The sequence below is a fragment of the Alosa pseudoharengus genome, unplaced genomic scaffold (assembly GCF_046254945.1).
Source record: "Alosa pseudoharengus isolate Yale_2024_CS ecotype anadromous, Long Island Sound unplaced genomic scaffold, YU_APseudo_1.1 YU_APseudo_1.1_scf_2, whole genome shotgun sequence".
In the NCBI taxonomy this organism is placed as follows: Eukaryota; Metazoa; Chordata; class Actinopteri; order Clupeiformes; family Clupeidae; genus Alosa; species Alosa pseudoharengus.
In genome coordinates this window covers 3,692-580,407 of record NW_027468663.1, presented here as the reverse complement: position 1 = coordinate 580,407, position 576,716 = coordinate 3,692, and the positions used below count along the sequence as shown (strand labels likewise).

Here is a 576,716-nt window from a genome sequence, read left to right as displayed (position 1 = left end):
ATATATTATTCCTAGCCTGACTTACATGACATTTTATGCCTAAAAACATGGCAAAAATCGATTTTTTTAGGGCTATTGACATTATATTCTGATTTACAGGATAACTAAAGTAGATATTCATAAATCCCTCTGTACATTTTTAAACATCTATTATCTGAACACAATGAAAACATAATTTTGAACCTGGCTGTATCCAATGCTCAGGTTTCTTGTTTTAAAATGTATGCAAATTAGCGCATATTCAATTAGATAATGCCTAATTTGCATATGTAAACATTAAATTACAGAAAACTTGTAATACATTTTTTTCTCATATTAATGTAAGTAATCAACTGGGTAAGTTTCATAGTGATATCTGCTTGTTACAAATTTTACCCTATTCACCTGTAGTGTCTCGCCTTAAATGATCTAAATAATTTTGTGTTTTAGCCATGATGGCTATCTAGCCTAATGTTGCTTGAGCTCATAGAGCTCTAGCCTCTACCCGCTCTCCCCTCAAGATGGCGCTCATCCGGGTACTCCGCGATTCTCTATGACGCTGTGCACCTAATACAGACACATAGATAGAGGTACATGACTACCGTAAAACTCCAAATAATAGCCCGGGCTTTTATTTTCCCAAATCGCCAAACTGCACAGGCTAGTATTAGAGACAGGCGTCTATATGAGACAGGCCTTTAATTCCCTTTACACAAAACTTTTCCTCTGCAAAGATGGAAAATATTATCGAATTAATTATTTCATCTTATGTCTACCTATATGACTAGGCTATCTGATGACAATTACGGATCATCATTCATTTAGTGTTGAGATTTTGTCATTGTGAGATACAGTAAGATCCAAATAGGATAGCCAGAACAGATGAAACACGTTTTAATTAAACGTAATCTACAAAGAGATCGTATCACACTGAAAGCTCATATTTTGTCACTAGCAAATAGCCTATATCGGTCCTTTGTCAAATACAGTTGCATTATCAGCCCTGACCAAAACTGTTCAGGAATTATTTATGCAAAAGTGGAACGTGCTTAATGTTTCATTCTCCCTCCTTTTCGGCACGAATGAAACAGCATGAGAGCATGAACAATATTGTTTCTCCCGTTTTGTATTTGCCAAATTTGACAACAGTCTACATTCAAATCAGCCTACTTCCAGGCTTGCAGGAACTTATTTTTGACCAGGGGTGCTGAATAACAAAATAATCATGGATGTCCGACGATTTCTCCCCCAGCATATGATTCGAATTTAGACAGCTAAATACGCCATTTTACCGCCGTGTATGAGTAGGTCTAAGAGTGAGAAGTTTTATAATGCCCTGGGCAGCCACATTCCACTGCAATGTGCAGCACTTGCCACTCCGACTCATCAATAAAAACTGCGCGCACACAGCAGTCCCATAGAAGCGCACTTGACTTTACATCATTAACCTATTTCAGTAGGTTATATAGCCAGAGAATGTCCGTAGACGGGCTCTGATATAGCCTAGTCTAAGGTAAATTCCTTTTCTGACTTCTTTCTCTTTATCGCCATGGCATTTAGAATAAGGAATAACGTTCGCGAACCGTTCTGGTTTTGTTGCCAGCATAAAAACAAGCTTACCATCGGCCTATCCGCAAATTTTAAACACGAGGGATGAATTGAACGATGACTAAGTCGGACATATAGGCATAGTTCATATTGGAAAAAAAGTTATACAATTTGGAACTCTAGCTTTTCCTTTTTTTTAATGCCATCTAATCATAACGTGCGCAGTCTGCGCCATACTTAAGCCCAAATCACACCCAAGATTCGCAACGAGATGAGCAGCAACTTCATGCAACATTCTAAAACCTTGCAACTGTGACCAGACATGTGAATGCTTTGCGACGGCTTGTAACGGTTTCGTGTCATTGCGAATCTTTAAACAGACGATCTGACGGGAAGAATATTTAGAAGATTAAATACAACCCGAAACTAAAAAACAGACCAGGCCTCTACTGGAGACCGGCCTTTAACCCAAACCTGTAGCCACGCCAGGCGTTTAAAAGAGAAAGGCGTCTCTTAGGGACTCGGCGATTATTTGAAGTTTTACGGTATGCCAAATAGTTTTTAAGCAAAGTTTTAAAATGACCAAAGAAAACCAAAAAAAATCAATTCCAAGGGTGTGTTGCATGCACTGCAAAAAACTGCTTATCTAATAAAATCTAACCAGGATCTTATATCAAAATTAAAAAAAATAGTATTGTTGTATTGATTGTATTGTTTTTAGTATAAATAGACCTAGCGCTTTCTTGTGAAATCATTTGACTTAATTTAAGAGTAAAAGTTTGGCTCATTTTAAAACATGTCATCCTGAAAACAAGCAATTTCTTCTGCTAGTGCATTAAGAAAATTTGTCCTAAAAACAAGCAAACAAGTGTTCTTAAATTAAGTCAAAATGATCTTTTCATTTTTTGCAGTGTGGTTTTCCAGGATGATGGAGCATAGAGGTTTAAAGCAGTTTTACTCAGCACAGTATGAGCTTGGGGGACCTTCAATAACAGTCTGCTATTTAGAGTCTTGTAAGGGCTGGAATATCAGTCTAATAAGGATGAGAGATGTGCAGTACAGTGTCCTGAGGGACATAGGATTACCCTTCACTAGCCTGTTCGGCTGCTTACATAGGAACAGTGGAGATTGTGGCAGATGTCTCATTGGATATCAAATCTGGCAAAGGTACATGGAGTACTCCAGAATTCAGCTGCACATACAGTGGGCATTACTTTGAAATGGCCACTTCAGTCGCGCATCTGCGTGAAACTTTAGTACCACTTTCAGCCACTGTGCGTCGCTCTGCCACTGTACGTCACTCTGTCAGTAGCCTGCCTGCCGCCCCTTCTGAAAAAGTAGGAGGCTACCTTTAAACATAATTGTTGCCGAGAGGAATCCCAGCCTACGAATTCAATAACAAAATAAATCATGCATAATTCAAAATGACCTTGATTTAGGCTACCACACAGTGGTTGACGAAAATCGAAATCTGCTTTTGATAGCCTACCGGTGCCGCTCCGCAAAACGAAAAAATATCTTAATTAGCTGTCTACGTTATTGTCAGTGTTGGGGGTAACGCGTTACAAAGTACAATTCAAATTTCAGTAATTCGTTACAGTTACTGAATAACTGTAACGTCCATTCCTGCGTTACTCTTGATATCTCTAATATATTGACTTATTGTTTCCATAGGCATGCAGTGATTGCTTATTGAAAATATAGATTAGCCTAGACACATTATTTCATTGTAGAGATATGCGCAGGATAGAACACACATTCTCTCCTTGCACCGCTCTACCTCAAACAGGTTGGCTTCAGCCCGCACCTCCCCTAGGCAAATCAAAACCGTGTCTTCAAGAACTGTTCATGCAGACTACAACTAGCCTACACAACTTTTTTCAAAATTGATGCATTCAAGTTAACTTTGCAAAGTTAGTGTTATAGCCTACTTATCACAACCATTCATGTTATAACCTACTTATCACAACCATTCAAATATGTGTTTCGAAAACCCAAACTGACTTTTTTATATTATTTTTTAATCATTAGTAAAACAAAAGCAAACAGTTTATCTATGAACACAGTTTTATAATGATCAATTCTGAGCTGCGTGACATCTGCTGCAGCTCTAATTATGAAAAGCCAAGTGGATTGTATGTGACTTGTCTGTTCTGAAAACCTATAACCCTCATGAAAAACAATTCAAAGACCTGCTATTTTTATTTTTGGATTAGACTACAGGGTACCCCCAGAATTGTCAGACCTAAATTTAAGACTTTTTAAGACCTTTTTAATACCACTTCAGATGAAATTTAATACCTGCATCGCACCCATTCGGATAGAATAAATAATATTAAAGGTAAGATTAAACCTCAAATAATCATGGGCGGATTATGAATTTTCGGTCCCCTGGCCCCAGATGTATTAAGGGCCCCCCACTAATTGTCGTATATGTGGGAGGGGGTTTTGGGGGTCCTCCCCCAGAAATGTTTTAATTTGTTTGATGTGATTTCCAGTATTCTGGTGCATTTTGGGGATGGCCAATACTAAATTCAATCAGATTCATAGCCTACATCCTGATTTGTTGATATTGAGGCAATGATTCCGTGCAAAGGCTTGGGCTTCAGGGCCCCCTGACCCCCTGGGCCTGGGCCCGGTAGGCCCGTGCAGTAATCCATCCCTGCAAATTATTACTGTTTACAAGTGTTTGCACATGCCAACATGAACATGACAGCAGTGCAGTGGCAACGCAAAGATTTGTTGCGGTAGTAACGTGACTGAATGTCCTGCTTCATGGACAAATTCACACGGAATATAACCTAGTTGATTGGGATTAAAGTGAAAAAAAAAGCTTTTTTCAGGCCTTAAGTCATACGTTGTTCATATCTACCTATAGAGATAGCACCCCTTTTGCGGTCGCGACTTATTGGTTTTTAATGTACAAAAAGATGCAAACAGCAAAGTAAAGCACCAAATAAAGACCAAAACGAGGCTACAGGGTACTCTTAAGTTACTATATAATTAATGCCACCTACAGGTGAATGCATAGAACATAACAATCCTATGGTTTGTGTACCCTGTAGCCTCGTTTTAGCCGCCAATGGCCGCCATGTGAATAAACAAATTGAGAGTGTTCTTGAATGCGATTGAGTTTTCCTGATGAACAAAACAATATTTCAATACCATCCCTGACCATTGCTGATTAGCCATTGCTGTTCTATTCCACTGCAGCAATATTGTAGCTTTAACTTACACTCTTATTTAATTACTTCAGGCCAAAAGTATTTAAAGGGGAGATTTTTTTTCTTGTTAATATGCAATTTAACACCAAGTAAAATCTATAAAATCAAGTTTGCAAGACTTCACATTTCCTCATCAAAGTAACGAATCAGAACAGTCTAGATATTGTTCATATTTCCATTTGTTGCCTCATCCGCATTTAATGAAAACATGGTAATTTTGAGTTTCAGACAACTCAGTTTTCCAATGAGCAGCAATACTGTGTGTGCTCATGCAGGAGGTCTGCGCATCTGATAACGACAATCTGGAGAGGGCGCTTTTGTCTTCAGCAACAGATTGTATAAGGTTGACAAGAGGTTGCGATATGGTGAGGGACAGGTCGTGTTGCGCTATGAAAAAACATGCGTAGCCTACTTAGCGCAAAAACGATCAGCCATAGATAAACGTACACAAATCATGACGCTAATATGCGAGGTTCTGGTAGGCCTACTGGTTATGGTTTTGTGCTATACATTAATAATAGCAAAGTTTTAAGTTGACTATTTTAATTGCATGGTTATTTTTTGTGAACATACGCTACTACTGTCGTTAAAAGTGAGGCCTAAGCAGGCTACAAGGCTGTCTGTGCGCCATAAACACGACTGACCCCCTTACTCAACATAAAATAATAATGTCACGAACTGTTAACACGCTCAGTCAAAACCTTCCGTCGCAAATTGTGAAAAACATTGTTGTACATGTCATAACAGACGGGAGGCTACGGTTTATATTGCGTCGCTTTACACATAATGTTAGTTGCATTGATTAAAAACTGTAACAATAATAGTACATCGGGTGGCATAGCAGGCTATCTGTTCAAGTCATAGGTGACACCCAAAATTAATGACCTCCCCTGACAAGAGTTCGCGATAGTAAGAAATTGTCTACATTGATGCATGGAAAGAACACAGCCTCCGAATTCGCACATAGAGCTCACAATAGCATAGGCCTATCCAAAAAAAAAAAAACGGATTGGGCAACCTCATCAGCTGTCTCAATTGTGTCACTATAATCCAACTTTTAGACCGTCCTCCAGACGTGTTCTTTTTTTTTTAAGCAACCGCCCCAGGCCAATGAGACAAGCGTGTAGGCTACAACATAAACAAAGTGAAACTCATGGCTGACGTATCTTCTTGAGCGATCTCTGAGACACAGAAAGTTCTCAAAAACACTATTAGGCCTAGGTCTTTAAACATTTACCATCACACACATTCATTCATCGGACCTAATATTTGTAGTTGCCTTAAAAAAAGGAAAAGAAAAGGTGATAGACCCCCCCCCCCCCTCCTATTTTTTTTCTCGCCGGATCTGGATCGATCTCAAATATGACATTTCTAAAATCAAATTGACGGAAATCCGTCGTACGACGGAGAACTTTAATCCTTGTGATTTACGCTACGTGAGGATATTAGACTAAATCTACTGATCATTTGAAAAATTAAGACCTCCGTGAAAAAATTCCAGACTTTGAGGTGAAATTCAATACTTTTTAAGGCCTTAATTTAGGAAAATTAAATGTAATACTTTTTAATACTTTTAAGACTCCGCGGGTACCCTGGACTAGCCAGTCTCTATGCTGTTTTCATGGACAGCAAGACCCGCTTCATTGTTTTAAATAACGTTGTTTGTTGCACACGCAATCTCCAGTGGTTCACTTTTACTTGCGCAGCAGACGCGCAGATTGGATGAGCGCTGACACCACTACCCCCTAATTGCATGTCTCTTTATTTGATAACACTAAATTAAGAAATATTTTCTAATCAGGAATATGTTTAGTTTATTTTTCTTTCGGTCCGCAGTTCCATAAGCTACCATTCAATTGCAGTACATTATCCGCGGACTAGCAATCTCCTCGTCGAGGAGGCCCTATAAGCCTGCAGATCAAAGACAGAGAAAGCATGCTCTGGGAACAGAGCACATTTGCCTGCCTAGTGTAACCATGGGTATGTCTACATGGAAAATGTCTTAGTGCGCTTCGGGGGTGGCCGCACCCCCACTTCCAATGTCACTGGCTGCCTGATAGGCGAAGAGAACAAGAAATGGAGAAACATCAACGCAGTGCCTTGGTAGGCCTAATGTTATTAGGTTGGATTTTGTAGTTAGGCTACTGCAAATATAACACCCTCGTTTCTATGAAACTGGAAACAACTGAACCAGGAGACTGTCACAAGACAAAACAGATGTCTCAAAGCCCATTAGATTAATGTGAGCCTACTGTGGTTTAGATTTGTATGGCAGTAAGACAATATTTGGTTAGACTAGGCTAGCTAACTTTACACTGACACAACGTAACAATGCTCTGAAGTCGCCGTCAACATGAAATCCAAAACTTTTTGATCAGTCTATGATGAGCAAACAGCTGGAAAGCCAACCGCTATTTTATACAGGCTTGACACTCCAGCCAGAGCAGTACCCTACAGATCCCTTCTTGTTTAAAGAGAAAACCCTCACAAATGAGATGATCAGAGCATTGATAGAGTACGGTCCGTGCCAGCCAGGGCTGAAAGACAACTACAGCGTGTTCCCGTACGAGGAGCACGAGGCGCTTCAGTCCCCAGTGGTATAAGCGCAGCATAGACCAGTCATGCACGGTTGAGCGACAGTGGTTGATTTATTCCCCAAAATCGAATCACGTATTTTGCTTTTGTTGCTGGATGTTCGGAAAATACGGAGAGAGCACAGGATGTCAATGGGCAGACCCTAAACTTGGAGTCTCTAAGTTTAAAAAGGGGATAGAGAAAATTCAACAGCACGAAAAGTCTGCAGCGCATAGAGAGGCCAAGAAAACGTTTTTTTATGACGAGGTTCCGCTTAGGCCAGGACAGCACTGTGGTCAACCACCTCATGAGAGCTGAAAGAGAGAGGATTCAAAGAAACAGGAGGATTTTACATAGACTGATCGACAGCACAATGTTTTTGGCAAGACAAGGTTTGGCATTTCATGGGCACCGGGAATATGCAGGGTTGGGTGCCTCTTCTTCCAACGAGGGGAACTTCTTGGAGTTGTTAAAGCTACTGGCCCAATACGATTCTCACCTTGAAGAACATATAAGAAACCCGACAGGGCGTGTGACCTATATGAGCCATCAGTCACAGAACGAAATAATCTCTGCCCTCGCCAGCGACACAATGAGTTGCATTACAGCAGAAGTAAAAGCAGGCGCAACCAGGAACGGTTCACAGTGCTATAGTCAGTTGTGAACAGTTTGCTATTGATTTTTCCTCTTGACAAAATGTAATACAGAAATGTCACTTTATGATGTTTTGGGATCACTCTCACTGAATCACGAGCTTATGAATGCATGGTGATATTTTTGCAATGTAATCTAACATTACCTCACTATAGACAATGCAGATCTGTCAGATAAGCTCTCCTCTCCCGTGCTGCTGCTGGGGCATTTGGGTTAAATGGAATCGGCATGCAGTTCGTCTCATTAAGTCCTCTAATATTTCCTAATTTATGTCATCAACACATCCGTGATTCGTGGAAATGTGTTCGCAACACAGGCGCCCAAGCAAGCGCTCCTGCAGGTGTAAGCTACGGCTGTACCTTACCAACAGGCAACGAGAAACACTTCCCAAGTTGACCTAACTTTCCAACTCTGCACAGTATCCCATTAACTGCATGACCGTGGGCTATTTACAATATTTATTTTATGTAAAGTAGAGTTTGTAAACACGTTATCATCAACTTAATGCACGCACAACTTTTGTATGAGCAGGAGAGAGAATAACAATGAATGGACGGCGCAACTACAGAAATTTTAGCGAAGGCTACTTGCTGCTTTCTTTTACTGTCTATGGTGCTGGTTAACAGCACATAATAAGCTTATTTAAGCGAATTCACAAACTCAAGACTTCAAGGCCATCATGGATAACATCAGCCTATAAGCATTATTCCAGCTGCGCTAAGGTTTTGACAAGCACCACAAATGTGCCTACCTTGTTGTAGCCCATCTGAAATAACTCCAAAAATTTGCTATGTTCCCTCCATCCTTTCGTTGTTTTCAAAAACGTTTTAGTTAAAGCGCACACGATGTTTAAAGCCATACACAACGGTAAATTGGAACAAAACTAAAGGTAACTTTAGCCTTTACAGGGCTGTATAAAGTTGTCCAAATTAATAGGTCGTAATTAGGCGTTGTTGTTGTAAAGATATTGCATGTAGATGTACTATATAGGCTACTAAATTTTTAGTTGACCAATGCACGAACAAAGCCGGGAAACGGACAAAATATTATCAAGACTTTGAATGTTTCCATCTGTGCCAGGGTGTCTGTAGATCAGTGTGCATAGCATTAATTTCTGCAGGCCTGTGGCCATGCATGCGCCCTTAAAATAGCATCTGAATTCACGCCACTGACTTTAGACCAGGAGGTTCCTGGTCTGTGGCGGAATTGTTTTCTGAAACTGCAAAATATCAACAGGGACCGTTTGCGCCGGAACACGCCCCCTCTTTTCGCTGAAACGCCCCCGTGGGCGCACATGTACCTGTGAAGGGAAAATTCCAATATGCGCTGACTGCAAAATAGGAAAGACAAAAGCGTGAGTATACAAAGTCAATTGTGCTGGTGTGCAAAATAGAGCCCTAGGTCTGGATGTAGCACTGATCCGTGGCCAGGCATATGATGGGGCAAGAACCATGTCTGGCCACTTATCTGGCTTGCAGACAAGAGTGAAACAGCAGTGCCCTTAGAAAGCTTTCTAAGTTCATTGCTGTGCGCACAGCTTAAAGCTGCAGTTGGTAAGTCTGACAGATTGAGGGGACATTTTGAATGTTTGCCACTCTCATGCCTCTCCCCCACTGCCACCGAGCACCCTTTCATCGAGTTTGTGCTCGTCAGTGCGCACCGGACTGTGATTGACAGTCAGATCTCACACAGCCCTGCTCTGATTGGACCAGAAGAACCGGGAGCTGTGGATTTTTGCAAAACAAATAACAGGCTCTAGGTAGAGGTAGAAGTGCAGGTTTTTTTTCTAAAACCAGCTGATTTATGTTGTTCTGTCGGAGCATAGTGTTGGTTTCAGTGAATATGATCCAAAAATCCAGCTTTAAATCTCATCCTTCTACGTAGATGCAGCATGCTCGTTGTGCAGCGCAAAACTTTTTTTTGGCACACTTGAATCGCTGACCTCCAGCCTCCCGTGATTTAAGATTCTAGCGGAGGAACATGCCAACATGCAACTGGAGGGAACTGTACTGACCCTAAAAAGTCTGTCAGACAGCAGTAGGGTTGGGCACCGAAACACGGTTCTAATATGGCACCGGTGCTGGCGCAAACGGTAGTAACTGTATCGAATAACAACGTGGATTTCGGTGTGTCATTTCGGAGCTTAAATCGTCTTTTTTTTTTTTTTATACGAGGCATCACTGCATGTCATGCGCCATCTCTAACGTCTTGCTCTGAAAGCAGCACATCCAGATACAGTTAGCTAACATAAACACTGGATGTATAAACCAGAGGGGTGCACCACATAGGCGAGTGGACAGTGTTTGACAGCTTGCGTGAGCCCAAGTAGCTTACTTTAAAGATTTCACGAGCTCCTGTCAAAATCTAGCAGTGGGCCTAACTAGATAGAGATAGATACTTTATTGATCCTCCAGGGGAAATTCAAGAACTACACACAAGCAAAAGGCTATGAAACAACATCAACAGTATACGTTACACAATATCCTTGCTAATGCGCTAACTGGCATTTATTTGAAATGTTATCAGCAAAGTTGTAAGGTGAAAACTTACATTTCACTATTTCACGGTGTGTTCTAAACAACACGATGGCATGATATTAATCTTTCATGTGCATGAGGCCCATATAGCATCACAATGAATATGAAGATCATGTTAAAAGTTAGCTGGCAAAAACATACCTGATGTCACTGAGCTGTCAAAGAGGCTACGGAACCATCTCCGTACATTATCGCTAATTAAACTCAGCTGCAGGGCTCTCAAGTTTTGAAGTTTGCAAGGAGTGAGACTTTGTTTCTCAGGGGGGAGGGGGCGTGGCATTGGCACAGTGCCACGCCCCCTTCCCCCTGATCGAAGTACATGAAAGTCCTACGTCTGCTTGAACTGCTCGTGGCGCCACGCCCCCTCCCCCCGATCAACAGACCCACCCTCCCCATGTCCCATCGACTCAGCTTCATGAGAGAGCACAAATTCCATTATTTCAAACACACTGTTTTATTTATTCTAGAACCTTATAATAAATAATAATAAATAATAATAACATAAATTATAATAATAATTTCACCCAAATGGGCCCTTTGAACAGCAGTGGCTCATTCTGCTCTAAACAAACAGAAAACAACCAAATGAGAAAAAGCACATTTAGCCCCAAAATGGTCTCTTTAACAGTGGTGGTTCTGTCCGTGTGTGTGTGTTTATGAGTGATGTTGTGTGTTTTAAGTGTTTGTGGCAGATTTTGATGCCTTGATGACTGATACTGGGGGCTCCCATTTAAAGCACTGTGGTTCAATGTCAGCCATTTTCACAGTCATGAGGCCATCCTTAAAAATATTCTTGTTTGAAGTAACAGCCAAAAAAATTAAAAAAAATGGGTCGGTAGGTAGGTCAATATTTTTTTTTCAAGATTCAAAGTAAAAAAGAAGTACAATTTTGGTCATGGTGATTACGAATTTAAACAAATGTGCATATTGTGACGTAACTGACTGGGTCCTCAACCTGTGCCTTCAGGCGCATCACTGCAAACCTCAATCTGATGCAGGTTATGTAGACCAGCCTTTCTCAAACTTCTTTGACCTGAGGCCCAGTCATGGCAGACTTTGGGGTCATAGGGCTCATCTACACGTACCCAACCCCACTCCCTCCAAATCAAATTGTCATTATCATTATCACAATCATTATTATGCCTATATTGTTATACATGCACTTTCACTTAAATGTTTTGTGACATGCACATCAGAGGACTGCTTTACTAATGTAAGATATAATTAGTTTCATTGCTTTTGCGTGGTTGCATGATGCTTGCATAAGAAAAGAAATACTTCTCAAAACAGCAACAATTATATGGGTGCTATTGTTTTGGGATGTTTCCCTCATGCAAGCATCATACATTAGTAGGAAATGGAGAAAAAAAATACATGTTTTTTAATGAAGTTTAATTTGAATACCTGAATGTAAGGATTCAGGAAACACAATACCAGCTTTTTTGGCGAGCAGATAGGCGTAAATCACTGATCTGTTGATCTTTAACAGATAGAAAGAAGGCTACAATAGCTTTTGGCCACGTTATATTCAAATTTGACTATACAAAACCCAGTGCTATACAGTGTATTATACAGTCTCTGCTCTGTTTCTATGGAAGTTCCAAAAATCAACGTTGTTCTATTAAGTGTCGTTAAACAATTAAATAGCATTCAACAGGTTGAAGCGGAGCTTTGATACCAACGTTATCGATTAGTTTCAGTTTCTCTCGCGCAGACGCCTGCATTGAATGAACGCTCATACCACCACTTTATTGTATGGCTCCATGTTTAATGACATCGATAGTAGAAACGTTTGTTTTCTTTTTTTGTCGGTCCGCGGTATCTTGATCAACTGCGCAGCAAATTATCAGACGAAGCACCGGGCCTAATTTCACTCCACGACTCCGCGGACCAGCAGTCTCCACGTTGCGGACCCACATCAAAACAAAACTATTTCCTGATTGGTTGAGAAATCCTATTTTCGGATTAGTAACTGAATAGCAGCTCTCTGAGCTGAATGAGCGCACAGACAGCAACGTTGTGTGACACGTTTGTAAAATATAGCCCTTAGAAATATCTGTGCAGGCAAGTTAATAATTTCTCGGAGTGAGAAATGCCATGTGTGTAGAGTGGGGGATCTGACATCTGACTCATTAACCATCAGCACTGGTGCTCCCCAAGGCTGTGTTTTGAGTCCACTGCTGTACAACATCTACACACATGACTGCAAAGCCATGTAGTAGTCATACCTCCATCATCAAGTTTGCAGATGACACGGTGATCTTGGGCCTGATTAGTAACAACAATGAACAGCTCTACTTGGATCAGGTTGATGAGGTGGCACAGTGGTGTCAATCTAACAGCTTGACACTGAATATCAAGTAAACCAAGGAAATGGTAGTGGATTACAGAAGGCAGCAGCAGAACTACAGTTACACCCCACTAATGATCAGCGGGCAACCTGTAGAGAGAGTCACAAGTTTTAAATACCTTGGTGTCCACATAACTGAAGACTTAACATGGACTGTTAACACTCAATATGTTCTGAAGAAGTCCAGACAACGACTCTACTTCCTTCGTCAGCTAAGGAAATTCAAAGTTTCTACATCCATCATGAAGGCCTTCTACACTTCAGTGGTTGAGAGTGTTCTAACTGGTAGCATCATCACCTGGTATGGAACCTCCACAGTTAGAGATTGTAGTACTCTGCAGAGAGTAGTGCGCTCAGCTGAACGTACTATAAGAACTCAACTCCCTGCTCTACAAGATATCTATTCCAGAAGAGTACTCCTAAGAGCCCAAAAGATTCTGAAGGACTCTTCTCATCCTAACAATGGATTATTCCTACCGCTGAAATCAAGAAGACGCCTATGTAGTCACAAAGCCAGAACTGTGAGACTCAGGAGAAGTTTTTATCCCCAGGCCATCCAAAGCCTGCCTACATTCTGTAAAGCGCCATGATACATGTGTTATGTTTTGGCGCTCTATAAGCACAATAAATTGAATTGAAATTGAACTCTGAACTCACACTATACTGACTTTGCACACATTCACTCCTCAGCACTCTCAAACATTTCCCAACTCTGAACTCACACTATACTGACTTTGCACTCATTCACTCCTCAGCACTCATGACCCCCCCCCCCCCCCCCACACACACCTACAAGACTTTTAGCACTTTTACATCCCTCACCCTATGCTACAGACCTTTTATTTATTTTCTTATTTCATCACACGTCAAAACACACACACACACACACACACACACACACACACACACACATATCTGACTTTCTCCAACTTTTGCACATCTCCATAGAACTTTTTATTTATTATTTTTGATTTCTCCTCCATCTACCCATGTCCCTGATTGCCTAGCCTTTCCGCCCACCCCCCCCCCACCCCCATCCCCAACACACACGCAAAAAACACACACTTACATCATCACTGTCATCACCTCACATACATTCAGCACACTGCTTGCTACAGTAAGCCTCCTCTACATACTTGCTGCACACTGCCCCCCCCCCCCCCCTACATACACAGCACATTGTCTTCAGGATCTTCTCCAACACACATCCTCTACATACTTACAGCACACTGCCCCCACCTACCCACACACGCACACTACACACACACACACACACACACACACACACACAGTCACTGCTCCACTCCCCTCCCGCCCACACACACATCTTCACTGTCATCACTCACATACATCATACATACAGTACTCTGCTTGCAATAGTAAGTCCCTTCACCATACTTGCAGTACACTGCCCCCCCCCCCCCACATACACAGCACATTATTTCATCAGGAAGCTTCTCCAACACACATCCTCAACATACTTAGAGCACACTGCCCCCCCCCCATTACACAGCATATTGTCTCATGAGGAAGCTTCTCCAACACACATAATGCACACTGCCCTCTCCCCACATACACAGCACACTATCCCATCTCCCCTGTCATCCGCCCAACACACACACCAAGACCCCTGGCAGTTGGGTTAGCCCCTTGAGCCGTGGATCTGCCCAAGGTTTCTTCCTTGGTAAGGGAGTTTTTCCTTGCCCCTGTTGCTCTAGGGTGCTCCTTGTTGGTGCCCCCCCCCCCCTCCCAATCCCAATCCTCCCCCACCTTTCTTATGCAGCCCTTGCCACTTAATCTACTAAACCCCTCTTCTACTGCACTTTTTACCCCCCCTTAAAGCACAAATAGGCTGACACCAGACATAATTTCACTGCATTTCTTACTTCCAGTAACTATATGCATGTGACAATAAACTTCCTTGTATCCTTGTATCCTTGTGAGCGTGTGAAGTCATTGAAATGCGTGTGTCTCATGCTCAATGCGTGAGACTTGAGAGGTCTGCTCAGCTGACTGGTGTTATAGCCATAGTTGTTGTTAAAATGCCTACTACTAGCACTGGGAATCTAAACACTTCAACACTGACATAATGTAGCCTAATATGTTCAAAACTATTGCGTGTTATGGGGGAAGACATGACATTTCTTGAAGCATTTGGGAACACACTGAATTAACTGAAAAGTAGAGTCCCTGTTAGATTAGCTTGCTTGCAAATGCCGTTGTCCATGACCTGGCAGTTCTATGGCAAGCGGTTATAGCATACCTTATGGCAAACCGCCTACACTGGGTAAACTTGAAAGCAGAGCTTACCATTGTGTGTGCATCCATGGCAAGCTGTTTTAACATTTAAATGTATTATGCGTAGGAGCAATGAGATATTGATAGTAAATTGAATATAACAGTTTAATTTCATGTTCAAATTTGTCTTATCAATAAAAACAAAGTACCGGTTCAGGCACCGTTTCGGCACCAGCAACATTTTAAAAGTATCGATTTAGCACCGGTATCTGATAAAACCCAAACGATACCCAACCCTAGACACCAGGTTGGCATCCAGGAACCAGGCCACTGAAGCAGTGATTCTAGTCTACCTGCTATCTTGCAGCCTTGGAGAGGGTAGGAGTCTCTAGAAACAGTGTCTCAAGCGGATGGTCTTCAGAAATTGGACTCGTTCGGATTCAAATTAAAGGACCAGTATGTAGGAAATAATGGAAAATAAATTGTAACCATTCCAAAAATTGTCACCATATGTCGTCAGAGAGTAAGGAAACACGATGAATTAAAGTAATGGCTTATTTGACAACACTACTAAAACCCCTTAAAACCTGTGAAAAAAAGAGGGCACGATTAATTCTAGAATAGCGTATTAATAATGGGCTGGTGTGTCCTCCTATTTGGGTTGCCAAATTAGCAAAGGCCAACTGTCAACAGCTGTCAGTTGTAGTCATGAACGAGTAGCCTACGACAGGCCGGCAATTTCCAAAATTAAAACAAGAAACCAATTAAGTGGACATCGGAGGAGCTTCCTGAGATGGTGACGTCTTTGTCAAACGAAGAATATCAAGTCTGATGCAGAGCTGGCCATATTTCTCCATGACGGGTAGCCTAGGCTAAACTTCATCTGCATCGCTAACTTCAGCTAAATATGTTACTTTGGTTAGAGAGGTATTTTTTGTTTTCACTGTTTCCGTAATGTGTAGCTGGGTCATGGTTGGAGAAACGTTAAAGCAGCTGCAGGTCAACTAACGTTAGCTAAGCCTGAATTACATCTGGCAACCCAGAAGAGGCTCGCGTCTGGTAGTCTTGAGAACATTCACCAGTGTTTTAATTTTGGCCTACAGAACGTTCGGTGACGATCCTACAAAAAGCTCCTTTAATGCTTTGTTTTTGGAACTCCATATTGCAGAAGACGTATGTGCTGTCAAACTATCTTCTAAAAGAGTCCCTGAATATCTGCACCGCTGTCCAATTGACTCCTGTGTAGCGCAGCAGAGGGAAATGCGCACCGATCAGTCTTTCGAGGACTTGGTCAAACCGGGGCAAGATATGGCAAAGAGATGCGGATCTGACACTGACTTTGCAGGGGGGAGAGCTCTGAAATGAAAGCGCTTCCATGACGAAATGGCAGAGGATGAGTTGATAGAGGACCCCAAAGTGCGATTCAGGGTGTATTGGACATTCTCCTCCAACAATTTTTAAGGCGTTTCGAGGATTTTCGCAAACTGGTAAAACTGTTCTCTGCCCTGAATCCCCAAAACTTCTACACAGATGAGGCATCAGACCATATCCTCAACCTAGCCAACTTTTATGCTGGAGACATGTCACCATCTGAGATGGTTTTGGATGAATTTATTTAATTTTGTGCTATGTGCAACGACTTGGACTTACGATTTACCACCCCTGAGGCTGTTCTGCCGTTCATGGTCTGCAACGACATGGAGAGGGCATTCCCGAACATTGGCATTTTGTACTGAATATATAAAACACTCCCTGTCAGCAGCGCAAATGCAGAACGCAGTGTCAGTCACCTGAAGCTAATAAAAAATTATCTTCGGGCATGCATGAACTCTCTCAGACTCTCAAGCCTCACCCTACTGTCAATTGAGAGGGATATTGTCATAGATAAAGACAAGGTGGCTGACCGGTTTGCGCAAATGAGGGAGAGGAGAATGGAATTTTAAACTCGAGTCTTGAGGGAGAATTTGGGCTGAGTTGCCAGTGTGTTGCTATTGTTGCCAGTGTTGCTACCTTGTTGACCTAATAAGACAGTTCCCACAATTAGTTTGATGTTGTTTATCATCACGTTGATGATGTATTTATGTATATGTTTGTTTGTTTGATTGTGACAATCGAGTGCCTGAAATTTACACACTACATGAATCATTAATTTACATTCTTATCGTCGTTGGTGTCCCGCTTGTTTTGTTTGCCTTTCTTTCTCTTCATCATCTGTATGGGGTTTAAATGAATGAAATGGGTAACCGTTATGGGTAGGCCATTACTATTATTATATAAATAGGGCCTACTTTAGGCCTGGAAGGTTCTGCCAAAATCAGCACACTGTTTGTCAAACTGGCGCTGTCCATGTCCATGAAAGTTCACAATTTCTTCGCCGTTTAAAAAAAACAAAAAAAAAACATAGTCCAGTCCATACAGTGGAAACTCTAGGGTGTTGTTCTCTACCATTGATAGGCTATTGCATCAAACACCTTTTGATACACTCAGTCAGGCATCCTCTCTAAGATGCGAAGAATTTGCAGACTTCTTCGAAAACAAAGTAATTTCTATAAGGGAGGCTATTGGTAATACAAGTAATATGTTTGATATTACACCCAAAAACAGCCCCCCAAAATTAAGGTCCTTTAGCACTATTACTCAATCTGAGCTTGGTAAAATTATAACTCAAACCGGCTCCTCAACATGTGTTTTAGATCCAATCCCTACTAGATTCCTCAAAAAACTATATGATAGCTTAGCTCCCTTTATTCTCAAGGTAATAAATACCTCATTAGAAACAGGTATATTTCCAACTGCTTTTAAAACCGCTGTTGTGAAACCTTTACTTAAAAAGTCAAATCTTGACCATACCAATCTGAGCAACTACAGGCCTATATCAAATCTACCGTTCCTGAGCAAAGTACTTGAAAAAGTTGTTTGTAATCAGTTAAATACCTTCCTCAACGAAAACAGTATCCTTGAAAAATTCCAATCAGGTTTTAGATCAAATCACAGCACAGAAACGGCTCTAGTAAAAATAGTCAATGATCTCAGACTGGCTACTGACTCAAACAAAGCCTCAATCCTTATTCTTCTGGATTTGAGTGCGGCATTTGACACCATTGATCATAGCATCCTAATTCACCGCCTTGCGAAGTGGGTGGGTCTCTCTGATAATGCTCTAAACTGGTTTCAAACCTACATTACTGGCAGAGATTTTTATATCAGTCTAGGAGATCATGTATCTGAAAAACATGACTTGCCTTTTGGTGTGGCCCAGGGGAGCTGCCTTGGTCCCCTGCTATTTTCCCTATATATGCTTCCATTGGGAAATGTCATAAGTCAGCATAATGTAAACTTCCATAGCTACGCAGATGATACCCAATTGTATATTTCTGTGGAGCCAACTAACCCAGATGGCCTTTGCTCCCTCACTGCATGCCTAACCTCCATTAATCAGTGGATGAGCAAAAATTTTCTGAAACTAAATGATGACAAAACAGAGGTACTTTTGGTGGGACCAAAACTAAAGCGAGATATTGTTCTTAGTAATCTGGGGAACTTGGCACACCAGGTCAAACCAAAAGTAACAAGCCTCGGTGTCATCTTAGATGCAGAGTTAAGTTTTAAGCCCCATATCAGTAAAGTTACTCAGACAGCCTATTTCCACTTGAGAAACATTGCCAAAGTGTGGCCCTTTTTAGCTCAACAAGATGCAGAAAAACTAATTCACGCCTTTATCACTAGCAGGTTAGACTACTGCAATGCACTTTTCACTGGTCTTCCCAAAAAACATCTAAAGAAATTGGCACTCATACAGAACTCTGCGGCTAGACTTTTAACTAAGACTAAGAAGAGAGAACACATCACCCCTGTGTTGGCTGAACTGCACTGGCTCCCTATTTCCTATAGAATTGATTTTAAGGTTATGTTAATTACTTACAAAGCTCTGAATGGCACAGCACCTTCATATATCTCTGAGCTTTTAATATCTTATCAACCACAAAGGAAACTTAGATCATCCAATTCTAATCTTTTAATCGTACCCAAAGTGCTCCACAAACAAAGTGGAGAAGCTGCTTTTATCCATTATGCCCCCAAACTATGGAACACCCTGCCTCTGTACATCAAGCAGGCGAGTTCAGTAAATATTTTTAAAAAAGATCTGAAAACATACCTGTACAGGAAAGCTTTTAGTTAACTCGTCTTATCCTGTAGACTACTTTTTCAGATTATTCTACATCTGCTGCTATTGGAGGGCGCAGCCAGCCAGAAGCAGATGGGCTCCCCCTATTAAGTCAGGTTCTGCTCAAGGTTTCTTCCTGGAATATGGGAGTTTTTCCTTGCCACAGTTGCCATATGGCGTGCTTGTGGGGGGTAAGAGGGTTAAGGCTGCCAGTCTTATGACATGTCATTTTCTATATTTTTGATATGTTGCTGAGTGGATCATAAACGGCCCCAGCAATGAAGAAATGTGATTGATAATGACTGACTGACTATTATTTTGTTACATGCTTCAAATGTAAAGCACTTTGAGCTGCATTCTGTGTATGAAAGGTGCTATACAAATAAAGCTTATTATTATTATTATTATTATTATTACAACTTCATTTCAATTTCAAAAGAAATACTGGACTATGTTTTTTTTTTTTTTAAACGGCGACGAAATTGTGAATTTCCAGAGCACACTTTGGCAATACACGGGTTACCCGTTTACCAACAAAACTAGATGCGCGAGGAGCCGTGAGGCAGAAGACGCTTGGTGGCCGTCCACAACGTTATAAACTTAACCTAAATAGTGGGCTGCTGTAAGCTACAATCTGATTTTTTTGTATACCCCTGTTGTCTCAATCATAATAACATCTCATTTCAGACTATATTTCAAAGTTTGACGTTCATTTGGATTATTAATATAACATCGGATTTTGTCATTTTTGGCGAAGACATGCATTCCGTTAGGGATATTGAACATATTTAACATTCTCTAACCATCGTGATTTCGAATTGGTGCTGTTCTGTGGTGCTTTCTGCCTCTTGGTTGCGCACGCATGTTTTCGTGACGTTCCATAGAAATCCATGTATTGACTCCTACGGACTTTCCCCTAAAGATGGCAGCAAAGATGACAACATTTCCGGAAAGGTACTGGCTTGATGAAATTCATTCTGGACTCTCTATCCGACCACATAAAGACCTCGGGATACTTCGGTTTGGCTTTAGGGACCCTCTACTCACTACCACGTAAGTGTAATGTTGTTTGGAACTGTAGAAGAGGTATAAAAATAGCGTTTTGTGGCGAAATAATATGCCCTTCTCACTTCTACGCTAACGAGTTTTGACTAAAAACGGTAACATCGAACTTTCTTAAAACACATCCGAATGACATGATTTGGATGTCAACTCAACGTATGTACTCCCAATCATCCGTAAATTGATCTAAAGTGCATTTTACTCCGGATAATTCCTTTAATTCTTGCTAAGTAACCTTGGTAACTAACCAAGGTCCACTTTACTTGCCTTAGTGGGTAGGCCTAAGTAGCAGGTAAGCAACCGGTAATTAAATGTATGAAGACGTGACATGAGCTATGAAAGAACAAAACACGTTAATACATGAAGGTTGTAAAATAGCACATTTTCAACAAGCTAGACGTCTGCTAGCAACTTACATTTACCCATGCACGTCAGCAGCAAACCGAATTTAGGCTAGGCTACTGGAGGAATCTAACTAGCGTTTTGTCATTCAAAGTTGACACTTGGTTGAGAAGTTGAAGTCGTTCTCTATCCATAGACAGTAAAAGAAGTCTCTATCTCCGTTGCTTCTAGCGCCACGGTGGTTATAAATGGTACGGTCAGATAAGTTTTCTGATATTGTGAAAAAATATCATTACATTTGGCTACAATACAAGTCAACTCCTATTTTCACTAGGAAAAATTTAATGTAAAGCGATTTCAGACACCCCTATAAATCGCTTTACATTAAATTTTTCCTACTGAAAATAGGAGTTGACTTGTATTGTAGCCAAATGTAATGATATTTTTTCACAACATCAGAAAACTTATCTGACCCCTTGGGGAAATTATTTTTCACATTTTCAATACAGTTTTTCATCCTGCATGGTCACGGCACAGAGAGGCACATACATGAACACATACATGGGAATGACATACTGACATACACCTTACATACATCACAGGCAGTTGACACAGACCTTTACATAAAATATTGGGGTTTTCATGGGAAAAACATACATTTTTGCACTGCATATATTTATCTGCGGGTCTTTGTTGTTGAGTGTTTGGATTCCTATGGGGATTAGGCTTCTGCTGAAGCGGGCTTTATTGCACCTTATGCTACTAAACCTCCTGCCAGAGGGTAGGGGTGAGAAGTAATGGTTGAGTGGGTGGGTAATGTCCAGGGATATTGAATGAGCGATACGTGCGATGGCCTTAGTGTTTAGTTCTTGTAAGTTTGGGGTATGTAGACCTATTATTTTGGTGGCAATATTGGTTAGTTGGGTGAGTTTGTTACGGTTTTTTACAGTAAGGATGTTGAAGAAGCAGGTGGAACAGTATAAAAGGATTGGTTGGACAATGCTGGTATACAGTAGTAGGAGTAGATGAGGGGCAACATGAAGTCCTTTTAGTTTGCGCACTGCCGCCAGTCTTTGGTTTCCTTTTTTCTGTATGTCTGATGTGTGATGTTCAAAGGTGAGGTTATTGTCAATTGTGAGTCCAAGGTATTTGAAATGGTCTACTGTCTCCACTGTTTCATTGGAAATGATAATGGGGTGGTGGGTTTGTGTGGATCCAAAGGCCATTTCTTTTGTTTTGCTGATGTTAAGTTTGAGATAGCTATTTCCACACCACTGAGTGAAGTGAGAGACCGTGTTGAGATATTCTTGGGTTGAATGAGTGTCTGTGAGGAGGCCAAGGATCGCGGTGTCATCCGCGTACTTGAGGAGTATGGTGTTGGATGAGGGGCTGGTACAGTCGTTTGTGTAGAGGATGTATAGGAAGGGGCTTAGTACACAACCCTGCGGGGCTCCTGTGTTGGAGGTCAGTGCAGGTGTGGTTGTTGTGCTTACCCGGATGGACTGTTGTCTGTTGGTGAGGAAGTTGTGGAGGAGATGGATCAGGCGGGAGGGGACATTGAGGTGGTGCAGTTTCTGGATCAGTAGGTGTCTTTGAATGGTGTTGAATGCAGAGCTGAAATCTGCAAACAGGATCCTTGCAGTTGTGCCTGGGGAATCCAGGTGTTGTAGGAGGAGGTGCAGCAGGCATGCCACAGCATCCTCAGTGCCTCTCTTGGTCCTGTAGGCAAATTGAAAAGGGTTGAGCGAAAAGAGGAGGCGTGTTCCGACGTAAACGTTCCCTGGGCTATTTTGCAGATTCAGAAAACAATTCCGCCACAGACCTGGAAAAACCTAGTCTAAAGTCAGTGGCGCGTTATTCAGATGCTATTTTAAGGGTGCATGCATGGCCACAGTGGGCCTGCAGGAATGAATGAATGCTATGCACACCCATCTATAGACACCCCTGTGCACGCACTGAAACATTCAAAGCATTGATAAAATTTGTCCGTTTCCCGGTTTCGTTTGTGCATTGGTCCACATGCAATATCTTTACAACAACGCCTAATAACGACCTATTCATTTGGGCAACTTTATACAGCCCTATAAAGGCTAAAGTTGCCTTTAGTTTTGTCCCAATTTATGGTTGTTTATGGCTTTTAACATCAGCCTATAATCATTATTCCAGCTGTAATGCTAATGTTTTGACAAGCACCACAATTTTGCCTACCTTGTCCATCTGAAATAACTCCTAGCTTTGCTCCCTCCATCCTTTCGTTGTTTTCAAAAACGTTTCATATCCATAAGCCTTGAAGTCTTGAGTAAGTGAATTAGCTTAAATCAGTTTATTGTGTGCTGATAACCAGCAACCATAGATAGTAAAAAAAGTAGCAGCCTACAATGCTATACAAGCAATAAGTATGCAGGTAAATGACTAGTTAAAAGCAGGGATGGATTAATGAACAGGCTTACCAGGCCCAGGGTCCCAGGAGCTCTGGTGCTCTACACAAAGCTACTACTGTAATATAGGCTTGTATTGGGTTTGTTTATCTCATGTCTGAATGATGTCCATTTATATCCACAAAAGTCACCAGAATCTATCATCTATGGGACTATTTATCAAAATCTTCTTCCAGGGGAGCACACCCCTGGATCCCGCTTGACAATTATGTTGATCAGGGTATATATCTTGGTTTAATTAAAGGCCCGCTTACCTCCCAGGGAAAAAAGTTCAGGCTCAGGATTTTTTTCTACCATCACCCCTGCACATATACATATCTAACAAATGCTTAGGCCCTGTTGATGTGGACTCTAAGCGGTTTTCCTTAGTATGTGTTTTTATGTGTGATTATAAGGCAGCTCCCCAGGGCCACACCGAAAGGCAAGTCATGTTTTACTGACACATTACCGCCTACACTAACATAAAAATCTCTGCCAGTAATGTAGGTTTAAGACATTATCAGAGAGAACCACCCACTTCGCAAGGCGGTGAATTAGAATGTTATGATCAATGGTGTTGAATGTCGCACTCAAATGTAGAAGAACTAGATGTACCGCAGAGCGGTACAAAATATGACCGCCGCCCAGTCCAGCACATTTTTTCCACAAAAATAAATCACGCTGAAAGGCCTATATGATTCTAACTGTCTCACTAAATTGCATTATCCACACTCAATTCTCACTGGTATCTACTAGACAACAAGTACCAAAACATGATTAGTTCATAGATTTCACATGTAAAATTCATTTTATACAACCCCACCCCCATCTTGCCTGTTCATAATTCTGAGAAATTCTTGAATTGTGTGCGTGTACACGTTTATGTTTATGTGTGTGTGTGCGTGCTTGTGTGTTTGCCTGCGTATGTGTGCTTGTGCATGTGCATGCATGCGTACATATGTCTACTGTGTGAGTATGTGTCATACGTATGATTACTGTGAATGTATGTGTGTGCGTGTGCACACGTGTTTATGCACATGTGTGCACATGGAATGGGTTAACATGACCCCTGGAGGCAAACATACGAAACATACGAAAACTGTGTCTGCCCTACCCTCCTTTCGGGGGGTCCAGTACAGCGGGGGGGCTACAGATCAAAACGAAAAACGATGGTTCCATGCTATCCATGTAGGGTTTACATGCCCACCAAGTTTCGTCTACCCCGGTCTTTCAGTGTCCCGGGAATCCTTGACAGAAATGTGGACATGCGAAAAAGAAAAAAAAAAAGAAAAAAAAAGCTTCGCTGCGCAGCGGTCATAATAAGGATCGAGACTTTGTTTGAGTCATTAGCCAGTCTAAGATCATTGACTATTTTTAGTAGGGCCATTTCTAGGCTGTGATTTTCAAGGATACTGTTTTCGTTGAGGAAGGTATTTAGCTAGAACTTTTTCAAGTACTAGGCTCAGGAATGGTAAGTTTGATATAGGCCTGTAGTTACTCAGGATAGTATGGTCGAGATTTGACTTTTTAAAGGGATATTCCACCATTTGGGGAATTACTCCCCTCGAGTTGGTTTAAATGATTTTTACCTTTCTCCAGTTCATCCAGCTGTTCTGTGAGTCTGGCAATACCACTTTTAGCTCCAGCCTAGCATAGATCATTGAATTAGATTAGACTATTAGGATCTTGCCTGCTAGCATCACGCTTTTAAGCTTTTAAAAAAGTGACTACGATTTCCGGTAATTTTCCTATTTAAAACTGGTCTCTTCTGAAGTTAGAAAGTGTAATAAGACTAATGAAAAATAAAACGTGGCGATTTTCTGGGCTGATTTGACATGGAACTATACTTATTCCTGCGTAATAATCTGCTGTAGCTCAAACTTGTTGCTAGGAGTAACAGTCTACAGGAACTATTTTCAGGTGCTGCGTGATAACATTGTGTTGCTGCGCCCATGGTAAATTCGCAACTTTCCTTGTTTATTATGCCTGCAAATTCTTTGCATCTTAGAGAGGATGACTGACTGAGTGTGTCAAAAGGTGTTTGATGCAGTAGCCTATCAATAGTGGAGAACAACATCCTGGAGTTTCCACTATTCTCAGCAATTACCTTAGAGAAGTGGATCCTTCTCCCATTCCAAATAGCTCTATTATAATTAGCTTTTTTAACTTTTAGAATGGCAAGGTGAACCTGTAACTTGGTTCTTCTCCATGTTCTCTCAGCTTTTCTACTAGATCTTTTTAGGTCATGGATATTTTCGTTCATCTAAGGAGTCAGTTTGGGGTTGTAAACTCAGTGCATTTAAAGATTGTATCAGCGATGGCAGGGTAACGTCACTTCTGTTGACGTTCAAACAAAACAGAGAGCTAGCTCGCTACTCCCTCCCCCTCCCTCCTGTGCAATTGAAACTCTCCTGAACGCACATCTCGTCGGTTATTGGTTGGAACACTTTATTTTGCCTTTGAGTGGTTAGCAACACTTTTTGACGGCCTGCTTATGGGGCGGGCAGCTAGCGGATCGTTAGGAAAGATTAGATGAATGTGATCATTTATGTTTGGGCCTTCTTTGGGCCTGCAATCTCTGATACAACCTCTAAGTGGCATAATACATTTTGGGTTTTAAAGAAAACATTTTCTATACAGTTTAAGGGCTATTCTAGTAGTGTGTAGCCACCTCAAACAAATAATGGGCTCCACAGAACATGCATGTCTAAGCTTTTTATTGAGCTAAATTCACTGAAAGGTGAATTTCCCATAACCCCTTTCACTCATGCCAGAAAAAAAAACCCTTTTTTGTCTTTTAATTACCAATGTAAATAGCTGGAGTTGCTAAATGCTACTTTGACTTGCCTTGACTTGAATCATGTTCTATGATGATATAAAATGAAAATTAAGCTTTTTGGCAACAAACACTCAAGGTAGGAACCCCCTGCCTCTAAAAGAACCCCCTGCCTTCTGATAAGTATGGTGGAGAGTCTGTGATGATGTGGGGCTGTTTTTATTACCTGGGAACCTAGGGTGCATGGTATCATCATGAAGATTTTATTAAATACCCACTTGCACCCTGAGGTTCCCTGGTGACCATATTTAATAAAGATTCGGTAGTAGTATGTCTGTGTAAAGTTTCATGCTTTCTGCAACAATAGCAAAATTTTGCTGAAAATCTTGCTGTTATACTAAAAGTTATTGGACGGGAACTAGGTATGCTACTAGGTTGCCTTGTGTGCATGTGTAAATATAATTTATGATGATCTTGAGTTATCACATAGAAACATACCTGTACAAATATAGATAGATCTAGATGTAAATGTTGTTGTTTGCAAATGTTCAGATGTTTCAGATTGTACACAAGAAGATCAGAGCGCTGTGACAAGAACTTGGGAGGCCAATCATTTTTCTGAAAGTGCCAGCTCCAAATCTATTCATCACAATGGAAGTCACCCCTCCTCTGACCCTTTCTCTGTAAATTTTGCCCTGGGAGTGGAAGACTGGAGTCATCACAGTATTGAGCACTTGTACAACAGTAGGTCTCCATGTGCTTCATACCTCTTTCAGACTAGTAGTGGTCATTGACAACTGTTTTTAGTATTATCAAGCTGGGTCCAGTATGTGGGTCTACCTGTTTTTGGCAGTGCATTTCTCAAATTGAACTGTTATAGGTAGGTTACACCAGGCACATAACTGTAGCGCTCTGTTCGCCAAGGGAAGACTGGTCTAACTTTTTAGAATGTAACCAATATCACTTAAATTATCATTAGGGCAGCCATGGCCTACTGGATAGCGCTTCGGACTTGTAACCAGAGGGTTGCCGGTTCGAACCCCGGCCAGTAGGCACGGCTGAAGTGCCCTTGAGCAAGGCACCTAACCCCTCACTGCTCCCCGAGCGCCGCTGTTGTTGCAGGCAGCTCACTGCGCCGGGATTAGTGTGTGCTTCACTGTGTGCTGATTGTGTTTCACTAATTCACGGATTGGGATAAATGCAGAGACCAAATTTCCCTCACAAGCATGTAAATGCAGTTTTAAAAAAGCTTGCAGGTAGGCGATGTTAATGTGAGACCTGAATCTGCTTTGCCTTGCAAAGATCCTCAATTCTTGGCGCAATGTCTGATAAACATAGCCTCAAATCATCTTCGATTTGTGCATGATTGCGGTATTTAGTTTTGAGTGCAGTCATTTTTGAGAATCCTGGTGCTCAGACACTGATTGAAATAGAGAGGAGAACATAGTGTTGTGTGATCATAATTGTGAATGCATCAGTGATAAAGTCTGCAAGCTTGGGGAACATGTCGCAGTTCCCTCGACTGATGTGGCCATGCCATAGGTCAAGTTTTTGTGTGAAGGCGTCCACTCTGTCTACGAGGAGCAAAATATGAGTTTTGCGGCCTTGCAAAGACATGTTTAGGCCATTCAAGCGGTCAAATATATCGACCAAATGGGACAGAGACGCAAGCCACATAGTGTCATCAGAGCTAGTGAGTGGAGCTGAGCGGTGTGAATATCTCGCTCCTCGCTCAGGTGGCTGTTCACTCAGCTGCTCCTCCGCTCAAATTTGCACCAGGTCGCTCCGCTCAATTTCGCTCCCCACTCCACTTAAAATCCTCCCGCTCCAGAAAAATTGCTCCACACTCGCTCCAATTAAAAGGGAGAAATAGTCTACAAGCCGGATTGTCACCTTAGTGCCAAAAACACAATATTCCGTTTTTTGTTCCCATGCATTGATTGCCAAAAACGCAATATTGCGTTTTTAGCTTTTTTTTTTTATTACGAAAATAGATGTGCGATTTTGGGAACCCTATCATGAATGGTCTTTGCCAGAGTGCCGAATATGTCGGTGATAGCAACACAGACGTTAGCGACCAAGAGGAGAAGGAATTATGGAGCCCGACAGCAGTAGAAAGGTGGTTTTGTGAACAGAAAAACTATATTTATCTTACACAAGTCCTTTGACCGAAATGTAAGTGTCAGAAGAGTGTGTCAGCTCAAACAGCGCATATTTCATAAAAGACGCTATATCTCCATTTATAGAAAAAAAAATGGGAATTTGATGAAAACTAGTCAGTTTTTAGCTTGGGATTTCTCAGGAACATAGGCACATAGAAATAAACGGTTTGTACCCACTGAAAGCTTAAAGTAGTATGTGTCCATAGCTATAACATAGAATATGCTGTGGCTCTACAAAAATCATCAACAATGATCTAGATTGCTGGCACTCTGAGCCCAAGCTTCCGAAAACAGGGCATTCAAAGTGTTAAGTTATATTAAGGCACGCATATTCACCATAAATTAGCTGCTTACTAACATGTACATTAGTAGCATACTAGCCATTTGTTAGTCATTATAAGTCACTAATTAATACCTTATTCTGCAAGACCTTATTTCCCCTATGTAATCTTCTAATTACCCCTTATTCATAGTTATTAAGTAAGTTGCTGCATATGAATTATGACCTAAATATGCATGGCTTAGCATAGGGCTTTTAAAGTGGTAGTACCACAAGAACAGTTATTCACCCCTAATAATACTTATGAAAGATGTTCTATTCATATGGAAGTAGACACAAAACCACAAGTGCTAATAGTGTACAAATAACTCATAATTAAGTCTTTGTAATAGTAGAAGTATACTCTTTTGATTCCGTGAGGGAAATTTGGTCTCTGCATTTAACACACTCAGCACACAGTGAACACACAGTGAGGTGAAGCACACACTTTTCCCGGCGCAGTGAGCTGCCTGCAACAACAGCGGCGCTCAGGGAGCAGTGAGGGGTTAGATGCCTTGCTCAAGGGCACTTCAGCCGTGCCTACTAGTCGGGGTTCGAACTGGCAGCCCTCCGGTTACAAGTCCGAAGCGCTAACCAGTAGGCCACGGCTGCCCACTTGTAATGCAGAATATGTTCCCTATACTAAAGTTGGGTCTTTGTTCACATTTAATTCACAATTAATTTGGCACTTATTAACCCCCATGTGTTTCCTAAACTAAAGTTGCCTCCTATTCACACTTTTTTAGTGCATTACAGCGCACACAAGAAGCAAAGTTAGCACAAATACAAAAAAAGATTTTAGATAGGGAACATATTCTGCATTACAAAGTGTAGGAGCCAAAATGTATGGTGTCTTTTTTGAGTGCAATGTTTTTGTGTTCCACTGGGTGGCGCATATTCATTACCAATTTGTCATGTATATAGGTAGGAATAACGTGTTGCTGGTTAGGTGTTCGACCCGGAAGAGCAAAGGGTTTTGACCGCTAACGCTGCACTAAGGAGTGAAACGCTATGCATGCTCACTCCGGTTGACTGGTGAATACTTTGCCTTACCTATTGTTATGGACTCATGTGGAATAAATGGATCACCTTGATTCAACTTGAAGACCGTTTACAGGGGTTTGTTTTTTATTCACAGTAAGTCAAAAGAGTAGCACAGCAACTAACTTCAGGTAACATCTAGCGCGTCAGCCTAGCTACTACCCGAGTCAGTGACACCTCAGTAGTTCCGTATTAGAACAGAACTCCTTTAACACAAAGACTTAATTATGAGTTATTTGTACACTATTAGCACTAGTGGTTTAGTGTCTAGTTCCATTTGAAAAGAGCATCTTTGATAAGTATTATTAGGGACAGTGACCGACTGGACTGTCTGGCATTTGGGCAGATGCCAGAAGGGAATTGACACACCTCGCTACGCGACTACTCGGACTGCCTGAAAAAGTCTCCTCTAAACGAGTACACAGTCAGAGCGCCGGACTTTGATGATGCTGCGGAGATAGAGGAAGATACAGAAATAAACCTGGTGAGCAATAAATGTGCTACCTGCAAGAATTGTGCAATCTGTTGCTATTTCCTTCTCCAGCAGTTAAACCTCTTTACCTGTGCCTACAACAATATATGTGACCCTGCAAGGCGAAACCAGTCGTTTTGGTAAAATTTACAAAATGAAGTTAATGTGCTCACATGAACGGCCATTGACTAAGCTTTCCAACGATATGTATATCGAGGGTATTGCAAAAAGTATCGCTAAGATAACGGCATCCAAAGTTGGCATGGTTCTCCTGTCACGATACGCCAGAAGAGGAGAAAATCACCTTTTGAAGTAAATTGTCACGTGCGATAGTGTGAGGACATAGCTATTATTTGCCTTACGGTAGCAGATGACTGACTATGTCCAGTTTTATCAACCGAGTGAGTGTCTTTTTCTGCCCCCTAGTTAATACCAGGGATGGTCATAAGGTGTCACTATAGAATATAATTAATGTATTTCGGGGGAAGTAAGGGGAGAAGAAGTTCTATGTACACAGATTGTGTAGGCTATAGCAGAGCCCGTCTACGGAGAGCCTCCGCACTCTCTATTAATCCCATACAAACCGAATTTGGCTGCAGTTCACCAGAGTTCACTTAGATGGCGATCGCGGGCGAGTCCAAAATACATGGGGTCCTATGGAGCTACATGGCTACATTTATTGTTTTCACCTATTTAACAACTGAAACCCTCAGATTTTATTTTATTTTTCGCAAAATGGATATGGATTATCAATCAAAAGTGAAATAATCCGGGAGTCATGTCCTTTCGTTTTCTTATAGGTTGGGTCGTTGTTCCCCATAACACGCTAGCATTGATGCTATGCTATGCTATTATCATGCTAATGAATGACATCATTGACACGTTTGAAAGGCTTTTTAGAACAATTAAGTGACTTTAAAAAATATAATACTCAACCAAGTGTGTTGTCAGTACCACACCGGAAGAGTTCCGAGAGTGAAGGTTCTCCCCTTATTAGACATTCTCTGGCTATAGAGTGTCCCAATGACGCCACTTCCACTTGCCTCCATGGGACCTATCTTTAAAAAAATTGAACGCCAGTCTATGACGAAAAAGAAATTATTTTCTGGTCCCGGTTGACTTGTGCCTTGAATTACCCATATGATGTTTGTCAATTTTAAAGACAATTTTTCATGTAAAGACATTTGCAGTTTGTTTCGTAACTATTGAATTACAACATTGTGAAAGATCGTAATTCCAACGACTACAAACCCATCAGTCGCGCTAGTGACGTTAGCTCATTCACAGCCACACTAGATTGTACAAGCATACCAGCAACAGGTCTTAATTGGGCTTTCCTTGCCGATGAAAATACCATGAGTCAGAGGATTAAACACATCAGGTAAGTTGTATTCGTCCATAGACTACATTAGATACTGTTAAGTGACATAGCAGGCAGCAAGATGCAACCGTTAACTAGCATAACAGCTATCAGCTAGCTTCTAATCTTATCGTTTCATTACGTTAGTGACATACATCGTTCGAGACGAGAGATGTAGTCCACTGAGCGGATTCGTACAAAACCAACATAACTTTTGAAGTCTATCGAACAACAGTACTTTCTTGACGTGAAAACTGATCTTTTAAATTCACACACATCATATGTGAAATTCGTGGCACAATTCAAACTGGACCAAAAAATTATTGTTATCTCTCCATTAACTCCCGTTTATATTTTTTTGAAAGATAGGTCCCTTGTAGCGGAAGTAAAACGGAAGTCACTGGGACACTATAAGCCCACTTTTAAAATGTGCTAATGCTACGTCAATGGAAAACTTCTCCTGGTCCGTAAAATGACGCCAGGATATTTCTAAAAGTTTGTGCTTTTGACCGTTCGTGCCCTGAAAGGCAAGTCTTTCACGTTCATATTCGGTTACATCTGCCAAGAACGATAGAGAGCTTGCACATTGAGTAATGAGTAGCCTAATGAGTAGGCTACATTTTAGCTCTACCGTAAAACCTTATAGCGGCGTGGACAAATGGAATGACTGCTAATGTGTTTAATCTTCACCTAAATAAAGTCAGGGTTTAACAGTCAAAACGTATGTTTATCCGTGAAATTTGTTGTATACTGTATACTGTCGAATTATGCAAAAACGTGAAATTCGACATTTTAACCCGTACGTTTGTTTATTGTGGATGTTCTCAAAATAGCACTGTGCGCAAGACGACTGGCCTTGCAGGGTCACATATGGTTAGCATAGAAATTCCTACTAACCCTGTCATGTACTCAAGTGGCATGCAAACGGAGTTTTTCCACTCTTAAATTCATCAAGAATCGCCTAAGGGTCCGCCGCTTCCGGTCATGGGGCAGGTTAGACGTGACTGAAGCTAGCTCCATGGACATTAACTAATTATCGTTTTATTTACAACAAACACTGTAATGCAGGTTTAATATATAAGCGCAAAAGTCATTCGGTTTGCTTAATTGTCGCTACCATCTTTTAATTCACCAGCTGTTTGCGACGTTTCGCCATTTTTACTCAGTCCTACCATGCCAAAGCAACGCCCGGCTAAAGACAACGATGCGGGGGAACAATCGGTCCTTGGCCATGCTAGCCAGCCGGATACTCCGTTGAATGTAGCTACCTTTACTGACCAGCTGAATTTATTGAAGACAGATATATTTGGAAAAATTGACTCAGTGGTCGGTTCATTGAGGACGGAAAGATCATCAGTACGTGACGAGCTAACTTCCTCTAATAATGCTCTGTGGGCAACATTGGACTTGCATGCTACCCGGCTAGGTGAACTTGAAAACACTGCTGTGTTCTGCGGGGATTCAGTTAGAGACCTGCAGACCACTGTTGATACCCTGGTCGGCGAGGTATCGTCATTCAAATCCAAATGCGAGGAGCTGGAGAGCAGATCCAGGCGGAACAATATCAGGGTGGTTGGCCTCAGAGAGGATGTGGAAGGTTCGACTTCGCAGGGAGCTGCATGGTTTGCTACATGGCTACGCGACATTCTAAACCTCGACTTTGAGCCATTGATTGATCGTGCTCACAGGGCTCTTCGTCCCAAACCGAATGCAGAAAGCGCACCGCGCCCTGTGATCATAAGACTGCTTTATCAACGGGACAGGGCCACTGTACTTCGCAAGGCCAGGGCTATTGGTGATTCTTTGAAACACGACGGAAAGCGAGTGCACATTTTCCCTGACCTCACTGCTGTTCAGTCTAAGAAGCGTGAATCATTCTCAGGAGTTAAACGCCTGCTGCGTGGGAATTCTGCATTCAAAGGCTATGGATATTTCCATCCAGGCTATCTGAGGGTTACCCTGCTGAACGGAGAACAGCACAAATTTGAGGATCCGGCTAAAGCTGAACATTTCGTTCAGCAGCACTTGGCCTTGGGCAACTCCACTGATGTTGCTATGGCACCTGCTACCACTGGACTGTCCTGATGTGTGTCCTGTTAAGGTAACGGGCTATGCTTGATTATGTTATGTGTATTGCTTATTGACATGGCCCTACGCTGCGTTCTCAGGATAACTTGATTGCTTACTATTGATACTGCTATTGATTCTGTGTTTCAGTGTTTCCATATTGTGATATTTGTTATAAATGGTTGTCACATGTTCTAGTCGAAGCATTAGAAGTTGCTTCTAGATGTTCTGGAAGATGCCAAAGTGTTCCTTAATGCAGCTTGTTTGGGTAGCTGCTGGGTTTCTATTGGCTGTGATTGTATGTTTTTTTTTTTTTTTCTTGTATTTTTTTTTTTCTCTCCTTCTCTCCCTCTGTTTCTCCCGCTCACATATGGTCTCTACCTATCACATATCTTATATCTCCAAGGCTGCTCTCTCTCAGCGTGTTTTATAATGACATTCTGATCTTTTTGTCTTATGGCTAGATCTACAGGCTCTTCCACTCAGGGAGGTAAGCTCACCTTTGTGAGCTGGAATGTCATGGGTTTAAATTCACCTGTTAAATGTAACAAAGTGCTTAACCATCTGCACAGCCTGAACGCAATGGTAGCCTTTCTGCAAGAAACTCACCTGGGGGCTTTAGACCACACCAAATTAAGAAAGAAATGGGTTGGGCAGCTATATCATTCCAGCTTCTCCTGTAGGTCTAGAGGGGCTGCCATTGTAATTCATAAGTCAATCCCATTCCAAGCGAACCACACTGTAGCGGACCCCAATGGGCGCTATGTTTTTGTCTCAGGCAGATTATATAATACACCAGTAGTTTTGGCTAGCGTATATGCACCTAACTGGGACAATGACACTTTCTTTCAGTCACTGTTTTTGGCAATCCCCGACGTTCAATCTCACTATCTCATATTAGGTGGCGACTTTAATTGCTGTTTAAGCCCAGTTTTGGACCGGTCCTCTGTCAGGGTCATGCGAGATTCAAAATCGGCCGGTGTGATTAAATCTTTCATGGAAGAATATGGAGTGACTAACCCTTGGCGATTTCTATATCCCCAAATAAGAAAATTTTCTTTTTTCTCCCCAGTGCATCATACTTTCTCACGCATTGATTTCTTCCTAATGGATAACAGGTTGCTTTCTTATGTACGCACAGTCTCTTACAACCCTATTGTTATTTCTGACCATGCCCCGGTGTCCCTTGTGCTCTCTTTCCCAGACAAACCTTCCTCCTGTAGTCCATGGCGTTTTAACTCACTTCTACTTTCAGACGAAGCTTTTGTTAACTTTATTTCATCTCAAATAGATTTTTTTGTATCCACCAATGTTACTCCAGGGGTGTCTGCGTCATTGATCTGGGAAACCTTTAAGGCATACATTAGGGGACAAATCATAGCTTTTTCTGGATCTCAAGGTAAGCAGCGTAAGGAACGACAAACTCAACTTCTCACACAGATAGCTCAACTAGATGTTGAATACGCCTCTGCCCCTTCTCCAGAACTATTTAAGAAACTGCTCATTCTAAAGTCTGAATTCGACATGTTATCCACAGAGCAAGCAGAATCTAACTTGCTGAAGCTAAGACACTCTGTCTATGAATCCGGAGAAAGACCTTCCAAACTGTTGGCTTACCAGCTGAGACAAACTAGCACGTCCAATCTCATTACTAAATTAGCCACTCCCACCGGCACAACTACAGACCCTTCTGAGATAAATAATAATAAAGACTTCTACAGCTCCCTCTATACATCTGAACACACTGACCCTCAGACCTTGGAGTCTTTCTTTAATGGATTGGAAATGCCCACCATTTCTTCAGATCAGAGGGAGTCCCTGGATCAAACACTCACTGAGGATGAGCTTATCAGGGCAATCTGCTCTATGCAGTCTGGGAAATCTTCTGGGCCTGATGGCCTTCCGATTGAATTTTATAAAAAGTTTTCCACTAATATTGCTCCTATGTTGCTTAATATGCTAAATGAATCCCTATCAAGTGGAATCATCCCCCCCTCTCTTCGGCAAGCCTCTATCTCTTTAATATTAAAAAAAAATAAGGACCCTGACCATTGTTCATCTTACCGCCCCATTTCTTTACTTAATGCTGATATTAAAATTCTTGCTAAGGCTCTTTCTCTCAGACTGGAATTGGTCCTCCCCTCCATCATACACTCAGACCAGACTGGTTTTATTAAAAACAGACATTCCTTTTTCAACATACGGCGCCTCTTTAATGTTATTTATGACGAAAGCAATTCCCAGTGTCCGGAGGTAGTTGTATAGTTGGATGCTGAGAAAGCCTTCGATAGGGTTGAGTGGGACTATCTCTTCTCCTGCCTTTCTAAATTTGGAATCGGTGAGGGTTTCCTAGCCTGGACACGACTTCTTTACACCTCCCCTCTATCTTCAGTTCGTACGAATAGCAACTTCTCAGAATACTTTGCCCTCCACAGGGGCACCAGACAGGGCTGCCCCCTTTCGCCTCTCCTTTTTGCGGTGGCAATTGAACCTTTAGCCATTGCTCTCCGTAATCTGTTGGATTTTAAAGGGATCACTCGCTATGGTATTGAACAAAAGGTGTCACTATACGCTGACGATCTCCTCTTATTTATCTCTAAACCACTGGAGTCTATGCCATTTATCCTTAAGACCGTAGAGCATTTTGGGGCTATATCAGGGTATAAAGTTAATTTAGACAAAAGTGAGGTTTTCCCTGTCAGCGCAGCTGCCTCTTTGAGTTCACTATCAAGGCTCCCCTTTAGAGTGGCAAAAAATGGCTTCCAATACTTAGGGGTATCAGTTTCTAACAACTTCAATAACCTTTTGAAGCTAAACTTCGATACTTTACTCTCACGTACTAAGGATGATCTTCGTCGCTGGTCAGTCCTGCCTCTGTCACTAGCAGGCAGAATAAATTCAGTAAAAATGAATGTTCTCCCTAAGTTTCTTTATCTTTTCCAGTGCATCCCGGTTTTTATTCCAAAGTCATTTTTCCACAACTTGGATACGGCAATATTACAGTTCATCTGGAACCAAAAGGTGCCACGATTACGCAAGACAGTGTTGCAAAAACACAAAAAAGATGGGGGGATGGCACTACCTAATTTTTTTATCCTATTATTGGGCAGCTAACCTGCAGGCAGTTATGTACTGGATGCGCGTAGCTCCTGATGACTCCCCTGCTTGGTGTCTAATGGAGTCCCTGTCATGCACACCTGCCTCTCTGTCTGCGCTAGTTGCATCCTCCCTTGTTTCAACTAGATTTAAGCCTGTAAAAAACAGAATTGTCTCATCTACCCTGTGTATTTGGAACCAACTCTGTAAACATCTGAAAATTAATACACCACCACTGTGTATGCCACTCAGTAATAACCCCCTATTCCCCCCCTCAATGCAGGACGGTGCTTTTAGACCGTGGCTGCAGAGTGGTTTTTGCTCAGTAAAAGACCTGTTTATAGAGGGTGTCTTTGCATCCTAGAGAAATTCCATCTTCCCCACAGTCACTTCTTCAGATACTTACAAGTAAGAGATTTTTATAGAAAGACGTATAAAGATTTTCCACGAATCCCAGCCACCACTCCTATTGATAGAATCTTGAACGTCCCCCTGACAATGAAGGGCATGGTGTCCACACTATATGGTGTTATACTCTCTTTCTATTCTCCTTCAAATGACACACTTCCAGCTCTCTGGTCACAAGACCTGGGCATAGATTTGACACTGGCTTGGGGATCAATTCTTGGACGTGTGCATGGCTCCTCAATATGTGCGAGACATGGAGTTATTCAATGTAAGCTTCTACATCGCGTGTATTGGACGAAGGTCCGACTGTCCCGTGTCTATCCAAATACTGACCCACTCTGTGACAGATGTCGGCAGCACCATGGTACAATTTTGCATATGTTCTGGACTTGCCCCTCACTACATACATACTGGATGTCTATATTCTCTTCTGTCCCGGATGTTTTGCAGACACCCCTGGACCCAAGCCCACTCACCGCTCTATTTGGAGTCTTACCGGATACCATCAAGCTATCCAGCTCCAAATCAGACTTTGTTGCATTTGTTTTTCTAATTGCTAGGCGTTTAATTTTGATACACTGGAAAGACTGCCACCCACCCTCACATACACTTTGGATAAGGGATGTGCTAATGTTTTCAAAGCTGGAGAGGATGCGGTACTTAAGGCGAGGCTCTATATCCAAATGCAATAAGATATGGCAGCCCTTCCTTCTGCATGTTGAAACACTGAACTTGCAACTCCCAGATCCCTCATGAGCTATACCTTATTTACACAAGGATGCTAGGGTATCCCTGACATTTGCACTCACCTGATTGTGCTGGGGACTTGCTTGGAGATGCTATACGCATAATATGAGACCCCCACCCCCTCTCCCCCCTTCTTCTTCTTCTTATTTTTATTTATTTATTTTTTATTTAGTTAGGGTTTTTATTTTTATTATTATTTTAATATTTTAATTTGCATCCCCTGGTGTCATGTCTTAGTTTCAGTTTTCTCTGTGTTTGTAGAACAGTACAGCCTGGGTGGGGTGGGTTAGGGTGTGGAGGGCGGGTGGGGTGGAGGGTGGGATTGAGGGGAGGGGAGGGGGTTGGGTGGGGTGGGTATCCCTGTATTGAGTTTATGTCAGCTTTGCGATGTCATTGTGGAATGGATTTTTACTGTTTCATGTACTCTGTATTGGAAAAAAAAAACTAAAAACTTACATAAATAAACCATGGAAAAAAAAAAAAAGAATCGCCTAAGGACACGATTGTCACAGGATAATTTGGAGGCCTTTATGCTGATGGCTACAGAGAAAGAGGTCGTAATAAACTTGGATGCTGATGACGTGATAGACAGTGTTGCGGAGAAGAGCAAGCTCCTTCGCACCTTGTTAACTGCATGACGTTAATTAAGACACGTTTGTGGAGCGGCTGCTCTGATGATCTATTCTAGGCTATTCTTTTTTCATTTTCATATTTCATATTGCATTAATTTTTTTGGAGTTGTGCATGTTCTTGGTTCAGTCTTTATGTTTATTAAAGTTAGAGTTAATCACCAATGGGGCTACAAACGTGTGTGTTATTTCCTGTGCTTGTGAAGTTATATCTGTGTGTTGCGCGTGCGCGTCCCCGTGTGGGCCGCTGGTTGGTGAAAATGCCAGGGCCGTTTTTTAATCCGTCACTGATTAGGGGTGATTAACTGTTCTTGGGGGTACTACCACCTTACAACCCCCATACTGAGCCATGCATATTTAGGTCATAATTCATATGCAACAACTTATTTAATAACTATGTATAAGGGGTAATTAGGAGCTTACATAGGAGAAATTCTTAATTAATGGTCTAGTAAGGGTAGAATAAGGTCTTGCTAGTATGCTACTAATATACATGTTGGTAAGCAGCTAATTAATGGTGAATATGTGTGTCTTAATATAAAGTGTTACCATTATTTCATATTTCAAGTTTAGTAAGGGTAGAATAAGGTCTTGCAGAATTAGGTATAAATTAGTGACTTATAATGACTAACAAATGGCTAGTATGCTACTAATATACATGTTAGTAAGCAGCTAATTAATGGTGAATATGTGTGTCTTAATATAAAGTGTTACCATTATTTCATATTTCAAAAATCCCTTCGCATTTTAACATCAGCAACATCTTGGCATCATGTTTGCCAAATTTCACATGAATTTGACCGTCTAGGAGGAATATGTTCAAATTGATCATGTGACATCAGTGAAATTGTCATTCTTTCTGTTGCGTACGCCACATGCATTATGGGCATGTGAATATCCTCATTACCATGGTATTAAATAACTTGTGAAATTCAAGCCACGTCAAGCAATGCATGGTGAATTTATGACACAATTATTGAATGTGACAGGGTATTGAAATTCATAGTTTCGCCATATATATAAAAAAGACATCAAAAAAAGCTTCACAATTTAGAATCAGGAACATCTTGGCATCATGTATACCAACTTTGACATGAATTGGATCAATCATCTAGGAAAAGTGTGTAAAAATTGATCATGTCCACAATGCACAAAATCTCAATTACCTCACTTACTGTTGGGCATGGCTAATGCAATGTATATACAAAAAATGTTTGTCTTGGGGAGTTACATACACCTACCAAATTTGGTGTGTGTAGCTGAAACTTCCTGTTTCCTGTGGAGCCAGATGTGTTTGAACCTGCAGCTATTCTGAATGTAATTAATGTCTACACGGACCCGGTTGGGTGTGGCTCCTAGTGATACAGCACTTTACAATAAAGAAGGATGTGTAGACACCAATTGCATTCAGAATAGCGGCAGGTTGAAACACACAGCTCAGGTCAGGTCAGGTCAGATCAGTTTGTGTCACTGATGTGGAGCGCAGAAAGGTAATTTTTCATCGCTAAATAAAAAAATGCCATTTATTTATTATTGGCTTTAAGCCACACACCACATATTTCTGTAAATTGCTGAGCCCTAAAGTCTCCCTCCACCATGGTTCTTATATTGCCAAATTCAGGACAGTCTGGCCTACACACACACATGAAAGTCATGTCCAGTTGGCAGCCTGCTGTGGTGAGATCTGGGTAGCCTAGACTCTGCTGAAAAACAATATATAGCATGTGTGAATGGCACTTACAATGACCAGGATAAATACCGGTACTTATAACTAATTATAAAACGGATAGTTCTGGTCCTTGATTATGATTGGTTGAACTGTGTTCGAAGCCGTTGTATATTTTCCCGATATAGCACGGCTGAGACCGCATTTTTGTTCTATATTAATGTGCTTAGAATGCATAACGGTTACAATTCAAAGTTGCTGAGCAACAATTCAAATAACAAATTAAGAATCTACAAGCGGTGGAACTATTCTATTCTGTTCAGGGCATTCTCACTACCTTTAAGCAATAAGCCCCAAGAGGCCGTTCTATATTGTGAATATAGCACAGCTGAGGGTTGTTTAATGGCACTCAGCTTTGCTTCGCTCCCTTCGTGCCTAACAACACCCCTCAGCTGTGCTATATTCACGATATAGAACAGCCTTGTAGTAAAAATTATTTGTAAGAAGATACTGTATACAAATGTAATTTTAACTTAATCAGCCTGTCTCCCTCATATTTGCATTAAATGCTGTGCTTGGTGAAGACGCGCCTCAACCATTTGCAAATCAAGTCTTTTGTCATGTACAACGACCCAGCTTTTGTCTTATGGCAGACTTCACCATAGGTGGTCGGCGCCAATTAAGCACGCATACAGTATGTCCGGGGCGTGTCTGAACTTTTCCACTGGAGCAGAGAGAGGGCCTGCTAACAGAATATAAGGCTGTGAGAAACGACAATCGTGAGGTGACTTGAGGCAACTTGTTTCATGTTTCTCCTCCGAGCCAGCTTGTAATAAACCTGGGAACATTTCCCTTTCTTAACACATCACAGTCCGGTTTTGCTTCCACGTCATTTGTAATTTTCACCACAGCCTCAGATAGATAGATAGATAGATAGATAGATAGATAGATAGATAGATAGATAGATAGATAGATAGATAGATAGATAGATAGATAGATAGATAGATAGATAGATAGATAGATAGATAGATAGATAGATAGATAGATAGATAGATAGATAGATAGATAGATAGATAGATACTTTATTGATCCTCAAGGGGAAATTCAAGAAATAAGCCTCTCGGGGCTTATTGCTTAAAGATGGTGAGAATGCCCTATAATAGATCAGGCCTCATAGGGTTAACACATATTTCTCTGTGTTGGTGTGGATTTGCTCTTGTAATGATGGATGGGTGTGAGTGGCCACACTGCTCTTGTGTCACTTGCTCTGACATTTTCAGTGAAAAGACCATGTACATTATGTGCATTTGGAATAAGACTTGTTTTATTTTGTGTTTATTTTCTAGATCATCGAACATCATTATGTCCTGCAAAAGAAATGCTTGTCGGAGACTTTACAAATGCTCCACCATGGTAAGTTTAACCATGTGAAATGTAACAAGTAATTCTGCATGCTCTTTAGCAAAAGTGTGAAACATTTATTTCTGTTCCATCCTTAGTGCTGCTACTATCAAAACATCGCCATCTGTGAGTAACTTTTTTTCCAGATTTAAATTAAAAATCTATTGGCAGTGATTAGTACTTCCATTAATGCTAGAAACACATTACAAGTCATGACAAGGAAGAAAAAAAGCATTAGGACTTACTTCAGGCACACATAAAGCCAAGAATATAGATAACCCTTACAACTCCAGCAGGTTTTTGCGTTACTATGTTTTAATGACTTTATAGAGGTCTCAGGAAAGTGCAATACTGACTATCTTACCGTATTTTCCGGACTATAAGTCGCACTTTTTTTCATAGTTTGGCTGGCCCTGCGACTTATAGTCAGGTGCGACTTATATATGAAAATAATTAATAATTTGAAAAAATTTTTAAATGTTAATTCATATTAACTGACATGAACCCTACATGAAACATTACTGTCTAGCCGCGAGAGAGCGCTCTCAAATGCACAAGTTCTGTGCACTTTCAGTCAGAGATTAGTGGTTGCGCTATGCCTGAAACACACGTGCATACCTAAATCCTCAAATTACGGCCAGGATTCTGTTTGGGCCTCAGATTCGGACAAATAAAGGCCAGTAATAATTTTGTTTCAATTTAACTCATAAAAGTACGGAGCCCTCCGGGTGACATGGGGAAAAAAAACATGGGTTAGAAAAAAAAAAAAAAAAAAGTGGGAAAAAAAAAATGAAGAAGAAAAAAAAAACGATGCACTTTTGTGGGATCTCATTGAGATCTCGCAAAACTTTTTTTCTACTTTTGGAACTTGCTGGGCTTCCTACTTGACCCCAATAGGCCCACAAACCACTACCGCCAGATGACAATCGTATCATGATACTCTGATTGCTCTATCACTGTTGCGTGTTGTGGGTTTTCTGGACACATTACATAGGCCTATGACAAGGGAGGGAGAGGGAGACACCTGCGTGCAGACACGCACACACAGCAGGCTACAATAAATTGCCTAACAGACAGCAGCCTAATTTCGAGGTATCACCAGGGTGTGATTTGTAGGGTGGGATGGTGAGGATTTCCCCAACTCTGGTTTTCCTATCCCTACCTCTGCTAAATTATTTTTATCTCTGGTGGGGACAAGGATTAAACCCCTTGATAGCGATGAATGCAACTTAACTGCTAGCCTACTTAAACTCTTGAAATCTAGCGATCTTCAGTGTCAATACATCAGAGTAGGCTATTCAGTAGCCTTCTGGCAGACGGCGCATATTTCTGAACGTCATCGAACACAAAAACATTGTAACATTTTCAGTCCCTCTCAACATTTTAGTGCGGGAACTTCCGCAGGGAAAACAGCGCTGAACCAAACATGAAACGCGCTCAGAGCAGCATATCGTCTTACTTTAAACACCTAGTAGTTTGCGGAGGACGAACGAGAAAGCACTCGTTTGATAAATCAGCCAGTAGGCTAGGCCTAGTAGACAAATAACTTACAGAAATAATCTGTACAGCAAAAACAAATGTTGGTGGCGGGTATTTAAACTATCTAGCGGGTGTTTTAACAGCTGCAAGAAATAGAAGCTTATGGCCCATATATTCTGGTTCGTAAATTATTTTCATAAAACTTCAAGTTGCCCTATAACTTCTCTCCAAACTCTTCACTGCACTGTAGCCAATTAACTGACAGTATGATAGTAAGCTATTTATTTTCTGTAGGCTTCAATAAACACATTTATTTTTTCAACTTTTACAATATTACACACTTGGCTACTGAATGCAAATCTGCAGGAGAGAGAATGCACGCAGCCTACGCAGCGTGTAGCGCAATGTGTAGGCTATTTGTATACCAACTAACACTGTTAGCCAATTCACTAACTCAAGACTTCAGTGTCATCATATACAACATTTTACATAACAAATACAGAAAGGATGGAGGCAGCAAAGGTAGAGGAGTCATTTCAGATGGGTCAAGAACAAGGTGAATTTGTATGTTTCTCAAAACGTAGTCCAACCCTGCATTAGAGGAGCTGAGCACACTCGCTGTCATACACAACGGTAAACTAAAACTAAGCTAAAGGTAAATGTTACAAAGTTGGCAAAATTAATATAGGCTATTATTAGCTATGAAATTATTCGTTCGTTCATTTTTTTTTTTTTGGGGGGGGGGGGGGTTACAAACATATTCAAAATCCCCCCCCTCTGTTTTTTACACAAATCGCACCCTGGGTATCACTAATACCTATTAAATAAATGTAAAGGACACAGAACTGTAAGCTCAAATTCAAAAACGTTTGAAGTCTACCCAAACATATGCAAAGGGAATATATATAAATTGTGTTGCATATAGCCAGCTTAATTAATGTCAATTTAAAGATTATGATTAGCAGTTTCTATGCATTTTTCCATTGATAGTTACAGGAAGCCACGTTTTGTTTAAACTATTGTTGCTTCTAGCCCACGTTACCTCCAGTTTCACTTGCTGCAGGGACGCACACATTGCATGATCGATCATAAGCGTTCTATCTCCGATGTAGAACTCAAATGTGTCTTGACGCCGCCGTTTGTAAGATCAGATCAAATAAAACGTTCTAAATGGAACGCGATGTAAGCTGTTCCTTTCCAAGCGTCTTGGAGACGTACTGTATGTGTGCTGACTGGGCTATGTCTATATAGTTGATGACACCAAATGAATAAGTATTGTAATTATGTTATTGGTAGTCGGAGGAGGAGTTACACACACACACACACACACACACACACACACACAACTCGGGATTTACTTTTCACAGTTTATTCACAAGAATTAATTAATACACCACTACCTCCCACACACAACCACCCCGCATTCATACAACCCGCTTAAACTAGCCCTCTCTATGGCCGAGTTAAACTAGGGGAAGGGACTGGCCATTAACCCCGGCCGGGGGCTAAACTCAAAGCGCGCACACACACACACACACACACACACACACACACACAGTAGGCCACACTAGACTGCAATAACAAGGCAATCAATAGACTGAGCTAGATCACAGGGTCCTATGACCGGCTTTAAGAAAGTACTGGTTTAGTCCGTACAGCAGCTCCAGCCTGGAGCGTTATGAGACTGACCGTAAGTGTCCAGAGATAATTCAGAGTCCGCAAGTAGCCTAATCCACAGAGTTCGCAAGTATCCACAGTGTTCGCAAGTAATCCACAATGTTCGCAAGTAATCCACAACGTTCGCAAGTAGCCATTCACTATATGCTGCAAATGAGCAGATGTGTGAAGCACCGGGCATAACTTAATTTCGCGGCTACGTGGAGCAGTAGTAGGTTCATTGTTGAGGAGGCCCATAGTTTGAGAAAAGCTGCAGATCATAGGCAGAGAAAGCATAATGCTCTGAGAACAGTAGCCAAAGGTTTTCCTGCAGAAACAGGTGCCTTGGTGCACGCACCCCGCTTTCACTTTGACTCCCTGCATTGTGGCAAAAACTGTCAGTCAGACAGTGAATTTTGGTTTACTAAATTAGCATAATGCGGTAACAATTATCATTTCAATTCTATCCTATCTGAAATCTGCTCACTGCAGACGTTACTATGCAGACCCAAGCAGCAGCCTTGAAAGACGTACACTTTGAATTTGATCAGAGCGGCTCTGGTTCTTCACCTAACTTGGTGTGATTGGCTGGATGACCGTTCAATCAAATCAACAGACCTATTTGTGTCTCTGTGTGTTCGTTATAGATACGGTTCCAACTCTTTACGGGAGCGTTTATTTCCATATTTTACTTTCAATTTAATCTGACAAAAAGTGTGGGGGATATAATCGTGTTCCAGCAAAACTGTGTACATTATAACACCCACATCCCCCACGCTTGCTACGCGTCTGCGTGTGCGTGTCTGCACGCAGGTGTCTCCCTCTCCCTCCCGTGTCATAGGCCTATGTAATGTGTCCAGAAAACCCACAACACGCAACAGTGATAGAGCAATCATAGTATCATGATACGATTGCCATCTGGCGGTAGTGGTTTGTGGGCCTATTGGGGTCAAGTAGGAAGCCCAGCAAGTTCCAAAAGTAGAAAAAAAGTTTTGCGAGATCTCGCAAAAGTGCATTGTTTTTTTTTTCTTCCTCATGTTTTTTTTCCCCCACTACTTTTTTTTTTTTTTTTCTAACCCATGTTTTTTTTTCCCCCATGTCACCCGGAGGGCTCCGTATAAAAGAGCTCTTCTTAATATTTTATATTGTTGGTTGGTTTAATATTGTTGCCAATGAAAAGTCATTGTCTTACACATCTCACAGTAACCTAGCCTACATTTAGGCTAAACACAATTTTTGCTGCCAGGCATCAGCCTACGAATTTTATAAAAAAGTAAATCATGCATGATTAAAAAATAACTAAATTTAGGCTGAATAAGGTTTCCATTTCAGCACAACACACGTTCCATGAATAAATGAAAGCGGATGCCTTATCTCGCAATAAGCGGATGGAAATCCCAACACCCTTACATGAAACTTAATAGTGAACCATCAAATACCCCGCAGATTTCAGTGGTCTTCAGTCCCGATATTTAGCAATATAATCAAACAGTAAGCCATGCCCCAAATAAAGGTGCTGTGCTTTGCGCAGCCTAAATAAAAAGACCCCAGCGATAATTTGAAGATTTACGATAGTCTGTCTCCTAAACATTCCTCACCCGTTATCTAGACATGCATGAAAACATTTGAAAACAAAACTTACTGCCATGTAGGCTAATATTTGATCGCTGTTTTGCTACTAATTATATTTCACGTACTGAATACGCACACTAGAAAGTGAAAGTAGGCCTACTTTGCGCTCCGTGTCTGTATGTCTGTTCATGTCCGCAATCGATTATAACGTTCCTCAAATAGAGAACACATCCATGTTCTCTGGCGTTATAGGCTGTCATGCTTCCTGACGGTTCCTGATCGCTAAACGTTTGGTTTCCTTTCCTGTCGATCACGATTGATGTAGAAGCACCTCCTAGGCTATAATTTGATTTCAGCGATGAGAGAGGGAGAGAGAGAGCAAAGTGGTCCATGCGCGCGTGTGTGTGTCTCTGCATCGGGTTCAATTGAAGTCAGAGTTGGTCCGTCCAGTCAACAGTCCCGCATTCAGGCCGCTCCATTATTAGATTAATGTTATCAGACAGCACTGTAACATGTGTGGGAATTTCTCTCATTATGATAGAGTTGTGGGACTTTTATTATTATGCTCAATACTTAATAACTTATGCGCAATACCCGCAATCCTGCGCTGAAATTTAGGCCCTGGTTTTAAATGCGCATCTTTTTTTCTCGCGCTCTCTCGGAGGTGGCCAGCCTAGCAATTGTTCTGCTAGGCATACCAGTTTGTGCCAATATATCGTCCAAAATGCTTGATTGCATTGCATTCTCCACATTTTAGCTAAATTGTCATGTACCACATTAGCATTTTTGTTCAGTGAATCTTTTGTAAATTGCTTCACAATTAGCGCGGGCACTCGTCAGCAGCCTTCGGCTTGCCTCTTGCCACTATTCACTCCTTCGTCTTCATTAACATTCCCTGTAGAATTCTCAATATTTTTGGCCTCTATGTGTCCAGTTACATCTGTCTGTTCTTGGTCTTGGATTTTGTGAAATACATTTCTAAATATCACCTGCTTGCTGCAGCTTTGGTCTGCACATCCTATTAAAACAGGTCTGTGCAGTCTTTTTAAAACGCATTTTTTTCTCTTTCGTGGGCATTTAATCTGCTGCCGGCTTGTCTCTCCACATTGCCCAAAATGCTTGATTGCATTGCATTCACCACATTTTTAGCAAAATTTTCATGTACCACATCAACATTTTTGTTCAGTGAATCTTTTGTAAATTGCTTTACAATTACTGTAGGGCCTATAGATCTATGCATGGCTTGCTTCGGTCACGTCTTTTTAAAACCATCTTTTTCTCTCTCGTGAGCATTTAATCTGCTGCCAGCTATTGACTCCACATTGCCCAAAATGCTTGATTGCATTGCATTCTCCACATTTTTAGCTAAATTTTCATGTACCATATCATCATTTTCGTTCAGTGAATCTTTTGTAAATTGCATTCTCCACATTTTAGCTAAATTTTGGTGTACCACATGGCATTTTCTTTCAGTGAATCTTTTGCTTTACAATTAGGCCTATCCGGCCCTCTTCTTGGCTGCCTTCACTCCTTCATTAACATTAATCTTTTTGGCTTCAATAGTCCAGTTACATAGTCTCTGTTTTTCGATTTTGTGAAATACATTTCTAAATAAATGCGACTTATAGTCCGGTGCGACTTATATATGTTTTTTTCCTGTTCATGACGCATTTTTTGACTAATGCGACTTATACTCAGGAACAGGGGCGGAGCCAGACATTGTAAACATTCGGGGCTTAGCCCATTTAATTTTTTTTTTAAATAACCCCTTAAATAATGACTTCTAGTGAATTTTGTGTAAACTAATGGACACATTGAGACTTAAAAAATGTGAAACTAACATTCAACAGATTCAAGGTATCTGACTGGCACACTGTGTAAAATTATAGTTTTGGGTCTTTCAAGAGGCAATATCTGTTCATATCTGTTTAGCATGTACTTAGTTAATTAAGCGTTTCTTATGGTTTGTATATTATAGTATTTGTTTATTTTCATTAGGCTATTGTTTGATATGACATTATTGTTTATTATTGCTATTCTCCTTCTTCCTCTTCCCTGATCTCATCTGTGTGACAAATATATAGAATATCTTATACTATAATATACATAATAGTATGATATAATTACAGTATGGCCAGTCATCATGATACAAGGGTATTTTAGAAGGAATGCATTATCATCTTGACATAGGCGTTTATAAATTATATTAATCAGGTCCCTTTACACAGGTGCATAAAATCAAGCACCTAGATTATGAATGCAGACTGCATGGTGCTTGATTAACACACTTATGGAAAGGGCCCTTTCCTCTCAATATATCATTCATTGTAATGTTTGTTTTTTTTAGTTAATAATTAGTTAAGCAGCCAAAACAACATAACATGACTTTTATATTTATGCGGACTCTTGGATTATAAGATCTGTGGTGGTGAATAGGATATCAACAAGGTTTTAAGGTAGGCTAACAGTTAACATTCTTTTGTGCAACATATGACACTGAAAAGTTGACATGGGCAGATAACTGTTAATGGGGTTTTCTGACATTTCAAAACAGTGTAGCCTAATTTATTACAAGACGAGGATCACTTTGTTTTGGGAGCTGGAATTTCTTATTCTGCAGTAGGCTTAGCTAGCCTATGAGAGTCCTGAATTTGCCTTTTCCGCCGACGAATGAGGACATTTAAGGTTAACGTTAAGCATTTAGGGAGCTAGCCAAGTAGCCTAACGTTAGCCTGCCTAACTGTCTGAAAGCTCTTAACGTGAAATCACCAACCTGAAACAACACCATCCGTCAGTTCACTGGGCGATGCTGTTGCTTGAACGGAGCTGGGTGGTATTTTGAAAAACTTTCTAATATCCATAACGTTTCAACAACATGTACAAAAAGTGTTATCACAGACTGAAAAAGTGACAGACTTCTGACAGGCTTTTTGGAACACCGAAGCCATGACGTAGCGTTGTCAAGGCAGCATTTTCACTGGATCTAAACAAATCACCATAGCGGATAGCCCAGAGACCTGGCATAGATCGTGTAGCAAGTCAAATTATTTTTCAATATTGGGCTTTGAAAATAAGGGATATATTTCCTCAGTAATACAGCATAGACATTTATAGAGAAACCGAGGGGAAGTTATATTGGAAATAAGAGTTGCCGGGAATTTAAAACACAAAAAAAAGATTCGGGGCTTAAGCCTCCTAAGCCACCCCCTAGCTCCGCCACTGCTCAGGAACGACTTATAGTCCGGAAAATATGGTATATCCTTTTTTTCAGCACAACCTAAGCAATATGATTAAAGTGTTGTCATTTAATTTTAACCAACTATATACTCAAACATGAGCAAAAAAATATATATATATGTAAAACTCAAAAATAATAGCCCAGGCTTTTATTTTCCCAAATCGCCAAAATGCACCTTCTTGTATTTGAGAGAGAGATGTTCACAAGTAATTTTTTGGAAGTCCAAGTCAAGTCTCAAGTCTTTGACCTCGAGTCCAAGTCAAGTCTCAAGTCTTTGGGGGCAAGGTCAAGTCAAGTCTTAAGTCTTTGGCCATCTGTTTTCTCCCTAACGCTCTATTGTTAAATCTTATGTAGCTACCATCCATACAGTACAGTATCAAAATCAGTTGTAGGATAACTTCATGGGGTTTCTGCCTGCACTGCAATCTGAAGAAACACAAATTAAGAACTCTGTTTATTTTGCTTGCCACTCATAAAATCTGCATGATACAACTGACATATGTGTGGGGGGAAATTATTCTAATACTGCAATGTGCAAGCTTGGAATTTCATAATTTTAGGGGCAAGGCCACTTGGCCTTCAGTTGGGCATATTTGGCGGGGGGCTCAAAGGCCACACGTCAGGGCACCAAGGCCAAACTTAACTATACAGTATTCTACATAAAAATTATCAAAGTTGTATTTAGCCTATTCACAGCAGTAGACCTAGCCTGGAAAATCCAGACCCTGGTAATCTAGAAAGATTAAGGGTCTGGCCACGAACAATGTAATGGCCCAACTCGAGGGGCGGCAACAAGCATGCATTTAAAAATCTAACTGCACGCAATTGGATAACTACGGAGCCCGGAATGTTGGGATAAAAGTAACGTGCATCATTGCTCATTGCTCGCAGAGACAATTCCATTGTGCTCTCGCAAGAACTCTGGATTTCCAGGGTACAGTAGACCTGCATCACTATGAAACATGACAAAAACATGAAACATGACATATTACATAGAATATGATCAGAATCATCTGATTTTAATATTTACAGATATCTAGGCTATATTTAAAATTTATTTTCTATTTGGCCTGTTATGAAATCATGTATTGAACAATTTAAGCACAGTTCAGCTTTAAGAAACTCAAATAGCCTACATGCATGTTTGGGGGCAGCCGTGGCCTACTGGTTAGCGCTTCGGACTTGTTACCGGAGGGTTGCCGGTTCGAACCCTGACCAGTAGGCACGGCTGAAGTGCCCTTGAGCAAGGCACCTAACCCCTCACTGCTCCCCGAGCGCCGCTGTTGTTGCATGCAGCTCACTGCGCCGGGATTAGTGTGTGCTTCACCTCACTGTGTGTTCAATGTGTGCTGAGTGTGTTTCACTAATTTACGGATTGGGATAAATGCAAATTTCCCTCACAGGATCAAAAGAGTATATATACTCATACTTATACTTATACTTACTTAACATTTTGTGATCATTGGCTACTTTGACAAACTCTTATATACGCTGTATATCCTCTGATTTTAATATTTACAGATATCTACTGTAAGCGATATTTGTAACATTTGTTTTGTATTTGGCCTGTTATGAAATAATATACTGAACAATTTAAACACATTGTGACTGTGAAATTTAAAGCCCAAAGTTGGAGACATGTATGTAGAAATTTGCTGCAAATTCAAAACTGGATTACTCTGGAATGGCTAACTGTACAGGGGAATGCCTTACACCTTTGAGTTCAGTAAGGTCTGCTGTTTATCCTGATATATGGTTTGTCATGTGTTGAGGGAAGAGTTCGTAAAGTATTCCACCGAGATGAATGGGCAGGTGCGCAGAACTGTAGGCCTATGTAAAATAATATGATTCAATTGAAGTTACTTTTCTCACGAACCGTTTGTCACACCAACTAGCAGCTTACATCGTTTAAAATTTGAGAAGAAGTTCTTTCATGTGATGTGATGCATGTAATGTCTGTGTCTCTCGGTGGGTGTATTTCTACACGCCTCTGTTCCTGAGAAATCCCAAGCTAAACAGTGGCTAGTTTTCATCAAAATCGCAGTTTTTTTCTAGAAATGGAGATATAACGTTTTTCATGAAATATGAAGTGTTGCCTGTAAACTTTCCGGGAAGTGATCAGCGAGACCTGGCGAGACTGCCACCTAGTGATAGACCCACGAAAATGGCCTGGTTTTGAGCTGACATGCATGAGTCACTGATTCGACCCAAAGCGGCAACCGAGTTATGATAAAATGTCCAGATTGTGCGTTTTCATGAGTTTTCGATCGTCATATATTTAATTTCCATTCATCACAGAGTTCCCAAAATCACATATAAGGTGTGTTAAGAGTGTCTAGTTTCGTAATTAAAAAAAAAAGCTAAAAACTTAATATTACGTTTTTGGCACTCAACGCATGGGAAGGAAAAACTTAATATTACGTTTTTGGCATTCAATGAGTTAAAAATGACCCTGTTCATCGATATCATCACCGCGATCCTCAACTACAAGTTCATTGGCGAATTCCTCATCCTCGTCACTCTCCTCCACTTCTCCCTCTCTGGCCTCCGCTAACTCTGCCTGCCTTGCTTGCGCTAACAGCTCCCGCCCAGATGCGCAGGGCTCTCCCTCTTTGAAACAATGGATAAGGTGATCGTCGCTTCCATGAGAAGCTATACTGTCAGGCCACATACCTAAGGACAACATCCCGAAGTTAATGACATAATTATCTCTTCTCTCTCACTCAAACACACACACACACGCACACTGTGCATAAGCAGACCTTAAAGGAATTTTTCAGCCGCTCCGTGTCCAGCTTTTCCCACGCTTGAAATACCTAGGCAACCAACAAACGGCGAGATGGGGCCCTCATATTTCCTCCAGCGGTGTACTCCTTGTATATATCCCCTGACATCCAGCTGCCTTTTGATATGACAGCGATATGAATCCCAGGCTAGGAAACGAGGAGCAAAGTTGAGCTTTCCCACCACTATCTGAAGCCAGTATGCAGTCAGCTCCTCGTTCATCCAACCATTTTTGGATGTGGCCACCACCACCCCACTGATATTTTGCAATGATTTCACCTCCTTGATCCCCCCCCCTTTTGAAGACGACGTAAGGTTTCAATTTGGTCCCGTTTACTTTTGCAGCCAACACCACAGTCAAGTGGCTCTTCTCATGGCCTGTGGTTTTCAGTGGAACACTGCGTGCACCTCTCGCATCTACCGTAGTAGACCTCACCATATCAAACCACTTGGCTGTTTCGTCCATGGCTATAATGTTATTCGGCTGTATTTTCTTTGCCTTATTAATCCGTGTTGTATATGTGACAAAATTCACAAGTTTCTCAATGAAGTGCCTGGCGTCTTTCTGGGCCACAGTAGTGCATCTTCTGACCGAAAAGTTGTTGCGCTTCAGGAATTTGTCCAGCCAGCCAGCGCTCGCAGTAAAACTCTCCTCATCCCTGCCGTCACTTACTGTGGCATACATTTCTTTTGCCTAGGCCCTGATCATTTTACGTGAGACTCTGTGATGCTTTGCCCGCATACTATTGATCCACTCACACACGCTCACCTCCAGCTCATCACTGGCCTTCTTCCTCCCTCCACCTCGCATTCTGGCCCTTTTGCCGTCTTCCTCGGACAGACGTTGCAGTTCAGTTTTCGCCGAGAAATATCTTGCCGCTGCTTCTCCCGAATTTTGTACGGCAAATTTGACAACTGTCAGCTTAAATGTCAAATCATATTTCTTCCTCTTTGTCGCCATGGTGGTATTGAGAGAAATGTAGTCATCCAGAGGGAAAAGCCAGGGAGAAAAAATGAGTTTTCAGGAGGGATTTGAAGACAGGCACTGAGGGGGCAAGCCTTACATGAATGGGGAGTTCGTTCCAGAGTTTAGGACCAATGACTGCAAAGTAGAGGGTGACAATTTTTCGGGACTCCCGCGGGTCACGGTATTCCCACGGGAGTCCTGCGGTACGGGAGTCAATTTCACTGTTGGTAATGTGATAGGGCCGGGATGGGCAGAAATCAACGGGAGTGTGCGGGAGGGGAACGGAGCCGGAGATTAAATTAAAACATGCAGTGAGTGCACCCAAAGATTGCAGGGCATTTCTAGAAAAAATAACCACTTACAACTCACAATACGTTTGTTGATAGGCTACTCTGCGGCTAGCAGTAGCCAATCAGAGCAATACAAAGCAGCTGCCCTGTTCACAAGCCAATCAATCAGCGTCAGCGACTAGGCTACACCGAAAACTGAAGGTGTTTTCTATTGCCATATCAACGTGAGCTAATCGCTAACGTTATCTGAGATGCTAGTTTTTGTAACGGCAGGAATAAACACACATGGTAACAAAATCAATCTAAACATGTGTAGCTTTACTCAACACATTAACACTATGATACAGTGTAATTGTGAAGTTGTATGGCTCACTGTGTTCAAAGTCGATCTTAATAACCCTTGTCACCTCGACTAGCCTATCTATGTGGTGGTTGTTATGGGAAACTAGCTAATAAATGGCAATGCAGCTTTACTGTAGGCTAGTGAAGTTCGCAAGATTGGAAAGAGGAAATAGCGTTTACATGTCCATTTAAATTATAGCCTTTCTAATGCACTTTTGTGCGTTTTAAATTCGAAATAAGATGGAATGTGAGGAGACTGCTATTAACTTTAAAGAGGCCTATCTACAATTGACGCAAATAGATAGATAGATAGATAGATAGATAGATACTTTATTCATCCCCAGGGGAAATTCAAGTAAACCTCATGTCCGCTCTATGGATGTCTGCTTTAGCCTATTGTTGACAGCAGGGTTTTTTTACGATTTAAAATGAAACTTTCTAGATTTTAATAGGGCCATGTTGAAGAGCTGATATCCGTTATTGTTCGTGCAAATATAAACTGATTCATGTCCCTTGCATTTTGCAACTGTGAGGTCCATGGTAGGCGCCCGACAGAAATATTGTTTCATTTTGCGAGGGATATCCACGTTCTGGCGGTGTTTTAAATGTGCACAGAAGGAGTTCCTAAGCTATATAAGGAGCTAGGCCTATTACACAACATAAATTGTCACTATGCTGGCGACCCAAATAAAATCTCCTACGACCCACCCTTTGGGAACCAATGCTTTAGACAACATTGGGAACAAAACGGGAGTGGGACGGGATTCGGAAGCCTTTCTCTTGGGATTTTGCAGGACAGGATTTTTTTGGGGGGGCAGTCACGTGATCGGGATATGACGGGAGTATTTGTGTGGGCTCGGGATGGGACGGGAGTGAAAATGTATTCCTGTGTCACCCTCTACTGCAAAGGCACGATCCCCCCTACTCTTTAATCTTGAGGAAGGGGTGGCTAACAATAGTGGTTGGTCAGATGACCTCATTGATCTCATGGGTGTGTGTGGATGTAGGAGATATAGGGCTGTATTTTGCACACCAGCGCATGGCGTAAAACTTGTTTTCCACCCGCGCAAAGTTTAATTCGGTGTTTATTTATTTTTTAAACAATGCGCCCAGGGGTGTGGCAATTAACAACCTAGGGGCCTGGTGCATTGTCTAAAAATCGCTATTGTACACCTGGTCAGAAGTCTATGGCGAGTTGTTTATATGTTATTTTAAGAGCACATTGTCAACAGTCATATTGGCAGGTGCACGCACCATCCTTCTATCATTCATGAACGCACACCAGCGCACGTCCATGCAAAACATTACAAATTGCACGATTACAATGGGAAACATAATTAGAATAAAGATATTATGAAATACTGTACATCTCATGATGAGTAGTTCTTCACCACATTTGCAAATTGGTAATAAAGGTTAAAAGTGATTAGGGGAGAGGCGAGAGACTCGTATGGAGCACAGCTGAAGACGCACTGTCACGAGATATAAGCAACTCCTCTGCAGGATAAATGTTGTTTTATTCAGTCATTTGAGCAATATTAGGGTAAGTGTTGCTTTTGGACACCTTGGTGAAGTTAGTTTCACTTTGCCAATGAGTTCAAATAATAGACGAGTGCAAATGCGTGAAGGCTATGCTAGGTTTTAGTAAAGCATGGCTTTTAGAATGACTATTCCATACGGTCTCGCAAGCAGCCTCCTTCAAATGCGCCGTTGAATGCCAAAATACCGATGCATTTATTTGACATATCGCGCTTTGCGCCGTTAAAGGGAATGACAGATGTCATTCTTATTGGTTTAAAATGATGTTACGCCCCAAACACACCCATATGACTGATTAAAAAACCTAGGAACACCTTGTTGCGCCATGCGCTCCACTTTTGATAACGAAACCCCTCCCAATGTGAACTGGACATCCTACTAAATTTTAATAAACTTTTGACGAGTGACGATGCACTTTAGAATGTCATGATAGGGCCCTTAAGCCCAGACATGAAATGTCATATGTAAGAGGAGATTCAGGGGTTTCTCCCCCGAGAAATGTTTAAAAGTTGGTCACGCAACTCCTAGGCCTACCCAAAATGGACAGGATGTGGACAGGAAGGAAATGAAAGACTGTGTTGACAAGATCAACGAATTACTGCGTACAACATGCAAGACTTCCCAATCCCAAGGATTCTCTCTGCTGTAAATTTAAGAGCCTTTAGCCTTATGGACATTTTATTATTGTCGACACTTTATTATTGCCATTTATTGACATTTGTACTTTTGCATTGTTTATTGACACTTTTGTAGGCTACTTTTATATTGTTTACTGGACCAAATAAAAGTCCTCTTCCTTTTCACACCAACCTCTGCTTGGTGGTTAGGATATGGAGTAGGGGATTGACAGCAACATAGCCAATCACATTATGAGAGATGCTGAATTTAACATCAACTGCGATGTTTGATTTTAAATTAATGTAAATTTAGCCGGGACTGTAAGCTGGCACACGTGGGTGCTCGATATTTTCCGTGGGTGCTCGAGCGACGGAGCACCCGCGGTATCTGCGCCTATGAGCCAGAGCATAGGGGAGAACCGGGACGAATGAAACACTTTTTAATTAAACATAATTTACAAAGACATCGTAAAACACTGAAAGTTAATATTTTGTCACTAGCAACATACATCTGTCCTTTGTCAAATACATATGCATGTATTAGCTCTGAACAAAACCGTTCAAGAGTTATTTAAGGAGAAGTCGAACGTGTTTTTTGTTTCATTCGTCCCTCCTGGCTGGGACAAATGAAACAGCATGGGGGACGAATTAAACATCCTACAGCTTAAATTATGTAAACTTCCCACAACTTCAATATTTGACAACATATCATGAATGGTACAAGTATGTGTTATTTTAGATAGATTGCTGCTGGGCTATATGTCTTGGTCTTGGTCTGTTAACAATTCTTCAGAGATGGGAAGTAACGAAGTACAAATACTTCGTTACTGTACTTCAGTAGATTTTTCAGATATTTTTACTTTACTATTTATTTTTGAGGCGACTTTTTACTTTTACTCCTTACATTTTTAACATGAATATCAGTACTTTCTACTCCTTACATTTCACAAAACTGGCTCGTTACTTTAGTTTCAAATAATTTCAGTGGAGTTACCGTTATTCGCATAATCAATAGCGGATGGGAATATACGTTGCACTTGACGCACCAAAGATGACTCGACAGATTTGGGAGGCATTCATTCGTGGCAAATCATTGCAGCTTGATGGCAGTAACGTTAACGTTAGCACGTAGTAGTATGTCTCAATTCAATTTTGTCAAAAATGCCCTCCTCCTCTTCTCGCTTTTGCCGCTTAACTTCTAGCTGCAGTGTAGCCTACTGTAGCCTATTAGCAAGATGCAGCATTGGGGCTTGAACAGGGATATAGTGGAGGCTAAACGCAGTTTACCCACCTCTGAAATTTCAGAAATACTTTATCCACCTCTTATTAGAGTTTATCCACCTCTCAAAAGAGTTTATTCACCAATTACAACTGTTTACATTTAAAAGGCACACTTATCCACAATAACAATATGTACACTCATCAACACCCTATGAACCACCTAATGCCACTTGTATCGTTATAAACATTGGAACATAACCTCCACCATCATCAAACATGTTCTGAATGCCTTTTCTAAAAATCTAACACCGCATGGTGCAGTCCACCTTACCGTGATCACAGAATTCATATTATAGTCATAGACTGGCACTCTTGCACTCTAGTAACATTGTGTGGTCCAGGTACCGTTGCATAAAAAAATGGTTGTCATTCACAAGACTACTTTTACTTTTATACTTTAAGTACATTTCCAAGCCTGTACTTTGTTACTTTTACTTGAGTAAAGAAGTTAAATCAGTACTTCTACTTTTACCAGAGTATTTTTTAACACAAGTATTTCTACTTCTACTTGAGTAAGGGAAGTGAGTACTTTTGCCATCTCTGCAATTCATTGCCGTCATGGTGAATTGCCATCTCGCGGTTGCATCCATTACAAACAAACATGCAATGTGAACGTCTGGGATTGGGGAGAGCACTAAATGTTCTACTGAATAAGCATGAAGTCAAACCTTTAAATGAAAAACACTCTTTAACTCATTGAGTGCCAAATGCGTTGAGTGCCAAAAACGTAATATTACGTTTTTAGCTTTTTTTTTTAATTACGAAACTAGACACTCTAATACACCTTATATGTGATTTTGGGAACTCTGTGATGAATGGAAATGAAATATATGACGATCGTGAAACTCATGAAAACGCACAATCTGGACATTTTATCTGGACATTTTATCATAACTCGGTTGCCGCTTTGGGTCGAATCAGTGACGCATGCACGTCAGGTCAAAACCAGGCCATTTTCGTGGGTCTATCACTAGGTGGCAGTCTCGCCAGGTCTCACTGATCACTTCCCGGAATGTTTACACAAGTAAGTAACAGGCAACACTTCATATTTCATGAAAGACGTTATATCTCCATTTCTAGAAAAAAACAGCGATTTTGATGAAAACTAGCCACTGTTTAGCTTGGGATTTCTCAGGAACAGAGGCGTGTAGAAATACACAGTTTGCACCCACCGAGAGCTTAAAGTCTCACCTTTTAATCGAGCTATTCTACGTGTTCATAGCTATAACACAGAATATGCTGTGGCTGTACAAAAATCATCAACAATGGTCTAGATTGCTGGCACTCTAGGACAAAGCTCCCGAAAACAGCTTGGCATTCAATGAGTTAATAATCAAAAAAATAAACTGCTAATGAAGTAAACTTGTGACCATCAAAAATCGTTTATCGCCTGTTACTCCGTGATAACAGGAAGGCATTTGGCTGAGCAATGGAGGTTAATATGCTCTATATTTTCTTAAAGATATGGCTAAACTCAACTTCAGTAGTGACTTCGGTTAATGTCTTGCCAAAGATTCCAAAGGCACACTGCGTTAGCCCAGTATATTAAAGGCTTTTTAAATTGTATCAAGCAGTGTGCCTTTGGAATCTTTGGCAAGACTTTAACCGAAGTCACTACTGAAGTTGAGTTTAGCCATATCTTTAAGTGACTTTTTCCTTGAGCCGAAGTGCACCTACTTGGCAGAAAAAGTGAAGTAGCACTCCTTGACGACCAGCACTCCTAAGTGAAGAGTTGGTTATTGAGTATCTGATGCTCTATATTTTGTTTAAATGATGTCTGTCTATCATGTTGCACTCGGAGAAAACCGGAATGTTTCATTCGTCCTGCGTTTCTTCTACGGCTGCAAACGGGATTCACTCGCAGTTAACCAAATATTTCTTTATTAGGGCAGGGCAGGCATATTTCTGGCTATTAAATTATTTCTAAACCAGTCTGCTAAACTCTGTAGTGAAGTCTGTGTAGGGTTTTCCAGGCTCCATTTCTTTTTACGAGACACCCTGCTCACAAGAGCCATCTGCCGGTTGTTTGGGTTGTTGCAGCGTCACTGGAGAAATACAAATTAAAGTTACATGATGTCACGCACGGACCTCGAGGGAAGCTGGCCAATTTGAAGTAATGCACACTGTACTTATACTATACTTATACTTAGCAGGAGGGAGGACATCTGGAGAAACACTGAGTTTGCTAAAGATAACCTAGTAACGAGCAGGTTAGGTTCACAGAAATAGTTACTGTGGTAACTGACCCAAAGTTGAAGTTATTTTTATCAATTGTTGCAAAAATAGAATAAATTCCAAAAACAAATTTTAACATTTGACTCTTAATCCACTATATGATTATATTATAGATAAATTATGAGAAAAGTTAGTAAATTATTCTGTGTGGAATGTACAATATAATGATTAATATAATGTTAGTCCATTTGTATCATATGCTCAATAAAAAGTACTTCTCTTACAGAATCATGCAAATGATATCCGTAATGGAACGCAGAATTTCTTTACAAAGAGGATGACCAAAGGAGGTGGCATCAAGTGCAGGTAAATCCTGTTTTGGAAACTCACATATTTGCAGCTTAACATTTCTTAGGGAATGTAGAGAGCAACAGTTAACAATTAATTTGTACAAAATTTCAGCTTACTGGGTGATAATGACTGCACAGAATTTGAAGATTTTCTTGGAATATTTGATGGACTCCTTTAGATTTTACCACCAACATGGTTGTTTTACACCACTGTTTTACTTTTATTGTGAACCCCTGGAGTTGTTAAGATTTCTTCAAAAAGCTAGTATGTTTTCATATTTTTATACTAGGCTTTTCCCCCTTTGTTTTTACAAGAGATCACATTAGGCCCTAATTTTAGTTGTCTTATAATGACTGAATAACTTAGTCCATTAACAAAGTAAACACTGACATATGCACTTTTGTTTTAATTGTTGTCTTTGCTCATGAATGTTATTCTATGATTAAAATAAAAAATTTTGTTAAGTATTGAACGTGAATCAAATTGTAGTTTGATACAATGTAAATGACTACATCTTCTGTTCTGTATTGTTGGAGGGGGAAAATACCACAAGTTGCATAATATGCCATACATTTGCATAATTGTATTGAAAACATCTTTTCACTAATTATCATTGTGTGATTTGTTTTGCTTGCTGTCTTGTTTAGTTTTTATTTACGTAAAATGACCACTGATGACAGTGGACAAAGTTCAGTACTAGAGTGACCAAGGCTAAAAAACACTGTTCTATGTATATTTACTTTAGTACTTCATAAATCTTTATTAATTATTGACTTGAATTTCAATGGTGTTCACAATAGGGCTGGAACAGTATGGATTTGTTCTTACCACGGTCGAAAAGCAACAAATTCCCACAATTCACAATACACATTTATTTTTCTTCTTCATTTATTTATCTAGGGTAGATATGGTGGTTGCTATGCTAAATAAAATAAAGTGGTTGCTATGTTGTTTGCTAGCAGTGGCTAAAGTGGTATTTAGCAGGTGGGGGAACCCTGATATCCAGTGTCGGTGCAGCAGGGAAAAGTGACTCACCGTTGGACAATATATTGAGTATCGTGGTGTAGCAATACTTTTTTTGACAAGAATTGCTAGTATCTTGGTCACCTCGGTCAGTCAAAACAGCTTCCATGTATTTGTACCAGGAGTATCACGACCCCTGCACCCCTAGGGGGGTCCGAGGGCATGGTCCCCCGTAAGAAAATGTTGTATATTTTAACGTTTAAATGCATCGATCTGGTGCACTTTGAAAAGAAATTCAGAGGTTAGACTTATTTTTATCTATAGATGGAAATGTTTGTGCTGTAGCCTTAGCCTAAACTGTTTTGAAGCTGAGATCAGTTGCATTGCTTTTTTAATCAGCTGTGTAAGGAAAAGCTCAATCCCACATTAGCCAATCAGAATCCCGAAATTAGCAACAACAGAAACAAATCACTTCCTATTTCTCTTTTGAACTATATTTGCAAATACAAACAGGCCTAAAGCATTTGCACAAACGTAAAAATGAGTACCACTTTAATAGCATCCATAATCAGTACTAACCAAACAAACTGTAAACATAGGGCGCTCACATGACGTTAAGCATTTTCTGGCGCGTAATGTGACGTTTGAGAACCTAAAATCCCGTTTTTCTCAGTTGACACGACAACACATAACCGGCGTTATCAGAAATCTCCACTTTGGCTGGAGTTTTTCGTTTTCTGTGATAAAGACGGGGTTTTCGTGTAAATGAGAGGCCTAAGTACGTAAGTTTGTAGCTAATAAAATGTGTTTGTCTGAAGATTCCGCCGGCATCGAGTCTTGCACTTGGGTCCCTATCCGCCTCTCCTGACAGAACCTGGACTTGATTTTACTGGGGCACAACAGTACAGTACTGGGGCATGTGCTGTGACCTGCTTTGCACTGGTTTCCTTTGGACACATACCCTGGAAACTCCAGAGTTCTCGCAAGAGCACAATTTGAATTGTCTCTGCGAGACACTCTGGCAATGAGTAATGATGCACGTTACTTTTGCCACTTGTATCGCGGGGAGCCAATCACATCGGTGTATCTGATATAGGCAGGCCAGAGGCAAGCTAAACAGATGACAGTCGTAGTGTTATCCAATTTTCAAATACACGCTTGGTGCCGCCCCTCGAGTTGGGCCATTACATTATTCGTGGCCAGACCCTTAATCTTTCTACATTACCAGGGTCTGGAATCTCCAGGCTATTGGACACACTGTGTGACATTAAAATTACCAACATGTTTTGTAATTAGGAAACAGGTATTAATGGACAATATTTTTCTATGTTAATATTATTGACAAGCTGGAGTGCTAGCCAGCTACCTTGCAGTTAACCTAATGTTCGTCATTAACCAGCAGATGAACAGCTAGAGCCATATACTGCCCTGCGTTTGTTGTTAAATTGTGGAATTTTAACATTACTTCACCTTCACCTTTAACATCACTCTAACATCTACGTCCTCTGGCTAGAACACAGCAACTTTATCTACATGCGGTAATCGGCACAGTTGCACTCAAATACTAGGACAGGAGACCCATGAGAACCTAACGTCGGGATGGGACAACAGGGGGAATAACGGGTGTTTGTGAAGGCGGGGCCAGGGGATGAGGATATTACATTTTGATTTGTTGAACACAGTGATCCTGAAGGAGAGACATGCTGCAATTTGATGGTACACGCAAAAAAATAACTCGCCATTTATTTTACCATCAATATATTAAAACCGATTAAGGTCCTTATCTCCTTCTCTGTGACATTATACCATGGGGCAGAAGGATTACATGATGCATACATGTTTGTATTTACAACCAGATTGGTCAGAAAACACTCCAACAAGCTGCCACAAAATGTCCAGGACCATGACAGCCCCCTTGCAGCAAAGGGAAAGCTCTTGGGTGACTGTTAGGGGAGCTAGATCCAAACGAAAGAAGTACACTGGACTTCTTTCACCTGGATCTAAATCCAAAGAAGGAAGCCCACTGCTAACTACCAACCTATTCACGTTTCTAATAGATTCTCCCCTTTAGCTAGCTTCGAGAAACCTGCTACTCTGGTCATTGGCGGATCTACTGTACGAAATGTGATACTAGTAAAATCTATATCTGGGGCCAGAGCTAACAACATCGAATCAAATTTGAAAGTGCTGGCTAAAGCTAAGCGTAAATACTCGAAAATAGTCATCCACACCGGCACTAATGATGTCCGATTGCGTCAATTGGAGATCACCATACAAAACTTTATCTCTGTGCGCAGGTTCGCGCAACAGATTTCTCTGGACCAATACCCATTAGAAGAGGCGATGAAATGCTCAGCAGAATTTCAGACCTCAACCGATGGCTATTATAGTGGTGTGCCAATAACAATGTGGGCTTCATAGATAACTTTAGTTCCTTCTGGGGGAAACCTGGACTGTTGAAAAGAGACGGCATCCGTCCCACATGGGAGGGTACTGCTCTCCTTTCAAGGAACATAGACCGTCACTTAACCGAGGCTAGTTCCTGATGAACCAGAGATCCAGGAAGCAGAGATAATATCTTACACAGATCTCTGCCGTCAGTCACCCAGGCATACCGGGCATACAAGGCCAAATAGAGAGTGTAAATGTACAACTCATACTCAATCCACTAGATTAGATTAGATTAGATTAGATTAGATTAGATTCAACTTTATTGTCATTTAGCAGAGTACAGGTACAGAGCCAATGAAATAGATAGATAGATAGGTAGATAGATAGATAGATAGATAGATAGATAGATAGATAGATACTTTATTGATACCCAAGGGGAAATTCAAGGTCTCAGTAGCATACATACATCCACACACAACATTCACTAACAGCAGAAAAAGTAATGAAAAGTATATAATATAAAAAACACAACAAGCAATAAGGACAGTAGAAGATAAAGAATATACTAAAATACAAATTATACTAAATAACACTAAATCTAAATCAAGTCTAAAACAGTAACCACATAGTGGGTGATTTAGCATGAGACGCTTGCAATGACTGAGGCAGGGACTGAGCCTGTGATTCTCTGTGCATAGTAAGGTAAGGTGCTCTGTGAGAGTGAGTGTCATGGTGATGGTGCAAATGAGTAAGTCCAACAGTGCAACAGTGCAAGAATAAGTCTAGAGACCAGCATAGAATAAATATGGACATATAAGAGAGTAGGCAAGGTAATACAAAAAAACTATATCTATCTATCTATCTATCTATCTATCTATCTATCTATCTATATATAAAACTATATTAAGTAAAGGTATAAGTGTGACCACAATCCGGCTGTGGGATGGAGGGAGGGGTTATGCATATGTGCTAATATTGCACTCAAACAGTGAAGCAGTAAAAAGTGGCTAGTGGACAGACAGTACACAAACATGGAGAGGGTGGAGAGGCAGACAGACTATGCAAGGAAGTCTATCTCTCCTCTTCCCTTAAGTGAAGCATTGAACAGTTCAATGGCCCTGGGGACAAATGACTTCCTCAGTCTGTCTGTTGTGCAAGGCAGTGAGCGAAGTCGCCAGCTGATCAGGCTCTTCAATTTCAATTTATTGTGCTTATAGAGCGCCAAAACATAACACATGTATCATGGCGCTTTACAGAATGTAGGCAATCAGAGAAAGAAGGAAAGAAAGGAAGAAAAGAAAAGCAAGAGAGAGGCCCATGGGTAACATGGGCGAGGAAAAACTCCCTAGAATTGGAGATATATATAGGAAGAAACCTCGAGCAGATCCACGACTCAAGGGCCTGACCCATCTGCCTAGGGTCAGTACATGACAGTAAGGTCTGTATACATGACAAATGCATATGATAGTCGGGTGTAGAGAATAAGACATGGTGTTAAGCACTTGAGCTGAAAGTTACAAGAGGTGGGATGATTACGTATCCGTTATGGTAATTTGTTATTCCTGATTTAGTGACAGAAAGTTCAATAGTCCAGCGTTGGGATTGTCCAGGGGAAGGGAGTTTTCGAGGGGCATGTGGTGGGTTGGCGGATGGGCCAGTAATCCGGGCAGAGTTGTCATAGGCTGGTGGTGGGTCGCTAGGCTGTACGGGCCAGGAGTCCAGATAGGGGGCAGTAATAGGGCAGTCGAGGATGGGACTTCAGGTGAGATGGGTGAGAGGAGGGCCAACACACGGATGGTTGATGACTGGTGATGATATACCTCACAAGTGAGGTACAGTAAGGGGGAAGAAAGAGAGATGTAGAGTGAGTTAGTATTACTGAAAATCAAAATGGTTAATGTCAATAAGTAATCAGTAGTACTATATATTGTTACAGTATACCATGGTGGGAATAGGCAAGAGAGGGAGAGTTGAGAGAGAGAGAAGGGGGGACAGGAGAGGGGGGGGGGGGTTGTACGGCGTGACACATGAAAAGTCCATGACGGCACTATGCTATAGCAGCATAACTAAGCCATGGTGAGGGGTAGTCGACACCAGCGCAGGTATGGTCAGTGACCACCATCGCACGCTCTTCTGCTTTGCAATAGTGCTGTATAGTGGATGATACTCATTGTCCAAAATGTTGATCAGTTTATTCAGGGTCCTTTTGTCAGATATTGAAGTGATGCACTCCAGTTCAGCTCCCACTACAGAGCCAGCTTTCCTTACCAGCCTGTCAAGTCGCCCAGCATCCTTCTTCTTTGTGCTTCCTCCCCAGCATACCACTGCATAGAAGAGGACGCTGGCAACAACAGACTGGTAGAACATCCTGAGGAGTTTGCTGCACACATTGAAGGAGTGCAGCCTCCTCAGGAAGTACAGCCTGCTCTGCCCTTTCTTGTAGAGTGCATCAGTATTGGCTGACCAGTCCAGTTTATCGTCCAGGTGGAGACCCAGATACTTGTAGGTGCTTACCACCTCCACATTAACCCCATCAATGGAGACTGGTAGCAGAGCGGGCTTAGACCTGCGGAAATCCACCACCATCTCCTTGTTCTTTAAAGTGTTGAGTTGAAGGTGATTGAGTTTGCACCATTGCACAAAGTCCTCCACTAGGCTCCTGTACTCCTCTTGCTCGTCCCTGATAGACCCCACAATTGCAGTATCGTCAGAAAAAGTATGCATGTGGCATGACTCGGTGTTGTAGCAGAAGTCAGATGAGTACAGGGTGAACAGGACTGCTGATCACAGTCGGTGCTGCTGATCACAGTGTTAGAGAGACAGTTCTTCAGTCTGACGAACTGTGGTCGCTCCGTCCGGTAATCTGTAATCCAGGTTACCAGGTGAGCGTCCACACCCATCAGCAAGAGCTTGTCTCCCAGTCTGAGGGGTTGGATGGTGTTAAAAGCACTTGAGAAATCAAAGAACATGATTCTCACAGCACTTTTCCCCTTGTCTAGGTGAGAATGTGTCCTGTGTAGAAGATAAGTGATGGCATCGTCCACACCCACTTTCTCCTGGTATGCAAACTGTAACGGGTCTAGTGCATGGCGTTCCTGGGGTCTGAGCATACATAAGACCAGCCGCTCCATTGTCTTTATCACATGTGATGTTAGAGGCCTGTATAAGTATATAAGTATACTCTTTTGATCCCATGAGGGAAATTTGGTCTCTGCATTTATCCCAATCCGTGAATTAGTGAAACACACTCAGCACACAGTGAACACACAGTGAGGTGAAGCACACACTAATCCCGGCACAGTGAGCTGCCTGCAACAACAGCGGCGCTCGGGGAGCAGTGAGAGGTTAGGTGCCTTGCTCAAGGGCACTTCAGCCGTGCCTACTGGTCGGGGTTCGAACCGGCAACCCTCTGGTAACAAGTCTGAATCGCTAACCAGTAGGCCACAGCTGCCTGTAGTCATTAAGCTCACTAGGGTGTGGCTTCTTAGGGACGTGGGTGAGACATGATGTCTTCCACAGTGTTGGAACTTGTCCGAGACGGAGACTCAAGTTGAAGATGTGCTTCAGTGGCTCGCCCAGTTCAGCAGCACAGGCCTTGAGTATCTTTGGACACAGTCTGTCAGGCCCGGCTGCCTTTCTAGGGCGAAGTTTCTTCAGTTGATGTCTTACCTGATCTGCTGTGATGATGATGGGGGGGGTGCATCTGGGGTCTGTGTGTCTGATGGCTGTTGACTGAAGTCTTTGTCACCTCATTGTTCGTGGTCGCCATGTGGGGGAGTGGGTGCAATATCCAGTGATGGTGGGGGTACGATAGCCTGTGATGGTGGAGGTGAGTGTTGCACTGGTAGTGAGGGGGTGTGGGGACTGGGGGATGACCACCTCCTTAATGTCCCTGTCAAGGCTGCCATGGTCATGGACACCTCAACAGGCACAGGCAAGGAGGCATCAGGCGGGGGCAGGGCGTGAGGTGATGGCGGGACATCATGAGTAAGTAAGTGACCTCACCGTGCCATTGGTTAGCCCTGCCTGCCTACAATTTGTGGTGGATGATTCAAAGGTTTTTCTCCACCCCAACCCCTTTTATCAGCCGAAGATCCTGTCCTCTTCAGCGAGATCAAGGATCATCGAGCTGTCCGCTTTTTGCCCTGATGCCTCGCGGGAAGAGCCATGGCTTATGGACTTCTGTCTGGTCAGAGCCCTGAGGACCTATTTGGAGAAAATGAGCTCGCTAGGCTGTTGCTTGGGTAATTATACTGGTTGCTATGCTATAAAAAGTGGTTGCTAGGTTGGTTGCAAGGGTTATCATGTTGGTTGCTAAGGTGGTTGCTAGGGTGTCATTATGGAAGTGGTTGCTAGATAGTTGCTAGGGTACTTAAGGTGGTTACTAGTTCAGTTCAGTTCAGTTTATTCTTTGTCCCAAAAAGGGCAATTTGGATGCAGCAGGAAGATATCACATGAAGGACATACAACACAAATCACACCACAATTAGTTGATTGGCTACTAAAAAAAGCTTTGTTCGAAATCAGAGACATTCAGGGGAAAATAGTGCGGGGGTAATGTCTCTGATTTCGAACAAAGCTTTTTTCAGTAGTCAATCACGGAGAGGTGGCAGACCTTGTGAGTATGCACATGTACTGGGTGTTTCATGAAAATACCGCCGCCAGTGAACTAATAACCAAAACGATGGCGTTTAGTTTGCCTTTGTGGCCATCTCTGGTTAGCCTTTGCTTAGGCAAATGAGACCTAACTTCTACAGAGGTTTAAAGCAACTGTTGTTACGAACTTCAATTTATTCAAAAATTGACTTTAAACATGCTTCAATTACGTTTGTATCGGCAGCTTTTTCGCACTAGTCTCTGAAAGTAGCTGTTTTCCGGTTGTGAAGGTTTTGGCCCAGAAGTTCGTTCAGCATGATGCGAACTTCTGGGTACTCAGATTACACCACAATTAACACTGATAAGAAAACAGCAGCTTCAGTCTGAGTAAAATAATAAATAGTTGCAGAGTTGTGTTGGAGTGAAAATACAAGTAATAAAGAACTACAAGAAATAAAAACCAATAAATACTAATAAAGATGAAATAAATAGATAGAGATAAAGGGGGGGGGGGGGTCACTAATGTAAAAAACAAGGGCTATCACCTCCTCTTAGCTGAGTTAAGTGCCTGTATGGAAAGAGGAATAAAATACTTTTTTGTGTCTCAGTTTAAGAGTCATGGGGGTACTAAAACATAAGCCAGATGGTAATAACATGCATGCTCCATACAGAGGGTGAGTGGTGTCCTTGCAAATAGACATGGCTTTTTAAAAAAAATCTTTATTAAATGCTACTGAACTTCATACCCACTTGCTGGCCACATTCACAATTTTTGAAAGTGCATTTTTATCCTTGGTAGTGAGGTTGCCATACCAGCAGCTGATAGAAAATTTCAGGACAGACTCAATAAATGTTTTATAGAACAACATAATTAATGTTTTGTACATCTGGGATTTGGCAAGCTTCCTGAGTGCAAAGAGTCGTTGTTGGCCTCTCTTGCAGAAGCAGTGCTCAGGTCAAATTTAAGCTGATTATCAATCAAGGTGCCCAGGTAATTGTAACATGGCACCATGTTGATGTCCTGGCCCTTGATAACACTAGTGCAGGGGAAATTGGGAAGACATCTAAAATCAATGGATATATCCTTAGTCTTTGTAATGTTTCATTGCTTTGAAGCTGGTAAAGTCTGTACCAGACTTGGAGTTTGGAGATATATATGTTATAGAGAATCCGTCACCTTACACCGCACAAAAAATGAAAGCCTACAAAAGTAGAGATAGCTATCTTTTTTATCAAGAGTGGAAGTGGATTCTTTCTGGTTGCCAATCACACTATTTTAACATGTTTTGAGAGGGGCAGGCCCATCTTTTTCTGACGCACGTCACGTTACCCCATGCATTAAACCAGATGTCACTGCTTGAATAAATGAAAAACATACTGAACATGGGCATCGTCATAGTTCACGATGACAATGAAAACGTTGAGCCTACTTGGTTTCTGACAGAAATTACGTTTTGTGCCAACATATTGTAGAAACACAACCACTGCCTTTTTGGTAAACGGAGGTGCAAATCATCTCCTTTAGGCTACTTTCTTTGGTTTGCCGTCGCCACATTTACAAATATGCAATTTACCTTCGGCTATCAGTGATACTTTTTGCTTCGAATCGCAATTGAGTGTGCATTTAATGTAACATGCCACATGATTTCCAAGAGGCCTTTAGACAGGCTCATTTCTGACTTCACTAGACTATTATTGCATTTGTTTATGTTGTAAGACGTGAAGAAATGAAGGACATAGCCTAGACTATACGCACAAATTCATCATTCACTAAATGGATACAGCCCAGATAGCAAGGTGACATTTTGATTGATGGTGGGGGTACATCCAAATCATCATTTTGGTTGAGATTGAAATCTCAATGGTAAATAGACATTGAATCAGCATTACAATCCTGACAAAAACCCGACAGTGCATGAATATCGATAAGAGAGATATCGAAACAACATTGGTTTATAGTTTATGTTGCCATAATCGATAGAGCATCGATACATAGTTCACTAAAAGATATTGAAAAGTCATGGATTTATGGTTGACTGGGAAATCTTAACGTGGTGATTGAAAAGTAGTGGATAAGTTGACCGCACAACGACGTTTGAACTGTCCGGTGGGAGATCATTTTCAGCAGTAGTTCAGTCAGACCAACGGGGGTGTTCAGCTCTCTGTCAAGTTCACCACTCCTCCTCAATGGTAAGCAAGCATTTATTTATCAAACGATAATGTTTTATTGTAAAAGTGTACTACATTAAATTCGGTCATGTTTACAGTCTATGTACATCGTACTGTCTGACTTACAAACTCATTCAAATGCTTGGGTCAACTAACTTTAGGCTAGCTAAATTTACTTGCTGTTGTCAAATTAATGTTTAGACTAACTTAGATGATACATAGATAGATAGATAGATAGATACTTTAGATAGATAGATAGATAGATAGATAGATAGATAGATAGATACTTTATTGATCCCTAGGGGAAATTTAAGGTCACAGTAGCATACAGACATACACACACACATTCACTAACAGCAGAAAAAGTAATTAAAAGTATATAATATAAAAAAACACAACTAAAGTCAAAGTCAGCTTTATTGTCAATTTCTTCACATGCTCCAGACATACAAAGAGATCGAAATTACGTTTCTCACTATCCCACGGTGAAGACAAGACATATTTTACCAATTTAAGTACACAGACAAACATAACATTCAAGTAAACAAAAAATAAGTAAATAAGAGGGCACATACAATGAAGAAATAAGAGCAGCAAAATTTGGTTGAAATTGTGCATAGACAGTCAATAAAATAGTAGTGCAAAGTCAGGCCAACAAAAGGCTGAGGTAGTTCTGTTTGACCTAAGTAAGAAAGAAAGTGGCATAGTGGTGCAAGTTATGTAAGAGCAGCAGAAGTGTTGTGTTTTCAGGACAACAACAAGTTGCAAAGTGTGCAAAGTGTACAAGTGTGCAAGTGGAGTAGTGCAAGGCGGCCATTGTGGGTCCAATGTCCAGGATGTTATGTAGCTGAGGGTAGAGGGGGGAGAGAGTTCAGCATCCTAACAGCTTGGTGTATGAAGCTGTTGGTGAGTCTGGTGGTGCGGGAGCGCAGGCTTCTGTACCTCTTCCCAGAGGGCAGTAGATCAAACAGATTGTGAGCGGGGTGACTTGCATCACTCACAATTTTGGTCGCCTTGCGGGTGAGGTGGGTGGTGTAAATGTCCTTCAGGGAGGGGAGTGAAGCACCAATAATAAGCAATAAGGACTGTAGAAGATAAAGAATATACTAAAATACAAATTATACTAAATAAAACTTCTAAATCCATTTTAAAAAACAGTATTCACATAGTGGGTGATTAATCAATCAGGTGCGCTTGCAATCACTGAAGCAGGGACTGAGCCTGTGGTCCTCTGTGCATAAGGTAAGGTGAGGTGCTCTTTGTGAATGAGTGTCATGGTGATGGTGCAAATGAGTAAGTCAAACAGTGCAACAGTGCAAGAATAAAGTCTATATATCTATGTATAAATAACTATAATAAGAAAGGTATAAGTGTGGTCACAGTTTGGCTGTGGCATGGAGGGAGGGGTTGTGCATATGTGCTAATAAAGCACGCAAACAGTGAGGCAGAAAGTGGCTAGTGGACAGACAGTTCAAGACATGGAGGTGAAGAGGCAGACAGACTATGCGGAGAGATCTATTTCTCCTCTTCCTTTAAGTGATGCATTGAACAGTTCAATGGCCCTGGGGATGAATGACTTCCTCAGTCTGTCTGTTGTGCAAGGCAGTGAGCGAAGTCTCCAGCTGATCAGGCTCTTCTGCTTAACAATAGTGCTGTGGAGTGGATGACACTCATTGTCCAAGATGTTGATCAGTTTGTTCAGGGTCCTTTTGTCAGATATTGAAGTGATGCACTCGAGTTCAGCTCCCACTACAGAGCCAGCTTTCCTTACCAGCCTGTCGCCCCGCATCCTTCTTCTTTGTGCTTCCTCCCCAACATACCACTGCATAGAAGAGGACGCTGGCAACAACAGACTGGTAGAACATCCTGAGGAGCTTGCTGCACACATTGAAGGAGCGCAGCCTCCTCAGGAAGTACAGCCTGCTCTGCCCTTTCTTGTAGAGTGTGTCAGTGTTGGCTGACCAGTCCAGTTTATTGTCCAAGAGGAGACCCAGGTACTTGTAGTAATAATAATAAAGTGATAATTAGGTCCTACCTTTGTTGTCAGTAAGTTACAGTTTATTGTACTCATGATAAATAAATTATGAAGTAGCCTACCGGTAACGTTAGCTTCTAGACTACTGTCAAAATTAGCTATAGGCTGAAGATGTGCTGCTAGTTAACGTGGAGATTTAGCTATAACTTATGTAATTCCTCGTGATCATATTTTTGTGAGTTTAGCAATACTGATATAAGTTAACTTTAAATCATATCTGACTAGACTGCTATCATTAACCGTTCATTGGGCAGCAAAATTGTTCGGACGAACAGAGCTGCCCGAATGGCTGGTGATGCTAGCAAACACGGCATGTTCAATGAGCTCACCCAGCTTGCGAAACTTAATTATTGTAACATTATCTTCAGCCTGGCATTTTGACAGTAAACTCAACAACATATAGAATATTGTAACGTTGTCTTCACACAGAATCCAGATTATTCAGCTTGACAACCATTTATTTCACAACGTGCATAAGCATGCATTCACATACATCTTCATTGCACTGATATGGTATTTAAAGGTGGACACAGAACAAGGGGTGAAGGGTGACGCATAACCACCCACCCAACGACAAGGAATAACATTCTCTGATACACGTTATTCATAACCCGGACCTCTGATACATGAACACACACTGTATACTTGTAAGCATAACACATATATAACCACAGTTAATAACCGCACTGCACCCTGGGAACATTAACACAGAACACATCGGTTTGACCACCCGCATGCACGTTACACAGCCCCCACCTAGCCGGTCAGTTGCCCTCAGCGACCTCGGCGAATAACACAAAGTCCTGTAAGTGCTGCGGACGCTGGCGTTTCCGTCGGGACCGCCCCTGATGCGGTTCCGCGGTCTGGCCCGGTGAATCGCACAGGTCTAAAGTGTTGGTACCTGGCCCCCCCTCCCGAGCGGGCACAGTTGCGATCTCCGCTTCCCCTTCTAACTGAGACTTTGGCTGGTATGGCGCTAAACGATCGCGGTGAAGCACCACTGATCGCCTTCTACCCACTATCTGCACCCGATAGACTACCTCAGACAGTCTTGCTAGTACAGGGCACGGCCCTACCCACTGGCTAGTTAGCTTGGGAGAAATTCCCTTTTTACGCTCAGGACAAAACACCCATACCTGGTCCCCAGCTGCAAAGTCCTCTCCTCTGCAACGGGTGTCATAAACTCGCTTTTGGCGAGCGCCTGCTGCCATCAAATGTTCTCTCGCCAGTTCATGCACCTCCTGCAGCCGTTCTCGTAGATTATGGAAATATTCCAGTCCCGCGCGACCAGGCACCTCCGGTTCAGGGGGTGGCCCAAACACCAGGTCCACCGGGGTACGGAGTTCTCTTCCAAACATCAAAGCCGCGGGGGTGCACCGCGTTGACTTTTGTACTGCCGTCCTGTATGCCCATAGGACCAGGGGCAGATAGAGGTCCCAGTCCTGCTGCCGGCGGCGTGTCAAAATAGCGAGCTGAATAGCCAACGCGCGGTTAAACCGCTCGACCAGCCCATCGCTCTGTGGGTGCAAAGGCGTAGTCCGAGTTTTTCTGACCCCCAGCAGCCGGCACACTTCTTTGAACGTATCAGCCTCAAAGTTACGCCCCTGGTCACTATGTAGCTCCTCAGGCACACCAAACCGGCAAAACATTTCCTTCACCAGCCGGTCTGCAGTGGTAGCAGCGCTCTGGTCCGGAACTGCATATGCTTCCGGCCACTTTGTAAAGTAGTCCATTGCCACTAACACATAACGATTCCCAGCATCAGTGACAGGAAACGGGCCCATAATGTCCACTGTGCCCACCTGGTGCTGTTGTAGGGGTGCATGTGAGTGACGGTTTGGTCCTTTCTTAGCTGTACATAAATCACAACGGTGGACATGCATCTCCACGTCCTGCCGACATCCCGGCCAGTAAAACCGGGACCGCAGCCGGTGCAGTGTTTTGGAGATGCCGAAGTGACCTGCCCCCACCGAGCCATGGACCAGGCAAAGGACTCGCTGCCGTAGACAAGCAGGCACAAGTAGCTGGAGTGTTTCACGTTGTCCACCTGGAGCGTGCCATCGTCTGTACAACAGCCCCCCTTGCTCCACGAAACAGGGCCATTGTGAATGGAGTGCCTTCACCTCCGAGTTCAGAGCCTAGATAGTAGCCCAGGGCGGTCTCTGTCCTGTTGTCAGCCAAGACCAGACCCGGGCTATGATGGGGTCTTGATGCTGGTTTCTCTGGAGCTCTTGGCGGTCGATGAACATCTGGTGTTGTAGGCTGCGACTCGCCGCTTGCAGCTGTTGATGGCTGTGGACCGTTGTTTACTACCGGAGTGAGATCTCGTACGGCTGCCACCATCGCGTCCGCTGTATTCCGTGCCTCCTGACGCGGACAGTGCCGACATTGCTCTTTTTCACATGGCCGACGAGATAAGGCGTCTGCGTTCGCATGACGCCGGCCGGGTCGGTGGTGGATCTCAAAGTCGTAGTTCTGTAACATCTCGAACCATCGAGCCAGCTGCCCCTCCGGCTCCTTAAAGTTCAATAGCCATGTCAGCGACGCATGGTCAGTGCGCAGTAGAAATCGATTTCCATACAGATAAGTCCTGAAATTACGGATACCCAGGACCAACGCCAATAGCTCGCGTCGTGTGACGCAATAATTCCTTTCAGGTCGGCTGAGAGCGCGACTGAAATATGCGACCACCTGTTCTCCATCCTCTCCCTCCTGTGACAACACAGCACCGACACCCACGTTACTGGCGTCGGTGTCTAGGATGAATGGTTTGTTGGAATCAGGGAATGCGAGCACCGGGGATTCGGTGAGCGCCTTCCTGAGGCTGTTGAATGCTGTATCGCAGTCCTCGCTCCACTGGAACAGACTTTTTGTGTCAGGCGATGCAATGGGTTGGCGATGGTGGAGAAGTTACAGACAAAACGCCTGTAATAAGACGCCAGCCCCAAGAAACTCCGCAGTTCTCCGATGTTCCGCGGCACCGGCCATTCTCTCACCACTGTCACTTTAGCTGGGTCAGTCGACACACCACCCGCCCCGACTACATGGCCAAGGAAAACTGTCTCTCGCCGAAGCAGGTGACATTTCTTGGGGTGAAAACGCAGGTTGGCTTGTCGGATAGCATTGAACACCTCAAGCAGATTATGGAGAGCTGCGTCAAAGTCCGCTACGTGCGTAAGTATGTCATCCAGAAAGACTACACAACGGTTCTTTGGAATTTTCACCAAGACTCTCTCCATTAATCGTTCAAAACTGGCTGGCCCATTGCAAAGTCCGAGTGGTAGGACTTTAAACTGCCATAGTCCCTCGCCAATGGAGAATGCAGTCTTTGGCCGTGCTTCGGGCGTCAGCTCTAACTGCCAATATCCGCAGCGGAGGTCTAATGAGCTAAACCACTTTGAGCCTGCAATGTAGTCCAGAGTATCATCGATACGAGGCAACGGATAACAGTCTTTTCGAGTAACTTCATTCAGGCGGCGATAGTCCATGCAAAACCGCAATGAACCGTCTTTTTTTTTTACTAGCACCGCAGGAGCAGCCCATGGACTGTTACTGGGCTCAATCACGCCGGCTGCAGCCATTTCTTTAATTTTCTGTTCTGCAGCTACTCTTTTCGCCAAGGGAAGCCGCCGGGGACGGAGACGTATAGGGTGAGCATCTCCTGTATCGATGTCGTGCTGGTCCAAGTTAGTACGGACACACTCTTCATCCCTGGCCGTGAAAATGTCCGTGAACTGTTCCAGTAACTCTCTCAGCTGCACCTTTTGGCTACGCTCCAGTCCTTCGCTGCTTCGCTTAAACAGTTCCTCAATAGCCTGTCTTGTCTCTGTTGATGGCGCCGCTCCCTGTGTGCGTGGTAGCAGCGGATTACAGGCTGGCGTAGAAACAGAGTTTCTGTCCTTGTCCGATAATGAAGTGTCGCTGGGCCTGTAGTTGCTTTCCGATGGCACCCTCGACTCTCAACTGACGGCTGTTAGGATGCTGAACTCTCTACCCCCTCTCCCCCCTCCACCCTCAGCCACATAACATCCTGGACTTTTGGACCCACAATGGCTGCCTTGCACTACTCCACTTGCACTACTCCACTTGTACACTTGCACACTTTGCAACTTGTTGTTGTTGTCCTGTGTCCTGAAAACACTTCTGAACACACTTCTGCTGCTCTTACATAACTTGCACCACTATGCCACTTGCATACTTAGGTCAAACAGAACTACCTCAGCCATTTATTGGCCTGACTTTTGCACTATTATTATATTGACTGTCTACTGTATGCACAAATTGCACAATTTCACAATTTTTGCTGCTCTTATTTCTTCACTGTATGTGCCTTCTTATTTACTTTTTATATTGTTTAATTGAATGTTATGTTTTTGTCTGTGGACCTAATTGGTAAAATGTCTTGTCTCCACCGTGGGATAGTGGGAAACGTAATTTCGATCTCTTTGTATGTCTTGACATGTGAAGAAATTGACAATAAAGCAGACTTTGACTTTGACTTTGACTTTTGATCTTCCTCGGTGGCTGGGTTGTCTTCATGGGTTGTTGGTGCTGTAACCTCGGTGATCCCCTTCAGCAGCAAGCAGTCTCCATCGGCAGGTTGCAGGGTCACAACTTCAGTGCCCAGACGTAGCTGTTGTCTGAGCACATCCACTGTGGCTCCCCACCCGGCCAGCAGATCTAACCCCACAATACACTCATCGTGGATATCAGCTAACCAGAACGGCTCTTGCCGGCTACCTCTATTTCCAAGACTTTCCGACCGATCATCTTGGCTTTTTCACCGGTGACTGTTGCTATTCTCTTCTTGGTGCGTATCCAGCCGTTGTTTTGGGGGTCATCCGTACCTGGCAGCGTGCCAGGGCGCATAATGGAGAGGGTGGATCCTGTGTCCACCAGTGCTCGGCAGAGGACGCCTTCAATCTTACAGTTCATATACAGCCCGTAGACACGGCCCAGTCGACCGATTCGAAGCTGCATCTTCCATAGGGAGGAATTATTTCTTGAGAGCGGCAGACCTCCCTCCGTGGCGCCCCCCTCTAGTTTAACTGGGACGTAGACTGACTGACCCCCGCTTGCCGCGGTGCTGTGCTGAGGGGTGAAGGAGCTGGGCAATGGCGAGCTACATGACCTTGTTCGCCGCAGCGGAAGCACCCATCTGACCGGCGAGATGTTATCTTCGAGAGCCTACGGGAGCGCTGTGACGTGCTTGCGGTGGCAAAACGTACTGCTGCTTCCTCCCCTTCTTCCTCACTCTCGCTGATGTCGGCCTAGACGGATACTGTGTCTGCTGTCGGCGGATCGCAGGAGGACGTGTTCAACCCGCTCTGCCTCTTCGAGAGCTGCGCCCAACGAATCGAGAGAACGGAGACGAATATGTTCCCTCAATCGCTCAGGCTGCAGGCCCCGGACAAACGCCTGGAGCGCCAGCTCCTCCTGTTGGACAGCATCGAATGAAGGGTAGCCCCGGCGGGCATAGAGGCGAAGGTCTGCAGCGTACGCCCCTAATCCTTCCCTCTCGTCTCATCTCCGTGAGGCCAACTTGTCTCTGGCATCGTCAGCAAAAACTTTCTGACCAAATCGGCGCTGTAGTGCTCCTTTCAACGCTGGCCAGCTCGCTTTGTTTATCTGGCTGTAGATCCCATAGGGCCTGGAGTGCTTTGCCCTCAAGAGCCAGTGCGACTTGCACTCCGGTCTCCTCTCCTGTCCACCCCCCGAAGTTGGCGGCGAGTTGTACTTGAGCCAGGAATGTTTCAAGTGGCTCGTCTCCCTTATATCGGGGCAACTTGGGAATGTTCCGGCGTGCAGTCTCTCTCCCCGTTCCACTGGAATTGGAAGTCAATTCACGGTGCACCGACGCAGTGGCATGTCCGGCTTGACGGAGACTCACTTGTATCCCCTCACTCTGACTCGGCAACGGGCTCCCCAAGTCCAAGCGCTGCACTAGGGTGGGCAACTCGTCGCTTACTCGGCCCGACTGTTGCAGAGGGGTTCCGTGGTGCATCACGCGGTAACCACACGCGTGTCCCGTCCCTCTCCTGGTGGGGCGCGCTGGCTCCCTCTGGTACGTCTTCCCCGCGCTGGCACAGAGCTGAAGCGAGCATGTCAGCCTTGAAAAAGGCTGCCGGAATATCGCCCGTTGTTTTCCCAGGTCCTTGACGAATCTCTTTGATGAGGTCTTCAATAGAGATCGGAGCACCATCAAATCTCTTCATTTTCGAGAAGGCGTAGATTCTCAGCAATTCTGACACCAGTGTAACGTTGTCTTCACACAGAATCCAGATTATTCAGCTTGACAGCCATTTATTTCACAACGTGCATAAGCATGCATTCACATACATCTTCATTGCACTGATATGGTATTTAAAGGTGGACACAGAACAAGGGGTGAAGGGTGACACATAACCACCCACCCAACGACAAGGAATAACATTCTCTGATACACGTTATTCATAACCCGCACCTCTGATACATGAACACACACTGTATACTTGTAAGCATAACACATATATAACCACAGTTAATAACCGCACTGCACCCTGGGAACATTAACACAGAACACATCGGTTTGACCACCCGCATGCACGTTACAATATATATTCTAGGATCATTCTAAAGTTTTAATTATAAGTAGCCTTCAGTTTCAGTTGAACATATTTATCTAACACTGTCTATCTATCTCTTCTGTTTTTGTTAGGTGCCACTTACTCTGCTACTGGATGGTGGAGGAGGGCTGACCACGAACCGGGTGGTCTATGGATGCTAGGGCAGGCTACTGAATGGATGACAGGGAAGCACAACACACGTGAATTTCTAAATGAAGAAGAGTTAATAAATGCACTTGATTTTCAAACTGATAAGTTGTCAATGGTTATTTATGCACAATTTCTTAAAACAGCAATACTAGGCCTAGTCAAATTTATCCTGGCTGTAAATAAAGCAGGATATGAATTTCCCAATATTTTTCCAGATTAAAAGTGGTTTACTGAGGTTTAATATCAATTGAAATACCATTGATCTTTAGTTTGGTTGTAATTTCAACGTTGTTTCAATATTCATTTTAATTGGAATACCATTGAAATTCCGTTGATCTGTAGTTGGAATTTCAACATTGCTTCAATATTAATTAGGGTTGTCAAAATAACTGATTAATTTCGATTAATTAATTTGAGAAAAAAAACTGATTAAAAAAATGAGTGCAGATTAATCGATTCCGTATGATCTTTGACCCCGAGCCGTTGTAGTCAGTAAAAATTAGACTGTAAAATGAAGGAGAGAGAACAAAATGTGCTGCCTGGATCATTGATTGGAACATTTACTTTTAAAAAACAGCCTGATGGTGTTGATAAAAATAAAGTGTTGAAAATAAAGTCCTCTGCAATGTCTGCAGCAAGGAATTTGCATATCGCCGGAGTTCATCAACTCTATAGTCGCACATCAATGCAAAGAAATAAGTGTTGACTTTGAGGGGAGTGTTAATTTATTTTCATTGTGTCCCCTAGGTTATATCTGTGGCCTGAAATGCCTTGTATGTGAAAAAAAAACTTCTTCCCGAAGCACTTTTGAATTTATTTCCTCAGCATATTAGGTCATATCATAGATTATTATGGCCATTATTTGAACAGTGAAAATAATAATAAAAGAGTTTTTGAACTTTAATGTCACTAATGCTGATTATTCAATGATTCATTTGAATTTAAATATTTAAAATACTTTCACAGCAAAAATGATATATGCGATTAATTTAGATTAATTAATCACAGAGTATGTAATTAATTAGATTATTTTTTTTAATCGATTGACAGCCCTAATATTAATAGAGGGTGCAAAATGTTATAGAATCAATGTTAAAGTGCGACGTTGATTCAATGATTTAACGTTGACAAAATAATGTTGATTTAACATAGATTCAATGAGTAATTGCTATCTGGGAGAGAAACTCCAAGTTTTTCTTTCGCTATCGTTGCGAAAAAAATAGCCAGGCTACTATATAGAAATACTTTGAAATTCCCTTTGAGTCGGACTCCTCCACCTTTTCACCAAGTTTTGCAGAAATTGTGCCTGTGGTTTTTTGCGATATTGTTGACAGAAACTATTTGTGTGGTGCAACCTGTTAAATATTAGGGGCTGTATTTAGGGCTCCAGCACATGGCGTAAAGCTCGTTATTCACCGGCGCAAAGCTTAATTCGGTATTTTGCACATTTATTTTTTAAACATTGCGACCAGGGGTGTAGCAATTAACAACCTAGGGAGGGGCCTGGTGCGTTGTCTAAAAATTGCTATCATACACCACCTAAACCATGGTCAGAAGTCAATGGGAGTTGTTCATATGCTATTTTAAGAGCGCATGTCAACAGTCAAATTGGCAGGTGCACGCACCATCCTTCTATCATTCATGAACGCACACCAGCGCACGTCCATGCAAAGCATTACAAATTGCACGATTACAATGAGAAACATAATTAGAATAAAGATATTACAAAATACTGTACATCTCATGATGAGTAGTTATTCACCATCATTTGCAAATTGGTAATGACGGTTAAAAGTGATTAGGGGAGAGGCGAGAGACACGTATGGAGCACAGCTGTAGAGGCACTGTCACGAGATATAAGCAACTCCTCTCCAGGATAAATGTTGTTTTATTCAGTCATTTGAGCAATATTAGGGTAAGTGTTGCTTTTTCCAGCCTATGTTTTCGATGGTAACCCATTGTCAGTCAATAGTGAAAGTAACTGCATATAACTGTCTTCATTGACTGACACCATGGTGAAGTTAGTTTCACTTTGCCAATGAGTTCAAATAATAGACGAGTGCAAATGCGTGAAGGCTATGCTAGGTTTTAGTAATGCATGTGTGGCAAGAGTGGAATTTTTAGTTAGCCTGACTACGCCACTCTGGGAATTTCATCCAGAGAAATATTAATTTAACCCTTTAGCAGCCAGGGTTTAAAAAGAATAAATTGGATTTGTACATAAAAATTTCAAAAGGCCATGGCTTGCAAGTGGTCAGAGATAAAGTCCAACTTTAAATGTGAAAATCATTTAGTATGAACAGGGGGTAAATTTACTCATCTAATTTGCATATTATGACGTCACTGGATGGTAACCACCGTGAATTATGCACATTTCAGTAAATACTATATGTTGAACATATTTGAGCAGTTTTTCTAGTGGACACTGTTGCAAAGACGTACCTCCATTCACAGACGCAACGTGACTATCAGTCAATAGACGATCGATCATATTCTCCAAAAGGCATATATTCTCCTTCAGAATCATAATAGGTGAATAACAGATCCAAGACTTCATCACACGTGAATTTTTTTTTCAACATTTGGTGTATTTCTGCTTCAATTTGTGCAAAACTATGGCCCGCATTGCTTGGAGGAAATGCACGTCTTCTTCGTGTGTTTCTTGCGTGTTTTCGCATGCTTCCTGAAAACTTTGAAAAAAAAAGGTTGAGCTTGAATCGAAGCTCTGGGTGTCTGCCAACTAGTGGTCAAGAGTACAAATGAGATTTTACACTGTACTCGCGTCTATCGTCTGTTTTATTCAGTAATGACGATTGACGCAATATTGCGACATGGGCGGTTAGAGGGTTAATTGTAACAGGGTGAGTATGGCACCCAAGTTCATTTACTCAGCAGGCAAGAGAAGTGGTTCCATCCATAAAAGTATGTTTATTTTTAACAAAGGAGTAATGACACAAGACAAATAAGATCCACACACAAACAACTGACAGGTACAGGGGAAGGATATCGGGGCTGAGGCTTACCGGCGGGGAGAGAGAGGTCACCATAGGCCAGGAGGGATCCTGGGAAACCACTCACACGTGCCCACCCACACACACGCACGCGGCAAGAAGGATACCCGTCCACGAGCACACGTGATCACAGCACACAAGAAGAGGACACCACCACCTCAGGAGAGCAGCTACCCTCCCCACTTTTAGGCCCCCAGCTCCTAAGAAGAGACAAGACGGGAATTAACAATAGACCAGGACAAGCGCACACACACAGGCACACACAGACACCGACACACACACACATACACTCACCAAAATGACTACAGACAGAAAAAGACAGACACAAAAACCATAAATCAAACAAAAATACAATTTACAATTCTGAGGCCAGCTACTATGATCACTGGTGATCTGCAGCTAACTAAGTGGCCTCCCACCAGTGTATAAATCAAAATAAAGAAATATAAGACAAAAACACACAATTCAGACACATCAGGGCAGAAGGGGACTGGTGGCTATGGCCACAACAACAAAGCACACCACGATAACACCTTTAACCCGCCGTAAATGTCAAGGTGTCTGCACCCGCCACTGCCGCCAGCTTATGCGCCTAAGCAACGCTAACGGGAAGCAGGAAACGGCGAGCAGTTTGCAGGGGGACACACGATCATACAGCAAAGCAGCAGTGAGCTAGCCTAGGCGGCGGTAGTTGCCAACGCAGGCCTGTGATTCCTATGGCACATGAACACAGACAAGATTAAAACTATGCAAAATCAAGAGGAACTGAACTTACTAACCCCATGTAAGACAGAGCCCGTTTAGACATTCTCTGGAGAGTTACATTAACTAAAGTTTGTTGTCTGAGCTGTCAGCCAGCCAGCCAGCCTGTTGTTGCACTACTTTAGTGGAAACTGGACAGACAAACAGTATGGTATATATGGCGAGCCATTAATAACATTTACCCGCTAGACTGGATATGTATTGCAGATATCTGTAATTCAGTTTTGCCTAGTCAAAACGAACATTTTAGATATCCGCAATTGAATTCTTCCTATTCATAATTTTCATTTCAGATATCCACAAAGACATTCTTCCTAGGACAAATGACGCCACATTTGCCATTCATTTCTATGGGGTTTATCATTACGGATATCTACAATTCAGTTGCAGATATCCACTATGTGAATTACGGATATCTGCAATTGAATTGTAGATATCTGTAATTCCAGTTAGAGATATCTACAATTTGATTCTGACTAGTCATAACTCCAGTTGAAGATATCTTTAATTCACCTCAATTCAAGATATCTACATGTTCCTTTTCAGATATCTTGAATTAAGTTTTGACTAGGCGAAATGACATTATCTGTAAATGGAATTATGACTAGTCAAAATGACGTTGTAGATATCTCAAACTGGAGTTAGGGATAGTCATAATTTGATTGTAGATATCTATTATCAAGTTATAGATATAGGCCCTCCTCTACCTCCCCTATCAGCCTGTATGTTTCCAAGAGCCAGGTAAAGAGGCAGCTGGAGAGTCTGTGTCAGAGCAAAGCTGCAGGCCCAGATGGCATATTCAGGGTCCTGAAGCCCTGTGCAGAACAGCAATGTGGGATTCTACAGTGCCTATTCAACACCAGCCTGTGTCAGGTGAAGGTTCTAGTGGTGTGGAAAACATCATGCCTTGTTCCAGTACCCAAGAAGTCTTCTCCATCAGTCCTCAATGATTACAGACCAGTGGCATTAACATCACACTGCATGAAAGTGCTGGAGAGATTGGTGTTAGCACACCTCAGACCTCAGGTGACCACCTCAATGGACCCACTGCAATTTGCCTATCAACGTGAGGTTGGTGTTGAAGATGCCATCATCTACCTGCTTCAGCGAGCCCACAACCACCTGGATGAAGCTGGTAGTGCAGTGAGAATAATGTTCTTCGACTTCTCCAGTGCCTTTAACACCATACAACCTGTTTTGCTGAGAGAGAAGCTACAAAGGATGCAGGTGGAGACATCCATAACATCATGGATTGTTGATTAGTCAAGTCAAGTCAAGTCAGATTTATTTATAAAGCGCATTTAACATGCACATAGTGAAATCCAAAGCGCTCCACAAACAAGACACATAACAACAAGACAAAAGATGCCGGATGGAGCGGCGTAGTCGCCAGCGTACCCATGACATCAAGACAAGACAAATACATTTAAAAAAGAACAAATACAAAAAAAATGCCGGACGGAGCGGCGTAGTCGCCAGGGTACCCGTGACACCAAGACATACAAGACAGACAAAAAAAACAAATAAACAAATAAAAAAAAAAAGAAAATATATTTTAAAAGGGGATAAAGTGATGTTAAAATTAGTCCAATTTCCAAACCAGCTGAAAATGTCCAAGGGCAATGATGATCCGTGAAAACTGCGCACAGAGCTGTGTCTTTACAACCGATGCAATGCCAACAAAGTTCTTTAGCAACTGACCAACCCGGTGAATTCACTGGCAGTCTGGAGATAACGTTAACGTTAGAAGCTAGGCCTGCTAGACTGCAGTCTGGAGATGATGGAAGCACAGTCCAAAGTACTGAGCGATCGTGTAGATCCGCAATTCGGTGGACTTAACAGCGACTTTGTTGCTCCGTGAGAATGCAGCTCTTCACCGTTAACGTTAGTTTGCAGTTGGCAAGGCAGCTCGCAGGTCAGCAACAGCTCGGCGGGCACGGTAGATCTTGCGCAGAGTAGAGCCTAGGTCCGGCTGTCCCGAGAGATCCACTCGACCAGACAGTGAAGTGCACTGTTCACGGATGGATGGAAGGATGTCAGAGGCCCAGTTAGTCTGCAGTTGGCATGGCAGCTCGCAGGTCAGCAACAGCTTGGCGGCCACGGCAGATCTTTCGCAGATTACCTGACGGAAAAACCACAGTTTGTACGGATGGGAGGATGTGTGTCTGAGAAGGTGGTTAGCAGCACAGGAGCACCTCAGGGGACTGTACTCTCTCCTTTCCTCTTCACATTATACACCTCGGACTTTCAGTACAACTCTGCAACCTGTCATCTGCAGAAATACTCTGATGACTCTGCAGTTGTAGGGTGTGTGAAGGATGGAGAGGATACTGAGTATAGAGAACTGGTGAACAGCTTTGTGGCATGGTGTGGAAACAACCACCTACTCTTAAATGTGGCCAAGACCAAAGAGATGGTAGTAGACTTTAGGAGGGCTAGGACAAAGTTGAACACTGTCTCCATCATGGGGGACAGACCTCTCAAGTCTCACGCATTGAGCGTGAGACACACGCATTTCAATGACTTCACACGCTCACACGCCACACATGGCATTTCTCACTCCGAGAAATTATTAACTTGCCCACACAGATATTTCTAAGGGCTATATTTTACAAACGTGTCACACAACGTTGCTGTCTGTGCGCTCATTCAGCTCAGAGAGCTGCTATTCAGTTACTAATCAGAAAATAGGATTTCTCAACCAATCAGGAAATAGTTTTGTTTTGATGTGGGTCCGCAACGTGGAGACTGCTGGTCCGCGGAGTCGTGGAGTGAAATTAGGCCCGGTGCTTCGTCTGATAATTTGCTGCGCAGTTGATCAAGATACCGCGGACCGACAAAAAAAGAAAACAAACGTTTCTGCTATCGATGTCATTAAACATGGAGCCATACAATAAAGTGGTGGTATGAGCGTTCATTCAATGCAGGCGTCTGCGCGAGAGAAACTGAAACTAATCGATAACGTTGGTATCAAAGCTCCGCTTCAACCTGTTGAATGCTATTTAATTGTTTAACGACACTTAATAGAACAACGTTGATTTTTGGAACTTCCATAGAAACAGAGCAGAGACTGTATAATACACTGTATAGCACTGAGTATTGTATAGTCAAATTTGAAAATAATGTGGCCAAAAGCTATTGTAGCCTTCTTTCTATCTGTTAAAGATCAACAGATCAGTGATTTACGACTATCTGCTCGCCAAAAAAGCTGGTATTGTGTTTCCTGAATCCTTACATTCAGGTATTCAAATTAAACTTCATTAAAAAACATTTATTTTTTTTCTCCATTTCCTACTAATGTATGATGCTTGCATGAGGGAAACATCCGAAAACAATAGCACCCATATAATTGTTGCTGTTTTGAGAAGTATTTCTTTTCTTATGCAAGCATCATGCAACCATGCAAAAGCAATGAAACTAATTATATCTTACATTAGTAAAGACATGTGCATGTCACAAAACATTGAAAAGTGAAAGTGCATGTATAGCAATATAGGCATAATAATGATTGTGATAATGATAATGACAATTTGATTTGGAGGGAGTGGGGTTGGGTACGTGTAGATGAGCCCTATGACCCCAAAGTCTGCCATGAGTGGGCCTCAGGTCAAAGAAGTTTGGGAAAGGCTGGTCTACATAACCTGCATCAGATTGAGGTTTGCAGTGATGCGCCTGAAGGCACGGGTTGAGGACCCAGTCAGTTACATCACAATATGCACATTTGTTTCAATTCGTAATCACCATGACCAAAATTGTACTTCTTTTTTACTTTGAATCTTGAAAAAAAAATATTGACCTACCTACCGACCCATTTTTTTTATTTTTTTGGCTGTTACTGCAACCAAGAATATTTTTAAGGATGGCCTCATGACTGTGAAAATGGCTGACATTGAACCACAGTGCTTTAAATGGGAGCCCCCAGTATCAGTCATCAAGGCATCAAAATCTGCCACAAACACTTAAAACACACAACATCACTCATAAACACACACACACACACACACACACGGACAAAACCACCACTGTTCAAGAGACCATTTTGCGGCTAAATGTGCTTTTTCTCATTTGGTTGTTTTCTGTTTGTTTAGAGCTGAATGAGCCACTGCTGTTCAAAGGGCCCATTTGGGTGAAATTATTATTACAGTGCATGAAAATGCACTGTACTGTTCTTCCTAGGCTTCTTATTACAGTGCATGAAAATGCATGAAAATGCACTGTACTGTTCTTCCTAGGCTTCTTATTCTTCTTATTATAGTGCATGAAAATGCACTATACTGTTCTTCCTAGGCTTCTTTTTACAGTGCATGAAAATGCACTGTACTGTTCTTCCAAGGCTTTTTCTTCTTCTGCTTCTTCTTCTTCTTCTTCTTCTAACGCATTTAATGCAGCTTCAACCGTTTAACGTAGAAACTTCATTCAAACTGCGTTGCGTAGGTCTTACTTAGGACATGGGTGCTATGTATTTTTCAGCTTTGTAACTTTTATACTTTTTAAACTATTAATTAAAAACTATCAAAATTTCCCCATAGACTTAACGTTATGATTATGACATCACAATACGGCCGTTAAGCAATTAGAATCCTATGGCAGGTGTTTGGGCCAGCTGCATCAACTGCCAGTCTCAGGCTTTAAGCATACAAACTGGCCCTATTAAGACTACACATCCTGTTCAACTGCTTCCTCTGCCAAAAACTGTTTCAAAATAAGTCCTCACTACAATATTTCACTGTTAAACAATTTAACCCTTTAAACTACTGAACTTACATGCTAGTTAACATTTTTAGCAAAACTGCTAAAAATGATTAGCTAAGTTAGCTAAGTCACATGGTTAGCATAGTTAGCATGCTAACATGTTAGCATGCTAGTAAGCATTTTTAGCAAAACTGCTAAAAATAATTAGCTAAGTTAGCTAAGTCACATGGTTAGCATAGTTAGCATGGTAGCATGCTAGTTAGCATAGTTAGCATAACTAATTAAAATGATTAGTTAGGTTAGCTAAGTCATATGGTTAGCATAGTTAACATTTTAACATTGTTAACATGCTAGTTAGCATAGTTACTTGGTTAACATTATTATCTTTGTTAACATAGTTAGCATAACTGCTAGCAAACATTGGAGCCATTCCAACTGTTAGTTATCATCAACTATCTGCCTAAATAATTTAACCATTTCAATTATCAACCTATTTAACTGTTCAGTCATTCCAACTATAGTAAACCTTATCTACCAAGCAAATAATTTAACTGTTTCAAAATAAAAGTCCTCACTCCAATATTTCACTGTTAAACAATTTAACCCTTTAAACTACTGAACTTTTTAACTGTTCAGCCATTGTAACTGTTACTTGTCATCAACTATGACTCCTACCCACTGTAGCTAGTTAGCATGGTTAACATAGTTAGCATGCTAGCATGTTAGCATTTTAACATGCTAGTTAGCATTTTTAGCAAAACTGTTTTCCACCTCATAGCCGCTCCACTCCTGCTCAAGTTTCCTATGGTGTTCCATTGGCACCTAGTTCCTCCAGTGCATTCACACAAACACATGCTTCTCTTAGCACGGCAGGGCCTATTATGACCCCGTCTATCAGTGGCATAACTCCTCTTCTCCCCAACATGACCACTCCTGACGTGGCAGCTAGTTCTGACAGTGCTGTGCAGCCCTCTACTCATGTTCAAGAGCTCATTCCAAGCCAACCAGCTCATGGTGTGGTAGGTGCCCAGCTTCAGACGCCCTTCATGGGAGCACTGTCTCAGCCGCCTACACAGCCTTTTACACTAAGCACGAGCCTCTCACCTCTTTTGAGTGCTTCAGGTAGCCAACCCACCCTCAGACCTGCTGTGGTTTATTCTAGGCCGGCTATACAGATGGAGTTTCCTTCTTTTAGTGGGTCCAGGGAAGTGGCCGATGTTATTAATTTTGTTGATCGCTGCGAAACGTTTTTTGCAGTGCGGCCATTGTCTGATGCAGAGCTGATAGGCGCCCTGTCCAACACGCTTAAAGGGCCAGCACATAGCTGGTGGATGGTGGCGAAAAACCATGTGCACAACTGGCCTGAGTTTAAGAATGCCTTTAAGGATGCCTTCCTCCCTCCTGATTACCTCACCGAGGTAGAAGAAAAGCTACGGGACATGGTACAGTTGCCAGATCAGTGTCTGAGGGATTTTGCTTACGACTACCGTGCTCTTTGTCTGCGGTGGAAACCGGACATCACAGAGACCGAGTTGGTGCGCAAGATCCTAAACAACTGCAACCCTCGAATAGCTGGCTGTCTCCGGGGCACCGTCACAAACGTGGACCAGCTGGTTCAGATTGGCACCCTGGTGGAGAAAGACTGCAGCTCATCCAAAGAGTACTGGGGAAAGGTGGACCAGCAAAAGGCCAAGGAGAAGGGCTTAAAGAAGACCCAGGACAAGGGGCCTTCTAGGGATGCAAAGAAACCTGCTGATGTGGTGGCAGTAGTGCAGCTGGGACGGAAGCCTCCAGTGGTACTCCTCCATGTCCCAATCGGAGTGAGGGGAAAGCAGTGCCATGCTGTGTTCGACACTGGATGCACCTACTCTGGCTGGAGCTGGCTCGTGACGGTGAGCGACTGAAGCCGAGGGATAACCAAAGCTTTGCCCTGGCCGATGGAAAGACTTATGGTGCTGTGGGGAAGACACAGATTTTGTACACCTGGCATGAGGTGATATGGTCTCTGGAGACGTTTATCATGGCTGACGACCACCTGGCTTTCCCGATCATCCTAGGCTTGGACTTTCTCAGCAAAACCTCCACCATCATCAATATGGGAGACCAGACTATGGAGTGAAGGGACCCAGGGCCTATACTTTCCATCCTTTTCTGTCTCACCCGCTAGAGGGAACATTGAGGCAGGAGCCTGAAGCTCGTTCCAATGCCAGCCTATATGTAGCTGTTCCCGGCCCAGGCTCATTGGGTCCATTCCCATCATTGAAAGTGGCGCCTCCTGTTTTTCCAAACCACCCTCCAGAGGTCAGGGAACTGTTCCAGGCCTGGCCCATGGTATGCTCTGGGACACTAGGCAAGACCAGAGTTGAGGAACACCGGATCTTCACCACTGACGAGGTGCCTGTCTGCTGCAGGGCATACAGGGTGTCGCCCTTCAAGCGGCAGATCATCGCTGACCATGTGGAGCAGATGCTCAAGGATGGCATTATTGAGCCATCACAGGCTGCCTGGGGTGCTCAGGTGGTCTTAGTCAAGAAGCCAGATGGATCCATTCGATTTTGTGTGGATTTTCGGCGTCTCAATGCCAAAACCCATCCAGATGCCTACCCCATGCCTCTGATCCACGAGCTACTGGAGTCTATGCATGGTGCAGCAGTCTTCAGCACCCTTGACCTGAAATCCGGCTATTGGCAGGTCGCCATGTCCGCAGACAGTAAGGCCAAGACGGCCGTGATAACACCTATGGGCCTCTACCAGTTCAGGTGTATGCCATTTGGGCTCATGAATGCCGGAGCCACGTTTCAGCGGCTAATGGAGAAGGTCCTGGGGGAGCTTAGAGGGAAGATCTGCTGTGTATACATTGACGATGTCATAGTCTTTTCACCTACGCCTGAACAACATCTCCGGGATCTGCACGCCGTCCTAGGGAAGCTTCATAAGGCTGGACTGACCCTTAACCTTAAAAAGTGTGCCTTTTTCCGGCAGGAATTGAAGTTCTTGGGCCATGTAGTCTCGGACAAGGGCGTGCAGGTGGATCCAGAAAAGACTCTGGCAGTGACCATGTATCTACCACCCACTAACATCAAGACTCTCCAGCGTTTCTTAGGCCTTGTGGGGTGGTATCACAAGTTTATTGACCATTTTGCAGACCTGGCTGCCCCATTGAATCGGCTGAAGAGAAAGGATGTGGAGTGGGTCTGGTCAGAGGAATGTCAGCACAGTTTTGATCAGCTGAAGAAGGCACTGGTGGACGCACCTATCCTCATGCAGCCTGACACCTCCCTGCCGTTTGAAGTCCACACGGATGCCAGTGATGTGGGTTTGGGGGCTGTGCTGGTGCAGAAAACCGCTGAAGGGGAGATGGTGATCGCCTACGCATCCAGGGGGTTGCGTGGTGCAGAGTGCAATTACTCCACCTCTGAAAAGGAGTGTCTTGCAGTCGTCTGGGCGGTTGAGAAGTGGAGGCACTACCTTGAGGGGGTGGAGTTCACCATACACACCGACCATGCCGCCTTGACCTGGGCCTTCAATTGTCTGAAAACCTCCTCTCGCCTGACTTGCTGGATCCTGCGACTCCAACAGTTTAAATTCAAAGTCCAGTACAGGAAAGGCCTCCATAACATCGTGCCTGATGCCCTGTCCCGAGCTGTTACACCTCCCTCTTCAGCTGCAGTCTGTGTTTTGGCGAATGCCTCCGACTCCTCCGATCTGCCCTCTTCCCTGACTGAAATAGGGAAGGCACAAGAAGAGGATTCAGAGGTCACAGACCTAGCCAAAGAGGCAGACACCCTTAGTAGGCCGGAAAGGATAGGCTTCACAAAGTTGCAGGGCCTCCTGTATCGACGGTCGCCTGTGAAGGAAGGGGGGGAAAAATATCAGCTGGTCGTCCCAAAGTCTCTTGTGCCTGTCTTTCTGGCCTACTTCCATGATCATCCTCTGAGTGGGCATCTGGGCAAGCTGAAAACACTCCTGAGGATCCTTGAGGTAGCCTGGTGGCCATCCATTCGCAAAGACGTTTGGAATCACGTCAAGGTCTGTACCATCTGCCAAGTATACAAGGCTGAAAATCAGAAGCCGGCTGGCCTCATGCAGCCTACTCCAGTGGAGGACCCTTGGGAAAAGCTGGGGATGGACCTCATGGGACCCTTTCCCCGCAGCAAAAAAGGCAACACCTTCCTTCTCGTCCTGGTGGATTATTTCACCAAATGGGTGGAGGTGTTTCCTTTAAAAGATGGCAAGGCACACCGCATTGTGTCCATCTTGAAAGATGAAATCTTCACCCGCTTTGGTGTCCCACGGGAGTTGGTTTCTGACTGGGGACCGCAGTTCACTGGACATGAAATGGCTAACCTCTGCAAGACCTGGGGAGTGACGCAGAAATTCACCACCAGTTATCACCCCCAAGCCAACCTCACTGAGCGGTCCAACCGGTCCATCAAGACAATGATTGCGTCTTACGTGGGGGACCAACATAAGAACTGGGGCCAGTGGATCAGGGAGTTCCGTTTCGCCATCAATGCTGCCCATCATGAAACCACAGGCCGCACACCTGCAGAGCTGGCGCTCGGAAGGACCCTGAAGGGTCCACTGGAGAGACTCATCAGTTCACCTCCTACGCCACACCAGTCGCCATACACCCTCCTGGAGAGGCAAAAACAAATGAATGAACAAATCAAGAAGAGAGTTGAGGCGTGTCAGTCCAGACAAGCCAGGTATTACAATACCCACAGGAGAGGTGCACAACTCCTGCCGGGAGACCTGGTCTGGGTCCGTACTCACCCGCTCTCTAAAGCATCAGAAAACTTCTCATCGAAGCTTGCGCCCAAGTGGTCAGGTCCAGCTACTGTGATGAGAAAACTAGGCCCCATCAATTACCGTATACAGTGGAATGACCAGAACAAAAAGATTGACACTGTTAATGTGGTCAACCTGAAGCCTTACTTCGGGGTTCAGGCCCCGATGCCTCCGGCTGGGGGGGGGGGGGGAATCTGTGACACCGTCACATTAATTTAAGTGTTCCTTATAGTTTAGTATTGTACAGTACATATTGCCTCGATTTCATATAATGTTTATGTATGAGGAATGATATTCATATGTATACCTGTGTTATATATTTATTGTCCACTGTGGTTTTGGTAAAAATGTGGGGTGTCTCTTTAAGGCTTCGGCCGCCCGCGATTCCTATGACCGCGCACCCAAGCTTACTTAGGTGGGTGCGTCGGGTGTGTGGGGGGGCCGTGGAGAGATTCAGCAAGTGCGGATGTGTTTGTATACGTGGCGCCAGTATTGTTTGCTGCAGCTACAGAGAGTTAAAGCTAGTCCCTTGGGTTTGATAGCGCTTCAAACTCTTCTTAGGCGACTGCTTTATGGGGGAGAGGAGAGAACATTGTGCAGCTGCATAGACTGTGACTCTTACGCGCGTCTCCAGCAAGAGGACGTGCCCGGACCCCAAACGTCAACTTCACTTGTTAACGTTGCCCGACGTTCTACGGATCTGGTGAGATCTATCTCGTTTTAGTATTTTTTTGGCGTGGTATACCACTGAATCAGCGCTTGACTTTGACTGTAGCGCGATCCTGGGAAGGACTTGAAGTTTTCTTTAGTTTGGACTTTTAGTTTAATTTTGTGGACTGAGACAAAGGGGGGGGGGGGGGATTCAAGTATTGTGTGGTTGCACGGGATAATTGGTGCAATACGAATATGCTGCGCTAAGCGCGTCATTCAATTGAACTGTTTGGTGCGTCTTTTCTTGTTTGTGTTCAGCGCCGTCTGAATATTTGTTGGTTGCTGTGTGCTTTATTAACGGCAGTATACCTGCTCTTATGCACATGTGTTTGTGTAATAAGGCATTAAGTATTTGTGACAGTATTGCAGTGTTTCTTATGGTCGATTACTACCTTCATTCCCAAGAACCCCTTGTGCGTTTATAGTAACACAGCTGTTTACAAAGAACGTTAAAGGGCTGATTGTTACATGCTTCTACATGTCTATCCATGGCCTCCCAAAAACCAGGCTGTACTGGAGCCCTCAAACAAGGGTAGAAGCAGTAGCTAGCACCATGACGGTAAATCGCTAGGAAAGCAGCAAGCGAAATCTCCACTTTGCCAACAATGACAACCAGGTGCCAGGGGAAGACAAGCTTTTCAAAGTCAGGCCTCTCCTAAACTACCTGAGAGAGCGCTTCAGTACCATTCCCATGGATGAACTACTCTGCGTGGACGAGCAGATGGTGCCCTTCAAGGGAAGGAGTTCATTAAAACACTACATACGCATGAAGCCAAAGTGCTGGGGCTTCAAACTGTTCATTCTTGCTGACCAACATGGCATTGTGTACAATTTTGATGTCCACTCCGGCCCAATCCTAGCACAACAAGGATTCCCAAACATTGGTGCCAGTGGGAACATTGTTTTGCAACTTGCCTCCATCATCCCTGAAAACATCTCCCACAAGATGTTCTTTGACAACTGGTTTTGTGGTGTAGACCTTCAGATTTTTCTGGAGAAAAAAAAGATCCACAGTGTGGGCACGGTGCAACAGTCAAGGCTGGCAGGGTGCTCTTTCATGGATGACAAAATCATGAAAGCCAAAGGAAGGGGTACTTTCCAGGAAAAGATGACTACTCACAATGGCGTTAACCTGTGGGCTGTCAAGTGGTTTGACAACCGTGCTGTGACTCTCTTGAGCACCTTTGTGTCAGCCAACCCTACATCGGAAGTCCAAAGGTGGGACAAGAAAAGGAAGGAAACTATACGTGTGAAGCGTCCCAACATTGTGGGAGCTTACAATAAGAGCATGGGGGGAGTTGATCTTTTGGACTCCCTAATAGCCCTCTACCGAATCAAGATAAGGTCCAAAAAGTGGTACCATCGCATCTTTTTTCATTCGCTGGATCTGACCTTGGTGCAGGCATGGCTGCTTTATCGCCGTGACGTCCAATCTCTGATGCCAGGAAGTGAGGAACTTCCACTGTTGGAGTTCAAGATACAGGTAGCCTCCTGCCTGTGCCTGGAAAGGAAAAAGGTCTACAAGAGAAAGGGGAGACCTGCCCAAGCTGTGGTCTTGGAAAAGAAGCGAGGGCGCAACAGCTTTGTGCCCCCAGATCCTGTCAGAAGGGACAGCACAGACCACTGGCCCTTGCATGCAGCTGACAAAGGAAGGTGCAAGATGCCAGGATGCAAAGGCATAGTGAGAAACAAGTGCTCAAAATGTGATGTTTTTCTCTGCATCACCCAGGAGCGCAACTGCTTCATTGCCTTTCATCAGGGATGAAATCAATCTGAAATGTGGATTTTTAAAAATGTGGTTACTGATGACCAAATAAGATTTTTTTGTACCAAATTATATTTTTTGTACCAAATGAGATGAATGACATGAATGAATATCAAATATTTTAGGATTTAGTGATGTTAAACTGGAGTTGAAGTGTTTTTCAATCGAATAAATTGTGTATGTGTGTGTTGTTTCAGGGGTATATAAATGCCTTCTTACAGTGTTATTATTAATATTCTTTGTAAACTACAATGAAAACTAAATACATTTTATTGTAAAACAAGTTATTCTATACATTTTAACAAAAGTAAGTTGAAATTGTTCAGTATTTTCTTTAATAAAAGCATGTTTTTAAAGAAATAATGGATTTTAAGGCACTTTCCACGAACGCGCGTTGTTGCCATATGGCAACAAATTACCAACTACCCTCCCTTATAATTTTTTTACATTTTTTTTTTAGATTTGCATTATTTGAGCAATCTTAAGTCATAAAAACACATCAACACATTTTTATCATGTTAAAAAAGAATTCATGCAATAGAGGGTTAACTTAGTCCAACTCAGTCCAATGGCAATGACATGGCGCACAGCTGCGTCTTCAGACCAACCCGGAGGATCCAACGTTAACATGGGCCTTCTGTAAGTGATATTAGTAGGCCTACTTGTAGACTGCAGTCTAGAGATCAATGGAAGCATAGAAGCTAAGTCATGGGTGATCCCGCAGATCAGCAAATCGGTGGACCCCCGACAGCGACAGCCTGATGCTCCGAGAGACTGCAGAGCTCTCCAACGTCAACGTGGTTTTGAACGTTAGCAGCAGGCTAGTCTGCTCAATTCAGACTCCAGGCAAGGCAGATGGCAGCTCGCAGGTCAGCAGCATCTCGGCGGTCGCGGCAGATCCCTCGCAGAGTCCAGGGCAAAGGCTAGTTCTAGCCATAGCAAGCTCCCAATGGACCAACGCCAACGACATCAGCCGACTTGGAAGCACTAAAACTGTTGATGACAACTGTCAGTTGTCATCAACTATTACAACTACAACTGTTTCCAAATAAAAGTTTATTTTGCATTTTCATGCACTGGTACATTTTCTAGTTTGACAATGTTGTTTTTTCCATTATTGCTATTTTCCCTCATTTCCATTGTTTATTTCATTAGGTTATTGATTGAATTGACATTGTTGTTTATTATTGCTATTCTCCTTATTATAGTCTGACCAACATCTTAATTTGTTCCCTGTTAAATTTAAGTATTATATTGTTTTATATTTGTATGTCGCTTTGGACAAAAGCGTAACCATAACCATAAATCAATAATATAATAACAATAACAATAGCATGGTCAGACTACATTAAGGAGAATAGCCTACTGTAAAGGAGTCGACACTATGGGGAGACACGGACACAGCGGATATTTAAAAGCCCAAACTCTGGGAAACTTTAATCACCGTAATCACCGCGTGTCAGTTTTGAGGTCCACACAAGTCGCGCCAGCGAACATCATCAGACAGTACACAACGACTCAACAGGTAAAAGCAGGCTGTAACTTCAACAATACCATTCAAGTGAACGCATAATGGCTGGCTGTGAATTATGTACAATTCGGTGCCCCTACAATATCAATAAAAACAACAATGTCAAATAATAGCCTAATGAAAATAAACAATAAATACAAACTATAACGCATGAGAAGCTCTTAATGAACTAAATGCAGTTTGAACAAATATGCCTTTAGACCACTCTTAAAAGACCCAAAACTATCACAGGAAGGAGAGCACTGGGCAACTCATTCCACCAACATGGAACCACTGGAAAAGAGTCTTGAATTTGACCTACACTCTAAAAAATGCTGGGTTGAAAACAACCCAAACTGGGTTGTTTTCAACCCAGCCGCTGAGTAAAATGGGGTCCAACACAGCATTGGGTTATCTTAACCAAGCAAATTGGGTTACTAAATTTAACCCAACAACTGGGTTGAAATTTAACCAATATGTTGGGTTATGTTGACACAACTGTTTAGTTAAAGTTACTTAATGTTTGGGTTATGTAACCAAATCCCCCAAAACTACTGGTTGATTTTTAAAATACTCTGCTTGTACAAACTTTTAATAACTCAAGGTTTGTATTTAGCCTACTTACTTGAAAGTCACACCTTCTGCTTTAGGCCTGATATAAACAGTCTATATTAAATGGCCATCAAAAGCCATGCAATGAAATAAAACAGTTCAACACAATTATTTATTTGATAATTTTCTTTATTTTTGAATAGATAGCCTAGTATAAAATGCATGTGATACTTCCATGAAGGCAGGCAGATTCCAAAGTCCGTTTTGAGGGTCAGCCCTGTCAATCAAACAAAAAAAGAGTGCATTTTAATCACTGTTAGCCTAGTTACAGAATTTATATCAAGACTTGCATGAACCATTACCAGTGAATGATATTGACAGACATAAAAATCCACCAGGAGACAAATTATTAGTGCAACACACTCGGAAACCATGACCACCTAATATTATGGAGTTTTTTTAAACATAATACCGGTAATAGCCTACAAAACGTGCGTTTATGTCAAATGAGCTTGATAACAACATTACCATTAGCCTAACATTAGGCTGACAAACATAAGTTCAGCAGTGCTAACGTTAGCTAGCTAATGTTAACACATTATTCAATTAGTGAATCCAAGTTAATGTTACCACCAAGAACCACCCAGTAAGTTACATGGCTATAATATGAGGCTACCCTGAATGATTTAATATGATGTTGTTTGGCATGATTATTATCGTAAGTTACGTGTTGTGAAGAGACTACTTCGACTGTGTTAGCTAGTTGACAAACATTAGCCACGAAGCATATTTAATTAGCATAAAGTTTCCAAGTCTGCTAACGTTACCTACCAGCTGCTGGTATGCAAATTGTAGTTTGTTGTAAAAGTTTGTTTTGTTTCTGTTCAGCAGTTCCTACCCAGTGAATACAGAACTATGTTTTTATGAGTCTGTGTTTGTGTAGATTTAACATTAACAGTAGCTAATATTAGTGGAATGACACCTGCTAACCTGCTTGAAGCTGAACGAAATGGCAGGCAGAATATTCCTTGATATCACAAAGGGTATGTCTCTGGGTGGACTTTTAAAATCCGTCTGGATAAAAATAAATAAATAAATAAATAAAAGCAGATACATACCTTCCGAAATCACCTGATTTCCATTGCATGTTGACAGCTGCTGGACTTGACGGTTGAAAGAATGCCTGCCTGACGATTTGTTTTTTCTCAACCTTCAAATAACTATGCAGCTGTGTTGAAGTCACCCTGGTGCTGGGTAGTGTACTCCACGTCAGGTGGGGGACAGGAGGGAGCACAGCCCTAAACTATCAACCCAGCAGTGATAAACTATCAACCCAGCAAACTGGGTTACAGAAATGACCCAATATGAGTAAAAACAACCAAACAAAATGACCCAACAGCCTCAACCCAGCGTTTGGGTTGAAAAAATAACCCAGCATTTTTTAGAGTGTATGAAACGAAAGGAGCAATTTTGTTTATTTTAAAAGAAGGCAAAATAGGGTCTGACATTTTCAAAGTTAGTAGATTATTACCGTTTACACACTGAAAAATATTTTTGATGGCTTGATATTTTTTGGAAAACTAGGTCTATAGGCTACTTAACATTGGAGCTGCTCTTCGATAGGAACGAAACCACTAGGGGTGCTGGTTTTCACTTTCCCTCCTCTGAGCCACAACCACAACAGAGAATGTCTGCTCTGACCACAACCAGCTAGTCTACAACCAGAGCCCTTCTAAGGAGAGCCTCCTCACTCTCTATTAATCCCATACAAACCGAATTTGGCTGCAGTTCACCAGAGTTCACCTAGATGGCGATCGCGGGCGAGTCCAAAATACATGGCGTCCTATGGAGCTACATGGCTACATTTGTTGTTTTTGTATTGTATTGTATTTAACAACTGAAACCCTCAGATTTTATTTTATTTTTCGCAAAATGGATATGGATTTTCAATCAAAAGTGAAATAATCCGGGAGTCATGTCCTTTCGTTTTCTTACAGGTTGGGTCGTTGTTGCCCATAAAACGCTAGCATTGATGCTATGCTATGCTATGATCCTGCAAATGAATGACGTCATTGGCACGTTTGAAAGACTTTTTAGAACAATTAAGTGACTTTAAAAAATATAATACTCAACCAAGTGTATTGTCTTTGCCTCCCCTTTCGAATACAATATTCAAATTACTTGAAAAAAAATTATATCCCGAGAAAAGTGGATTTTGAGGGGTACAGCTCCATAGACCTCCATTCATTCTGGACTCGCCCGTGAGCGCCCCTAGATGCAGTACCACACCGGAAGAGTTCCGAGAGTGAAGGTTCTCCCCTTATTAGACATTCTCTGCTACAACCAAATCGCCGCCCACTCCCAGAAATCATCACGATAGGCAAACATGGCGGCGTTGGTTTAGATGGAAGAGGCGCTGGATCTTTACAAATTAATTTGGCACAGTTGGTGATGTTCGCATTTTCGCTGGAGAAAGGTAAGTGGTATCCCATCAGTAATGTAGCTGAACTAACACATGATCGCTCGGCAATACATCGGTCATGTGTGAAACGTTAGCTAGCAGCTAACGTTTGCAGCTTATGACAATGAACAGTTAGGGAAGCCGAATGAAGCAATAAGTTAACGTTAACGTTCGGTATCATCCTCGGTCAGGAATTACAGTAGTCGATCAAATGTGATGTTCGACTAGGTCTTGCCAAATGCATGCGTGCAGATCTCGCCTATCAGCTACTTTTAAATTATATCGACACCTGCAAAGTAGCGCACTGTGAGCTATTTGGTCAGAAATCTGTAAGACCCGAACTATCTGAGAGCTCGTTTGAATTTTCTGGCAGATCCGTCAAACAGATTTCCACCCGGTCGAAAATCGCCAGACCAATAACATGCAATTATCTGATATGGGACATTAGGGAAGATGGTCCACGCACAACACAAAATGCAGGGCTGAATCTAGATTTCAAGATGGACTGATTATTCTTTTGACTGTGATACTCTCTAAAGCAACCTTGGGTGCTTTGAAAGGCGCTATAACAAATCAAATGTATTATTAATAATTAGATCCAAATCCCCCCAACTTTATTAAAAGTCTTTTCCTCGGTGGTCCATCTGAGGGGGATCGTGTTCTGCGTTCCTTCGATAGTTTTTCATAGTTTGGAGATTCCAGACCCTGGTAATCTATAAAGATTAAGGGTCTGGCCCCAAATAAAGTAATGACCCAACTCGAGGGGCGGCACCAAGCGTGCATTTGAAAATCTCACTGCACGCAATTGGATAACATAATACGACCAATGTTTACTAGCTGTATTCTTATTCTCTCTCATTTGTGTTTGATATTGTTATTGACTGGACTCACAAGTACTTAAATAGTACAGAAATTGTATTTTAAATCAGTTACTCTGTTCTCTCTTGATGTAATGTTCATTCACCCCAGTAACATTTATGTAATAGTGGACTGTAATGTGCTCAAAGTGCCAGCTAATTTTTAATTAAAAATGTGTAATGATCACTTTTCCTTAACTAAGCCATGACGTTGATTATTTCAGGCACTTAAATGTTTCTACATATCTTGTTCTGATGGCCATGTCTCCAGTATTCTTGTGAATGAAGTGATTATCAGTATAGGAAACTGGTCACCCACATGCAATGTCCTAGTTCATGTACAGTATACTGCTCAAAAAAATTAAGGGAACACTTAGGTTTTGGGTCATTCCACGTCAGTTCAACCAGGGCCCACGCACTTAGGTCTCAAAAAATTCTGAAAAAATTACCAGGTGTACCTATGTTACCCAGGAGACACACTGTAAAATTACTCTTATGTAAGATAAATACTTTCCAAGATACAGCCAGTTTTACAGGGGGAGGGCGGTGTCGATTTTGTCCAGCCTCTTTTTTTTTGTCAAGTTCACAAGCCCACAGCGCAAGAACTAAACCATGTAGGAGGCTCAAATTTTGCATGGTGGTACATAAATAGGAATAGTATGTAGCAAAATCGTCACGTTTGGTCTGGATAATCCTGCATGGTCATAGCTGTCCCTCAAAGTTGATACAAATTTTATTGGAGTTTTTGGCTGGGCTCTGTTTAAGCCTTCAGAAGACATATTTGTACTCAACATAGGCTCTTGATTTATTTTCCTTACTGAGATAAGTAGAAACACTCTCACAAAAAGCAATGCACAGAAAATAAATCCCTTCAGGGTCTGAACAGCAGAGCTCACAAGTCTGAAAAATCATTTTGGTTATAATTTTCAGAGCACCCAAACACCTTGTGGGAATATACAAAGATTTTTTAAATATGTTTTTTCTTCTTCTCCATGATCCCTTCTTTTTGAAAACACCAATTTGACTTGTCTTATGCAAATCTTTCTTTTTTATTTTCCACCCTGAACATGGGCAAAATGCCCCATTGACATCAATATGTTTTATATAGAGTCACCACACTGCCACCTGTGGTTGTATAGAGTAACCTGTGGTAGCTCTATACAAAACATATTGATGTCAATGGTGCATTTTGCCCATGTTCAGGGTGGAAAGTGGTCAAAGTACACCAAATGTATTGTGTGTCCTCAGGATGGGGTCCCAAGTCCATTTACCAAGTTTGGTTTTGTGAAAGTGTTGCTGAGATATGAGCCTACTTCCTGTGATTATTAAGTTTTAAGTTTTAAGTGTTTTTGATGAAATCCAATATGGCGGTCCAATCAATTATGTTAATGTCAAAAGTTGATATTGGTCAGCCTAAGGGCCTCCCAAAGTATTAACAGAGATCACTAATATGTTTTAATTTCAAACACATCACCCCATAGAGGCCAAATCGTAGTTTTGTTAATTATAGCGCCACCTGTAGGTCAAAAGTCATCAAATTTATTGAGCCTCCTCCTAATTGAGTCCTGAGCCAATGTAGTGAGTTTGATTTTGATACGTGAAAGCTTTGCCAAGATATGAGTTCACTTCCTGTTTGGCGGCTTTGCCGCCAATTTTGATTGGTCGTGACTGGTGACCAGTTTTGAGTATGGGTCTCAAAGGCAATGCATTTATGAGACATGGTCTGAAGATCATCTGTGCCAAGTTTCATGAAAATTGGATGAAATTTGTGACCTGTGAAAACTTTTAAGTGTTTTTGATGAAATCCAATATGGCGGTCCAATCAATTATGTTAATGTCAAAAGTTGATATGTGTCAGCCTAAGGACCTCCCAACGTATTAATCCTTTCGTGCCCGTGCCGAACATTCCATTTTTGGTGCTGGATGATGACCTTACACAAAAAACCTTATTACTTGAGTATAATACATACCATCAATAGGATATACATATACATGTAATCAGAAGGATCAGTTCTATCAAATGATGTAAAATACATATGGTAATGTTGATACAGTAATGAACAGTCTTTGAAAATCCTCTCCAAATGTATACCGAAATTTGTTAAAATTGAATTTCATTCACATAAAAATTAATTTTCATCATATTTCTATACGAGATAGAGAAAAATATAGAGTGTATGACATGTTCAGTAAGTTGTGGGTTATTTAACAAAAAAGACTGAATTGGAATATCATTAACCTTTCAAAAGTTATGATAAATTTAGTGATCAGTGTAAAAAAATGCAGGAAACGGGATTTAGAATGTTGACAGAATTCACATTCTCTTTCTCACCAAAAACATAAAATTATGCATAAAAACTAATAATGAAGTCAGACACAATGGTTTAGATTTATTTGGTCCATAAGAATAAACCATTTGTTTGTATATAAGCAAATGCTACAGTCAATAATAATGATATATAAAAGAAAAACATGAACCTTACCAGTAATACAGGAAGTAAGTATACTGTATATTTATTGAAGATCAATTCTGAATAGAGACATAAAATACATTTGATTCAACAGATACAACTTCCTTATATAAATTAGTGTAATATGAAAATGATATACATCTATAAAATGTATTATTTATGAAAAGCTAGGAATATGATCAACTTCAACAACACTCAAAAATCAATGTGTTCTAAACATTTGAAAGTGGATTACATAGAACAAGCCTGCCACATATACACACAAACGCGCACACACACACACACACACACACACACACACACACACACACACACACACACACACACACACACACACACACACACAGAGGAGGATAGGGAAAGGTGGGGTGGGGAACCTGAAGGTTCAACACAGAAGACCTATGACTCGAAACGCATCCCCTTCTGTAGAATGCCAAATCTGACAGCAATTTTGTTTACCAAAAAAACAAAGTCACCTACCGCTAAACTCCAGGCCATACAAGCTACTTTAGTGTTATTATGTATTGTTTTTATAACAAAGCCAACAATTTTTCTTTGGCTCCTACTGTACAGGAATATGTACTTGATGAAAAGACAACAAAGTAGTAGTTGGAGCAGCTGAAGGCGAGGCTGAAATTTTGACGGAAATGCCTGCCAGCTGTTGTGATAGATTTTCTCCAAAGTCTTTCTGGCTGTAGCTACCAAACCTAGGTTCAACACCAGATTCTGCATTGCCAAACTTGAAATTAGGGCTGCATGATATTAGGAAAACATGCGGTATGCGATAACATTATTGAGTACTGCGATAACGATATAACTTGCGATATTTAAATATTTAATGTTTTTCTCCAACTCATGTTTTTCTCCAACCTCATACGCTGCGCATCCCAATATGGCAGCCTGATCAATTACGTTTACCTCATAAATTCACATCTGCGTTGAGTTCGGTCTCATCCAAGGATTCCAAATATACCTTAATGTTCAAAATATGATGTACGGTAAATGCATAGATGCAATTCAAAATTTGAAACATTGGTGGCGCTAGAACACTCAAAGTGCAGACTTGAAACTTTGATAAATTAAAGATATGACTGAACCGAATCAATGTGCCAAATTTCTCAACTTTTTACTGTACGGTTCAATGGCAAATGAGTGTTTCGTTATAATAATAATAATAATAATAAATATAGCTGCAAGCAGCAATGTGGGGGCCAAGCAAATAAGCAGAAGTTGGGATTGGACTGGACTAGACTAGACTAAACTGGACTTGACTGGACTGGACTGGACTGGACTGGATTGAATTGGACTGGATTAGATTGGATTGGATTGAATTGGACTGGACTGGACTGGATTGAATTGGATTGGGATTGGACTGAATTGGACAGGACTGGATTGGATTGGAATGGACTGGATTGGATTGGGATTGCTGAGATATGAGCCTACTTCAAGTGATTGTTGATTGGGATTGGACTGAATTGGACAAGACTGGATTGGATTGGAATGGACTGGATTGGATTGGGATTGCTAAAATATGAGCCTACTTCAAGTGATTGTTGATTGGATTGGATTGAATTGGACTGGACTGGACTGGACTGAATTAGATTGGATTGGACTGGATTGGATTTGATTGGACTGGGATTGCAGAGATATGAGCCTATTTCATGTGATTGTTGATTGGATTGAATTGGACTGGACTGGATTGGACTGTACTGGACTGGACTGGACTGGACTGGACTGGATTGGACTGGACTGGACTGGACTGGACTGGACTGGATTGGACTGGACTAGATTGGATAGGACTGGACTGTATTGGGATTGGGATTGCAGAGACATGAGCCTACTTCATGTGATTGGATTGGATTTAATTGGACTGGATTGGATTGGACTGGATTGGATTTGATTGGACTGGATTGGGATGGCTGAGATATGAGACTACATCATGTGATTGTTGATTGGATTGGATTGAATTGGACTGGACTGGACTGGATTGGATTGTACTGGACTGGATTGGATTGGATTGGATTGGATTGGACTGGACTGGACTGGATTGGACTGGATTGGATTTGATTGGACTGGATTGGGATTGCTCAGATATGAGCCTACTTCATGTGATTGTTGATTGGATTGAATTGGACTGGATTGGATTAGGATTGGACTGGACTGAATTGGACAGGATTGGATTGGGATTGGACTGGATTGGATTGGATTGGGATTGCTGAGATATGAGACTACTTCATGTGATTTTTGATTGGATTGGATTGAATTGGACTGGACTGGATTGGGATTGCTGAGATATGAGCCTACTTCATGTGATTGTTGATTAGATTGGATTGAATTGGACTGGATTATATTGGATTGGGATTGGACTGGACTGAATTGGACAGGACTTGATTGGATTGGAATGGACTGGATTGGATTGGATTGGGATTGCTGAGATATGAACCCACTTCAAGTGATTGTTGATTGGATTGTATTGGATTGAATTGGACTGGACTGAATTGGACAGGAATGGATTGGAATGGACTGGATTGGATTGGGATTGCAGAGATATGAGCCTACTTCATGTGATTGTTGATTGGATTGGATTGAATTGGATTTGGATTGGGTCTTGAGTCCATGTACAAAGTTTGGTTTCAATCCACAAAAGCGTTAGTAAGATATGAGCCTAATTCATGTAATAGTTTTCCCTAGTGGTCAAAAGACACCAAATGTATTGTAGATATTCAGGATGTGGTCACAAGTCCACATACCAAGTTTGGTGTCTATATGAGAAAGTGTTGATAATTATAGCACCCCTAGTGGTCAAAAGTCACCAAATTTGTTGTGCATCCTCAGGTTGTAGTCATGAGTCCACATACCAAGTTTGGTGTCGATACGAGAAAGTGTTGCAAATTATAGCACCCCTAGTGGTCAAAGGTTGCTAAAATTATTGTCTGTCCTCAGGATGAGGTCCCAAGTCCATATACTAAGTTTGGTTTCAATATGTGAAAGCATTGCTGAAATATGAGCCCACTTCTTGTGATTATAGCGCCACCTATAGGTCAAAAGTCATCAAATTTATTGAGCCTCCTCCTAATTGGGTCCTGAAACCCTGCACTGAGTTTGGTGTTGATACGCAAAAGCCTTGCTGAGATCGCCGCCAAACTTGATTGGTCAAGACGGGCGATGGGTTTTGAATATGGGTCCAAAAAGCAATGCGTTTGTGAGTCATGGTCTGAAGATCATCTGAACCAAGTTTCATGAAAATCGGATGAACTTTGTGACCTTTGATGCCTTTTAAGTGATTTTGATTAAATCCAATATGGCGGCCAGATCAATTATGTTGACATCACAAAATCACATCTGTCAGCCTTAGGACCTCCCAGAGACATCACTAGTATATTAACATTAACATTAACAGACACCAATAGTAAGTTTTAATTCCAAACACATCACCCGTTACAGGCCAAAATGTAATTTTGCTTATTATAGCGCCACCTATAGGTCAAAAGTCATCAAATTTATTGAGCCTTCTCCTTATTGGGTCCTGACCCCATGTACTGAGTTTGGTTTTGATACGTTAAAGCTTTACTGAGATATTACTTCACTTCCTGTTTGGCGGCTTCGCCGCCAAACGTGATTGGTCGTCACAGGCAACCGGTTTTGAATATGTCTCCAAAAAGCAATGCGTTTATGAGTCATGGTCTGACGATCATCTGCGTCAAGTTTCGTGAAAATCGGAGAAACTTTGTGACCTTTGATGCCTTTTAAGTGTTTTTGATGACATCCAATATGGCGGTTGGATCATTTATGTTGACGTCACATGTTGGCATGTGTCGGCCTAAGGACCTCTCAAGGTATTAACAGATATCACTAATATGATTTAATTCCAAACACATGACCCGTTACAGGCTAAAATGTAATTTTGGTAATTATAGCGCCACCTATAGGTCAAAAGTCATCAAATTTATTGAGCCTCCTCCTTATTGGGTACTGAGACCCTGTACTGAGTTTGGTGTTGATACGCGAAAGCCTTGCTGAGATCACTTCACTTCCTGTTTGGCGGCTTCGCCGCCAAACTTGATTGGTCACGACGGGCGACGGGTTTTAAATATGGCTCCAAAAAGCAATGCATTTGTGAGTCATGGTCTGATGATCATCTGCGTCAAGTTTCGTGAAAATCGGACAAACTTTGCCAACTTTGATGCCTTTTAGGTGTTTTTGATTAAATCCAATATGGCAGCCTGATCAATTACGTTTACCCCATAAATTGACATCTGCGTTGAGTTCGGTCTCATCCAAGGATTCCAAATATACCTTAATGTTCAAAATGTGGTGTACCATTCAAACGTTATGTGCATAGATGTAATAAAAAATTTGAAATGTTGGTGGCGCTAGAGCACTCAAAGTGCAGACTTGAAACTTTGATAAATTAAAGATATGACTGAACCGAATCAATGTGCCGAATATCCCAACTTTTTACTGTATGGTTTAATGGCAAATTAGCGTTTCGTTATAATAATAATAATAAATATAGCTGCAAGCAGCAATGTGGGGGCCAAGCAGTTGAGCAGGAGTTGTCATGGCAACCCAATGTTGCTACAATATACACACACCCAATTAACCACCCGTCCCACACACACACATATACACAGATAAACTTCCTCTCCCACACACCCCAATAACCCCCCACACATATGCATACCTCAAACATCACTAAATGTATTGTGCATAGTCAGGTTGTAGTCACGAGTCCACATACCAAGTTTGGTGTCGATACGAGAAAGTGTTGATAATTATAGCACCCCTAGTGGTCAAAAGTCACCAAATTTATTGTGCGTCCTCAGGTTGTAGTCATGAGTCCATATACCAAGTTTGGTGTCGATACGAGAAAGTGTTGCAAATTATAGCACCCCTAGTGGTAAAAGGTTGCTAAAATTATTGTCTGTCCTCAGGATGAGGTCCCAAGTCCATATACTAAGTTTGGTATTAATATGTGAAAGCATTGCTGAAATATGAGCCCACTTCATGTTATTATAGCGCCACCTATAGGTCAAAAGTCATCAAATGTATTGAGCCTCCTCCTAACTGGGTCCTGAGACCCTCTACTGAGTTTGGTGTTGATACGCAAAAGCCTTGCCGAGATCCCTTCACTTCCTGTTTGGCGGCTTCGCCGCCAAACTTGATTGGTCGTCACAGGCAACCGGTTTTGAATATGTCTCCAAAAAGCAATGCGTTTATGAGTCATGGTCTGACGATCATCTGCGTCAAGTTTCGTGAAAATCGGAGAAACTTTGTGACCTTTGATGCCTTTTAAGTGTTTTTGATGACATCCAATATGGCGGTCGAATCAATTATGTTGACGTCACATGTTGGCATGTGTCGGCCTAAGGACCTCTCAAGGTATTAACAGATATCACTAATATGCTTTAATTCTAAACACATGACCCATTACAGGCTAAAACATAATTTTGCTAATTATAGCGCCACCTATAGGTCAAAAGTCATCAAATTTATTGAGCCTCCTCCTAATTGGGTACTGAGACCCTGTACTGAGTTTGGTGTTGATACGCGAAAGCCTTGCTGAGATATCACTTCACTTCCTGTTTGGCGGCTTCGCCGCCAAACTTGATTGGTCGTCACAGGCAACCGGTTTTGAATATGTCTCCAAAAAGCAATGCGTTTATGAGTCATGGTCTGACGATCATCTGCGTCAAGTTTCGTGAAAATCGGACAAACTTTGCGAACTTTGATGCCTTTTAAGTGTTTTTGATGAAATACAATATGGCGGAAGATCCAACATGGCGGAAATTGACGTCATGGGGTGCGTTGAGTTCGGCCTCATCCAAGACTTCCAAAGATATTGCGATATTCAAAATCGGGCATACGGTTCAAAAGTTAATTGCATGGATGCAATGTCAACTTTGACCCATTGGTGGCGCTAGACTCTCTGTGGTTCAGGCATAAAACTTGCTCAAATTAATTTTTATACTGTCCCGAATCAATGTGCCAAATTTCACAACTTTTTACTGTACGGTTCTATGGGCTGCCATAGACTTCAATGACAGCGGAAAGATGTGTAATAATAATAAGAAAAGGTAGAATCACTAAGGGTTGCCGCGCAGCTTCGCTGCTTGGCCCCCAAATATAGCTGCAAGCAGCAATGAGGGGGCCAAGCAGTTGAGCAGGAGTTGTCATGGCAACCCAATGTTGCTACATTATACACACACCCAATTAACCCCCCCTGTCCCACACACACACATATACACAGATAAACTTCTTCCCCCACACACCCCAATAACCCCCCACACATATGCATACCTCAAACATCACCAAATTTATTGTGCGTAGTCAGGTTGTAGTCACAAGTCCACATACCAAGTTTGGTGTCGATACAAGAAAGTGTTGATAATTGTAGCACCCCTAGTGGTCAAAGCTCACTAAATATATTGTGCGTCTTCAGGATGTGTTCCCGAGTCCATGTACCAAGTTTGGTGTCGATACGATAAAGTTTTTCTAATTATAGCGCCCCTAGTGGTCAAAGGTCACTAAATGTATTGTCCTTATTCAGGATGTGGTCCCGAGTCCAGGTACCAAGTTTGGTGTCGATACGAGAAAGTGTTGCAAATTATAGCACCCCTAGTGGTCAAACGTTGCTAAAATTATTGTCTGTCCTCAGGATGAGGTCCCAAGTCCATATACTAAGTTTGGTTTCAATATGTGAAAGCATTGCTGAAATATGAGCTCACTTCTTGTGATTATAGCGCCACCTATAGGTCAAAAGTCATCAAATTTATTGAGCCTCCTCCTAATTGGGTCCTGAGACCCTGTACTGAGTTTGGTGTTGATACGCAAAAGCCTTGCTGAGATCACTTCACTTCCTGTTTGGCGGCTTCGCCGCCAAACTTGATTGGTCAAGACAGGCGATGGGTTTTGAATATGGGTCCAAAAAGCAATGCGTTTGTGAGTCATGGTCTGAAGATCATCTGAACCAAGTTTCATGAAAATCGGATGAACTTTGTGACCTTTGATGCCTTTTAAGTGATTTTGATTAAATCCAATATGGCGGCCAGATCAATTATGTTGACATCACAAAATCACATCTGTCAGCCTTAGGACCTCCCAGAGACATCACTAGTATATTAACATTAACATTAACAGACACCAATAGTAAGTTTTAATTCCAAACACATCACCCGTTACAGGCCAAAATGTAATTTTGCTTATTATAGCGCCACCTAAAGGTCAAAAGTCATCAAATTTATTGAGCCTTCTCCTTATTGGGTCCTGACCCCATGTACTGAGTTTGGTTTTGATACGTTAAAGCTTTACTGAGATATTACTTCGCTTCCTGTTTGGCGGCTTCGCCGCCAAACTTGATTGGTCGTCTCAGGCAACCGGTTTTGAATATGTCTCCAAAAAGCAATGCGTTTATGAGTCATGGTCTGACGATCATCTGCGTCAAGTTTCGTGAAAATCGGAGAAACTTTCTGACCTTTGATGCCTTTTAAGTGTTTTTGATGACATCCAATATGGCGGTCGAATAAATTATGTTGACGTCACATGTTGGCATGTTTCGGCCTAAGGACCTCTCAAGGTATTAACAGATATCACTAATATGCTTTAATTCTAAACACATGACCCGTTACAGGCTAAAACATAATTTTGCTAATTATAGCGCCACCTATAGGTCAAAAGTCATCAAATTTATTGAGCCTCCTCCTAATTGGGTACTGAGACCCTGTACTGAGTTTGGTGTTGATACGCGAAAGCCTTGCTGAGATATCACTTCACTTCCTGTTTGGCGGCTTCGCCGCCAAACTTGATTGGTCGTCACAGGCAACCGGTTTTGAATATGTCTCCAAAAAGCAATGCGTTTATGAGTCATGGTCTGACGATCATCTGCGTCAAGTTTCGTGAAAATCGGACAAACTTTGCGAACTTTGATGCCTTTTAAGTGTTTTTGATGAAATACAATATGGCGGAAGATCCAACATGGCGGAAATTGACGTCATGGGGTGCGTTGAGTTCGGCCTCATCCAAGACTTCCAAAGATATTGCGATATTCAAAATCGGGCATACGGTTCAAAAGTTAATTGCATGGATGCAATGTCAACTTTGACCCATTGGTGGCGCTAGACTCTCTGTGGTTCAGGCATAAAACTTGCTCAAATTAATTTTTATACTGTCCCGAATCAATGTGCCAAATTTCACAACTTTTTACTGTACGGTTCTATGGGCTGCCATAGACTTCAATGACAGCGGAAAGATGTGTAATAATAATAAGAAAAGGTAGAATCACTAAGGGTTGCCGCGCAGCTTCGCTGCTTGGCCCCCAAATATAGCTGCAAGCAGCAATGTGGGGGCCAAGCAGTTGAGCAGGAGTTCATGGCAACCCAATGTTGTTACATTATACACACACCCAATTAACCCCCCATCCCACACACAGAAATATACACAGATAAACCTCCTCTCGCACACACTCCAATAGTCCCACACACATACGCATGCCTCAAACATCACAAAATGTATTATGCTTCCTCAGGTTGTAGTCACAAGTCCACATACCAAGTTTGGTGTCAATACGAGAAAGTGTTGATAATTATAGTGACTAGTGGTCAAATGTCACTAAATATATTGAGCGTCTTCAGGATGTGTTCCCGAGTCCATGTACCAAGTTTGGTGTTGATACGAGAAAGTTTTGCTAATTATAGCGCCCCTAGTGGTCAAAGGTCATTAAATGTATTGTCCTTATTCAGGATGTGGTCCCGATTCCAGGTACCAAGTTTGGTGTCGAAACGAGAAAGTGTTGCAAATTATAGCACCCCTAGTGGTCAAAGGTCGCTAAAATTATTGTATGTCCTCAGGATGTGGTCCCGAGTCAATGAGCCAAGTTTGGTTTCGATACGTGAAAGCATTGCAGAAATATGAGCCCACTTCCTGTGATGATAGCGCCACATAGTGGTCAAAATTTACCACATTTCTTGAGTGTCCTCCTGATTGAGTCCTGAACCTATATACCTAGTTTGGTTTTGATATGTGAAAGCATTGCTGAGATATCACTTCACTTCCTGTTTGGCGGCTTCGGCGCCAAACTTGATTGGTTGTCACGGGCAACCGGTTTTGAATATGTCTCCAAAAAGCAATGCGTTTATGAGTCATGGTCTGACGATCATCTGCGTCAAGTTTCGTGAAAATCGGAGAAACTTTGTGACCTTTGATGCCTTTTAAGTGTTTTTGATGACATCCAATATGGCGGTTGGATCATTTATGTTGACGTCACATGTTGGCATGTGGCGGCCTAAGGACCTCTCAAGGTATTAACAGATATCACTAATATGCTTTAATTCCAAACACATGACCCGTTACAGGCTAAAACGTAATTTTGGTAATTATAGCGCCACCTATAGGTCAAAAGTCACCAAATTTATTGAGCCTCCTCCTAATTGGGTCCTGAGACCCTATACTGAGTTTGGTGTTGATACGCGAAAGCCTTGCTGAGATCACTTCACTTCCTGTTTGGCGGCTTCGCCGCCAAACTTGATTGGTTGTGACGGGCGACGGGTTTTGAATATGGCTCCTAAAAGCAATGCATTTATGAGTCATGGTCTGAAGATCATCTGCGTCAAGTTTCGTGAAAATCGGACAAACTTTGCCAACTTTGATGCCTTTTAGGTGTTTTTGATTAAATCCAATATGGCAGCCTGATCAATTACGTTTACCCCATAAATTGACATCTGCGTTGAGTTCGGTCTCATCCAAGGATTCCAAATATACCTTAATGTTCAAAATGTGGTGTACCATTCAAACGTTATGTGCATAGATGTAATAAAAAATTTGAAATGTTGGTGGCGCTAGAGCACTCAAAGTGCAGACTTGAAACTTTGATAAATTAAAGATATGACTGAACCGAATCAATGTGCCGAATATCCCAACTTTTTACTGTATGGTTTAATGGCAAATTAGCGTTTCGTTATAATAATAATAATAAATATAGCTGCAAGCAGCAATGTGGGGGCCAAGCAGGCAGTTCAGCAGGCCAGATTTGCCATGCAACTCAATGCCGTGGCATCAGGCATATAGCATTAAGCAGTCACAGCAAGTTCCATGTCAAACAACCCAAGATTGGCTGAGTTACAAGGTCAAGTTTCACATCAAAACATAACTGATTTTGTTTGGCTGAACCAGGGCTGAGTGTCGCCGCCCCCTCACCCAGCCAACCCAGCGCCGCAATCGCCCCTGCCCGTCCCACCCTACCCCACCTTTGCACGCACGCTTTAGAATTAACTGGATGGAACCTCGCTGTCATCAGTTTCACATCAAAAATAAAAGATCGATTGAGATATTATCATGCTTGCTGTGATTTCAATGCCCCCATAGAGGTCAAAGGTCACCAAATTATTTGTGCATCATCAGGATGAACCAGACGGTTCTATGGGCTGCCATTGACCTCCATTGCAGAATAATGCAGCAACTACAGGCCAAAATACATTTTTGCCAATTACAGAGCCCCCTAGAGGTCAAAGGTCACCAAATTTCTTGAGCGTCCTCCTGGTGGGTCCTGAGGACCATGTACTAAGTTTGGTTTTGATACATGAAAGCATTGCTGAGATATGAGCTCACTTCCTGTTTGGCGGCCTCGCCGCAAATTTCGATTGGCTGTTACAGGCAAACGCTTCGGTCAATTGTTCCAGAAAAAAATACACTGATAAGGCATGGTCTGAGGATGGTCTCTGCCAATTTTGGTGAGAATCAGCTGAAATTTGTGACTTGCGAAGACTTATTCATGTTTTTGATTAAATCCAATATGGCGACCAAATCAATTACGATGACATCACAAGTTGGCTTGGGTCGGCCTAAGGACCTTCCACAGTATTGTCAGACACCACTAGTGCGTTTTAATTCTAAGCACAACTGCAGCTACAGGCCAATAGGCATATTTCTTAATTACAGCGCCCCCTAGAGGTCAAAGGTCACCAGATTTTTTGAGTGCCCTACTGATGGGGTTATAAGTCCATGTACTAAGTTTGGTTATGATAGATGAATGGGTTGCTGAGATATGAGCTCACTTCCTGTTTGGCGGCTTCGCCGCAAATTTCGATTGGCTGTTACGGGCGAACGGTTTTAGTTCCGAAGACAAAAATCGATAACTTTTGTGCGGATTGGTCTGAAGATCATATGTACTAAGTTTCGTTAAAATCGGACAAACTATGTGAGGCGTGAAACTTTTTAAAGGTTTTTTACAAAATCCAAAATGGCGGAAAATCCATCATGGCGGAAAATGACGTCATAGGGTGCGTTGAACTCGGCTTGGTCCAAGGATTCCAAAGATACCTCATTAATGGCAATTGGGCATACGAGTCAAATGTTACGTGCGTGAACGCACGTCCAACTTTGGCCTGTTGGTGGCGCTAGAGCGCTGGTGGTGCCGGCATGAAACTTGGTGCAATTAATTATTGGCATATCCCCAATCAGTGTGCCAAATTTCACAACTTTTCACCAGTCGGTTCTATAGGCTGCCATAGACTTCAATGGCGGAAGCGTAATAATAATAGGGAAGAAAACATAGAATCACTAAGGGTTGCCCTGCAGCTTCGCTGCTTGGCCCCCAAATATAACCGCAAGCGGTGATTTACGGGGTCCGAGCAAAACGAACATGATGGCATAGCTTTTTAGTTTTACATATGCTTTGATTGTTTGGGCACAATTGTTCAAAAGAAACGTGATCGGATTTCGGTTATCGGATTTCAGTTACCGGATTTCAGCTATCGGATTGGATCAAATCTTGAAAATGGGTTGTTCAAAGGGAAACAAGGATCCTGAAATTGGATTAGATCACATAATCTATTCTTGGTTTTGATCTGGATAAAACCTTCACTTTGTGTCGTTCAACACTTTTGAGTTGGATTGGAATAAATTTGATGCATAAAATTAGGATTACCCTGTGCTGTAACATTATAGTGTGCTAACCTCCACAACCCAACAGTATTCTAACAATACTTGATTCTACAGGACTATTTATTTGTTGTGGATAAGATGAAGGGTTTGATAATGGAAGGCAGTGTTTCCCACAGAATTGAATTGTATTTGTGGTGGTGGGTTCTGTGTCGGAGTCAATAAGATAAACAGCGTATAATTATACAGTTATACTTGCCTTGCACTACAAGTCCATATTGACAAGTAGCTGTAATGCTGTAATGTTATAGTGTGCTAACCTCCACAACCCAACAGCATTCTATTCTAGTATGCTAACCTCCACAACCCAACAGTATTTTAACACTAATGCTTCAGGTGGGATTTGAACACTCAACATAAGGATGACCAGTACAAGGCATTATCCCACTAAGCCACTGTCAATCCTACATCTTTGCCAGTCACATTCACATGCTGAAAATGTGTATTGGTAAACACACAAGAAAAACTCCAAGTATACATTTGACAATAAAATGAAGGGCTTTCCTGAAAGAGAACACCTGAAAACGTTTGGAAATTCTGGGACAATTAGACATTTGTAGAGAAGAACAGTAATGGATGAAATATAAATATGATAGACTTAATGATGAAGGAAAAATAGTAAACAAAGAAGTTCCCCTATATGTCTTCGAGTGTGTCGGCATTCTGATTCTTGGCAACTAATGAGTGTGAATGTTGATTGCCTGATGTCATTCAGGTGCTGTTCAATGGTGTGACTTCAATAACCAATAGCATGTGCATCTTGAGCCTAAAGCTCTAGCAGGATTCGAACTCTCAACCTAACAAACACCAGCACTAGGCATTATCCCTCTGAGCCACTAACAATCCGACATATTAGGCAGTCACATTCACATGGTGAAAATGTGTGTTAGTAAACACACAAGAAAAACTCCAAGTATACATTTGACAATAAAATGAAGGGCTTTCCTGAAAGAGTACACCTGAAAACTTTTGGATATTCTGGGGCAATTAGACATTTATAGAGAAGAACAGTAATGGATGAAATATAAATATGATAGACTTAATGATGAAGGAAAAATAGTAAACAAAGAAGTTCCCCTATATGTCATAGAGTGTGTCGGCATTCTGATTCTTGGCAACTAATGAGTGTGAATGTTAATTGCCTGATGTCATTCAGGTGCTGTTCAATGGTGTCAATCTTCAATAACCAATAGCATGTGCATCTTGAGCTTCAAGCTCTAGCAGGATTCGAACTCTCAACCTAACAAACACCAGCAGTGTGTAATGAGTGTGAATGTTAATTGCCTGATGTCATTCAGGTGCTGTTCAATGGTGTGACTCAGAAGGCTCAATGGTATGGAGTGATGACACGAAGATGGCAGGTTTCGGTGCAACACAAGTTAACTTTATTTGAGTTTCAATTCATCTGTTCTTTTGTTCTTTACTTGTATGTGTGCTGCATCAAAGAGGAAACAAACAGAAAATGGAGTAATCAGTGAAATGGGGTAAATCAGTACAGATCCCAACTCACAAACAAACCAATTGACATTTGAACAATAAACTGAAATCATAAGGCTATATAAGGTACAACTAAACAATACTTGACATCCCAAGTCAACCAACATCACCTAATCATCTCTCACATGGGACTCCAACACACCAAACCAACAAACAAAGACCTTAACTTTACACATGATGGCAGAGCTACTCTACAAACTGATAAACATCACAAAAGTCATAGTGAGGGTGATTAAAGTGATGACTTACGTTAACGCAAAGACGCACACAGAGCAGGACACACTGGAGTGCTGGGTTGAGATGAACAAAAGAGCGAACTGAGGGCGAGCAAACAATTTATCCTGGTCTGAGCCCCTGCTCCGGAGCTACAGGGTTTCCCAGCGGGTAAACTTTGGAAAGATTTGCAAAGATTTTTGAAAGACTACAGTCTCAGACCCTCTCACATCTAAAGACAAGTAGTAGAGTTTTAAGTCACAGACTATGATTTTGCAATGACTAGGGATCTTGCAGGGTCACTATTTACAAGACTGCAACATGATTCCTTTAAATTATTACCCATTGTGCAATAGATAAACAGGAACTGAAAATTATAGCCTACTAAACTCAAAGTCGTATTTTCATGTTTCTGCAGCATTGTTTCATGCGTGACATCCTTAACCGATATAGAGTTGTTCTGTCAAGTGGAAGAGCCGACTAAATATGTATAAGAAATGACAAATATTATAAGAATAACAAATAATTATAGGCTACAGCTTATAATTATACAGTAATACTTGCCTTGCACTACAAGTCCATATTGACAAGTAGCTGTAATGTTATAGTGTGTTATCCTCCACAACCCAACAGCATTCTATTGTAGTATGCTAACATCCACAACCCACTAATGCTTCAAGTGGGATTTGAACTCTCAACCTAAGGATCACCAGTACAAGGCATTATCCCACTGAGCCACTGTCAATCCTACATGTTGGCCAGTCACATTCACATGGTGAAAATGTGTATTGGTAAACACACAAGAAAAACTCCAAGCATGGAGGGGCGATTAGACATTTGTAGAGATGAACACTAATAGATTAAATATAAATATGATAGACTTAACCCTTAGAACCCTAAGCTGTTTTTAGGGCATTTTCACTACCTTTATTCATAAGGATTTATTCTGGTCATTGTAAGTGCCACACACATATATTATATATTGTTTTTTTCAGGAGAGTTTAGGCTATTCATCATGCCATCATTTCATGTATTAATACTAGCATTGATTTTATTTTGATTTTTAAAGAATTAAAATATAAAAAGTGTATTATAAAAATTCTTATATTTCGACATGTATCTCACCACAGCAAGCTCACAGCTCTACATGCATTTCATGTGTGTGTAGGGCAGACTGTCCTGAATCGGGCAATATAATTGCCATGTTGGAGGGATACTCTGGGGCTGAGCAATTTACAGAAATATTTGCTGTGTGATTTACGGAAATAAATGCCATTTTTTATTTAGTGATGAAAAATGACCTTTCTGCGCTCCATATCTGTGACACGAACTGATCTGACCTGACTTGACCCGAGGTTGCGTGTTAGCCTGCGTGCCTGTGTGTATGCAGTCATAATAATTCTCAACTCTTTACTGCATTGCCATGAACAAAGTAAAGGCAAAAAAGGTGTTTATTTGTTGAAATTGGGATGCAATGTGAGCCTTGAATTGGATGCCATGCAGGAATTTGCTAGGATCTCAAAACCGGAATATGAACATGCTTTGCCATAGAGAAACACATGATAGCATTGGATTATAAACATGATTTGCCACAAGAACAGACAAAAACGTGGGGTAAGTCCAGCTATATGAAGTTATTATTTTGCTGTCACTTCGTCTGTTTTATAACCCAGAAGGATGTACTTGGTATCAAATGATAGCTCTGAGTCTCCTCTTTCATCTGACATGCGTGGCATATCTATGCGATCACGGGTCCGCGAGTAATTCAAACGAGAGTAATGAGTGTGCAGCGTTGGTTTGTGTACATGACGTTATTATTTTGCAGTCACTTCGTCTGGTTTTATAAGCCAGAAGGATCGATAAACATGGTACCAATGGATAGCCCTGTGCCCCCTCTTTCATCTGATATGCTTGCCATATCGATGCGATCACGGGTTCGCGAGTAATTCAAACTAGAGTAATGTGTGTGCAGGTGAATGCAGAGAAGTATAGACTGTAAATATGATGCAATTTGATTTAATTTCATGATTTTTTTTAATTTTCATACTTGATCGTACAGACAAGTGTGTAGTCTCGTTGGAAAGCCCCACTTCTGCTCTGTCGTGCAATAAAGGTTTCATCTCGCTGCGATGAACCGTTCCGGAGCAATGTAACAGAGAAGAAAGGGTGTGTTTTTTGACGCACTTTGCGTCAATCGGGTTCTAAGGGTTAATGATGAAGGAAAAATAGTAAACAAAGAAGTTCCCCTGAATGTCATAGAGTGTCTCGGCATTCTGATTCTTGGCAACTGATGAGTGTGAATGTTGATTGCCTGATGTCATTCAGGTGCTGTTCAATGGTGTGAATCTTCAATAACCAATAGTATTCGAGCTAGAGCCTAAAGCACTACCGGGGATTCGAACCCTCAACCTAACAAACACCAGCACTAGGCATTATCCCACTGAGCCACTGACAATCCTACATATTGGGTAGTCACATTCACATGGTGAAAATGTGTGTTGGTAAACACACAAGAAAAACTCCAAGTATATATTTGACAATAAAATGAAGGGCTTTCCTGAAAAAATACACCTGAAAACTTTTGGATATTCTGGGGCAATTAGACATTTATAGAGAAGAACAGTAATGGATGAAATATAAATATGATAGACTTAATGATGAAGGAAAAATAGTAAACAAAGAAGTTCCCCTATATGTCATAGAGTGTGTCGGCATTCTGATTCTTGGCAACTAATGAGTGTGAATGTTAATTGTCTGATGTCATTCAGGTGCTGTTCAATAGTGTGAATCTTCAATAACCAATAGCATGTGCATCTTGAGCCTAAAGCTCTAGCAGGATTCGAACTCTCAACCTAACCTAACAAACACCAGCACTAGGCATTATCCCACTCTGCCACTGACAATCATACACATTCAGCAGTCACATTCAAATGGTGAAAATGTGTGTTGGCAAACACACAACATCAAGAAAATTCCTAGCATACATTTGACAATAGAATTAAGGGCTTTATAAAAAAGAGTACATATCTGAAAATGTGCACTGTTAATGGTATCCACCTAATGATGGTTGTATGGTTGTTATCCAAGAAAAAAAAATTACTCATATAGGAATATAGGTGATATAGAAGAAATGGGCTGAGTGGTCGAACTTTATTGGCCTATATCTCTGAAATGGAACTACGTATCCAAATTCTTTTGATAACTTTTGTGAGGCTTTGTCTAAACATTGTCTGTGAGAATTTTGGTGAAGATTTGATAATTTTTGAAGCCTGTGAAACTTTTTATGATGTTTGGCTTTTCTCTGAAATTGTGGCAAAAGTAAACATTTTTAGAGCATAAGACCAGGGTGAAAAAGATGCATCTGAATGTAGAGATTAATATGATGAAAGAATTTTGAGTCTAGGTGAATCTGGTAAGGAGAAATAAGCGTTTTTGACAAGAGCGCCACCTTTGGGTGCAGTACCCCAAATTTGGGTTATGGGTAGTGGGGGGTACTGGTAACAATACTTGAAAATGTCAAGTTTCTAGGACTTACGGTTTATAGGAATATAGGTGATCTAGGAAAAAAGGCCTAAGTGGTCTAACTTTATTGGCCTATATCTCTGAAATGGAACAAAATATCAAAATTCTGAGCGATAACTTTTGTGAGGCTTGGTCTAAACATTGTCTGTGAGAATTTTGGTGAAGATTCGATTATTTTTGAAGAGTGTGAAACTTTTTATAATGTTTGGCTTTTCCATGAAATTGTGGAAAAAGTAAACATTTGTAGACCATAAGACCAGGGCCAAAAAGATGCATCTGAATTTAGAGATTAATATTCTGAAAGAATTTTGAGTCTAGGTGAATCTGGTAAGGAGAAATAAGCATAATTAACTTTTTTTATCAATAGCGCCACCTTTGGGTGCAGTACCCCAAATTTTGGGTTATGGGTAGAGGGGGGTACTGGTAACCATACCTGAAAATTTCAAGAGTTTTGGAGTTACGGTTTAGGCTGCAGTATCATTTTTACAGAATTTTGGCCAAAAAATGAACGGTACAGAAACAATAGGGTTCCTGCAGCTATGCTGCTCGGACCCCTAATAAGAATACGTAGAATCACTATGGGTTGCCTCGCAGCTTCGCTGCTTGGCCCCCAAATATAGCTGCAAGCAGCAATGTGGGGGCCAAGCAGTTGAGCAGGAGTTGTCATGGCAACCCAATGTTGCTACATTATACATACACCCAATTAACCACCCGTCCCACACACACACATATACACAGATAAACTTCCTCTCCCACACACCCCAATAACCCCCCATACATATGCACACCTCAAACATCACCAAATGTATTGTGCATAGTCAGGTTGTAGTCACGAGTCCATATACCAAGTTTGGTGTCGATACGAGAAAGTGTTGATAATTATAGCACCCCTAGTGGTCAAAAGTCACCAAATTTATTGTGCGTCCTCAGGTTGTAGTCACGAGTCCATATACCAAGTTTGGTGTTGATACGAGAAAGTGTTGCAAATTATAGCACCCCTAGTGGTCAAAGGTTGCTAAAATTATTGTCTGTCCTCAGGATGAGGTCCCAAGTCCATATACTAAGTTTGGTTTCAATATGTGAAAGCATTGCTGAAATATGAGCCCACTTCATGTGATTATAGCGCCACCTATAGGTCAAAAGTCATCAAATGTATTGAGCCCCCTCCTAATTGGGTCCTGAGGCCCTCTACTGAGTTTGGTGTTGATACGCAAAAGCCTTGCTGAGATCACTTCATTTCCTGTTTGGCCGCCAAACGTGATTGGTCGTCACAGGCAACCGGTTTTGAATATGTCTCCAAAAAGCAATGCGTTTATGAGTCATGGTCTGACGATCATCTGCGTCAAGTTTCGTGAAAATCGGACAAACTTTGTGACCTTTGATGCCTTTTAAGTGTTTTTGATGACATCCAATATGGCGGATGGATCATTTATTTTGACGTCACATGTTGGCATGTGGCGGCCTAAGGACCTCTCAAGGTATTAACAGATATCACTAATATGCTTTAATTCCAAACACATGACCCGTTACAGGCTAAAACCTAATTTTGTTAATTATAGCGCCACCTATAGGTCAAAAGTCACCAAATTTATTGAGCCTCCTCCTAATTGGGTCCTGAGACTCTATACTGAGTTTGGTGTTCATACGCGAAAGCCTTGCTGAGATCACTTCACTTCCTGGTTGGCGGCTTCGCCGCCAAACTTGATTGGTCACGACGGGCGACGGGTTTTAAATATGGCTCCAAAAAGCAATGCATTTGTGAGTCATGGTCTGATGATCATCTGCGTCAAGTTTCGTGAAAATCGGACAAACTTTGCCAACTTTGATGCCTTTTAGGTGTTTTTGATTAAATCCAATATGGCAGCCTGATCAATTACGTTTACCCCATAAATTGACATCTGCGTTGAATTCGGTCTCATCCAAGGATTCCAAATATACCTTAATGTTCAAAATGTGGTGTAACATTCAAACGTTATGTGCATAGATGTAATAAAAAATTTGAAATGTTGGTGGCGCTAGAGCACTCAAAGTGCAGACTTGAAACTTTGATAAATTAAAGATATGACTGAACCGAATCAATGTGCCGAATATCCCAACTTTTTACTGTATGGTTTAATGGCAAATTAGCGTTTCGTTATAATAATAATAATAATAAGAATACGTAGAATCACTATGGGTTGCCTCGCAGCTTCGCTGCTTGGCCCCCAATAAGAATACGTAGAATCACTATGGGTTGCCGCGCAGCTTCGCTGCTTGGCCCCCAAATATAGCTGCAAGCAGCAATGTGGGGTCCAAGCTGTTGAGCAGGAGTTGTTATGGCAACCCAATGTTGTTACATTATACACACACCCAATTAACCCCCCATCCCACACACACACATATACACAGATAAACCTCCTCTCCCACACACCCCAATAGCCCCCAACACATACGCATACCTCAAACATCACCAAATGTATTGTGCGTCCTCAGGTTGTAGTCACAAGTCCACATACCAAGTTTGGTGTCGATACGAGAAAGTGTTGATAATTATAGTGCCTCTAGTGGTCAAATGTCACTAAATATATTGAGCGTCTTCAGGATGTGGTCCCGAGTCCTTGTACCAAGTTTGGTGTCGATACGAGAAAGTGTCGCAAATTATAGCACCCCTAGTGGTCAAAGGTCGCAAAATTGATTGTGCATCCTCAGGATGTGGTCACAAGTCCACATACCAAGTTTGGTGTCTATACGAGAAAGTGTTGATAATTATAGCACCCCTAGTGGTCAAAAGTCACCAAATTTATTGTGCATCCTCAGGTTGTAGTCACGAGTCCACATACCAAGTTTGGTGTTGATACGAGAAAGTTTTGCAAATTATAGCTCCCCTACTGGTCAAAGGTTGCTAAAATTATTGTCTGTCCTCAGGATGAGGTCCCAAGTCCATATACTAAGTTTGGTTTCAATATGTGAAAGCATTGCTAAAATATGAGCCCACTTCTTGTGATTATAGCGCCACCTATAGGTCAAAAGTCATCAAATTTATTGAGCCTCCTCCTAATTGGGTCCTGAGACCCTGTACTGAGTTTAGTGTTGATACGCGAAAGCCTTGCTGAGATCACTTCACTTCCTGTTTGGCGGCTTTGCCGCCAAACTTGATTGGTCGTGACAGGCGACAAGTTTTGAATATTGGTCCAAAAAGCAATGCGTTTGTGAGTCATGGTCGGAAGATCATCTGTGCCAAGTTTCATGAAAATCGGATGAACTTTGTGACCTCTGAAAACTTTTAAGTTATTTTGATTAAATACAATATGGCGGCCGGATCAATTATGTTGATGTCACAAAATCACATCTGTCATCCTTAGGGCCTCCGACAGACACCACTAGTACATTAACATTTACATTAACAGACACCAATAGCAAGTTATAATTTCAAACACATTACCCGTTACAGGCCAAAATGTAATTTTGCTCATTATAGCGCCACCTATAGGTCAAAAGTCATCAAATTTATTGAGCCTCCTCCTTATTGGGTCCTGAGCCCATGTACTGAGTTTGGTTTTGATACGTTAAAGCTTTACTGAAATATTACTTCACTTCCTGTTTGGCGGCTTCGCCGCCAAACGTGATTGGTCGTCACAGGCAACCGGTTTTGAATATGGCTCCAAAAAGCAATGCGTCATGAGTCATGGTCTGATGATCATCTGCGTCAAGTTTCATGAAAATCGGAGAAACTTTGTGACCTTTGATGCCTTTTAAATGTTTTTGTTGAAATCCAATATGGCGGTCGAAACAATTATGTTGACGTCACATGTTGGCATGTGTCGGCCTAAGGACCTCTCAAGGTATTAACAGATATCACTAATATGCTTTAATTCCAAACACATGACCCGTTACAGGCTAAAATGTAATTTTGCTAATTATAGCGCCACCTATAAGTCAAAAGTCATCAAATTTATTGAGCCTCCTCCTAATTGGGTACTGAGACCCTGTACTGAGTTTGGTGTTGATACGCGAAAGCCTTGCTGAGATCACTTCACTTCCTGTTTGTCGGCTTCGCCGCCAAACTTGATTGGTCACGACGGGCGACGGGTTTTAAATATGGCTCCAAAAAGCAATGCATTTGTGAGTCATGGCCTGATGAACATCTGCGTCAAGTTTCGTGAAAATCGGACAAACGTTGCCAACTTTGATGCCTTTTAGGTGTTTTTGATTAAATCCAATATGGCAGCCTGATCAATTACGTTTACCCCATAAATTGACATCTGCGTTGAGTTCGGTCTCATCCAAGGATTCCAAATATACCTTAATGTTCAAAATATGATGTACGGTAAATGCATAGATGCAATTCAACATTTGAAACGTTGGTGGCGCTAGAGCACTCAAAGTGCAGACTTGAAACTTTGATAAATTAAAGATATGACTGAACCGAATCAATGTGCCGAATATCCCAACTTTTTACTGTATGGTTCAATGGCAAATTAGCGTTTCGTTATAATAATAATAATAATAAGAATACGTAGAATCACTATGGGTTGCCTCGCAGCTTCGCTGCTTGGCCCCCAAATATAGCTGCAAGCAGCAATGTGGGGGCCAAGCAGTTGAGCAGGAGTTGTCATGGCAACCCAATATTGCTACATTATACACACACCCAATTAACCACCCGTCCCACACACACACATATACACAGATAAACTTCCTCTCCCACACACCCCAATAACCCCCCACACATATGCATACCTCAAACATCACTAAATGTATTGTGCATAGTCAGGTTGTAGTCACGAGTCCACATACCAAGTTTGGTGTCGATACGAGAAAGTGTTGATAATTATAGCACCCCTATTGGTCAAAAGTCACCACATTTATTGTGCGTCCTCAGGTTGTAGTCACGAGTCCATATACCAAGTTTGGTGTTGATACGAGAAAGTGTTGCAAATTATAGCACCCCTAGTGGTCAAAGGTCGCTAAAATTATTGTATGTCCTCAGGATGTGGTCCCGAGTCAATGAGCCAAGTTTGGTTTCGATACGTGAAAGCATTGCAGAAATATGAGCCCACTTCCTGTGATTATAGCGCCACATAGTGGTCAAAATTTACCACATTTCTTGAGTGTCCTCCTGATTGAGTCCTGAACCTATATACCTAGTTTGGTTTTGATATGTGAAAGCATTGCTGAGATATCACTTCACTTCCTGTTTGGCGGCTTCGGCGCCAAACTTGATTGGTTGTCACGGGCAACAGGTTTTGAATATGGTTCCAGAAAGCAATGCATTTATGAGTCATGGTATGAAGATCATCTACGTCAAGTTTCGTGAAAATCAGACAAACTTTGTAACCTTTGATGCCTTTTAAGTGTTTTTGATGACGTCCAATATGGCGGTTGGATCATTTATGTTGACGTCACATGTTGGCATGTGGCGGCCTAAGGACCTCTCAAGGTATTAACAGATATCACTAATATGATTTAATTCCAAACACATGACCCGTTACAGGCTAAAATGTAATTTTGCTAATTATAGCGCCACCTATAGGTCAAAAGTCATCAAATTTATTGAGCCTCCTCCTTATTGGGTACTGAGACCCTGTACTGAGTTTGGTGTTGATACGCGAAAGCCTTGCTGAGAGCACTTCACTTCCTGGCTTCGCCGCCAAACTTGATTGGTCACGACGGGCGACGGGTTTTAAATATGGCTCCAAAAAGCAATGCATTTGTGAGTCATGGTCTGATGATCATCTGCGTCAAGTTTCGTGAAAATCGGACAAACTTTGCCAACTTTGATGCCTTTTAGGTGTTTTTGATTAAATCCAATATGGCAGCCTGATCAATTACGTTTACCCCATAAATTGACATCTGCGTTGAGTTCGGTCTCATCCAAGGATTCCAAATATACCTTAATGTTCAAAATGTGGTGTACCATTCAAACGTTATGTGCATAGATGTAATAAAAAATTTGAAATGTTGGTGGCGCTAGAGCACTCAAAGTGCAGACTTGAAACTTTGATAAATTAAAGATATGACTGAACCGAATCAATGTGCCGAATATCCCAACTTTTTACTGTATGGTTTAATGGCAAATTAGCGTTTCGTTATAATAATAATAATAAATATAGCTGCAAGCAGCAATGAGGGGGCCAAGCAGTTGAGCAGGAGTTGTCATGGCAACCCAATGTTGCTACATTATACACACACCCAATTAACCCCCCCTGTCCCACACACACACATATACACAGATAAACTTCTTCCCCCACACACCCCAATAACCCCCCACACATATGCATACCTCAAACATCACCAAATTTATTGTGCGTAGTCAGGTTGTAGTCACAAGTCCACATACCAAGTTTGGTGTCGATACAAGAAAGTGTTGATAATTGTAGCACCCCTAGTGGTCAAAGCTCACTAAATATATTGTGCGTCTTCAGGATGTGTTCCCGAGTCCATGTACCAAGTTTGGTGTCGATACGATAAAGTTTTTCTAATTATAGCGCCCCTAGTGGTCAAAGGTCACTAAATGTATTGTCCTTATTCAGGATGTGGTCCCGAGTCCAGGTACCAAGTTTGGTGTCGATACGAGAAAGTGTTGCAAATTATAGCACCCCTACTGGTCAAAGGTTGCTAAAATTATTGTCTGTCCTCAGGATGAGGTCCCAAGTCCATATACTAAGTTTGGTTTCAATATGTGAAAGCATTGCTGAAATATGAGCCCACTTCTTGTGATTATAGCGCCACCTATAGGTCAAAAGTCATCAAATTTATTGAGCCTCCTCCTAATTGGGTCCTGAGACCCTGTACTGAGTTTGGTGTTGATACGTGACAGCCTTGCTGAGATCACTTCACTTCCTGTTTGGCGGCTCTGCCAGATTTCAACCTGTTGGTGGCGCTAGACGGCTAGGTGTAGAGGTCTGTAAATGAGTGTGAGTGATCAGTGGAGTGTCCCGAAACTTTCTGCCAAAAAATCTGAACTTTTTAGCCAGGCGTTCTATGGGCATAGACTCCAATGTCAGAGGAATAATAATAATAGGAAAAGCTAGTAACTCAATGGTTGCCTCGCAGCTTCGCTGCTTGGCCCCCAATAATAATAAGAAAAGGTAGAATCACTCATGGTGCCTCGCAGCTTCGCTGCTTGGCCCCCAATAATAGGAATAGGTAGAATCACTAATGGTACCTCGCAGCTTCGCTGCTTGGCCCCCAATAATAATAAGAAAAGGTAGAATCACTATGGGTTGCCGCGCAGCTTCGCTGCTTGGCCCCCAATAATAATAGGAAAAGCTAGAATCACTATGGGTTGCCACGCAGCTTCGCTGATAACTGCTGCGTAACGGCGGCTGACATCAGCCGGCCTTAACGCACTGCACCACAGAATTGACGGCATGGGTGAATAGGGATAAATAACAATAGAGTACACAACTGTTTCACCAGCACATTTAACCCTTAAAGGTGTAGGTTTTTGAACATTCTAAGTTCCGCAACAATTGAAGGTTCTAAAATTCTATGTTGAATTCAATGAACCCAGATATTCTTTAGAACGTTCATTTCTCAACATTCCCATCACACCGGTGTGACGGTACTCCTTTAAGGGTTAAATGACTTGACTAAAACCGTGCATAACTGGAGGTACACCTGTTATCTAAGCAGTCTGTATGTCCTCATTTTGCGAATGCGAGGACGATATGAGTTGCATTTCGTTAGTCCAAGTCACGCATAATGTTTGAAAACCACTGGCAACTCACCATAATTTAACAATAAACAATAATTTAACACACGACAGTTGGATACTTCATCATGTTCCCATGCCTACATTTTGGTGAGTAGCATAGAGATCGTTAAAACAATAAAGTATGGCTCTCCGTTTGGGACATCGAAAACTTATATTTTTAATAGGGTAGACTACCGTCGGAGATGCTGACTTGCAAAGGCCTCGGGATAACACGTTATCTCCACTATCATCAGTCAATGCCCCCTTGATCAAAGTGGGGAATGAAAGAAAAAGTTTGAGAACCACTGGCTTAACAAGTTACCTGCAGTCCAGAACACACAGAATATTGCAACAGAAAGTTGCCTTTATAATCAACTACTATTTGTTCCAACAGCATTCAAACAAAGCCTTTATAAAAGTGTTGCGGCATAAAGCAGATGTATTTGTTTATTGTACAGAAAAATAAAAATGACATGTCAAGCAGTCAATTGACTACATTGCAGTCAAGAAGTAGGGCAAATTAATTTACGAAAACAAAACGTGGGTCATAGCCTCTATTGCGTAGCCTGTTAAAAACGTCGCCAGGTATTGTATTAAATCGGCAACAACATTGTTTTCTGCAGAAGCCTACCCAAGGCTACAGATTAATTCTGAACAGTTATTTCTCTACTGTTTTGATTTGCGTAGTTGCGTTACCCCCAACACTGACAATAATGTAGACAGCAAATTTCGATTTCGATTTTCGTTACCACCGTGTAGTCAAGCCTTAAGCCATACCCAAGTAGCCGAAATCGAGGTAATGTTTAATTATGCATGATTTATTTTGTTATTGAGTTCGTAGGCTGGGATTACTCTCGGCAACATTTATGTTTGATGGTAGCCTCTTTATTTTTCAGAAGGGCCGGCAGGCAGAGCGATGTACAGTGGCAGAGCGACGCACAGTGGCTGAAAGTGGTACTAAAGCTTCACGCCTCGTAATGCGCGACTGAAGTGGTCATTTGAAAGCGATGCCCACTGTAGTATAGTTATATCATGTAATCATGCACAAACTGAAATAATTGATGCACATCATTATTGTATATATTGTAAATAATTGTAGCACATCATTACTGTAACACCATCTTTGAGGAAATGTGAGTTTTTAATACAGCAAGAGTGAAGACATTGATTTCAAATTGCTTTTCATTTATTATTATTTATTAGCCACTCCGGGCCCAGGGCCGGAGTGGGGCCACTTTTCAGCCCGGGAGTTTCAGGCCCAAGACCGGCCCATGTTTTCCACAGTGGTGGAAATTGGATAAATGAAGCAACATTTCAGCTCTTACTATCCTGTAGTTTTTATTAGTACCATGGTTCAACAAATGTGTAAAGGTTATATAATAATTCACTTCAACTGAGAAGTTAACAAAATATTCCACTATTCCACAAGTTAAAGGAACCATATGTAAGATTTTGGCCAAAACTGGTACTGCAATCACTTTCAAATTACTGTAGAGCGGTGTATCCCCTCCTCCTCCCTCCTGACTCGAGGTTGCCAACCCGGATGCCAAAACACTACTGACTTTGTGATTAGTAGATAGGTAGAGGGTGGCGCATCAGGCCAAAACACAACATGACATGACAAAACACAACATCAACATCAGTTGAGGGCTGCAACTTCACTTTTTTAATGGCAATATCCTGGCCGGACTACAGTTGTCAGTGATATAAGTATTTGAAATTAACATGATTTCTTAATGTCTAGTGACATATCAGGGCCATTTTATGATTAATTGAAATACATTTCTTACATATGGTTCCTTTAACAAAAACAGAAATAAAGAAAGACAGAAAGAAAGAAAGCTTTTGAAATGTAGCCTATCCCACGCTTCCACAAAGAGGCATATTGAACTAATGTTTAGGCTACATGTTTTTTGCATGGGTAGGCTATATTGTTGTTTGGTGATTTAGCTTACTTCTTTACTACACCCTCTTCTAAGCAAACAAGGCATATAGGTTCATCATGTAGCATAAATATTTTGCTCTTTCACTAATTTTGGGCTCATCATTTTCAGTGGTCGACTGGTTGATCTGCTGCTCAGAGGCTACAATTTTTACCGCATAGGCCTAAACAGATCAAACTTCAGTTTTGTTATTAATATTTGCATACTGCAAAGTCTATGAATCGGATACAAAAGGCTAATATTTTAAGAAATCTAATATATTGCTTGCAAATAGCTTGACAACGCTACAAACGTCCAATATTAGCCCAATAACTGCTAATAATCATTGCTTATAGGCTATCTCTCTTTACCAGTTACCTTTTGTCTGTAGGCCTAATCTAGAAGCTTATTGGCACATTTAGCAGCGTCTACCTGGCCGTTTCAGTCCCTCCTGGCCTCTTTCTACCATCCATCCTTCCTGACGCTTATGGCTACTGTACTGCCCGGCTATCCGTATCTGAGAAAAGTTTTTGGAAAAGACGGGCTATATGGACCCAACCAACTCTTTTTGAGAGAACTCCCTCACACGGTAGGCTACAACCCATGCAGAGGCAACGGTGCCATGCAATGAATGCGGAACGTGTAGCCTACTTTTTGAGAAGTTAGACTAACGTGACAAATGTCAATATTTTTTTCCTCGACCGGCCCAAAAGTGAAGCGGCCCACCGGGAATTCTCCCGATTCTCCCGATTACCCACCCCGGGCCTGTCCGGGCCTGTACTAGCATAATTACGTGTTGCACAATGCTTGCACACAGTCGCAGTTCTATATCTACCGTTTTCTAAATCCAAAATGTTCGCACACACCAGACTTCTGCGACGCTGGTGCCTCCTCCAACTCCGGGCTGCCTATGTTCCCATTTGTCATTTCTGCACGTGACGCTCCACATTTTTCACGCGAAAGGGGGAAAAACTGTCATCAGGGTTCCCACGGGTCCTTGAAATCCTTGAAAGTTTGTGAATCTGAAAAAAAAAAATTAAGGCCCTTGAAAGTTTTTGAAAACAGACATAAATAAATGGACGTCCTTGAAAGTCCTTGAATTTCTTTTTGAGGAAAAAATTCCATACAATTCCGTCCGCTTATTAACATGTTTCCATTATTATTTGTTAAATATTTAATTTAATTTAATTTAACAAATGAATAAACCAACAGGTTCATGGTAACGAATTTAACTTGTTTAGGAAAAGTTTATTTCAGCTCAGTTTTATGCAAAATACAAACATGAAAAATAGAATATGCCTACCATCTGTCATATGTCCAAAAATAAAAGAAAACTGCGACAAGGCTGGCAAATATGTCGCTCCGTCCGGCATCTTATGTCTTATCTGTGCATGTCAAAGCTTGGTCAAAGTTGCCGTTGGCACTCTAGACTCACAGTTTGAGCCACCTTAGTCAACTCTGTATTCAAAGTTGATTGAATACAGTGAATGGTGCAGAATGTGAAATATTTCCTCAGTTCACATGTCTGAACCATTTTTTTTTTTTTTTTGTAAACTCTTGACATGTCCAGTTTTACATAAGGTAAATTGCAGATTTTTGTGATGTGTTTTGTATATTATAAAAGTCTTATTTGGCATTCTTTATTCTCTAGAAAGAAGTTGACAGTCAACATGTCGGGGTCAAAGCTGAAGGAGGAAGGCCTTGATTTGAAGTCTGAAGTCACAAACAACACTCAGGATCTACCCATAAACCAAGCTTCTTCACTCAAAACCAACATGCTACTTTCAGTTCAGTATGAAAAAGTTAATATACCAAGAACTATCAACTACCCTGAGATGGACAAAATACTAAAAGACAAACATGTGAAATGTTCCATATCAGGTCAAATGTCTGACAAGCCCCTGCTAGGTAAATCTGAAAATGTGCAAGGTTGTGCTATTGGCAATGGTATACTTGCAATGCAGGATGGGATTAAGTCCAGTATAGATGAGGGATCTGATCAAAACTCTAGAACCATGTATTCTGGACTTGAGATATCGACACATGGCTTTGACAACAGAGGGCTGTGGAGCATTGAATCCTCAAGTTGTTTAGATGATGTGCCAAATAGTTTGGGGAAGATGACATCAGTTACTTCACCCACCCACGGTAGACGGCAAAAACGCAAAATCGAAATGGTTGCCATGTCTGATCCCTCAGAAGACCTTTACACAGTCGCCAGTCTTGATTCCCAGCTGAGTGATGAAATGTTTAAAGGTGAGCAAACCAATGGATCATCACAACTCAAAATCCCTAATGTAAGATTGTTGGATACATTTGGCTGTGTGTCCAGGCCTGAAACTAAGCAAGTAAAGAGGAGTTCTGCAATATCCCAAAATGCTGTAGATGAGTGGGAACAGAAAAACAAGGACATGGTACTGAGACCAGAAACATCTGACCAAAGTAATGAAAATAAAAAGATGCATGATTTTGATTCTGAGCATTCCAGCAGCTCTTTGGATAATTATGATGATGCCAATGATTTTAACTGGGATCCTCAAAAAGAATTCATTAAATTCTTGTGGGATAATCTTGATGATCAAGACCAAAAGAATGCAGAAGTCTCTGCCCACATTGTGAGGAAACAGAGGGCATCTATTGATACAGGGACAGATTACACAAATGATCTTTGTATGAACTTTATTCAAAAGACTCAGAATGGCCAGCATGACCATAGAGATCCAATTTACATCATGCCTCAGGAGAAAGATTTGGGAACCACACAGGTAGTTAGATGTAGAAAATATTACAAAGAACATGTCAAATGTGTTAAGACGTGTATTAATGGCAAACGGGAGGGGACAGAACACACCAGCACAGGGTGTGAGCTTTCAGTTTTGAAAGAAGAGCTATTAGAATCTGGATCTAATGTTAAGCCTTTGTTTTTCCCCTGCACAAACTGTGACATCACATGTAAAGATAGAACCCTATTACACAGGCACATGAGGCAGCATGGAGAACCAGTCAACCAAGCTCAGACACTGTCTTTAATTTGCAGAGAGTGTGGATGGTCTTGGCATAGGTCTGCTTCCGTCCTACAGCATAGGTCTATCCACAAAGAGAAACAACATAGATTAATTGAGGAACTGAAGGAAATTGTTTCCCCCAAAGTTTTGAATGCTGAAAACAATACTACCACTTTGACAGATCCTAGAAACCCAGGCAATGTATCAAAATATTGGTCTTTTGAAAATTCAGAAATCATTGAAAGTAATAACCAACTTCCATCACCTGGGCAGCACTGTCTTAGTACATCGTCTTCATTATTTCAAGAATTGGAAAATAGTCCCAGCAAAGGAAAAGGTAGTTCTTCAAACTTAGAGAGAATGCCAGACTTGATTGGAAAAGAAAAAGCTTTACAGAATCATAACAAAGGCCTCAAACCAAGACTTCATACATCAGTGAATATGCTAGTCTCTCAGAACACAAATAAACAAGCAAGCCATGACTATAGATCAGATGCTCAAGAAAGAAGAACTGATAGTTCTGCATTTTTTTCTGATTGTAATGACCACTGTAATAAAATCATCAACAGTAACGAATGTGAAAACTATGAACAGCAAAATGAAGATGGTTCTTGCCATACTTCTGATGAAGCTTTCCTGCCACAGCTAATGGGCATTATGGATAGTACCTCTCAATGGCAAGCAGACATTAAGGATGACACGAACATCAGCGGAAAACTTTTAAATATTAAAAAGCCAGAAACAAATAGCTCTCTGTCAAAAAATATTACCACTCAACTGCATGATATGGAAGTTCATGATGGATCTTTACACGTACCTGTCTGCCAGAACAGTCTACAAAAAGAAGAACTGAACAATCTATCTGTCAAGGATTCACAAAATCCTGTTGCTGAAAATGTGAAGATAAATGGTGATGTTGGTCAGGTTAGACGTAAGGAGGTCTCTTCAATGTCAGAACCTCAGTCTGATTCTGATTTTAGGAAAAAGCCTTGTCCAGCAATGTTTGAAACAGGAGTCCGTTTTTCTGATCATACAAGAGGACATCTACAAAGGATTGGAATGACTACACATGAACAGCATGTAATTCCATCTCAGGAAATTACATTTCTGGATATGCAGAACACCCGAGGAATGATTACTTCAGTTCCTGCAGGAAGTAAAAAAACTTCAGGTAAAAAGATTTTGATTCATTATCTATATCTAGTTCTGTGTCAGTTTGTTGTTTTTCTTCTTTGGCTTTGGTCCTACTATTTACAATAAGGTTTGCTCACTTTTCTGTGAATCAATTTCTTGCCCTGGTTTTGTGTGTATAAGTGGATCCCATTCCATCCACTCCTCTTCAGTTTAGTATCACACCCTATTCTGCCTATATTAAGATTAAGATTGAGATTAAGATGGACATTCAATCCAGCTGTTGCAAGGAACTATAGACCTGACTCCCTTTTTTCCTTCTTGTCAAAAGTTCTTGAGAAAGTCTGCAGTTTTTTAGAGTGGTCATTCTCTTTTAACTTTATATAAAAAATCCTTTGTTATCTGTGACTGAAGCATTTTCATGAAAATCCTGTGGATGGCGCTTGTAAATTGAACAGAAATCCTCTAGTATTCCCTTAATGTTACAACATATATCCTCTATCCTCGTCAATCTACTGTTTTGGTCTACTTTTCACGCATGAGCAGACAGCTAACCTAAGCCTCACTTGAATAAACAAAGGCAAGATGCAGCTAACTTGAGTTAATGGACCGGCTTCAGCCTCAAGTAAAAGTCTATGCTACTTCAAGCCAGGCTATTTCTGTTAATCGCTGCCTTCATTAGCGAGGTTAATGGAATACCCCAAAGAAGACAGTCTGTCTAACTTTCTAATGTTAGCTTTGATTGAAACCATCTTTGTCTTACACTGCAACCAAGTGTTATTAATCTTATATTAAGACCAAAAAAACTATTTGCTATTGTTTTTAGTATGAAGAGATTTACCTAGTACTCTCTCAAAAGATCATTTTGACTTTAAGACTTTAAATTATTTTGAGGAGTCTTCTTAAGACAAATTTACTCAATGCACTGGCAGACAAATGTGCGAGTTTGTTTTTAGGACAAATCTGCTTGTTTTCAGGATGAGATGTCTTAAAAGATGTCAAGCTTTTCTTAAATTAAGTCAAATGATTTTACAAGAAAGTACTAGGTAAATCTCCTCATACTAAAAACAGTACCAAATAGATTTTTTGATCTTGATATAAGATTAATTACACTTTGTTACATTTTATTACATAAGCAGTTTTTGCAGTGTAGAAGATGCCTTTACTCCAGATAGGCATGTCTTATAAGACACCTCTCTCAGAGTAGATGCCTTCTGTTTGGAACGGAGTAGTGTGTCTGCCCTGGACTGCCCTGACAATCAAGAGGTAGGAAACCAATGCCCTCAACTCAACAAATAGAATCTCACTACGCAGCATCACTGCTTGGCCTCGCAGCCAAGTATTGGTTACATTAGGCTATGTTACCAATGTAACATTATATCTGAACGGTGTATCGATATGTGGAAATTCCACACCGCTGTGAAAATTCAGTCCTGTGCACTGGTCATGTCTGAAGTCATCAAAATTGTGATTCGATTCTGACTTGAGTCCAAGTCATGTGATTCAAGTCCACACCCCTGGTGCCTAGGTTGTTGTTAGACTGGAGTTTCCCTTTACATTTTGAAAAGCCAAGCCATATGTTCCTGAAACCCCCTTTCTAAAAGCTGTGCTAAGGTACTTGTGGGTGTTTACTAGCAAGTCCTGCCCGACACCAGACATTTATGTTTGACAGACATTTACTTTAGTTGTTCAGATACTCTCAATTACACCCCTTTTTACTTTTTACAGGAATTACACTTAAATTTGCGGTTTAATGGTATAATTACATGGGGAAATGTGGGTGGAGCTGTGGAGAGCAGTAGTGTAGTGTGTTAACCACCAGGATCAGGTTTTCCCAAAATGCTAAATCTTTCATACAATATAACTGTCCGTCTACCTCTCTACAGTACATTCTACTTCACTTACCAAAATGTTTCTGGCTACATATCTTCTTTAAGTTATAGCTTAATGTTGGTCTGGTCTGGTTTTCAGATAACTGTTGGCTAGACCTGTGCACCTACTGCCATGTGAGAAGAACATGTGTTGCATTGCACATTGTGCTTCATCATGCCGTGGCCCACTGGTTAGCACTCTGGACTGTAACCGGAGGGTTGCCGGTTCGAGCCCCGACCAGTGGGCCGCGGCTGAAGTGCCCTTGAGCAAGGCACCTAACCCCTCACTGCTCCCCGAGCGCCGCTGTGGTTGCAGGCAGCTCACTGCGTCGGGATTAGTGTGTGCTTCACCTCACTGTGTGCTGTGTTTCACGAATTCACAGATAGGGTTAAATGCAGAGACCAAATTTCCCTCACGGGATCAAAAGAGTATATATACTTATACTTATACTTATACTTATACTCATCATCATCATCATCATCATCATCAATCATCAATCATCAATCATTCATCATAATAATAATAATGTCATTATAAATTAATCAACCTTTTGGTTCTATGAGTAACATGTTGCCTACAGACCTGATATTTGGAGACCTCTGTCATTTTGACTTGCATATTTCATGACGATTACCAGCACTGTCATGTCAAACAAATCTCACATATGCTGAAACCTATGCTATGGGAATGACAATATTCAACGCCAGAAATATTAATTCAGCCTCTTAAGGCATAGGTAAGGTATATGTTGGAAAGAAAACTCTTAAAGGGACAGATCAAGAAACGTAGGCCATAAGTGAACCATTCTGATAAGATACCTTAAAGTCTTCTTAAATGTGAAGAGACAAGGTTATCACGAACTAAAAAACTATGGCTTTGTCCGAAACAATAAAAATCCAATCAAATCAAATATTGGTATAAAATGCTGTCCTCTAAGCTACCTTAATTTTGAAGGCAGCATAGATGTATTCTTCATGCTGCCTTCAACGCCCAAAATTCTAAATCTAATTTTGAGCAGCTGTTGGTAATTGGCAACAGCTGAATGATGTAAATAACTGTGCAGTCGAACATTACGTTATTTTGCTTTCTAGTATCCTGGTAATGTCGTTCTGTGTTGCTACCTTGCTAGGGCATCCAAAACAAAGTTTATGGTACCTTGATGTCACTACGGCAAGTGACTCGTTAGACAGCTGAAGACAGCGAGGCAAGCAGATCGCTACCTTCCGGTTTGGACAAGGCAGCCGTAGGGCAGCCGTGGCCTACTGGTTATGGCTTCGGGCTTGTAACCGAAGGGTTGCCGGTTCAATCCCCGACCAGTAGGAAAAATGTGGGCGGGAAAGTGGTTTGAGCACTGCTCTCCTATGCCCACATCCACGGCTGAAGTGGCACTGAAGTGAAGTGGCAGAAGTGAGGCATTTCTGTTGCAAATTTTTTGTCTTTTTGGGCTAGATTGACTGGCCTACTGAGCAAGGCACCTAACCCCTCACTGCTCCCCGAGCGCTGCTGTAGCAGGCAGCTCACTGCTCCGGGTTAGTGTGTGCTTCACCTCACTGTGTGTTCACTATGTGCTGTGTGTGTTTCACTAATTCACGGATTGGGATAAATGCAGAGACCAAATTTCCCTCACGGGATCAAAAGAGTATATATACTTATACTATACAAACCTGTATTCATTTTTGTACATTAACCTGTTGAGGACTACGGTCACAAATGTGATCAGCTGCGGCTGGTCCCCAGGGAGTACACTTACAAATATGTGATTAGAACGTTCACGAAAAAAAAGTTCTGCACGATGACGCGACAATTGTTTATGTCTTGGCATCTTTTGTCTTGGTTGTCAAATGTGTGGCCTCTTGTTTATTTTCTTTGTTTTTATCTAGGCCTGTCTTAAAGCCTGTGTCTACAAAAGTTTAGACACCCATGCTGAAATTGACTAAAGGGAGGAATAAAAAACATTTTACCTTTTGTCTTAATGCCTTAATTAAAAAAATAGGACATTAATTATTATGACCGCCGCGCAGCGAAGCGGCGGTCATATAGGTTTAGTCAGAATTTTTTTTTTTTTTTTTTTTTTTTAATTCTTTTTCGCATGCCCAAATTTCCGTCAATGAGTCCCGGGACACTGAAAGACCGGGGTACACGAAACTTGGTGGGCATGTAACCCCACATGGATAACATGGAACCATTGTTTTTCGTTTTGATCTGTAGCCCCCCCGCTGGACTGGACCCCCCGAAAGGAGGGTAGGGCAGACACAGTTTTCTGTGAATATCTCGAAAACCGTAGGGTTTAGTAGGACCATTTTTTTTTTTTGTTGATCTCAAGGGGCCATGTCAACCCATTCCATAACCACTCATTTCATGTATAGCGCCACCTAGTTAAACACAAAAAAGTAAAAATGAGGTGTTGTAATTGAAGGTATCTGTGACCTAACATAGTCAAAACTGCACGAAATTGGAAGTGTAGGATCATTATGAGACCCTCTGTATGCACGCCAAATTTTGTGGAATTCCGTTCATGGGGGGCCACACAATAAATTAATTTATGTTACTATACACCAACTGGCCTGTAGGTGGCCGGAGACAGTTTTCTGTGAATATCTCGAGAACCGTAGGGCCTAGGAGGTCCACCTTTTTTTTGTATGTTGGTCTTAAGGGGGCATGTCAACCCATCCCATTACCACTTATTTCATGTATAGCGCCACCTAGTTAAAAATTAAAAAGCCAAAAATTAGGTGTTTTCATCACAATATCTCTGGCTGACATGGTCAAAACTGCACAAAATTAAAAGTGTAGGATCATTTTAACACCTTCCGAATGCATGCCAAGTTTTGTGAACTTTCGTTCATGGGGGGCCTTACAATAAAATGATTTATGTGTACGTTTAGTGACCGTACACCAACAAGGATTCCTGGGACACTGAAAGACCGGGGTACACGAAACTTGATGGGCATGTAACCCCACATGGAGAGCATGGAACCATCATTTTTCGTTTTGATCTGTAGCCCCCGCGCTGGACTGGACCCCCGAAAGGAGGGTAGGGCAGACACAGTTTTCTGTGAATATCTTGAGAACCGTAGGGCCTAGGATGACCAATTTTTTCTGTATGTTTGCCTCCAGGGGTCATGTTAACCCATTCCATGTGCACACATGTGCATAAACAGATACACACGCAGACACATACATTCACAGTAATCATACGTATGATTCATACTCACACAGTAGACATATGTACGCATGCATGCACATGCACAAACACACATACGCAGACAAACACACAAGCACGCACACACACACACACACACACACACACACACACACACACACACCCACACACATAAACATAAACGTGTGCACGCACACATGCACACAATTCAAGAATTTTTTCAGAATTATGAACAGGCAAGATGGGGGTGGGGTTGTATAAAATGAATTTTACATGTGAAATCTATAAACTAATCATGTTTTGGTACTTGTTGTCTAGCAGATACCAGTGAGAATTGAATGTGGATAATGCAATTTAGTGAGACAGTTAGAATCATATAGGCCTTTCAGCGTGATTTATTTTTGTGGAAAAAATGTGCTGGACTGGGCGGCGGTCATATTTTGTACCGCTCTGCGGTACATCTAGTTATATTATAATATATTAGCCTATAATTAATGTGCAGTATGCAGAATTTAGGCATGGCGGCATGTGACATTTCTACAGATCAAAATGACATAGCCTAACAGCTGTTTTGAGTTAAGGCTATATGTTTATTGTTAAGCTTACTGAATAACTACCTGATAGAGATGACAAACTAGCCTGACGAGCCAGACCCACATTAAAATGTAGGGTTTGGGCACTCACCGTTGTGTCACAGTGTTCAGTCCGAGGGGCGGGATAATCGGTTGTCTTTCAAATTCCCTCTGCACACAATAGGACAGCGCTGAGTCCCATGCGTTTTCCCACCAGCGGAGCTAGTTGGGTAGTTCAAACTTTTGCCATTTTAAAACAAGCTTAACTCGTGACACACTGTTGGCCAACAGCAACATCCATCTTCTTTGTTTTCAAGTAGAAAGCCAAACCGTTGCAACTCTGCCATCAATCATTATGTTAAGCCCACCTAACGAGATACACGATTTGATTGGCCTGATAGAAGTTAAATTTTTCGAGCTCACAAGCCAACGGAGAGTTGCTAGACCAGCCCTGGAAGCAAATGTAATTTGCTGCCGCTAGGGTGTGTCTAGATTTCTAGGCTAAGGACAAACCATTTTGTGGAAAGATGCATCATCGTATGAAATTTGCAACAATGACAGTGTGACCACAATGTCAACAGTCTCTAGCGTTGAGTGACATCACGCTCTGTCTGCCACTCACTGTCTGTAGCTGATCGAAATGAAATAAGCTTAAAGCTTTCATGTAAGACTGTATGTTTAGCCTTTTGAATAACTTAATGATATAGAAGACAAGCCATTTTGTAGAGAGATGCATCATCATATGAGACTTTCAATGATGTGACTAAAACAGTCTTGGTAGCATAAGTGACATGTCGCTCTGTCTGCCACTCGTTGTCTAGCTGTGTGGCATTCTGAAACATGCTTAAATTCGGGACCATTGCTATTGCTTGTTTCAAATCGGGACCTTGCAGTTGGAATTATCGTTTGTTTATTCAAAGTCTCAAGTCCAAAGTAGCCTGGGCTAGGGATCGACCGATATGGTTTTTTCAAGGCCGATACCGATATCAATTATTACCAAAACAGGAGGAGGAATTCGCTAAATGAAGGAAGTGGGTGCTTTACTTATTGATCCGGATCAAAGAGACAATAGCTTACAAAGTGGTGTTTTTGTAACTTCAGTGTAGATGATTGTGATTCATTGCAACTTCAGAAATGTAGGCTAACCTTCCTTACCTTCGAAAAACAGCTCCGTACAGCTGAAGCCCAGTCTACAGTCTGCCTCAGTGAGAATCCTAAACTTTCTCTGTGTTCAGTCTTCGATCCTGATTGGCTGCATTCGTGCTAACTAACAAATCAGACGGTGTAGTGGGCGGGACAATGCTCTTGACCAGAGTAGCAAATGCAGGGAGTGAGAGAAGCTTTACAGACAAAGTAGCGTGTTTCATTATTTATCATTATTTAATATTATTTATTATTATAAAAATGCTAAATATCGGCCCTAATAATCGGCCAGGCCGATAATTGGTCGACCCCTAGCCTGGGCTATTCGAAGTGTCAGTTTATTGCACATCATGTTTACGTCATTTTGATTAGCCACTGCATACCCATGTTTGTTGGCGTGCAAAATCCATGGAAACCATTTTATGCAAGCAAACTGCATACAGTGATTCTTTATGGTTGAGGTCAGACATGACAATCCTCCAAATATCATGCATCTTGACCCGTGCTGTGCCCTGATTCAGTGCTGCCAAAACTCTGCTTACCTGCTCTGTCTCTGGCCCTGCACTGTGCTGTGTGAGGGGGGAGTGGCTACAGTAGAGCGGAGAAAGCCAATGTCAGCTTCTTTGACCGATATATTTAACAATATGTTTTGCATTACTTATCCAAACAACATCAAACTTGGCACTGCACTTACTCGTGCCCATAGCAAGACACTTGCCACGTTTGAAATCAATCGGACGAATGGTTCGAGAGATATGCAAATAATAGACACACTGACAGACAGACAGACAGATGTTCCTGTCATTTATAGATATATTATTATTATTATTATTATTATAATTATGATTAATAATAGTAATAATTAATAATTAATAATTAATAATTAATAATTAAAGATAATAATAATAATAACCCTCAGGGACTTTTCTGCCATTAAACAATTGAACAATAAGAACACTGAATCTATATAATGTTGGCGTGGGATTCTAGAAGAAACCAGGAAATTAATTCACTCTCTGGGGAACGACATTGCCACTCCTCAAGAGGTTAAAACAATTCAGTAAAGATTTATGATAAGGCGACAAAGCTGGTAGTCACACATGTATAACTAAATGCGTCCATTTAGTTAAAGTCTGGTTAGCTATGACCTCATGTTGACAGTTATACCTGTGCCCTGTTTTGTTAAAATACTTTCTCCTCATTTCAATAATGTGACAAAGCAGCAAAAAATTCCTCTCAAAAAACAGGGATTCACAACTTCTCTATTTTCCACAATCCATTCATTACTGCATTGCTGCCATGGTATTTCCATGTATGCAGTATTCAAGGTTTTACCATTTCATACCATAATAAATTGTTCATTCATTCTGATTTCTGATTGCAGAACAGATGGACGAAGTGCATACAGAATCACCGGCTGAAGTAACCTGCCCATTATGTGGGGTAAGGTTTGATACAAAGAAGGGACTATCCAATCATGTGCGAGGCCATCTTAAGAGACTGGGAAAAGCATACTCTACAGCTACTTTTCGATCTCCACTTGACATTTTAAAGCAGTTGATGAGCAATAGAAAAGAGTTTCAGAAAACTCTCCAAGCTTTCCATAAGCGACAAATTACTTCTAAAACTTATAGCAGGAAAGATCCATTTTTCTTATCCATTGAATCATTTACAGAAAATGATCAGAATTGTTGTGAAGTGCTAGCTGAAGGAGCCAAAAATAAACAGTTTGAGGTTACAGATTCAGAAAAATCCCCCCCCTCAAGTGATTTGATAGGAATGCTGAAAAAGCGGAAGGCACATCAAGTGAAGAATCTCAATCATACAACAAGGAAAGCTCTCAGTTTACCACTGCAACAGACTGACTCCCTCTCAGGTGATTTTTATTTTAACCTTACCTAACCACCCTCAGGCATTCAAATTATACGTACACTGTACATACTGCATATAACTGTTTTTGTATTATTATGTGCTATAAATTGATAGTTTTAATATGATTGTCTTGTAATATTGTAAGTCACTTTGGATAAAAATGTCTGCTAAATACCATTACCATGATAGGCAGATGGATATTTTGTTATAGTTGGTTGTGAAGTAGGAATCACACAATCACATGCAATTAGGATTGCACATTAGGAGTTATCATTTCAATATGCTTTCTTCGCAGAAAAAAGTCATTTAAACGGGAAGGTGTGTGAACATTGTAATGCAGCATTTCATAGTGGTATCAGTCTGTCCAATCACCTTCGGGCATATGAAAAACGAAAGAGAGCTGCGCTGCGCTATGGCACAAGTAAGTTATTCTTTGGAAAAGGATAAAAAGTTATACAGGTGAAATTGTTTCTTTACTTCCAAACTCCATTTCCATAACCACAAATGTGATTTTATGCCTTTTATACTTTACGCCATATAGCATACGACTGCAAACAAAGGAAGCAGAGGTCTGGATCCAAGAAAAAAATATTTCCTCTACCCTACACTACCGAGAAAATTTATCGACTCACATGCAGGTATTACATGCCTTACACATTTTTATTTTCCTTGTATGCACCACAATTACAGAGTGTTTTTTTAAATATCTTATTTACTTTGTAGATTCTGTGATTTGGTGTTCCAAGGCCCTTTATCTGTTCAAGAGGACTGGATCAAGCATTTACAGAGACACATCATTAATACCAGTGTTCCACATACTGGAGTATGCATGGTTGAGGTGACATCCTTGCCCATGGGCCCTGTCAGTGAAAGGAGGACAGAAGCCTCCTTATTTTTGACTGAAGTATTAACTTGAAGATAAGATCAGTAAAAATATTTGTATCGCGCATATTTCAAAAGGCACATACTGTTTTGATGTTGCAGCAGTGTTATTTTTATTGGTAACACTTTACTTTAGGGAACATACTGTATATTGGCCATTAATACATAACTAGTATGTCTGTATGGGTGACTTATAAACATATGGGTTTGCATTAAACATTGTTAATGATTTTCATAAAACTTTATAGCCAAGAATAGATTACTTATTCAATGAAAATAGGCAAATGAATGAAATTGGTGATGCTTAAGAAACTTTAGTGGTTTACTTTTACACCAGTAACCGATACCTCCTTATCCTCTTATCTAACTGTGGGGTAAAAATGTTAATATTGTTAATTGATCATGTATGTTCCATACAATACAGTATTATCTTTTTATTACAGTTGGCATTGAAATTTAATTTGTCATGACGTTTATTTTTATGGACTGATAAATCTTAAATATTATATTCCCATATTTGTGTTGGACTTTCTACCAAACCAAAGGCTTCTGCCAGAGTGGTGGATACGTTTTATAAATTTTGTATCATTTTCAAAATTGTATATGTTGTTTATGTTCTTTTTTCGGCTAAATATGGGTTTACAGATGATCACATTCTGTTTTTATTTGCATTTTACACAACATCTCAACTTTTTTTGAATTTGTCTGAAACTGTCATTGTAATTGTGTGTTTTTTATCATTAGAATTGTATCATACCTTCATCATTTTCCTTCTTAGAGTAACATGATGTTATTTAACCCCTCACTTGTGCCTATAGCTACTTCTGTTTGTTGTGACAATGACTAAACAGGTATTACTACAGGCTATGAAGTCTGACGTGTCTGGAGAAGAGAAGGAGAACTAACTGACATATTGGATTATAAGGAACCAATTCAAAACCCAGCACCACCACCTTCTGTAGAACCTAGGTACAATTTCTTTTTCTCTTCTAACCTGCCTTTGTGTGTTACGGTTACGGTTAGGGTTGCAAAATTCCGGGAATTTTCAAAGTTGGAAACTCTCCGTGGGAATTGCCCAAAAAAGGCCCAAAAAGAAATGATCACATTCATCTAATCTTTCCTAACGATCCGCTAGCTGTCTGCCCCATAAGAAGTAGGTCAAAAAAACGTGTCTCTGTAGGCAGCCTAGGCTCTGAGATCTGTACACAAAAACAATTGCTACCAATAAGGGTTGGCAACCCACTCAAAGGCAAAATAAAATGTTTCAACCAATAACCGACGAGATGTGCGTTTGGGAGAGTTTTAATTGAACGGGAGGGAGTAGCGAGCTAGCTCTCTGTTTTGATTGAACATCAACAGAAGTGACGTATCCCCGCTGTCACTGATACAACCTTTAACGGGAATTAATGGGAATAAACTGATAATTTTTAATATGGCAAATTAGTCTATAACAGGGAACTTAAAATGTAATTGACAAAACCCCATCTTGCAGCATAATATTAGTTAACACAACCTGATTTAATGCAATGTTGAATTTCTACACTGCACACTAGACATAAAGGAAACTAACTAACTTATTCATTTGTCATGTATACAAACCTTACTGTTCTGTAACTGACCCTAGACAGATGAGTCAGACCCTTGAGTCGTGGATCTGCTCAAGGTTTCTTTCTAAATATGTATCTCCAATTCTAGGGAGATTTTCCTCGCCCCTGTTACTCATGGGCCTTCTTTGATTGTTTAACACTCTGTAAAGAGCCATGAGACATGTGTAATGTTTTGGCATTCAAATTAAAAATTGAAATTAAATTAAAAATTAAATTAAAAAAATAAGAAACGTATGGTGCGTTCATGCGCATGGGAAAAATATTTTTCCCAGTGAAAACATAATTGTGAACAACATCTCATGTGGTAATAACTGGCCCCGTTGTGGGCTTGTCGTCACTTTTGTCCTCATTCAAATGGCTGGTCTGATTTAGCTTGACAACTTTATGAATAATCATAATCTATGAGGGTTTTTTTACCATTTTATGTACAAAGTGATAGTCAGTCAATGTTCCAACCAATCGGATTTTGTTGTTAAGTGGCGTGGTGTACCTTGGGCAGTTCAGTGGCTTCGGTGTTGCTAGCTTAGCATGCTAGTAAACTGTGAGGGATCAAGCAGTCGGCATGGGACGCAGAGGCAAAAGGTTGACCAAAAAGAGAATTTATTTCTCAAAATTATGACAAAATAACATGGAGGTTCTGGGCCCAAAATAAGGGAACTTAAACAGAACTAAACTTAAGCAAACAAAGCACAAGATACCCTGACCACTGTCTCTCACACTGTGACAAAGGGCAAACTTAAATACTAGTGACCAAAACCATAATTAACACAAAGGGGAAATGACTAAATCAATTAAGACTGAAATAATAAAACCATTTCAAAGAAACCCAAATAATTCTGTGACGAAGTATTTTAACTATATTAAATGAAATAAATAAAGAAATACAGAATTATGTAATACAAAACAAGAGACAGAAAATCCCAAATCCCAACTTAACTTCCCCATGACTAGACTAGAAGGTGGACTTGGCTGGAGCGCTCTTAAGACAGCGGAACGTTTGGCTCCGTCTTGACAACCCAATGTTCCACCCGGAGACAACACCGTGACGCACCCGGCAAGTTGGCCAGACTCACTGATCTATGTGTTCTTTATAGATCAGTGGCCAGACTCGATCCAGGAAGCAAACAAACATAAATTAGTGAAATGATACTTAATGAAAGTGATAACGTAAATAATACTTAACAAAACATAATCAACCAAATGCATGCACTCATTTTAGTGACCATGTAATGTTAAGAATTTGAATAAAGTTTGAATGTGTAACAGAATCAAATGTGTCGGTTTTAACCGTTTTAACGTGGGCATGTTCGGATGTTTTTGTGATGTAGATACTGAGATGTTATGTAGGATGTATGTAGTGTATGTATGCGTAATGCAACAATATAAATGCATAAATGTACAAACTTAAGAAACGTGAGTGAGTGCAAAGAGGAGGGGTTACCGACAGGTAGGCTACTGGCGTGAGTGTGAGGACGTGGCTGCGTCCCTCACATAAGGTCATCCTTAAAAATATTCTTGTTTGCAGTAACAGCCAAAAAAATGAAAAAAATGGGTCGGTAGGTAGGTCAATATTGTTTTTTTTCAAGATTCAAATAAAAAAAAAAGTACAATTTTGGTCATGGCGATTACGTAGGTATGAATTTAAACAAATGTGCATATTGTGACGTAACTGACCGGGTCCTCAACCCGTGCCTTCAGGCGCATCATTGCAAACCTCAATCTGATGCAGGTTATGTAGACCAGCCTTTCTCAAACTTCTTTGACCTGAGGCCCAGTCATGGCAAACTTTGGGGTCATAGGGCTCATCTACACTTACCCAACCCCACTCCCTCCAAATCAAATTGTCATTATCATTATCACAATCATTATTATGCCTTTATTATGTATTGTTATACATGCACTTTCACTTAAATGTTTTGTGACATGCACATCAGAGGACTGCTTTACTAATGTAAGATATAATTAGTTTCATTGCTTTTGCATGGTTGCATGATGCTTGCATAAGAAAATAAATACTTCTCAAAACAGCAACAATTATATGGGTGCTATTGTTTTGGGATGTTTCCCTCATGCAAGCATCCATCATACATTGGTAGGAAATGGAGAAAAAAAATACATGTTTTTTAATTAAGTTTAATTTGAATGCCTGAATGTAAGGATTCAGGAAACACAATACCAGCTTTTTGGGCGAGCAGATAGGCGTAAATCACTGATCTGTTGATCTTTAACAGATAAAAAGAAGGCTACAATAGCTTTTGGCCACGTTATATTCAAATTTGACTATACAATACTCAGTGCTATACAGTGTATTATACAGTCTCTGCTCTGTTTCTATGGAAGTTCCAAAAATCAACGTCGTTCTATTAAGTGTCGTTAAACAATTAAATAGCATTCAACAGGTTGAAGCGGAGCTTTGATACCAACGTTATCGATTAGTTTCAGTTTCTCTCGCGCAGACGCCTGCATTGAATGAACGCTCATACCACCACTTTATTGTATGGCTCCATGTTTAATGATATCGATAGCAGAAAACGTTTGTTTTCTTTTTTGTCGGTCCGCGGTATCTTGATCAACTGCACAGCAAATTATCAGACGAAGCACCAGGCCTAATTTCACTCCACGACTCCGCGGACCAGCAGTCTCCACGTTGCGGACCCATATTTTGAGAAATGCTGAATAGACCACAACCAATTTCAATTCTTCAACACGGTCACCGTTAGACTAGAGGGGAGAAAGGATGGCAAAAGATCTGGGCACAGTTCTTCCAGAGCTTCGTGCCAAGTAATAAGCGTTGTCGAGATGTTTGTGTGAATGAAACAAAGCGTATAGGCCAGAGTGTGATATGCGTAAACCAATGGTGTAGAGATGACGCCACAGGGTTTTATTTAAGAGAGCCTACATTTGTATGTAGGCAATTTATATTCACAATACTTAGGCCTACTAAAATAAATAGTATTTTATTTGTATTGGTTGTTTAGAGTAAAAAAAAAATTGGTCGGTCTTAACGCAAGTTTACAACCGGCAAGTCGGTCGGACTAAAAGGGGGAAAAAAAATTAATATTTGGGTCGGTTCTAAATTGACAGGGTCGGTCGGGTTACGGCAAACAAAAATATTTTTAAGGATGGCCTAAACCATAGGCAGAGAAAGGGATCCCCGCTAGCATGTTAGCTGGCTTACTAAACTAAGCTAAGTTAGCTAGCTTTGTAAACTAAGATAAGTGAAAATATATTTACGAACGAATCATATTACTTATGAAACAATGTTTATGTTTGTATGTAGCCCCTTCTTAACGGGTGTGCACGTTACCAGACACTTAAAACTACAACCCCAAATCAGAAAAAGTTGGGACGATGTGTAAAATGTGAATAAAAACAAAATGTAATAATGGCCTGTCAAAATAATCTTAGCATTTATAGCGCAAATTAATTTAGTCTTGTATGCAGTGGAGAAAATGACAGCGCATGGCGAGAAAGAAAGTGGGTCCAAATTCACCCATTCTTCTCAGTTGACCTACTTGTGAAGTGGCCTACTCATCACACAGACATCACATATATCACATCACATGAAAGAGCTTTTTCTCAGCTTTTAAACAATGTTAGCTGCTAATTGCTGTGGTGAAAGGTTGTGCAAGAAAAGTAAATAATATGATTAAATGTAATCGTATTATTCTGCATAATGATGGTTCTGCGCCCTTCTCCCTACCCATTCATCTCGGTGGAATACTTCACGAACCCTTCGTACAACACATGGCAAACCATATATCAGAATAAACAGCAGACCTTACCGAACACAAAGGTGCAAAGCAGTCCCCTGTACAGTTAGCCGTTCCACAGTAATCCGCAAATTTCGACATGCATGTCTTCAAATTTGGGCTTTAAGTTTCACAATGTGTTTAAATTGTTCTACATTATTTCATAACATGCCAAATAGAAAATAAATGTTAAATATAGCCTAAATATCTGTAAATATTAAAATCAGATGATTTACAGTTCTATGTAATATGTCATGTTTCATGTTTTTGTAATGTTTCATAGGCTAATGCAGGTCTACTGCTGTGAATAGGCTGAATACAACTTTGATCATTTTTATAGCCTACTACTGTATAGTTAACTTTGGCCTTGGTGCCCTGACATGTGGCCTTTGTGCCCTCCACCAAATATGCCCAACTGAAGGCCAAGTGGCCTTGCCCCTAAAATTGTGAAATTCCAAGCCTGCTCTTAATAGCCGCCAGTCTTTGAGAAGACGTGAAATATCCACTGGAATTTTGTTTCTTTCTATTACACATGCCAGTGTTATGTGGCTAAGCTGCTGCCTAGCAGGTAAAACACATTCAAATGGCTATAGCCTACATTTAAAACAATTTATTAGCTAGAAATGATGCCACATGTCTACATTCAATGCTTTTTTAAGCCACTTCGAAAGTTTGTTTAGATCCAGTGATTTAAGTTTGTTTAGATCCAGTGATTCTGCCGTCATGGAAATGGAACATCACACTTCGGTACTGCCATGTACAATCTCTGCTTGAGTGCATTATGACATCGAATGGAATATTTAGTTGCCAACCTGAATTCCGCTTTGTACAATATGAATAAAAAAGAATGATTTACAAATCATGTCAACACTATGTTTAATTGAGAATAGTTTAAAGACAACATTTAAGAGTGTGTCCATGAGAGGACCAGGCGGGGGTGACACATGCTACGTCACCGATTTTGATGAAACTTGGACAGTTTGAAGGGTCCACCTAAAAACTCAAAAAGCCAAAATAGTACATTTGAAACAACCCAGGGGGAGTTAGGCCCCCGTCCTTGTTTTAGGCCAAAAAACCTCAAAAAAAGGCCCAAAATTGCATAAAATGTTGACATCCCTCCTGCTGTCAGATTTAAACACAGCAAAGTAACAATCCATGCCATCAAAGGTCCATCCAAGGTTAGTTTAAAACTGGAGTTACAAGGCGTAAGGTGTGACTGGTGTCAGTCCAGGACTGCACGTATCTACTATGTCAAATGCCTTTTGGCGAATACCCAAAAAATAGCAATATTCAGACCTGAATATCTCCGATGAGCAACCTCCTTTTTTCAAAATTCTTTCTGCACATGGAAGGGCCATCTGTGGACTTCATAAATCAAAAGAAAAATGCTCGGCCTTTTTATTATTTTTGTCGCTGTAACCGCCTAAATAGTGTGATCCAGCCAGTGATTTCAAATACATATCTATTTCAATGATTGGTTGAAACATAATGTTTAGGTCATTTATGGTGGACAAATGGAGATATATTATCATCAATCATGTCTACTGATCAAATCCAAGCTAGATTTAATGTCCTAAGTGCAATATATTCTTTAAGGTAGCTCAAAATGACATCATTGGGTGACATACACCAGTATACCCGTAGGTCCAATATTTGCAAATGTGATATCTCCAACATATCTCAGGGCTAGAAACAGTCACTTGGATTCAAATAATAACTTGTAACATTTTGGCAGCCAAAGGTCAAAGGTCAAGGTCACTGTGACCTTATGTATATCCCTTTGTGGTGGATAAATCTCAAAAAATCCCTGACATAATTTCATATGTGATACAAATATTCACTTTGACTCACAGATAACAAATATTTGAATCTGGTGGTCAAAGGTCGAGGTCAAGGACCTTGCATTCTTGAGAAAATTATATATCATAAATGCCTGTAGGGATGTTTTTTCAAATTTGGTACAAATATTCACTTGCACTTTTGTCTTCGTCATTCATCGGTGACCTTCAGAAGGCTCAACAGTGGTATCTGGCATCTCAGACCCAGCTCCCTCCACACTCATGATAGGTTGTCTACCAACCAATACCGACACATTTTTTGGTAATTTGTCTTCTTTGCTGTGGCCGTTTATGATCCGATCAGCAACACAGCCAAGCAAACTGCAGTCCCTTGATGTGGGCACCCACAAATACCAACAAATTCTTCAGTTAATCATCTTTTTTGCTGTGGCCATTTATGATCCCATCAGCAACTATACAACAAACAAAACACCAACCCTTAATGAGGGCACCAAGAAGTACCACCAAAGTCTTTAGTCATTCCTGTTCTTTTTCTCCCACAGTTTCTGATCCAATCAGCAACATAACCAGACCAACTGTAAGCCCTTGATGTGGGCACCCACAAATACCTACACATTCTTCAGTCAATCCTCTTCATTGCTTTGGTGGTTTATTATCTGATCATTAACATACCCAGTCAAACCGCAAGCCTTTGATGCAGACACCAACAAATACCAACAAATATTTAGATACCAACTACCAACCATTGTCACAAATTCTTCAGTCATTCCTGTTTGTTGCTATGGCCATTTATGATCCGATCAGCAACATACCAACATACCAAGCAATATCATAAATTCTCCACTCATTCCTCTTCATTACTGTGGACACTTATGATCTGATCAACAACATACACAGCCGACATGCAAGCCCTTGATGTAGGCACCAACAACTACCACTCCAAAAACACAGCAGCAGCGTCTCAGAGTCAATTCAGGTTACAACATGACCCCAAATAGTATGTGAGTGCCATAGCCATTGGCTTGCCTTTTCAGCAGCCTCCGATATTTGTTACAGCTCCTTTCAGTGACCTTCCTCAAAAAAAGTCTAACAGAAGTTTTGTGGCTGATTATATTTGGGTGGTGAAAGGTCAATATTACTCTGACCTCACAAAAAAAAACTATTTCACTATTCACTAAAAAATATTTTTACAACTTGAACATGATATCCTGGAAACACAGAGTATTGTTATTATTGTTATTATCACATGATAATAACATTGTTATTTTTCATGTGATAAATGGTTTTAACATTGGAAAATGTTAATCTAGCTTGGCATTACTCAATTAGCACTGTCCCATTAGCCCAACACAGCAGACAGCGGTCATATGCAGGAATTAAAGTGGGAGGAACGCAGTTCCGCCACCTCGGATAATTTAATAATAAATATATTCTTTCATACCAACGATACAGCACGATTATATTGTTAAAATAATTGGGGAGTTAATTTTCATGTGTACAGAGGTGACCAAGAAGCTATCAATTCTTGTCCAAAAAGTATTGCTACACCACAATACTCAATATTTTGTCCAACAGTGAGTCATTCTCCCCGTTGCACTGACACTGGATTTAAGGGTTCCCCCACCTGCCAAATCCCACTTTATCCACTGGTCATGTGGCATGCAATGGAAACAGATTCACAAGTAATGTACATTATCATGTTTTCAATGTTTCAGACAGATTTCCTTGTGGGACCCTAACATGAAGCTAGGTGGTTATACCATATCAGAGTCTCTGCTTTAAAACAACTTGTACTAATAAGCAGGGTCTACAGACATGTTTTTACGATGGATGGACATCGAGGTACAGTAGGCTACGAAACAAGTAAAGCCCACCCAATACCCAAAGTAACCATCATGTCCTTGTCCACGGGGGCAGCCGTGGCCTACTGGTTAGTGCTTCGGCCTTGTAACCGAAGGGTTGTCGGTTTGAACCCCGACCAGTAGGAGCGGCTTACAAGTTATTATTTGAGTCCAAGTGACTGTTTCTAGCCCTGAGATATGTTGGAGATATCACATTTGCAAAAATTAGACCTACGGGTATACTGGTGTATGTCACCCGATGATGTCATTTACCTTAAGGAATATATTACACTCAGGACATTAAATGTAGCTTGGATTTGATCAGTAGACATGATTGATGATAATATATCTCCATTTGTCCACCATAAATGACCTAAACATTATGTTTCAACCAATCATTGAAATAGATATGTATTTGAATATATGAATTTGAATATATTTCACTGGCTGGATCACACTATTTAGGCGGTTACAGCGACAAAAATAATAAAAAGGCCGAGCATTTTTCTTTTGATTTATGAAGTCCACAGATGGCCCTTTCATGTGCAGAAAGAATTTTGAAAAAAGGAGGTTGCTCATCGGAGATATTCAGGTCTGAATATTGCTATTTTTTGGGTATTCGCCAAAAAGCATGTGACATACAAGGATTAAAGTTCTCCGTCATAGGACGGATTTCCGTCAATTTGATTTTAGAAATGTCATATTTGAGATCGATGCAGATCCGATGAGAAAAAAAATAGGAGGGGGGGGGACTGTCACCTTTGCTTTTCCTTTTTTAAGGCAACTACAAATATTAGGTAAATGTTTAAAGACCTAATGTTCTTGAGAACTTTCTGTGTCTCAATCCGTGACCGCTCAAGAAGATACATCCTATACGGCCTACGTCAGCCATGAGTTTCGCTTTGTATGTTGTAGCTACACACTTGTCTCGGGCGTTTGCTTAAAAAAAAGAACACGTATGGAGGACTATAACAGTCTAAAAGTTGGATTATAGTGACACAATCGAGACAGCTGATGAGGTTGGCCAATCCGTTTAACTTTTTTGGATATGATATTGTGAGCTCTATGTGCGAATTCGGAGGCTGTGTTCTTTCCGTGCATCAATGTAGACACTTACTATCGCGAACTCTTGTCAGGGGAGGTCATTCATTTTGGGTGTCACCTATGACTTGAACAGATAGCCTGCTATGCCACCCGATGTAGGCTACTATTATTGTTACAGTTTTTAATCAATGCAACTAACATTATGTGTAAAGCGACGCAATATAAACCGTAGCCTATGCAATTTATTATCCCGTCTGCTATGACATACAACAATGTTTTTCACAATTTGCGACGGAAGGTTTTGACTGAGCGTGTCGAGTAAGGGGGTCAGTCGTGTTTGTGACGCACAGACAGCCTTGTAGCCTATTTTGCTTAGGCCTCACTTTTAACGACAATAGGTTGTGAGTGTATGTTGACAAAAAACCATACAATTAAAATAGTCAACTTAAAACTTTGCTATAAAATATTATTAATTTATAGCACAAAACCATAACCAGTGGGCCTACCAGAACCTCGCATATTAGCGTCATGATTTGTGTGCGTCTATTTGGCAAGGCCACTAGCTGTCATGGATGCGTTGTTGCTAAAGGAAGGCAGGTGTCAAAAGTAAAAAAATAAATGCAGATGGGCAGCTGTTGGAAACGGGGGAGAACTAACAAGCCATGGTGTAAAGAAATTAAAGTGCCAGGAGTTTGCTTTTGCGCGGTTCGCTGCAAGAAAATTGTTTATGGATGCAATAGGAAAACGTTTTAGCACGCCACCAATCAGAAGACCGCCATAAGGTTAACGTTCGTGCACTTCAGGACATCTTACCTGGTGCAACTAGCCACCACGACAGAGGTAGGCTACGTTTATCTATGGCTGACCGTTTTTACGTTTAGAAAGTAGGCTACGCATGTTCTTTCATAGCGCAACACGACCTGTCCTTAACCATATCGCAACCTCTTGTCAACCTTATACAATCTGTTGCTAAAGACAAAAGCGCCGTCTCCAGATTGTCGTTACAAATGCGCAGATCTCCTGCATGAGCACACACAGTATTGCTGCTCATTGGAAAACTGAGTTGTCTGTAAAACTCAAAATTACCATGTTATCATTAAATGCGGATGAGGCAACAAATGGAAATATGAACAATATCTAGAATGTTCTGATTTCTTACTTTGATGAGGAAATGGGAAGTCTTGCAAACTTGATTTTATAGATTTTACTTGGTGTTGAATTGCATATTAACAAGAAAAAAATCTCCCCTTTAAACACTTTTGGCCTGAAGTAATTAAATAAGAGTGTGTTAAAGCCTTTCTACAATATTGCTGCAGTAGAAAAGAACAGCAATGGCTAATCAGCAATGGTCAGGGATGGTACTAAAATATATTTTTGTTCATCAGGAAAACTCAATCTCAATCAAGAACACTCTCAATTCGCCTTATTCACATGGCGGCCATTGGCGGCTAAAACGAGGCTACAGGGTACACAAACCATAGGATTGTTATGTTCTATGCATTCACCTGTAGGTGGCATTAATTATATAGTAAGTGTACCCTGTAGCCTCGTTTTGGTTTAAACAATGGCCGCTGTGTGAATAAGGCGAATACTCCCTTAACTTTGCTGTTTGCATCTTTTTGTACATTAAAAACCAATAGGTCGCGACCGCAAAAGGGGTGCTATCTCTATAGGTAGATATGAACAACGTATGACTTATGGCCTGAAAAAAGTTCAGTCAAACGATTTTTTTTCACTTTAATCCCTGGACATAGTGGACATGTGCAGTCCTGGACTGACACCAGTCACACCTTACGCCTTGTAACTCCAGTTTTAAACTAACCTTGGATGGACCTTTGATGGCATGGATTGTTACTTTGCTGTGTTTAAATCTGACAGCAGGAGGGATGTCAACATTTTATGCAATTTTGGGCCTTTTTTTGAGTTTTTTTGCCCTAAAACAAGGAGGCGGTCCTAACTCCCCCTGGGTTGTTTCAAATTTTGTACTATTTTGGCTTTTTGAGTTTTTAGGTGGACCCTTCAAACTGTCCAAGTTTCATCAAAATCGGTGACGTAGCATGTGTCACCCCCGCCTGGTCCTCTCATGGACACACTCTTAAACTGTTGAAGGAGATACATTTGACTATTTCATGGAAACCATAAGTACATTTAGAATTTGATGCCAGCAACTGAACAGTCTCAAAAAAGTTGAAAAGTTGTGTAATGATAAAGACAACAAAAGGAGGAGCATGGCACAACTAGTTAGGTGAACTGGAATCATGAATGGGGATTAAAAAAGTATAAGTAAGTATACTCTTTTGGTCCCGTGAGGGAAATTTGGTCTCTGCCTTTATCCCAATCTGTGAATTAGTGAAACACACTTAGCACACAGTGAACACACAGTGAGGTGAAGCACACACTAATCCTGACTCAGTGAGCTGCCTGCTACAGCGGCACTCGGGGAGCAGTGAGGGGTTAGGTGCCTTGCTCAAAGGCACTTCAGCCGTTCCTACTGGTCGGGGTTCGAACTGGCAACCCTCTGGTTACAAGTCCGAAGCCCTAACCAGTAGGCCACGGCTGCCCCAAAAGAGCATCCCAGAGAGGAGGTATTCATCACTCTGTATAAACCCGTTTGAGCAAATGATGAAACAATATAAGAATAATGTTTCTTATCATGAAATTGTGAAGGATTTGAGGATTTCATTATCTACAGCACATAATATCATTCAAATGTTGAGAGAATCTAGAGAAATCTTTAAAACAAGAGACAGGGCTGTGAAAAATATATTGGATGGCGTGGTCTTTTATACTAGCCTGGGAACACTCAGACCTTCACAATTGTACAATTGGGAGTGGGTCTGGAAAAGGTTGATTGACTTACAACTTCCAGCAGGGGCGTAACTATAGCAGTGAAATTAAACTTAAATTGGTACATTAAATTCTTGCCAAATCGTTTCAAAAGTGTAGCAATCTTGTAAACGGAGATTTGTTTACTCAATTCCAAAGACATACACGTCTATGCTAGCCTGGAAAATCCACACCCTGATAATCTAGAAAGATTAAGGGTCTGGCAAAGAGCAATGTAATGGCCCAACTCGAGGGGCGGCAACCAGCATGCATTTAAAAATCTAGACCATGTTTACTTTGAATGATTTCGGACTTCAACGCAATGGGATAACACTACGACCAATGTGTACTGTCCTCCAACGTTGCAGCGCTGTCTTCATCAGTTTAGCTGGTTCCCAGGAATGTTGGGGGAAGTAATTTTGGAGTAAAAAGTAACGTGCATCATTGCTCTTTGCCAGAGTGTCTCGTAGAGACAATTCCATTGTGCTCTCGCGAGAACTCTGGATTTCCAGGGTACGTCTATGCTGGATTAGCCATTGTATTTGCGTGCCCATGTTCTAGGGACATTGGGCTCAGGAAAACTTCTGACAACCATTCATTGTCTAAAAACTGCGTCCTGATCGAAGTCCCCAGCTTATATTATATATTATTAAATCCTATACCAGGCAGGAATGGGATCCCATTTCATTCTCAAAACTTTAGGAACTGGTCTCCTCAGTTCCTAAGCATTTACATAATGTTGTTAAATGGAGAGGTGAATCAACAAACACAGTGATAAAAATGCCCCTGTCCCAGCTTTTTTGATGTCATTAAATAAAAAATGAACATATTTTTTTCCATTTTTTTCTCTTCTTCAATAGTTAATATGGTGTCTTTGAATTACTCTCAATTAAATATAGGGTTGACATGATTTATAAATCATGCATTGTTTTTTATTCACATTTTACCATAACTTGGAATTATCCAGAGTAAAATGCACTTTAGAGAATTTACGGATGATTAGGAGTACATACGTTGAGTTGACATCAACATCATTCGCCGCTACAAAGCGCTATTTTTATACCTTTTCTACAGTTCCAAACAGGCCGAGGTCTTTAAGTGGTCGGATAGAGTCCAGAATGAATTTCATCAAGCCAGTACCTTTCCGGAAATGTTGCTGCTGCAGCTGGCATCTTTAGGGGAAAGTCCGTAGGAGTTAACCTGACTCTCGCCAGATGAATTTCGTTCCGCTTAGCTCCGCCTAGCTTCACTCACATCCATCTGGGACCTCTTCCATTGAGAGCGATTTCTGCACACGATTTTATGGTACAGCCAATCAGGACGCAGGGCGGGAGTTTCATAGATGTGACATAGCGTAGAAGCGACTGTGAGACTGTCAGCGTCACAGGTTGGCTTTGATGTGAGTGGTTGAAGTAGCACGTCAATAGATGACGGACAAGTGGCTTATTCAATCATATGCAAGCATTTTTTGATTAGGCCCAGCCTTCTGAAGCAACACTCCAATGGATTGATCCCAGATGGATGAGTGGAGCTAGGCGGAACGAAATTCATCTGGCGAGAGTCAGGTTACGAAGGAGTAGGAGAACATATTAAATTTTTTTTTTTTATTCAATTTTAGCATTGCATACTGGTCTGTTTCTTGCATTCTGTCTAATACTCCCAACACAGAACAGCCCACAAATATTTTGGCAGAGCAATTTGTATGCAAATAATTCTGTATCTTGAATTTCAAAGCAGCATTTCTAACATTAACATCTAGCTGTTTTGTGGATGCCTCATGTAATATTTCTGAGCCAGCTGGTTCATTACAAAAGAAACACAAATGCTCTTGGATGGAAACATGACCGTGTGAATGTGTATGGACCATTGGCACATCTTCCTTCACCGTTTCTAACGACTTGCGCCTTCGCTGCAGCTTTATTTGGTTGTACTTTAATCAGCCGGTCGTGTGCCACTTTGCCCCATTGCTCCTGAGTGTGGCTTCTACAGTATGCTAGTCCCATCATCTAGCCTGTCCAGCTCTGGGGCTAATTGTCATAGGCAATCCTTAAACTCAACAAGATCCTTGGCCAATGAAACATGGCCACTACCTATTTTAAACAAAATTAGTTAAGATGTTAGTTTCTTTACACTTATAAGTAATAATAAGTAATAATTTATTGTTTCTTCTATACTCTTTGACCTGATACAAAAGTTACAGTTACTCAACGTTGCTTTGCAACCATTCTGATAGAGGAAATATACTTGGTGGAAGGATGATTATCAATGAATAAATTGTTATTGTTGTGTGTGTTTTTTTTAAAGGGGTTCCTTATTAAATTGCTCATATATATTTCTACATATTATTTAACATCTACCATTCCTCTATCTATCTATCTATCGGCATAATAGCAGTATAGGCCTAAAAGTGAAAAAAGAAATCACATTTGTATGTGATTAGAATGTTGCCAATTAAAGGTTCCATTTGATACTGTCATAATTAACCCAAGCAACCAGTTTGAATAGCAGTTAACCCTTAAAGGTGTATGGCTCTGGATGTAGGTTTTTGAACATTCTAAGTTCTGCAACAATTGAAGGTTCTAAAATTCTATGTTGAATTCAATGAGCCCAGATATTCCTTATAACATTAATTTCCCAACATTCCTGTTCATTCATTTCCCAACATTCCGGTACTCCTTTAAGGGTAAGTTTTAGATCTTCACAGTAGAATTCTGGAATGACTTGTAAAAGTATTTTACTCCTCAAAGATGTGTATTATACAGCAAATATCTAGCCCCAGAGGTTAGATCTGAAGTGGCTCCAAGTCTGAAATTAAACCTTAAGGGGCAGGGGCGGAGTGGGGCACTAAAATCCACCGGGAAAATTCTGACGGCACCGGCCCCCCTCCCAACACCCCCCCTCAAACATGCACAAACATCAATAGCACAAACAAAATATATAGTGCTAATGCAATACAACAAGCCAATCAACCACAAACCAGGCACTTTCAATAAATGTGTAAGGAACTAGATATGCAACAGTGCAGTATAAAAACAGCTTTGTGGGTGGATGGAAATTTCAAGCATCATGCAAGGACATATCTGGGTATCATAGCACTCCAATAGTTGCCTGTATAAATTTAAAAAAGGCCTAGCCTACAGACAACGTCAACCTAATAACACAGGTAATTAAATAATTGGAAAAAAAAACAGGCACTTTGAATAGGTTTGTATGAGAACGATTAAAGTAGGCCTATATAGGCTTACATATAGACAGTTCCAACGAGTTCCACAAACCATTTATCAGCCTGAGTGGCCCACTAATTAGTCATTAGGCTAGGCCTAGGCTACATATCAACATAAGACTAGCTTGTGCTAGTTTCAATAACGTCAATGCTTTAGCTCCGCTAACCTTTCTCTCTGCCTTCCATCCATATGTAAAACAGCAAGCAACCATGCAAATCCGTCGACTGTCAAAACTTCTGTAGTTTTCCTCGAACTTGATCGTTTGTAGGGTCATGCCATTAGACGAGGGGCCGCTCATTTATCCCCCTACATTTCTGTAAATAGACTTGACCTGCAATCGGTTCATTGGATAAACCAGAAACACATTCCCCATTCCCAGGAGGCTTTGCTCCATTCTAGCCTAGGCTTACGTTAATTTAAGTACAAACAAACAAATTAAATTGTCATTTTTTTATGTTACACCTGAATAAGACAAAAATTAATTAAGATAAAAAATGAAGGCTAGCCTACACAAAAATCAGCATGGGAGAGATGAGTGTGCAGGGTAACCATGAATGACATATAGACAGTGAGCGAGTGGTATAAATATTGGTTGGACTTCACAAACGTTCAAGTGTAGATCTCGGAGATTTTCGCGGAAAATTCTTAATGCATCTATCAGGTCGATGGCCGCGTACGGCTCACGGCCGCGATAAAAGCTCTATGGGCCGGCCCGCACCGCGCAGACTCATTGGCCGGCCCACCGGGAAAGCTCCCGATTGCCACTCCGCCCCTGTTAGGGGGTGAAGATTATATGGTGAAACTTTCATGCTTTAGTCATAAAATGTACAATTGTTTTGCTTATCAGCCTAACTATTAGCCTGGCGGGCCATCCTATATCATTGAAATGTATAGTCTGGAATCGAACCATTCACCTCGCTTAATCCAAGGCCTAGGCATGCAATAGGCCAGCGCTACGACCATATCCGTATCCGGTCGGCAAAACGGCAAATACATCCTTCTTCGAAAGGAATGACTTAAGTGCATTGTGTTGCTCAACTTTTAAAGAAAAGCACAAGTCCAACTCCTCCAAAGTTGATGCCAAGGCCGATTCAAACAACCGCTCTTCGTTCGCCATAGCCACCTTCCTTGTTGTTCACCGTCGCAGGACTGTCGTTATCCTGTTAAGCCTGCCTTAAGACTCTCTAAGAAAATAGAGCGCTGTGATTGGATGACGTCCACGGCTTCAGCCAATAGAAATCCCTATGGTTTGATACTAGACGTACAGGCTGAGCAAATTAATTTGCCGCCGCTAGGGTGCGTCTAGATTTCTAGGCTACCTAACTATGTGAATTGCTACTAAATTCAAAAACTTTAAGCCACGCAACAGCCAAAATAGTATTAGAAATATCGCCGTCTTATCTGGGCCTGAACTTGTTTAAAATGGTCGGAGGTAACATGGAAAAACGTCTTGTGGTTAGACCAATCAAAATTAGCCATTCTTTTTGGAAGCCATGGATTCATCTGGGCTAAAGAGGAGAGGGCCTATCGAAGTATCCAACCTATCTAACTTGTTTTAGTGCTCATTTTGTGCCTACAACATGGGCATCTTAGATTAGTTTAGATCCTTTATTAATCCTTTAACAGGAAATTACAGTGTCACAGCAGCTTCAAAACAGACATAACACCACACGTTGACTCAAGTATATCCAGACCTAATAAGTTAACATATATATTTTAAAAAAAACTATACATAGATATTATATAGAAGTATATATAGAAGTTATTTTTGTGCATTATAGAGTCTTACAGCAGCTGGTATAAAGGATTTCCTATACCTCTCAGACTTGCACACTGGTGCAATCAGTCTTTGACTGAAGGTGCTGCTGTTTATCACTTTCAGGGGGTGGAGTGGGTGTGCAGAGTTGTCCAGTATTGAACCTAGTTTGTTTAATGTTCTGGTCCCAGCCACCTGCTGTACTGTCTCAAGTTCAGCCCCTACCACTGAGCCGGCCTTCTTGATGAGCTTGTCTACTCTGTTTCTGTCTACTGTGTGCACTCCCTCTCCCCAACAGGCCACAGCGAAAAACAGAGCACTGGCCACTACTGTGTGATAGACACTGCAGAGCAAGTGGCAGATGTTAAATGTCCTTTGCCTCCTTGAAAAATAGAGTCTGCTTTGCCCCTTACGGTATACCACCTACATGTGACTTCCAGTCCAGCTTGCTGTCAAGCTGCACACCAAGTTACCTGTGATTGGCAACCAACTCCACCTCGGTGCCCCTGATGGTGACTGGTGTTGATTGGGTCCTTCCCCTTCCCCTCCTGAAATCCATAACCATCTGCTTGGTTTTTGTGGTATTGAGATGGAGGTTATTGTCAGCACTCCATTGCACAAAGTTGCTGATCGTCTCCTTTGATGAGGCCGACCACTGAGGTGTCATCTAAGAATTTCTGCAGGAAGCAACCATCGGTGTTGTATTGGAAATCCTGCTGTGTGGATGGTAAACAGGAACGGAGCTAGCACAGTTCCTTGTGGCGCTCCCATGCTGCTTAGAATGGTGCTTGAGACACTGTTATGCAGGCGTACTGTGGTCGAGGGATAGATAATCCAAACACCACGAGACATTTTCTCCCCTAACAGACGAGGCTGGATGGTAATTAAAGGCGCTTGAGAAGTAAAAGAAAAGTGATCCGCACAGATGCATCAGGGGCAGGGCTCTACAGTGCGCCCATTTCACTTGCACATGCGAGTAAAAATGATGCCGTGCGAGTGCAAAAAAATATTTAGGCGCACTGGTGCGAATGACTTCTAACCATGTCAATGTTTGTCTACAAAATACACCGCAACATCGAGAAACATTATGCAGACCATAGAATCACGTCGCGAATGCAGCATAAAAACTACACCTCCCATTAACGTTGGGAGTTTCGCCTTGTGACTCGCTAGTAGTCGCTTCTATCAAATCCAAGAGTGCGCAGAAAAAGCGGAAAGTTAGACTAGCCAGCCAAGATGCAAAGATTGAAGAAATTAGTTCTTCTATCCACCGAATTCATTGGATATAGGAGGAACAGGATGAGATTCTGAGAATGCAGTGAGAGAAGGAAAGGTAACCTAACATGCCTTTAAGCCCAGTTGACGTATTGGCTGCAATATGCAAAATATAGCTGTAGCGAACTGGGCACAAAAGTAGCCTCCCGTAATACTCACATTTTATTCAAAGGTAGAATGCTACTGACAACTCCAGGCTTCCACGCATGCTTGTTTGTTTACACCGAGTGTGTGTAAGTGCAAAACTAAAGTAGGCCTAACATTTGCCTACTGCCCCCATCAATGCAGATATTTCAAATAAAAACTAAAAGTATAAAACATATATCCTTGATTAGCCTATGTTGGGTTTTGTGGAAGAGAAAATGGACTGTTTTAGTAGTAGTATTAGGCAGTATGCAGTCAGATAGGTCACCATGGGCATATTTGGATTAGCTACAGATGGATTCACAAATAAATAAATTAGCCTACATTTGGCAGGATACTTGATATACAGGCTAAATGCAAATATGGCAATGTATTATATTATTTTACATTAACAAAATGTAGGAAAATAGAACAGACTGAAAATAAGTAGGCACTGATCTTTAAAATCCTGTTTCCTGTAGCCTAAATGTTGTCAGTCATTCTTAATATTCGCAATTCGCTAAGCGCCACCCTTAGAACGCTGATGAGCCAATGACAGTCCAGCCTCAACGGGACTCGGACATCAGCTCGGACAACTCCATAGCAAACAACAGTGAGCAGGCATGAAATGACAAATTAATGGTTGTTTATGGAGTTTATTAACTCAAAAAACCCCGACGGATAACCATGGTCAAACGTTTTGCATGGGGGATGTGTAATACTGATAGCCGGTACCCCGAGAGGCTAGAAAACGGGGTATATTTTCATCAACAGTAGGCCTAGCCTACATAGAGGGAGAGCAGCTTCACAGAAGAGAACTTCTGACTAGACAGGTGATATTTTTGATATGTGCTTCCTAGAGGCATTTTTTAGTAAAAGTTGGGAACAGGACTTTTTAACATAATTAAGGTGTGCTGAATCCAACTAGCCCTGGGAACAGGACTTTTTAACATAATTAAGGTGTGCTGAATCCAACTAGCCCTGTTCCCAAGCTGAATTTTGAGTTTATGACCATCAAATTAGCATAAACAAAATGGTTGCCAAAATGGCGATTTTGGGCACTTTCATTGGGCGGATGTCATTATACCATGTAAATTAATTCATATTGTTCACAGACATCTTCCTTGGCCAATAGATCAAGGATACAGGCTGTGAAAAAAAGAAAAAAAATCTAGTATTATGCCCATGTTAATTACCTGAAAAAACTTTTGAAAAATATAATTGTTAAAAACTGAGCAGGCACACGGTATTTGACGAATGAGACTTATGTTTTTTGAGGGTCAAGAAAGATGTGTAGTGATGAAATGTAAAGTTTAAAATTGTGGCCTACTGGTTAGGTCTTCGGGCTTGAAACCAAAGGGTTGCCGGTTTGATCCCCGACCAGTAGGAAAAATGTGGGTGGTGGAAAGGTTGAGCACTAGTCTCCCATGCCCACATCCACGGCTGAAGTGCCCTTGAGCAAGGCACCTAACCCCTCACTGCTCCCCGAGCATCACTGTAGCAAGGCAGCTCACTGCTCCAGGTTAATGTATGCTTCAATGTGTGACCTGTGTGTTCACTAATTCACGGATGGGATACATGCAGAGACCAAATTCCTTGTATACCCAAGTATACTTGGCCATAAAACCTGATTTACATTACATTTACATAATTGAAGCGAATTGGGTTGGTAATGTATGTAGTCTCGGAGTAAGTTACACAGGCCTTTACCCATTTCGTTAACACTTTACGGTAAGGGTACATTAATTATTTATGTATTACTTCATTCATTAATATCTAATTAATCATCAGGAATTTACTGAGTTCATAGTTTGTCATTTGTGACCTCATACATGAACACATTACTAAATTATTAGGTACGGTGGGCACATCATTATGAATTATGATGTATTAACCATGATCATGACTTCATTTTTCTGCCAAAAATGTGGTCATCACTGCTCAAATTCTGATTTGAACATAACTTTGGAGTTCTCTAAACACATGTCATTATTCACTACTTTATTTGAGGGGCCACAGACATGATGAATGCATGAGCAATTATCCTAAAATTCATGTAATCATGATGATCATGCTTAAGAAATCATAAATCATAATGATATACCCATAACACCTAATGCTTTAGTTGATGTGTTGTTCATACATGAGGTAATCATGAATGAGAGTATATGAATTCATGTCAATTCCTGATGATTCATAGGCTATAAAGGAATGAAGTAATGCATAAATCATGAATTAATTCATGCATGAATTCATGATAATTCATGTACGTTTACCATAAAGTGTTACCCATATTTCTTCATACTATTTGTGTTAGTAAAATGATTGCATGTCCTGTGAATTAATAGCTAGATTAATAATTTTATAACTAGTGCAAGTTCAAGTTTAAGTTACTTTATTTGTACCCAGAGGTAGATTTTGTTTGCAGTATAGAATGCTTCAAGAGAATTTGCCAGAACAGGAGCACAGAGGATGCCATCTGCCCTGTCCCTCCTTGACAATAGCAACACCTATGTGAGAATGCTGTTCATTGACTTCAGTTCAGCATTTAACACCATTATCCCCTCCAAACTGATCACCAAACTCAGTGAACTGGACATCAATACCTCCCTCTGAAACTAGATTCTGGACTTCCTAACCAACAGACCGCAGTCTGTTAGATTAGATAACCTCACCCACTCAACTCTCACCCTGGCGTGTGCTGAGCCCTCCTTTACTCCCTCTTCACCTACAACTGCATACCTGTATGTAACGGATGCCAGCTAGCTTAGCTGTGCTTGTGGAACGTTGGTAAACCTCACTCCCCGACGCCTCAAGAGTGCTGCTGGCATGCGAGCCAGTAGCCTGGGCTATTGGCTCAATTGTTAGCGCGCTCGCCTCCCGATCCGAGGTGCTGCTGTTCGCGGGTTCGAGTCCGGGCATGTGCAGGGCTGATTCGCGCAGGTTCAACACAACGCAGGTTACATGTACATGGCTCTAACACCATTGTCAGGTTTGCAGACAACACTACGGTGATTGCTCTCATCAGCAACAATAATGAGACAGCCTGCAGGGAGGAGGTCCAGCACCTAACATCGCGGAGCACCGACAACAACCTGGCTCTCAACACCAAGAGGACCAAAGACCTCATTGTGGACTTCAGGAAGTCAAAAAGCAAGCACACAAAGCCCCATCCTCATCAACAGGACTGAGGTGGAGCATGTCACCAGTTCATGTTTCTGGGTGTCCACATCTCTGTGGACCCCTCTTGGACCCTCAACACCTCTACCTTGATCAAGAAGGCTCACCAGCATCTCTTCTTCCTGAAGAGACTAAAGAACACAACCTCTATCCTCAGATCCTGGTGAACTTCTAAACCTCCACCGCTGCACCATTGAGAGCATCCTCACCAACTGTGTCACAGTTTTGTATGGCAACTGCTCCGCCTCCGACTGGAAAGGACGGCAGAGGATGGTGAAAACTGCTCAGCGCATCACTGGTTCCTCACACCCCTCCATCAACGCCCCCCCCCCCCCATGGCAACCTTCACAGGGACAAGGAGGCGAACATTTTGCCCCTATACCACCCATAGTATTCTATTTATATTTATAAATGTACACACTTTATTACACTTAAACATAGCGATATTCTACTGATATTTCTATGGTTGTTCATGATTAGTTCAAAGGAACTCCAATGATTTTAAACTCCAAACATGTGTCCACCCACCACGAAGAAGATGTTTACCAAGTCAGGCCACACTCTTTGCCAAAGAGGACCGTAAACATAGTCAAGAGTATAATAAGGTGATAATAAGGCTAATTAGCATAATAATAGTTTTTGCATTTTTATCTTTTTTATAGCCTTTACCTTTTATTTATTGCCCACGGGAGATTTCTGAGATGCACAGATGTGAACAATATTAATTTATTTACATGGTATAATGATGCCCGTCCGAAGAAAGTGCCCAAAATCGCCATTTTGGCAGCCATTTTGTTTATGCTAATTAGATGGTCAAAAACTCAAAATTCTGCTTGGGAACAGGGCTAGTTGGATTCAGCACATGTTAAAAGTCCTGTTCCCAAATTTTACTAAGAAATGCCTCTAGACCCTTATACAACGACTTTTTCTTGAAATAGCACTTGTCTATGACGGCAAATTTGAGGAAAAGTTGGTAAACCACCCATCTTACCTAATTTGAGGGTGCTGATTCTGAATATTGTGTTTACCAAGCTCAATTCTGAGTTCTAAGCTGCATAATCAGCATTTTAACATAAAATAGTGATTATTTTTGCTTATTTTTCCCTAAATTGGGTTGATTTCAAAAGTAAATCACTAAAACCAAATAAAAGTGTTCTCTAAATACATGTTTGAGCATTAAAGAAGCCATACTATACTTTATTAACGTATTTAATGGGAACATGATTACAGTTAACATGTAATAAACTCGGAAATTCTAATCAAAACACAACCATATTTTTATTGCTAACATAGTGAGTCACTCGTGGTGTTTAATGCATTTCATCACAATAACAAATTGCACAGATAACCTTCAACTCAGAATATATCCTATAGTACATATGAACTTAGATAGCGGGAATAAGCCTAATGCAGAACTGCATCTACCATCAGCAACAACCGGCAAGTAAAAAACATTTTACTTCTAGTAACACTAGATTTGGTATGTGTGCTTGCCTCCATACTAGAGCTTGATAATGTGCTCTTCTAATATGCCATTGAGCAGCATCACTTGTTGGTGGTAGAGCCTCCGATCCTCGACATCTAGAAAACAGAGTGGGTCTCTCATAGTGTTGTCACGATACCGAAATTATGACTTCGATAAAATACCTGCCATAAATATCTTGATACTCAATACTGAAACGATATCCAAATCCTAAAACAGTTGCAAAGGGAAAAAAGTAAAGATAGTCTGTTCTGTAGTTCTGTGCTCCCAGTGTTATTTAATAAGTACGTTTCAACCACTCTTTGGGTCTTAATCAGATAGGTCTACACCATTATTACATTACATTACATTTGGCTGACGCATTTTTAACCAAAGCGACTAACAACATGGTAACAGTTAAGTTTTAAAGCAATTCTCTCAACAATTTTAGGACAATTTAAAAATGGTAGAGTACAGTAAGAATAATTGCATCAGTGAGTGCTGTTTTTAAACAGTTGAGTGTCAGTTCAAGACTGCTGGTAAGTGCTAGCATCAGCAAGACTTGTTGTAAGTGGTGATATGAAAGGAGATGTTCTCTAAAGAGCTGGGTCTTGAGGAGTTTTTTTGAAAATGGAGAGGGATGACCCTGCCCTTGTAGGAACTGGCAGTGTGTTCCACCAACGAGGAACAACAGATGAGAAAAGTTTGGATTGGCCTGAGTGTATCTGTTGCAATATCTGTGTGCATTCCTACATTAGGTCTATTTCTTTGATAGTCAACATCATTTGCTACCACATAACAAATGCCAATTAACAATACAAATGTTTCTTACAAACTTTCCTGCATACTTCTTAAATGTGCTGCAGTCAGATGGGCGTCCTAAAGACCAAGGCTGTAGTCATGATGTCAACATTGGGGGGGACCAAATCTGTGGTGGGGTCTGAGGACCATGCAAAAAATATTATTAAAAATCACAAACAAGTTGTTACAACGTTTTTTCCAACTTGTGTGCCGTCGCCACATTTGATTCCTACGTTTTGCCTGCATGGATGCGCGATCGAGTGCGCATCTAAATAATGGTTGCAAGATGCAACAACCATTTCTAAGAGGCCTATAAACAGGGTAATTTCTGGCATTAGTACTAGCATATGAATGCATTATTTATGTTGTATGACATGTGAAAGAAATGAATGACACATGCTTGCACAAATTCATCATTTAAAATAAAACTTTTCACTTTCGCTATCATAGCGAGAATAGGTTACAATATGGAAAATGTTTCAAAGTTCCCTTTGAGTCTGATCGGCTCCAAAAATGTATGGGATTTCCTTAGCCTGTGCTACACCTTTCCAACAAGTTTTGTGAGCTTTTGCGATATTGTTGCCAGCCCTACCTCACCGCAGTAGGGTCAGAGAGGGTTAAAGCGGAGCTAGTACAGTAATCAAGGATCTTTGGTAGGGTGTAGCAAATGGAAGCTTTTGATAGCGCACGCCAGTAGGACATGTCCTCTTTGAGACCTTACAAATCGTCCAGAATTTTGTTATTCTAGAGCCTCAAACGTGTTTACAGCGAAATTGTATTGCGTTTTTCTCTGTCGTTCACAAATAAGTTCAAAATAGCCTTTTGAGGCAGTGTTTTCTCTTATGTCCTCTTTTTCACAAAGTAAAAAGAGGACACAATCAGGTCACCCTAGAACCACCAGGTCAAACCACTCAGGGGTGTAGGCTACTCTGGAACCATCACTAGGTCACTAATTTGTGCATTATTTATGTTTGATTACATTTCAGATTGTGGTGGTTGTTGGTTTCCTGTAGAGTTTTTTTTCTTTATTTATTATGTCCGTATATTGGGGGGGACATTTTGGTCATATTTGAATATTGGGGGGGGACACGTCCCCCTCAATGTCTATGGTGACTACGGCCCTGCTAGACATAACTAGATCTTGAGCATCTATTACCAGTGTTGAATGAGCAGTTTTTGCAGTGATCACTACTGGACATTCCACATTGCTAGACAGCACTTGAGTGAGGATAGACTTATTTCCACTTCACAAATAACCATCGCTATCTGCAATAGCTACAGTACAGGGACATTAATCAGTTCATAGCTGAGGATTTGTCCTAGGTCCACTTCCCTTTCAGAATCATGCACTGGAGAATGTTTCTTTTTGTTGCACTATAAAGGATATCTTGTGTAATTTTTTTGAGCTTGGTAAACAAAATATTTGAATTCAGCACCCTCAAATTGTGTGAAATAGCCCCTTTACCGACTTTTCCTCAAATTTGCCAACAGGACTTTTTCTGAACGTTTGTTAGCTATCTGCTCTCCCTCTAACAGGACGTCTCTCGCGTTTGCAACAGCTCGACATAATGTAGGCTAAGCCAACAACGTGGGCACAGGTTCCCTGTTAAATCCCAAGATGAAAATGCTCATTAACCAACTACTATATTCTTACTACATCAAATATTAACGTAACCTAATATATCTTAGTATCAATCTTCCACTAGCTAGCTAACTAGCATTAACGTCAGTGGTTTTTGCACGGTGATTTGCACGGCTACTCGCCACAACTGCTTGTCACCTTGTATGTATTCTAAAGTTTTGAATTCACCCCTCCATAGCATAATTAAGTCCCTTTTGATAGCTTCTGGAGGAAAGTAAATCCTTTTATCGATCAAAACGTCCTTAAAGCCTGCTTTCATATACTGTCAGCTGCCATTGTCCACAATGTATTTCTAATCAAGTCTGGTTTGTTTGTCCGAGTTTTCACACGGTAACAATGGGGGGCGGGGCTTAGCGACAGGTCAATTGGTGCACTGGCATGTTTAACTGTTAGCTGCAGTATAATGTTAGATTATGTGTAAGTTAAGTACAGAACTGACTGTGCGCCCAAATTTTTGTCTGTGCTCCTGGACATTTTTTTTAGTGTAGAGCCCTGATCAGGGGTGTCCTCTGCAGCATATACATGAGGGCATCCTCTACACTGATGTTGGGCTGGTATGCAAACTGTAAGGGGTCCATTTGAGTGGACACACTAGTCCTAATGTAAAAGAGGACAAGTCTCTCAAACGTCTTCATGACATGTGAGGTGAGTGCTACCGGTCTGTAGTCATTATAGTGGGTGGGATGATTTTTCTTTGGAGGCAAGATGTTTTCCACAGCCTTGGGACCTTCTGTAAACACAGGCTCAGGTTAAACAGGTGTGTTAAAATACCACATAGCTCTGCAGAGCAGGTATTCAGTAGCCTTGGGCTGATGTTATCAGGCCCCACTGCTTTCCTTGGCTTCAGTCCGCCCAGCATAATCCTGACCTGGATGAAGAGTCAAAAGCGGGGCTGCTGGTGGAGTAGGTGGTGTGAAGAGGGGACTATGAGCAGATATTATCATAGAAGTGTTGGTGAGAGGAGGGGGAGATGGAGAGAAAGCAGCTATGGTCAGCAGACCAGATGGGGAGGCTGGGGTGGTTGCACATCTGGCAAAACACAATCAATTCTGAATGATGTACAGTATACAGGGTTTGAGCAACATATACTGTCATCCAGGCAATGTCTTTTCCAGGGGAGAACCTGAATATTTCAGGAAAACAATGCCAAAATGAATTTTAAAAGAAATAACATTTTTAAACAGTATTTCTCAATAGGTGCATCATGGAATGAAAAACATGACTAAGAATACCCCATACCGCTGAGCAACTGAAATCCTATATCGGGCAGTAATGGGACAACATTTCATTCTCAAAACTCTAGCACAGGGGTACCCAATTTCTTCCCCGTCAAAGGCCAAAAATGAATCAGGGTGAAGGGCCGCGGGCCAAATCAAGTCATGGACCATTACATTGAAATGTATTGCATATGTATGCAAAATGTACTTTCTATAAAAGGTAGACTAATTTTTAAGAAATAAAAACACTACTCGTTACTGTGCTTGCCTTTGCACTGTGTTTACAGTACTTTTATTAATACTGTTAAATAGTAGAAATATACACTGTATCTGAAGCAATCCAAATCTTTGAAGAAAAGCATATGGAGCAATACGATGTTACTTTCATCAGTATGAATTAATCATTAATATAAAACACAACATTGAAACATTCTTCAGAACAGTCTTTTTTGTTATCCAGTAAAGGAGACATATTTAAATGGAAACCATATTTTTACCAAAAAAACTTTGTGTGTAACACAATGTGTTAACATAAATTTGAAGTTGAACCCATTAAGTAATAATACAATAAATATCCAGACCATATTAATACACATACAGTGAGGCTCATAAGTTTTAGAGCCCATACTTAAGTTGACTTAAAAGAGGAATATAAAATCATCTTTGGGAAATTGATCTTAATGCCTTAAGTAAAAGTATGAGGAAATATCCAACCTTTAAGGACATCCATTTTCTTTGTGAATGAATAATGTATTGTAAATAAATATGTTCTTCCTTAAAATACAGGGGTCATAAGTATTCGCACCCCTATGTTAAATTTCCATAGAGGCTGGCAGATTTCTATTTTGAAAGGCCAGTTATTTAATGGATCCAGGATACTATGCATCTTGATAAAGTTCCCTTGGTCTTTGGAATTAAAATATCCCCACATCATCACATACCCTTCGCCATATCTAATGATTGGCATGGGGTACTTTCCAGAAGATCATCTCTCAATGCTCAATCAAATCAGCTATTAGGCTAACTGAAATAAAACCATGCCAATCTCTAGGTATGGTGAAGGGTATGTGATGATATTTTAATTAAAAACAGCAAAGTATACCCTCTCTCTTCACACTGTGAGGACTGACACGGACTGACGAGCCTTCTCCTCACTGAGGAGATGTAACCTTCCCATTCCCCGGAATTTTACGGGCATAATCAAAAAAACAAGTAATCATTAGCTGTTTATACAATTCAAATACAAACATAACAAACAAAGACATCTGGGGCCTGTACTACGAAGCGGGGTTTCTGGCTTATCTGGGTAACTTCGAGAGTTACTTGATCACGTGTGGCGTAACTTCCCGATTAACTCGTACTACGAAAGGTGGATAGGTTTTAACCGAGGTATGCTGCCATGGCAATTTACGCTGCATCTCAAACCTGCTCCGACCAGGTTATGTTCTTGGTTAACCCGAGGTTTCCGTTAACCACACCCTTTATAAGTACCACCCCTCCACTAACAATTTCTCCCGAGACATGTCGGCGTACCTGGATGATCCATACGACATTGGAGCGCAAATCGTGAGGGACTCTCTTCGCAGGGCGAGGGGTTTTAGAGACCGCCAGAAAATAAATATAGCCTACCCGGACGATATTCTCTATGAAGATATAGATTGTCAGCTGAGGGAATTCGTTATCTTTGTCAGATGATCTAGGAAGACGTCTCATAGCAATGCCCGTACGTGGACATTCATGTGGTGATGCTGAACATCTGACCAAGAATACGGTATGTCCGAAAATAAATCGGGCCTACAGTATGCTGAACATAATAAATAAATCGGACATAGCCTACAGTAGGCCTAAGCCTAATAAATTAAAATCACCATTTTAACAAACGTATTGAATTGAATGTCATATTACTGTACCCTGCACATAAAGGCTACACATTTCCACACCAGAATCCGACCGAATGCCTCCCTCAACCTCCTCCATAATCGGCCTTCCACTATTAGGCTATTTGCGATGGCCAACTCCTCTGCTACAGTGCCTTACAGTAGTGTTCAAAGACACCCTTTTCTTGTTAGCTGTAAAACAGAGGCCAAGTGAAGGCTATAAGCATACCTACATGTTTTCATAATTAAGAAATATTAATGCAAGCTATGACTATAAACCACTATTCTGAATAATGTGTTTGTGTTTCATTTTCACCTGCTGCCATGTGCGTTTGGCAATGGTGTTGCATCTGAAATGTTCACAGGATTAGGCATACACTAAATCAGTCAATGGGGCTACTTAAACATTCAATTATCCTTATTACTGTAATCTATATGCCCACTTCTAAATTGTGTTGCATCTGTAGGCATTTCTATGAACTCAAAATAGGCATTTTAATAATTTCAACTCATTAAATACATTCCGCAAGCTATTAATCCTCCGTATTTGAAGAACATGTGGAAATAAAACTTTACTTTTAGGCATTTAGGCTACCCGATCTGCAATACGTTGCCAACAGCCTTGCCTTGCTTTGTTCACTGCCGACGTATTTGATTTTTGTCGTAGAGTGGGTTTTAATTCCTCATAATTGTCATAATAATTTTGCATTCCTCATCCGTAAAATAAGGTGAACGCGTCCTCACTGAAAGTGGTGATTTGCGCTGCAACCCGCCCCTTTTATGTGAACGCGCACAAACTCCAATGAGGTTAACCCCGGCTCAACAAATCAACTTCATAATCAGCGTCGTAGTACCGATTAACACCACTTAAGATAACCAGGTTTTGTCAACCCCGGTTTAACAAAGTAACCCTGGGTTACATCTGGGTAGGTTAAGCTCCCTTCGTAGTACAGGCCCCTGATGTGGTCCACATGTACAGAATGTCATATTAACCACAGGAGCACGAATGACAAAGAATTACACGTTCTGGTACATGGAGTTAATTCATACAGTAAAACTGTAAACTGAAATTTTGATTTGACAGGCGCTTATATGAAGCAGGTTGTATGAATTACCCAAAATTCCTGTAAATTCCCATTAATTCCTAGCCTGGCTAGCGCCAGACCTCATCTCAATCTACAACATTGAGATTTGGGGTCTGGGAACCACACATTCATTTTCAGTTATTTGATGTGTGGTTTACGAATGTCCAGAACCGTTTATTGGGTGCTACGAATGTCTATCAAATGCGTCTGTAGGTAGCTCATAGCCAATCATATCAATTATACCAAATGACGTATGTAGAGCGACATAAATTCGACGAGGAAGAAGACGATGGGTCAGAGATTTAGCTAAACCCCATTGCCTTAGCCACTAACGGGACTAGCTGACATATGAGGCTTTTGCCAAAGCCTTTTGGTAGCAGGGCAAAGGACATCCTTCTTGATAATTAATTTAATGCCAAAAGTTGTTCTTTTTTCAAAATAAACTTGCATTCTAAACTACTTAGAACACTATCTAAGGCTGCATCGAAAGACTTTGCATATGCTGCCATGTTGGATCCATAGATATCAACAAACAAGCTTCGGCATGTCACATAGACATTGTCATCATCTTGCTGTCCTCCCCGTTCTGTGATTGGTTCCTTCACTGAGGCGAATAAAATCACAAGCAAGGCAGCATGGGTATACCCAGGTTTCCAGCTTGGAATATTTCCAAAATTCCCCAGCTTAAAGAGCAACTTGCAGGTTGATTTCAAAACTGAATTTATACTTCATCTTGTCTGAAAATGTCTTTAAAAATGTATATGTAGGAATTAATGTTTTACAAAACATAAAGACAGTAATTCAGAAGAAAGTGTACCCATTTTTAGCAGGCTCCTAATGCCTCTCCTGCCCACAAACGCATCATATTACTAGGGGATTATTAGGGGAAGGTAAACCTTTGAAATTGGCACCTGAACTCTGCTGTCATTGTGGGTGTAGATCAGGCTTGGAATTTCACCATTTTAGGGGCGAGGCCACTTGGCCTTCATTTGGGCATATTTGGTGGGGGGCACAAAGGCCACATGTCAGGGCACCAAGGCCAAAGTTAACTATATAGTAGTAGGCTATAAAAATGATCATTTGTTGTATGATTGTATTTAGCCTATTCACAGCAGTAGGCCTGCATCACTGTATGAAACATTACAAAAACATGAAACATGACATATTACTGTACATAGAACTGTAAATCACCTGATCATCTAATATTTACAGATATCTAGGCTATATTTAACATTTATTTTATATTTGGCCTGTTATGAAATCATGTTTTGAACAACTTAAGCACAGCTTTAAGAAACTCAAATAGCCTAGATACATGCTTAGCATTTTGTGATCATTAAGGCTACTTTCACAAACTCTTGCTGCTGTAGGCCTATATCCTCTGATTTTAATGTGTTTGATGTTATGAAAACATGTAGAACAATTTAAACACATTGTGAAACCTAAAGTTTCACTTCCCAAATTTGGAGACATGCATGTCGAAATTTGCTGCAAATTCAAAACCAGACTACTCTGGAACGGCTAACTGTGCAGGGGACTGCTTTTCATCTTTGTGTTCGGTAAGGTCTGCTGTTTATTGTTTGTCATGTGTTGAACGAAGGGCTCGCGAAGTATTCCACCAAGATGAATGGGTCGGGAGATGGGCGCAGAACCTTATGTAGAATTTATGATTAATTGAATTATTTACTTTTCTCGCGAACCGTTCACTACAGCAATTAGTGGCTAACATCATTTAAAAGCTGAGAAAAAGCTCTTTCATGTGATGTGATACTTGTGATGTCTGTGTGATGAGTAGGCTACTTTGGGAGTAATTCAACTGAGAAGAATGGGTGAATTTGGACGCACTTTCTTTCTTGCCGTGTGCTGTCACTTTCTCCACTGCGTAAAAGACTAAATTAATTTGCACTGTGAATGCTAAGATTATTTTGACAGGCCATAGGCTAAATAAAAATCGCAAAGCAGAATATTGAAAGAAGGGGGCACCAAGGCCACAGTGGCCTGTAAACCTGTAAACCGCTGCCCTGAAATTCCTACCCTGGTGTAGATACTAATCTGAGCAGTAGTGATAGAGTTTTTTTTTTGGAAAGTCATAATAATGGTTAATCATTATGTTTGTGCTGGTTGCACAAATTCTACTAAATTCAGGACATTATGTCCACCGTTTTCCTAACCAGAAAAGCAAGGATTTTTGTGCTTGGGTGTGTTTTGTGCAGGTAGCCTAAATAGACGAGACTTCACGCCTCATTGGTCACAAGAACGTTTACACATACATTAATATTCAGAGTATTGACCGTATTCAGAAAAAGACAATATTGTGAATATGGTGTTTACATGACTTGTTAATAAAATATTCTGTTCATATTCCTGTTTACATGTCATGCAGCACATTCTGATTAATCAAAGTTCTAAACTCTCCCTCTGTGAATGTTTCCATTGTGTGCGTTCAGATACCTGTAGGTATTACATTGTGTTTGTTCTATATTTGCGCTGACATTGCCAGTGGTATTTCATTATGTAAATGCTAGTTAGAATAGGCCTTTTCACACAGAGATCATGCTAAATTTGCGGGAAGAAGAGACGTCTTTTTGCCGCAACGTGTGTCTGAAAACGAGGTGAAAATTTGCCGGCCTACTGATCTGTTCACATGATGCAGCATTTTGGGGAGCCAGGAGGCAGGATCAGCTAGCAAATTAAAATGTGACGTGCAACAGGAGGCGTGTAGAGTGATAGTCGTAGGCCGTATTATGCATGGGCCTTCAGATGCAGCAGGTGTGTGATTTCCAAAACCATGGCGGGAGAACCGACTGCACTTTGGTTAGCTTGCATTTGTAGTACCCTACAAATGCAAGTGAAGTTGCTTTGCTGTTGCTTAGAATGTTAGATTCTTGAGATAGATGTCTTAAGACAATAAAAAGTAATTTGGAAGGGAAATTGAAGAGATGAGTTGCCCCCTGTGTTGGCCGTGGCCTTGGTCAGTGGCGCCGCCAGCCGTAATCCTGTACGCACTGTGCGTAAAATGTATTCATGAAATCATTCAATATTACAACAATAAAAATAGCTTGTGTACTGTCTTAATTGAAAGATGCTTCGCGCAAAAATGATAGCCTAGGGCAAAGAGAATGAACATCTCAACATAAGGATACATTAGAAGATGATGATTGGTGTAAACTTTGTCACACGACGTGGCTTAAAAACATAACGTTCCATTCAGTCATAAATCATTCAAGCGTAGGCCTAGTGCTCGTCATGAAAAGAAAACAGCAGCTTAATATTTTTCAGGTGTTAGGCCTAGGCGCACTGTTAGCAGTTATGCCGAAGGCAGTGAGATTATTAGGCATTGCATCCTGTCACTCTGTTTGGAACATCGCAGTTCGGGTTGATAAGATTCAGTTAATGCGAGTATGGATCGTCTCAAAGTTTGGGACAACCAAACAGCAGTGTAGGCAAAGCAAATCCTAATTGTTAGGTTACCATAGCTGTCTTTTCTCTAGGCCTAGGCCTATTGGAAATCGCGACATGAGCTCATTGGTTTCTTTTTTCTGTTCTTTCTTGTTCGCGTGAAGCGATAATGCATTTAAAGCAATGTAAATCATGTGAGCCAGAGCCGATATAGCCAGAGCTGCTTGATCTGTAAATTGCTCTGTTTTTCTGTCCCACCCAAATTTGCTGAACTACTTGCGAAGTAGCCTATTCATCACAGACATCACATGTATCACACGAAAGAGCTTTTTCTCAGCTTTTAAACGATATTAGTGGTTAGTTGTTGCGGTAAACGGTTTGTGAGAAAAGTAACTTTAATTTAATCATATTTTCTGCGCCTGTCTCCCTACCCGTTCATCTTGGTGGAATACTTTGCGAACTTTCCCTCAACACATGACAAACCATATATCAGAATAAACAGCAGACCTTACCGAACACAAAGGTGTAAAGCATTCCCCTGTAGAGTTAGCCATTCCAGAGTAATCCGGTTTTAAATTTGCAGCAATGTCTATATGCATGTCTCCAATTTTGGGGCGCTCATGAGTTCATGCTTTGTTTTATCGCTGGATTTTAGGATAGCCCATTATGGCAACCAATTGCATTCCGTGCTACAGTCAACTCTAGCAGGCATTAAATGACTGGAGACTTTGTGAATTTAAAGATTGACATAATGTGCTGTCTCTGCTATTGCTGCTTTTGATCAGTTAGATTTATTTGCAATCTCCTGTGGTGGGCTGGACATAGCATCAAAATGCCCGCCCAGATTCCCCTTTCCGCCTTGACCCATTCACACTGGTGCCGGAACTTATCGATTCGGCAAAAAGTCTAGGGTGCTTGGTAGTAAATTTGGCTAGACACTTCGTCCCGCCGTTCCGCCTCGGTCTATGTGAAAAGGACAGGCGTTCCGCGAAATTTGGTACATAATTTAGCCGGGATTTTGGCAGTGTGTAAGGGCCTAATGTGAGTGTTTCTTTACCGGCCGCGGTATCAACGCAAATGCCTGTAATTGGGGGCCTAGCAGTGAAGCTGCAGGACCCCGTTGTGTTTCTATGTTTTCTTATTCTTTTTTCTGGCATGAGAGTCTATGGCAGCCCATAGAAAAAGTTGTGAAATTTCATGTCTCCACCTCAAGTGCTCTAGCGCCACCAATGGGTCAAAGTCGGCATTACATCCATGCACTTAAGGTGTAAACCGTGTCCAAAAATTTGAAAATTGGAATCCTTGGATGATGCCGAATCCAACGCACCCCATGACATCAATTTCCACCATATTGGACCATCCGCCATATTGGATTTTATTGAAAGTGAAACTAAATTTTCAGAGGTCGCAAATTTTCTCAGATTTTCACGAAAATTGGCACAGATGATCTTTAGACCAAGCCTCACAAAAGTTACCTATAGGCGTTTCAATATTTGAAAGCGTTCATTCAATACAGCCAATCAAATTTGACGGCGAAGTCACCAAACAGGAACACCAAACTTAATACATAGGTATTGGGAAGATGCTCAAGAAATTTGGTGACCTTAGACGTATAGGGGATGCTGTAATTAGCAAAATTACATTTTGGCCTATAACGGTTGATGTGTTTGGAATTAAAACTTACAAGTGGTGTCTGTTAATACTATGGGAGGTCCTAGGTCTGACACATGCCAATTTGTGACATCAATATAATTGATCCGGCCGCCATATTGGATTTGATCAAAAACACTAAAAAGTTTTCACAGGTCACAAACTTGGTCCGATTTTTACGAAACTTGGGATAGATGATCTTCAGATGAAGCCTCACAAAAGATACCTATAGGTGTTTTGATATTCGAAAGCGTTCACTCAATATAGCCAATCAAATTTGGTGGTGAAACCGCCAAACAGGAAGTGAGCTCATATATCTCAGCAAAGCTTGGTACAGGGACATGATAATTGATTGTGAGATCGCACCCCACATTGCTGCTTGCAGCTATATTTATTATTAGGCTTGCGGTTATGCCTTGCTATATAGGCTAGCGTAGCCTACTGTTTTGACATGTAGCAGCAACTGCCTAGATACAGCCTAGCTCTGCTCATAAATAACTTTGTAAAATTTTCTGCCAGAAGGTCGCGACAGAAGAAATATGGGCTGTCAAACTGTTTGTCATGCTGCTAATTGTGTTGCAATATTCCAATAGGACTTTTGAAGGCAATCTACAAGAATGTTTGATCAACAGCAACTCGAAAGTATAATTGCTAAAGCAGATTTGTTAAACGATATCAAGATAATGTCATAGAGCAGACACAGTGTTAGCCATCATTATCAGAGTCACTCACCAAATCTTTACCTCTCTTCTCGGCCTCTTCTCGGTCTCCCATGTTCTCTCCCTGGCCCCTTTCTCACATAGGTGGCTCATAGTGGCCCTGTGGCCCGTCACATCCATTTTCGTTGTTTATAATCTCATCTATGTCTGTGTCTGGATCCATTACACCATTCATTAAACTTGACTTGTTTACCTCGGATTACCTCACTTCCGGTTAATGGTTTATAAAGGCGGAAGGTAACACTTTATAATAAGGTGCCATAATAAATAGCAAACTAGTCATTACCTAAACCTTTGTTAATATTTGTTAATTATTACTAAAACATCTATTAGGCACAAGTTAATAGTTTTTTCATCATTAATTAAATATTAGTTGTTTGCATAAAATCTGTATGTTATTGTTTTAATAATTCATAATTCATATTTGTTAATAGTTAACTAAATATCTTTTTGGCACTAATTAACAGTTATTTCTTACATCATTTAAATGTTAAATGTTTATTTACAAACTGTATGTTAATATAAAAGTTAATGACATATTATTATTTAACTAATTGTTATTAAACTGTGCTTCTGCCTATCCCAATACGAACCACTCTCCATAGGACCCTTACAATAAAGTTGGTTAAGCTTAATTAATATATTAGTAATATATAGCTCAGTGTGAGGCCCCTTATAATAAAGTTAGCACCTTATTATAAAGTGTTACCTGAGAGTCTAGTTCCTTTACCATTTATCTACACCATGCTTTATTGGGATTTTCAACCTGCAAGTTGCTCTTTAACTTCCCATGGAAAGGTTCCAGAAATGTTCTGCCCCTTTGCAACCCTAGTTATGGTAACGCCTGTGATCGAGTCCTGAATTGTGGCATACTGTAATGCTGTAAACTGTAAACTGTATGTGCATATTGTCCCCCATTTGGCCTGTTTCATTCATCCAGACCAGGAGGGAGGAATTAAACATTAGCTATGTCGTCAACCTTTTCCTCCAATTGAAATAGCCATTTCAAACACTAAGGAGGAGAAAATAAATCACATCCAACATTAATCTAAACTTTTAATTAAAAAGAAATATATAAACAATGTCATCCTGACCTGCACACTAACAGTTTCGTGATAGCCACAAGTTACTTGATAGCCAACATATTGTCCGTCGGGAGCCATGAATCCTGCCTGCCTGTTCCTAAGTTAGGCTGGCAAAACAAAATGATTGCCTTTCACAATTCTCTCGCGTTCGGAATCTTCCAGGACCCCCCTGTCCATTTGTGGCGCAAAACTATGGTGCTCTATATACTGCCATTTCCTCAGCTGATTACGCGAGAGCACTGACACCACCAGTCCGCCCCTGCGGCCCGGGCTCTTCCCACTAATTGACAGGCAGTTCTTGCTGCAGGCCTCCTGTTCCTCAATCATCCTAAACTGTTCCTCGCTGTATTGTGGCTCATACAGGCAGTCAAGAGCTTTGGATTTGTGTACCATAGCTTCAAAATCCCCTTTTGCCATATCAGTTTCAAAACTACCATCCGCCTTCGTAGTTACTTATCGTACGCTTAATGCTAATTGGTGAAGTGTCCCTTTAATTAATTACGAGGTTCTTATGAGTTATTAATAATGCCATGATATTGGAATGGCATTATTGTGTATTATTGTTATCTTCCTTAATGTAGTCTTACCAACATTTTAAAACTGTTCACTGTTCATTTTTAAGCAAAGGTGTCTTTAATACAAGCAAATGTGTCTGCCTGTGAGTTGAGCAAATTTGTTAAGACTCCTTAAATGAAGTCAAACTCGTATTAAATTAAGTCAAAATGCTCTTTCAAGAGAGCACTAGGTGTCTTAACACTAAAAACAATACAATAAACAAAACAATATTTGATCTTAATATAAGGCTGATTAAAAACTTGGTTAGATTTCATTTTTTGTAGTGTAGTCCTTTGTCTCAGTTGTCAAAACACCAATATGTTCACATGAATTATGATTTCAAGTAAAGAAGCAGTGGTAGGCTCTTTGTTATCATCGCATGTGAGTAACATACGCCATAGTTACAGTAGACCATGCATGTCCCATGTCAGCTCCTGAACTCAACAGTCCATTCTAATGAAGTTGCCCTAAGCACAACTGTGGTGGGATAACTCATTCTAATAGGTTCCTCCTTGATTTCACAAATGCTTTCTTGGTTGTTTCATTAGTTTATTGTCACTTTAATTCACATCCATTTGCACATTTTGCATTCCTTTTACATAAAAAAAAAAAAAACTGTTTGGTTATTTGTAATGTGCAGTTTAGTACTGTCTTGATGTTTTTATGCGTAATGTATGCGTAATGTTTATGTCCCATCCTTACCTGAGCCTGTCTCTCAGACTGGACCCATCAATATTTTTCCAGGACTCATATTGTAAAAAGCTTTCTCTAAAGAAATGAACACATTATTAGAATGTTTCTGCCACTAAAATAACTGAAGATTGTGCGTCATGACTGTACTTTCATAATTGTAGTTGCACAGTCTATTCATTGCTGACATTTGAAATATGAGAATGCCTATTATTTAACCCCAAATGAACAAATGTTGGTTGTTTATATGATTACTTAACAGAGATTTCAGTGATGTGATTTTTAAAATGTTGTTGATGTGACACTACAGTAGCATATCATAACATCTTATGTTTTTTCTGTCACTTAAAGGGGAAGTTGAGTATTCTTCAATCTAGGGTCTATTTTTTAGAGGATAATGAGTCTAAATAATGAGTCATTGCAGTTTTATGTAAGACCAGAATAATGCATTTACAAGGAAATAGCATATAGCATAGCCTTTGAGGGAAGCTTCATGACATCAAAGTAGTAAATCTCTGAGTCATTAACTAGGCTAGACTCACTATCTATATTACTATGGAGAGATATGATTTTAAACAGTGGCGTAACTATAGTAGGTGCAGCAAGTGCAGTCGCACCAGGGCCCGTGACCTCCCGGGGCCCGTCGCTACCCCCGCCCTGCCTCCTTTTTTTTTGTTTTGTTTAGAACTTTAGAACGTTAGAGCACGGAGAGTGAAGCGTCACTTTGACGATCTATCGGAAGATGAGCGCTTAACCGATGCAGAGAGATACTTCAAAGTGCAGGTATTTAATGCAACTCTGGACATCATATCAATCAAGTATGCGGGAAACTTGTCATGTGTTTGAGTCTTTACGTCCTATGACCCTTCAACTCGCAGGTGATGATGAACTGCTTGAAAAGGCAAGACGTTTGTCAGACCATTATAGCAGGGACATTCCCAACACAACTCCTCTCATTCAGGTCTTGCTTTAAAGCAGAGATTTCACAGAAGTCGTCTATTTTTCAACTTGCCAAAATGCTGGTGGTAGATTATGACAGTGTAACATCCACATTCGGGGAAGTGTGTACTCATGTTGTTTCTGACATTGCCTGTGACTGTGGCAACAGCTAAGCGATCTTTTTCCAAACTCAAACTTATTAAGACCTATACCTAAGGAGCAGCATGGGGCAGGAGAGGCTCAGTGGGTTAGCTATCCTGTCCATTGAAAATACGAGAGCCAGAGCATCAGAACATCGTTGACGATTTTGCACAACGAAAGGCTCGTAAGATGGCCTTCTTCTAATGGCCTAATTCACGCATATTGGGGATTGTATGCATATGAATGATTTTATTTGGTTTTTTATTTGGTTTCTGGACGGTTAAATAAGTTAGGCTACATTAAGTTTTGTTTCTGCGCAGTGCGAGTTTATAAGCAAGCAATCTACGCTTGCAGTTTCAGCAGAGGGTTGAAGAGGTGCATTGAGTGTTCCCATAATTCCATGCGAGTTGATGTTAATGCAGTAATATTAGATTACCCTGGCCTGCAGGCTGTTAATAAAATAATTTGTTCATGTTTTTACATGTAATGGATATGTAGTTGTGTGTTTTTTATTTGAAATTGTAATCTGTAACTACTAAACTACTTCGGTGCCTCAGACTCTTTGCATAAACAATTGAAGTCACCCTTAATGTGTATTGCATGTATCAGAGCTAATTCATCCTGGGCCATAGTTCGTCGATATGGGGCCCGCGTAGCGCTCTCGCACCTGGGCCCACCATTGGCTTGTTACGCCACTGATTTTAAAAATACTGTTGCTGTGACACTGGCATATTCTAACATCTTATGTTTGTCTGTCACATAACAGTAGAAATTAATTCTTGGCTGTTATGGTGTACATGTTTTTGTTTCCAGTAGATTCATGTCAAATGGTGCAGCATATAATCGTTGTGTAATAAATAGTACATTATTTCATTTACCTTGTCTTTGTTGGTGATTGTTTCTTTAACATAACACTGAGAATTTTTGTCTTAAAGTGAACGGCATGCATTAGCTATACCGTCAGTTGCGCACAAAATAATATAGCCTAATGAGCATGGTGCCTTCTTCAAACTCTTACCTTCTTTTTCTTACCTTCTCTCTTGCCCTGGCTTCGTGCGTGTTACTGAGTGATGTTTGTGGACATTTTTTTACAAACAGCCAAGTTTTAGCCTATTTAGTATTTTCCACTCTGTTCACTCTAGGTCCTGAACAGAGAAGCGTAACTGAAGAAGCCGTAAAAAAGCCAATTTATGTAGGCCTATTTGTGCAATTCTTTGCACAGCACTCTAATCATTCAGCGAACAGAGAAGGCTAGCCAATATATTGCAGATGTGCACCCGAACAGCAGTCGTTTTGGATGCGTATAGCCTAGTTTAAAGCAAAAAGTTCAGTTGCACCCAAATAATGTGCTGTGGTACCTAAATTAAAAACTGTTTCCCCAGTGCTGGAGCCTACCATCCCCCCTCATATGAGGCTGGCTACTGCGCTTGCAAATCAATGACTGCTTATTTCCATGACAGTAGCCAGAGACAGGCCAAGAGCAGCTTCACACATCAGATCAGCTTGTGGGCCATTAGACGACCCCCCCCCCCCCCCCCCAACTCAAACTCAAGCAGGATCTTCTGACAAATTTGTGCATGTCTTTGCTAGGAGAGAGGGAGATAGAGAGCGCGTGCATAAGTGACGATTATTTGTGGTGGTAGCAGAGTAATGGATACCTACAAGAATTGTTTCGAATAAGACAAAAAAAGATGTAGGCAACGAATGAAATGTTAGGTATTCGTGCAATGTAAGTATCCGCGTGCAGGGGGTTTGGACAGCGGGTTAAGTGAAATAGATCAACCTATTCTGTTCTTGCTGTTTGTCTCACGATACAGCCCGTACTGAAACCTATAGAAAGCCCCAGACAAATATTACCCAGGGGGCAAAGGGGGTTTAGATGACATGGGCTGCTGTAAAAGGTTGTCATAAATCTATGATGTCTGAGGATCACAACCTGGGTGGACAACCCAGTCAACAAGCTGCTGGAAACTTGCAATTAGGGTCAAAACAATGCTACCTCAAATTCTGCTGGAATTCCCCGGAATCACCGAATCATGCTAAAAAGGTTTAATTATATCCATGAATCCAAGAGTTAACAATGCCTCTTAATTCATAGGTATACAAAGATATATATAAATATTTAAAGAACATTCCATTATATTCGGTAGCATTCTTTTCCCTTTGTTTCCATTCCATTATATTCGGTAGCATTCTTTTCCCTTTGTTGTTAAAATAAACAAAATACCATGTGAAGTTAACTTTTACAGATTAAATAATATTTTGATCATTTTACTAACCAGACTTCAGACCCATTAACACATTTAGAGGGAATTCAATTTCAAGCCTATGATTGCCTATCAAGTCAAACAAGATCCAAGAAAGGTTTACTGTTAATCTGTTAACTGATGTGAATTGTAGTACAGCTCTGTTTCTATACAGTAGGCCTATATAGTTTGCATATTTAAGCAAGATCTGTTATTTGTATTATAATGTCTAGTATTTCTAATATTCTTTCACAAGTGGGATAGCTTTATTTATTCTATCGAAATAAAAAAAAAGGATTTCAGGATTTGGGGTTAGGCGGGTTATTCTGGAGTTCAATCCAGGTGTTTGGAGTGTAAGATAGACAACTAAATGTTGAAAGACTAAAACACACAGGAGTCATGTGTGGAGTAGTTTTTTTTTTTTTAAATACTGATTAAAACAGTTACATTAAGCAGCAATTTGTAAAACAAAAAAAAACAATTAATGAAACAGATTACAATTCAGGGTGATAACTAATTTCTGTAATAATGTTTATACAATTTGTTTAGCTGTTTTCAGAGTCACTGCTGCTGTCGCTGCTCTCTAGTGTTTCAGCAGATAGATAGATAGATAGATAGATTGATACTTCATTGATCCCCAGGGGAAATTCAAGGTCTCAGTAGCATACAGACATCACACACACATTCACTAATAGCAGAAAAAAGTAATTAATGGTATATAATATAAAAACAACTAAGCAATAAGGACAGTAGAAGATAAAGAATATACTAAATATACTAAAATACAAATTATACTAAATAACAGTTAATCTAAATCAATTCTAAAAACAGTATCCACATAGTGGGTGATTTATCAACAGGCGCTTGCAATGAGGCAGGGACTGAGCCTGTGATTTTCTGTGCATAGTAAGGTAAGGTAAGGTGCTCTGTGTGATGTCATGGTGTGTCATGGTGATGGTGCAAATGAGTAAGTCCAACAGTGCAAGAATAACGTCTAAAGACCAGCATAAAATAAGTATATATATATATATATATATATATATATATAGAGAGAGAGAGAGAGAGAGAGAGAGAGAGAGAGAGAGAGAGAGAGAGAGAGAGAGAGAGAGAGAGAGAGAGAGAGAGAGAGAGAGAGAGAGAGAGAGAGAGAGAGAGAGAGAGAGAGAGAGAGAGAGAGAGAGATTGATAGATTGATAGATTGATAGAGATAGATAGATTTAGATATTAAGATAGATTTAGATATTCTATATTAAGAAAAGGTATAAGTGTGGCCACAATTTGGCTGTGGCATGGAGGGAGGGGTTATGCATATGTGCTAATATAGCACGCAAACAGTGAGGCAGTAAGACAGTGGTAAAAAGTGGCTAGTGGACAGACAGTATCCAAACATGGAGGGGGTGGAGAGGCAGACAGACTATGCGGAGAAGTCTATCTCTCCTCTTCCCTTAGGTGAAGCATTGAACAGTTCAATGGCCCTGGGGACAAATGACTTCCTTGTCTGTCTGTTGTGCAAGGCAGTGAGCGAAGTCTCCAGCTGATCAGGCTCTTCTGCTTTACAATAGTGCTGTGGAGTGGATGACACTCATTGTCCAAGATGTTGATCAGTGTTCAGGGTCCTTTTGTCATATATTGAAGTGATGCACTCCAGTTCAGCTCCCACTACAGAGCCAGCTTTCCTTACCAGCCTGTCAAGTTGCCCCGCATCCTTCTTCTTTGTGCTTCCTCCCTAGCATACCACTGCATAGAAGAGGACGCTGGCAACAACAGACTGGTAGAACATCCTGAGGAGCTTGCTGCACACATTGAAGGACCGCAGCCTCCTCAGGAAGTACAGCCTGCTCTGCCCTTTCTTGTAGAGTGTGTGCGTGTTGGCTGACCAGTCCAGTTTATTGTCCAGGTGGAGACCCAGATACTTGTAGGTGCTTACCACCTCCACATTGACCCCATCAATGGAGACTGGTAGCAGAGTGGGCTTAGACCTGCATCAGAAAACTTCTGTATGTGGCATGACTCTGTGTTGTAGCAGAAGTCAGATGTGTACAGGGTGAACAGGACTGGTCAGGTAATCTGTACCAGGTTACCAGGTGAGCATCCACACCCATCTGCAATAGCTTGTCTCCTAGTCTGAGGGGTTGGATGGTGTTAAAAGCACTTGAGAAATCAAGTGATGTCTTGATGTCTTTCACAGTGTTGGAACTTGTCCGAGGTGTAGACTCAAGTTAAAGATCTGCTTCAGTGGCTTCCCCAGTTCAGCAGCACAGGCCTTGAGTAGCCTTGGACACAGTCTGTCAGGCCTTCTTGGGGCGAAGTTTCTTTAGTTGAACTTTTACTTGATCTGCTGTGATGATGGGGGGTGTGGGGAGGGGGAGGGGGGCATCTGGGATCTGTGTGTGATTGCTGTTGACTGAAGTCATTGTCACCTCATTGTTCGTGATCGCTATGTGGGGGAGGGGTGCAATATCCAGTGATGGTGGGGGTACGATAGCCTGTGATGTGGAGGTGAGTGTTGCACTGGTATTGTGTGGGGGTGCATGGGGGCTGGGGAATGACCACCTCCTTGATGTCCCTGTCAAGGATGCCAGAGTCGTGGACACCTCAACAGGCACAGGCAAGGAGGCGTCAGGCGGGGGCAGGGCGTGAGGTGATGGTGGCTTAGGTCGTTGGGTGTCACCGGGATGCAGAGCTGGAGAGACTAGGAGGCTGGGAGGTGGGGGTAGGGCAGGCACGCAAACAAGATGTCTGAGTCAGCAGGGGGTGGTGGACAGACCACTGCCATTGGAGCTGGAGCAGGGCAGTCAAACCTGTTGTAGAAGTGGTTCAGCTGGTTCGCCCTGTACAGGTCCCCCTCAACAGAGCTCTGCTCTTCTTCTTCCCTGGCAAAGGCATCCTATGTAGCATGGAATTGCCCTCTTTGCACAGGAGCAGCTCTTCTGACAACCCTTAACACAACCACATGATATTGCCATGGCCATTGACACAGGCCAGGCAGGCTGTGTAGATTGAAAATGCTTGGCCCTCATCCAGAGACCATCCAAAATTGCAGATTTTTTACTGCCCAAGCGATTCATCATTATTATAGTGTTCATATTAATAGCGACTTGAAATACAACCCCAAAACAAAAAAGTTGGGACGTTGTGCAAAATGCAAATAAAAACTAAATGTGATAATATACAATTCTCGTAAACCCATATTTAGCAGCAAAAAGGACACAGACAACATATCTAATGTTGAAAATGAAAATTTGGACTATTTCATGGAAAATATATGTTCATTTTGAATTTGATGCCAGCAACATGTTTCAAAAAAAGTTGGGACGGGAGCATGTTTATCACTGTACTGCTTCACCTCTTCATTTAACAAAATTCTGTAAATGTTTAGGAACTGAGGAGACTATTTGCTAGAGTTTTGAGAATGAACTCTAGCAAATAGTCATTACTACACGATTTCAGTTGCTCTACAGTATGGGGTATTCTTAGTCATGCTTTCCACTCCATTATGCACCTACAGTGGGCAGTGCTTCGACTTGGCCAGCTTCACTCGCGGTCCGCGCGTGGGATCACGCGGTATCAAGCGACTTTAATTTGTATTTTCCCAGTGAGACGCTGCAACAACCCAAACAACCGGTAGATGGCTCAAGTGAGTAGGGTGTCTCGTAAAAAGAAATGGAGCCTGGAAAACCCTACACAGACTTCACTACAGACTTTAGCAGACTGGTTTAGAAATAATTTAATAGCCAGAAATATGCCTGCCCTGCCCTAATAAAGAAATATTTGGTTAACTGCGAGTGAATCCCGTTTGCAGCCCGTTTGCAGCCGTAGAAGAAACGCAGGACAAATTAAACATTCTGGTTTTCTCCGAGTGCAACGATGATAGACAGAAATTATTTGGACAAAATATAGAGCATATTAACCTCCGTTGCTCAGCCAAATGCCTTCCTGTTACGTCCTGTTATCATGGAGTTACAGGCGATAAACGATTTTTTAAGGTCACAAGTTTACTTCATTAGCGGTTGATTTTTTTGATTATTAAAGAGTGTTTTTCATTTAAAGGTTTGACTTCGTGCTTATTCAGTAGAGCTTTTTTTAGTGCTCTTCCCAATCCCAGACGTTCACATTGCATGTTTGTTTGTAATGGATGCAACCGCGAGATAGGCTACACGTTTGACGGCAATGAGTTGTGAACTGACATGAACCAAGACATAGCCCAGCAGCAATCTAGGGACTGTTCGTTATTTATTGAAGGGGCCACCGGATGAATTTTGAGTGCTTCAGTCAAAAGTTGCATGACCCTCCCTTGCCTGCTAGAAATTGTTCAATGACCCTCCGACAGAATTGTTAAAAAAGACATGACCCTCCCCTTGCCAATTGTCGCATGTCTTCCGTCCGCGCTGCTTTGCGCCACAGCCACACACTGTGATAACGTTCTTAAATCAATCTTTCGTGAGCTTGCATGCTACCAGTCCTTCCTTTTCAAATGTGTTGCGCCTGTTTGCAATTTCACAAATAATCAATTAATGTGATTAATAATATGACAAATAATCCCTGTGCATGGGGACCGAAACAATGCATGCCAACTTTTTCCGTGTTTATCACGTATTTTAACTTTCCCCCGCTGTCTTGCCGTAGAATAGGCTATCCCAGATTTTAATACTCTCATAACAACCCTGCCATCGGGCCTGTCTCTGTGTTGCCCTGTTGCTACCCCTTGCCCTTCCAACGAAACAGATGTCTTCAAATCATCGTTTTCCTTGCTTGAATGTCATAAACATACAACTTTATGCAGCAGAATTACGCATAGGCTACTTGGAACATAACACATTTGACAAAGGACAGATGTATCGTAACACCCCCAATTATCACCACTTTTGTTCAGAAATTCTAAAACAACGATGTTTTTTAACACTTCAAAATAACATTTGCTAAATTAACCTTACATTTTTCAGTAGCCATAGGTGTGTAGATTTGAACAAAATCTGGTTTGGTTCTTAACGGCACATGGACGGTTAGACCGAGAATTCTTGTCGTGAAATTAAAATTCCACTGGAGCTCCAAGCGGTTGTGTACACGCAGCCTTACAACACTGTTTACAGCTCTTTGAGTCACGGTAAAATGTCATTTTTGGTACATAGCTAATTTAGATACACCTATGGTGTGGGTGGTTGCATCTCTTTAGGAGTCCGCTGTCTTGGTTTGTATAGAAATGGATATAAGTGACACATACACGCAAGACGGTGGAAATACGGGACCGACGGTAATAGAGGGAGTTCCGATATGTTGTAAAATATTAACTTTCAGTGTTTTACGATTTCTGTCATGGGGAAGTGTTTTTCCCCATGCATTTATTCTAGGCTACTGTCAGTGACTGCCGTGAGAGAAGCGGGTTCTGTGTTTAGTTCATGTCAGTGACTGACGCGAGAGAAGCGGTGTCTGTGTTGTGTTGCATTGCGTTGCGTTAATTTATTTTCATTGGGCATACCGTGCCGTGCTGTCCACAGCTCTTCAGTTCTGACAAAGCCATCATTTTTTTGAAACAATGAGTGCAGGAAGCGCGTTTGTATGGTTATATTGCTTGACGGGGGGATCCCAAGCAGCTTCAGCCATAAGGCTACTTTGAGAACATTTCAATTCACCCGACACTCATATTCAAAATGTTGAAAACTATTTCGGCATAGCCTATAAAGCAGTTTAATTAAATGGAATGTTAGTTGTAAACAAACTAGCTACTTGGTGAGGCTTGGCCCACAGATGCGCTCGTGCCTTAGATCAGGGGTCCCCAACCTTTTACGTACCATGGACCGGTTTGATTCCCATTTTTTTTTCACGGACCATGGGGGGGGGGGGGGGGGGGTTCGGGGGTTCCATGTTCCATATGTGTTGTGCATGCATTACTTGAAAGAACTAGCTCCAGTTATGTATGAACAGTGAAGGTAACGAACTCTTAAAAACATGAAAAACGTGAACTTGAAGAAGTGAAAATTTAACAATATGAACTATGAAAATTGAACAACTTGAAGCTACATCTATCAAGTGTGAACATGCTTAACAAAATATGGGAACAAAACATGGGAACTAAACGTGCATTATGAATATAATCAGTGGGAGCCCTATGCTTGTTTCCCTGCAACAAGACAGTGACACCCTCAGTGTGTTTGAAATGTCCAGTCGATTGCGCAATTTGGTTTTAGTTGCAGTCATTGCAGAAAACCCGGCCTCGCACGTGGTGGGAAATGGTAGCAACGTTTCCAGCGCTTTTACGGCTATCTCGGGATATTCTGCTTTGGTTTTGATCCAAAAACCCGCCAGAGAGGTTTCCTCATACACACTCTTAAGACCACCGTCATTTGCAATTTCGATCAACTGCTCTTCCTCCTGCGCTGACATGTTAGGACTATTCGGGATATTGACAAATGGGTTGCGGACCCACTCATTGGTTTGCCGTGGATCTTTGGAGGATGGGAAGTAGCCTAACGCTCAAACTCATTTGAAAGCGCAACAAGGTAATCGCGCACCAGCTGCAAGAGAAAGGGCCCTGCCTCAGTCTCTCCCAAAACCCCCACCAGGCTACTGTTTGGAACATATCAAATACACCCCGTCCCCATTCGCCCCCACAAATCCAGCTTGGCTTTAAATGCAGCGACTTTATCTGCCAGTTTAAAGACAGCCGTCATTCTCCCCTGGAGTGACAGGTTGAGGTCATTAAGCAACCCGAATATGCCACATAGGTAAGCGAGTTTTGACACCCAGTCCTCATCACTAAAATGTGCAGCTAACGGTGACTTTTTTTCTGTAAGAAATCTCTGCAGCGGCTCTCGCAACTTAAACACCCTGGCCAGTGTCTGCTAAAGATGCTTGTTTTTTGATGCTCATTCTAGCAGTTTAGCTAACTTCGTGTGACACTACCGTTCGCCAAGAACTGATCAAGTGAAGTGAGCTGACCTGAGGCTGCGCAGCGCTGAAGGCAATATGTAAAGTGTTGAAGGCGGGACAGACGTAAGAAAATAGACCTTGCAAAATGCAAACATGTGTGCAATCAAACAACTGCATATAGGCCTATGCCATGTAAAAACGTGACATTATTGCGAATTAAATTGAGTTTAGTTTGCATGCATTTTTTTAAACTCATGTCGTAGGCTACGGCCCGGTTAGGAATGTACCGGCCGCGGCCCGGTGTTTGGGGACCGCTGCCTTAGATGGCAGGAAAAATCTTCAGCCTATTAACTGACCACCCGATTCACGTTGGCTGGGGGGAAGGGGAGCCATCAGACATTTGTGACCAGTTAATTCGGCCCTGCCCCCAACAAATCACACCTTCCCACCTCTGACAGCTTAAAAGAACTCACAGACCTATTCACAAACCTGCGGCATTTTGCCGTGTTTTGAAATCCTAATGCAGCTTTAATAGTGAGGAAGCAATTTTGCATTGTAGGCATAACTAACATGCAATAACGCCACCAACAACAACCTAAACTAGGCTAATCATTGTCAAAATGTAAATTAAATGTAACATTATTGTGCATCAAATTAAAATGTTCTCTTTTGCAAATGTAGGCATAGTAACAGAATAATTTAATAATGTTACAAAGATACTACATCAATCCGTATGTTTCATTAGGCTACTAGGCTATTTGTTTTGCCTTATTCTTGATTCATTTAGGCTAGGCCTTTTTATTCAGGGGCCGTATTCACAAAGAATTTTAAGGCTAAAAGTAGCTCCTAACTGGCGAATTTAGGAGCAACTCCTAAAAATAATGGGCGTGTCACTCCTAACTTTAGGACTCCTAATTTTTTTCACAAAAAGTAATTCACGAAGCATTTTAGACCTAAAAGTAGCACCTAAAAATGTCTGGGACAGCTTAAAAGAAGTCGAGAGGACTCCTAACTCACTAAGACCTATTCATAAACAGCTTTTTGTGGCATTTTACACTGCGATGTTTTGAAATGCGCTATGCGGCAACAGGAGCTTCCAATCGCGAGGGAACAATTTTGCATTCATAAAAGGAATGCAATAACGCCACCAACAACAACCAAAACTACTCATTGTTAACATGTAAATTAAATGTAACATTTCATTGTGAATCAAATTCAGTGAGGATAGGATCAGGCTTCACTCAATTGTGAATCAAATTAAAATGTTCTCTTTGCAAATTTAGCCTAGGCATACGGTGACAGATTAATTTAATAATGTTGCAAAGGTACTGCATCAATCCATAGGCCTATGTTTCATTATGCTAGGCTATTTGTTTTGCCTTACTCTTTATGAATTTAGGCTAGGCATTTTTATTCAGTTATTAATCATCTTCCGTCCTTCTCACTACTTGTGTAGCGCACGCATTCTCCGACCTGTCACCTGTCACTCACCATCGGAAGGGAGGTGTTTGGAATCATTCCCGCGTTACAATCGTCAGCCAATCAAGGTGGTCACTTCAGTCAAGCTCGTGCATGAGTAATGACGTCATCTATAGCAAGGAAGACTCACTCCTAGTTTAGGAGTTGTCTGAAAGGCTTTGTGAATAACTTTTAAGAGAAAACTCCAAGCTAAAATCTTTTAGTGCGATTTAGGAGTAGCCTACTCCTAGTGGTAAGATAAAAGCCTTTGTGAATAGCCTACGGCCCCAGTTATTCATCATCTTCCGTCCTTGTGTAGCGCACGCATTCTGAGACCTGTCACCTGTCACTCATTATCGTAAGGGAGGTGTTTGGAATCATGCCCGCGTTACAATCATCAGCCAATCAAGGTGGTCACGCTTGCCCATTTACACAAATTAATGGTCGAATATTACTGATGATCATTGTTATTTAAGAACATGCAGTGTGCGTAGGGCACCAAAAACATCTTGCTCGTAAAAAAGCATCATACCGCACATTGTGGCGGTCTGTTATTTACTGTAGGCTGCGCAAACCACAGGGCAAGCCTGCATTCGAGGCCTTCTGTTGAAGAATTTTTTATAAAGCCTGCGCTAACAGTAATCCTCCTGCCCCTGATAGGCCTACCACAGCTGTGGATATGTGTAAAATGTTCAAGTAATAACACAATCCAATGTGTGTCTCAATAGTCCCCCGCTGACCACCTCACACATTTCTCTAGATTTTGCAACGAATTTACATGACACAATGCCATACAATATGCCAGTTTTAGGACACAGAATAATGTTTGTAATGATACCAGTTAGGCCTACGTTTAACAGTAACAAGTGTAATGAGCTATTCATTGTCGAAGGTGCATGGTCAAGTGAAATTCTTACTTTGGAAAAAAAACATTTGCCGATATCATCGCCGATCATCAGAATATTGCTCTGGACTGCAGGTAACTTGTTAACCCAGTGGTTTTCAAACTTTTATTTAATTCCCCACTTTGATCAAGGGGCATGACTGACGATAGTGGAGATAACGTGTTATCCCGAGGCCTTTGCCAGTCAGCATCTCCGACGGTAGTCTACCCTATTAAAAATAGGCTATAAGTTTTCGATGTCCCAAACGGAGAGACATAGGCTACTTTATTGTTTTTAACGATCTCTATGCTACTCACAAAAATGTAGGCATGGGGACATGATGAAGTAGGCTATCCAACTGTCGTGTGTTAAATTATTGTGTTTACGAGCCAGTGGTTTTCAAACATGCGTGACTCGGACATCTAACTAAATGCAACAGACTCATATCGTCCTCGCATTCGCAAAATGAGGACCAGTGTTTTGTCAAATTGCAAATAGCTATTCGTTTTAACGAATTTTTATGATAGTATGCTTTTTGTATAGGCTACTATCTTAATCTTGGAATATCGGGAGGGAAGTGGCGCGTCTGCAGTCAGCCAAATATGAATGTAATTCTGCGGCATAAAGCAGATGTATTTGTTTATTGTACAGAAACAGAAAAATAAAAATGACATGTCAAGCAGTCAATTGACTACATTGCAGTCAAGAAGTAGGGCAAATTAAGACACTGTTTTGATTTGCGTAGTTGCATTGCCCCCAACACTGACAATAACATAGCAGATTTCGATTTTCGCTACCACCGTGTAGTCAAGCCTTTAGCCATACCCAAGTAGCCTTAATAGAGGTAATGTTTAATTATGCATGATTTATTTTGTTATTGAATTCGTAGGCTGGGATTCCTCTCGGTAACAATTATGTTTGGTAGCCTCCTGCTTTTTCAGAGGGGGCGGCAGTCAGGCTACTGACAGAGCGATGTACAGTGGCAGAGCGACGCACAGTGGCTGAAAGTGGTACTAAAGCTTCACGCAGCTTCACGCCTCGTAATGCGCGAATGAAGTGGCCACTTGAAAGCGATGCCCACTGTAATTTGACAAATCTGAACTGCAGACAGGCCATTTTAGCACCTGGACTCTTCCTCTATGGAGAAATACTATTTAAATATGTGCAGAATTCATTTGGCCATTGTTTTCCTGAAATATTCAAGGTCTTCTCTAGAATAGATATTGACTGGATGGCAGTATATGTTGCTCAAAACCTGTATACATCTTTCAGAATTGATTGTGCTTTGCCAAATGTGCAAGATGCCCATGCTGTAGGCACTAATGCTCCTCCACACAGTCATAGATGTTGGGTTTTGAACTGAGCACTAAAACAAGTTGGATAGGTTGGATACATGGATAGGCCCTCTCCTCTTTAGCCCAGATGAGTCCATGATTTCCAAAAACAATGGCAAATGTTGATTGGTCTAACCACAGGACCTTTTTCCACGTTACCTCAGTTCATTTTAAACAAGCTCAGGCCCAGATAAGACGGTGGTATTTTCTGTATTGTGTCTCAATACAATTTTGGTTGTTAGAATTTTGGCTGCAGTTTTTGAATTGAGTATCAAACAGTGCACATAGACAATGGTTATCAGAGGTTGTCCTGAGCCCATACAATGACAGGTGTGGAAACAGGTCTGGTGTTGATGCAGTGCCATCTGAGGTCCAGAAGACCACGACCATCCAATGTGTTTTTCAGCTCCTTCCCTTGTCCTGTAGATGATGGACCCCCCAAATACTTCACAATTTCATCTTAAGAAGCATTAAAATGCCATTGTTTTATCATTTGTGTACACAGGTTTACACAGAATGATGAATACCCGTACATCTTTACTTCTAAGAGACCCTGCTGGGATGCTCTTTTTCATACCCAATCATGTTGCCAGTTACCCTAATTAGTTTTGAAACATTCCTCCTTTTGTTTTCTTTATCATTACACACCTTTTCCACCATTTTGTTATCCCTGTCCCAACTTTTTTTGAAACCTGTTGCTGGTATCAAATTCAAAATTAAAATATATATTTCATTAAATAGTCAAATTTGTCATTTTCAACATTTGATATGCTGTCTGTGTCCTTTTTTCAAGTAAATATGAGTTTAAGAGATTTGCAGATTATTACATTCTGTTTTTATTCACATTTTACACAACGTCCCAAGTTTTTCTATTTTGGGTTGTAATTGTTTTATAATGAAAACTGAAAAGCACTTAGACTACCATGAAATTTCTCAACCTTGATTTCGCCAGCTTCTCGATATTTTATCGCTGCCAATGTCTTTGCAGTCCACAGCAGCAATAAGTGGTTATTTATTGCCTTCTAGTGGTGAAATGAAAATCCAAGTAGCCTAGCCTATTTTACATGGGATTTCCAACAATACAGGAAGTAGCGTTAACATAATCGTGCACCACTGCAGAAGAAGACGTTGTGTTTTTGATGTGTTTGTGGAAGTTTGTGCACAGTAAAAGTGCAAGGATACAAAGACAGAACCGACTGATATCTTATTCATGGACTGTTTTACAAGATCACCTTTTCGGTAAGTAGTATACTGTAACAAACTGCAAGGTTGTCTCAAAATGGTCTTTATTGGTTACGCACCAAAAACACATGAACACATAATTCCGGGCCAGACCTGACCCTTATGCTCCAGCACTAAGCATCTATGTGAGGCTGTATCTACAACACACACTAGTTAGACCCGGTTATGAACACTGTAATCAACTATAAACATCAACACGACAGTCAGGACGCACAACATTGGTAACTTGCATGGTTAACATTAACATTCACATAACACACACACAACCGAACAGCATCATGGGAGCACAGTCATGAATAGCTAGGCTCAGATCATTACACAGCCCCCCGAGACTTAGTCCATGTCCCCTTGACTCAAGTCTTACCCTACGTCAGTCCATGAGCCTAGCTGGGACGCGACGCTGGCGTTGTGGGCGCCCCGCTGTCGCGGCGGTGACTTCCGGTGAAGGCTGCACGGTGACCGGTGTTAGAGCCACAGCTCCATTGTCACCAAGTTCCACAGGGTCAGTGTCAAAGTCTCCACGACCCTCAGCTGAGGCCAGGGGTCGATACGGGGCCAGTCGATCACGGTGGAGAGCCACAACTCTCCAACGCTTAATCAGCCTCACACGATAGACCACGTCAGACAGCTTCTCTAAGACATCGCACGGCCCGACCCACTGGCTAGTGCGTTTCGGGAAAATGCCTTTCTTTCTCTCCGGACAGTACACCCAAACTTTATCGCCGGTCTGGAACTCCTGGCCGCGACAGCGCGTATCGTAAGGCCGTTTTTCCCGTATTCCAGCTTCACTCATAGCCTGCCGGGCCAACTCGTGTACTCCTTTCAGTCTCTCGCGTAGCTACTTGTAGTATTCCAGCCCTGGCTTACCTAACCGAACCGAACACCAAGTCCACCGGCGTGCGTAGCTCCCGCCCGAACATCAGAGCTGCCGGTGTGCATTTCGTTGACTCTTGCACCGCTGTGCGATATGCCCAGAGCACCAGGGGCAAGTGTAACTCCCAGTCCTTTTGTCGGCGGTCGGCCTATTGGCCAGCTGCACTGCTAGCGTCCGGTTAAACCGTTCCACCAGCCCGTCGCTTTGTGGATGCAGAGGTGTTGTTCTCGTTTTCCGGATGCCCATGCGCTGGCAAACCTCAGCAAACACCTCCGCCTCGAAATTCCGCCCTTGGTCGCTGTGGAGCTCTTCCGGTGCCCTGAACCGGCAGAACATCTCAGTGACCAGTCTGTCCACTGTCGTCTGGGCGTTCTGATCCGGCACTGCATACGCCTCCGGCCACTTAGTGAAATAGTCCATGGCCACGAGCACGTAGCGATTTCCCCGCTCTGTGACTGGCAGTGGGCCCATGACATTGACGGCTACCCACTCCATGGGAGCCCCAACTGCGTATTGCTGCAGCGGAGCGTGCGAGCGTCGCGTGGGGCCCTTCTTCGCTGTGCAGGCGTCACAGCAGTGAACATGCAGTTCAACGTCCAGCCTGCATCCCGGCCAATAGAAGTGGCTTCTCAGCCGACGGAGAGTCTTTGCAATGCCGAAATGAGCCGCCCCCACTGCCCCATGCACATGTTCCAGTACACAGGCTCATAATCCATCAGGAACCAGCAACTGGAAAATGTCAGATTGTCTATCGGGGGCTCGCCAGTGTCTATACAACAGTCCTTGACGTGCTACTATTCCCGGCCACTGTGAATAAATCGCTTTGGTCTCTGGATCGAGTGCTGATACGTCAGTCCATGGCGGTCGCTGACCGGCTTCGATCCATGACCACACTCGGCCGAGCGTGGCGTCTTCCGATTGCGCCTTCCGGATCTCCTCCCTCGACATCACGTCCACCGGCGACTGCGCGTCCATGGCCTCAGCTGCCGCTCTGCAGTGCTGTGTTGTGGCGTTGGGCTGCGGTGCGTTGTCTCTCTCGCTGGCGTGAAGCTGGCGAGCGGTGGCTCTCTTGATGGCGCGGCGCTGGCGAGCGTTGAGTCTCTCGCTGGCGTGCTGTTGGCGAGCGTTGACCCTCTCGTTGGCACGACGCTGGTGAGCGTTGAAAACAGCGACTCTCTCTCTCTCTGCCAGCGGTGATGCAGCCTGTAGCCGACGAGCGGGCTCTGGTTGAGCCGCGGCCAGGCTCCTCTCCTCCCTCCGGTGGCAGTGTTGGCACTGGTCTGCTGCACATGGACGCCTGGACAGGGCGTCCGCGTTGCCGTGAAGGCGACCCGCCCGGTGTCGAATCTCCATGTCGTAGTCCTGGAGCGCCTCCAGCCAGCGAGCCAGCTGGCCCTCCGGTTCTTTGAAGTTCAGCAGCCAGGTGAGTGACGCGTGGTCCGTTCTCAGCAGGAACCGTTTGCCGTAGAGGTAGGTTCGGAAATGGCGCACTGCCACCACCACAGCCAACAGTTCTCTGTGTGTCACGCAGTAATTCTTCTCCGCTCGGTCCAGTGAGCGGCTGAAGTATGTGACCACTTGCTCGCCCACATCGCTGGCGTCAGTGTCCAGGATAAACGGCAGTCGAGGGTCAGGGAAGGCGAGCACTGGGGCCTCGCATAGCGCCCTCCGCAGCCGCCGGAATGCCGCGTCGCACTCTCGTGTCCACTCGAAGAGCTGGCCTTTGTGCGTCAATCGAAGCAGCGGGCTGGCGACTGTAGCAAAGTCCCGAATGAAACGCCGGTAATATGACGCCAGGCCCAGGAAGCTCCGCAGCTCAGCACCGTCTCGTGGAACAGGCCAACGCCTCACCGTCTCCACCTTAGCTGGGTCGGTGGCCACTCCGGCGGCCCCCACGACATGGCCCAGGAACCCGGTTTGCCTCCGGAACAGGTGGCACTTTTTCGGGTGCAGTTTGAGCCCAGCACCTCGTATTGCGTCGAACACCTTTTCCAGATGTCCTATGGCACCGGTGAAGTCCGTTGCATGACACAGGATGTCGTCCAGGTAAACCACGCAGCATGTTCGTGGAATGCCCGCCAGGACACGCTCCATCAGTCGCTCAAAGTTCGCTGGCCCGTTGCATAGGCCGAACGGAAGTACCCGGAACTGCCACAGCCCTTGCTCGATGGTGAACGCCGTCTTCAGGCGAGCTTCCGGGGCTAGCTCAATCTGCCAGTAGCCACTACGCAAGTCCAGCGAGCTAAACCAGCAGGAGCCGGCAATACTGTCCAGCGCATCGTCAATGCGGGGGAGCGGGTAGGAGTCTTTCCGGGTTACCTGGTTGAGGCGCCTGTAGTCAACACAGAACCGCCACGAGCCGTCCTTCTTCCGGACGAGTACAGCCGGCGCAGCCCATGGACTACTGCTTGGCTCTATTACTCCTGCCGCGGCCATTTCCTTGATCTTTTCTTCAGCTGCTTGTCGTTTGGCGAACGGTAAGCGGTGAGGTTGAAGTCGGATGGGCCGGGCATTTCCGGTGTCGATATCGTGTTGGACCAGGCTCGTTCGGGTGCAGTCCTCATCTCTTGCGGCGAAGATGTCGGTGTAGGCTGCTAGTAGCCTCCGCACCTGGCTACCCTGTGCTTCACTCAGCCCCTCACAGCTACGAGTGCAGAGTTCATTTACGGCTTGCCTTGTCTCTACAGAGGGCCGCGCTCTCTGAGCGGAGAGTGGTGATTGCTCAACCCGCGCTCCTGGCTCCTCTCTAGTGGGCGTGAGCTGAGCAGTGGCGAACTCAGCAAGCGGACCTGGACGAAACCTGTTGTTTTCGCGGGCTTGAGTTTCGCGGGCTTGTGTGGGGAGGGGCGGAGACTCAGCAAGCGGACCTGGATGAGACCTGTTGTTTCCGCGGGCTTGAGTTTCGCGGGCTTGTGTGGGGAGTGGCGGAGTCTTGGATGGCGAGCACTCTTTGCGAGTTTGCTTCCTGCGGGCTTGTGTGGAGCGAGTTGGAGAGTTCTTCGTCGCGCCAGCTCTCCGCACTTCATGCTCTGTTTTCCCCGCCGTGTGCAACACTACGCTGCTCGTCCCTAAGTGTAGTGTGAACCGGGAAATGTCCACCACAGCCCCCCATTTCTCTAGCACGTCCAGGCCGAGAATGCAATCATCCTGAATGCTAGCCAACCAAAGCCGGCGGCTCGCCGTCTCACCGTTGATGCACACGCACACCACTTTTTGTCCATACAGTTCCGCTCGCTCTCCGGTAACTGTTGTGATGCACGTTTTTGTCTTTTCCCAGCCTCTGGGTCTGGCTACCAGCGTGCCGGGTAAGAGACCGGGGCGCACAAGCGAGATGGTGGAACCAGTATCGATCAAGGCGCGACACCGAGTCCCATCTAGCGTGCAGTCCACATACAGTCCTCTGGTTTGGCCGAGCCGGCCCAGCCGTATGCAATCCATAGCCCCTCCCGCCGTGCCACCTTCTTCTAGTAACTGGGGTGCGAGCGTGAGGGGTGCCGGGGCTGGGCAGTACCACGCGATGTGTCCCGGCTCGCCACACCGGTGGCATCAGTCTCCGCTGGCCGGCCTCTTCCTCTCGCGTGGGCGCCGTGGTCTGCCGCGTCACCTCCATCGATGTCTGCCGTACGCAATGCCGCGACTCTGTTGTGCGGAAGATGTTTTCCACCCGTTTGGCTTCCGCGAGCGCCACGGACAGCGAGCTGGGGGCGCTCAGGCGAAGGTGTTCTTTTAGCCGCTCTGGGTGGATGCCTCGCACGAACGCTTCCAGTGCCATCTCTTCATGTAGACCCTGGCTGTACGTTGGGTAGCCCCGCCGGGCATACAGCTGCAGGTCAGCCGCGAACTTGCCCAGTCTCTCGTCCTTGTGTCGCCGTCTGGAAGCGAGTTGTTCTCTGGCATCGCTGATGAAGATTCTCTGGCCGAATCGTCGTTGCAGAGCTGCTTCGATTGCGGTCCAGCTTACTTGCTCCGCCGGTGGCAGGTCTTCTAATACTTGTAGCGCTTCCCCCTCCAGAGCCAACGCCACCTGTACGCCCGTTCTCTCCGCCGACCAGCCATTCAGCTCGGCTGCCAGCCGGACCTGTACCAGGTATGTCGCCAGCGGCCTTTCACCATTGTAGTGGGGCAACTTTACGCTGGGGCGCCCTTCTACCGCCGCCGTCGCACCGAGGACCGGCCGGTTTCCATCGCTCCCGTGTGGAGCGGGTTCAAGTGGCGGGATGCTGCCATCAGCCCGGTTCGTTTCCTCCTGTGGCCGGGGGCGGGTCTCTTCATCACGGTCACGCTGCAGGCTGGCTCCGTCTGCTGGGCTCAGCAGGTGGCCATGGGCGAGCGTGCTGTCGAAGAGCCGTCTTGGCAGGAAACTCATCATCGCCAGGTAATCAGTTGCAGCTTTCTCTTCCCGTCCAGTAGGGGTCGTCATCCCACTTCTGACACCAATGTAACAAACTGCAAGGTTGTCTCAAAATAGTCTTTATTGGTTACGCACCAAAAACACACGAACACATAATTCCGGGCCAGACCTGACCCTTATGCTCCAGCACTAAGCATCTATGTGAGGCTGTATCTACAACACACACTAGTTAGACCCGGTTATGAACACTGTAATCAACTATAAACATCAACACGACAGTCAGGACGCACAACATTGGTAACTTGCATGGTTAACATTAACATTCACATAACACACACACAACCGAACAGCATCATGGGAGCACAGTCATGAATAGCTAGGCTCAGATCATTACAATACGTAAAACTATTTGATCAATCAAAACTATTTTCTTTGCAGCAGGCTAAGCTAGAACTAGTGCTAGTGGAGAAACATGGATAATTAGCAACATAAGTTCAAAGTCTTTCAATGTAACGTTTCATGATCACAACTTTATTTCATACTGCTTGTACAATCAAGATATTGTTTGGGGAGTCACGTGGGATCGCGAAACGAGATGGACGTGTAAGGGAGCTGCTCCATGAAACCCCCCGAAATAAATCGATAGACTCTAGAATTTCAGTAAATTAACTGTATTGAATGCGGGAGTACCACTACGAGTTTCATAAGGGATAGCTTGGTGAAGTTAAAATAGGTGATTATGAGTGGAACGTCGAAAACACGTAATGCTAAGCAGGGTGCTAGCCATACTAGCGCTCATGGCTCCGCCAAAGACTCTAGTGTTTTGCCCGCAGAGTTGCCTGTGGATACGGTCAAGGCTCCTCCGGGATTTGCTGAATTACAAGCAGCACTTCAGAAAGCAATGGAGGAGATGGCCCGATTCAGTGGTACTTTGACAACCTTGCAGGCAGACGTGTCAAGACTAGTCAAGGTAAAATGAAGACTGGTGTGGCATCTATTTTTCAGTGACTGAGCGAGGCTGAGGGTCGGGTTTTTTGAATTGGAAGACGAAAGAGAAAGTTGGAAGCAGCTGGCTCAAACAAGTGCTAAAGAATGCTCTCAGCTACGTGAAATGGTAACTGACATGGCTAATAGGGAAAGGCGCCTCAATGTGCGAATCTTTGGGCTGAAAGAAAGGAAAGAAAGTCAGATAAAGCTGCGTGAGCGTGTGAGGAACTTTTTCTCTAATGCCCTGGGAGTGGACGTGTCCGACTCTGAGCTTCAAATGGTGCACCGAGCCTCTTCCGAATTACCAGCACTGAATATGCCGCCTCGCCCGGTCATCGCTCGTTTTCAGAGTTTTTTGGAGAAAGAACGCGTCATGGCAGCAGTGAAGGCAAAGGCTCGCGTCGGTGAGGGGATCCAATGGGACGACTCCAACATTTCTGTCTTTCCTGACATGACCAAGGAGGTCTCTGATAAAAGAAAGCAGTTTACCGAAGTCAGAAAGAAATTACATAAGTTGAATGTCCGTTTCACTTTGGCATTCCCAGCAGTCCTTCGTTTTACATGGAAGGGAGAAAAGGTGAGCTTTACAGACCCCCGAGGAGCATTGGAGCTGTTGAGTGAAGCGAGAGCGCGATCACCTGTGGACGACGCGGAGTAGAACTAGGAAGAATGCTGGCGTGAAGATAACTTTTGGATTATGTTTTCTTTTGGAGCTGGGCTGCATGGTTCCGAGGATTGAGGAGCATTTTAAATTGTTTTGGTGTGGACCTACTTTGGGCCTTGGATTTTATTTGGAGTTCATTATTTGGACTAAAGCAAGCAAATTGGTAAATGTTGCACAAGACAGCTGGCTGCATAAGAAAATACTGTGAGTAGCCTATTTGATAGGCTTACAGGTCCAATGGGGTTTTCATTTAGTTTGTTTTCATTTGATTTTATGCTCCTGTTTATACAGCTATAATAACAGCATGGGATAGCCTGTCATTAGAAATGTTGGGACAAAATTGAAGTAGGCCTACTAAGAGTGGTGGAATTTGCAAATGTGTAAATCAGGGGTAACAAGTATTAAGTAAGGGGGGTGGGGTGGAGTTTGGAGGCATCTGGTTTTTGCGCCTTACGGACCTTTTAAAGGAAGTTTAAAAAAAAGAAGTTTTTGTTAAAAGAACCTGGGTGGGGGGTCTCAGGGTTTGTTCTGAGTGTTCATGATTGTTTTGTTGTGTTTATTAGGATTAGGTGTTTTGTAGCTTGCACAGTGAAGGTTGTAGATGGGTGTTCTCCTCTTTTATGGGCACACATTCAAATGATAGAAGCATTACTTAATGGCTAAATTAATCAAATTCATAACGTGGAATATAAATGGTTCCTAGAATCCTGTAAAAAGAAAGTGGTTAAGCTATCTGAAGTCCCATCAAGCAGATATTGCTTTGATTCAGGAGACTCATATGGAGGGTAAAGAAGCGGATAAGCTCAAACGTGATTGGGTAGGGCAGGTATTTCATAGCTCATACAGTAGTAAGAAGAATGGAGTGGCAATACTGGTGCACAAAAAATTAAACTTAGTCATGCTTAATCAGAAGAAAGATGAGGGTAGGATGATTTGTATTCATGCTGCCATTGATAGAGTGAAAATGAATATTTGTAATCTGTATGCTCCAAACAAAGATGATAGTGACTTTTTTCATATAGTTAATAAGAGTATTGGGGAACTTGAAGAGGCTCAGATAGTGATGGCAGGTGACTTCAATCAAATACAAGATGCCCATTTAGATCGAACTACATATCATAAATCTGTGCCAAGAGATAGATTAGCTATACAACTGATGATGAAAGACCATGGTCTGAGATATATGGAGGGTGGTCAATCCTAGAGAAAAAGAATATACTTTTTTTCACACATGCATAAATCATACTCAAGGATAGACTATTTTTTAGTTTTAAGAAAAATTACTGATGTTGTAGCTGATTGTAAGATTGGAGCCATAGCTTTGTCTGACCATGCTCCAGTAGAGTTGATTGTACAATTTCAATCAAGTAAGCCAACTGGAAGCAGATGGAGACTAAAAACGTCCGTTATTCAGGACCCCACACTTAAGGCATCTATGGGCATTCACCTTAGATTTTTTTTTGATCAGAATGTGGGGTCAACAGAGAAGCTTTCAAGTGTATGGTAAGCTTCAAAAGCGTATATGCGGGGCTATTTCATCTCACAGTCAAGTTATTTAAAAAGTCTTATTTGAAGATGAAGGATTTAGAATCTCAGATTAAAAATAAGGAAACCATGTTGTCACAATGTTATAGTGAGCATGGGTTTAAAGAAATATGTAACCTGAAATATCAGCTCAATGAGATTTATAATAAAAAAGCAGAATACGCCCTTTTCAGGTTGAAGTCCAGTTTTTATGAGAGCGGCGAGAACGCTGGTAAACTGTTGGCCTCACAATTGAAGAGAAAGGATGCTAGTATCTTAATTCCAGCCATCAATAATGACAGAGGGGAGGTGGTAACAGACAATACAGAAATGAATGGCATATTTAAGAATTTCTATGACAATTTATACAGATCAGAAATGCCTGTTGATAAGGATAGGTATGCAGAATTTTTTTCAAATATAGAGATCCCTGTTGTGCCTCAAACACAAGTAGATATGATGGATGCGCCTATAGATGAATCAGAGGTTAGAGCCGCAATTCTGTCAATGAAATCTGGAAAGTCACCTGGTCTTGATGGCTTTCCAGCTGAATATTATAAGATCAACATTGACTTGCTGGCACCCATTTTAACAAAGGTTTACACAGAAGCATTGGAGAAGGGGCTACTCCCTCCTACTTTCAATGATGCAGTAATAACTGTACTACTCAAAAAAGATAAGGACCCATATGAACCAAGTAGTTATAGGCCAATTAGCTTGGAGAACGTGGATTGTAAAATTTTGTCTAAGATACTGGCAATGAGACTGGAGAAAGTCTTACCAAGAGTCATCAATGAGGACCAGGTTGGATTCATTAAAGGTAGATCTTCTGCAGACAACCTTAGGCGCCTATTGCATATTATGTGGTTAAACCGTGAGAAAAATGTGCCTGTTGCTGCTTTTTCTCTTGACGCAATGAAGGCATTTGATAGAGTAGAGTGGGGATATTTGATACATACACTAGAGGCCTTTGGCTTTGGGCAAGGATTTATCAAATGGGTAAAGGTTTTGTGTTCAGCACCGTGGGCAGCTGTTCTTACAAATGGCACCATGTCCCCTTTCTTTAATTTAGAAAGAGGCACAAGGCAGGGGGACCCATTATCCCCACTATTATTTACCCTATTTGTGGAACCGTTGGCAGTTGCTATAAGAGATGATCCAAGAATTAAGGGAGTGTGGGCAGGGGGTCAAATGCATAAGATGTTTCTATATGCGGACGACATATTATTGATGTTGGCGGAGCCAGCCTCCTCTATTCCAGGGGTTATGGATATTATTGAGAGCTTCTCAAGAATTTCAGGCTACAAAATTAATTGGCAGAAATCAGAAATAATGCCTATTTCTAGTAGTTGCTCAAATTCTGTAGTACAATGGTATAGTCAGGGAGTATTTGTGGGATGGGAAGAAGCCCAGTATCAGTTTGAATAAGCTGTTTACTTCAAGGGAGAGGGGTGGACTGGCTTTGCCAAATATAGAGCTGTATCATATATCTTTTGAAGTGTTCAGATTGTGTAATCATTGGACGCAGAGCGAGTCAAAATTGGGGTGGTTGGAAATAGAGAGGTCTCTGACCTTATTTAGATATATAGACGCTTTGTCTCAAAAACTACCAAATGCCCAACTAGCTAATCCTATATTTCAGCACTCAAGGGATGTATGGAACAAAGTCCACAAAATGCTTGGCTTGTCTCAATACAAGCAGACTTACTCTTCTGTATGGGAAAACCCTGTAATTAACATTGGGAAGAGACCAGTTTTCTGGAAAACATGGTATGATAGGCTATGCCTGCTTGGTGATCAAACAGTGCTAACAACTGGACTCACAAAGGCACAGTTTGGGCTAGCTCTTGCAGGCTTCCTTAATGCAGCTAAGGTTATTCTAAGGAAATGGAAAAGTACAAGTACACCTTCTTACAAGGACTGGATTGAGCTCATGACAAGTACAGCCTCTTACGAACTAATGCTTGCTAAAGTGAGAGACTCAGTGTCAAAGTTCTCTGCTATGTGGGGTAGTTTCCTGACATACAGCGGGGGGAAATAAATATTGAACACGTCAACATTTTTTTGAGTAAGTATACTTCTAGTGAGGCTATTTGCCTGAAATTTTCACCAGACATTAGTATTAACTTAGGTAATCCACACATATAAAAAAATCCAAACATTAATGTTCATAAGTAGAGTTATGAGTAAAAAAGTGTAATGGCACAGGGAAAAAGTATTGAACACACTAAGAAAAAACAGTACACAAAGGCAAGGAATGGCAAGGAACGAGCTGGAATCTATATATAGTTAGAGAGTAATTATATCTCCTATCTGTGCAAATTAATGTAAGCTGGGTTAGTACATATTGATGAGCTATAAAAAGGTTTTTCGTTACCAAGTTGTCACACAAGAAACATGTCATGATGGGTAAAAGCAAAGAGCTCTTCCAAGACCTTTGCAACATTATTGTTGCAAAACATATCAATGGAACTGGTTACAGATGCATTTCAAAACTTCAGAATCATCCAGTAAGCAGTATTGGAGCCATTATCTGCAAGTTGAAGGAACATCACTGCATCATCAATCGGCCATGCACAGGATCTCCTCACAAGATTTCTGACCAGGAAGTCAGAAGGATAGTCAGAAGTGTAGCCTAAAAGCCAAGGACCACTCCAGAAAGACTGGGAGGCAGCAGGTTCAATTGTTACAGAGAAAATCATAGGTAATGCACTCCACCGCCATGGCCTCTATGCGTGCTCACCCCACATGACTCTATTACTGAAGAAAAACATGTTGAAGCTCATGGAAAGTTTGCTACACAACATTTGGACAAGCCTATGAAATACTAAGAGAATGTATTCTGGTCAGGTGAGAGCAAAATTTAACTCTTTGGATGTCATACTACACACCATATTTGGAGGAGAAATGGCACTGTGCATCACCCTAAAAATATCATACCAACAGTGAGGTTTGGAGGTGGAGGCATCACAGTGTGGGGCTGTTTTTCATCTCATGGTACTGGCAGACTTCATACAGATGATGAATGGAGACATTTTTTCTGGGAGAATCTTGCCATCCACCAGAACAATGAGGATGAGACATGGCTAGACCTTCCAGCAGGACAATGATCCAAAGAATTCAGCAAAGGAAACACTCAATTGGTTTCAGAGAAAGGAAATTCAAGCCCTGACTTAAATCCAATTGAACAGTTTTGGAAGTTACCTAAAGATCAGGATTTACAAGAGGGACCCCTGGAATCTTCAATATTAAAAGACTATCTGTTTAAAAGAATGGGCCAAAATCACACCTGAATACTGCGACTGATTAGTTTCGTCATAGAGGAAATGCCGTGAAGCTCTCATTTCAAATAAAGGGTTTTCCACAAAGTATTTAAGACATTTCAGTAGGCGTGTTCAATACTTTTTTCCTGTGGCATTCCACTTTTTTACCCATAACTCTACTTAGGGACTTTAATGTTTGGATTTTTTAATATGGGTGGATTATCTAAGTTAATACTAATGTCTGTAGAACATTTCATGCGAATAGCCTCTCTGGAAGTATACTTACTGAAAAAAATGTTGACGTGTTCAATACTTATTTTCTCCGCTGTATATTAAAGATGGGGATCAGTAGAAAATAAGTTGTGATAATAATTGATGTATATGATAATGTGTGATATTGTGTATTATGGTGTGTGTTGGGGGAGAGGGGGATGAGAGGGAACCTGCTGTGCGGCTATGTTGTATATGTTCTTTTTGTTTGTTTGTTTTTGTTGTTGTTGTTGTGTGATAATGTAGTGTGTAAGGATGTACTTGATATAATGTATTATAGTATTGGTTTAAATACCTAGAGTGTAACTGTTATTTTGCACTATGTTTGAAAATAAAAAAATGTGAATTTAAAAAAAAAAATCAAGATATCGTTTGAAAGCTGTATTCCCGTTGTGTTGGTAGGGCTGTAGATTTCACAACTAAAATGATAGCAGAGATATGAAAGCAGTTATGGATGATGGCATTTGATCGCGGATGCTACCCAAGCAACAAAACACGTTATTTGAACCAAAACAAACGTTTTATTTAGGTTGTATTTTGGTTTCAAATAAAACAAAGTCAAAGTCTGCTTTATTGTCAATTTCTTCACATGTCAAGACATACAAAGAGATCGCAATTGCGTTTCCTACTATCCCACGGTGGAGACAAGACATATTTTACCAATTAGGTCCACAGACAAACATAACATTCAAGTAAACAATATAAAAAGTAAAAATAAGAAGGCACATACAACAGACGTGTTTAGTATGTTCTTTCAACGTGTTTTCTGGCACCAGTACAAATAACCCTGTTAAAAACGTCCATTGAACGTTGTAACCTGGGGCCTCAAGTACAAAGACTTGCGTGGATTTCATACTAAAACATTGCGTAAGTGCAAACCTGAAAAGTAGCGTACGCACAAAAAAATCCTGATGTATGAAACGTGTGCGTACGCAGCATTCCACACAGCTTTTCTTTGTACATCCCAATTAACGTGAAATTAAGCGTACATGCACGAGCATTACACTCCACCCTCTCTCCTCCCCCAATCACACTCATTTTAATATGCTAACTAGAAGGCCACTCGAGAGCGCAGACCTCCACGAAGACAAAATGGCCTATCCCGCAATATTAATAACAATGAAAACAATAATTTGTGGATCCATACTCGAACCTGCTCCAAAGTTTAATAATTAAAATCATCAAATTAATAAAAAAGAGTGCGAATGCGAGGTAGAAGTGTTTATCCGACGAAATGGGAAGAATCTTACGTCTTTATCATCTGTAATTAATAACAAACAAAAAACAGTAGTGGCAGAGCGTAGCACTAGCAGTGGCAGCTATAGGGTCAGAGACTGTGGCAGAATTATTGGTCAGTCTGCAAGTAGGTGACAGGGTTCGCATAACTGGGTTTGATGCATTTGAACCATTACAACACAATTAATTAAAAAAAATTAAATCAATCGTGTCCAAGTAGGCTATCACGCATTGCGCACTCGAGGTGGAATAAACAAAGTTGATCCAGGCCACATCGCCACAACATTACGATTTCTGGATCATATCCCTATATTTGCACACAAGTGTGACAACAATAATGCGAATGCTTACTCGAGGAAAGTCAAAGTATCCTATGCAGTCAATCACACTTAGGGAAATAGCTTATATTCGCGCTTATTATAGTCAGCCTATCTATTCACATGCATGATCCTGTCCCATATGTATTTCTTTCAAATAAAAACTATCGGATATATGAAGGGAAAACACTCAACAACACATTTTAAGGCATGGGCAAATGCGTGAAGCCGACCCCATTTGTTTTGTGGAAAGCTCTTCAAAATCTGAAATGTTTGATAAGCCAGTCATCAACAATCGTGTAACCAAATATCGCCACTGTGTAGGCTAGGTTTCACATTCCCTTTTAATTCTGATCCTCTAATAAGTCTACAGTTGTCATTAGATAGGTTGTTGCATAACTTAGTAGAATTTGCGCATGTTGTATGTCCATTTAAATATAGACACAAAGGCCTACTTTCGAAGTGTTATTTTTAATAACCCACGTTTCACAATATACTGTGCAAATAAAGGCCTAGACTCACGATCAACTAATGTTGTGTCGCCAACTGACGATACACATTGGAAATGTGCGTACGCCAGACATGAAGTTTGCGTGGAGGACTGCACACTCACGTTCAAGTCAGTCTTCGTACATCCGGGCGTGAGAAGTGACGTACGCAGCATTTTTGTGCGTACGCAAGCTTTGTACATGAGGCCCCTGGTGCCAAAAGACACGTGCAAAACCCAACGCATCTAGCACCGATTCCAACGTCAACAGAAGATGCAATTTCGGTTTCAATTTACACCAACTATTACCAACTAAAAAACAACGTGAATTACACGTTCAAAATGGGTGAAAATCACAACGTTTTTTCACGCACGTATCTGACACTTACTTTCAACATTGAATGAAGGTGCTGGTGGGGTGTTATTTTTACACCAAATACTAACGAGGGGAAAACGTGTGGAAAACATGCCAGACACGTCTGATGTTAACCAGAGGCAAAACTGTGAGCACACCGGCAATTGTGCGACTGCTGGTCCGCGGAGTGAAATTATAAGCCCGGCGTGCAATTGATTGCGCAACTGCGGGCCGACAGAAAAAAACGGTAATCAGGAATAACAGAAATACTTGCTAATTCGTTGTCATTAAACATGGAGCAAACAATTAAATTATGGTGTGAGCGTTCGTTGAATGCATGAATGCATTTCATTAAAAAGCATGTCAATTTTTTCTCCATTTGCCTACCAGAGTATGATGATTGCATGCAGGAAACATCCCAAAACAATAGTACTCATATAACTGCTGTTGTTTTTAGATCTAATGCAACCATGCTTAAGTAATTAACTATTCTAATTATATCTTACATTAGTAGCCTAAAGCATGATGTGCATGTTTTCACAAACTTTTCGTGAACAATGTTATAACATAACTATAGCACTGTAAACATTGACTGCTTTGAAATGAAACTGCATGTATAACTATAGGATAATAAAAGTAATTGTTGTAATGATAATCATAATAATGGTTTGATGGGGGCATGTGTAGGTGGGTCCTATGACTTCAAAGTCTGCCATGACCGGGCCTCAACTTGAATTTTGAGAAAGCTGAGCTAGCCTACTACACATTCGGCACTTGAACTGGTGTACAATAGTTGTTGCTACATTTAGCCAAGAATGCACAGGATTTGACAGAGTTAATTATAGTGTATTATTTAAATACCTTTTCTGTACCACCCAGGTAACTGTAAACCTCCAAGAAAGTGTGGAGATAGGGGAGTAGACAATTAAAAAATTATATTTTTTTATTCTTAAAGCACAAGTACATTCTGTTAAGAGAGGTTTTGCTGTATGATATTGATTTGAAGTAATTAGACGTTGACATTGAACTGTTGACTGTATAGTACAAAGTTACATCATATATGTTTGTATTGTTTCAGAGAGGAACTTCAGCAGGCCAAGCATTGGATGACCTCGTAAAAAACGGGTGTTTTGCCCCCTGGGTATATAGTCAGGGGGCCAATTCTTTTGCAGACATCCTGCAGTGACCCTATTTTTTTTAGTTAGTAGACACCAATAGGTAAGAGGGTGGTTGTCAAGCTGATTTTTTTTTTTACTTGTACAAGCAATTTCAGGCCAATTTGTTGGTTTCCTGCTCAACATGACATGCCAACAATAAATGTTGAATATCTCCACAACCACAAGGACTATATACTGTGTTGCCCCCTGCAGGTAACCCCCAGAACCTAGTCAACGTCAGCCGTTTCTCAGACGTAACCCCAGGCCTAGGCAGTTAAGACCCACGATACCCCCCTTGAGGTTATTGTAGATAGCAGGGACCTACTGTCGAGTGAAGTCGCACGTCTTCCCTCTGCGGCGCAGATAACCTATTTACTCCTAATTTTGAATATCCTCCTTGGAAGTTGATCAGGCTTCCGTGGTGGATTTATTGAGATGTTTATGAAATAAGGAGCGACTACGCCTAGGTCTCGAACAGTTGGCTAACGTGCGAAGATGTTTGACCCTAGAATTTATCTAGAGACACAGGTTATAGGCTACTTCTTGCTCAGGTTTTATAAGGATGGAGATTTTGTTACCGTCCAGCAGCACTCAAGTCCAACTAACCCAAGTCTTAGACAGAGCAGATGAATAACAACAGAAGAAACCAGTTATCTTACCCTCCTGCTGGAATTCGTAGAAATACCAAGAAAAGACAAAAAATACTGCTTGAAGAATTAGATGCCAAGGTTAAAAGAGTTCTTTACTTTTCAGCACTTTGGAGATGATAACAAAATGCGGCGTAATATCCACTTGCCGGTTACAATGTTGTAGAAAATATAAAAAGAGTAAATCCACAAAATAGGAAAATAGTAAATCCACAAATGGAGAAGAGATTACAATAAAAATGGTAAATCCACAAATGGAGAAAAAAAGAATATACGGAAAAAAAGTAAGTCCTCAAAAAAGGGAAAAAGTCAGCTGATTGTCTTCTGCAGTCACTCTCTGTTGGAGTAGCAGGTCGGATATCTGCAACAGGTTCCACGGAGTTTCGGTCTGCGACTCAGCCTGGCACGACGTCGAACACTTTGCTTCTCAACGAATTTCGGAGGACGAATTCTGACAACTGCACGCGACATCATAAAGCAAAAACCCAGCGAGTTGAAGGAAGGAAAAAAAGAAGAAGCAGCCCCGATCGTTTAGTTCGGCCCCTATTTATACTAGGTGGACTTGTCCTCCCCCACACATTCCTGAGACAAATCAATCTTTCCCACGACAGTTTAGAACCTTCTAGAAGGTTCCCACAATAGCTGGGAATATTCTCACGTTAGCTGGGAATATTCTCACAATAGCTAATACATTCTAGAAGTCACTGATCTTAACCAACAATTTAAGATGACACGCATTAACATACTTCTCCGGGTTACATTTCGGAGATGATACTTTACATTCAGGTTTACAGATAGTTTCCAGAGGTTACACAAACAGTTTACATTCAATGGCAATTATAACCATGTGACACATTACATTTAGCAACATACACTTTTACAGTCATCAAGAGAGATCCGTTACATTCTTACAGGTTACAAACACTTACAGTATGGCATTACAATGCAATCTGAATACATTCATTTAAACAGTTTAAGGCAGTGTTTCCCAAACTTTTTTTCTGGCGACCCACTTTTTAAAAATGACAGACCATCGCGACCCATTTCACTTCAAATCTACCCTGCAACCACCAATATTGTTTTAGGCCACAGGTTCTCCAACTTTTCTATGCCTCCCCCAACCATACATTGCTATAGGATCCCTGCTTTGAACACGGTTGTGTTGCATTTTGAGCACCATCAGCGTGAAAAGTTGGAAATGACTACTGAAAAGATACGTTTTAATGCGCATCCGAGAGTAGGGGAAATTCTCGCATGTTGCGCAGTCGTCATTCGTCAGCATAGTAAGCTGTTCCTGTATTTCTAAAAAATAAAATGTTGTAGGCTACGTTGCGTTGCAGACAAATGTGTCCATAACACTGTGGACGTCAATTCCAATGTAAACAGCAAAAAACTCAAGTCGTTATATTGTATTGTTGTTTTATATTATATTGTATAGTCGTTATATCAGAACAAGAGGCGTTTGCACAATAGCCGGAAGAATGCGCCTTTACTTTGGAGTTAGCGAGGTAGAAAACGAGAGGAATAGTGTTTAAAATGCCCATTTAAATTGTAGACTATAATGCACTGTTGTGCATTTTAAATCAGAAATAAGAATGTGAGGAGGTTGCTATTAACTTTAAAGATTGCATCTGCAATCGGAACTGCAAATTGAATGGCCTTATGTCCGGTCTATATGGATGTCTGCTTTAGTTGACAGCACGGTCACTAGATTTTAATCGGTAAAGTTGAGAAGCTGGTATCTATTAATGTTCGTGCAAATAGGCGGATTCATGTCCCTTGCAGTTTGCAACTGCGAGGTACATGGTAGGCGCCCCACAGAACGGTTTCATTTTGAGAGGTAGATATCCATGTTGGCACCCCCTCTGCGATGCGTTCGTCCCCCAGTTTCATGCGCCAGTTTCATGAGCTTTTATGACAAAACCATGACTGTGGTAGTTAACAATCTACATCCTAATAGAAAACTGTTAGCTTTCCTGGTATCAAATGACAAATGGTATCAGTTAGGCCTATAACACAACATAAATTGTGCTGGCGACCCAAATAAAATCTCCTGCGACCCAGACTTTGGGAAACACTGGTTTAAGGCACTTTACCCATTTCACAGTTTTGAGACCTACAATTCCTTTACATACATAATTTCCTAAACTTTACAATGTCAGGCTACTAAAGTACTTGTAATGATACATTTCATTCATCGCACTTTAATATTTATTATGAGGTCATCGTTTGCAGTTATGGTTCATTTTCCATTCTTTTATTCACATTCAATAATCATCAACTATTTCTGAGGTCAGGGTAATCTGGTTTAGTAATCCTGCACATTGTTCAACATCCGCTCCAACACATTCATTCACTTCCACGCTTTCGGGTGAACTTAATTCAAGAGTAGGTTGCAAGGTCATTGGTTTAACATTACGATTCAATTCCTGGTCAGTTTCTTTCCTAATTTTCCTAATCATATTTTCTAGATCAAATAGATTACCTGATAGCTAGTGCTGAATCTAGCCTTTCTGCGTTTTCGCCTTGTAAGACGTATTGATTTTGTGCTACTGCTCAGTGGTCCATACGGTTGGTGTTCTGGCAACACGTCAATACATAAGGACTATATACATCCGCTTGGAAACATAACAAACATAACGTATCCCAAAACCTCTTTCAATCAGTACCCCTATCTATGGGAATGAGTCAAGTCAAGCTTGTAGGGAGAGACAGTGCAATGCTGCACAAGTTATAATTCTTTACTGTCAAGGCGGAAATGTAGAACTAGATGGTGGTCTATGGTGCTATTTGACTCCATTTATGTACCAGGTTGTAACACAAATTATATTTAATTGACATATCACTATAGTTATTAATTCCATCCTAACATAACTGCTCTCTCACTTCTTTAGGGTTAGGAGTAAGTAACTAGTATATAGTTATATAATAGTCGTATGGCAAAAGTGTTTTTCCCCATCCAAGCAGTGACACTGAGGTAGGTAGCCAACAGAAGGCACCATGGACCACCATGGACCATGTCCATGTCCATGTGCTCAGTCTGAGTCCTGGTCAGGGACACAAAAGAAGAGTTTACTGTTTTGATAATGAATACCTTCCCAATACAAAACATGCATGCATGCATCCAAGGGCATATTATAAATCTAATCTACAAAACAGGAAAAACAATATCATACCAAATAATCTGAAACAATATAGATGCATATAATGTGGCAAAACTCAATAATAATGATGTATCTGAGTATTCTTGCACCAAACTGCACAGGCACATCCACATGCCCCACTACAAAATATTCCACTTTTTCATTCAACTTCTTTTGTGTCCCTGACCAGGACTCAGATTGTGTTACAACCTGGACCATTAATGAAGTTAAATAGCACCATAGACCACCATCAGCTTATGCTGGTAGCTGGCTGTAACTTGTTTTAGCTGGTCTTTGCTGGTTTTCTTCCAGCTCTTGCTGGTCTTTGCTGGTGTAGCTGGTTAGGCCACCAGCTGGATATGCTGGCGTGACCATCTGACGAAGCTGGTCATGCTGGTTTGACCAGCCTGTCATGTGGTGTAAGATGGTCATGCTGGTGACCAGCCTTGCTGGTGACCAGCTTGACATTGTTGGTCATGCTGGTTTGCTAGAATGACTTACATAAGCTGGCATGGCCAGTTAAACCAGCAGTGTAGACCAGCAACACCAGCTAAAACTACCAGCTTGAGGTGGTGCGAAAAGCAAAACCAGCTGAATTACCATCATAAGCTGGGTAAGACTGTTTTTTTCAGCAGGGCAGTTCTACATTTCCCCCTGCTGAAAAAAACAGCCTGACCAGCTAAAGGTGGTTTGCTGGTTGACCAGTTTGTTAACCAGCTTGTTTGACCACCCTATGATGGTTGACCTGCTAGACCAGCAAAACTCTTGCGAAAACATACCTTCAGCTGGTTTTCCCATCTTATGATGGTAATTCAGCTGGTTTTGCTTGTCGTACCACCTCAAGCTGGCCATTTTAGCTGCTGTTGCTGGTCTACACTGCTGGTTTAACTGGCCATGCCAGCTTATGTTGGTCATTCTAGCAAACCAGCATGACCAGCTTGACAGGCTGGTCACCAGCATGACCATCTTGAACCAGCTTTATCCCACAAGACAGGCTGGTCACACCAGCATGAACAGCTTCCTCAGATGGTCATGCCAGCATATCCAGCTGGTGGCCCAACCAGCTACACCAGCAAAGACCAGCAAGAGCTGGAGGAAAACCAGCAAAGACCAGCTAAAACCAGCTACCAGCATAAGCTGGTTTCTAGCTGTTTTTTTCAGCAGGGCCGCCTTAACATTAGCCTAGAAATCTAGACACCCCTAGCGGCAGCAAATGACATTTGCTGCCAGGGCTAGTCTAGCAACTCTCTGTTGGCTTGTGAGCTCCAGAAATCGAAACTCAATCAGGCCAATGAAATCGTGTATAGAGTCGTTAGGTGGGCCACTTTTAAGAATATAGTGTTAAAATGGACAAAAACATTTTCTAAGCTGACAACCTGGCTAGAACACATGTTGAGGGGTTAAATATTAATACTGGATAGTGATGGTAATTTTGATACCATAGATTTAATAGAGACCCAGTCAGACCAATAGTATGAAAAATCAGGAACAGAGTTTATTTACAATGATGCGCATCAAGGGAGAGACAGCATGACTTCACCTAAATAGGCGGGTCAATATAGGGTTCAACGTCAAAAAAATTGATACAAAAGGTTTTTTTTATGGATTCTGGTACTGTTGGACATGCTAAATAACATACTAAAAATCTAGTAAAATCTGACCTTGGGAAAGGGGTCATTTTCAAAATGGCCGCCAAAATGGCTGTCAACAGGTTAGAATGGCTATATCTCAATTACTATTCAGCCTACAGGGGTGAAATTGATATCAAATGATGGTCAAATTAAACAAGAATAGGATTTTAAATGTTAAAATTGAAAATGTTTCAATGCTCTACCTTTTTCAGCCATAAATTAAAATCAATGCGTTTTAATACAGAGCAAATGCAATACAGGATTATTAACCATCTCCATGGCATGGAGGAAAATAAGACATGTCTTAATTGGTGTTATATCTCATCTAGAGGTTATATGCTTTTAGAAAATATATGGTTTGGGGTGTTTAATGTGTTTTGCCTGGACAATATAGGCTAAAATGTATCCCCTTTACACTAGATTCGCCTATACAGAATAGAGGGCAATGCATTGTTCATGGCATGGAGGAAGATGGGACATGTCTTAACTGGTGTTATATCTCATCTGCAGGTTATATGCTTTCAGAAAATATGTAGTTTAGGGTGTTTAATCTGTTTTGCCTGGACAATATAGGCTAAAATGTATCCCCTTTACACTAGATTCACCTATAGTATAGAGGGCAATGCATTGTTCATGGCATGGAGGAAGATGGGATATTTTTTAAATGGTGCTATATCTTATCTACAGATTATATGCTTTCAGAAAATATACAGCGGGGAAAATAAGTATTGAACACGTCAACATTTTTTTCAGTAAGTATACTTCCAATGAGGCTATTTGCATGAAATTTTCACCAGATATTACTATTAACTCAGATAATCCACCCATATAAAAAAATCCAAACATTAAAGTCATAGGTAGAGTTATGTGTAATAAAGTGAAATGATACAGGAAAAAAGTATTGAACACGCCTGCTGAAATTTCTTAAATACTTTGTGGAAAAGCCTTTATTCGTAATGACAGCTTCAAGGCATTTCCTGTATGACGAAAACTAATCAGTGACAGTATTCTGGTGTGATTTTGGCCCATTCTTTTAAACAGATAGTCCTTTAATATTGAAGATTCCAGGGGTCCCTCTTGTGAATACTGATCTTTAGTTAACTTCCAAAACTGTTCAATTGGATTGAAGTCAGGGCCTTGATTTCCTTTCTCTGAAACCAATTGAGAGTTTCCTTTGCTGAATGGTTTGGATCATTGTCCTGCTGGAAGGTCTAGCCATGTCTCATCCTCATCATCCTGGTGGATGTAAAGATTCTCCCGGAATAAAATGACTCCATTCATCATTCCTTCAACTGTATGAAGTCTGCTAGTACCATGAGATGAAAAACAGCCCACACCATGATGCCACCACCTCCAAACCTCATTATTGGTATGGTATTTTTAGGGTGATGCACAGTGCCATTTCTCCTCCAAATATGGTGTGTAGTATGACATCCGAAAAGTTCAATTTTGCTCTCAGCAGACCAGAATACATTCTCTCAGTATTTCATAGGATTGTCCAAATGTTGTGTAGCAAACCTTCAACGAGGTTTGACATGTTTTTCTTCAGCAATAGAGTCATGCGGGATGAGCGTGCATAGAGGCCATGGTGGTGGAGTGCATTACCTATGATTTTCTTTGTAACAATTGTACCTGCTGCCGCCAAGTCTTTCTGGAGCTTTCTCTGAGTGGTCCTTGGATCTTGGGCTACTCTTCTGACTATCCTTCTGACTTCCTGGTCAGAAATCTTGCAAGGAGATCCTGTGCATGGCCAGGATGCAGTTGATGATGCAGTGATGTTCCTTTCACTTGCAGACAATGGCTCCAATACTGCTTGCTGGATGATTCAGAAGTTTTGAAGTGCATCTGTAACCAGTTCCATTGATATGTTTTGCAACAATAAGGTTGCAAAGGTCTTGGGAGGGCTCTTTGCTTTTACCCATCATGAAATGTTTCTTGTGTGACACCTTGGTAACAAAAAACCTTTTTATAGCCCACCAGTATGTACTAACCCAGTTTATATCAATTTGCACAGATAGGAGGGATAATTTCTCTAAATACTTATAGATTCCAGTTTGTTCCTTGCCATTCCTTGCCTTTGTGTACTGCTTTTTCTTAGCGTGTTCAATACTTTTTCCCTGTGCCATTCCACTTTTTTACTCATAACTCTACTTTTAGACATTAATGTTTGGATTTTTATATATGTGTGGATTATCATGCGAATAGCCTCACTGGAAGTATACTTACTGAAAAAAATGTTGACGTGTTCAATACTTATTTTCCCCGCTGTATATTTTAGGGTTTTACACTATATTTGCCTATACAGAATAGAGTATGTATTATGCTTGGTGTGGAGGAAGATGGAAATGTTATTTTGTTGATTAATGTTATATTTCATGTACAGGGTATATGCTTTTACAATATGTAGTGTAGAGTTTGCGAGTAAGTGGCTGTTTTATGACTTTAATGAACCATGACCCATGTACTGTATAGGCATGCATTGTATATTTGTGTAGATCAATAATTGTTGGCATCTATCATTAGGGGGGAGCTAATTAAACTGAATCTTAAAATATATGCATAAGTAGATCAGAAATAATTATTATATCATTATTCATCATCCTCTGACTCCTCTGAAAGGAACTTGTGTGGATTGTCACATTGTTCATTTTGACACGTTCCACAGGCAGCAGCGCAAGGTAATCCATATTTTCTACACGAGTGTCTTGTAATCCATATCTTCTACACGAGTGTCTTGCAGAAATGCACACAATTAAGAACAGTTGACTGTCTCTGTACTTGGATCTAACATGAAAGAGTATTTGATTGAGGTTGATTCCATTCCATTCGGTAATCAGTATCTGAAAGCTAAACTGAGGGTGCTGTACGGGAATGACATACGTTTCACAGAAGGGAAAGGTTTTGAAGGCATGGTGACACTGAGAGAGAAAACATCATGCATCCTCAGGTCCTACTATAAGAACACTAAAAAAGCCAAAATTAACCTCTGGTGGCCATCTTGAGAATTCTTTCAAGTCTTTGAAAATGATGATCTGATACTTTAGTGTGACATATATGACTCAGTGACCGCTAAATCTGATTAAACATGAAAAACACTTTCCTAGGCTGATTAATGCTTCAGATATCCCAAATTAGCTTCTGGTGGCCATCTTGGACGCCATCTTGAAAATGACCCCTTAACTGGGGTCAGATTTTACTAGATTTTTAATATGTTATTAAGTACATCTAAAGGTATCATAATCAGTTGAAAAACCTTTTTTATCATTTTTTTTGAGGTTAGGTCTTTTTTTTGTTTCATATATTGACCCGCCTAAAAGATCCATCAGCTGCTCTAACTAGACAAGGAAATAGTTAGGGTTAAAGTATCCTTCCAGGCTGACAGGAGATGGCGTTGGTCATCCCATATCACGTGGACTACACTGAATCAGACTCTGATTAGTGGCAACCTGGCAATCCGGAGCAGATAGCTACTGACGCAGCCATGTAGAACAGTGAAACACTGCAAACACATAATATTCCCGCTTATCTCTAAATACAGTCACACACAGATATACACAGGGACAGTACAGATATCATACAGTCATTACCTAGAATCATACTTTTAGTATCAAACTGACCCACTAATGAGAAATGCAGAACACATATTGGAATATTGGGCATAATGTTCTATTCCACTTTCTCTCAATAGGTTGTATGCTTGTACCAAAAAGTGTCCGACAGTTTTAGGCAAGATGTTTTGTGATGCGTCGGAAAATGAGACATTTTATTTTTTATTTTTCCCGAAAAGTGGGGTAGCCACTGGCCTTGTGACCTCATGAGCTAAACCATTAATGAAGTAAAGTTTTCCTTTTTTGAATGGCTATTTCTGTAAAACAGCAAGAGTAGATGTGGCAGACCAACTGAATGCAAATTTATGTATGCACCCACTGCAAAGATGCACATAGTATGACTAGGCATAGGATTGAATTCATAGAAGCCCAACGGACAGATAAAGGCGGTTTTGGGCTTGTCAGTCTCTTCCATCTCAATCTGGTAGTACCCAGACTTCAGGTCCATGACTGAGAACAACTGGGACCCAGAGAGAGCGGAAAATATACCTTTATTTTGTCTTTATCACCGAATTAGTTGAAAACACCTTTGAAAAATTGCCCCTCCACTTCCAATCAACTACTACAGTAGGCTATTCATCAAACGTCTATCAACAAAAGAAGAAACAACGAGTATGTTAACCCTCTAGGCGCCACGGTCAAGTTTTCTCGACAAGATGCGGCACTGAATAAAATGGCCGATTTTGTCAAATAGGGTGTCATATTTCGTTCGACCTCCACTCCACTAGATGGCAGACATGTCATACTTCATCCCCGACTCAGAATAACAAATAACAGAATAAAACAAATCATGCAAATAAAATATTCGAGCTAGAGCACATTGAATCAGTGCGAGCAATAGCGGAGCTAATGTACGTGTGAGCCATTTTATCAGAACGATATTGTCAACGTCAGCGAGTATTTGCATTACAGTGGGCATTACTTTGAAATGGCCACTTCATTCGCGCATTACATGACGTGAAGCTGCGTGAAACTTTAGTACCACTTTGTCACTGTGCGTCACTTTGCCACTGTATGTCGCTCTGTCAGTAGCCTGCGTGCCTCCCTTTCTGAAAAAGCAGAGGGCTACCTTTAAACATAGGCCTAATTGTTGCCGAGAGGAATCCCAGCCTACAAATTTAATAACAAAATAAATCATGCATAATTAAAAATGACCTCGATTTAGGCTACTTGGGTATGGCATAAGGCTTGGCTACACAGTGGTTAACGAAAATCGAAATCTGCTTTTGATAGCCTACGGGTGCCGCTCCACAAAACGAAAAAATATCTTAATTTGCTATCTACGTTATTGTCAGTGTTGGGGGTAACGTGTTACAAAGTACAATTCAAATTTCAGTAATTCGTTACAGTTACTGAATAACAGTAATGTAAATTCCTGCGTTACTCTTGATATCTCTAATATATTGACTTATTGTTTGTAGGCATGCAGTGATTGCTTATTGAAAATATAGATTAGTCTAGACACATTATTTCATTGCAGAGATATGCGCAGGATAGAGCACGCATTCTCTCCATGCACAGCTCTCGCTCAAACAGGTTGGCTTCAGCCCGCACCTCCCCTACGCAAATCAAAACAGTGTAAGAACTGTTCATGCAGACTACAACTGGCGCGGTGTAGCCTAAACAACTTTGTTCAAAATTGATGCATTCTAGTTAACTTTGCAAAGTTAGTGTTATAGCCTACTTATCACAACGTTGTCAATCGCAAACGCTAATTTATTCTAACGTCTCTCTACGGAACTACTTGCTCAATTTGCGGAGGACGAAGAGAAAGCACCTTTTTTTAAAAATATATTTTGTTGGCCTTTTTGCCTTTATTCCGACAGGACAGTGAAGATAGACAGGAAGTGAGTGGGAGATAGAGATGGGGTGGGATCGGGACATGACCGTAGGTCAGATTCTAACCTGGGCACTTGGACCCGTTCATACGGGCGCTGTAGCCTGTTGCGCCACAGCGCCCCCGAGAAAGCATCTTTTTGATAATTGAGCCAGTAGAGAAATAACTGTTCAGAACTAATCTGTAGGCTACTGGGGGTAGGCTTCTGCAAAAAACAATGTTGTTGGCGATTTAATACTATCTAGCGACGTTTTTAACAGGCTACGCAATAGAGGCTTAGACAACTATGACCCACGTTTTGGTTTCGTAACCAAACTTCTTCTTGACTGCAATGTAGTCATTTCATTGCTTGACAGGTTATTTTTATTTTTCTGTACAATAAACAAACACATCTGCTTTATGCCGCAGAATAACGCACTTGGCCAGCATATAGAACGGGCACATTTTGGAGAGAGAATGAGAATGTACGCACGCAAGAATCTGTAGGCTATTTGTGGCGGGTTACCAGCAAACAATGTTTAATGCATTAACTCAAGACCTCAAACGTTTTCTAAACAATAAAAACAGAAAGGATGCAGCAGGCAGCATTTCCAGTGGAAGAACAAAATGCTGAATGAAGCCCAAAGCTATGAAGGCATATCTGGCAAGTCGTTATTTTATGAAGACGTATGGTTGCTTTGCTTTCATTAATGGTTTCGCTAGTCAAGTTTGCAAGAAAGAGACATAATGCGTGAGCATGCCACACTATTTTCCCTCACGGGGTCAAAACAGTATATATACTTATTAGGGCTGTCAAAATAACTGATACATTTAGATTAATTAATTTGAGAAAAAATAACTGATTAAAAAAATTAGTGCAGATTAATCGATACCGTATGACCTTTGACCCCGAGCCGTTCTAGTCAGTAAAAATTAGACCGTAAAATGAAGGAGAGAGAAGAAAACGTGCTGCATGGATCATTGATTGGAACATTTACTTTATAAAAATGGCCTGATGGTGTTAAAAATAAAGTGTTGAAAATAAAGTCCTCTGCAATGTCTGCAGCAAGGAATTTGCATATGACCGGAGTTCATCAACTCTATAGTCGCACATCAATGCAAAGAAATAAGTGTTGACATTGAGGGGAGTGTTAATTTATTTTCATTGTGTCCCCTAGGTTATATCTGTGGCCTGAAATGCCTTGTATGTGAAAAAAAAAACTTCTTCCCGAAGCACTGTTGAATTTATTTCCTCAGCATATTAGGTCATATCATAGATTATTATGGCCATTATTTGAACAGTGAAAATAATAATAAAAGAGTTTTTTAACTTTAATTTCACTAATGCTGATTATTCAGTGATTCATTTGAATTTAAATAGTTAAAATACTTTCGCAGCAAAAATTATATATGCGATTAATTTAAATTAATTAATCACAGAGTATGTAATTAATTAGATTAATTTTTTTAATCGATTGACAGCCCATAATCTACTTATACTATCTTATACTATCAATTAACGCAATTAACACCTGTCACCGAGATAGTTATGCTCTTTACTCAGCAGTGCGAATAGCAATGCGCAACAGGTGTGCGTAACAATGTGCGTAACAGGCAATGCGCCTTGATGCATCTTCATTCTAGAATACAGATCTGATCAAGTGACTGTCCACTGTAGGCTACGCCAATCAGCTATTAACACCTTCCACCTAGCCCCGGTGAGTGGGGGTCGCTATAATGCGTGTGAAAAAGCACCATTGAGTAGCCTCTGCAAAATAGCCTTAAAATCGTTCCGGCGCCACTCTCTTGACAGGCTATGGACAACAGGCTGGTTGAAACATTAGCAAAGTATGCATGTGTTGCACAGAAAACCACATTTATTCATTATAGTGCATGAAAATGCACTATACTGTTCTTCCAAGTCTTCTTATTCTTATTACAGACTGTACTGTTCTTCCTAGGCTTCTTCTTATTACAGTGCATGAAAATGCACTGTACTGTTCTTCCTAGGCTTCTTCTTCTTCTTCTTCTAACGTGTTTAATGCAGCTTCAACCGTTTAACGTAGAAACTTCATTCAAACTATGTTACGTAGGTCTTACTTAGGACAAGAGTGCTATGTATGTTTCATTTTTGTAACTTTTATACTTTTTAAACTATTAATTAAAAACTATTAAAAATGTCCCCATAGACTTAACATTGGGCTGATGACATCACAATAGAGCACTTAAGCAATTAGAATCCTAGGCCAGGTGTTCCGGCCACATGAATTAACTGCCAGTCTCAGGGTACGTTCAGACTTAGCGTCTTTTTCTGACAAAAGAAGTTATGCAGACCGCTTTTTCAGTTTGAAAAAAAAAATCTGCCAGCGTTTTTGTTCCAAAAATCAGCCGGAAGCGTCTTTTTGCGATTGACAAAGTCACTAACGTTACATGTGGGTATAAAATGTCGCGGAAGAGAAAACTCACGTTGGCTATTGCTTTTGGTATGTTATGGTAAAGTTGTGAAGTCATGTCAAACAATTCCCTATGCTCAGACACTAAAACGAGTCTCTTGACCGGTGTTCTGTCACCGTCTCCATTTTTTACTTGGTTGTCATGGGAAACCACAGGTTTCGGTAATCTGCTTGTGATTGGTTATCCGTAAAAAAGACAGCATGACTTATGGCGTTTTTCCGCTAGAAGTTGAACATTTCTCAACTTATGAGCTGCAGAAAAAGACGGTTGCAGTCGCGTTTAAAAAGAAGCCGACGACTTTTTTGAAAACCCGGTCTACTCCATACGGTTATAATGTAAAACGGACGCCGGCAGCTGAGAAAAAGACGCTTAGTCTGAACGTACCCTCAGGCTTTAAGCATACAGTAGTCTCATTTTCTTAAGACTACACATCTTGTTCAACTGTTTCCTCTGTCCACAACATAATTTAACCATTTAAACTATCCACCTATTTAACTGTTCAGTAATTCCAACTATATTAAACCTCATTTACCTAGCAAATCATTTAACCATTTAAACTATCCACCTATTTAACTGTTCAGTCATTCCAACTATATTAAACATAATTTACCTAGCAAATCATTTAACCATTTAAACTATCCACCTATTTAACTGTTCAGTCATTCCAACTATATTAAACCTCATCTACCTAGCAAATAATTTAACCTTTTAAACTATCCACCTATTTAACTGTTCATTCATTCCAACTATATTAAACCTAATCTACCTAGTTCAGTCATTCCAACTATATTAAACCTCATCTACCTCACAAATAATTTAACCTTTTAAACTATCCACCTATTTAACTGTTTAGTCATTCCAACTATATTAAACCTCATCTACCTAGCAAATAACTTAACCATTTAAACTATCCACTAATTTAACTGTTCAGGCATTCCAACTACATTAAGGGCCTGTTTACACGTATCTAGATATTTGAATAAACGCATACTTTTGTATGCGTTTGGCCCTTTCGTTTACACGTAATCGGAGATTTATCTCCCTCAAACGCATACTTTTACAAACGCACTCCAAAGTGAAGATTTCTTAAAACGATGACGCGTTCAATTGTGTCGTGGGTCAATTCGATTTCATATGTGCAGCAAAGATTCTAGAGCGGAGCTTTTGACGTGCAATGCAGTGCCTGCCTGAACATTTACATTTCACACAAACTGTAGCCTACACACCACACGTGATATGCGATTATTTTTAATATTTCGCATACTATTTCGTGCTCACCTCACACAGGTTCACACAGCAACTGTCTGTTGACTTCTGAGTTAATTATAGAGTTGTTTAGTTGTTTACTTCATGTAGCTAAGTAAGTCTCGTCTTGTGACGCTAACATAGCCTAGGCTAGGCTAGGCCTACTCAATGGATTATAACATGTTGGATTAAGTAATCTTCATTTCCAAACCTAGAGGATGTACATGTATGTAGAAGATAAGGTAGGCTATGTTTGTTATTCTGGCCCGCTGTGGCATGATTAATTGCCGTATCTGAGAAGTTATGCTATGGTGAGTTTTAAATGGGTTTGCTATTCTGGTTAGTTTTGGCATGACATGCGAGTTTTTGCGTTATTAGCACATTGAAACGTGTTGTGATGTTGGCTCTGCATGCTTCCAACACTGTCATTAAAACAGCCTCATTCCCCCGACCTTCTCAGTTAAAATGTGTGCGTGCAGACTAGCCAGCAACTCATGGATACTCAATATCCTACCACACTTACATCACGGCAGTGTTATTACATGTCTTTATTAAAATGCAGATATATTCTCATGAATTAGCCTAGGCCTATTATTGGATGTAATTAAGATCGCAGGATGTGTGGGCGTACTGTATACACGCACGGCATTCTAAATCGTCTGTTTACGTTGTGGATAGCTAAATAAATGTAGCCTAATGTTTTTAACCAGTCTTGGGTGTCTTTTGGGTGTAAAACCAATGAGAGTGGCATTCGTCATTCCAGCAAGCAGTGCAACATAACAGCTCATCAGTGTTTTCATTACTGATTTGGTGTAAGTGGCGTTGATATAAAGCAGGCGTCGCCAACCTATTTTCATCCAAGAGCTGCTTTGACAAAATGAACATGGGCGAGAGCTAATGTTTATAGGCTATTAGTAGGCTAGCATGTAATCCGTGCCCTCTTGAACTTTCCTCACTTTATACTGTAACGTTACTAAGAGAAAGTAGCCTAGTTCTACCTCGTCGGTCCACATGTAGGCTATGAGTTGCTTTATGAGTCACTTTTTGCCATAATTTCCCTTCGGATTAATCAGCCTAAAACGCGTAGCCTTCTGTACATTTTAAATTTACCTAAGTTTATTCTCGGATATGCAATTGAACTTTGACTGGGATAGTGCAATCTGTTGGCCTGGCGTGTTACAGACGCCGAGTTGTGTAAAGTGAACAGTGAGATGTTGGTAGGCTTTTGCACATTTTAATCGTTCCTTGCCACGATATAACATAACTGACAACTCATCTCCATCTCATATTGTGTATTGTTGGCCTATCATAGCCTACTGTGTTGTGCATGTAATTTCTGCCAAACTGATAAACTAGCACTGGTAAACCAAAGCGTCTTTCCTCTCCTGCTATTAGGCTAATTGAGGGGAGTAGGGAGGGCAACGCAGACAAGTATCGTAACTCCCCCATTTCCACCGGTCCCGTATTTCCGCCGTCTTGCGTGTATGTGTCACTTAATATCCATTTCTATACAAACCAAGACAGCGAACTCCTATAGAAACGCAACTACCCACACCATAGGTGTATCTAAATTAGCTATGTACCAAAAATGACATTTTACCGTGACTCGAAGAGCTGTAAACAGTGTTTAAAGGCTGCGTGTACACAACCGCTTGGAGCTCCAGTGGAATTTTAATTTCACGACGAGAATTCTCGGTCTAACCGTCCATGTGCCGTTGAAACGGTGGAAATAGGCGACCCATCAGGCCAGCACTATAACTCTGAGCGTGGTAAACAAAATCGGATATTTCAGGCAGTAAATGCTCCCGTTAAGAACCAAACCAGATTTTGTTCAAATCTACACACCCATGGCTACTGAAAAATGTAAGATTCAATTAGTAAATGTTATTTTGAAGTGTTAAAAAACATCGTTGTTTTAGAATTTCTGAACAAAAGTGGCGATAATTGGGGGTGTTACCATAGATGACCTAGACGACACTTTAGGTTCTACATAAACATTCGCCTTTGGAATCATTTTGCGTTCTAGTGTGTATGGATATATTTTCTAATCGAATGTCGTGTAAATGCGATTAAAAAAACAAACGCATACAAAAATATCCGTTTTTTAAAAAAATCTAGATACGTGTAAACAGGCCCTAAACCTCATCTAGGTTTTTTTTTTTTTTCTCATTCATTTTTTATTGTCAAAAACATAAACAAATACAGCAAATAACACCATACCCTCCCCTCCCCATACCCCCCACCACCACTCTCCTCCCACACCTCCCAACATAGTGTGGCACTTGGGTCACTAATGATGGCCACTAGAGGGGTGTATGCCCTCCTTAAGATGGCTCTTCCCTATATAAGGGGGGAAGGGAGGGAATGATGAGGGCCACTGATTGTCAGCACCTGTGTGCTGTTGCTCCTCAGACCAAGCGTGCAACCAGCCAAAGGAGGTTGCTGGTTTTCTCCTTGCCTGGAGGTATGTTACTAGGCCTCTTTTGTTCTCCGTTTGTGGAAAGGTTGTGAACCGTTTTTATAAGTTGTTTTATCTTGTAACAGATGTAAGCAGATGTACTTTGTCCGGTGGTTTGTAAGTGAGTAATTTCAGCGTCTGCAGGTAATTGAAATTTCTTCTGTGTAGTTTCTGCATGTTAACCTTTTAGAAGATATGTTGCTGATGTTACTTTTGTCTGCAGAGACTACGGGGATCTTTGGCCATTGATTCTGGGAGGATTGCAGCGTAGAGGCTTTGTTGTGGCAATCGCTGTTCCTCTTGTGTTCTTTTGTCTTTTCTTTTGGGTTATATGTGATTGTGTAGACATATGCTTGTGTTTTTCTTTCTGCTAGCCAGCAGTGGTGGTAATTGCTGATAGATGGATCAGCTTGTGTGTTACGTGAACTACTACGCTGGTTAGCAGGTTTATATTGTGTTTGTTTGTTTGTTTGTTTGTTTGTTTGTTTGTTTGTCAAACCATCCCCTAAGTGTCTTTGTCTAACCCAGCGTCTATTGCATGTATGTGGCTGTTGGAGGTGGAGCGGGGTTTATGTTTGTGGCACGTTTGCTTGAGTTTGAATCCTTTGTTTGGCACTTGTTGAGGCCCTGAGTGTATTTGATCTTTTGTTTGTTTGTTGAGTCCTTTTTCTTGGTTGTAACCCTCCTGCTCTGTCTCAGAAAGTGGATGATTAGAAGCTGTGGTTGATGTAGCTAACTGTGGGGAAGGCTTACTAAATGTTGCATGTGCTCTCAAACTGTTCTCCTTGAAATACATGTAAAATAAATTATATTTTTATATTCTCAACTGTTATCTACTTCTTGGTTATCATTCCTAGAATTTTAGTAATTCCCATTTAACGCTGGTCAGACTACAATAGTATTAAGACAGTCACAGACAGGTTAGGGTTAAATCAGCATTAGATCTTTCAGCTTAGATATCAAGTTCTCCCATATCAATATTGTATGTGGCTGAGCGTTATTTACTCTTGCTGATGACAATTCCATGTAAGATATATCCAGGAATGTCCGTAGCCAGTGAATAGTAGAAATGTCATGAGGGGACTTCCAGCGCTGCGCAACAATCTTTTTGGCTGCAGTGAGCCCGGCAAGCCATACCTTACAGGTTTTTTCCGCAAGGGAAAGATGGGAATCATCATTTAAAAGGTGCACAGCCGGGTTCATAGGGAACTGAACTCCTGTTAGATCTGTGATAATTTCGGTCACCCTTCTCCATAATCTAGATACATCTGGACATTCCCACATAACATGTAAAAAAGAGCCAAGGGTTCCATGAGGGCAAAAGGAGCAATATGGATCAGAGACAAATCCCATTTGATGTCTTATTCTTGGTGTTCCATATGCCCTATGGCAGAATTTTAAATGAATGTATCTATGATTTGGATTTTTTGAGGCACCAGAGACATTGTCCCAAATGGCTTCCCAGTCTAATTCTTGTCCCAAATTTATGTCTCTATCCCAAGCTTTCATGCCTGATGTGGGTGTATATTTTTGAGTTGAATCGATCATAGAGAAATGACCCTATTTGTTTTGGTGACTGCTGTATCCAACTTAAAATAGGATGATCCCTTAACTCCGACCCCCAAGGAACACTGTAGGCTTTACAGGCTGATCTTACTCTAAAATAAAAGAAAAGAGAATGTTTGTCAATATCATAATGGGATATCAACTCTTGGAAACTAAATATGGCACTCTCCCCACTAATGTCCTGCAATGTCTTAATACCCTTAGCTTCCCAATGTTTGTTGACGAACGGTTTTCCCCCAGACAAAAAGTGACTATTATTCCATAATGGGGATGATGTACACCATTTGTTTTTAAATTGTATGAATCTTTCTGCCGCCCTTAACACCTGAATCATGTATGTCAAAATTGGACCATAGTGTAACGCACACTTCTTGATAGTCACACCTGTGAGAAGAAAATCTTTTAATCTAATTGGTGCTATTATTTCTTCTTCTATACTCTTCCATGATGAAATATTGTCCTCACCTATCCAGTACCTGATGCTTCTTAGTATAAATGCCCAGTGGTATAATTTGAAATTAGGACAGGCCAATCCTCCATCCATCTTGCCAATCTGAAGAGCTGACCATTTTAACTGCGGTCACTTACCATTCCACACATAGCCTCTTAGCAAAGTTTCTAATTTTTTCCAGTGTCAGGCTGGAGGTGCAAGTGGGATCATTGAGCTTACAAAGTTAATGCGGGGTAAGATGTTCATTTTGATGACTGAGACACGGGCTGGTACTGAGCTTGGTAGATGTTTCCATCTGTTTATATCTCCTCTATTTTTTTCAGAATTGTGGAGTAATTTAGTTTCGCCACAGAGATAGGGGAAGTGTTTATTCTAACACCCAGGTATAGGACCTCAGTTACGACTTTAATCTGGGCTGGTAGAGATACTTTATTTGGATCTACGTTGATGAGCATAAGGGCAGATTTGGAAAGATTTACCTTATACCCTGAAAGATATCCGAATTGCTCCAGTATCGCCAAGACAGACGGAAGTGTTTGCTGGACACTTGGCAAATAGACCAAGATGTCATCAGCATAAAGTGATATTGAGTGTGACGTTGAACCAATTGTAATAGGAGAGATTATGGGAGAATTTCTAACTAAGTGTGCAAGGGGTTCTATGGATAACGTAAAAAGCAGAGGAGACAGAGGGTCTCCCTGTCTTGTGCCCCGTCTTATGTCAAACAATTCTGACATACCTCCCCCAACACATACTCTGGCTGATGGGTTGGCGTATACTGCCCTACAAAGGCAAAAGGCAGTAACTGACCAGAGTGTCAAACTGAGAAAAATGACTTTAAAGTTTTTTGTTTTGTCTACACAAATGTATTATAGGTAGAGCAATGAAAATCTGGTGAATTGTTGCCCTGATGAAGAAATGTGTGTATATAAAAAAAACTTGTGCTCAAAGTTGACCTTTGACCCTTATTTGTCAGATACTGTACTCTGCCTTTGTATTATGTACTAAAAATAAGGAGTCGTGCAAAGGCAAAAGGCAGTAACTGACATATAATCAATATTTGCTACCAAAGGCAGAGTATGGTAACTGTACTTGTACGTCGAAGAACAAAGCCAAAGAACAGTAACTGCAGTTGTGGCTCTCTGCCATGGTTGCTTGTATGGTTTTGGGAGTTACGGTGAACACAACCCTCTATTTTTTCAAAAAAACAGTCAAATTGAGTATAGATATTTATCCACATGATAAAGGAAGTCTTTAATATCCCAAAAATGACATTAACTCATTTTCGACCAAATATAGTAGCAGTATAGCGTCTTAATCATATTAATGAATTTATCCCCAAACTTGAATTCTTTCATTGTCCTCCAGAGAAATGGCCATTCCAGGTGATCAAACGCCTTTTCAGCGTCTAAAAAAAGTAAGCCACTGTCTTTTGGAATTTTATTAGATGCACTGAGTATGTGTAATAGCCGATGGACATTATCAGAGGCTAGACGCCCCTTAAGAAAACCTGTTTGATCAGGACTTATAATGTCCCCTATTACTTTCTCAAGCCTTCTAGTCAGCATTTTGGAGAATATCTTGAGGTCAGCGTTTATCAAAGATATTGGGCGGTAGTTGGCACATTCTAGGGGGTCCCTACCGGGTTTAGGAATGACTGTGATCAGGGCTGTGTTTAGGTCTCTATGAAAGGCACCCCTTTCAATAGCATAATTTAAAGTGTCTAACCATAATGGTCCAAGTATATCCCAGAGTGCAAGGTATAACTCCACTGGTATCCCATCTAAACCTGGTGTTTTGCCTTTATTTGTAGTTTTAACTGATTCAAGCAATTCCTCCAGTGTCATGGCAGAATCTAGATATTGGACATCTTCTGCTGTCAAAGTAGGAAGCTCTATTCTACTGAAAAAATGGGAGAAGTCGTTTTCTGTGGGCGATTGTTCGTCTGTATACAGATCCTTATAAAAATCTTTAAAACTCTCACCAACTTCTTCTGTTGACGTCACCATTCCCCTCTTAGGACATCTATTAGCTGGTATTGCTCTTTTTGCTTCCTGCTGCTTAAGAGTTAATGCCAGCAGGTGACTTGGCCTGCTACCTTCAGCATAATATTTGTGTTTGGTTATGTGTATCATATATTCTGCCCTGCGTCTTAGTAAGTCGTTCAACTCTGCCTGTTTCGTTTTGAGCAGGTTTTCTATTGCTATAGTGTAATTTTCCTTAAGATCATTCTCCAAGAACCTAACCTCTTCCTCTAGGATGTTTATCTTTTGAAGTCTGCTTTTATGTAGATGGGAACTGAACCTTATGGCATTATTCCGTATGAATCCTTTAACAGAAGCCCAAATCACAGTCCTATCTGAAACACTTGTTTGTTGAGATTAATAAATTCTTCCAGGCCTGATTTTAATTGTGCTAGAAACTGTTCGTTTTTTAAGAGAATAATTAAATCTCCACCTACTAGACTTATTCTTGATTCCACCATAATGAAAATTAGAAATTAAAGGGTTGTGATCCGATATGTGTCTGGGTAAGATTTCTGTCCTTACTAGGTGCGATAGACTGGATGAAACAAGGAAATAGTCTATACGTGAGAAGGTTTTGTGTCTCGAAGAAAAGAATGTATAGTCTTTAACAGAGGGGTTGTGCACCCTCCACACATCTGTCAAATTCAAGTCGGCTATAAAGAGGTTAAGTGCTTTAGAAGCAGAATCTTGAGAGCTTGATACAGCTGAGGTGGACTTATCAAGATTGCAATCCACAAAGGCATTCATATCTGAACCAATGTATAAATGGTAATCATTCAGTTTTAGCAATTGTGAAGTAACTGATGGGAAAAAATCAGCTTCAAAGGTAGTTGGGGCATATAGGCTTACAAAGGCAACCTTTTTTCCCTGAATGGAGGTAGAGCAGAATGCCATTCGTCCTTCATTATCAGAGCCAGTCTTTTCAACTGTCAGGTTAATACCACGTCTCATCAAAATCATAGTACCTTTTGTACGAGTGCCATCAGTTGAAGCTACTACTGGTTTATAGAATTTATTTTGAATTCTTGTAACATCATTGGGTTTTAGGTGTGTTTCTTGAAGTAGCGCGATATCTATTTTCTTCCTGCGTAAGAAGTCTAATATTTTAGTGCGTTTGTAGGGAGAATTTAGTCCTCTAACATTGAATGCCATAATAGAAAGATTCTCTAACCTGTTTATGTTAATCATTCCCTGGGAAAGTGCATTGGTGGTGGAATCCTTCCCTAGTCCCCCCTGTCCCCCTCCCTCCCCCCTAACCCCATCCCCTCTCACCTTCATCCCTTTAAACTTAGCCATCCGTGAGAGTCACTCAGCAATGTCAAACACTGAACCCCCAATAACCCCCTCTAATTGAACTACACACCTATTTTATCTAAAAGAAAAAAGAGAAAATAACACAGAGAAAATTAGTAGGCCTAGCCCTAAGATAACACAATAATGAACTCTAATAGAATAGGTCACTTAAAGATCCAAACCATGACTCTATCCTGTTTCTAACTAGCTGAAAATATACAGGTCTGTTGAAAAAGTATGGGATCCTACTTTGGAAATCCAAACCAAAATTAACATGAATCTTTGTTGAAAATCTGAAATTATTCCAAAAAGTATTATTGAAGTCATCTGAAGTTAAGATTCAGCCTTTCAGTTGGGAAGCCCAGCTAGGCTAAATAGCCAACCAAGCGAACTAAAATGATCCCCATTGCATTCAACATTAATTGAACATTCTTAGCCCTGTCTAAAGTTATTAACAAAGTAATTCAGTAGTATAACCATTACTCACAATACTCGATACAGCATCTTCCAGATGCAACAGAAAGTTAGCTCACAACTAATTTGTCCCTGATAGCCTATTAGGATTAGCATACCCAAAGCATAATTCTCATCCTGCCGCTTGTTCCTGTGAGTCAGGCATAGCTGCTAAGTTGCCTTCTTCATCTGCCAGCACCGATGTTTTCAGGGTGTCGGTGGCTTCCTCCGCTGAGTTGAATGACATCTTCATGCCTTTGTAATTCACTTTTAGGATCGCAGGATATATGAGATATGCGTCAATTCTCCTCTGCCATAGCTTGGCTCGAATCTCCTTGTATTTTTGTCGTTCCTGCATCGTCCCGGGGCCGTAGTCAGCGAAGAATTGTAGCTGGGTGCCATCACCGAGCGTTGGTTTAGCCTTCCTCGCTCCCTCCAGGATCGCCTGTCGGTCAGTGTACCGTAGCAGCCGAAAGATCATGGTTCGTGGTCTCGACGTACTGTTTGAATAGATCCGATGTGCTCTGTCTATCTCGAGTGGGGAATCCAGGTGGGAAGCATTTTCAGCAGGTAGCCTCTTGGGTCATTTCCCTCAACTCCCGTTGGCAAACCCACCAATCTAACATTATTCCTCCTGGATCGGTCTTCCAGGTCGTCAAGCTTCTTTTGTAACTTTGTGACCTCTGCAGCACATGCGCTAGTCTCTTTCTCGTTCTTACGCAAGCTGAATTTTTTTCATTTGTTTGATGTGATTTCCTGTATTCTGGTGCATTTTGGTAGCTTAGAAATCTAGACACACCCTAGCGGCAGCAAATTACATTTGCTTCCAGGGCTAGTCTAGCAACTCTCCGTTGGCTTGTGAGCTTGAAAAATTAAACTTCTATCAGGCCAATCAAATCGTCTATAGAGTCGTTAGGGGGGCATAACATAATGATTGATGGCAGAGTTGCAACGGTTTGGCTTGAATTCCCTGCTACTTGAAAACAAAGAAGATGGATATTGCTGTTGGCCAACAGTGTGACACGAGTTAAGCTTGTTTTGAGATGGCAAAAGTTTGAACTAGCCAACTAGCTCCACTGGTGGGAAAATGCATGGGACTCAGTGCTGTCCTATTGCGTGCAGAGGGAATTTGAAAGACAACCGATTATCCCACCCCTCGGACTGAGGACTGCGAACGGTGAGTGCCCAGACCCTACATTTTAATGTGGGTCTGGCTCGTCAGGCTAGCATTTTGGGGATGGCCAATACTAAATTCAATCAGATTCATAGCCTACATCCGGATGTGTTGATATTGAGGCAATGATTGCATGCAAATGCTTGGGCTTCAGGGCCCCCTGACACCTTGGGCCCCTGGGTCTGGGCCCGGAAGGCCCGTGCAGTAATCCATCCCTGGGACCAGGGTCCCAGAGTTAAATGAACATTGGTATCAAAGGGATCTAGCCTACTACTAGGACCATAGGAGTCGGAGGCATTGTGAAAGTGGGTGGGACATTTCAGAGGGGGGGTATGGGGGTCCTCCCCCAGAAATTTGTTTTTGGACTAGATGCAATTTCCTGAATTCTGGTACATTTTAACAGGTTATTTAGATACTTCTATATAACAAAATAAAGCCAGCCTACGAAATTAATAAAAATGCATAATTTAAAAATAACTCAATAGGCTACTTGGCTACGCAATAAGGTTTCCATTAGAGCACCGCAGACGTTCAATGAACGCATGAAAGCGGATGGTTTGTTTGAAATCCCGACACTCTTTCCACTACATGGAACGTAATAGTGATCATCAAATACCTCCCCAGATTTCAGTGCCCATCAGTCCCAACATTTAACAATATAATCAAACAGTCCAAAAGTAAATTAAATATCAAACTAAACCGTGAATCCAATGAAAATGACAATGAAGCACTAAACAGATGCTGAAAACAGCACTGGTATTTCACACGGCAAAAGTGAGGGGGTCCAAACTAACAATTTTAAAAAGTGGGTGGTTGTTTTGTAAGAATTTAAGAAATGTTTGTATATTTTAACTTTTAAATGCATCAATCTCAAAATAAATTCAGAGGTCAGACTTGCTTATTTTTATGGAAATATTTGTGCTGTAGCCTAAGCTATTTTGCACTTCAGAATTATAACCATGCACACACAGGTGGAATAGTTATGGTGATATTGCAATAAGTTCACAACCACAAAAACATATGCTACATTTCACAGTTCAGAAATGTTCAAAAATGTGTGTACATTTCAGCACTCCATGAAATTATGCAGAAGTGGTCACCTGTGTTATTTAGCTAGTTTATTTAAGATAATATATTGGTCATTGTAATGACCATAGCCTATAGCCTACATGCTATTCCTTTTTCAGGATGTACCCATATCTGCATGATGTGAATGTTTGCATATGGCTTATGTCAGGCTTTATATCAATATTTGTGTCTCGTTATTTGATTTTCGTCATATTTTTGCATTAATGTCACTAGGAAGCATGCCAATATAAATATAGTCATTTATCTGTAATGGGATTGGCTGGAACCTGAAATATAAGAACCATAGTGGGATAATCTATATGGCTGAGCAATTTACAAAAATGTATGTAGGCCTACTGACAAATAGTTTACATTAGAATACATTATAATTTCGCCCCAATGAGGCTATGTAGAAATGTTACTGTGTTACTCAGGAACCACTTATTGCACAGAGGCATGCTTTATTGGGTTTGCCACGTGTTGTGTGAAGGGTTAGTGAAATATTAAAACGAGAGTAATGGGTGTGCACTGTGTGCAAAATGCATATATGATTAGCCTAAATTACACGTCGGTTCAATGTTAATTTTCTCGCGAACCATTTATCACAGCAACTTGGCGCTAATATTATTGGAAAGCTTAGCCTTCACTGTCACCTGATGTGTGATATGTATAGGTTTAGTTTAGTTGAACCTCATCTGCCAGGTATTTGACCTAGGCCTACCAGGTTGACACTTCAGCGTGAAAAATAGCCTACTCAATAATACTCAAAGCATACCTGAAGCCGGGGAAATGCGAGGGGAATGCGCCTGGGACGGCTTCTGAAGTAGCATCGCAAATGAGAGAAAATTTTGAAAATTCCACAGACAGGGGGTGCTCTTGAACCCTCTCACCGTCTCTGAAAGCATAACCGTGGCTCAACAGGTAGATCTATAGATAGGCTAAACTCATTTTTCAGGCATCTGACCGACCGGGTTGACACTTCAGCGTGAGAAATCGGGGGTGTGGGGTGTGAGTGTGTGAAACTAATCAAATGCGTGTGTCTCACGGCCAATGCGTGAGAGTTGGCACCTATGTGTTGCCATTCTCTGCCAAATGCTTCTGTATGGGGTCGAGAGCTTTTTCCAGCGATTCCTTCAGCATAAACGCAACCGTATCTTGAAGTGACTCCATTTCTGCTGCCATTGCTTGTTTAATAAGCATAGCAATATCCTCAGTGGAGTCGCTTGCCTGAGGTCGTCTTTTTGAGTTTTTTTTGGTTACAGTTTGGTCTTTCTTGGAAGTCATAATGTAAATAAAACGTTCCTTATCTAAAATGTATATCTAGGTGATCTTTAAGCACTTTTGACACTAAAATAAGAGGGTTTCGTTTGAGAGCTCAGTGCACCGCTGCCATCTTGCCTCGCGCCTCACCGGAAGTCCCTCATCTAGGTTTTTCAACCTTTTCACTTTTGACACTTAAAATGTCCCACGGCACACTAACATCCTGTGTGAAGAAAAAATAAACATACCATAGCCTAAAATTTCAAATAATAGATATGGCCTTATTATAGCTTCTATGCAAGAATAAAACAAGCGCCCTCTGTTTTATTTGTAGGTGACTATGTCTATAATTTAATTGTTATGAACTGGATATGTGATGATTCTGTGAATACTGGATATGGGGGCCCCATTGTACAGTGCCTGCATACCACAAATAGTGCAATCATACAATCAATGAGAGCATGTGGTTATACATTCTTTGATGCAACAGTTGCTTTTCTGGACCAGTGAGTGACATTTGGGTAATTTTCTGTGGCACACCTGATGATCTCTCACGGCACACTAGTGTGCCCCGGCACAGTGGTTGAAAAACACTGATTTAAACTATCCACCTATTTAACTGTTCAGTCATTCCAACTATTAAAGTTGTCCTTACCTTTAAAGATGAGGTTTAAGAGCTGAGGTGAGGTGAGAGATGAGGTCCTTTAAACCTCATCTACCTAGCAACCAATATAGCAACCATGTCAAATACCCTTGTAACAGCCTAGCAACCACTTCCACAGTTACAACCTACCAACCAATGAGTTTAACCTAGAAACCAGCATAGCAACCACCACAACTAACAGCAGGAAGACAGAAAGACATTTGTTGCTCACTGTCAGTCCCACCCCCAGATGCACACAATCCGCCTGGCAGCTGTGAAAAGTTCACCCGGCTACACTCACCCCGGCCACTAAAGTTCACTCAAGTGAGTGGGCCTGCACAGCTGGATGATGAACCACTCTGCTGACACTCATCTTCAGGTAATGATGGTCTCGGGGCATATTGCCCATCCTCTACGATAGTGGGTGGAACAGTTGCTCTCTCAGAGTTCTCTTCCTCCGGTCCATGCAGGGCTGGCTCTAAGTCACGTGAGGCTGGGTGCGGAGCTGTATGGACTGTGACCGATGGACTACAGGGTGCTCCAGCTGTGTGGGGGGGGCTCTGTGAGATGGATAATCTCCAAAGGTCCTCGTCCTCGGTGTCATCTGGGCTAAGTGCCCCAGTTCCACCCAACTCTGGACGTGGGGCTGCATGGTTTGGGATGCGGGGTAACTCCCCAACAGGCTGGGATGCAGGACGAACATCTTGTCTGACCCTCGCACCTCTGGGAGCTGGTTTTATCTCAGTCCGGTGCACAACTTTACAGGGGCCATCTTCACCATGTTTGAGGTTTGAGGTTTGAGCCTATAGAGGGTCCCCACTTGGTTGAGGCATTCCATCACCTCATGGACCGCCGAATTCCAGATATCTTGAATTTTGTGTCTGCCTTGATGGTGATTTCTGCAGTACACCAAGGTGCCAGGGGGAAGGATGGGGGTTGGTTCTGCATGGTCTTTGTTTTGGTGGGCTGCGGCGGCTTCCAACTGGTGACGTGCATGGTCATATGCTGTCGAAAGGTGCTCTCTGTGTTGGGCCATCCAGACGCCAAGGTCACTATTCCGGGGATCGCTGTCGGCTGCACCCAGCAGCTGGTCCACAGGAAGGCGGGGGTTTTGCCCAAACATCAGCTCATACGGCGAGAAGCCTGTAGATTGGTGTTCCGTGGTGTTGTATGCAAAAAGGAGCTTTGGGAGGAGTTGTGGCCATTTTTTTTTCCGCTCTACCGGCAGTGTTCTAAGGAGATCGTGAAGGGTGCGGTTAAACTGCTCACATTGGCCATTCCCTTCCGGGTGGTAGGGGGTAGTCCTACTTTTCCGAACGCCATACAGTGTGCAAAATTGGTGTAGCAGCTCTCCTTCGAAGCACCATCCTTGATCTGAATGAATGCGTTGGGGCACCCCGTAAGTATAGAACCATTTCTCGGTTAACACCTTTACCACAGACTTGGCTTTTTGGTCCATTGTTGGGTAAGCCTGTGTAAATTTCGAGAAAATGTCTGTGACCACCAACACGTTCTCATGGTCACTGCTGGCACGCTCAAGGATGGTAAAGTCAATGGCTATTATTTCCAAGGGCCGGGTGGCCAGTAAGTTCCCCCGAAATGTCCGGACCTTGGGCTGGTTTGCCTTCGCCACCACACACCGCTCACATTCCTCGCACCATTTCTTGATGTCATGACTCATTCCTGGCCAGTAGCACCGTTGGCGGACCAGGCTTGTCGTCCTATCTACTCCCTGATGCCCATGATTGTTATGCAGGTTGGTAAGCACTTCTGCCCGCAAGGTCGTTGGTAAAAGGAGTTGCAGGACTGTAGCTTTGGATGGGGGGAGTTGCACCTCTCGATATAACAGCCATTCCTTTTCCTTGATTCTGTGCCACTGTTTCACCACCCCTCGCACTCCACTTGGGGACGCCTTCACCTCAGCTGCACTAGGGGGATGGCCCCTCTTCCAGAACTGCAGAAAAGCATTGAGGCAGGGGTCAGCCGCTTGTAGCACTTGCAAGTCGTGCTTGCTCCGAGAGACTGATGCCTCAACTTCATTTACTTCTGCCACCCGGGGGCCCCGCCCGGGGGCCATCTGACTTCGTACCCAGGGTGGCACTTGAATGCCTAAGCTGAACGTCCCATCTTGGAGAGGTTCGACACCCTGGGGGCCCAGCCCAGGGGTAATTTCTTTCCCTGCCAAGGGTGGAAAGGTCGGACAGTGTCGCCAGGTCGTCTCCCTGGTCAGGAATCCCGCCTCCCCAGGGCCCAGCCGGGGGGCTTCAACTTCTTGCTGAGCTTGTTGGCGGATGGAAGCACTAAGTGCAAAAGTCTCGCCTTCTTGGGTGTTAACTATCGGGGGGCCCAGCCTGAGTTGAGGTCTGAGTTGGTGGCTACTGTTGTGCCCGGTCGATACTTGATATCATAGTCGAACAGTGCAAGTTGGGATACCCACCGCTGTTCAACAGCTGATAACTTTGCAGACTGCAGATAGCGGAGGGGGTTATTATCAGTATATACTGTGAACTTATGGCCAAGGAGGTATTCCCAAAACTTTTCGGTTACTGCCCACTTCAGGCCCAAGAGCTCCAGCTTCATAACACTATAGTTAGACATATTCCGTTCACTAGGGTGCAACCCTTGACTGGCATATGCAATAGGGCGTTTTTGTCCCTCCTGCTCTTGGGACAATACCTCTCCCAAACCGGAGTGACTTGCATCGATTTCAACAATGAATGGGCGAGTGAAATCAGCATACCCCAGCACAGGGGCCTGGACCAGTCGACTCTTCAGTGCCTGGAAAGCTTCCTCGCAGTCCTGGCTCCAATGCTGATCAACCCGTCCACGCAACCGAGGCCCTGGTTTCTTCCGCGTCCCCTCCAGTGCTCCCACCAACTTATGTAGTGGAGCGGCATAAGCCGCAAAACCCCCCACAAACCGCTGGTAGTATGAGGCAAATCCGAGGAAAGAGCGGAGTTCTTTAACAGTTGAGGGCCTCTTCCAATCTGCCACAGCTCGAATTTTCTCAGGGTCGGTGGCTACCTCAGACTGGAAAAAGTGTCATTTCTTGAGCTTCAGTTTCAGGTTGTGTTGTTGTAGTCTCTGCAATACCATTTCTAGCCGTTCCAGGTGTTGTTTGACAGTAGTGGAAAAGATCACCACATCATCTAGGTACAGTAGTAGTTGAATGGAAGCTCTGATCGCCGAAGATTCGTTCCATCAATCGCTGGAACGTTCCCGGAGCATTATACAACCCAAACGGCATACGATTGAATTCAAACAGCCCGAATGGTGTGCAAAACGCTGTCTTTTCTCGATCTTTTTCATGGACAAGGACTTGGTTGTACCCACTGGCTAAGTCTAGGGTGCTAAACCACTTGGCTCCGCCTAGTGCATCCAAGGTTTCTTCAATGCGTGGTAGAGGGAAGGCATCCTTCCGCGTCCTAGCATTAAGCTGACGGTAATCAACGCACAATCGGATGGAGTTATCTTTTTTCTGCACTACCACGATCGGCGATGCACAGGGCTACAACTGGGCCGGATGATGTTGTGATCCAGCAACTCCTGTACGTGCTTCTTGACTATGTCGTACTGTGATGGTGGGAGCCGACGGTACCGTTGTCGCACTGGGGCTGTATCAAGCAAGGGGATAGTGTGTTGCACGACGGTCGCACATCCTAAGTCTCCATCACCCTGACTAAATGTGCCTCTGAACTTTTCCAATAAAGCACGAGCTTTCTGTTGTTCTTGGGCAGATAGGGCGGGCCAAGCAAGCTGGGAGAGATCAAGAGGGGTACTGTTCTCTGTCTGAGTAGACTGAATAAAGACTACTTGCTCATCACATCCATCCACCATTTCAAAGTGAACAGAGGGGCCGGGGGCAGGAGGTGTGGTTACGTATAACTCACCCAATTGTAGTTTAGGCCAAAGCCACTGGTCTTGATCTCCAAGGTTAACGACAGGAACATTGACGTTGCCACAAGTGACCGAAAGGTAAGCAGTAGGTATCAGCAGATTCCCAGGTAGGTGTCCATCAGTAAAGGGGATGGGCTCCAGTAGAGCAGATGAAAGGGTAGGCCCCAGGCCCTGGTGGCAAGAAGCGGGGACCAACTTCATCGACCCGGCGGGTATACATACGGCTGGGCCTGCCTGCACTCGCACTGATCCTACCCGGCCACTCTCCAACACCTTCTCCAGGTGCTGGCATTCTGAGAGAGCTCGACGCCACACTTTGCCTGCCTGGCGAACAGCTGAAGATTGAAAAAGGAAACTGCCATGATCTATGAACAACTCCTGATAGCAGTGTCGAATAATGTTCATTCCCAAAAGGCCGGGAACAGACTGCTTATGCGTTTGGGTGTTGGGGTCGATGGAATCCTTGACCACCAAAATACCCATCTTCTGGAAAGTCCGGCCGAAAAGGTGCACGTCCAGTTCCAAGTACCCAAGATAGGGTTTCTCCAGGCCATTAGCGGCCTTTAATTTGAGCCAAGTGCAAGGCTGTAGCTGAAGTTGAAGAGACGGTTGTAACTGTTGTTCGAAGAACCTCTGGGTGATTGTAGTCACCATGGAGCCGGTATCCAGCAAGCAAGCCACACTCACTCCTCCCATTTTAACCTCTACTACAGGACATCTACCAATAAGCTGAGATGCACCAACAGAACAAAAACCCGGAAGTCCCCCACCTGACGCCTGGGTCCTGACGTCAGGGGGCGCTAGTTTCCCTGCTGCTGTGGACGGGAGTTAGCAGCTAACTCTACTCTAGAATTAGACCGGGATGTGAGTGAGCAGAAACGTGCGATATGACCAGGCTGGTCGCAACGTGCACATATGGGCGTGCCGTCAGATTGAAAACGGATACGTGAACCACGTGACTGGGGCCTAAAGGTGGAAGGGGCCATAGGCTGGGGAGAGTCAAGACGTTTCATAATAGCCTCTAACTGGGCCTGCTGCTTGCGAAGTGATTCTTTCATCTCGGTTAAGTCATTGGTAGGAGCAGCAGCCACAGCATTGGAATCTACCTCGCATGGGGAAACAGCATGCGTGCTAAAGGAGTGCGCCCGTGGCCTATGGTCAGTATGTTCACCCTCCTCCACCCAACGAATGGCTTCACTATGAATATCAAAGAAACCCATGGTAGGGTTAAGACGCACTTGACGTCATAACTCTCTCTTAAGCATTATATCCCGTACGTTTTCAATGAATTGATCACGCAAGACTACATCAGGGTTAGCAAAACAAGAGGGGTCTTTTAATTTAACTGCTTCTAACGTGTGCATAAGAGCATGAGAGTATTCGGTAACAGACTCACTTTCAAGCTGTCTTCGTTGAAAAAATTGCTTTTGCAGGCTGACATAAGACTGAGTGCAACCATATATGCTTGTAAGTATGCCAACTATCTTGGTGGGACTGTCACGCTCACCAGCAAGACGGAACTTGACTTCTCTCTTAGCCTCCCCATCAAGCAAATCAAAAATTATTAGGGTCTGTTCAGCAAGGGGCATAGGGCGTAAAGATAAATGTCTACGGGCCTCTTCTACCCACTCCTCGACAGGCAAAGAATCTTGGGATACTTTTCCCGAGAACCTTGGACATTTGCGTTCCCTGGGGATGTATACATAGCGTTCTACTGCACCTGAGGGGATAGATCTAGCACCAGAAGACTGACCTGGGGGGGTTTGACCTGATGAATCACCTTCAGCTGGAGTGACTGGCCTCTGAGCTATCTGCTCTCTTAACAGCTTGTTATCTGCCTGTAGCTGCTGCACTAGGTCTGTCAGGGCTTTCATCTGTGTAACCATCTCCTCCATGATTGCCTCTGAGAAAGGAGAGGGGGTCTAGGAGAAACAAATACAAACAATAGACCAAAAGTAAGGAAAAAAAAAGAAAAGAGAAGAGAAAAAAGAAATAACAAACTAATACATAAGTACAGGGAAACAAGTCGCAACAGTCACAGGACAGCAATAACCATAGATAAGCGGACGCTGAAGTCTTAACCAGGGATGTGCCCGCTCCGTCAATTGCCCGCCGACTGGGTTTTCAACCACTGTTTTCTCCGAAAAAAAGATAAATAAAAAACTTACTACCAAAAGCCAGCCAAGACACCACATATACAATGGAAAAAAAATAAAATGCACTACTAACACACAAACCACTGGACAGCCTCAGCTAATTACCCTGCTCGCAGCGCCAAATGTAGCAAAGTGCTCACACAAAGCAGGCTACTACACAGGTTTGGCTGACTAGGTGAAGTTCAGTAGGCCGCAGTAGATGGACAAAGAGAGGAGAACGGGGCAAAATATATAAGAAATTAAGAAAACCCAAAACAAACCAACAAACAGACAAAGCGCCTGCCCGTACGAAGACGCACACGCACACACACACACACACAGACAGACGATATCAACAACCACAAACTAAAGGAAAAAACATGACTGGCTACGATACTAGAACTCAAACAAAACACGGAGAAAACAGTGGTCAGAACCCCTTGCCCACAATTCCTTAGGCCTTAAAAAGTCAATGACCGGTCATCACAAGAGGTGAGCCGAGGTAGGAGGGGGACAGGCTTTCGGCATACTTTTGCACAGCTGGCGATGAATGCTAATGCTACTGGCTGCCCCCCAGAGTTTGTCTGAAGCGATTCACGATCAACGACCGATGTACCGCTAGCAATTCCAGCCTTCCGACGCCGGCAACATGTTACAAACAAATGATGCCGGAAGACCCGTGTTTTAAACAGGAAGACATTTGTTGCTCATTGTCAGTCCCACCCCCAGATGCACACAATCCGCCTGGCAGCTGTAAAAAGTTCACCCGGCTACACAGCCATCAGCAACTTTGACCAAAATGAAGACACCCTGGATGTGAAGCGTAAAAGAATGGACAAAATGTACCTGTATACAAGTTTATCTCCATCCATTCATATCGATCGTGTTTAAGGTGGTGAGGGACCTCTGAACCTGAGGGAACCTGTGCTAGGCATTTATCTGCTGTGGAGACTTGGCCTCTTCGGAACACAACAGACATCATAGCATGAGTTGTACCCTTCCCATCCAGGGTGTCTTCATTTTGGTGAAAGTTGTCGATGGCTGCATCAACAATTCCATGTTCAGCAACTCAAGTGAGAAAAGTCTGGATGTAGACACCACTGTCCTTGATCTATATTTCTTGTGTTGACACACCTTCATGCTCAGCATGTAGTATGTTCTCATAGCTATCAGTCAAAGAGTTGAGAGTCCTCACTTTCCTACCTTTGGACAATACTGTTTTATCAATGTCTTCAGTGAGCTTAATAAAGGCTTTATTATAGACATTGGTCTGCTTCTTTATTCTTTTCTATGGCTTCTGCTATATTTCATTTAGAGATGTAGTGTGCAAGGCATTTTATGGTATTTGGTATCATGCAAAGAGATCTGGGCATGAAAGAATTTGAAGATGTACATCTTCATCAAGCCTTTCAGAAGCTGCCGAAGGACCTTGTCTCTGGTACTTGCGACTGTTCCAGTTGAAATTGCTGTCAGAGGTTCTGGTTTAGAGCTGGCCTTCCCACAGATGAAACAATCTCTCTGTATTGGAAATGATGTTGTATCAGCCCTACTCAGCCTTCTTGGTGCAGATGTGCTCTCACTCTCAACATTTGCAACTTGCTGCTGCTCACTGATTTTTGTCTTACTGCAGTAGTTCGCTATACATGATACATTATATGAAACTTTGATTTTGGAGGAAATATCATCTGTATATAGAGCCAGAGTTTTATGGACATCACCATCTCTCTCTCTGCTGAGCAAGGGTAAGTATGCGTTGGAGGCCTTCTACTGTGGGGTTTTGGACATACATAGGGATCTTTTTTCTTGCCCTTTTCAAAATGTTTCCGACAAGCTTTGGATCCAATGTCTCTACAATTGAAGAGACTAGTGAAAAGGAAAAAATTCAGAATTTTCATTGAAATGCAAATTAAGTTGAATTACACATGCAACATTGGTCAGAGGGCTAAGTACTTTCTTAGCTAGGGAAAGTAGTTTCTACAACTAGCTGTTTAGCTACTTAGGGGTGAAGTAAGCAGTGTAGGCTTTAATGTCCACTGCTGGTCTGGACAGACAAAAGCTAACAATATTATTTTCCATTATTCAGTAATGACTTGACCAAAACAAAATGCAAGTGAATGTAAATATTTTAATAAAGGTGTTCCATTCCAATTTTAACCTGATTCAATTGGATCTGTGTTTCATATGAAATGTATCATTATTAAATGTAAATGTAGAGCAGCACTTACCTTGCAGTAACAATGAATTTGTCAACATTCTTCTCACCACTGATAATGTGATTTGGACTTGAGACTGTATTTTGCCAGTGTTTCATTTTGGACACCTCATACATTGAGTGACAGAACACCCTAACCTGTCATACTATATGTACATATTTGGTATTGTTGGATTCAGTACAACCCCACCTTTCCAACAAGGCATCATATGTGTTTCTATGATAATCCCTGGTAAAGCAGCTAAAGTAAATGAAAACATTCAGCATAGATATTAATTTTTTGCATGTCCGCTTATTTTAGGTGTATGTTTACATGTCTCTATTCATTCCATACATCAAGATATTCACATCCAGTCTTTTCCAGTAGGTAAAGCAACTTCCTGACTATACACATGCCAAGTTTCAAAGTTCTCAGAGCTTGTGTGATTGATCTGCACTAGTTTATATGCCATAACTCCCATATGGACAGGCTATATTTTAGTCCTTTTTTGGTTTTGGGGTGTATAACAATATCTGTTAATTTAACAATCTTAGCAGTAAAATATTTTTAGCCAAGAATCCATTTCATATATGGGAGACATGAGGAAAAACATTGTTGGGTTTAGTTCTACCTCCGGTAGGGGTATCTCAAAAATGTGGGGCCATTGTCACTAGCCTACTCCTCACAAGCCCTGGTGGAGCAGTCATACTTGTCAATTTACTACTATACAGGAAGGACAAGTTGTAATAAGGTGTCCACTGCTCAAAAACTGCAAAAGGATTATGAACGGTACGTGCAAGAGAGTGAGGTGGCCAAAGGGAAATGGGTGAAGGACAGCACCCAGGGTATAGTGGGGCTTACAGTAGACCGCTTGACCTCACTATCCTCACCTGTCCCCGTCTCCTTTTATTTTCCTGCTTTGGTGGTCAAAAAGACTCTATTGGCAAAGGCCTAGCCCAGCACAGGATTGCGTGGTGATGTATTTTGTTGCGGCTCAGGGTGGGTCCTTTGTGCTCCTGAGCACCTTTGTACTGCGCTCATCTTACCCCCTGAAAGTCAGAGAGCTGAGCAGGAGTCAACTCTGTGTACATATGGCAGTACTTTATAGCAATTATTTCAATGATAACAATCTCTTTTAGAGCCATTGAGTGAATTTAAAGCATAAAAACTGAACTAATAATTAATTTGGTAAAACTTAGTTTCCTTTGTTGCACATTGTTGTTTGTAGGTAACGAACCTCCACGAAAATGACCACCGACGGTATTTGCCTTGTTTTGTCAGTGCAAATTATTCTGTATATGTTGTTATTTATACTTTCATAAAATGTGATTGATAAAATCAGAAAAATATGTTTTTTTTTCAATTAAACCCATTTTTTCTATTTATTACCGCTGTTGCATGTTGTTGCCCCAAAGTAACATACTGAAATTGCTTATTGTGCTTCATTTTAAGTAAAAAAGTTTGGGCAAATATTTTTAATCCATTATTTCATATAACATGCAATAGAGGGTTAAACTCTCGCGGGGACGAAGAAATCGGAAATACAAATGTTTTGCTCTACACACTTTTGTCCTCTGCCTTCGAGTGGATACTGTGATCTCCGGTACGTGAAGGCGGCACACTTTGATTTTTGCTACCCCAGAGCTAACGTGCGATGAAACTTGCCATTAAGTTAGTTAGCAGTAGCTCTGGGGTAGCAAAAATCTAAGTGTGCCGCCTTCATGTAGGCCTACCAGAGATCACAGTATCCACTCGAAGTAAACTTTCAGGGTAATGGCCTTTTGAGACCACTGAATAAGCTTCCTTTTGTTAATTTGTGCTCAGGCCAGTAGATCTTCCAATTATAAGTGTAAAATAGAGTTCCAAGACACCTTATACCTCAAAAAAACCTCAAAAAGCCCTGTATAATATAGGCGGAATTATTAAAAAGCAGCAAAAATGTTATGAGATCTTGGTTTCCTCTTTTATTTTTCAATTCAACTAGGTAATTCATATAGCTATCTACTGAGTTCACAGTTTGGTTATTAGTTTTATGTTAGGCTGCATCACATTAAATCCTATTTGTTATTTTGGTTTCCTATTGACTATTGTAGACATGTTGTAGGTCAGAATGTCTTGATTCATTTGTTCTTTTATACATAACATTCGTTTCTGAGACTTCAAAATGGAGCTGAACTGGGCTCTATGTATTATTTGCCAGAAAGACTCCTCTGAACCTCTGAGATGTCCCTGGCAGACACCTGGGACAAGTGGTGATAAAATCTTTTCCGCAGCGGTTCCATGTTAGTGGAATGAGTTGCCCAGTGCTCTCCATTCCTGTGATAGTTTTGGGTCTTTCAGGAGGGGTCTAAAGCATACCTGTCAACATTTAGCTTTCCAAGTCAGTGTGGGTCAGTGTTTATACCGGATCTGTGTTTGCATATTTAATACGTTTCATACACGTGTTTCATACACTGCATTTCGGTCGTTGCTTTTACCTTACATTACCTTACGCATGCCAGTTATGTATCCACCAGCTGCCTGCTGCAGCCTACTTCCAAAACTCCAAAGCTAACCCTTATTTGGGTTTTGGGTTGCCAGGTTTTAGCCTATGACAAAACGGTTGAAATTGAAACTAAGTGATCGTGTATGTGTAGGGTGTATTTCATACACAATCTGGCAACCTGAATGGATCAATGATTTTAAAATGAAGTTTGATGGCCATGCGAATTACTGGAGTTTTCCAGGAGAAATAACAAAACGGGAGGGTGCTGGGAGATGACCTTGAAATACGGGAGAAACCCGGGAAAAACAGGAGTGTTGACAGGTATGGTCTAAAGGCATATCTGTTCAACATGCACTTAGTTCATTAAGTGCTTCTTATGCGTTATGTGTTATATCGTATTGTTTATTTTCATTAGGCTGTTGATTGATGTTTTTATTGACATTCTCTTTAATGTAGTCTGACCATGCTATTGTTACTGTTATTACATTATTGATTAAATGGACATTATTGTTAATTATTGCTATTTTCCTTCATTTTCATTGTTTATTTCATTAGGCTATTGATTGATTTGAAATTGTTGTAACTCATAACCCATAACTATAGATTAGGGTTTCTCAACAGGGGCGTTCGGACAAACTTAATTAAAATGTTTAGTAAGTATAACTCAGTTTTTGTCTTTTGTTGATTATGTCTTTTGAGATTACTTGCCTAAAATGAGTGTAATTTAATGTTGGAGGAAAAGTAAACATGATAATTTAAATCAAGTAAACTATACTTGAATTGCTCAAATTGTTGAGGGGCAATGGGCTCCTGTTCTGTCAAAACTTCCACCAGCACCAGAGGCTGTTGTGGAACTTGTGAAGTGTTGTTGTCTTGCCAGCCAATGCAGTATAAGGTGTCCTTGCAAGAGTAACAACTTACCATTCACGCAACTTTGCAGGTGTGAAGGCTCTGAGGAGATGTACACCAATATTAAAAAGACAGTGACAGTGGTGAGGATAAATACTTGAGTGACAATGACAATGTTTTGTTGAACTCTTCAATAATGAAGATGCAGATTTTTTTAATCTTTTTTTCATTTTTTCTCCAAATATTTTGGCAAATGATGCAATACATATTTTAAAAATAGTCTGTATCTCACTTGTCTACCTTATTAGGTGTATATTTATCAAAAAGTTGACCACTTTAAGCCTTTATATTATTTTTCCGCATATATTGTCCACCATCTTGAATTTTGGCACTGAAAATGAAGAAAAAAATTGGAAACAGGTTGTTTTGTATTCAGTGGGGTCCTAGCAAGTAAAAAAACACCAGTTGCAAAAATCTATATGAATCGTTCCTAAAATAACACAATTCCCCATACTATGTCTGTTCTGTGTTGCTATTTGCAAGTATGGATCTAATGCACATTTAGACAAAGTTGCCTATTTGGTGAAGAAAACAGTACAAAAGGTGTTTACTGTACTTGAATTTCCCCTTGGGGATCAATAAAGTATCTATCTATCTACAGTATCTATCTATAGGTCTATTTCGATGAAAAATGACAAGTTGTAGTTCAATGAAATTTGTCCTGCCTAGGTGTTTACTGTAGGTCTTACATGTCAATGACAGTTATATCTTGGGAGTAATGAATAAATTATTTTTTATTCAGGACATTTTGTCTTTTCACACCCTGCTGAAAAAAACAGCTAGAAACCAGCTTATGCTGGTAGCTGGTTTTAGCAGGTCTTTGCTGGTTTTCTTCCAGCTCTTGCTGGTCTTTGCTGGTTAGGCCACCAGCTGGATATGCTGGTGTGACCATCTGAGGAAGCTGGTCATGCTGGTTTGACCAGCCTGTCATGTGGGATACAGCTGGTGCAAGATGGTCATGCTGGTGACCAGCCTGTCAAGCTTGACATTGTTGGTGTAAGATGGTCATGCTGGTTTGCTAGAATGACCAACATAAGCTGGCATGGCCAGTTAAACCAGCAGTGTAGACCAGCAACACCAGCTAAAATTACCAGCTTGAGGTGGTGCGAAAAGCAAAACCAGCTTAATTACCATCATACGCTGGGTAAACCAGCTGAAGGAATGTTTTTCACAAGAGTTTAGCTTGTCTAGCAGGTCAACCAACATAGGGTGGTCAAACAAGCTGGTTAACAAGCTGGTCACTGCAAACTACCTTAAAGGAATTATCCGGAGTAAAATGCACTTTAGATCGATTTCCGGATGATTGGGGGTACATACGTTGAGTTGACATCAAAATTATGTTGAGAAAGTTCGATTGTACCGTTTTCAGTCACAACTCGTAGCCTGGAAGTGAGCAGGGCATTTCAATTGCGCCGCTACAAAACGCTATTTTTGTACCTCTTCTACAGTTCCAAACAACATAACACTTACGTGGTAGTGAGAAGAGGGTCCCTAAAGCCAAACCGAAGTATCCCAAGGTCTTTATGTGGTCGAATAGAGAGTCCAGAATGAATTTCATCAAGCCAGTACCTTTACAGAAATGTTGCCATCTTTGCCGCCACCTTGAGGGGAAAGTCCGTAGGAGTCTTATTGCTGAGTGTGTTGTAACACGCTCTGGAAATTCACCAAATGGACTGGACTATGTTTTTTTTTTAAAACGGCGACGAAATTGTGAATTTCCAGAGCGTGTTACACAGCAATAAGACTCCTACGGACTTTCCCGTTTTGTAGCGGCGCAATTGAAATGCCCCGCTCACTTCCAGGCTACGAGTTGTGACTGAAAACGGTACAATCGAACTTTCTCAAAACACATCCGAATAACATAATTTTGATGTCAACTCAACGTATGTACCCCCAATCATCCGGAAATCGATCTAAAGTGCATTTTACTCCGGATAATTCCTTTAAGCTGGCCAGGCTGTTTTTTTTCAGCAGGGCAGTTTTTTCTGATCCCAGAAAAATTAGAAAGAAATGGAACAGACAAATGCTCATTTTGAGAACTAGATTTTGCATTTTGTTGTCCAGTGTGTAATGATTGATTGAAATCACACAGTGATTTGACGACAGGATGTGTTGTTTGAAGGCAAGATCTGTTTTTTAAGCATATTTGATTGATAATGATATACTTCTAATATGACATGTCACAAAGTATTTTCCGAGGTCTCCTAGGCAAAAATTACACTATAGACCCTAAGGAAACACCATGCAAAATGTGGTGCTTTTTTTATCACCTCGGTAACGGTATTTTCATTATTAGTCTAGGTCCTGGGTAAGATTTGTATGCACTTCATTTAGCGGAGAATATCTCAACTGTTATAGACTAATATGACCCCATTGAACAACATGGGATGTGTGCCAAAATCTCTACGCCAGGACGAAAGTCCTGAAAATGACCACAATAGGTGACACTATAATCACACTATAGGTGAATGGGACTTTTTTCCCTTTATAGATATCCTCATACATTTCTACCAGTTTAATCTTCATATTAAGATAAATACTTTTTGAATTACACTTTGTCTTATAAATAAAATAAAATATGCATAAAATAAAATATGCAAGTATCTCATTTAATATGCATACATATAAATTCTTGAAGGTACAGATTTTATGAGGTGATCACAGTGTTTACAATGACCATGTGTATGTGTACGAATTCTGGTTTGATATTTTTAGTTGTGTTTTGTGCTGTATTGAATGGAAAATTAATTGTATACAAACAAGGGATGCATAAGTGGTCTTGGTCATTTTAAATTGTTATCGTTTAATCTTCCATGTATTCCTCAAATAGGTTGTCTTTGACATGAGGCCATTTGAATTTGTATCTAATTGGTATATTTTTTAAGTAATTGCATTTTTTGTATCAGTACCACACTTTTCCATACGTGGGGTGAAAAATGACCCCAAGCATTTTCTATGGAATTTCAAAGGTTAACCGGAACCTTTTATTTTTATCAACTGTGACTATCAGGTATACATTTACTGGGGTATTATCAACAACTTTTCATAACATATCAATGTAGGTGTCATAGGAAATTACAAAAAACTGCATGTTGCCCTGAGGCAACCTTGAACCATAACGTACTTGCATATGGCCATACCAAATATTCTAAGTAGCATGAGTGTGCTTCATGAAGTTTTATAAAATGCCATCACTATGGTTGAGTATGTGCCCTGAGACTATCATACCAATATCCAAGGCTTTTTGGTGTTGCGGTGAAGCTGCAGACTTGTTACCCTGTACCCTGTAGCCCCAAGTTTGAGGCCTGACTGATCCCTCTATGCTACTTCATATAAGTAAAGCGCTGCAACGTGAGAACAGTCTAGTAGGCTAGCCTACATAATAATCTGACATCAGAAACGCACCGTCATCATCAGCACTGATGCTGCTGACACAGTGGCTGCGTGATAACTTAATTTGGCCTTGATCGTGCAGGACATTTCAGAATGTCGAGTGTGTAATCCATCATAAATGGCTAGGTTCAATGGAAAAGTTAGCTGGACAAATGAAAGAAAACGAGAAGGATTCAGTGAAGCATAATAATGTTTTAGAACCTTCAAAATTAGAAAACTGATGCAACTGAGATGGAGGACAACTGCACGTAGAGTAGAACGTAGGCCTATTGTCCGAAGGAACTTACATTAAATGAGGAGATATTTGCTGAATGTCACAAAAAGTGTTACAGAAATTGCTTGGCATCGCTTATTCAATGGCTCTCTACCGAAACACCTGTAGTTTGCGGAGGATGAACGAGAAAGCCCTCGTTTGATAAATCAGCCAGTAGTAGACAAATAACTTATAGAAATAATCTGTACTGCAAAAACGAATGTTGGTGGGTATTTAAACTATCTAGCGGGTGTTTTAACAGCTGCAAGAAATAGAAGCTTCGTGGTCTTTATGTTCTGGTTCGTAAATTATTTTCATAAAACTTCAAGTTGCCCTATAACTTTACTCTCCAAACTCTTCACTGCACTGTAGGCAATTAACTGACAGTATAATATGCTATTTATTTTCTGTAGGCTACAATAAACACGTCTATTTTTTCAACTTTTGCAGTATTACGCACTTGGCTACTGCAAGCAAATCAGCAGGAGAGAGAATGCACGTATAGCCTACGCAGCGTGTAGCGCAATGTGTAGGCTATTTGGTTACCAACTAACACTGTTAGCCAATTCACTAACTTAAGACTTCAGTGCCATCATATATAACGTTTTTTTACACAACAAATACAGAAAGGATGGAGGCAGCAAAAGTAGAGAAGTCATTTCAGATGGGGCAAGAACAAGGTGAATTTGTATGCTTGTCAAAATGTAGTCCTACCCTGCATTAGAGCTGATCATCATACCAAGCACACTCGCTGTTTAAAGTCATACACCACGGTAAACTAAAACTAAAATGTTACAAAGGTGGGGGGGGGGGGGGTTACAAACTTCTTCAAAATCATCCCCCCCTCTGGTTTTTACACAAATCGCACCCTGGGTGTAAGTGTGCAGACTCATGGGTATGTGTGTGTGGTTGTGTGTGTATGTATACTGTACCAGAGAATGTTTGGGGAGATTTATAGAGCTTTTAACTGGTACATAATAGTGATTTTGATTTCCTATGATAATTTGTATTATTATAACTTCATATCTGTAAAATATTGATTTTCATTCCACAATGGTGCAATGTTGCCTGGGGGCAAAAACTAAGTTTATATCCAACCTTGCTATTATCATTGGAACATTAAAGTGAACTAGAAAAGCATTTCCTGAAGGAAATACAGTGCATGAAAATGCACAAAATATGATGTAAAATATCATACAGAGTAAAAACAAACTATATTGGTTGCTAGGTAGATGAGGTTTAATATAGTTGGAATGACTGAACAGTTAAATAGGTGGATAGTTTATATTGTTAAATGATTTGCTTGTTAGATAAGGTTTAATATAGTTGGAATGATTGAACGGTTAAATAGGTGGATAATTTAAATGGTTAAATTATTTAGGTAGATAATTGACGATAACTGACAGTTGGAATGGCTCTAATGTTTGCTAGCAGTTATGCTAACTATGTTATCAAAGATAATAATGTTAACCAAGTTACTTAACTTAGTTAACTTAGCTAATGTTTTCATTTTTAGTAGTTATGCTAACTATTCTAACTAGCATGCTAACATGCTAACTATGTTACTTAGCTAACTTAGCTAATCATTTTTAGCAGTTTTGCTAAAAATGCTAACTAACATGCTAACATACTAACTATGTTAACCATGTTACTTAGCTAACTTAGCTAATAATTTTTAGTAGTTTTGCTAAAAATGTTAATTAGCATGCTAACATGCTAACTATGTTACTTAGCTAACGTAGCTAATCATTTTTAGCAGTTATGCTAACTATGTTAACTAACATGTTAGCATGCTAACTATGTTAACCATGTTACTTAGCTAACTTAGCTAATCATTTTTAACAGTTTTGCTATGTTAACCGTGCTAACTAGCTACAGTGGGTAGGAGTCATAGTTGATGACAAGTAACAGTTACAATGGCTGAACAGTTAAAAAGTTCAGTAGTTTAAAGGGTTAAATTGTTTAACAGTGAAATAGTGTAGTGAGGACTCTTATTTTGAAACAGTTTTTGGCAGAGGAAGCAGTTGAATAGGGTGTGTAGTCTTAATAGGGCCAGTTTGTATGCTTAAAGCCTGAGAATGGCAGTTGGGACAGGTGGCCTGAACACCTGCCATAGGATTCTAATTGCTTAACGGCTCTATTGTGATGTCATCAGCCCATGTTAAGTCTATGGGGAAATTTTGAGTAGTTTTTAATTAATAGTTTAAAAAGTATAAAAGTTACAAAGATGAAAAATACATAGCCCACATGTCCTAAGTAAGACCTACATAACATAGTTTGAATGAAGTTTCTACGTTAAACGGTTGAAGCTGCATTAACTGCGTTAGAAGAAGAAGAAGAAGAAGAAAATGCCTAGGAAGAACAGTACAGTGCATTTTCATGCACTGTAAAAATACAAAACAACAGGTTTATTCCCTGTGTTGCAAGGTAAAACTTTTACAACAGAGCCCAGGTATGGTGATGATGATGAGACCTCGTTCAGTGATAGGGTTTTTACAACTATAGCCTCCCTTGGCCACCTGTTGTTTTGTATTTTTCACTTTGGCGCTTCACTCCCCTCCCTGAAGGACATTTACACCTCCCACCTCACCCGCAAGGCGACCACAATTGTGAGTGATGCAAGTCACCCCGCTCACAATTTGTTTGATCCACTGCCCTCTGGGAAGAGGTACAGAAGCCTGCGCTCCCGCACCACCAGACTCACCAACAGCTTCATACACCAGGCTGTTAGGATGCTGAACTCTCTCCCCCCTCCACCCTCAGCCACATAACATCCTGGACTTTTGGACCCACAATGGCTGCCTTGCACTACTCCACTTGCACACTTTGCAACTTGTTGTTGTTGTCCTGTGTCCTGAAAACACTTCTGAACACACTTCTGCTGCTCTTACATAACTTGCACCACTATGCCACTTGCATACTTAGGTCAAACAGAACTACCTCAGCCATTTATTGGCCTGACTTTTGCACTATTATTATATTGACTATCTACTGTATGCACAATTGCACAATTTCAACCCATTTTTTTGCTGCTCTTATTTCTTCACTGTATGTGCCTTCTTATTTACTTTTTATATTGTTTAATTGAATGTTATGTTTTTGTCTGTGGACCTAATTGGTAAAATGTCTTGTCTTGCATTTAAGATCAAGGTGGTGTCTGTAAATGGTGCTTGGACCCAAAGCTGCTGTTGAATAGGCTCTTTGTATATGTTTTCTTGCATTAGTTGAGGTGCAAGCGGCCCTCTCAAAGTCCATCTTAAGGGCATTACTATAGAACGCAGCAATGCTCAGGTCATCAAATGTCTCCATGTCCGTTGATGGTTTGAGACATTTGACCAAGAATGTTTTTCCCATTTGTATTGCACTGTTAGCTGTGGACAGTTGACATTGAGAATCAGAAAGTGAAATCAGAAATCAGAAGTGTTCAGAGCTGCAAGTTTGGTTGATATTTTGCTGGTTGTATCGCACCCAGTCAGCACATGTAGGGCTGGGAGACACTGTGTATGCAGATATCATGAAGTGGTAATATTGATCTTTTCACTCCTGAGTTGCGGACTAGCCAGAACAATTGTTATGTGGTATAATAGGCACACAAAAACATCTGTGTCACCTGATGACAGTGTCAGTGATGTAGATCCATAAGTTGTTCTCTCACTTTCTCCAGATCTTGTGGAATTTTGTAAAATAAGGTTTAAAATATGAGTAACTGGTATGTACCAACTTATCTGTTATTTGTGAGGAATAACTTCATGACATGAAGACATTGCACTTCATCAACTTGTCTGAGACTATGAAATCTGGTGATGACATTTTCCCCATTTTGCAAAAAAACAAAACAAAAACACTAGCAGCCAGCTAGCTACAATACACACCAAATTAAATATAAAACTGATACACTCATTATAATTATTTAAATACATAAAACTAGGGGAGCGCGGGGCACAAAGTAACACTTTTTGGTTATGGCTAAATAATTCTAAAATCATTTGAGTTTCACTAGTTATACTTTTTAACAAGCAACATGCATATCTCTGTTACACATATGCACTGGAAGTTTGTTTGTAGGAGCTACTGTTCTTTTACAATTCCACCGAGAGTGGCGATAAGTGAAATGTTACAACCTGCCCCATATGCGGGGTTAGTTGTAACACTCATCCCAACGGCTGTTTTTAATTAAATGAATTCAATAAATGTATCTGAATGTGTATGATAGAATAGGATCTGACTATTTATGATACATAAGTCATGAATTAACAACAGACGTGTGTCGAAAATTGACTTTATGTTCTATACGGAGAAATAACATGAGAAATATGCGCCAATGGAAGCAAAGAGTCTAACCAAGGTCAATCCTGCCAAGAAAAGCCCTCAAACCTGAAAACACATGAGGCAAAATGCAAAACATCACAAAAACTAACTAAACTAACACTAATACGCGCATATTTTTGTATTGCAACATCATTGAACAGTATGAGTGGCTTAGTTGTAACAGCGCGTTACAAATAACCCCGCTGGGTCACGTTTTTTATAAGATAAGCTAGCTCCTGCTATGAGTTGGCTATATGTTTCAAAACGGTGTTCATTTTTAGCCTACAAGACGGTTATTAAGATGATAGAAGATTGGAGTCAGTGAGCTGCACCCACAACTCATTAATGTTAAGACAAGTACCACCTAGACATTTAAGTTGATGTCTTCAAAAGGCGTTTTGCTGCAGATCTACGTGGAAACACGTCCATACTGACTGAAAATTTGTGGAACACCGTCTCATAATAAAGGAATATATCCGGAGTAAAATGCACTTTAGATCGATTTCCGGATGATTGGGGGTACATACGTTGAGTTGACATCAAAATTATGTCATTCGGATGTGTTTTGAGAAAGTTCGATTGTACCGTTTTCAGTCACAACTCGTAGCCTGGAAGTGAGCGGGGCATTTCAATTGCGCCGCTACAAAACGCTATTTTTATACCTCTTCTACAGTTCCAAACAACATAACACTTACGTGGTAGTGAGTAGAGGGTCCCTAAAGCCAAACCGAAGTATCCCGAGGTCTTTATGTGGTCGAATAGAGAGTCCAGAATGAATCTTTGCCGCCACCTTCAGGGGAAAGTCCGTAGGAGTCTTATTGCTGTGTAACACGCTCTGGAAATTCAACGTATCAATCATCTGGAAATCGATCTAAAGTGCATTTTACTCCGGATAATTCCTTTAACTGACCAATAGCATGCCTCGATCAACCCCCTGCAAATAGGGAAAAAGTCCGTGTTACATTTAACCCCGCGTTACTTTGTGCCCCGCGCTCCCCTACAACTCATGATAATTACACGTAAGAAGACACATGCCAACACAAAGAATAAAGAGTAGCTTTCCTTACTTTTCTTAATCTCACAAGTAATCCTGCTTTACAGCCATGTGCTCTTAGGTCACTGATGGCTGCCAAGTAAACTTTTGTTGGAGAAAAAAGTTGGAGGTGATGGCGTGATGATAAATAACTGGCAATTCATGTTTGTCACTAGTTGTATGTAATAGGTTGACTGTTTTTTTAGCCATTTTCTTTATATAAAATCAGAAGGCTTACACTCTTCTAAGACCTTATAATTATGGTCACTGTGAACATTGTGATCACCTCAGAAAATCTGTAGCTTCAAGGGTTAATTAGATATTGCCTAATTTGCATATTTTATATAATTTTTTTAGGCAAAGTGTAATACAAAAAGTATTTCTCTTAATATGAAGATTAATCTGGTAGAAATGTATGGGGATATCTATAAAGGGGGGGGGGGAAAGTCCCATTCACCTGTAGTGTGATAATAGTGTCATCTGTTGTGGTCATTTTCAGGACCTTCGTCCCGCGTAGAGATTTTGGCACACATCCCACGTTGTTCAATGGGGTCATATTATATAACAGTTGAGATATTCTCAGCTAAATGAAGTGCACATATCTTACCCAGGACCTCTACTATATGCCACCGGCAGGGCCGGAGTGGGGCCACTTTTCAGCCCGGGAGTTTCAGGCCCAAGACCGGCCCATGTTTTCCACAGTGGTGGAAATTGGATAAATGAAGCAACATTTCAGCTCTTACTATCCTGTAGTTTTTATTAGTACCATGGTTCAACAAATGTGTAAAGGTTATATAATAATTCACTTCAACTGAGAAGGTAACAAAATATTCCACTATTCCACAAGTTAAAGGAACCATATGTAAGATTTTGGCCAAAACTGGTACTGCAATCACTTACTGTAGAGCGGTGTATCCCCTCCTCCTCCCTCCTGACTCGAGGTTGCCAACCCGGATGCCAAAACACTACTGACTTTGTGATTAGTAGATAGGTAGAGGGTGGCGCATCAAGCCAAAACACAACATGACATGACAAAACACAACATCAACATCAGTTGAGGGCTGCAACTTCACTTTTTGAATGGCAATATCCTGGCCGGACTACAGTTGTCAGTGATATAAGTATTTGAAATTAACATGATTTCTTAATGTCTAGTGACATATCAGGGCCATTTTATGATTAATTGAAATACATTTCTTACATATGGTTCCTTTAACAAAAACAGAAATAAAGAAAGACAGAAAGAAAGAAAGCTTTTGAAATGTAGCCTATCCCACGCTTCCACAAAGAGGCATATTGAACTAATGTTTAGGCTACATGTTTTTTGCATGGGTAGGCTATATTGTTGTTTGGTGATTTAGCTTACTTCTTTACTACACCCTCTTCTAAGCAAACAAGGCATATAGGTTCATCATGTAGCATAAATATTTTGCTCTTTCACTAATTTTGGGCTCATCATTTTCAGTGGTCGACTGGTTGATCTGCTGCTCAGAGGCTACAATTTTTACCGCATAGGCCTACACAGATCAAACTTCAGTTTTGTTATTAATATTTGCATACTGCAAAGTCTATGAATCGGATACAAAAGGCTAATATTTTAAGAAATCTAATATATTGCTTGCAAATAGCTTGACAACGCTACAAACGTCCAATATTAGCCCAATAACTGCTAATAATCATTGCTTATAGGCTATCTCTCTTTACCAGTTACCTTTTGTCTGTAGGCCTAATCTAGAAGCTTATTGGCACATTTAGCAGCGTCTACCTGGCCGTTTCAGTCCCTCCTGGCCTCTTTCTACCATCCATCCTTCCTGACGCTTATGGCTACTGTACTGCCCGGCTATCCGTATCTGAGAAAAGTTTTTGGAAAAGACGGGCTATATGGACCCAACCAACTCTTTTTGAGAGAACTCCCTCACACGGTAGGCTACAACCCATGCAGAGGCAATGGTGCCATGCAATGAATGCGGAACGTGTAGCCTACTTTTTGAGAAGTTAGACTAACGTGACAAATGTCAATATTTTTTTCCTCGACCGGCCCAAAAGTGAAGCGGCCCACCGGGAATTCTCCCGATTACCCACCCCGGGCCTGGCCACCGGACTAGTAGGATGTGAACAGGCTCTCCGTAAACGGGCTCTGCCCTCACCAAGTTAGCTTCTCAATCTTGTTGCATTGTCCTATCGCTAACGTTACACATTCTTCTTGTCTGGCGGCTCTTATTTGTGGGCGTGTATCGTTAGAGATGATTAGTTCTACGTTGAACACATCAAGAATGCCTGTTTTGACTCTTCTAATGGTGTTTCAACCATAGTCTAGACTGTAGAACGGTTTCAACACTCCAACTTGGGTAAGTTACAGGTTTTTTTTAAGCGTAGCAGTTCATTTGCTGTGAATATCAGCTGTTTACGGATCTGACCAGTGTCATGTTAGCCACGGTGTACTTATTAGGACATCCTCAGATAATAGTCAGGTGTCAGGCATCATGTCTCAGGAAATCCTCTTGTGAAGTGTATGGAATTGCACAGCGCAGAGAAAGTTGGTAGCTAGCGATAGTTAGCTGAAGTATTTCTTTTTCTAATGCACTAGACGTGCTGTTTCAATGACAACAAACTAACGAGTATAGCAAATGTAATAGCGTCTCAAATACTTAGACCAGTATCGAGAATATACTAATTTTCTGTGGTGTTTAACTATATGATAACGTAACATAATAACAACTATCTGGAATGGTAATCATTTAAACGGTAACGTTAACAGTAACCTAGCTAGCGTTGGAAGCTAGGTTTGCATACCACGGTTGGTTGGCAGTATCAAGCCTAGCTTCTAACTAGCTGCTGCTATCATTTAAGTGCATAGGTGTCGTTTCGATAATTAACTAGCTAACGTTACCATAACACCAATCGTTATTCTCTTACTTAGCAGTTGTCAACCGTTCCGTAAAATACGGAATCGTCCCGTATTTGAAAGAAAAAAGATGCGTTCCGTATTGAACTGATACGGAACGCACTCAGTGCAAATCCATGACAGATCAGTATAATAAGTTAGTTAGACTATGAACGAAGAATGCACGATTCGTATGAGATGGAGGGAAACCTTGCTGCTGTCATTTATTCCTCTCGGTTTGTCTGTCATCACTATCCCATGTAGGCTACTTTTCGTTTGAGCCACTGTGAGTCACGTAGGCCTCTAATACGCTAGTAGTGTGAGTTGACATGTCTTGAGTTTTACAGTGCATCTGTGCAAGTAAACAACCAGGCTAGCCTACTATTATGGAATGACATTTGAAACAATGCTGAGACAGAAAAAAAAAAAAACAGCAATAATGTGCTTCTGGAGCTGCTTGTGATGTTAATATACTGTATACAATATACTGTACTTTTTCTGTGATATCTGCCAGTTTAGTTTAATACATTTCAGAGTTGTTTGGTTTGAGTAGAATATAGGCTACAAACAGTTCTTTAGTAAGGGTTTTTGTATCGAAATGATTCTTGTTTTGCACCTGATAGAAAATTATTAGAATGGTAGGCTACATTAATTCAATACGGAGGATGTGCGCTCATTTGACCAACTTGTGCACTCTGATCTCTCATTGTGATCTCATTTTACTAGGTTGTGCATAGAATTTGGTATATTATGCGCTCATTTTAGTAAATAGTTCATTCATTGGGAGTGCATTCATTTGACACAATTTAGTAAATGGGCCTAGCCTGGCTAACGCCAAACCTCATTTTATTGAGATGGGGTCTGGGAACTACTGTACATGTACATTTTCTCGTATTTGAAATGTGGTTTACGAATGCCTAATTCTGGCTACTCTAGGGAGCCAATGGAGAGTAACTAGGAGAGGAATGTGTCCTCTTTGGCTGATTGAGGGCCAGTCGTGTTGCAGCATTCTGAATGATATATCAAACAAAAGAAAAAAAAAATCAATATTGATTTAGTATCAACCAATAATTATTCTGATATTAATATTCTTCTAACTTCTACATCTTTGTGAAGGCTACTGTTAAATACTAAGCAATGGCCTCTGACTTTTAAATACCAAAGCAGTTAAATGCAGTGGTATAGTCTACGTGATACACAGGACTACACAGTAAACCCATTTAAAAAGGATCATCATCTCAGTGTACCCATTTAAAATAGGCAAGGATACGTATTTAATAACAGTTGGGGTTGCTCACAGTATACCCACTACTACAGCTAACTAGACTACACCACTGGTTAAATGGCGCATTGCAATTTACAATTTGTGTGAGTTCAGGGGCATAGAGAAAGTTGAAGTTTGGGTGACATCAATAAAGAAAACAGAAACAAAGTGATGTGTACAGCCTCAAGTATGAATCATGTCACATTAACAGAAGGTTCAGAGCAGCGGCAGACCTTTCTTAGTGCCACGGAAGTTATTGAAAGTCATGTGTTTTCAGAACGTAGTGGTACTGTGCCATGTCCCATGTATAAGGGGCTTCAGGTTTATCCAGTGACAGTGGGTGATGATGTCAGGGAGATGGATGTCAGGGGACTTGGAGAAAGGGGGAGGACATGCCACTTCAGACCACCCCAGCCAAACCACTTCACGTAGGCATACCGATGTAGACCATGGAGACCACCTTGCCGCCACCTCCAGTACATTCAGCCATCACCCATACCTGCAAAAAAAGAAAGTTACAATAAAGTTAGTCAGACAATTTTACAACATTACAAAGCATATAATCAGACACTTAACACCACTAGTAATACCAATTAATTAAATATATGTGTGCAATAAACTTCACAGCCTACCTAATGTTAACTACACATTTAAATATGCGGTGTGAATGTTATTAACTTGCGTCAGCTTAAAAAGTAACGTTATCAGTATGACTGATCATGGACGTTAGATGACAAACTAAGGTGTTTCTTTCTCAAATGTTTACTGATATCGCTGGGAAGTGACTGGTTCTTGGCGCAGTGTTAAAGGTGCGATTTGTAGGATTGGTACCGAACGTTCTGTAGGCCGAAATCAAAACACTGGTGAATAGGGCTGGGATAAACGATTATTTTTTTAAACGATTAATCTAGCGATTATTTTTTCGATGCATCGATTAATCGAACGATTCATTTTTTCAGTCCGATTCGATTTCGATTTGATTCAATTATCGATTATCTCCCCATTAATTCACTAATAGCAACTTATACATGTTTATTTACATATCTGAATGAAAAAAACATTAATTCTTTAACATTGCAATATATGTTTATTGCTCTTAAGATTCCAAAATAAAAGACTATACATGTGCAAAGTAATGCATTCTTAGTCAGAGGTAGCATTCAATAAAGTTGTGTATAAAGTAGTGTATGTCTAATTGAGTGCCTGGGCATAAAAAAAAAAAATTCTTGGGTTCCGGTTTCCGACCGACCCTGTCAATTTATGTGCGACCCAAATTTATTTTATGATCTTGGGGAAGAAATAACACTAAATAGTCTAGGCTACATTAAATAAATCCACAAATAAAAGGCGAACTATAATTACATTAATTATCCCTTGCGTTATGTATAGGGATGAGCATATTCTCTCTTTTACAAAGTAGCCTATGCACAGCTGTTCACGAAGACGATTGTTTTCGTCACTTACCAAGGCACTCGCAATTTTGTCCAAACACCGCAACTTTTTCGCAAATTTGATCAATCATCGTAGTTTCACCGTGAAATTTCACCTACCACAACAGTCCTTCGCGCAGAATATTGAGCCAGATGGCACACTTACTTCTGCACCTTCTGCATATGACACCAAAGACTGCCCTAACGTGTTTGTTCCTCTGCAGTTTTGATGACAATAAATAGAAGGCTAACGTTAATGATCTGCTTACTTGCATCTCTCAACCTGGTGTTGCTAACCTACCTAGGCTATGAAAGTAAGTTAATTAAGGCCTACTTGGTTGACTGACATTTGAGTAGGCTATGCAACCCATTGGCAAACGTTTACCTGGATATGTCCTTTTAGCTTATGTCATGTTTGCTAGCTTGTGGGCTTAGTTTGAGTAGTGCTACCAAAATCATAGAAATTAATAAAATTGCAAGACATTTACCTCTTCTATGATCCAAGAATGATTTCATTCGAGTTGTTTTTTTTTAACATTTATTTTAACTAATGACATAGAAGACATTCCCAATTGCATCCACATATCGTAATGCACTATGCAAAAAGTGATTTATACTCGTGTTTCCCTGGTACCCCATGTGCTTTGTGTTTACCTGCCTGTCACCTGTCTTTGTCTCCGCCCCATCTCCTTATTTGGTCTGTGCTTCCTGTCTTGTTAGTTTTCCCTCCGTTTCTGCTTCCACACCTGTTCCCCGTTATTGTATCGTTGGTCTCGTCCAGTCCTCTGTCTTTCTGTTAATTGGTCTGTGTATTACCTAGCGTTCATGGGCTTCGGAAAAACCTTTCTCCGAGTGAAAACATCATCATTCCACATCATTTAATGTGTAAGTCAGAGGTCGGAAACTGGGGCTAGATTTTGCTAACAGAGTTGCCCAGTTAGGGGCTCGTCATCACTTTTGTCGTCACGTTGTAGTTTGTTTGTAGTCCATGTGGCCTTTCATGTCCAACAGTTTTAATGTGAACTTGGGAATTTGCCGTTTTTGTCACTTGAAAGCTGCATATCTTTCTTTTACGAGCATCTTAGGGTTGTGCCGATGGACGATATCATCGTCCATCGTGATGATTGACAGGCATCACGATGGAAAGCAACCATCGTGATGCCACGCCCCCACATGCCAGTCACTAATTCCTGCTGTAACAGGCTAAAACATAAAAAAAACTTTCCCTGAAAATCAAATTGAGCCTACTTTAAAGGCTGTCAACCAAACAGTTATCACGTATTAGTCTACCATCTTGTAAAATAAAAGACGTATTAGTCTACCCTCTTATTCAAATAATTCCTGACTGTGACGTGAATGTGTAGCCTAATTGTCTTTTTGTAGCCTACATGTCTCGCAGGCCTATAGCCTACATTGGACTTAATAGGTAGCCTAATGTTTTAGCAGAAAATATAGATTTATTATTGTTAGGCTACGACTAGGACATTCTAGCGCTCAAATATTTTTGCAAGGCTACAGCGAGCGCCAAATGCGTCCTTCTCCTCTGTGTTAAAATAAACCATTTCTTTCGTTAATTATAGGATCAGAAGGTAGCCTATTCGTCTTTCACTGTATGGCTTGTATTTCATGCATTTAGCAAAAGTCCCAGACAGCAGCGGAGTGGTAATCGGGATTCGTTATTTGTATAAGTGTTTTTACTTTGCCCTCCTATATATAGCCTGGACTGCGCGATCGCAGCCCTTTACTTTCACTTCCCGCCGCCCTCATAGTCAGCATAGACGGTAGCCTGATAACGTGGGATGCTGCATAGTATCAAGATTTTAAATGAGTGACCACGATAGTAGTCTTCAGTAGTTTTTTTGCTGGGCCCAGCAAAGGCTGGCAATGTGTAATATTCCGCTGGTCGGTGCACACGCAAGTGTTCAGATTGATTGTCTATCCGTCTTTCACAACAATTTTCTTGGAGCAGATCTTCCACACAACTTCGGTAGCCTGGTCAGTATGTCTCTCTTAGCTGTCCACTTTCATCAGGCCGTATAGCCTATATAATATATTTTTTATTTTTTTATGGAGAACATTATAAATGTATTTCTGTACAGACATAGGCTATAGGCTAATTAATTCGTGTTTACCACACTACCCCCCCCCCCCCCCACGATATCATCGTCCATCACGATGTTTTACTGTACACATCGTCAAATGCCAATTTAGGCGACATCGACCAACCCTAGAGCATCTTACACTATATTTTAAGCAACACAGTTGTTTGTTTAGGATTAGTGAGTGTATGTTTCAACCTTTGTTGTGGCATCCGTGTTTGTCACACATTCCGATGGCAAAGCACATGAACACTTGCTGTCGGAAAAACAAAGTAGCCATGGGGGCGGTCCTTGTCATTCCGAGGTGCTCTGAATGCACCATTTCTACCCCCCTGTTTCTCTGTCCTTTGTCGGATCATCTTTCTGTCTTGTCTAGTCAAAGTCCTGTATGTAATTTTGTATTTGTTCGTATTTAGCAAATAAATGTGTTTGTCCCAAATTTCCGCCTGTACTGAGTCCTGCGCTTGGGTCCTATTTTGAGTATCCTGACACATTTGGCATGCAGGCAATATTTATCCAGGGAAGACCTTGAATATTTCAGGAAAACAATGGCAAAATTAATTCTGCACATATTTGAATAGTATTTATCCATAGAGGAAGAGTCCATGTGCTAAAATGGCCTGTCTGCAGTCCAGATTTGTCAAATTAGGTGCATAATGAAATGAAAAACATGACTAAGAATACCCCATACTGTTGAGCAATTAAAATCGTGTATTGGGAAGTAATGGGACTCAAAGTCTCCTCAGTTCCTAAACATTTACAGAATTTTGCTAAATTAAGAGATGGAGTACAGTGTTAAACATGCTCCCGTCCCAACTTTTCTTGAAACATGTTGCTTTCATCAAATTCAAAATTAACATATATTTTCCATGAAATAGTCCAAATTTTCATTTTCAACATTAGATATGTTGTCTGTGTATTATCACATTCGTATATTATCACATTTTGTTTTTATTTGCATTTTACACAATGTCCCAACTTTTTCTGTTTTGGGGTTGTTCAAATACACATTTAACATCAAAACGATACAGCTGCTTGTATCCCTCTACAGCTGGAGTCTAGGGATGTGACGCATCCATTCCATTCCATGTTGATTTTTTTCTGAAGGAATTGTCTAAAACAATTAAAATGTTATCAGTCAAAAGGATATATAAACAACCAATGTTTTCAATATTTTCCAAACAACAATAATAATAAATATAGCTGCAAGCATCAATGCGGGGGCCAAGCAGTGCGCTATAGCAGGAATGGCATTGCCATGCCATGAGCAAGCACTCACAGCAAGTTTGATTGCAATTGGATAAAGAATGACTGAGAAATAAGCTCATTTACTTTGTTACAGCGCCCCTAGAGGCCAAATTACACCAATGTCCTTGTGCGTTCTCACAATAAGCTACCATGTCCCTCTACCAAGTTTGGACTTCATACACCAAAGTGTTGCTGAGATATGAGCTCACTTTCTTTATTACAGCACCCCTAGAGGTCAAATGAGACCACTTTCCTTGCATGTCCTCACAATCAGCTAATATGTCCATGTATCAAGTTTGGACATCATACAACTAAGCGTTGCTGAGGTATGAGCCCACTTCTTGTATTACAGCGCCCCCTATAGATGCCAAATGATTCCAATTTCCTAGTGCGTCATCATAATCAGGTAACAGGTCATTATACCAACTTTTTTTTTTTTCACCAAAGCGTTGCTGAGATACAAGCTCATTTCCTGTATTACAGCGTCCCCTATAGAGGCCACATGATGCCAATTTTGTAGTGCATCCTCACAATCAGATACCAAGTCCCTGTACCAAGTGTGGACTTCATACATTAAAGCATAGCTGAGATGTTAGCCCAATTCCTGTAAGGCGGCATCGTCGCCATGTGTGATTGGCTGTCACGGGCAAATAAACTTGAAATAAAAAAATCTGACAAGTATCGTTTGTGTTTTGTTATGTTAACTCAAAGTGCCACGGAGATGTTAGTCCACTTCCTGTTTGGTGGCTTCATCGCCATATTTGATTGGCTGTCACGGGCAAACAAAAATGAAATTGAAAAATCTGACAAGTATCGTTTGTGCGGCTCGGGCAGAAGATCATCTCCGCCAAGTTCTGTGAAAATCGGATGAAATTTGTAAACGCTGAAACTTTTCGTAGAGTTTGGACTAAATCCAATATGGCGGAGGTCCAATATGGCGAAAAGTGACGTAGTAGGGGTCATTGAACTTAGGTCAGTCCAGGGATTCCAACAGTGCCTGATATGTGAAAATCGGACGCACCGTTCAATTGTCACATGCGTGAATGCAATCCAGGTTCGACCCATTGGTGGCGCTAGAGTGTTGTGCATAGAGTTCTGTAAATTGGTGAGAGTGATCATGGGACAGTGCTGAATCAGTGTACCAAATTTCATAACTTTAGACCCAGCGGTTCAATTTTCGGCCAAATTTTGACCTGTTGGTGGCGCTAGACGGCTGGGTTTAGAGATCCGTAAATGAGTGTGAGTGGTCAGTGGAGTGTCCCGAAACTTTTTGCCAAATTTCAGCACTTTTTAGCCAGGCGTTCTATGGGCTGCCATAGACTCCAATGGCAGAAGTATAATAGGAAAAGCTAGTAGCAAGCTTCGCTGCTTGGCCCCCAATAATAGCTAGAAAATGTAATTCCAGGGAATAACCAGTGCATAAAAATCCATAACATGTCAAATATCATACAGAGTAAAAACAGATAAGATTAATGCGGAATAGTTAGAAGTACAGAGTCCATACCAATGAGGAGGTCATTGGTTAAATGAACAAGAGGTGTAGAGCAAACAACAAAAAAGCTTTAGAAACACTACCTCCAGTTTTTCATAATGTCCCCTTGAAGCTTTTTTTCCTCTTCAATAGGGTCAATGAGGTTAACAGTTTTCCTGGACATGTCAACAATCTAAGATCCATATATAAGTCACAATTTCAATGACATCCATTTCATGTACTCTTTTTTTATAAAGCCCTTAATTTTGTCAAATGTATGCTAGGAATTTTCTTGATGTTGTATGTTTGCCAACACACATTTTCACCATGTGAATGTGACTGCCCAATGTGTATGATTGTTAGTGGCTCAGTGGGATAATGCCTTGTACTGGTGTTTCTTAGGTTGAGTGTTCGAATCCCCGTTTGAACTTTAGGATCAAGCTGCACATGCTATTGGTCATTTAAGATTCACACCATTGAACAGCACCTGAATGACATCAGCCAATCAACATTCACACTCATCAGTTGCCAACAATCAGAACACCGAGACACTCTATGACATTCAGGGGAACTTCTTTGTTTACTATTTTTCCTTCATCATTAAGACCCCGTTTACACGAGCATGTGTATTTTTATAAACGAAGACATTTCCCTACGTTTGAGCCTTTCATTTAGACGCAAACGGAGAATTCGCCCCGTAAAACGGTTATCCAAAAAAACTCCGGCCAAGTGTTTTTTTGGGAAAACTCTGTTTATGCGTTTGGTTCTAAACTGTGGTAAACGGAGTTTTGGGCAGCCAACGTCACAGTATGCGACAGAAGTACACCAAATGTGCGACCAATGTTTACATTTACATGTTCTCACGTGCGACTTTTCAGGGTTCTGATTGGTTAATGTGAGCTTGAGGCTATCGTTAGACTGCCACTGTGGTTTGGCGTGCTCATGACAGCATGTATGTACACGGGTTCGTGTAAACACATTTAAAAAAAAAACGGTCTCGTGTACATGCAGTTTTATTTGCAAACGTAGATGGCCAGATATTCGTTTAGGAAAATACCCTGCTTCGTGTAAACGTAGTCTTAGTCTATCATATTTATATTTCATCTATTAGTGTTCATCTCTACAAATGTCTAATTGCCCCTCCATGCTGGGAGTTTTTCTTGATGTGTGTTTACCAATACACATTTTCACCATGTGAATGTGACTGGCCAACATGTACAGTGAGCATCGCTTTCAAATGGCCACTTCAGTCGCGCATTACGAGGCGTGAAGCTGCGTGAAGCTTTAGTACCACTTTCAGCCACTGTGCGTCGCTCTGCCACTGTACATCGCTCTGTCAGTAGCCTGACTGCCTTCCCTTCTGAAAAAGCAGGAGGCTACCAAACATAATTGTTACCGAGAGGAATCCCAGCCTACGAATTCAATAACAAAACAAATCATGCATAATTAAACATTACCTCGATTAAGGCTACTTGGGTATGGCTTAAAGCTTGACTACACGGTGGTAGCGAAAATCGAAATCTGCTATGTTATTGTCAGTGTTGGGGGCAATGCAACTACGCAAATCAAAACAGTGTCTTAATTTGCCCTAATTCTTGACTGCAATGTAGTCAATTGACTGCTTGACATGTCATTTTTATTTTTCTGTACAATAAACAAATACATCTGCTTTATGCCGCAGAATTACATTCATATTTGGCTGACTGCAGACGCGCCACTTCCCTCCCGATATTCCAAGATTAAGATAGTAGCCTATACAAAAAGCATACTATCATAAAAAATCGTTAAATCAAATAGCTATTTGCAATTTGACAAAACACTGGTCCTCATTTTGCGAATGCAAGGACGATATGAACCTGCTGGATTTAGTTAGATGTCCGAGTCACGCATGTTTGAAAACCACTGGCTCGTAATCACAATAATTTAACACACGACAGTTGGATAGCCTACTTCATCATGTCCCCATGCCTACATTTTTGTTTCATACATAACTGGAGCTAGTTCTTTTCAAGTAATGCATGCACAACACATATGGAACATGGAACATGGAACCCCCAATCCCCCTCCCCCCACGGTCCGTGAAAAAAAAAATGGGAATCAAACCGGTCCATGGTACGTAAAAGGTTGGGGACCCCTGATCTAAGGCACGAGCGCATCTGTGAGGCCAAGCCTCACCAAGTAGCTTGTTTGTTTACAACTAACATTCCATTTAATTAAACTGCTTTATAGGCTATGCCGAAATAGTTTTCAACATTTTGAATATTAGTGTCGGGTGAATTGAAATGTTCTCAAAGTAGTCTTATGGCTGAAAGCTGCTTGGGATCCCCCCCGTCAAGCAATATAACCATACAAACGCGCTTCCTGCACTCATTGTTTCAAAAGGAGTAATTTTGGCTTTGTCAGAACTGAAGAGCTGTGGACGGCATGCCCAATGAAAATAAATTAACGCAACGCAATGCAACACAACACAGACACCGCTTCTCTCGCGTCAGTCACTGACATGAACGAAACACAGAACCCGCTTCTCTCACGGCAGTCACTGACAGTAGCCTAGAATAAATGCATGGGGAAAAACACTTCCCCATGACAAAGACATCGTAAAACACTGAAAGTTAATATTTTGTCACTAGCAACATATCGGAACTCCCCCTATTACCGTCGGTCCCGTATTTCCACCGTCTTGCGTGTACGTGTCACTTATATCCATTTCTATACAAACCAAGACAGCGGACTCCTAAAGAGACGCAACCACCCACACCATAGGTGTATCTAAATTAGCTATGTACCAAAAATGACATTTTACCGTGACTCAAAGAGCTGTAAACAGTGTTATAAGGCTGCGTGTACACAACCACTTGGAGCTCCAGTGGAATTTTAATTTCACGACAAGAATTCTCGGTCTAACCGTCCATGTGCCGTTAAGAACCAAACCAGATTTTGTTCAAATCTACACACCTATGGCTACTGAAAAATGTAAGGTTAATTTAGCAAATGTTATTTCAAAGTGTTAAAAAACATCGTTGTTTTAGAATTTCTTAACAAAAGTGGTGATAATTGGGGGTGTTACGATACATTTGTCCTTTGTCAAATGTGTTATGTTCCAAGTAGCCTATGCGTAATTCTGCTGCATAAAGTTGTATGTTTATGACATTCAAGCAAGGAAAACGATGATTTGAAGACATTTGTTTCGTTGGAGGGGCAAGGGGTAGCAACAGGGCAACATAGAGACAGGCCCGATGGCAGGGTTGTTATGAGAGTATTAAAATCTGGGATAGCCTATTCTACGGCAAGACAGCGGGGGAAAGTTAAAATACGTGATAAACACGGAAAAAGTTGGCATGCATTGTTTCGGTCCCCATGCACAGGGTTTATTTGTCATATTATTAATCACATATGATTATTTGTGAAATTGTGCAAACAGGCGCAACACATTTGAAAAGGAAGGACTGGTAGCATGCAAGCTCACGAAAGATTGATTTAAGAACGTTATCACAGTGTGTGGCTGTGGCGCAAAGCAGCGCGGGCGGAATGGCAAGGGGAGGGTCATGTCTTTTTTAACAATTCTATCGGAGGGTCATTGAACAATTTCTAGCAGGCAAGGGAGGGTCATGCAACTTTTGACTGAAGCACTCAAAATTCCTCCGGTGGCCCCTTCAATAAATAACGAACAGTCCCTAGATTGCTGCTGGGCTATATGTCTTGGTTCATGTCCTTTCACAACTCATTGCCGTCAAACGCGTAGCCTATCTCGCGGTTGCATCCATTACAAACAAACATGCAATGTGAACGTCTGGGATTGGGAAGAGCACTAAATGCTGTACTGAATAAGCACGAAGTCAAACCTTTAAATGAAAAACACTCTTTAATAATCAAAAAAATAAACCGCTAATGAAGTAAACTTGTGACCTTAAAAAATCGTTTATCGCCTGTAACTCCGTGATAACAGGACGTAACAGGAAGGCATTTGGCTGAGCAACGGAGGTTAATATGCTCTATATTTTGTCCAAATGATGTCTGTCTATCATCGTTGCACTCGGAGAAAACCAGAATGTTTCATTTGTCCTGCGTTTCTTCTACGGCTGCAAACGGGATTCACTCGCAGTTAACCAAATATTTCTTTATTAGGGCAGGGCAGGCATATTTCTGGCTATTAAATTATTTCTAAACCAGTCTGCTAAAGTCTGTAGTGAAGTCTGTGTAGGGTTTTCCAGGCTCCATTTCTTTTTACGAGACACCCTGCTCACTTGAGCCATCTACCGGTTGTTTGGGTTGTTGCAGCGTCTCACTGGGAAAATACAAATTAAAGTCGCGTGATACCGCGTGATCCCACGCGCAGACCGCGAGTGAAGCTGGCCAAGTTGAAGCACTGCCCACTGTAGGATTGACAGTGTCTCAGTGGGATAATGCCTTGTACTGGTGATCCTTAGGTTGAGAGTTCAAATCCCACTTGAAGCATTAGTGTTAGAATACTTTTGGGTTGTGGATGTTAGCATACTACAATAGAATGCTGTTGGGTTGTGGAGGTTAACACACTATAACATTACAGCTACTTGTCAATATGGACTTGTAGTGCAAGGCAAGTATTACTGTATAATTATAGGCTGTTTATCTTATTGACTCCGACACAGCTGTAGCCTATAATTATTTGTTATTCTTATAATATTTGTAATTTCTTATACATATTTAGTCGGCTCTTCCACTTGACAGAACAACTCTATATCGGTTAAGGATGTCACGCATGAAACAATGCTGCAGAAACACGAAAATACGACTTTGAGTTTAGTAGGCTATAATTTTCAGTTCCTGTTCATCTATTGCACAATGGGTAATAATTTAAAGGAATCGTGTTGCAGTCTTGTAAATAGTGATCCTGCAAGATCCCTAGTCATTGCAAAATCATAGTCTGTGACTTAAAACTCTACTACTTATCTATAAGCCCTCCTTACACTGACAGACTTTGGAAAGATTTGCAAGGATTTGGAAAAGATTTTTGAAAGACTACAGTTTCAGACCCTCTCACATCTAAAGACAAGTAGTGGAGTTTTAAGTCACAGACTATGATTTTGCAATGACTAGGGATCTTGCAGGGTCACTATTTACAAGACTGCAACTAGATTCCTTTAAATTATTACCCATCGTGCAATAGATAAACAGGAACTGAAATGATATCCTACTAAACTCAAAGTCGTATTTTCGTGTTTCTGCAGCATTGTTTCATGCGTGACATCCCTAACCGATATAAAGTTGTTCTGTCACGTGGAAGAGCCGACTAAATATGTATAAGAAATGAAAAATATTATAAGAATAACAAATAATCATATAGGCTACAGCTGTCGCCTACTTTGCCCCTTCCTGTTTGGTGTTGGAGAGAGGTCACTATTGGTTTTTATAGTTCACGTCACTATTTGCATGAGCCACGACTAGAAAGACTTGCGATAATATCAAACATGTTTGATATTGTCGTAACGGCAAAACTAGAAATAGACTGACTCCGACTGACTTAAAACCGCTAAGATTGGCACCTTACACTAAACGATCTAGTTGACGGGAGCGCGCCGCGATTCCAGTACAACTCCCATGATTTCTGTCCGACTTTGGAAATTTAGTCGCCGACTGTGAAAACAGGCCAAAATCGTACAATGTAAGGCCGCCATTAGATGTGAGAGGGTCTGACACTGTAGTCTTTCAAAAATCTTTTCCAAATCTTTGCAAATCTTTCCAAAGTCTGTCAGTGTAAGAAGGGCTTGAGGTGAATGCTGTGGAGAAATTGCAGGATTGTTTGGCTCTGCCACCTAACCACACCCAGTTTACCTGCTGGGAAACCCTGTAGCTCCAGAGCAGGGGCTCAGACCAGGATAAATTGTTTGCTCGCCCTCAGTTCACTCTTTTGTTCATCTCAACCCAGCACTCCAGTGTGTCCTGCTCTGTGTGCGTCTTTAAGTTAACGTAAGTCATCACTTTAATGACCCTCACTATGACTTTTGTGATGTTTATCAGTTTGTAGAGTAGCTCTGCCATCATGTGTAAAGTTAAGGTCTTTGTTTGTTGGTTTGGTGTGTTGGAGTCCCATGTGAGAGATGATTAGGTGATGTTGGTTGACTTGGGATGTCAAGTATTGTTTAGTTGTACCTTATATAGCCATATGATTTCAGTTTATTGTTCAAATGTCAATTGGTTTGTTTGTGAGTTGGGATCTGTACTGATTTACCCCATTTCACTGATTACTCCATTTTCTGTTTGTTTCCTCTTTGATGCAGCACACATACAAGTAAAGAACAAAAGAACAGATGAATTGAAACTCAAATAAAGTTAACTTGTGTTGCACCGAAACCTGCCATCTCCGTGTCATCACTCCATACCATTGAGCCTTCTGACCGAGGCTCTGCCTGCTCGCCACACACTCACCCTACCTCGACCCACATCGCCCCCTACAGTTCCTTCAGTTGGGTTGTGGAGGTTAGCATACTAGAATAGAATACTGTTAAGAATACTGTTGGGTTGTGGAGGTTAGCACACTATAACGTTACAGCTACTAGTCAGGACTTGTCGTGCAAGGCAAGTATAACTGTATAATTATAGACTGTTCATCTTATTGACTCCAACACAGAACCCACCCCCACCCCCCTTCACCTACCACCACAAATACAATTCCATTCTGTGGGAAACACTGCCTTCCATTATCAGACCCTTCATCTTACCCATGACAAATGCATAGTCCTGTAGAATAGAGTATTGTTAGAATACTATTGAGTTGTGGAGATTAGCGCACTAGAATACTATTGTTATTAGGTTGTGGAGGTTAGCACACTAGAATAGGGTATTGTTAGAATACTATTAGGTTGTGGAGGTTAGCTCACTATAATGTTACAGCACAGGGTAATCCTAATTTTATGCATCAAATTTATTCCAATCCAACTCAAAAGTTTTGAACAACACAAAGTGAAGGTTTTATCCAGATCAAAACCAAGAATAGATTATGTGATCTAATCCAATTTCAGGATCCTTGTTTCCCTTTGAACAACCCATTTTCAAGATTTGATCCAATCCGATAGCCGAAATCCGGTAACTGAAATCCGATAACCGAAATCCGATCACGTTTCTTTTGAACAATTGTGCCCAAACAATCAAAGCATATGTAAAACTAAAAAGCTATGCTACCTCATGTTCGTTTTGCTCGGACCCCGTAAATCACCGCTTGCGGTTATATTTATTGAGTTACTAGCTTTTCCTATTATTATTACACTTCTGCCATTGGAGTCTATGGCAGCCCATAGAACGCCTGGCTAAAAAGTTCAGATTTTTTGGCAGAAAGTTTCGGGACACTCCACTGACCACTCACACTTATTTACGGACCTCTAAACCCAGCCGCCTAGCGCCACCAACAGGTCAAAATCTGGCCGAAAATTGAATCGCTGGGTCTAAAGTTATGAAATTTGGTACACTGATTCAGCACTGTCCCATGACATGGCCCAACACTCTAGCGCCACCAATGGGTCAAAACTGGATTGCATTAACACATGTGAAGATTGAACGGTGCATCCGATTTTCACAAATCAAGCACCGTTGGAATCCCTGGACTGACCTGAGTTGAATGACCCCTACTACGTCACTTTCCGCCATATTGGACCTCCGCCATATTGGATTTAGTCCAAACTCTACGAAAAGTTTCAGCGGTTACAAATTTCATCCGATTTTCACAGAACTTGGAGGAGATGATCTTCAGACCGAGCCGCACAAACGATACTGGTCAGATTTTTTAATTTCAAGTTTGTTTGCACGTGACAGCCAATCAAATATGGTGACGAAGACGCCAAACTGGAAGTGGACAAACATCTAGGTGACGCTTTGAGTTAACATAACAAATCTGGATATCATTAGTCAGGACACTGTCCCAATCACTCACACCAATTTTCATGCATATACATTGAACACACTAGCGCCACCACCAGTTTAATGCTGGACATGCGTTCATGCGCGTGATCCTTGACTCTTTTGTCTGATTTTCACAATTAAGGTAGCGTCTGAATCCTTGGACCATCACGAGTTCATCGACCCCTATCCCGTCACTTTCTGCCATATTGGACCTCCGCCATGTTGGATTTGGTCCAATCTCTACGAAAAGTTTCAGCGGTTACAAATTTCATCCGATTTTCACAGAACTTGGCGGAGATGATCTTCAGACCGAGCCGCACAAACGATACTTGTCAGATTTTTCAATTTCATTTTTGTTTGCCCGTGACAGCCAATCAAATATGGCGATGAAGCCGCAAAACAGGAAGTGGGCTAACATCTCGGACACACGATAATGTATGAAGTCCAAACTTGGTACAGGGACTTGGAACCTGATTGTGAGGACACAGTAGGAAATTGGCATCATTTGGCCTCTATAGGGGGCGCTGTAATACAGGAAGTGAGCTCGTATCTCAGCAACACTTCGGTGTATGAAGTCCAAACTTGGTACAGGGACATATTAGCTGATTGTGAGGACATGAAGGAAAGTGGTCTCATTTGGCCTCTAGGGGTGCTGTAATAAAGAAAGTGAGCTCACATCTCAGCAACACTTTGGTGTATGAAGTCCAAACTTGGTAGAGGGACATGGTAGCTGATTGTGAGAACGCACAAAGACATTGGTGTAATTTGGCCTCTTGCTGTAAGTGCTTGCTCATGCCATGGCAACGCCATTCCTGCTATAGCGCTCTGCTAGGCCCCCGCATTGCTGCTTGCAGCTATATTTATTATTATACTTCCGCCATTGGAGTCTATGGCAGCCTATAGAACGCCTGGCTAAAAAGTTCAGATTTTTTTTGTCAAAGTTTCGGGACACTACACTGCACTCATGCTCATTTACGGATCTCTAAACCAAGCCGTCTAGCGCCACCAACAGGTCAAAGTTTGGCCGAAAGTTGAAAAGCTGGGTTGAAAGGTATTCGCAAGTCATTATTATTATGAAATTTAGCGCCCTGATTCAGGACCGTCCCATGATCACTCTCACCAATTTACAGAACTCTATGCTGAACACTCTAGCGCCACCACCAGTTTAATGCTGGACATGTGTTCATGCGCGTGATCCTTGACTCTTTTGTCTGATTTTCACAATTGAGGTAGCGTCTGAATCCTTGGACCATCCCGAGTTCATTGACCCCTATCGCGTCACTTTCTGCCATATTGGACCTCCGCCATATTGGATTTGGTCCAAACTCTACGAAAAGTTTCAGCGTTCGTCAGTTTCTTCCGATTTTCATGACATTTGGCTGAGATGATCATCAGACCGAGCCGCACAAAAGATTCTTGCCAGATTTTTCAAATTCCACTTTATTGGCACGTGACAGCCAATCAAATATGGCGATGAAGCCGCAAAACAGGAAGTGGGCTAACAACTCGGAGACGCTTTAATGTATGAAGTCCAAACTTGGTACAGGGACTTTGTATCTGATTGTGAGGACACAGTAGGAAATTGGCATCATTTGACCTTTATAGGGGGCGCTGTAATACAGGAAGTGGGCTCGTATCTCAGCAACACTTTGGTGTATGAAGTCCAAACTTGGTAGAGGGACATGGTAGCTGATTGTGAGAACGCACAAGGAAATTGGTGTAATTTGGCCTCTTGCTGTGAGTGCTTGCGCATGCCATGGCAACGCCATTCCTGCTCTAGCGCACTGCTAGGCCCCCGCATTGCTGCTTGCAGCTATATTTATATTAGTAATTTCCTAAGGTGTAACACAATTATTTTTTATTTCAGTTAAAATGCATACATACTTGCTGCTTTTTCAGTGAGTGATGCAGGTAAGCATCGATCACCTGCATAGAAAGGTAACATGTAGGTCGGTGTGTTGTATAGTGTCACATTATTTATTTGAAGTTACTATGAGTGTAGTAGTCTAGAAGTGTCAGCCCTAATTCCCAGGTAGATAACTACTTCTCCTACCTCATCGCTCAGCCAACCGTTGTCCTTCAGTGAAAGAAGTGAAGTGTCAAAAATGCAAATGGCCTGACAGTGGCTTGAAGTCTCCCCTGGTCCCCTGCAGTCCATACCATCTTGACTGAAATTAAATATTAATCATGTCATCATACAATAGGTTTACAACACAGGGGTCTTGTTACAAATATATCTCAGGCAGTTTATTATTTTCACCGACACCCTCAATATGAACACCCTCTGTTTATGTAGCCAACTTTGTTTCTCAGGAGTTGCTTCAGAGGCGAAGATGACTGAAGGCCTTACTGCTATAGGGGTTTCCAACCTGCAAGTTGCTCTTTAAGCGACCTTGGGTACATTTAAGCCATTATTATTATTGTTATTAAATGTGGTGACTAAAAACAAGAGTCATTTAAATATCATGCCATATATGCTCATTTTAGAGGCCTCACCCTGAGTATTTAGGACATGGAGGTGCATAATTAAAAAAAGAAACATTTCTGAACTCCATATAGTCACAGTGATGGTGCATGTACCATGGCCTACTGGTTAGCACTTCGGACTTGTAACTGGAGGGTTGCCGGTTCGAACCCCGACCAGTAGGCACGGCTGAAGTGCCCTTGAGCAAGGCACCTAACCCCTCACTGCTCCCCGAGCGCCGCTGTTGTTGCAGGCAGCTCACTGCGCCAGGATTAGTGTGTGCTTTACTTCACTGTGTGTTCACTGTGTGCTGAGTGTGTTTCACTAATTCACAGATTGGGATAAATGCAGAGACCAAATTTCCCTCACGGGATCAAAAGAATATACTTATAATTATACTTACATGTTCAACTGAACCATGTTAGTTTTGACAGCCAGAAAAGTGTCATCAAGGAAGCTGAGAAACTATGGCAATTGAAGCGTAACAGACTATTTTATGGTTATGGGATTTGGCAGCCGCTTTTGTCCAAAACAAAACAATACAATACTTAAAATTAACAGGGAACAATTAAAAAAACAATCCAGTCATATTCAGTGATGCCAGTAACGGTAACGAGTAATTTAACGTGGTACTATTTACAAACCAGTAATCAGATTAAAGTTACTTATCTAAGTCACTGTGCGTTACTATTTTTGTAATTTTCCTTAGTAAAAATATATATTCTTTGCTTTCTTCTTGTCTCGGGGATTAATGTCATGTAGATGTGTCTAATTAATGCATGATTAATGTCATGCTCATGTTTTCAGCATGAAGACAACTCATGTGTAAAACCATGCAGCGACATAAACATAAACAACAATGGAGGGAGGAGAGAGATGCACATTTTATCTATACAGTCATTATTTTGAGTTTGTGTCAGCTAAACATGACAACATTAAGGTACATTGTACATTTTGTGCTGGCGACAAAGTGCTGTCTAGCTAGACATCCCAAGTCTCCCGAAGTTTTGGGAGTCTCCCACATATTGATAGCGGCTTCCTGACGCCCGCAAATTACATAAAATCTCCCGGAACCTAGAGCGAACAAGAGCACGCAAGCCAGACCGGACTTCAAATCGCGTGTGCATCTGAGTTTAACACGCACACAACGGAGAGGGAGAGAGAGAGGAGTGGTGCGTGTGTGCCTGAATTGCATCCAAGACAGAGAGCATCCTGGTCTGTTTTGCTAAATCAACCAATCAGTTTTCCGTGTAGGTGGACTTATATCTCTTTTCTCCCGAACTTAATTAATCAGTTCAGTCAGTGTATCTAGGAAAAGGAACATTTAAGACCCATTTCACATCAGACTACACAAAAGTGTACCCAATTGTCTCAAGAGTAAAACATAATGATAGTCTTGCACACTGCACTGTTTGTAACAGTGACTTTAGCATTGCTTACGGCGGGTTAAATGATTGCAAAAGACTTGTTGAGGTGAGTTTAACAAGTGTAATTTCATTTGCATATTACTCAGGCCTATACTAGATGGCTAGTTGCCAAGGCTACATGAAAAGGCCAAACTACCAAAATCTACATATTTTACTATCACAATTTCTATCAATAGGCCTTCCTTATTTGGTGTACTGACTAGACATTATTGAACAAACATCTGAATTTCAGTATCTAAGAAGGTTAGGTTGGGATGTCTGCTATACATTGTTGACATAACTGTTAAAATGCACTTCCAGTATAGTGAGTATTGGCAAAACCGTTTATCATTTTTATGTTGAGGCGGTGGGGGTGTTGGCAGCTGCTGAAAGTAACTAATAAAGTAACTTGTAATCTAACTTAGACTTAGTTACTTTACTGATTACTTGATTTTAAAAGTAACTAAGTTACTTTTTAAAGGAGAAATCAGCAATCAGTAATCAGATTACTTTTTCAAGGTCATATTGCTACACAGCTTATGATGTGATGTTTATAAGGAAGTTTTCATTACTAAAATCGGTTGGGGCATGGCAGAGATGTTAGACTGAACGTCATCAGTACGCAGGTAGCAAAATTAGAACTACCTGACTGCAAAGGGTCAAGGGTCCTTTTCTGTCACTGATGTAAGGGAATCCAGCTCAACCAGAGAGCCAGTTTGCACATTTCTAGAATCCACATTATGGACAAAGTATATATTTCTATTTATTTATTAGTGGGTTTGATCCAGCAAGCCCACTATTGTTCTTCTTAAGTTTTCTTTATTAGTGGGTTTGATCCAGCAAGCCCACTATTGTTCTTCTTAAGTTTTCTTTATTAGTGGGTTTGATCCAGCAAGCCCACTATTGTTCTTCTTAAGTTTTCTTATTAGTGGGTTTGATCCAGCAAGCCCACTATTGTTCTTCTTAAGTTTTCTTATTATTATTATTAGTGGGTTTGATCCAGCAAGACCACAGCATGGCTTTGCCATGCTGTGGGCTTGCGGAGCAAGCCCACTATTGTTCTTCTTAAGTTTACTTATTAGTGGGTTTGATCCAGCAAGACCACTATTGTTCTTCTTAAGTTTACTTATTAGTGGGTTTGATCCAGCAAGACCACAGCATGGCGAAGCCATGCTGTTGTTCTTCTTAAGTTTACTTTATTTATTAGTGGGTTGGGCTTGCGGAGCAAGCCCACTATTGTTCTTCTTAAGTTTACTTATTATTATTAGTGGGTTTGATCCAGCAAGCCCACTATTGTTCTTCTTAAGTTTACTTATTATTATTAGTGGGTTTGATCCAGCAAGCCCACAGCATGGCAAAGCCAAGAACTATTGTTCTTCTTAAGTTTTCTTATTATTAGTGGGTTTGATCCTGCAAGCCCACTATTGTTCTTCTTAAGTTTTCTTATTATTATTAGTGGGTTTGATCCAGCAAGCCCACAGCATGGCTTTGCCATGCTGTGGGCTTGCGGAGCAAGCCCACTATTGTTCTTCTTAAGTTTACTTATTATTATTATATCTTCCTATTCACCCACTTTTTGGCCGAACTACTGCTCCTAGACCGTTTGAGCTATCGACGCGGTTCGAACTCCAAAAATTCAGGCCCGAACCGGTGTAACTTGCTTGTTGATTTCGTGTCGCTGGCCCTTGTCGTTTTCGCGGTATTCACGTTTTTCTGCGTTTTTTGGGCCCATTGAAATGCATGGCGGAATGTTCAGAATTCAAATTTCGATTGTGACATCACAGCTCTAATTGCTTAAGCTTGCACCTGGAAGAGTTCTAAGCCACCTGGCAGAGCTCTGATGGGCTGGGCTGGGCTGTCTGTGTATATGAAGGTGTGTGCATGTAACTTTTGACCAGTATGTCCGATTTTCATGAATGAGGTACCGTTGGAATCCTTGAATGAAGCCCAGTTCAATGCCTTGCCAGCACTAAGTGTAAAGGTAATGTAAAAAAAGATGAGACAGCGCGAAGCGCTGTCTCATCTTTTTTTTAAAGCCAAACCATGTTGATACAGGTCATTAAAAAAAAATATATATATATATATTTTCCAAATCCATTCAGCCCAGTTCAATGCCTTGCCAGCACTAAGTGTAAAGGTCATGTAAAAAAAGAGGAGACAGCGCGAAGCGCTGTCTCCTCTTTTTTTTAAAGCCAAACCATGTTCATATAGGTCATAAAAAAAATAAATAAAGTATTTCACCAATCCATTCAGCCCAGTCCAATAGCCAGCTAGCTCTATTTGAACTTCGTCATGTGTACAGTTGTATATATTATAACATTGAGAAACACACTTTCATACAGATATCATGCATATCCACGCAGCATTACTAATCAAGTTACTCATCGTTGCCCAGCAAGAAGTCCTCAATCAATTCAATTGTCTTGCCACGATCTGTGGAGCTTACAGACAACGTTATGTTACTAATGGTTCTGTATGCTATTTAAAGCCGACCTAACGCTGAGTCCCTTCTAGACGGTGTGTTGCAATGCATTCTGGGTGCTGTGCTGTGATTCGACGGCTCGTCACCTGACCCACCAAACAACAACTCTCTGGGATGTGGCAAATATCGCGTAAAAACCTTGTTGCCGGAACAACAGGGAAAAGGCAACAGGATAGCAGCACGAAAGATACACAGGATACACACGGAATTTTGATGGACGTCCTTATCAGTCTATGGTCTAACTTATAAACGTGTTGGGTCAACGTCAACGATAAGTAAGTTAGGCTAACGTAAACGTTAGCTATTTGCTGTTGTCATATGCTAGTGCTATATGCTTTAGGCTACGTGATGGCCATTTATCACACTGATTTTAGGTACTACTTTTACGAGGTCTGTAGTTCTGTCAAAATGTATCTTATCGTTGAACAGACTACAGTTTTATCTTCCTTAGACTTCGTAGATGTAGTTACTACAATTTGGAAGCGAATTTCGAAGTGTAAATATGGTTTTAGTGTGTAAACAGACCAACCGCGATTTTGCAATGAAGTTAATGGAGCCTTTTATGTAGGGCTACTAGGCTACTTTCACGAAGTCTGTAGTTCTGTCAAAATGTATCTTATCTATGAACAGACTACATGATTATCTTCCTTAGACTTCGTAGATGTAGTTACTACAATTTGGAAGCGAATTTCGAAGTGTAAATATGGTTTTAGTGTGTAAACAGACCAACCGCGATTTTGCAATGAAGTTAATTGAGCCTTTTATGTAGGGCTACTAGGCTACTTTCACGAAGTCTGTAGTTCTGTCAAAATGTATCTTAACCATGTAGTATGTTCATAGATATCTTCCTTAGACTTCGTAGATGTAGTTACTACAATTTGGAAGCGAATTTCGAAGTGCAAATATGGTTTAAATGTGTAAACAAGACGCCTGATGTTTAATGTTAATGAATGGGCACAGTATTATTGTGTACAGTAATGGGCTATCAGTATGATCCTTGGATGAGGCCGAGTTCCGTGCCCCAGATCAAACCCACTCTTGCAGTTCCTCGGAACCGCAATTCTAGTTATATCTTCCTATTCACCCACTTTTTGGCCGAACTACTGCTCCTAGACCGTTTGAGCTATCGACGCAGTTCGAACTCCAAAAATTCAGGCCCGAACCGGTGTAACTTGCTTGTTGCTTTCGTGTCGCTGGCCCTTGTCGTTTTCGCGGTATTCCCGTTTTTCGGCGTTTTTGGGCCCCATTGAAATCAATGGCGGAATGCTGGGGCTTTATGACATCACAGCACCTCATTACTTGCACCTGGTAGAGCTCTGCTGCTAGAGTTGATTACTTGCACCTGGCAGAGTTCTAAGCCATCTGGCAATGTCTAATGGGCTGGGCTGGGCTGTCTGTGTATATGAAGGTGTGTGCATGTAACTTTTGACCAGTATGTCCGATTTTCATGAATGAGGTACCGTTGGAATCCTTGAATGAAGCCCAGTTCAATGCCTTGCCAGCACTAAGTGTAAAGGTAATGTAAAAAAAGATGAGACAGCACGAAGCGCTGTCTCATCTTTTTTTTAAAGCCAAACCATGTTGATACAGGTCATTAAAAAAAATATATATATATTTTCCAAATCCATTCAGCCCAGTTCAATGCCTTGCCAGCACTAAGTGTAAAGGTCATGTAAAAAAAGCGCTGTCTCCTCTTTTTTTTAAAGCCAAACCATGTTCATATAGGTCATTAAAAAAATAAATAAATAAAGTATTTCACCAATCCATTCAGCCCAGTCCTATACCCAGCTAGCTCCATTTGAACTTAGTCATGTGTACAGTTGTATAGATTATTACATTGAGAAACACACTTTCATACAGATATCATGCATATCCACGCAGCATTACTAATCAAGTTACTCATCGTTGCCCGGCAAGAAGTCCACAATCAATTCAATTGTCTTGCCACGATCTGTGGAGCTTACAGACAACGTTATATTACTATAGGTTCTGTATGCTATTTAAAGCCGACCTAACGCTGAGTCCCTTCTAGACGGTGTGTTGCAATGCATTCTGGGTGCTGTGCTGTGATTCGACGGCTCGTCACCTGACCCACCAAACAACAACTCTCTGGGATGTGGCAAATATCGCGTAAAAACCTTGTTGCCGGTGTTGTGCCCCTTCTGGTTTTTCCACCTACTGGTTTCCGAGCTGTTTCCAAGCCTGTCCAGATGTCATGTATACCTATCAACAGCAACTGACTGCTACCCACGTCGACAGATTCGCTACATATTCATAAACATTTTACTGGCCTTTGCATGTCGCACCTCAATAAAAACTGCACTGAACTGAACTGAATACCTGAGCACTATATTACTTAAAAATTTTCCAGCGGGAAAAATGCTTTTTTAAAGTAACCTAATTTCGATTCTCTGTGTCGCGCTGGATTCGAACCTTCATCAGCAAAAGAATCACCATGCGAGACCGCCTCGCTCTCCACTAAACTATCAACATCTACATAACATAACGCTGTGTTCACTCAGTAGGCCATGATTCACCGTTTATCTGAGTATTTTTAAACAACTGGTTACCTTGATTTAGGCTTCAAAAACATAACTGTATCATGCACTCTACCTTCTGTTACACCTCTGCGCTGTCCATGTGCAAGGATTTGTCATAAATTCTACCAGGCAACGCACGGATCATGAAACATTGGGTCTAAAACAACTGGTTACCCTGCCCTGGAAACGCATGATCTCGCTCTCAAACAGCTAGGTTGCCATAGCCTACGTTCCTTGGATTCATACACAGTTCACGGGCCTTTGCGTGTCGCACCTCAATATAAACTGTACTGAACTGAACATCTGAGCACTACATCACTATAACATTCTCCAGCGGGAAAAATGCTTTTTTTAAAAAGTAACCTAATTTCGATGAACTGTCGCGCTAGATTCGAACCCTCCTCAGCAAAAGTAAAACCATGCTAGATTGTCTCGCTCTCCACTACACTACTAACAACTACAAAACTCATTCGACATGATGTTGTTTTCACTCAGTAGGCCATGATTTACCGTTCATCTGAATATTTTGAAACAACTGGTTACCTTAATTGATTTAGGCTTTAAAAACATAACTGTATCATGCACTCTACCTTCTGTTACACCTCTGCGCTATTCATGTGCAAGGATTTGTCATAAATTCTGCCAGGCAGCGCACGGATGATGAAACAATTGGGCCTAAAACAACTGGTTACCCTGGACTGAAAACGCATGATCTCGCTGTCAAACACTCAACAGCTGGAGCTGGAGAGCTTTTGGTGCAAATTAACTAACACATAATGTTGGTATATGCGCAAGCAGCTTGTGGGGATCATCTGTAGCCTAATTGAGGCAAGGTAACCAGTTTCATCCCAATTTAGAACAAGCTGCTTGTGATAACAGGGATATGAGGTTAACCTTTTAAAATTAAAAACCTGAAATGAAAAGCATTGTAGGGGTTGCAAATATTTATATTCCGTCGTAAACATAACGTTGTAGGATAGCATAGGCTATAATTTTGGAAACGAGACGCCATGGCCATAGAAATCTGCTTGTCCTAAACCAAAGGAACTGGCTATTGTAGCTGTTTTTCACAGTCTCGAATTCATGCGTTTCCAGGCCACGGTAACCATGCAGTGGTTTCAGACCCATTGTTTCAGAATCCATATGCTGCCTGGTAGAATTTTTGACAAATCATTGCACACAGATGGCGCAGCGGTGTAGCAGAGCGATATGTTTTAAAGCAACACCAAAGAACTTTTCATCTGTCGCACGCACTATTTGTTTATCCAGCACCGGCTTTGCAAATAACAATGTCCACAGACAAGGTAGAATAAGTTGCATGATTTTATGAAAGTACGATGTATTGCGACATCAGATGCAAGTGAAATTTGTAGTTTCTCATGTCTCATTCCATCGAACTACAGATCCGCTACCCGATGCAGCAAACTTGCATAGTGCGGTAATAGCCGATAGAGGGCCGCGAAGCGAATGCAGAAAGTGCCGTTCACCCTGTTACGAGTTGATGAACCACTGAAACGATTTTGGAAACATTATTTTAAGGTACAAAAAACTCTTTGGTGTTGCTTTAAGCCTAAATTAAGGTAACCAGTTGTTTCGGAATATTCAGACAAACAGTGATGTATGACTTGATAGAAAATAGTTAAACGATCATTGACACAGTGTTGATGGTGTAGTGGGGAACGGTGTGGTCACGCGTGTAATTTGTTTTCCTGAAGAGAGTTCGAATCTAGATCATGGTCATGGTCATGGTCATTATTAGGCGACTTCTAAAAAATAATTTTCTCGCTGGAGAATGTTATAGTGCTCAGCTGTGTACGGATTATATTAAGGTGCGAAACGCAAAGGCCAGTAAAATGTGTAGGCATATGCATCCAGGGAACGTAGGCTATTGCAGCCTAGCTGTTTGAGAGCGAGATCATGCGTTTTCAGTCCAGGGTAACCAGTTGTTTTAGACCCATTGTTTCATAACTCGTGCGTTGCCTGGTAGAATTTATGACAAATTCTTGCACATGGATAGCGCAGAGGTGTAACAGAAGGTAGAGTGCATGATACAGTTATGTTTTTAAAGCCTAAATCAAGGTAACCAGTTGTTTCAAAATATTCAGATAAATGGTGAATCATGGCCTAGGCCTACTGAGTGAACACAGCGTTGTGTTCTAGAAGTTATGTAGATGTTGATAGTTTAGTGGAGAGCGAGACAGTCTACCATGGTAATACTTTTGCTGATGAAGGTTCGAATCCAGCGCGACACAGAGAATCGAAATTAGGTTACTTTAAAAAAGCATTTTCCTCGCTGGAAAATGTTATAGTAATGTAGTTCTCAGGTATTCAGTTCAGTTCAGGCCAGTTTTTATTGAGGTGCGACATGCAAAGGCCAGTAAAATGTTTATGAATATGTAGCGAATCTGTCGACGTGGTAGCCGTCAGCTGCTGTTGATAGGTATACATGACATCTGGACAGGCTCGGAAACAGCTCGGAAACCAGTAGGTGGAAAAACCAGAAGGGGCACAACACCGGAACAACAGGGAAAAGGCAACAGGATAGCAGCACGAAAGATACACAGGATACACACGGAATTTTGATGGACGTCCTTATCAGTCTATGGTCTAACTTATAAACGTGTCGGGTCAACGTCAACGATAAGTAAGTTAGGCTAACGTAAACGTTAGCTATTTGCTGTTGTCATATGCTAGTGCTATATGTTTTAGGCTACGTGATGGCCATTTATCACACTAATTTTAGGTACTACTTTTACGAGGTCTGTAGTTCTGTCAAAATGTATCTTATCGTTGAACAGACTACAAGGTTATCTTCCTTAGACTTCGTAGATGTAGTTACTACAATTTGGAAGCGAATTTCGAAGTGTAAATATGGTTTTAGTGTGTAAACAGACCAACCGCGATTTTGCAATGAAGTTAATGGAGCCTTTTATGTAGGGCTTCTAGGCTACTTTCACGAAGTCTGTAGTTCTGTCAAAATGTATCTTATCTATGAACAGACTACATGATTATCTTCCTTAGACTTCGTAGATGTAGTTACTACAATTTGGAAGCGAATTTCGAAGTGTAAATATGGTTTTAGTGTGTAAACAGACCAACCGCGATTTTGCAATGAAGTGAATATGGAGCCTTTTATGTAGGACTACTAGGCTACTTTCACGAAGTCTGTAGTTCTGTCAAAATTGGTCTTATCTATGAACAGACTACATGGTTATCTTCTTTAGACTTTGTAGATGTAGTTATTACAGTTTGGAAGCGAAATTCAAAGTGCAAATATGGTTTAAATGTGTAAACAAGACGCCTGATGTTTAATATATGTTAATGAATGGGCACAGTATTATTGTGTACAGTAATGGGCTATCAGTAGTATGTAAACAGTTCATGTGTTATGTGATTTACATAAACTAACAACAGAAATGTTAAAAGCTGGTATTGTGTTTCCTGAATTCTTACATTCAGGCATTCAAATGAAATGTAATTAAATAGCATATCAATCATGCAACAATGCAAAAACAATGAAACTAGTGTAGGCCTAATTATATTTTACATTAGTAAAGCAGTACTCTGATGTGCATGCTTTCACAAACTTTTGTAAGCAATCTTAGCACTTTAAACATTGACTGTTTTGAAGTGCATGTAGGCAATATAGTATAAAAATAATAATTGTGATATCATTACAATTTGATAGGGGTTGGGAGGAGGGGGTGGGTTCATGTAGGTGGGCCCTATGACCCCAAAGTATGCCTTGACTGGGCCTCAGGTCAAAGAAGTTTGAGAAATGCTGATGTAGACAACAAAGCAGCAAGGAGGCGTCGTGTGATCATTTAAACAAGTTTTATGACGAGGTCGATGAGGGTGGGAAAAATCGTACATTTCTGTGCAAACTTTGCCCGCACTTCAGTCACATTGTCTTTTAAGAAAATGCAGTCCTTTTTTCGGTTCCAGCAGCCAACAACCTCAGAACTGACCCTTCAGGCCTCTCAGCAGGCGCTGGCCTTTAACCGCAGCCAGAAGAGAGTCAGCAGAAATTTGATTGCCTTTAAAAAATCTGACTTCTTAAAAAATCTTAAACTGGCTGCATTACGTGATTATTTCTGAGATTCTGATACGTTTTTAACCATGACCTATACACAGTTCTGGTTTGAAAATGTATCTCTTAAAATAATCACTTTATGCAGTCAGCTTAAGATGGCTTACTAGCAACTAACTAATTACCCTAGCAACAACCTAGAAACCACCCCTGTAATGTCAACCTAGCGACCACCATAGCAACCAGCATAGCAACCATGTTATTTATGCGTTTTAGCTTATTGGATGTTGCGTTAATGCAGACAACTTTTGATCCGTGTGCCCGATTTTCATAAATGAGGTACCGTTGGAATCCTTGGATGAGGCCGAGTTCCGTGCCACTGATCAAACCCACTCTTGCAGTTCCTCGGAACCGCAATTCTAGTTTATTTATTGAAGCTTTATTTGACATGGACATTGCACATTAATAAAAATAAAATGTAAATATGACATAATTACCTAAAATGTCCTTTTTACATCTGTTGTCCATGAACTGGTGTTAAAAGGTCAGATGTACCTAAAAGAAACATCTTGGTAAAAGTAAATGTTAAATAATGTAATAACATGTTTATAGGATTATCCCATCAAAAATGTATTAGAATGACCTAACATTTGTATCACTCTTGTGTTTTTGCACAGATGAGAAGGACAACACCATTCTCTGATGGACCCAGATCCTGGTCCCGCCGCCTCAACTGATTCTTCTGTTTCATTGGACATTCATGAACACAGATGAGGGATCTCACTCAGAAATTCACAATTTTCATTTGAAGGCAGTTAATGCATGAGAAGTGGGGTGTGCTGGTATTGGTAACTCCATCTACAGACATGACATCTGAAAATTATAGAATGAAGATTACTAGTGATGTTGTGGATTAGGGGATTCTTTCATCTAGGAATCCAAAATGATGGATGATTGTGATATGACCACAACAGAATCTGAGGATGATTATGGACCTGGAAACAAGGTGAATGCAGAAAATAGGATTTGCTCTGGTACTATGGGAGAAAGGGAAAATAAAGAGAAAGAGACACTGAAAGAAAGCTATCAGTGTGAAAATGAGTCTATCTCTGTTGACACAAGACTCTCCCCTGACTGCTGCAGAAACAGACAAATTACATTATTTTCTCAGTCTCGGGGTCCATCTAAGGAGGAGTCTGCGATAGAGGAGAAGGAGGTGGAGGATGGTAAACAGGATGAGGCCATGGCAGAAGGAAAGAAGCTTACTAGTGGCAATGTGCAGCTACTCTGTGTGCCTTATGGGGGTGCAAGGCCCAAACAGCCACTCAGCCTGCAGATATCTCAGCCCATTTTAGAACAGGTTCAAAATGAGTTTTCTTCTGAGAAAATGGAGAATCTCGATGTTCAAAATCTAGCCAATTGTGGGGCTGAGCCACCGTTACCTTATAGAATAGAAGGCCTGGGTGACTTTGGAGTTGTCAAACTGAATGTTGTAAACCACAATCCCTCTCCAAGGCTTTTTGTGCAATTTGAGAGTCCAGATTATGATTTCAAAGCTGGACAGCAGGAGGCTCTCTCTAGGAAGGCCCTTGGACATGTGGCACCAGTATGGGTGCCTGATTCAAAGGCACCGATCTGTATGAAGTGTGAGATCAAGTTCACTTTCACCAAAAGGAGGCACCACTGCCGAGCCTGTGGAAAGGTATGCTGCTGCACCTATAAGGGTCATTGCACATCATCTCTTAGTTCCCACCTCAGTAGTTTTTCTCCACTATGCATAAAAACTCATGAACCAAAGGTTTTGATGGGCAACAGATGTGAATGTTGAAATCCCCAAGAATCAATAATTTGTCAGAATGAGTGGCCATGACTGATAAAAGGTCAGAGAATTCTTGAATAAAATTAGAACCAATTTTAGGTGGTCTGTACAGTAATGCACAGAGGACAGGGGGATTAGCATGAATTTTAAAAAGTTGAACCTCAAAAGTAGAGTAAACATCAGTTGGTATAATTCTACAATTAAAACAGTCTTTAAACACAGTTGCTAGACCACCTCCACGACCAGTAGACCTTGGGGAATTGAAGAAGCTGCACTTAGGAGGGCAAAGTTCACCGAAAGGCATTACATCACCGTTGTTAAGCCAAGTCTCCGTGATGAAAAGAAAGTCCAGCTGACGAGACGTAAAGTTGTCCTGGAGTAATCAGTGGGAGTAGGCCTATGCAGTCTTGGTGCTCGCCTGTTCTGGTGGATGGCACAAGAGAGTCTGGCACATTATCAGGGACACTGCTGCATGGTGGTGACAGCAATCGCCATGTGCAGGTGCCGTACAGAGACGATCCAGGAGGTCGCTGTAGATTCTCCACTGACACTGTAGGGATCGGTTTGTTTGCGGGAGCGGACTGTTCTGAAAGCAGCGTTGATTAGGCAAGAGATCCCGTGGAGATGATGGAGCGATGCTTTCCTGTGTCGCTCGGATGAGAGAGCGACGTGCGCCTCTGTGCAAGTAGCGTTTCCGCCGGAGGATCCCCGCTGCCCGGCAAAGGTGGATCACCTCGAAGTTGATGGTGTCGGTGGAGGCGAACTGTAATGTGTAAGGTGTGTAATGAAAGCCCCCCATAGCCGAAACACAAACTCCGACACGGATTGATGGATCAGCCAGACCAAAGTGGAGTTGATGTTATCGGTGCATTTGCAGTCACCTAGCTAGCATGAAGCCTCAATCTCCGGCTGGTCAGTCAACCGACTATACCCAGCAGCTGGACAGTCAACCGACTGTATGAACCCAGCGTGTACAGGAAAAGGAGAGAGACACTAGCACGAGTCCAGCACAGCTTCCTCCACACAAGCAGCAAGTCCAAATAGCAGTGTAATAGGCCTCGCTAATGGCAATTGGCAGAAAAAACAGCTGATCACCAGGCGAAAAACAAAAACAGAGCGCTAGAGGCAGACTTCATAAAACGTAATAAAAGTGTAGAAAAACAAAATAAACAATTTAAATAAAAAAGGCTATCTATAACTGTACAGCTATACACAAAATATGTCCCTGAAGTTGTTTGCACAAAATTCCTCTCAGATTACATATAATCAGCAGCTCCATTCTTGCCAGTATCAGTCCCTTTCAGAATAGTGTTGTCACAATACCAAAATTATTATTTCGATACCAATTCATTCAAGTCATGGAAAATGATGGCTTATGTCATAAGTTTCTATTTTGGAATTCATATATGAGTGTATACATTTTGTAAATTAGTATTTTATAATTTGCATAATTACTAGTAGCTACAAATATTTTCAAATTTGTACAAATGATTTCAATACTCATATTGTTTTTTAAACTATTACACTTAGCCATATCTTTAATGTGGCATGTAGGTCTAATTGAGTGTGCATTAGTGGTGTGTGTAATTGAGTGCCTGATACTTGTGTGAGTAATTAGCCTTCAGTTTTTAGGCTAGTTCAAGTTCAAGTTTATTTATATAGCACATTATCATACAAAATGTCATTCAATGTGCTTAAAAGAAACAAAAATAAAAATAAAAGATTAACAATAATAATAACTAGAAAAGCATTTCCTGAAGGAAATACAGTGCATGAAAATGCAAAAAATATGATGTAAAATATCATACAGAGTAAAAACAAATAATGTAGATATAGTTACAATAGTGTTGCTAGGGTACATATGTTGGTTATTATGCCAAATTAAGTGGTTGCTATGCTGGTTGCTTCGGTAATCCTGTTGGTTGCTATGGTGGTTGCTAGGTTGAAGTTGTGGTGGTTGCTAGGCTGTTGCTAGGGTATTTGACATGGTTGCTAGGCTGTTGCTAGGATATTTGACATGGTTGCTAGGCTGTTGCTAGGGTATTTGACATGATTGGTAGGCTGTTGCTAGGGTACTTGTGGTGGTTGCTATGCTGGTTGCTAGGTTAAACTCATTGGTTGCTATATTGGTTGCTAGGTTGTAACTGTGGAAGTGGTTGCTAGGCTGTTGCTAGGGTATTTGACATGGTTACTAGGCTGTTGCTATGGTACTTGAGGTGGTTGCTAGGCTGTTGCTAGGTTAGTTGTGGTGGTTGCTATGCTGGTTGCTAGGTTAAGTCATTGATTGCTATATTGGTTGCTTGGTTGTAACTGTGGAAGTGGTTGCTAGGCTGTTGCTAGGGTATTTGACATGGTTGCTATGCTGTTGCTAGGGTACTTGATGTGGTTGCTAGGCTGTTGCTAGGTCAGTTGTGGTGGTTGCTATGCTGGTTGCTAGGTTAAACTCATTGGTTGCTATGTTGGTTGCTAGGTTGTAACTGTATAAGTGGTTGCTAGGCTGTTGCTAGGGTATTTGACATGGTTGCTAGTCTGTTGCTAGGGTACTTGAGGTGGTTTCTAGGTTGTTGCAAGTTTAGTTGTGGTGGTTGCTATGCTGGTTGTTAGGTTAAACTCATTGGTTGCTAGGTTGTAACTGTGGAAGTGGTTGCTAGGCTGTTACTAGGGTATTTGACATGGTTGCTATATTGGTTACTAGGTAGATGAGGTTTAATAGTTGGAATGACTAAACAGTTAAATAGGTGGATAGTTTAAATCAGTGTTTTTCAACCACTGTGCCGGGGCACACTAGTGTGCCGTGAGAGATCATCAGGTGTGCCGCAGAAAATTACCCAAATGTCACTCACTGGTCCAGAAAAGCAATCATAGAATGCATCAAAGAATTTATAACCACTAGGGCTGTAACGATACACCAACCTCACGATTCGGTTTGTATCACGATTTTTGACCCACGGTTCGATACGAATCTCGATTTTTTTTTTTTTTTTTTTTTTTTTTGGGGGGGGGGGGGCTAGACATTTTATTAAATAACATTTTAATAGCCTCCCTTAGAACACCAGAGGATTACAATATAATATATCTATTATTTTATATCCTGGTATAAAAATATTTTTCTGAATGACTGATATTTATGACAGCACACTTTATGCAGATTAGCCTATAGCCTAGGCCTACTATTTTTTATTACAACTCTACCTCTTTAATTCAGCTGTCTGGTTGAAGTCTGGAAATATTGTAAACAAAGTAGCATATAGCTTAGCCTATCATAGTCTACTGATTGGACTGTTCAGTTTCCCCATGTGTGTTTAAGTTTCAAGGTAATACTTGTTCTCCTTGGGACAGGCCCTTTTGGGAAACGTTGGTATTGAGATGATCAGTCAACTTCAATGCAAGAGTTTTAAACAAATATGTGCAGCATGCTAATGATGCTAAGCGGATTTAATAGTAATTTAGCTAGTCGTCCTTGCTTTCACGATTGTGAATGTTTTATTTAAGTCGCGCGTGTTCATTGAGCAGGAGAGGGAGGGAGCGCGAGAGAGAGCGGGGCAAGGAGAGGGGGTTTACTTCTATACTGTTTGGTAAAGTTGCACACATAGTCTACAATGAAAGTAAGGAGAGGTATGAAATTATTATTTATTTATTTATTTGTTTTTGGACAACGTAGGCTACCGATAAGTAAAGCGGGAGTTGTGGGTTGCTTTTGCGGCCGCATAAGCTGCAAAGCACTGCGTGAAACACTAGAAAGGGTGTGTCGCGATTCTGCCTTTTCACACCGCGACACAGTATCGTGGATATGAATGTCGCGATTTCGGTTTCGAATCGTAAATCGTTACAGCCCTAATAACCACATGCTCTCATTGATTGTATGATTGCACTATTTGTGGTATGCAGGCATTGTAAAACTGGGCCCCCATATCCAGTATTCACAGAATCATCACATATCCAGTTCATAACAACAATTAAATTATAGATATAGTCACCTACAAATGAAACAGAGGGCGCTTGTTTTATTGAGCAGGTCTTGCATAGTGTATTCTGTGTATCTGTGTATTATTTTAAATTTTAGGCTATGGTATGTTTATTTTTTCTTCACACAGGATGTTAGTGTGCCGTGGGACATTTTAAGTGTCAAAAGTGAAAAGGTTGAAAAACACTGGTTTAAATGGTTAAATTATTTGCGAGATAGGTGAGGTTTAATGTAGTTGGAATGCCTGAACAGTTAAATAGGTGGATAGTTTAAATGGTTAAATTATTTGAAAGGTAGATGAGGTTTAATATAGTTGGAATGACTGAACAGTTAAATAGGTGGATAGTTTAAATGGTTAAATTATTTGCTAGGTAGATGAGGTTTAATATAGTTGGAATGACTGAACTGGGTAGATGAGGTTTAATATAGTTGGAATGACTGAACAGTTAAATAGGTGGATAGTTTAAAAGGTTAAATTATTTGCAAGGTAGGCCTAGATGAGGTTTAATATAGTTGGAATGACTGAACAGTTAAATAGGTGGATAGTTTAAAAGGTTAACTTATTTGCGAGGTAGGCCTAGATGAGGTTTAATATAGTTGGAATGACTGAACAGTTAAATAGGTGGATAGTTTAAATGGTTAAATGATTTGCTAGGTAGATGAGGTTTAATATAGTTGGAATGACTGAACTAGGTAGATGAGGTTTAATATAGTTGGAATGACTGAACAGTTAAATAGGTGGATAGTTTAAAAGGTTAAATTATTTGCTAGGTAGATGAGGTTTAATAGTTGGAATGACTGAACTAGGTAGATGAGGTTTAATATAGTTGGAATGACTGAACAGTTAAATAGGTGGATAGTCATGGTTAAATTATGTTGTGGACAGAGGAAACATTTGAACAAGATGTGAGTACACAGCTTGATTACTTGAGTAAAAGTACAGATACCCTTTGCTCAATTTTACTCAAGTACAAGTAAAAGTACAACAGTCAGATGTTCTTAAGTAAAAGTACTGAAGTACTTGTTTTTAAAAGTACTTGAGTATCAAGAGTACAAGAGTAGGCTACATTTTCGAAATATTGCATTACTACTGCCACAGTGCTTACATTTATGTACAGAAACGTCCTACATGGAGTTATGAAAAATGTTAATACCTTGGAGAATGTAAAATGAATTGGAACTAAAATCAAGTCATTATCATCTTTTTACCATGTTGCCAGGGATGGGCAGTATTTCTAATACATGTATTTCAAATACGTATTTCAAATACGTATTTCAAATACAAAATACTATTTTGTAATTGAAACACTTGAAGCGAAAACTATCATTAACTTGTTCAGAAAATTGAAATAGTCTGGCAAAGTGGGGCCACAGGTTGGCACATTCCCGGGATGGATCTGCTGCGTCTTCATCCATTGTTTCGTCCATGGTTTCGTCTCTTATCTGAATCTGACCATGGAGTTGACTTTGGCGAAAAGCTGAAGGTGATTGCTGATAGGCTGTCCCAATCAGTGGCGCCTGAACAATCCAATCACGTTTGAGAGGGAAACAACAAATTTAGTGTTTCGGAGATTTTTCTTTTTTCCTTTTTTTTCGAAGTAGTAACGGGTACTCACGGTTATGGATAGAAATGTAGTGGAGTAAAGAGTACAATATTTGCCTCTCAAATGTACTTGAGTAAAGTCATGAGTACTCCCAAAAATGATACTCGAGTAAAGTACAGATCCCTTAAAATTGTACTCAAGTACTGTACTCAAGTAAATGTACTCCGTTACTGTCCGGCTCTGAGAATGACACTGTATGCTTAAAGCCTGAGAAACTGACAGTTGATGCAGGTGGCCGGAACACCTGGCCTAGGATTCTAATTGCTTAACAGCCCAATTGTGATGTCATCAGCCAATGTAGTTTTTAATTAATAGTTTAAAAAGTATAAAAGTTACAAAGTTGAAAAGTACAAAGCACCCATGTCCTAAGTAAGACCTACGTAACAAAGTTTGAATGAAGTTTCTACGTTAAATGGTTGAAGCTGCATTAAATGCGTTAGAAGAAGAATAATAACTAGAAAACGCAATTCCAGGGAATTACCAGTGCATGGAAATGCAAAACATATGGTGTGAAATATATTGTTAAAACAGATGATGTGCTAATTGGCAACCAACATGATGAGGTTTAATATAGTTGAAATGACTGAACTAGGTAGATGAGGTTTAATATAGTTGGAATGACTGAACTAGGTAGATGAGGTTTAATATTGGAATGACTGAACAGATAGGTGGATAGTTTAAAAGGTTAAATTATTTGCTAGGTAGACGAGGTTTAATATAGTTGGAATGAATGGACAGTTAAATAGGTGGATAGTTTAAATGGTTAAATTATTTGCTAGGTAGATGAGATTTAATATAGTTAGAAAGACTGAACTAAGTAGATTAGGTTTAATATAGTTGGAATGACTGAACAGTTAAATAGGTGGATAGTGTAAAAGGTTAAATTTTTTGCTAGGTAGATGAGGTTTAATATAGTTGGAATGACTGAACTAGGTAGATGAGGTTTAATATAGTTGGAATGACTGAACAGTTAAATAGGTGGATAGTTTAAAAGGTTAAATTATTTGCTAGGTAGATGAGGTTTAATAGTTGGAATGACTGAACTAGGTAGATGAGGTTTAATATAGTTGGAATGACTGAACTAGGTAGATGAGGTTTAATATGGCCTGGCCACCTGGCCTAGGATTCTAATTGCTTAACGGGAGTCTTAATAGAGCCATATTGTATGCTTAAAGCCTGAGACAGAGTATATAGTTTAAAAAAATGAAGTTTCTACGTTAAACGGTTGAAGCTGCATTAACTGCGTTAGAAGAAGAATAATAACTAGAAAACGCAATTCCAGGGAATTACTAGTGCATGAAAATGCAAAACATATGGTGTGAAATATATTGTTAAAACAGATGATGTGCTAATTGGCAACCAACATGATGAGGTTTAATATAGTTGGAATGACTGAACTAGGTAGATGAGGTTTAATATAGTTGGAATGACTGAACAGTTAAATAGGTGGATAGTTTAACCCTTTTGTGCCCGTGCCGAACATTCCATTTTTGGTGCTGGATGACCTTACACAAAAAACCTTATTACTTGAGTATAATACATACCATCAATGGGATATACATACCATTGTAATCAGAAGGATCAGTTCTATCAAATGATGTAAAATACATATGGTAATGTTGATACAGTAATGAACAGTCTTTGAAAATCCTCTCCAAATGTATACCGAAATTTGTTAAAATTTAATTTCATTCACATAAAAATAAATTTTCATCATATTTCTATACGAGATAGAGAAAAATATAGAGTGTATGACATGTTCAGCAAGTTGTGGGCTATTTAACAAAAAAGACTAAATTGGAATATCATTAACCTTTCAAAAGTTATGATAAATTTAGTGATCAGTGTAAAGAAATGCAGGAAACGGGATTTAGAATGTTGACAGAATTCACATTCTCTTTCTCACCAAAAACATACAAGTATGCATAAAAACTAATAATGAAGTCAGACACAATGGTTTAGATGTATTTGGTCCATAAGAATAAACCATTTATTTGTATAAGGAAATGCTACAGTCAATAATAATGATATATAAAAGAAAAACATGTACCTTACCAGTAATACAGGAAGTAAGTATACTGTATATTTATTGAAGATCAATTCTGAATAGAGACATAAAATACATTTGATTCAACAGATACAACTTCCTTATATAAATGAGTGTAATATGAAAATTATATACATCTATAAAATGTATTATTTATGAAAAGCTAGGAATACAATCAACTTCAACAACACTCAAAAATCAATGTGTTCTAAACATTTGAAAGTGGATTACATAGAACAAGCCTGCCACATATACACACAAACTCACACACACACACACACACACACACACAGAGGAGGATAGGGAGAAAGGTGGGGTGGGGAACCTGAAAGTTAAACACAGAAGACCTATGACTCATAACGAAACGCATCCCCTTCTGTAGAATGCCAAATCTGACAGCAATTTTGTTTACCAAAAAAACAGTCACCTACCGCTAAACTCCAGGCCATACAAGCTACTTTAGTGTTATTATGTATTGTTTTTATAACAAAGCCAACAATCTTTGGCTCCTGCTGTACAGGAATATGTACTTGATGAAAAGACGACAAAGTAGTAGTTGGAGCAGCTGAAGGCGAGGCTGAAATTTTGACGGAAATGCCTGCCAGCTGTTGTGATAGATTTTCTCCAGTCTTTCTGGCTGTAGCTACCAAACCTAGGTTCAACACCAGATTCTGCATTGCCAAACTTGAAATAAGGGCTGCACGATATTAGGAAAACATGCGGTATGCGATAACATTATTGAGTACTGCGATAACAATATAACTTGCGAAATTTAAATATTTAATGTTTTTCTCCACCTCATGTTTTCCTCCAACCTCATACGCTGCGCATCCCACGTTATTAGGCTACCGGCATGCCTAGTGCAGCGGAAAGTGAAAGTAAGGGGCACATCGCACAGTCCAACGAAGTAGGCTAAACAACTTTTACAAATAACGAATCCTGATTACCTCTCTGCTGCTGTCTGGGGTTTTTGCTAAATGCAAATCATGAAATACAAGCCTTACAGTGAAAGACAGATATCTTCTGATCCTGTAACGATAACGAAAGAAATTGTTTATTTTAACACAGTGGAGAAGGACGCATTTGGCGTTGTGTTTGTAACAAGTCATCCTTAATAAAACCAAAATATTTCCATAGAACAGACATGCTTTTCCTTTTAGTCACCAACTCCTCTTCACCTAAGTGTAACCTACCTAGCTCGATCTTCAGCCATCACAACATTAGCTCCCGCCTCAACACCTAAAACACCACACACCTAAACTGGTAGGGGACAGGCTTCTAGGGCAGCATGACAGCATCGGTTTGGTAAAATATGTTGACATTCAGAATGTGAATACACCATAGACTGTATGGAATGCGCACGGCACAGAAAATGTATCGAAATTTATCGAAAATTAAGTAATCTTTGCGGTATGTCCATCGCAAATGTTGATATCGCGATAACGATAGATTTTAGATATATCGTGCAGCCCTACTTGAAATAATAAGAAACTACTGGCAACGGCAATGTCAATGGAGAAAAAGTGTACACAATATGTATTTCTCATTTGGTCAACGCTCCCTGATCCCTTCAGAGACTTGGTTCCCCAGTGGCAATGGATATCTGTACTGTGTGTTTGCATACGACGGCCTACTAAGCACAACCTCCCACCCGTTCCGGTTGGTAAAACCACATATGCCTGGGACAACAACATATAAAAAACAACATAACAAGTCTATTTCACAGTGTTTTAGTGGCAGTCTACACCACCCTACGCACGCCACCTAAATCTATACCTTCTTCCTCCATCCTCACATGGTCTTCAACATTGTGAGCGCAAGCTCATCAGCAGTCAGCTACCTCTTCAGGCCTGCAAGGAGGTCTGTGTAGGTCTTGTCATCCTCCATCTGAAACAACAGTAAAATCATACAAATGTAATACCTTTATTAATTAAAAAAATAAAATCACAAAACTACAGATGCGTGCGTGTGTGCACATACATACACAAGAAGAGGTAGCCTAAACTATTGAAGCATTCTGAGTAACTCAAAAATATTTAGAAGTATGAAAAGTCATTTTATTACACATGGGTTTAGCTACCCTAAATCTGATTGCCTGGCTGGCATTAAGATAAAGACAGATTACATTTCACCTAGTAACTAACTGCTGAAATGCAATAATGACATTTCTGACATAATATGTGATTTCACATCATGTTTTCTATAACTACATATTATTGAGAAGAGTAGAATATCAAGTCATGCCATCTTAGAAAATGTTGAGACAAGCACGTCTGATGTTTGTCATTTAGAAGTTAGCAAGGTAAAACAGTTCACTACAAACTGCCTAGCGAGGTAACAACCCGAGGAGAGGCAATAAGTTAATAAGCACTACATTTCTGACAGAATCCGTGATTTCACATCTTGTTTTCTACAACTACATATTGAGAGGATTAAAAATATCGCTCAACTTATTTCATGTAAGAGAACGCAACTTAGAAACGCGGCGCCCATTGATTTATTCAGCTTTGGTATGCTATACTGACCTGCCAATATAATGCTTACCTAACAAGCAAATTGGTACTAAAAAACAAACTTACTTACAGGTTATATACTAACAGGTTTTTGAATGAAATTGTCAAATGAAAATAACTGATATCAAAAGCAAACGAGAATACTGCAAGCATTTCAGAGTAATGCAGCTAGCTAAAGTTACATGACGATGCACTTAGCCCCCGCTATGCCATAATGTTGACGCTGATGAGAAAGAATATTACTGTCAAATAACATGATTTTATGACTACAAATTAAGATTAACCATAACTAGAAACTATATAAAAACATATATTACCTCAGTGTATCCAGCTGTGTGGTTTCCAGTCGAGGTAAACTCCAACGAAGTGCAGGTGGCATCTGGCGGTCCATGTCAAAATGTACGACTGAAGTGAAAAGTTTTTTTCACGACTCATCTTCAAGTATCCTAAACATTTCGCGCCATAAACCCCTTAACTAGAAACTATATAAAAACATATATTACCTCAGTTTATCCAGCTGTGTGGTTTCCAGTCGAGGTAAACTCCAACGAAGTGCAGGTGGCATCTGGCGGTCCATGTCAAAATGTACGACTGAAGTGAAAAGTTTTTTTCACGACTCATCTTCAAGTATCCTAAACATTTCGCGCCATAAACCCCTTAACTAGAAACTATATAAAAACATATATTACCTCAGTTTATCCAGCTGTGTGGTTTCCAGTCGAGGTAAACTCCAACGAAGTGCAGGTGGCATCTGGCGGTCCATGTCAAAATGTACGACTGAAGTGAAAAGTTTTTTTCACGACTCATCTTCAAGTATCCTAAACATTTCGCGCCATAAACCCCTTAACCAATGATATCAAATTGAAGCTTATGTTGTCAGCATTACGGGGAAGATTTCAGAAATAAAATCAGTCATTGGACAGCTGAGATATTAGATGATTGGTCATCGTTAAAATTTTAACGAAATTAGAACGGTCGGGCTTGTAAGGGTTAAAAGGTTAAATTATTTACTAGGTAGATGAGGTTTAATGTAGTTGGAATGACTGAACTAGGTAGACGAGGTTTAATATAGTTGGAATGACTGAACAGTTAAATAGGTGGATGCTTTAAAAGGTTAAATTATTTGCTAGATAGATGATGTTTAATATAGTTGGAATGACTGAACTAGGTAGATGAGGTTTAATATAGTTGGAATGACTGAACAGGTAAATAGGTGGATGGTTTAAAAGGTTAAATTATTTGCTAGGTAGATGATGTTTAATATAGTTGGAATGACTGAACTAGGTAGATGAGGTTTAATATAGTTGGAATGACTGAACAGGTAAATAGGTGGATGGTTGAAAAGGTTAAATTATTTGCTAGGTAGATGATGTTTAATATAGTTGGAATGACTGAACTAGGTACAGTGGGTCCCTGTTAAGTTTGGACGGGTTCCTTCAGGAATCACGATCCCCATTTTCTCGGCAGAAATGGCACAAACTGCAGTTGACACAAACAACCACAAGGTGTCACTTTGGTGCCACTACTATTTTTGATGCGACTTGACTTACTGCTTCCATGATGCAGTTTCCAAGTCAGTAGAACAATCAGAGAAAGCTGAGCCATTACCAAACATATATGATAATACAATAGCGTAAGTTTATATATCTTATACCCTATTTGTCACGGTTACTTATAGATTTGATAGTGTAACGATAAGCGCATAAGAGCATAAGAGACTTTCAGCGGGGGCACGGAAACTTAAATTGATCACGGTAGTTTAAGCTTACACTTGACAAAACATTCTAATATGAAAATGTAGATGCAATTGTTGTAAGATGGTGCAGCTCCTTTAAGAAAGCACCGTGCAAAAAAGTAGACGTGCTGTTGAGACTGGAGCGAGTCATATTCAAAATGCAAAAAATAACACCGCAGATAAAACCAATTATCCTCATTCATTGCAACCGCAGCATGCCTGCTTGCCGACGTTTAAACAAAAAAGATATCAAAGCACCTTTTGCGTTTGAATGTAACACGAAAAAATGTTTAAACAGCTGGACAAATGATTTAGCTAATTGATTATAGCCTGTTTTCTACTCTATCTCCATGATATGCTTAGCCTATAGAAAGACGAAGTCGGGAAAGTGCTTCAGAGAAAACGTATTTATTGAAATAATGAACAGTCTACATTCTACATTCTACAGTCTAAATTTAAAGCACGTTGAATCCCTGGGAAGATCTGCGTGTTGTGCGGAGGAATTCGTTGATCGATCTTATTGATGCAGTCCTTCAGTTCACTCCTCCCCATAGCAGGGAACTTTCGTTGCAGTGTTGAGACCACAAAGTTTTTCACATTCTGCGGCAATGCTCGCTTGCCCTTCGCTCCATCCCAGTTGGTGGTTTTGCTCCAGGCTTTATAGTGTTCCTCTGTGACGATGGACTTGAAGAGCAGGCATCCGTATCTGCCCACTTTGTGTTGTAGGCTATGCATTTTTCCGACACTTGGCTGCAAGCTCCCCTCCCCCACCCCCTTCTTTCACAAGCAGTGCAACTTTCTGAAGCGGTGCCTTTTGAAGCTAATGTAACAAATACCAACAATATTGTTGTGTGGCAATAAAAGTATCCAGGGTTTGCGCAAGTAGCCTAAATATATAAATAAATTAAGGACATACAATCCTTAACGTGAAAAAGCTTAACGTAGCTTAATGTCCCAAAACAACAAGTCGTTTTATGCGCTCATTATAAAGAAAGTTTAACGTGTCCCAAAACAGCTGTCAATTAATCACCAAACGTCAAGAGGGTTGAGTCTGAATGACACCGAGTTTTAGACACTGAGTTTTTGAAGTTAAGAAATATTTTCGTAATAAAAATGGTCATTTAACCAATAAAGGCTGAAAACATGTAGCCTACAGTACATGCAACCCAGCAGAAGACTATTATAGGCTATTGGCAAATCATTGAGCATCATTCACACATTGTATTCTGCACAGTTTCTACACGTGGAGCGCTAATGTGTCTAGGCATACTGTAAATCATTCAAAATGTGTGAAAGTCATTAGGCTGGAAGCGTGTCTACTGTCAGTGACTAATGCGAGAAGCGGGTTCTGTGTTGTAGGCTATGCATTTTTCCGACACTTGGCTGCAAGCTCCCCTCCCCCACCCCCTTCTTTCACAAGCAGTGCAGCTTTCTGAAGCGGTGCCTTTTGAAGCTAATGTAACAAATACCACCAATATTGTTGTGTGGCAATAAAAGTCTATCCAGGGTTTGCGCAAGTAGCCTAGCCTAAATAGGCCTATATAAATAAATTAAGGACATACAATCCTTAAAGCTTAACGTAGCCTAGATTAATGTCCCAAAACAAGTCGTTTTATGCGCTCATTATACATGGATTTCTATGAAACGTCACGAAAACATGCTGTGCGCAACCAAGAGGCAGAAAGCACCATAGAACAGCATAGAGCAATGCAAAAGAGCAAAAGAATAAAATGAGTTTTTGTGCTGACAACTGCACCAATTCGAAATCACGATGGTTAGAGAATGTTAAATATGTTCGGAATGCATGTCTTCGCCAAAAATGACAAAATACGATGTTATGTTAATAATGCAAATGAACGGCACACTTTGAAATATAGTCGGAAATGAGATGTTATTATCATTGAGACAACAGGGGTATACAATAAAATCCGATTGTAGCTTACAGCAGCCGACTATTTAGGTTAAGTTTATAACGTTGTGGACGGCCACCAAGCGTCTTCTGCCCCACAGCTGCGGCACAGTCTTGAATGACCGGATTCATTTTCCTTTGTCATATGAATGCTGTCATTTTGTTAACATTAGGCTACTGTTAAGGAGATGCTGTAGGCAAAAGCTATATTTCAACCTCGTTAGTTCAGAACTATTCACAAGGTTTCTGGGCAGCATTTTAATGTTCTGTTAGTAAGCGAACTTCTCATGACTACCGACAAAGGAGCCTACTGCCAGCTGACGAAGCTCTCATTTTAAAACATTACTGAGAGACAGACACTGTACAATCAAGAAATCTTGCCACTGAATCCAAAACTATGTTTAACATTATGTACAAGGCTTAGGCTACAGTGGACTAGCATGTTGCAGGGGCTGCTAAAAACACAGAGAAACGCACTGAAAACTCGGCCAATCACAGCCCTTGCTGTCGAATGCGCCGTCTGGTTCGACCGTGGAACTCCACAGCAGACTATGCTGCCCCCAAGCGGCTGCAGTTGTACTTACATTTCACCATTCACCATGATCGTGAATGAAGTGTCAATTTTTAACGGGGACCCACTGTAGATGAGGTTTAATATAGTTGGAATGACTGAACTAGGTAGATGAGGTTTAATATAGTTGGAATGACTGAACAGTTAAATAGGTGGATAGTTTAAAAGGTTTAATTATTTGCTAGGTAGATGAGGTTTAATGTAATTGGAATGACTGAACTAGGTAGATGATGTTTAATATAGTGGGAATGACTGAACTAGGTAGATGAGGTTTAATATAGTTGGAATGACTGAACAGTTAAATAGGTGGATAGTTTAAATGGTTAAATTATTTAATAGGGAATTATTGTAGCGAGGACTTTTATTTTGAAACAGTTGTGGACAGAGGAAACAGTTGAACAAATGTGTAGTCTTAATAGAATGAGACTGTATGCTTAAAGCCTGAGAAACTGACAGTTGATGCAGGTGGCCTGGCCACCTGCCACAAGATTCTAATTGCTGTGATGTCATAAAGGCCCAATGTTAAGTCAATGGTGAAATTTTGATAGTTTTTAATTAATAGTTTAAAAAGTATAAAAGTTACAAAGATGAAAAATACATAGCACTCTTGTCCCAAGTAAGACCTACGTAACAAAGTTTGAATGAAGTTTCTACGTTAAACGGTTGAAGCTGCATTAAATGCGTTAGAAGAAGAAGAACTAGAAAAGCATTTTCTGAAGGGAATACAGTGCATGAAAATGCAAAAAATATGATGTAAAATATCATACAGAGTAAAAACAAACTATATTGGTTGCTAGGTAGATGAGGTTTAATATAGTTGGAATGACTGAGCAGTTAAATAGGTAGATAGTTTATATAGTTAAATGATTTGCTTGGTAGATAAGGTTTAATATAGTTGGAATGATTGAACGGTTAAATAGGTGGATAATTTAAATGGTTAAATTATTTAGGTAGATAATTGACGATAACTGACAGTTGGAATGGCTCTAATGTTTGCTAGCAGTTATGCTAACTATGTTATCAAAGATAATAATGTTAACCAAGTTACTTAACTTAGTTAACTTCTAGTAGTAGTTAGTAGTAGTTAGCTAACATGCTAACTATGTTAACCATGTGACTTAGCTTACCTAGCTAATCATTTTTAGTAGGTATGTTAACTATGCTAACTAGCATGCTAACATGTTAAGTATGTTAACCATGTGACTTAGCTAACTTAGCTAATCATTTTTAGCAGTTATGCTAACTAGCATGCTAACTATGCTAACCATGTTACTTAGCTAACTTAGCTAAACATTTTTAGCAGTTTTGCTAAAAATGCTAACTAGCATGCTAACATGCTAACTATGCTAACCATGTTACTTAGCTAACTTAGCTAACTAGCTACAGTGGGTAGGAGTCATAGTTGATGACAAGTAACAGTTACAATGGCTGAACAGTTAAAAAGTTCAGTAGTTTAAAGGCTTAAATTGTTTAGCAGTGAAATATTGTAGTGAGGACTTTTATTTTGAAACAGTTTTTGGCAGAGGAAGCAGTTGAACAGGATGTGTAGTCTTAATAGGGCCAGTTTGTATGCTTAAAGCCTGAGACTGGCAGTTGAGATCCAGGTGGCCTGAACACCTGCCATAGGATTCTAATTGCTGTGATGTCATAAAGGGTAATGTTAAGTCAATGGGGAAATTTTGATAGTTTTTAATTAATAGTTTAAATAGTATAAAAGTTACAAAGTTGAAAAATACATTGCCCGGGTGTCCTAAGTAAGATCTACGTGACAAAGTTTGAATGAAGTATACGTTAAACGGTTGAACGGTTAAACGGTTGAAGCTGCATTAAATGCGTTAGAGTTTCTTACTTGAGTCCTAGTTGTAAGTGCTTTAGATTCTAAGTAAGCACCTATTTGTGCTCTATCCTCTTTGTTACCAAATAAAATAATCTCAGTTTTGCTCTGATTAAGTTGTAAAAAATTATGCTGCATTCAGGTATTTACTTTTTCAAGGCAAAGACATAAGGAGTCAATAGGACTCAATTTGTTTGGTGACAATGCAAGGTAGACCTGTGTGTCATCTGCATAGCTATGATATGCAATCTTGTACTCTTTAAATATTTCACCAAGGGGGAGCATGTACAAGTTAAATAAGAGTGGCCCAAGAATGGATCCCTGTGGCACCCCATATGGCATAGTATGTTTCTCAGATACATAGGTACCAATAGAAACAAAATACTCTCTGTGATCTAAATAAGACTTAAACCATCTAAGGACAGTATCAGAAAGCCCTACACAGCATTCTAGTCGGTTGAGAAGTAATACATGATAAACCGTATCGAAAATTGCACTAAGGTCTAACATAACCAGGACCAGTTGTTTTACCTGAGTCTGTATTCAGGCGGATATCATTTAATACCTTTACAAGTGCAGTTTCGGTACTGTGGTGTTGGCGAAAGCCTGATTGTAGGTGATCATAGATGCCATTTGTATTTAAATAGTTATTTACTTGGTTGAATACAACTTTCTCAATAACTTTGCCTATAAAGGGGAGGTTTGAGATGGGCCTGTAGTTGTCTTTTCTGAGTCGCTACTGCTGTGGTATACCTCCATGGTGCTTTACATTTCCTGGGGACGTTTTTAAGCTTGGTAGGTGCTACAGAGTCAAATATCCTGACAATATTGGCGTTAAACAGACTTAGATGGTCCTCCACATCCTGAGTTGTTATGCATGGTGTAATAGCCATGGCTTCTTTAAACAGACTGCAGGTATTCCCATTAATATACCTCTTAGGGACAGTTTCGATTGAGTTTGGCTAATTGGAGAGACCTGTCCACTAAAGAATACACAAAAAATGATCAGATAGTGCTAAGTCTATAGCATTAATTGAAGAAATACAGATACCCTTACTGATAACTAGAACCAGAGTGTGACCTTTGATATGAGTGGGGCTGTTAACATGTTGTACAAGATTAAACATATCAAATAAAACAGTGAGCGCTTTAGAAGATATGTCTGTAGGATTGTCAGTGTGAATATTAAAATCACCAGTAATGATAAAATAATCAAAATCTGTAGATATTATTGACAGCATTTCTGAGAAATCGTGAATGAAATTGGAGCAATATTTTGGGGGTCTGTATAAAACAACTAGTAAAACCTTAGGCACACTTTTCAGCACAGTACCGAAATACTCAAAAGAATTAAATTCCCCAAGTGAGATTTGTTTACATTCAAAAGTCTCTTTGAACAAAACAGCAACACCCCCACCTCTCCTGCCAACACGGGAGACCTCTTGAAAATTAAAATTTGGGGGGGCTGTCTCAATGAGAACTGTTGCACTACCATTACTCTCTAACCATGTTTCAGTTAAAGGACAATTCCGGCGCAAAATGAACCTAGGGGTTAATAACACAATTGTACAGAGTTCGACTGTTCGCTGGGATTTGTTTTTATGCTAGTCGAATGTGACCAGTTTTATTGCAAACCGCTAATTAGCGTTTAACGCTAGCCTTCGGGGCAGACGTACAAAAAGTAATCGCTATTTCTATACCACTTAACAAGGTTCAAAATAGCACCACTATTACACGGTAGCATAATGAGGGTCTCTACATGTAAATCGAAGCATTGAGAACTTTGTAAGTTTGTAACCTCGCTTTCTGTGGGGTCTGATAGAAACAGAGATTTTTTATGCCCTACGTTTTATGTTTTTTGCTAGTGTACTTCAAGTTAACATGGGGGCGGTGGTAGTGTAGTGGTTAAGGAGCTGGGCTAGCGTGCAGTAGCCTGAAAGTTGTCGGTTCAATTCCCGGCTTCCACCGTTGTGCCCTTGAGCAAGGCACTTAACCCCAAGTTGCTCCAGGGACAATGCGATCCCTTGTAATATAGCTGACATATGTAAGTCACTTTGGTCAAGAAGTGTCTGCTAAATGTAATGTAATGTAATGTAATGTAACATGATATGATGTAAATGTTTTCTCATTTTAGGTATTCTGTGCAGCTTGCTGCAGTCTGAAAAGCAAACTGATGTACATGGACAGGAGGGAAGCAAGAGTTTGTGTTACCTGTTACTCTACTCTGAATTGTAAGTTGGTTTGGGTAGATATGAAGCATACTGTTCATTATGTTAAGTTGATGGTAATTTTCATAATTGTAGCGGCCAATAATGTAATGATTCTGGCTGTTTTTAATAAGGCCAAAATGTATTAAATTGTCAGTAACGTCATAACAATAACATTTCTGAAGCAATATCATAGTAACATTTTGCCAATAATGTTATTATTAAGTTATTATGTTATTTGCTGATTATTATATTATTGGCCTGGTAATAAAAACCTTTAAACTGGAGCCAATAATGTAATAATATACTAATAATATATACTAATAATTTGTTTCAATGGTTGCTACAGTATGTCGGTTGCTAGGTAGGTGTTGGTTTAATATAGTTGGCCCCCTATATGAGCCATATTACACATTAAACCTTATCTTTAATGTATATTGTATTGATGGTGTGTAGGTCTAATTGAGTGTCTGTCACTTTAAGGACGTGAGATTAGCCTAATTACATTTCTGAGTAGATTGGAAGGTTTGCATCTCACTGTTTTCGGCTTTTTAAGTTCTATGATTTTGGTAAGCACTTCACAAACCACAAGCAAACATGACATGAGCTAACAATGACATCACCAGATATACAAGTTTGCCAATGGGTTGCATAGGTAGGTTAGCAACACCAGGTTGAAAGATGCATTAAGCAGATGATTGGTCAAATTTGCAGAAAAGTTGCTGTGTTTGGACAAAATTGCAAGGTTGTCCAGAATTTGCGGGAATTGGTTGAATTTGTGTTCATTGTTGCGATTGCAACATCAAAAATGCTGGAGGGACTGCCGTTACAGATTGCGGTTGATTGAGACTGCAACCAGCCAGTTGTGCAGTGTGTGTAATGTTAAATTGGTTTGGTTGTTGATCGGCCAGGAATTGTGTTTCTGAAAAAAAACACATGGAAAGGCACATTTCCTTTTATATTTTGAATTATGTACACTTTACAAACAATGCCTAAAGTGCAGTGTAAATGTAGGCCTATTTCGGTGACCTTCCAATGGAGACTGACTTAATTTATGACAGAGTTTTACATTAGTTGAATGATGGGGGCAAATTTTGGACCCTGTACATTTGCCAAAACATCATCTTCCAACTATCATCAATGAATGAAATTATGATTCAGTTGAAATTCTTGGTGATGAATTATCACCATAGAGTATAGATGATGATGTGATATGCACAGCCCCACAAAATAGCAAATTGCATCCAAATTCAAACCCCTTCTCTGTTGTACTCGTCACACAGTTATAACGCATATCACCTGAAAGGGCGCAACCAGAGAATTTCTAATAAGAAGAGAACTTTCACTCTCGGAACACTTCCGGTTTCCGAAACTGGCTGCAGTTCACCTAGCACTCAGAATGAATGGAAGCCTTTGGAGCTTCACTGACCAATTAGCATTCATTAGCAGAATGCTAGCACGTTAAAGCAAGGGTTCGGAGTGAAATTCACTCCGAACCCTTGATTTAAGGGAAAAACCTGTAAAATACCAAACCCTGTAAAATACTAAAAGGATCATGGGTATTTGTTTGTTTCACTGATGGAAACCCCATATTGTAGTTGTAAAAACTATGATGACTATGACTGTTTGATGACGATGACTAAAACTATGATGACTATGAATATTTTGTATGAATTTTTTTGGCCATAAGCAAGTGAAAAAAAATAAAGTTAGCTTCATAGAGTCCCTTTGATTTTGCACTCACTAGCGATCGCCCCTAGGGGAACTATGGGTGAACTGCAATCAGTTGATACAATGAGAGTTAATAGGAATTGAACAGGTTCTCTGTAAACGGGCTCTGGCGCAACCTAAGCTTTCCAATAATATTAGCGGCTAGTTGCTATGATAAACAGTTTGCGAGAAAATAACATGGAATTTACATGAAATTTAATCATAATTGAAAACTTCCGGGTCACACTACAGATGGCTCCTTGAAACTTGCTCCCTGACGGTTTTAATCTAATCTAAAACCCTGAAAACACTTTTGATAACAATAAAGCGAGAATTAGCGAACATGAGCAAAAACAGGGTTAACTCAAAGGGCAAAAAACAACAATATACGAATGAAGATACTGAAGAAATGTTACATCGACACATCGCTAGCCGAGGCAACTCCCCGCTTCCAGGTGAAGAGGAGGGAGCGGATGTTAGCTTGCAAAGTATACTAAACGAACTGAAGGACTTCAGACGGCATAACAAACAGCATTTCACAGAAATCAAACAAGAGCTTTGTAGAACAAACAATAGACTTGAGGAAGCAGACGGAATTGACGGAATTGAAACAACACTAATGGCAGCTACGACACTATTGAAAAGGTTATCCCAATGCCAGTCTAACATGGAAGCTAAACTATTTGACCAGGAAGGTCGGGTACGTAGAGAAAACATCAGAATCTATGGCATTGCTGAAGAAGAGGAGGGAGATAACATGATTGACTTTGTGCAAAAACTACTGAGAGATTCAATGCATCTACCACCAGGTTTGGACCTCAGAACTGAAAGAGCATACAGAACACTCGCTCTTAAGCCCACTGACCCAGAGGAAAAACCCCGGTCAAGTTCGTATCATAGTCAAGTTCGCGAGTTACAAAGTCAAGGAGGAGGTGATCCGCAAAGCCTGGCAGAAGAAAGAACTTCTCCGTTTCTATGTGGACCATGACTACCCATCAGCTGTCCTCAAGAAGCGAATGGAGTATGCTGAAGCAAAGAAAATATTGAAGGGGAAACAAATTAAGTTTCAAACACCATACCCAGCAAAGCTACGCGTTTTCTACAATGACGGCACACGCCTGTACCAGACCGTCACAGAAGCGACAGAAGATATGGCTCAACGAGGATTTCCAATTACCGTCATACCTGTTCAAACCAGCACAGACAGTCGAGAGATCCAACTCCTATCCTCATGGAAAATGCTCGGAGAACGGCGCACCGGACTTGGAGCTTCAAACTCGACCGACAATTAACGCAACTAAAGAAGTTGTTGTTGTTGTTGTTGCCTTGAAAGAACAGTACAGTGCATTTTCATGCACTGTAATAAAAGGTCTGTAGCATAGAGAGAGGGATGTAAAAGTGCTAAAAGTCATGTAGGTGTGTGTGTGTGTGTGGGGGGGGGGGGATCATGAGTGCTGAGGAGTGAATGAGTGCAATGTCAGTATAGTGTGAGTTCAGAGTTGGGAAATGTTTGAGAGTGCTGAGGAGTGAATGTGTGCAAAGTCAGTATAGTGTGAGTTCAGAGTTCGGATGGCCTGGGGATAAAAACTTCTCCTGAGTCTCTCAGTTCTGGCTTTGTGACTACATAGGCGTCTTCTTGATTTCAGCGGTAGGAATAATCCATTGTTAGGATGAGAAGAGTCCTTCAGGATCTTTCGGGCTCTTAGGAGTACTCTTCTGGAATAGATATCTTGTAGAGCAGGGAGTTGAGTTCTTATAGTACGTTCTGCTGAGCGCACTACTCTCTGCAGAGTACTACAATCTCTAACTGTGGAGTTCCCATACCAGGTGATGATGCTACCAGTTAGAACACTCTCAACCCCTGAAGTGTAGAAGGCCTTCATGATGGATGTAGAAACTTTGAATTTCCTTAGCTGACGAAGGAAGTAGAGTCGTTGTCTGGACTTCTTCAGAACATATTAAGCCATTCTCACTTCTCTATCCACCCATGGCTTCTGGTTAGGGAAGCTTCGGATCTTTACAGTTGGGATGATGGAATCAGTTAGCATATTGATGTAACTCAATGATACTTTCGTAAACTCATTGATGTCAGCAGAGTTCGTCTTGAACATCTCCCAGTCAACGTTGCTAAGGGCGTCCTGTAGCCTGGCTTCCGATTGGTCAGTCCAGCGCTTGACCAACTTCGTCACTGGGGGGTCCCTCTGACTTCTCTGCTTGTACATAGGCAGTAGGAAAACAGCGGCATGATCTGATTTTCCAAAAGCTGGTAAAGACTTAGCTTTGTAACTGTTCTTGAACTGTGTGTAGCCCACGTGTAGGGAAGTGAATGTGTTGAATAAATTCAGGCATGGACCGGTTCAGATGTACTTGATTGAAATCACCAGCCACAATAAGCGCAGCTTCAGGGTGCGTGTGTTGTTGTCTATTTAACACTTCTTGCAATTCTGAAACCGCAGCATCTGTGTTGGCTTGTGGAGGAATGTAGACAGTGTTGAATATTACCGAAGTAAACTCACGGGGCAGGTAGAAGGGTCGACAGATGATCGCTAGATGTTCTAGATGAGTGATAGCACAGTCCGGTACAAGTTCAGTTAGCCATTTCTCAGTAAAGCATAGAATGTTACAGTCCCTGATGTCTCTTTGAAACTGTATCCTCGCTCTTAGTTCATCCATCTTGTTCACAAGAGACTGGACATTGGCTAAGAGAATGCTAGGCAGTGGAGGCCTATGAGCTCTATTCCTCAATCTGTTACGGGCCCCGTCTCGTTTTCCTCTGTGTTTTTTCCTTCTGCGCCGAGACGCGTCTCCATGGTTCCATGATGCATCTCGGAGAATCTCAGTCGGCCAGGTAGAATCATCGATTAAAACATCCCGAAACAAAAAAGGCAATTCATTTTCGATGTTTCTGAGTCTAACACCATCATACGTAATCAGTGCAGTGGAAAAGTGCAAAAAATTAGGGGTTAATAAAAGGTAAAAGAGTAAATAGGGTAAATATGGGCGGTGGTAGTGTAGTGGTTAAGGAGCTGGGCTAGCGTGCAGTAGCCTGAAAGTTGCCGGTTCAATTCCCAGCTTCCACCGTTGTGCCCTTGAGCAAGGCACTTAACCCCAAGTTGCTCCGGGGACAATGTGATCCCTTGTAATATACCTGCCATATGTAAGTCACTTTGGTCAAGAAGTGTCTGCTAAATGTAATGTAATGTAAAATATAAGAACAAATTAGGCGGAGCAACCAAAAAGGCGTCCGAACGTGGCGGCACCATGGCATCAAAAATACTTAAATATGAGATCACTGTCTATCACTACAAATAAGTAGCAATCCTAGAAATACATTATGGAGACTGCACACTGGTATTTTGAATAATCAACAATTCACAACCAAAATGAAACAAGAAATTGTAAGAACCTTGATAGAAAATAATAATGGAGAGGTAGGTCCAGGTATGGGACACATTAAAAGCAGTTCTTAGAGGAGAAATTGTTTCCTACTGTACACGCAAAAAAGAAAGACAACTGAGATTATCAGAATTAAACAGTGAACTAAAAGACCTTGAGGCTAAACATAAAGAGGACTCAAACTCAGACCTTCCTCCAAGGCTCAAGGAAATTAGCCTGGCCTTGGCCTGTCTACGTACTTCTGGTCGATTTCTTTTCCCTACAGTACTCCGTCTGGAATAGGTTGATTCACGCTCGTTTACTTCGGCAGTTGGGCAGCCGACCAACCAGTGAACAGTGATTACATACCCAGGCATGGTGTTTCAATTACTACGTCCCCGCCCCTGAAGCAGATCGCTTGGAATACATCAACGTAGGGAGCGAAAATGACTTATACTTATGAAATCTTTGAGCAAATGTAAATAATAGTTTAGCCTATTAACAGGAGTGTCATGAACAGTGGAGTAGGATGTTATATCGTCAGCTAAACTTTAGTCATAGATTTTGTCACTTGAAATAGGCTACGAACGTACCCGAGTCAAACTGTAGTTTAGTAGGCTACATGGTCGGGTCAAAATCGCTATTTTTCAAACACTAAGAAGGCTCGACATAACTTGAAACTTTGATCGAAGCATCATCAGTGTCTCTACATATGAACTCGAGCATTAAGAACATTGTTCGTGTACACATAGTTTGCTAAAAAGAAAGATTTTGGACAACTCACTCCTTGCAAGATGGCAAAATGGCAGCGAGCAGAAAAAACAAGTGAGTTATTCAAAACCTCTCTTTTAGTAAACTCTGTGTACACCAACAATGTTCTCAATGCTCGAGTTCATGTGTAGAGACACTGATGATACTTCGATCAAAGTTTCATGTTGTGTCGAGCCTTCATAGTATTTGAAAAATAGCGATTTTGACGCGATTGTATCAAAAAAATAGTAGCCCTATAGGAATCCCATTCAAAAGGTAATTTCACCCGAAAACGACAACGCATACAAGCTTAAAAGTGGCGCTTTGGACCTACTTATGCATTTATATGAAAGTTTGACTTGGGTAAATTCACAAAACACTATATGATGCATTTTGGCGAGAGATACGCAGATGAAACGTGTGATTGTTGATGCACCCGTGCTTGTTATGGGCGTGCTGCAGAGAAACTGCTCTGTATGACGAAACGCCGGTTGTTAGTGATTGGTTCAAAGGAACTCCAATGATTTTAAACCTCAAACTGTGCCCTCCCACCCGGAAATAAACGAACGCCTATGGATCTAGGCCAGACTCTCTGCGAAGTCAGAGAGTCTGGTTTCCAGGCTACAAGGAAATTAGAAATGAAATTAATGTTATGTACTCACAAGAAATACAGTGGGTATCAGTTAATTTTGGACGGTTTCCTGCATGAATCACGCACAAATCACACACGAATCGCACACCATATTCTCGGCAGAAATGGCACAAACTGCAGTTGACCCAAACAACCACAAGGTGGCACTTGGGAGTTCTGCCACTACTATTTTTTATGTGACTTGTGTTACGGCCGGCCAGCTCGTGAACAGACCGCAACATAAAGGGAGACAAGAACAGTTTCAAATTTAACCATTTATTAATATTGATAGCAACATTAACAAACTAAAGTGTCTAGGGAGATGAATGTTGAAGAGTGCGTGTATGCGTGAATATGTGAATGGTAGTATCAGCATGTAAGATGAATAAGTGAAAGGCAAAGGGGGGAAATAGAAATAAAGAGGAGAGAAAGACTAACGTGCCAGTGTAAAGGACTATCAAAGTGCCTGCAAGAAAGGAAGAAAAAGTGCCTACCGAGAGAGAGAGAAAACCCCTTTTATAGCCCCACCCAATACAGGTGCACCTAATAATGTAATTAGCCTAACCAGGCCAAGGCCTGACCGTGCACTGACAGACCAGGACCTGAAGGGGGCACAGGGGGTCGTAACACTTGACTTACTGCTTCCATGACACACCCAGTTTCCAAGTCAGTCCAAGTCAGTAGAACAATCAGTAGAACAAGACAGTTGAGCCATTACCAAACATATATGATAATACAATAGCGTGAGTTAATACAGGGATTCCCAAACTGTGGTACGCGTACCCCTGGTGGTACGTGAGCTGCCACTGGGGGGTACGCGAGATGAAAAGGGCAATGGCGGAAAGGAGTTAAAAATGATTAATTAATTAATACTCTAATTAATTAATAAATAATACATAATTTCGAATCGGGTTATAATGATATGGAAACGTGAAATTAAAGGAAATCATTTGTAAACTCTATAATAGGCTATGTCTTCATTAAAAAAATAAGCTACACACAATACATGTGATTTCCTGCGGGCAGCCAAAATATCTGGCGCGTAGTTTCGTTGAAGTATAGGCTAGGTAGAACGCTGCGTAAACATGGAAAAGTGGCTAAAAACTGGGACACTGTCCAAAAGGCCTAATTAAAGCGATCGAAGAGGAGAAGCAAGAGAAACAGAGCAGGACACAGGTAACGATGGGATGGGGGCAGACTAATGAAGGTGGAGATGGAGCGCAGGGGGATAAAAGAAAGAACGAGACAGAAAAGACTGTGCGAAGAAAGCAAAAGTATGATGAGGCATACAGTATAGTCCTAGGCTTCACGTGGATTGGGAGACAGACTGCCCAAAGCCACAGTGCGTGGTCTGCAGTGAGATGCCACCTAACCATTCTAATGTGGTTCTCCACACTGTTTTTTTTTTTTAACGTGAGAGCTCATAGACCAGTTGTGCATTTTGATTATGTTATCATGTAGGGCGGCTAATTAAACAACGATGCCTGGAATGCGTCAATAGAATGTGTTACTTTATTATGTGTTGGATGGTGGGGGTACGCGAGCCGAGTCAGGATGTAGAAGGTGGTCCGCGGGGGGAAAAGTTTGGTGAGTTAATATATCTTATACCCTATTTGTCATGGTTATTTATAGATTTGATAGTGTAACGATAGCACATGAGACACTTGGAGACTGGACACCAGAGACGGATGTGTTAACTAATGCTGGCTGTTAAATAGACGTCCAGATCATAGCCTGGACAACTTGTATCACAATCAACTTGTCTTGGACGTCCATAGACGTTGAGCAAAAAGGGGTCCAAAATACGTCAAAAAGACGTGGTCGCCATACTCCAGAAGACATCTTTAGAGTAGTCAGAATGAAAGGTTTTAATACGTCTTTTCTGGACGTTGAATAGATGTCTCATTTTGGGTGTTACATAGACGTCATTTAAAGACGTCTCAAAGACTAAATTATTGAACATCCAGAAGACGTTCTCAGAGTAGCCAGAATTAAAGTTTTTAAGACGTCTTTCCTGGATGTTGAATATATGTCTCATTTTTGTTGTTACATAGACGTCATTTAAAGACGTCTCAAAGACTTGAGCTTGAGACTTGAGTAAAACAAAAATGAGACACTGTCACCAATGCTTTACATCAGCCCCCCCCCCCAAAAAAAATACCAAAAAAACGGTGCACATCAATACCTTGAAATTAAACATATCACAATTCCTAATTTTATTATTGATACTTTTATTAAGAATAACAGTGTTGTTTTGCCGTAAGATGCGTGTTCACAACAAGGCGTGTGTTTCTAGTGCCTCGCCTCCCCTAGTCTGCATTTTTCCTCACACACACACAAAAGCGCAGTATTCACAAAGCCTTTTATCTTACCACTAGGAGTACTCCTAAATCGCACTAAACGATTTTAGCTAGGAGTTTTCTTGTAAAAGTTATTCACAAAGCCTTTCAGACCTACTTTTAGTAAGGAAAAATGACAACTCCTAAACTAAGAGTGAGTCTTCGTTGCTATGGATGACGTCATTACTCATGCACAAGCTTGACTGAAGTGGCCACCTTGATTGGCTGATGATTGTAACGCAGGAATGATTCCAAACACCTCCCTTACGATGATGAGTGACAGGTGTCAGGTCTGAGAATGCGTGCGCTACACAAGGAAGGAAGATGATGAATAACTGAATAAAAAGGCCTAGCCTAAATGAATCAAGAGTAGGCCTAAGGCAAAACAAATAGCCTAGTAGCCTAATGAACCATGCGGATTGATCCAGTATCTTTGCAACATTATTAAATGAATCTGTCACCATATGCCTATGCCTATATGTTTGCAAAGAGGATAACATTTTAATTTGATTCACAATGAGACGTATTTATATGATGAGAATGAGTAGTTTTGGTTGTTGGTGGCGTTAATGCATCCTTAGTTATGCCTACAATGCAAAATTGTTCCCTCGCGATTGGAAGCTCCTGTAGCCGCATAGGATTTCAAAACATCGCAACGCGAAATGCCACAAAAAGCTGTTTGTGAATAGGTCTTAGGGAGTTAGGAGTCCTCTCGACTTCTTTTAAGCTGTCCCAGACTTAGGTGCTACTTTTAGGTCTAAAATGCTTTGTGAATTACTTTTAGTGAGAAAAATTAGGAGTCCTAAAGTTAGGAGTGACATGCCCATTATTTTTAGCAGTTGCTCCTAAATTCGCCAGTTAGGAGCTACTTTTAGCCTTTAATGGCATTTCAGAAATAGGCTATGCAACCTATTATACATCTGGGGCCGTATTCACAAAGAATTTTAAGGCTAAAAGTAGCTCCTAACTGCCGAATTTAACTCCTAAAAATAATGGGCGTGGCACACCTAACTTCAGGACCCCTTTTTTTTTTTACTAAAAGTAATTCATGTAGCATTTTAGACCTAAAAGTAGCACCTAAGTCTGGGACAGCTTAAAAGAAGTCGAGAGGACTCCTAACTCGCTTATAAGACCTATTCACAAACCGCTTTTTGTGGCATTTCACATTGTTTTGAAATGCGTATGCCCTACAGGAGCTTCAAATCGCGAGGGAACAATTTTGCATTGTAGGCATAAAAGGGATGCAATAACACCACCAACAACAACCAAAACTACTCATTGTCAACATGAAAATTAAATGTAACATTTTATTGTGAATCAAATTAAAATGTTCTCCTTTTTGCAAACGTAGGCATATGGTGACAGATTAATTTAAAAATGTTGCAAAGATACTGCATCAATCTGTATGTTTCATTAGGCTACTAGGCTATTTGTTTTGCCTTACTCTTTATTTATTTAGGCTAGGCCTTTTTATTTAGTTATTCATCATCTTCCGTCCTTCGCACTACTTGTGTAGCGCACGCATTCACAGACCTGTCACCTGTCACTCATCATCGTAAGAGAGGTGTTTGGAATCATTCCCGCGTTACAATCATCAGCCAATCAAGGTGGTCACTTCAGTCAAGCTCGTGCATGAGTAATGACGTCATCCATAGCAACGAAGACTACTCTTAGTTTAGGAGTTGTCATTTTTCCTTATTAAGAGTAGGTCTGAAATGCTTTGTGAATAACTTTTAAGAGAAAACTCCTAGCTAAAATATTTTAGTGCGATTTAGGAATACTCCTAGTGCTAAGATAAAAGGCTTTGTGAATATGGCCCCTGGAGAGTTACTTGCTCACGTCATGTCTGTCATTTCAGTAGGCTATAGGGTTCACCAAAGGGGAAGGAACATTGCCACTTATCTCTTCTATGATCCCAGAAAGATTTTCTTCGACTTGATAATTTTTTGAACATTTATTTTATCTAATGACACAGAAAACACAATGAATTGCACCCACATAATCCTTACGTAGGCTACTATGCTTTTCACTAGCCTAAAACTGTGACACTGAAGGCTAATTACTTCCATCCACGTATTTCTTAAAGTGACAGGCCCTTAATTAGACCTAGACACCACAAATGTGCACTCTAACCGCCCAAGTCGCAATATTGCGACAAGCGTCATTACTGAATAAAACAGACGATAGACCCGAGTACAGTGTAAAATCCCATTTGTACTCTTGACCACTAGTTGGCAGACACCCAGAGCTTTGATTCAAGCTCAACCTTTTTTTTTCAAAGTTTACAGTAAGCACGCGAGAAACACACTAAGAAGACGTGCATTACCTCCATAACGCGGAAGCGATGCGGGCCATAGTTTTGCACAAATTCAAGCAGAAATATACCAAATGTTGAAAAAAAAATTAATGTGTGATGAAGTCTTGGGTCTGTTATTCACCTTTTCTGATTCTGAAGGAGAATATCTGCCTTTTGGAGAATATGATGGATCGTCTATTGACTGATAGTCACGGTGCGTCTGTGAATGGAGGTGCGTCTTTGCGACAGTGTCCACTAAGCTTATTTCGACCCTCTGCCCAACATAGCTGGAGGTGCCAGTGGCAATAGTGATGATAGTGTCCGTAATGGACGTGGTATAGACAGCAGGGGTTGTAAAAATAGGGCTCTGAAGAACTACAGTCACCCGCGATAGGAACTGATTGGACCAGGCTTTATTGTATAGTAGCATAGGGTTTATGATTATAGTAATAGTGGTAACACTTTCTATGAAGGTTGTATTTATAACGCCCTATGAATGTATTCATAATGTTTTATAAGGTGTCTATAAAGCATTGTAATGCTCATTATTACCATCTATATGTATTCACAAGTCATCATAACCAATTTCGTGATGCATTATGACAGCTAATTATGAATGATTATAATTTTAATCTGAATAATGCATTATAAATATGTCCCTAAGTAAAAGTACTGAAGTACTTGTTTTTAAAAGTACTTGAGTATCAAGAGTACCTACATTTTCTAAATATTGCATTACTACTGCCACAGTGCTTACATTTATGTACAGCATGGTCCTACATGGAGTTATGAAAAATGTTAATGTTAATACCTTGGAGAATGTAAAAGGAATTGAAAGTAAAGTACCATGTTGCCAGGGATGGGCAGTTTTTCTAATACATGTATTTAAAATACGTATTTTCAATACAAAATACTATTTTGTAATTGAAACACTTGAAGCGAAAACTATCATTAACTTGTTCAGAAAATTTAAATAGTCTGGCGAGGTGGGGCCACAGGTTGGCACATTCCCGGGATGGACCTGCTGCGTCTTCATCCATTGTTTCGTCCATGGTTTCGTCTCTTATCTAAATCTGACCATGGAGTTAACTTTGGCAGAAAGCTGAAGGTGATTGCTGATAGGCTGTCCCAATCAGTGGCGCCTGCACAATCCAATCACGTTTGAGAGGGAAACAACAAAGATTTTTCTTTTTTCCTTTTCTTTTAGAAGAAGTAACGGGTACTCACGGTTATGGATATAAATGTAGTGGAGTAAAGAGTACAATATTTGCCTCTCAAATGTACTTGAGTAAAGTCATGAGTACTCCCCAAAAATGATACTCGAGTAAAGTACAGATCCCTCAAAATTGTACTCAAGTACTGTACTCAAGTAAATGTACTCCGTTACTGTCCAGCTCTGTCTAGCATCTTTACCCCATATGCACAATATTATAAATCACTATGTTAATGTCATAGGTGTTATTTGTCAGCTTTAGGTAAAGTAGAGCAAATGAGGTGTTGTTATAAATAGATATAAGGTTATTATAAACAAATATGAGGCACAATGAAATGAGAGCCTGGACAGTAAAGACAAAAGGAATGACAAATGAAAATAAAGTGAACTAAATGCATTCCTTTTGTCTTTACTGTCCAGACTCTCATTTCATTGTAGAATAATATGGTCATATTCTTGTCACTTTACTTAGAGCTGACAAATAACACTTATGATATTGCATAGCTGTTTATAATTGTGTGCTAGGGAGATGTATAAATTATTATAACTTCATTAAATACACTTATAGTTATAGATATATATAGGACTACAGTAGAAGGCAAAGCAAAGTAATTATGATGCATCATAAAACTGACAATTGAGTAGGCAGATCTTGACATATTTATAATGCATTATTCAGATTAAAATTATAATCATTCATAATTAGCTGTCATAATGCATCATAAAGTTGGTTACGACGACTTGTGAATACCTATAGATGGTAATAATGAGCATTACAATGCTTTATAGACACCTTATAAAACATTATGAATGCATTCATAGGGCGTTATAAATACAACCTTCATAGAAAGTGTTACTATTGTTGGTTTACATGTAACTGTTTTCCTGTTCATTTGTTATGTGGGTGAAATAACAAAAAAACATCTAGTATTTACTGAAATGTGCATAATTCACGGTGGTTACCATCCAGTGACATCATAATATGCAAATAAGATGAGTAAATTTACCCCCTTCATAAACTTTTGTTCATACTCAATGATTTTCACATTTACAGTAGGACCTTATCTCTGACCACTTGCAAGCCATGGCCTTTTGAAATTTTGATGTTAAAATCCAATTTTTTTTGAGGAGAGGTCAGATGATGCACTGAACATCGCGAGACTTTGGTTGAGATCCAAAATGGCAGCGCACTGAACACTGACGCTTGTAAACAGGAATACAAAACTTTTATTTCTTTGCTGCTAAAAACAATTACTACCTCTCTACAACTCTCATCAAAAAACGGATTATATTCTCCACCTTTTCCGACGGCAACCTCTTCATTTTGGACGTTATGGCATCTGAACCCAGCAGGAAACGTACCCGTGACGGCTCAACAGAGACTGAACCAGAATCACCTCCCGCTTGCACTACTTCTACATCCATCGAGGTCAGTTTATTACAATCCATAAACAGCAAACTTGCAATACTGGAACATCTGCACGCAGATATTAAAGACTTAAAAGCCAGCCTCGAATTTTCCCAATCACAGATCGACACACTCGCATTAGAAAACCGTGAACTCATGCCCCAGTTACAATTAAATGGAACATAACTAACCAGCAGCAACCAACTAGCAAATAGTGAACTGGAATTTCCTGTTTTCCACTTTAGGGAGGTTTGGCTTCGGGGAGTCGTTCATTAACTGGATTAAACTTCTATACACCTCTCCTTCAGCCACAGTAATCACCAATGGACTAACATCACAAAGTTTCACTCTTCACCGGGGAACTAGACAAGGGTGCCCACTCTCCCCCTCCCTATTTACAATCTTCATTAAACCCCTAGCAGCTGCCATCCGTCAGAACCCCCTCATCAAAGGTGTCCAGACTCCATATATGCATCATAAAATCAGCCTTAATGCCGACGACATTCTTCTCTTTCTTCAAGACCCCACAACATCAGTAAAAGAAACCATCAAACTCATTGACACATTCTCTAAAATTTCTGAATACTCAATCAATTGGAATAAATCTGCAATTCTCCCATTACATCACAACAGCTGGAATGTGACGGCCAACTCTTCACCTATTCCACTCTGCACTAACTAGATCACTTACTTAGGGATAAAAGTCTCCCCCAGGCTGTCAGACTTATTTAGCCTAAATTATTCCCCTCTACTCACTTCAACAGATGATAACCTTCAACGCTGGAAGAACCTCCCATTATCCATCATGGGCAGAATCTCGGTAATCAAAATGACAATACTGCCCAAAATAAACTATTTACTCTCTATGATTCCAACCCAGCCCACCCCACTCTGATTCAAGTCTCTCGATTCATTAATCACTAAATTCTACTGGAAAGATAAGACCCCAAGGATCAAACTCACCACTCTCCAAAAACCAAAAGTACTGGGAGGACTAGAGGCCCCACACTTCCAGCACTATGCCCTGGCCAACCAGCTCCACTTCATTTACAAATGGCTACACCCCACCCCCTCAGACAACACCTGGTTAGACCTAGAACAAACAATCTGTAAAGAAATTAAAATCTCAGATCTCCCTTTCTGCAGTCAGTCAATCAAAAAACATCCATCCTTCAAAGCCCCAACAATTTCATCTACTCTGACAGCCTGGTGGAGATTCTACCACATCACTGATTCACCTATAGCACCATCAATTCGCACCCCGATTTGGAATAACCCAGATTTCACCGTCAATAAAAAACCACTTAACTTTCACACATGGATGGGAAAGGGCATCACTCACCTTCAAGACATTCTTCAAGACAATAATCTGGCCTCATTTTCCTGTTTGGTCCAGAAGCACGGCATCAAGAGTAAACACTTCTTACAATACCTGCAAATTAAATCATCTATCCTAGGAAAAATTAACATCCAGACAGCTAACCTTGACATTCCCCCACCAATCTCAGAGCTGCTTAATATTCCCTCTCCCAAAAAAATACTCTCCCAAATTTACAAAATTATATCTCGTTCAGAAAAAACAATTGGCCTGCCATATCACAAATGGGAATCAGACTTATCAATTACTCCCGGTGCCGACTTCTGGACCAAAATGTGCAAAAACATCTACCTCATGACAAAGAATAGTAATCTACAACTAATACAATACAAGGTTCTTCACAGATTTCACTTCACTGCACATAAATTGGCTAAAATGGGGTTTGGTTCGGATCTATGCTCTCACTGCACAAAAAATAACCCAGACACATACATCCATGTGGTTTGGCATTGCACTCCAATCAACCACTTCTGGGTGAGTGTCACAAAATCTCTCTCTTCCATCTTTGGCGGTCAAATCCCAGCATCCCCTTCCTTATGCATACTTGGTGATACATCCACAGTCAATTTAAGCAACTCCTGCAATAAAACACTGCTGGCAGCGCTGACTATCGCCAAGAAAACAATCCTCATGAACTGGAAATCTAGGAACAATGTTCACATCACTCATTGGAAAGACTCTACAGTATAAATACTCAGGATACAACCTCTCCTTGGTACCCCTTTATCACCTACTTACAGTCCTGAGCCTGACCCACACCATCATAACACACTTCATCAACAGATACACATATCATCGAACACTGGGCAGGGGGTGGTAGCTGGAACTATTATTGTTATTGCATTGCATGTAAATGCAATGGACTATTATCACTGTTCTTCTTATTATCTGTTATTATTCTTCTTCCAACCAAATTTGACGTTTAATGACAATAAAACCACTGAACCGTTTGACGTCATTCAAACACTCCTACAAAGGTATTGAAACGGACAATTGTACATTGTAATTTTTACATTTGTGAACCTTATACTTTTTGAGATATTTACGATAAAAGAGCAATAAATTCCCATTGACTTAACGTTGAGACGCTTTGGCGGCAAATATGCATTGTTACGTACGTGCTAATTAAGCTTTACAGCTGTGAAAACATTCCAACACTAGAAGCAATCTAACCTTGAAGTAGAATCTACCATTCCACAGCTGCGGTAAACCTGAACGTTAACGTTTTGTCGCCTGCTGTAGAAGCTACTGCACTGCTCCTTACCTTTCAGAGGGTTTCTGCAATTACAGACAAGTAAGTGTTCCATTTTTTGGTATTTGACTTATTTAGAACTCGTCAAACATTATGTCATGTAAGTTAGCATTAACGTTATATGTGTGAAATGAGTGGTCGTCGATATGGGTTATGTAAGGAAACCCACTTTTAATTAACGTTAGTGCTAAATATGTAACGTTAGTCAAACGTTAACGTTACAGTAACCGGTTAGCTGTAGGTAACGATATAAATAGCTAACGACAGTCAAACCTAACGTTAGCTCCCGGCTAACGTTTAACGTCAGCACTATATTTAGCTAACGACAATCGAACCTCAGCTAGTTACAGAAGGTAAGTGTTTTGGTTTTTGATATTTGAGTCATTAATGTCGTCAAACGTTATGTTTCCTATTAGACATTCTCTGGCAATAACGTTAGCATGTATGACAGTGGGTCACAAAACTAACGTTATAACGTTAGAAAACGTTAACGTTAATGTTAGTGAAATAGTTAACGTTAGCACCTTATTACGTTGATATTTATTATGTAAGGAAACCCACTGTTAATCAACGTTAATGTGGTCGACTTTACAGTGACTGGATAGCTGTAGGTTTTGATAGCTAACGACAGTCAAACGTAACGTAACGTTGGCTCCCAGCTAAGCACTAACATTACATTTCATTAGGCAGCAGCGTTTTTCTAGAAACTTAAACTCTGGTTCAATTTAACATTAGGACCTAGGTCACTTTCCACAGGTGTATAGAATCAAGCACCTAGAATAGATTATGAATGCAGACTGGTGCTTGATTATACTGTGTGAAGAGACCTGATGAAACCAATCATGGTTTCATTCATGGCATGAATACATTGTTGATGGTCGTAACGTTATACTGTAGCTTCTACCGTTCACATTTTAGTTAAAGCTAACATATGTTCCTGTTTTTATTTACCAAACGTTGTACACCGCTTGTTTGTGTAAACAGGCCAGGCTACGTTTTCATTCTGCTGTTGATGTAAATACGATCACGGTGTGCTATCATAGTTCGTTTTTTGATGGGTTTCATCAGGTCCCTTTCCACAGTTGTATACAATCAAGCACCTAGATAATGAATGCATGGTGCTTGATTAATACTGTGGAGAGGGACCTTATGAAAGCCATGAATAGGCTACTGTTAGGAAATGGACTATATGAAGTATTGTACAGAAGTTGCGCTATAACGTTTGTGTTGTCTACATAGGCTACAATAGTATGTTTGCTTGGCCTACTCATTTCTGCATTGTTCTGGCCTATAAATTAAAGTGTAGCCTGGCACGTGAATCGAGCTTTCCAGTTGTACATTGTAATTTGTAGGAAAAAATGGAAGGAAGGAAGGAAGATTGATCAGTCCTTACTCATGATTATCAACAGCAACAACAAACCCATGCCTACAAAGTTTTCTAAGCTGCTTACGTTTTATTTAAAAAAAAAAATATGATTAGCTATCAACTATCCTTAAACTGAAAACAATAAAACACAGAATTCTGCTTTGTTTGTAATTTAATATTATAGGCTAGTATTTAACTACCAGCTTGATGGTGCAACAATTGTATTGTACTCTACCTTTTTTAATTGTCCTACAATTGTAGAGAATTGTTTAAAAAGCTTAAACTGTTTACCATGGTATCCGTTAAGTTAAACATGTGTCAGCCTAATGTAATGTAACTTCACTTAAATAAATAAGCTGTATTGAACAATTGTACAATTGCAGACATTCCTTGTATTGTTTTGGTATAGCTGTTAAACTTGCTTGCTTTTGTCTTTTAGGTTCCAGACCAGACCAGTGGTGATGACCATTGACATTGTGTGTGTGCCTGTCTGTGCACACCTGTCAACCATACATCTCTGACAATGTTGCTAGCAACATACCTACTAACATACATTCTTACAAACATCTCAACATATCTGTGCACATACCATTTAACCATACTGAGACTGAGATCTACACTGAGACATTCTGAGAACTATTGTTGGAACTTGTATACCTGTGAGTCATATTTGTCAACCATTCATACCTTTGAATCATACCTGTGCTGTAACATCTGTGAAACTTAGTTATGCTATTAGACCTCTGTTTTTAGACCTGAGCTGTGCTGTGTGAAAATTAAGATTCTAACTAAGTTCTGTCTAAAACTGATCATCCGAAGGGCTGACTCTTTTATTCTTTAGTATATCACCATTCAAGTTCTGTAAGAATGCAAATTCAGTAGACATCTGTTTTCTCCCATATCATTATTGGTTAACTTTAAAATTGGTTTCAACAACTTTGATTTTTTTTACTTGAAACTTGCATTGGTTGTTAAGTGTTCATTAGTGTGTTCTGAGTATCACTGTGCTGTTTCTGCAGTACTGTATTAAAACAAAGAATGTTGATCAATATTGAATTGACCATTTATTTTTACTAACTGTCATATACTCTAAGCTAACATCTAACCAAGTAAGTGGTTTTCAAGAATACTGTAAAACTGTGTAATCTGAATAATCATACTGTAAGTAATATAATGTTATACACAGCTTTTTTGCATTTACATGCAATGGTAATTCCCTGGAATTGCATTTTCTAGTTGTTATTATTATTATTATTATTATTATTATTATAAATAGCAAATAAATAGCATCCCCTCTTTCCCTCCCCCTTTTATTTACATCTCTGATAACTTTATTAATTTCACTCTTTCTCTCTGCCTCTCTCATCGTTATTCTGCCAAGGGCCCCATTGGATGGCTTGGGAAACTCGGTCCTGGCAGGTCGCTGTGTGGGTTTGGCATTGGTTGGGTCCTGTGGGTTCTCTATTGGCCCTGGGCCCCCGTTGTGCACCCTCCTCATACGCTCATGCACACACACGCCTTGTCCTGGAAGCACACAGCACGCTTTACTCTCTTTTAATTGCACTACATGTTAGGTGACATTCATCAAACATAAACAAAACTACAGTGGGTCCCAGTTAAGTTTGGACGGGTTCCTTCATGAATCACGCACCCCATTTTCTCAGCAGAAATGGCACAAACTGCAGTTGACACAAACAACCACAAGGTGTCACTTGGGAGTTCTGCCACTACTATTTTTGATGCGACTTGACTTAACTGCTTCCATGACGCAGTGAGCCATTACCAAACATATATGATGATTACAATAGCGTTAGTTTATATATATTATACCCTATTTGTCACGGTTACTTATAGATGTGATAGTGTAATGATAAGCGCATGACACTTTCAGCGGGGGCACGGGAACTTAAATTGATCACGGTAGTTTAAGCTTACACAAACAGACAAAACATTATGAAATATGAAAATGTAGATGCAATTGTTGTAAAATGGTGCAGCTCCTTTAAGAAAGCCCTGTGCGCAGGGATGGAAAGAGAGAAAGCGAGAGGGGATGTGTGTTAGAACTTAGATGCGAGTGGAAAAAGTAGACGGGCTGTTGAGACTGGAGCGAATCATATTCAAAATAATGCAAAAAATAAATACGCAGATAAAACCAATTATCCTCATTCATTGCCTGCTTGCCAACGTTTAAACAAAAAAGATATCAAAGCACCTTTTGCGTTTGAATGTAGCACAATTTTTTTTTTAAACAGCTGGACAAATGATTTAGCTAATTGATTATAGCCTGCACACCAGCAATTGTTGAACATTTACCTGTACAAGACAGTAGCCCAGCCTAACAAGCATGTTGCATGTTGTAGGCCTACTGTAGAAATTACACTTAAATTGCAACCGCAACATGCCTGCTTGCCGACGTTCAAACGACAACGAAAAAGATATCAAAGCAACAAGAGGGTTGAGTCCAGGAAGGCTATATTTAACATCGTTAGTGTAGTAAAACAAATCAGAACTATTCACGAGGTGTCTGGGCAGCATATTTATGTTCTGTTAGCAAGCAAACTTCTCATGACTGCTGACAAAGTAGCCCAGTGTTTTTCAACCTTTTTTTTGCCACGGCACACTTTTGACACTTAAAATGTCCCACGGCACACTAACATCCTGTGTGAAGAAAAAATAAACATACCATAGCCTAATTTCAAATAATACACAGATATGGCCTTATTATGGCTTCTATGCAAGACCTGCTCAATAATACAAGCGCCCTCTGTTTCATTTGTAGGTGACTATATCTAATTTAATTGTTGTTATGAACTGGATATGTGATGATTCTGTGATATGGGGCCCCGTTGTACAATGCCTGCATACCACAAATAGTGCAATCATACAATCAATGAGAGCATGTGGTTATAAATTCTTTGATGCAACAGTTGCTTTTCTGGACCAGTGAGTGACATTTGGGTAATTTTCTGCAGCACACCTGATGGTCTCTCACGGCACACTAGTGTGCCCCGGCACAGTGGTTGAAAAACACTGAAGTAGCCTACTGCCAGCTGACGAAGCTCTCATTTTAAAACATTACTGAGAGACAGGCACTGTACAATCAAGACATCTTGCCACTGAATCCAAAACTATGTTTAACATTATGTACAAAGCTTATAGGCTACAGTGGACTAGCATGTTGCAGGGGCTGCTAAAGACACAGAGAAACGCACTGAAAACTCGGCCAATCACAGCCCTTGCTGTCAAATGCTCCGCCCGGTTCGACCGTGGAACGCCACAGCCATGGAGGTATTATATATAACTGGAGAGAGTGACTAAGTCCCGCCCTCCATACAAATGAATGGTGGAGGCTAGGCTAGTAAATCCGGCCAATTCATAGTCAACGCCATCTTGAACACTGGGGTTCGGATCCAGTGCCAGTCGACTCTGACCATGCGCCAAGTTACAAAGCTGGAAATGACGCATGGACCAACGGCGATTTTTATTGGATATTCTGTAAAAAGAGAGTCGTCCTCCAGTAAGAGGGTGGCGATAATGCACATAAAGTCCTTGCTTCATAACAGGAAGAAGAAAAAGTTGCTCGGGAACGCGCATGGAGTCCGAGTGGAGTCGCCCTGAAGCGCAACTTAATTTCATTGGATAACACAGCGGCTCCAACTAAGAGCGGTCTGCCTGCTGTCCTGCTGCAAATATGCATTCGAACATGACGTGAAATATCCGTAGTCGAACTATAAATAAACTATTCGGTTTTTAGTGCCAAGTGTAGCGCATTTTTACAGTCTATGATTAGTTTGTTTTTTATTTTATTGTTTGCCATCTCATAGGGGTGCTCTAAACGTATTGTAGCGTTGGCCCATGACCAAATCAAGCCAATAATAGCCAGTAGCCACAATAATGACTGGAGCCAGAGCCCTCAATAGCCACCCTGTTTTGAAAATAATATTGAAGATATTCAATATTATTATTATTATTGAAGATAGTATTGAAGATAACGCACAGAACGGTCAGCCTGAGCGGACAATTATGTCCCCAACTCATCTAAAATGTGGTGTCTTTACTTTGAGTTGTACACCGCAGATGGTAAAGTAACGGTTAAAGAGAATGTTGTCTGCGGACTCAGCAAAAAACAGTTTACTTATGCATCCACGACATCCAATCTTCGCGCACCTGTGGAGTTACCATCCAAATGAGGCAGTGTCAGAGGCACAGTAGACGGCCAGAGCATCGCCAGGCGTCCAACATCGTATAATTGCATTTCCGTAAATCCTAAATTATGTCCAGGGTCTGCTATTTACTTAGGCTGCAAAGCACAGGTATTTATTTGAGGTAGGCTTATTCGAGGCAGACCTTTATTTCTTACATTGTACGTTATTGTGAGGCATGCATTTTGTTTGTAACAAAATACCAGGGTATCAAACGCAGACGATTTTCGTGTAATTTATTGTCTTTAATCATGTTTAGGCTACGTTTGTTCGGGACAAGATCAATACAATTTTCTTTATTTGTTTATTTGTCATATGATGGATAAACAACCATAATATGCACGTCTTCTCATAGGATCCTCAAGAAATACGCACTGAATAACGTTTGGCTGTAGCCGCCGGATAGGTGCCCGCCCACCAACATGTACGCGCATGAGAGCTCGTGCCCAACACGGATTTTCGTGCATGGAGCTGGTTCCAAATGCTCCATGCAGCGCCATATTTGAAAATGGCGTATGCTAACATGCCGAAGCTAATCTGCACGCTCTTGACCCCCTGGCCACAGCGGACTATGCTGCCCCCAAGCGGCTGCAGTTGTACTTACATTTCACCCAGCTGCGTGAATCACCTTGATGGTGAATGAAGTGTCAATTCTTAACTGGGACCCACTGTACAAAACAGGCTAGGGTAAGAGTGGAGTGCAGGTAGATGCCTCATCAGGTGTCTATCTGCATGCCTCACTTTTTTTTTCACTTTTTCACAATTTTAATGCACATTACAGAGGAGGCATACATCTTACACAGGGTAAGTGTGGTGTGCATGGGGAAATCCTGACAGATATTCACCATGCATGCCCACTTCTTTTAATGCTACACACTAGATAGAGCCCTCAACCTAGCCATTCACATACATATTTAGGTCAAGAGTGGCGTGTTGGGTGGAGGCCTGGGGGCGAGGTGTGGTTGGTCGTGGTAGTGGGGGATGTGTGCATATGCTGGGGGCCTGGGGGGATGGGTGGCACGCAGGTCCTCCCCTCTGTCAGCTCGTCGCCGTGTAACTGCGGGGGCTGGGTGGAACTGTGGCCATTAATGGGTGCCCAGGGGCCTCATTTATAAAAGGGTTGCGTAGAAACCATCCTTCATTTGATCTTAGATCATTTCTGAAATGATCGTACGTGTGATTCAGAGAACACGAAGATACGCACAAAAAAACGTGCGTACACCACCCTTCCAGATGTGCCCATCATAAATCACAAATGAACGTCAACTTGTGCGCAGCCGCATGGTTTTAGGTCTCCGCCTTGTAAACACCCCCTCATCAATATCATTAGCATATGTTTTAATGAAATCAATGGCCTAAAAGCTGTAGCCTACAGTGGGTCCCCGTTAAGTTTGGCCACTACTATTTTTGATGCGACTGACTTACTGCTTCCATGACGCAGCGGGGGCACGGGAACTTAAATTGATCACGGTAGTTTAACCCTTAGAACCCTAAGCTGTTTTTAGGGCATTTTCACTACCTTTATTCATAAGGATTTATTCTGGTCATTGTAAGTGCCACACACATATATTATATATTGTTTTTTTCAGGAGAGTCTAGGCTATTCAGATCTGCCATCATTTCATGTATTAATACTAGCATTGATTTTATTTTGATTTTTAAAGAATTAAAATATAAAAAGTGTATTATAAAAATTCTTATATTTCGACATGTATCTCACCACAGCAAGCTCACAGCTCTACATGCATTTCATGTGTGTGTAGGGCAGACTTTCCTGAATCGGGCAATATAATTGCCATGTTGGAGGGATACTCTGGGGCTGAGCAATTTACAGAAATATTTGCTGTGTGATTTACGGAAATAAATGCCATTTTTTATTTAGTGATGAAAAATGACCTTTCTGCGCTCCATATCTGTGACACGAACTGATCTGACCTGACTTGACCCGAGGTTGCGTTAGCCTGCGTGCCTGTGTGTATGCAGTCATAATAATTCTCAACTTTTTACTGCATTGCCATGAACAAAGTAAAGGCAAAAAAGGTGTTTATTTGTTGAACAAATTGGGATGCAATGTGAGCCTTGAATTGGATGCCATGCAGGAATTTGCTAGGATCTCAAAACCGGAATATGAACATGCTTTGCCATAGAGAAACACATGATAGCATTGGATTATAAACATGCTTTGCCACAAGAACAGACAAAAACGTGGGGTAAGTCCAGCTATATGAAGTTATTATGTTGCTGTCACTTCGTCTGTTTTATAACCCAGAAGGATGTACTTGGTATCAAATGATAGCTCCGAGTCTCCTCTTTCATCTGACATGCGTGGCATATCTATGCGATCACGAGTCCGCGAGTAATTCAAACGAGAGTAATGAGTGTGCAGCGTTGGTTTGTGTACATGACGTTATTATTTTGCAGTCACTTCGTCTGGTTTTATAAGCCAGAAGGGTCGATAAACATGGTACCAATGGATAGCCCTGTGCCTCCTCTTTCATCTGATATGCTTGCCATATCGATGCGATCACGGGTTCGCGAGTAATTCAAACTAGAGTAATGTGTGTGCAGGTGAACGCAGAGAAGTATAGACTGTAAATATGAATTTAATTTCATGATTTTTTTTAATTTTCATACTTGATCGTACAGACAAGTGTGTAGTCTCGTTGGAAAGCCCCACTTCTGCTCTGTCGTGCAATAAAGGTTTCATCTCGCTGCGATGAACCGTTCCGGAGCAATGTAACAGAGAAGAAAGGGTGTGTTTTTTGACGCACTTTGCGTCAATCGGGTTCTAAGGGTTAAGCTTACACTTGACAAAACATTCTAATATGAAAATGTAGATGCAATTGTTGTAAAATGGTGCAGCTCCTTTAAGAAAGCACCGTATGCAGGGATGGAGAGAGAGAAAGCGAGAGGGGATATGTGTGTTAGAACTTAGCTTGTGGAAAAAGTACGTGCTGTTGAGACTGGAGCGATCATATTCAAAATAATGCAAAAAAAAGCAATTATCCTCATTCATTGCAACCAAAGCATGCCTGCTTGCCGACATTCAAACGAAAATTATATCAAAGCACCTTTTGCATTTGAATGTAGCACGAAAAAATGTTTAAACAGCTGGACAAATGATTTAGCTAATTAATTATATAACCTGTACACCAGCAATTGTTGAACATTTACCTGTACAAGTACATTGACAGTAGCCCAGCCTAACAGCATGTTGTAGGCCTACTGTAGAAATTTCACTTAAATTGCAACCGCAAAATGCCTGCTTGCCAACGTTCAAACGACAACGAAAAAGATAATAAAACAACAAGAGGGTTGAGTCTGAATGACACTGAGTTTTTAGACACTGAGTTTTTGTAGTCAGTGAAATCAGTGTAATCAGTGGTGATTCTTCAATCTCCTTCACTGACGCCTATGGAAAAGGCTTAACGTCCCAAAACAACGATCAATGATCATCAAATTTCTCTCTCATATTGCTCCTCATAACCATCTATAAAAAAGTGTTTTTTCTTTTCTTTTTGAGCACATCCGAATCCCAGGACATAACGCACTGGACCTTAAAAATAGGCTCGAGATATAATTCCAAAGGGGGCAGATAGGGGCCACTGCACTTAAAACTTAAAAAGATGAAGCTTTCCGAACTTTTAAATTGCGATCAGTGACTGGCATCGGGTGAACGAAGCTTTTCGAAGTTGAACAGGCTATTAAAAACTATTTGCGCACCTCCATGTCACAGGAGAGACTGGGCTCTCCCTTCTATGAAAAAGACGTTAGGCTACCTGCAAACTGGCCTATGATTTCATTGCTGAGTTTGCGGCAAAGCAAGAAAATGTTTTTTTTTCCTGAGTCAGGATATGGCGAGTCAGTGTCATTTATTTGTCCAATGTTAGCCTATAGATACAGACCAGTACATCTTATCAATAGTTTGAATGTCGTGTGTGTTTCTGCTCATTGACAAATACCGTTCAGCACAATGATTCATGCCCAATTAATTCCCCCTGTTAAAGTGTTCGCCTTTGTTACACTATTTGGTTTCATGATGTAGCCTATGATAAACACCATATGGCCAAATATGTGACTCAGCTAATGTTATAGGCTATACAATTGAATTTCCCCTCTTAAAGGCAAGCTGGTGTAGCTTATTAGACTAGGCTACTATTAAAATACACCGACGGTAGCCTTGGCTATGTGTAAAGTAAGCTATTGCATGATTTCATGCACGTAAGTGAAAAGGGCCTTGCATCTGTCAAGTTCGCACAGGGCCTCGCATCCCCTTGCGACGGCCCTGCAGCTCCCCCTAAGACAGCGAGGAAAATTTTTAAATACGCAATAAACCCGGGAAAAGTTGACAGGTTTGTTTCGGTCCCGGTGATTATTTGTGAAATTGTGCAAACGACAGCCTTTTCAAGGCATTTCAAGGAAGGAGTCGTAGCATGCAAGCTCCCAAATTGACCCAGTAGCCTAAGGCATCAATAAATTGTTGGGACTGGGGAGGGTCATGCGTTTTTTCTCAATCACTTTGGAGGGTCATAGAAAAAATTCTTGCTGGCGAGGGAGGGTCACGTCTTTTTTGACTAACGCTCCCAAAACTCCTCCGGTAGCCCCTTAATTAAATAAATAACGAACAGTCCCTAATTGATTAATAGCCTAGGCCTACACCAGCAATTGTTGAACATTGACCTGTACAGGACATTGACAGTAGCCCAGCCTAACAAGCAAATGTTGCAAAATACATCAAAAGACGCAATTAATCAGAAATAAATAATGTAATCTGCATCGCTTTATTTAACAAACTGCAAGTAACAAGAGAATTGAGTTCGCTGTAAGGCCAAACCCAAGAGCAAAGCCTATCTGTTAAGGCAGTCGATAGGCTATATAACGAGCTGTGTGCCTGGAAAGACGATAGATGACGGCTCTGGTCATCCCATACCCTCCCCCCACTTCCTGTAGCCTACCATTATGAAGGCCTGTAGCCTAAAACGACTCGTTGCCGTTTTGTGACATTAAGCTTTTTCACGTTAAGCCCCCCTCCCCCATCCCCTTCTTTCACAAGCAGTGGGGGAGCGCGGGGCACAAAGTAACACTTTTTGGTAGACAAAGGAGGGTTCTCCGCGCTTCTGTCGTTTGGCCACAATCCGTTGCAACCAGGCCAGGACAGATATTTTAGAGAGAAGGAGAGACGCCGGTGCAGCTCAGATGTCTTCTTAATTTTCTTTATTCTTTAGTAAAAGGTGCAGAACATTATTAAACTTTGACTAACATTTCGATGTGTTGATGTTTTTGACTAAAGAACATCAAAACGTTAGTCAAAGTTTAATAATGTTCTGCACCTTTTACTAAAGAATATAGAAAATTAAGAAGACATCTGAGCTGCACCGGCGTCTCTCCTTCTCTAACACTTTTTGGCTTTGGCTAAATATTTCTAAAATCATTTGAGTTTCACTAGTCACATGTTTTAACAAGCAACACTTGTTGTTGAACTAATAACAGACGTGTGTCGAAAATTGACTTTATTTTCCATACGGAGAAATAACATATGCAGAGTCTAACCAAGGTCAATCTTGCCAAAAAAGCCCTCAAACCTGAAAACACATGAGGCAAAAGTGCAAAACATCACAAAACTAACTAAACTAACACGCGCATATTTTTGTATTGCAATCATTGTAGCCTACAGTTGTAACAGCGCGTAACAGTCGTTTTACTCCCCGGATGCGCTCATTATAAAGAACGTTTAACGTGTCCCTATCAATTAATCACCAAACGTCTTATAAACAAGTATTGCCAGGAGCAACACCTTGCAAAAAATTATAACAATAGGCCTAGGCCTTTATATGGCTCTGCTCCTGCCTAGATTCGAACTCAGAACTGCCTGAAAGTTGCAGACCTGTTCTGGAAATACGTGCATTAACCCACTCGACCGTCAGACAACGCTATCTGCTTCGAGTAGGCCTATTGGGTAGGACTGTAGCCTACACTGGTTGCTGTGGCACAGTCTTGAGTGACCGAATTCGTTTTTCTTTGTTATATGAATGCTGTCATTTTGTTAACATTACTGTTAAGGAGATGCTGTAGGCAAAGTCTATATTTCAACCTTGTTAGTGTAGTAAAAAAAATCAGAACTATTCACAAGGTTTCTGGGCAGCATATTTATGTTCTGTTAGCAAGCGAACTTCTCATGACTACCAACAAAGTAGCCTACTGCCAGCTGACGAAGCTCTCATTTTAAAACATTACTGAGAGACAGACACTGTACAATCAATAAATCTTGCCACTGAATCCAAAACTATGTTTAACATTATGTACAAGGCTTAGGCTACAGTGGACTAGCATGTTGCAGGGGCTGCTAAAAACACAGAGAAACGCACTGAAAACTCGGCCAATCACAGCCCTTGCTGTCGAATGCGCCGTCTGGTTCGACCGTGAAACGCCACAGCGGACTATGCTGCCCCCAAGCGGCTGCAGTTGTACTTACATTTCACCATTCACCATGATCGTGAATGAAGTGTCAATTTTTAACTGGGATGTAAAATTATATATTGAAAACATTGTATAGGCCTAGCCTATGCCATCTGATGTTAACTAATTATGTTTTTTCCAGCAAAGCTCTCTGGAAAGAGATGGTATGCATCCATGTCCATTGTCCTCTGCTCGCTTTCATTCCTTTTGCTTGCAGTAATGTGAATAATCAACATTTAGTAGCCTATGTTTAGGCCTACTTTGTAGAAAAAAGAAAAATTGGGTAGGCCTACCTTATGAAGGAAAGACCTAGGCCTACAGCATAATCCTGTACGTTATGGTACAGTAGGCTACTGTATGTTTCCAATATGACCCAGGGTAATATGCTGATTTAGTCTACAAAACAGAGGACTAAATTAAGCGTGATATGTCATGTAGGCTTAACGTTTCTTTTAGGATAGGCTATGTTTTTGCTGAAAAAGTAGCCTAGTTCGCCGGTCATTATTCATTCATTCTGCATATCTTTGCTATCGTTTTCTTTCAATAATGTCCAATGGCTTAAACATTGTCCTTTATTGTTTGCTTTAGGCCTACCTTTATATTTTTTAGCCTACATTTTTCAACTCACGTACTGTCATCTGATCTTGGGCACTGCCAGTCAAAAAAAGCAAACAGGTGCGCGCTCTGCACCTCTTTACGCAACTCTGACGCAACACTAAATATGAAGATGCCCTGCTTTCAGAAGATAACTTCCGTCCCTTGGTTGTGTAGGCTATATATGATATAAAATATCTATAGCCTACATTGTATACCTTACATTCAAATATTACCTTTCTGTTACGAAGCTGGGAATAGGTATGAGCACAAATTAGGATGTAGTGGAGGCTAAACGCGAGTAAACGCAGTTTATCCACCTCTGAAATTTCAGAAATAGAGTTTAGGCCTACCCACCTCTTATTAGAGTTTATCCACCTCTCAAAAGAGTTTATTCACTTTTAACATTCAAAACTGTATTATCCAATACTATCCTATATTCCCAATACTGTACAATAACCTCCACCATTATCAAACATGTTCTGAATGCCTTTTTTAAAAATCCGATACTGCATGGCGCAGTCCACCTCACCGAGATTGCAGAATTCATAGTTCACCCACCTCTTATTTTACCACTACATCCCTGGCACAAATGTACTTTTCCTCTTCTAAACGAGGGCAATTGGACATGTTGTGGTCAATATTAGATTGGTGAGAACACTAAATATACTAGATCACCTGTAATGTTTCAATCATTCTATCGTAGGTCTTGGTGTTTTTTTAGCTATTATGAAATAAGTAAGCTATACGTTTTTTCACTTTCTTAAGTGGGCTATAGTTCTCATTAGCAGTTTTATGCTAAACCATGAAACATTAAGCTGCGTCCAAAAACGTCTTTAAAAATCTTCTGATATTGATCATGCATATGGCAAAGAAAGACATGAGATCGTTGGTCTTGGAATTTTGATCGCACTTAGACCTCAGATTACTTGCAGTACCCCGGCATTACCACAAGAAAATGGTCGTACATCAAGTTTGAACCTGACGTGGAGATAAGCACTTTTCCACTTCAAAGACGGCTTTTATAAATCTGAGCGTTGGCATAGATTTGAGCGTACGCACGGTCTAAGATCAAATCTGTGCGTAAGAACGCTTTATAAATGAGGCCCCAGGTTGTCAATCAGTCAGGCAATCAGTTATTCTTATTATTACACTTATCTTTAACAGAATAATTACAACTCCTCTCCTCTGAAACCCTCCCTCTCTGTGTTCCAGCTTCTCTCCTCCTGGCCCAACAGCAAGCCAGCCTTACACATATGCACACACACACACACACACACACATACATCCTCACACACTCACTACCCCTCACCCCCCCCACCCCCACCCCCATCCCAACACCACCTCATTCACACTCTCAGAGCTATGTCATGTTTATTTTTTGTATTGATTTGTCTAGTTAAATATTTTCTCTCTTTATTTACGTTATTTTTTTAGTTTTCGTGTTATTCTCTTAGGGCCAATCTCAATTCTCTATTTTACCCCTTCCCTTCCCCCTTCCCCTTAGTTTTGCGCGTGCACGTGAGACGAAGGGCTATCTCAATTTTCATTTCGATCGAGGGGTAGGGATAAGGGCAAGGGGTAGATACCCCTTAAAACCAAGTAAGATCGGGAGCTTACTTGAAACCGAGGGGTAAGAGAAATACCCAACATACAACGCTCACACCGGAAAAATAAGCACACCGAGAGATTCATTGACATGAAATGTTGGCATTAATAAGGATTATAAAATTAAAATGGTAATTGTTTTATGTTGCATTCAATCTTGTGACCATATATTGAAGGTCCTGTTCTTCACGAGGAAGTTTTCAAAAATCGCTGTTTTGTGAATGTTAACAGCACATCATTATTTGCGCTCGCATTTTACATATTTCCATGTCTACCCCGCGAATTGGCAGCATACCATGTCAGAAAAGTCCAACAGCAGCTAAATTCGCTGAACTTTTTTACCGCTCGTCTGATATGAATGCTGCCTACTGCTGCCGACTCCTCCTATTACAGGTAGCGATTGCTTCTGATGTCAAGTAACGACCATTTGGATATTATTGTAAAATATCGAAGGAGTTGTGGGATGTTTACATAGCAAACTGCATGTTTATTTGGTCCCCCATCCCTGTTTCATTCACCCGGACCAGAAGGTAGGCTGCGAACGAACATAGCACGTTCTGCTGTTGTTGAAATAATTCCTGAACGGTTTTATTCCGAGCTGAAAATGCAATGATAGCCTATTTGACAGAAGACAGGTTGCTAGTGAAAAAATATTAGCTTTCAGTGTGGTACGATCTCTGTAAATTACGTTAATTCAAGTGTTTCAATCATTTAGCTCTCCCTTATGGTTGGCAAGTGGTATCTCATTTCCAAGGGGAATATTCTTCACCCCTATGTCTTGCCACTCGGTTTCGAGGGACAAGGGCTAGGGGTAAGATGAAGGGATAGGGGAAGGGGAAGGGGTAACACAGAGAATTGAGATTGGCCCTTAGTCCTTTTTACTGTTTTCAAGTCGGCTGATGTTGTTAACGTCTGTCCATTGGGAGCTTGCTATGGCTAGCTTTTGCCCTGGGCCTCTTACATCCTTCCCATCCATCTGTGAGCCGCTGCTGCACTTCGCTGTCTGGTCGAGGGGATTTCTCGGGACAGCAGCTGGAGCTACTCTGCGAAAGATCTGCCGAGGCGGCCGAGCTGTTTCTGACCTGTGAGTTGCCATGCCAACTGCCTGGAGTCTGGATTAAGCAGACTAACGTTAACGTTAACGTTGAAGAACTCTGCATTATGGACCAACAAACTGTCGCTGTTATAAGTCCACCGAGTTGCTGATCTACAAGATCGCCCACGACTTTCGGACTGGTATGCTTCCAGTGATCTCCAGACTAACAAGGCCTAACGTTCACGCTATCTCCAGACTGCCAGTGAGTGTAAATAACTTTGTTAGCGTTGCATCGGTTGTGGAGACACAGCTGTGCGCAGTTTCACACGAGTCATCATTGCCCTTGGACATTTTTCAGCCGGTTGGAAATTGGACTAATTCTACTTTTATTTTTTTATTTAATTTATTTATTAATTTGTTTGTTGTCTGTCTTGTATGTCTTGGTGTCACGGGACTACGCCGCTCCGTTCGGCATCTTTTGCGTTTGTTATTTCTTAAATGTAGTTCTATGTCTTGGTGTCACGGGTACGCTGGCGACTGATAATCATATCTGTAATCATCCTGGACACAAATCATCCTTAGCCTTTCTGTTATTAATGTTATGTTGTGTTAATAAACCAAGTCAATGTGATGTTTTGTTAAGTTACATTATGTGTTTGTGTAATGTACATCTGTTTGTCTTATGTAGTATTCTTGTGCATGTCGTAGTGTTGCATTTTCTGTGATGTCTGTAATGTGTGTTTGCAATATATATATATTTTTTTTTTTTTTAAACCCTGGCGGCTAAAGAACCTACACACCACATTATATGCTTAAGTGTAATAGATTGAAAATGGATATGAAGTATTCAAATTACTAAATATCTTTTACCAACTAGTAATTACGCACATCATAAAATACTATAAATAGTTAACAAAATATATAATCTTTGTATGAATTCCAAAATATATGAAATAGGCCTAGAAACATGATATGATATTTAGCCATAATCTTCTGTGTGTGTTTGTGGAGGGTGTAGCAGAATTTAGGATGTTCTCTAGATGTTCTAAATTTAATTTCATCCAGCCTATTCCATGTTTCCATTATCTTCCAAAACAAATGTTGAAAGAATGCACAAACTGAAAATACTACAACACTTTCTAATGGTGTGTTAAATTATCAGAATAGATTACAGCTTTTGACTTTTTGACAATTTTTTTCTACAAGGGAAATGCAGATAGGCTATAGTTTACAAAGCAGAGTGATTATTTTATTATTACTATGCAGTGTCTTATTGTAGTCTGTATTTACCTCTAAACCTCTCAATTATGGCTTGTCAGAATGTGTATTTGCAAATAATTTTCACCTAGATGCGTTCAGAACCGGGTCAGCCTGGACTATTGTCTCAATGTCATTTATCAACTAATTCTGGCTGTCGAATACACGTCTAGATTATGGCCTGGCAGAAAGGCTACTTGCAACTCATTTTGGTTGTCTATAGACATTCAGAACCGGGTCGGCCTAGACTATTGTCTCAATGTCATTTATCAACTAATTCTGGCTGTCAAATACACATCTAGATTATGGCTTGGCAGAACGTGTATTTGCAACTTATTTTGGTTGTCTATAGACGTTCAGAACTGGGTCGGCCTGGACTATTGTCTCAATGTCATTTATAAACTAATTCTGGCTGTCATATAGACGTCCAGATTAGGGCTGGGCGATAAAACGATAGCGATATGCATCACAATAGACATGTAATCGATATCAATACAAATACGTTCGATAGAACATTCGATAATTAAAAGCACACCTCCCGCCTTACGTTGTCCATAAATAAATAGGCTAAATATATCTTGCATGGTAGCTAGTATGTGCAACTCTACCAGAGTAGGCGATAGATGTAGGCCTTCCTCAACACAGACTCTCAATGAGTCCTTGCCCCTTGCACTCTGTCTCTCTCTCTCTCTCCCTCTCTCTCTCTCTCTCCCTCTCAACAGGCGCATCCCTCCTCAGCATGCACATGTAATCCAAACATTCACAATCGTGCAAGATGACTGGCTAAATTGCTATTAAATCCGGTTAGCATCATCAGCACGCTGCACGAATTTGTTCAAAACTGTTGCGTTCAAATTGACTGCTAAGTATTTTCCAAGACTCAAACAGGGCTGTCCCAAGAAGAAAAAGTATTAATTTGAAACTTAAACACACGTGGGGAAACTGAACAGTCTAACCAGTAGACTATGATAAACTAGCAAATTAAGCTACTTTGTTTACAATATTTACAGGCTTCAACCAGTGCTGCTTTTCATTCAGACTTATGTGCATATTTATTTATTTGAGTGTTTTTCATGATTGTGTTGCTATTTCTTTTCCCTGTTTGCTTTGATTGATAACAGAGGTGGTTAAAATCCGAGGAAGGTTAAGTTTAAAATAAAAGTGTTTAAATTGAAAATATGTTTTCTTCCGGTCCTTATCTGAAATAGATTTAAAAAAAAATCAATAATTATCGATATCGACTGATAGATCATAGCCTGGACGGACCGACGTGATATCAACTTGTCTTGGATGTCCATAGACGTTGCTTGCTCAGAGGGTAGAGTTGTTTCGTTAAGATATAATTCTTATGCTAATCTGCCCTGGCAAACTATCGAACCCTCCTCGCCCTCGTCGCAGTCCTGTGCATTCTTATTAGTTTGTCAACTACATGTGAACAAAGTGAAAAATGGCTCAACTGTCTCTGACTGTTCTACTGACTTGGGTTAAACAAAATGAAAAGGCATTTTTTCAGAATCTTCACTGCGCCAGTTCCATTGATTATAGCGGAAAATAGGGTATGTCTTTGACTTAACGCATCCGTCTCTGGCAGTCCCGGCGTCATGGGGGGGGTTTTGGGGGGCCGGGCCCGTCCTGGAAGTCATCTGTGCCCGCCCTGGACGAGCTTGGCTGCACCAACCAACCCCACTTCCCCAATCCCATGGATTGATTTTGACCACTAATTAAATGTAGGTCTATATTATAAGTTTGTCAATATAGCAAGTAGAAAATAAAACTTGTAAAATCTGTATTATTCCGTAGCTAATCAATCAGGAACATTAGGTAAGCCCAGCTATCACATAAATGGAGAGGAGGTTTTAGTGGCGCAGTCTATTTCACTTCTGCACTAACCCCAGTCATCCGATGTCAAATATGGCTTATCGGTTTGCAGGTAGGCTATGTCTATCGTTGTTAGTAGAAGCAGGCCTAGTAGTTTCTGGGTTTGTTTGATAGCGTTAACCTTTACTGTTTTTTTCTTCTGACCTATTCGGAGAACATAGAGCTTGTTACCGCTCTAGGGCCGAAGTTATCCGTAACTTCGAGGCTAACTCCCTAACACTCTATCTGAAGGTGATTAGCAAATGAACGAGAAAATTGGTTTTATCTGCGGATTTATTTTTGCATTATTTTGAATATGACTCGCTACAGTCTCAACAGCACATCTACTTTTTCCACACGCATCTCAGTTCTAACACACATCCCCTCTCGCTTTCTCTCTATCCATCCTTGCGCACGGGGCTCTCTTAAAGGAGCTGCACCATTTTACAACAAGTGCATCTACATTTTCATATTAGAATGTTTTGTCAAGAGTAAGCTTAAACTACCGTGATCAATTTAAGTTCCTGTGCCCCCCCCCCCCTGGAAAGTCTCCATCGTTACACTATCAAATCTATATGTAACCGTGACAAATGGGGTATAAGATATATAAACTCACGCTATTGTATTATCATGTATGTTTGATAATGGCTCAACTGTCTCTGATTGTTCTACTGACTTGGACTGACTTGGGTCATGGAAGCAGTAAGTCAAGTCCCATCAAAAATAGTAGTGGCAGAACTCCCAAGTGCCACCTTGTGGTTGTTTGTGTCAACTGCAGTTTGTGCCATTTCTGCCGAGAATATGGTGCGTGATTTGTGCGTGATTCGTGCACGATTCATGCAGGAAACCGTCCAAACTTAACTGATACCCACTGTAGCTGGAAGAGCTCAAGGCAACAGTAGAATGCAATAGGCGCAGTGCTCATAATGCAATACAAGGAACAATCATAGTCAGAATTTTGTTAAAAACCGACAAAAGGTCAAAGTCTGGTAAATTGTGATAGAAATACTGTAACTTTAAGGCCTAGGCCTACTCATTAAAATCAATAGAGAGCCTACTATATTGTAAATCAAAGCTTAAAGAAACCGTATGTAAGATTGTGGCCAAAACGGATACTACAATCACTTTCAAATTACTGTAGAGCGGTGTATCCCCTTCCCCTCCCCTCTGACTCGCAGAGTTGGCAACCGGATGATGAAACACTACTGACTTTGTGATTAGTAGATAGGTGGAGGGTGGCGCATTAGGCCAAAACACAACATGACAACATCAACATCAGTTGAGGGCTGCAACTTCACTTTTTAAATGACAATATCCTGGCCAGACTACTGTTGTCAGTGATATAAGTATTTGAAATGAACATGATTTCGTAATGTCTAGTGACATATCAGGGCAATTTTATGATTAATTGAAATACAATTTTTACATACGGTTCCTTTAATAAAGACATGTCAAGATGGTGGCCTGCTGGCCATTTCGGTGCCCTAAGTGAGTGGCTTTGAGTGAGTGACATTTAAATGATAACTCAAACACCTAAAGTAAAATAAAAGGCCTATTATTTACAGACCATTACTGTGTATTTTTAAACATTAATTTCTGAAGAAATGCTGTTTTACTTATAAATGGTGCACTGTCACTTTAAGAGCATTGATCTTTACATTGTCATAATGCCCTTTTGCCAGCTCTTGTTTACAAGCCTTATTTGTTTGAGTTACATTGATAGCACAATATTAACAATAATATGCACAATGTTAAGTTGTTTTAAGCAACCTTCATTGCTTTGGAAATGGAAGTATGCAATGACATGTTGCTTCACATTTCGTTTTGCGAATACAAGTGAATTATGAGCCTGGTATCCACCTAGCTATCTGAATGGAATGCGTTTCAGTCGATTCAGCATATCATGTGCTTCGTGTAGCCTAAATGCTTGGAAAACGAATGATTGAAAACCCACCAATTCTAGTACTACGTGGTGATTGAGAGAACCCAAAAGGTATCAAACTTGCATGTAACATCGTGTTAGTGCATTTTGACATTGTAAACGTTATTGATGAAGAGTGAAACGCAGTTTGCAGTAAAGCTACTATTCATTGGTTAGATTTGGGTGCCCCCTCTGTCCTTTGGTGCCCAACGCAAAGTGCGTGATGCGCGTGGTGGGAGCGGTGGCACTGCCAGGATACACAATCTTTTTCTGCATTTCTATCCCTTTATTCTCTTCAATTTAAGTTAACAGCACAAAGCTGACATGCACAACAGCATAGTTTGTGTTTTATCAAGAATCAAAAAGATTAGCGTGGCACTACTTTAGATGTTTCATTAATTTACTTGTGCTATTTCGCGAGCTGAGAAATCTTTCGGTTTAGCACACAAAGTGCACTAACTATTATGTTCTTCATAGCCTTGTCTCTGACAAGCTGAAAATAATGAGCGTAGGCTTATGTCCATCCCGCAAATAGAGTCCGCCTGCGAGTCTGCTGCAGCCACAGCAGCAGTCAGGAGATAACGTTCTACTATTTTGCGCGGATTTTTTCTCCTCTGTTGTTCTCGCGTGGTGTTTGCGAATATGTATCAAAACAAAACAAGTGCTTAATTTTGGGTTAAACTGCATTGTAACGCGCGTTACTGAAGTTTGTACCGAGTAAATATTACCCAATTTTTTTTTTGTAATGCCTTACATTACCACGTTACCGCAAACAGCAATATATTACAGTAATTACATTACTTTTGTAACGCATTACTCCCAACACTGACCACAAATAATTTAATTCTAGCTGCTTTGGAAGCCAATGAAGAATAACTTAACTAATAAAGGAGTAACGTGTCATCTTTTGCTGATTAAAGACCAACACGGGGCAGCCGTGGCCTACTGGTTAGCGCTTCAGACTTGTAACCGGAGGGTTGCCGGTTCGAACCCCGACCAGTAGGAAGCGTCTGAAGTGCCCTTGAGCAAGGCACTGCTCCCCGAGTGCCACTGTTGTTGCAGGCAGCTCACTGCGCCGGGATTAGTGTGTGCTTCACCTCACTGTGTGTACACTGTGTGCTGAGTGTGTTTCACTAATTCACGGATTGGGACCAAATTTCCCTCACGGGATCAAAAGAGTATATATACTTATACTTATACTTAAATGTGCCACTGAATTACTTACAGGTAGTGGGTGCATTTCAAGGTGAGATGTATTCACATAAAGTTTGTTAATGTCTTGTGTGACTAGATAACTAATTAAGTTTGTGACTGTCTTTGTTTTCAAGCACGATCTTGGGAGAATACCGTAAACTATCCCAACCCCAGCAATGCAACGGAGTCCTGCTCAGACACCCCTCATCTCCAGCAGACAGCAACTAAGCAGACATCTGGCACTCAGACTTTGCCAACTCAAGATTTCTCAAGTAGAACCCATGCAGTGAGTTACACTGAGGTGAGGATTAGTATATTGACATGTGTGGATGACTCAATAACAGTTGACTGAGTCATCCACACATGTCAATATACTAATCATCACTATGATACATATCATGTTTGCCTGTCATGCTCATATTTTTTTACATCAACTATTGCAAAATTAATAGAAAATAGTGAAGAGACTAATGATTGGCACTGCAGGTTACAACTTTGAAGTTATATGTATTGCAGGAGCCAAAAATAAACCCTTACATAGATAGATAGATAGATAGATAGATAGATAGATAGATACTTTATTGATCCCCAGGGGAAATTCAAGGTCTTGCAGTGTACATGCAGTGTATAATACATGCAGTGTATAATAGGATTATGCCATGTGTATCTGGCAATTGTGACTGCATATCCAAGTCTACAGTATCAAGAAAGTCAAGAAAATTCAAGGTTTTGGTACATAGCTCATAGTTAACACAATGTGGGTTTCTAGCACATATAGCACATCACTCTATTATTTGCTAAGAGTATCTATTAATGCAACTAATGCAGGGGACATCTGGTATGAGTAGTGCCAAGTGAAATCACACTTTCTCAAACTCCTCTCCAGAACTGTACATTTTGTATGTTTTAGCTATATTAAGATTAATAAGTAATATCTACACAATAACGATGATTTAATTCCATATATTTCTGTGCATCTCAGAATTAGAATATAGTGGAAAAGTTCCTTTTTTCCATAATTTATTTAAGAACACAGGATTTATACTGTTCCTTTACAACTATTGGGTAGAACACGCACTGTGGTGTCATGTAAAGACCCTGTTCATGTTGCACAGCACTTGACATTTTGAGTCTGTTAGAAGGCACAAAGGTACAGTTTAAAACATGTCCCCATAAGGTAGCTCGTAAGCACTTTGGCTGCTTTATCCGCTAGCCGGCTAACTCGCGTCAGACATCACCAATTTTTTTCATGTTTTTTCTGACCGACAGTATTCTGTGAACATGATCAATTGAGCTCTGTGTTAAAATTGCCTGGATTTCAGAGTTCCGGTATGCACGCTGAGAGATAAGATGTGCGCGGGAGCTCGCTGTGAACAACTTTTGAATTTCATCATTTAAATGAAGCATTTTGTTTTTTTTTCTCGTTTGTAAGTTTACACTTTTATTTTTAACTCATGAATCGACCAATACGCAGTAGCATTATGTCTTCTAGGATAAGAAATCGGAGCAAGAACCTGCTACCAACGACAATGCTGGAATCGACGACATAGCTAACACAGCTAACCCTAAAGCGCTAGCAAAAAAACAGTGAACTTCCCCTCGCTTTGCTGGAAAAACTGCTGACCACCACCCTCCGAAAGGAGATTTCAGAGCTCAGGTCAGCGCTCGGTTCAGCCATCGAAGACCATGAGAACAGGATTTCAGCATTGGAATCAGCGCTAATGGGGATGTCTGCTTGCTTGCAAGCGTCCGAGAAACAGTGTGCTAGTCTGCTTAATGAAAACCAACTTCTCCACCAGAAAACTGATGACCTCAAAAATCGTTCCCGTAGGATGAACCTGAGGATTATTGGCATTCCTGAGGGCTCGGAACACGGCCGACCCACCGACTTCATGTCCTCATTCTTTCTTACTTTATTTGGGGAAAAGGCTCTCTCACGGCGATCGAGCCCATCGCACCCTTAACCCTAAATCTACGACCGGGCAACCCCCACGAGCCATGATCGTACGCTTCCACCACTTTCAGGAGGAGATTGTTTGTCTCGCTCGAAAACATCAAGACCAGCTCTCATTTAAGGACTCTCCTATCCGAATTTTCCCAGACCTCTCCGGCGATCTCGCCCGACACCGAGGGAAATTTAAGGAGATAAAATCCCAGCTGTATGACGCAGGTATCAAGTTCCGTCATAGATATCCTTCCAAATTATTTGTGAATTTCCAAGAGACTGAGCACATATTTGGTGAACCCGAAGCAGCCGCATTCTTTAAGAGCAGGATTCAACCCTCACTACAACAGGATAGGCCTACTCTGAATAACCACAACGGGTCTGACTGCTAGCAGGTTTGAAGTGTGGTGTGATATTTGTAATGTGATGGCTAGCTGATTACAGTTGCTTTCCATTAAAGCTTTTGTCATACCGATCTATGTTGTTTAGTAAACACTATTGCTACGGTCAACATAGTGTAGCAGCCTAGGCTACTACATATTTTTTCTTTTTTTTATCCTTTTGCTCTCAAACTATTCTCATGCCCTCCTTGGTCAGATTTTATGTTTTCTTATCTATAGCCTATACATCTATGACGGCAATTCACCCTTTGCTAAGCCCCACCCTCCTTGACTACTGTTGCTACGCCTGACAAGCTTTCGTACCCGGCATGTCAAAATCAATAGATTCTAATGATGTACATTCCGGTATCCGAATTCCCAAGGGAAATAATTAGTAGTTTCTGGGCTTCTGCAAACATTTCCGATAGAACGAGGCAGAAGGGGCTTCAATATTCATTTGAAGGTTACATCCACGACATCTCAGGTAGGTTAGAAAACGATGCATTACAAATAGAGGCCAAATCGTATAGGTCACTTAAGCAAAGACAGACACACCTCACCGTATTAGCATTAGGACTACCCCCGGAGGTGAGATCAAGGAGCAGCAATGTTCTTGCACAGCAGGGTAAGTAATCTTTTTTACATAATGCTTTATATATGCTTTATATATGCTAATACTTACGCTTATAATGTACACACGCGTTGTGGAATAGCTTGCACCGAGACGTCTGACCACTCCCGCTGTTATTTTTTTATAGCGCGCCAGGCTACTGCTCTCATGTAGTAGGACTAGTGTATGCTTTGGACCTGGCGATTACAAAAGCAAGAGATGCAGAGCCGTGCACCTCGTCTTGCACAAGCCAACCCCAGCAATGGCACAAGCCAAGGGGTAATAAGATCAGGGCTGTGCCCATTTCCACCGTAGTTGTGGCTAAAGCGATAGAAAATCGTAGGCGGCGGCCAATTGACTGCCGCTATAGGTCTACAGTAAGCAGGTGAGTCAGTTACAGAGGAGAAACTTTCATTATTAAAAAAGGCAGACAGGAACACCTATCAGCTACCTGGTGAACAACCCCTAGCCCAGGCTTCACTAAGCTATGGGCTGCACCCTACTAAGCTACAGTACGACATAATGAAAAAATACCCCTAGAGTCAGCGAGAGCAGGGGCGGAAGATGACTCACTTGTGATAGACATGGTTACTGACCCTGGAACAAATTTGATTACGAGTAAGGAAAACATGTTTGTGGAAGCCACTAGTTCAGAGAAAACTGAGAAAAAGCTGCAGATGTGTGTGTGTGGTTGGCAGAAGGTTACAAGTCTAAAGGGCCTGAAAATTCATCAAGGGAAAAATAAGTGCTTGGTAGAGGGAACACAGGGTCCCCGCATTGATAGCTATTTCTTAAGAAGTGCATCAAGTCAGTCGGTTGAAGTCCAGCGACAGGAAGAAACCCACAGTTCGCAGGACATCAGTACCCCTGTTGTTGAGGTAAGTTCTAGCACTGAGGCAGAGAGAGAGGCCAGTCAGCCAAGGAGGGAGAAGATTAATGGTCATAGGCCTGGGGTTAGATGGCCAGGCGCAGCAGAATGTAGAATGTGGGACTATATAGGCTACTGCTGTTGGATAGGCCATTTGCATTGTGCTTGTGACCATTTGTTGGCGGATTTGTGGGTAGTGTGCTTTTTAAAGTTAAACTGGAGCAGGGGCTTCTGAATGTGTTTTTACCTTGGATTTTGGCACAAGGGATTTTAACATCTAATCCTGTGTATTAATGTAACCTCCTATTGAGATTACTGTAGGAGAAGAGAAATACTCACTAGGAAGTGGTCTAAGCCATCAGGTAAATTAATGAGATGAGGCAGTGTATGAGTATATATATTCTTTAATGCGTGTATACATCTTGGATCTATATATAGTAAGTATAAGTATATATACTTTTTTGATCCCGTGAGGGAAATTTGGTCTCTGCATTTAACCCAATCGGTGAATTAGTGAAACACAAACAGCACACAGTGAACACACAGTGAGGTGAAGCACACACTAATCCCGGCGCAGTGAGCTGCCTGCTTCAACGGCGGCGCTCGGGGAGCAGTGAGGGGTTAGGTGCCTTGCTCAAGGGCAATTCAGCCGCGGCCCACTGGTCGGGGCTCGAACCGGCAACCCTCCGGTTACAAGTCCAGAGTGCTAACCAGTGGGCCACGGCTGCCCACAATCTACAGGATGTTGCAGGTTGGCACAAGTCAACATGACCTCTCAGCACGACTCCCTAGCTGATCTCCACACATATACCTTAATATTTAATGATGTGTGGCTGGAAGTTAGACAACATACTGACAACATACCATATTTGATTAATGTTCCCAAGCCGGGAAATGGGGATTCTGCCTGAAACAATTTTGAACTTTTTAATCTTTGCAATAGCTCTTTCAACATGGACCCTGTGCTTGGCTATTTGTTTTGGTCATATCAACATCTGCATGTGGCATCTGTCTGTTTGCTCTTGCAAACGGTGGAATGTTAAGTTTCAAGCCAATCTCCTCAACTTCCTTCTCTATTAAAAAACCCTTGTCAACCATCAAACCATCTCCTACATTTAGGTAGCCACACTGAACACACCCCTTCAAAACGTCAATGATGTTGCACCTATTGAAGAGCTCTTTGTCTGAGATGGATCCGGTAAAGAGGGCAGACACATAAATGACTGCACCTCGTGGATCACATGCCATTAGAGACTTAAGAGTGTTTGTAGACTTGTAGGTGGAGTAAGTCTGACTCTGCAACACTAGTGATTTTGGCTTCTCAATCTTAAAGGAACACGCCACCCAATGTCAGTAGTAATATATGTTCTTACCTTAACTTTCACGAGTTGAGTCATACCTCTCCCGTGTCGGTACGTGCACTCCAACGCTCTGGTGCGCGGCTGGACTGTGTTAGCATGTTGCTATGCTAGCGGGCTTTGATGGTAACTAAGCGTAGAAGTAATCAGAAACATCCACGTTTTCCCGACTTAAATACAGTTGCACTAGTAGTTGATAGAAATGCTACGGCCACGCAATATGAAACGTGGCGATTTTCCAAGCGAATAAACCGGAGAACTACAATGTGTGGCGCAATAGCACTTGGGAGTACTTCGACCTAGCGTAGTAGTATTGTTAACACCTAATTGTAGATCCTATCCACCACAGAGTTTAGAATCCATGCTGGATCGACCCTCCCTCCCCTCTGAGCGAGAGAGAGGCACACACACTAGAGATGCGCTGATGGGCTATTATTTCAACCATAACTGCACAGCAGTTTGTTTTAATGTAGGCTATATGGGTGATGCAGCGCTGCTGGCGTGAGGCTAGAAAGCCCTTGCCTGTTCTAGAAAGACTGATCCAATGCAGCAAATATATTAAAAGGCTAAAGTCGTACATTGGCTATGTTGTAGCCTATCCCCAGAATATCAGCAGCAAACTCAATCTCTGTCTCGCAAAACAGTCTCCAAATAAAACGCACATCGGCCTGTTGCCTATTCTGCCAGCTTGTGACAATATATCGTCCAAAATGCTTGATTGCATTGCATTCTCCACATTTTTAGCTAAATTTTCATGTACCACATCAGCATTTTTGTTCAGTGAATCTTTTGTAAATTGCTTTACAATTACCGTCGGGCCTATAGGCCTATTGCCATGCTTGCCTCAGCTTCGGTCACGTCCTTTTACAATTTTATCATTGTAATAAAAAACGCAATTTGCCACATAATTTCAACATGCTCCTGGCCTACTAATTAATGCCTATTGTACTTTATTTTTTGCAAAAAGAAAGAAATCCCTGATAAAATAACAAGTCATTCACATTATAGGCTACTTTACGCACTGTTATGTCAGGGTGACTGACAAGCCTGTTCTGAAGACTGCCATTCATTTTGACTGCACGAGCGCGTCTTTTTCAGACAGACAGCATTTTATAGCAGGCCATCGGACAAATATGACGCCTCGATAGCCTATTAAAGAAACTCCGACTCCATTCATTCTGAAAGTCCACCGCACAACGTGCATGTTCACATTTTTAGTAACAACCGCCAAACTTGCTTGCTTGCCTTATCTAAGTTTTCCGACTATTTTTCGTAGGCCCTATACCTTCTTTTTCCGCTGGATGTTATTGAGTTTGTAGAAGTTTTAGCTCTTACGTTCTGAACATCTCGCACTGCCATCGCCCGATGTCATTTCTGAGTCATATCACTCTGTCTCTCTTTTAAATGCCTATTCCCTGAATGGTAGGCTACAATTATGTGTTTTATATAGGCCTATAGGCTAATATCGAAACAAAATAACCCAGGCAGTCTCATCTAGGAAGTCAACGTCAAGTTGGTTCTATTTAGGGAGGTGAATGTGTGTAAACATCTGTAGATGACTCAGAAATGACATCGGAAGACAAGGAGTGAAAAGTGGCAGAGGCAAGCCGAAGGCTGCTGACAAGGGCCCGACGCTATTGTAAAGCAATTTACAAAAGATTCACTGAACAAAAATGCTGATGTGGTACATGAAAATTTAGCTAAAAATGTGGAGAATGCAATGCAATCAAGCATTTTGGACGATATATTGTCACAAGCTGGCAGAATAGGCAACAGGCTGATGTGCGTTTTATTTGGAGACTGTTTTGCGAGACAGAGACTGAGTTTGCTGCTGATATTCTGGGGATAGGCTACAACATAGCCAATGTACGACTTTAGCCTTTTAATATATTTGCTGCATTAGATCAGTCTTTCTAGAACAGGCAAGGGCTTTCTAGCCTCACGTCAGCAGCGCTGCATCACCCATAGCCTATTAAAACAACCAGCGGATGGTGGGCAGGTGTGGTTTCGAAAATTGGTCAAAAAACTTTGGTGCTGATGGATGATAAGTTTTGCTATGCAGTTATGGTTGAAATAATAGCCCATCAGCGCATCTCTAGTGTGTGTGCCTCTCTCTCGCTCAGAGGGGAGGGAGAGGCTGAGGGTCGATCCAGCATGGATTCTAAACTCTGTGGTGGATAGGATCTACAATTAGGTGTTAACAATACTACTACGCTAGGTCGAAGTACTCATGTTGCGTGGCCGTAGCATTTCTATCAACTACTAGTGCAACTGTATTTAAGTCGGGAAAACGTGGATGTTTCTGATTACTTCTACGCTTAGTTACCGTCAAAGCCCGCTAGCATAGCAACATGCTAACACAGTCCAGCCGCGCACCAGAGCGTTGGAGTGCACGTACCGACACGGGAGAGGTATGACTCAACTCGTGAAAGTTAAGGTAAGAACATATATTACTACTGACATTGGGTGGCATGTTCCTTTAAAGGAATTATCCAGAGTAAAATGCACTTTAGATCAATTTACGGATGATTGGGAGTACATACAGTGGGTCCCAGTTAAAAATTGACACTTCATTCACGATCAAGGTGATTCACGCAGCTGGGTGAAATGTAAGTACAACTGCAGCGGCTTGGGGGCGTTCCACGGTCAAACCGGACGGCGAATTTGACAGCAAGGGCTGTGATTGGCCGAGTTTTCAGTGCGTTTCTCTGTGTTTTTAGCAGCCCCTGCAACATGCTAGTCCACTGTAGCCTAAGCTTTGTACATAATGTTAAACATAGTTTTGGATTCAGTGGCAAGATTTCTTGATTGTACAGTGCCTGTCTCTCAGTAATGTTTTAAAATGAGAGCTTCGTCAGCTGGCAGTAGGCTACTTTGTCGGTAGTCATGAGAAGTTCGCTTGCTAACAGAACATAAATATGCTGCCCAGAAACCTTGTGAATAGTTCAGATTTTTTTTTACTACACTAACGAGGTTGAAATATAGCCTTTGCCTACAGCATCTCCTTTACAGTAATGTTAACAAAATGACAGCATTCATATGACAAAGGAAAACGAATTCGGTCACTCAAGACTGTGCCACAGCAACCAGTGTAGGCTACATTCCTACCCAATAGGCTACTCGAAACAGATAGCATTGTCTGACGGTCGAGTGGGTTAATGCACGGATATCCAGAACAGGTCTGCAACTTTCAGGCAGTTCTGAGTTCGAATCTAGGCAGGAGCAGAGCCATATAAAGGCTTAGGCCTATTGTTATCATTTTTTGCAAGGTGTTGCTCCTGGCAATACGTTTGGTGATTAATTGATAGCTGTTTTTTGGACACGTTAAACGTTCTTTATAATGAGCGCATACGGGGAGTAAAACGACTGTTACGCGCTGTTACAACTGTAGGCTACAATGATTGCAATACAAAAATATGCGCGTGTTAGTTTAGTTAGTTTTGTGATTTTTTGCACTTTTGCCTCATGTGTTTTCAGGTTTGAGGGCTTTTTTGGCAAGATTGACCTTGGTAGACTCTGCATATGTTATTTCTCCGTATGGAAAATAAAGTCAAATTTCGACACACGTCTGTTATTAGTTCAATAAGAAGTGTTGCTTGTTAAAACATGTGACTAGTGAAACTCAAATGATTTTAGAAATATTTAGCCAAAGCCAAAAAGTGTTAGAAGGAGAGACGCCCGTGCGGTGTGTAGGCCTAGAAGTTGCATTTGAAAATGTTACTGTTGTAGGCTGTTTGTTTTTTATTTCAGCCACACTGTTTTAAAGTGGTTAGGACCATTACACACCAATTTTGAATAAGCCATACTGCAATACCGATTTCATGGTTGCACCATGCACATGTTCGCCGATTATGTGGCCCTCAGTAACCTATACATTCAATGATGTGGCCCTCTATGAAAATGAGTTTGACACCCCTGCTCTAAAATATCTGTCCTGGCCTGATTGCACCGGATTGTGGCCAAACGACAGAAGCGCGGAGAACCCTGCTTTGTCTACCAAAAAGTGTTACTTTGTGCCCCGCGCTCCCCCACTGCTTGTGAAAGAAGGGGGTGGGGGAGGGGGGCTTAACGTGAAAAAGCTTAATGTCCCAAAACGGCAAAGTCATAATGGTAGGCTACAGGAAGTGGGGGGAGGGTATGGGATGACCAGAGCCGTCTTCGCTGTGCTATTCAGAAAGTATCTTATTGTCTTTCCAGGCGCACACAGCTCGTTATAGCCTATCGAGTGCCTTAGCAGATAGGCTCTGCTCTTGGGTTTGGCCTCACAGCGAACTCAACCCTCTTGTTGCTTGCAGTTTGTTAAATAAAGCGATTATTTTTCCCGTCTCCCTAATTTTTTGTCAGCCCTAGCACCTAGGCCCTTTGAGACAGAGACACCGTTCCAACTTTAAAATGTCCGGTCAGTACCGGTGTAAGTTGGTCGCGAAGATGACGTCAGGTGGGCGTGCCGTTCGTCCGCCATATTGGATTGAACAGAAAGCGAAACTAAATTTTCACAGGTCACAAATTTGATCCGAACGCCACGAAACTTGACGTACATTATCCTTGGACCAAGCCTCACAAATGTTAGCGGAAGGATTTTTGATTTTCGAAAGCGTTTGCCCGTCACAGCCAAACGAAATCGGCGGCGAAGCTCCGAAACAGGAAGTCGTCCATATCTCAGGAACACTGTCACATATCAATACCAAATTTTGTATATGAACTGGGGACTCCAGTGTGAGGGTACATAAGCTAAAAAAAAAAAAAGAAATATTCCAAAAGTTTCCATCATTTGGCAAACCACCCACAGGTATTTGGTAACTCTCTCCATTCACCTTTGCACCATTCACCTTCTATAACAATGCCTTCCAAGTATGCTCACTGTCTCTGGGTAGCCACAATGTCTCCAGGCAACCTTGCCCAATCATGAAATCCTTGCTCTGCCATGGGATAGTATGGACTTACGAACTGAAATAGCAAGGAGAACAGTAGCTATATATAGCTTACATAATAGAGTTGTTTTCACATTGACGGTATTCAAATTACATTTTTCATTATTGTTACATATCATGATGGGAGAGTATTATTAAAAATGTTACAAGTATGCAAATGCATATGTTTACGGGCATTTAGGTTTTACTGTGTTGTTTTGTTGTAAAGACACGCAAGGCATTCTGGGCCATGTAATGAACAGTGGTCGGCAGCACTCCATAGGCTACGTATTAATATGAATAGGTGTTTCTGTAAACCTAGGGACAATAAACAGCTATCTCTGTTACAAAAACGAGCTGGTAATCGCTCATTGAAGAGGGAACTATGATAAAAAGATTGTTTTCCTAAAAGCATGGAGTTGACGAAAGAATAAAAGCAATGTCACGTTAATGTTAAATAGCCTAGAACTATCTGAACGCTAGGTGGCAACGTTGTATTACATTTCACTAGTGTAGCCTACTTGAAATACGGTGTGAGATTCACAAGTAAGGAAGGTGCAAATATTATGTAATTTATCATGGGAAATTATTGGAAATGTTATTTCTTGTTTATTATAATTGCAAACCACACACATCCATTCGGAATCACACGTACACATTTAATACTGAAAGACTATCATTTTGTTTATTTGATGTTGCCTTAGCAACACAGCCTTCAGAGCAAAGATTCTAGAACAGGGCTTCAGAGAGACACGTTTTGAGTTTGTGGCCAAGAACCTAAAATATCGGTTTCCATGTGCTGGATGGTGTGCGTCCTTTATGAAAGTAAGTGTTTTATACAGTTAACGTTACAGACATAATGAGTCATGTTGTAGTGGTCAACATAAATGTGCCCCTTCTGTTATTAGAATGCTAAGCGGAGAAGCATGCTAAGCAGAGATTTAGTATCATTAATTTCTTGTGTGGCTAGCTACAGGGAGGAGGAGATGTAGTGCTATGTTGCTAATTGGGATTTATGTTGTTTAGCGTAATGCCATGGTCATTTGATATGAGATGCTTGCACTCGTAACTTCGTCACGTGTAACTTTAGGACTGCTATTTTTTTTTTACTAACAGTAATTCACGAAGCACTTTAGCCCTAAAAGTAGCACCTACGTCTGTGACGGCTTAAAAGAAGTGGGAAGGACTCCTAACGCGATGTTTTGAAATGCGTCTACTATTGTCTACAGGAGCTTCCAATCGCGAGGGAACTTGCATTGTAGGCATAACTAAGGGATGCAATAACACCACCAACAACCAAAACTAGCCTACTCATTGTCAACATGTACATGAAATGTAACGTTTCATGTGAATCAAATTAAAATGTTTTCTTTGCAAACGTAGGCATAGGTGTATGGTGACAGATTAATTTAATAATGCTGCTGTGTGAATCACGGTAATCACGGTGAATGAAGTGGCCACTTCTTAATGGGACCCACTGTATGGAAGTGGGCTAAGTAAAATAGAGATGTTTTAAGATAAGGTTAATCAGAATTCTACGATATGCCCGCTTGACAACGGCAGAGATAGAACTGGCCTTTGGCCATAGCAACCATCCATTTAGAACGACTGGCCTTCATAGCAACCAAAGATCTGAGCTGTGTTGCAATGTGAGGCAAAGTATAGAAAGGTGATGAAACATACAGAGACAGGTCAAGAAATATAGTGCAATGTAGACAGTAGTATACAGTTGATTTACAGACGGTGGTTTAGAGTAATATGAAGTATTCCTTTATTCTGAGATAGGCTACATCAATAGGCTCTCAAAACAACCCCAGGCTCACAAAACAATCCCAAACAGACATAAGGTCTTTATAGAGCAAATCTATATAGATTATTTGTCAAATAAACCAGTAAAACATAATTTGTGGGATGGAATATATAACATTCACACTCATAGCTCATATTTTTTTTTTTAATAAATCAGTGAAAAACAAACAAGCAGCTTTTTAATGCCTTGGTCATATTTCATGATTTCAATTCCTCTGTAGGTTACCTGATAGCCCAGTTTGAGAGGCGCAAGACGCGTGACATTATTTATTTTTTGCAGCCAATCACTGCTGTCATTTTATTTTATTGATTTGATCTCAGTCATAGAAGCTAAATTCGAAGGCAGGCCCAAGGTAAAATCCAACAAATCGCATTCAACCCGCAAGCCAATAGTTGAATAGCCCTCTCCTAGAGCTTTTGAGATATTGCCACTGCTCCAACATTGAAAGGCACTGTTACAATGCCTGGATCAAGCCAGGTTCAGCATAGCGTATGCCACTGTCCACTCACGTTGCTGACCGGACCAGGGCAAGCACACTTTCGCAGTTCCCGCCGGAAATGCAGTCTAGTTATATTATTAATTGTGTCTTTTTTGCAACATCTGCTTGTTAGGCTGGGCTACTGTCAATGTCCTGTACAGGTATATGTTCAACAATTGCTGGTGTAGGCCTACAGGCTATAATCAATTAGGGACTGTTCGTTATTTATTTAAGGGGCTACCGGAGGAGTTTTGGGAGCGTTAGTCAAAAAAGACGTGACCCTCCCTCGCCAGCAAGACATTTTTCTATGACCCTCCAAAGTGATTGAGAAAAAACGCATGACCCTCCCCAGTCCCAACAATTTAGGCTATTGATGCCTTCTGTCTACTGGGTCAATTTGGGAGCTTGCATGCTACGACTCCTTCCTTGAAATGCCTTGAAAAGGCTGTCGTTTGCACAATTTCACAAATAATCACTTGGACCGAAACAAACCTGTCAACCTTTCCCGGGTTTATCGCGTATTTTAACTTTTTCCTCGCTGTCTTAGGAGGAGCTGTAGGGCCATCGCAAGGGGGTGCGAGGCCCTGTACGAACTTGACAGATGCATGAACTTACGTGCATGAAATCATGCGATAGCTTACTTTACACATAGCCAAGGCTACCGTCGGTGCATTTTAATAGTAGCCTAGTCTAATAAGCTATACCAGCTTGTCTTTAAGAGGGGAAATTGTATAGCCTATAACATTAGCTGAGTCACATATTTGGCCATATGGTGTTTATCATAGGCTACATCATGAAACCAAATAGTGTAACAAAGGCGAACACTTTAACAGGGGAAATTAATTGGGCATGAATCATTGTGCTGAACGGTATTTGTCAATGCAGAAACACACACGACATTCAAACTGTTGATAAGATGTGCACTATGGAAATTGGTCTGTAGGCTAACAATGTACTTGTACAGGTAAATGTTCAACAATTGCTGTACAGGCTATAATCAATTAGCTAAATCATTTGTCAAGCTGTTTAAATTCGTGCTACATTCAAACGCAAAAGGTGCTTTGATATCTTTTTCGTTTGAACGTCGGCAAGCAGGCATGCTGCGGTTGCAATGAATGAGGATAATTGGTTTTATCTGCGGATTTATTTTTTGCATTATTTTGAATATGACTCGCTCCAGTCTCAACAGCACTTTCCACACGCATCTAAGTTCTAACACATATCCCCTCTCGCTTTCTCTCTCTCCATCCCTGCACACGGTGCTTTCTTAAAGGAGCTGCACCATATTACAACAATTGCATCTACATTTTCATATTAGAATGTTTTGTCAAGTGTAAGCTTAAACTACCGTGATCAATTTAAGTTCCCGTGCCCCCGCTGAAAGTCTCATGCGCTTATCGTTACACTATCAAATCTATAAGTAACCGTGACAAATAGGGTATAAGATATATAAACTCACGCTATTGTATTATCATATATGTTTGGTAATGGCTCAGCTTTCTCTGATTGTTCTACTGACTTGGAAAATGCATCATGGAAGCAGTAAGCCAAGTCTTATCAAAAAGAGTAGTGGCAGAACTCCAAAGTGACACCTTGTGGTTGTTTGTGTCAACTGCAGTTTGTGCCATTTCTGCTGAGTAAATGGGTAGCGGCGAATTTTGTAGCGGCGAAATAATATGCCCTTCTCACTTCCACGCTAACGAGTTTTGATTAAAAAAAATAAAATCGAACTTTCTCAAAACACATCCGAATGACATGATTTTGATGTCAACTCAACGTATGTACTCCCAATCATCCGTAAATTGATCTAAAGTGCATTTTACTCCGGATAATTCCTTTAAGTTCTGTGCCATCCAGAATGGCAAAGGTGTTAGGAAATTGTTCCTTAAATTTAGCTGGCATATTCTCCGAAATGATGTTCCTGTGTGGCCAAACAGCCTAGGCTTTCAAACATGTAGTCCACCCAGGAGTTTATCAAAGTGCTGACACTTTGTAAATGAATCTGGAAGCGGAAGTCTAAATCTTTGTGGTCCAACATGTTTATATGCCAGTGGAATGTGTGTTTGTGGTGCATTTGGGTTAGCTGGAATGGAAAAAAATCACACAATATGTTAAATTGGTCGTAAGTAAAACCTGTGCAGTACTGGAAATAGTCAGGCACATGGCTTTTGTTTAAGCTCTCTGGATTTAATGTATTGTATTGAAGTTGATTATGAAGATGGAGTTCCCAGTCCTTTTCCTCCAGCTTCACCCTCAGACTAACAATCTCCTGCTCGAGCGCAGTTAATGCATCCTGAAGATCCTCACTTCCTCTTGATTGCCATGCAAAACTGCTAAAAATGATTAGCTAAGTTAGCTAAGTAACATGGTTAGCATAGTTAGCATGCTAACATGTTAGCATGCTAGTTAGCATTTTTAGCAAAACTGCTAAAAATGATTAGCTAGGTTAACTAAGTAACATGGTTAGCATAGTTAGCATGCTAACATGTTAGCATGCTAGTTAGCATTTTTAGCAAAACTGCTAAACATGATTAGCTAGGTTAACTAAGTAACATGGTTAGCATAGTTAGCATGTTAACATTGTTAGCATAGTTAGCATGCTAACATTGTTAGCATAGTTAGCATGTTTAGTAAAACTGCTAGAAAATGTTAGTTAAGTTAGCTAAGTAGCATGGTTAGCATGCTAGCATTGCTAGCACTGCTATAAAACATTAGCTAAGTAACATGGTTAACAGAATTAAAAATCTTAGCATAACTGCTAGCAAACATTAGAGCCGTTCAAACTTTCAGTTATCGTCAAATATCTACCTATACACAGCCATTAAACTATTTGAATATCAACATTCATTAAACTGCTAGAAAACGTTAGTAAGTAACATGGTTAGCAGGTTAGCATTGCTAGCACTGCTATAAAACATTAGCTAAGTAGCATGGTTAGCATAGTTAAAAATCTTAGCATAATTGCTAGCAAACATTAGAGCCATTCCAACTTTCAGTTATCGTCAAATATCTACCTATACACAGCCATTAAACTATTTGAATATCAACATTCATTCAACTTCCAGTCTGTCAACAACTTTTAAACTATTTACCTTCAACTTTTAAACGGTTTACTTTTAAACTACCATTAAACTATCTATTAAACTAGCTGTCTATCAACAACTTTTAAACTATCTACTGTCTATCAACAACTTTTAAACTATCTACATTCAACTTTTAAACAGTCTACTTTTAAACTATCAACTTTTATTAAGCTATGCAACCACCATGTCTATCCTAGCATCACCGTAGTAACCATCTCTATATTATCCGTTTTAACTATACATGATATTTTACATCACAACTTTAGCATTTTCATGCACTGGTAATTCCTTGGAATTGCATTTCTAGTTATTATTATTATTCCACTTACCACTTTTTCTAGACGCAATTTCTCTTGAACAGTTTAACTTAGAAACTTCATTCAAACTTTGTAACGTAGGTCTTCAAACAGATCGGGTTGCTATGTCTTTTCAACTTTGAAACTTTTATACTTTTTAAACTATTAAAGAAAAACTTTTTAAAATTCCCCATAGACTTAACATTGCTGATTATGACATCATAATACGGCCATTAAGCAATTAGAATCCTATGGCAGGTGTTCAGGCCACCTGGATCTCAGGCCACCTGTTAGCATACAAACTGGCCCTATTAAGACTACACATCCTGTTCAACTGCTTCCTCTGCCAAAAACTGTTTCAAAATAAAAGTCCTCACTACAATATTTCACTGTTAAACAATTTAACCCTTTAAACTACTGAACTTTTTAACTGATTAGCCATTGTAACTGTTACTTGTCATCAACTATGACTCCTACCCACTGTAGCTAGTTAGCATGGATAGCATAGTTCACATGCTAGCATGTTAGCATGCTAGTTAACATTTTTAGCAAAATTACTAAAAATTATTAGCTAAGTTAGCTAAGTCACATGGTTAGCATAGTTAGCATGCTAGCATGTTAGTATGCTAGTTAACATTTTTAGCAAAACTGCTAAAAATGATTAGTTAAGTTAGCTAAGTAACATGATTAATATAGTTAGCATGCTAACATGTTAGCATGCTAGTTAGCATTTTTAGCAAAACTGTTAAAAATGATTAGCTAAGTTAGCTAAGTAACATGGTTAGCATAGTTAGCATGCTAACATGTTAGCATTTTAGTTAGCATTTTTAGCAAAACTGCTAAAAATGATTAGCTAAGTTAGCTAAGTAACATGGTTAGCATAGTTAGCATGCTAACATGTTAACATGCTAGTTAATATTTTTAGCAAAACTGCTAAAAATGATTAGCTAGGTTAGCTAAGTAACATAGTTAATATAGTTAGCATATTAGTTAGCATAGTTAGCATAACTGTTAAAAATGATTAGCTAACTTAGCTAAGTAACATGGTTAACATAGTTAACATGTTAGTTAGCATAGTTAGCATAACTGCTAAAAATAATTAGCTAAGTTAGCTAAGTAACATGGTTAACATAGTTAGCATGCTAACATTGTTAGCATAGTTAGCATGTTTACTAAAACTGCTAGAAAATGTTAGTTAAGTTAGCTAAGTAGCATGGTTAGCACGCTAACATTGCTAGCACTACTATAAAACATTAGCTAAGTAACATGGTTAACAGAATTAAAAATCTTAGCATAACTGCTAGCAAACATTAGAGCCATTCCAACTTTCAGTTATCGTCAAATATCTACCTATACACAGCCATTAAACTATTTGAATATCAACATTCATTAAACTGCTAAAAAACGTTAGCTAAGTAGCATGGTTAGCATTGCTAGCACTGCTATAAAACATTAGCTAAGTAGCATGGTTAGCATAGTTAAAAATCTTAGCATAACTGCTAGCAAACATTAGAGCCATTCCAACTTTCAGTTATCGTCAAATATCTACCTATACACAGCCATTAAACTATTTGAATATCAACATTCATTCAACTTCCAGTCTGTCAACAACTTTTAAACTATTTACCTTCAACTTTTAAACGGTCTACTTTTAAACTATCATTAAACTATCTATTAAACTAGCTGTCTATCAACAACTTTTAAACTATCTACTGTCTATCAACAACTTTTAAACTATCTACATTCAGCTTTTAAACAGTCTACTTTTAACCTATCAACTTTTATTAAGCTATGCAACCACCATGTCTATCCTAGCATCACCGTAGTAACCATCTCTGTATTATTTGTTTTCACTATACATGATATTTTACATCACAACTTTAGCATTTTCATGCACTGGTAATTCCTTGGAATTGCATTTCTAGTTATTATTATTCCGCTTACCACTTTTTCTAGACGCAATTTCTCTTGAACAGTTTAACTTAGAAACTTCATTCAAACTTTGTAACGTAGGTCTTCAACTTTTATTGCATTGCATGTAAATGCAATGGACTATTATCACTGTTCTTCTTATAATTATTCTTCTTCCCACCAAATTCAACGTTTAATGCGACTGAAACCGATGAACCGTCTGACCTCATTCAAAGACTCCTACAAAGCTCTTGTAACGGACAATCGTTCTATGTATTTTTCATATTTGTGAACTTTATACTTTTTGAGATATTTAAGATAAAAGAGCAAGAAATTCCCATAGAGTTAACATTGACCGCTGTGGCGGCAACTTTTAGCATTATGACGTGACCGGCAGCTGAAAGCAATCACCACAATCTTTCTCCCACTGGAGCTGTGAATATTCTGAACGTTTTGGACGTTTTCGCCTGCCGTGATACTTTACTTGCTCGTAAAACTCTCCTTCAGAGGCACATTTCTCTAATAACAGACAAGGTAAGTGTTTTGGTTTTTGGTATTTGAGTCATTCATGTTGTCAAACGTTGTTTCCTATTAGACATTCTCTGGCTATAACGTTAGCATGTATGACAGTGGGTCACAAAAACGAACGTTATAACGTTAGAAAACGTTAACGTTAATGTTAGTGAAATAGTTAACGTTAGCACCTTATTACGTTGATATTTATTATGTAAGGAAACCCACTGTTAATCAACGTTAATGTCGTCGACTTTACAGTGACCGGTTAGCTGTAGGTTTTGATAGCTGACAGTCAAACGTAACGTAATGTTGGCTCCCAGCTAAGCACTAACATTACATTTCATTAGGCAGCAGCGTTTTAACTAGAAACGTAAACTCTGGTTCTATTTAACATTAGGTCACTTTCCACAGGTGTATAGAATCAAGCACCTAGAATAGATTATGAATGCAGACTGGTGTTTGATTATACTGTGTGAAGAGACCTGATGAAACCCATCATGGTTTCATTCATGGCATGAATACTCATTGTTGATGGTCGTAACGTTATACTGTAGCTTCTACCGTTCACATTTTAGTTAAAGCTAACATATGCTCCTGTTTTTATTTACCAAACGTTGTACACCGCTTGTTTGTGTAAATAGACCAGGCTACGTTTTCATTCTACGCTGTTGATTCTTATGTAGCCTAAGTAACTAAATACTATCACGGTATGCTATCATAGTTCGTTTTTTGATGGGTTTCATCAGGTCCCTTTCCACAGTTGTATATAATCAAGCACCTAGATAATGAATGCATGGTGCTTGATTAATACTGTGGAGAGGGACCTTATGAAAGCCATGAATAGGCTATGCACTATATGAAGTATTGTACAGAAGTTGCGCTATAACGTTTGTGTTGTCTACATAGGCTACAATAGTATGTTTGCTTGGCCTACTCATTTCTGCATTGTTCTGGCCTATAAATTAAAGTGTAGCCTGGCACGTGAATCGAGCTTTCCGGTTGTACATTGTAATTTGTAGGAAAAAATGTGTCTGACAGACCTAGCAAGCTGTTTTTATAGCAGTTGGTTATCAAGATACTTAGGCCTAGTATCAGAATGATCAGTCCTTACTCATATGATTATCAACAGCAACAACAAACCCATGCCTACAAAGTTTTCTAAGCTGCTTATGTTTTATATTGAAAAGAAATATGATTAGCTATCAACTATCCTTAAACTGAAAACAATAAAACACAGAATTCTTCTTTGTTTGTAATTTAATATTATAGGCTAGTATTTAACTACCAGCTTGATGGTGCAACAATTGTATTGTACTCTACCTTTTTTAATTGTCCTAGAATTGTAGAGAATTGTTTAAAAAGCTTAAACTGTTTACCATGGTATTCGTTAGGTTAAACATGTGTCAGCCTAATGTAATGTAACTTCACTTAAATAAATAAGCTGTATTGAACAATTGTACAATTGCAGACATTCCTTGTATTGTTTTGGTATAGCTGTTAAACTTGCTTGCTTTTGTCTTTTAGGTTCCAGACCAGACCAGTGGTGATGACCATTGACATTGTGTGTGTGCCTGTCTGTGCACACCTGTCAACCATACATCTCTGACAATGTTGCTAGCAACATACCTACTAACATACATTCTTACAAACATGCGACCACATCTCAACATATCTGTGCACATACCATTTAACCATACTGAGACGTTTCTGAGATCTACACTGACATTCTGAGAACTATTGTTGGAACTTGTATACCTGTGAATCATATTTGTCAACCATTCATACCTTTGAATCATACCTGTGCTGTAACATCTGTGAAACTTAGTTATGCTGTTAGACCTCTGTTTTAGACCTGAGCTGTGCTGTGTGAAAAATAAGATTCTAACCTAAGTTCTGTCTAAAACTGATCATCTGAAGGGCTGACTCTTTTATTCTTCAGTGTATATATCACCATCAAATTTGACCTAATACCATTAACTGAGGCCTCTAGCTGTTGGTGCCAGTTCAGAGTTACCACTGATAAATAAATCTGTCTTAGGATAATATGATTGGCATTATCAAGTTCTGTGTGTATATATATATATATATATATATATATACACACAACTGTGATTTTTACTTCAAGCTTACATTGGTAAGTGTTCATTAGTGTATTCTGAGTATCATTCTGCTGTATTAAAACAAAGAATGTTTTATTGAATTGACCATTCATTTTTACTGACTGTCATATACTCTAAGCTAACATCTAACCAAGTAAGTGGTATTCAAGAATACTGTAAGACTGTATAATCTGAATAATCATACTGTAAGTAATATAATGTTATACACAGCAGCTTTTTTGCATTTACATGCAATGGTAATTCCCTGGAATTGCATTTTCTAGTTAAGCTATGCAACCACCATGTCTATCCTAGCATCACCGTAGTAACCATCTCTGTATTATCTGTTTTAACTATACATGATATTTTACATCACAACTTAAGCATTTTCATGCACTGGTAATTCCTTGGAATTGCATTTTTAGTTATTATTATTCCGCTTACCACTTTTTCCGAACGTAATTTCTCTTGAACAGTTTAACTTAGAAACTTCATTCAAACTTTGTAACGTAGGTCTTCAAACAGATCGGGTTGCTATGTCTTTTCAACTTTGAAACTTTTATACTTTTTAACCCTTTCGTGCCCGTGCCGAACATTCCATTTTTGGAGCTGGATGACCTCCTTACACAAAAAACCTTATTACTTGAGTATAATACATACCATCAATGGGATATACATACCATTGTAATCAGAAGGATTACAGTTCTATCAAATGATGTAAAATACATATGGTAATATTGATACAGTAATGAACAGTCTTTGAAAATCCTCTCCAAATGTATACCGAAATTTGTTAAAATTTAATTTCATTCACATAAAGATTAATTTTCATCATATTTCTATACGAGATAGAGAAAAATATAGACTGTATGACATGTTCAGCAAGCTGTGGGCTATTTAACAAAAAAGACTGAATTGGAATATCATTAACCTTTCAAAATTTATGATAAATTTAGTGATCAGTGTAAAAAAATGCAGGAAACGGGATTTAGAATGTTGACAGAATTCACATTCTCTTTCTCACCAAAAACATAAAAGTATGCATAAAAACTAATAATGAAGTCAGACACAATGGTTAAGATTTATTTGGTCCATAAGAATAAACCATTTATTTGTATATAAGCAAATGCTACAGTCAATAATAATGATATATAAAAGAAAAACATGTACCTTACCAGTAATACAGGAAGTAAGTATACTGTATATTTATTGAAGATCAATTCCGAAGAGACATAAAATACATTTGATTCAACAGATACAACTTCCTTATATAAATTAGTGTAATATGAAAATTATATACATCTATAAAATGGATTATTTATGAAAAGCTAGGAATACAATCAACTTCAACAACACTCAAAAATCAATGTGTTCTAAACATTTGAAAGTGGATTACATAGAACAAGCCTGCCACATATACACACAAACTCACACACACACACACACACACACAGAGGAGGATAGGGAAAGGTGGGGTGGGGAACCTGAAGGTTAAACACAGAAGACCTATGACTCATAACGAAACGCATCCCCTTCTGTAGAATGCCAAATCTGACAGCAATTTTGTTTACCAAAAAAACAAAGTCACCTACCGCTAAACTCCAGGCCATACAAGCTACTTTAGTGTTATTATGTATTGTTTTTATAACAAAGCCAACAATTTTTCTTTTGCTCCTGCTGTACAGGAATATGTACTTGATGAAAAGACAAAGTAGTAGTTGGAGCAGCTGAAGGCGAGGCTGAAATTTTACAGAAATGCCTGCCAGCTGTTGTGATAGATTTTCTCCAAAGTCTTTCTGGCTGTAGCTACCAAACCTAGGTTCAACACCAGATTCTGCATTGCCAAACTTGAAATTAGGGCTGCACGATATTAGGAAAACATGCGGTATGTGATAACATTATTGAGTACTGCGATAACGATATAACTTGCAATATTTAAATATTTAATGTTTTTCTCCACCTCATGTTTTTCTCCAACCTCATACGCTGCGCATCCCACGTTATTAGGCTACCGGCATGCCAAGTGCAGCGGAAAGTGAAAGTAAGGGGCACATCGCACAGTCCAACGAAGTAGGCTAAACAATTTTTACAAATAACGAATCCTGATTACCTCTCTGCTGCTGTCTGGGGCTTTTGCTAAATGCAAATAATGAAATACAAGCCTTACAGTGAAAGACAGATATCTTCTGATCCTATAACGATAACGAAAGAAATTGTTTATTTTAACACAGTGGAGAAGGACGCATTTGGCGTTGTGTTTGTAACACGTCATCCTTAATAAAACCAAAATATTTCCATAGAACAGACATGCTTTTCCTTTTAGTCACCAATTCCTCTTCACCTAAGTGTAACCTACCTCGCTCGAACTTCAGCCATCACGACATTAGCTCCCGCCTCAACACCTAAAACACCACACACCTAAACTGGTAGGGGACGGGCTTCTAGGGCAGCATGACAGCATCGGTTTGGTAAAATATGTTGACATTCAGAATGTGAATACACCATAGACTGTATGGAATGCGCACGGCACAGAAAATGTATCGAAAATTAAGTAATCTTTGCGGTATGTCCATCGCAAATGTTGATATCGCGATGACGATAGATTTTAGATATATCGTGCAGCCCTACTTGAAATAATAAGAAACTACTGGCAACGGCAATGTCAATGGAGAAAAAGTGTACACAATATCAGTGTTGCGCGGTCTGCCCGAAATTAAGCGGTCGCCCGCGGATGACCGCGGTCACCCGCGGTTATGAACATATAAACCAGTTCTTGCGCTAACGTTTTGACCAGCAATGTATCTTGCCTACCTTGCCTCACCATTTCTGTTTTCGAAAGAAAGATGTATGTCCATGGCCTTCAAATCTTATCCTGTTCTAATCCTTGGTGGTTGCGTGCGTGCTTGCGCTCTTATTCTCATTCTCTCTCCTGCGCAAACATTATGTCCTGCATGCCTACCGCGTGTAGTTCTACTGCATAAAGTTTCGCAAATAAATTCGTTTGTTTTACAGAAATGGCCTACTGTAACACTGCATGCAGGCTATAACCAAAAGCACACATTTTGTAAATAAGCGGGTCGGATCGCGGGTCGGGTATAATTTTGTCCTAATTAATATTCGCGGTCCGAGTTGCTGTCGGGTTGATTAAAATATCGGGCGACCGCGGGCCGCTTGTGACCAAACCCGCGCAACACTGCACAATATGTATTTCTCGTTTGGTCAACGCTCCCTGATCCCTTCAGAGACTTGGTTCCCCAGTAGCAATGGATATTAGGGAGGGAAGTGAAGTCCCATGTCAATGATCAATCCCAGAAAACTGTGAAACTCTTCTGGGGTCTCTTCGTCCCATGCCCCTGTACTGTGTGTTTGCATACAACGGCCTACTAAGCACAACCTCCAACCCGTTCCGGTTGGTAAAACCACATATGCCTGGGACAACAACATATAAAAAACAACATAACAAGTCTATTTCACAGTGTTTTAGTGTCAGTCTACACCACCCTACGCACGCCACCTAAATCTATACCTTCTTCCTCCATCCTCACATGGTCTTCAACATTGTGAGCGCAAGCTCATCAGCAGTCAGCTACCTCTTCAGGCCTGCAAGGAGGTCTGTGTAGGTCTAGTCATCCTCCATCTGAAACAACAGTAAAATCATACAAATGTAATACCTTTATTAATTTAAAAAATAAAATCACAAAACTACAGATGCGTGCGTGTGTGCACATACATACACAAGAAGAGGTAGCCTAAACTATTGAAGCATTCTGAGTAACTCAAAAATATTTATAAGTATGAAAAGTCATTTTATTACACATGGGTTTAGCTACCCTAAATCTGATTGTCTGGCTGGCATTAAGATAAAGACAGATTACATTTCACCTAGTAACTAACTGCTGAAATGCAATAACAATTTCTGACATAATGTGATTTCATATCATGTTTTCTATAACTACATATTGAGAAGAGTAGAATATCAAGTCAAGCCATCTTAGAAAATGTTGAGACAAGCACGTCTGATGTTTGTCATTTAGAAGTTAGCAAGGTAAAACAGTTCACTACAAACTGCTTAGCGAGGTAACAACCCGAGGAGAGGCAATAAGTTAATAAGCATTACATTTCTGACAGAATCCGTGATTTCACATCTTGTTTTCTACAACTACATTTTGAGAGGAGTAAAAATATCGCTCAACTTATTTCATGTAAGAGAACGCAACTTAGAAACGCGGCGCCCATTGATTTATTCAGCTTTGGTATGCTATACTGACTTGCCAATATAATGCTTACCTAACAAGCAAATTGGTACTAGAAAACAAACTTACTTACAGGTTATATACTAACAGGTTTTTAAATGAAATTGTCAAATGAAAATAACTGATATCAAAAGCAAACGAGAATTACTGCAAGCAGTTCAGAGTAATGCAGCTAGCTAAAGTTACATGACGATGCACTTAGCCCTTGTTGACGCTGATGAGAAAGCATATTACTGTCAAATAACATGATTTTATGACTACAAATTAAGATTAACCATAACTAGAAACTATGTAAAAACATATATTACCTCAGTTTATCCAGCTGTGTGGTTTCCAGTCGAGGTAAACTCCAACGAAGTGCAATTTGCATCTGGCGGTCCATGTCAAAATGTACGACTGAAGTGAAAAGTTTTTTTCACGACTCATCTTCAAGTATCCAAAACATTTCGCGACATAAACCCCTTAACCAATCATATAAAATGGAATCTTATGTTGTCAGCATTACGGGGAAGATTTCAGAAATAAAATCAGTCATTGGACAGCTGAGATTTTAACGAAATTAGAATGGTCGGGCTTGTAAGGGTTAAACTATTAAAGAAAAACTTTTTAAAAATCCCCATAGACTTAACATTGCCGATTATGACATCATAATACGGCCATTAAGCAATTAGAATCCTATGGCAGGTGTTCAGGCCACCTGCAGCCTCAGGCTTTAAGCATACAATCTGGTTTAATTAAGACTACACATCCTATTCAACTGTTTCCTCTGCCCAAATCTGTTTCAAAATAAAAGTCCTCACTACAATAATCCACTGTTAAACAATGTAACCCATTAAACTACTGAACTTTTTACATTCAACTTTTAAACGGTCTACTTTTAAACTATCATTAAACTATCTATCTATTAAACTAGCTGTCTATCAACAACTTTTAAACTATCTACATTCAACTTTTAAACTTTTAAACTATATACATTCACTAGCTGTCTATCAACAACTTTTGTCAACACTTTTCATCAACTATGACTCCTACCCACGGTAGCTAGTTAGCATGGTAGCATGTTAGCATGCTAGTTAACATTTTTAGCAAAACTGCTAAAAATGATTAGCTAGGTTAGCTAAGTAATATGGTTAGCATAATTAGCATGCTAGCATGTTAGCATTGTTAGCATAACTGCTAAAAATGATTAGCTAAGTTAGCTAAGTAACATGGTTAGCATAGTTAGCATGCTAACATGTTAGCATGTTAGTTAATCTTTTTAGCAAAACTGCTAAAAATGATTAGCTAAGTTAGCTAAGTAACATGGTTAGCATAGTTAGCATGCTAACATGTTAGCATTCTAGTTAGCATTTTTAGCATAACTGCTAAAAATGATTAGCTAAGTTAGCTAAGTAATATGGTTAACATAGTTAGTATGCTAACATTGCTAGCATATTTAGCATGTTTAGCAAAACTGCTAGAAAATGTTAGTTAAGTTAGCTAAGTAACATGGTTAGCATGTTAGCATTGCTAGCACTGCTATAAAACATTAGCTAAGTAGCATGGTTAGCAGAATTAAAAATCTTAGCATAACTGCTAGCAAACATTAGCGCCGTTCCAACTTTCAGTTATCGTCAAATATCTACCTATACACAGCCATTAAACTATTTGAATATCAACATTCATTAAACTGCTAGAAAACGTTAGCTAAGTAGCAGGTTAGCATTGCTAGCACTGCTATAAAACATTAGCTAAGTAGCATGGTTAGCATAGTTAAAAATCTTAGCATAACTGCTAGCAAACATTAGAGCCATTCCAACTTTCAGTTATCATCAAATATCTACCTATACACAGCCATTAAACTATTTGAATATCAACATTCATTCAACTTCCAGTCTGTCAACAACTTTTAAACTATTTACCTTCAACTTTTAAACGGTCTACTTTTAAACTATCATTAAACTATCTATTAAACTAGCTGTCTTTCAACAACTTTTAAACTATCTACTGTCTATCAACAACTTTTAAACTATCTACATTCAGCTTTTAAACAGTCTACTTTTAAACTATCAACTTTTATTAAGCTATGCAACCACCATGTCTATCCTAGCATCACCGTAGTAACCATCTCTGTATTATCTGTTTTAACTATACATGATATTTTACATCACAACTTTAGCATTTTCATGCACTGGTAATTCCTTGGAATTGCATTTCTAGTTAAGCTATGCAACCACCATGTCTATCCTAGCATCACCGTAGTAACTATCTCTGTATTATCTGTTTTAACTATACATGATATTTTACATCACAACTTTAGCATTTTCATGCACTGGTAATTCCTTGGAATTGCATTTCTAGTTATTATTATTATTATTATTATTATTATTATTATTATTTTTACTATAGCTTTGGCGCCCCCATGGTTCTGCGCCCCTATGCGCCGCATATAGCGCATACCCACTTTTTGCGCCATTGCTAACATCGTGTTTAAGGCAATTTGTTCTAGGACGGCAGACTTTGATGCCTTGGCTGTTAGGTTCAAGGACACTTCAAGTAAGCAATCCAAAGCAATGAGACGAGGGATAGAGCTAGAGCCTATGGCAGTGCAGCAATATTCAGCCATAACGGGTAATCTGATTTCCCCTGTCGGCTTTGTAGTGAATCCCCATGCTCCACACCTCGGCACATCACCAGACAGGAGGGTCAAAGATGGTACAAGCTTTGGCCTTTTAGAAATAAAATGTTCATCAAAGAGCAGATGCCAAGAATGTCCCTATATGCAAACACAGTCAGATGGTATTCATAGGTTAAAGGAGATCCACACATACTATTACCAGATAATAGGGCAGCTGGGGATTACAGGCATGCCTTGGTGGGACGTTTTTGTAATGTGTGAGGAAGACTACCATTTGCAGCGGATACATTTTGATGTGGAAAAGTGGTGTGAGATGAAAGACAAACTAGATATGTTTTTCTTTAATTCGTTTTTTTCCCAGGTGTACATAGTAGTTTAAACTTACCGGTGTCGTTATTGTCACTCTGTTGTGATGTGTCCTCCTCTGTGGAGATTGAGGTGTTGCTCACCGGCTGGTCACACCTGATTCTGCAAACAATCAGTTGAACAAGGGTTTAGTTATATAGATAAAGATATTAGATAAAGTACTAGTAGTGAACATGGTCAGTGATGTGTGTGTGTGTGTGTTTGTTTGAGTGAAAGAGAGAGAGAGCGTGCGAGTGAGAAAGTTGTAATATGTATTATATTACATACACAGTTGTTTTGTTGGGGTTATGATCCTGTATCGGTTTCTTTCAAGAACTTCATTAACTTTGTATAAAGTGTTGTGTAATCATTTCACTAGCTAATAAAGACTATGGTTTTAAACAGATGTGAAAGCAGCTCATAAGTGACTTGTATGAACAGTGAACCTGTAAGTTTGCGTACCTTTTCGGTGGAGGTCTCCGGGGGTAGGCCGTCCATTAACGAAATGCTAAAATATATTGAACAGTATGTCAAAGCGAGTCTGGGTTAGTTGGGTTGGTTGAGTTAGGTAAAATGTATGCATTCTGAACAAAGAACCGTAATAATTTGCAAGTAATACGGAGATAAGTTAGTTGCCGCTAGCTTGATAACATTAGCTTGTCCTTAACTTGGACACTAACGAAATGCAAACATAAACTTAAAATCAACATCATAATATCATAAAATAATATCATAAAATCATTGCTTCCGTTAAAATGTATGCCTATTTTGAACAAAGGACCGTGATTATTTGCAGACATTACTGAGATGAGTGGCTAACATTAGCTTGTTTTTAACTTGGAGCAAATGTACGTGTTTTTGGTGATCTTCGACACATTGAGCTGTGAATGAGGCCTCCCGCACTGCTTAATCCACTCTCGGCATTGGTCAAGTTTAGTTTTAGGTTTTGGAAATGGAAGAAATATCTCACCACCCTCCAAAGTCTTTGGATGCCTGCTGTCCGTATTGCACACACCATATGCACAGTGCTTCGGCATCTTTCCTTTGTCAGGTCTCCCGCGCTTAGTTACGGTTGCTAAACTACGATTGGCCTAGGGCAGTTTTCGGGCGTGGCTTAGCGAAGGGTTCTCAAGGAGGTGGAATGTAAAGTTGTAACTTTACTGTTTTGATTTTTAGTGAGTTTGATCCAGCAAGCCCACTATTGTTCTTCTTAAGTTTACTTATTATTAGTGGGTTTGATCCAGCAAGCCCACTATTGTTCTTCTTAAGTTTACTTTATTAGTGGGTTTGATCCAGCAAGCCCACTATTGTTCTTCTTAAGTTTTCTTATTATTATTAGTGGGTTTGATCCAGCAAGCCCACTATTGTTCTTCTTAAGTTTTCTTATTATTATTAGTGGGTTTGATCCAGCAAGCCCACTATTGTTCTTCTTAAGTTTTCTTCATTTCTTTATTAGTGGGTTTTATCCAGGAAGACCACTATTGTTCTTCTTAAAGGTGCGATTTGTAGGATTGTTACCGAACGTTCTGTAGGCCAAAATCAAAACACTGGTGAACGTTCTCAAAACTACCAGACGCGAGCCTCTTCTGGGTTGCCAGATGTAATGAAGACTTAGCTAAAGTTAGTTGACCTGCAGCTGCTTTAACGTTTCTCCAACCATGACCCAGCTACACATTACGGAAACAGTGAAAACAAAACATACCTCTCTAACCAACGTAACATATTTAGCTGAAGTTAGCGATGCAGATGAAGTTTAGCCTAGGCTACCTGTTGTGGAGAATTATGGCCTGCTCTGCGTCAGATTTGATATTCTTCATTTGACGAAGACGTCATCATCTCAGGAAGCTCCTCCGATGTCCACTTAATTTGTTTCTTGTTTTAATTTGGGAAATTTGCCTGCCTCTCGTAGGCGTTCATGACTAGCCTACAACTGAAAGCTGTTGACAGTTGGCCTTTGCTAATTTGGCAACCCAAATAGGAGGACGCGCTATCCCATTATTAATACGCTATTCTAGAATGAATCGTTCAAAACATAAACGAAAATTCCATGAGATTCCGCCCGTAACTCATTTTTTTTCATGGGTTTTACGGGGTTTTACGGGTTAGAGTAATGTTGTCAAATAAGCCATTACTTCAATTCATCGTGTTTCCTTACTCTCTGAAAACATATGGTGATCATTTTTGGAATGGTTACAGTTTATTTTCCATTATTTCCTACATACTGGACCTTTAAGTTTTCTTATTAGTGGGTTTGATCCAGCAAGACGGCTTGCGGAATGTTCAAGGATTCTAATTCCGATTGTGACATCACAGCTCTAATTGTTTAAGCTTGCACCTGGCAGAATTCTAAGCCATCTGGCAGAGCTCTAATGGGCTGGGCTGTCTGTGTATATGAAGGTGTGTGCATGTAACTTTTGACCCGTATGTCCGATTTTCATAAATGAGGTACCGTTGGAATCCTTGGATGAGGCCGAGTTCCATGCCCCTGATCAAACCCACTCTTGCAGTTCCTCGGAACCGCAATTCTAGTTTTTTTATTGTGCTCAGGCGACCATGCTATATTTCAGATAGACTGTCCAAGAAACTATTACAATGCATATAGTGTGCCAGATCATTCTTAGTGTAAACTTCAGACTTAATTTAAACAAATGTGCATATCATGACGTAACTGACTGGGTCTTCAAGCCGTGCCTTCAGGCGCACCATTGCAAACCTCATTCTGATGCAGGTTATTTAGACCAGCATTTCTCAAACTTCTTTGAACTGAGGCCCGGTCATGGCAGACTTTGGGGCCATAGGGCTCAGGTACATCAGAGGACTGCTTTACTAATATAAAATATAATTCGTTTTATTGCTTTTGCATGGTTGCATGATGCTTGCATAAGAAAAGAAATACTTCTCAAAACAGCAACAATTATATGGGTGCTATTGTTTTGGGATGTTTCCCTCATTCAAGCATCATACTGTACACTGGTAGGCAAATGGAGAAAAAATTACATGTTGTTTAATGAAGTTTAATTTGAATGCCTGAATGTAAGGATTCAGGAAACACAATACCAGCTTTTGTGTATATGGTAAAAGGCGAGCAGATAGGCGTAATACACCCGTCTGTTGATCTTTAACAGAAAGAAGGCTACAACAGCTTTTGGCCACGTTATATTCAAATTCGACTATACAATACTCAAAGCTATACAGTGTAGGCCTATACAATCTCTGCTCTGTTTCTATGTAAGTTCCAAAAATCAACGTTGTTCTATTAAGTGTCGTTAAATAATTGATACTTTGATACCAACGTTATCGATTAGTTTCAGTTTCTCTCGCGCAGACGCCTGCATTGAATGAACGCTCATACCACCACGTTATTGTGTGGCTCCATGTATAATGACATCGATAGCAGAAACGTTTTTTTTCTTTTTTTGTCGGTCCGCGGTTTCTTTATCAACTGCGCAGCAAATTTTCAGACGAAGCACCGGGCCTAATTTCACTCCACAACTCCGTGGACCAGCAGTCTCCACATTGCGGACCCATATTTTAAGAAATGCTGAATAGACCACAACCAATTTCAATTCTTCGACACGGTCACCATTAGACTAGAGGGGAGAAGGGATGGGAAAAGATCTGGGCACAATTCGTCGAACTTCGCCACACGGTTTTATTTAAGAGCCTACGTTTGCATGTAGGCAATTTATATTCACAATACTTAGGCCTACTAAAATAAATATTATTTTATTGCATTTGTATTGTACGGAGCCCTCCGGGTGACATGGGGGAAAAAAACATGGGTTAAAAAAAAAAAAAAAAAGTAATGGGGAAAAAAAACATGAAGAAGAAAAAAAAAACGATGCACTTTTGTGGGATCTCATTGTGGGATCTCGCAAAACTTTTTTTCTACTTTTGGAACTTGCTGGGCTTCCTACTTGACCCCAATAGGCCCACAAACCACTACCGCCAGATGGCAATAGTATCATGATACTATGATTGCTCTATCACTGTTGCGTGTTGTGGGTTTTCTGGACACATTACATAGGCCTATGACACGGGAGGGAGAGGGAGACACCTGCGTGCAGACACGCACACACACCAGGCGCGTAGCAAGCGTGGGGGATGTGGGTGTTATAACGTACACAGTTTTGCTGGAACACGATTCTATTCCCCACACTTTTTGTCAGATTAAATTGAAAGTAAAATATGGAAATAAACGCTCCCGTAAAGAGTTGGAACCGTATCTATAACGCACACACAGAGACACAAATAGGTCTGTTGATTTGATTGAACGGTCATCCAGCCAATCACATCAAGTTAGGTGAAGAACCAGAGCCGCTCTGATCAAATTCAAAGTGTACGTCTTTCAAGGCTATGCTGCTGCTTGGGTCTGCATTGTAACATCTGCAGTGAGCAGATTTCAGATAGAATTGAAATGATAATTGTTACCGCATTATGCTAATTTAGTAAACCAAAATTCACTGTCTGACTGACAGTTTTTGTCACAATGCAGGGAGTCAAAGTGAAAGCGGGGTGCGTGCACCAAGGCACCTGTTTCTGCAGGAAAACCTTTGGCTACTGTTCTCAGAGCATTATGCTTTCTCTGCCTATGATCTGCAGCTTTTCTCAAACTATGGGCCTCCTTAACAATTAACCTACTACTGCTCCACGTAGCCGCGAAATTAAGTTATGCCCGGTGCTTCACACGTCTGCTCATTTGCAGCATACTTATTCATTTGGTGTCATCAACTATATAGACATAGCCCAGTCAGCACACATACAGTACGTCTCCAAGACGCTTGGAAAAGAACAGCTTAATTACATCGCGTTCCATTTAGAACGTCTTATTTGATCTGATCTTACAAACGGCGGCGTCAAGACACATTTGAGTTCTACATCGGAGATATAGAACGTTTATGATCGCTCATGCAATGTGTGCGTCCCTGCAGCAAGTGAAACTGGAGGTAACGTGGGCTAGAAGCAACAATAGTTTAAACAACAACGTGGCTTCCTGTAACTATCAATGGAAAAATGCATAGAAACTGCTAATCATAATCTTTAAATTGACATTAATTAAGCTGGCTATATGCAACACAATTTATATATATTCCCTTTGCATATGTTTGGGTAGACTTCAAACGTTTTTGAATTTGAGCTTACAGTTCTGTGTCCTTTACATTTATTTAATAGGTATTAGTGAGACCTCGAAATTCGGCTGCTGTCTGTTAGGTAATTTATTGTAGCCTACTGTGTGTGCGTGTCTGCACGCAGGTGTCTCCCTCTCCCTCCCGTGTCATAGGCCTATGTAATGTGTCCAGAAAACCCACAACACGCAACAGTGATAGAGCAATCATAGTATCATGATACGATTGCCATCTGGCGGTAGTGGTTTGTGGGCCTATTGGGGTCAAGTAGGAAGCCCAGCAAGTTCCAAAAGTAGAAAAAAAGTTTTGCGAGATCCCGCAATGAGATCCCGCAAAAGTGCATCGTTTTTTTTTCTTCTTCATGTTTTTTTTCCCCATGACTTTTTTTTTTTTTTTTTTTTTTTTTTTTTTTAACCCATGTTTTTTTTACCCATGTCACCCGGAGGGCTCCGTAGTATTGGTTGTTTAGAGTAAAAAAAATAATCGGCCGGTCTTAACGCAAGTTTACAGCCAGCAAGTCGGTCGGACTAAAAGGGGAAAAAATTTTTTGGGTCGGTTGTAAATTGTCATGGTCGGTCGGGTTACGGCAAACGAAAATATTTTTAAGGATGGCCTGGATTCTCTTCCTATATATGGCACAGGTTTCACCCTTTCACCCTTCCTTACCACTTACCTAAATGAGTGTGAGGGGCACTACTGATTTAGGGGCGGTAAACTTTCTGAGTTGGAATGTAAAAGGGACTCAATTCTCCAGTTAAAGGAACACGCCACCCAATGTCAGTAGTAATATATGTTCTTACCTTAACTTTCACGAGTTGAGTCATACCTCTCCCGTGTCGGTACGTGCACTCAAACGCTCTGGTGCGCGGCTGGACTGTGTTAGCATGTTGCTATGCTAGCGGGCTTTGACGGTAACTAAGCGTAGAAGTAATCAAAAACATCCACGTTTTCCCGACTTAAATACAGTTGCACAAGTAGTTGATAGAAATGCTACGGCCATGCAACATGAAACGTGGCGATTTTCCAAGCGAATAAACCGGAGAACTACAATGTGTGGCGCAATAGCACTTGGGAGTACTTCGACCTAGAGTAGTAGTATTGTTAACACCTAATTGTAGATCCTATCCACCACAGAGTTTAGAATCCATGCTGGATCGACCCTCAGCCTCTCCCTCCCCTCTGAGCGAGAGAGAGAGGCACACACACTAGAGATGCGCTGATGGGCTATTATTTCAACCATAACTGCATAGCAAAACTTATCATCCATCAGCCATCCATCAGCACCAAAGTTTTTTGACCAATTTTCAAAACCGCACCCGCCCACCATCCGCTGGTTGTTTTAATGTAGGCTATATGGGTGATGCAGCGCTGCTGACATGAGGCTAGAAAGCCCTTGCCTGTTCTAGAAAGACTGATCTAATGCAGCAAATATATTAAAAGGCTAAAGTCGTACATTGGCTATGTTGTAGCCTGTCCCCAGAATATCAGCAGCAAACTCAGTCTCTGTCTCGCAAAACAGTCTCCAAATAAAACGCACATCGGCCTGTTGCCTATTCTGCCAGCTTGTGACAATATATCGTCCAAAATGCTTGATTGCATTGCATTCTCCACATTTTTAGCTAAATTTTCATGTACCACATCAGCATTTTTGTTCAGTGAATCTTTTGTAAATTGCTTTACAATAGCAAGTTCAAATAACACTCGTATTCTATTTTCAACTGTTGATAAGTTAACACCCCCCCCTCACAATTAGCGCCTGAACTTCTCTCAACTAATAAATGCAATGAGTTTTCTTCTTTTTTTAAAGGTCAAATTGACAAAATCCGACTCAACATATCTGCACAATTGCAAATTCAACAACCTGAACTTCCAGCAGCAAACAGAGGGAAACTAAACTTGATGTCAGAGTTCAGCTTGATAGACTACGAAACACTTCAATTCACTTTCACTTTCAATTTCACTTTCAATTTCTTCAAAACTGTTTTTCACCTCATAGCGGCAGATGTCCTTCAAATTGTAAATGTATCACTGCTGTCTGGCACTTTTCCTAAGTCACTGAAAACAGCTGTTGTAAAGCCACTTCTCAAGAAGAATAACCTGGATGCCTCCATGCTAAACAATTACAGGCCCATATCCAATCTACCTTTTATTGGCAAAATTATTGAAAAAGTAGTCTTTAATCAATTAACCACCTTCCTAACATCAAATGGGTATTTTGATTACTTTTAGTCTGGTTTTCGGGCAAATAACAGCACTGAAACAGCTCTCATTAAAGTTTCCAATGACATACGCCTCAACACAGATTCAGGTAAAACATCAGTCCTACTGGACCTTAGTGCAGCATTTGACACTGTTGATCACAATATTTTACTACACAGACTAGAACACTGGGTTGGATTTACAGGCATAGTTATCAGCTGGCTAAAATCATATCTACAAGAAAGGAGCTTCTTTGTTGCCATCGGAAACTGTACCTCAACACCAACGTCCTTGACCTGTGGTGTTCCCCAGGGGTCGATCTTGGGGCCACTATTATTCAACCTCTATATGCTCCCACTTGGACAAATCATCCAAAATAATTTGATTTCATATCATAGCTATGCAGAGGACACACAAATTTACTTAGCTCTGTCACCAAACGACTATGGTCCTCTTGAATCTATGTGTCAGTGTATAGAACAAATCAACACCTGGATGTCTCAAAATTTTCTTCAGCTGAACAAAGAAAAAACTGAAGTAATTATATTTGGTAAAAAGGAAGAAAGACTTAGGGTTGCCACTCTCCTTGACACAAAAGGGTTGAAGGCAAAGGATACAGTTAAAAATCTTGGTGTATTAATTGACAGTGATGTAAATTTCAACAGCCACATGAAAGCGATAACTAAATCAGCTTTTTACCACCTCAACAATATTGCCAAACTCAGAGGGCTGATGTCAAAATATGATTTAGAAAAAAAACTCATTCATGCATTTATCTCCAGCAGGGTTGATTACTGCAATGGACTGTTCACATGCCTTCCTAAAAAGACTACTAAACAGCTTCAGGTGATACAAAATGCAGCAGCTAGGATTCTAACAAAAACTAAAAGAACTGACCACATTACTCCAATTCTTCAGTCCTTGCACTGGCTTCCAGTAAGTCACAGAATTGACTTGACTTGATAGTGAAAGCACTATTTAGCTTGTTTATAAAGCCCTTGCCTGTTCTAGAAAGACTGATCTAATGCGGCAAATATATTAAAAGGCTGAAGTCGTACATTGGCTAGGCCTATCCCCAGAATATCAGCAGCAAACTCAGTCTCTGTCGCGCAAAACAGTCTCCCAATAAAACGCACATCGGCCTGTTGCCTATTCTGCCATGCAGCTTGTGACAATATATCGTCCAAAATGCTTGATTTCATTGCATTCTCCACATTTTTAGCTAAATTTTCATGTACCACATCAGCATTTTTGTTCAGTGAATCTTTTGTAAATTGCTTTACAATTACCGTCGGGCCTATAGGCCTATTGCCTGGCTTGCCTCAGCTTCGGTCACGTCCTTTTACAATTTTATCATTGTAATAAAAAACGCAATTTGCCACATAATTTCAGCATGCTCCTGGCCTACTAATTAATGTCTATTGTACTTTATTTTTTGCAAAAAGAAAGAAATCCTTGATAAAATAACAAGTCATTCACATTATAGGCTACTTTACACATATGTCAGGTTGACTGACAAGCCTGTTCTGAAGACTCCCATTCATTTTGACTGCACAAGCGCGTCTTTTTCAGACAGAAATCGCAATTCATTTTATAGCAGGCCATCGGACAAATATGACGCCTCGATATTAAAGAAACTCCGACTCCATTCATTCTGAAAGTCCACCGCACAACAGTGCAACGTGCATGTTCACATTTTTAGTAACAACCGCCAAACTTGCTTGCTTGCCTTACACATCTAAGTTTTCTGACTATTTTTCTTGCCTTCTTTTTCCGCTGTGGATGTTATGGAGTTTGTAGAAGTTTTAGCTCTTACGTTCTGAACATCTCGCACTGCCATCGCCCGATGTCATTTCTGAGTCATATCACTCTCTGTCTCTCTTTTAAATGCCTATTCCCTGAATGGTAGGCTACAATTATGTGTTTTATATATAGGCTAATATCTAAACAAAATAACCCAGGCAGTCTCATCTAGGATATAACACAGGTTGAAGTCAAAGTCAAGTTGGTTCTATTTAGGGAGGTGAATGTGTGTAAACATCTGTAGATGACTCAGAAATGACATCGGAAGACAAGGAGTGAATAGTGGCAAGAGGCAAGCCTAAGTCTGCTGACAAGGCCCCGACGGTAATTGTAAAGTAATTTACAAAAGATTCACTGAACAAAAATGCTGATGTGGTACATGAAAATGTAGCTAAAAATGTGGAGAATGCAATGCAATCAAGCATTTTGGACGATATATTGTCACAAGCTGGCAGAATAGGCAACAGGCCGATGTGCGTTTTATTTGGAGACTGTTTTGCGCGACAGAGACTGAGTTTGCTGCTGATATTCTGGGGATAGGCCTAGCCAATGTACGACTTCAGCCTTTTAATATATTTGCCGCATTAGATCAGTCTTTCTAGAACAGGCAAGGGCTTTCTAGCCTCACGTCAGCAGCGCTGCATCACCCATATAGCCTACATTAAAACAACCAACGGATGGTGGGCGGGTGCAGACAGTTTTGAAAATTGGTCAACAAACTTTGGTGCTGATGGATGGCTGATGGATGATAAGTTTTGCTATGCAGTTATGGTTGAAATAATAGCCCAACAGCGCATCTCTAGTGTGTGTGCCTCTCTCTCGCTCAGAGGGGAGGGAGAGGCTGAGGGTCGATCCAGCATGGATTCTAAACTCTGTGGTGGATAGGATCTACAATTAGGTGTTAACAATATTACCACGCTAGGTCGAAGTACTCCCAAGTGCTATTGCGCCACACATTGTGGTTCTCCTGTTTATTCGCTTGGAAAATCGCCACGTTTCATGTTGTGTGACGTACACATTTTTATCAACTACTCGTGCAACTGTATTTAAGTAGGGAAAAAATTGAGGTGTTTGATTACTGCTATGTTCCTCTCTCTACGGCCACGGCAGAGCCCGCTAGCATAGCAACATGCTAACACATTCGCGCCGCGCAACAGAGCGTTTGAGTGCACCTACCGGCGCGGGAGAGGTATGACTCAACTCGTGAAAGTTAAGGTAAGAACATATATTACTACTGATTTTGGGTGGCGTGTTCCTTTAAGACCAAACTGTTCTCAAATGCTTTCTGCTAACTGTGCCGAGTTAAAAATTCTGAATCTGCCTTGATAATTATTCTACCTTGTCTTTTATTACTTTTTTACTACTTTTGCCTTTGTTTTTTGCTTACTAATTATTCTTTATTTTTAAATTATTTTACCTTGTGTTTTATGTTTTCTTTTTATTATGATCTTTACCTTTTAACTATTATTTGACTATATTGCCATTCTATGCTTTTATTTGTTATTATTGTTTGGTTTTGTACGGTTAAGCACATTGAATGACCTCTGTGTATGAAATGCGCTACAGTGTACAGTCTATAAATAAACTTGACTTGACTTGACTCATTGGCTGTGTTCCAAGGCTGTTTTCTCAAATTGAGTTTTTCTCATTTTCCAGTAGAAACATCTCAGCCTATGTAGCACCTATGTACACCAAACTTTCCAGTTATACACTTAGCAGTATTCTGAATATATTTACAGAGGGATTTGTTAATAAATCATTCCTGGCCTGATTTATGTGATATTTTAATCAAAAAAATATGGCAAAAATCGATTTTTTAAGTCTATGGACAGTATATTTTGATTTCCTAGGTAATGAAAGCAGATATCCTGAAATCCCTCTGTAATTGGGGGCCTAGCAGCGAAGCTGCGAAGGCACCCATTGAGTTACTAGTTTTTCCTATTATTATTATTGGGGGCCTAGCAGCGAAGCTGCGAAGGCACCCATTGAGTTACTAGCTTTTCCTATTATTACATTACATTACATTACATTAGTAGACACTTCTTGACCAAAGTGACTTACATGTGTCAGCTATATTACAAGGGATCACACTGTCCCCGGAGCAACTTGGGGTTAAGTGCCTTGCTCAAGGGCACAACGGTGAAAGCTGGGAATTGAACCGACAACTTTCAGGCTACTGCACGCTAGCCCAGCTCCTTAACCACTACACTACACTACCACCGCCACTCTTATTATTCCTCTGCCATTGGAGTCTATGGCAGCCCATAGAACATCTGGCTAAAAAGTGCTGAAATTTGGCAGAACGTTTCGGGACACTCCACTAACCCCTCACCAAATTTACGGATCTCTAAACCCAGCCGTCTAGCGCCACCAACGGGTCAAAATTTGGCTGAAAATTGAACCGTAGGGTCTAAAGGACCATCCCATGATCACTCTCATCAATTTACAGAACTCTATGCCCAATACTAGTGCCACCAATGGGTCAAAACTCGATTGCATTCACGCATGTGACCATTGAACGGTGCATCTGATTTTCACAAATCAGGCACTGTTGAAATCCCTGGACCGACCTGAGTTCAATGACTCCTAATACGTCACTTTCTGCCATATGGGACCTCTGCCATATTGGATTTAGTCCAAACTCTACGAAAAGTTTCGGCGGTCACAAATGTTATACGATTTTCACGGAACTTGACGGAGATGATCTTCTGACCGAGCCGCACAAACGATGCTTGCCAGATTTTTCAATGTCAACTTTGTTTGCCCGTGACAGCCAATCAAATATGGCGATGAAGCCGCTAAACAGCAAGTGAGCTCTTATCTCAGCAAGGCTTTGATATATGAAGTCCAAACTTGGCAAGGGGACTTGTTAACTGATTGTGATGACACACTAGGAAATTGGAATCATTTGGCCTCTATAGGGGGCGCTGCAATACAGGAAGTGAGCTCTTCTCTCAGCAACGCTTTGATGTAGAAAGTTCAAACTTGGTATAGGGACTTGGTACCTGATTGAGAGGAGGCTCAAGGAAATTGGAATCATTTGGCCTCTATAGGGGGCCCCGCAATACAGGAAGTGAGCTTGTATCTCAGCAACACTTTGATGTATGAAGTCCAAACTTGATACAGGGACATGGTAGCTGATTGTGAGGACATGCAAGGGAAGTGGTCTCATTTGGCCTCTAGGGGTGCTGTAATAAAGAAACTGAGCTCACATCTTAGTAACGGTTTGGTGTATGAAGTCCAAACTTGGTAGAGGGACATGGTAGCTGATTGTGAGAATGCACAAGGACATTGCTGTAATTTGGCCTCTAGGGGCACTGTAACAAAGTAAATGAGCTTATTTCTCAGCTGTTCTTGTTCTTGTGCCCCCACATTGCTGCTTGCAGCTATATTTTAGGAGAGTTATTGCTTGGGGGAAAAAACTGTGGCGGTGGTGTGATGTTTTCGTCAAAAAAGCCCTGTACCGCTTTCCAGAGGGGAGAAGGTTAAACAGACTATTGGCAGGATGAGAGGGGTCGGCCACAATCTTCATAGATCTGGAGATGTGCAGGTCCATGATGGGGGGCAGGGGGCAGCCGATGATGCGTTCTGCTGCCCGGATGACTCTTTGTAGCCTGGCCTTTGCACGGGCTGACGCAGAGGCAAACCAGACCGTGAGGGAGGATGTTAGCACACTCTCAATGACCGCTCTGTAGAACTGTATCATGATGGGGGGACAGACCTGTAGTCCTTTCAGGCGACGGAGGAAAAACAGACGCTGGTGGCCTTTCTTCACTAGTTGGGAGATGTTATTGTCCCATTTGAGTGTGTTGGTGATGGTTGTGCCCAGGAACTTAAAGTGCTCTACCACAGTAACGGATGAGTTGCGGGGGCTTTTTGCGGAAGTCCACTATCATCTCCACTGTTTTGTTAATGTTAAGCTCCAGTTTACTGACTGCACACCAGGACTCCAGGAGACTGACCTCTCTGCGGTAGGCATTTGTCACTTTTTGGTATGAGACATACAAAACAAACTCAATTGAGGAGACCTCTCCTAACAACTCTTTCTTGCCATGGCACTGCACCTTGCTGTGCTGGTCTTCACATGGTCTCGCACCAACATTGTTGCCTTAGCTGCCCTCGCAGCACCGAGTACATATAGGAGGCCATTGTCACCATTCACAACTTGTCGCCACTGCCCCAGCTGTACCTGTCCATCAGGTCTCACAGTGTAAGCATAGTTGAACGGTTGGTACAAATTAATGGAATTTACATCCATACTTGTAAGGAAATTGTGCATAGCAACACATGCCTTAACAATGTGAGTTGCATTATTTGTATTGCAGTCAACGGCCTTGCTCAATATCCTCCACCGTGAGGCCATGATTCCAAAGGTGTTTTCGATGATCTGGCGAGTCCACAAGTGATGATAGTTGTAAACACTCTGATTTGCTCTGAGGTTATGGCCTAAATAACATAAAAAGCACCAGTGTTAAAATTCCATGAGCAAAGGCTTTTCCACAACCAACTGAATACAATATAGAGTATAGTCGCATCAAATTCAGATGCAGTGGGAAAGAGGCATCTGCCACAAACATGTAGTGTCTGTGCCAGGCAGTTTGGCTGGAGGTGGTACATCCAAAGTGCCCTCAAAGATCCTTGCACCAAACTCACTTTCTTTGAAGACACCACCATCACTTTCATGACCATATGCACCAAAGTCTTAGCCTGACGAGCTAGACCCACATCAAGATGTAGGGTCTGGGGACTCACCATTCGCAGTGCTCAGTCCGAGGGGCGGGATAATCGGTTGTCTTTCAAATTTCCTCTGCACGCAATAGGATAACGCTACAACTCATGAGTCCCATGCGTTTTGCCACCAGCGGACCTAGTTGGCAAGTTCAAACTTTTGCCAACTTAAAAAAAAAAGCTTAACTCGTGTCACGCTGTTCGTCAACAGCAACATCCATCTTCTTTGTTTTCAAGTAGCAGGGAATTCACGCCGAACCCTTGCAACTCTGCCATTAATCATTATGTTACAGTTTTTCTGATTGCTTAAGCACATTTTTTGTAACTATGGCTTTTTTTGCAAAACTCTACACACAAATGGCAAAACCTCTCACCCAATCAGCAAAACATTGTAGTTCTCTTGCAAAAGCTAACACACCTTGCTTAACTCTTCACACCTTCGTAAAAATTGTGTTTTCGTATCTAACAGTAAACACAAGCCATCACAATAGTAAGCACACAATGTGCCAACAACACACTGATGGTATGAATATAAAACACATCTGGCTTTTGCTTTCTCTGTGCACAAGGTAGACCATGTCAGTTTGAGGTCATACTTTTGTCATAGTTCTGTAAACATACAGGGATCCAAACTTCAAGTATTAGTGTTTATTTACACACATCAAAACAAACACAAGTGTGTTTTTCCAAGTCAAAACACAAAATAGCATTTCACTGAGACAAAACAAATCAGTCTACATCGGGTCGTCTCTCTCAAAATTCTGTCTACATCACATGCAATGTCCTAGTCCAAGGCACCGGGAAAAATATATTCTGGAATGACGTATCCAGGCCTGACATGACAATATCCCCATATGTAGACTGTTTTTTTGTCTGTAAAAGGGCTATTTCTTTCTCTTCTCACTCTTTCTGCTCACTCCATTGTACCCATTGTACATTACCTGTGGCTTATTTATAGTGCTTAGGCTGATTGCAAAGTGAACTAATTATCTAAAACAGTTTTCACATGAGAAAGTGTGCCAGAGAGTTGGCAAAATAGTGTAAATAATAGCCATTGTGCCTACAGTTGTGCAAAGTGTGTGTTACAAAATTGCAAACTGAGTGCAAAGCAGAGTTTGTGCTTTTAGTTTTGCAAACTCAGTGAGTGGTTTTGCCATTTGTGTGTAGAGTTTTGCAAAAAAAGCCATAGTTACAAAAAATGTGTTTAAGCATTCAGAAAAAACTGTAAGCCCGCCTACAAACTCTATACACGATGTGATTGGCCTTATCGAAGTTTGATTTTTCCAGCTTGCAAGCCAACGGAGAGTTGCTAGACTACTAATTACATTTGCTGCTGCTAGGGTGGGTCTAGATTTCTAGGCTACCAAAGTCCACCATTGTGAATCGATAGTGAGCATCACAGGCTTTGATCTGGACGTGTTTGCCATCGATGGCACCAACACAGAGGTAAGTTTCAAATTCACCAGAAATCCTCTGTGATGTTACCCCACTGTGCCACAAACTCCGGTTGAAGACCTTTTCATAGGGCCTGACATATACCTTGGGAAAACAGGCAACACAGCTCCTCTTCCTCTTCTTTGGTCAACATGCTGCTTGACAGTACAAGCCTACTGAAATACCCTGCTCAAATCCTCCTGCTTTTAACTTTCACTATTGAATGCCAAGGGAAAAAACACAGCACGAAACAACAACACTTTGCCCAATAATATTCAAATGACTGAATAAAAATCGTAAGCATGTTCATCTAGGCAGATTAGTCGTGTTGCCTGGGACTATTACTGGGGATATTTACCTTCTCCTACGTAGTGCTCAGGAGAGGCATATTTAGAGCCTGCTTAAAATGGGTCCACAGTCTTCTGAATTACTGTCTGTAGGTTTTGTAAAATATATTAATTCTTACATATACATTTTTAAAAAGACAAGATGAAGTATACATTTAGTTTGGTAACACTTTATTTTAATGTGTCGCTGTTACAGTGTACTTACCTAATTAGGTACAGTGGTACAACCTGTGTAACAACATGTACTATCAGGTACTATCATTGTACTTGCATAATGCATTTGTGGGTACCTACATATAGTTGTTACATTGTAATACTGAGTGCTTTTACAAAACTTTGCCAATTTGCCTAAATTTTCATCAGAGGCAAAGAGCTGACCTGAGACCTGCTGGATGGGGTAAATCGGGTCATGATAGATTTGATATACAAAGCATGCTTAGCTCCAGTCAAGGCCTCATTGTCTTCAGTGTACATGTAACAGCTGTGCTGCTACAACCTTGTTACTTTTTGATACAGTGGAATAAACTGGAACAGGTCTTGTCTTGGAACAGGTCTACTAATTCACATGTACTGTGTGGTGTAACAGCAGACACGTTTCAACACATCAATTACAGGATGCATAACATCATTGACAGGATGTATATATGTAGATGTAAGTACTTAACTGGTACACTTTATTTTAATGGGTTTATTCCACTGTATCAAAAGAGTAATAAATGTGTACCAACACAGTTGATACATGTACTACAGTATGTAGGGTAATGGCAGACATGTTCCAAGACACCAATGACACAACATACATGTAATATGTAATTGTAAGTACTTAACTGGTACACTTCATTTTAATGGGTTTATGACACTGTATCAAAGAGCAATAAGTGTGTACCAACACAGTTGATATATGTACTATGTAGTGAATTAGTAGACCTGTTCCAAGACATCGAAGACATAACATACATGTCATATGTGCATGTAAGTAATTAACTGGTACACTTAATAGGTTTATTCCACTGTATCAAAGAGTAAAAAGGTTGTAGCAGCACAGCTGTTACATGTACACTGAAGACAATGAGGCCTTGACTGGAGCTAAGAATGCTTTGTATATCAAATCTATCATGACCAGATTTACCCCATCCAGCAGGTCTCAGGTCAGCTCTTTGCCTCTGATGAAAATTTAGGCAAATTGGCAAAGTTTTGTAAAAGCACTCAGTATTACAATGTAACAACTATATGTAGGTACCCACAAATACATAATGCAAGTACAATGATAGTACCTGATAGTACATGTTGTTACACAGGTTGTACCACTGTACCTAATTAGGTAGGTACACTGTAACAGCAACACATTAAAATAAAGTGTTACCTTTAGTTTTAAAATCAACCTGCAAGTTGCTTTTTAACATTTATTGTCATCTTTCCAACATTGTCAGGCACTTCCAGTTACAGGAGAACTGCCAAAAGTGATTTGTTATTAACCAAAATAAAAGTCTTAGTCTGGTCAGTCTCAGAAGTATAGGAACTGATATTGTAAGAATTTATAATCAACTGTGGTGTTTTTCCAAAGTGTTATTTTGCTTTAGGTACTTTAGCTCCCTCCTTTTCTAATAGTTTTGATAGAAAACATGTTAATGGAACATGTGTTGTATGAATTTTGACAATAACATGACACAGCAAAATGCACATGCTGTGGATTGAGAGACTAACTGTCAACATGGAGTGAGGGTGGAGTACCAGCTGGTGAAAGCAGATAACAAGAAGCAGTTAGGGCAGAGAGCGTTTTGAACCGTTATGCATTCTAAGCGCATTAATATAGAACGAAATGCGGTCTCAGCTGTGCTATATCGGGAAAATATACAACGGCATCAAACGCGATTCAACCAATCATACAGTGGGCAGTGCTTCGACTTGGCCAGCTTCCCTCGCGGACCACGCGTGGGATCACGCGGCATCACGCGACATTAATTTGTATTTTTCAAGTGACGCTGCAACGACGCTGCAACAACCGGCAGAGGTCTCAAGTGAGCCAGAAATATGCCTGCCCTGCCCTAATAAAGAAATATTTGGTTAACGGCGAGTGAATCCCGTTTGCAGCCGTAGAAGAAACGCAGGACAAATTAAACATTCTGGTTTTCTCCGAGTGCAACGATGATAGACAGACATCATTTGGACAAAATATAGAGCATATTAACCTCCGTTGCTCAGCCAAATGCCTTCCTGTTACGTCCTGGTATCACGGAGTTACAGGCGATAAACGATGTTTGATGGTCACAAGTTTACTTCATTAGCGTTTATTTTTTTGATTTATTAAAGAGTGTTTTTCATTTAAAGGCTTGACTTTGTGCTTATTCAGAAGAGCATTTAGTGCTCTCCCCAATCCCAGACGTTCACATTGCATGTTTGTTTGTAATGGATGCAACCGCGAGATACGCTTGTCATAGGCGCCGATACCGTGGGTGCTCTGTCTCTCGGGCACCCACTGAAAACATTGAGCACCCACGTGTGCCAGCTTACAGTCCCAGCTAAATTTACATTAATTTAAAATCAAACATCGCAGTTTATGTTAAATTCAGCATCTCTCATAATGTGATTGGATATGTTGCTGTCAATTCCCTACTCCATATACTAACCACCAATGAGAGCGTCTCTCGTATGAAAATTCCTGACACTTCCCACCTGAAGAATTAACGCAAGGCTTTGTCGGGTCTTCAGCCCCGAATGTTTAAAATTTATATAGCCCGGAATATAATTTTAAAAGTAGTCTGACAAAGCTTATTGTTTTGTGACACAGCTAAACACTGGTACCTCATAGATCGTCTATAACATAGCCTAGGTGGTCGCAACTCACAAAAGTAAAGCAGATAGAAAGAACTCACGCACAGGTGCTTTTTATGATTGTTGGCTTCTGATGGTATCTTGCTAATTCACTGAACTGCATTAGGTGACACAAATGGTATGGACTTTATCTTATAACTCTTTGTCTGAGCGACTACCAGGCCTATGGTTTTTAAAAGTGTTCCCTGACAAAGACATTCGAAAATTAAGAATGTTTATTTACTTGAAAAATACAAAACAAAGAGTAGCATAGGCCTACTGTGCACAGTGCACTGACGACTGTAGCAGCCCAAGGTAACCAGTTGTTGTAGATGAGAGGCAACCCCTTGTTTCAGATAGCCTGGACAACATGTTACCTGGGTGTTGCCTATGTTATTAATTAATGGTAGCCTACAATAATAGTTAATTGATTCGTGTAACATATTAGTTGGCTCAAAGAGTAGGGAATCACGCGTGTGTTGCTTTTGCGGGATCGAATCCAGTTTAATGCTAGTTTTCAAAAATGTCTTTTGTCCGAGTGGCTGTAATGTAGCCGAGCGCTCATGGCATATGAAAAGCGACTTCAAACCGCCTAAAACAACTTGTTTGTGAATGTCTGACAACTGCTGCAGCGCATGCACGCGCAAGGAAACCAGTAGGTGGAGAAACCAGAAGGCACACAACACCGGAATGATTTTAAGGCTATTTCGCATAGGCTACTCAATGGTGCTATTTCACACGCATTATAGCGACCCCCACTCACCGGGGTTAGGTGGAAGGTGTTAATAGACGATTGGCGTAGCCTACAGTGGACTAGGGCTGTCAAAATTGCTCAAAAATGACGTTCGAATATCCCCTCTAAAATAAACACATGTATTCGAATATATTTGAATATCTATGCTATATTATTTGCGCATTATGTCAGTGACGCGCATCATGTCACCTGTTTTTAACTTTTTGTATGGTTATTGCTTGACAGGACGGATCCCAAGCAGCTTTCAGCCATAAGGCATTTCCTAATTCACCCGACACTGATATTCAAAATGTTGAAACTATTTTGGCATAGCCTATAAGCAGTTTAATTAAATGTAATGTTAGTTGTAAACAAACGGGCTACTTGGTGAGGCTTGGCCTCACAGATGCGCTCATGCCTTAAATGGCAATACAAATCTTCACGATAGGCACGATAGGCCTATTAACTGACCGCCCAATTCACATTGGCTGGGGGGCAGGGGGGGCCATCAGACATTTGTTCCCAAGGGTCTATGAATTGTTAATCCGGCCCTGCCCCCAACGAACGCAACTTTTCACCTCTGAGACAGCTTAAAAGAAGTCTAGAGGACTCCTAACTCACTAAGACCTAGTTACTGTAGCCTGCGCAAACCACAGGCCTTTTTTTGGGCAAGCCTGCATTCGAGGCAGGCCTTCTGTTGAAGAATTTTATATAAATACTGCGCTAACAGTAATCCTCCTACCCCCCGCTACCACAGCTGTGGATAATGTGGCATGCTCACGCTTTATGTCTCCTTCTTGCAAACTAGGCCTATAGCCCAACCATTTACGTCTTCAAAAAATAACAACTTGCCAGATATGCCTTCATATCTTTGGGCTTCATTCAGCATTTTGTTCTTCCACTGGAAATGACTCTTCTACATTTGCTGCCTGCTGCATCCTTTCTGTTTGTATTGTTTAGAAAATGTTTGACGTCTTGAGTTAATGCATTAAACATTGTTTGCTGGTAACCAGCCACAAATAGCCTACAGATTCTTGCGTGCGTACATTCTCTATTCTCTCCAAAATGTGGCCGTTCTATAGGCTGGCCAAGTGCGTAATTCTGCGGCATAAAGCAGATGTATTTGTTTATTGTACAGAAAAATAAAAATGACATGTCAAGCAGTCAATTGACTACATTGCAGTCAAGAAGTAGGGCAAATTAATTTACGAAACCAAAACGTGGGTCATAGTTGTCTAAGCCTCTATAGCGTAGCCTGTTAAAAACGTCGCAGAAGCCTACCCAAGGCTACAGATTAATTCTGAACAGTTATTTCTCTACTGGCTCAATTATCACACCACTGTTTTGATTTGCGTAGTTGCGTTACCCCAACACTGACAATAATGTAGACAGCAAATTTCGATTTCGAGCTTTTTCAGAAGGGGCGGCAGGCAGAGCGATGTACCATGGCAGAGCGACGCACAGTGGCTGAAAGGGGTACTAAAGCTTCACGCAGCTTCACGCCTCGTAATGCGCGACTGAAGTGGCCATTTGAAAGTGATGCCCACTGTAATCAAGGAACTATCTGTTTTATAATTTGGTGTTTACCACAGCTCTAGCGTTAGCCTAATTTATTCTGAACCATTGTGTCTGTATTAGTGAGTTTAGGGGTTAATTGTTTGTACTTATTGCCCTAGTTGCTTTTTCCCTAAACATTCATAGCAATTTTATACACACTTTTGACGTTTATCAACTGTATCGCTCAAGTTGTCATGTACCTTTTCTTTTGTCTTATTTTTTCTTGTTGTAGGTAGTTCAACATCATAGAGTTGAACAAGTTTGTTCATTGGGAAGCTCCATCAGTCTGATTCCTGCTGATGGACTCCCACCCATTCTAATCTCTACTGGCATCAAACAAGGTATGGGAGGTCACACAACAGCTTACTGTGTATTTCTAAATAATTTGTCTCAAAGATTAGCCTTGTTGTTCGAGGTCACTGAGTACTGTCGGTGGGGAGCAAAATAAAAAAACTGTGCTTCCAGTGTTATCCTGTGGCTAGTGGTTAGTGGCTACTAAGCTATGCTATGGGGGCAGAATTTAGAATGTACGTTTAACTTGTAGAAGAATCAGTATAAATCCAGTTTTCTTGCACATACTGCACCAATATTGTAATAGGAATCCATCAAGGGGACAATCATCACTTCATTGTGACATGTGACCTCATGTTTTGCTCTGTGTAACTTTCCCCCTTTATGTTTGTAGTCGATAATCTTGTAGTCTTGTGGACTATTCTTTATGCTTTCTGTTTTTGCTTTGGTAGACTATAATGTGGTGGAGCAACCCTCTGAATTGGTGCTCATGCAGCAGCTGGAGAAAAATGGGCCTGACCCCCTGGTTTTCATCCTAAATGCTAACTTGCTGACTATGGTCAAACTTGTCAACTGTAAGTAATCCACTAAAAGCAATTTTGTTTTGAACTGGATTAATCAAAACCATTCTTGGACCCCACTCTGTCCCATTAGATTTCCCTCCTACTCTATTTCCAGGCTCCATTTCTTTTTACCAGACACCCTGCTCACAAGAGCCATCTGGTGGTTGTTTGGGTTGTTGCAGTGTCGTTGCAGCGTCACTGGAGAAATACAAATTAAAGTTGCGTGATCCTGTGTGAGGTCACGTGTGAATCATGCGTGAAGCCGGCCAATTTGAAGTAATGCCCACTCAGTGGTCTCCTCCCAGCTACCCATTGCAAAAAATATCTCCAAGAATCCAATTGTCCTGAATACAAAATATGGACACTTTCGAAAACAGTTTGGTTTGGTGAGATCTTCTACTGTGGCCCCTATTTTGAACAACCACCTATTTCCACCATCTTGCGCAGATAAAGCGATCAATATATGGGCCGCCAAAGGTCTCACTACCATCAATGGTCTGTATAGCAAAGGCATTTTCTTCTCCTTTATGGACTTATCAACAAAATTTGATGTCCCAAAATCTCATCTTTATAGGTATTTCCAAATTAGACATTATGTGCAAAACCACTTTCCCCAGTTTCCGACACGTCCCCCTGACTCGGAACTAGAATCTATACTGTCCTTGAATGTCAGTCAGAGAGGTTTTATCTCAACCATTTAGAACTCAGTTGACTCCCATCAAGACCCAACCATATCTCTAAGATAGACTTGGGAGCAAGACCTAGGAAGATAGTGCAAGATCCCGCACAGGACACACTTCACAAATGCAAAACTGACAAAGATATACCCAGACAGAAGTGATGCCTGCAATCGGTGTAAAAGCCCACCAGCTGACCTTGTTCATATGTTCTGATGCTGTCCCAGACTATCAGAGTTTTGGACAGAGATATTTAACACCATTACTAAGGCTCTCAAGTCCCGTGTGGACCCTCACACTCTTACAGTTCTTTTCGGAATACCTTCAAAGCTAGAACTGCCTGTAGAACGGGTTGTGGTCTTTTAGCAAGGCGACTCATTCTCCTGAAGTGGAAACATTCCTCCCCACCAACACATGTCTTTTGGATCCAAGAAATAGTCCAATGCATTAAAGTTGAAAAAAAAATATGTTTCTCCCTAACAGGTTCCGTTGGCACCTTCCACAAATCCTGGTCACCAATCTTGACTCACATGGAAAATGTAACAGTGCAGCCTGAAAACAATTGATCTGGCAGAGTTACACTCAAAAACACAAGACTACTCCCCCACCCTCATTTCCCCTTTTCCTTTCCCCTTTCTTTTTTTTTCTTTTTTTTCTTATCACTATTGCTTATTTATCTATTTTTTATTTTATCTGGGGTTTTTGTTATATTGTTGCTTTCTTTTTGTGTGTGTAGCAGAATGGGTGAGACTGAGGATTGGTGTGGATGTATTGGATGTACAGTGGGTACTGCATTCAATTGTCCGGCTTCATGCGTGATTCTCACATGAATCACGCGTCTTTTATTTATATTTCCCCATTGACGCTGCGATGACCCAAACAAACACCAGGTGGCACTTAGGAGGGTTAGGAGCGCATGCACGTGCAAGGAAACCAGTAGGTGGAGAAACCAGAAGGCACACTTACGTGTCAAGGGCAACACTTCTATTATCTCTGCCAAAATGCTTCACACAGGAATTGAACCCCGGATTCCCACGTCTTAGTACGTAACCTGTAACTATTGAGCCATCTACTTCCACTTTTCAATGAGAGTTTGCAGGCAGACTAACCCTTTTTGTATGTGTTTGTATGTGTTCACTGAACAAAGATTATGAAAATAAAACACAACTTTTCCATCTAAAACTTAAGTTGAACAGATATTAGTGCTGAAACCGTTCAGAATTCTTCACTTTCTGCTGACGAAAAAACGAATGTCCGCCATGTTTTTTGTGCAAGCGAGCAACGTGTTTTTGTTGTTATGTCACAGGGTGTGAATAGCCCAGCTGTGTGGCCAAGGCTGTTTGTACCAGGGTTAGACACTCCGATTAATTAAACAAGAAACCTGCAAGTGTCTTTCTTTCCTCCGATTGAAATTAATAAAATGACTGCGCAAAGTGGAAAGGGAAAAAAAGTGTGAGATTTCGACAAATTTGGTTTTACTCTTTTTGAGTAGGCCTAAACTGTTCGCCAAAGGCCATCATCTCTGGCCCCAGCTTGATAAAAAAAATAGGCTTCAACGAGGTGATCTTTAGTATCGTTCTGTAGCTTACAGTATCAATCACACTGCCGCTTGCAATGCCTTCGAATGCAGTCTGCAGTTAAAAAAAATTTATCATGCCCCACAAGGACACTCAAATCAGTCATTTTTTCTACTGCCCAAGTATTCAGCACTCATCAAACGTTTGAAACCAACAGTAAGAACAGTCAAAGTGTGACCAGAGGGAGCCGACTCGGCACTTCAGCAACGTTTTGAAAACACTGACTGGAGAGTGTTTGCAACTCTGGTCACCCATGACTTCCACATGGACATTGATTCATATGCCTCCTCCGTTTTGGACTGTATCAACTCCAACATCAACAGTGTCACCACCCTCGGCCCCAGCAGTGGCGCGACTGGCTGGGGCACCTGCACCGTACGCCGGCGACCCGGGTTCGATTCCCGCCCCGTGGTCCTTTCCGGATCCCACCCCGACTCTCTCTCCCACTCACTTCCTGTCAATCTCCACTGTCCTATCTAATTAAAGGCATAAAAGCCCAAAAAATATTTAAAAAAGAAAATAAAAAAAAATAAATAAAAAAAAACAGTGTCACCACCCTCAAACGAATTTCGACTTTCCCTAATCACCACCTCCAGCTGAACATCTCAAAGACTGAACTGCTGGTCCTCCCAGCTAAACCTACCATACACCACGACATCAACATCAAATTTGACTCCCTGTCTGTTTCACCTACCAGGACTGCAAGAAATCTAGGAGTTGTTCTCGACAACCAACTAAACATCTCAGATCATGTTGCCTCAGTCGCCCGGTCATGCCGTTTCGCACTCTACAACATACGGAAAATCAGGACTTACTTGACTCAAGATGCTACCCAACTTCTGGTTCAGGCAATAGTCATCTCACGACTCGACTACTGCAACGCCCTCCTGACAGGTCTCCCAGCCTGCGCAGTGAAACCACTTCAGATGATCCAGAACGCGGCAGCGCGCCTGGTCTATAACCAACCCAAAAGGGCACATGTTACCCCGCTGCTCATCCAGCTACACTGGCTACCTATGGTGGCCCGCATCAAATTCAAGGCTCTAACGCTTGCCTACAAAGTAGTCTCCGGTTCTGCTCCCACCTACTTGAATGCCCTCATACAGACATACGCTACCTCCAGACCGCTGCGCTCCTCAGACGAACGACGTCTAGCTCTACCACCGGTACGCTCAGGCCAATCCAAACTTTTCTCATCTGTTGTACCTTGTTGGTGGAACACACTGCCAGTTCCTACAAGGGCAGGGACATCCCTCTCCATTTTCAAAAAACTCCTGAAGACCCAGCTCTTTAGAGAACATCTCCTCTCATAGCAACACTTACAACAAGTCTTGCTGATCCTAGCACTCACCAGCCGTCTTAAACTGACACGTAACTGTTAAAAACAGCACTCACTGATGCACTTATTCTTACTGTACTCTAATGTTTTTTAAATTGTCCTAAAATTGTTGAGAATTGCTCCAAAACTTAAACTGTTTACCATGTTGTTAGTCGCTTTGGCTAAAAATGCGTCAGCCAAATGTAATTAGAAGCCGTGGATGAGCAGTGAGGTCAGATTCCTGCTGGAGGCACGAGACATTGCATTCAGATCAGGTGATGCTCAAGCATATAGCTCATCCAGGGCTAATCTGAAAAGGGGCATCAAAAAGGCTAACCGCAACCACAAGCTAAAGATTGAGAATCATTTCAAGAACAACTCTGACCCCCAACCCATGTGGCAAGGCATCCAGGCCATTACAGATTACAAAATGACTAACTCCACCCCCCTCTGTCGCTGGCTCCTCCTTGCCTGATGAGCTGAACCACATCTATGTCCGCTTTGATAGGTACAATAAGGAGGTGGCCATCAAGGCTGTGGTCCCTGCAGATCACCAGCCCCTCTCCACCACCGATGTGTGTGCGGCACTGAGCAGGACTAATGCACGTAAAGCCCTCCTTACACTGACAGACTTTGGAAAGATTTTCAAAGATTTGGAAAAGATTTTTGAAAGACTACAGTCTCAGACCCTCTCACATCTTCTGTCACATGAAAGAGCCGACTAATGATGCATAAGAAACTAAATAACAAATTATAATATTCATGGGTTTCATCAGGTCCCTTGCTACAGCTGTCGCCTACTTTGCCCCTTCCTGTTTGGTGTTGGAGAGAGGTCACTATTGGTTTTTATATTGTTCACGTCACTATTTGCATGAGCCACAACTAGAAAGACTTGCGATAATATCAAACATGTTTGATATTGTCATAATGGCAAAACTAGAAAAAGACTGACTCCGACTGACTTAAAACCGCTAAGGTTGGCACCTTACACTTAACAATCTAGTTGACAGGAGCACGCCGCGATTCCAGTACAACTCCCATGATTTCTGTCCGACTTTGGAAATTTTGTCGCCGACTGTGAAACCAGACCAAAATCGTACAATGTAAGGCCGCCATAAGGCTGCTGGTCCTGATGGTATCCCTGGACGCGTACTCAGGGCCTGTGCAGTGCAGCTGACTGAGGTTTGGACTGACATATCTAATCTGTCACTAGCCCAGGCAGCTGTCCCCGGGTGCTTTAAAACCACATCCACCGTGCCGGTGCCAAAACACTCCACTTCAACAAGTCTTAATGAATTCCGTCCAGTTGCACTCACCCCCATCATCATGAAGTGCATCATGAGAGGCAGAACAGGAGCACAGAGGATCCCATCTCTACGGAACTTCACTCTGCCCTGTCTCACCTTGACAATAACGATGCAACAATGATGAGATGGCCGACAGGGTGGAGGAACAGCACCTAACATCAAGGTGCACTGACAACAACCTGGCACTCAACACCAAGAAGACCAAAGAGCTCATTGTGGACTTCAGGAAGTCTAAAGCTAGCACACACACCACCATTCTCATCAACAAGACTGAGGTGGAGCGTGTCAGGATGTAAGGAGGCGGACATGACTCAATGACTAAATTGGCAGATTAAAACTGCCTGGCACCCCAGCAAAAATTCTGAAAAGTAAGAAATATGTTAAAGGTTCAATAACTCAATATTGCTAATATGGCTAGGGAAATCTACGATAACAGATCCACAGCAATGATATTTAGTGGGTTTGATCCAGCTTTGCCATGCTGTTGTTCTTCTTAAGTTTACTTTATTAGTGGGTTTGATCCAGCAAGACCACTATTGTTCTTCTTAAGTTTACTTATTATTAGTGGGTTTGATCCAGCAAGCCCACTATTGTTCTTCTTAAGTTTTCTTATTAGTGGGTTTGATCCAGCAAGCCCACTATTGTTCTTCTTAAGTTTTCTTATTATTATATCTTCCTATTCACCCACTTTTTGGCCGAACTACTGCTCCTAGACCGTTTGAGCTATCGACGCGGTTCGAACTCCAAAAATTCAGGCCCGAACCGGTGTAACTTGCTTGTTGATTTCGTGTCGCTGGCCCTTGTCGTTTTCGCGGTATTCCCGTTTTTCTGCGTTTTTTGGGCCCATTGAAATGAATGGCGGAATGTTCAGAATTCAAATTTCGATTGTGACATCACAGCTCTAATTGCTTAACCCTTAAGAACGTACCGTCACACTGGTGTGACGGCCGTTAACTATCCGTAAAAGCGTACCGTCACACTTTTGTGTTTGGAATGTTGCTACATAAGTATTCTAATTGCTGCTTAACAATGGGCTACCACTTGTTGGCTAACATGGGCTGACATTGTACATTCTCAAAGTCAAAGATCTCTCGCAAATCACTTTGCCACTACCATTTGGTTATGTCCACATTTTGCAGATCTAGTTTATATTATGATTGTGTGGTCGGGCTATACATGACAAAATCCACGGAAGTGGCAAGTATTGGGAAGACGTTTATTTACAGGAGGCTACAAATGTTGCTAGCTTCACTGCCATTTATTGCCATATTTCTGAATGTCAGTCATTACACCAAGCACAATAAAACAAGCAAAATTAGTGCTTTTTTAAAAAATAAATGATGATGTTATTCAGTGTTTAGTCAAATCTCATGGCCACTGATAAGAAGAAAATCAAAATGACCGCGAAATGTACGGAATGCTGGAAACAAACATCGTTCATTCACGAGCTATGTAGCTTTGAGTAACGCACGCGGCTCAGGAAACATAGTTTGCTACATTCATGACATTAAAACTCGCACAAGAAATGCGCATACATCTTTATCTTGTCCCATTATAATCACAGCTTTATTTGCGCAATAGCAGTGCATCCATCAAGTCCGTCAATGCAAAACATTACAGCGACCGGCATCTCGAAGTTCATTCATTCAGAAAACAATCGTAGTATTTACAGACGCTATACAATTTCATCGATAATATTAGTCATGGCACATTTGAAAAGGCGTCAGTTTACTGATGAAGAGATCAGGGTTATTTTTACATCTAATGACGACTCTGGTGTGGACATTGAACATCCGTCTGAGGTAAGAGCAGAGATATTCGCGTGTCCTGTTATCCTCGTGACAATTGTAACACGTTGTCAGCGCGACTTCATTTGCGTAATCAGGTGCATGCATGCAACACATGTGATCCATAGCTGTCAACATTGAGCTTTGAAAATAAGGGAGATTTCCCGGGTTTCTCACGCAGAATACGGGAAAATGTCAACATTCGTCCCCCTATATTAATTTGGTCAACTTTATACAGCCCTAGCAAGGCTAAAGTTCTGTAGCCTAATCGATGGCCCTGTGCACTGTCATTCTCTCTCCTGCGCAAACAAAATGTGTGCGTTCCAAGTAGCCTATAGTGCGTAATTCTTCTTCATAAAGTTGAACAAATGCATTTGGTTATTTTAGATATTTTAGAGAGAAAATATAAATAGCCTGTCATGCAGTTTATGGGCTTTAGTGCAGAGTTGGGAAGTTATGGTAGGCCAACTTGGAGTGAATATACAAACAGGGGAATTCTTTCCCTACTCGTAGCTGAGTGGTAGGCCGATACACACAGCGTTCGGCCGTAGCCTACACTATGCAGATGCCACTGAATCGTGCTCTCGTGCATCTTAAATAGTCTCACTGTCGCCTTCAAGCAAGCAAAACGATGCTTTGAAAACATCTGTTTCGTTGGAAGGGCAAGGGTGTAGCAACAGGACAACAGTACAGAGACTGACAAGTCCGATGGTAGAGCTAATGTTATGAGATTGTTAAAATACGGGATATTTACGGGAAAATATTAAAACGGGAAGACAGCGGGAAAAAAGTTAAAATACGTGAGAAACCCGGAAAAAACGGGAGGGTTGACAGCTATGATGTGATCACATGATGAAAGCATGTGTGTGTGTGGTACTTTGCAATATTCACGTGAAATAAAACAGATCAGGCCATGCTGCACTGCATAGATTGTAGGCCACCTAATAATGACTATAGAATGTCAGTGTAGAACGCTAGTGACGCAGCCCAAAAAACTCACCCAGTGGAGTACGTTGGTTTAAATAAAACCTACGTTCTTAAGGGTTAAGCTTGCACCTGGAAGAGTTCTAAGCCACCTGGCAGAGCTCTGATGGGCTGGGCTGGGCTGTCTGTGTATATGAAGGTGTGTGCATGTAACTTTTGACCAGTATGTCCGATTTTCATGAATGAGGTACCGTTGGAATCCTTGAATGAAGCCCAGTTCAATGCCTTGCCAGCACTAAGTGTAAAGGTAATGTAAAAAAAGATGAGACAGCGCAAAGCGCTGTCTCATCTTTTTTTTAAAGCCAAACCATGTTGATACAGGTCATTAAAAAAAATATATATATATTTTCCAAATCCATTCAGCCCAGTTCAATGCCATTCCAGCACTAAGTGTAAAGGTCATGTTTTTTTTAAAGCCAAACCATGTTCATATAGGTCATTAAAAAAAAAAAAAAAAAGTATTTCACCAATCCATTCAGCCCAGTCCTATACCCAGCTGGATCCATTTGAACTTGGTCATGCGTACAGTTGTATAGATTATTACATTGAGAAACACACTTTCATACAGACATCATGCATATCCACGCTGCATTACTAATCAAGTTACTCATCGTTGCCCAGCAAGAAGTCCTCAATCAATTCAATTGTCTTGCCACGATCTGTGGAGCTTACAGACAACATTATAATACTATAGGTTCTGTATGCTATTTAAAGCCGACCTAACGCTGAGTCCTTTCTAGACGGTGTGTTGCAATGCATTCTGGGTGCTGTGCTGTGATTCGACGGCTCGTCACCTGACCCACCAAACAACAACTCTCTGGGATGTGGCAAATATCGCGTAAAAACCTTGTTGCCGGAACAACAGGGAAAAGGCAACAGGATAGCAGCACGAAAGATACACAGGATACACACGGAATTTTGATGGACGTCCTTATCAGTCTATGGTCTAACTTATAAACGTGTCGGGTCAACGTCAACGATAAGTAAGATAGGCTAACGTAAACGTTAGCTATTTGCTGTTGTCATATGCTAGTGCTATATGCTTTAGGCTACGTGATGGCCATTTATCAAACTAATTTTAGGTACTACTTTTACGAGGTCTGTAGTTCTGTCAAAATGTATCTTATCGTTGAACAGACTACAAGGTTATCTTCCTTAGACATCGTAGATGTAGTTACTACAATTTGGAAGCGAATTTCGAAGTGTAAATATGGTTTTAGTGTGTAAACAGACCAACCGCGATTTTGCAATGAAGTTAATGGAGCCTTTTATGTAGGGCTTCTAGGCTACTTTCACGAAGTCTGTAGTTCTGTCAAAATGTATCTTATCTATGAACAGACTACATGATTATCTTCCTTAGACTTCGTAGATGTAGTTACTACAATTTGGAAGCGAATTTCGAAGTGTAAATATGGTTTTAGTGTGTAAACAGACCAACCGCGATTTTGCAATTAAGTGAATGGAGCCTTTTATGTAGGGCTATAGGCTACTTTCACGAAGTCTGTAGTTCTGTCAAAATTGATCTTATCTATGAACAGACTACATGGTTATCTTCTTTAGACTTCGTAGATGTAGTTATTACAGTTTGGAAGCGAAATTCGAAGTGCAAATATGGTTTAAATGTGTAAACAAGACGCCTGATGTTTAATATATGTTAATGAATGGGCACAGTATTATTGTGTACAGTAATGGGCTATCAGTAGTATGAACAGTTCATGTGTTATGTGATTTACATAAACTAGTAAACAACAGAAATTTTAAAAGCTGGTATTGTGTTTCCTGAATTCTTACATTCAGGCATTCAAATGAAATGTAATTAAATAGCATATATATACTCTATCAGTGTATGATGCTTGCATGAGGGAAACATCCCAAAACAACGGCACCCATATAATTGCTGTTGTTTTGAGAAGTATTTCTCATGCAAGCATCATGCAACAATGCAAAAACAAAGAAACTAGTGTAGGCCTAATTATATTTTACATTAGTAAAGCCAGGGGCGTAGCCAGGATTATTTTATAGGGGGGGCCAGCTGGGTCCAGACTTTTTATTGGGGTGGTTTGGGAATCAAAACTACAATATGAAAACTACTCAAAAAGTTTTGAAGATTAGGATACCCTGTTTTAATAATGGCAATAAATTGTGTAAAGCCAACTGATACACAGGTCCATTCACAGACAACCTGAACAGTTTGTTGTCCACTCCAACACATTTTCCATAAATAGGCCAATGCTATAAAAAGTACATTATGATAATGCACCTTACTTAATCAGTCATATTCAAATGATGTTAACTCAAAGAACAATAATAAATACTACAAATATGGTATGCAGATATTTAATCTTATACTGATGGCAAAACTATATTTCTTTCTGTTATCCACTCCAAGTACTTGGCTGTAAGTAACATGGCTCTGAATCAAGACATTAACCCTTAGAACCCTAGACTGTTTTAAGGGCTTTTTCACTACCTTTAGTTAGAAGCATTTATCCTGGTCATTGTAAGTGCCATACACAAACAAGAACAATGAGCCATGAACAAAGTGAAGGGAAAAAGGTGTTTCTTTGTCGAATAAATTGGGATGCAATGTGAGTCTTGAATTGGATGCCATGTAGGAATTTGCTAGGATCTCAAAACCGGATTATGAACATGCTATGCCATAGAGAAACACATTATAGCGTTGGATTATGAACATGCTTTGCCACCACAACAACACACAAAAACGTGGGGTAAGTAAGTCGAGCTATATGAAGTTATTATTTTGATGTCCCTTCGTCTGTTTTATAACCCAGAAGGATGTACTTGGTATCAAATGATAGCTCTGTGTCTCCTCTTTCATCTGACATGCGTGGCATAGGCTATCTATCCGATCACGGGTTCGTGAGTAGGGCCTAATTCAAACGAGAGTAATGGCTGTGAAGCGTTGGTTTTTGTACATGATGTTATTTTGCAGTCACGTTGTCTGTTTTTATAGCCCAGAAGGATTGATATACTTGGTACCAATGGATAGCCCTGTGCCTCCTCTTTCTTCTGATATGCCATATCTATGCGATCACGGGTTCGCGAGTAGCCTAATTCAAACGAGAGTGTGGGTGCGTAGGTAAACTAAATATGATGCAATTTGATTTAATTTCATGATTTTTTGTATTTTCATACTTGATCGCACAGACAAGTGTTTAGTCTCGTTGGAAAGCCCCACTTCTGCTCTGTCACGCAGTTAAGGTTTCATCTCGTTGCAATTACCGGAGCAATGTAACAAAGAACTCAGGCAACGCAGCAGCCTGCCTCTGCCTGACCAGCTATGGCAAGAACCACACGCAGTCAGCAAATTATGTTTTTATAAAGTAGCCTAGGCTAGACACTATTAGCCTACTTTTATTGGAGCCATCCGGAGATATGTGCCTAATATGCTTGCATTTCACCCGAATATTATCAAAATATTTTTGTAACAGAGTTACCGCGGGCATCCGCTTATTTTTGATCAGCCTCACACGTCAATGTCAGAGCCTACCTAACAAGAACAGCCCAACGCAGCTCACTTTGCTATGATTAGTGTCACATTTTAACATTAATGTTCCAAGTCATCATCAACTCACCTGTTGTCACTGAGGTTAAGTAAGTAGTAGTCTACTGTCAAGTGTTTTTAACAGATGACTTGAATTGTCCCCTGCTGCTGCTGCACTAGGCCTACTCACGATTTGATTAGAACCGTAGGCTACACTTCCTTTCAAAGTAGGCTACCGTTGAAAACGGCAGCAATCTTTTTTTTTTACTTTTCACTGAACGGAGCTGGGGGGGCCAGCAGGGTGGCCAAGCTTTGACCAGTGGTGGCCGTGGCCCCCCCTGGCCACCACGTAGCTCCGCCCCTGAGTAAAGCAGTACTCTGATGTGCATGCTTTCACAAACTTTTGTGAACAATCTTAGCACTTTAAACATTGACTGTTTTAAAGTGCATGTATAGCAATATAGTATAAAAATAATAATTGTGATATCATTACAATTTGATAGGGGTTGGGAGGAGGGGGTGGGTTCATGTAGGTGGGCCCAAAGTATGCCTTGACTGGGCCTCAGGTCAAAGAAGTTTGAGAAATGCTGATGTAGACAACAAAGCAGCAAGGAGGCGTCGTGTGATAATTTAAACAAGTTTTATGACAAGGTCGATGAGGGTGGGAAAAATCGTACATTTCTGTGCAAACTTTGCCCGCACTTCAGTCACATTGTCTTTTAAGAAAATGCAGCCCTTTTTTCGTTTCCAGCAGCCAACAACCTCAGAACTGACCCTTCAGGCCTCTCAGGAGGCGCTGGCCTTTAACCGCAGCCAGAAGAGAGTCAGCAGAAATTTGATTGCCTTTAAAAAATCTTAAACTGGCTGCATTACGTGATTATTTCTGAGATTCTGATACGTTTTTAACCATGACCTATACACAGTTCTGGTTTGAAAATGTATCTCTTAAAATAATCACTTTATGCAGTCAGCTTAAGATGGCTTACTAGCAACTAACTAATTACCCTAGCAACAACCTAGAAACCACCCCTGTAATGTCAACCTAGCGACCACCATAGCAACCAGCATAGCAACCATGTTATTTATGCGTTTTAGCTTATTGGATGTTGCGTTAATGCAGACAACTTTTGATACGTGTGCCCGATTTTCATAAATGAGGTACCGTTGGAATCCTTGGATGAGGCCGAGTTCCATGCCCCTGATCAAACCCACTCTTGCAGTTCCTCGGAACCGCAATTCTAGTTATTATTAGTGGGTTTGATCCAGCAAGACCACAGCATGGCTGATCAAACCCACTCTTGCAGTTCCTCGGAACCGCAATTCTAGTTGTTATAGCTAAGCAGTAGATGTTTGATATTTATACTGCTATGTCCATACAATTTCCAGTTAATACAAACAAGATTCAAACATTTTTCAAGTAAATTAAATATGTGTAATAGGTTCACCCCTTACATTTTAGGAGCTTGTAAACTTCAACGCAGTAGGGTCAATGACGTATAAGGCCTTTGAGAGGCCCATTTTTAAAATATTTGAAATAATAATATATTTGGCTATTTTCTAAACATTTGGAGTGTAGTCTACACATGCATGTGTGTGAAAACTTCAAACAAAGATATTTTAGTGCTTTTAAACTCAAATAAACAGGCAAACAATCTTAAAAAAGTATTTTGGGGCGACCGTAATTTATCTTAAAATTAATAGATTTCCTTTACATAAGTTATATTTTAAGAAGTATCAGTAATTAATTGAACTGTTTAAGAAAGATATACTCATGTGTCCTTTCATTTATTGCAAATTATGTTAAATACATTTTTATCTATAATGGCAGTGTCACCCTCATAAAGCAATTACATATTTGTTTTACTCATATAATCCATAAAACTGATTTAAAATGTGTAGATATAGTATCCACTTATTCATGTTATACCAATGAATTATATTTCAACCAAAATGGACAGACATTATTTTTTGAATTTACTACAGAATTGAATATGGTTGGTTACCCCACATGACAAGTGGTCGCCCCACATGATGAAAAACAAGACTATTCAATGATTTTGATAGTTAAAACACATTTAATGAAATTTTATGAAGAATCAGGATATCCATTTCATTTGACACATTTCATAACATAACAGTTTCCTCACTATTAGTCAGGATTAGGGGTGGGCGATATGGACAAAAAATAATATCTCAATATTTTTTGTGATTTTGACGATAATGATAATTAGTCTATCCTTTAAAAAAAATTGTAGAAGTCTGAATTACTTTACAGCTCATTATTTATGAATAGCATCAATACAATAATAACCAATAACCTATCCTGTGTCACTCTATGGCACATTTCCAATTTTGCCCACTTGTGTGGCAATGGCATGGTCTAGCCAGCTACATTAAAGAAGATGACTAGGCCTAACAGTTTCCCAAGAGAAAGTCTGAAGCTGAAGTTCCTGAAGTTCCTCAATAACCTTTACTTAGGATTCACTGTAAAACTAAGCAGACCAACAGAGTACATTTAAGTTATTTCCTTCGATGTTTTGTTTTAAGAGAAATCATGTAGGCTAGCATTCCAGGTTACAGAATAGAAACTAATGCGTTAGCTTATGGCTAATGTAAATGAGAAATCCCAACTTCAGTTCATTTACAAAAGGGTTACATGAGAAGAGTTCTTTGTTTACAACTGACTATTAAAATACTCAAAGGCAAATGTTTTCTCTCCATTATAATACCATGTAGGAAAAAATGTGACTGTCTCATTAATGCTACGTGAACAGAAGTAGCTGCACAAAATCCCAAGTAGGTTACTTCCGGATCTCGCTACACAAAATAAACATTAGGCCTGCGTGTGACAACGTGGACCCACTAGCGATCATGTGACACTTGCTCTGCTGCAACGGGGCTTCTCTTGCATACACCTCCTGGATTTAGTGAATGTATGGGGTTTCAATGCGTGATTTTGAGTGTTTTTTCCCCCATAAGTAATTTAAATACTTGATAATGTAAATTTGCACATCGTTAAAACAACAATCACGATATTATCGCAGACGATATATATCGCCCACCCCTAGTCAGGATATTAGGCAAGATAGTCAGCTCTTGCTACAGGATCTGCATTGATCCGCTGCCTGTAGCGAGCAGTCTTTTCTTTGCTTGTTAGTGGGGCCATCTAGAAAAAAAGTATATTTAAACATACACAGAGTTAGAAAAGGAATTGGAAAAAGTAGAATGAATGCTTAATATTCACACATTTCTCTGATAAAAACATAATAATCAAAAAGAAGTAAGCTTAGTCCTCTCTGAAGTAGGATGGAAATTATTGAAATTTAGAAAAAATATGTGGTGAAATGTAGAAAGTTATTGAAAAACAACTAAATGCATATAATGAATGAAAACATTTGCATACAGAAACTACAAATACATGATATGTGTTTTCTATCATTTAAGCAATCAGTGGCGGTCGCCCCACATGATGCTCGGTCACCCCAGATGATGTTTTCAAGTTTAATCAAGTATAACAGGCTAATGCTTAGCTATAGAACCCTAGCTAGCTTCTTTTCACCACATATCACTGACAAATGTACATTAAAAATAAAGATTTGCGTATAAAACGTATTATTTACAGTTTTAGGTTGGTCGCCCCACATGATATCAAAATGTGACGTATACACTGCAGCAGTTTTAAAGAGGATTTGTTTGTAAAAATGAGAGTGACTACTCACCTGCTAGTTGTATCTGTGGGACCCTCACCATGAGGCTGGCTGATGCAACATCCTCTTTGAGATGATTGTCAAAATAAAAGTCCCTTAATTGTATTTTCTTGATGGTCGCCCCAGATGATATTTCAGACAATGAACATCTTCGGACAAGATTTGTTTGTTTATTATGATTGAAATGTATGTACAAATGTTTCATAACTTTGTCAATCAATGGAAAACAAGTTTAAAATTATGCCAAATAGGGTAAGGATTATATTTAAATAATTTTAGTTTGATTTAAAACCAGTTGTCCAAACAGAAGTCAAGGCCGGACGGTCGCCCCACATGATGTTTTCACACTTCAGATGGCAGAAAATGGCCAATAGCCAATTATTTTTAAAGAAATAAGAGTGGGCATATGTATAAGGGAGGTGGTAGACATACATGTTATAATTTTATTCATTTTAATGTTTAATTAATTGGTAAAAAGTTCAGTCGGACAGAAAAAGCAAGCGTCACGTCTTTGACCCAGTACCACTTTACATTGGAACTAAGCTTAGATGGAACTTACGTTCAACTGGTGCAACCGACTGCTGACCTATAATGTACAATAGATTGGATTTACATACATCTATCATCTATAAACTAAATATGCTTATATCCCAGAATCGTTTTAAGTTTTATCTCCAGAGCTTTTTCTGAAAAAGTAATCAACAGAATGGCATAACCTACAGCTGATTTAACCCTTAGAACCCGATTGACGCAAAGTGCGTCAAAAAACACACCCTTTCTTCTCTGTTACATTGCTCCGGAACGGTTCATCGCAGCAAGATGAAACCTTTATTGCACGACAGAGCAGAAGTGGGGTTGTCTGTACGATCAAGTATGAAAATTAAATCAAATTGCATCATATTTAGTCTATACTTCTCTGCGTTCACCTGCACACACATTACTCTAGTTTGAATTACTCGCGAACCCGTGATCACATCGATATGGCAAGCATATCAGATGAAAGAGGGGGCACAGGGCTATCCATTGGTACCATGTTTATCAATCCTTCTGGCTTATAAAACCAGACGAAGTGACTGCAAAATAATAACGTCATGTACACAAACCAACGCTGCACACTCATTACTCTTGTTTGAATTACTCGCGGACCCGTGATCGCATAGATATGCCACGCATGTCAGATGAAAGAGGAGACTCAGAGCTATCATTTGATACCAAGTACATCCTTCTGGGTTATAAAACAGACGAAGTGGCAGCAAAATAATAACTTCATATAGCTGGACTTACCCCACGTTTTTGTCTGTTCTTGTGGCAAAGCATGTTTATAATCCAATGCTATCATGTGTTTCTCTATGGCAAAGCATGTTCATATTCCGGTTTTGAGATCCTAGCAAATTCCTGCATGGCATCCAATTCAAGGCTCACATTGCATCCCAATTTGTTCAACAAATAAACACCTTTTTTGCCTTTACTTTGTTCATGGCAATGCAGTAAAAAGTTGAGAATTATTATGACTGTATACACACAGGCACGCAGGCTAACACGCAACCTCGGGTCAAGTCAGGTCAGATCAGTTCGTGTCACAGATATGGAGCGCAGAAAGGTCATTTTTCATCACTAAATAAAAAATGGCATTTATTTACGTAAATCACACAGCAAATATTTCTGTAAATTGCTCAGCCCTAGAGTATCCCTCCAACATGGCAATTATATTGCCCGATTCAGGACAGTCTGCCCTACACACACATGAAATGCATGTAGAGCTGTGAGCTTGCTGTGGTGAGATACATTTTTATAATACACTTTTTATATTTTAATTCTTTAAAAATCAAAATAAAATCAATGCTAGTATTAATACATGAAATGATGGCAGATCTGAATAGCCTAGACTCTCCTGAAAAAAACAATATATAATATATGTGTGTGGCACTTACAATGACCAGAATAAATCCTTATGAATAAAGGTAGTGAAAATGCCCTAAAAACAGCTTAGGGTTCTAAGGGTTAAAGAGACTAATCGACAAAAAAGACTAATCGAAAAATTAGACAAAAACCTGATCCCAGCATAAGGATATCAAGGATATTCTTACCACCAAATTGTCTGCAGCTGTACGCATTTTGTTTACCATTATAGCTTTACATCTAACAGTCACAAGCCTACAGTCAACAACTGTTAGACTGATTAAAACTCAACTGTGTAATATGGTCATCAAACATGGAGGCATAAAATTAGGTGATGGAGGTATGAGCGCTTATTTTCAGAGAAACTGAATCCACTCGAGCTGCTCTTATACGATGTCGGTAGGCTAATAGGGAGGCTGCACCGGGCACGTAACTGAAGCGCTCCGTTCCAGTAGGGTCTGCTGCAACAATAGAGTACCGAAGCCATGATGTAGCGTTGTCAAGGCAGCAATCTCACTGGATCTAAACAAATCAATCTAACCATTGTACTCACCATAGCGGTGGTTTTCTTAATCGCATACTACAACATACAGTGGGGAGAATAAGTATTTGAACCCATGCTAAAGTTGACTAAAAAGAGGAATATAAAATCATCTGTTAGAAATTGATCTTAATGCCTTAATGCTTAATGCAAAAAAATGTAAAAATCCAAACTTTAAGGACACCAATTTTCTTAGTGAATGAAGAATGTATCGTAAATAAATAAATGTTCTTCCTTAAATTACAGGGGCTATAAGTATTTGACCTTTATGTTAAATTCCCATAGAGGCAGGCAGATTTTTTATTTTTAAATGCCACTTATTTCATGGATCCAGGATACTATGCATCCTGATGAAGTTCCCTTGGCCTTAACCTATTAGCTGGTTTGATTTACATTGAACTTAATGAGCATCAAACCAGCTAATAGGCTAACTGAAAAACACACCATGCCAATCTCTAGGTATGGTGAAGGGTATGTGATGATGTGGGGCCTTAGATGCATTACCTACCAACACCTACGCTCTTCCATGAGTGGGGTCAAAAATGACCCCATTTAGAATGAATGCGTTTTATGCTGTAAAGTTAAGAAATTGCTTTCATTTTGGTTAAAGATGATGATGATAATGATGAGAACAATAATAATAATAAAAACATTTATAATATATAAAAACATTTATAATGTTTTTAATATTTGTTTTGTTACCATAACGGTAAAACTCTGCTTGTAATATAAGTCTCTGTTTATATGCATCTGGGGATGGAGAAGAAGCATAGCTTTGATCAAGTTGTCAAATCAAATCAAATGTTTATTTGTCACATACATTATACAGGTAGCCTATAAATGCAGTTAAATGCTTGTTCCACTGACTCCAAGACTGTGCAAAGGATCTATATAAAAAAAGGGAGAAGAATAAAGAAAGAAAGTCCAAAGTGCAAAGTGTTAGGCTATGCTGGTGCTCCTACTATAATCCTTATTTAGAATCCTGATAGCCTGGGGGTAAAAACTTTTCTGCATTCTCTCCGTGTTGGACTTCAGGCAGCAGTAACGTTTCCCAGACCATAAGTTAGAGAAGGCAGTTGTTGGGGTGACTGGGATCCATGATCATTTTTCTTGTTCTTGACCGACATCTCCTTATGTAAATTTCCTGTAGGTTGGGTAGGGCACTTCTGGTGGTACGTTCAGCTGATCTCACTACTCTCTTCAGAGCTTTACGGTCTAGCTCAGTGCTATTTCCATACCAAGCTGTTATACTTCCAGTGATAACACTTTCAATGGTGGTTCTGTAAAAGTTATTCAGTAGTTGTTGAGGTAGCTTGAAGTACTTGAGGCGTCTGATGTGGAAAAGACGCTGATGACCCTTTTTCACCCGTGAATTAATGTGCTTGGTCCAAGTCAGGTCTTTAGTAATATGGACTCCAAGATATTTAAAACTCTCTACCCTTTCCACTTGAGTCATTGATCATAAGTGGTTGATAAATCTTATCAAGCTGAAAAACACATTGGATGGCCGTGGTCTTTTGGACCTCAGATGGCACTGCATCAACACCAGACCTGTTTCCAGACCTGTCATTGTATGGGCTCAGGACAACCTCCGATAACCACTGTCTATAAGCCCAGTTTGATACTCAATTCAAAAACCAGCCAAAATTGTAACAGCTAAAATTGTATTGAGACATGATACAGAAAATGCCACCCTCTTATCTGGGCCTGAGCTTGTTTTAAGGTAACATGGAAAAAGGTCCTGTGGTTAGACCAATCAAAGTTTGCCATTTTTTTTGGAAATCATGGACTCATCCGGGCTAAAGAGGAGAGGGCCTATCTAAGTATCCAACTTGTTTTAGTGCTCAGTTCGAAACCCAACATCTATGACGGTGTGGAGGAGTATTAGTGCCTACAACATGGGCATCTTGCACATTTGGCAAAGCACAATCAATTCTGAATGATGTATACAGGTTTTGAGCAACATATACTACCATCCAGGCAATGTCTTTTCCAGGGACGACCTTGAATATTTCAGGAAAACAATGGCAAAATGAATTCTGCACATATTTAAATAGTATTTCTCCATAGAGGAAGAGTCCAGGTGCTAAGATGGCTTGTCTGTAGTCCAGATTTGTCAAATTAGGTGCATAATGGAATGGAAAGCATGACTAAGAATACCCCATACTGTTGAGAAACTGAAATCCTATATCAGGGATTAATGGGACAACATTTCATTATCAAAACTGTAGCAAATGGTCTCAAGGATACAAGGTTCCTGAGTCTCCTCAGTTCCTAAACATTTACAGAATTGTGTTAAATGAAGAGGTGAAGCAGCACAGTGGTAAACATGCTCCCTTGCCAACTTTTTTTGCAACATGTTGCTGGCATCAAATTTAAAATTAACATATACTTTCCATGAAATAGACCAAATTTTCATTTTCAACATTTGATATGTTGTCTATGTCTTTTTTGCTGCTAAATATGGGTTTACAAGACTTGTATATTATATCATTCTGTTTTTATTTGCATTTTACACAACGTCCCAACTTTTTCTGTTTTGGGGTTGTATTAGTCCGATATGCAAACTGCAAGGGATCTAGATTTAGGGGAAATGATGAGCAGATGTAATTTTTGACCAACCTCTCAAAGCACTTCATGGCTATAGACGTCAGAGCAACTGGACGGTAGTCATTCAGGCCAACAGGATGTGAATTATTTGGAACAGGAACAATTGTTGATCTTTTAAAACATGTTGGTACAGTTGACTGAGCCAAAGAGAGGTTGAATATTTCGGTGAATACAGGAGCTCGTCCAGGAATGCCATCTGGACCTGCCGCTTTTCTGGTGTTTACGCTCCTAAATGCTCTCCGCACATCATGCTCTGAGAGCGTCATGAACGCAGTCTCCACTGGGCCTGGCAGGACTGACGCGCATTCAACATGCACCTGGGTGATGTCCTCTGCGTTTTGGTTAGTTCATCTGCCAGTGAGGGGTCAGCGTTCACAATGGTGGAAGTTGGTGATTTGTAGTCCGACATCGCATGTAGCCCTTGCCACATACACCTGGAATCTGACTGTTCAAACTGGGACTGGATATTTTCCCCATACCGTCTCTTGGCTTCTTTCACCATTCTCCGTAGATTGTATGTGGCAGCTTTATATTCCTCCATGTTTCCAGATAGAAGATAGAAGAAGTTTACCAATGGCTTTTGGTTTGGGTATGTCTTCATGATGGCTTTGGGAACAGTGTCATCCACAAGCTTCCCTATGAACCCCACTACTGCTTCTTTAAACTCATCAATGTTCTCTTCAGATCTGAACACATCCCAGTCCACAATGCTCAGCGCATCTTGGAGCATGTTCTCAGACTCCTCTGACCAGAGTGTCACCTCATGCATGGCTGGAGGCTCGCGTTTCAGTTTTTGCTGGTACCTGGGCATAAGGAATATTGCAGCATGATCTGATTTGCCGAAAGGAGGAAGAGACGTGAGATCCGAGACGTTAGATCTGCCATTTTTCTTTCCCTCATTCTTCTCTCATGGCTTGCAAATGAGATTATATGACCCCAGGTGTAAGCTTTAAATGTTTCCCATAGGGTAGAGGGAGAAGTGTCCTCAGTTTTATTTATCTGAATAAACACATCAATATGAGTAGACATATAATTTACAAAGTCATCATCTGACAATAGCCGGGTGTTAAAACGGTGGGCGTGTCTTCGTATGACCTTTCCAGTTGAGTTCTAATGTCACAGGGCCATGATCAGAAATACCTATGGGGTTATAAGTGCAGGAGTGGACAGCAGGAAGAAGTCGGTTGTCTATAAAAAAATAATCTATACGTGTGAAAGTGTGGTGCATATTTGAGAAGAACGAATAAGCTCTGCTAGTTGGATTTAGAAACCGCCAGATATCGGATACAGCAAACTCTTTTAGAAAGGACTTAATTAGTTCAGCAGACTTTGTTTGAGGCTTCATATTCATAGAGGACTGATCTAAAGAAGGATTAAGCCAGCAGTTAGTCACCTCCTAGAATGAGGCAGTGAGACTGCATGTCTTGGAAGGAAGATAGAAAGGACTTGAAAAAACGTTCATCGTCCCAATTGGGAGCATAGACATTGGCTAATATCACTGGGGTATTATAAAGTTTACCTGTAACTATGACAAATCTTCCATTCTTATCTAGTTTGGTATGTGATAAAGTGAATGGCACAGATCTGTGAATGAGAATAGCAGGTACCCTTGCCTTACAGCTGTAGTGGGAGTGATACATCTGACCAACCCATCGTTTATGCAACAAAGAGTGATTATCTGCTTTCGGGTGTGTTTCTTGTAAAAAGGCAATAGAAAAACGCAAAAAGAGTCCCCATACTTTGAAGGTGGTGAAGAACTTTGCTCCTCTTAACAGGTTGATTCAGTCCCTGTACATTCCAGCTAGTACATTTTAGTGTGTGTCCACCAAATTGGAGAATAGGATTAGGACTGCTTTGAGAGATCAGATAAAGCAGTAAATATGTAATCTATTAGTTTGTAAAACCTTACAGGATTGTCAGAGGATACCGTTGTATACATCAGAGGGCCTATACACAAAGAAAAAAAGAAAAACAAAACAACTGATTGTAGACGAAGAGACAAACCACAAACTGCTGAAGCGTCATCAAGAACATGACACGTGCACCTACACTCCCTAAGGAACACATTATCAAACTACCTATAGAGACTATATTAACCCACTACTCGCCCCACTGGCCAAGTGCTATAAATGTATCAAATGTAAAGGTTAAAAAAGCACAGTATTTTGTAATTCACATAAGCAATAACAAAAGTAAAAAAGTTATCCAAAAAAATGGAGAATGCTTGCAGAACTTGCATAGATGAGGGCTACTCAAATGGGATGGTAGACTAACTGGTTGAGTGATGGGCCTAGCCCAACACTTGCTGTTTCAGACCTATCATTCAGCAAACTTCTCAGAACAGCCCTTGAAAAAGATATAACAGCATCCCATTTCTATGGTAAAACATAGGCTACCGCAATATTATTCTAATCTGCTGGTGGATGCACTGCAGAGTTGACGAAGTCCATAGCTGCGCCCGGATCAGTGAATTTGTGGACCTCACCTGATGGCATCGTTAACTTCAGTTCAGCCAGGAATAAAAGTCTGAATTTGATTGAAGGGTGGTCACACAGAATCTTCTTTTAAAACGACACAAATGCTGCACACCTCTTTGCAACCTCTGCCGTGAAGTCAGGAAAGATAGACAACCTGTGACCCTCGCGCATTAATGGAGACGCCTCAGCTGCTCGTCCGAGAATCTGGTCACGGACATGGTAGTAATGCACTCTGATGGCAAATGCTCGCGGTGGCTTTTCCTTCTTCGACTTTGGACGCAGAGAACGATGCGCCCTGTCCAGCAAAGGCTTCTCCTCCAACTCCAGCACATCCTGAAGCAGTTGAGCGATGAATTCAGTAGGACGAGACCCTTCATCTCCCTCGGGTATGCCCAGTATGCGAAGGTTGTGTCTTCTCTGCCTGCCCTCCAGTTCGTCACACTTGGTTTTCAGTGTGCATACTTCGGCGGATAGTTTGCTAAGTTTTGACTCCATGCTAGCGACAGTGTCGCTGTGTGTTGTGGCAAAGCACTCTAGATCAGTGTTTCCCAAACTTTTTTTCTGGGGACCCACTTTTTAAAAATGACAGACCATCGCGACCCATTTCACTTCAGATCTAACATGCAACATGCATGCAACCACCAATATTTAATTTATTAGACAACATAAATTGTGCTGGCGACCCAAATAAAATCTCCTGCGACCCAGTCTTTGGGAAACACTGCTCTAGATCATGAAAAGTGGCGCTATGCTTATCTACAGTAGCCTGCAAGCCAGACAAGGAGTTTTTAAGTTCCTCTTTAACGGCTGTAATTTCAGAACGGAGATTGCTGGATAGCGATTAGAGTCAATTTTGCTGCATATTTTTAAGCTTGCAAGGCATCTGTGAACTTAGTAGCACTCAAAGTGTCAGCCTCGATGCTAGGCGCTTCACAATTAGCCTTGCTCTTTAGAGAGTCTGGCTTTGAGCGTGTGGTGTTAGCAGTTTTCAAAGCCTCCTTGTCCTTTCTCAACATTTTCAAGCAGAATATACGATGCAAACGTCAACTTAAACTTTTAGAAGTATAATAATAATAATAATAATAATACATTTTATTTTAAGCGCCTTTCATGTTATGTTTGCAGGTGTTGCTACTACCGTTTACCACAGCCACTTTTGATTTCAATGTCATTCACTCTTCTCCATTTACAGTGGGCATCGCTTTCAAATGACCACTTCATTCGCGCATTACGAGGCCGTGAAGCTGCGTGAAGCTTTAGTACTACTTTCAGCCACTGTGCGTCGCTCTGCCACTGTACATCGCTCTGCCTGCCGCCCCCCTTCTGAAAAAGCAGGAGACTTGCCGAGAGTAATCCCAGCCTACGAATTCAATAACAAAATAAATCATGCATAATTAAACATTACCTCGATTTAGGCTACTTGGGTATGGCTTAAGGCTTGACTACACGTTGGTAACGAGAATCTCAACAATCTCTGGCGCTTCCCTATAACATTAGGCAACTTGGTGTGTTCTCTTGCTTGTTTCCGTAGAATAAAACTGAATACACGCATCGGTGCACAGCTGTTTTGCTGACGCTAAAGTTTTCGCCAACAACTCGATTGGCACACATCGCAAGTTTATACAACTAGTGCAGTGCCCGTTCAAACATGCCATTCCTGTAGAAAACCTGTAGCCCGATACATGCCCGCAGGTATGCCTGCTTTAACAATAGGATGATAGGGAAAAACATCATTCCAGCTAAGCATTCAATAATGTATACTGAATATCATAATATATTAGCCTATAATTAATGTGCAGTAGCCTAAGAAGAATTTAGGCATGACTGCATGTGATTTCTACAGATCGGAATGGAATAACAAATGTTTTGAGTTAAGGCTATAGGCCTAGCTTATTGCATAACTTTCCTGATAGTGAAGACAAGCCATTTTATGATCGTTTAACATTTGCAACGATGTGACTCAAAAGCAGTGTTTGGTAGCATAAGTGACGTTTCTCTGTCTGCCACTTGTTGTCTAGCTGTGTGGCACGTCTTCTGAAACGTTAAATTCGGGACCATTAGCCCATGGCTTGTTTCAATTTGGGACCTTGCAGTCAGAAATGTAGTTTGTTTATTCAAAGTCTCACGTCCAATGTAGCCTGGGCTATTCAAAGCATCAGTTTATTGCACATACTTTTCATGTAATTTTGAATAGAACTACATAGCCTACTCGTGTTTGTTGGCCTGTTGTTGCAAAATCCGCGTAATCATTTTATGCAAGTAAACATACAGGAAGTCTTTATTGTTGAGATCAGAGATGATAATCAAATATCTTGCATTTTAACCGTGATTTGGTGCTGCCAAATCTCCGCTTATCCTCTCTCTGGTCCTGCGCGCAGTTCTGTGTGAGAGGGTGGCTATGGTAGAGCGGAGAAAGCCGATATATAACGATATACTATGCACTGCACTTACTCATGCCAGTAGCAAGACACTACTCATCGAACGGACCAACGACACGCAGACAGACAGACAGACATTCCTGCAATTTATGGATAGATAGATGCGATGGCTTGTTTGTTGGGATAGGCATCCGACAACGAGTACTCGGGGCAACAGCCAGGTCTATCATTCGTCATAATTCTTCAAACCCTGACTTGTGAATCTAAAGGTCTCCACCCACTGTTGCTCAGTGAAGTAGAGCTATAATCGGCCTTTAAATTTAGGCCCGACAAGACCCGACCCCCACAGAAATCAGCCCGAGCCCTGACCGAGCCCGAGACTGACAGCTTTTTAAAAGCCCGAACGCGTTTACAGCCCGACATTATTCAAATGTCCGCACGCACGCAGCTCTTTTGCCTTTTGTCAAGAATGAGTAACATTTGACATCATTTATTCATGACTAACGTAGCCTAGGCCACTTGGAAGTTGGAACAAAGAAATAAAATAGCAAGTCCTCTCAGCATTCTGAAGTTTGCGGGAACCCTCCCATACGCAGCCCCGACATTAAATAGTTCTTGCTCCAGCTTTTCAAACCCCTCGCCATTTACGATATTAAAAGGCCTAATGTCTTTACAGCGAAAGCTGACACACTTCTTCTCCGTAATCATTTGTTTCACCTTTGCAGGGTTTGATTTTGTTGCTGTAGCCTAACAAACGATGTGATCCTGATGGGCACTGACAGCTTTGATCAACATGCCTTATCAGCGACGAATTCCCTGCCGTTCTACAGAATGTTGCATCCTTTGGATTTTACATAACCACTGGCTCATTATTCTCATTATGCACATGATCAAAACTTTTCCACACCTCAGACTTTGCTTTCTTTGCCGGTGCAACTAAAACGCCTGTCACAAGAGGCCAGACTCTGTTTCACCTCCTAAGCATCCATTTCTGCTTCTTTCTCGGTGGTTTGCGCAGCCTACAGTAAGTAGGTCAGTGAGTTAGGAGTCCTCTAGACTTCTTTTAAGCTGTCTCAGAGGTGGAAAGTTGCGTTCGTTGGGGGCAGGGCCGAATTAACATATCATAGACCCTTGGGCCCCCCCCCTGCCCCCCAGCCAACGTGAATCTGGCGGTCAGTTAATAGGCCTATCTGTGAGGCCAAGGCTCACCAAATAGCCCGTTTGTTTACAACTAACATTACATTTAATTAAACTGCTTATGCTATGCCGAAATAGTTTCAACATTTTGAATATCAGTGTCGGGTGAATTAGGAAATGCCTTATGGCTGAAAGCTGCTTGGGATCCCCCCCTGTCAAGCAATTTTTGAGCAGTTTTGACAGCCCTAGTCCACTGTAGGCTACGCCAATCGCCTGTTAACACCTTCCACCTAACCCCGGTGAGTGGGGTCGCTATAATGCGTGTGAAATAGCACCATTGAGTAGCCTATGCGAAATAGCCTTAAAATCGTTCCGGTGTTGTGTGCCTTCTGGTTTCTCCACCTACTGGTTTCCTTGTGCGTGCATGCGCTGCAGCAGTTGTCAGACATTCACAAACAAGTTGTTTTAGGCGGTTTGAAGTCGCTTTTCATACGCCATGAGCAAAAGACATGTAAAAAAATATATGTTTTGAAAACTAGCATTAAACTGGATTCTATCCCGCAAAAGCAACACACGCGTGACTCTCCATCCTGATTCCCTACTCTTTGAGCCAACTAATATGTTACGCGAATCAATTAACTATTGTAGGCTACCATTAATTAATAACGTAGGCAACACCCAGGTAACATGTTGTCCAGGCTATCTGAAATAAGGGGTTGCCTCTCATCTACAACAACTGGTTACCTTGGGCTGCTCTTTGTGGTTGATCAACTAAAAATAAAAGATGTATTTGGTGATGACGTTATTGTGGGCCTAGTAGACCTAAATTTTGAGAAATCAAATGGTACGAGAAACGATCTACATAGCGCACAGTGTTGCGCGGTCTGCCCGAAATTAGATCAATACAGTAAAGCATCAATACAGTAAAGTCAACAGTAAAGAAGCTGAAGACGTGAGTTAAAATAATAAAGACACCCCTTCAGGAAAAGCGATATAGGCTATGGGAAATATTGGGAAAAGTTCTTAAAGAAGATGACAGTAGTACAAGTTATGGTCTAGGCCTACTTCTTGCGAAGCCATTTAAGTATGACAGCCAAAACGGGCAGCCTGCAGGAATAAATCTACCAGTATGTATAGGTTCGCGCATGCATAAAAGTTACCTTAGTTCGTTGTGTTTGTGACTTTAAACAGTGGATGTGCTTTGTGCTTCATTCAGCATTATAAACCAGTTCTTACGCTAACGTTTTGACCAGCAATGTATCTCAGTCTTGCCTATACCTTGCTTCACCATTTCTGTTTTCGAAAGAAAGATGTATGTCCATGGCCTTCAAATCGTATCCTATAGTGTTCTAATCCTTGGTGGTTGCGTGCGTGCCTGCGCTCTTATTCTCAGACTCTCTCCTGCGCAAACATTATGTCCTGCATGCCTACTGCGTGTAGTTCTACTGCATAAAGTTTCGCAAATAAATTAGTTTGTTTTACAGAAATGGCCTACTGTCACACTGCATGCAGGCAGAATGTATTTGTCAGGGAACATCTGACTTTTAAAAACCATAGGCCTGGTAGTCGCTCAGACAAGGAGTTATAAGATAAAGGCAATACCATTTGTGTCACCTAATGCAGTTCAGTGAATTAGCAAGATACCATCAGAAGCCAAAAAACATAAAGCACCTGTGTGCGTGTGCGCTCTCTCCCCTGTGCATGAAGCTGTCTGCGTGTTGTAGGCTAGATTTGCGTGAGTTCTTTCTATCTGCTTTAGGAGTTGCGACCACCTAGGCTATGTTATAGACGTTCTATGAGGTACCAGTGTTTAGCTGTGTCACAAAACAATAAGCTTTGTCAGACTTACTTATTACTTTTAAAATGATATTCAGGGCTAGGCTATATACATTTTAAACATTCGGGGCTGAAGACCCGACAAAGCCTTGCGTTAATTCTTCAGATGGGAAGTGTCAGGAATTTTCATACGAGAGACGTTCTCATTGGTGGTTAGTATATAGGGAATTGACAGCAACATATCCAATCACATTATGAGAGATGCTGAATTTAACATAAACTGCGATGTTTGATTTTAAATTAATATAAATTTAGCCGGGACTGTAAGCTGGCACACGTGGGTGCTCGATGTTTTCAGTGGGTGCCCGAGAGACGGAGCGCCCACGGTATCGGCGCCTATGACAAGCGTATCTCGCGGTTGCATCCATTACAAACAAACATGCAATGTGAACGTCTGGGATTGGGAAGAGCACTAAATGCTCTGAATAAGCACGAAGTCAAACCTTTAAATGAAACACTTTAATAATCAAAAAAATAAACCGCTAATGAAGTAAACTTGTGACCATCAAAAATCGTTTATCGCCTGTAACTCAGTGATAACAGGACGTAACAGGAAGGCATTTGGCTGAGCAACGGAGGTTAATATGCTCTATATTTTGTCCAAATGATGTCTGTCTATCATCGTTGCACTCGGAGAAAACCAGAATGTTTAATTTGTCCTGCGTTTCTTCTACAGCTGCAAACGGGATTCACTCGCAGTTAACCAAATATTTCTTTATTAGGGCAGGGCAGGCATATTTCTGGCTATTAAATTATTTCTAAACCAGTCTGCTAAAGTCTGTAGTGAAGTCTGTGTAGGGTTTTCCAGGCTCCATTTCTTTTTACGAGACACCCTACTCACTTGAGCCATCTACCGGTTGTTTGGGTTGTTGCAGCGTCTCACTGGGAAAATACAAATTAAAGTCGCGTGACACCGTGTGATCCCACGCGCGGACCGCGAGTGAAGCTGGCCAAGTCGAAACACTGCCCACTGTACTTAATTTTCTCTCAATAACTGTAAAATACAATGTTATGAAATTGCAGCCCTCGGCTTTGAATGAATGGAACAGTTGTGCTGAAAAATTCAATGCAAAATGATTGGCTAAATAGTCTAAGAGGGGATGTCCTGAAATTACCACTAAAGAGGACTGAAATATCTCTTGTCCGTTTGACTGGACCAAACTCTTTTAAAAAGCAGCACATTGTAATTCCTGTATGTATTCATCAGCAATACAGTCAAAATAGGAGAAAATATGAATAGGTCAATTTAATGCACAACAGTACAAGAGAAACTGATCATCAATCATCAAAAAATCATCAAAACAGCATTTGTTATTTTACCTGCACAGTTAATATACAGTATACAAATATGCTTCAGTGTCAAAACAAATGGCACATACAATGGAAGATTTATTGCAATATTACTGCCCTCGATTTTGGTGGACCCTATATTTTTTGTATTGCTGACTACTTTTTTTTATTTCTCCAAACTACAACAATCCACCCCTAACTGTCTCAACTGTGTGAAGATTTGAACATGAAATGCTGGTGTGCCATGACAAAGGGCATGCATGCTGTGGGCCAGCCAGAATTGGTAGTATTGCTTCAGTGCCTACCAGATGAGAAGACCATTCCGAAGGACATCTTTAGCCACTTTGTGCAGCTCTATCGGGAGGCTCTTTCAGGTTAGTCAATTCAATCAATCCATTAATCTATTTTTTTACTTGCCATTCAAAACTGTGTTGCTGTTTATCTCCATTACTGCAGAAGGAGGTAGTAGCTGATTGGATCATAAACGGCCACAGCAATGAAGAAAAGTGAAAGTGATTGATAATGACTGACTGACAATTATTGTGTTACATGCTTCAAATGTAAAGCACTTTGAGCTGCATTCTGTGTATGAAAGGTGCTATACAAATAAAGCTTATTATTATTATAGCCTACAAAGAAGTGTCTGTGGTAGCTTGACAACAAGGAAGGGTGCATGAAAGAGCAGCCAAAGAGAATCATTGGTAACAGCACAAATGACTGTGTAAAATAAAATAAAAAAATGGCGGCATGCGATTAAAAAATAATGCATTATGCTCGGCCCTTCATCTTGTCACGATTAACGCATTAATGCAGACAGCCCTAAAATAAATGCGAGATATTTGTACAATCCAAAGAATTCAGAGTATTCACTGTCACAGTAGATATACAATTCTATGCCGACTGCTTTATACACACATGCAAACAATGCTCAGCTAGCAGCTGAGAAATTAACTCGTACCATGCAAGGTGTGGTTGAGTGGCTTGAACAATCTTGTCTTGCTTTGAATACTAGCAAGATGAAAGGTATGTTCTTTTGTAAATCTAGGGGGCATATTCCAACTGCAGACATCTTTATTGACAATGACCCAATTCATATAGTTAGTGAATATACAGTTAAGAACAAAATTATTCATACCCCTGGCAAATATTGATGTAATGTTGATTTTAAGTATACTCTTTTGATCCCGTGAGGGAAATTTGCAATTTGTCTCTGCATTTATCCCAATCCATGAATTAGTGAAACACACTCAGCACACAGTGAACACACAGTGAGGTGATGCACACACTAAGTTTTTATAGTTCACGTCACTATTTGCATGAGCCACGACTAGAAAGACTTAGTATAATATCAAACATGTTTGATATTGTCGTAACGGCAAAACTAGAAAAAGACTGACTCCGACTGACTTAAAACCGCTAAGATTGGAACCTTACACTTAACAATCTAGTTGACGGGAGTGCGCCACGATTCCAGTACAACTCCCATGATTTCTGTCCGACTTTGGAAATGTAGTCACCGACTGTGAAAACAGACCAAAATCGTACAATGTAAGGCCGCCATAAAGCAGTGTGTTCGTGCACAGTGAGTTTTAATTTACTAGTGGTGCGTTCGCGCACAATCAATGGTCGCGCACTTCTGGTCTTCTGACCTAAACCACATGCAGTGGTTACATGCTGCTATTCCGACATGCCGCTACTTAGACATTGGCGTCTAATTGTCGAAGTGGCGGCATTAACATTAATTTTCAGGCGTCCCACTACTGCAACATTTTTTTTTCATTGTCGGAGTAGCGACACTTGACCTTTTTTCAAACGTCCTGTCATTCCGACACGAGGTCATTAACAGTGCCATAGCCAGGATTTTTCAACGGAGTGGACTTTTGTGAAGTAGGCCTAGGGTGGGCCTTTATTTTTTTTTATTCCAATATGGGCAGTATAGCCTAGGCCTACAGTAATCGTCCCAACGTTAAACAACACACGATTTCATCACAGCTCAGACGATTCATGGCAAAAAAACAATAAAAGGCTACATTGATAAATAGCAGGGGCATCGACAGGATTGGATTCTATAATAGCCTACGCACAAGAACTTTAACCGAATGAAACCGAAAGGTTAGTCGCGTCTTTAAGAGTGCGCCTCACACACACCTGGGGGTCGTTTCTAGAAAAGTTAGCAACGACGTTGCTCAACCACCATGGTACGACGCAACTTGCGACCAAACAACGACATTGTTACACCTGTTTCCAGAAAGCATCGTACCTGTGTCGCAATTCACTACCTCCGACGTTCGAACAATGTAGTTCCAACAACGTTGTTGATGATGCAGCGATAGATATCATTGGTGGAAACAGTGGCAACGTGTAATACCCCACCCCCTAGAAATTCTCTGCCACAGCCTATGTTGACATTTTTCTCATTTAAACCAAGTGATTAATGCTGGCATTGCCATTATCATCTGCAAAAATCTAAACCTATTAATATAGTATAAGTATATAAGACATTTTACTGAAGCCGACCAATATGTGGCATTATTTGTGTTAAATATCTATGTTGGAAAAAATATATAGCCTGGACGAATGTCTGGGTATCCCATAGATTATCAACTGTCCCGTGGCTTAACGGCAGCGCGTCGGTGCACTGCGCGCTCGGCCGGAGTTCGCATCCTATCTCTTCTTTTCATCTCTGAGTAAGAGTAGGCCTACAAGACACAACAATAGGTTTTGACCATACATATTTATGTATATAGTTACTCTACATCGAGAGACCATAGGTACAATACATCAGTCAAAAACAATTGAATCTACGTGTCACACTAGTTCACCTGCAGGTAGTGAGAAGCAAGAGGAAAATCTCACATCAGAAAATCAAACCTACAACGTTGGGATAATAAGTCATCTGCTTTAGCCACTACACCATTTGTCACTGCTGATGCAGGGTCTGTGAAGATTATAATACTAAAAGCAAGGCAATACTTGAATTAACATAAATAGCAAGAATGAGCCAAGTAGGGGAGTCAGTGTCTTAATCAAAATTAAGCTACAGGATAGATCAATCATTGAGTCACGAGATAAACATCCACTTTGCAAATTTTGGTTAGGCGGTTGTGATTTTTGGTTAGGCGCTCCGGAAACCAACAGGAACTACCAAGGAACGACACAAGTGCGACTGCCTAGTAGGGGCAGTAGTTCAAACGACCAAACTTTGCGTCCTTTTTTGCGATTGAGAGTTCGAACTACCTTTTCTAGAAACACCAAATTCAAGAACGATGGAGCGTACTACCAAGGTTGCGACGCAAGTTAGCAAACGATGCTTTCTAGAAACGACCCCCAGCTCCGTTGAACATCAATGTTCAATACATATTTTTCGTGTTTAAGAGTTAAGAGTTAAGAGTCACATTTAAAATGTTGGGTAGTCTAAATTATAGCCTATAGCGCGTGCATCTCAGAGGAAGAGATTTTGGAGAGAGAGAGAAGATTTAACCTAGGTGATGATTATTTGTGTCTGGTGGTAATTAGACTTAAGTATAGATACCTACGAATTGTTTTGAATAAAAAAAGATAAGACAACAAATGAAATGTGACCCTGCAAGGCGAAACCAGTCGTTTCGGTAAAATTTACAAAATTAAGTTATTGTAGCCTACTCACACGAACGGCCATAAACTAAACTTTAATATGCATATCGAGGGTAGCCTATTGCAAATAGTATTGGGTATTGGATAGTCGCCGATCCTCATTAGATGTGGATATTTGGAGGTTAGGATAGCCTTAAAGAAACAAGGTTATTGCAGTTGCTGTGAGACATACAGCCCTTCTCCAGTCTCTCTCAAAATCAAAACACACCTTGGACTTTTCGATTATGTTTCTAAATGTTGGGACTGATGGACACTGAACTCTGGGGGTTATTTGAACGTTCGTTGTGAAGTGGTTTACTGTAAAAGGAGCGTCGGATATCCCGCCTGTCTTTGCACAATTATAGGGCCATGATAATGCATGCGCTAGCCTAGAGTCGAGAGAAAGAAGACTAAATAAATATACAGACATGTTATGTGCAATTCAACAACTGCACGCATGACATATAAAAGATATATTCCTAGCCTACATTATTGTGTAGTAAATTGAGTTTATCCAACCTGCTGGCAAGCCAAAATGCGTTGCACATGGCTTTATCATTGTCCTCTAAAATGCAATATAAGCAACTTGAATATATCGCACACCCAGTTTGAACACCCTGATGGACACTGAACTCTGGGGTTTATTTGAACGTTCACTGAAGTGGTTTAGGCTACTGGAGCAAGAATTCCGCCCGTCTTTGCGCAATTGGCCATTGATTGACGCCATTAATGAATTACCTAATATAGGTGGCCTTCACGCACAGAGTTTGTTTGATGCATGGAGTTTCCGACCATTTTCCCCTGAGAGCTTAGAGAATAAAATGAGGAGAGCTACCTGTGTTTTACATATAATGTGTAACATTTATTCACATGGCCAGTTCAAAATCACCTAAGGTTTTGACTGAAATGTGTGCCGAAAAACATTGTTTGGAGTGGGTGGCGGGTGGATTGTTGATGTAGCTGCAAGTGCAGATGACATGACTCATCCATGTATCTAGGATGTTGGAATTTGATAGGATACAGGAACTGAGATAAATTGAAAATGAGGATTGGTAATGTCGGAATAGCGGTACTAAAAAAAGTCGGAGGAGGGGCATGTCTAAATAGAGGCATGTCGTAATAACGGTATGTCGTAATAGAGGGTTGTCGTAATAATGGGATGTCGTAATAAAGAGTGAACCCCCATGCTGTAGCCTATGAGAAAAGTTGTTCTCCTGTCTAAGCAGTGTGTTCGCACACAGTGAGTCTTTCGGTTTGCTTGCCTAAACAGCGCATTTGTGCGCAGTGGGTATAAAGCTTGTTTTTCTGTCTGAGTAATGCATTTGCGCATAGTAAGGATGCAGTAGGAGAAAAGTTTGTTTTCCAGGCTAAGCGTGCATTGTTAGCCTAGAAATCTAGACGCACCCTAGCGGCAGCAAATTACATTTGCTGCCAGGGATAGTCTAGCAACTCTCCGTTGGCTTGTGAGCTCGAAAAATTAAACTTCTATCAGGCCAATCAAATCGTGTATAGAGTCATTAGGCGGGCTTAACATAATGATTGATGGCAGAGTTGCAACAGTTTGGCTTGAATTCCCTGCTACTTAAAAAACAAATAAGATGATGTTGCTGTTGGCGAACAGTGTGACACGAGTTAAGCTTTTATTAAGTTGGCAAAAGTTTGAACTAGCCCACTAGCTCTGCTGGTGGGAAAACGCATGGGACTAGCGCTGTCCTATTGCGTGCAGAGGGAATTTGAAAGACAACCGATTATCCCGCCCCTCGGACTGAGTACTGCGAGCGGTGAGTGCCCAGACCCTACATTTTAATCGCTCGTCAGGCTAGTGCATTGTCCCACCTTTGAAGGTTTTAGAATTTCTTACTAGCATAGTTTAAAAAAAAAAAACATATTTAAGCTTCTATAACACACAATGCTCTGGCCATTAAATAGCCTTAGTTGCTGAAATGGCCTAAATTAAACAAACAAAAAAAAAACTTTTGAGAAGAGAGGCCGAATGTAGCTGGGTTTTTGCTTAACTTTGGTTCCTTCCAGCTTCAGAGTTCTGAGTCTACTAGTAACAATATGTATAGTGAAGCTCGTGCTGAGACTGCTTTGGCTGTTTTGTTAGCAGCTATCAGAAAGTCTGGTAGCGCTAGTGGTCCAGACACCAAGAACTTGTTTGATGCTGCTGTCTATCTATTCCTAACTCACCCGTGATATTGGAATGGCCATGTCCTCATATTGACAAGGGAGGCTTGTCTGGCTGGGGGCTGCTGCTGGCTGGCCCAGCTCATTGGCCACTACGTTGCCGCTGCCCCACCTATTGGAGTTACAGGCTCCAATTTCGGCCTCCATCTTGTTTTAGGGTGCCTATCAGTAAGGGGCCTCAGTCCAGGCAAAGGCTTTGGCAGAGGAAATAGCAACACCATTTCAGAGGGGCACCATTGTCACAGTAAAGTCTAAGCGAACAGCAGGCTGCCTTTTACTCAGCATATTTCCTTGTTTCCAAAATAGAGGGCGGGCTCAGCCCCTTCTTAGACCTCCGGCGCTTAACACGTACATCAAATCTTACCTGTCAAAATACTAAGGAAGTGGTTCACCACTACCAACTTGCAATACACTTTTGGGTACAGGTCATGTAGTCATCACATTGTGCTGTACCATGTTCAGTCCCTCAGCTAAAACTCAACTAAAGGAAAGAAACCTTCAACTAACTCTTTCTCTACACCTTGTACTCTCTCTGGAGGCTTATATTTACAATGTATAGCCACCTAGTGGATTATTTTTGTCTTCATTTTTTGTCTTTTTTGTATGTGAACATTTATAGCCAGCCACCTAGTGGACTGTTCTGGCATGTTTCATGTGGTAATTCACCATATCACTCAGGTGTTTCCAATTAGCCTACAAAAGGGGAAATTGTTTGTCTGTGAAGCACACCCTGAAGAAGGCAGCTTGTGCCGCTACGCGTGGGTTGCTTCTCCTTATGTTTTTAAACTTTCTATGATGAATTAGCCAGTTAAATAAAGCTTTTTATATTTTTGAAGAAGAGTGCCTTGGACCCCCTTTTTTCTATAAACCTTCAACTAATTCAGATAGCAGTCTTTTAGGGCTCCACTTGAACCCCCTCACAATGAGAGCCACTCTTACCCCTTAAAGGATAGCAAGAGTTCAGACAGTCCTACAGGCCTCAGCAAACATTAGATTTGATTGGCTTTTAGAGAATCCAGGGGATGATCTCTGCAGCATTGATGGTGTTCCCACACAGTCTCTTTAGAGCCAGATCTCTGCAGCACTGGCTGACTGCCTCAAACGGCATCCATGGGAAAAACAGGCATGTTAAGATTCCACATGTGATGGCAAGCTCTGCCCCCATGACTGGGCAGCAGGATGTGCGTACAAGAACTTGGGCAGTCTAGTACACTTGTGTCAATAGATACCTCCCAGACAGGCTGGGGAGCAGTTTGGGAAGGCAGAACCGTGAGCGGTCTCTGCGAGCCCCCATGGAACATGGGGCACATCAGTCTTCTGGAGCTGTGGGCAGTGCATTTCACCCTGAGGGCTCTCTCTCTTGTATACAGGGCAAGCATGTCTTTGTGCGGATGGACAGCTCTGCTGCTATGTACCATATCAACCACAAAGTGGGCTTAAGGGCTCAGCGTCGCTGCTAGGTTACTCAGAAACCTTGGCTGTGGACATTTCCATGCCTGGCCTCACTCAAAGCAGTTATGTGCCAGAAGCTCAGAATCTCGAATTCCAGTCAAGCTGTCATCTTGCCCGCTTATCCTCAGCCCTTCTCAAGGTTAAAACTGGCTGTAACGGAGCCCATAAGTATTGCCAAGCATTTCCAGCAGAGATGGGAATTGTTCTTTTCATGGTGGCATGGCCTTGAGTTAGATCCAGTGACATCCAATGCTTGGTGCTACACTTTCTTCACTCCCTTTGGGATGTGGGAAGGGCAGCTGCTCCAGTATCCAAGTCTATGCCTTGGTGTCCCATGGCACTGTAGAAGGTTTGTCTGTTGGGAAAGACCCTATGGGATCGCAGTTCCTGAAAAAGCTGACTACCTGCATTCGGTCAGATTTTTGAGAGCTGCATTTCTTTGGCCACATGCCCTGCCAAGATGGCGAGTGAGCTATGTGCACTCTCCATGAGTGGTACATGCTTGAGGTGGAAACCATTATTCTTCCCTTAGGGGATGAACCCTCAGTCAGTTAACCCTTAGAACCCGATTGACGCAAAGTGCGTCAAAAAACACACCCTTTCTTCTCTGTTGCATTGCTCCGGAACGGTTCATCGCAGCGAGATGAAACCTTTATTGCACGACAGAGCAGAAGTGGGGCTTTCCAACGAGACTACACACTGTCTGTACGATGAAGTATGAAAATTAAAAAAAACCATGAAATTAAATCAAATTGCATCATATTTACAGTCTATACTTCTCTGCGTTCACCTGCACACACATTACTCTAGTTTGAATTACTCGCGAACCCGTGATCACATCGATATGGCAAGCATATCAGATGAAAGAGGGGGCACAGGGCTATCCATTGGTACCATGTTTATCAATCCTTCTGGCTTATAAAACCAGACGAAGTGACTGCAAAATAATAACGTCATGTACACAAACCAACGCTGCACACTCATTACTCTCGTTTGAATTACTCGCGGACCCGTGATCGCATAGATATGCCACGCATGTCAGATGAAAGATGAGACTCAGAGCTATCATTTGATACCAAGTACATCCTTCTGGGTTATAAAACAGACGAAGTGACCGCAAAATAATAACTTCATATAGCTGGACTTACCCCACATTTTTGTCTGTTCTTGTGGCAAAGCATGTTTATAATCCAATGCTATCATGTGTTTCTCCATGGCAAAGCATGTTCATATTCCGGTTTTGAGATCCTAGCAAATTCCTGCATGGCATCCAATTCAAGGCTCACATTGCATCCCAATTTGTTCAACAAATAAACACCTTTTTTGCCTTTACTTTGTTCATGGCAATGCTGTAAAAAGTTGAGAATTATTATGACTGCATACACACAGGCACGCAGGCTAACACGCAACCTCGGGTCAAGTCAGGTCAGATCAGTTCGTGTCACAGATATGGAGCGCAGAAAGGTCATTTTTCATCACTAAATAAAAAATGACATTTATTTCCGTAAATCACACAGCAAATATTTATGTAAATTGCTCAGCCCCAGAGTATCCCTCCAACATGGCAATTATATTGCCCGATTCAGGACAGTCTGCCCTACACACACATGAAATGCTTGTAGAGCTGTGAGCTTGCTGTGGTGAGATACATGCCGAAATATAAGAATTTTTATAATACACTTTTTATATTTTAATTCTTTAAAAATCAAAATAAAATCAATGCTAGTATTAATACATTAAATGATGGCAGATCTGAATAGCCTAGACTCTCCTGAAAAAAACAATATATAATATATGTGTGTGGCACTTACAATGACCAGAATAAATCCTTATGAATAAAGGTAGTGAAAATGCCCTAAAAACAGCTTAGGGTTCTAAGGGTTAACCATGTCATTGAACTGGAGCCATTTTGCACTGAGATAGCTTGCCAAGCTGAAGGGGCTCTCAATGCTCTATGCCCAGTCAGGGCATTGGGAGCTTGTGTTGATCACATGTGGCTGCGTTGACAGGCGCACACACACAGCTTTCGGTGCTATGGGGGTAAGTAGCTGGTTCACCCAGTGGGGAGACAAATTTTCAGGCCTTCTCTAGGCAGTGTTTCCTAATCTCTTCAAGCCTGGCCACACGGAATATGGCCGTCTCATGGGTACCATTGAAAGGGGTTGCTCTTGGTGCCATGTGCAGCGGCATCCTGGAGTACTCCATGGATCCCTGCCAGACTTTCAGAGTCAATGTGACATCCGCCACTATCGGCTCCACTGTTATGTTGGTTGCCGACCTGACTGGTGATGAGTAGTCTTCTGTCCTCACGACACTATTGGGACTAGTCATCCTAGGTGTAGATCGTGGTGACGGTCTAAGGGAGGTCGAAATAGATCGTAAGTTATGTCCATAACTATGGATCTATGAGACCGACCGATGACCATCACCATCTCTTGTCGCTCGGAACGAGCTGAGGCTTTCCAGGCAAGAGGAAGAGGCATGTCCCTGAATGCATTATTTTGCTGTGGGACAGCCTCCAGATCAGTCACATGACATTGTTAATATAATGGTCTCGAGAAAAGGTAGAAGGATGGCATCATTCAAGTTGTAGACCGTGGTGACGGTCATCGGTTGGTCTCATAGATCCATAGTTATGGACATAACTGACGTTTTTTTTTATTGATAAGACAAATTTGAACATGACATTGAACTGTTCAATTTACTACCAATATCTCATTGCTTATACACATAATACATTTAAATGTTAAAACAACTTGCCATGGATGCACACACAATGGTAAGCTCTGCTTTCAAGTTTATCCAATGTAGGTGGCTTGCCATAACATATGTTAAAACCGTGTGCCATGGAACTGCCAGGTCATGGACAACGGCATTTGCAAGCAACCTAATCTAATGTCAGGGACTTTCAAGTTCATTCAGTGTGTTCCCAAATGCTTCAAGAAATTTGATGTCTTCTCCCATAACACACAATAGTTTTAAACATGTTAGATATACCGGTGTTGAAGTGTAGATTTCCAGCACTAGTAGGCATTTTAACCCTTTCGTGCCCTTACCGAACATTCCATTTTTGGTGCTGGATACATACCATCAATGGGATACCATTGTAATCAGAAGGATCAGTTCTATGAAATGATGTAAAATACTTATGGTAATGTTGATATAGTAATGAACAATATTTGAAAATCCTCTCCAAATGTATATCCGGACTTTGTCAAAATTTAATTTCATTCACATAAAAAATAAGTTTCATCATAAATGAATTACATGTTCAGCAAATTGTGGACTATTTAACAAAAAAAGACTGAATTGGAATATCATTAACCTTTCAAAAGTTATGATACATTTAGTGATCAGTGTAAGAAAATGCAGGAAACGGGATTTAGAATGTTGACAGAATTCACATTCTCTTTTTCACCAACAACAAAAAAGTATTCATAAAAATTAATAATTAAGTCAGACACAATGGTGTATTTATTTGGTCTATAAGAATAAACCATTTATTTGTATATAAGCAAATGCTACAGTCAATAAGAATGACATACCTTACCAGTAATAATAAAAAAACATACCTTACCAGTAATACAGGAAGTAAGTATACTGTATAGAGAATAGAGACATAAAATACATTTGATTCAACAGATACAACTTCCTTATATAAATCAGTATAATATGAAAATGATATACATATATAAAATGTATTATTATTTATGAAAAGCTAGGAATACAATCAACATCACTCAAAACTCGTGTTCTAAACGTGTTCGTGTGTTCTAAACATTTGAAAGTGGATTACATACAGTGGGCAGTGCTTCGACTTGGCCAGCTTCACTCGCGGTCCACGCGACTTTAATTTGTATTTTTCCAGTGACGCTGCAACAACCCAAACAACCGGTAGATGTCTCAAATGAGCAGGGTGTCTCGTAAAAAGAAATGGAGCCTGGAAAACCCTAGACAGACTTCACTACAGACTTTAGCAGACTGGTTTAGAAATAATTTAATAGCCAGAAATATGCCTGCCCTGCCCTAATAAAGAAATATTTGGTTAACTGCGAGTGAATCCCATTTGCAGCCGTAGAAGAAACGCAGGACAAATTAAACATTCTGGTTTTCTCCGAGTGCAACGATGATAGACAGACATCATTTGGACAAAATATAGAGCATATTAACCTCCGTTGCTCAGCCAAATGCCTTCCTGTTACGTCCTGTTGTCACGGAGTTACAGGCGATAAACGATTTTTGATGGTCACAAGTTTACTTCATTAGCGGTTAATTTATTTTTTGATTATTAAAGAGTGTTTTTCATTTAAAGGTTTGACTTCGTGCTTATTCAGTAGAGCATTTAGTGCTCTCCCCAATCCCAGACGTTCACATTGCATGTTTGTTTGTAATGGATGCAACCGCGAGATAGGCTACGCGTTTGACAGCAATGAGTTGTTAACAGACATGAACCAAGACATATAGCCCAGCAGCAATCTCGGGACTGTTCATTATTTATTGAAGGGGCCACCGGAGGAATTTTGAGTGCTTCAGTCAAAAGTTGCATGACCCTCCGTTGCCTGCTAGAAATTGTTCAATGACCGTCCGACAGAATTGTTAAAAAAGACATGACCCTCCCCTGCCAATTGTTGCTGTCTTCCGCCATCGTTTTCCTTGCTTGAAGGCGAACGTAGAGTGATGTTAACCTATTTAAGTTTAACGGCGTGATTGTCGTGAGAGCACGAGTCATTGGTGCTTGCATGTTCGGCCTTATACGTGCGCACCTGCCTACCATCAGGCTACTCAGCTACTAGAGAAAGAATTTCCCCTGTTTGTATGTTCACTCCAAGTTGGCCTACCATAACAACCAACTCTGCACTGTAGACCCTATCTGGCTATTTATATTTTTCTGTGAAATAAGTAGTGCTGTCAGTTAAACGCATTATTAACGGCGTTAACGTAAACCTATTTTAACGGCATTATTTTTTTTATCGCGAGATTAACATTCTTTTTGGTGTAACAAACTTTGTAGTTTTTTCACATGCTGTTGCAACAACTAGTAACGTTAGAACAACTACAACACCACACCGGATCTAGCTAGACCGGAAACTAAACAATACGCACTGACGAATGGAATTGAACGTTGTATGTGCTGCACGTACACGTCCCCTTTTAGGGGAAAGATGACTGATATATGCTGCATCAAAGTGGAGAGCGAAAAGGGCTTATAGTAAACTTACTAAATCTTGAAACAAACGTGAATAAAAGGCACAAAATAAGGTTGGTGTAAGAGTTATCTGTGTGTTTATGGGATTAATGTGACCATGTTCCTATGTTTTGCTCTTTCCAGTTTACTAACAGGAGTGTCACGAATGTATCGATAGGCACAGTCAAACTGCCCGTGGCTGACTATAATTAAGTTCAGCAAGCTTAACTTTACATGTCATAACATCAACTAAAATAAGTCTCACATTCATTCTATTACTTGTTATATGAACGTAGCCTATTTCCTACAACTAGGTGAGATAATTGGCTATGTTATACAGTTCCACAGTTAGCTAGCTAGCAAGCTAACCGTTTTGCATGGGATATTATGGTAAGTGTAGCTACATGCTAAATGTGTACAATACATGGGGTATTGCAAACGAATTAGGTTGGTAATGTACATAGTTTCGACATGAGTAAGTTACATAAACATAATTCTTAATAACTGCCCGTGTTAGTAAAATTATTGAATGTCCTGTGAATTAATAACTAGATGGTAACGTCAATGTGTGATTACTAGCTGTCCTTCCCATTGGAATCAATGATATAATGTTAACATATTTTCCGCTAAAATGGGGCGTGTTGCAGATTAAATGTATCTTTATGATGATGCGCCGTTAGTAGGCTACGTAAAGGCATGCTGCACACACTTGGTTGGGCTTACGAGCCGGCCAAAGAGTAGTAGCCTAGGCTGACGCATTAGTTGTGTGCCGCCAAAGATTTTTTCACCGTCACTTGTTCTGTTATCAACATTCACCTTTGGCTGCTACTATTTGCGATGCACTCTGCTTTCGACATTCATTTACATTAGATTCCATTCTTTTTAATACAACTCCGCACACCAGCATTCGCACTTTGCCGCCGTGTAAATCACGATTCAGTTATATTTGGTCGACGCTGCTCTATAAAATCCATTGTTCATCCAGTGTTTGCCTGTTAAAATTTTGGCGTTGAAGAGTGTGGCAAGTGACAGTGCACCATAGACTGTAGGCCTATAAAATGGCAATGCACTCATGTTGAAAAGTTCCTTGTTTTCAACTGAACTCAAAGATAATGAATATAGCATGAATATAATATTTTCTGTTTGTTATGCCCTTTATAATGTGGGTAGGCCTACATTTTGTGCATGCACTTCTGCGGTAGCATTTATTTCAGTTTATATCAGCTATATTTCTGAAGAATATATTGTGTTGCCTCAGGTCTGCTGCACATCTTTTGAAATTTTATTTGAAATAATCAAATAGACCTACGTCTTAAAGTTCAGTTAATAAAGTAACTTGCTTTGCTTTCATTTGAATCCTAATCAAGATACACAATAATTGCTTTATTGTTAATATGGACTCCTGGAAAGTTCAGAAATGCAAAATAATAGAATTTTAATCATATGATAAAATATGTGATTAATCGTGATTAACTACAGGAATTCAGCGATTAATCGTGATTAAAAAATTTAATTGTTTGACAGCACTAGCAATAAGCAAATGTATTTGTTCAACTTTATGAAGCAGAATTACGCATAGGCTACTTGGAACATAACACATTTGACAAAGGACAGATGTATGTTGCTAGTGACAAAATATTAACTTTCAGTGTTTTACGATGTCTTTGTCATGGGGTGTTTTTCCCCATGCATTTATTCTAGGCTACTGTCAGTGACTGCCGTGAGAGAAGCGGGTTCTGTGTTTCGTTCATGTCAGCGACTGACGCTCTTCAGCTCCACAGCTCTTCAGTTCTGACAAAGCCGAAATTACTCCTTTTGAAACAATGAGTGCAGGAAGCGCGTTTGTATGGTTATATTGCTTGACGGGGGGGATCCCAAGCAGCTTTCAGCCATAAGGCTACTTTGAGAACATTTCAATTCACCCGACACTAATATTCAAAATGTTGAAAACTATTTCGGCATAGCCTATAAAGCAGTTTAATTAAATGGAATGTTAGTTGTAAACAAACGAGCTACTTGGTAAGGCTTGACCTCACAGATGCGCTCGTGCCTTAGATGGCAGGAAAAATCTTCACAATATAGGCCTATTAACCCTTAGAACCCGATTGACGCAAAGTGCGTCAAAAAACACACCCTTTCTTCTCTGTTACATTGCTCCGGAACGGTTCATCGCAGCGAGATGAAACCTTTATTGCACGACAGAGGAGAAGTGGGGCTTTCCAACGAGACTACACACTTGTCTGTACGATCAAGTATGAAAATTAAAAAAAATCATGAAATTAAATCAAATTGCATCATATTTACAGTCTATACTTCTCTGCGTTCACCTGCACACACATTACTCTAGTTTGAATTACTCGCGAGAAAGCACAGGGCTATCCATTGGTACCATGTTTATTGATCCTTCTGGCTTATAAAACCAGACGAAGTGACTGCAAAATAATAACATCATGTACACAAACCAACACTGCACACTCATTACTCTCGTTTGAATTACTCGCGGACCCGTGATCGCATAGATATGCCACGCATGTCAGATGAAAGAAGAGACTCAGAGCTATCATTTAATACCAAGTACATCCTTCTGGGTTATAAAACAGACGAAGTGACAGCAAAATAATAAGTTCATATAGCTGGACTTACCCCACGTTTTTGTCTGTTCTTGTGGCAAAGCATGTTTATAATCCAATGCTATCATGTGTTTCTCTATGGCAAAGCATGTTCATATTCCGGTTTTGAGATCCTAGCAAATTCCTGCATGGCATCCAATTCAAGGCTCACATTGCATCCCAATTTGTTCAACAAATAAACACCTTTTTTGCCTTTACTTTGTTCATGGCAATGCAGTAAAAAGTTGAGAATTATTATGACTGCATACACACAGGCACGCAGGCTAACACGCAACCTCGGGTCAAGTCAGGTCAGATCAGTTCGTGTCACAGATATGGAGCGCAGAAAGGTCATTTTTCATCACTAAATAACAAATGGCATTTATTTCCGTAAATCACACAGCAAATATTTCTGTAAATTGCTCAGCCCCAGAGTATCCCTCCAACATGGCAATTATATTGCCAGATTCAGGACAGTCTGCCCTACACACACATGAAATGCATGTAGAGCTGTGAGCTTGCTGTGGTGAGATACATGTCGAAATATAAGAATTTTTATAATACACTTTTTATATTTTAATTCTTTAAAAATCAAAATAAAATCAATGCTAGTATTAATACATGAAATGATCTGAATAGCCTAGACTCTCCTGAAAAAAACAATATATAATATATGTGTGTGCCACTTACAATGACCAGAATAAATCCTTATGAATAAAGGTAGTGAAAATGCCCTAAAAACAGCTTAGGGTTCTAAGGGTTAACTGACCACCCGATTCACATTGGCTGGGGGGAAGGGGGGCCATCAGACATTTGTGCCCAGTTAATCCGGCCCTGCCCCCAACAAATCACACCTTCCCACCTCTGTGACAGCTTAAAAGAAGTCGAGAGGACTCCTAACTCACAGACCTATTCACAAACCTGCGGCATTTTGCCATGTTTTGAAATCCTACAGGAGCTTCCAATTGTGAGTAAGCAATTTTGAATTGTAGGCATAACTAACATGCAACAACGCCACCAACAACAACCAAAACTAGGCTAATCATTGTCAACATGTAAATTAAATGTAACATTATTGTGAATCAAATTAAAATGTTCTCTTTTGCAAACGTAGGCATAGTAACAGAATAATTTAATAATGTTACAAAGATACATCAAATGTTTCATTAGGCTACTAGGCTATTTGTTTAGCCTTACTCTTGATTCATTTAGGCTAGGCCTTTTTATTCAGGGGCCGTATTCACAAAGCATTTTAAGGCTAAAAGTAGCGAATTTAGGAGCAACTCGTAAAAAGAATGGGCGTGTCACTCCTAAGTCTGGGACAGCTTAAAAGAAGTCGAGAGGACTCCTAACTCACCAAGACTTCATTTGAAAATGTGTTGCAAGGCATAGAAAGTCCTCACTTTCGATAAGCTCACAAAATATCATTAACTAACCACTTGTAACTCCTGAGTTAATCATGAATTATAGTATTAGGAAGTGGTTTATAAAATATGTATCCTTACCCTAACTAATCATTAGTGCATGTGTATGTAACAACTGTTAAATACTAGAAATATTACTTCATCAACAAAATATTATTGCAGAATTTATTAAGTATTAACAATAATTCATAAACATATTTTAGATATAGGCTTATTTACTATGAGCAAACTATTTATAACTGTGTGTACAAATACTTTATTTATGAGAATTAACATAGGAACAATGCTTTGCAAATGATGAACAAAGCATTTTGTAATAGTTTGCAACTGGTTTATAATAAAAAAAATGATTTCATTATAAGTGGTTGTTTCATTACTTATTAATTATAAATCATGTACTTACAAACATATTTTTTGGATAGGCTTATTTACTATGAACAAACCATTTATAATTGTGTGAACAAATGCTTTACTGATGATAAATTATGTATGAACAAGAAATGAATAATGATGAACAAACCATTAACTAATAAGTAACAAAGGCTTAATAAATGATGAATTGTGTGTAGTTATTATAAAGTGTTACCAAATATTTTAGTGCGATTTAGGAGTAGCCTACTCCTAGTGGTAAGATAAAAAGCCTTTGTGAATAGCCTACGGCCCCAGTTATTCATCATCTTCCGTCCTTGTGTAGCGCAAGCATTCTGAGACCTGTCACCTGTCACTCATCATCGTAAGGGAGGTTTTTGGAATCATGCCCGCGTTACAATTCAGAGCCAATCAAGGTGGTCACGCTTGCCCATTTACACAAATTAATGGTCGAATATTAGCCTACTGATGATCATTGTTATTTAAGAACATGCAGTGTGAGTAGGCAGGGCTCTACAGTGCGCCCATTTCACTCGCACATGCGAGTAAAAATGATGCCGTGCGAGTGCAAAAAAATATTTAGGCACACTGGTGCGAATGACTTCTAACCATGTCAATGTTTGTCTACAAAATACACCGCAACATCGAGAAACATTACTGGTGCAAACCATAGAATCATGTCGCGAATGCAGCATAAAAACTACACCTCCCATCAACGTTAGCAGTTTCGCGTTGTGAGTAGTCGCTTCTATCAAATCCAAGAGCGCGCAGAAAAAGCAGAAAGTTAGACTAGCCAGCCAAGATGCAAAGATTGAAGAAATTAGTTCTTCTATCCACCGAATTCATTGGATATAGGAGGAACAGGATGAGATTCTGAGAATGCAGTGAGAGAAGGAAAGGTAACCTAACATGCCTTTAAGCCCAGTTGACGTATTGGCTGCAATATGCAAAATATAGCTGTAGCGAACCGGCACAAAAGTAGCCACCCGTAATACTCACATTTTATTCAAAGGTGGAACGCTACTGACAACTCCAGGCTTCCACGCATGCTTGTTTGTTTACACTGAGTGTGTGTAAGTGCAAAACGAAAGTAGGCCTAACGTTTGCCTACTGCCCCCATCAATGCAGATATTTCAAATAAAAACTAAAAGTATAAAACATATATCCTTGATTAGCCTATGTTGGGTTTTGTGGAAGATGCATGCAGTCAGATAGGTCACCATGGGCATATTTGGATTAGCTACAGATGGATTCACAAATAAATAAATTAGCCTACATTTGGCAGGATACTTGATATACAGGCTAAATGAAAATATGGCAATGTATTATATTATTTTACATTAACAAAATGTAGGAAAATAGAATAGACTGAAAATAAAGTAGGAACTGATCTTTAAAATCCTGTTTACTGTAGCCTAAATGTTGTCAGTCATTCTTAATATCCGCAATTGGTGCACTGGCATGTTTAACTGTTAGCTGCAGTATAATGTTAGATTATGTGTAAGTTAAGTACAGAACTGACTGTGCGCCCAAATTTTTGTCTGTGCTCCTACATTTTTTAACTTGGGCGCACAAGTGCTCCTGGAAAAAAATGTTAGTGTAGAGCCCTGGTAGGGCACCAAAAACATCTTGCTCGTAAAAAAGCATCATACCGCACATTGTGGCAGGTCTGTTACTGTAGGCTTGCAAACCACAGGCCTTTATTTTGGGCAAGCCTACATAAGAGGCCTTCTGTTGAAGAATTTTATATAAAGTCTGCGCTAACAGTAATCCTCGTGAAGTTCGGACCAAATTTGTGACCTGTGAAGTTCGGACCAAATTTGTGACCTGTGAAAATTTAGTTTCGCTTTCTGTTCAATCCAATATGGCGGACGAACAATGTGGATCCGTGATGTCATCAAAGTTTGAACGGTTAAAGTTGGAACGGCCTAGGCGCAGGAGCTAGCCAAAAATTAGGGAGACGGGAATAATAATAAGAAATTTCAGCTTTCAGCAAGCACACTTAATTATGACAAGAAATGTATGACTTATGGATAAGAAAATAAGTCAAGATATTGTGGCCAAAATATTATTTAAAAAGTATTTTGTAAACAAGTATCCCTTTCACCATGGGCTCTGTTTTTTTTCTCTCTCTCTCTCTCTCTTTCTCTCGTTGAATATTGGGTGGTCCCCCGCAAAGTATATTACAATTATGGCCCTGAATACAATCCATGTGCACCTAGGTAATATTAAACTAAAACAAAACAGGAAGAAATACCATACATAAATGTGAATGAATGAAATAAATAAATAGTGGTGTGGATTGCATTGTCACAGCCTCCTATGATACATTTTATAACTTGGTAACATTCCCTTCGAATCAGGTTACATTCTGAATGAGTGTAGTCCTGTCATATACTGTAATCTGCTCATAATTAGAAGTTTTGATTTCTGTTTTCCTGTAGTGCTTTGCTAAATAAGAGTTTCTACCTCTCTCTCATTAGGTAATGTGTTGAGACACCTGGGCCACTCATTCTTCACACAGAGCTTCCTAGGGAGTAAGGAGCATGGAGGTTTCCTCTACATAACCCCAACTTTCCAGACCTTACAGGACCTGCTCTTACCCAATCCACCATACCTCTTTGGAATCTTGATCCAGAAATGGGAGACACCTTGGGCCAAAATCTTCCCTATCCGTCTAATGCTTCGGTTAGGTGCAGAATATAAACGTGAGTCAGAGTTCTAATGGCTTGAAAGTTCACATGTTAAAGGCCCAGCAAAGGCTTAGATGAAATACTTTAGTCATAATAAATACAAAATAGGAATTCTACATGAAATCTCAGTATCAAATATATATGTGAATATGTAACTATATGTTAAATGATACTGTAATAAAACAGTTTCCTATTAACACGTTTTTACAATTTTATGTTTTAGTTTATCCTTGTCCATTGTTCAGTGTGAGGTTCAGAAAACCAGTTTTTGGTGAGACTGGTCACACCATCATGAACTTGCTAGTGGTAGGCCTCACTCCTCCTAATGTATTTTACTTTGTCTCTTTTCTGAAACTGATTTTGAAACATTGTCTGAGTTTTGTGTACATTGTTTGATTTTGTTGCTTTTGTACATTGTTTGATTTTGTTGCTTGTGTGCCTCAGTGTAATATAGTGTTAAATGTGGTGTTTCTAACTTCATTGTAATCAAAAACTGATAATGATCCATTTGTTTACGTTACAGGATTTCCGTAACTATCAGTACACACTGCCCATGGTTACAGGCTTGGTTGTTGATGTGGAGGCAAGGAAGACCTATATTAAGATTCCAAAGAATCGCTACAATGAGGTTAGTCAGCATTATACTGAAAACAGGTTGAGCATGAATTTAAATAAAAGAAAAGCTGCTTATAGCTATTTTTATAGGGTGCCATATTTTTGGGATAGACGTGGGCCACTCTTTTCATTTAAAGAGACAGAAAACAGTATTTTACATCTCCGGTTATTAATGTCAAATCATAGAGACCCTAGGTCATGTGGTATCAAGTTTGAATTTGAGAAGATATTTCTTTCATTGTCCGTTTTCTTTTTGTCATTCTATTGTCAGCTGATGAAAGCCTTGAATAAATCAAATGAACATGTACTGGCCGTGGGTGCTTGCTTCAATGAGCAGGCAGACTCTCACCTTGTGTGCATTCAGAACGATGATGGCAACTACCAGACTCAAGCCATAAGCATTAATCATCAGACACACAAAGGTAAAGACAAGCAAATCAATTAAATTTAATTTAATGTGTTTACTTTTTCTGAAACTTGGCAGTTGGGAGTCCATTTGATTATTATATCCATTAGAAGCATTAGGTTAATTGGTGTATCATATAATAGTACAGAGAACACATTGATTACCATAATATAGTTTTGTATCTTTTTAGGAACATTTGAACACAAAAATAGCATTTAATTCGTTTTTAATCACATCTTAATTATTTTATTATTGCAGTGACTGGTGCATGCTTCTTTGTCTTCAGTGGTGCCCTGAAGGCTTCTTCTGGATACTCAGCCAAGACCAGCATAGTTGAAGGTGATTAGCTGAGTAAAGGACAGATTCATGTTGTTGGGGAGTTGTAGCATTTAAAGTTGACCACTCATGTGTGTGGAGGCAAATATTTTCACACAGCCTGTTTTCTTGTTGCCTAGATAAATTGGTATATCAAAACGCAGCACAAAAGGGTCACTTACAGTACCCTCTGGGGGACAGCCGTGGCCTACTGGTTAGCGCTTCGGACTTGAACCGGAGGGTTGCCGGTTCGAACCCCGACTTGCTCAAATCCTTGAGCAAGGCACCTAACCCCTCACTGCTCCCCGAGCGCCGCTGTTGTTGCAGGCAGCTCACTGCGCCGGGATTAGTGTGTGCTTCACTGTGTGTGCTGAGTGTGTTTCACTAATTCATGGATTGGGATAAAATGCAGAGACCAAATTTCCCTCACAGGATCAAAAGAGTATATATACTTATACTTATACTCCGGAATTATTGGCACCTTTGGTAAAGTTGACTAAAAACAGGTATAAAAATAATCCATTGGTGATTTATTGTAATCTCACAATGAAAACAATGAGGGAAAATCCATCCTTGAAGGGAAGCAAATTTATTCTGAGAAAAAGGAAAATCTCATAAAGAAATAAATATTTTAACAAAAATACGTTGCTCACAAATATTGGCACCCCTAGAAAAATCTTATATACAAAACCTAACAGAAGCATTTTCCTATCTAATTCCAACTTATTTAAGTTAATCAGAGTGTCTTTGAACTTTCAGAAGTAGTTCATTACTTTCTTTTTCACTAAGGTATGAAAATAAAGTGACAGGCTAAATCCTCTAGTCATTTTTCAACATTGGAAAGACAAGAGAATGCACTAAATCTAAATAAAAACCAAGCGTGTTGACATTTGTAAGTCAGGGGGTGTCTATAAAAACTAGGTACTTTGTTGAAAATGCCTATATTTACAGTTAAAACAATGATTAACAGGTTGTAATCAACTGGAAATGTGACAAACATGCTTGGACAAAGACCCATGGTTATCTTGCCCCCACGCACATTATGGAGGATGGTAAGATAGGCAAAAAAATTCCATAAGAACCACTGTTTGAAAGTTACAGAAAAAGGTATCATCTTGGGGTCACCAAGTGACCTCACTGCTAATAGATTATTTAGAGGGCATGCCAGTAATTTAATTACCAGTGTAAACGGCAGGAGTTACGAATGGTACAGTGACTTTGTCTGGAAGTGTGGTCTATTGTCAGATGAAATGAAAGTTGCACTCTTTAGCTAGAAATTAGTGCTGTCAAACAATTAAAATTTGTAATCACGATTAATCGCTGAATTCCTATAGTTAATCACGATTAATCACATATTTTATCGCATGATTAAAATTCTATTATTTTGCATTTCTGAACTTTCCAGGAGTCCATGTTAACAATATAAAGCAGTGGTTCTCAAACTGGGGGGCGCCCCCCAGGGGGGCGCAAACACACCCCAAGGGGGGCATGTCACGGACCAGTCACTGGCTGCTCATGGGGCTAAAAAAAAAAAATACGGAAGGGGGTGGGCTACAGCTGCACCAACAAATCACAAACACATTCAGTTTCACGACAACCAATTAGAAACTACAATTCATTTGAAATGTCAACGATGACCTTAAGGCGCGGACACCACGCGTACTTAAGAAAGTGCAGACATCGGAAACACACCACTATGCAACATATGAAGTTGTAGCCTGGTAGCCTACTTTGATCACGTTCATTTCGACAGTTTTCAAGTTGGACTTTTTCAAGGCTATCTCAGTGTTCCATTTTAGTAAATTGCTTTGTCTTTGTAAAGACATATTTCTGTTTTCAATTTTACTTTCAAATGTAATAGACTTGCCTCTTTCTCTTCCTGCTAAGCGTGCCTTTCTTGCCGCTGCAACTGCAGTAGGCTAGCCTATTTTTCTGGCTTGCCTTCTTTCCCTTCTTACTGCTTGTAGCCTACCCTTACCTTTTCCCTTCCTACTGTACTTACTTTAATACTTGTCTATTCGTACGCTTAGGATTCAACCACACCGTATTGCAACACACATTTATCCAATATCTTACCGATCCACTCATTTCAACGAAGCTTGTCCCTGGATTGTCTGCTTGCATTCATTCATTCATTCATTCATTCATTCCATCGTCTTCGAGCTAGCATTACAACAATATACAGAATAGCCTCTGTAATTTGTTTATTAAATTAACATACACAATACACACACCTTAATATTTAGAACTTTATTCATTTTGAATTCACCTCATCAAAACAGAATGGACAAATTCCTCGTTCGACAAAAAAAAGATAAACCAACTGATGCACCAGCTCCTAAAAAGGCTAAGCTCCGCAAATATGACGAGAGTTATTTGCAGTTTGTTTTTTCTGTAACTGGCACATTAGAACCACGTCCACAGTGTGTTAGTTGTGCGGAGGTGCTAGCTAATGACAGCATGAAACCATGCAAATTAAAGAGACAAAGCACTCTGAAATAAAAGACAAACCAGTGGATTTTTTTAAAAGAAAACGCGATGCCCTCCATCTCCAAAAGGCCACCATTGTCCAACACACCACTGTGTCAAGTCAGTGTCTCGAAGCTTCGTATGTGGTTTCCCAAAGAATTGCAAAACTTGGGAAACCACACACTATCGCCAAAACACTGATTTTGCCTGCGGCACAAGACATGTGTAAAATCATGCTGGGTGAAAGCGCTGCCTCCAAACTGAGTGCCATCCCATTGTCAAATGATACAGCAGCACGGAGAATTTCCGATCTGGCCAGCGATGTCAAAGAGCAATTAATAACCCATATTAAACTGAGTCCATATTATGCATTGCAATTAGATGAGTCAACAGATATTGCTGGGCAGGCTCAGATGCTCACCTATGTAAGGTTTGTGAGAGGCTAGGGGATTGAAGAGGATGTTCTGCTTTGTCGTCCTCTTCAAACCCGTGCAACTGGGGAAGCAATTTTTCATGTTCTTGACTCATTTGTTAGAGATGCTGGACAAGTGTGTAGGTATTTGCACCGATGGGGCACGATCAATGACCGGGCGTGAGAGTGGCCTAGCTGCGCGTGTCAAGCAGGTAGCTCCGCTTGCCAGATGGACTCACTGTATGATCCATCGTGAGGCTCTTTGGCAAAAAAAATGCCAAAGCCCTTTGAGTCTGTCCTCCATCAAGCAGTTCAGATCATAAATTTCATCAAGTCCTGTCCATTGAACTCACGATTGTTCGGTGTCCTCTGTCAAGAGATGGGCTCGGGCCATGACCAACTCCTGTTGGCTTTCCAGAGGGAAAGTGTTACAGCGCTTGTATGAGCTGCGCGAAGAGGTCAAATTGTTTTTAACTGAAATGAAATCAGAACTGGCGAAGCACCTCTGCAATGTTCCCGAGCCTTGCCGAGTTCATCAGTGATGCACGTGGTACTGATTTCTCCTCTCTCCTACAATCAGCTGCAGATCACCTGTCTGCGCTGATGAACCAGTTTGCATCCTATTTCAAGGAGGACTACCGCTCATTTTTGTGGGTTCGGGATCCATTTATCTGCACAGCAAATGAGCTGTCGCTGCAAATGCAGGAACAGCTTATTGAGCTGAAGAGTGACAGTGGGTTAAAGCACCTCTTCACCACCTGTCCTCAGGATGACCTGAGGCTATGTTTATCTAAAATTGAGCCAAGAATTAAAGATTTCTGCAAAGAAAAGCAGGCCCACGTCTCACATTGACAACCAACAAAGTTTTGACAAAGATTATAACAGAGGCTAATAATAATAATAATGATAATAATGATAATAATAATAGTAATACTAGTAATAATAATAATAATGATATAATGATAATAGGCCTAATAATAATAGCCTAGCTAGGCCTACTACCATTACTACCTAATAATATAATTACCGCCAACCAGAAAATAATGATGGTACTAGTAATAATAATTATTATAATGATGATAATAACCTATGGAGCCAACGACAACAATAATAATATAAAAATATAGCCGCAAGCGGCAATGGCGGGCCCGAGCACCTCCGGTCAGCAACCCGTGACATTTCGGAATCCAACAAAGCACCGACGCGGTGCGTGTGTGAAATGTACATATTTGATGCGTGTGCTATTTGTTTTTGTATTTAATTTTCTGGCACATATACTCGCTTGGCCAGGTGGGGGCGCAACGCAAGGCAGGCCCATTGGGTGTCATCATAATCATAATATATATTAACCTGAGAAATTTCAGACTATTCATTTTAAGCAAAGAACATTTCTGATGCACTTTTTGGTTGGCCAGATGGTGGCGCTATGTTAGGCATGAAAATTACACATGTGTATATCATCACAATAAAGATATTCAAAATGTTTGTAAATTTTCAGATCGATCACTTAAGACATTGTCCATTTCTGGCACATTTCCTGCTTGACCAGGTGGTGGCGCTATGCCAGGCAGGCCCATAGGGTCTCTGGATATCATCATAATTATAATATCTATTAACCTAAGAAGTTTCAGACCATTCATTGAAAGCATAAAGCATTTATGGCATATTTCCTGTTTGGCCAGATGGTGGCGCTATGCTAGGCATGTGAATTATATGTGTGAATATCATCACAATAATGATATCCAATATTTTATAAAGTTTCAGATCAATCACTTAAGGCATTGTCCATTTCTGGCACATTTCCTACTTGGCCAGGTGGTGGCGCTATGCCAAGCAGGCCCATTGGGTGTCAGAATATCATCATAATCATAATATCTATTAACCTGAGAAGTTTCAGACCATTCATTCAATGCACTGTGACTTTATGACACATTTCCTGTTTATAGGGTGAGATATTAAAATCATGACATATTACAACATATCAAAAATCCCTTCGCAATTTAACACCAGCAACATCTTGGCATCATATTTGCCAAATTTCACATGAATCTGACAAATTGTCTAGGAGGAGTATATTAAAATTGACCATGTGACATCAGTGTAATTGCCATTCTTTCTGTTGCCAGGTGGTGGCGCTATGCAAAATATGCATTATGGGCATGTGAATATCATCACTCCCATGGTATTCAAAGACCTGTGAAATGTAAAACATTTCAAGCCATGCATGGTGAATTATGACACATTTATTGTTTATGTGGAAGGGTATTAAAATGAATAATTTCGCCATTTCGTCAAATTACAACATATCAAAAAAAGGCTTCACAATTTATAATCAGGAACATCTCGGCGTCATGTATACCAACTTTGACATGAATCGGATCAACCGTCTAGGAGGAGTATGTTAAAATTGATCATGTCCACAACGCACAAAATCTCAATTACCTCACTTCCTGTGGGCGTGGCTAATGGCATGTTAATACAAAAGTTGATTGTTTTTGGGAGTTACATACACCCACCAAATTTGGTGTGTGTATCTAAAACTATATGCCAACCACAAGTCACAGTGACATAAGGGGGCGCTATGGAGTTCCTGGGCAACGCCCGGTGCCAAGGCTTTTCCCCTGTGTATTCACGGTACCTCTTGATGTGTGTGCCAAATTTCATGTGTTTTCAGCGATGGGAAGCACCTCTTTTGGCATCACAATTCATCACAATTTAGTCCTCACAAAATCCCAAATACCTCACTTCCTGTTGGGCGTGGCTAATGCATTGTACATACGAAAGTTGTTCATCTTGGGGAGATACACACACTTGCCAAATTTGGTGTGTCTAGCTGAAAGTATGTGCCAACCACTGCATCAATCACCTAAGGGGGCGCTACTGAGTCCCTGGGCCACGCCCGGGGCCAAGCCTTTATGCCTGTGTAGCCATTGTAATACCAGATGTGTGTGCCAAATTCCAAGACTTTTCATCTATGCTAACCACCTCAAAAATAGCAAAAAGGTGAACAAATAATAATAATAATAATAAATATAGCCGCAAGCGGCAATGGCGGGCCCGAGCACCTGCGGGCCGCAACCCGTGACATGTCGGAATCCAACAAAGCACCGACGTGGTGCGTGTGTGAAATGTATATATTTGATGCGTGGGCTATTTGCTTTTGTATTTTATTTTCTGCCACATTTACTCGCTTGGCCAGGTGGGGGCGTAATGCAAGGCAGGCCCATTGGGTGTCATCATAATCATAATATATATTAACCTGAGAAATTTCAGACCATTCATTTTAAGCAAAGAACATTTCTGATACACTTTTTGGTTGGCCAGATGGTGGCGCTATGTTAGGCATTGAAATTACACATGTGAATATCATCACAATAATGATATCCAAAATGTTTGTACACTTTCAGATCAATCACTTAAGGCATTGTCCATTTCTGGCACATTTCCTGCTTGACCAGGTGGTGGCGCTATGCCAGGCAGGCCCATTGGGTGTCTGGATATCATCATAATCATAATATCTATTAACCTGAGAAGTTTCAGAGCATTTATTCAAAGCATAGAGCATTTCTGGCACATTTCCTGCTTGGCCAGAGGGTGGCGCTATGCTAGGCCTGTGAATTACACATGTGAATATCATCACAATAATGATATCCAATATTTTATAAAGTTTCAGATCAATCACTTAAGGCATTTTCCATTTCTGGCACATTTCCTGCTTGGCCAGGTGGTGGCGCTATGCCAGGCAGGCCCATTGGGTGTCTGGATATCATCATAATCACGATATCTATTAACCTGAGAAGTTTCAGACCATTCATTCAATGCACTGTGATTTGTGACACATTTCCTGTTTATGTGGTGAGATATTAAAATCATATCAAATATGTTACAACATTCAAAAATCCCTTCACAATTTAACATTAGCGACATCTTGGCATAATGTTTGCCAAATTTCAAATGAATCTGACAAACCGTCTAGGAGGAGTATGTTAAAATGGATCATCTGAAGTCAGTGTAATTGTCATTCTTTCTGTTGCCAGTTGGTGGCGCTATGCCAAACATGCATTATGGGCATGTGAATATTATCATTAACATGGTATTCCATGACCTGTGAAATTTAAAACATTTCAAGCCATGCATGGTGAATTATGACACATTTATTGTTTATGTGGAAGGGTATTAAAATTAATAATTTTGCCATTTCGTCAAATTACAACATATCAAAAAAACGCTTCACAATTTATCATCAGGAACATCTCGGCATCATGTATACCAACTTTGACATGAATCGGATCAACCGTCTAGGAGGAGTACGTAAAAATTGATCATGTCCACAACGCACAAAATCGCAATTACCTCACTTCCTGTGGGCGTGGCTAATGGCATGTTAATACAAAAGTTGTTTGTTTTTGGGAGTTACATACACCCACCAAATTTGGTGTGTGTATCTAAAACTATATGCCAACCACAAGTCACAGTGACATAAGGGGGCGCTATGGAGTTGCTGGGCAACGCCCAGTGCCAAGCTTTTATCCCTGTCTATTCACTGTATCACTAGATGTGTGTGCCAAATTTCAAGACTTTTCGATTATGTTAACCACCTCAAAATATTTGCCAACCACGGGATCAGTCACCTAAGGGGGCGCTAGCGAGGCCCTGGGCCACGCCCGGGGTCAAGCTCTTGTACCTAACTGCGATGTGTTACACCTGACGTGTGTGCCAAATTTCAAGAGTTTTCGACCATGTTAACCACCTCAAAAACAGGAAAGCAAAAAAGTAGAATAACAATAATAAATAATAATAATAATAATAATAATAATAATAAATATAGCCGCAAGCGGCAATGGCGGGCCCGAGCACCTGCGGGCCGCAACCCGTGACATGTCGGAATCCAACAAAGCCCCGACGTGGTGCGTGTGTGAAATGTACATATTTGATGCGTGGGCTATTTGCTTTTGTATTTTATTTTCTGCCACATTTACTCGCTTGGCCAGGTGGGGGCGTAATGCAAGGCAGGCCCATTGGGTGTCATCATAATCATAATATATATTAACCTGAGAAATTTCAGACCATTCATTTTAAGCAAAGAACATTTCTGATACACTTTTTGGTTGGCCAGATGGTGGCGCTATGTTAGGCATTGAAATTACACATGTGAATATCATCACAATAATGATATCCAAAATGTTTGTACACTTTCAGATCAATCACTTAAGGCATTGTCCATTTCTGGCACATTTCCTGCTTGACGAGGTGGTGGTGCTATGCCAGGCAGGCCCATTGGGTGTCTGGATATCATCATAATCATAATATCTATTAACCTGAGAAGATTCAGAGCATTTATTCAAAGCATAGAGCATTTCTGGCACATTTCCTGCTTGGCCAGAAGGTGGCGCTATGCTAGGCCTGTGAATTACGCATGTGAATATCATCACAATAATGATATCCAATATTTTATAAAGTTTCAGATCAATCACTTAAGGCATTTTCCATTTCTGGCACATTTCCTGCTTGGCCAGGTGGTGGCGCTATGCCAGGCAAGCCCATTTGGTGTCTGGATATCATCATAATTATAATATCTATTAACCTAAGAAGTTTCAGACCATTCATTGAAAGCATAAAGCATTTATGGCATATTTCCTGTTTGGCCAGATGGTGGCGCTATGCTAGGCATGTGAATTATATGTGTGAATATCATCACAATAATGATATCCAATATTTTATAAAGTTTCAGATCAATCACTTAAGGCATTTTCCATTTCTGGCACATTTCCTGCTTGGCCAGGTGGTGGCGCTATGCCAGGCAAGCCCATTTGGTGTCTGGATATCATCATAATCATGATATCTATTAATCTGAGAAGTTTCAGACCATTCATTCAATGCACTGTGATTTATGACACATTTCCTGTTTATGTGGTGAGATATTAAAATCATATCAAATATATTACAACATTCAAAAATACCTTCACAATTTAACATCAGCGACATCTTGGCATAATGTTTGCCAAATTTCAAATGAATCTGACAAACCGTCTAGGAGGAGTATGTTCAAATTGATCATATGACATCAGTATAATTGTCATTCTTTCTGTTGCCAGTTGGTGGCGCTATGCCAAACATGCATTATGGGCATGTGAATATTATCATTAACATGGTCTTCCATGACCTGTGAAATTTAAAACATTTCAAGCCATGCATGGTTAATTATGACACATTTATTGTTTATGTGGAAGGGTATTAAAATTAATAATTTCGCCATTTTGTCAAATTACAACATATCAAAAAAACGCTTCACAATTTATCATCAGGAACATCTCGGCGTCATGTATACCAACTTTGACATGAATTGGATCAACCGTCTAGGAGGAGTACGTTAAAATTGATCATGTCCACAACGCACAAAATCTCAATTACCTCACTTCCTGTGGGCGTGGCTAATGGCATGTTAATACAAAAGTTGTTTGTTTTTGGGAGTTACATACACCTACCAAATTTGGTGTGTGTATCTAAAACTATATGCCAACCACAAGTCACAGTGACATAAGGGGGCGCTATGGAGTTGCTGGGCAACGCCCAGTGCCAAGCTTTTATCCCTGTCTATTCACTGCATCACTAGATGTGTGTGCCAAATTTCAAGACTTTTCGATTATGTTAACCACCTCAAAATATTTGCCAACCACGGGATCAGTCAAATAAGGGGGCGCTAGCGAGTCCCTGGGCCACGCCCGGGGTCAAGCTCTTGTACCTAACTGCGATGTGTGACACCTGACGTGTGTGCCAAATTTCAAGAGTTTTCGACCATGTTAACCACCTCAAAAACAGGAAAGCAAAAAAGTAGAATAACAATAATAATACTCAATAATAATAATAATAATAATAATAATCCTTACAAAAACAATAGGGCCTTGCGCCCTTCGGTGCTCGGGCCCTAATAATAATAATCCTTACAAAAACAATAGGGCCTTGCGCCCTTCGGTGCTCGGGCCCTAATAATAATAATAATCCTTTCAAAAACAATAGGGCTTCGCACCGTCCCGGCCTCGCGCACCGTCGGTGCTCGGGCCCTAATTAGCTAATAGCATACTATAGCCTACTAATATTATAACTATAATAAATAATAATAACAATAATAACAATATAATAATAGTAATAATATAACCTATATGGCCTAATAATAATAATAACAATAATAATAATAACAGCCTAGCCTAGTAGCTATGATTGCCATATTAATATTATATATATAATATATTGCTGTAAGTCACTTTGGATAAACGTGTCTGCCAAATGAATAAATGGGGGGGGGGGGCTCCAAGTTCAGCTGATCCACTTAGGGGGGGCCCAGCTTGAAAAAGTTTGAGAACCCCTGATATAAAGCAATTCAATTGAAATCGATTCAAATGAAAGCAAAGCAAGTTACTTCATTAACTTAACTTTAAGACGTAGGTTTATTTGATTATTTCAAATACAATTTCAAAAGATGTGCAGCAGACCTGAGGCAACACAATATATTCTTCAGAAATATAGCTAATAAAGGGCATAACAAACATAAAATACTATATTCATTATCTTTGAGTTCAGTTGAAAATAAGGAACTTTTCGACATGAGTGCACTGCCATTTACAGTCTATGGTGCACTGTCACTTGCCACACACATCAGTGCCAAAGTTTTTAACACGCAAACACTGGATGAACAATGGATTTTATGGAGCGGCGTCGACCAAATATAACTGAATCGTGATTTACACGGCGGCAAAGTGTGATGCTGGTGTGCAGAGTTGTATTGAAAAGAATGGAATCTAATGTACAGTAAATGAATGTCGAAAGCAGAGTGCATCGCACTCATGTCGGCATCGGTGTCCACAGCAATTTAAAACACCATGAGTTCAGAACTGCATTGGTGTTTATTGTACGAATCTACTCTTTGGCCGGCTCGTAAGCCCAAACAAGTGTGTGCAGCATGCCTTAACGTAGCCTACTAAAGGCGCATCATCATAAAGATAGGCTACATTTAATCTGCATCACGCCCCATTTTAGCGGAAAACAAGTTAACATACATATATCATTGATTCTAATGGGAAAGACAGATAGCCTAAGCACACCTTGACATTACATCTAGTTATTAATGTACAGGCCATTCAATAATTTTACTAACACGGCAGTTATAAAGAATAATGTGTATGTAACTTACTCATGTCGAAACGTTACTAGCTACACTTACCATATCCCATGTAAAACGGTTAGCTTGCTAGCTAGCTAACTGTGGAACTTCAGTATAACAGGCATACCCAATTATCTCACCTAGTTGTAGGAAAAAGGCTACGTTCATATTACAAGTGATAGAATGAATGTGTGACTTATGTTTAGTTGATGTTATGACATGTAAAGTTAAGCTTGCCGAACTTAGTTATAGTCAGCCACAGGCAGTTTGACTGTGCCTACATTCGTGACACAATAGGAACATAATGGTCACATTAATCCCATAACCACACAGATAACTCTTACACCAACCTTATTTTGTGCCTTTTATTCACATTTGTTTCAAGATTTAGTTAGTATAACCCCTTTTCGCTCCCCACTTCTATGCAGCATAGGTTTCCATTATCCAAACAGCTCCTTTTCCCCTAAATGTACATGCAGCACGGTCTAGCTAGATCAAGTGTGGTGTTGTAGTTGTTGTAATGTTACTAGTTGTTGCAACAGCTTGTGAAAAAACTACAAAGTTTGTTACACCAAAAAGAACGTTAATCTCGCAATAAAAAATTGACGCCGTTAAATTAGGTTTACGTTAACGCTGTTAATAACGCGTTTAACTGACAGCACTACTAGAAATACTTTAGGTGTGTTTGGCGTACATAGAAGAACGACTATATTGAAAAGAACCCCATACCTAATGAGAATTATGGTGGAGGGGCTGTGCTATTGTGGGGCTGTTTTTATTCCCAAAGGCCTTAGGAACCTAATTGCGGTGCATGGTATCATGAACAACAAGAAAAACCTTTTCAAAGGAAATACTGTCAATCTCTGCCAAGATATAAAAAGTTGGTCATGATTGGATCATTCATCAGGTCAATGAACCAAAGCAAACGTCCAGATCAAAACAAATATGGTTTAGTGAACACAAAATCAAGCTTCGGCTATTGCCATCTCAGTCCCCTGATCTAAACTCCATAGAAAAACAGTGGGGTGAGTCAAAGAGGAGAATGCACAAGTGTGGACCTAGGAATCTGGATGATCTGGGGAGATTTGGTAAAGACGAACGACCTTAAATCCCTTGCTTTGTATTCTCCAACTTTATGGGGTGTCATAGAAGAATATTACAAGCTGTTTTATTGGCAAAGGGAGGCTTAAGAAGGTATGACAAGCAGGAGTGCCAATAATTGTGAGTGACGTGATTTTGTTAAAAATATTTATTTCTTTATGATATTTAGCTTTTTCTCAGAATAAATTTGCTTCCCTTCAAGGTTGGATTTTTCCTATTTTTTTTTCATTGTGATATTACAATAAATCACCAACAGATTATGTATGATACAGGTTTTTAGTCAACTTTAGCAGAGGTGGCAATAATTCTGGAGGGTACTGTAAGTCATGGGATAACCATCACCATCAAGTTGACAAAGACTTAACTTTGAAACAAAGCGACGAATCAAAAATTTGGAAAAGCCAACCTGTTAGGCTTGGTCATGTACCAAATTTAGTAGGAATCAGATAAACAATCTAGGAGATTAGTTTCACTTTTGAGTTTTTTGAATGGAAAATGTCGATGACAGAAATGGGTGTGACTGGGTTCATTGGGTGCTTTGAAGGAACAAGAGGAAAGAAGAATTATTGATGGGATGCATGGGATTTGGATCTCAGGACACTTCCCTCCACTTTCACACAGGCAACATCAAGTACCTAGGGATTCAGATTTCCCCAAGGCTGTCAGAGCTTTTCACCCTCAACTACACTCCCCTCCTCAGGAAAGACAAACGCTGGTCTAAACACCCACTCTCACTCATCGGAAGAATAGCTGCAGTCAAAATGAAAACCCTACCCCAGATTAACTACCTTTTTTCTATGATCCCCGTCACTCCTACAGACAAATGGTTCAAAACTCTCAATTTATTAACAACACAATTTTATTGGAAAAACAAAACTCCAGAATATCACTCTCAACACTACAAAATAAAAAAAACACATGGGGGGCTTGAGGCACCAAACATCGATCACTTCTACCTGGCAAATTAATTACAGTACCTAGTACCCAAGCACAATTACCCATGGCTGGAATTGGAACAAAACCAATGTACAAATATCCCACTTGCAGACCAACAAACCTTTTTATTTCTCCACATGGGCACAAAAAGGAATTGCACATCATCACCACCTATTTGAGAACCACCATTTCATGTCATTTAACATACTCACACAAAAATATGGGGTTGGGAGAGAACAATTCCTTCAATATCAACAACTTAAAATTAAAGATAAAACCGGACTTACCAACAAGATGGATAGGAGATGGGCATCTGTAGAGCATAGAGTGCAGGACGGTGTGTATGGGGTTAGGAGATTTGATAGCATGACGGTTGAGTTCTACTCACGTCACGACCCGCCTTTAATCATATCCAATCAGCATTAAGGACTTTTACGTGACCAACAAAAGTACCTACCTCGGGGTAGGTACTCTTTTGACCCTGAAAAAGCCTTGAAAAAGTCCTTAGGGGTGCATAGGCATAGGGGGACATGCCCAAACGCCCAAATGGCCCTATTAACAGAGGCGGACAGAGTACACAGCTTCATTACTTGAGTAAAAGTACAGATACCCTTTGCTAAATTTTACTCAAGTACAAGTAAAAGTACAACAGTCAGTTGGTAACAAGTAAAAGTACTGAAGTACTTGTTTTTAAAAGTACTTGAGTATCAAGAGTACAAGAGTAGCCTACATTTCCGAAATATTGCATTACTACTGCCACAGTGCTTACATTTATGTACAGAAACGTCCTACATGGAGTTATGAATGTAAAATGAATTGGAACTAAAATCAAGTCATTTTCATCTTTTTACCATGATGCCAGGGATGGGCAGTATTTCTAATACATGTATTTAAAATACGTATATCAAATTGAATTTTGTAATTGAAACACGAAAACTATCATTAACTTGTTCAGAAATTATTCAAATTCATGACCATTTCTTCATGAGTTACAAACATGTGTAACTGCAGAAATGGAGTCTAAAGTGTAAAACATGATACCATTTGTCAATGAAGTACTACTACTTATATCTGGTAAAAGGTAGCCTTTTTAAAGTGTAAAACACATCATTTATTTAAGGGCTTATACAATGAATGAAAGGAGTATTTTGTTCTCTGATGTTTACATAGAAGTTATGCAACTTTGGTATGTCAGAATGAATTAATTGCCTTGTAGCCAATGACTACTCGCGCAGGCTCCAGCTTCTACCTGAATCTCCAATCGGAAGTGTAACTTTATGCTCCAGTGCTGGTTTACTGGAGCGAAAGACCCATGGAGCCCATACACTTTTTTCTGTAGCCTACATGTTTGAGCCAGAATCGGAGTAGAAATCCGACAACACGTCATGATAAATTTGATAATGTCTGATTGCTGTTTTTTTATATGAAGCATCTTTCACATAATGAATGCGCACTCTAGAAAGTAGTCCTACTATGTGCGCTCCGTGTTTGTAGCAGTCTGTGCACAATTGATTACGTTCCTCAAATGGAGAACACATATATGTTCCCTCGTGTCTCATGGCCACTCTATGTAATCCTTCTGTGTTCGAAAAATTCCTTACATTTCCTGATCGCTAAACTTTTGTTTTCCTATCCTGTCGGTTCGCATTATGATGGGCTAGAGTTGCAGAACTTTAATTATGCGCTTTACCCGCACTGATATTTAGGCCCTGCTCAGTGTCAGGTATTTTTGTTGAATTGTAGCACTTCAGCCTAGACACAAAGCTAGCATAACCATACCTCTTTAGACACTTACTAACAGTATAACTCTCGCAAAAAACTCATATTATCCATACAAAAATCTGTAAGATTTACAAATTGTTTTGCTGTCCAACAATATATATATAATTGTTAATTATCCAAGTGTAAATTAAAATCACCCACCAAAATAATGTTAGGAGACATTGCATTAAAGGAGAATTCCGGTGTGATATTGACCTAAAGTGTGTTGAAACATGATACCGAGTGTACGTATGTCTCATAGCTCACCTCGGCTTGTCCCCTGCACTCAAAAATCTGGCGCTAGTTAGCCAATGCTACCAACACAGTGTTTCGTTGTGGTGCCTCGGGCATCGGCCTAGCCATGCAAATAATTGTATGGTCGTAACAAAGGAGCTTTGTTGGAGATAGATCTGATGTTGTAAAGTCCAACTTTTACTCGGTTGAAGTGCACATTTGACCTGGGCAGAAAGGCAAGTACACGGTGATCAACTCGTCAATCAGGCTTCACTTTACAGCGGTTAACAGACCAGAGAGAAGGAATCGCCTTGTTGTCCTTTTTGATGTATATTTTGTCACAACGGGATCCTCCCTGGATATACTTTGGACGCCGGAGGATGTCACGTTGGTATAGGAGCTCTGCAGGAGGCTCAAAGTTTCCCCAAAGGCAGTAAAGTTCACTCTGTGAGTATTGCCTCATCTGTAATCCAGTAAATGTTGCAGCTGGCAGTGGTCTAATTCGGCCAAACTTTCGCTGGAGTCCACCGAAGTCAGAAGCGCAGGTCAGTCAGTGTGATGACTCCAGGCGAAACGCATTAAACACATAAAAAATAAAACTGGCGCACTTACTGTAACTATATATAACTATTAAACTTAGAGAAGACCCATGGGTAACAGGGGCGAGGAAAAACTCCCTAGAATTGGAGATACATATAGGAAGAAACCTCGAGCAGATCCACGACTCAAGGGCCTGACCCATCTGCCTAGGGTCAATAGTAAGGTCTGTAAACAATGACAAATGCATATGACAGTCAGGTGTGGAAGGAAGTTTATTGTCACATGCATATAGTTACTGGAAGTAAGAAATGCAGTGAAATTATGTCTGGTGTCAGCCTATTTGTGCATTAATGGGGGGGGGGGGTAAAAAGTGCAGTAGAAGAGGGGTTTAGTAGATTAAGTGGCAAGGGCTGCATAAGAAAGGTGGGGGAGGATTGGGATTGGGGGCACCAACAAGGAGCACCCAAGAGCAACAGGGAGCACCCAAGAGCAACAGGGCCAAGGAAAAACTCCCTTAACAAGGAAGAAACCTTGGGCAGATCCACGGCTCAAGGGGCTAACCCAACTGTCAGGGGTCTTGGTGTGTGTGTTGGGGGGATGACAGGGGAGATGGGATAGTGTGCTGTGCATGTGGGGAGAGGGCAGTGTGCAATATGTGTGTTGGAGAAGCTTCCTCATGAGACAATGTGCTGTGTATTGGGAGAGGGGGGGCTAGGCAATCAAGGACATGGGTAGATGGAGGAGAAATCAAAAATAATAAATAAAAAGTTCTATGGAGATGTGCAAAAGTTGGGGAAAGTCAGATATGTGTGTGTGTGTGTGTGTTTTGACGTGTGATGAAATAAGAAAATAAATAAAAGGTCTGTAGCATAGGGTGAGGGATGTAAAAGTGCTAAAAGTCTTGTAGGTGTGTGTGTGTGGGGGGGGGGGGGGTCATGAGTGCTGAGGAGTGAATGAGTGCAAAGTCAGTATAGTGTGAGTTCAGAGTTGGGAAATGTTTGAGAGAGCTGAGGAGTGAATGTGTGCAAAGTCAGTATAGTGTGAGTTCAGAGTTCGGATGGCCTGAGTCTCTCAGTTCTGGCTTTGTGACTACATAGGCGTCTTCTTGATTTCAGCGGTAGGAATAATCCATTGTTAGGATGAGAAGAGTCCTTCAGAATCTTTTGGGCTCTTAGGAGTACTCTTCTGGAATAGATATCTTGTAGAGCAGGGAGTTGAGTTCTTATAGTACGTTCAGCTGAGCGCACTACTCTCTGCAGAGTACAGAATTTGATTACGAGTAAGGAAAACATGTTTGTGGAAGCCACTAGTTCAGAGAAAACTGAGAAAAAGCTGCAGATGTGTGTGTGTGGTTGGCAGAAGGTTACAAGTCTAAAGGGCCTGAAAATTCATCAAGGGAAAAAGAAGTGCTTGGTAGAGGGAACACAGGGTCCCCGCATTGATAGCTATTTCTTAAGAAGTGCATCAAGTCAGTCGGTTGAAGTTCAGCGACAGGAAGAAACCCACAGTTCGCAGGACATCAGTACCCCTGTTGTTGAGGTAAGTTCTAGCACTGAGGCAGAGAGAGAGGCCAGTCAGCCAAGGAGGGAGAAGTTTAATGGTCATAGGCCTGGGGTTAGATGGCCAGGCGCAGCAGAATGTAGAATGTGGGAAGATGTTAATAGTGATTTGGTCAGTATCCTGGGTCAGCTCAAGGGGACGGCTGAAAGCAAATTAGAGAAAATGGGAGACATTATTTATAGCTATGGTAAGGAAAGATTTGGGACTATTGAGACAAAACTACAAAAGCTACAGATGATGAGAAGGAAGCGGTTAGTAGTGCTAAGAAGAGCTGAAAATATTAGGAAAAATAGGAAGAAGAAATCACGAGCCCGACTAGCATTCTATAAAGACCCATTTAAGTTTGTTAAGTCTTTATTCGTAATGCAGAAGAGTGGTAGTCTTTTGGAACCTAAGCAGAAGCTTGAGGAGTATTTAGAGGGAGTGCACAAAGATAGGGAGAGGTTCAGGGAGATGGTACTTCCTGCTGATATCCCACCTATTGGTGAATTAAGTAGCCAATGCGACGATAGTCCACCATGGTGGAAAGAGGTGCAAGAAGTAATAAAACGTGCAAGGGCCTCTTCAGCCCCGGGACCTAATGGAGTGCCCTACCGGTTGTATAAGAGTGCACCAGATGTTTTAAGATTTTTATGGCAATTAATGAAGATAGTTTGGAAAAAGCAAAGTATTCCCAAGGCTTGGCGGAGGGCTGGGGGAATATTTATTCCCAAAGAAAAGGACGCAGTGGAGATTAATCAATTTAGGCCAATTAGTCTACTGAATGTTGAAGGGAAGGTTTTCTTCAGTGTGGTGACACGGAGACTGACAAATTACCTTGAAAGGAATAAACTAATTGATACCACGGTGCAAAAAGCTGGAATTCCTGGCTTCTCCGGGTGCTTAGAGCATACCAGCATGATTTGGCACCAAATTAAATTAGCAAAGCGTGAGAAGAGAGACCTGCACGTTGTGTTCTTGGATTTGGCTAATGCTTTTGGGTCTGTGCCGCATTGTCTGTTGTGGGAGGCCTTTGATTATTTCAGAATCCCAGGTAGCATTAAAAGCCTAGTAAAAGCATACTTTCTGGATATTCAATTATGTTTTACTACAGCTGATTACACCACAGGTTGGCAACAACTTGAGATAGGAATCATGGCCGGATGTACCATCTCCCCACTTGCTTTTACAATGGCAATGGAGGTCATCATTAGGGCCTCAAAATGGGTAGTGGGCGGGGAGAAGTTGCAGGGAGGGCCACGCCTCCCCCCGATTCGGGCTTTCATGGATGACATGACAACCTTGACGACAACCGTTCCATGCACCAACAGGTTGCTGGGTAAGTTAAATAGTAATCTGCAATGGGCCAGAATGAAGGTTAAACCAAGTAAGTCTAGGAGTCTCTCAATTATTAAAGGGAAGGTAACAGATAAGAAGTTTGCTATAAATAAGGAGGTGATTCCCATAGTTCTGGAGAAACCAGTGAAGAGTCTGGGAAGGTGGTATGATGCAAGCCTTAGTGATAAATCACAGGTTGAAGACTTGAGACAGGTCACTAGGCAAGGTATTGCAAAAATTGACAAGTCGGGGCTGCCAGGTAAGCTCAAGCTGTGGTGTTTGCAGTTTGGTTTGTTGCCTCGGCTAATGTGGCCATTGACAGTTTATGAAGTTCCTCTGTCAAAGGTAGAGAGGTTGGAAAAAATGATCAACTCCTTTGTCAGAAAATGGCTCGGAGTCCCACGCTGCTTAAGCAGTGTAGCCTTGTATGGGAAGGGTATTGTAGAGTTGCCAATATCTAGTCTGACAGAGGAATTTAAGTGTGCTAAGGCTAAATTGGAATTGACTCTTACTCAGTCCAAGGACCCAGTGGTGAGGAAAGTTGCACCCACAGTTAATGCAGGGAGGAAGTGGAACCCAGAGCAGGCAGTTAAGCAAGCTCAATCAGCATTGAAGCATAGAGATATAATGGGCCATGTGCAGCACGGGCGGGGGGGTCTAGGGGTGGGTGCAAGTAAACCCTTGTGGAGTAAGGCTTCTGCAGGAGAAAAGAGGAAAATGGGAGTGGAGGAAATGCATAGACAGAAGGAGGCTGTAAGATGTACTAAGGCAGTGTCGCAGGCAAAACAAGGGCAGTGGGTGAACTGGGAAGGGGTGGAAAAAGACGGATTAAATGGAAAGATATATGGGGCATGGAAGCTGGTAAGATCAGATTTATGTTAGGTGCTACATATGATGTGCTCCCATCTCCCAAGAATTTAAGTCAATGGTTTGGTGAGGATGATAAATGCATACTTTGCTCGTGTGTGGGCAGTCTCCACCATATCCTATCAGGATGCAAGGTAAGTCTCACCCAGGGGCGGTATACGTTGCGTCATAACCAGGTATTGAAATGTGTGGCAGCGGCAATAGAGGATAAAAGAAGAGAAGTCAATTCATTAGCAGCTAGTAAAGGGGTAAGGCAAATTAACTTTGTACGTCAGGGGGATAAACCTTGTTCCGCGAAGGCCAGGTGTAAAACCGGCCAGTTGAAAAATGGGGCGGGCTGGGAAATGAAGGTTGATCTTGGCCAGCAGATGGCGGTACCTCCACATATAGACCGGTTTCACCCTCCCTGACAACCGTCGTCAAGGCGAACTCGGAGGACAAGCAACCGCTCTGAACCCTGTGCCTGTTCTGAGCTTCCGACTGAATGTAACATTGTTACTGTACGGCAAAATGGTTAATTTTTGTGCTGTATATGGCTGTTCGAACCGTTCAACCCGTGATAAACGGAACTATTACCGTTTGCCTTCAATCCCGGCTGAACGTTATCATCAGGCAAGACGGGAGATGTATAGAAAACGTCGGGAAACATGGTTGAGAAAAATAAGGAGAGAAGATCTCTTAAGAGAGGACTCCACTAAAAGCCTTGACCACTTACGAGTCTGTAGTGACCATTTTATAACAGGTAATAGGCTATGTTAGGCTAAGAAACACGATGCATTGTATGCTTATTAACGGTAAATAAATATAAACAAAAGACGTCTATGAAATGTTGGATTATTGAATGGGGGTAAAACTCATATCATGTTTTGGTTAGCAAGCACCTCGTATGACGACTTGCCAGCACTAACTGCTAGGCTTCTCACAGCACAAGAGTTAAGCAATGTTTAGCCTCACTTCTCACTTCTTCTCTATTAGGCCTATCTGTTACCAGCCCAACTTTGACATAATATAAGTAGCATGACTTAAACTATATCACATTTATGTATGGGAGTAGCACAAGCCTAAAGTTTAACGTTAGAGTAGCACTAGCTAGAAGGCTAACGTTAGCGGATAGCTACTAGCTATTGAGAGATCACATACAAACTAACCCTAGCATTAGACTTCTAGAAAAAGAAACATATTAATGTATCACAAAACATAGTATCATTGTGTTACATTGAGACATACCTGAGATTCAGAGGAGCGGCATACACTAGCAATTATAGGGAGATCGAGCATCACTTGTCAACTGGGGAGTAGTCAACTTTCACACAAGGGGGGTGGCATTATACTGCACATACTAGGCCTATAACAATTAGCTCATGTGTTCTTTTATAGGCAAACCCTCATCTCCTATGGATGAAAACAATCCAGATTGGGCTCCATCTCAAAATTTAGGACATCACTACCAAGAATTACAACCAAGCAGTATAGGTAGGCATGAAAGACTGCAGGAAAGAACAAAAAATTCTGCCAAAATCGAGGTGAAATCCACACCAAATGACTCCACCGGCAACTGTGAATCAGGGATTTCTTGTCAAACCGACATAACTATGAGTAGTTATGAAGAATTGGAAAGGGAAGTTTGCAGATTGGATCATGAACTAGGTAAATACAAACTTGACATGGATGGATTTGAGGGAAATGATGAAAAAACACTGCACTTTACTGGCCTTCCCAACTGGCAGCTATTGTTTTCCCTTTATGAATATGTGAGAGAAGACCTTGAGGGAACTCCATCATCAGTTCTAAGTCCATTCCAAAAATTGATCCTCACAATCATGCGAATGAAACTTAATCTTTATGGGAAAGACTTGTGTTATAGATTTGGTGGAATCAGTGAAGCAACAGTATCAAGGACTTTTAATCATGTTTTGGATATCTTGTATGATTGCCTCAAACCCTTAATTATCTGGCCTGAAAGAGAAGAACTGAAAAAAAACAATGCCTATGGACTTTAGGAAGCATTCCCCAAATTGTATCGTAATCATTGACTGTTTTGAAATTTTCTTAGAGCGACCCACCAATCCACTGGCTAAGAGCCCAAACATACTCGTCATATAAACACCACAACACAGTAAAGTATTTGATTGGAATAACTCCACAGGGCACAGTAAGCTTCATCTCAGATGGATGGGGTGGCCGGGTTTCAGACAAGCATCTGACAGAGCAGAGTGGGTTGCTAGAAAACCTTTTGCCAGGTGATCTGATTCTGGCAGACCGAGGTTTTGACATCCGCGAGTCAGTAGGGTTATACTGTGCCACAGTTAAAATGCCAGCATTCACAAAAGGCAAGGCACAGTTGACTGGGATTGAGGTGGAGCAAACTAGAAGGATAGCCAACTTGAGAATTCATGTGGAGAGAGTCATCGGAAACATCAGGAAGAAGTTATCCATAATGAGTTCAACCATTCCCATTGATTTCACCAGGGTGCGCAGTTCAAATTTGCCAACACTCGATAAAATTGTGACTGTGTGCTGTGCTTTAACAAATATGTGCAACTCTGTTGTCCCATTTGAATGACTCACAACTTTGTTACAGTGCAAGAATGAATTTAATTGAATTTAATTGAATTTAATTCTATGAGAATTTATTGTTTTTATTGTTTCATATTTCAATTTCACAATCCACTCTCCGTTTCTTTGTTTCTGTTGAAGCTCGGTGATTAACAGTTGGCTTTGGTGCTCTTGAATAAAATTTAGCTGCCAACTCTGGAAGTAGTGCTTGTTCAAAAAATTCTTTGGCCTTTGGTAGCTTATCCGTCATGAAAGGTTCATCTGGATAAATTCTCTCAACGAACATGAAGTTGGCGGCCCAAACCACAAAGTCACAATATTTATGCTCTGTGACTAGGAGTTGAGCTTGGACCTGTAAATAATTTCCAGTATTCAATTGAATAACATACACTGTTTGTATACATTTAGACTTTGACTAATTTGGGATTACTAGATTTGCCTTTACCTGATAGTAATATTGATGAGTATGTTTAAGTGTATAGCTCTCATCTCCTTTCCTTTCAAGGCAAAAATGTTTGTCCTTCAAAGCTGAGTCAATTGAGGCATCCTTGTGAGTGAAGGGGCACTGAAAATAATATTTAGTTTGTTTTAATAAGTAAGGTAACAATATTTCAAATTTGGTTCATTTAAAGCCCCATTACATTTTTTAAGACTATTTACCTTGATCTCACATATTCCAACACCACAACATTTGCACGACACCAGCCCATCAGGTGAAGCACCCATGTATGCGTTGCTTTTGTGTATGAAAAGTCCACAATCGTGCACCTTGAAAGTATCATGTCTCTCCTTTGTTTGCTCTACATAATCATTCCTTGCACTTGCCTCTTTTCTTCTACCCCACTGAGTAGCTTCTGTTGCAAATCTCTTGGTCTCAGGATAGCAGGTTCCCATTACAAGGCTATGTGCTGGCTGTTTAGGGTTTGTCTGACAAACTGCTTTGAATTTTGAAGCGGTTATCCTTCCAGATCTCATCCTGTACCACAAGCGTGACTGAGACTGGGCTCTTGTTTCTCTTTCCACTGCATGTGTTTGTGCCTCTGTGATGGTGTAGTATTTAGCCGCTTTGGGAATTGTTTTTTCAAGAATTTCGTCAAATGTTGCATCACTTAATGATTTATCATAAAGGTCAATTAATAATGGAGGGAGGTCGAGCTTCAAAGACCTAGGCAAATATGCATCTGAATATTCTGGGATGAGGGACAAAACAGCTGGTTTAGAAGGGCAATTATGTAAAGATTTAAGAAATGCACCAAATTTTTCAGAAGATGGGGTATACTTAGGTCCAGGTGATTCTGTGTTAGTAGACTTAACAAAATCTATGTCTCTTAATCTGGCATAAGGCACTGTTTTTGTTGCTGCAGGCAAAACCCAATATGCCTTTTTGTCTGTCACTGTAAGGGAATCACGGCGTTTAACACCGGCCTCTGTGGCCCACAACAGAGAGGCAACATGAGTGCAACTCTCCCCTAGGCCTGCCATGCAATTGCAATGTGCAGCCAAAATCTTCCCATTTTTTTCAAATATGACCCATGGTGTTAGAGGCGCGTCTCTCATTTTCTGAGAATGATTAACCTGGGGATAAAATAAAGACATAAATTAGCTTTTTCTGAACATGACCAGGTCTACAGGCTTTTAGTAAAACATCTGTAGCCTACTTTTACTCAGCTGTGCCTTTAAGACTCCCTCCCACTCCGGAAGTAACCTGGCCGCCGGCGTTGTCAAACTTTTTGAGACATGCAACAGTCTGACTGATTTGATAGCTGAATGCAATGTAAGTAACAACTTTATTTAATTCTGTCATTGCTTGTTAATCTTATTGCTGGGTATTGACACCAAAATTGTCTGAGGACAACAACGGTGATAGAGATTTTGAACCAGAGCTAGCTGGACCGCGGTAATGTTTTTAGCAAAGCAGTTGTTAGCATAGCTATCTTTGAATGGAGACGTTGAAGAGTTAAATCCATTAAGATATTGGTTGTCGAATGGAGACCTCCACCGTAGCTGTCAAAAGTAGGCTACTACATGAATTTAGCCTGCCTTTGTCAACCAACCAACCCTTTGACTTTTATTTAAAGGAAACATCAATCATGCACGATATAGCCCACTGTCAATGATAAGGCTAGGTTAAATTCTACCATCTTTCGTCCTGCCCTCCCATCAGTCTTACCTTGGCAATAAGCAGTCGCCTATCGCCGAAGTCTTTGCAGAAAACTTCTCTGACCCATCCATTGATAAAATGCTCATAGCATTTTAAGCTCTTATAATTCATAAGACTCTCTTGCGTGTAACTGCTCTCTTTAAACAGCAGATACATCCCGACATGTATGTATGTCAGATCGGGCCAGAGGTCCAAATCATCTTTTAGATCCGCTTTGCAGATTTCGTAAGGATCTGTACAGCTAATGAATGACATTTTTTCCATGTACCGTTTCTTGGTCTCCGCATTTTTTATAGCATTAAAGTACCCGGGCAGCATAGGGCCACTTTTCTTTGCCATGATCATGTAGTACCTAGTCTAACACAATGCGCTGCTGGGGGCTGTCCTCCGAATTCGGAGAGTGCTTGTCCTCCGAGTTCGCCGTGACGACGGTTGTCAGGGAGGGTGAAACCAGTCTATAGTGAGTACTAAGCTACGTCCCGACGTAATTCTATGGTCGGATTCAGAGAAGATAGTTTACTTCATTGAACTCACTGTTCCTTGGGAAGACAGAGTGGAAGTGGCCAATGAGCTGAAGAGAGCTAAATATACTGAAATAGCAGAGGAGGCAGCTAAGCGAGGTTGGAGTGCACGATTAACCCTTAGAACCCTAAGCTGTTTTTAGGGCATTTTCACTATCTTTATTCATAAGGATTTATTCTGGTCATTGTAAGTGCCACACACATATATTATATTTTGTTTTTTTCAGGAGAGTCTAGGCTATTCAGATCTGCCATCATTTCATGTATTATACTAGCATTGATTTTATTTAGATTTTTAAAGAATTAAAATATAAAAAGTGTATTATAAAAATTATAATATTTCAACATGTATCTCACCACAGCAAGCTCACAGCTCTACATGCATTTCATGTGTGTGTAGGGCAGACTGTCTTGAATCGGGCAATAAAATTGCCATGTTGGAGGGATACTCTGGGGCTGAGCAATTTACAGAAATATTTGCTGTGTGATTTACGGAAATAAATGCCATTTTTTATTTAGTGATGAAAAATGACCTTTCTGCGCTCCATATCGGTGACACGAACTGATCTGACCTGACTTGACCCGAGGTTGCGTGTTAGCCTGCGTGCCTGTGTGTATGCAGTCATAATAATTCTCAACTTTTTACTGCATTGCCATGAACAAAGTAAAGGCAAAAAAGGTGTTTATTTGTTGAACAAATTGGGATGCAATGTGAGCCTTGAATTGGATGCCATGCAGGAATTTGCTAGGATCTCAAAACCGGAATATGAACATGCTTTGCCATAGAGAAACACATGATAGCATTGGATTATAAACATGCTTTGCCACAAGAACAGACAAAAACGTGGGGTAAGTCCAGCTATATGAAGTTATTATTTTGCTGCCACTTCGTCTGTTTTATAACCCAGAAGGATGTACTTGGTATCAAATGATAGCTCTGAGTCTCCTCTTTCATCTGACATGCGTGGCATATCTATGCGATCACGGGTCCGCGAGTAATTCAAACGAGAGTAATAAGTGTGCAGCGTTGGTTTGTGTACATGACGTTATTATTTTGCAGTCACTTCGTCTGGTTTTATAAGCCAGAAAGATCGATAAACATGGTACCAATGGATAGCCCTGTGCCCCCTCTTTCATCTGATATGCCATGATTTGATATGATTGCCATATCGATGCGATCACGGGTTCACGAGTTATTCAAACTAGAGTAATGTGTGTGCAGGTGAACGCAGAGAAGTATAGACTGTAAATATGATGCAATTTGATTTAATTTCATGATTTTTTTTAATTTCCATACTTGATCGTACAGACAAGTGTGTAGTCTCGTTGGAAAGCCCCACTTCTGCTCTGTCGTTTCAGAGCAATGTAACAGAGAAGAAAGGGTGTGTTTTTTGACGCACTTTGCGTCAATCGGGTTCTAAGGGTTAAGGCCTATTGAAATCGGTGCACGTGGGTTTGTGGCCAGATCTGCTATTGGCTTGCTGTCTGAATTGGGCATTTGTGGTCGAAGTCTAAGGCAGGTGGTTAGTAACATGTCTTTAGCAGCAGAACGGGCAAGCGAATGGTTGTGGGTAAGGAGAAGTTACCCTTCCTGGGGCGCAAGCTAAGGTAAGCTAACTGGCTCATTTGTTTTGGTTGTGGGTAAGGAGAAGTTACCCTTCCTGGGGCGCAAGCTAAGGTAAGCTAACTGGCTCATTTGTTTTGTGTTTGTGATGGACTGTGCCTAGGTTGATGGTACTTGGCTAAGGTTCTTTATGGTTTATGGTTCAGTCCGCATCAACGGGACGGACCGGCCTAGCCAACTTAGACCATGCCTAGGTTGGTTAAGGGTATTTGGATGCTTGTTGTGGTAATATGGGGCAGCATGGGGCGTAAGCTAACTGCTAACTGCTGGCTAATTTGTTTTGTGTTTGGGATGGGGCCTAAGCTAACGGGCTAAGCTAACTGGCTAATTTGTTTTGTGTTTGTGATGGGCTGTGCCTAGGGTGATGGTTGGTTGGCCAAGGTTTTTATGGTTATGGTTCAGTCCACATCAACGGGACGGACCAACCTAGCCAACCTTGACCATGCCTGGGCTGGTTAAGAGTATTTTGGGTATTGGATATTTCAATGTGGTAATATGGTGGCAGCATGGAGGGGAGTGTGTCCAGGACGCTGGTTTCACTGTTAAGCCTTCATGAGGTGTCGTGGGCCTAACTTAACGAAACATCGGTGAATGAGGGTGCCCACTTGATAACCCCAATGACATGCCGCATACTATATAGTCTACTGCTGTTGGATAGGCCATTTGTATTGTGCTTGTGACCATTTGTTGGCGGATTTGTGGGTAGTGTGCTTTTTAAAGTTAAACTTGAGCAGGGGCTTCTGAATGTGTTTTTACCTTAGATTTTGGCACAAGGGATTTTAACATCTAATCCTGTGTATTAATGTAATCTCTAACTGTGGAGTTCCCATACCAGGTGATAATGCTACCAGTTAGAACACTCTCAACCGCTGAAGTGTAGAAGGCATTCATGATGGATGTCGAAACTTTGAATTTCCTTAGCTGACGAAGGAAGTAGAGTCATTGTCTGGACTTCTTCAGAACATATTGAGTGTTAACAGTCCATGTTAAGTCTTCAGTAATGTGGACACCAAGGTATTTAAAACTTGTGACTCTCTCTACAGGTTGCCCGCTGATCATTTGTGGCGTGTAATTGTAGTTCTGCTGCTGCCTTCTGTAATCCACTACCATTTCCTTGGTTTTATTGATATTCAGTGTCAAGCTGTTAGATTGACACCACTGTGCCACCTCATCAACCTGATCCAAGTAGAGCTGTTCATTGTTGTTACTAATCAGGCCCAAGATCACTGTGTCATCTGCAAACTTGATGATGGAGGTATGACTACTGTTGGCTTTGCAGTCATGTGTGTAGATGTTGTACAGCAGTGGACTCAAAACACAGCCTTGGGGAGCACCAGTGCTGATGGTTAATGAGTCAGATGTCAGACCCCCCACTCTAACCACTTGTGAACGGTTGGTGAGGAAGTCAAATATCCAGTGACACAAGGTGGTGTTCAGTCCTAAGGTCTTCATCTTTGTGACCAAGGTGAGAGGTACTATCGTGTTGAATGCTGAACTAAAGTCAATGAACAGCATTCTCACATAATTCCCATTCCCCTCCTCCAGGTGAGTTAAGGTGGTGTGCATGAGGTTTGAGATGGCATCCTCTGTAGACCTGTTGGCTCTGTAAGCAAATAGGAGGGGGTCGAGGAGGCAGGGAGGGATGAGCAGATAATGTTTTTCACAAGCTTCTCAAAACACTTCATCACTGTAGACGTCAGGGCTACTGGGCGGTAGTCATTCAGACATGATGGACTTTTGTTTTTCGGTACTGGAACAATAACAGTCTCCCAGTCAATGTTGCTAAGGGCGTCCTGTAGCCTGGCTTCCAATTGGTCAGTCCAGCGCTTGACCTCGTCATGATGCAAACACCGCCACCTTTCGATTTTCCAGATTCCTCAGTCCTGTCAGAGCTATGGATATGGATAAGTAGCAATGCTTGAAAATGCCAGTTGTGTCACTTGCCATCACATAAAGGCCATACAGCCTTAGCCTACACTAAGTAGAATCAGTAAGCAACTCATTAGTCCGTGTTCAGCCAACCATGGGCATATATGCTTCCTGCTTTAGAGACCTGACTATAAAACCATCACTACCACACATTTGCTCTTTATATATCCATCTGCTTATCAACTAATGTTAGCTACAGTGGGCATCGCTTTCAAATGGCCACTTCAGTCGTGCATTACGAGGCGTGAAGCTGCGTGAAGCTTTAGTACCATTTTCAGCCACTGTGTGTACATCGCTCTGTCAGTAGCCTGACTGCCGCCCTTTCTGAAAAACCAGGAGGCTACCTTTAAACATAATTGTTGCCGAGAGGAATCCCAGCCTACGAATTCGATAACAAAATAAATCATGCATAATTAAACATTACCTCGATTAAGGCTACTTGGGTATGGCTTAAGGCTTGACTACACGGTGGTAGCGAAAATCGAAATCTGCTTTTGATAGCCTACCGGTGCCGCTCCACAAAACGAAAAAATATCTTAATTTGCTGTCTATCTGCCTACGTTATTGTCAGTGTTGGGGGTAACGCAACTATGCAAATCAAAACAGTGTCTTGTGTGATAATTGACAGTAGAGAAATAACTGTTCAGAATTAATCTGTAGCTTCTGCAAAACAATGTTGTTGGCGATTTAATACTATCTAGCGACGTTTTTAACAGGCTAGACAACTATGACCCACGTTAATTTGCCCTACTTCTTGACTGCAATGTAGTCAATTGACTGCTTGACATTTTTATTTTTCTGTACAATAAACAAATACATCTGCTTTATGCCGCAGAATTACATTCATATTTGGCTGACTTCTGCAGACGCGCCACTTCCCTCCCCATATTCCAAGATTAAGATAGTAGCCTATACAAAAAGTACTTCATACTATCATAAAAATTCGTTAAAACGAATAGCTATTTGAAATTTGACAAAACACTAGTCCTCATTTTGCGAATGCGAGGACGATATGAGCCTGTTGCATTTAGTTAGATGTCCGAGTCACGCATAATGTTTGAAAACCACTGGCTCGTAATCACAATAATTTAACACACGACAGTTGGATAGCCTACTTCATCATGTCCCCATACCTATATTTTTGTGAGTAGCATAGAGATCGTTAAAAACAATAAAGTATGGCTCTCCGTTTGGGACATCGAAAACTTATATTTTTAATAGGGTAGACTACCGTCGGAGATGCTGACTTGCAAAGGCCCGGGATAACACGTTATCTCCACTATCATCAGTCATTCCCCTTTATCAAAGTGGGGAATGAAATAAAAGTTTGAGAACCACTGGCTTAACAAGTTACCTGCAGTCCAGAACACACAGAATCTGTCGCAATATTCTGATGATATCGGCGATGATATCGGCAAATGTTTGTTTTCCAAAGTAAGAATTTCACTTCACCATGCACCTTTGACAATGAATAGCTCATTACACTTGTTACTGTTAAACGTAGGCCTAACTACGTTATTCTGTGTCCTAAAACTGGCATATTTTATGGCATTGTGTCATGTAAGTTCGTTGCAAAATCTAGGCTAGAGAAATGTGTGAGGTGGTCAGCGGGGGACAATTGAGACACACATTGGATTGTGTTATTACTTGAACATTCCACACTATCCACAGCTGGTATCAGGGGCAGGAGGATTACGCAGGGGCAGGTATCAGGGGCAGGAGAAAAGCGCAGGCTTTATATAAAATTCTTCATTGGGTTAGACACCAGGGGTCATATTCACAAAGCCTTTTATCTTACCACTAGGAGTTTCTCTTATTAAGTTATTCACAAAGCCTTTCAGACCTACTCTTAGTAAGGAAAAATGGCAACTCCTAAACTAAGAGCAAAGATTCTGGAGCAGAGCGCTATAGAATCTTTGACCAAGAGTGAGTGAGCCTTCGTTGCTATGGATGACGTTATTACTCATGCACGAGCTTGACTGAAGTGAGCGTGACCACCTTGATTGGCTGATGATTGTAACGCGGGAATGATTCCAAACACCTCCCTTCCGATGATGAGTGACAGGTGACAGATCGGAGAATGCGTGCGCTACACAAGTAGTGCGAAGGACGGAAGATGATTAATAACTGAATAAAAAGGCCTAGCCTAAATGAATAAAGAGTAAGGCAAAACAAATAGCCTAGTAGCCTAATGAAACATAGGCCTATGGATTGATGCAGTATCTTTTTGGAACATTATTAAATTAATCTGTCACCATATGCCTAGGCTACGTTTGCAAAGAGGAGAACATTTTCATTTGATTCACAATGAAACGTTACATTTAATTTACATGTTAACAATGAGTAGTTTTGGTTGTTGTTGGTGGCGTTATTGCATCCCTTTTATGAATGCAAAATTGTTCCCTCGCGATTGGAAGCTCCTGTTGCCACATAGGCTACGCATTTCAAAACATCGCAACGTAAAATGCCACAAAAAGCTGTTTATGAATAGGTCTTAGTGAGTTAGGAGTCCTCTCAACTTCTTTTAAGCTGTCCCAGACTTAGGTGCTACTTTTAGGTCTAAAATGCTTTGTGAATTACTTTTAGTGAAAAAAATTCCTAAAGTTAGGAGTGACATGCCCATTATTTTTAGGAGTTGCTCCTAAATTCGCCAGTTAGGAGCTACTTTTAGCCTTAAAATTCTTTGTGAATATGGCCCCTTAATAAAAAGGCCTAGCCTAAATGAATCAAGAGTAAGGCAAAACAAATATCCTAGTAGCCTAATGAAACATACGGATTGATGTAGTATCTTTGTAACATTATTAAATTATTCTGTTACTATGCCTACGTTTGCAAAAGAGAACATTTTAATTTGATTCACAATAATGTTACATTTAATTTACATGTTGACAATGAGTAGCCTAGTTTTGGTTGTTGTTGGTGGCATTATTGCATGTTACTTATGCCTACAATGCAAAATTGCTTCCTCACGATTGGAAGCTCCTGTAGCTGCAAAGGATTTCAAAACACGGCGAAATGCGGCAGGTTTGTGAATAGGTCTGTGAGTTAGAAGTCCTCTCGACTTCTTTTAAGCTGTCACAGAGGTGGGAAGGTGTGATTTTTTGGGGGCAGGGCTGGATTAACTGGGCACAAATGTCTGATGGCCCCCTTGCCCCCCAGCCAATGTGAATCGGGTGGTCAGTTAATAGGCCTATATCGTGAAGATTTTTCTTGCCATCTAAGGCACGAGCGCATCTGTGAGGCCAAGCCTCACCAAGTAGCTCGTTTGTTTACAACTAACATTCCATTTAATTAAACTGCTTTATAGGCTATGCCGAAATAGTTTTCAACATTTTGAATATTAGTGTCGGGTGAATTAGGAAATGTTCTCAAAGTAGCCTTATGGCTGAAAGCTGCTTGGGATCCCCCCGTCAAGCAATATAACCAAACGCGCTTCCTGCACTCATTGTTTCAAAAGGAGTAATTTCGGCTTTGTCAGAACTGAAGAGCTGTGGACGGCACGGCATGCCCAATGAAAATAAATTAACGCAACGCAACACAACACAGACCCCGCTTCTCTCGCATCAGTCACTGACATGAACGAAACACAGAACCCGCTTCTCTCACGGCAGTCACTGACAGTAGCCTAGAATAAATGCATGGGGAAAACTTCCCCATGACAAAGACATCGTAAAACACTGAAAGTTAATATTTTGTCACTAGCAACATACATCTGTCCTTTGTCAAATGTGTTATGTTCCAAGTAGCCTAGTGTGTAATTCTGCTTCATAAAGTTGAACAAATACATTTGCTTATTTCACAGAAAAATATAAATAGCCAGTTAGGGTCTACAGTGCAGAGTTGGTAAGTTATGGTAGGCCAACTTGGAGTGAACATACAAACAGGGGAAATTCTTTCTCTAGTAGCTGAGTATCCTCAGGTGCGCACGTAGACATAAGGCCGAACATGCAAGCGCCAATGAATCGCGCTCTCATGACAATCACGCCGTTAAACTTAAATAGGCTAACATCACTCTAAGTTCACCTTCAAGCAAGGAAAATGATGATTTGAAGACATCTGTTTCGTTGGAAGGGCAAGGGGGTAGCAACAGGGCAACACAGAGCCAGGCCCGATGGCAGGGCTGTTATGAGAGTATTAAAATATGGGATATTCTACGGGAAAACATTAAAACAGCAAGACAGCGGGGGAAAGTTAAAATACGTGGAAAAAGTTGGCATGCATTGTTTCGGTCCCCGTGCACAGGGATTATTTGTCATATTATTAATCACATATTGAATATTTGTGAAAGTGTGCAACACATTTGAAAAGGAAGGACTGGTAGCATGCAAGCTCACGGGAAAGATTGATTTAAGAACGTTATCACAGTGTGTGGCTGTGGGGCAAAGCAGCGCGGGCGGAAGACAGCGACAATTGGCAGGGGAGGGTCATGTCTTTTTTAACAATTCTGTCGGAGGGTCATTGAACAATTTCTAGCAGGCAAGGGAGGGTCATGCAACCTTTGACTGAAGCACTCAATATTCCTCCAGTGGCCCCTTCAATAAATAACGAACAGTCCCTAGATTGCTGCTGGGCTATATGTCTTGGTTCATGTCTGTTAACAACTCATTGCCGTCAAACGCGTAGCCTATCTCGCTGTTGCATCCATTACAAACAAACATGCAATGTGAACGTCTGGGATTGGGGAGAGCACTAAATGCTCTACTGAATAAGCACAAAGTCAAACCTTTAAATGAAAAACACTCTTTAATAATCAAAAAAATAAACCGCTAATGAAGTAAACTTGTGACCATCAAAAATCGTTTATCGCCTGTAACTCCGTGATAACAGGAAGGCATTTGGCTGAGCAACGGAGGTTAATATGCTCTATATTTTGTCCAAATTATGTCTGTCTATCATCGTTGCACTCGGAGAAAACCAGAATGTTTAATTTGTCCTGCGTTTCTTGTAGGGCTGCAAACGAGATTCACTCGCAAAATATTTCTTTATTAGGGCAGGGCAGGCATATTTCTGGCTATTAACCCTCTAGGCGCCACAGGCGACTATAGTCGACAAGATGCGGCACTGAATAAAACGGCCGATTTTGTCAAATAGGGTGTCATAATTCGTTCAATCTCCACTCCACTAGATGGCAGACATGTCATACGTCATCACCGAGTCGAAAAATCGTCCTGCTTCTATACAAAATCTTCCCGCTAGAGCTCATTGAATCAGTGCGAGAAATACCGGAGCTAGTGTGCGTGTGTGCCATTTTTATCAGAGCGGTATTGTCAACGTGAGAGAGTATTTGCACTACATTATCGTGTAATGGCATCAGAAAAGTTTACCCGCAATGAAGTGTTGGGTTTTCTATTCGCTGACCCTGATTCTGAAGGAGAATATCTGCCTTCAGAAAATGACGGTGATTCGTTTACTCACCACGCTTCAGATGCGTCCCTGCCTTGCAATGGTGCAGCTGGACAAAGTTTAGACCTACACCAAGCACAAATAAATCCTTTGCCCAATGTAGATGGTCCTTTGCCCAGTGTTAGTGCTGGGAACAATGTTTCACGGGGTCGTAGTGTTCATCGGGAAGTTAGCAGGCGTGTTAGTGATGTGGGAAACGAGGCTGGAAGTTATGTGGGGGTCCAGTCTTTTTATAGCGCTAGCCAGCTAGCTTCTTTGTCTTCTGACCGTGTGCCTCTCCTCAATCGCGGCAACAGTAACGTGTTGTTGGATCATTTGTCTAATGCCACTGGGGATGTTAGACGAGGTCGAAGTGTTCATAGGACAGTTAGGGGGCAACGTGGAGGCAGGGGGAGTCGCAATGAGAATGACAGTAGGCCTAGTTCGAGCTGTGCAACTTCTCTCCACTCGGCGCGCGCGCGAGGCAGATCAGGCCGTGCTAGTCGCAGCAGGAGCAGAGGCGGTGTGACACGGGGCAGAGGAGCCATGAATAGTTTAGTGCAAGGTGATGGCTTTGAGTACTTGGCCAATGAGGAGCAGTACCAAAGTTGGATCACGCCCTTTGATCAGCCAATTGGTTATCTGGGGGAAAGAGAACTCTCCAATGCCAATTCGCCCCTAGATTTTCTATCACTCTTTCTGTCTGATGAGTTCTGGAATTTACTTGTTGTTGAGACAAATCGCTATGCCAATCAGTTTTTAGCCTCCCATCAACTCCAGCCACACTCCAGATTTCATCAATGGTCTGACGTAACTGTCAGTGAAATGAAAGCCTTCTTTTCTCTGCATTTGAGTATGGGTCTGGTAGAGAAGTCAGAGTTGGAGGATTATTGGGCTGAATATTGGCCAACAGCAACACCTGGATTTGGGAAGGTGATGTCCAGGAATAGATTTGAGATGATTTTGTCTTTCCTTCATTTCAGCAATAATGAGGAGTATGTTGACAGGGGTCAGCCAGGCTATGACAGGCTATTCAAAATCCGCCCAATTATTAATTTGGTCATCCCCCGGTTTTCAGCAATGTATGGTCCATCTAAACAGCTGTCACTGGATGAAATGACCATTGCATTCAAAGGGAAATCAACCCTAAAAATGTATAATCCAAACAAACCAGACAAATATGGTTACAAAGTATTTGTTCTGAGTGAAGCAAAGTCAGGCTATGTGCTACAGTGGTCCATGTACACTGGACAAAATAGGCCTAATGCTGATTTCGGTGCCACACACCTTGTTGTCCGTGAGCTGATGGCCCCGTACACAGGGAAAGGGCATGAGGTGTACATGGACAGCTATTACACCTCGCCAGCCATAGCAGATGAGCTGGCAAACAATGATTCGGGTTTGTGTGGGACTGTCAGCAGTAACAGGAAGGGGATGCCAAAGGGCCTCACCCGTGAACAGCTGCCATTGAGCAAGGGAGATGACCCAGTCTTCATGAGGAAGGGGAAAATGCTAGCTTGTGCGTGGCATGATACAAAGCGCCTTACAATGCTCTCTACACTGCATTCCAACACATGTGTCAGAAAGCGCATCAGGACCAAACACACTGATAGTGGCTATAGGGAGATAAATAGGCCTGTTTGTGTTGATGACTACAATTCATACATGGGGGGTGTCGACACAGCAGACCAGAGAATGAAGACCTACCTCTTTCCCCATAGATCAAGGAAATGGTACAATAGGATTTTCAATGGCATTCTCAGTGTAAGCATGGTGAATGCCCACATCATTTACTGCCGCTGCACTGCTGCTCCTCACAAGCCCCTGAAAGTCTTCGTGCAGGATGTCATCACTGCTTTACTGGAAGGCTTCTCCAGGAAAGAGAGCAACAAAGGCCGAAAGTCATCCTCACTGGGAGACATGCCACAGAGACTCACTGAGCGCCACTTTATGTGCCAGGCTGATAGTAAGCCAGATTGTGTCGTTTGTTCTGATCGGACCCGCCCTAAAGGCCGCCGTCAGACAAAATACATGTGTAGGCAGTGTGGGGTGGGTCTTTGTGTTGTGCCTTGCAATGAGAGGTACCACACCCTGAAACACTACAAGAAATGTCACCTGGATGGATAGGGAGTCATTATCTCTACAGCAAAAGGCCTGCTACATAAATTCTTTTTTTTGTCTGCCATTTATTAGTAATGATTTAGACTGTTGATTTACTATCTATTTCCCTGACCATAGTAGTGTACACTATGTGTTCTTTTTTGTGAGTTCATGTCCTTGTGATGTATGTGTCTTCGTCAGCTAAAAAAAACAACCAAAAAAACATCAACAAAAACAACAAAAAGAAAAAAAAATACTAACATTGTCTCTCGTCTTGTCTCGTCATCTCACTCCTGATCTGTGCCTTGCCGTGGCGAGTGAGCTTTTGAACTAAACAGGTCTTGTCTACTTGTGTTTGTGTGTCATATGAATAATATATATGTACCCCATACATGGCTTCAGAGTGCCTACTGTATGTAGTAAATGGAAAATCTCTACAGCAAAAGGCCAACCTACAGCTACATTCATTCGGTTTGTTACTGCCATTTATTAGTAATGATTTACACAGTTTGTTTACTACTTACTATTTACCTGAGCATTCAGTATTGTGCAATATAGCACACAGAAGATGAGGGACATTTTGAGGGGAAAGAAGTGCTGAATTTTATCATTCAAACATGTGACTTTTCATGAAAATTCTATAATCCAAGATGGCCGCCACGTCATATGACGTCATATGACGTCATAATATGCAAATTAGATGGGGAAATTTAATCCCTACATAAACTTTGGGTCATCCTTAATATTTCTCTAATTTACAGAAAGTCTCTATCTCTTATCACTTTTAAGATATAGCCTTTTGAAATTAAGATGTCAAAATCGAACGTTTTGAAAAAAAACCTCTGGCGCCTAAAGGGTTAAATTATTTCTAAACCAGTCTGCTAAAGTCTGTAGTGAAGTCTGTGTAGGGTTTTCCAGGCTCCATTTCTTTTTACGAGACACCCTGCTCACTTGAGACATCTACCAGTTGTTTGGGTTGTTGCAGCGTCATTGCAGCGCCACTGGAAAAATACAAATTAAAGGCACGTGATACCGTGATACGCGCGCGGACCACAAGTGATGCTGGCCAAGTCGAAGCACAGCCCACTGTAGACAGACTATTAATTTTCTTACTGATTCTACTTAACTTGTCGTACATGAAAGCCTATGTGATGGAAAATGACACAACTGCCATTTTGAAGCCATGATACATACTAATAGTGATCCGAACCTACTCACAACCCTAATCAATTTATCACTGATGGCCATGATTTACCTACATTTTTGTAGCCTATTCGTCTTTACTTTATCTCTGCCAGTCAGACTCATGCTTATGATGTCATAAAGGACATTTTTGGCCTGCAGTTAAAACCCATTCTCCCCTATGCTCAACTTTGCTGGACTCCCTCTTATGAGGTCATCACTGTGTCTGGAATGTTCATAAATTCAGTTATAAAAATAACTGTAAATATTGTTCTATTGTATTTAAAGTTGATTTTTTAAGAAAAATCACTACTCACTTCTATCTTGCTTCATGTAACCTGACATACAGTATACACTTTAACCAATGAGCCAGTGGACCAATGAGGGAAACAAAGACATGGGTGAAATCACTCAATAAATTACAGCAAATTAAGACATGGGGGAGTAACATGCAAAATACTAAATAACACAAAAGATAGTCATTGCACTGAAAGTCCACAGAGCCTGACAATGTATAACAGACATATTTGGTAATTTTTAGATGGAGTTATGGTGCAGATCACCACAGAGACTATGGAAGAGCTACGACAGGCCTTGAAGGACATGAAGGACTATAGTATACCCTGTGGCACAATTGAACTGGAGAACCAGAAGCATGTTCATATTCAGTGGACAGAAGATGATCATAACTTCAACCGTGGGTGGGCACATACTGTATGATCATGCATCAAGGAATCCATAAATAATTTAATGAATGAGTGTACTAGTGAAGGTCCCTCAAAGGAGATACAACTTATCATGCTTACCCATGAGTGATTCATTGGCAGTGGTAAGTTACAAATATCTTATTTTTATTGTATTTTAATCATACTCAGCATCATCAGTCCCATTGATGGAAAGTCCATGGAATCCATCAATTCCATAAATATTTTCCATGGTGCTGAATACAAAGCCAACGGGAAAGTCATTCGCTGGACAGAGGTAATGTAATCAGCTGCATCTTCAATAGAGAACTCATACTGTACAACTAATTGATGGGAATCATTAGACATATGATTTATCTTTTTATCTGTATGGTACAGGTGTTCTTCTTGCAGAAAGAAGACCAGTCCTATATCCTCAGTGACCCGATTGAGCATAGTCGTCTTACAGAGAATATAGCACGAGCCTTCTGCATGGGTCTATGCCCACATCTGACAATGCTGAAGGAAGATGGCATGGTCAAATTGGGCTTACGTGTCACAATGGACTCAGATAAGGTTAGTGGTTATTCAAAATGGGAAAATGCTACATGTCACGGACAGAAGACGACCCAAGAGCGCAAGTTCAAATTCAGTCTTTTTATTGAAGGGTTCAGGGGGGAAGAGGAGTGAGAGAATCGTGAGGTCTTGGAGGTTCCGGTTCCAGGGGTGCTAGGAGTGCCAGGGGTGTCAGGGGTTCCAGGGGTTCTCGAGGCTCTGGGGTTTTTCAGGGTCCTGTGGGTTACCTGGGCTCCGGGGGTCACCAAGTTTCCGGGGGGGTTCCAGTCCAAGGTGCTGAGTGTGTGTGTCCCCCAGTGATCGAGCGGCGTCTCGGGCTGAGGGTGGTGACGCGTCTGGTGGTCGGAGGCCTGGGGGAACACACAACAGCAAGATGAACAGCAGGCAGTAGTACAGACCAGGGCTAGGCACTAAACGTGGTGAGAGACAGAAGGCAGATTCGAGTTACCGGGGGGGCTGAAGATCGGAGAGTAATCGAGAAGATCCGGAAGGCAGGTCGGGATAACCGGGGCAGTAGAACAGGGAGGCAGTCAAGAATGGATCCGAATCACAGGTAGGAGTCAGAGAGTAGACAGACAGGCAGGTTACTGGTCCAGGTTTGAAGACGATCTGACAGGGCTTGGCTGAAAAACAGGGCTTTATATACTGGGAGAGGTTAGTGGGAAATGCAGCGCAGCTGGCCAGGTAACAAGAGCAGAGCAGGGCGGAGCCAGGTGGAGCTCGTTAGGCAGAGTAGAGAGAGAGTGAGCAGAGTGGCAGAGAATTGAATTCAATTAAGGTTGTTACCAGGGAGAGAGAATGCTCATGACAGGACCCCCCCCCCCCCTAAGGGACGGCCCCAGAAGTCCCAAGAACAACATCATGCCGGGAGGGTGGAGGGGAGCAGGCGGCGGGTCAGAACTCCTCCGAGCGGTCCGAGTGAACATCATCATCCTCAGAAGGAGCTGGAGGGTCACGGTCGGGAGACAGGACAGGTACTGAGACAGGATCAGGGTCAGGCACCGGACAGGAAGCCGGGCGGGCAGGACGGCTAGGGACCCCTCTGGGACGGCCCCTACGGATTGCAGGCTGATCAGGATGTAGTCGGTGGAAGTCAGTGATGAGGGTCCGGTCCACTATCCTCCTGGCCGGGATCCAGGTCCTCTCCTCCGGACCATATCCCTCCCAGTCAACGAGGTACTGGAGACCCCCTACCCCGTCGCCTAGAGCGGAGCAGCCGCCGGACGGTGAAGACAGGACCGCCATCTAAGAGGCGCGGAGGAGGTGGCGGCGGAGCTGCAGGGACCAGGGGACTTTCATGGACTGGCTTGACCTTGGAGACGTGGAAGGTTGGATGGACCCGCATGGAAGTGGGCAACTGAAGCCGAACCACCGTTGGACTAATGACTCTCTGCACAGGAAAAGGACCAATGAAGCGAGGGGCCAGCTTTCATGATTCAACCCGCAGCGGCAGATCCCGGGCAGACAGCCAGACCTTCTGACCAACCCGGTAAGTAGGTGCTGGGGCCCTCCGTCGGTTGGCACCGACGGCGTAGCTGGTTCCAGACTTCAGGAGCATAGTGCGAGCCTGGGCCCAAGTGCGGCGGCAGCGGCGGGCATACGCAAGAGCAGACGGACAGGTGGCATCCGCTTCCTGGCTGGCAAACAGTGGGGGTTGGTACCCGTAGACACACTGAAAGGGGGAGAGGCCGGTGGCGGAACTGGTGAGTGAATTATGGGCATATTCCACCCAGAGCAGGTGTTGAGCCCAGGCCCGGGGATTTTGGGAGGCCACGCAGTGCCTTCTCCAGCTCCTGGTTCATGCGTTCAGTTTGGCCGTTTGACTGCGGGTGGAATCCAGATGATAGGCTGGCGGTGGCCCCAAGGAGATGACAGAACTCCTTCCAAAAGGTTGCTGAGAATTGCGGCCCCCGGTCTGACACCATATCCTGAGGTAGGCCATGGATACGAAACACATGTTCCAGGACCCCCTGGGCGGTCTCCTTAGCAGAGGGTAGTTTAGGAAAAGGCACGAAGTGGGTCATCTTACTAAAGCGGTCAACAATGGTAAGGATGACTGTGTGTCCGTCAGAGGGCGGAAGACCCGAAACAAAGTCCAGTGAAACGTGGGACCAGGGCCGCTTGGGTACGAGTAGGGGTTGCAGCAACCCAGCAGGAGGCTGGTTGGGGGTCTTGTTTCGGTTACAAGTGGGACAAGCTCGGATGAATTCTCGGACATCCCGTCTCATCCGCCGCCACCAGAACCGCTGGCGGACCAGATGAAGGGTGCGAGTGATGCCGGGATGACAGGCCAGACGGGATTCGTGCCCCCACTGAATCACAGGTGACCTGAGATTTGCTGGAACAAACAGACGGATGGGGGCGCTGGTGCTTGGGCCTGGCTGGTTCCGAAGAGCCTCCATGACCTGCTTCTCGATCTCCCAGGTGAGGGCCGCTACGACAAAGTGGCTGGGAAGAATGGGGGCTGGCATGGCGGTGGTCTCGTCCTTCTGAAACATCCGGGAAAGGGCATCAGGTTTGATGTTGCAAGATCCCAGGCGGTAGGAGAGCGTGAAATTGAAGCGGGTAAAGAACAGAGACCACCGCTGTTGACGGGAGTTCAGCCTCCTGGCTGTTTGGATATACTCCAGGTTTTTGTGGTCTGTCCACACTACGAATGGTTCCTTTGACCCCTCTAACCAGTGCCGCCATTCTTCAAGGGCGAGCTTGACGGCCAGCAGCTCGCGGTTCCCAATGTCGTAGTTGCATTCGGCTGGGGTTAGCCGACGGGAGTAGAAGGCACAGGGGTGCATCTTGCCATCCTCGGCTGCTCTCTGAGAAAGCACTGCACCCACTCCCACGTCCGAAGCATCTACCTCCACCACAAACTGCCTTGCTGCATCTGGCATCTGGAGGATGGGAGCGGAAGTGAAACGTGTCTTGAGGCTATTGAAGGCCTTATCAGCAGCTGCTGTCCATTGGTACGGTTGTTTAGTGCTGGTTAGCGCCGTGAGTGGTGCAGCCACTGTGCTATAGTTTCGGATGAACCTCCTATAAAAGTTTGCAAAGCCCAGGAACTGTTGCAACTTTTTCCGAGACTCAGGGACTGGCCAGGACGTGACAGCCGACACCTTCGTGAGATCCATCTGAATGCTGCCCTCGGTCACCACATACCCCAGGAATGAAATGGTCTTGGCATGGAACTCGCACTTCTCTGCCTTCACGAAAAGAGAGTTCTCCAGCAGGCGGCGCAGGACCAACTGGACATGGTGCGTGTGTTCTGACAGAGTCTTTGAGAATATTAAAATATCGTCAAGGTACACAAAAACGAATGTATTTAGCATGTCCCTGAGGATATCATTCACTAAGGGCTTGAAAAACTGCTGGGGCATTGGTGAGGCCGCTGGCATGACGAGGTACTCATAGTGGCCGGTTGATGTGTTGAACGCAGTCTTCCATTCGTCTCCCTCTCTCACCCGCACCAGATGGTAGGCATTGCGAAGGTCCAGCTTCGTGAATACGGTGGCTCCCTGCAGCAGTTCGAAGGCAGACGAAAGTAAGGGCAGTGGGTAGCGATTCTTAACCGTGATGTCGTTCAGACCCCGGTAATCTATGCATGGACGAAGAGAACCGTCCTTCTTACCGACGAAGAAGAATCCTGCTCCTGCGGGGGAAGAAGATGGTCTGATTATCCCGGCGGCAAGAGAGTCATTAATGTAGTCTTCCATGGCCTTTCTTTCCGGGGCCGTGAATAAAGACGACCCTTGGGAGGTGCTGTGCCAGGCAGGAGATCAATCGCGCAGTCATAGGGTCTGTGTGGGGGTAGAGATGTCGCCTTGGATTTGTTGAACACCTCTTTCAGGCTGTGGTAACAGGTCGGAACATTGGATATGTCGGGGGTAGCGCTAGATATTTCCCGGTGAACGGGCAGGGTGGCCCCCCTTAAACAGGTCTGGTGACAACTCCTTCCCCACGCACGGACTGTTCCTGTCTCCCAGTCGATGTGGGGGTTGTGCTGACGGAGCCACGGGTATCCGAGAATGAGTGGTTGGCCAGGTGAGTGTAGGAGGTGAAACTGGATGGACTCCTGGTGGTTTCCTGACAGCAGAATTGTCACAGGGGCTGAGATGTGAGTGACCGTGCCCAGATGATGTCCATCCAGGGCTCGTGCAGGAATGGGTTGTGTCAGTTGATGATGGTTCACGTCCAGTTGCCGTGCAAGCTCAGGGTCCATGATGTTTGCTTCGGCTCCAGAATCCACAAGGGCGGCCAATGTATGAGTCGTGTCGGAAAGCTGAAGGCGGAGATGAAGCAGGGGTTTTTGGATGGAGGGAGACTGAAGATTTATTGAGCTCACCCGGATCTCCCCTACACCTGGTGAGCTGCGGCTTTTGCCGGACAGGTGGCGACACGGTGATTTTCACCACCACAGTAGAGGCAAAGGTTGGAGGTTAGACGGCGCCGACGCTCCTCGGGAGTCAGAGAGGCACGGCCAATCTCCATGGCCTCAGGCTGATTGAGTTGGCCTTGGGACTGGACAGGCAGAGGCTGGACAGACGAGGTATCGACCCGAGTGCGGATGGCAGGTTGACTGAGCCGCCCCTTCTCCCTCCTCCGGGTCTGTATACGGCGGTCAATGCGGACGGCAAGGTCAATGGCGGCATCAAGCGTTGAGTGCGGGTCATGAGAAACAAGCTCGTCTTTGATATAGTCCGTCAAGCTGTGGAGGAAGGCTTGCACCAGTGCCTCTGAGTTAAACGAGCTTTGACTGGCCAGGGTACGAAAGTCAATGGAGAAGTCTGCCACTGTCCGATTGCCCTGACGGATGGTGAGCAGAGCTTGTGACGCTTCGGCTGTTGGCAAGACCTTTAACATCTCCTCCTCAAAGGCACTGAAGGAGGCACAGGCTGGGGTTTGCCGGTCGAATTCCGCCGTTCCCCACAACCGAGCTCGGCCGGTGAGATGAGTGATGACATACCCCACCTTGGCTCCCTCCGTTGAGAAGGTCCTGGGCTGTAGTGCGAACTGGATTCGGCAGCTGCTCAAGAATGGTCTTACTTGCTTTTGGTTTCCATCGAAATGTTCCGGGTTCCCAATCTTTGGTTCAGGAGCGTGGGGATCTGGTGGCAGCACTGCCGGTGGTACAGGAACAGAAGAACCAGGGGTGGGTGCAGGTGGAGTAGCCGGGTTTGAGAGTAGTTGCAGGGCTTGGGTTAGCAGTTGTTGCTGCAGTTGGAACTGTTGCTGTTGTAGCTGAAACTGTTGCTGCTGCTGTTGAAGCTGTTGCTGTTGCTGCTGGATCTGTTGTTGCTGCTGGTTGGATTGCTGTTGTTGTTGGTTGCCTAGCTGGAGAAGGGAAGCAATGTCGCCAGCCATCCGATTGATGGCTGGCGACATTGATGGCACGCAACCTCAGTGCGTTCCAGTCGCTGTAGGGCAGTCATCTCGGGCTCTTCCTCCATAGTGGTCAGGGAGTGCGCTGGGTCCATGATGGTCAGATCGTTCTGTCACGGACAGAAGACGACCCAAGAGCGCAAGTTCAAATTCAGTCTTTTTATTGAAGGGTTCAGGGGGGAAGAGGAGTGAGAGAATCGTGAGGTCTTGGAGGTTCCGGTTCCAGGGGTGCTAGGAGTGCCAGGGGTGTCAGGGGTTCCAGGGGTTCTCGAGGCTCTGGGGTTTTTCAGGGTCCTGTGGGTTACCTGGGCTCCGGGGGTCACCAAGTTTCCGGGGGGGTTCCAGTCCAAGGTGCTGAGTGTGTGTGTCCCCCAGTGATCGAGCGGCGTCTCGGGCTGAGGGTGGTGACGCGTCTGGGCTCGCTCGTCTGGTGGTCGGAGGCCTGGGGGAACACACAACAGCAAGATGAACAGCAGGCAGTAGTACAGACCAGGGCTAGGCACTAAACGTGGTGAGAGACAGAAGGCAGATTCGAGTTACCGGGGGGGCTGAAGATCGGAGAGTAATCGAGAAGATCCGGAAGGCAGGTCGGGATAACCGGGGCAGTAGAACAGGGAGGCAGTCAAGAATGGATCCGAATCACAGGTAGGAGTCAGAGAGTAGACAGACAGGCAGGTTACTGGTCCAGGTTTGAAGACGATCTGACAGGGCTTGGCTGAAAAACAGGGCTTTATATACTGGGAGAGGTTAGTGGAGAAATGCAGTGCAGCTGTCAGAGTAATTAGAGCAGAGTGGGGCAAGGTGAGGATGGTGAGTGGGAAATGCAGCGCAGCTGGCCAGGTAACAAGAGCAGAGCAGGGCGGAGCCAGGTGGAGCTCGTTAGGCAGAGTAGAGAGAGAGTGAGCAGAGTGGCAGAGAATTGAATTCAATTAAGGTTGTTACCAGGGAGAGAGAATGCTCATGACACTACAACTGTGTCGGTCTTGTCTAAGTTAACACTTAATCATACAATGCCCTCCACATTTATTGGCACTTGAGTAGATGAGTAAAAATCTGCAGCCGGTTGCACCAGTAAAGCACTTTGAGCTGCATTCTGTGTATGAAAGGTGCTATACAAATCAAACGTATTAGTAGTAGTAGTAGTAGAATCTAAGGTTGATCATAAGTTCAAGTGTAAATTTGATGTTAACCATACGTTCTTACGAGTAGCTAGTTTCAAACTAGCGCTGTTTTAAATTTCAGTTGCACCACCATAACTTAAGACGGAACTTAACTAGTAGTGTGTAAATCGACCCAGGGTCAAATAAGTGTCGCATTTAATGATGTTTAGATCAAGCCAATCATTGGCAGCTTACAATGTAAACAGGAGGTGTGACAGTAGCTACACATGTGTTGAATGAAAACTTTCAGCATCCAAGCCAGAGGAGAAAAACAGTTCTATCTTTATTTAATCTCCCAAGTCTGCTTCAATGTCAGCTGCCCGGTCACTCTAATTTGTTGTAGGTTTGTGTCTTAAGATACTCGATATTTCTTGTATATTTTACAATAAAGACTAGCTTAACATGAATTTGTTTTGTTAAAGCTATTTTATTGTCTGGGCTATCTAAGCTTTTTCTCATGGTTTGTAGAGTGTGTTTTCTCACGAGTATGTTTTCACTCTGGTGAGTTGGGTTATCTAGCAACAAATTTACCGAATTATTAAAAAAATTAACGTTCATTTTTCCGAGCGTTCACCTCAGACTTAACGTTAACAGGATAAGCAAAAAAGAGCCGACTTTGCTACACGAAGGAAGTTAAATCGGTAAGTTGTTTACACTTCTGACACTTATACATCAATAATTAAGGTACAAACGGTTAACCTTTTGTCTACCTATTGCTATTAACGTAACCAGTAGTGCTTATGTGTTACATTGTTACTATAAGTGTAGCGTAAGTTAAATGTTTGCTATGTCAGACTGTCAACATCAATAATGTTAATTTTAGCTAATACATTAGCCCTATATGACAGCCTTGCTAGGATAACATTAAGACATGTAACCTAATCTTGCTTTTCAATGCAACCTATGGTTTTTGGCAGATGCCAAAGTGATTTAGGTTATGTGTCATGATTTAGGCTAGTTTTAGCAGTAGGCAAAACTTAAGTGTAACATTAGACAAACTATAACTTAATGTAGTCTATGTTGTTTGTCATGTATTTCAGGCCTGACCATGACTGATCCTCACAGACCCAGGAAAAAAACTTATCACACGATGAAATCATCATTCTAATCTCTAAATACAGGGAAAACAAAACCATATTAGAGTACAAATTCAACACGTTCACCACTAACAAAAGAAAACAGCAGACGTGGGAGGACATAGCAGAGGCAAATGCAAAAGGCATTGCTGTCAAAGAGGTAAAGGATGTACGCAAAAAATGGAATGACCTGGAAATGCAGGCGGCGGAGGACTTCCCCAAGACAGTTACAATAGGGGGTGGACCAAAAGCTGACATAGTGCCATATTCATCGCTTGTCCTGGACATAATTGGGGATAGAGACTGGCTGGACCCAACACCATCCGTCAGCCAGCCAGACATAACACCTTCTGACCTCCATTGAAAAAAAGTCTGAGGGGACCCAGAAAAATCAGTGGAAAGGAAGACATCAACGAGTTATTGTAAAAACAATAAAGTAAAACAAGAGACATTACAATTAAAAGTCGAAAAGGAAAAAATAGATGTGGAAAAATACAAACTAAATTTAGAAATTTTAAAATTACAGGAGGAGCACATATCTACACAACACAACTACACAACTTTTCATGAGCTTTAGTTTATGTATGCCAAGTGTGGTGGCTGCAATAGACCCTATCGTGTAAAGACATGGGGAGAGACTGCTGGCGTCTGGGGAAGACCAGAAACAGGGTGCCAAGGCTTGGCAAGCCAAAGCACGTCCTCTGCGAGGAGGAACCCAACTCAAGTCGCTATGGAAAAGTACATTGTAAGACACCCCCAAGAGAGCGGGGGAGGATGAGCGACTTATAGGACAGACAACTGTTATGACAACGGATGACGATCAAAGGACAACGGTTCAGAACAACAGAACAACTAGAGTCTGTAGGTGTGGAAAGGTTTGCAAGGGCGATAGAGGTCTGAAGATACACCACAGTAGGATGGGCTGTTTATTACACAATAGTGTGCAACGCTCAGGACAACCTGGTGAGACGGAGGAGAGGCAGGGTCAGGTGTCTAACTATAGTACCCAGAATCTCCAAGCACACAACAAAGGCGTCAGCTTTCTCCCAAGTACCAACAAGTACCAACCAGTAACATCAAGAGCCAGCGAGTCCGGCCCATCGAGGGAGAGGAAACAAGGAAACAGCTAGTGTTGTGGCCTACAGCAGCAGCCAGGAAAGTGGGAGACTGGGAGTCTTTTGACATGGAAGTAGACCAAGTCCTGGAATCTGTCCTTGCTGGTGACATTGGTAGGAAGATGAAGGCAATGTCCACTATCATCTGGAGCATGGGAGCAGAACGCTATAGGATGGAGCAGAGACAGACCAAAGGCCCACAGCATGCTGGAGAGAACAGGCGCTCAAGGGAAATTGCAAAACTCAGAGGCGACTTGAGAAGATTGAAGAAGGTTTTTCGGCTGGCTCCTGAAGACAAAAAACCTGCACTTAAAGAGATGCGAGATAACGTGAGGGAGCGCATAGAAGACCTTGCGGCGAGCAGAATGCCAGCGAAGGGATAGAAGGAAGCGGGAGAAGGAGAGGGTCAAGTTCACCAAAAACTCCTTCAAGTACCTGTCAGGGCTCCTTGGAGTAAAAAAATCAGGAGTGCTAAAGGCCCCAAAGGAGGAGGTAGAGGAGCACCTCCATAAAGTGCACAGTGACCCAGGGCGTGAAGAATAACTAAGCTGTGCAGCCAAGAGGAGCTGGCCATCTCTTTTGACGATGGAGAGCCCAGATAGCAGGAAATCAACGACTTCAGAGCATCTGGCTGTCGCTGTCGGGGGTCCCTAACCCTAGCCATGACTTCAGACGGTTAGCTTCTATGCTTCCAGTGATCTCTAGACTGCAGTCTACAAGTAGGCCTACTAATGTCACTTACAGAAGGCCTATGTTAACGTTGGATCCTCCGGGTTGGTCTGAAGAAGCAGCTGTGCGCCATGTCATTGCCATTGGACTGAGTTGGACTAAGTTAACACAGACTTTTCTTTATTTTAATTTCTTATTTATTTATTTTATTACTTGTTCATTTTTGTTTGTTGTCTGTCTTGTAGGGTACCCTGGCAATTACGCCGCTCCATCAGGCATCTTTTGTCTTGTGTGTCAATTGTTATTTTGTAAATGTGTTTGTTTGTCTTGATGTCGCGGGAACGCTGAAGACTATGTCGCTCCGTCCGGCATCTTTTTGTGTCTTGCTTGTGGAGCGCTTTGTGTTGCACTCTGTGCATGTTAAATGCGCTATAAAAATAAAAGTGACTTGACTTGACTTGACTTGACTTCATCCGAAAGGCCAGGGGCCGAATGGAATTCCGTACATAGTTTACAAGAACTGTGAGGGAGACATCTTTGGAGGCTACTTAAAAGGTACTGTGGAAGAAGAACCATCTGCCAGACAGTTTTCTTATTGCCGAGGGCTGCTTCACCCCTAAGTAGGAGGACTCTTCCAGCTTGAAAGACTTCCGCACAATTTCGCTGTTGAATGTGGAGGGGAAGGTGTTCTTTGGAATCTTGGCAAAGAGGCTGACTCAGTACAGAACTGCAGTACAGTAATGCGGAGTACCAGGAGTTCCCGATTGCATCGAACACAACAGTGTCATCTCCAAGATCATCGAGGACACAGGGAGATCTAGCAGTCCTGTGGCTTGATTTAACGAACGCCTATTGCACAGTGCCGCACAAGTTAGTCAACCACACGCTCAAAGCCTACCACGTCCCCCAAAGGGTACAGCTGCTCCTCCAGAACTACTTCGGGCACTTCAAGATGCGCTTCACCTCTGGTGATTTCACTACCAACTGGCAGAGATTGGAGGTCGGAATCGTGAATCTCCATCATTTTGTTCGCAGTGGCGATGAACCTACTCGTCAAGTCAGTGGAGAAACCCAAACGGGGAGCTGTGCTGTCAAGTGGCATCCAACAGGTCCCAGTCAGGGCCTTTATGGATGACTTAACAATCACAGCGAGGTCGGTCCCGGAGGGTAGATGGATATTGGAAGATTTGGTAGAGCTCACCACTGCAGCCAGGATGCAGTTCAAACCATCGAAATCGAGAAGCTTAGGCCTGAAGCGGGGCCGTGTCCAGGACCGCTTCCGGTTTAAGATCAGTGAGGACACTATCCCAACAGCCAGTAAAGAGCTTAGGAAGGTGGTACAGAGCCGACTTGACTGACAAAGCAAGCGTGAAGAATGGCTGAAAGTCCTGGAGAGGAGTGGCCTACCCGGCAAGTATGGGGCTACCAACACGCATCCTTCCAAGGCTCCTGTGGCCACTGCTTGTGTACAAGGTCCTCTTGACAACAGTAGAGGCTTTGGAAAGGAAAATCAACAGCTTCCTCAGGAGGTGGCTGTCTGTCCCCAAAATATTTTGCTCTATACTGCCCTACAAAGGCAAAAGGCAGTAACTAACCAGAGTGTCAAACTGAGAAAAATGACTTTAAAGTTATTTGTTTTGTCTTCACAAATGTATTATAGGTAGAGCAATGAAAATCTGATGAATTGTTGCCCTGATGAAGAAATGTGTGTATATAAAAAAAACTTGTGCTCAAAGTTGACCTTTGACCCTTATTTGTCAGATGTATTATGTACTAAAAATAAGGAGTCGTGCAAAGGCAAAAGGCAGTAACTGACATATAATCAATATTTGCTACCAAAGGCTATGGTAACTGTACTTGTACGTCAAAGAACAAAGCCAAAGAACTGCAGTTGTGGCTCTCTGCCATGGTTGCTTGTATATGGTTTTTGGAGTTACATACACAACCCTCTATTTTTTTTTTAAAACAGTCAAATTGAGTATAGATATTTATCCACATGATAAAGGAAGTCTTTAATATCCCAAAAATGACATTAACTCATTTTCGACCAAAAATGCAGTTACTGCCTTTTGGCTTTGTAGGGCAGTATAGGGCTATACAGCTCTGGGAGCAAACTGCAATTGCCAATTACATCAGTCGTGGAGGAATTTAAGACAGCCAAAGTCCAGTTGGCCATGATGTTGCGCAACAGTGATGTTCAGGCTGTACGACAGGCGATCATCATGGTGAAGATATGCCGGAAGTGGAAGGCCAGTGGAGCTCTGAAGGAAGTGGAGGAGCCCTTACAACACGCAGACATCATGGAGGCAGAGAGGTTGGAGAGCCTGGAATCTACCGATGGAGGTGGGTTGCTGGGGGTTCCCAGGTCAGTCACTTTGGACAGCATTGGGGATGTTTGGGGTGAAAGGGGCAACCCGCAAGAACCTGGTGAACAACATTTCAAAGCAGGCAGAGACGGCATCCAGATGGCTGTGGCTAAAGAGGAGCGAGCGGTGGCTAAACCAGGCTGGCAGGGAGGGTGGAGGTCAGAGCTGAGTGGTAAAGTCCTGAATGGCTGAGGGAGCAGTTCCAGGACGCTGATTCTGCTGTCAATGTCAAGTTGAAGATGTCTGAGGGGAGCGACTTCTATGCCAGCCACACCACATAGGGAACAGGACGTAATTCCTGCCAAGTGTGGTGGCTGCGATAGACCCTATCTTGTAAAGACAGACAGATACATCTTAATCACTTTTATTCTACAGGTCAAATAAATAAAAAAATATCAAGATCATCCCCATCATCATTGTCATCTTCCTCCAGCAAAGGTACATTCCAGGCCATGGTCATGTTATGTAGCACCACACAAGCACCAGCTACAGCCGCACCTCTTTCTGGCTCCATTACTATGCCTGTAAGTGACCAAATATATACAATAGCCACACCCTTTAGATAAAATAATAATAATAATAATAACAGGGCTCTACACTAAAAAAAATTTCCAAGAGCACTTGTGCGCCGAAGTTAAAGAATGTAGGAGCACAGACAAAAATTTGGGCGCACAGTCAGTTCTGTACTAAACTTACACATAATCTAACATTATACTGCAGCTAACAGTTAAACATGCCAGTGGACCAATTGTGAATATTAAGAATGACTGACAACATTTAGGCTACAGGAAACAGGATTTTAAAGATCAGTGCCTACTTTATTTTCAGTCTGTTCTATTTTCCTACATTTTGTTAATGTAAAATAATATAATACATTGCCATATTTGCATTTAGCCTGTATATCAAGTATCCTGCCAAATGTAGGCTAATTTATTTATTTGTGAATCCATCTGTAGCTAATCCAAATATGCCCATGGTGACCTATCTGACTGCATGCATCTTCCACAAAACCCAACATAGGCTAATCAAGGATATATGTTTTATACTTTTAGTTTTTATTTGAAATATCTGCATTGATGGGGGCAGTAGGCAAACGTTAGGCCTACTTTCGTTTTGCACTTACACACACTCTGTGTAAACAAACAAGCATGCGTGGAAGCCTGGAGTTGTCAGTAGCGTTCTACCTTTGAATAAAATGTGAGTATTACGGGAGGCTACTTTTGTGCCGGTTCGCTACAGCTATATTTTGCATATTGCAGCCAATACGTCAACTGGGCTTAAAGGCATGTTAACTTTCCGCTTTTTCTGCGCACTCTTGGATTTGATAGAAGCGACTACTAGCGAGTCACAACGCGAAACTGCTAACGTTGATGGAAGGTGTAGTTTTTATGCTGCATTCGCGACATGATTCTATGGTCTGCATAATGTTTCTCGATGTTGCGGTGTATTTTGTAGACAAACATTGACATGGTTAGAAGTCATTCGCACCAGTGCGCCTAAATATTTTTTTGCACCGCACGGCATCATTTTTACTCGCATGTGCGAGTGAAATGGGCGCACTGTAGAGCCCTGAATAATAATAATAATATTTATTTATATAGCACTTTTCAAGCATTGAGCACAACGTGCTTACAGACAAACATGAAGAGCATTTTTTCTATGCACAAAGTGCAACAAAAGTGCTTCACACACAAGACCCAAACAAACAAATAACAAAAATGCCTAACGGAGCGGCGTAATCGCCAGCGTACCCGTGACACGTGAAATATACAACATGTGAAACATTCAAGACGGATAACAAACAAACAAAAACAAATAATGAAATAAATAATGAGACATTTTAAAAAGAAAACTCATGTTAACTTAGTCCAGTTGGTTGCATCTAGTTAAGCGGCTGAATAGTCCAAGGGCAATGATGAAGGCGCACAGCTGTGTCCAACTCGGAGGATTTAACGTTTTCCTGGCAGTCTGGAGAGCACTGGAAGCAATGAACAGTCTGAAGTCGCAGGTAATCCTACAGATCAGCAACTCGGTGAACATTGACAGCGACTGTTTGTTGTTCCGTGAGATCGCTGTCGTCAAAGTTCTTCAAACTTGCTTCTAACGTTAACGTTAGCCTACTCAATCCAGACTCCAGGCAGCAGAGCATGGCAGCTCGCAAGTCAATCCGCCGTTCACGGATGGAATACACCAGAGGCCCAGGACAAAAGCCAACGTCAAGTTAATTGGACTAAAGGTCATAGTTGTACTACTGTAGAAGTTTCGTACCATTCAGGGCATTATTAGTGGGGTAATTTACGAGATAAAAGTTGGTTCCATTACGACTGCAGAACGTCATTAGTTTCTAACAGCGCTACTCGACCAGTGTTCGACCAAGGGAAAAAAGGTTCTGGGAGGGTGTTTGGCCCGGGGTCGTGGTGCAAAGGACCCTAGGGTGAAATTACTCTGAACCATCGATTTAATCACGTAGTCCATCATCTGGGCCCTTTCCTGTTCTGCCCTCAGAAGGCAAAAGACCTTAACTCACCAGAGTGTGAAACTGAGAAAAATGACTTTAAAGTTATCTTAATGTCCTGGCAATTGAGCTATAGGTATAATATTGTAATTTTCACACTTTGTAGTGTATACCTGTCTTAATCTATGTACAAAAAAAATGACCCTCATGGGTCTGCTTTAAGCTGCCTGTCCACAACTTGGCCTATGTTGTCTCAAATTGTCTCATTCTTATTCCTATGGGCTGCATGTGGTGAGCTTGAACAACAGGACTAATGGGTCAATTTATACCAGACTTACACTTAAATGAAACCTGTCTTGTGATGCAGAATTAAAGCACGCGTGTCTGTGTGTGTGTGTGTGTGTGTGTGTGTTTGTGTGTGTGTGTGTGTGCGTGTGCGGTTTTGTGCGTGTGCGTATGTGAGAGAGAGCTGAGTGAGAGGGGAATGAGGCCTGACCCCCTATTCTTCATCCTCACAGTCATTCCGCACAGGTAATGACTTCCAGAATGAGCCTCTGGTAGCTGGCATCAAGGGAACAAGGTTTTTCAAAATCCCCTCCCTTCTCAACACCGAGATTTTGAGCTCTCAAGGTGGAAGGTATGCAGGTTTTGAATTTCTTTTGTAGAAAGTCTACCTCCATGAAGTCTTCTGCGCGATGTGATGTTTTGACCCACATGGACGTTGAACCACGCTGCAGTTTAATGACTTTGAGGGTCGCCAGTCGGGGCGTTTTCTTTGTCTTTGCCATGGAATGGCCATCCACCCAGTCCCTGATGGCCTCATTCTTAAGTTCCAAAACCTCCATCCGCTTGTTGTTGGAATTCTGGACAACGGCCATGAAATCTTCGAAATCATAAACCACCCCTCCTGGTCTACGTTTCATCTGTTGTTCCACACTATGATGCACGCTGTCAGCACTCATAAAAGTGTGACCAGGCACAAAGAATTTCAACGTGATGTCTTCTGTTGAAACCACCGTGGAGTTGACTAGTGACACAAGAGAGGAGAGGAGGCACCAGTTCTTATTTTGGGCACTGCAGTTATCAACCCAGTAAATTATATGCTTGCAGTCTCTCTCCTTCTCTAGCGCCATCACATACGCACATGTGATCTCCTTAGCACCTCGCCCTGCTATTCCCTCATGCCAGACAACAGAGATGTTCTTTTTCTTATTACCTTTTCCTCCCACCGATGCGAATGTCTCGTGATAGAGACTGATGCGCCTGGTAACAAGCGCCGATTTCACCCCAGGCATTCTTGGCAGCATTATGACTTTCTGTAAGTCCACACTTCTTACTGAAGTATCATCAGGCCACTCTCCATCCGCATCGGCACGATAGTGTAGCCTGGTATCAACCGCTTCGGCCTTATGCTGCTTCCACCTATCACACTGCGGGCAGTTTTCCATCTGGTGTGCTGCCTCTATGTGCTGGTCCTGCAACAAACAGAGTTCGCACTCCTCTTCCCCAAGTTTGGCAAAACTGATATTTTTTGACTTCACTGCCTTGCGGTAGGTGTCATACCCGCACTTGTGGCCTTTCTCGACATAGTCAGAAAACATGAGCTTCATGGTTATGTCACTAGGGAGATACCGGCGGCAGGGTGCGTGCTCCCTCCTGTAGTGACTGATGGTGGGGTGAAAAGACTCAATATGAGCAAAAATAGGCTCAAGGTCAATCTTATTTGCCGGCTCATGTCTCCCTCTCTGGTCAGCTGGTGGGGCTAGGGTGGATGTTGGCTCCTTGCTGATGACTGACTGGACTATGCTGTCGTTCATGGGATGGTAGCCTAGTGTTGAGAGGAAGAACAGCTTGCAAACTTGATGTGGGTTTTCACCCTCATCTTTCATCCTGTAAATGAAAGTCCTGCCTCTCCTGCTTGGATTTTCAGTGACCTTTGAACTTTTGACCTGGCTTACGGAGTGAAAAACAAAGGCTCTCTTCTCTTTGTAGGTAAGGTCCCAAAAATCTCGCCATATCTTCCTCCGATGGTCCTGGGAAAATTTGGCGGAACATTGTCGACGGCACTTCGCTCCACATGGGGCCCTTAGCGGTGGTCTGCTGCTGGGCTCTGGAAGAGCAGGAGTAGATGCTGCTCCGGGCTCACAGCTTGGGACAAGCTCCTGGACAGATGAATATTCAGGGGTTGTCATCCTTGGGGCTGAGGCTGGTGCAGCTGGTGGGAGTTGTGGCTCTGGTGGTGTGACATCTATAGGCTCAGGCTCAGGCAGTGACATGGAGGGCTCAACAGACACAGAAATGAGGGCAGACAGGTCAGTGAGGGAAGGCCCTGGTTCCATCAGTGAGAGAGGGATGGAGTCCTCAAAAACTGCTTGGATGGCACCTGGAGTACTGGTAATCAACATGTTGTCCTCTCCAAAGAACAGATCAGTGCTTGCATCAAGGCAGTCGAAAATGGTCCACTCCTGTTTTACAGGGGACTTGCATGCACTATCAGTTTTGCCAGGAACTTGCTGCTGATTGTGTCCAGTAGTAGTAGTCGGCACAATAGAAACTGAAATGAATAAAATAACATTGATTAGAAACATGTTGATGATTGATAGTACATACAAGAGAATTATTAAAGATATGTTTCAATTGTCTACTGCAGTGGTGGCCAAACATTTTTGGTCACGAGTCACAGAAAAATATACACCGCTAAGGGCCAATACAGAATAGAGCGGCACTTTTCAAACAGTTAAAGCTGGTAGAACAGTATTTAAATCAGAATACACCTGTTCAAAGACTTATGATAATAATGAAATCACACAGTTCTGTCCAATTGTTGATGATTGTTGTATGAGTTAGTTGTTAGGCCTACTGTCTGGGTAAAATGCACATAGAATAATATAAGAATGGGCCACATCTTTTTTTTTATATATATATATATATATATTACGTATGGTGATAATTATACCATATTATTATTTCAAACATCACAACCATGGTGGGTTTTAAATTAATTCCACCCAAATCGTATTCTCCGACTTTTCTTTGTATGTATATTTAGTAGCAGTAGGCTAATGATAATTTGGCTGTCAATAAAACAAGCATTACAATTATTTATTTTATTTTCAACATTTGCAAAACAACACGGGAAATATGTTCGACCAATCATTTTACTTCTCATCATGACATTTCTAGGCTACAGCTTGCTCGTTAATGCTAGAGTTTTCTTCGGAGACTAGTTATAATATTTAGGCTATATCATAGGCCTAGTTCTGATATTCAATCAACTGCAATGACCAGCAAGCTAAATGTGGTGCAAAAAAGAAAAGACAGTTATATTTTATTTGATACCACGCTATTACTTGTAAGAGGTGTAAACATTCAGGGCGGTCTTCACAACGTGACACCGTGACATCAAGAAGTCACATGTTGGGATTCGTCTAATCGTTGATCATTTAATTTCCTCGCTTGGCAAATCAAGACGTAACTTGGATCAGGAAACTTCCTTGACCGACCAGTCACGCTAGCGCGAGTTAGTAGCTAGCAGTTATTGGCAACAATGCTTGAGCAACATGGGAGTGTAACTGGCTGCAAGTTCATTGTTTGGCATGGATTTTAACCGGGGTTCAACAAAAAGGTAGGCTGCTAATTACTACATTTTTGCTGCTGGTGTCACGGGGTATAATGCATGCCTGCCTGTCTGTCTGTGTGTGATATGTTGCTGCGGCTCCAATCAACCCTCACCCCAGTGAGTGGATGTCATTGGCAGGCGAGAGCTAGCCTGAGAAGCAAATTTCTATTTAATTGTAAATGTATTCTTGTAGGCTATGACATAATCGATATCCTACAAGCCATGATGTGATGTTCTGATTGTTACGGGATAGGGCTACGTGGACTGTAAAGTGTTTGTGTCTAGTTAGTTGGTGAAGTATGGTTAGTCTAAGTTTGCTGACAACAATGCTTAAGCAACATGTGAGTGTAGCGTAGCTGGCTGCAAGTTTCGTTTAATGGATTTGTTTCCTTGTCGGTGGTTTGGCATGAATTGTAACCGGGGTTCGACAAAAAGGTAGGCTGCTAATTAGCCTACTACATTTTTGCTGCTGGTGTCAAAGGTAATGTATGCCTGCCTGTATGGCTGTGTGTGATATGTTGTGGCTCCAATCAACCCTCACCCAGTGAGTGGATGTCATTGGCAGGCGAGAGCTAGCATGAGAAGCACATTTTTATGTCATTGTACATATATCCTTGTTGTAGGCTGTGACATAATCGATATCCTACAAGCCATGATGTGATGTTCTGATTGTTACCGGATAGGGCTACATGGACTGCAAAGTATTTATTATATTATAAGTGTTTGTAGTACTTGGTGAAGTAGGTTAGCCTGCTGCTACTTAAGTTTGCATCGGTAGCTAAAGCTAGCTATGTCTAACTGTTAGTGGATTTTAGATTATGCTCCAAACTATATCTTTATGCAGTCGTGTGTCATTCTTACCTTGATCTTGGCGTTTCCGCTTCAAAGCCATCTCCAGCATCATTTTGCCTCTAGAGTATGCCATCTTCACACTTAGATTGTCAATAATCACAACAAAAGCAAGCACTGCAAATACACTTTATTGACGTTACAGTAGGTTAATGTGTGTGTCTGAGGTGATTTAATTTGACTGTACATAGGCTTAATGAGTCGTAACTCCAGCGCGGCAATCAGTAACTTGGTCGGTCAGAAGAAGGCAGAAAGCCATATGTCAACCTTAACTTATTGGAGTGTTCAGGGGCTGCGTGAAAGGAAGGCAGAAAGCCGTATCCGAAGTTAAAGGCTTCTACCTCAGATTCCTATCGCCTTTTTTAAGTTACGGCAAAAACGTGATCAAATTTCTCCCATAAAACAATCGAATTGACACTTGATTCTTGTCTACATGATAAAACTCATGTTTATTACCCTGAAAATAACAATAACTCATTTTTGCCAAAAATTGAAGTTATGGCCTTTTGCCTTAGCACGGCAGGTTGACGAAGACAATTTTGTGGAAGAATGCCTGACGTGTGATGTTTTGTTGCACAGGCTGAGATGGGAAAATAACAAAGGTGTTGATATGTCTGCACAATGACAATGTCACGGAGTATGCGTTGTCTTCGCAAGCCATTCCCTGGTTTATTTTCTTCATTTTGCAGAAGGTTTTCTAATTGTTCTAAACGAAAAGCCATCTTAACGGATTGGACTTGGATGATTTGAATAGGACTTGGATGATGGTAGTTCCTAACATGACTATGCAATACCATTGACATCTTTTTAAAACTAATGTGCATTTGTTGTTATACATTTATGTTGTTAAGAGACAACAACATGAAACCAACATTTCTATTTGACATTTCTATTAGGTGAATTCAGAGATCAACTTCATGAAACTGTCGGGCCTGTAAGCCCAAAACTTTGGGCCCTATCTTGGCGATCTAAAACGCATTGTCAGTAGCGAAAAGCTTAAATAAATTTAGGGGTGTGTCCAGTCCACATTTGGGGTGGTTTTATTATCAAACATCAGGCGCTTGGCGCAAAAAGGTTGGTCTTATGTTTCTTAATCAGTGGGTGAAAAAAAAACTCACTGAAGAAGAAGGTGGTTACTCTGGCAGGCCAGTGCATTACCAAATGGAGTGCTGGACTGTGGTGTAATGGTAAGTGTATCCTGTAGCCTCATTCTGGCCGCCAGGTGAATAAGGCCAATAGCGATTTTTAGATAATGTGCTAGACCACACCTTAGGTTGTTAATTGCTGCACCCCTGGGCGCATTGTTTAATAAGAGAAGTGCATGGCAAAATTTTTTAATGTAAGATAGGAATATGCTTTGCGTCGTGATAAGAATACGCTATATGCGCTGCATTTTAGATCGCCAAGAAAAAGCCCTATATGTGCTAATTATTTTGAATGATAGTTGTTTGTTGATAATATGCTGAAGTAAATAAAAGTATTTATGTGTGCTATCAGGTGGGTTACTTGGTTGGAAGTAATGGACAACCATTGTCGTCGCAGTACCTGAGTGATCTGGACTCTGCTCTGATACCAGTGATCCATGGTGGTGCCTGTCGGCTGAACGAAGGCCCAGTAGTGATGGAACTTATCTTCTACATCCTCGATATTATCTTTTAAGTCAGCATCAATGATAAAAAACTAACAGATATCTTGGGACCATTTGTTGAATCATCTTTCACAGCTTCAAATGTATGTATTTTGCATGTGCTGAAAATTATTTTCAGTGAAAATCAATCACGGTCAATTCTACGGAGCCCTCCGGGTGACATGGGGAAAAAAAACATGGGTTAAAAAAAAAAAAAAGTAATGGGGAAAAAAACATGAAGAAGAAAAAAAAAACGATGCACTTTTGCGGGATCTCGCAAAACTTTTTTTATAACGTACACAGTTTTCCTGGAACACGATTCTATCCCCCACACTTTTTGCCAGATTAAATTGAAAGTAAAATATGGAAATAAACGCTCCCGTAAAGAGTTGGAACCGTATCTATAACGCACACACAGAGACACAAATAGATCTGTTGATTTGATTGAACGGTCTTTCAAGGCTATGCTGCTGCTTGGGTCTGCATTGTAACGTCTGCAGTGAGCAGATTTCAGATAGAATTGAAATGATAATTGTCACCGCATTATGCTAATTTAGTAAACCAAAATTCACTGTCTGTCTGACAGTTTTTGTCACAATGCAGGGAGTCAAAGTGAAAGCGGGGTGCGTGCACCAAGGCACCTGTTTCTGCAGGAAAACCTTTGGCTACTGTTCTCAGAGCATTATGCTTTCTCTGCCTATGATCTGCAGCGTTTCTCAAACTATGGGCCTCCTCAACAATTAACCTACTACTGCTCCACGTAGCCGTGAAATTAAGTTATGCCCGGTGCTTCACACGTCTGCTCATTTGCAGCATACCTATTAATTTGGTGTCATCAACTATGTAGACATAGCCCAGTCAGCACACATACAGTACGTCTCCAAGACGCTTGGGAAGGAACAGCTTAATTACATCGCGTTTCATTTAGAACGTCTTATTTGATCTGATCTTACAAACGGCGGCGTCAAGACACATTTGAGTTCTACATCGAAGATAGAACGCTTATGATCGCTCATGCAATGTGTGCGTCCCTGCTGCAAGTGAAACTGGAGGTAACGTGGGCTAGAAGCAACAATAGTTTAAACAACAACGTGGCTTCCTGTAACTATCAATGGAAAAATGCATAGAAACTGCTAATCATAATCTTTAAATTGACATTAATTAAGCTGGCTAATATGCAACACAATTGTAGTAAGAAATGTTGGCCTTAAAGATGTTTCCATTTAAGTGCAGGCTATATTCAACCATTTACTCTTGGTATGGTCTGTGCAAAGCTGAAGAAAGATACGCTGCTGTAAGCAGAAAGTGAAGGAGAGATTTATGTGTTAACAACTGTGGAATTCCATGTTCAAGGTGTTTGCGCAGCCATGCTGGGTGTGTGATTGTGCAGTCCTGCTGTGTGTGTATGTGCCTTCATGGTGAGTGCATGGTTGCAGCCTTGCTGTATGTGTGTGCGAATGCCATGATGTCTGGATGTATGTGCGTGTGTCAATGCTGTGTATGTGTGTATCATGACTGAGTGTGTGTGTGTCCTCGAAGGAGGCTGGGTAGGCCTCTTCTCGACGGCTGGCGCCCTAAGACCTTATTTACTGTCTTGGGGTCAATCTTGACTGAATTCCATGGCCCTTGGTCGTTATGGGATACAGCCTTATAGATATGGTTGACTCTTTGGGTAACTATGTCGTAAACAAGTTTGCGTACCATTAATGGAGATGTCATGTCTTGTCTGAACTGTCAGTGAAGTATAAAAAGTGTTTCCCTGTTTGTAACATCAGACTGCGTCTGTTAGCAACACGACGTAGGTCTCCGGATTCGTGAATAAAGCTCTCTGAGATTTCTGACTTGACTCCTGGCTGACTGAAACTTCATTTCTGAAACAATCCCTAGACAATTTTAAGTTCCTACACAATTTATATATATTCCCTTTGCATATGTTTGGGTAGACTTCAAACGTTTTTGAATTTGAGCTTACAGTTCTATGTCCTTTACATTTATTTAATAGGTATTAGTGATACCTCGAAATTAGGATGCTGTCTGTTAGGTAATTTATTGCAGCCTGCTGTGTGTGCGTGTCTGCACGCAGGTGTCTCCCTCTCCCTCCCGTGTCATAGGCCTATGTAATGTGTCCAGAAAACCCACAACACGCAACAGTGATAGAGCAATCAGAGTATCATGATACGATTGCCATCTGGCGGTAGTGGTTTGTGGGCCTATTGGGGTCAAGTAGTAAGCCCAGCAAGTTCCAAAAGTAGAAAAAAAGTTTTGCGAGATCTCGCAATGAGATCCCGCAAAAGTGCATCGTTTTTTTTTTTTTCTTCATTTTTTTTCCCCCATTACTTTTTTTTGTTTTTTTTAACCCATGTTTTTTTTCCCCATGTCACACAGAGGGCTCCGTACAATTCTCTGTTTGATTAGAGGAAGAGAAAAACTGTATTGTCTTGGAGAGACATTTGGAAAGATTGCTCTTTCTCTTTATATGAGTATGGATTGAAGTGAAAGAAAAAAGATGCAAAGGAAAATGACAATCATTTCCCTTTAATTTCCTTTTGATTCAACAGTGCCCAAGCTTGTTTTTTCTTCTTGTTATTCCTTCTATCTTAACTTAGTTACATGTCCTCCTCTAAGATTTATAAAAGACTGAGGCTTATTTTAACATGTGGGTTTTGTAATTCAATAAATGTCATTCACTGGCTAAATTGTGTTTTGGTGAATTGCACGACATTAACAAACAATGTTACTGTATTGCATGAACTGTAATTGAATGTGATTGTGTGATTGTGACATGTAACAAAAACTGTGTGTAATATGTGTGTAACAAAAAGTTCCTACCTCAGGGTATCTGCACATTTTTTAAGTGCAAATTTAATGATTTTTAAAACCTTTTAAGACCTCTATTAGGAAAAAAAGAACAATGCACATGTTTAGTGAATAACAAAGTACAAAGTAATGTTAACATTAGGCCCCCTGCACCCCAAAATAAAATACCTACTGCAAAGTACAAATGAAGGGTTCAGATGCAAAAGCCTCTAAATGCCACCTACGTCAAAAATGAGATAAAGATTGGTGAGTGAATGCTCTCCTCACATAGTATAACGTTAATCAAATAATTTAACTTCAAAACCCACCAAATAACACTCTCTTCCTGGTCTGAAATATCGATTTCTATGCAAAAACCTATAGGAACTGGATTTTAAATGCTCATTTAAAAGAAAAGTGGTCAGACGGATTTAGAGGGTTTTGCATCTGAACTCTTCAAATGGTAACAAACTTCTGGATAAGACACTGCATTTTCTATAGGCACTCATCAGGGTTGGGCCTGGGTCACACATCATATTATGTACTATGGAGTACTTCAGAGCTATGGAGTACTTCAGTTATGCATAGCCTTCTTGCACATGTTTGAGAGTGCATTCTGGCAGTCTCTTCTAAACTGCAGGACAAGCTCACTTACTTTGGTCCCTGCTTTTGTCAGTTCCTGACAAAACAAAAGTGGTTTGTCAAATCTCCAGAATTACTGCTCAGCAGTAACTCTCAGCTGTGCTGTGTATATTAAAGGTTATCTAAGTCTTGGTTCAGGTTTTCTAAGCTAATTCTAAAAATTTTGGTCGCATACAGCAAACATCTCCTCATGATCCGCTATCCGACCCCTGAAAACGCAGTTGACACCCAGGCTCCAGAAACTGCAACAAAAACAGCCTGGTCCACCCTAGATCATGAAATATAACAATCTGTTCCAGCCAAACACCATTCAGGACAGTTCAATTTACACGAGAGGGAGGGGCGAGCTAGCTCTGTTTTTTTTAAACATCAGCAGAAGTGATGTCACTCAACCATGCTTAGAGAACCTTTAAACTATCTGTAACATTCTAAATTAGCCTAACATATGTGACTTGACCTTACATTTCTTAGACATGTACATCTGCACATGACTCATTATTGAATTGCTCTGATGGTTAATGCACTGAATATACTGGATGTCCCACCTTGATGACAGCTGCTGCACCCTTTTCTCCAGAAAAGGTGGGAAGGCTCTTGATAAAGGCATTAGGAAATGGAGCTTGGCCTGCAGAAGGGGATCCACTCGAGCCTCAGAGAGGGTGTCAAATGATAATGATGTCAAATCTCTAATGCTCTTTGCAAACTGGCAAGTTCTTAAGCCACCGATGGCCACAGAAGGGTAAGGGGCTAGGCCATTGTAAAAGAGATGGTGCAGAGTTAAGCACGATCTGTACCTGCCACACCTCAAATCCACTCTAGACCACAACTTCCAACAATTTTAATTAACCCCCCCCCCCCCTTGCTTGCCATGCTCCTGCTGTAGGAAGTCCACAAATTTCCAGTTATCCGAGGGACCATCCATCGACAAAGATATCATGTTGCTTTGTACACTCCTGAAATTATGAAAAATAAAAATACAAAACAAATTCAACAATTGCCACCACTTCATTATGATAGTATTTATATTGTTGACAGATTGTTAATTGAAATGCCTTAAAATTTGGATTCCTAAAACAGAAGTAGAATTGTTATAAACAACTACATTCTACTCATTAATAGCATAGGCTTACTGCTGGCTCTTCCAGACCAAGTGTCATTTTCTCTTCATCCACTAGATCACCCTTACTCCTTCACCAACCCACCATTACAAATTCATTGCATGAAAATTGCTTAATTACAGTGGGCTATTTCTTTTCTACACTAAAAGCAATTAATCCAAGACAAACATTCAGTAGCAAAGGGCATGGTAATGATATAAACACTACACATGTCACACATGTCAACACAAATCCTCTGCTGCAGAATGGCCCAGTGGTGGACAAAGTACACAAATTAGTGTTGTGCAGGTTAAGGTTTTTTAACATCCGCACCCACCCAACCCTCAAAAATATGCGCCGATTAACGACCCAAACCCGACCCAACCAGCCAGCCTGCTAGGACACAGCCCAACTTTTCAAGGTAGGCTTATCTGCTTTTTATCTATGTTGGTTTATTCAGAGACAACAACAAGCAGCCGAGCGATTGATCACTTTACTGTAAGGTTATACTATTATACTAACATTACGAACTTTAGCCTGGGTGAACCTATAAAGAACCTGTTTTTTCAGGATAATTTCAGTCCTGGTTCTGGGGATGGGCCTCTGGAAACACCCGTAAGTGAGCTGAACATGCAGCAACGGGTAAACCAGAGACTTACAGCTAGACCAGGGCAGTTAGGTTGCTACAGCTCATCTTATCTTTTTTCTCCTGGTGATTCAGGCCCTAGCCCTAAGATATACTCAGAGAAGCCTGAGATTCTAATATATGAGAGATCTGCTCACAACAACAAGTAAGGTAACAAACCACCAACATTTGATTAAGTAACTACCCATTAGTCACGTATGACTTTAGGTGTAGTTACGCTTGACTTATGTAGCCACTGAAGTATATAAGCACTCTTAGAATGTAAAACTCTTTGCTTCAACCAGCTGTGCTGATTTGCAAAGATTCAATATAATTGGATGATTTTGATCACTGGGTCCTTTCATCTTCTTGATTCCGAATTGATTTACCTAACAGAATTGCGAGAGGTCCCGGGATCCCAACATCTGGGGTCAGAACCAGCTTCCTGAAAAACCGTACACGGTGAGGTCTGGGACCTTGGATTTGGAATCCTGAAAGCCCTTGGTTGTCTGAGACAGCAAGGCGAGATGGCTGACCTTCTGACCCCCGGTGACAGGATCCTACTGAAAGGGAATTCTCCTGAGACGTCGGAGCGAGAACCAGTGATCAACCAAAAGGCAAATCTTCGGTGAGTAAAATAAAAAAATAAAAAATAAAAATCTCCTCCGGAGGGCGTCAAGGCTAATTTTGTAGTAGTAGTCTTTGGATGAAAAGAAACCCAAAGCGAATAGGCTCAGGGGTGATTCATCCTAAATAAGAAAACTACTAGGAGGGCTATTTGGTAGAAAGAAACCCAAAGCGAAGAGGCTCAGGGGAGATTCATCCTTAATAGAAAAACCTCTTTTTTTAGAGATCCTTTTGATATTTATAATAGCCTTATTAGTGCTTATTGGTGAGGGAAATAACAGTTTTGCATGTAATTTGTGATGATCTAAAATGTATATTTACACGGTTAGCCTCAAATTACATTGATTTAATCAATGACTAAAATGTCATAGGGTCGCAACCTCCTACATCATCCTCCAGCGTTTTATATACATTTTGATATCTGATATCTCCACCTAGGAATATCTGTTTTAACTCAATTTAGTGAAGCTTTGCAGGGAAAATTAAATGCTGTGTTCTGTGCTATAAAGAGTGTTGGATGCCTAGATCAAAGCATCATGGCCATCCTTGCTCTCCCCAATCCACTACAAGTCACAGGAGCACATATGCGAGATGATGGGTATGTTAATTATATCAGATTACATATTCCAGTTTTGGTTTAGATTTTCCAGTTGTAAATTTAATGAAGGCCCCATAGAAAGTAAGACCAATTTGCTTAAATGCAAGCTAATTGTTTCTCCAAGCTTCCTGCTCCCCATGCTAATAGGACCTGACCCAAGTTATCCTGTTCCAAGTGTAGGCCGCAAACACTGGAAGTCATGCGGACGCTATGTTCCTGCTTCAAGGTAGACACAGATGTGTTTTGACTGTTGATTGGCTAGGTGTGTAGGCCTTGAACCCTGCCAGGTTAGTGAGTGAGGCCACAATACACTATGGTGAGCGACTGGCTGAATGGACGACAGTGGAAGACATACAGGTTCTGAGGGCAGAGAAGGTTCTGGATAAAAAGGGGGAGAGGGGCACAAGTGGCAGAACTTTTAGCTTGGACATATGTATTAAGCATTGCTCCACAATATCGTGCTTCTGGCAGTGACAACACTGACAAGAGTTGAAGCATATCAGTTAAATTCATACTTACGGGCCAGTTTAGCAAAGTTGTAATCTTACCAACAGCAGTGAATTTATCAAATTGTTGATGCTCTGATGCACTTAGCTCTAGGACACAGTGTTATAGGCGACAACATTTTAGCTAAGGGAATAATCTTGCAGCCTTGCTGCAGATCATAAGGGGGAGTCTGATAACATAGACAGCTAGCTCTTGCAGTGTATCAAGTTATGATTAAAGATAGCTTTTCTTTCATGGAGGATGAGAGGTTGTTGATGTTGACTTCACTACACTGAACTAATATTATTTCATATGGTTCATATGTTTATTAACAACACACCAACTGCAGTTGTTATATTGGTATTATTATTTTTTTCTCATCATTGACATGAAAAAGTTTTTACAACTGTTTTACAGCTATACAAACCAGTGTCAAGATGATAATGTGGTATGATGACATGCATACTAGATCATATTGTTTACAATTATTTTGGATACAGCAATGAAATAAAATAAAATACAACTCTTCATTTGTTTCAGACGTTCAGAATATGTTGAGAATAAAGTTCTAATCAAGTTCTTTAAAACACGCCTTTAGGCCTGCTTTAAACAATGTGGAAAAAGGTTAAGATACTTTAGCTTTGCTGTATGATAAACAATTCTTGATATGAGGCACACAAGAAAAAAAAGAGTATCCATGAAGATCATGATCATGTGAATTTATATGTTATTGCTAATTACTAATTTGGTGACAGACCATAGCAGTATTGCAATTGAAATCTTTTTAAGCCTTGTGTTATCCTCAAATCTTACCGACACTCATTATCCTTGGGGTCAATTTGACCCCAGCTAAATAAACCATCAGAAAATAATTTTAATTTAACAGATTATAATTCATATTGTTACCCAGTTTTTTGTGACAGGTACTTAACAAGTGTGTAATAACCACCATCAAAAGCCCTACAAAACAATCCCACCCCCCTACACCCCTTTATGAACCTTGGAACCCTGGCTGGCAATATTGCCCATCCAGTGTCAGCAGCCCAAAGGCTTGCTGTTGCTTCCCGTTTTGACTTATACAGTCCTCCCAAAATGACTTATATGTAATATGTACTTGTGTATGTAATAATGATAATAACAATATGTTCCCATACTATTCAAATAATAATATCCATAATGTGTCAAATATTCATGTAGCCCATGTTTCATACAGCTGGGGTCAAACTGACCCCAAGGAACATCAATGTACAAAATATTTGTACAGGACATTGAAAACAAATTATTGTACAAATGTCATGCTAATTCTGTTGTACCCTTCAATTGAGGAAAAGTCATAAAACATGAAGCAGAAAAAAAAAAGTGAACCATATATTTTATGATGTTAAACGCTGCTTGGGGTCAAATTGACCCCAAGGATAACATGAGGGTTAATAATGTTAGCTGAAACTTAGGAAGCACTACTGGGGCCTCGGGCCCAGATATGTATATCTCTGTGTTTTGTTTCAGGCACAATCAGTGGTCAAAAGGGGGAGCCTTCCAGACTCTACTCTTTTTTCTTTTGTCTATGGTTTCTTTTTCCCCTAGAACGGTTTTGTTTTTATCACTGGTACTCTGTGGTATGTAAACTTTTCTTCACACCCTGTGAGAAATCAAGACAGTCAGGGTCACTTTTATACATGCAACCATGTTGTTTCATTTGATTAATTTCCTTTATTCTAGTCTATTTGATAATTGTTGAGAGACATTTCTTATGTGTTTTGGTTTTATATTCAGCTTTGCCGAAGTATTATACACATGGTAAGGAGACACAATTACTGCATTACTTTCAGTTAATTAGTAGGCTCATTCTGATTCAATCAGATGTGTGCTATTGTTTGGTGTCAAAGGCTTCAAGTCTTTTAAAGGGGAACTTGAGAGTATTGGATTCAGAATTTATTATTTTTATATACATGTGATTTATGTCCTGATGCCTCTAAATCGGTTGATAATCTGAAAAGGTGGTATACCAATGGGATTAACCCAACCTGATATATAAATTATATTAGACGAGTTTCTGAATAGTTTAGGGGGATAATAATAATAATTCATTTTATTTGTATAGCGCTTTTCAAAGACCCAAAGTCACTTACAGAATTGGGAAACAGAGAAGGACAACATTAACACACACACACACGCAGAGAAACACACAGACACACACACACACACGAGAGCAGCAATGAATTAACGATTAAAAAGCAAATCATAATGGTACAAACATCAACGACAAGAGCAGTAATGGAATGAGGAATGAATAATAATAATACAGACATCGAGGACAAGACATGAACAATAACAGGCACAGGTTATGGTTGTGGGTGGGGGAGGTCGTAGGCTTGCGAGAAGAGGCATGTTTTTAAACGAGATTTGAATGTTGAAAGTGAGGGGGAGTCACGGACAGATTGGGGGAGTGAGTTCCAGAGTCGGGGTGCTGCTGAGGAGAAGGCTCTGTCGCCGAAAGTTATGAGTCTTGACGGTTTGGTGATCAGAGTGAGTGTGGAGGAGGATTGAAGGGCACGGGAGGGTCGATTGGGGGTGAGGAGATCGGACAGGTAGGACGGGGCTAGGTGATGGAGGGCTTTAAAAGTCAGGAGGAGTGTTTTGAAGGTGATGCGTTGTTTGATGGGGAGCCAGTGGAGAGCGAAGAGGACAGGAGTGATGTGTTCACGGGACCGGGTGTGGGTGAGGAGGCGAGCAGCAGAGTTTTGAACCATTTGGAGTCTATGGAGGGTGTGAGAAGTGATGCCAGAGAGAATGGAGTTGCAATAAACGTGAAGGCACGGATGAGGGATTCGGCAGCAGAGGGAGAGAGGCAGTGTCGGATCTTGGCGATGCGGCGGAGGTGGAAGTATGAGGTCTTGGTGATGGATCTGACATGGGGATCAAAGGAGAGGGTGGGGTCCAAGGTTACGTGCCAGGGGGGAGGGGGTGATGGTCGAGGTGCCGATGGTGAGTGAGATGGGACCAGTTTTATTGAGGGTGGATTTGGTGCCTTTGAGGAGGAGTTCTGTTTTGTCACTGTTGAGTTGAAGGAAGTTGTGGGTCAGCCATGATTTTATTGTAGAGATGCAGGTTTCAATGTGGCAGAGGGGAGGGTTTTGGGTGGATTTGGTGCTGATGTAAATCTGGGTGTCGTCTGCATAACAGTGGAAGTCAAGGTTGAGTTTGCGAATAATGTGACCAAGGGGGAAAAGGTAGCAGATGAAGAGCAGGGGACCAAGGACTGAACCCTGGGGGACCCCCTGTGTAACAGGAGAGAGGGTGGAAGAGTGGCCAGAGAGGGAGACAAACTGTTGCCTGTTTGTGAGGGATGGACCAAATATATTCTTTTTGATTTACTGTGGTTGTTATTGTACACCAATCATGTGTAGCAATTTTTCATGACATGAAGAAATCAGTTAAATCATGTATCTAGTCATGTACCTGCTTATTTGGATCTGACTAACTTTGATGAAACAATTGTTTCAAAAATATAATCATTTATATTATGTGCATTTTTCCAGTGGTACTATTTGATGAAGGCTGATAAAGGCTGAAAAAGGGGGACTGAGAGAAAGTGGAATAGAACAGTATGTCCAATATTCCAATATGTGGTTTAATGTTCCGCATTTCTCATTAGTGGGTCACTTTGATACTAAAAGTATGATTCTATGTAATGACTATATGATATCTGTACTGTCCCTGTGTATCTGTGTATATCTGTGTGTGACTGTGTTTAGAGATAAAGCAGGAATATTATGACTTTGCAGTGTTTCACTGTTCTGCATGGCTGCGTCAGTAGCTATCTGCTCTGGATTGCCAGGCTGCCACTAATCAGGGTCTGATTCAGTGTAGTCCACGTGAGATGGGATGACCAACGCCATCTCCTGTCAGCCTGGAAGGATACTTAGACTCTAACTATTTCCTTGTCTAGTTAGAGCAGCTGATGGGTCTTTAGGTGAAGTCATGCTGTCTCTCCCTTGATGGTATCAAAATTACCATCACTATTTAAATTCAAATGAATCATTGAATAATCACCATTAGTGACATTACGGTTAAAAAACTCTTTTATTATTATTTTCACTGTTCAAATAATGGCCATAATAATCTATGATATGACCTAATATGCTGAGGAAATAAATTCAACAGTGCTTCGGGAAGAAGTTTTTTTTTCACATACAAGGCATTTCAGGCCACAGATATAACCTACACAATGAAAATAAATTAACACTCCCCTCAATGTCAACACTTATTTCTTTGCATTGATGTGCGACTATAGAGTTGATGAACTCCTGTGATATGCAAATTCCTTGCTGCAGACATTGCAGAGGACTTTATTTTCAACACTTTATTTTTAACACCATCAGGCCATTTTTATGAAGTAAATGTTCCAATAAATGAAAGGCAGCATGTTTTCTTCTCTCTCCTTCATTTTACAGTCTAATTTTTACTGACTAGAACGGCTTGGGGTCAAAAGTTATATGGTATCGATTAATCTGCACTAATTTTTTTAATCAGTTATTTTTTCTCAAATTAATTAATCTAAATTAATCAGTTATTTTGACAGCCCTAATAAGTATATATACTCTTTTGATCCCGTGAGGGAAATTTGGTCTCTGCATTTATCCCAATCCGTGAATTAGTGAAACACACTCAGCACACAGTGAAGCACACACTAATCCCAGTGCAGTGAGCTGCCTGCAACATCGGCGATCAGGAAGTAGTGAGGTTAGGTGCCTCCAAAAATCTGTCAGATATTGTCCAAATTATATTTTCCTTCATGTCTAGACATATGAAATGCATGAACTAGGGCAAAAAAGTGAAACAAAATTGGTCTAATTTTTTTCGTACTTTTCAGATTTTCTTAGTTTTGTCGGTCAGGATTAGAGAGATTTTTTGACAAATTTCAAAATGTGTCAGATATTTGTCCAAATTATTTTTTACTTCACGTCTAGACATGTGAAGTCATAAATTATTCTTTCTTTCACATCTAGACATGTGAAATGCATGAACTAGGGCAAAAAAAGTGGGGAAAAAATTAGTCTGATTTTTTTATTTATTTCACGTCTAGACATGTGAAATGCATGAACTAGGGCAAAAAAAGTGGAAAAAAAAATAGTCAGATTTTTTTATTTATTTCACATCTAGACATGTGAAAGGCATGAACTAGGGCAAAAAAAGTGAAAAAAAAATCTGATCTGAAGGTCTGATTTTTTTCGTACTTTTCAGATTTTCTTAGTTGTCGCATAAGGTTTTTTTGACAAATTTAAAAATTTGTCAGATATTGTCCAAATGATATTTTACTTCATGTCTAGACATGTGAAATGCATGAACTAGGGCAAAAAAGTGAAAAAAATTGGTCTAATTATTTTCGTACTTTTCAGATTTTCTTAGCTTTCGCGGTTAGAATGAGAGACAGATTTTTGACAAATTTCAAAATCTGTCAGATATTGTCTTAATTATTTTTTATTTCACGTCTAGACATGTAAAATGCATGAACTAGGGCAAATATGTGAAAAAAAATATTCCAATTTTTTTCATACTTTTCAGATTTTCTTAGTTTTCGCATAATGTCTGCGGTCAGGACAGGAAACAGATTTTTGACAAATTTCAAAATCTGTCAGATTTTGTCCAAATGATATTTTATTTCACGTCTAGACATGTGAAATGCATGAACTAGGGCAAAAAAAGTGGGAAAAAATTGGTCTGATTTTTTTCGTACTTTTCAGATTTTCTTAGTTTTCACATAAGGTCTGCAGTCAGGACAAGAGACATATTTTTGACAAATTTCTAAATCTGTCAGATATTGTCCAAATAATTTTTTATTTCATGTCTAGACAGTGTGCATGATGCACTAATTTTCAACAGAAGCCTATGAACCACAGCACATAATAGTGACATAATCGTCACCTGCAGTCCTTCACAATTTGGCAATCGACTGGGATGAGCCCCGTTTCCCTCCGCGGCAAGGCCTTGGAGGACTTTAATAGGCTACTTCTGGCATGATGCATTATTGCCAAGTATTTCCATTTTTTTGTCCATTCTACGCAATTCCTAGGCTACTGTATCTGGTGTAATAAGTCCAAATGTAGTAGACGTAATTATTAATAATGCAAATAATTCTACACTGTAAAAAAAATCCTGTAAAATAACAGTAAAGAGCTGGCAGCAGGGACTCCAGCAGTATACCGTTATTTTTACGGTATTTATAAGTAAAATTACTTGTAAACTTTAAGACATGCGAATATTATGCAAAATAAACAATAAAAACTGAACAGAGACTCAAAATCAAATACCTTTATTTCAAAGAGCAATGTCAACATGAATATTGCTACTTTCAAAAAATGGAAAAAATGGAAATGAGCCTTGTTGGACAATGCGGAGAAGAGATTTTTAGTAGTAAACAGAAACAGCCTTACCTTGAATAACACAATGGGAAAAGGACCAAGGTAACAAATACACATCATTAGCAATATTTGGAACCCTATATACTATTAAGACTATTTAAGGAACATTAAGACCTTTTTTGATGACATGAGTAAGAATACATTCAGCAAACAAGCATCTTTACCACATGAAAAAAAAAAATCTCACATATGCAGGATTGTGTTTTTCCTCTTAAAACGGTCCCGTGAGATAGATGAAAATTTCCTCAAAAGTAAACTTAAAAGATTTACATTATGTTATCTGCAATGTATTCTCTGCTGTCTGAAAATAATACTTTCATAATAACATTTTGAACATATGCAGAATTGGCAACATTTGGAAAATAAACTTAAGATCAATGTTATGCATCAATAATATAAAAAAAAACTCTTAAAATTGTCCTGTGAGGTAGGCTTGTGTTTGTACCTCTTAAAATGGTCCTGTGAGGTAGGCTTGTGATTTTACATCTTAAAATAGTCCTTGTTGTTGTGGATCCAGTAGAGATGACCATCACTTTGGTTGCCACTGTTCCTCTCTGCAGCATTATTCCAGTGTTGCCACTGTCAAACTCATAAATCATAATCATAATAATAAATAAAGTATACAATCAGGAATGTGGAGTATACACTTAATGTTTATTAAGATAATAATAACAGTTCTCTTGTGGCTTAATGTGGCAATGCCAGATTGTCAAAACAAAGACAGCGATATTAAAGAGCTCACCGATCTATATGAAGTTCCATTCAAAGTCAATTAGATTCTTCAGTAACATGGCGACGTGTGTATTGACTGCAGAAGACTTCTTCTGGACGATCACGCCTTTCTTCTTGGAGCAACCTTGCCCATTTTGGCCTTTGTCAGAGTGGGGTTGCGACAACATACTGTTTCGTGTACATTCAAGTAAATGCAATGAATTGTTCATCAAATGGAATTAGATCCATTTATAGAGCCTATGGTCCAAAAAATACCCAGTCTGTGTGTGTGTGTGTGTGTTGTGGTTTGAAATTTACAGTAATAATACCATTTTATGCAAAAAATACAAACACATTCATTTGTATATATATTCATATATAATAATGACAAGGAATAAAAGGGGTTTACCTCTGAATGAATTCCAGAGAGCAGGCTGCCTCATCTTTATACTGAAGGTTGAATATGTAGTAGATTGCAAACACAGCAGCAAGTCCCGTTTCAAATGTCCAAATGCCCTCAGAGATTACACGGCCCTCAAAGGTGATCATCCAACTTCTAATTGTGACTTGCCATTTTGCACCTGAAACTTCAAGTCCATGGGAATGCATGTTACCTTGTGGAAACGTTTGTAAACTCGAGATGACGAATATGATATATAATGTGCCTATCAATGAATCTAAATGAAATGTATGTATAGGCAGTATCAGGCGAGGACTTGCAGGAAGACTGAGAGTTGTCTCAACGTCAGCTGCAGTGGCAGACATCTGTAGGGAACAAATACATTATGCCTACCATAATAAGATTTTAAAGAAGAAAAAATATAAACACACTACAGGTAGGTGAGAGTAACCTAGAGGCAAATGGGGTAGGCTTCTGAAGTAGCTACAGTCAAACTGCTAAATAGATTTGGCAATCAAAATTTAAAGGGTAACCATTTGTACAGGTCTTGTGGAGTTCTACTACAAATGTCTAAAACGTAGCATGAAGCCTTTTGTGGCTCCAGAAGAAACTGCACATAATCTGATACGTTTCTGCTGTATTGATTTGATCATCATCATATGTTCAACCGTGTAGTCATAGTAGGGCAAAGACAAGTGAAATACTTTTTAAAAACTTGCACCCACTTTACCCATAATGCAATTTAGCAATTGTGTGACAACATGGAGGTAATTTATCATCTTAGATGCAGCTTCCTCTGAGCCACAAAATAATTTATACTACTTTTTTTGTACATTTGTGTACTCCCCAAAACTAGTACACACATTAGGTGTCTGGACACAAGACTGATGGGAGTCACCCTTTAAAACATAGTGTTAGAAAGAAAAAAATAAAACTTACATCAGTAGCAACTGAATTGAAAAACACGAAGTGCCATCTAATTATCTTCACCATTGGAGAGGATATCCTTGACATCTTTGTTGGTAGGTTTTCCCCTGAAGTATTCTGTTATGGCTCTTCCACATTCCTCCATACTGAGTTCCAAGCTACAAAGCATATTGATGTCTGTGAGCAGCTCAAAATGTGCGCATATGTACCTTGGCGTGTAAAGAAAAGGCCGTTTTCTTTTCACATCTTCAATGTCTGGTGGTGGAAGTGCATTTATATGGCAACGTTGTAGAGAGAATGTGAACTCCATTATATTTTTAACTTCTGCTCTTTCTGCTCCACCTGCACCCTCCTGTTTGTAAATCTCCTCCAGTCTCTGGCAGTGCTGCTCCACAGAGTTATCAGTTTCTTCTGGGGGTAGCTCTTGGCTGAAATCGTGTACAACCATATGTATCAGTTGGACCCCTCTTGCCTGTACAGGATCGGTCAAGATCCGTCACGGTTCACATTTTCAATGCCTAAAAAGGTTTAGGTCGCTTGTCATCTGCAATTGCAGAACGAACTTCCTGTGGCATTTGTTCCCAAGGGACCTGGAATGTTTCAGTATCTGAGACGTGGAAGGTCTGTTGCTTGGCTCACTGTTTCTTGATTAGCTTGAACATGATGAAATGGTCGATAGCTGTGATGAGCTAGAATTAGGTGGAGTGCATAATGATGGTAATGAAGACCCAGACACCGACCAATCACTGGTGACGAAGTTGGAATGACTTCCAAATCCAATTTAACTGTCTCGGTTTCTAAAAAATAACGATGCAACATCATTGCAATGATCTGGCAAAACCATTCCAAAACACTTGTAATAAGTATATAATAACATTGCAATATCATTGTGATAACATGGCTAAAATTGTGATTACCTTGCAAAAATTACCTTGCAAAAACTTTGCAGAACCATTCCAAAACACTTGTAATAAGCATGTAATAGCAATGCAATATCATTGTGTTAACATGGCTAAAACATCAGAAGGACTTTGAAATAGGGTTGGAATATAATTGCAATAAAAACCAATTCCAACAACATTGTAATAAGTACATAATAATATTGCAAATAGCCTTGGAATATCATTGCAATAATATGGCAAAAACATCCCAAGGACCTTGAAATCAGTATCGTATAACATTGTGATTACCTTGCAAAAACTTAGCAGAACCATTCCAAGAACCTTGAAATAAGTATGTCATAATGATGCAACATCATTGCATTGACCTGGCAAAAACCATTTCAACAAACGTGTAATAGTATATAATATCATAGCGATAACATGGCTAAAACTTCAGAAGGACTTTGAAATATGGTTGGGATATAATTGCAATCAAAAACATTCCAACAACCTTGAAATATGTACATAATTGTATTGCAAATAACCTTGCATTGTCATTGCAATAATATGGGAAAAACATCCCAAGGACTGAAATCAGTATGGTATAACATTGTGATTACCTTGCAAAAACTTGGAACCATTCCAAGAACCATTCCTGGACACAGTGAAGCATGTTATAATTAAGCCTGAGGAATGTTAGGCCATTTCAAATATATCTTGCTATCTGAGCATTTGTAACTTGACAAAAATAAACATGTATAATGTTATTTCAAACAGTGGTGCTGTCGTGAGTTCTTCGAGCAGGTCACAACGTGAGTAGTTTGAACAGATAACAAAATTGTGTTTAAACAGTGTTTAAAGCAAACATATCTTGAATTGGTGTAGTAAGCATTGAGAACTGGACACAATGAAGCATGTATAATGTTATTTCAAACATATCTTGTATTGGTGTGGGAAGTTATAAATACTTACTACACTAATGTAAAATATAACTGATTACAAGGTTGTTGGAATGGATTTGCCATGTCATTGCAATGATATTGTAGCGTTATTTGCTATAAACTTTTATGTAATTATTTCAAGATTATTGTGATGTTTTTGCAGTGTTATTGCTATGAAATTTCAATGTTTCTTACTTACCACAAGTATAAGTATGGCATAACATTGTGATTACCTTTCAATACGTATTTAATAACGTTGCAATATTATTGCGATAACATGACAAAAACAACCCAAGAACATTGAATAAGTATGGAATAACTTTGCAAAAACCTTCATGGCTAAAAACGAAGGACTTTGAAATACAGTTGGAATATAATTCCAATAAAAATAACATTCCAACAACCTTGTAATAAATAAGCGCATAAAAATATTGCAAATAACCTTGCAATATTACTTTAAATAATATGGCAAAATATTCCAAGAACCTTAAAATCAGTATGGTATAACATTCTGATTACCTTGCAATAAAAACAATTCCAACAAAACTGTAATAAGATTGCAATATAATTGCGATAGCATGGTAAAAACAACCCAAGAACGTTAGGAATAATCTTACAATATCATGGCTAAAACAGAAACATTTTTACATAAATATGGAACAGCAAAACCATTCCAACAACCTTGTGATAACTACATAATAATGTTGCAAAGAACAAAGAACCTTGCAATATAATTGCATTCACATGGCAAATACGTTGCAAGAACCTTGAAATCAGAATGGAATGTGTAAATAAACTTGTAATACCATTACAATAAGTTGGCAACTTTGAAAAAAGTATGTAATAACATTACAAATAGCCTTGCAGCATCATTGCAATATAATTTTTGACATTAATTCTCTATTTTATATTTATTACAAGGTTGCTGGAATGGTTTGCCATACTATTGCAATGATATAGTAGATAGATTTGCAACTATATTATATCATTATTTTAGGTTCTTGAGATGTTGTTGCCATGTTATTGCTATGAAATTGCAACGTTATTTTTACTTACTACAAGGTTGTTGACATTGTTTTGCCATGTTATTGTAATAATATTGGACGGTTATTTTCAACACTGTTATGAGATCCTTTTTTAACATGGTTTTGCCATGTTATCGCAATTAAATTGCGCAGATAACAATGAAGAATGTATCATTTAATTTCGAACATATCTTGAACAAGTGTACTAAGCATTTATAACTGGACACAGTGAAGCACCTATAATGTTATTTCAAACATGTTTTGCATTAGTGTGAGTTATTAATGCTCACTACACTAATGTAAGACATAACTGGACACTGTCATAATTAAGCTTGAGTAATGTTAGGTCAAAAATTATGCAAAAATTATGCTATGTCCAGCCCACCAGATTGCAAATAAATCGAATTTATCAAAAGCAGCATGAGACAGCACATTATGCCAATCTTTAAATTCATAAAGTCTCCAGTCATTTAATGCCTGCTAGAGTTGACTGTAGCTCAGAATGCAATCGGTTGCCATAATAGGCTATCCTAAAATCTAAAGGCTAAATCTAATAGGCTATCCTAAATCTAATAGGCTATCCTAAAGAAAGGCTCTTTCGTGTGATACATTTGATGTCTGTGATGACTACTTCGCAAGTAGTTCTGGCCATATCGGCTCTTGCTCACATGATGTGCTTTAAACGCTTCACTACACACGAACAAGAAAGAAAAGAAAAAAGAAACCAATGAGCTCATGTCGCGATTTCCGACAGGCCTAGGCCTAGAGAAAAGACAGCTATGGTAACCTAACAATTAGTATTTGCTTTGCCTACACAGCTGTTTGGTTGTCCCAAACTTTGAGACGATCCATACTCGCATTAACTGAATCTTATCAACCGGAACTGATATGTTCCAAACAGAGTGACTGTAGGATGCAATGCCTAATAATCTCACTGCCTTCGGTATAACTGCTAACAGTATGCCTATTGTTAAACACCTGAAAAATATTAAGCTGCTGTTTTCTTTTTTTGACGACCACTACGCTTGAATGATTTATGACTGAATGAAACGTTGCTTTTTTAAGCGCCAGAATGCTTATCACGTCGTGTGACAAACTGTGCACCAATCATCATCTTCTAATGTATCCTTATGTTGAGATGTCCATTTTCTTTGCCCTAAGCCAGGGGTTCCCAAACTTTTCAACCCGCGACCCCCAAAATAACCGTGCCAGAGACTGGCGACCCCCACCATCCCTGGATGTGACTCAAAAAATAAAATAAAATGTGCGCACCGGTCATACGCACTAGGCTTATCCAAAACACGGGCTTAACGACAACACAAAAGAACAGAGCAGCCTGTTATGATTTTACATATAGAACTTTACTATATGATAAGCAGAATACCTTAGTCAAAAAATAATATCCATAAGTGCACATTATTGCTGTAATGTGCAAACTTAACTTTGAAACATTACTTTAATTTCCATTTTAAAGCAACACCAAAACACTTTTCCTGTCGCACGCACGCTTGTTTATCCAGCACTGGCTTTGGAAATAACGATGTCTGCAGACAAGGTAGAGTACGTTGCATGATTTTATGAAAGTAATGTATTGCGACATCAGAAGCAAGTCAAATTTGTAGTTTCTTATGTCTCATTCCATCGAACTACAGATCCGCTACCCGATCTGGCAAACTTGCATAGTGCGGTTATAGCCGATAGAGGATAGAGGATAGTGGGTTAGGGATAGGGGGTAACGGCAAGATCGGAACAAGTGGGGGTTGGGGTTAGGTTAGGGGAACATGAACATGAAGAGACTAAAACCAGGGGGGGAGGGTAATAACAATGTAATAAGGGAATAATAACATAATAATAACAAGTTTTTATAAATAAATAAGACAGGACCTGGGAGAAAAGGGGAAAAGAAAGATGTAGCTTTATTGAGAAACAGAAGAGACAGAGGAGTGGATTAATTGAGACCAAGGGGGTAGAAAGTGTGAAGTTTATTGATCCAGCTCCGTTCTGCTCGTTGCCTCTGTGCTCGGGTCCAGCCGGGGTTGCTCTCGAGACCACAAATGCCAAGGTGTGCAGTGCTGTGTTGCTGGAAATGTGTGACTATGTGGGTAGTGCGTGCATTCCTAGAAATAGTATATAGATGCTGTTTGAGTCTGGTTTTGATTGAATGACCTGTTTCTCCTATGTACTGTAAGTGACATTTATTGCATGTGATGATGTAGACAACATTTGTGGTGTCTAGTGAAAGGGGTGTGTTAGGGGCAGAAAGATGTGAGTGGAGGTTAGTGATGAAGTGTTGTGGTTTGAAGAAAGAGTCCTGCGGTGATGGCTTAGGTGGGGGCTTCCGGGAGAAACGTGATCTAATGAGGAGGTCTTGAAGGTTTTTGTTTTTACGGAAGGCTGAGATGAGTCTGTGATGTTGGAAGTGAGTGTGTGAGGACTGAAAGTGGGTGAAGTGTTGTTTGAGAGTGTGGTGCAAGTGTGTGGTGGGTTGTGAAAAGGTAGTGACTAATGGAATAAAAGGTGTGGGAGTGGGGTTGGGGTCAGGAGTGGGGTTGGGGGGGGCCATCATGGTGGGAGGGGAAGTAGTGTCAGAGCGAGTGGGAGCAAGAAGGGTCAGGGTGTCGGTTTTAATTTTTCTGAGAAATCTTTTTGAGTAACCACGGGGGCGGAGGGCTCTAAAGAGAATTTCTATCGCTTCCTGGAGGTCTGTGGGGAAAGTGCAGATACGGTGGAAACGAATGATTTGTGATTTAATGATGCCTCGGAAAGTGTGTTTGGGGTGGTAACTGGATTTATGCAAAAGTGCGTGCGTATCAGTGGGTTTGAAGAAAATTTTAGTACTGAGGGAGCTATGTGTTGGAGTGGACGGTGTAAGAAAGACTGTGGTGTCCAAAAAATTGACAGAGTGAGGGTCGATTGTGGATTTCAGTTTAATTGTAGTGTGGTGTGTGTTGAGTATGTTCATAAAGTCAGTGAATTGGTCTAGTGTGTGAGTCCAGGCGCCGATGATATCATCCAGGAAGCGATAGAAAAAGAGGGGTTTCAGGGGACATTTGGCTAAGGCTTCTTGCTCCCACTCGCTCATAAAGATGTTGGCATATGCGGGGGCGAATCTCTGGCCCATGGCAGTTCCATGGATTTGTAAAAAAAGTTGGTCGTCAAATTCAAAGTCATTATGGGTTAAGCAGATTTCTAAGAGTTGAAGTAAAGTATTGTCTGGGCGTGTGGGGTCTGGAAATTGATTAAACTTGTGCTGTACTGCTTGAAGGCCTGAGATGGTGTCTATGTTTGTATAAAGACTGTCAACATCGATGGTGAACAGGTAGGTATGGTTGGGAACTGCCATGGGCCGGATTTTATGTATGAAATCATATGTGTCTTGTATGTATGTAGGGTGTTTAGTGGAGAGGGGATTAAGAAAGTGATCTATGAAAAAGGAAATGTTATAGGTGGTGGAGCTACAATCTGAAACTATAGGTCTACCTGGAGGGACTGCGAAGGGAACTGTCCATGTGTCAGGTGGCTTGTGGATTTTGGGGAGAAGGTAAAAGGCACGGGGTCTGGGTTGGTCTGGTCCGATCAGGAAATCAAATTGTTTTTTGGTTATGGAATGATTGGTGTATAGTGAAAGGACCAGATTGCGAACTTTTTCTTGTGCTTTGGGTTGAAGGGATTGAGTGATGGGTTTGTAATGTAGCGGGTTAGAAAGTTGCCTGTTGGCTTCTAGGAGGTATTGGTGAGTGTCTAGTATAACTATTTTGGAACCCTTGTCGGCTGGTTTAATGATGATGTTTGGGTTGTGGCAAAGTTGGAGAATTGCTCTTTTTTCTGCTGGGGAGATGTTGGAGTGGCTGGAGTCAAAAGGGCGGGAGAGATAGGTGGACAGGGAATGGAGATCTTGCCTAATGAGGGCACGTAGTCTCCCATCCACCTGGGAAGAAGCAGGTTCCCAGGTGGAGGGGAGAGTAAAGGGGACGGGCTCACGGTGGGGTTTGTGTTTAAAGTGATCCTGTAATTTCAAGCGTCTGTGATAACCATGGACGTCCCTTCGCAGTCCCTCCCGGTCCTGGCTGGTGGGTGTGGGGATAAAAGAAAGACCTTTTTCTAAAAGTAAAGTTTGTGCAGGGGAGAGGATAAGGGACTTGGACAAATTGAGGATGAGGGAGTCAGTGTGAGGTGAAGTGTGACTCGGGGTGTGTGAGGGTGTGTCCTGATTTAGGGTCTGTGGAATGTTAAATTTAGCTCTGAACACCAGGAGTGGAGGATTCTGGAACCTACTTCTGGGGTCCAGTGGATGTGATCGAGTGTGGTGAAAAATTGATCTGCTGGAAGTGGCTGGAGGTGGGGGAGGTGAGTGGTGATGTAACGGTTAATCTCAGTGAGATTGTACTTGTAGTGTGGGTGAATAGAAGGGGAAAAGTTGATGACAGGAACAAAAATATTGGCGTTGGGGAAAACTTTGGTGGCCAACTTAAACATTTTGTGGAGTTGTTTGTTGGTGGTGGCCTTGGCATTGTGCTCTCTGTTGTTGGTACCCACCGACAGGACTAACAGCTCAACGGCTTCTTGTGGGGAAGTTTTTTCAAGCAACCGGATCATGTGGTTGGCTGTGGCACCTGGATAGCTGTCTATCTGTATGTTGGGATATGGATGAGGGGGAATACGGGCCAGATTGGAGTCTCCTATAAACAGTATGGGTTTGGTAGGTCTGATGTGCCACTCTTGAAGTCTATTGTTGGACCATTTGTGATAGGTGGGAGAGAAGAGGGGGAGAGAGAGAAGTGGAACTGTAGGAGTCCGAAGAAGAGGAGGGGGCCTAGGGGACAGGGGTTGTGTAGAGTGTGGTGTAACTGGGGGTTTGTGTAGAGGTAAGTGGGAGGGGGTAGGAGTAGGAGCCCCAGACAGTTCTACACCTGTGGAGGTGGGGGGCTCAGCATTGGGTTTTGTAAGCTGGTTAGCTTTTTTGTTTCCCTTGCTCATCATCACCCTAGATGGTTTGGACTGTCCTGGGTCTACCCCTCCCCCTTGGGTGGAATCTGGTGGAGAGAGACATGGTGTTATTTCCTGCGGAGCAAAATGTGTTATGAGGTGGTTAGCCTGGGTGGTGTTGGTAGTGGCCGTGTTAGGGTGTTGAGTGACTGTGGGCTGACTATTATGAGTGTGAGTGACTAGGGCTGTAACCTGTACCGTGGGTCTCTTTTTGGGCGGTGTAAGGGTAGGGGAGACCGGGAGAGTATCAGTAGGATGTGTGTTTGTGGGTGTAGGGTTAGGATTAGTAGAGGGATTTGGGGTGTCAATGGGAGAAGTGTCTGGGGGTGTGGGACTAGTGGGGGGATGTGAGGTGTGATGCGTGTTCTGAGTGGTGTGTGTGGTGTTGGGTGGGTGTTGATTGTCATCAGTATCTGAGAGTGCGTCTGTCAGGTCTGGTGTGTTAATGGTAAAGGTGACCTGCTGTAAGTCAATGGAAGTGGAGAGTGGAGGGATGGATGGGGGAGTAAGTGCAAGTGTGGGATGTGGTACAACTCCCAAGTCCTGTTTAGGAGGGGGAGTAGGGGCCCTGGTGGGTGCAGGAAGAGGAGGGAATTCAGTGAGATAAGAGGGGTCAGAAGAGTGAGTGGGTGTGGGGGGGTCCCTAGGAGCGGGGGTAGTATGGGGAGGGGGGGTGGTGTGTGTTGGTGTTGTGTGGGGGGGAGGCTGAGGGTTAAGAAGCCGTTGAACTGTCTGTAAGGTGGTAGGTGACAGGCGAGTATGGTACCTCTTTCTGGCCCAGCCACTGGCAATCTGAAATGCCAGTGTGTTGAATGGGGAGGGGGTGGAAGTCAGTAGTGTAAGTTGTGTGTTATAGTGTTCAAGAAGAATGTCCATGTTGTGTTGCATCCAATCTGATGTGTTCTGGTTGAGTAGTGTACGTGTATGTTGAGTGGGTAGTGCTGGTTTAATGAATTGTGTGAGTTTGGCTACTTGTCTGGTCATACCTGTAGGGAAGAGACCTGTCTGGAGTGCATGTGAAATTATGTGTTGGTGGTGAGTGATTTGAATCAGTTTGAAGTAGTGTTTGGATTGTTGTCGGGTGAGAGGATCTGGAGGTTGTGTGAGAAGGCGTGTGTAGGGTCTGTTAATTGTGGACATAGTGAGTGAATGAGTGAAAGTGAATGTATGTGTAGTGGATGTAGTGTAAGAAGAAGGAAAACCAAAGCACAAAAACAAAAGCACAAAAACAAAAAACAAAAAGAACCAAAAGAAAATTGGGGGGGGGGGCAAATATGTTGGGAAGAGGGAAAGGGATGGGGGCAGCTGGCTAGAAAGGAGCAAAACGGTAAAAGCCAACCATACAACAATTAACCATTATTAAAACAAACAACTGAAAAGATAAAAACCCTTACCTGTAGCGTAGACCTGGGTTTGCATATTTCATGCTTGTGTTGAGCTTGATGTATAAGTTCACAGGGTAGTGTTCCAGATGGTAAATTTGCTCAGGTTACCTCCAACAGAGTGAGGTTGCAGTCCAAGTTCATGAAAAGAAAGCACAGTCTTGACAGCAAGGTGTTGTAGCAGACAGTCCAGATATATGCTAGTATGCTAATCCATGTGGTCAGGCAGGTGGATAGGGTAGTCTTCTCGCAGTGTTTGTTTTAAAATGTAAAAGCCAATCTTTATTTCAAACAATTTAAAATCAATTGAATTAACTAGTAAGGTTTTTAAAAAGCAGAAATACCGTGTTGCTCCTTGGAAACTCCTGACGTTTCGGATATACTAATCCTGCATCAGAGGAGAAATTGCCTAGTGCTGGTGTGTTTGGTATTTCAGTTAGAAATGAGGGGGGGAGTTAGGAAGGGGAAGGGGTTTGTTTCTGGGAAGAAGAGTGTTGGTTGGATGTGGTGTGAGTCAATCTAAATGAGAGTATGTGGGTGTCTGTGATTGGGGCATTTGAAATTGATCTGCAAATGGAGGGAAGCTAAGGTGGATGGGAGTTGTAGTTTTAAGTGGAAAAAGTGAAGTTGAGGTAGAGTGTAAAGGCTCTACTTAAGAGGTCCTCAGTGGTGTAGTGGCTAAGAGGTCAGACTGGAAGGGAGAAGGGCACCGGTTCGAGGCCCGTCTGACCAACTGTGCAAATAGCATTTATAAAATAAATTAAAAAAAATAATAATAAAATAAGTAAAAGTAGTAAAAAGGTGAAATAGGGTTAGAAGTTCAAAGAGAGGACCTAAAAGTGAAATATTTAAGTAAAAGGTGTTAAGGTATGTTTGACTATATGGGGAGGGTAAAACAGAGTAAAAGGGGAGATTCCCTGGCCTAGTGGTAGGGGACTCGCTCCTGGACCATAGAGTCGCAGGTTCGAGTCCCGCCAGGGAGGGGCACGGAGGAGTTTTTCTTAAAAGAAGCTAATCTTTCTAGTAGTAGAAAGTCTAAAACAGAAAATGAAAGGGTTTAAAATCAAAGAATAGAAGAGACTCAGTGGAGTAGGGGGAAAGCGGCCGCCCCTTGGCTGGAGGGCGGCAGGTTCACATCCCAGCAGAGTCACTCCAAAATGTTTTTCATTTTTTGAGAAGATAAAGAAAAAAAGAAGAGACAGAAATGAAATTGCATTTAGCCAGTGCCCCCATGGGAGAGTGGTTAGGGCAGTGGACTGGGAGTCTGATGTGCTGGGTTCAAGACCCGGGTGTGGCCGGGCCAGAGGAGGACCAACCTGTCGGTGGGAGGAGAGCAGCCCCGGCTGGAGCTACGGTATGTGAAAGGGTTGATATGGAGAAAAAAAAGGAAAAGAGAGGGGGGGGGGAAAAGAATTGTGGAGGTGTGGTGGATCCAATGGCACTGGCTGGGTTAGGTTAGGGGAACATGATCTTTGGTGGAGTGGGTGACTGTGGGTGCACTGGCCAATTGGATCCAACCACACCAACAAGGAGGGGAATAAGGGTAGGAAGAAGTCCACTGTCTAAAAATAAAATAATATATATAAAGAGAATTATTAAATTAGAAACTATGTATATTAGAAAAGGGGAGGGAAAAATAAATAAATAATTAATTAAGGAAGGGTTAAGATGAGCGGTAGGGGTTGGGTTTAGGCCAAGGGGCTGGTTAGGATAAGGGGTGGGGGGCTGGAGTTGGCCTTGGGGGTTGAGGTTAGCCTGAGGGTGGGGGTAAGGGTTAGGCTAAGGGGTTGGGGTTAGGCTAAGGGGTGGGGTTGGAATTTAGCCAAGTGGCTGGAGGTTGGGTTAAGGGATGGGGGTTGGGGTTGGGGTTAGGCTAAGGGGTGGGGTTGGGGTTAGGAATTTAGCCAAGTGGCTGGAGGTTAGGTTAAGGGATGGGGGTTGGGGTTAGGCTAAGGGGTGGGGGTTGGGGTTAGGCTAAGGGGTGGGGGTTGGGGTTAGGCTAAGGGGTGGGGGTTGGGGTTAGGCTAAGGGGTGGGGGCTGGGGTTGGAATTTAGCCAGGTGGCTGGAGGTTAGGTTAAGGGATAGGGGTTGGGGTTGGCCCAAGTAGCTGGGTGGGGATGAAGCTAGGGACTGGGACTAAAAGAAAAGGATAAGTGCAAGAATTGGGGCTGGGAGTAAGGGATAGACTAATACCAGGAAGAGTGCTATAAGTGCTAAAAGACAGAAAGTGCTATAAGTGCTAAAATCAAAAGTGTAAAATTCATGAAAACAACCTTTGAAAATCAACACGACACTGCAAAAAATAGAAAATAAACACATCTAAATTGTGGAAAGTGAAAAAAATAAAAAGTGAAAGTCCTGGGTAGTCTAGGGGGATTGGGAGAACTGGGGAGGAAAACTTAAGAGACTAAAACCAGGGGGGGAGGGTAATAACAATGTAATAAGGGAATAATAACATAATAATAACAAGTTTTTATAAATAAATAAGACAGGACCTGGGAGAAAAGGGGAAAAGAAAGATGTAGCTTTATTGAGAAACAGAAGAGACAGAGGAGTGGATTAATTGAGAAAGTGTGAAGTTTATTGATCCAGCTCCGTTCTGCTCGTTGCCTCTGTGCTCGGGTCCAGCCGGGGTTGCTCTCGAGACCACAAATGCCAAGGTGTGCAGTGCTGTGTTGCTGGAAATGTGTGACTATGTGGGTAGTGCGTGCATTCCTAGAAATAGTATATAGATGCTGTTTGAGTCTGGTTTTGATTGAATGACCTGTTTCTCCTATGTACTGTAAGTGACATTTATTGCATGTGATGATGTAGACAACATTTGTGGTGTCTAGTGAAAGGGGTGTGTTAGGGGCAGAAAGATGTGAGTGGAGGTTAGTGATGAAGTGTTGTGGTTTGAAGAAAGAGTCCTGCGGTGATGGCTTAGGTGGGGGCTTCCGGGAGAAACGTGATCTAATGAGGAGGTCTTGAAGGTTTTTGTTTTTACGGAAGGCTGAGATGAGTCTGTGATGTTGGAAGTGAGTGTGTGAGGACTGAAAGTGGGTGAAGTGTTGTTTGAGAGTGTGGTGCAAGTGTGTGGTGGGTTGTGAAAAGGTAGTGACTAATGGAATAAAAGGTGTGGGAGTGGGGTTGGGGTCAGGAGTGGGGTTGGGGGGGGCCATCATGGTGGGAGGGGAAGTAGTGTCAGAGCGAGTGGGAGCAAGAAGGGTCAGGGTGTCGGTTTTAATTTTTCTGAGAAATCTTTTTGAGTAACCACGGGGGCGGAGGGCTCTAAAGAGAATTTCTATCGCTTCCTGGAGGTCTGTGGGGAAAGTGCAGATACGGTGGAAACGAATGATTTGTGATTTAATGATGCCTCGGAAAGTGTGTTTGGGGTGGTAACTGGATTTATGCAAAAGTGCGTGCGTATCAGTGGGTTTGAAGAAAATTTTAGTACTGAGGGAGCTATGTGTTGGAGTGGACGGTGTAAGAAAGACTGTGGTGTCCAAAAAATTGACAGAGTGAGGGTCGATTGTGGATTTCAGTTTAATTGTAGTGTGGTGTGTGTTGAGTATGTTCATAAAGTCAGTGAATTGGTCTAGTGTGTGAGTCCAGGCGCCGATGATATCATCCAGGAAGCGATAGAAAAAGAGGGGTTTCAGGGGACATTTGGCTAAGGCTTCTTGCTCCCACTCGCTCATAAAGATGTTGGCATATGCGGGGGCGAATCTCTGGCCCATGGCAGTTCCATGGATTTGTAAAAAAAGTTGGTCGTCAAATTCAAAGTCATTATGGGTTAAGCAGATTTCTAAGAGTTGAAGTAAAGTATTGTCTGGGCGTGTGGGGTCTGGAAATTGATTAAACTTGTGCTGTACTGCTTGAAGGCCTGAGATGGTGTCTATGTTTGTATAAAGACTGTCAACATCGATGGTGAACAGGTAGGTATGGTTGGGAACTGCCATGGGCCGGATTTTATGTATGAAATCATATGTGTCTTGTATGTATGTAGGGTGTTTAGTGGAGAGGGGATTAAGAAAGTGATCTATGAAAAAGGAAATGTTATAGGTGGTGGAGCTACAATCTGAAACTATAGGTCTACCTGGAGGGACTGCGAAGGGAACTGTCCATGTGTCAGGTGGCTTGTGGATTTTGGGGAGAAGGTAAAAGGCACGGGGTCTGGGTTGGTCTGGTCCGATCAGGAAATCAAATTGTTTTTTGGTTATGGAATGATTGGTGTATAGTGAAAGGACCAGATTGCGAACTTTTTCTTGTGCTTTGGGTTGAAGGGATTGAGTGATGGGTTTGTAATGTAGCGGGTTAGAAAGTTGCCTGTTGGCTTCTAGGAGGTATTGGTGAGTGTCTAGTATAACTATTTTGGAACCCTTGTCGGCTGGTTTAATGATGATGTTTGGGTTGTGGCAAAGTTGGAGAATTGCTCTTTTTTCTGCTGGGGAGATGTTGGAGTGGCTGGAGTCAAAAGGGCGGGAGAGATAGGTGGACAGGGAATGGAGATCTTGCCTAATGAGGGCACGTAGTCTCCCATCCACCTGGGAAGAAGCAGGTTCCCAGGTGGAGGGGAGAGTAAAGGGGACGGGCTCACGGTGGGGTTTGTGTTTAAAGTGATCCTGTAATTTCAAGCGTCTGTGATAACCATGGACGTCCCTTCGCAGTCCCTCCCGGTCCTGGCTGGTGGGTGTGGGGATAAAAGAAAGACCTTTTTCTAAAAGTAAAGTTTGTGCAGGGGAGAGGATAAGGGACTTGGACAAATTGAGGATGAGGGAGTCAGTGTGAGGTGAAGTGTGACTCGGGGTGTGTGAGGGTGTGTCCTGATTTAGGGTCTGTGGAATGTTAAATTTAGCTGTGAACACCAGGAGTGGAGGATTCTGGAACCTACTTCTGGGGTCCAGTGGATGTGATCGAGTGTGGTGAAAAATTGATCTGCTGGAAGTGGCTGGAGGTGGGGGAGGTGAGTGGTGATGTAACGGTTAATCTCAGTGAGATTGTACTTGTAGTGTGGGTGAATAGAAGGGGAAAAGTTGATGACAGGAACAAAAATATTGGCGTTGGGGAAAACTTTGGTGGCCAACTTAAACATTTTGTGGAGTTGTTTGTTGGTGGTGGCCTTGGCATTGTGCTCTCTGTTGTTGGTACCCACCGACAGGACTAACAGCTCAACGGCTTCTTGTGGGGAAGTTTTTTCAAGCAACCGGATCATGTGGTTGGCTGTGGCACCTGGATAGCTGTCTATCTGTATGTTGGGATATGGATGAGGGGGAATACGGGCCAGATTGGAGTCTCCTATAAACAGTATGGGTTTGGTAGGTCTGATGTGCCACTCTTGAAGTCTATTGTTGGACCATTTGTGATAGGTGGGAGAGAAGAGGGGGAGAGAGAGAAGTGGAACTGTAGGAGTCCGAAGAAGAGGAGGGGGCCTAGGGGACAGGGGTTGTGTAGAGTGTGGTGTAACTGGGGGTTTGTGTAGAGGTAAGTGGGAGGGGGTAGGAGTAGGAGCCCCAGACAGTTCTACACCTGTGGAGGTGGGGGGCTCAGCATTGGGTTTTGTAAGCTGGTTAGCTTTTTTGTTTCCCTTGCTCATCATCACCCTAGATGGTTTGGACTGTCCTGGGTCTACCCCTCCCCCTTGGGTGGAATCTGGTGGAGAGAGACATGGTGTTATTTCCTGCGGAGCAAAATGTGTTATGAGGTGGTTAGCCTGGGTGGTGTTGGTAGTGGCCGTGTTAGGGTGTTGAGTGACTGTGGGCTGACTATTATGAGTGTGAGTGACTAGGGCTGTAACCTGTACCGTGGGTCTCTTTTTGGGCGGTGTAAGGGTAGGGGAGACCGGGAGAGTATCAGTAGGATGTGTGTTTGTGGGTGTAGGGTTAGGATTAGTAGAGGGATTTGGGGTGTCAATGGGAGAAGTGTCTGGGGGTGTGGGACTAGTGGGGGGATGTGAGGTGTGATGCGTGTTCTGAGTGGTGTGTGTGGTGTTGGGTGGGTGTTGATTGTCATCAGTATCTGAGAGTGCGTCTGTCAGGTCTGGTGTGTTAATGGTAAAGGTGACCTGCTGTAAGTCAATGGAAGTGGAGAGTGGAGGGATGGATGGGGGAGTAAGTGCAAGTGTGGGATGTGGTACAACTCCCAAGTCCTGTTTAGGAGGGGGAGTAGGGGCCCTGGTGGGTGCAGGAAGAGGAGGGAATTCAGTGAGATAAGAGGGGTCAGAAGAGTGAGTGGGTGTGGGGGGGTCCCTAGGAGCGGGGGTAGTATGGGGAGGGGGGGTGGTGTGTGTTGGTGTTGTGTGGGGGGGAGGCTGAGGGTTAAGAAGCCGTTGAACTGTCTGTAAGGTGGTAGGTGACAGGCGAGTATGGTACCTCTTTCTGGCCCAGCCACTGGCAATCTGAAATGCCAGTGTGTTGAATGGGGAGGGGGTGGAAGTCAGTAGTGTAAGTTGTGTGTTATAGTGTTCAAGAAGAATGTCCATGTTGTGTTGCATCCAATCTGATGTGTTCTGGTTGAGTAGTGTACGTGTATGTTGAGTGGGTAGTGCTGGTTTAATGAATTGTGTGAGTTTGGCTACTTGTCTGGTCATACCTGTAGGGAAGAGACCTGTCTGGAGTGCATGTGAAATTATGTGTTGGTGGTGAGTGATTTGAATCAGTTTGAAGTAGTGTTTGGATTGTTGTCGGGTGAGAGGATCTGGAGGTTGTGTGAGAAGGCGTGTGTAGGGTCTGTTAATTGTGGACATAGTGAGTGAATGAGTGAAAGTGAATGTATGTGTAGTGGATACACTACGTAAGAAGAAGGAAAACCAAAGCACAAAAACAAAAGCACAAAAACAAAAAACAAAAAGAACCAAAAGAAAATTGGGGGGGGGGGCAAATATGTTGGGAAGAGGGAAAGGGATGGGGGCAGCTGGCTAGAAAGGAGCAAAACGGTAAAAGCCAACCATACAACAATTAACCATTATTAAAACAAACAACTGAAAAGATAAAAACCCTTACCTGTAGCGTAGACCTGGGTTTGCATATTTCATGCTTGTGTTGAGCTTGATGTATAAGTTCACAGGGTAGTGTTCCAGATGGTAAATTTGCTCAGGTTACCTCCAACAGAGTGAGGTTGCAGTCCAAGTTCATGAAAAGAAAGCACAGTCTTGACAGCAAGGTGTTGTAGCAGACAGTCCAGATATATGCTAGTATGCTAATCCATGTGGTCAGGCAGGTGGATAGGGTAGTCTTCTCGCAGTGTTTGTTTTAAAATGTAAAAGCCAATCTTTATTTCAAACAATTTAAAATCAATTGAATTAACTAGTAAGGTTTTTAAAAAGCAGAAATACCGTGTTGCTCCTTGGAAACTCCTGACGTTTCGGATATACTAATCCTGCATCAGAGGAGAAATTGCCTAGTGCTGGTGTGTTTGGTATTTCAGTTAGAAATGAGGGGGGGAGTTAGGAAGGGGAAGGGGTTTGTTTCTGGGAAGAAGAGTGTTGGTTGGATGTGGTGTGAGTCAATCTAAATGAGAGTATGTGGGTGTCTGTGATTGGGGCATTTGAAATTGATCTGCAAATGGAGGGAAGCTAAGGTGGATGGGAGTTGTAGTTTTAAGTGGAAAAAGTGAAGTTGAGGTAGAGTGTAAAGGCTCTACTTAAGAGGTCCTCAGTGGTGTAGTGGCTAAGAGGTCAGACTGGAAGGGAGAAGGGCACCGGTTCGAGGCCCGTCTGACCAACTGTGCAAATAGCATTTATAAAATAAATTAAAAAAAAAAATAATAAAATAAGTAAAAGTAGTAAAAAGGTGAAATAGGGTTAGAAGTTCAAAGAGAGGACCTAAAAGTGAAATATTTAAGTAAAAGGTGTTAAGGTATGTTTGACTATATGGGGAGGGTAAAACAGAGTAAAAGGGGAGATTCCCTGGCCTAGTGGTAGGGGACTCGCTCCTGGACCATAGAGTCGCAGGTTCGAGTCCCGCCAGGGAGGGGCACGGAGGAGTTTTTCTTAAAAGAAGCTAATCTTTCTAGTAGTAGAAAGTCTAAAACAGAAAATGAAAGGGTTTAAAATCAAAGAATAGAAGAGACTCAGTGGAGTAGGGGGAAAGCGGCCGCCCCTTGGCTGGAGGGCGGCAGGTTCACATCCCAGCAGAGTCACTCCAAAATGTTTTTCATTTTTTGAGAAGATAAAGAAAAAAAGAAGAGACAGAAATGAAATTGCATTTAGCCAGTGCCCCCATGGGAGAGTGGTTAGGGCAGTGGACTGGGAGTCTGATGTGCTGGGTTCAAGACCCGGGTGTGGCCGGGCCAGAGGAGGACCAACCTGTCGGTGGGAGGAGAGCAGCCCCGGCTGGAGCTACGGTATGTGAAAGGGTTGATATGGAGAAAAAAAAGGAAAAGAGAGGGGGGGGGGAAAAGAATTGTGGAGGTGTGGTGGATCCAATGGCACTGGCTGGGTTAGGTTAGGGGAACATGATCTTTGGTGGAGTGGGTGACTGTGGGTGCACTGGCCAATTGGATCCAACCACACCAACAAGGAGGGGAATAAGGGTAGGAAGAAGTCCACTGTCTAAAAATAAAATAATATATATAAAGAGAATTATTAAATTAGAAACTATGTATATTAGAAAAGGGGAGGGAAAAATAAATAAATAATTAATTAAGGAAGGGTTAAGATGAGCGGTAGGGGTTGGGTTTAGGCCAAGGGGCTGGTTAGGATAAGGGGTGGGGGGCTGGAGTTGGCCTTGGGGGTTGAGGTTAGCCTGAGGGTGGGGGTAAGGGTTAGGCTAAGGGGTTGGGGTTAGGCTAAGGGGTGGGGTTGGAATTTAGCCAAGTGGCTGGAGGTTGGGTTAAGGGATGGGGGTTGGGGTTGGGGTTAGGCTAAGGGGTGGGGTTGGGGTTAGGAATTTAGCCAAGTGGCTGGAGGTTAGGTTAAGGGATGGGGGTTGGTTGTGACATGAATGGGGAGGGGGTGGAAGTCAGTAGTGTAAGTTGTGTGTTATAGTGTTCAAGAAGAATGTCCATGTTGTGTTGCATCCAATCTGATGTGTTCTGGTTGAGTAGTGTACGTGTATGTTGAGTGGGTAGTGCTGGTTTAATGAATTGTGTGAGTTTGGCTACTTGTCTGGTCATACCTGTAGGGAAGAGACCTGTCTGGAGTGCATGTGAAATTATGTGTTGGTGGTGAGTGATTTGAATCAGTTTGAAGTAGTGTTTGGATTGTTGTCGGGTGAGAGGATCTGGAGGTTGTGTGAGAAGGCGTGTGTAGGGTCTGTTAATTGTGGACATAGTGAGTGAATGAGTGAAAGTGAATGTATGTGTAGTGGATGTAGTGTAAGAAGAAGGAAAACCAAAGCACAAAAACAAAAGCACAAAAACAAAAAACAAAAAGAACCAAAAGAAAATTGGGGGGGGGGGCAAATATGTTGGGAAGAGGGAAAGGGATGGGGGCAGCTGGCTAGAAAGGAGCAAAACGGTAAAAGCCAACCATACAACAATTAACCATTATTAAAACAAACAACTGAAAAGATAAAAACCCTTACCTGTAGCGTAGACCTGGGTTTGCATATTTCATGCTTGTGTTGAGCTTGATGTATAAGTTCACAGGGTAGTGTTCCAGATGGTAAATTTGCTCAGGTTACCTCCAACAGAGTGAGGTTGCAGTCCAAGTTCATGAAAAGAAAGCACAGTCTTGACAGCAAGGTGTTGTAGCAGACAGTCCAGATATATGCTAGTATGCTAATCCATGTGGTCAGGCAGGTGGATAGGGTAGTCTTCTCGCAGTGTTTGTTTTAAAATGTAAAAGCCAATCTTTATTTCAAACAATTTAAAATCAATTGAATTAACTAGTAAGGTTTTTAAAAAGCAGAAATACCGTGTTGCTCCTTGGAAACTCCTGACGTTTCGGATATACTAATCCTGCATCAGAGGAGAAATTGCCTAGTGCTGGTGTGTTTGGTATTTCAGTTAGAAATGAGGGGGGGAGTTAGGAAGGGGAAGGGGTTTGTTTCTGGGAAGAAGAGTGTTGGTTGGATGTGGTGTGAGTCAATCTAAATGAGAGTATGTGGGTGTCTGTGATTGGGGCATTTGAAATTGATCTGCAAATGGAGGGAAGCTAAGGTGGATGGGAGTTGTAGTTTTAAGTGGAAAAAGTGAAGTTGAGGTAGAGTGTAAAGGCTCTACTTAAGAGGTCCTCAGTGGTGTAGTGGCTAAGAGGTCAGACTGGAAGGGAGAAGGGCACCGGTTCGAGGCCCGTCTGACCAACTGTGCAAATAGCATTTATAAAATAAATTAAAAAAAAAAATAATAAAATAAGTAAAAGTAGTAAAAAGGTGAAATAGGGTTAGAAGTTCAAAGAGAGGACCTAAAAGTGAAATATTTAAGTAAAAGGTGTTAAGGTATGTTTGACTATATGGGGAGGGTAAAACAGAGTAAAAGGGGAGATTCCCTGGCCTAGTGGTAGGGGACTCGCTCCTGGACCATAGAGTCGCAGGTTCGAGTCCCGCCAGGGAGGGGCACGGAGGAGTTTTTCTTAAAAGAAGCTAATCTTTCTAGTAGTAGAAAGTCTAAAACAGAAAATGAAAGGGTTTAAAATCAAAGAATAGAAGAGACTCAGTGGAGTAGGGGGAAAGCGGCCGCCCCTTGGCTGGAGGGCGGCAGGTTCACATCCCAGCAGAGTCACTCCAAAATGTTTTTCATTTTTTGAGAAGATAAAGAAAAAAAGAAGAGACAGAAATGAAATTGCATTTAGCCAGTGCCCCCATGGGAGAGTGGTTAGGGCAGTGGACTGGGAGTCTGATGTGCTGGGTTCAAGACCCGGGTGTGGCCGGGCCAGAGGAGGACCAACCTGTCGGTGGGAGGAGAGCAGCCCCGGCTGGAGCTACGGTATGTGAAAGGGTTGATATGGAGAAAAAAAAGGAAAAGAGAGGGGGGGGGGAAAAGAATTGTGGAGGTGTGGTGGATCCAATGGCACTGGCTGGGTTAGGTTAGGGGAACATGATCTTTGGTGGAGTGGGTGACTGTGGGTGCACTGGCCAATTGGATCCAACCACACCAACAAGGAGGGGAATAAGGGTAGGAAGAAGTCCACTGTCTAAAAATAAAATAATATATATAAAGAGAATTATTAAATTAGAAACTATGTATATTAGAAAAGGGGAGGGAAAAATAAATAAATAATTAATTAAGGAAGGGTTAAGATGAGCGGTAGGGGTTGGGTTTAGGCCAAGGGGCTGGTTAGGATAAGGGGTGGGGGGCTGGAGTTGGCCTTGGGGGTTGAGGTTAGCCTGAGGGTGGGGGTAAGGGTTAGGCTAAGGGGTTGGGGTTAGGCTAAGGGGTGGGGTTGGAATTTAGCCAAGTGGCTGGAGGTTGGGTTAAGGGATGGGGGTTGGGGTTGGGGTTAGGCTAAGGGGTGGGGTTGGGGTTAGGAATTTAGCCAAGTGGCTGGAGGTTAGGTTAAGGGATGGGGGTTGGTTGTGACATGAATGGGGAGGGGGTGGAAGTCAGTAGTGTAAGTTGTGTGTTATAGTGTTCAAGAAGAATGTCCATGTTGTGTTGCATCCAATCTGATGTGTTCTGGTTGAGTAGTGTACGTGTATGTTGAGTGGGTAGTGCTGGTTTAATGAATTGTGTGAGTTTGGCTACTTGTCTGGTCATACCTGTAGGGAAGAGACCTGTCTGGAGTGCATGTGAAATTATGTGTTGGTGGTGAGTGATTTGAATCAGTTTGAAGTAGTGTTTGGATTGTTGTCGGGTGAGAGGATCTGGAGGTTGTGTGAGAAGGCGTGTGTAGGGTCTGTTAATTGTGGACATAGTGAGTGAATGAGTGAAAGTGAATGTATGTGTAGTGGATGTAGTGTAAGAAGAAGGAAAACCAAAGCACAAAAACAAAAGCACAAAAACAAAAAACAAAAAGAACCAAAAGAAAATTGGGGGGGGGGGCAAATATGTTGGGAAGAGGGAAAGGGATGGGGGCAGCTGGCTAGAAAGGAGCAAAACGGTAAAAGCCAACCATACAACAATTAACCATTATTAAAACAAACAACTGAAAAGATAAAAACCCTTACCTGTAGCGTAGACCTGGGTTTGCATATTTCATGCTTGTGTTGAGCTTGATGTATAAGTTCACAGGGTAGTGTTCCAGATGGTAAATTTGCTCAGGTTACCTCCAACAGAGTGAGGTTGCAGTCCAAGTTCATGAAAAGAAAGCACAGTCTTGACAGCAAGGTGTTGTAGCAGACAGTCCAGATATATGCTAGTATGCTAATCCATGTGGTCAGGCAGGTGGATAGGGTAGTCTTCTCGCAGTGTTTGTTTTAAAATGTAAAAGCCAATCTTTATTTCAAACAATTTAAAATCAATTGAATTAACTAGTAAGGTTTTTAAAAAGCAGAAATACCGTGTTGCTCCTTGGAAACTCCTGACGTTTCGGATATACTAATCCTGCATCAGAGGAGAAATTGCCTAGTGCTGGTGTGTTTGGTATTTCAGTTAGAAATGAGGGGGGGAGTTAGGAAGGGGAAGGGGTTTGTTTCTGGGAAGAAGAGTGTTGGTTGGATGTGGTGTGAGTCAATCTAAATGAGAGTATGTGGGTGTCTGTGATTGGGGCATTTGAAATTGATCTGCAAATGGAGGGAAGCTAAGGTGGATGGGAGTTGTAGTTTTAAGTGGAAAAAGTGAAGTTGAGGTAGAGTGTAAAGGCTCTACTTAAGAGGTCCTCAGTGGTGTAGTGGCTAAGAGGTCAGACTGGAAGGGAGAAGGGCACCGGTTCGAGGCCCGTCTGACCAACTGTGCAAATAGCATTTATAAAATAAATTAAAAAAAAAAATAATAAAATAAGTAAAAGTAGTAAAAAGGTGAAATAGGGTTAGAAGTTCAAAGAGAGGACCTAAAAGTGAAATATTTAAGTAAAAGGTGTTAAGGTATGTTTGACTATATGGGGAGGGTAAAACAGAGTAAAAGGGGAGATTCCCTGGCCTAGTGGTAGGGGACTCGCTCCTGGACCATAGAGTCGCAGGTTCGAGTCCCGCCAGGGAGGGGCACGGAGGAGTTTTTCTTAAAAGAAGCTAATCTTTCTAGTAGTAGAAAGTCTAAAACAGAAAATGAAAGGGTTTAAAATCAAAGAATAGAAGAGACTCAGTGGAGTAGGGGGAAAGCGGCCGCCCCTTGGCTGGAGGGCGGCAGGTTCACATCCCAGCAGAGTCACTCCAAAATGTTTTTCATTTTTTGAGAAGATAAAGAAAAAAAGAAGAGACAGAAATGAAATTGCATTTAGCCAGTGCCCCCATGGGAGAGTGGTTAGGGCAGTGGACTGGGAGTCTGATGTGCTGGGTTCAAGACCCGGGTGTGGCCGGGCCAGAGGAGGACCAACCTGTCGGTGGGAGGAGAGCAGCCCCGGCTGGAGCTACGGTATGTGAAAGGGTTGATATGGAGAAAAAAAAGGAAAAGAGAGGGGGGGGGGAAAAGAATTGTGGAGGTGTGGTGGATCCAATGGCACTGGCTGGGTTAGGTTAGGGGAACATGATCTTTGGTGGAGTGGGTGACTGTGGGTGCACTGGCCAATTGGATCCAACCACACCAACAAGGAGGGGAATAAGGGTAGGAAGAAGTCCACTGTCTAAAAATAAAATAATATATATAAAGAGAATTATTAAATTAGAAACTATGTATATTAGAAAAGGGGAGGGAAAAATAAATAAATAATTAATTAAGGAAGGGTTAAGATGAGCGGTAGGGGTTGGGTTTAGGCCAAGGGGCTGGTTAGGATAAGGGGTGGGGGGCTGGAGTTGGCCTTGGGGGTTGAGGTTAGCCTGAGGGTGGGGGTAAGGGTTAGGCTAAGGGGTTGGGGTTAGGCTAAGGGGTGGGGTTGGAATTTAGCCAAGTGGCTGGAGGTTGGGTTAAGGGATGGGGGTTGGGGTTGGGGTTAGGCTAAGGGGTGGGGTTGGGGTTAGGAATTTAGCCAAGTGGCTGGAGGTTAGGTTAAGGGATGGGGGTTGGGGTTAGGCTAAGGGGTGGGGGTTGGGGTTAGGCTAAGGGGTGGGGGCTGGGGTTGGAATTTAGCCAGGTGGCTGGAGGTTAGGTTAAGGGATAGGGGTTGGGGTTGGCCCAAGTAGCTGGGTGGGGATGAAGCTAGGGACTGGGACTAAAAGAAAAGGATAAGTGCAAGAATTGGGGCTGGGAGTAAGGGATAGACTAATACCAGGAAGAGTGCTATAAGTGCTAAAAGACAGAAAGTGCTATAAGTGCTAAAATCAAAAGTGTAAAATTCATGAAAACAACCTTTGAAAATCAACACGACACTGCAAAAAATAGAAAATAAACACATCTAAATTGTGGAAAGTGAAAAAAATAAAAAGTGAAAGTCCTGGGTAGTCTAGGGGGATTGGGAGAACTGGGGAGGAAAACTTAAGAGACTAAAACCAGGGGGGGAGGGTAATAACAATGTAATAAGGGAATAATAACATAATAATAACAAGTTTTTATAAATAAATAAGACAGGACCTGGGAGAAAAGGGGAAAAGAAAGATGTAGCTTTATTGAGAAACAGAAGAGACAGAGGAGTGGATTAATTGAGAAAGTGTGAAGTTTATTGATCCAGCTCCGTTCTGCTCGTTGCCTCTGTGCTCGGGTCCAGCCGGGGTTGCTCTCGAGACCACAAATGCCAAGGTGTGCAGTGCTGTGTTGCTGGAAATGTGTGACTATGTGGGTAGTGCGTGCATTCCTAGAAATAGTATATAGATGCTGTTTGAGTCTGGTTTTGATTGAATGACCTGTTTCTCCTATGTACTGTAAGTGACATTTATTGCATGTGATGATGTAGACAACATTTGTGGTGTCTAGTGAAAGGGGTGTGTTAGGGGCAGAAAGATGTGAGTGGAGGTTAGTGATGAAGTGTTGTGGTTTGAAGAAAGAGTCCTGCGGTGATGGCTTAGGTGGGGGCTTCCGGGAGAAACGTGATCTAATGAGGAGGTCTTGAAGGTTTTTGTTTTTACGGAAGGCTGAGATGAGTCTGTGATGTTGGAAGTGAGTGTGTGAGGACTGAAAGTGGGTGAAGTGTTGTTTGAGAGTGTGGTGCAAGTGTGTGGTGGGTTGTGAAAAGGTAGTGACTAATGGAATAAAAGGTGTGGGAGTGGGGTTGGGGTCAGGAGTGGGGTTGGGGGGGGCCATCATGGTGGGAGGGGAAGTAGTGTCAGAGCGAGTGGGAGCAAGAAGGGTCAGGGTGTCGGTTTTAATTTTTCTGAGAAATCTTTTTGAGTAACCACGGGGGCGGAGGGCTCTAAAGAGAATTTCTATCGCTTCCTGGAGGTCTGTGGGGAAAGTGCAGATACGGTGGAAACGAATGATTTGTGATTTAATGATGCCTCGGAAAGTGTGTTTGGGGTGGTAACTGGATTTATGCAAAAGTGCGTGCGTATCAGTGGGTTTGAAGAAAATTTTAGTACTGAGGGAGCTATGTGTTGGAGTGGACGGTGTAAGAAAGACTGTGGTGTCCAAAAAATTGACAGAGTGAGGGTCGATTGTGGATTTCAGTTTAATTGTAGTGTGGTGTGTGTTGAGTATGTTCATAAAGTCAGTGAATTGGTCTAGTGTGTGAGTCCAGGCGCCGATGATATCATCCAGGAAGCGATAGAAAAAGAGGGGTTTCAGGGGACATTTGGCTAAGGCTTCTTGCTCCCACTCGCTCATAAAGATGTTGGCATATGCGGGGGCGAATCTCTGGCCCATGGCAGTTCCATGGATTTGTAAAAAAAGTTGGTCGTCAAATTCAAAGTCATTATGGGTTAAGCAGATTTCTAAGAGTTGAAGTAAAGTATTGTCTGGGCGTGTGGGGTCTGGAAATTGATTAAACTTGTGCTGTACTGCTTGAAGGCCTGAGATGGTGTCTATGTTTGTATAAAGACTGTCAACATCGATGGTGAACAGGTAGGTATGGTTGGGAACTGCCATGGGCCGGATTTTATGTATGAAATCATATGTGTCTTGTATGTATGTAGGGTGTTTAGTGGAGAGGGGATTAAGAAAGTGATCTATGAAAAAGGAAATGTTATAGGTGGTGGAGCTACAATCTGAAACTATAGGTCTACCTGGAGGGACTGCGAAGGGAACTGTCCATGTGTCAGGTGGCTTGTGGATTTTGGGGAGAAGGTAAAAGGCACGGGGTCTGGGTTGGTCTGGTCCGATCAGGAAATCAAATTGTTTTTTGGTTATGGAATGATTGGTGTATAGTGAAAGGACCAGATTGCGAACTTTTTCTTGTGCTTTGGGTTGAAGGGATTGAGTGATGGGTTTGTAATGTAGCGGGTTAGAAAGTTGCCTGTTGGCTTCTAGGAGGTATTGGTGAGTGTCTAGTATAACTATTTTGGAACCCTTGTCGGCTGGTTTAATGATGATGTTTGGGTTGTGGCAAAGTTGGAGAATTGCTCTTTTTTCTGCTGGGGAGATGTTGGAGTGGCTGGAGTCAAAAGGGCGGGAGAGATAGGTGGACAGGGAATGGAGATCTTGCCTAATGAGGGCACGTAGTCTCCCATCCACCTGGGAAGAAGCAGGTTCCCAGGTGGAGGGGAGAGTAAAGGGGACGGGCTCACGGTGGGGTTTGTGTTTAAAGTGATCCTGTAATTTCAAGCGTCTGTGATAACCATGGACGTCCCTTCGCAGTCCCTCCCGGTCCTGGCTGGTGGGTGTGGGGATAAAAGAAAGACCTTTTTCTAAAAGTAAAGTTTGTGCAGGGGAGAGGATAAGGGACTTGGACAAATTGAGGATGAGGGAGTCAGTGTGAGGTGAAGTGTGACTCGGGGTGTGTGAGGGTGTGTCCTGATTTAGGGTCTGTGGAATGTTAAATTTAGCTGTGAACACCAGGAGTGGAGGATTCTGGAACCTACTTCTGGGGTCCAGTGGATGTGATCGAGTGTGGTGAAAAATTGATCTGCTGGAAGTGGCTGGAGGTGGGGGAGGTGAGTGGTGATGTAACGGTTAATCTCAGTGAGATTGTACTTGTAGTGTGGGTGAATAGAAGGGGAAAAGTTGATGACAGGAACAAAAATATTGGCGTTGGGGAAAACTTTGGTGGCCAACTTAAACATTTTGTGGAGTTGTTTGTTGGTGGTGGCCTTGGCATTGTGCTCTCTGTTGTTGGTACCCACCGACAGGACTAACAGCTCAACGGCTTCTTGTGGGGAAGTTTTTTCAAGCAACCGGATCATGTGGTTGGCTGTGGCACCTGGATAGCTGTCTATCTGTATGTTGGGATATGGATGAGGGGGAATACGGGCCAGATTGGAGTCTCCTATAAACAGTATGGGTTTGGTAGGTCTGATGTGCCACTCTTGAAGTCTATTGTTGGACCATTTGTGATAGGTGGGAGAGAAGAGGGGGAGAGAGAGAAGTGGAACTGTAGGAGTCCGAAGAAGAGGAGGGGGCCTAGGGGACAGGGGTTGTGTAGAGTGTGGTGTAACTGGGGGTTTGTGTAGAGGTAAGTGGGAGGGGGTAGGAGTAGGAGCCCCAGACAGTTCTACACCTGTGGAGGTGGGGGGCTCAGCATTGGGTTTTGTAAGCTGGTTAGCTTTTTTGTTTCCCTTGCTCATCATCACCCTAGATGGTTTGGACTGTCCTGGGTCTACCCCTCCCCCTTGGGTGGAATCTGGTGGAGAGAGACATGGTGTTATTTCCTGCGGAGCAAAATGTGTTATGAGGTGGTTAGCCTGGGTGGTGTTGGTAGTGGCCGTGTTAGGGTGTTGAGTGACTGTGGGCTGACTATTATGAGTGTGAGTGACTAGGGCTGTAACCTGTACCGTGGGTCTCTTTTTGGGCGGTGTAAGGGTAGGGGAGACCGGGAGAGTATCAGTAGGATGTGTGTTTGTGGGTGTAGGGTTAGGATTAGTAGAGGGATTTGGGGTGTCAATGGGAGAAGTGTCTGGGGGTGTGGGACTAGTGGGGGGATGTGAGGTGTGATGCGTGTTCTGAGTGGTGTGTGTGGTGTTGGGTGGGTGTTGATTGTCATCAGTATCTGAGAGTGCGTCTGTCAGGTCTGGTGTGTTAATGGTAAAGGTGACCTGCTGTAAGTCAATGGAAGTGGAGAGTGGAGGGATGGATGGGGGAGTAAGTGCAAGTGTGGGATGTGGTACAACTCCCAAGTCCTGTTTAGGAGGGGGAGTAGGGGCCCTGGTGGGTGCAGGAAGAGGAGGGAATTCAGTGAGATAAGAGGGGTCAGAAGAGTGAGTGGGTGTGGGGGGGTCCCTAGGAGCGGGGGTAGTATGGGGAGGGGGGGTGGTGTGTGTTGGTGTTGTGTGGGGGGGAGGCTGAGGGTTAAGAAGCCGTTGAACTGTCTGTAAGGTGGTAGGTGACAGGCGAGTATGGTACCTCTTTCTGGCCCAGCCACTGGCAATCTGAAATGCCAGTGTGTTGAATGGGGAGGGGGTGGAAGTCAGTAGTGTAAGTTGTGTGTTATAGTGTTCAAGAAGAATGTCCATGTTGTGTTGCATCCAATCTGATGTGTTCTGGTTGAGTAGTGTACGTGTATGTTGAGTGGGTAGTGCTGGTTTAATGAATTGTGTGAGTTTGGCTACTTGTCTGGTCATACCTGTAGGGAAGAGACCTGTCTGGAGTGCATGTGAAATTATGTGTTGGTGGTGAGTGATTTGAATCAGTTTGAAGTAGTGTTTGGATTGTTGTCGGGTGAGAGGATCTGGAGGTTGTGTGAGAAGGCGTGTGTAGGGTCTGTTAATTGTGGACATAGTGAGTGAATGAGTGAAAGTGAATGTATGTGTAGTGGATGTAGTGTAAGAAGAAGGAAAACCAAAGCACAAAAACAAAAGCACAAAAACAAAAAACAAAAAGAACCAAAAGAAAATTGGGGGGGGGGGCAAATATGTTGGGAAGAGGGAAAGGGATGGGGGCAGCTGGCTAGAAAGGAGCAAAACGGTAAAAGCCAACCATACAACAATTAACCATTATTAAAACAAACAACTGAAAAGATAAAAACCCTTACCTGTAGCGTAGACCTGGGTTTGCATATTTCATGCTTGTGTTGAGCTTGATGTAAAAGTTCACAGGGTAGTGTTCCAGATGGTAAATTTGCTCAGGTTACCTCCAACAGAGTGAGGTTGCAGTCCAAGTTCATGAAAAGAAAGCACAGTCTTGACAGCAAGGTGTTGTAGCAGACAGTCCAGATATATGCTAGTATGCTAATCCATGTGGTCAGGCAGGTGGATAGGGTAGTCTTCTCGCAGTGTTTGTTTTAAAATTTAAAAGCCAATCTTTATTTCAAACAATTTAAAATCAATTGAATTAACTAGTAAGGTTTTTAAAAAGCAGAAATACCGTGTTGCTCCTTGGAAACTCCTGACGTTTCGGATATACTAATCCTGCATCAGAGGAGAAAGTGCCTAGTGCTGGTGTGTTTGGTATTTCAGTTAGAAATGAGGGGGGGAGTTAGGAAGGGGAAGGGGTTTGTTTCTGGGAAGAAGAGTGTTGGTTGGATGTGGTGTGAGTCAATCTAAATGAGAGTATGTGGGTGTCTGTGATTGGGGCATTTGAAATTGATCTGCAAATGGAGGGAAGCTAAGGTGGATGGGAGTTGTAGTTTTAAGTGGAAAAAGTGAAGTTGAGGTAGAGTGTAAAGGCTCTACTTAAGAGGTCCTCAGTGGTGTAGTGGCTAAGAGGTCAGACTGGAAGGGAGAAGGGCACCGGTTCGAGGCCCGTCTGACCAACTGTGCAAATAGCATTTATAAAATAAATAAAAAAAAAAAATAATAAAATAAGTAAAAGTAGTAAAAAGGTGAAATAGGGTTAGAAGTTCAAAGAGAGGACCTAAAAGTGAAATATTTAAGTAAAAGGTGTTAAGGTATGTTTGACTATATGGGGAGGGTAAAACAGAGTAAAAGGGGAGATTCCCTGGACTAGTGGTAGGGGACTCGCTCCTGGACCATAGAGTCGCAGGTTCGAGTCCCGCCAGGGAGGGGCACGGAGGAGTTTTTCTTAAAAGAAGCTAATCTTTCTAGTAGTAGAAAGTCTAAAACAGAAAATGAAAGGGTTTAAAATCAAAGAATAGAAGAGACTCAGTGGAGTAGGGGGAAAGCGGCCGCCCCTTGGCTGGAGGGCGGCAGGTTCACATCCCAGCAGAGTCACTCCAAAATGTTTTTCATTTTTTGAGAAGATAAAGAAAAAAAGAAGAGACAGAAATGAAATTGCATTTAGCCAGTGCCCCCATGGGAGAGTGGTTAGGGCAGTGGACTGGGAGTCTGATGTGCTGGGTTCAAGACCCGGGTGTGGCCGGGCCAGAGGAGGACCAACCTGTCGGTGGGAGGAGAGCAGCCCCGGCTGGAGCTACGGTATGTGAAAGGGTTGATATGGAGAAAAAAAAGGAAAAGAGAGGGGGGGGGGGAAAAGAATTGTGGACCAAGAACATTGAATAAGTATGGAATAACTTTGCAAAAACCTTCATGGCTAAAAACGAAGGACTTTGAAATACAGTTGGAATATAATTCCAATAAAAATAACATTCCAACAACCTTTTAATAAATAAGCGCATAAAAATATTGCAAATAACCTTGCAATATTACTTTAAATAATATGGCAAAATATTCCAAGAACCTTAAAATCAGTATGGTATAACATTCTGATTACCTTGCAATAAAAACAATTCCAACAAAACTGTAATAAGATTGCAATATAATTGCGATAGCATGGTAAAAACAACCCAAGAACGTTAGGAATAATCTTACAATATCATGGCTAAAACAGAAACATTTTTACATAAATATGGAACAGCAAAACCATTCCAACAACCTTGTGATAACTACATAATAATGTTGCAAAGAACAAAGAACCTTGCAATATAATTGCATTCACATGGCAAATACGTTGCAAGAACCTTGAAATCAGAATGGAATGTGTAAATAAACTTGTAATACCATTACAATAAGTTGGCAACTTTGAAAAAAGTATGTAATAACATTACAAATAGCCTTGCAGCATCATTGCAATATAATTTTTGACATTAATTCTCTATTTTATATTTATTACAAGGTTGCTGGAATGGTTTGCCATACTATTGCAATGATATAGTAGATAGATTTGCAACTATATTATATCATTATTTTAGGTTCTTGAGATGTTGTTGCCATGTTATTGCTATGAAATTGCAACGTTATTTTTACTTACTACAAGGTTGTTGACATTGTTTTGCCATGTTATTGTAATAATATTGGACGGTTATTTTCAACACTGTTATGAGATCCTTTTTTAACATGGTTTTGCCATGTTATCGCAATTAAATTGCGCAGATAACAATGAAGAATGTATCATTTCATTTCGAACATATCTTGAACAAGTGTACTAAGCATTTATAACTGGACACAGTGAAGCACCTATAATGTTATTTCAAACATGTTTTGCATTAGTGTGAGTTATTAATGCTCACTACACTAATGTAAGACATAACTGGACACAGTAAAGCATGTCATAATTAAGCTTGAGTAATGTTAGGTCAAAAATTATGCAAAAATTATGCTATGTCCAGCCCACCAGATTGCAAATAAATCGAATTTATCAAAAGCAGCATGAGACAGCACATTATGCCAATCTTTAAATTCATAAAGTCTCCAGTCATTTAATGCCTGCTAGAGTTGACTGTAGCTCAGAATGCAATCGGTTGCCATAATAGGCTATCCTAAAATCTAAAGGCTAAATCTAATAGGCTATCCTAAATCTAATAGGCTATCCTAAAGAAAGGCTCTTTCGTGTGATACATTTGATGTCTGTGATTACTTCGCAAGTAGTTCTGGCCATATCGGCTCTTGCTCACATGATGTGCTTTAAACGCTTCACTACACACGAACAAGAAAGAAAAGAAAAAAGAAACCAATGAGCTCATGTCGCGATTTCCGACAGGAATAGGCCTAGAGAAAAGACAGCTATGGTAACCTAACAATTAGTATTTGCTTTGCCTACACAGCTGTTTGGTTGTCCCAAACTTTGAGACGATCCATACTCGCATTAACTGAATCTTATCAACCGGAACTGATATGTTCCAAACAGAGTGACTGTAGGATGCAATGCCTAATAATCTCACTGCCTTCGGTATAACTGCTAACAGTATGCCTATTGTTAAACACCTGAAAAATATTAAGCTGCTGTTTTCTTTTTTTGACGACCACTACGCTTGAATGATTTATGACTGAATGAAACGTTGCTTTTTTAAGCGCCAGAATGCTTATCACGTCGTGTGACAAACTGTGCACCAATCATCATCTTCTAATGTATCCTTATGTTGAGATGTCCATTTTCTTTGCCCTAAGCCAGGGGTTCCCAAACTTTTCAACCCGCGACCCCCAAAATAACCGTGCCAGAGACTGGCGACCCCCACCATCCCTGGATGTGACTCAAAAAATAAAATAAAATGTGCGCACCGGTCATACGCACTAGGCTTATCCAAAACACGGGCTTAACGACAACACAAAAGAACAGAGCAGCCTGTTATGATTTTACATATAGAACTTTACTATATGATAAGCAGAATACCTTAGTCAAAAAATAATATCCATAAGTGCACATTATTGCTGTAATGTGCAAACTTAACTTTGAAACATTACTTTAATTTCCATTTTAAAGCAACACCAAAACACTTTTCCTGTCGCACGCACGCTTGTTTATCCAGCACTGGCTTTGGAAATAACGATGTCTGCAGACAAGGTAGAGTACGTTGCATGATTTTATGAAAGTAATGTATTGCGACATCAGAAGCAAGTCAAATTTGTAGTTTCTTATGTCTCATTCCATCGAACTACAGATCCGCTACCCGATCTGGCAAACTTGCATAGTGCGGTTATAGCCGATAGAGGATAGAGGATAGTGGGTTAGGGATAGGGGGTAACGGCAAGATCGGAACAAGTGGGGGTTGGGGTTAGGTTAGGGGAACATGAACATGAAGAGACTAAAACCAGGGGGGGAGGGTAATAACAATGTAATAAGGGAATAATAACATAATAATAACAAGTTTTTATAAATAAATAAGACAGGACCTGGGAGAAAAGGGGAAAAGAAAGATGTAGCTTTATTGAGAAACAGAAGAGACAGAGGAGTGGATTAATTGAGACCAAGGGGGTAGAAAGTGTGAAGTTTATTGATCCAGCTCCGTTCTGCTCGTTGCCTCTGTGCTCGGGTCCAGCCGGGGTTGCTCTCGAGACCACAAATGCCAAGGTGTGCAGTGCTGTGTTGCTGGAAATGTGTGACTATGTGGGTAGTGCGTGCATTCCTAGAAATAGTATATAGATGCTGTTTGAGTCTGGTTTTGATTGAATGACCTGTTTCTCCTATGTACTGTAAGTGACATTTATTGCATGTGATGATGTAGACAACATTTGTGGTGTCTAGTGAAAGGGGTGTGTTAGGGGCAGAAAGATGTGAGTGGAGGTTAGTGATGAAGTGTTGTGGTTTGAAGAAAGAGTCCTGCGGTGATGGCTTAGGTGGGGGCTTCCGGGAGAAACGTGATCTAATGAGGAGGTCTTGAAGGTTTTTGTTTTTACGGAAGGCTGAGATGAGTCTGTGATGTTGGAAGTGAGTGTGTGAGGACTGAAAGTGGGTGAAGTGTTGTTTGAGAGTGTGGTGCAAGTGTGTGGTGGGTTGTGAAAAGGTAGTGACTAATGGAATAAAAGGTGTGGGAGTGGGGTTGGGGTCAGGAGTGGGGTTGGGGGGGGCCATCATGGTGGGAGGGGAAGTAGTGTCAGAGCGAGTGGGAGCAAGAAGGGTCAGGGTGTCGGTTTTAATTTTTCTGAGAAATCTTTTTGAGTAACCACGGGGGCGGAGGGCTCTAAAGAGAATTTCTATCGCTTCCTGGAGGTCTGTGGGGAAAGTGCAGATACGGTGGAAACGAATGATTTGTGATTTAATGATGCCTCGGAAAGTGTGTTTGGGGTGGTAACTGGATTTATGCAAAAGTGCGTTCGTATCAGTGGGTTTGAAGAAAATTTTAGTACTGAGGGAGCTATGTGTTGGAATGGACGGTGTAAGAAAGACTGTGGTGTCCAAAAAATTGACAGAGTGAGGGTCGATTGTGGATTTCAGTTTAATTGTAGTGTGGTGTGTGTTGAGTATGTTCATAAAGTCAGTGAATTGGTCTAGTGTGTGAGTCCAGGCGCCGATGATATCATCCAGGAAGCGATAGAAAAAGAGGGGTTTCAGGGGACATTTGGCTAAGGGTTAGGGTTAGGGTTAGGTGTTAGACAATGTACAACGATCCTCCCCAAACTTAGATTTACTCCAAGCGAGGTTGAAAGGAGGAGTCGAGGAAATGCACGGGCCGGCGCTTGTTAAGCATTGTCACAAGACTTGTGGTTATTTCTGGTGTGGAAAGCTTTTATGGGCTTAGAATTCCTCTTAATCCTATCTACATATCAATTTTTAAGGTGGCGACTTAACGGATCAAAATGGTGAGTTTCTAGAATAATTGGTCATAGTGTTGAGTTTTAGGAGGTCAGACCGTTTTCAGGTTAAATTTAGAGTTAAATTTAAATGTAGGATTACAAGAAGAGACCATATAGTGTTGAGTTTTAAGAGTCATGCCCTACTGGGTTAATTTTAGGATTGAATTTTTAGGTGTAGGGTCAAGGTGAGAAACCCTATTGCTGTGGGTTGGTTAAGTTAAGGGTTAAGATTAGGCATAATGTTGCAGTGACAGGTTAAGGTTAGTAGTTGGGTTAGATTCAGGGATACAATACATATGTGTTTTTGGTTAAGATTAGGTGTAATGTTGCAGTGACAGGTTAAGGTTAGTAGTTGGGTAAGATTCAGGGATACAATACATATATGTTTTTGGTTAAGATTTAGGCATAATGTTGCAGTGACAGGTTAAGGTTAGTAGTTGGGTAAGATTCAGGGATACAATACATATGTGTTTTTGGTTAAGACTAGGCATAATGTTCCAGTGACAGGTTAAGGTTAGTAATTGGGTAAGATTCAGGGATACAATACATATGTGTTTTTGGTTAAGATTAGGTGTAATGTTGCAGTGACAGGTTAAGGTTAGTAGTTGGGTAAGATTCAGGGATACAATACATATATGTTTTTGGTTAAGATTTAGGCATAATGTTGCAGTGACAGGTTAAGGTTAGTAGTTGGGTAAGATTCAGGGATACAATACATATGTGTTTTTGGTTAAGACTAGGCATAATGTTCCAGTGACAGGTTAAGGTTAGTAGTTGGGTAGATTCAGGGATACAATACATATGTGTTTTTGGTTAAGATTAGGTATAATGTTGCAGTGACAGGTTAAGGTTAGTAATTGGGTAAGATTCAGGGATACAATACATATGTGTTTTTGGTTAAGATTTAGGCATAATGTTGCAGTGACAGGTTAAGGTTAGTAGTTGGGTAAGATTCAGGGAAACAATACTTATGTGTTTTTGGTTAAGATTAGGCATAATGTTCCAGTGACAGGTTAAGGTTAGTAGTTGGGTTAGATTCAGGGATACAATACATATGTGTTTTTGGCTAAGATTTAGGCATAATGTTGCAGTGACAGGTTAAGGTTAGTAGTTGGGTTAGATTCAGGGATACAATACATATGTGTTTTTGGTTAAGATTAGGCATAATGTTGCAGTGACAGGTTAAGGTTAGTAGTTGGGTAAGATTCAGGGATACAACACATATGTGTTTTTGGTTAAGCTTAGGCATAATGTTGTAATGACAGGTTAAGGTTAGTAATTGGGTTAGATTTAGGGATACAATCCCTATGTGTTTCGAGTGAGTCTGTAATTGGGTTTGGCTTGACGTCTATTTAGATAAGCCATTTTGGAGTGGGTTGGTACAGATAGAGGTTAAATTTAATTATAATATTGAGTTTAAGGGGGTTTTCAGATTAAGTTTATAGTTTATAGTTAAGAATAGCTTTAGGGATACCTAAAGTTAGAAAGTAAGTGAAACGTTGGACTTTTTGTTGAATCAGTAACAGGTTAAGGTTAGGAATTGGAATCAGTGACCGGTTAAGATGAGGAATTGGATTAGGTTCAGGAATATAGACACTATGTGCTCGGAGTGAGTCTGGAGTTGATTTTGATATGTCATTTAAGAAGTTCTCAACTTCAAAGATTTTTCATACGGAATTGTTTTTTGATTTTGTATAAACCTTGTATAAATAAAGATGAAAGAGTCCGACTGTATTTCTTTGAAAAGTCCTATTTTCACAGAAACTAAGTGGGAGGCCCCACCAGACTGTGAAATGTTTTGTAGGACACATCTTCAGTAGTGCTCCTCAGAATCATCGGATGTTTCAGGCCTTTAGTCACTATACACCCTCATCTGAGGCGGCCTCGCTATAGGATGATCAGTCCTTAGCGTGTGTCCCCTGTCCAATTGGGTTAACCTATTACGACAAAAATGGAGTGAAAATTCGCAGTAAAGGCTGAGTAGAACCATAGTAGAACCTGTGGAGTTGGTTTTAAATCATGATAGTGCTGTTTGTCTTTTATGGGGGGCCCGTGAATGGTATTGTGCACCAACCCCAATGAGGGGCTAAGCAGAACATTTTGAATGTTTTGAGGCTCCTATTAAAGGATACAGAATGTTTGATAGATAAAGCATATGATCCAGCTTCTCTATTTTTATTGTTCCATAAGTTGAGAGTGGTTTGAATAGGGTAGGGTAATCGCCGGTTGCGTTAGCTGGGAGTAAGAGTTGTTGACCTGGAATTGGGATAAATGGTGCTGGTTAATGTTGTCCAGATTAGTGCCGATGAGGTGCAAAGGAGGCTAACGATTCAGGAGTAGGGAGGTCATTGTTTAATGTAATTATCACTTTAAGGGTGGAATAATAGCGATCTCAAAACATGGCTACTGGGGTTGATATCCTAATTAGTTTAATAGTAGAGATTGTGCTCTTTATAACGTAAAAAACCGGAAGTTTTTAACTGTTACCGTTCCAGAGATATAAGCTTTTTTATGTCCTTAATTTCAACTGCATCTTAAGATTGGAAAATCGCGATTTCAGAAAAACGGTTGTTGGGGTTGCTGACCTAGTCAGTTTAATAGTAGAGACTGTGCTCTTTATAATGCAAAAAACTAGAAGTTTCTAACCCTTTTGGTTCTCGAGATATGGGGGGTTTTTTGTGCTTAGTGTTCACCACTTTTTCATATTACCTACATTTTGAACTTCGTCTTCGATCCGTCGTTGTGAGATTGTAACGATTGTTCTCTTAGTGTGTTTACAAGTAGAGAAGATGCTCTTTTTAATGCAGAAAACTAGAAGTTTGTAGCTTTTGTGGTTCCCGAGATACGGAGGCTCAAACGTGGTTAGGTTGGTCTCTCACTCACTTCCTGGTTCTGAGGTTTGTTAAACTTCCGGTTTACAATTTCGTCTTTGGTTTGCTGATTCGGGATTATTAAGGTTGCAAAATCAGTCGGTTTACATGAGGAAAATCAGCTCTTTTCAATGTAAAAGACCCCGAGTTTTTATCTATTACGGTTCCAAACATATAAGCGTATTTGTGCTTTCACCTGTTAAATTCCATTGATAGAGAATAAACTGCAATGTTATTATGATGGTGCCCTCTAGTGGACAATGAAAACGCACCAGATTGCCATTTTCACCTGACTCAGAAAAGAAGGTTAGAAATATTTTGTTTACTGATTATCTCTTGCCAGTATCTTGTGTTTTAAATGATGTTAACTTGTTTTTTTCCTTTTATTATGGTGTTTATTTTTTACTATAATCTTTATCTATTAAATGTTTTAGAATATATTGTCCTTCTATGCTTCCATTTATTGTCATAGTTTGTTTTTTGTTTATGTAAAGTGCATTAAGTGAATCCTGTGAATCCGACGCGCTGCATAGAAGGTTTTTAAGGAGTCAGCGTATTGGTTCCATCAGATGAGACCCGTTTGCACCATGGCGTAGGTGTTCCAAATCAACCTCTAGTGGGTTTATATTAGGTTTATCCACCTTATCCTAAAAGGAAGTAAAGATCAGACAGGATTAATTTGTACTTTTGTGTAAAATAAGTAAGTCAATCATTTTTATTAATAAAGAACATTTACGGCAGTGCAAAAACAACCAAAGTGTTGTACAGTGACTAGCTAGAATGAAAATAGAAAAATAAAAGCAACCAGTGTACAGTTGCAACACTGGCCTTCCAATAGATAAGCAGGATAAGGAAAAACTCTGTCCAAAGTGTACAGTTGCCACACTGACAGTATTGATTAAAATGATACACAACGTGAGCTAAGGGCAATTTAGATACATAGAGTGTTTAAAACAGTGTCTTAAAGGAAGAAAGAAGCTAAAAACTAAGAGGCAAAGGCCAATTGTATATATAGTTAGAATGAAATCAGATAATTAAATGGATAAATAAATAAGAGTATGCAGTGTATCGTTACAACACTGGCATTCCAATATACTAAAGGGAAAAAAAAAACATCTGCAAAAAGTGTACAGTTGCAACACTAACAGTATTGATTAATAGGATACATAACGTGAGCTAAGAGCGATTTAGATACATAAGGTATTTTTTCACATTGTATTAAAAAAGGTTGGATTCTGATGTGAGCGGCGTGGTATTTATTAGATGATCAACTCTATGGTTTTCTGTGGTTTGGTATATAGGGGTTTTTATTTTCCGTTCTACTTACCTGTGATAATTTCGTTTCTGATTTGAGACTAATTTGATCACTTTTCCGAGCGGTATTCGATTCTGATGTGCGCGGCGTGGCGTTTGTTGGACGATCAACTCTATGGCCCTCTGTGGCTTGGTATCTAGGGGTTTTTATTTTCCGTTCTACTTACCTGTAATAATTTCATTTCTGATTTGAGACTAATTTGATCACTTTTCAGAGCGGTATTCGATTCTGACGTGTGCGGCGTGGCGTTTATTGCAAATTCCAAAAAAGCGGAGGTGAAGGAGCCAATTTTAGAAACTTTTATACGACACAGGTGTATCAAACGGTCTTGTGACGAGAAGCCGTGAGGGAAGATCACCAGATTGGGCAGGCCTCCCCTGATGCCGGGATTGGCATTCATACGGCCACCTCCCCAATCCTCCAGAACCCCCACAGGGGATGGAGGGCCGGAGAGGTGTGGAAAGATACAAAATAACCTGGTCACAGATCCGGTGTGGAACATGCTACAACGGTCCTCACTCACGACTGGATTTACTCCAAGCGAGGTTAATGGAGGGAACGAGGGAAATGCACGGGCCAGCGCTTGTTAAGTATTTTTATAGAATCCGCGGTTATTTCCGGTGTGGAAAGCTTTTATGGGCTTGGAATTCCTCTTAATCCTATCTCTATAACCGCTGTTTAAGGTGGCGTCTTACCCAATCAAGCGGGTGAGGTTCTAGATTAATTAGGCCTAGTGTTGAAATTTAAGTTTTATTATTGGATTTAGGTGTATGGTTAAAACAAGAGTCTAAGAAAGTTATTATTTACTCAGTTGTTCCAGTCAGAAGAGAAACACAAGTGCTACAGAGAAGAACTCTTCGCGGCACCCAAGGCGTCCACGGCTTTATGTGTTCTCAGACCAGACTTTGAGTAAGGATTGGGGGCGTAAATTTAAGATATCTAATTAAGGTTAGCGAGGTGTTGAGTTTTAGGAGTCAGGCCGTGTAGGGCTTAAGCTCAGAATTAAGTTTAGATATAGGGTTAAATTTTAGGTGTATGGTTAAAACGAAAGACTAAGAAAGTTATTATTTACTCAGTTGTTCAAGTCAGAAGAGAAACACAAGTGCTACAGAGAAGAACTCTTCGCGGCACCCAAGGCGTCCACGGCTTTATGTGTTCTCAGACCAGACTCTGAGCAAAGATTGGGGGTGTAAATTTAAGATATCAGGTTAAGGTTAGCGAGGTGTTGAGTTTTAGGAGTCAGGCCGTGTAGGGCTTAAGTTCAGAATTAAGTTTAGATATAGGGTTAAATTTTAGGTGTATGGTTAAAACGAAAGACTAAGAAAGTTATTATCGACTCAGTTGTTCAAGTCAGATGAGAAACACAAGTGCTACAGAGGGAACCTCTTCGCGGCACCCAAGGCGTCCACGGCTTTATGTGTTCTCAGACCAGACTCTGAGCGAGGATTGGGGGCGGAGTAGGATTAGTTATTTTTGTATGTAAAAATTATTTTGGGGTGTGATGAAAAGGTTAAGTTAAGGATAAGGGCATGTAATGGCATTACATTTTAGATTTAGAAGCGATGGTTGAGGGTGTTACGAAAAGGGGTCGACTCATGATTAGGGGGGGATATTACGTGGGGAAGAGTCACCACAGTGAGCTGTTATCACCACTGTGCCAAGATCGGCATCTAAGAATTTTAGACCTCCAACAATTCATTGCCCCAGGCGGGGAATGGAGCCTCAGGAGGTTTGATGAAAGGAATTTTTATTTTTTCAACCTTGTGTCTTTGTAACAGGCTTGGTCCGATAGGCTCTGGCGGGTTAGGTGTTAGACAATGTACAACGATCCTCCCCAAACTTAGATTTACTCCAAGCGAGGTTGAAAGGAGGAGTCGAGGAAATGCACGGGCCGGCGCTTGTTAAGCATTGTCACAAGACTTGTGGTTATTTCTGGTGTGGAAAGCTTTTATGGGCTTAGAATTCCTCTTAATCCTATCTACATATCAATTTTTAAGGTGGCGACTTAACGGATCAAAATGGTGAGTTTCTAGAATAATTGGTCATAGTGTTGAGTTTTAGGAGGTCAGACCGTTTTCAGGTTAAATTTAGAGTTAAATTTAAATGTAGGATTACAAGAAGAGACCATATAGTGTTGAGTTTTAAGAGTCATGCCCTACTGGGTTAATTTTAGGATTGAATTTTTAGGTGTAGGGTCAAGGTGAGAAACCCTATTGCTGTGGGTTGGTTAAGTTAAGGGTTAAGATTAGGCATAATGTTGCAGTGACAGGTTAAGGTTAGTAGTTGGGTTAGATTCAGGGATACAATACATATGTGTTTTTGGTTAAGATTAGGTGTAATGTTGCAGTGACAGGTTAAGGTTAGTAGTTGGGTAAGATTCAGGGATACAATACATATATGTTTTTGGTTAAGATTTAGGCATAATGTTGCAGTGACAGGTTAAGGTTAGTAGTTGGGTAAGATTCAGGGATACAATACATATGTGTTTTTGGTTAAGACTAGGCATAATGTTCCAGTGACAGGTTAAGGTTAGTAATTGGGTAAGATTCAGGGATACAATACATATGTGTTTTTGGTTAAGATTAGGTGTAATGTTGCAGTGACAGGTTATAGGGTGAAAAGGCGCTAAAGTTACCCCCTAACTTTAGCATCGGACATTTTTGCCAGGCTAATAACCCTGGCTAGGAAGGTGGTAAAGACATGTGGTCACTTGCTATGTAACCCCAGGACCACGGGCTATCCATGGAGACCACCCTCGACTTCCTCCCATAACCGGAAGTTGGTTTAAAACCGGAAATTAGAGTTAGCATTGGCTGTATCTCGAGAACGGAAGGTCGTAGAGAGAAGCGGACAAGTTCCCCGGCTTCCTCGTGGCCGGTTTTGGGGAGGCGGAAAAGAAAATATTTGACCTATCACCTTTCGTTCGGAAGTTATAGCCGTTTTAAGTTTCCCCATTGAAATGAATGGGAAAAATCAAAAATTCTTCTAAGTCCAAAGTGGGTTTTGAAAAAAGTTCCCCCAGAAAGTGTATAGGAGTACGTTTTATGTGATTCTGAGTCGAATGGCACACATTTGTAGTGAACTTTTTTTTTTCCCATACAAATTTTTTTTACTGTTTGAGTGGATAGATCTTTGAAAATGACTTACAATTGCACCCCTCCATTTCGCCACTAGGGGTAGGGTTCGAGAGTTATGAAAGAAAATGTGTTTGGGTTAGGGTTAGGGATAGGGAATAGGGCTAAAAACCACCAATCAGTCGATGACTGATCTCTGTGGGTTAGGGTTTGGGCTTGGGTTTGGTTTTTTGGTAGGTTATAGGGTTAGGGTTAGGGTTAGGGTTAGGGTTAGGGTTAGGGTTAGGGTTAGGTATAGGGGGTAAATGCAGGATCGGTCGCGCGACCGATCGTCTGGCAACTTCAGACAGGAAGGTCCTATCATCTTGAAACTCATATCACTTGTGTATTTCTTGATGCCGGACTCTTTGAGACCACCCTCGACTTCCTCCGATGACCGGAAGTTGGTTAAAAACCGGAAATAAACCTTAAAATCCTTATATCTCGAGAACGGAAGGTCGTAGAGAGAAGCGGACAAGTTCCCCGGCTTCCTCGTGGTCGGTTTTGGGGAGGCGGAAAAGAAAATATTTGACCTATCACCTTTCGTTCGGAAGTTATAGCCGTTTTTAGTTCCCCCATTGAAATGAATGGGAAAAATCAAAAATTCTTCTAAGTCCAAAGTGGGTTTTGAAAAAAGTTCCCCCAGAAAGTGTATAGGAGTACGTTTTAGGTGATTCTGAGTCGAATGGCACACATTTGTAGTGAACTTTTTTTTTTCCCCATACAAATTTTTTTTACTGTTTGAGTGGATAGATCTTTGAAAATGACTTACAATTGCACCCATCCATTTCGCCACTAGGGGTAGGGTTCGAGAGTTATGAAAGAAAATGTGTTTGAATGGAAACACAATGGAAATATGTTGGACGAATGGTTAGGGTTTGGACAAGGGTATGGTAAGGGAGTAGATTGACCTTTGACCTTTGACCTTTGGTTAGGGTTAGGGTTAGGGTTAGGGTTAGGGTTAGGGTATAGGGCAAAAAACGAACTTTCTCCGAGTTGGAGAAGACTAGGGCTTTGAATAACTCAGGATAGGAAGGTGATAGAGACTTGAAACTCATATATGTTATAGATGTCATCGAGATCTTTCATATGAGACCACTCTCGACTTCCTCCTAGGGTTAGGTATAGGGGGTAAATGCAGGATCGTCGCTAGCGACGATCGTCTGACAACTTCAGACAGGAAGGGTTAGGGTTAGGGTTAGGGTTAGGGTTAGGGTTAGGGTTAGGGTTAGGGTTAGGGTTAGGGTTAGGGTTAGGGTTAGGGTTAGGGTTAGGGTTAGGGTTAGGGTTAGGGTTAGGGTTAGGGTTAGGGTTAGGGTTAGGGTTAGGGTTAGGGTTAGGGTTAGGGTTAGGGTTAGGGTTAGGGTTAGGGTTAGGGTTAGGGTTAGGGTTAGGGTTAGGGTTAGGGTTAGGGTTAGGGTTAGGGTTAGGGTTAGGGTTAGGGTTAGGGTTAGGGTTAGGGTTAGGGTTAGGGTTAGGGTTAGGGTTAGGGTTAGGGTTAGGGTTAGGGTTAGGGTTAGGGTTAGGGTTAGGGTTAGGGTTAGGGTTAGGGTTAGGGTTAGGGTTAGGGTTAGGGTTAGGGTTAGGGTTAGGGTTAGGGTTAGGGTTAGGGTTAGGGTTAGGGTTAGGGTTAGGGTTAGGGTTAGGGTTAGGTTATAGGCTTAAAACCCCGAATTAGACGCCCATCGGATAGGAAGGTCATAGAGACTTCGGACCAAGTGCCCTGTATACCTAAGGGCCGGACCTTTCGATAGAGACCACCCTCGACTTCCTCCGATGACCGGAAGTATTTTTAAAACAGGAAATAAAACTTAAAATCCTTATATCTCGAGAACGGAAGGTCGTAGAGAGAAGCGGACAAGTTCCCCGGCTTCCTCGTGGTCGGTTTTGGGGAGGCGGAAAAGAAAATATTTGACCTATCACCTTTCGTTCGGAAGTTATAGCCGTTTTTAGTTCCCCCATTGAAATGAATGGGAAAAATCAAAAATTCTTCTAAGTCCAAAGTGGGTTCCGAAAAAAGTTCCCCCAGAAAGTGTATAGGAGTACGTTTTATGTGATTCTGAGTCGAATGGCACACATTTGTAGTGAACTTTTTTTTTTCCCATACAAATTTTTTTTACTGTTTGAGTGGATAGATCTTTGAAAATGACTTACAATTGCACCCCTCCATTTCGCCACTAGGGGTAGGGTTCGGGAGTTATGAAAGAAAATGTGTTTGAATGGAAACACAATGGAAATATGTTGGACGAATGGTTAGGGTTAGTATAAAGGTATGGTAAGGGAGTAGATTGACTTGATTAGGGGTTAAGGTTAGTGGCGGATTTTTTTCCCCCATTTTCTTAGGGTTTGGGGTAGGTTATAGGCTTAAAACTACCTATTAGATGGGCGTCTAATAACCTGGGTTAGGGTTAGGTTATAGGCTTAAAACTACCTATTAGATGGGCGTCTAATAACCTGGGTTAGGGTTAGGGTTAGGTTATAGGCTTAAAACCCCGAATTAGACGCCCATCTAATAAGGTTAGGGTTAGGGTTAGGTTATAGGCTTAAAACTACCTATTAGATGGGCGTCTAATAACCTGGGTTAGGTTATAGGCTTAAAACCCCGAATTAGACGCCCATCTAATAACTCACCCTCGCGTCTAATAGCCATAACTCCGGATAGGAAGGTCATAGAGACTTCGGACCAAGTGCCCTGTATACCTAAGGGCCGGACCTTTCGATAGAGACCACCCTCGACTTCCTCCGATGACCGGAAGTATTTTTAAAACAGGAAATAAAACTTAAAATCCTTATATCTCGAGAACGGAAGGTCGTAGAGAGAAGCGGACAAGTTCCCCGGCTTCCTCGTGGTCGGTTTTGGGGAGGCGGAAAAGAAAATATTTGACCTATCACCTTTCGTTCGGAAGTTATAGCCGTTTTTAGTTCCCCCATTGAAATGAATGGGAAAAATCAAAAATTCTTCTAAGTCCAAAGTGGGTTCCGAAAAAAGTTCCCCCAGAAAGTGTATAGGAGTACGTTTTATGTGATTCTGAGTCGAATGGCACACATTTGTAGTGAACTTTTTTTTTTCCCATACAAATTTTTTTTACTGTTTGAGTGGATAGATCTTTGAAAATGACTTACAATTGCACCCCTCCATTTCGCCACTAGGGGTAGGGTTCGGGAGTTATGAAAGAAAATGTGTTTGAATGGAAACACAATGGAAATATGTTGGACGAATGGTTAGGGTTAGTATAAAGGTATGGTAAGGGAGTAGATTGACTTGATTAGGGGTTAAGGTTAGTGGCGGATTTTTTTCCCCCATTTTCTTAGGGTTTGGGGTAGGTTATAGGCTTAAAACTACCTATTAGATGGGCGTCTAATAACCTGGGTTAGGGTTAGGGTTAGGTTATAGGCTTAAAACCCCGAATTAGACGCCCATCTAATAAGGTTAGGGTTAGGGTTAGGTTATAGGCTTAAAACTACCTATTAGATGGGCGTCTAATAACCTGGGTTAGGTTATAGGCTTAAAACCCCGAATTAGACGCCCATCTAATAACTCACCCTCGCGTCTAATAGCCATAACTCCGGATAGGAAGGTCATAGAGACTTCGGACCAAGTGCCCTGTATACCTAAGGGCCGGACCTTTCGATAGAGACCACCCTCGACTTCCTCCGATGACCGGAAGTATTTTTAAAACAGGAAATAAAACTTAAAATCCTTATATCTCGAGAACGGAAGGTCGTAGAGAGAAGCGGACAAGTTCCCCGGCTTCCTCGTGGTCGGTTTTGGGGAGGCGGAAAAGAAAATATTTGACCTATCACCTTTCGTTCGGAAGTTATAGCCGTTTTTAGTTCCCCCATTGAAATGAATGGGAAAAATCAAAAATTCTTCTAAGTCCAAAGTGGGTTCCGAAAAAAGTTCCCCCAGAAAGTGTATAGGAGTACGTTTTATGTGATTCTGAGTCGAATGGCACACATTTGTAGTGAACTTTTTTTTTTCCCATACAAATTTTTTTTACTGTTTGAGTGGATAGATCTTTGAAAATGACTTACAATTGCACCCCTCCATTTCGCCACTAGGGGTAGGGTTCGGGAGTTATGAAAGAAAATGTGTTTGAATGGAAACACAATGGAAATATGTTGGACGAATGGTTAGGGTTAGTATAAAGGTATGGTAAGGGAGTAGATTGACTTGATTAGGGGTTAAGGTTTTGACTTGATTAGGGGTTAAGGTTAGTGGCGGATTTTTTTCCCCCATTTTCTTAGGGTTTGGGGTAGGTTATAGGCTTAAAACTACCTATTAGATGGGCGTCTAATAACCTGGGTTAGGGTTAGGGTTAGGTTATAGGCTTAAAACCCCGAATTAGACGCCCATCTAATAAGGTTAGGGTTAGGGTTAGGTTATAGGCTTAAAACTACCTATTAGATGGGCGTCTAATAACCTGGGTTAGGTTATAGGCTTAAAACCCCGAATTAGACGCCCATCTAATAACTCACCCTCGCGTCTAATAGCCATAACTCCGGATAGGAAGGTCATAGAGACTTCGGACCAAGTGCCCTGTATACCTAAGGGCCGGACCTTTCGATAGAGACCACCCTCGACTTCCTCCGATGACCGGAAGTATTTTTAAAACAGGAAATAAAACTTAAAATCCTTATATCTCGAGAACGGAAGGTCGTAGAGAGAAGCGGACAAGTTCCCCGGCTTCCTCGTGGTCGGTTTTGGGGAGGCGGAAAAGAAAATATTTGACCTATCACCTTTCGTTCGGAAGTTATAGCCGTTTTTAGTTCCCCCATTGAAATGAATGGGAAAAATCAAAAATTCTTCTAAGTCCAAAGTGGGTTCCGAAAAAAGTTCCCCCAGAAAGTGTATAGGAGTACGTTTTATGTGATTCTGAGTCGAATGGCACACATTTGTAGTGAACTTTTTTTTTTCCCATACAAATTTTTTTTACTGTTTGAGTGGATAGATCTTTGAAAATGACTTACAATTGCACCCCTCCATTTCGCCACTAGGGGTAGGGTTCGGGAGTTATGAAAGAAAATGTGTTTGAATGGAAACACAATGGAAATATGTTGGACGAATGGTTAGGGTTAGTATAAAGGTATGGTAAGGGAGTAGATTGACTTGATTAGGGGTTAAGGTTAGTGGCGGATTTTTTTCCCCCATTTTCTTAGGGTTTGGGGTAGGTTATAGGCTTAAAACTACCTATTAGATGGGCGTCTAATAACCTGGGTTAGGGTTAGGGTTAGGTTATAGGCTTAAAACCCCGAATTAGACGCCCATCTAATAAGGTTAGGGTTAGGGTTAGGTTATAGGCTTAAAACCCCGAATTAGACGCCCATCTAATAACTCACCCTCGCGTCTAATAGCCATAACTCCGGATAGGAAGGTCATAGAGACTTCGGACCAAGTGCCCTGTATACCTAAGGGCCGGACCTTTCGATAGAGACCACCCTCGACTTCCTCCGATGACCGGAAGTATTTTTAAAACAGGAAATAAAACTTAAAATCCTTATATCTCGAGAACGGAAGGTCGTAGAGAGAAGCGGACAAGTTCCCCGGCTTCCTCGTGGTCGGTTTTGGGGAGGCGGAAAAGAAAATATTTGACCTATCACCTTTCGTTCGGAAGTTATAGCCGTTTTTAGTTCCCCCATTGAAATGAATGGGAAAAATCAAAAATTCTTCTAAGTCCAAAGTGGGTTCCGAAAAAAGTTCCCCCAGAAAGTGTATAGGAGTACGTTTTATGTGATTCTGAGTCGAATGGCACACATTTGTAGTGAACTTTTTTTTTTCCCATACAAATTTTTTTTACTGTTTGAGTGGATAGATCTTTGAAAATGACTTACAATTGCACCCCTCCATTTCGCCACTAGGGGTAGGGTTCGGGAGTTATGAAAGAAAATGTGTTTGAATGGAAACACAATGGAAATATGTTGGACGAATGGTTAGGGTTAGTATAAAGGTATGGTAAGGGAGTAGATTGACTTGATTAGGGGTTAAGGTTAGTGGCGGATTTTTTTCCCCCATTTTCTTAGGGTTTGGGGTAGGTTATAGGCTTAAAACTACCTATTAGATGGGCGTCTAATAACCTGGGTTAGGGTTAGGGTTAGGTTATAGGCTTAAAACCCCGAATTAGACGCCCATCTAATAAGGTTAGGGTTAGGGTTAGGTTATAGGCTTAAAACTACCTATTAGATGGGCGTCTAATAACCTGGGTTAGGTTATAGGCTTAAAACCCCGAATTAGACGCCCATCTAATAACTCACCCTCGCGTCTAATAGCCATAACTCCGGATAGGAAGGTCATAGAGACTTCGGACCAAGTGCCCTGTATACCTAAGGGCCGGACCTTTCGATAGAGACCACCCTCGACTTCCTCCGATGACCGGAAGTATTTTTAAAACAGGAAATAAAACTTAAAATCCTTATATCTCGAGAACGGAAGGTCGTAGAGAGAAGCGGACAAGTTCCCCGGCTTCCTCGTGGTCGGTTTTGGGGAGGCGGAAAAGAAAATATTTGACCTATCACCTTTCGTTCGGAAGTTATAGCCGTTTTTAGTTCCCCCATTGAAATGAATGGGAAAAATCAAAAATTCTTCTAAGTCCAAAGTGGGTTCCGAAAAAAGTTCCCCCAGAAAGTGTATAGGAGTACGTTTTATGTGATTCTGAGTCGAATGGCACACATTTGTAGTGAACTTTTTTTTTTCCCATACAAATTTTTTTTACTGTTTGAGTGGATAGATCTTTGAAAATGACTTACAATTGCACCCCTCCATTTCGCCACTAGGGGTAGGGTTCGGGAGTTATGAAAGAAAATGTGTTTGAATGGAAACACAATGGAAATATGTTGGACGAATGGTTAGGGTTAGTATAAAGGTATGGTAAGGGAGTAGATTGACTTGATTAGGGGTTAAGGTTAGTGGCGGATTTTTTTCCCCCATTTTCTTAGGGTTTGGGGTAGGTTATAGGCTTAAAACTACCTATTAGATGGGCGTCTAATAACCTGGGTTAGGGTTAGGGTTAGGTTATAGGCTTAAAACCCCGAATTAGACGCCCATCTAATAAGGTTAGGGTTAGGGTTAGGTTATAGGCTTAAAACTACCTATTAGATGGGCGTCTAATAACCTGGGTTAGGTTATAGGCTTAAAACCCCGAATTAGACGCCCATCTAATAACTCACCCTCGCGTCTAATAGCCATAACTCCGGATAGGAAGGTCATAGAGACTTCGGACCAAGTGCCCTGTATACCTAAGGGCCGGACCTTTCGATAGAGACCACCCTCGACTTCCTCCGATGACCGGAAGTATTTTTAAAACAGGAAATAAAACTTAAAATCCTTATATCTCGAGAACGGAAGGTCGTAGAGAGAAGCGGACAAGTTCCCCGGCTTCCTCGTGGTCGGTTTTGGGGAGGCGGAAAAGAAAATATTTGACCTATCACCTTTCGTTCGGAAGTTATAGCCGTTTTTAGTTCCCCCATTGAAATGAATGGGAAAAATCAAAAATTCTTCTAAGTCCAAAGTGGGTTCCGAAAAAAGTTCCCCCAGAAAGTGTATAGGAGTACGTTTTATGTGATTCTGAGTCGAATGGCACACATTTGTAGTGAACTTTTTTTTTTCCCATACAAATTTTTTTTACTGTTTGAGTGGATAGATCTTTGAAAATGACTTACAATTGCACCCCTCCATTTCGCCACTAGGGGTAGGGTTCGGGAGTTATGAAAGAAAATGTGTTTGAATGGAAACACAATGGAAATATGTTGGACGAATGGTTAGGGTTAGTATAAAGGTATGGTAAGGGAGTAGATTGACTTGATTAGGGGTTAAGGTTAGTGGCGGATTTTTTTCCCCCATTTTCTTAGGGTTTGGGGTAGGTTATAGGCTTAAAACTACCTATTAGATGGGCGTCTAATAACCTGGGTTAGGGTTAGGGTTAGGTTATAGGCTTAAAACCCCGAATTAGACGCCCATCTAATAAGGTTAGGGTTAGGGTTAGGTTATAGGCTTAAAACCCCGAATTAGACGCCCATCTAATAACTCACCCTCGCGTCTAATAGCCATAACTCCGGATAGGAAGGTCATAGAGACTTCGGACCAAGTGCCCTGTATACCTAAGGGCCGGACCTTTCGATAGAGACCACCCTCGACTTCCTCCGATGACCGGAAGTATTTTTAAAACAGGAAATAAAACTTAAAATCCTTATATCTCGAGAACGGAAGGTCGTAGAGAGAAGCGGACAAGTTCCCCGGCTTCCTCGTGGTCGGTTTTGGGGAGGCGGAAAAGAAAATATTTGACCTATCACCTTTCGTTCGGAAGTTATAGCCGTTTTTAGTTCCCCCATTGAAATGAATGGGAAAAATCAAAAATTCTTCTAAGTCCAAAGTGGGTTCCGAAAAAAGTTCCCCCAGAAAGTGTATAGGAGTACGTTTTATGTGATTCTGAGTCGAATGGCACACATTTGTAGTGAACTTTTTTTTTTCCCATACAAATTTTTTTTACTGTTTGAGTGGATAGATCTTTGAAAATGACTTACAATTGCACCCCTCCATTTCGCCACTAGGGGTAGGGTTCGGGAGTTATGAAAGAAAATGTGTTTGAATGGAAACACAATGGAAATATGTTGGACGAATGGTTAGGGTTAGTATAAAGGTATGGTAAGGGAGTAGATTGACTTGATTAGGGGTTAAGGTTAGTGGCGGATTTTTTTCCCCCATTTTCTTAGGGTTTGGGGTAGGTTATAGGCTTAAAACTACCTATTAGATGGGCGTCTAATAACCTGGGTTAGGGTTAGGGTTAGGTTATAGGCTTAAAACCCCGAATTAGACGCCCATCTAATAAGGTTAGGGTTAGGGTTAGGTTATAGGCTTAAAACTACCTATTAGATGGGCGTCTAATAACCTGGGTTAGGTTATAGGCTTAAAACCCCGAATTAGACGCCCATCTAATAACTCACCCTCGCGTCTAATAGCCATAACTCCGGATAGGAAGGTCATAGAGACTTCGGACCAAGTGCCCTGTATACCTAAGGGCCGGACCTTTCGATAGAGACCACCCTCGACTTCCTCCGATGACCGGAAGTATTTTTAAAACAGGAAATAAAACTTAAAATCCTTATATCTCGAGAACGGAAGGTCGTAGAGAGAAGCGGACAAGTTCCCCGGCTTCCTCGTGGTCGGTTTTGGGGAGGCGGAAAAGAAAATATTTGACCTATCACCTTTCGTTCGGAAGTTATAGCCGTTTTTAGTTCCCCCATTGAAATGAATGGGAAAAATCAAAAATTCTTCTAAGTCCAAAGTGGGTTCCGAAAAAAGTTCCCCCAGAAAGTGTATAGGAGTACGTTTTATGTGATTCTGAGTCGAATGGCACACATTTGTAGTGAACTTTTTTTTTTCCCATACAAATTTTTTTTACTGTTTGAGTGGATAGATCTTTGAAAATGACTTACAATTGCACCCCTCCATTTCGCCACTAGGGGTAGGGTTCGGGAGTTATGAAAGAAAATGTGTTTGAATGGAAACACAATGGAAATATGTTGGACGAATGGTTAGGGTTAGTATAAAGGTATGGTAAGGGAGTAGATTGACTTGATTAGGGGTTAAGGTTAGTGGCGGATTTTTTTCCCCCATTTTCTTAGGGTTTGGGGTAGGTTATAGGCTTAAAACTACCTATTAGATGGGCGTCTAATAACCTGGGTTAGGGTTAGGGTTAGGTTATAGGCTTAAAACCCCGAATTAGACGCCCATCTAATAAGGTTAGGGTTAGGGTTAGGTTATAGGCTTAAAACTACCTATTAGATGGGCGTCTAATAACCTGGGTTAGGTTATAGGCTTAAAACCCCGAATTAGACGCCCATCTAATAACTCACCCTCGCGTCTAATAGCCATAACTCCGGATAGGAAGGTCATAGAGACTTCGGACCAAGTGCCCTGTATACCTAAGGGCCGGACCTTTCGATAGAGACCACCCTCGACTTCCTCCGATGACCGGAAGTATTTTTAAAACAGGAAATAAAACTTAAAATCCTTATATCTCGAGAACGGAAGGTCGTAGAGAGAAGCGGACAAGTTCCCCGGCTTCCTCGTGGTCGGTTTTGGGGAGGCGGAAAAGAAAATATTTGACCTATCACCTTTCGTTCGGAAGTTATAGCCGTTTTTAGTTCCCCCATTGAAATGAATGGGAAAAATCAAAAATTCTTCTAAGTCCAAAGTGGGTTCCGAAAAAAGTTCCCCCAGAAAGTGTATAGGAGTACGTTTTATGTGATTCTGAGTCGAATGGCACACATTTGTAGTGAACTTTTTTTTTTCCCATACAAATTTTTTTTACTGTTTGAGTGGATAGATCTTTGAAAATGACTTACAATTGCACCCCTCCATTTCGCCACTAGGGGTAGGGTTCGGGAGTTATGAAAGAAAATGTGTTTGAATGGAAACACAATGGAAATATGTTGGACGAATGGTTAGGGTTAGTATAAAGGTATGGTAAGGGAGTAGATTGACTTGATTAGGGGTTAAGGTTAGTGGCGGATTTTTTTCCCCCATTTTCTTAGGGTTTGGGGTAGGTTATAGGCTTAAAACTACCTATTAGATGGGCGTCTAATAACCTGGGTTAGGGTTAGGGTTAGGTTATAGGCTTAAAACCCCGAATTAGACGCCCATCTAATAAGGTTAGGGTTAGGGTTAGGTTATAGGCTTAAAACCCCGAATTAGACGCCCATCTAATAACTCACCCTCGCGTCTAATAGCCATAACTCCGGATAGGAAGGTCATAGAGACTTCGGACCAAGTGCCCTGTATACCTAAGGGCCGGACCTTTCGATAGAGACCACCCTCGACTTCCTCCGATGACCGGAAGTATTTTTAAAACAGGAAATAAAACTTAAAATCCTTATATCTCGAGAACGGAAGGTCGTAGAGAGAAGCGGACAAGTTCCCCGGCTTCCTCGTGGTCGGTTTTGGGGAGGCGGAAAAGAAAATATTTGACCTATCACCTTTCGTTCGGAAGTTATAGCCGTTTTTAGTTCCCCCATTGAAATGAATGGGAAAAATCAAAAATTCTTCTAAGTCCAAAGTGGGTTCCGAAAAAAGTTCCCCCAGAAAGTGTATAGGGTTAGGGTTAGGGTTAGGGTTAGGGTTAGGGTTAGGGTTAGGGTTAGGGTTAGGGTTAGGGTTAGGGTTAGGGTTAGGGTTAGGGTTAGGGTTAGGGTTAGGGTTAGGGTTAGGGTTAGGGTTAGGGTTAGGGTTAGGGTTAGGGTTAGGGTTAGGGTTAGGGTTAGGGTTAGGGTTAGGGTTAGGGTTAGGGTTAGGGTTAGGGTTAGGGTTAGGGTTAGGGTTAGGGTTAGGGTTAGGGTTAGGGTTAGGGTTAGGGTTAGGGTTAGGGTTAGGGTTAGGGTTAGGGTTAGGGTTAGGGTTAGGGTTAGGGTTAGGGTTAGGGTTAGGGTTAGGGTTAGGGTTAGGGTTAGGGTTAGGGTTAGGGTTAGGGTTAGGGTTAGGGTTAGGGTTAGGGTTAGGGTTAGGGTTAGGGTTAGGGTTAGGGTTAGGGTTAGGGTTAGGGTTAGGGTTAGGGTTAGGGTTAGGGTTAGGGTTAGGGTTAGGGTTAGGGTTAGGGTTAGGGTTAGGGTTAGGGTTAGGGTTAGGGTTAGGGTTAGGGTTAGGGTTAGGGTTAGGGTTAGGGTTAGGGTTAGGGTTAGGGTTAGGGTTAGGGTTAGGGTTAGGGTTAGGGTTAGGGTTAGGGTTAGGGTTAGGGTTAGGGTTAGGGTTAGGGTTAGGGTTAGGGTTAGGGTTAGGGTTAGGGTTAGGGTTAGGGTTAGGGTTAGGGTTAGGGTTAGGGTTAGGGTTAGGGTTAGGGTTAGGGTTAGGGTTAGGGTTAGGGTTAGGGTTAGGGTTAGGGTTAGGGTTAGGGTTAGGGTTAGGGTTAGGGTTAGGGTTAGGGTTAGGGTTAGGGTTAGGGTTAGGGTTAGGGTTAGGGTTAGGGTTAGGGTTAGGGTTAGGGTTAGGGTTAGGGTTAGGGTTAGGGTTAGGGTTAGGGTTAGGGTTAGGGTTAGGGTTAGGGTTAGGGTTAGGGTTAGGGTTAGGGTTAGGGTTAGGGTTAGGGTTAGGGTTAGGGTTAGGGTTAGGGTTAGGGTTAGGGTTAGGGTTAGGGTTAGGGTTAGGGTTAGGGTTAGGGTTAGGGTTAGGGTTAGGGTTAGGGTTAGGGTTAGGGTTAGGGTTAGGGTTAGGGTTAGGGTTAGGGTTAGGGTTAGGGTTAGGGTTAGGGTTAGGGTTAGGGTTAGGGTTAGGGTTAGGGTTAGGGTTAGGGTTAGGGTTAGGGTTAGGGTTAGGGTTAGGGTTAGGGTTAGGGTTAGGGTTAGGGTTAGGGTTAGGGTTAGGGTTAGGGTTAGGGTTAGGGTTAGGGTTAGGGTTAGGGTTAGGGTTAGGGTTAGGGTTAGGGTTAGGGTTAGGGTTAGGGTTAGGGTTAGGGTTAGGGTTAGGGTTAGGGTTAGGGTTAGGGTTAGGGTTAGGGTTAGGGTTAGGGTTAGGGTTAGGGTTAGGGTTAGGGTTAGGGTTAGGGTTAGGGTTAGGGTTAGGGTTAGGGTTAGGGTTAGGGTTAGGGTTAGGGTTAGGGTTAGGGTTAGGGTTAGGGTTAGGGTTAGGGTTAGGGTTAGGGTTAGGGTTAGGGTTAGGGTTAGGGTTAGGGTTAGGGTTAGGGTTAGGGTTAGGGTTAGGGTTAGGGTTAGGGTTAGGGTTAGGGTTAGGGTTAGGGTTAGGGTTAGGGTTAGGGTTAGGGTTAGGGTTAGGGTTAGGGTTAGGGTTAGGGTTAGGGTTAGGGTTAGGGTTAGGGTTAGGGTTAGGGTTAGGGTTAGGGTTAGGGTTAGGGTTAGGGTTAGGGTTAGGGTTAGGGTTAGGGTTAGGGTTAGGGTTAGGGTTAGGGTTAGGGTTAGGGTTAGGGTTAGGGTTAGGGTTAGGGTTAGGGTTAGGGTTAGGGTTAGGGTTAGGGTTAGGGTTAGGGTTAGGGTTAGGGTTAGGGTTAGGGTTAGGGTTAGGGTTAGGGTTAGGGTTAGGGTTAGGGTTAGGGTTAGGGTTAGGGTTAGGGTTAGGGTTAGGGTTAGGGTTAGGGTTAGGGTTAGGGTTAGGGTTAGGGTTAGGGTTAGGGTTAGGGTTAGGGTTAGGGTTAGGGTTAGGGTTAGGGTTAGGGTTAGGGTTAGGGTTAGGGTTAGGGTTAGGGTTAGGGTTAGGGTTAGGGTTAGGGTTAGGGTTAGGGTTAGGGTTAGGGTTAGGGTTAGGGTTAGGGTTAGGGTTAGGGTTAGGGTTAGGGTTAGGGTTAGGGTTAGGGTTAGGGTTAGGGTTAGGGTTAGGGTTAGGGTTAGGGTTAGGGTTAGGGTTAGGGTTAGGGTTAGGGTTAGGGTTAGGGTTAGGGTTAGGGTTAGGGTTAGGGTTAGGGTTAGGGTTAGGGTTAGGGTTAGGGTTAGGGTTAGGGTTAGGGTTAGGGTTAGGGTTAGGGTTAGGGTTAGGGTTAGGGTTAGGGTTAGGGTTAGGGTTAGGGTTAGGGTTAGGGTTAGGGTTAGGGTTAGGGTTAGGGTTAGGGTTAGGGTTAGGGTTAGGGTTAGGGTTAGGGTTAGGGTTAGGGTTAGGGTTAGGGTTAGGGTTAGGGTTAGGGTTAGGGTTAGGGTTAGGGTTAGGGTTAGGGTTAGGGTTAGGGTTAGGGTTAGGGTTAGGGTTAGGGTTAGGGTTAGGGTTAGGGTTAGGGTTAGGGTTAGGGTTAGGGTTAGGGTTAGGGTTAGGGTTAGGGTTAGGGTTAGGGTTAGGGTTAGGGTTAGGGTTAGGGTTAGGGTTAGGGTTAGGGTTAGGGTTAGGGTTAGGGTTAGGGTTAGGGTTAGGGTTAGGGTTAGGGTTAGGGTTAGGGTTAGGGTTAGGGTTAGGGTTAGGGTTAGGGTTAGGGTTAGGGTTAGGGTTAGGGTTAGGGTTAGGGTTAGGGTTAGGGTTAGGGTTAGGGTTAGGGTTAGGGTTAGGGTTAGGGTTAGGGTTAGGGTTAGGGTTAGGGTTAGGGTTAGGGTTAGGGTTAGGGTTAGGGTTAGGGTTAGGGTTAGGGTTAGGGTTAGGGTTAGGGTTAGGGTTAGGGTTAGGGTTAGGGTTAGGGTTAGGGTTAGGGTTAGGGTTAGGGTTAGGGTTAGGGTTAGGGTTAGGGTTAGGGTTAGGGTTAGGGTTAGGGTTAGGGTTAGGGTTAGGGTTAGGGTTAGGGTTAGGGTTAGGGTTAGGGTTAGGGTTAGGGTTAGGGTTAGGGTTAGGGTTAGGGTTAGGGTTAGGGTTAGGGTTAGGGTTAGGGTTAGGGTTAGGGTTAGGGTTAGGGTTAGGGTTAGGGTTAGGGTTAGGGTTAGGGTTAGGGTTAGGGTTAGGGTTAGGGTTAGGGTTAGGGTTAGGGTTAGGGTTAGGGTTAGGGTTAGGGTTAGGGTTAGGGTTAGGGTTAGGGTTAGGGTTAGGGTTAGGGTTAGGGTTAGGGTTAGGGTTAGGGTTAGGGTTAGGGTTAGGGTTAGGGTTAGGGTTAGGGTTAGGGTTAGGGTTAGGGTTAGGGTTAGGGTTAGGGTTAGGGTTAGGGTTAGGGTTAGGGTTAGGGTTAGGGTTAGGGTTAGGGTTAGGGTTAGGGTTAGGGTTAGGGTTAGGGTTAGGGTTAGGGTTAGGGTTAGGGTTAGGGTTAGGGTTAGGGTTAGGGTTAGGGTTAGGGTTAGGGTTAGGGTTAGGGTTAGGGTTAGGGTTAGGGTTAGGGTTAGGGTTAGGGTTAGGGTTAGGGT

At 41.3% G+C, this 576,716-nt stretch overlaps 2 protein-coding genes and 1 long non-coding RNA gene across 7 annotated transcripts; all 3 read left to right on the top strand.

Moving 5' to 3' along the window:
* Positions 1–98,583: 98,583 nt before the first annotated feature.
* LOC143133612 (uncharacterized) lies at positions 98,584–143,225 on the top strand. Its single transcript, XM_076293359.1, has 6 exons — positions 98,584–98,704; positions 130,432–132,956; positions 141,051–141,542; positions 141,834–141,959; positions 142,080–142,176; positions 142,262–143,225. Exons 2-6 carry the CDS (start codon positions 130,451–130,453, stop codon positions 142,452–142,454), a joined length of 3,414 nt encoding a protein of 1,137 aa, XP_076149474.1. The 5' UTR covers positions 98,584–98,704; positions 130,432–130,450; the 3' UTR covers positions 142,455–143,225.
* Positions 143,226–228,554: 85,329 nt separating this feature from the next.
* On the top strand, positions 228,555–228,870 carry LOC143134958 (uncharacterized). The gene is made up of 3 exons (XR_012988736.1): positions 228,555–228,633; positions 228,714–228,771; positions 228,851–228,870. It is a non-coding gene; the product is annotated as an uncharacterized LOC143134958 (long non-coding RNA).
* Positions 228,871–261,267: 32,397 nt separating this feature from the next.
* On the top strand, positions 261,268–505,957 carry LOC143133613 (zinc finger FYVE domain-containing protein 9-like). Of its 5 annotated transcripts, none has more exons than XM_076293364.1 (16): positions 261,268–261,515; positions 291,035–291,363; positions 310,488–310,584; positions 348,538–348,704; positions 396,853–396,961; positions 397,364–397,486; positions 426,723–426,878; positions 445,826–446,050; positions 446,259–446,341; positions 446,559–446,663; positions 446,922–447,072; positions 447,315–447,395; positions 484,723–484,882; positions 485,057–485,162; positions 485,264–485,440; positions 505,620–505,957. In XM_076293364.1, exons 2-16 carry the CDS (start codon positions 291,301–291,303, stop codon positions 505,779–505,781), a joined length of 1,965 nt encoding a protein of 654 aa, XP_076149479.1. In that variant the 5' UTR covers positions 261,268–261,515; positions 291,035–291,300; the 3' UTR covers positions 505,782–505,957. The 5 variants fall into 5 exon arrangements, with proteins under 5 accessions (XP_076149479.1, XP_076149476.1, XP_076149475.1 ...); XM_076293361.1 differs by having other exon boundaries at positions 291,035–292,059; positions 348,538–348,689; XM_076293360.1 differs by having other exon boundaries at positions 291,035–292,059.
* The last annotated feature ends 70,759 nt before the right edge of the window (positions 505,958–576,716 follow it).

What these genes read in the sequence shown, in the direction of transcription:
- LOC143133612 (XM_076293359.1), top strand. Translation starts at nt 130,451, where the DNA reads ATGTCGGGGTCAAAGCTGAAGGAGGAAGGCCTTGATTTGAAGTCTGAA. An exon ending in AGGAAGTAAAAAAACTTCAG is followed by an intron (nt 132,957 to 141,050) that starts GTAAAAAGATTT and finishes TTCTGATTGCAG; the next exon opens with AACAGATGGACGAAGTGCAT. An exon ending in ACAGACTGACTCCCTCTCAG is followed by an intron (nt 141,543 to 141,833) that starts GTGATTTTTATT and finishes CTTTCTTCGCAG; the next exon opens with AAAAAAGTCATTTAAACGGG.
- LOC143133613 (XM_076293360.1), top strand. Translation starts at nt 291,301, where the DNA reads ATGATGGATGATTGTGATATGACCACAACAGAATCTGAGGATGATTAT. An exon ending in CTCTACTGGCATCAAACAAG is followed by an intron (nt 396,962 to 397,363) that starts GTATGGGAGGTC and finishes TTGCTTTGGTAG; the next exon opens with ACTATAATGTGGTGGAGCAA. An exon ending in GTTAGGTGCAGAATATAAAC is followed by an intron (nt 446,051 to 446,258) that starts GTGAGTCAGAGT and finishes TTTATGTTTTAG; the next exon opens with TTTATCCTTGTCCATTGTTC.